The following is a 576,716-nucleotide window of genomic DNA, read 5'->3' as shown; positions in this document are numbered from 1 at the left end:
ATCACGTACTTGACATTTTAAAGCTTTTCATATTTGCTATTAAAAAACCAATGAAATTCACAGAAAAAACCATAGGTTATAGTGGATATATAGTTAGGAATTTGCATTTACAAAACCTTGAAAATTCAATGAAAAAACCATAGGTTATAGGCCATATATAGTTAGGAATTAGCATTTACAAAACCTTATTTTACTCGCATAAAACCATTGAAATTCTATATATAGTTAGCTAACTATAAGCGCTAACTATATATCGCGCACCCGCAATCCACTGCTGATGATGTCACATATTACATCATTCATGACATGGTCAGTGACATCACTGATGACATCACTGATGACATCTCAAATGACATCACTGATGACAACTCAAATGATATCAATGATGACATCTCAAATGACATCACTGATGACAACTCAAATGACATCACTGATGACATCTCATTTGTCATCACTGATCACATCACTCATGTGATAATACAATGAACCTCTTCAGACTCTAATATAACCTTACATACACTCAGTATAAACAGACACTCACAGACTGTCACTCATCCATGGACTTACTCACACACCTAGTCAGTCATGCAAAGAATCAATCACACCTCCATTTCCTCAACTATACAGTTATACACATCTTACTTATTCAAACATATAATAACACATATTTACTCTCTTATATAATCCCTGATACAAGCTCACAGTGATCGATACAGCCACTCACACATTCACTGGCTCTTATGTTCAGTTATTTATATATCTCAACTCTCACATGTATTGTGTTTTACATACGTACTTACTTGCACATGTAGCAATGAGAAATCCATTCACTCACCAACACACCCATGCACAGTCAACCGCTCATATAGCTGTTTCCACATGCACTCTTGAACTCATACTCCTAGTGAATCAACTGCTTACACATCTATGCACAGAGTCACGCACCTCCCAGCCACCCACACACACACTCAGCCTCCCATTCAAATATTTGGGCAACCAATCAATAACCCATATGGCTACTCTTATAGCTACTGATCAACACATGCAGCAGCTTACACAACAACAAACATACTGATGCACGAATTAAGACAGTTTAGTCACTAACCCATGTACTCAGTGAGACACATTTAATCACTCACTCATACAGTCAGTCATGCACCTACTAAATTCTTCATCCAGACACTTATACATCCACTCATTCTTCAATATGTGAAACATATTTTAACTTTACAGAAACATACAGTCACTGGATGTTGTAATCAGTGATGTCATCAGTGATGTCACTGACCATGTCATGAATGATGTAATATGTGACATCATCAGCAGTGGATTGCGGGTGCGCGATATATAGTTAGCGCTTATAGTTAGCTAACTATATATGGAATTTCAATGGTTTTATGCGAGTAAAATAAGGTTTTGTAAATGCTAATTCCTAACTATATATGGCCTATAACCTATGGTTTTTTCATTGAATATATATATATATATATATATATATATATATATATATATATATATATATATATATATATATATATATATATATATATATATATATATATATATATATATATATATATATATATATATATAAATAAAAAAAAATCTCCACAGCGGCAGTCTAACCAGCAAAAAAGGCGCACTCGTCAGTCAATTGCGGCCAAAGTTTATTTTGAAAGTCTCCCCCCCCTCCTCATGCTGACAGACGCGTTTTGGCATAGAACCCCTTTCTCAATGTCAGTTTCATAAAGTTAAAAATAAACTTAAATACATGTTATTGGTGCATGTGATCTCAACATTTACCACAAAATGGTAGAAATAGAAAAGGTGACTATACACAGAAATCCGTGGCAGCCATCTTTAAAGTGCAAAAGGAAAAGTGAAGTGACAGAAAGAAGTTAATTAAACAATATGTTCAGCAAGAATATGCCATTTCTGGGTAATACAATTTATCATTGTTGTAAATGATTTGAAAATTATTTATGTGATATAAAAACAATTTATTGAAGTAATTCAATCAACCAAACTCAACATAATATCGTACCCAGTTTGCACTTTACACAATTGTGCCCTGAATGGGCAATGAGCCTACGTATTTTCAAAGTGTGGCTAAAATCTATACAGATTTCCTAGTCCCAAAACTTGTATCATGTTAGGGTCTATTTTCTCTCTCTTATGGTAGGTTGGAGTGCCCTCCATACAATTCTATTCGCAGTAAGATAAATATAATCTACTCTACCAGAGAGCCACCCTCTAGACAGGAAAATTCATATGAAGGGGATTGCCGCTAGACAGTGGTGAAGAGAAAGTGGCAGATTTTCATAGTTGTTAACCCAAGTGTACCCACATCTCTTCATCCCCATTATGTCCTCCCGGTGTCATGCTCTGGAGCTTAATAATATATTTGGATTCTAGTATCCGCAGTTGTCTCACTCTGTCCCCTCCCCTCTCGTTCTTGGGGACTTGGTCCAGCCTGAAAAAACTCAAGAGATCCCTATTGCTTTTGTGGCACTCCTTGAAATGGCGAGCAATAGGATAGTTCACATCCTTGTTATTAATCGCTCGCATGTGCTTGAGGATGCGTTTTTTTACAGGGTGAATCGTGCTAACGATATACCGCTTGTTGCACGGGCAGATCAAGCAGTACACGGTATACTCTGAATTACAGTTCAGTAGTAAGTTGATCTTCCAAACACTTTTAGGATCATTGACATCAGTTCTATATGCGGAAACCTTTTTACTAAACTTGCAGGCTTTGCAGCGCATACAAGGATAGAACCCAAGGACAGGATCCTTCCTAGTCGGTGTCATCTGAAAGTGGCTATGCACCAGGTGGTCACCCACAGATTTCCCACACCTGTAGGTGATCATAGGTCTAGCTGGTAGACTGCCCCGTAGGACTTGATCTGTCTGTAAGATCCTCCAACTTTTCCGAAAAATTTGCTTGATCTAAGTGGATTTGCAGTTAAACTGCGTGATCATTCTTACTGGTTCTCTCTTCTTGTTACTTAGTTCTTTCTATGTGTTAGCTCTGGCACTTTTATTCACTAATAGATCTTTCCTCTGGATCTTTTTTACTTTGCTTTCCACTGTTTTGAGACTGTTAACAGAGTAGCCCCTAGCTACAAAGAGGTTTAGTGCTTCTTTTTCTTAGCCTGATGGTATTCTCTATCCAGGGTATAATTGCGCTTGATGTGCAGTAATTCTCCATAAGGTATATTGGAGATAAATCTTTTAGGGTGATGGCTCTCTGTGTGTAGGGTCGCATTACCTGAAGTTGGTTTGCGATAAAGTTTTGTAAGCAATCTGCCATTGTCAACATATACTGTTAAGTCTAGATAGCAGACTGCCTCCCTACTGATGTTAGCTGTGAAAAACAAATTGGGGTTGTTGTCATTTAGGCGGTCGATGTACTCCTCAGCCAAGGAGCGGTCATCTCACCAGATGACAAAAAAGTCATCGATGTACCTTGTCCAAAGTACTATACTGTCCACCCATGGCTCATTGTTCCCTGCCCAGGCCACGTGCTTCTCCCACCAGCCAACAAAAAGATTTGGGTAGCTGGGAGTGAAGCACGTGCCCATCGCAGTCCGCCTTTGTTGCCTGTACAGTTGCCCTGCAAAGATAAAAATGTTATGTTCTAAGCAGAATGTAGTCTTATTGACTAACATTGCACTGTGTTCTCTATACTTAAGTGGTCTCTTTCCTAAGAACCATTTGATGGCATCTAGTCCCTGTGTATGATGGATGGGCGTATAGAGACTCATAATGTCTAGTATTATTAGCAACATGTCCGGCTCCATACTGATGCCCTCTATGAGTAGTAAAAAATCTTGTGAGTCCTGGACATATGACGCTAAATCTCTTACCATAGGAGACAGAACAGGTCTATGTAAATAGAACAATTTTCCAGGAGACTCTATATTGAAGCCACAATTGGTCTCCCCGGGGGATTGGCTAGGTCTTTATGCACTTTTGGCAAGTGATAAAAAGTCGGTAGTGTAGGATTTTCACAGTGCAGGAAGAGAAATTCTTCATGATCGATCATGCCAGCAGTTTCCAATTGTTTGAGAAGTGAGTGGAAAGTCTGGATGCAGTTTTGATATTCTGTTCTGGAAATGGTGATATAACAGTCATGATCCTGTAGTTGTCTCAGTGCTTCCTTCAGATAATGTTCTTTTTCTAGGATGACAATGTTCCCGCCTTTATCTGAAGGCTTAAAAATCAAACTTTCATCATTTTTGAGATCTTGCAGTAGGTCCAGTCTTTTTTAGTGAATTTGTATTGGTTTCTCCTTGGGATCTTATCTGTCATCAATTTTTTTAGATCCACAATAAGCGCGTCGCTGAAAACATCTATTGCGTCATGCTGAGTTTTTGGTATTGTCCTAGATTTTAGCTTTAGATGGCTTTTGCCCCCACACTGGGTGATACTCAGTTCTCTTAGATGTAGCTCCACAAGTCCCTGAGTGGTCATTCCTCTAGTTTCTTCCTCCTCTTCATCTTGGAGCCTTAATAGTGCTCCTAGTGTGTTCAAGTCATTGCTTGCAATCGTATTCGGATCCTACATCCTTGCTCCCTATTGTTGGCATTCCTGTTAGGATGAAGCAAATTAAATTTTTGTAGTTTTAATTTCTGAATGTACTTAAACAAGTCCATTCTGATCTGGGTGTAATCAGGTGCCATAGTTGGGCAAAAAGTAAGTCCATATTGAAGCCGTCATCAGCACACGAGCACCGTAGTGCATGACGGCTGGGGTTCGTCATCAGCATGGAAGGGGTTAAGGATCTTTTGGAGAGATTGATGATGGTCATGGTATTTTCTTCAGTTACCATTTGCCTCTCCATCCCCGGCTGCGTGTGACTGGTTGAGATATTTCTTCGCCCCCTTCGCTTTTGTCCTCTCCTTGTTTTGCGTTTTTTCCTTTGTATTGTTGTGGGGTGGTGTTCTCGGTGCCGCCCTTTGTTTGGTTTCCCTCATAAATTTGTATTCCTGAAAATAACTCGGTTCATTGGATCCTGATGCTCCATCTGTACCCACAGATTGTTCGTTTTCTGAGTTTTCCACCTCTGATTCCGAGGTGTCTCTAGAGGCTGTTGTCGTGTTTCCTTGTGATACTATACGCACACAAATACATACATATACATATACATGAGGAGATTACCCAATTAAACAAAGGGCAGGAAGAAAATATGTTGACACAGTTATGAAAAGAAGAAGATAAAATCAAAGAACGCAAGGCGTTCAAATTTCACGGAGACAGGGTAGACTAAGAGACGGGCCTTATATTTACATTCTCAAGAATCACAAATAAATGTCAGCTCCACGACAGCCAAAAATGGTAATTAACCTCACTAGTAGTGTTCTCAGCAAAGCAGAAGAACAAATCTTAGCATTAGGCCTTTCATATTGTCCATAGTCTAATTTTAACGACGCGAACACTAGGATGAACATTTACCATTTCATAAGAAAATTCAAGTGAGAAAAACATCCTGCTCTACTAAAAGATAAAGAAAAAGAAATGGAGGAAGTAAAAACTCCCATTGAAAACTCACAGGAGATAACAGGCAGTGGGGATGCAACTCTGCTGAAAATTGTAATGAAACTCCAGATGGAAGCAACCAATACACGCGCCGTGGAGAACGTTGACAGTAAGGTTCACTGCACCCCAAATAACACATGAAGCAAATGTGTTAACACAAGAACTTAATCTAACAAGGGAAGCAACACCTTTTAAAATAAAATCTACATTACATCCAATAATGCCCAGGGATAGTATAGATATCTTTAATGAACAAGTAATCAATAAAATCAAGAAACCTAATTTCAGGATGCAACATACTAAGCGTAAATTGAACAGAAAAGACGGGCAATATTAACAGTTGATTACCAAATCGCAAAAAAACAACAACATTATTGTCAGTAACACCGACAAACGGGGCAATATTGTCTTGTGGGGTAGAAAGAATTACATGGAGGAGGCTTTGCTTTAGCTAAACAACAGAGCATGTTATAAGATCAGTAACACATGGACACTAAAATCAATATATGACACATTTTATGGAAAACGTCTAGCTTGGAAGAGCGCAGGAATCCTGACTATGGAAGAATACAAATTCATACGTAAAGAAAACCCTGTAATCCCCAACTTCCCAAAAATACATAAAGATGCAAGAAATCCACCAGGCCACCCCATAATTTGGGCATGGAACAGTATACATGAGGACGCAAGCCAATACATTGACTATTTTTTACAGTAACTGGTTCCATCTCTATCCACAAATATTAAAGTCACAAGTGAATTCTTAGCAAAGCTTCAAAACTTTGAAGGGAAGGAGAACTATCCATTGATGTCCTTGGATGTAGTTTCCCTTTATACCAGTATTAATCAGAGAGATGGTAAAAGGGCACTAGAATAATATTTGGGCAGTGGAAAATCAAGATTGACACCACACTGTACAATGTTAAGCAACATGACCAACTTTTGTCTAAATAACAGTATCTTTTTATTCGACAAAACATTGTACCAACCAATGTGCAGAGTTGCAATGGGGGCCAGCTTCTCCCCCAGCTGTGCATGTTTGAACATGGGTGGTGGAAGGAGCTGGACCTTAGTGTAACACACAAGCATTATATGGACAAAAATGTCAAACTGTTCCTGAGATTTATCAATGATTTATTTATTGTGTGGGATGGGTCAACAACGAAAGCAAATAATTTTGTAAGGGATATTAATAACAACAGTATTATTCTAAGCTTCATGTCAACTATTAGTAGCAAAGCAGATCATTTTCTTGATGTAGAAATCTTTGTGCATGAAAACAAACTGGAAACTAGATTATTAAGAAAAGAAAAAGCAGGAAATTTGGTCCTACACTCAAACAGTTTCCACCCACGACAACTGGTTAACAGTATCACCTATGGGGAAATGCTGCGAATTAAACAAATATGTAGCAGCCCCATTGATCTACAAAAGGCACAGCTAGAGAGTAAAAAAAGATTCTTAGCACTGGGATACAAGAGTAGGACCATAGATGTAGCTATCATGAAAACCCAGGGCTTATACAGAAATGTACTTTTAAAACCAAAACAAACAGATACAGAGAAACAAAAAGAAACAATGCAACTGAGGCTAATCCTAGCTTATAACTTACAAAAGAAATTCATCAAGAACATTGTAGAGCGGAACTGGCCCATAGTGTTGAGTGACCCGGTTATAGCTTAACAAAGACCCTGGGGACAACATACAGGAGAGCCCCATCTATAAGCAGAAGTTTGGTCAAAAACAACCCGGAGGTTCGAGAACAACAAAATTGGCTAACACAAAGGACGGGCTTTGTGAAATGTAAAAGTTGCAAAGCCTGTCAGGACAGTACTAACAAAATAAATATAAAACACAGTTCAGTGATAGAGAAATCGAAATTCCTTGCTCTCTACACTGTAAAACTGATTACGCCATTTATATTTTGGAAAGCTCTTGTAATCTCAAATATGTAGGGAACACCAATCTCCCTGCTAACAAGAGAATTCTACAACACATCCGGGCCATTACAAATCACAACCCAACCTATCTGGTGGCCAGACACTTTCAAGAAGTGCATAATAGTGACCTCCACCACCTCCCATACTACCTCATAGATTCCATACCAAAAAACAGAAGGGGAGGTGACAGAGAGGGTGCCTTACGGAGGTTAGAAACAATGTACATTTTAAATCTCGACAGTAAGACCCCAGGTGGATTGAATACCACTGAAAATGTATATACATGCTTTTAACTGATTTCTTGCAATTCTGATTGTAATGCTTATTATGTCCAATATGTATGAAATGGCTTTACCTCTGGTTTTAATGTTGGACTCAATTTAACTATATCAATCTATTAAAAAAGAAAAAATGGAGGAACAAAACAAAGAAACAAAAAACATAAAAATATTATACAATCAAACAATGAGAGGCTGCCACCTGACCTAAACCATAAACATTATGTTTTTTTTAACTACAAATTCTTTTTTGCACATTTAAGTGGTGTATTTTTACAATACTTTTAGGTCACCAAATGGTCCAAATCCAGGATCAAGTTTGCACAAGCACTTTATCTTATCAGGTGATAGCCTTGGACAGGATACAATCTACAATGACAAATTAAAGTAACTAAAATAGTTAAAAAGCTGCATTTTCCAAGGATTTCAAACCCAATTTTACATGAAAATACTATTTTTTATATCAATTTTTTAGCAAATTAATTATTTTATGATTTAATAAAATAGGTTTATAAACATTGGTTTACAATTGTAATCATTCAGTCGTATTTCCATGTCTATACATTTTTTGCTGCTATGGTATGTAATATTTATTAGTATATACTTATTTTTATGAATTCGATTTGTAAATATGAATGGTTAAAATGACAAATGGTCAGAATTAAGCTGATACTGATTACCAAATCAGCGCATAAAATATTTTACAGAAAAATTGATAAATGCAAAACAATTTGGTTATACATGTTTGCCATTGCAAGTATCTTTTCAGAGTCTGTAAGGTGGGAACAGGAATTTTCACTAACATGCACTGTCACTTTAAAAGGGGTAAAATGCCGGATCAAAAGGACCGTAATGTGTCATGGCCGACAGAAAATAAACAAAAGAATAAGCACTGAACCGTGGTCCGGACCTGCTTACTGTACTGAACAGGATGAACATCTGCTAGCAGCGTACTTGAATATATATATATATTTGCATTATCCCACAAATCACTCAGGCTAGATCAAGTTATTTTCTTTTTAAGATTAAGGAAAGGTTGTGTTTATTTTACATTATCATTATCAGGCTGCAGATAGCAGGGACTGATAATGAGCAATGCTCTTTCAGTTTTATGACCCAGTCTGGGGTTGGGCCACAGAGGGGAACAACTGAAGCACTGAGGTATTTAAATCTAAAAATAAAAGTGTTTCACCACTTCAAAACAAACAGTCACAAAACATTTTATTTTGATTTTCTTTTTTGTATGTGTCCTTACAGGTTAATGCCCATCTGAAGAAGACCGCCTGGAAGGTCATCGTGAAGAAGGTGCATACCCTAGGGGTCTATAAACAGTGTAGTACTGACTGCCAAAAGTGATGCGAATTGTGTGTGCCACACCCTGACCACCCTAATGGCCCGCATACATGCGGTGGCATATCCCCAGCTTCATGGGCAGTTTGAGAGTCCAACAGCAGCATCAAGTGGGAAGTTCTGGTTTGAGTTTGTCATATTAAATTAAAAATAATTGTTACAGCAACAAAGTATGGCATCCACATAAAGTTAATGCCCATCTGAAGAAGACCGCCTGGAAGGTCATCATGAAGAAGGTGCATACCCTGGGGGTCTACAAACAGTGCAGTACTTACTGCCAAAAGTGATGCGAATTGTGTACGCCACACCCTGACCACCCTAATTGCCCTCATACATGCGGTGGCATATCCCCAGCTTCATGGGCAGTTTGAGAGTCCAACAGCAGCATCAAGAGGGAAGTTCTGGTTTGAGTTTGTCATATTAAATTAAAAATAATTGTTACAGCAACAAAGTATGGCATCCACATAAAGTTAATGCCCATCTGAAGAAGACCGCCTGGAAGGTCATCATGAAGAGGGTGCGTACCCTGGGGGTCTACAAACAGTGCAGTACTTACTGCCAAAAGTGATGCGAATTGTGTACGCCACACCCTGACCACCCTAATTGCCCTCATACATGCGGTGGCATATTCCCAGCTTCATGGGCAGTTTGAGAGTCCAACAGCAGCATCAAGAGGGAAGTTCTGGTTTGAGTTTGTCATATTAAATTAAAAATAATTGTTACAGCAACAAAGTATGGCATCCACATAAAGTTTGTGACATGTCTAAAACACAAAAAGAGTCATTGAAGGTGTAAGTTTAGCAGAAGGTGTATGATGATGTGTTTTGTATCTTGATGTGTGCAAAATGATACCATTACATTTGTGATCACCACCAAAGGACTGCGTTGAACAGGCATATGCCAGCCTAAAAAACAAATAAACATGAGTTGGTATGATGTTATAATGGACAGTTGTAGCAAACATGCAATTATGTATGTTTGGGTCAGGTGTGATGCTCTGTCACAAATGTGAAGGATGTTACATTAGAACTACTACTACAGGTGACATAGCATAAAAAGCACATATGATACAGTGGACATTTCAAACATTGGTGAGTTGGTATTATAAACAGACAATAGTGAACATGTAAGCCCAATTCACTAGAAACATAAGAATAAACAGCAACTTTTTAAAATTAAAAACATATCACAAATATGTGTTTATGAATAAAGACTATTCAAATCTTTTTTTTGATTGATTTTGTCATAACCACAGGATAACATAAGTTCCAACATTGAAATAGTATACATTTTCACATTTTATATTGACACAGTATCTTTCCCAATACCATAGGTAACAGAGTTATAGTAGAAATAGAAACAAATTAGGACTGTATTGCGAGAGATATCCTGACAGGTATGGATCTGGACCTAAAAGTCCCAGCGGGCCGCAGCATGGTAGGGACGGCTATGTGGGGGTATATGGGGTGGTATTCAGTGCATCACATTACTTTGCTTGAAGGGTTTGTCGATAATCACTATGGGGTTGCCAGAAATCAATGGGGCACGATGACGGAGGCTGAAGAGTGGCATAAACTGTACTGAGACTGTCACAATAAGACATACGTTTTAGCCGAGCAGCTGGAGATGGGGGCATCGCTCCTCCCCAGGGTACTGCAATCTCAGGTGTCTCTAACAGGAACGACATGGATGCAAGAGTGCACACCGATATAGGGAGCTTGGCAGTGTAGCCAAGGAGTGCCATTACTGGGACTGGTTGCATGTCAGCTCCAAGCATTGTACTGATATCTGAATAGATAGTAGTCCAGTGTGTGGATATGGTAGGGCAGGTCCATGTGAGGTGTACAAAATCTGCAGCAGGGACGCGGAATTTCGGATAGTGGTCTGGTCTGGTTATGTTGTATTGGCGATACTCAGCGTAGCGAGGTATACCGGATGTAAAAACTTGAAATGGAGTAGTTTTTATCTATGATTAAGAGATTTTCTCTGGATCTGTGTGCAGTAGTAATCCCAAATTGCATCTTAGATTGGCATGCTGAGGTCCTGCGTCCATGCCTGGCGTACCTTTATGATGATATGTGGCTTTTATGCAAGACATGCATGGTATAATCTGGATGTCAGATGGGCACCATCCGAGCTGGACATCACCAGTGTGAGTGGTGCGAATTCCTCCTGGGCAAGAGGATAGCTAGGCAGTTGGGAGCGCGGGGTTGGGTAGAGACATTAAAATATGAAGTGGTGCATGTAGGGCATGTCCTGAAATTGGGGATCTTCCGCAATCTACAACACATGGCGATTTGGGAATAGGTCACCAATAGTGTAAACGTTGTAGTGTCTTAATATGTGCTGTGTAAGGGGTTCGCTGGTCAATGGGAGCCAAGGGTTATTTTTCAAAAGGAGCATTGGGGAGTAAAGAATGCCACCTCCAAGTCTACAGAGCAGTATGTTCCTTGCCCAGCATGTTGTGGATACTGTATTGATATCAATGGCATCCAGTGGTACACCCTTAGGTAGTAGGGCCGAATGTGGGATGTCCTGCAATTGGTTTAGCTCTGGTTTTAGATAGGGAAAGCGCGCATCAGGATGGTACCATCTATGTGTAAATTGGCATTGGGCTGCCAAATAGTATAGTTGTGGTTAGGCACTCCCAGCCTCCTCGATCATGTGGTAATGTCAAGGTATCCCATCTTATCCGGGGTTTGTGACCCGCCCTGATCTGGCCCATCAGATGGCTATATAATGCTCAAAAGAAAGAATTTGGGAGCGGGATATTGAGGAAAAGATATAGTAACTGGGGAGCACAACCATCTTAATAATTGCCACTCGGCCTACCATTGAAAGTGGCAACCTAATTCACCTCTCAATTTACATTTCCTGATTCGCTATCACCAGGACATCAATTAATGTACTATTTTGCGCTTGTCTTCGTGTATTTCAATGCCCAGGTATCGGGGTGAATGTTTTGCCATTGTGCAACATTCCGTGCATCATCTTGTGTGTTTTGCTGTTCACGCTATGTGGGAAGGGTATGCCCAGATGTGGGTCCTGTGCTCACTACCACACTAGAGTCAAGCTAACCTGGCTGAAGATGGCTGATAGCCAGAAAACGGTCCTAGGATGCTTGATTCCGGTCCAGGGAAGAAATGGCTTGGCAGTTCGGGCTGGATTGTTCCCATGAGGCACAGGGTCAAGACTGATTTGCATATGGCCATGTCAGAACTGGGGTGGCTTGGTGAGCAAACAAACAATGGATTAAACCCAGATCTGTGACTGGGGTGAATGTTTTGCCATTGTGCAACATTCCGTCCATCATCTTGTGTGTTTTGCTGTTCATCCTATGTGGGAAGGGTATGCCCAGACGTGGGTCCCGTGCTCACTACGCCACTGGAGTCAAGCTATCCTGGCTGAAGACGGCTGATAGCCTGAAACTGGCCCTAGGATGCTTGATTCCGGTCCAGGGAAGACATGGCTTGGCAGTTCGGTCTGGACTGTTCCCCTGAGGCACAGGGTTAAGACTGATTTGCATATGGCCATGTCTGAACTGGGGTGGCTTCATGAGCAAAAAAACGATGGATTAAACCCAGATCTGTGACTGGGGGTGAATGTTTTGCCATTGCGCAACATTCCGTCCATCATCTTGTGTGTTTTGCAGGTATCGAGTATGGCCGTCTGTCCATTAGAGGGGGTATCTCGGCGGAACTGGATGTGTGGAGTCAGTAATCGGAAATAGCTCAGTCTTGGGCCAATTGTTCTGCAACCCTGAGAAGTTTAAAACATACGTTATCTCTTCCACTAAGGAGGAGATTATCTGTAGAATGCCTAAGGAAGAGGAGTGTGTTGTCTGCATATAGGGAGAGAAGTAGTGGTCCCTGCTTGAGCTGGAGACCTAATTAAAGATGTTTGGCCCACATGTGGCGGACCAGAGGATCCATAGCTATGATAAAAAGTAATGGAGACAGGAGCAGCCCTGCCTTATTCCCCTGGTAATTGGAAGCAAATCGGATAGTGATCTGTTGATCCTTTTATGGGCCGTTGGTTCCGAAAATAGCAACTTGATTAGGGATATAAAAGGGGGGAGCCTGAGTTTCCACAGAACTGCCATCAGGAAAGGCCATTTGGGAGAATCAAATGTGTTCTCGGTATACAGCAAGCCTAATGCACTGGGCACGTCCGGGGAGCACTGCAAATATTGTCCGGAGATTGAACGAAGTGGACCTATGCAGGACAAAACCGTACTGCACTGGTGAACTTATTTGGTCCATTAAGAGAGCCAGTCTGGTCACTAAGGCTTTAGCTAATATTTTATTCTCTAGGTTAGGGAGTAAAAGGGATCTGTATTAGGCGCATAAAGTGGGTCTTTCCCCGGTTTTAATAATAGCGTGAGTAATGCTACTCGCAGTGTAGGTGGTAACTGATTGGTAGTTAAGGCTTCAATATACAATGCTAACAGTTGGGCTAGCTGCTCCTTAAAGGCTTTATAGAAGGCGTGAGTGAGGCCATCAAGCCCAGGGGCTTTAGAGCCATCAAGTGTGTCAATGGCTTCCCTAATTTCATCTATTGTAAGGGGTTCTTGGAGAAACTGCTGATGGCAGTCATCCAGCCATACCATTGCTATCTCCTCCAAGTAGGCAGAAAGTTCTAGAGGGGCCTCCAGTATGCGAGCGGTGTATACGTTTTTATAGTATTCAAGAAAGGCGGTTTTCACCTCTTTTGTTCCCCGGTGCCTCAGTGCTGTCAATAGTTTAGATATCTGTGATATAGTCTGCCGCTCGATGTGTGCCCAACATCCTGGCCAACATACGGCCTGGCCGCTCACCCTCCCTGTATCTATGTGCTATGGTGTATTTCCCTAAATAAGCAGTTTCTCGATCGAATAGTGTGTGGAATTATGATATTATGCTGCTGCATCAGTGACCTACAGTTTAGACTTTATATGTTTAATTTGCCGATGAATATTGCCCAAGAAACTGGATTGCTTACATATACTAATCCCACGGATGTAGGCCTTGAAAGCATCCCACAAGAGGGCTGCAAGAGGAGTACTGTTTTTAATAGCCAACCCAAGAATGTTAGAGAACATCCTGGCAATGTGAGCAACAAGTCTGTCCTTAATGAAGCCAGATTGATCTGTTTTGACATGAAGGGGTACAACAGTTTTGACGCAAGATGGTAGAATTTTGGCAAATATTTTGCAATCATGTTTAATCAATGAAATGGGATGGTCGTTTATAAAAAAGGTAGGGTCTTTATCTGGTTCAAGTATAGTGTCAATCAAAGCTTCCAAAAAAGAGCCACTAGTCTTGATGGAATAAAGATCGGAGTTAAAACGCTCTAATAATTTAAATGCAAAAAATGTTGAAAAAGAAAATGTATTCAATTGAAAATCCATCTCGGCCAGGTGCCTTAGCGGTTTTCAGGGAGTTATTAGCGTCTCAAATTTCTTGGAGAGCAATATCAGCTTCTAGTTCTTGAAATGTGTTAGAAATTGAGGGATATATAGGATGCTCTTATGGGGTTGTATCCTCAGTATATAGTGATTTCTAATATAATTGAAATACAATAAAGATATTAGAATCAGAAATGGCAGTGGCAGTAGCAGATTCATTGCAAATGGGGCCTAAATTGTTACCATATGACTTTATATTTAAGAGGTTAGCTAGTATTTCACCAGCCTTATTTTGACTTCCATAGAATTTAAATTTGACTTTAAGCAAGATCTTGCAGGCATAAATGGTAATTTGTGGAGGTTGGATTTGGCTGCAATTCATTCTCGTAAAATCGAAGAAGATTTGGAAATAAATAAATAAATAAATAAATAAAATAAGTATATTCCAGTGTTTTCATTTGTTGAAGTAAAGTGAGATAATCCTTCTAACAGAACAACCCATTGCGAAAGCTCAAAATAATGCTTTAAAAGCATCCCAGGTGTTGGTAATGGAGGTATCAGTAAGTTGGTTAATTTGAAAAAAATCCTAAATGAAAGCAGTAGCTTCAGTTTTAAAATATTATCAGTTAATTGGGAATTAATAAATCTCCATCAGCAGTTTTGGAGTCAGTAAGAGATACATTAAGAGGCATGATCAAAAATAAAAATAGAACCAATTTCTTAAGATTGTAAAGAAGGTAGTAAGGATTTTGTACCTAAAATATAATCAATTTTGGGCACTGTTATGATCTACATTGAACAAAAAGTAAATTCACACTTATGAGGATAATACGTTTTCCAAATATCAAATAATGTTCGAGAGGCAACGGCTGATTGGAATGTTTTATGAGATATATCAGGGTTAAATGTGCATTTAGACTTCCTATCCTTAAAGGGGTCAAACCATTGGTTAAAGTCGCCTGATATAATGATGTAGGAGTTACGAATATTAGCATGTTTTACTTTAATAATATGGAAATCAGAATCAGGTTTGACTGGGCCATGGATATTAAATAAGAAAATATGTTTTTTATGAATAATAGCAGTAACTAATACACAGCAACCATTAGCATCACATTCAGTTGATACATTTTTGTACATTTAATGCTTTATGACAGAGAGTAGCAACACCACCTGTGCGATAAATAGCCAGAGAAAAATAATCTTGTCCAAACCAATGCAGTTTCAATATAAGTAATTCAGCAATATTACAGTGAGTATCCTGAAAAAAGGTAATTTTGGAGTTAAGCTTAGACAAATGAGAAAGTACCTTTTGTCTTTTAACCAGATGCCCAAGTCCATGGACGTTCCACGAGACAACAATAAGTATATTGAAGACACAGGAAGGAGGTAACAGGGACATGGGTGACAAGCTACAAAAACTGGAGGAGAACCAATATCACACCTTATATTAAATACAACTTTAAGCATGAATGAAGCAATATAAAGATATTATATGACATATGAGCACTAACATAATAAAGCCAAAGAGAAGAAGATTACAGAAAGGAGAAAGGGAATATAGAAAAGTAGACGAAGAGGCAGATCAAGGATAAAGATCCAGGGGGCATATTACCTACAACTAGCGATAATTATCGCTATGTTGGCTTAGCGGCAATATTTTTATTGCCGAGCTGCGGCGATTTTTATCGCTTAGGAACCTTGCTATTATCAAGGTTTATCTCCTAAGCGATAAAAATCGGCCGAAATATATGAATATCACTGAAAAGTCAGCGATACTCATGCATTACCGAGCTAATGCTCTTAGCCATGTTATCCACCTACCATTGGATAAGATGGCTAAGAACTGCTCAGGGGCAGGTGTTAGCTTTTGGAAATATTTGCGCTTAGGACGAATATCTCCGAAAGTTGTTAATAGGAGATAGCGATGTTATTGACTGTTTCCAGTCGCTAACATCTTGGCACGTCCACTTTGCATGTCATTAGTGATAAATTTCACTGATATGCAAAGCGGGGCCCAAGATGGTCGCTATCTCCTACTAGCTGTCGCTAACTGGTGTTAGCGACAGCTAGGTAATAGGGAGATAATTTTATCTTCGCTTTCTTGGCTTTTAAAGCCAAAAAAGCGGAGATAAACCCCCTTGATAATATGCCCCCAGATCTGAAAAGAAGGGTATTGAAAAATGGCATGTGATGCTTCGATACCATAAAAAGAACAACATCAGAGAAAAGGAAAACAAAAGTTAAGTAGGAAAAGCCATGTGTTAAAACAAATTATAAATGAAAGAAAACAAACACAATACAAAATGATTAAGATTTCTGAACATTAGTGTCTGTGGAATGAGATGAACTAGTTTGAAAAAACGTTTTTAATTTAAAAAGATGAGGTTCATGGGCCACACCCCAAGGTACATGCTATTCCTGCAAGTAGTTGTAATTGTAAAGGCCAAAGAAAGATAGACTGTCCGGAAAGCAACAATATCAAGGAAAACGAGAGTCACTGCAGATATCACTCTGTAAGTTTTCTCTCTGTTCCACTTCAGCTGACTCATAGGCCACACCCGTTATCAGAACATTCTTTGAATATGGAACCCTTTCCATTGACCAGAAAGTCTCTTAAAACAATACGTGTTTGAGATGTCTGAATATATATTCAGTAACAACATCAAGTAAAAGGCTAAAAAGAGTATGGTGACACCCTGATTGAAATGTTGTCATGCACGTTATTTGCATAAATCACAGCTGCAGCTCCCAGGAACAGAAGATATATATAAAATAGTGGACTAAAGCTGTATTAATAAAATAAGTAGGAAAGGGCAGGCATGGATGCCCCAAAGTATATTGGCACAAGAGTTAATTCATATTTCCGTTCTGAGGAGAAGAATAGTAATAAGTTGGTGGCCCCCTTCACAAACTAATGGCCGCCTACTCTCTTATTGTGAATCACCACTGCGACACTGGGTCACAAAAGCCAGCTGATGTTGAGAAAGTCAAAAGACCTCCATGTTCAAGGAGACAAGCAGAGCACCAGAGGAATGGTTTTAAGGAGATTACGCTGCTGCAATGAGTCTTGAAGGGAAAGACAAGCTCTGCAAAACACTCAAGCTCAGGGGATTACTGCCATCTTGTATGGCACATAAGCCACAGCCCCTTTCATAAAGGTTTTAATAAAAATTTCACAAAAACACATTTTAAATCATTTGGTAATATTCCTGACTGTGGTGAAGCATTATTATTGTTTGTAGGGAATAAAAATGTCCTCTCAACTACTGCCTTCAATATCTTCAATCAGTTAACAAATCCAGCTCTCGATAAAGGGTTGTAACTGTCTTAGCTTGTTGTTTTCATGGTTCTTACCCCATGTCATTCAGCCACTTGACAAGTACTCCAGGCTTACTCTTCAATTCCAGGTGCAAGCCTTTTGTCCACATGAACTACTCTTCGAATTCAGTAGGAAGTCAGGAGTACCAGTAGTATCAAACAAATCAAATAAGTCAAACTTTCTTATGGCAAAATCTTTGTGAATTTAGTCCATCATGTTTGTATTTTCTGGCATTAGATTAAATACTACTGGAATCCTTAGATTTGTAATTTTACCTAAATTGGTACATATTCATATGTCATAGGACATACCTTAAATTTGGATATATCTGAAACGTCCTATCTTTCCTCATGAGGTTCTGGTTATAGAGCACTTGATTCACAAAAATGGGGCTGTCAGTTACATTTGTAGTCCTTCTGGCTTACTCTGGTATTCCAGGAGTAAGCCAGAGTAAGCCAAAGGTACTCCTGGGTTAGTTCTGAGATTTATGCTGGAAGAGTAAGTCACAAGTGCTCATAGCGAAATCATTGTTATAAGGCTCATGTCTTTTCAATGCGAGTCCTGTCAGCAGTGGCAAGTTGTATCACATTGCCAGCTTCTATTGTGAGTTCAACTGATATACTTAGCTTGATGTACCTGTTTGTTCATTATATATACCTGAAAGTGCATCTTCTTGGATGATAGAGTCTTTATCTGTGAAAAGAATTCAATTTGAAAAAAACCACCAAACAAATGTTTTACATATTTCCAGGAAAGCTGTTCATGCCAGCTTTGATTGTGAATATTACAATCATTGAATGGTTGCTGTTGTACTTTGGTAGCCAGCCATTATTGGAGTGCTTTCTAATGATTAATATTGAAGAGGTGAGTTGATGCACTACATACTGGAAAAATTGCTCTCCCTTATATCCTGGTCTCCTTTTAGTGCCTTAATGTCTTATTAGAGCCATACTATATTTTTGAGTTGCAAAGGTACCAGTTCTGGTGGGGTCATCTATGTATCTCCACATATAGCCTTACAGGTCCTGAGAATGGTTACATGAATTGATACGAATTGAGACAAAAATGTTGATGACAAGCCCCTCTCACTAGTGCAATTCTCTTCATCAATGTTAAATTTTATCTTTAAACATTTTCAGTTGCTTTGCTTGAGAGTGGGTTACTCATACATTGACAGATGGAATCACTGAATGATTTATTTATATTATGAAAACGCATTGTCAATGTACAGATGGATATTGTTTGTATTGGACCCCATTGTTTTCAGTTTATGAATACCTATTTGTTCTGTTTTTATCATCTTACATGCCTCTCTGATTTTTTTTACTAAAGATTCATGGTCCAATTTTGGGCTAAACATTGCTATCTGAATGATACAATTTTTTTTATGCCAGTGAGTGGGTGTTCTAATCATGTAATATATTTCAAATTTCTGTTCTTTTGAATGACTCCCTTGTCAGCAGTTTACCTTTCTATAGTTAGGTAATCAAGCTAACAAGGGAATGTTGGGTTTCTCTTTTGTTTGCTTTACATACCAGGCAGCTGTTTTTGTGAATATTATTTTCTTTATAGTGAGCCATTAATATAAACAAAATCAATGCGATTTTCTGTTCAACAAGGTGTTCCAAAGGGACTAAATTATACTTGAACTCTTATTCAATTATTATAATAAATTACTGTAATGGTGTTTTGCTAGCATAGGGTTGTTTTTAACACAAGAAAGAGGAAAGTAATACAACTTTAAAGATGCCATTCAAAGTGATTTTCAGGAGCAGACAGCGAGAATTAGTAAAATGAAGTGTCTATTACGCGGCTGATGGCCCAATTTTTCATTAACTCTTATATTTACCGGGTGGGTGGCAAAACTGTATATACTATCTGTTGTTTAGCTGGCCAAAGTCTAAATAGCAAAGAAAACAGAGGGCCTGATTCACAGAACTAATTTAAGACAAAATCCTAAACTTACTACTTTTGGTATTCACAGAAGGCATTTAGTAGTAGTAAAGTTAGGATTTTGTCTTAAGTTTGACTTAAGTTTGACTTAAATTTGACTTAAGACAGACTTGAGACAAACTTAAGACAAACTTAGAACAGACTTAAGAGAGACGTAAGACAGACTTAAGACAACATCCTAACTTTACTACTACTAAATGCCTTCTGTGAATACCAAAAGTAGTAAGTTAAGGATTTTGTCTTAAGTTTGACTTAAGACAGACTTAAGACAGATTTATGACAGTCTTAAGACAAACTTAAGACAGACTTAAGACAGACTTAAGACAAACTTAAGACAAATTTAGGACAGACGTAAGACAGACTTAAGACAAAATCCTAACTTTATTACTACTAAATGCCTTCTTTGAATACCAAAAGTAGTAAGTTTAGGATTTTGTATTAAGTTAGTTCTGTGAATCAGGCCCAATTACATTGACTGGTGGTCGGATAAATAGTTTGAAGAAGGTTTTTATTTTACCTGGCCCAGAAGAAAAATCGGACAACACGCAATGATAGGGTGGTGGTCTTTTTTAAATGGGGATGCGACGTGTGAGGCATTTGTAATAATGTGCACATACAAATGGACAGTAGTTGGTACAAGGCTAAGTGTATGAATTAAGCTAAGATGTCTACAAATGAAAATACTATAAAACCAATTTTGAATAAAACATGTTATGTTATTTTAAATTCATATAAAAAATGTAGGAATCAGACTTCTATTCCAGGAGTTTCAGAATATGGCATAAGAGTAGTTTGTGCTCAGTTTAGGACTGTTTGGCTACATGCAATCATAATGAGTATGGGTTTAAAGCATGTTACAAAATGTTTTATTGACTCATGATAATACACTGTTTTGTAATGTTCATGATGCTCCTTTTAACGATTTTATTTATGCCTAGGCTGTGTTCAGGATTCCTATGGAAAGCCTGAGCTAGCTTTAGGCTTCTTTAAAAAGAGGGTTGTGCTTTCTTATTATTTCAAAACCTGGCAACACAAAAGGAGTTGACAAGCAGCAGCAAACAGGGAATGTAGAGAGATAGGCGGTATCGGGCCCCATAGAGAGGCACATGTACAGTAATCAATAGGTACTTGGGGGCACAGTGCTTTAGGACACTTGCAGGAAAAAAACTTAATGAGACACAGTAATGAGGCTTCTGTGGAATAGGAAAGTGAAAGCAGAAGACAGCTAAGTAATGCATCAAGATAATTCACAGGAGGAGTTCACTCTACTGCCTTTAAAGAAACACACTTGTTTATAGTATTCACTCAGCAGATTGGGTTTAAAGCCACTTCAGCCACGCCAACATTTTAGCCAGCTGAACTGTGTATCTAGAAAACTTTCATTTTTATTTTTTAACATAGTAAGCATTGGTCTAAGTGGGTAAGGTCCTGTCTCTTCTGAGCCCTCATTTCTGTCCTTGACAGTGCTGTCACAGCAAAATAAATCTTTAAGCAACAAATTAAATAAATCTGGGTGACATGATTGGAGAGTGTACCTGGCAAAACATTGTGGAGGTAGTTCAGGGAAGGAAAGAGTATGACCAGGGGAAGGAGGATGATGACAACTAGTGAAGGAGAATATGGACCAGAAGGTGGACCATGAGGAGGGCTAGGATGACCAGAGGCATGAGGACCAGACAAGAAAGACAAAGCCCAGGGAGACCTATTCTATGAGAACCAGTGATGTCAATGCCAGAGGTATCCAGGAAGAAATAGTTGACAAGGAACAGGACAAGGAAAAACAGGATATGGGGTACCATGACTGGGGTGAAAAGGATCAAGAGGATTAGGAGGTTGTGGAACAGGGGCATCTGGGCCCAATGGACAAGGGCCAGAAACAACCAAATTACCAGGAGGAGAAGGCCCTGGAACATAATGACAAAGAGGACCTGAGAGCACTAACCCATAACAGAGTATGACCAGGGCCAGGAGTAGCAGACCCAGGTAGACAGACTAAAGAGGACCATAATCAGGAGTCCAATAGAAATACGGAACAGGGACAAGAGTGCCAGGATAACAGAGATCAGATCAATGAGGAACAAGAGACCAGAAGCGAAGGAAGCAGTACGTGTAAGATCACAGCCAAACAAGGACATGGACTAGCAGGATCTGGAGACCCAATAATAGGCAGACCAGAGGGATATAAAGGACCAGGAAGTCTAAGCCCAGTTGGAACAGAATCAGAAGGTCTATGAAGGTTATGCTCATGGCGATCGTAAGCCAGCATGATAAGGACTACATGAATCAGGGTGACTGTTACATAGGAACTAGGAGGACCTTTGTCCGTGGGATGAAGATTAGCTCCAAGAAGACCATTACTAGGAGGACCATCATACAGAGAGCCAGGGTCAAGCTGACAATTGGAGGACTAGTAGGACTAGGATGGGGCAGGAGGACCTGTAGGCTGGGAGGGTTCGGGAAACAAAGGTCAGTGGGACCTGCACCAGAAGACCCGATACATGAGGACCAAACAGAGAAGTGCTAGAACTAAACCCAGGACTGCAAGGACCAGGAGAACCAGGATAACAAGCAGTGGAAGGACTAGAAACAGGAAAATCAGGGGAATAGATAAACCCGATGAGAAGGACCAGGAAGATGGATAAATGAGAATTAAGGAGAGGAGGATGGAAATGTCCAGGACCTGAAGCCTGTGAAACATGAGGCCCATGATACAAATATCATGGTTCTTGAATACATGGGAAGGATGACCAGACAGACCAAGCAGTACAGAGTCAGTAAGTTCTAAAGGCTGGCTGCAGATCTTTGAGGGTAAGGAGCAGGAGGACTAGGACCAGGAGCATCATGTATAGATTGAGGAGGACTAAGAAGATAGGGACCTGCAGGGCAATGGCCTGTAGTTCCGACAAACCATGATAAACAGAGCAGGGACTTGTCAAGAGCAAAGGGACCATACCCAAAGGCACCCAGAAAACCAGAGTAAAGATGACTATGTGAAGTAAAAAGATCATGGACATGCCAGTGCTAAGAGGGTCATGAAGATTAGGACCTATGAACCAGGTCTTGGATTTCCATTTGTGGCAGAGCAAGGGACTAGATAGTGGTGACTAGGAGGACCAGGACCAAAATGACCAGGCTCAGGAGTACCGGGGCAAGGAAACCCAGGATCTAGAGGGCCAAGATCAATGGCTGCAGTACCAGTAGGACTAAAACAACACTGAACAGATCTAGGAGGAGAAAGACATCCCAAACCAGGAGGACAACGAAAATATTTCTGTAGCACAAGTGGTTAGATGGACAAGGAACTGCAATGTCAGGGATAGCACATTCAGGTAGAAAGAACCAGGACACGTTGGCCAGGACCAGGAGGACCAGAAATCAACAGAGCCAGCTGGACCAAGAATGGAGAAACCAATCAGGACCAGGATGGCCCAAAGGCAAGGTTTATGATAATAAGCACAATACAACAAGGGCCAAGGAGACCAAGGCTAGGATGGATGGGGGCCAGGTCCATGAGCACTAAGTCCAGATGAAACTAAACAATAAGGACCCAGAGGATATGGACCACAGGCACATAATCTCAAGATGGACAAGGACTTTGGAAAGCAAGAATAGCCTGACCATGGTCAGGAATGTCAGGGAGGTAAGATCAGAGACAAAGGAAACCAGAAGGAAATGTTCTAATGGGACTAGGAAATAAAGGACTAGCAGGGTCAGGAGGACCAGGGCAAAGAGGATCAGGACCTTGAGGACCAGGAGGAAGATAAAGAAGAAAAGGAGGATCAGAACCAGTGAGATCAGGACTGGGATGACCATACCCTGGTGGTCCATGAGACCGTGTTAGGATCAAGATGGCTGGCAAGATGAGGTACAGAATGGCCAGTCTTAAAATGACCAGAGCAAGTAAGACCAGGATCAATTGGCTTAGAAGCATAAGAGGAAAAACAGAAGCACCAGGACCAGAGAAAACTCTGACGATTAGGTGCATGCAGGTAATGGCCATAAGACCAGGGACCCAGAATAAGCAAGAAAGATGAGGGGCGAGTACGAAGAACCAAAAGACCAAAGCCAGGAGGACCAGAGCCAAAGCAAGGAGGATTAGAAGGATCGGAACTAAAAAGACCGGGAGCACACCTAGTAATGCCAGTTGAACTACTACCATAGGACCTGGGTGACCTAGAAGAAAGTCCAGGATCTGGTGTAGCAGGCACAGGACGAGGAAGAGCAAGAGGACCAGAACAGCCATAGCTAGGAAGACTAAGGGTACTGAACCTGGATGTACTGAAGGACAAGGACTAAAATGGTGAGGCTCAGAAGGATCCAGACAAAGAGAAGCAGGAAAAGAAGGCCCAAATCATTTTGTGCAGTGCCAGAAGAGCGAAAAGGATAAGGTACAATGAGAAGAGGACAAGGATGATCAAAACCAGGAAGACAAGAGCTAAAAGGGGAAAGCCTAAGAGGGCCAGGATATACCAGGCTAGGGAGACGAAGAGGACCAGCAGGACCCGGAACGGAATCAGATCAAGCAGATGAGGGTTAATAGGATCATGAAAGAAAAAGAAGAGCTAAGAGAAGGGGGCCGGATAGGATCAGGATGGCCAGGAGAACCAGACCCAAGAGGATTTGGCATACAGACACAAACAAGGAGGACTAGAAAGAAAAGTATCAAGTCTTGTTGGCACAAAACCGGGAAGAGAACACAGACAGTGAGGACCAGAAATAGGAAAACCATTGCTACGCAAATCAAAGTGAGAGTGAGTGGAAATAATTGGGCTACTGGTTGAGGGAGTCCATACCTACTCATAATCACAATCTCTGTCATGGTGAGATACAAGCAAACCTTAAATTAACCTGTGATTAACCCTCTGGTAGCTTGGCAAAAAAGCAGCCAGACTTGTAATGTGTAAAGTATTCATTCAGTACTTCAAACAGTAACAAAGTGAAAACCCAAAACAACAAAAATCCCACACCAATTTAGAACAATAGAGTACATTTTAATAAATGAAATATGACTGAAATGATAAAAATTGAATTGGATGAACATGTAATATGCACTTTTAAAGATTTGAATAAAAGCAGTGCAAAAAAGCAGAGAGCACCAACAGTGGAAATCTCGTCACTCTAGACCTAGAAAAAGTAACGAAATCTGGCCTACTGTGATGGAGGTGATTCGTCGGTTCCAAAGAGCTGCGATGCAAAGTCCTATGTCATTGTCGTGGATACCATCAATAAGGGCTTGCAATGCGAAGTCCAGCAAAGAGGATGTGCTGCACAGCCGAGGCAAGGCGTCAGTTCTGAGGACCTGCAAGACTGCGATGCCAAGTCCTGCATTGTCCTACATCGTCATCAAGACGAGGCGTGATGCGAGGGCCTGTGACAGGATTGCATTGTATAGCAACGGTTTTGAACTGCAAGGTGAAGTCCTTGCACCAGGAAAGTCCGCACAGCGGAGACAGATCCATAGATCGGCTTGCAGGGAACTTTCAGGCTCTTTTCAAAGGATCCAGGGAGTGGGTTCAAGATTGTTGGAGCATTCAATCGCTGAGGCTATAGTCAGGAGAGTAGCCAACTAGCCTTTGGAGTCACCCTAGGTTCCTCGGATCAACAAATGCGGGTCCAATCCTTTTTGTCCAGTCAAGAGGACAGCAGATCAGGACAGCAGGGCAGTAGTCATTCAGAGCAGCAGCCCAGCAGAGTGGATGTCCTTTCAGCAACACAACAGTCCTGTCGTAATTTGACAGGGATCGGGTTAGCGTTAAGCTTTGCTACACAAATTCCCCTTATCTTGACTATGGTTGTCGGAAGCCATTTTGAACGTGCCGGCGGCCATTTTATATGAATGCGTCGCCTCGTGGCTAGCATGCCCTTTTGTCATTTTTCTGTACCATTGTCCACTCGAGTTTGCCCAGCAACAGGCTATTTTTAGTATTGGTCAAGCCCGCACATGCGCAGTTAAACCCTTTGTACTGGTGGACAGTCATCACTTAGGAATGTCCCTCCAAACTGACCAGTGATGTTGTAACTCCTCCCATGAGTTGGCTGTGTTCCAAAAATGACCATATATATACCTAAACTCTGTAAATGTGTTCCGCCTACACTTTTTATTACTGTAAAACTGTATAAAAGAGGTCTCGCACCGATGTTCGGTGTGATACTTCTTGCATTGCCGAAGGGTGCTGTAGGAATGTACCACCACCCCATGGGGTCTTAATAAACTTGTCTTTTGCATTTTCCAGTTTCCGTGCCAACATCTTTTTACGGTGTAGCAGGTTTTGCGGAATATGTAGGCCTGGAGAACCCAATACCACAAATTGGCGACCATGAAGGGACTCATCGGCGACTCGGATGCCCGAAGGAGAGGACGTGACGAAGGATTGGAAACTCGCCATGGACGCGTACGCTGCCACTGAGTGACCCGAGTCTTGGCACCCACAGTGTTTTCTTCCTTTCCTTCTGATCTGACCTTCCAGGTGGCGCCGGTCCTCGACTGAGATCCTGCTCGTTCGAGTTGTCGTACAGTGCCGGTTTGGCTGATTCGATTAAAGACCTTGGCAGTTGGAACCTGGATATCTGAGAATTTGGTAAGCTTGTGATTGGTAAGATAGTCTACGTACGCTTACTGTGGCTCTTTGAATATGTTTTGAGTTAGCTAATATTTGATTCTATGATTTGAATTATATGTGCAGTGCACTTCACATAGGCGGGCATGTAGAGATATTTCTCTAAACTTGTTTTTGTTTGAACGGCACATTTGTGTGGAGTATATTAAGTGCCATTTTTGTGATATCGCGTTTCTGTGATATTTTGACATGCCAGTTTTAAGCACACTCCGAGGAATGTGCTGTCTTGGAAATGGTACCAATTATCGATTAAATGAATCTCAGCCGAATCCCCCAGAGGGGACTCCCAATCGGGAAATGTATATAAAATTTGGCCTTCCCCCTATTCTATATAGTAAATTGTGGCATAAATACACGAAGCCTGATCTTGAATTGCAATGGCCACTACATGGGTCGTTTGATTTACGAAAGGTTCAGTATGTGGAGCAATGTTTGTTTCAGCGTAGGTCTAGACAAGATATGTTTGATTGTGTACGAATGTGGGAGAAAGCAGTGCGTGAACGAATGAAGCGCGAAATAGCCTTGGCGGACAAAGAACAGCGAAAGGCTGCTCGGGATAAGGCTTTACAGCTGGAGGAAAAAGAGTTGCAGGAAAAGAAAGAGAGGGAGGCACGGGAACGTAATTTGCAAATGAATGGCCAATTCCCTATTCGGCGTCCTCTTTATCCTGTCCTTACTAATGAAGTTGATGAATTTTCATTATTAGATCGGTGCCCGCCTCCGTATGTTCTGCCTACGGCCCCAGATGAGGAATCGGACGGAGATGGTCAAGGGAGTAGTCATGTCAGGCTAAGTGCTAGTGAGGCTGCGGAATTGCGCAGTTTTGCTCGTAAACTAAATTTGAACAAAATAACTATGTCAGAGATTAATGATGAAATGAGTAAGTGGTCCGAACGAGAACGGTTGTATTTCTTGAGTCAGTTTGGAGATGAAGTTGTTGAACGGTTTAGGAAACATTCAACTGATCTAGAGCCTAAGGATATATCAGTTAATCGTGAGAATATGCGTAAAGGTTTATTTATTATTGCAGATGCGGATGACTTTTTCCGACGGTTGGTCCAGCTACGGGATGAGGCGTCAAGATTACGGGACGCAAGAAAAGCATCAGACGTGCCTGCGCCGGGATCGACGGAGATATCCAAAGAGTGTTCTATCTTTGGAACAGATAAGAGTCCTACCGTTCATGTTATGCCTATGCGTGAAGCTGCACCTTTGTATGTCCCTCATAAAGGGCAAGGTACAAGTGACGATAAATGTCGGGGGATGCCAAGGGTTATTTCGTGTATAATTGGGTTTATACACCTTGGAATAGAGCAGATGTTATGGCACTGAAAAATGCTTTACCTGATCCCCGTAAAAATCCAGGAGCTTTCTATGAAGGAGTGGAAGGGGCTATTTCTTTGTGTGTTATGACGTTAGTTGACATTGATCTTTTCTTTGGGTTAATATTGCCCCCTGATATGTGGAGAGCGATTCGTAAGTTCGACGATCAAGCGACCTTGGGAGCGGATTGGAAAGCTTTAGCCCAAGCTGATTTAGACAGGGAGCCTGCATGTAAGCAGTGTCAATTAATATTAGATCTTCCAACGGCTATCTTAAACAAATTAAAAACGCTTGTCCCCCCTAAAAAGATTGATTGGACTATGCTAGCTTCTTGCAAATAGAAGGCGGATGAGTCGGTGTCTGACTTCTTCTCCCGTTTCGAAGAAGGATTTCATGATTACAGTGGGCAATTATTAACAGATGATACGGGTAGGCATTTGTTTGTCGACAAGTATGTGGCTAATCTCCTACCGGAGATTGCAAAGCGTCTGAAGACTAGTGGGAGTTCTTGGACCACGGCGACCACTGCTTCCTTATTGACTATGGCTCAGTATTATAAGCGTCAGGAATTGGAGGCCAAGGAAAGTACTGATAAGAAAGCAAAGGAATTAAAGACGAAAGTGATGTTGGCTCAGGTTCGTGCTACACAACCGAGAGGGAACGACAGAGGTAGGCGTGGAGCGTATGGTGCGTCTTCTGGTCGTACCGACATTGCTGAGGATCAATGTGCATATTGTAAAGAGTTTGGACATTGGGCTTCAGATTGTCCGGTGCTTCGTGAACATCGTAATCAGCGTGGTCGAGGAGGTGGAAGGACACAGAATAGTTATTCAGGAGCGAGGGGCGCAGCAAGTGATCGTGGCAGGTTTGAAGCGAGGGGTCGTGGTCAGGATGATCGTAATACTTTTGATCGACGGAATCAGTATCAGATATCGGAGGGTGAGAATGTGGAGTCTCAGGACTATGTTCATGCATAGGAGTGCATAGGATGGGGTGTGGAATCAGTTGAAGTACCAGTAGATCAAAGAGGTCCATATGTATCAGCGGGCGTTTTGGGTTCTATTGATCAGTTCCTGGTTGATACAGGAGCTGCTCGTAGTGCTCTGTCTAAAAACTTGGTTCCAAGGGCTCCCCTGTCTGGCAAAATGATTACATCTATAGGGTTCGAAGGAACACCCTCTCTTAGTCCATTGTCACAACCCCTTACGTTTTACATTGACAGATTTTTTGGTCTGTGCCCATTTTTATTGTCGCCTAATACTCCAGACAATATTATGGGAATAGATTTGCTTAAATACTTCCGAGCAACAATACGCTGCGCCCCTGAAGGAGTGCGGGTTATCTTGAATGACAATTACCCAGATGTAGAGAGACTGTGTACTATGCAAGAAATTGAAGCGTTAGCCTCCCTCCCACAAACGTTATGGGCCACTTCGGACACAGATGTGGGACAGATGCTTATTCCCCCAATTCGAATAACTGTTACGGAGGGTGTGTCTCTGCCACATGTAACACAATACAAAATATCTAGGGAAGGTGAAATTGCCTTAACTCACATTGTACACGATTTGATTATTGCAGGAGTAGTGGAGGAAGTTCCCTATAATGTCTGTAACAGCCCGATTCTTCAGATCTTAAAGAAAGATACCGATGACAAAGTCTATCGATTTATTATTGATTTGAGGGAAATTAACAAGATTGTAGTGCCCCAGTACCCGGTGGTGTCTGACATCACCACCTTACTTACTTTGATTCCGCCCACTGCTACCACGTTTACTGTGGTTGACCTAAAAAATGCCTTCTTTTCCATTCCTATCCATCCTGATAGCAGATATCTATTTGGCTTTACATTAAATAATAAATCGTATAGATTTTGTCGAGTTCCTCAAGGCTATACAGAAAGTCCTAGCATCTATAGCCAGGCCTTAAAAAGACAGCTCGATTCTTTTGATTTGCAGTCTGGAGTGGTCCTTATCCAGTATGCTGATGATATTTTACTTGCTGCAGATACGCATGCACAGTGCGAGGAGAGTACTCTTGCTTTGCTCTCCTTTCTTGCTCAGAATAACCATAAGGTATCTAGAAAGAAACTACAATATTGTAGACCAAAGGTGACCTACCTCGGTCATCTTTTGTCTAAGGAGGGGCGTGCATTAACATCTGATCGAATTCAAGCGATTTTAGATACACCAGTCCCCCGCACTCAGAGAGATGTGCGCGCTTTTATAGGCTTAACGTCTTTTTGTAGGCAGTGGACAATGGGGTTTTCACACATTATAAAACCTTTGTTAGCATTATTGTCCAAAACTACACCAATGCCCCTTGAATGGACAGATGAATGCCAGAATGCTTTTGAACAATTGAGACAAGCTCTTTGCTCTGCACCAGTGTTAGGTACACCAGACTACACAAAGATTTTCACGTTGTACGTACACGAGAAAGATGGGTGTGCATTGTCAGTTTTGGTGCAGACTCACGGGGATAAGCAGAGGCCCTGTGCGTATTTTTCGGCAATACTTGACCCTGTAGCACGAGGATTACCTGGGTGCTTTCGAGCAGTTGCAGCAACAGCAGTGGCTATACGGCAGAGTGAGGGAATAGTTTTGTCACACAAATTGCTGGTGTTAGTTCCCCATGTGGTAGATGCTCTGTTAAACCAAACAAAGACCCAGTATCTCATGAGTGCACGTTTAACAGGATATGAGCTCACACTGTTGGCGCCACACATCACACTAAAGAGATGTGCTACCCTGAACCCTGCTACTTTATTGCCGTATCCAGTTGCTGAGGGCCAGGAGGAAGAACGCCATGATTGTGTTTTCCTGACTGAAGAACAAACAAAGGGTTGTGTTGACTTACAGGATACGCCACTTCCAGATGGGGAACTGTGGGTTGATGGATCGTGTTTGAGGCTGCCAGATGGTACAACTTCTGCAGCATATGCGATCACGACACTTAAGACAGTGGTAGAAGCAGCACGAATACCACAGAAATCGGCCCAAGCAGCGGAACTGATAGCTTTAACAAGAGCATGTGAATTAAGTGCTGGCTTGTGTGTGAACATCTACACTGATAGCCGGTACGCCTTTGGAGTAGCGCATGATTTTGGCCTACTCTGGAGAGAGCGAGGGTTTTTGACTTCACATGGAGTGCACATCATGCACGGAGAACTAGTGCGTGATCTCTTTAATGCGTTACTTTGTCCAAAGAAAGTGGCGATAATAAAATGCAGTGCACATAAGAAAGTGAATGACAAAGGGGGACAAGGAAACGCTTTTGCAGATAGCATAGCGAGGGAAACTGCCATGTTACGAAATGCCTTGCCAATGTATGTAGTCAAAACACAGGCTGAGCGATGGCACGATGCTAGAGAGGAGATACTAGATATCCAGAAATCAGCGTCTGAAGCAGAACTCGCAACTTGGGCAGCAGAGGGAGTGCTGGATGATGAGGGTTGTTGGAGAAGCAAAGATATGGAAAGATGGAAATTGCCTGCAGCTTACTTGCAAGCGATGGTCCAAATGACACATGGATTGGCACATGTTGGAGCTCTTGCAATTACTCGATTGCTAACGCGAGTTTGGGAGCATCCTGAGATTGCCAATACGGCCAAAAGAGTAGTGCAGACCTGTCTGATATGTTTGCAGCACAATCCTGCAAAAGGGACCCATACTCCGAAAGGAGGGTTTGTTCCACCTACTGCACCATTCGAGGTACTACAAATGGATTACATTCAGCTTGAGCATTGCAATAACCTTAAGTATGTCTTAGTGGTGGTGTGTGCTTTCAGTAAATGGATTGAGGCCTTCCCCACAAAGGAAAATACAGCGCTGACAACAGCTAAGATTTTGCTCAAGGAGTACTTCCCCCGCTACGGTGTTTGTAAATTTTTGTGGAGCGATAACGGTCCTCATTTTGTTGGGAAAATTGTGGAATATGTAATGAAGGGATTGGGAATTCAGCAAAAGTTCCATGCTGTATTTCATCCGCAGTCAGCAGGTCTTGTGGAAAGGTATAATGCTACTCTGAAATTAAAGCTAGCAAAGATCGTGGCATCCACGTCTTTGAAATGGCCGGATGCTCTGCCACTGGCATTGCTATCCATCAGACCAGTGCCCCATTCCCGAACTGGCCTCACACCTTATGAAGTGGTCTTTGGAAGGCCTATGAATATATGGGGAGTTCCTAAGCCTCGATTGTTACATGATGTGCCTTGTATAATGATGAACGATTATTTGGCACGATTAACAAATGATTTACTTTCCATTCATCAACCGGTTCGAGAAGCGCTCCCTGACAATTCCATTGGAGAGGCTCATAATCTTCGTCCTGGCGACCATGTGATGGTCCGATCCTTTGAGAGAACAAGCAGCTTGGAGCCGAGGTGGCATGGCCCGGAGCAGGTGCTACTCGCAACGCGGTGCGAGTTACCAACAGGAAGCGTTGGGTGCATTCCACTCACTGCCGTCGAGTCTCTCCGGACCTGGTGAGCCCAACTGTGCTTTCTGATTATCGAGACATCTTGGACGAGGAGAAGAGCCCAGCTGTTGCATCTACTGAATCGGAGGGAGCCTTCCCTGACCACACCATCTCTGGAAGAGAGAGATACAATCATATACCACGAAAAGCAGTTGTTTTGTGCGAGACTGGTTGAGTTACCGCTCCAGGTTTGTGAAACGGAAGCCGGGAATATCAAGGGAGGGGTATCTGTTCTGCCAAGTATAGCGACACCCGTCTTGAATCTTGGAGAAGAAACCAACGGCTACCTTGGAGCTCAGCACTCATATTTTTATTTTTTAGTTGTTTTTTGAGACACTTTGAACTTTTGAACTATGGCATCTTCTACAATGCGAAATAAGAGAATTCTCGGTGCAGTACTATTTGTTATGACAATTGTGGTGATAGCTGTGATAGCTTGGGTAGTAGAACTCCTGGTGCCGGCAAGAGAACATTTATTGCCAATTCCGTCTGAACATTTTCATTTTACTTTGCCTTACCATGAAGAATGACACAGACAGACTTATTTGAATAACAGCTTCATCTAGATTCTGCATCATACACATAACATGACAAACACTTCGAACTGCTGGGTATGTGGGATGTTGCCTGGACATCAAAAGAAAGGAGGCACACCACTTATTCCACTCCCGTTTTCCCATAATGGTTCTTGTAATGCTTGGTATACACTTTTGTTTACTTTGCGATGGCCAACGAAAGGTGGACTACTTTTCCGACTCAACAAAGTCTGTTTTAATGATCGAGACGGCTATCCACAAGCTGAAGGAACTAAGTTCAAATGGGAAGAGAACAGACCTGATAATGTATCCTCGCCACGAATTTATAGCAACCAAAGAAGTGTAAATATGTCTAATTTGCACGTGATTACTGTTATCGATACGAAAGCCGATCTATGTGTTCGTAATAAAGGTACAATCCCAGTAGGAAGAAGTGAATGTAATACCACTCTCACCTTTGACACTCCAAATGGTATTACATTTGTGGCCTCACGAAACATGAACTTTATTTGTGGAAATACAGGTTATCATCGTCTCCCTATAGGATGGTTAGGAACATGTTATATATCCTTTGTATTACCCCCTGTGTTCATTGCCCCGCCTATGTATCATAATGATTATGTGTTGTATCATGACTTTATATTGAATAGAGTGAAAAGAACATTAGTTCTCGATGATATCGACCAAACTGACACTTCTCTGCAACAGTATGTTGATTTTAATTTAGGTCTCTTTTCATTTGTTGGGGCTGCTTTCAATAGTCGAAAAATAAGACGACTGACACGTGGTGTAGAAGCTGTTGCTAATGAGACAGTCTTCGCCTTAGGAAACTTAACAGAGGAACTTCAGATTACCAGAATTGTAACGCTCCAAAATCGTATGGTTTTAGATGTCATATTAGCTGATCGTGGAGGTGCATGTCGCATTATCGGAAGTAGTTGTTGTGTATACGTGCCAGATAATTCACCTTCTGTGTATGATGCAATATCTAAGTTACATAAGATAGCTGCTGAAATACATCCTGATAATGGTACTTGGACACTTTCGGGGTGGTTTTGGACATTACTTAGTACGTGGGGTTGGAAGTTGCTGACAATCCTATGTGTAATAATTGGGATATTATTCTTCCTATGTCTCTGTATTCAATGTGGCCCTATGTTGTGTTCTATGTGCCTTTCTGCCTGTATCCCGTCCAAACGAGCTATTGTAAAAAATGAACAAATGATTCATAGAGAAGTAGCGAAAATAATGTCCATTGATATTGAGGATGAATACCCTGACTATGTCCATTATGAGGTAGCTTCAGCTAAACGCTAAAAGGGTCGTCTGTCGTAATTTGACGGTGATCGGGTTAGCGTTAAGCTTTGCTACACGAATTCCCCTTATCTTGACTATGGTTGTCGGAAGCCATTTTGAACGTGCCGGTGGCCATTTTATATGAATGCGTCGCCTCGTGGCTAGCATGCCCTTTTGTCCTTTTTCTGTACCATTGACCACTCGGGTTTGCCCAGCAACAAGCTATTTTTAGTATTGGTCAAGCCCGCACATGCGCAGTTAAACCCTTTGTACTGGTGGACAGTCCTCACTTAGGAATGTCCCTCCAAACTGACCAGTGATGTTGTAACTCCTCCCATGAGTTGGCTGTGTTCCAAAATGACTATATATGTACCTAAATGCTGTAAATTTGTTCCGCCTACACTTTTTATTACTGTAAAACTGTATAAAAGAGGTCTCGCACCGATGTTCGGTGTGATACTTCTTGCATTGCCGAAGGGTGCTGTAGGAATGTACCACCACCCCATGGGGTCTTAATAAACTTGTCTTTTGCATTTTCCAGTTTCCGTGCCAACATCTTTTTACGGTGTAGCGGGTTTTGCGGAATATGCAGGCCTGGAGAACCCAATACCATAGTCCTGCTTCCTGGCAGAGTCCACATGTCCAGAGGTCTACTGAAGATATGGTGGCTGAGGTCCAATATTTATACCAGGGGCCTCCTTTGAAGTTGGAGAAGTTTCTAGAGGCTTCCATTGAAGTACACATGGTCTGTACCTCCTTTGTGCTGGCTCAAGACTAACAACTGGAGGTATGAATCCCTTTGTGTGGAGACAGGATACAGCCTATTCAACTGTAAATAGGGCTCTGCTCAGCACTGCCCTCCCATCTTACCAGTGATGGCCCATCCATACACACCTATGGTCTCAATTGTGTGTGGCTGTCTAGAAGAAAGACACAAGGACCAACTGTCAGCTACACCCAGTCATATGACCCAGAGACAGGCTGCAGGCAGTAAATGGTAAAGGCAGGAAAATGCCAACTTTCTAAAAGTAGAATTTTCAAAATTGTAACTAAAACTCCAACTTTACCATAAGAGAGGACTTTTCCTTACAATTGCACTGACACCAAATTAGAATTACTTACCTGTCCCGCTCTGGAGTTTAGAGATTAATAAATGTACTATGGTAACTCTAATGTTATCCTATTGAAGAGGCAGGCCCTGCAGTTGTGAACAATGTATTTAAGAGCTTTACAGTACCAGGACATGTAAAACTTAAAAGTACAAGTCCTATTTTTTAAATATACCGCACCCTGTCCTACGGGCAGTTCAGGGCCTACCCACGTCTAAATGTATTAAAAAGAAGGTTTGGGCCTGGCAAAATGTTTATTTTGCCAGGTCGAAATGACAGTTTAAAACTGCAAACATAGGTGGAAAGGAAATAAGTTTGGATGAATCCCACCCAAATGCTGACATGTCTAAAAGTGAGGGAGTCTTGGAGAACTGGACATTAAGAGTCATGAGGAGATGACTAGTCAACGAGAGCTAGCACAACAAGAGATAAGAGGAACAGAGCAAGGAGGACCAGTAGGACCTTAACTAGGGGAAAAAAGAAACACAAGTCACAGAGACTCAAGAATATCAGGACTGGCAAAACTGGACAAGCAGGACCAACAAGAAGAGGTAAAGGAGGACCAGGACAAGGAAGACAACAATGACAGGAGCCATGGGACCAAACTGGGTGGCTAAGACCAGGATGAAGTGGACACGTGGGATCAGAATGAAGTGGACAAGTTAGTCCAGGAGGATTAGGTGGAGTAGGAGGATCAGAATAAGCAGGATGAGCAACAGGCCTTGGAGGACAAGAGAGGTCAGAACTAAGTGGCCCAAAACAGCTAAGAAAATTAGGACTTGGAGCAGGGCTCAGAGGAAGATCAACGCCTAAAAGCACAGATGGACCGGTAAGAGAAAGAAGAAAACACCAGCAGGAGGGCACCTATGTGAGTGTAGGCCATCCCTTTTGTAAATGGTTCTTTTTCATGCTTCCTATGCTGCTAACCCCTAGAAACCTTGCCTCTCCAGTCCAAATATAGAACTGGCAAGTATTTGCAGAACAATCGAGACATGAAAAGTGAATATAAATCAAGGACTGTTACACTCTGACTGATAGAAGACACTCTTTGCCACTGGTACAGTCATGTTGTATAGGTCCTACAAATCTATATAAGATCTCCTCATTTAGAAAACATAAATTAAGGGATTGGTGTTAAGACTGATTCCAGCCACCGCAAATGGATATGTTAGTCTGTAGATCAGCTAGCTCACAGTGCCAATGTGAGCCTCTCTTACCAAGGAGAGAATAGTTTCTAGCAACTATCGAACATGACAACTTCGACCCCTCAGGGATTATGGAAATAGTACAGTACTTTTTGCTCAGTCTCTTTTGAACACTTTGGAGGGATACACAGAATAAACAATAGGTATGTTTTCAATAAACATTTATTAAACCAGTGTCATTCTAGTGAAAAATGTGTGTGCTCCAACAGCCATAAGATAGAAACAGATATATAGAGTTATGAGCACCAACAGAGTAAATAGACTGTAGAATTCTACCATAGTGCTAAAACAAGAAATATATGCAGGCATATAAATACATAACAGCAATAATGCGTAGTCCTACGAAGCTAACCCTAACTAGATGTACCTAGCATGTATGTAGGTGTATAGCTAAGAATCCCTTCACTGTAAAGGGGGCTACATCTAGCCCCGAACAAACGCACTGCTAAATGTGCACAATTGCAGGAATTTTAACCAATTTTTCACCATGTTCGTCCGTTTTTCTCCTTAATTTTCCAAATTTATAATCATTATTCATCTGTTTTAATTAGAGTCCACACGCTAAAGTTGTATATGCTGTTTCCGAGTTTTTACTGTTCAACTATGTCTATCCAGACTTTAAGAATGAACAGGACTAGAGCATAAATTAATTTCAGGCAGTGTTTATTTTAAAAGTACCCAATGCATTTCGGGCTCAACGCCCTTCGTCGGGGGTCTCTGTAAACAAATAAAAATAATCACAGTCACCAATACAGTTGTCCACTCGATTATAGCATCACCAACTACAAGGGCCATTTTAATTCAAAACTATTATAATTTCTCAGAGAATCATCGATACATTTAAAAGGCTTTTCGCAACTGTTCTGTGCATTGCAAGTGTCCCTGAGTATACGGCGCATTCATTAATTTATTCCTGCCTATTTAAATACTTAACACATTGAAATTATCCAAACTGTTGTAACCTCCCCATTATACAATTCATTACGTTCGATTTTACAGCAGTGAAAGCCTCCCCATCGCCCAGTACCTTACATACAAGTTTCTCACAAGTGCCTTTCTAGTGCGTCCTGATACTTTCTTGCTAATGTGCCCCTTCAAGATCTTTCCATATTCAAAATCCTCTGCATTCACCTTTTTCTTAGATCGTGACCCGTATACATAACGCCGCAGCTTTGTCTCACGTATTTTACTTCTATCCCATAATTATTAAGCGATTTCATCTTTCTCTGTACCCACCCCTCTACCATTGATGCTTTAACACCAAACCAAGCCATTACACTGTGTTCTTCTTGTAACATACCTGCCTTCTGTTGTGAAAAAACCACACGTTCTGCCTCCGTTAAAACTTCCACATCTCCCTTCCTGAAACCCTTTCTTATAAACCCCTCGTTACAACTTCTTAATTAGGCTCCCCGTTCAAATTTCCCGCCCTTCAGGTGTCCCTCGTTACATTCTATACACGGAACACTACAATTCCCATGATGCAATTCAAATAGCTTTGACTGTTTAGTTCAATGCAACTTTCGGTAATGTGACCGAATTTAAAGCGATGGTATGCCAAATGGTGCTTAACACGTAAAGTGTGAATATTAAATGTCATTTTTGTTTGCAGAAAGTTTTTCGAGCGTCATTGTCACTGTCCTCATTGAACCTCGACGATGTTACTAGCGCGCAGACTCGTTTTTGTAACCTTCATTTCTTCTGAATTCTTTATCTTCTTCTTTGGGTGCTATCCTGATGTAGGGCATTTTGGATTAACTGCACTGTAAATGGGGGGTCAGGATGCACACCTCGTAATCCCATTTATCAAAGTGTATGTTCATTTCATCAGATGTTTGCGTGCTGATTGGATGTAGTGCCATGCCCTACCGGCACTGGAGTTAACTACTTCACTGTAAAGGGGGCTACATCTAGCCCCGAACAAACGCACTGCTGAATGTGCACAATTGCAGGAATTTTAACCAATTTTTCACCATGTTCGTCCGTTTTTCTCCTTAGTTTTCCAAATTTATAATCATTATTCATCTGTTTTAATTAGAGTCCACACGCTAAAGTTGTATATGCTGTTTCCGAGTTTTTACTGTTCAACTATGGATAGACATAGTTGAACAGTAAAAACTCGGAAACAGCATATACAACTTTAGCATGTGGACTCTAATTAAAACAGATGAATAATGATTATAAATTTGGAAAATTAAGGAGAAAAACGGACGAACATGGTGAAAAATTGGTTAAAATTCCTGCAATTGTGCACATTCAGCAGTGCGTTTGTTCGGGGCTAGATGTAGCCCCCTTTACAGTGAAGTAGTTAACTCCAGTGCCGGTAGGGCATGGCACTACATCCAATCAGCACGCAAACATCTGATGAAATGAACATACACTTTGATAAATTGGATTACGAGGTGTGCATCCTGACCCCCCATTTACAGTGTAGCTAAGAATCCCCCCATGATAGACCGGACCCCATTACCTGATGTGGGAGAGCCAAGGACCCTGTCATGGGCTCGAGATGGACACCCAGCGAGGGGTTGATCTAAGGGCATAGGGACTGAAACTTGGCAGAGGAATTTAAAGGTGAATGAGTAAAAAGGACAGTGGTATGTGAAGAATAGCAGAAAGAGTGTGAGAACCTCAGATGACTGCAGTCAGTTCAAAATGTTAATGGCTAACAAAGGGGTCAAAAGGCTGTGACAATCAGCAAAGGAGATCTCAGGATCATAAGAAGTCTTTGTTGTGCTGAAAAGGGGGTAACCGAGGCTCCAGATAAATCTTCTCAGATGGCCCAAAAAAGGATTTGGTGAAATCCCCAGATCTTTTTACTCAATGTGTGTGTATGAGTTAATGTAGCAAGTTTAAAATAGTAAGACTCCTTCTGTGAAGAAAGTCTCAGTGCATTGACCAATGGGACGCATTGTGCATGACATGATCGAAAGTAGATGCAGCTTTACCACACATTGGGCATGTACTGACTGCATCACTGTGGATGGAGGGTGGAGACTGGGAGAATGGAGAATGGAGAAACAGATACCCAGAGAAATTCTGTGAGGGCCTTTTTAGCATAGGTTGATGAATATTTCGTCTTCAGTCACAACATAGGGTAGATGATAGAGCTAAGGGGAAGATCATAGGTTTCTTTTGTTAAAGGTCTCACAATTTCTTAGTAGGCATACCCTTTTGTGTGTTCCTGATGACTGCTGAGGAAGGCTGATGATAGCCAGGTGTTAAGATCTCATGCTTTATTGTGTCCTTATTTTGGCTACTTCTGCTTGGGGCCAGCACTATTGCGAAAGCTATGTGAGCCAGCACCTAGCACAAAGGGTGTGTCTGAGCTACAGCCAGAAAATTATTTTTGAAAGACAATCACTCCAAATCAGTTCTGAAACACAATAGTAGGTCCACATCCCCTCAAAATGAGTATTAAAATCGGACTGTGAAAAGATCAATCCATATATTACAAGAATGGAGATAGAAAAAGTATCTGCTTATTCATTTTTTCAATGCTATCTTTTTCACAATATTTGTAATGAAGTCAATGAGTAAAAATCTATGTGAGTTTATTTTCTTTTGTGTCTTTGATGCCAATATGTCTTTCTCTGATGTGCAGGGAAAATTCATTCATTCATATTCCAATGACATTCATTTCCATGAATTATAGTCTAATTCCTTTCTGTGTGACTCCTCAATGGAATACTTCCACTGATGGCCAACAGAGTGGGTCTTTACTGTCTACCCCATTTCAAGTAAAACCTGGCTATAAGGGACAGGGAAAAGAAATTGACCTGTCACCCTTGTTTTTTGTTTTTCCAAAAACAAACTCACACTTTGAAAATGTAGCTGGACATAATGTCTGACAGGACTGTCCTTCAAACTTTTAGTGCATGCACAGGAAGTGCCATGACAGCAGTTTCTGTTAATGCAGAGAATTGTCCACATGGCCAGTAGACAATTCTAAATGTTGTGGGTCCAGTCCCTCAGATTGATGGAGGTATTGTCATCCACCATCCTGACATGGTCTATCTTTGAGATTCTAAATAAGACACATAGTTTTTCTTCCTACTGTCATGAGATTGAAATGAAGCCGCCCAATTATAGCTAATAATTATTTATCCAGGAAGCAGATGTTGGCAAAACTTGCAACTCTTTTGTGTCTCATATCGTGCTGCAGGGTTTCGGATGTGAGAGCCCTTGATATTACAGGCAGAGTCTTTACTCCTGAGGGAGTCACTTTTCATATTTCCAGACGAGCCAAGACTAATTCAAGGTTAGTGTCCTATCCTGCTTTTCCTGATCCCCCAAAATTGTGGGTGGTTAGGGCGCATAACGCCTACGAGGTGGCTACAATTGACATACGTCCACAGGGCGTCAATCAAATATTTATAGCCCTTACTAATCCACACAGGCTGTTTCTTCCCCCACAAGTGTAAGATGGGTTTGATGGTCTTCGCAGGAGGCAGGTATGGATACTTCACGCTTTGGAGCTCATTTTGCATGGGGTCAATGGCATCTAAAGCTTTTTCACTAGGGGTGCGGCTGGAGGACATCCTTAATGCCGCAGACTGGTCTTTTGACTCCACTTCTAAGAGATTTTATTTTAAACCTGTGGTGTCCCTGGCCTCCTTGGTGGTGGATAAGCTTTAAACTAGCCTAATCCGAAGCCTCCGGTCCTGCCATAGAACACAAAATTTCCTAGCTATGGTAAAGGAAAGTTTTGATTCTTTGAAGGACGGGGAGACCAGGATTAGCCCACCCTGGTTAACGCCCGCCCAGAACTTCTCCATATCTGCGGTGAGTAGTGAGTTTCATTTTGATGACCTCATGTTCTTTGATTGACATGCTGTCTTTTCTGGAATTTGAATGACATTGTCTTTCTTTGACATTGTATATGGGAGTACCTTTTTTTCCCAATTTTACAACTATCCTTCTTTTACTTCGTATCAGACGCTGGCAAACAAGATTAACCAGAAAAAGGCCTGATATGGTCGCAGGGAAGAAAGAGGAGTATAGAGCGTCCCTTGCAGGAAGTTGTTGGTGTTCTTAGCACAGGATTGGCTGAGGACTGTTGGACATTTTTTCTTTCACATTGTCCCCTGGCATCATGTAAAATGTCGTTTTTCTTGTTATGACATATCTTTGGTAAAGCTGCTGGAGCATAATAAATGGGAGAAAGAAAAGCCTAATCCTCGCCTCCGCGACCATAATAGAGTCGAAACTTTCCTTTACGATAGCTAGGAAATTTTGTTTTGTGCATTACTCCCAGACAGTGAAACAAAGGGAGACTAGAGTTGACAGGTTGACCATGCGGCCAGGATATGTGGGACGGAGCTGTTCCATGCCCCACTTATATTTTTAAAAAAGCTGCCTCAGCACACTCACAAAATACTTCACACTAGTCTTTTTGTTACCCCAGATCCCTTGGAGCCTGGTCAGGGAGAAAGGAAATTCCAAGACCATCTGTGGAAGAAAACTCCAAAAGTTTTTTCTACTTCAAAGCTGGCATCAGGTATAAAAATCGAACCCCGAGATCTCCTCTTCAGTTCATTGCTGGATCTGCAGATGACACTCAGAAGGCATGCCCTAAACTTCAGAGGGTTGTCTTGCTGCTTGAGGCCAGCTTTGTACTCACAGCACTGCCCTGTTCACTTTCTTAGGGACCCTATGCAATTGTTTCTCTTTTGATAAAAAACACCCCTAATATTAGGTGGCTCTATGTCACTGAGGTATAACATTTCCAGTTCTGATTTTTGCTTTCACAAATCATTGTTTTCATGTGTTTAGTTTTGCCTGTGTTCAATTGAACTGTTGCTGCAGAAAAAGAGGTGCTCTGATTAAGCATGGGCGAATTTTGCGAATCTGGCGTTCGCGAATTTTGTGAATTTGCGAACTCGCAATCCGCAAAATCCGCGAATTCTCGCGAATTTGCGGATTTTTTTTGTGTTCGCAAGGATTTCTGCCAGTTCGCAAGGATTTCTGCCAGTTCGCGAGGGTTTTTTACCAGTTGGCAATTGCGAACTTACATGTCGGCTCGCAACGGTCACGATTATGTTGTTTCTACGTCTGGTTCATCATCACAGGTTCCCAGAACCCTCTGTTTCACCCCTGCCACCCTCTGTTTCACCCATGTCATCCTCTGGTGCATCAATGCCACCCTCTGGTTCATCATCACTGTAGAATATGGGGGGAGGAAAGCAAGCACACCTGCCTGCTTCAACTGACATGAATTAATTTGGGGTTGATTTATTAATGTGTCACTGTTTTAAAATTCCAGTCTGGCACCTGCTTCCTTATCTGTAATTTGCTTTCTGTTGCAGTGCAATTTTTTTTTCCAGGACCTTTGTGGCCTACTTGTAGCTATTCTATGAGCCTGCTGTGAGGGTCAGAGCAGGGTCATATAATTGTTGCAACTAGCAACTGAACTCTGGAGGGGCCCTTGTCAGGAAGCACTACAGGGAATGGTTACTAATGATGAGTTTGAACTTTTGAACCTGCTGAATGCTTTTTTTGTGTTCGCAAGCATTTTTGCCAGTTCGCAAGGATTTCTGCCAGTTCACGAGGGTTTTGTACCAGTTCGCAATTGCGAACTTACATGTCGGCTCGCAACGGTCACGATTATCAATCAATCAATAAATCAAGGCATTTATAGAGCGCGCTACTTACCCAGAGGGTCTCAAGGCGCTTGGGGGAGGGGGTAGGGTGCCGCTACTGCTCGAACAGCCAGGTCTTGAGCTTCTTCCTGAAGGAGAGGTGGTCTTGGGTCAGGCGTTGGTCGGTAGGGAGGGTGTTCCAGATCTTGGCGGCCAGGTAGGAGAAGGACCTTCCTCCTGCTCCTGTTGTCGCTCTTCGGATGCGGGGGACGGCGGCGAGGGTGTGGTTGGTCGATCGGAGGTGGTGTTTGGGAGCGTAGAAGTTGAGGCGGTTGTTGAGGTAGCTCGGGCCTTGGTCGTGTAGGGCTTTGTGTGCGTGGGTGAGGAGATGGAAGGTGATTCTCTTGGTGACGGGGAGCCAGTGCAGGTCTCTCAGGTGTCCGGAGATGTGGCTGCGTCGGGGAATGTCGAGGATTAGCCTGGCTGAGGCGTTCTGGATCCGCTGGAGTCTTTTCTGGAGCTTGGCGGTGGTTCCGGCGTAAAGGGCGTTGCCGTAGTCTAGTCGGCTGGTGACGAGGGCCTGGGTGACCGTCTTCCTGGTCTCGGTGGGGATCCACCGGAAGATCTTCCGTAGCATGCGCAGGATGTTGAAACAGGACGCGGAGATGGCGTTGACTTGTCTGGTCATGGAGAGGGAGGAGTCCAGGATGGGAGGAGTCCAGGATTATGTTGTTTCTACGTCTGGTTCATCATCACAGGTTCCCAGAACACTCTGTTTCACCCCTGCCACCCTCTGTTTCACCCATGCCATCCTCTGGTGCATCAATGCCACCCTCTGGTTCATCATCACTGTAGATTATGGGGGGGAAAAGCAAGCACACCTGCCTGCTTCAACTGACATGAATTAATTTGGGGTTGATTTATTAATGTGTCACTGTTTTAAAATTCCAGTCTGGCACCTGCTTCCTTATCTGTAATTTGCTTTCTGTTGCAGTGCAATTTTTTTTTCAAGACATTTGTGGCCTACTTGTAGCTATTCTATGAGCCTGCTGTGAGGGTCAGAGCAGGGTCATATAATGGTTGCAACTAGCAACTGAACTCTGGAGGGGCCCTTGTCAGGAAGCACTACAGGGAATGGTTACTAATGATGAGTTTGAACTTTTGAACCTGCTGAATGCTTTTTTTGTGTTCGCAAGCATTTCTGCCAGTTCGCATGGATTTCTGCCAGTTCGCAAGGGTTTTGTACCAGTTCACAATTGCGAACTTACACCTCACGCAGCAAAATTGTATCACCAAGAAAAAAAATCCGCTGCGTGCGAATTTGCGGATTTTGCGGAAAATTCGCGGATCTCGCAGATTGCGAATTTACCGAAAATCCGCAAAATCCGCGAGCGTAACGGATTTTCCGCCCATGATTAGCTCTGATAACATGAAATGTTCAAGTAATCCAATATATGGCCCTGGTAGACTCTCATGGATTTGTAAGTAAGAGCTAGTACATCATTTTAGAAAAGTAAACAGCTTTCAATAGTCATTCAAAGGTTCTAATCATCTTCATCATTAGTCACCTCTGCAGGTAAACATAAACGAGTAGAATCATTTGTGGAACAAGAGACAACTCCATAACGGGCCTCCCAAGTCACTTTGTTTTAGCCCATTTTGTAATGAAGAGGTATTTTGTGCCATGTCTGTCAAGATAACTTGGAAACATCCAAACATGCCTTGCCTGTAGACCTATAAGTTAGCGCCTGCATGAAAGCCAGTTTTAAAACTAAGGGCCTCATGTCGCAAAATCACCGGATTTGTGACGACAAAAATGCTCATCGTTATGCACAAAACCCTTTTTACGAGTTGTAAAATTTATTCAACTAGTAAAAGGACTTTTGCAGTCGCTTCCAAATTGCAAATAGGCTGGTTTGTAAATGAGGTTTCTTACCTCCCATTTCCATTTCTGAAAGGAATGTAATGATTGTTTATGACTGCAATTGCAATTGATGTCCCCTTAGGTTGCCTTTCACTTTGAAATTATGTTCACAGTCAAAGAGGGAAAATCATTTCTGACACCATAAACATTTTTTGTTTTTTTAAATCAACACTGGTTCTTTTAAGGAAAATGGTTTGCTTTGAAAAAAATAGTTTCCATTTTAGAATGTAGTCATAGAGATTATAGTGTGCTGACCATTGCAAGCGACCATCTCTGTGATTACAGCCAGTCTTTGAGGGTTGCAAATTGGCATCTGCTTAATAAATATTCATTAGGCAGGTTGTTCTGCAACCCCCTGCAATTCAGTATTTTGTGAACTGACTGAATAGTACATGTCAGTCTGCAAAATACTATTACATTCTCACAATGTATATGGGGCATTTTTAAACACAAAATAACTTTGAAACATTCCAACATTTCTGGCCTGTAGACTTATAAGCCAGTTTTAGCACTAAGGGCCTCATGTCGCAAAATCCACAGGATTTGTGACAACAACAGTTCTAGTTATATGTACAAGACCCTGTTTATGAGTTGCAAAAGTAATCCAACTTGTAAAAGGACTTTTGCAGTTGCATCCAAATTGCAAATAGGAGGGTTCATAAAAGTGTTTTCTTACCTCTATTTTCCATTTCGGAAAGGAATTTAATGCTAGTTTAGGACTGCAATTGCTGTCCACTAAGGTTGCCTTTCTCTTTGAAATTATGTTTGCAACCTAAGAGGGGAAATGATTTCTGAAACCATGAACTTTTTTTTTTAAATTGACACTGGTTCCTTTAGGAACATGGGCTGATTTGAAAAACATACTTTCCATTTTAGAATGAAGTCATAGAGATGTCCATGTGCTGTCCCTTGCAAGCCATCATCTCTGAGATTACAGCCAGTCATTGAGGGTTGCAAATTGCCACCTGCTTAATAAATATTAATTAAGCAGGTTGTTCTGCAACCCCTGTAGTATTTTGTGAAGCAACTGAACAGTACATATGTCAGTTTGCAATATACTATTCAATTCACATAATGTATGTGGGGCATTTGTTAATACAAAATAACTTGGAAACATTCAAACATTTCTGGCCTGTATACCTATGAGTTAGTGCATGCATCTAAGCCAATTTTAGCACTAAGGTCCTCATGTCACAAAATCACTAGATTTGTGATGACAAAATGGTAACCATTATATACAAAACCCTTTTTATGAGTTCTAAAATTAATTCAACTAGTAAAAGGACTTTTACAGTTGCATCCAAATTGCAAATAGGAGGGTTCATAAAAGATGTTTCTTGCCTCCCCTTGCCATTTCGAAAAGGACTTTAATGATAGTTTATGACTACAATTGATGTCCCCTTAGATTGCCATTCACTTTGAAATTATGTTTGCAGCCTAAGAAGGGAAATTATTTCTTAAACCATGAACTTTTTTAATCCACACTGGTTCCTTTAAGGAACATGGGCTGCTTTGAAAAAAGTATCAATTTTAGAATGTAGTCATAGAGATGATTGTGTGCTGTACTTTGCAAGCCACAGTCTCTGTGAATACTGCCAGACATAAGAGGGTTGGAAATTGGCAGTTGCCTAATAAATAATATTTAGGCTGGTTATTCTGCAATCCCATGCAATTCAGTTTTTTGTGAACTGACTGAACAGTAGGTATGCCAGTTTGCAAAATACTATTCCATTTGCACAATGTATGCAGGGCATTTGTAAACACTTTTTGGGAATGAAGTAATACAGCAGGATCCTAACTTGCATTAGGAGATGGTTGCCAATTGCTTTCATTCTATGTTTGCAGTTCAACCTGGTGTAAAAGTACCTGATGAAAACATGCCCTGTTTAGACAGCAGATGGATAAATAGTGAAGTTCCACAACTATCTGCATGGCTACTGGCCAAGTTGTGCACACTGTTTAGTATTTAGTCAGCCACCAGGTAAATAATGAAGTTCCTTTTCAAGTTATTTCCAATACATCTGACATTAAAGTACATCATATCTGCTATTTAGCCAGTTGCCCTGTAAATATTGAAATGTAATTGCTACTTGCCGGGCTACTAGTCAAATAATTACATAATGTCTGCTATTTAATCTGAAACTACATAAATAATTAAGTGTATTTGCTATTTACATGTCTGCTGGCCTAATTGTACATGTCTGTTGTTTTGCCAGGAGCTGGGTAATGAGTGACTATTTTTGTTTGCCTGATTGCTAACCAAATAGTACATTTAGCCAGTGGCCAGATAAACAGTAACATTTCCTTGATATGTTCTTGGCTGCCAGCCAAAACAGTGCAGAATCTGTACTATTTTGCCAGCAGCCAGGTAAATAGTGCTGTTTTTCTGCTATTTGCATAGCCCTCAACTGAACAGTGTAGAATCTCAACTATTTAGTCGGGTGGATAGTGATTTTTTTCTGCAATTTGAACAGCCGTCCACCAAACCATGCAGAATCTTTACCATTTAGCTAGCAGCTGTGGAGATTGTGAACCTTTTATGATATTTTGACAATAGAAGTCAAGAATTCTGGATTCATTCATTTGCATCCCCTATACAGAATCTGAAGATGGGTAACCAATGGGATCAGCTTTGAGCCCTATGCTATTCATTGCCTATCTGACTCCGCTTGCTGATCTGGCCAATCATGTGGTGCCAAAGTAATGTCAGCTTCTCTTAACTTGTGAGAAGGGCTAACATTTTGAGGGTGATAGCATTAGAACATGCCTCTCAAAGGTGTTTAACTGGCTGGCTATACACCAATTTAAATCTAATCCAAACAAATCAGACATCATTTTCTTCGGTACCTCACCTTCTGAGGTCTGGAAATCATGGTGGCCCTCGGAGTTTGGTGAGAAATTTGAGAATCAAAATTGATAATGCACTGTCCATGAAACCCCAAACTCAAGCTCTGGTGGACACTTTCTTTGGTCTGCTATGTGCCCTGAGAAAATGTATACCCCTCCTCTCAATTGATACAAGGAAAACAGCGACTCAGGCACAAATTACTTCTAGACTTCATTAAGGAAATGTATTATATTTGGGCCTGCCACAACATCTCTTGAGCCAATTAAACGTAGTTCAGAATGCAGTGGCTAGATTAATTCTGAATCTCGCTCCTAGAACCTGTATGTTCCCACACCTAGATGATCTTCATTTGCTACTTATGAAAATGAGGATCCAATTCAAGGCACTGATCTTGGCACATAAAGCCCTACATGGAAATGGCCCAATCCACCATAGAGGGAGGCTGCCTCACTATGCCCCTCCGAGGACATTACGGTCGTCTTCTAGTCACATTCCCAGGGTCCGCCAAGCTAGAACTGATGGTAGATCTTTTGCTTATCTAGGTGCCCAACCTGGAATCAAATTCCGCTGGCAGTTTGGGCCACTTCGGAACTGTCTATTTTCATAAAGCAACTAAAATCCTGGCTATTCAGCAAATGAATTAATTTCATCCAGTTAGGTGCGCAGACTACCTGTCAGCACTGGGACAATCTCTTGACTTGCAGAGTGCTTTATAAGAGCTGTATTCATTCATTCATTTGCCTGCCCACTGGACAAACAGTGCAAAATCTTTAGCCAGTAGAGGCAAATAGTTACTTTTTATCTCTGAGTTGCAAAGCCAGGAGCCAAACGATGCAGAGCCAGAGGTCAGCTACATATCAAAGGGCCTCATTTTGCTGTCGGTGACGGTCCCACCGACAATCAGGGCATCAGTCCGTCTACTGCATTGCAACGCAAATGGTCGGACCACAGTTGTCTGGGAGACAGACGGCTGCCTCAGGGAGCCCAACGGGGCAGGGGGCAGGTATTATTCCCTACAGTGGAGGTGATGCCTGCGCAGGCACCGTCGTAGGAATCAGGTTGACCATTTCCCACAGACTTTTCATGGCAGTCTTACTGCCATAAAAAGGCTGTCAGAAAGGTTCTTTTGGGCCCCCAAGTGAAGCCCGCGTCTCGTGTGGGCACTTGATAAGTAGCCAGGCAATGCTCCCCAAACATCATGAACTGCTTGCCAGGCACCACATGGTGCCTTCCACACAGTGCATGGATGTTTGAAAACATGTCATTTTCTACTGTGGCTTGTGCTGCATCCCTTTTCCAGGCAGCAGCACAAGCCACAGTAGAAAAATGCAGTTTCCGACCATCTACAAGGCGGCCTTATTAAAATGTGTTGGGTGAGCCCGTTGATTACTTGTCAGGCAGTCTCAATCCCGCTGCGATGGCAGTCAGATGTTTGTCCGGCCGGCATCGTAATGATGCCCAAAGCTTTTTCTGCTATTTGCTCAGCTCTCAGCCAAACAATGCGGAATATCTTCCATTTAATCAGTGGCCTGGTAAATAATGAGCTAAACAGTTCAGAAATGCTGGTATTTAGCGAGCAGCTGGGTAAATAGTGAAGTTTCTCTGCTATTTTCAAGGCAGCCAGCCAACTAGTAAATCATGTCTACTATTTAGCCAGCAGCTGGGAAAATAGCAGAGAAATTCACTATTTTCCTTGCGGCAGAGTATATAGCCTCTACCATGAGCTCCAGCAGAGAGTTGGGGATAGGTTTTTCTCCTGGGAGGAAATTGTAAACTTGCGGAGCCGTGAGACCTGGGTGTGTTGCAATTTTGACATCCCAAAATGTTTTCTCAACAGAATGCCCAAAATTCAATAAATCAGAGATGGTATTAAACCTACCTTTCATAAGGCAATGTGTCCCCAAGGTAAGTCATCCCAGCATATCACAAATATCAGAAAACAGTCAAGTTAAGTAAAAAAGGGCCCACCCAATATCTGAGTTCTAGTTCTGTGGAATAGTTAAAGGGTTTTATTACACAATTGATGGCAATATAATCAATACCATGATGACTTTCAGGAAATAGGGCACTGCAGAGGAGTGCAAAATCAAAACTATTCTAGGTTTAAAGTGGGTAGCAAAATCAGGAGAGAAATGGGCAGCATCCCTAGTAGCATAGGAAAGATCCCCTGCTTGCCCCCAAAATCTAAGGTTTCATACATTATTTTCACATATAAAATTAGCAAAACTACAGATTCATCATGGTATGATCAAACATGTTACTTTCACAACAAATCATAGCACAGTCTCACTGAACATCATATTGGGTAAACCACTAAAAACTAGCCCACTGCATGAATAATTATTCTGCCACTCAATTCTAATGCCATCCAGAGATGGTGGAATAAACTGAACACAAGAACAACAGCAAGCTATTATTAATGAATAGATACAGTGACCCTGGCAAAAAGACCTTGAAGCAATAGCTGCAGTTTTGTAACTGAGCCAGGGAAGATTCATCGATAACAGTATAAACAATGACAATGGAAATACACAAATATGATTCTGCTTAATGATGATCAAAATACAAATGCACTAAAATCCTTCACAGTGCCATCAAGTGTTCAGGTCTCACTTGCAGGCCTTGTTAGTTTTTTCCTGAGACCCCAGCTTTCTGTTAACTATCTTCTTGTGTGTATGGACAGCTCCTCAAAGATATCACTCAGGATGAAAAAACACAGCCCCCAACGGAATTGCTACTTTTACAAGATATTGCCAATGGTGTTCATCCTAATTTAATTGTAGAGGAAACATTTTAACAGAAGATGGGTGAAGTCTTCCAAGTCACCACAAGCACAATTTGGGAAAGCAAATGTCTTTCTTCTGCTCAACTAGGAGTTTTATGGGATGAGTACCACTCCCGACAAATAAGAATAGTCTCTTTTGTCTGTGATGAAAGGTTCAACCTTTTGAAAGACATCAAACAGTCTAGGTAGCTCTGCTCATTTTCCCAGCTAGACCACAATGGAGATCTTTGACTGATCAACACATTTTCTTTCAATGCTTTGTTAATCAGATTAGTTTTTTGAGATATTATTCTCTTCAAATCATAGTTTATAGGCGTAGTTTGCCATCTGTTGTGAATTGAGCTGTATCAGACATCAGCCTTGTTGACTGTGATGAGGAATCCTACTCGAAGAAACAGAAGCTTTTTCCAAAATCTTTTTTCCTGGCACCCTCTTTTTGGATTCTCTCTTGCTGAGGCCTGGAATTTGGATCCAGATGCCATTTCAATTCCCACCTTTGCCATGATGACCTTGTCTATATTTATGGAGAAATAATATCTGTACACCTTGACCATTCTTAAGATTGCTTTATAGCAAGATTTTCCCCTGCAGGCAAGTACCACACAAATAAGTACCTAGCAGGCCCCTTTTTGGGACCTTACCCATTGGTACTGTACCATGCAGGTAAGTATTTCTTTTATAAGACACACAGAGGAGTAGTGGATTGTGAATCCAAGGTGGCATGTGCTCTATTGAAAAATACTGCCCTCACTCATAAATTGTGACATACTTCATCATTGGGCCTGCTACCAAATACCTTTGCGCAGACCAATGCCTAGGGTTGAGCAGGCCTGATGATGAAGCGTGTCACAATTTGTGAGTGAGGGTAGAGGTAAAGGGTAAAAGGAGATTAGTGAATTAAACAAGGGGGTGAGAGGGTTACCCTCAAAAAAGGGGGGAAAAGGGAGGATTTTGGGTCACCCTCCCAAAAGCAAACATAAAAAGTTATAATTTATGTACATTTATGTATACATATGGAAAAATATCAGAATTTAAAACAAAATTGCGGGGGAAAGGCATGTGTTGTAAAGCCGTGTGTGGTATTACAAAGAGTTGTAGCGGCCAACTGGTTATAATGCCTGTGGAGTGAAGCATGTGGTATTATGCTATGGGTTGTAAAGTCTGATATTCATCTGAAGAGAACATCCTCACCAATAATAGTGGGGCCAGCTCCAGGCCCATGTCTTGCAATTTTTCGTGAGGGTCTTGGTCTTGTCACTAGGTAAAAAGGAGGCAATGAAGTTGAGAAGTGCTATATTGGGGGAATTTTCTTGGGGAGTTATACTTGAACACAATGTGGATAAGTTTGAAGTTCTCATTTATTTTAGAGATATTGTCTGTGAAGCCTTATTAAACTAACTCTAGGATGTTGCCTTGCTTGATCCATTCCTCTAAGGCAATGTGTATCAACCTGTAATAAAATTTGCAATCAATGTCAATTAGGTTGATAGTTCTATAGGATTTTGTGTCTCTTTGATAACCTATTTGTATATTGCGATGATCACACTCTTTTTCCAAGATGAGGGACAAGAGGTAGACATAGAGAAGGCTATAAACCCTGTTGTTAGGTCTTTGTCCACCACTCGGGCAGCACTTGAAGATTTCTGCTGGAACCATATTTACGGTCTGGTATTTGCCTCTTTGCTAGATTGTTTATTATAGTTGAAATCTTTTCTTGGGAAAATATTTATTTAAAGATGGCTCTTTTTGTGTTGACTTGTAACTATGTTTTGGTGTCTCAAGTGGATTTCCTGTGCTGCTCCTGAGCCCTTAAATTGATGGCTGATTTATTAAGTCAAACACTTATTTAAAGTTCTTTAGGGATATATCCTTCCAACATGTTCATAAGTGCTCTTAGTCCATCTCATATTGTCTACCAAATAGACTGGAGATCTTTACTTTGTGCTGCTTTTTCAAGGTCTAACCATTTGTTCTCTACGTCTGAACCCTTTTCCCTTTTCATAAGGGATTCATGGTGGATCTGGGATTTCCTTATTTGGTCAGGGTTAGACTTAAAATGTAGTAGTATTTTCTGATTTTCTTTGCAGGATTTGCAGTCTTTGTCGAGGCAGATTGTCTTTTCAGTAGATCTTACGACTGATTTTTCAATTTTCTTAGATCAGATCCCTTGTTAGCCCTTATACCCCCAGCATATCCTTTCGCTCGGCCTCCAGAATTCTGCTCATCGCTCCTAGATTTAACAAGGTGAGATGGGGAGGAAGAGCATTTTCCATCTTGGCTCCCAAATTATGGAACTCGCTTCCATCTGAACTTTCCAGCCAACCCTCATTAGGGGTTTTCCATAAACTTTTGAAGACCTGGCTCTTCTCCCTGGCTTATTAAGCTCTATGGTATCCCCCTTATGTTGTTCTATGTCTGTCTGTTGCCTGCGACATGATGCCTTTTTGGGTTAAGTTTTGACCATTATAAATCACAAATTAATTCATTCATTCATGTCCTTCATATGATTGGTAATATGGATGTTATGAGGTTTAAGAAATTAGTCTGCCGACTTGAGGCACCATCCAAGTTTCCCACTATACTCTCTGAAAGGTGTCCAATATTTCCATCTAGTACCCATTTATTGGTCTTTTAAGGGTCTAATTCCATCTTACCCTTAATTTGCCACTCAAGGCCCAGGAAATCTATATGTCTTGTTTAATTCTTATCTCATTTGACATTTCTCCTTTGATGTTCAGAAGAAGAGCATTATATTCACTTTCAATTTCTGATTAATCCTCAGATTTTTAAAGTGGTGACAATCTTCCAGTCTAAGAAGGATATAGTCCATTTCTGTCTGGACCCTGCTCACATTGTAGGTTGGATTTGCAAATAAATTGTTTACAAACGATTTGTGGGCAGCAGAGCAAGAATGCTGGAGGTGAATCTAGGTAGTTTCAATGGAATGCCCAATAATGCTGTAGATTAATCAATTTCCTTTGTTGAGACCCCTATTCTCACATTTTGCAATTGAAATCTCTGAATACAGCCACAAGTGGTTTGACACCTGCAGGTTCAATGAATGCAATTTTGATGGAATCTAGCAGGCTGAGAAAACCGGGTAGTTTTTTTGATGTACATTGACACTGATTCCCCTCAGCAGAAATGTATGTAGTAAGGTTATCTGACATATCAGAATATTCTTGTGTGTGTCCTCACAGACCCTGATTTAGCTGCATTTCTCTACTCAACCCGCTGCTTGGGGTGCTAATCTTTGGAGTTAGTGCCTTTGGAGTGAATAATGTATCTGGGAATTACCAGTGGGGATGCCTTTCACGGGCCCCTATTATATAAAGGGTGCGCGTTCCCTGTTTGTGCCCGGTGCAATGCGAAGCGCAAACAGGGAAAGAGTGCCCTATTATATAGAATGCGCTGCCCTCATGGCAGCCACGGACTGCTTTGAAACCGCTCCATGTTTCACATTGCAGGTGGCAACCTGCCTGCACATTGAAGTGGCATTATAGATCCCCTTACACATGTGTGCAGTGAGTGACTGCACCCGCCTGCAAGAAGATGTCTGGGGGGTCGATGGAAACCCTTCACCCCCTCCAGAAGGGCTGCCATTAAGGGGTGCAGTGCACCTCCTAACAGCTTCCTTGCCTCTGCACCCACATCTATAATACAGCACAGGCACAGAGGCAAAGGGATTCCTTCATTAGCATGGGGCCGCGCCCTGATACAAATGAGGGAATGCCCTCTGAAGTTAGCGCTGGCATTTTATCTGCACCAGTTCTATCAGCATTACAGAAGGGAATGCACACCCGTCTGTGGCCCGTTCTGTAATAACCAAATGTCTTCTGGACCATGCCTGTTGGAGGACCATGGTTAATGCTTCTTTCAAGTAGTTCATTAGATTAATGTTTCCTAATTTTTGGTATTTTAGTCAATATTCCATAATTAAATTGTAGTTTTTCTTCCCCAGTCGTGATGAGCATTGGTTCTGTCTTTTGGTTTCTTTTCTAGTAATTCTGTCTATGAGTTTGCTTAACTTGTATGCACAGTTGCAGTAATTTGTTTTAAGAGAATTCTTTTGCTTCTGTGTAATAAACAGGTGTTACCATTGTGGACTCCTCACTTTTTTATTTGCAGCCTATAGGCTTCTCTTTGTTTTTTATCTATTTTAACTGGTTTTCTGGTTGTTAAGAGAAAAATTAGGGTGGGCCATCAATAGTGGAAACCCTTAATCTCTCATTAGAGGCAGGCAAAGTTCCAAAAGCCTGGTAACACGCAACAATTAAACAACTATTAATACAAATTTTACCTAGACTCAGCCCAACCTGGGAATTATGGACCTATATCACTTTAACCATTTATTGGTAAACTACCAGAGAAACATATAAATGGAGCCCTATCAGAATTTTTGGAAATTAACCTCCATTTTCACCCCACGCAGATGGCCTTTCGGGCACCGCACAGAATGGAATGTGCACTGTTAACAGTGTCAGAAGAAGGGGCTCCTTGCTTGTCTGTGGAGTGGAGCGTGCACTGGGAGCGCTACAGGGGGGTCTGTAGCAACATTCTTCCTCCCCCGCCGTCGCATCGTTTTGCGGCCGCTGTGAGGGGACTGGACTACTGGACTACATCCCCATGCGTCCTTTGCCAGCACCGGACGCCGCCTAACGCTAGCCACCTCCGCCCTCCGGGGGCTAAAGACGAGCACTGCCTCCGGTGGAGTGGGGCTCCTTGCTTGTCTGTGGAGTGGAGCGTGCACTGGGAGGGCTACAGGGGGGTCTGCAGCAACATTCTTCCTCCCCCGCCATCGCATCGTTTTGCGGCCGCTGTGAGGGGACTGGACTACTGGACTACATCCCCCAGCGTCCTTTGCCAGCACCGGATGCCGCCTAACGCTAGCCACTTCCGCCCTGAGGGGGCTAAAGACGAGCACTGCCTCCCGCGTTGCGGGGCGCATGCGGAGACCGCGCGGAGCCCGGGCAGAGGGCGGGCCGTCTGTGGCCGTCCGAGGCAGGGCTGGGCCACCCCCCTTGGCTGTTTTTCTGAGTAAGTGCCCTGACTTCCATAAACTATTTACTGTGGACATCGAGGAGTTAATTGCGTGTTGTGTGGTTCATAACATTCCTGAACGCCACCTTTCGCTGCAACCTGTGCCCTATATTCCTAAATTGCTTCCAACAATGTCAATACAAACCTCTCTAATGGATAACTATTTAGTTAAAGTTGTTAGTAGGATTAACAGTGACAGAAGAAAATCCCTAGGTCAAGGCAATTTACCTGACCCACCACCTGATTTATCATTGGATCCCAGTAACGAGGATAACTTTTTTTCCACTGTGACAGTCGAGTCTAAGGACACCAGTTTTAACATCGGAACTACCCCTGTAGAGGTGTTAGATGACTCTATCCCTGTGGAAGAAGACCAACCTGAAAGCCCTGATGGTACTCCGCAACCATGCACAAGGACTACATGTTCTATGAGAGCATGTAGGAAATTAACTACCAAGCGGGGAGGCCATATGACCAGGAGGAAAAAGGAATCCACACCTAAGAAAAATGTTTGTGACAAAGGGACTTTAACTAAAGACAATTGTGTTACTATTAATACTGACCAATTCGAATTGTTAGTGGGTTGCATAGATGGTAAATTGAAGTTGATTGTTGAACCATTACTTGCCAAAATTGATGCCTTATCAGCTGAAGCATCTAGATTGGGGTCCCAGTTAGATGTGCATGCAGCCAAGATAGTTAACACTGGACCAGCTAGTAAGGATGCCCCTAGTATTCAATCTGCTCCTAAGCCAGTTAAGGGGAGGTCTTGCCCCACGAACAATGTTACATCTGGTTCCAAAATGGGTAGTCTGACCTTGCAGGTCCCATCTGCCTTGCCAAGTATGAGCACGTTACCAGCAAGTTATTCAGGCAGGGTAATGCAGGCACCACCTGTGATGGCTGTGGATGCTGGGTCTGTAGTGGGACCTATTTGTAAAAACACACTACCAGCTCCTAAGACAGGCGGGGCAGTGCAGTCACCAGCAATGCCGGTTGCGGCTGCTGGGTCTGTAGGGGCATCTGTTGGTAACAATCGCTCGGCAGACCTCCCACCCGAGTATGTACACTACGTCTTGGTTTTAACTAACGTTCCGTCCTTAGCACTCAGTCAGGCCATACCTCCCCAAGAGCCGCGGGACTCTTTAAAGAACAAAACGGTCTCCTGGCTACATAGACATTGTGGGTTCCCAGTTAATTTATCGGACCAAATTCTATCTACCAGAAGGGTTAACTGGATTGGCAACACCAGAAAGAACTGCGGGGGAGACTGTGTGATCGTCAATTTTAAACACCCCCAGCATGTTACGACGGTCCTACTAAGAGCTGCTGCTATAACACAGTATGAGACCGATGTAACTGCACGTCCTTTGGGCTATTTCTACAACCATCTTAATAAGATTCCATCTGCCACTAGCAGAGATAGGGCTTTCACCCCTAACATTGTACCCAATGGTGAGAGATTTTTTCAACCTACCCCTAACTTTGTACCTAATGGCGATAGATTTTTCCTGCACACACCGAACTTTACACCTATTGGTGATAGATTTTTCCCACCTAACCATAATTTTCTACCAATGGTGACAGATTTTTTCCACCAACCGATGGGATGGTTTATGAAGTCCCGGTCCAGAACAGGTATCAACTCCTGAGTTCTCTGGACCAGAATGATTGACGTCATAAAGGACCTGGGCTTCGGAGGGACGTCACCAGGGGTGCTAATCTGAATAATCCTAGTGAGGAAAAGGTGGTTACTGAGAGCCAACATACTAATGATATTATGGGTAATACGAGTAGCGGGACAACAGTGTCCTGTGTGACTGAGATTTTCGAGGACCCAGTGAAGGATGTAGGTAGTTATATAGGGAGGTCTGTGACTGAACCAAGTAGTAAAGGCAAGAATCCCAACAATGCACATGGCATTTGCAACATTTACCATACCATGGGGATTTCTATTGTTAGCTGGAATATTGCCGGTTGGGCCTCTAAGGTACACAAAATGGAGTGGGAGGGCATTGTTAGGTCCTACGACATCCTATGCCTACAGAAGACATGGTGTGTTGCCAAACCTAGTTTCGAAGGGTATACATGCTATAGTCTAGACGCTACTGAATCAAGGCATGGCAGGGCAAAGGGAGGTCTACTTTTTCTTATTTCAATAGATCTAAAGTTGACAATTATCAAACATTTGAAAGTCGAACCCCACTCACAAATTCTCTGGGTACGCGCACAGAATGGCACTGATGTGCTTTTAATACATTTTTATAATAATATCTTTAACAATTTACGGCACAAAGTGATAGAGGAGCTGGACTGTGCCCTCATGAAGCTGATATCTGAGGCAAAATGCACTTTTACTTATATTTGGTTAGGGGGTTCTAATTTAACAGTCTGCAGTCTGTCCTCCTCCAGGGCAGTTGGGATTCAAACCAATAGCGGGGAGAGCATGTTGCATTTCCCACATCATGCCTATGGGGAGGCTATCAATAACGTCATGGCTTCTTATGATATAGAGCTTGTGAGTACTGACCTAGGGGGTAGTGAGAGTTCCATTCCTACCTTTACTGGGCGGAATAGCGGATCCACTATCGACCATATTATGGATTCATCTAGTTTGGTTCCTCACTGCCTGACCAAGGTAAGGGGTGCTTCCGCCTTGAGTGACCATAATTACATCACAATGCAAATAACTACATGGAAGTGCAGAGTAGAATTGCCAACAAGAATTTTGGGTGACATTGAGCCACACAGGGCTAATGGGATAAGGCTTAGGTGGAAAGGGGAAAAAGCAGCTATAGTGGAACCCATAATTGTAAATAAATGCTTGGCCACCGTTAACTCCCCTTTCCTCCAAGATGATAAAAATCCACAGCTCTCCTCTAACTTTGGTAGCGAGGACTGGGTGAAAAACTTTTCTGCAATTTTCCAGGAAAATACCCAGATGTCCGAAGAGCAAAGGCTTTGGCCCGTGGTGCCTTCAGATATCGCCCTGAAGGAAGTGAAAGTAGTATTAAAACTAGTAAGGGTGGTAAGGCCCAGGGGCCAGATGGAGTCCCAATTGATGTGTTCAGGGCTCAACCGCAGCTCTGGGGACCAATACTTACTTTGGCACTCAATGCTGCGGTTACCACCTTGATCCCACCCTCTTGGGGTGACTCCATTATTGTCCCCATTTATAAAAAGGGGGATAAGGCATCAGCCTGCAACTACCGGCCGATTAGCCTGCTTGACTCATCGGTTAAAATCATGAGTATAGTATTTCTGTATAGATTAGAAGAGTGGGCGGATGAGAACGGGATTCTTGCCAATTCCCAATACGGATTCAGGAAGGGACGAGGGACCTTAGATCAGTGCCTGAATCTAGAATTATTGATTGGCAAGTACACTAGAGCCAAGCCCGGTTATATCTATCTTTGCTTTGTCGACCTAAGCAGGGCTTTTGATTTAGTAAACCATTCACTCCTGTGGTCAGTTTTGCTAGATATGGGTGCCCCCAAAGAAATTATTTTTTTCCTTGCAAGATTGTATAGTAAGATGCAAACATGTGTCCGCTATGGGGTTAGTGGGGAGTGCACCCCAAATTTTAATGTCAAACAGGGAATAAGACAGGGGTGTGTTCTTGCCCCCCTGTTGTTTACTCTTTTTATTAATGGGGTTGAATCTGCCCTGAAAACTGTCAAAGCTGATGCCCCACAGGTTGCTGGGAATAGTGTTCCAGTTCTGCTTTATGCAGATGACGCGGTGCTCCTGTCCCGAACACCTGTTGGCCTGCAGCGCTTGATGGACAGGTTTACTGATTTCATTGGGAGTAGGAGACTGCTGATTAACAAAAATAAAACCCACACTATGACCTGCGGGACAAAGACGGAGAAAAACTGCGCCTTTTTTTATAGAAGGGGTAAAAGTACAGCATGTCAATAGTTTTTGCTTCCTGGGGGTAACCTTCTCCAGCAATGGCAGTTGGGGGCAAGAATTAACCAATGTCAGGACCAAAATGATCAAAAGCTCCTATGGCATTTTTAAATTTGCCTCTAAGCTGGGAGATAGGCGAATCAAAGATATGATGGAGATCTACAAGGCACGTAGTGTATCCACCGCCCTTTATGGGGCGGGGCTTTGGGGTAACTGCAATGTTGAGTGCCTGCAGAGGGAAGAAAATAACTTCCTAAGGAAATTACTGTGCCTCCCTAAATCTGCCCCAATAGAGTTGATTCATAAAGAGGTAGGGGTCGCTTATTTGGGCGACCTTGCCTTACTTAGGCCTCTACTACTTTATCGAGCTATTTGGCTCAAGGAAGAGACTGAGTTTAATCAACTTGTAATTAGGGACTGCCTTGGTTTAGACAACTGTTTGATGATACCATGGCTTAAATATGTTGTTGATTGCTACCTGAGTATCTATGATATCAACCTGCTGTTAGATCATCGCCCTCCTAGAGTTCTTGCCAAACAGGACATGAAAAATTCTTTTAAATCATATAGAGCTCAAAAACGCTCAGCTGTGACCAATTCTCTCGTTACTGTTAATCTTTACAATAAATATATTGTTATCGAGGGATTCCAGAATTACCTGAGGGTGGTAACTAGGCCTGCACACAGATTTGTATTGACCAGATTAAGAGCTGGAATTGCTCATGCTTTGGTGGCCTTCCCACATCAAAAAAAGCACCCGGTTGTCCCTTGTCCCTGCGATGGGCATTCTAAACAAAGCACCTTGCACTCTATGCTCATTTGTACGTTGTTCCAGAATGTAAGGATCACACATCTAAAACCAATATTTCTTAAGTATGGCATTCTTACTGTGGAGGATGCAATGTGTTTATTATATAACATGGACTGCCCCTATATATGTTTTTATGCTGCGAGTTTTATCTGTAAGTCTATGGCTTTTAGGAAAAGTATGATTTTTTAAACATTACGGTTAATTTACCTGTATTTTCTCTTGTTGCATTTTGCTATGTCCCTTTATGGTCATCAATTGGTATGAACCGAATAAAGCTTCATGAAATGAAAAATGAAATGAACTTAAAAATTACACTGGATCAAGGTAGTTTAGCGGCTATAAAACTTTTAGATCTAAGTGTGGGTTTTGATATAGTGGATCATTCCATTGTACATAATAGACTTTTGGAAATTGGTATTCAGCACAAAGCCTTGGAGTGGCTTGTATACTTCCTAAACGACAGATCCTTCCAAGTCATGGAAGCCAACTTCTCTTCGGACACAATGCCATTGACCTGCAGGGTGCCACAGGGCTCATCAATCAGCCCTACATTTTCTAACATTTATATGCAGTCATTGGCTGAAAGAGTTTAGTAGTTTTGCATTTCCATGATATCATATGCAAATGGCACACAGTTGGTGGTCTCACTCGATTCTAGAACTAATGGCAAATCAGATCATCTAACGCCATGTTTGGAAAAGGGTTGTGAATGGATGACAAGCAGCTGTTTGAAGCTGGATGGAGACAAAACTGGGCTGATGGTCCTTGGAAATAAAACAGTCCCTACACCTCTTATTAGCTGGCTAAACTTTCTAGGTATCTCACCAGCTCCAAGATCCTCTATCTAAAATCTTGGATTTTGGATACACTAGGAGTTAAAAATGGAGACCCAAGCAAATAAACTTGCAGGTGCTTGCTTTAGGCTACTCAGAAAGCTCAGTAAGATTTTGGAGCGTATCCCTTTGAAGCCAAGAAAGACAGTAATACATGCACTGGTCACCTCACGCCTTGACAATGGAAACTCCCTTTATCTGGGAGCACCAACGTTTGTTATAAGAAAAACTCCCGGTTGTGCAGAATTCTGCAGTTAGACTTTTGTGTAAGGTTCCAAGTCAGGAACCAGTGGGAAAGCATCTAAGAACACTATACTGGTTACTGATTGAGGCCAGAGTAAAATTCAAGGCTCTATGCCTAACACACAAGCCATAAATAGGAAGGGGCCCTGTAAAATCAGACACCTGGTTGGTTTATATGTCCCTAACAGATGTCTTAGATCCGGCATTGAAGGTCTGATAGAAATGAAAAGGGGGTGGGGTCGCACACTACTCACACACCGGCGGAAGTTGCCCCTAAGGACTCTGGTCATTGTAGTAAAGTGTTCGCGATGCATCATCTTTCGATCTTGCTATCTTCGCTGTCTTTGCCATCCCTGGACACGTGTTTCGGGTTTTCAACCCTCGTCAGCAGGGATAGGCAGTGTTCTGGGGTCACCGATGGCTGCCAATATCTGCCAGGTATAGTACCACTCTGGCGCGTAGGTGCGGGATTCCAGGCTCGTCAGCCCGCTGCTCAAGGGAGCTTTAAGTTACAAAAAGGGGGTGGGGTCGCACACTACTCACACACCGGCGGAAGTTGCTCCTAAGGACTCTGGTCATTGTAGTAGAGTGTTCGCGATGCATCATCTTTCGATCTTGCTATCTTTGCTGTCTTCGCCATCCCTGGACACGTGTTTCGGGTTTTCAACCCTCGTCAGCAGGGATAGGCAGTGTTCTGGGGTCGCCGATGGCTGCCAATATCTGCCAGGTATAGTACCACTCCGGCACGTAGGTGCGGGATCCCAGGCTCGTCAGCCCGCTTCTCAAGGGAGCTTTAAGTTACAAAAAGGGGGTGGGGTCACACACTACTCACACACCGGCGGAGGTTGCCCCTAAGGACTCTGGTCATTGTAGTAGAGTGTTCGCGATGCATCATCTTTCGATCTTGCTATCTTCGCTGTCTTCGCCATCCCTGGACACGTGTTTCGGGTTTTCAACCCTCGTCAGCAGGGATAGGCAGTGTTCTGGGGTCGCCAATGGCTGCCAATATCTGCCAGGTATAGTACCACTCCGGCGCGTAGGTGCGGGATCCCAGGCTCGTCAGCCCGCTGCTCAAGTGAGCTTTAAGTTACAAAAAGGGGGTGGGGTCGCACACTACTCACACACCGGCGGAAGTTGCCCCTAAGGACTCTGGTCATTGTAGTAGAGTGTTCGCGATGCATCATCTTTCGATCTTGCTATCTTTGCTGTCTTCGCCATCCCTGGACACGTGTTTCGGGTTTTCAACCCTCGTCAGCAGGGATAGGCAGTGTTCTGGGGTCGCCGATGGCTGCCAATATCTGCCAGGTATAGTACCACTCCGGCGCGTAGGTGCGGGATCCCAGGCTCGTCAGCCCGCTGCTCAAGGGAGCTTTAAGTTACAAAAATGGGGTGGGGTCGCACACTACTCACACACCGGCGGAAGTTGCCCCTAAGGACTCTGGTCATTGTAGTAGAGTGTTCGCGATGCATCATCTTTTGATCTTGCTATCTTCGCTGTCTTCGCCATCCCTGGACACGTGTTTCGGGTTTTCAACCCTCGTCAGCAGGGATAGGCAGTGTTCTGGGGTCGCCGATGGCTGCCAATATCTGCCAGGTATAGTACCACTCCGGCGCGTAGGTGCGGGATCCCAGGCTCGTCAGCCCGCTGCTCAAGGGAGCTTTAAGTTACAAAAAGGGGGTGGGGTCGCACACTACTCACACACCGGCGGAAGTTGCCCCTAAGGACTCTGGTCATTGTAGTAGAGTGTTCGCGATGCATCATCTTTCGATCTTGCTATCTTCGCTGTCTTCGCCATCCCTGGACACGTGTTTCGGGTTTTCAACCCTCGTCAGCAGAGATAGGCAGTGTCCTGGGGTCGCCGATGGCTGCCAATATCTGCCAGGTATAGTACCACTCCGGCGCGTAGGTGCGGGGTCCCAGGCTCGTCAGCCCGCTGCTCAAGGGAGCTTTAAGTTACAAAAAGGGGGTGGGGTCGCACACTACTCACACACCGGCGGAAGTTGCCCCTAAGGACTCTGGTCATTGTAGTAGAGTGTTTGCGATGCATCATCTTTCGATCTTGCTATCTTCGCTGTCTTCACCATCCCTGGACACGTGTTTCGGGTTTTCAACCCTCGTCAGCAGGGATAGGCAGTGTTCTGGGGTCGCCGATGGCTGCCAATATCTGCCAGGTATAGTACCACTCCGGCGCGTAGGTGCGGGATCCCAGGCTCATCAGCCCGCTGCTCAAGGGAGCTTTAAGTTACAAAAAGGGGGTGGGGTCGCACACTACTCACACACCGGCTGAAGTTGCCCCTAAGGACTCTGGTCATTGTAGTAGAGCAAGATCGAAAGATGATGCATCGCGAACACTCTACTACAATGACCAGAGTCCTCAGGGGCAACTTCCGCCGGTGTGTGAGTAGTGTGCGACCCCACCCCTCTTTGTAACTTAAAGCTCCCTTGAGCAGCGGGCTGACGAGCCTGGGATCCCGCACCTACGCGCCGTAGTGGTACTATACCCGGCAGATATTGGCAGCCATCGGCGACCCCAGAACATTGCCTATCCCTGCTGACGAGGGTTGATAACCCGAAACACGTGTCCAGGGATGGCGAAGACAGCGAAGATAGCAAGATCGAAAGATGATGCATCGCGAACACTCTACTACAATGACCAGAGTCCTCAGGGGCAACTTCCGCCGGTGTGTGAGTAGTGTGCGACCCCACCCCTCTCTGCTAGAAATGACTAGAACCAAAAGAGTCAGATGGGTCAGTAGATATTTCTAACATTTGGCACTAAAGTTCGGGAATTCACTACCACGTGAACTTAGATTCCTGGAAACAGAATCAGTCTTCAGGAAAAAGCTTAAGACTTGAATTTTTTCCAGAAGTACTACTAAACTCTCCTCTGGCCTCCTGTATTGTATCTGATTCATAGCACTGGGAAGCCCTTGTGCAGCTATGCGCTTTACAAAACCATATAACATAACATATAACAATTATGGAAATCAGAGGTAGTAGCAAGATTTATTTCACTTCTCAGTGAAGTGCTTGACTTGTTCGGTGTCCTATTGAACAGCTTCTTTCCAGTTTTTGAAAATGAAGACAGTTTCTGGTAGTTAGATCGCTGACTTCCAATAGGTTCCTTATTTGATATGAGTTCTTCAGTAGACAATATGAGGTTTAGCCGTACCTCCCAGCTGCATCCGGCGTGAGATTAACCTTTTATTGTTATTCTAAAAGGTTTAGCTTTATGCCTGTTTTGTATTAGGTTTAAATATTCTGTGCCAACTAGAAATGAAGTGTAGTTAGTTGCTTTAACCAAACGGTTTAGTAATGGACTGCGTCTCTTCGTTTCAGAGCGCAGTCGAAGATTCAACAGTGTGGTATTCTCACGTACAGACGTTTAAAGGTTTAGGTGAGTGTTGATTCAGGGGGCAGCAATAGGTAGATTTAATCGAGCATTTTTTGTGCGAATTCAATCGGTCTCAATACTTATACAGATTTCATCATTTTTTTCATAGAGTTTTACTGGCTTTAACAGCAGTCACAATACAATAGCTGTTTTTTGCTCTGCATCTTGGTGAGTCCAGAGATAACAGCTCATTTCAGTCATTCTTTTTTCTAAGTGGCAATGGTTTTATCATACGTGAGTTGCTCTACAGTTAGCAAAGAGACAGACTCTTTTCTCAATTGAGGAGGGGAAGATAGCCACGATAACTATTTCATTTCATCATGATCACTTGCATAGTAACAGTGGAGTACAAATTGAATCAGCATTTATAACACCACTGAAGCAGGAGCACCTTAGCGCATTTAAATATTGAATTTGACTATACGTTTTGGTGTATACAACAGCAAACATACTGTCCAGATTTTTGTCGCCTAATCAGAGGTACTCATCTTTCTCCAGGTTGTACCAGTATTTGACAGCGTATCCGCAGACACTGTCTGGGACATCCTTTGTCTATACAAGATTCAACCTCTTCTATAGTAAGGATGTTAACATTACCACTTGCATCAGGGATTTCTATTGTCTTATCTATCACAAAAGTTTCAATTAAGAGCTTGGTCTTACACAAATCTTACTAGCAGGCACATTTCATTCTTGTTGGAGGTTTCTATCACAGGCGGTTCTATATTTTTTTACATAGGCCACTCCCTGGGGCTATACTTGACCTATTTATAAGTCCATTTAGGACCTTTACTTTGTATTCCTAGTTGGCAATTTTCAATGGTTTTCAGAACTGCTTTTTGAGTAAACTCTATACTTGTACATGTGCTCATGTTCAGCATTATGTAAATGATTAACACAGCAATTTTAGCATACAGCCTGTTAATATATTGTTTTCACATTTAATTTATTCTACAGGGCCCCTGAAGAAGGGAGTCTTCCGGAAATGCATTGGGCCATTTTGAGTAGTTGCAACAGTGTCAATTAGTTTTTCAAAAAATGTCTTATTCTTTGTTTTTGTATGAACTAACAGTGCATTCATCATCACTTGTTGATCATATCTAAAGTATATGAATATATAAAATGAATTGACAATTTTATATTAAATGTGTACACTGGTTAATTTTTTCCAGCACTAGATTGAATTTCAGATGCTTTGATTCAAGCACAGATACTAATTGTTTTCAATTGATATACTTTAAATCAGTAGTGCGTTTGGTATACTAATGGGGATCCCACCAGATGTTGTTTTTTCCAACTAGAAATGAGTCATAGGAGGCCTTGGAGTGGCAGAACATCAGTTTACGGAGTGTAGATTATCCATTTTCAGTGCCCCGTCTTCTACTTTGTCTATTCCATCAATATGCTTTGCCTTTTAGACAGATTATTCTATAATTTCCTCTGGGTCTAGGGATCTTGTGTATTATAATGTTTCTATTGTTGCTTACCCGGTTTACTTGGATAGGGGCTAACTTGTTGCATTTAGTAATTTGCAAAAGCCTAAGATACTTCAGATCAATTAGACTATTTTCTGTTTGCCATGCAGAATCACCAATTGCTTCTTTTAGTTCATAACTTGTTTTGGGGGTTAAGGCCATCTAACAGGTATAATCCGAGAGCTGGAGGTCAATCTTGGGTCTTGCTCCCTTTTGCAATGGTTCCCTCCGAATGCCAAGACTTGGGTCTTGTCCCCCAGTTAGTAGTTAGCAAAAGCCTAAGATTATTTAGCTCAATTAGACTACTTTCTGTTTGCCACACAAAATCACCAATTGCTTCTTTTAGAAAATAAATTGTTTTTGGGTGTTAATGCCATCGCACAGTTATCATTCGGGAGCTAGAGGCCAATCTTTGGGTCTTGCTCCCTTTTTCGATGCTTCCCTCTGAATTCCAAGACTTGAGTCTTGTCCCCCCATTGAAGCTAGGTTTATCTTCTTCCAAGAAAACATCTTTTGGACACATTGAGTTTTTTCTTGGTTAAGTATAGGATTATATTTATCCAGTTGTATAGTTTTGGTGATCAGGTGGAAGGATACCTCTACAACACTTATTTTTTTATTTCCTGGGTTGTTTTATCCAGATTTTAAAAATTCTGTGCATGGACACGTTTTGAGACACTCTTCCTGCAGGTGGGATGATAGAAGTGTAGTTCTTTCCTCAATGGTTAGGCACAAGTCAGTAATGAAAGGCTCTTGGGGTTTTATTTTTGAACTAGCTATTACAGTTTCTATTTTTTATGTGGCTGATTTAAATATGGTTTCATAAAGTTTCTCTCTTTCTCATCAGTGGATGTTTTTCAAGGTGCAGAATGTTTATGAGGGAAATGACAGTTGGGGGCAATTGTATGATGCTAGATTTCTCTGACAGACCTTTTCTCCACCTTGTCATATGGTGATAGTAGTTTAGTCTTGCCAGACTCCTGACAGGGTTTAGTCTTTCCTTTCTCACTGTATTCTCTTTCAAAAGTCTTAGCACCACACTGCTTTAGGTTAATGGGGTTCAAGTGAAATAATCCTTTGACACCGCTGTACAACTCTCTTTGGTTTTCCTAATTGATCCTTTCAGGGTCTGTATTATTTGGACTAGGGAAGGTCCATGAATATAAGCACTTCAGCCGTGCAATCCTGGTGAAGATTGTAAGGGGCTCTGTATCCTGAATTTGGTGGCCTCACAATCTTGAATTAGGCAGCATGTTTCTTGAGATCTGATTCCCCCAAAGTCTGGCTTCATTGTCATCTGTGTAGAGTACATTACCTTGTAATTTGCAACTTCCATTTCTGCTAAACATGAATTTACCTAATGGTGTTTCATTTAAGAGTTCCAAAGTTTTAAAGGGAGGAAATGTATTCAAGGTTGTGCATGAAATGTCAGGGACTAGTGTCCCTGAAGCACTCATAAAATGTTCTTGTTCTACTGGCTCAACGTCATTACAGGATGGATTTACTAAGATAGTGTTAGACATTTCACCCTTAGTTGTTTTCCTGCTTATCTCCTATTTTTCCTGTATCTTGTTATTGGCCTTAGGGCTCAAAGCACTTTACCACTGCTGACTAGTGCTTAAATGGCAGGTGCTTCTCCTCTAAACATGGGAACATTTAGTGTAAACATTACTGCCATATTTAGCCGATCCTTAAATCCATTGTAAAGTGGGGTACCTTATATCCAGGGCCTGGAATCCAAATGCTACTAGTGGGCGTGCAGCACTGATTGAGGCACCCACACAAAGTAGCCTTTCAAACCTGTCTCAAGCCTGCCATTGCAAGGCATGGGTTTTCAATTTACAACCACTTCAATTTGGCATTTAAAGCCACTTGCCAAACCTTAAACTCTCCTATTATTACATATAAGTCACCCCTGAGGTAGTGCCCTAGATAGTCCTCATGGCAGGGTGCTGTGTTAGTAAAAGGTAAGACATGCACCTGTCTGTTTTATATTTCCTGGCAGTGACAAACAGCTGAATTAATTTTCACTACTTTGAAGCCTGCTTCTCTCATAGTCTAGCATTGTGATTTTCTCAATACACTTTTAATCATGAATTAAATATTAGAAAAGAGTAGCTGCATCATATTTCATATGTTCAGAATAGTAATGAGAAATCCTCTTTAGTGGTAAAGAAGGATTTAGCATTATTGTTTTAGGAATGCCACTTTCAGAAAGTTAACATTTCTCCGCCCTCTGTGAGCCTGCAGCCTGTCTCCAAGACACATATGGGGTGGGCGACAGCTGCACTTTGAGCATTAACTCTAGAAAGTCACAAACACAAGAAAGGTGGGTGTGACAGAGAACTCAAATCCATTCTGATAGTTCTTCCTGGGCAGGAAGAGAGAGGGGCATTGACACTTACACCTGAATAGACAGTGTCCTGTTTCCCACACATTGGGCTGATTACCCCCCACAGATAGGCTGGCACACAGGGCTGGGATGCAATGGGACCTGTGCACTTCAAGGGCCTGCTTTGATGTCACCCCCACTACAAAGGACAATTCGGTATAAGTACTAGGGCTCCGACCCTATCAAGACAGTACACTACTTGACCTGTGAAGAACTCTCCCAGGAGAGAAAACTACTGTGCCACAAGGATTGCCATTTTGCCTGACTGCTGCTCTAAAGGAACAGCTTTCTGCTTTGCTGAACTGCCCTGCTGCCTGAGGATCTCTGCCTTGCTGAGGATAAGGACTGGCCCCTCTCATTTGACCCCATAGATGCTCCAAGGTCTTTCTGTCTTTCCTCCTGTTCAAAGTCTCAAGCTCATCAAAGACTTCTTTCAACTCTGCAACAGCACCTGGACTCTGCCATCTATGGGTCCTGAATTGTCAAGTAGTGCTAACCCAGACCTGTAACCTTGAAAGGTGATTTCTTCTGTCCAGAACCATTGAAACCAACGCCTTGCCCTTTGACCCTGACACAGAAGCCAATCAATGACATCACTTCAACAGACTCTGCTGCTCAACGCCGATGGACAGTGCGGCTCGACATCGATGAAGCACCTGCATAGTAAAGAAGTTTGATGCTGATGCCTTCTTCCACTTCGTGGATGGGTGCCGACTGTTCACCTCCATTTAAGGGATAGATGACGATGCAGCGTCTCCTCAACTTCTCACATTAGGTTTTCTCTTGCTCCATTCAAGATATTTTGTCAGCTGGACCTGCCTGAGTCCTGTAGCTGGCCTTAACTTTAGATTTACTCTTGTCTAGCGCAACCTCAAGTAACCCCTTAGTGCTATAGACTTCTAAGCACTATTTGTTGTTTATTTTTTTAAATCAAAACTTTGGTTTTACTTATTGGATTTGTGTCATTTTGACCTGTGTGCAGTATTTTTCTGGTGCTTTCGTTGTGTTGCTCTGTGTGTGTGTGTTTTGCACAAATAATTTTCTCATTGCCTCTTAAGATAAGCCTGACTTCTCAGAGGGTGAGCAAGGGTTATCTTTTAATGTGTATCTAGCCTACCCTGAATAGGAGTGTGGTCCCTACTTGGATAGGGTGCATACCTCTGCCAACTAGAGACCCCGATCCTCATTTACAATGAGGCTGTGCACCAGAGCATCACTTTTTGCGATGCTCCGATGATCCAGGGGTCTGCTCCATATTTACCAGGTAGCACTAATCCACTTTGCATGGCTTAATGTGGCCTTGTAATAATTGCTCCATTTAATGCCGTTTTTCTGCAACCATATCCTCCTATTGCCGCTTTGCACTTTTTTAGAGTTTTGTTGCTTAGATCTTCGAGAGTTCATTTGTTCAGATCCCCTTATTGGGTTTTTGTCATTTTGTTGTTATTTTGCTTCTAACATTTTTCTCTCTTTTTATATATTTGAGTGGGATTTCATCATGTTGTTTTTTTTACTCCTTTCAAATGTTTTGGTACTTTGAAATGCTTTACACATTTGCTCCAATTCAAGCCTGTTTGCTCAGTTCCACAGTAAACTGGGGATGAGCTCAGGTTAAAATCACTAAAATCTTAGACTAGACTTCACAACATTGGTACTTTATTTTTTTGGTGGACATCTAGCTAACTCAATTACATTTAACTTTCTCACACCGTGCGTAAACTGGGACCACTGATAAGGACAGGTCAGGAACACTACTGCTGACTGTAAGAAATTAGGTTACTGGTTGAGGAAAGTAAAACCCTACAATCCTTGTCAGGTTGAAGTCACAAGCAATCCCCAAATTAACTTGTGCTCAACCCTCTGGTAGCTTGGCCAATAGCAGTCCGTCTTAACTTAGAGGCAGCAAGTGAACTATTTACACAGCACTACAAAGAGTAGTAAAGAGAAAACACAACACAAAAAATACAATCAATCAATCAATCAATGACACTTATAGAGCGCGCTACATACCCGTAGGGTCTCATACCACTCCAATTTAGAAATATAGAGTGGATATTAATAAACAAAAGAAGACCAAATTGACAAGAATTCAATCAACAGAACTGGAGATATGCAGTTTTAAAGATTTAATTCAAATAGTTCCAAAAAGTACAAAATGACAAATGTGGTTATCTGCTCGTTCTGGACCAGAACAAAGGCACAAGTTCAGGCCGACTGCAATGGATCAAGGGCCAGTTACAGCGACTCAGTTAGGCCAACTGGACAAAAGTACCTTAAATACTAGTTGCGAAGAGATGCAAACTTCCATGTCAAGGATGCATCACAGAGCAGAGGTGATTCAAGGTCCATGTGATGAGATGTGTTGTGCAGCAGTGATTCTTGGGACCTGTGAAGTATGGGGCGATGGCCTTGAGTGGAGATGCATTGAGCAGTGGTGGTTCCAATGGACTGCGTTGGGTGAGGTGATCTCCTTTTCGGGAGATGCCCTGGCTCACATGAGCTGCAATGGTCAATGCAAAGTCCTTGGGTCTGGAAAGTCTGTGCAGTAGAGGCAATGCGTTGCTTCCGAGTGGGATACATCAAGCAGCAAAGGTTATACGCCACATAACAGAAGAGATATCTTGGTTCTGCTAGATCCAGAGATGTGCTGGCAGAGCACCTACAGGCCTAGTTCTAAGGGTCAAGGACTGGGGTTACGCCATTTTGGAAGGCAGGACTTATGGATGGTAGGGTCCAGGTGCTGGGCTCAAGGTTGCTTGAAGCCTGTTATGTCCCTGAGGCTTCGAATCAGGAGGACTGCCAACAAGCTCTTAGAGCCACCCTGAGGTCCTGGGATTAGAGATGCAGGTTCAGTCCTTCTCAACCAGGCAAGACGGCAGCAGGGCACTAGGGCAGCTGGTCTGCACATCAGAGCAGCAGTCCTTCAAAGCAGCAGCCAGCAGAGTGGCAGCCGTTTCAGCAGCCCAATAGTCTTCTTCCTGGCAGAGTCCAGAGGTCCAGAAATGTACTTAAGAGGTGGTGTCTGAGGTCCAACATTTATACCTGGTGCCCACTTTGAAGTGGATAAAGTTTACAGAGGTTTCCACCCCCTGAGGTGTTAAGCATCCTCTTCTTTCCTGTCCTGACCCCAGGGATTACAAAAGAACAGTGAGTGTAAAACACTTTTTGGGAGTGTGCAGGCAGAGTGTGATGTGAAAGTGTGGTAGGTGACAGCTCATCTCCTCTTGTTGACTCTGAGTGGCCCATCATGCCAACATCTGTCTTGCCTTTCTTGTACTGTCTGGGAGCAATACACAAAGACCAACTGCCAGCTATTCCTAGTCATGTGACCCAGGTTCAAGCTGCAAGCAACAAATGGGTAGGACAAGAAAATGTCAACTTTACCTTCAAAGAAGAATGGTATTGCAATTATTTAGACACCAAACTAGACCTCACTTCCTACTTCCATTTGGAAGTTACAGCTTAGTAAATGTAATAATTTAACTCCAATGCTCTTCTAAGGGATAGGTAGGCCTTGTAGTAGTGAAAAATATATTTAGCAGTTTTTTATTACCAGGAGGAGTAAAACTTAAAAGTACCTGTTCAACCTTTTAAATACACTGCACCCTGCCCTTTGAGCTGTTCAGAGCCTACCCTTGGGTGACATATATTTAAAAAGGAAGGTTTGGGCCTGGAAAATGGTTTAGTTAGGGATTTACTAATAAATTAAATAGGCCAAATTGGTGTAAGCCATTTCGACCCTGCTTTCAAAAGATAGCACCAGCACTTTAGCACTGGTTAGCAGTGGGAAACTTCATAAGAGTCCAAAATGCTATGTGCATCTAACCCTCAGTTCTATTACATGAAATTCTTGGTGTTTGTATCCCCTCCCTATGTCCCGATTTACATGATAGAAAAGGTCTGAGTATGTCGTGCTTTTGAATTGAAGCTTAAGATACTTTTGAGGTTCAATTATAGGAAGGGTACATAATAAATTATTGAGAATGATAGTGGCAATACCCAAGTACTTACTACTTGTAGCCCAAATGTTGGAGTATGGAATGCCTTTCTTTAGTGAGGGATTGCATCAACTCCTTCCTAGAACATGGTATAAGCAGTAATAGGTTGTAATGATAATGTAAATACATACAATATACCAAATGAAATGGTGAAGTATGCTGTGGTGGTGCAGTATTCAAGGTTGATTCCTCCATGATGGATATCGGAGACAGGGCTGTGGAGTGAAGTACTAAAGGAGTGTGGAAAAAGAACACCACTAAAGATTAGGGGCTCATTTAGGGTGAGGATGAGAGCCTCACTGCCATAAATATGCAGTGTTACCACCCTGCCGTGGTTGTGACTGCACCACCACATTTAGAATTGGAGGAACCGGAGGGATTCTGATGCCTAACCTCAATTGACTATGACTACAGACACCTCGACACAGCAGTTCACTCATTATTGCACTGCTGGGTCACTGTGATGGTCCGCCACCCTAAAATGCAATGTAACCTGGTGGACAGACTGGGAACACAAAAAAAATCCTTCTTGCATAGGGTGGGAAAGCAAGCAATGACCTTCTTGCATAGGATGGAATCTTCCTGTGTGCCTGGACCATTGTTTTTTTTTTGTTTTGTTTAACCAATTTATTGCTTTAGAAATTGTCTCAGTAAAATAAAGTGAATCCAGTCCAAGCAAAACAAACATGGTGACTGTTCAATATTCATCTGTGCTTCAGTGCATCCATCATGCTGGTATTGAAAGCATAGAGGCAAGCAGCCAAGCAGGTGGAGATATCTGTCTTTAATTATTGCTTGGGGTCCTCCACCAGCAGAGCAGAGGCCAGGGCCACCGTGGACCGTGTGGGCTGATATGCTGCCTGACCCATAACCCAAATGAGGCACTTAATGACAACGATGAAAAAAAACATATTTTCATTTGAGATGTGGTCTACCTTAAGGCTGAAAACACTACCTTTGGAGGTGAAGTGGCCTATCTGGTAGAAAAAATCAAGTTGAGCAAAACTTGTTTTTTCACTTTGCAGCACATCACTTATGGTGAGAACAACTAAGTCATGTTGGCAACATTTTTAAAAATGAATAATGCTTATTTAGGTAAACAAGCAATATCTTAACGTTTGTAAGTGCATAGCAAATTAGCCTTATCAGCATGTTTATGAACTTGTTAAAATTGGATCTTATGGCTTTATATTGTGTGATTTAATTTGTGTATTTTAAGGGAGCAAAACAATGTATTAATTTTGCATGAAAAAAACTAGAAAAAGAAAGTGAATTCCGTCAGTCAAGTTGGTACGTAAAAGTTCTCCATTTTCTTTTGTCTCACTCTCACTCAAATAGTCAATGACGCATCTATATTTGGCTTTGCGTGTATAGTGTGCGACCACCAGTGTATCCCCACTGTGAGAACTGTTTCAATCTATTTAGTTCCACGTTGTCTTGATTGTCTGACTGAGCCATTGCTTAAATATAGCGACTTTAACATGTTTTACTACAGAAATGAATTTGAGATTCATAATTTCTCCCCTAAATATCTTTAGAGTATATCTAAAGAGGGTTGGAGTGTTGTGCGTATGTGTGCACATGTGTCTTGCTCCTTGCGTGTACTTGTTTACTTTTTGTCTGTTGATGATAGAAAACTGAGATGCAGTCACACCCCAGATGCATGTAGTAGGTGCATAAAAGGGCCCACTGCGTCACCGTGCCATGCAACTGTCATTTTTTTAATTCCAGAGAATGACATAACCGGAAAAATCCAAAGTGCATCGAACACCTCAAAGTCATTTCTACAGGTAATGTTTATATAGGCCATGTGAATTGAGTCAGGCTTCCGTGGTATTAGCCACCATTTATCTCCAGGGTAATTTATTTTTAGGGTCTGAAAGAAGATAAAGACTTTAAGTAACTCTACGTCATTTTGTTACAAGTGTTTGGTTTTTCACTGTGAGACATTTTCGCCAAGAATCGTCAATGCAACTATTACGCTGTCCTTTTGGAAACTTGCCTATGGGCTTCGATCAGCAACACTGAGAATAACGTTTATTTTCTATAAATAATTAAATGCACTTGGTCATCAGAATAAAATTCTCAGTACACAAGGCATTTTCCAGGTTTCTCGCCAGGAACACAAATTATCCCGTTACTAAAGCAATAAGCAGAAAGAACAGTTAGCGAAAATAAACCGAAGCCTTTCAGACTGCAGTTGCTTAGTCGGCTGTTTCCTTGGTTTTCTCTCCTAACACTTATAATTACAAACTACACCGTTGAAATGAATGCAGGGTAGAACGCTATTTGTTTGAATTCCTAGAGCAGAGATTTCAGCTACAAGAAACAGTTTAGTCTGCAAGAAATTATTTTTTGTTGCATTCAAGTTTTTTAGCAAGTGCATGCACATGGTTGGCTTCTGGGGAAATGAACTCGGTAGCACTGTTAGCGGACATGAAGAGTAGTTGCAGGTCATTTTGTCCCAAAGAATGATTGAATGGATTTTGTGCCATCGCAGTACAAAATGAGCGACAAGGCTTTCGGGATGGCGAGGTACATTGCATTTCTAATTTGTATTCGCAGACATGATGAATAGATCAATAATGTTTAACTCGAATTATTAGGCAGAAAGAACTATTTGTTTATCCTCTTTCACGTAGCTTGATATCATCAAATCTTTAGATATGGATTCAGCGATGCTGTAGTTCAGCCAACACGAACTGTGGGGCATATTATCAAGGGGGTCTATCAAGGGGGTTTATCTCCGCTTTTTTGGTTTTAAAACCAAGAAAGCTGAGATAAAATTATCTCCCTATTACCTAGCTGTCGCTAACACCAGTTAGCAACAGCTTGTAGGAGATAGCGACCATCTTGGGCCCCACTTTGCATGTCAGTGATATTTATCACTAATGGGCGTGGCAAGATGTTAGCGACTGGAAACAGTTGCTAACATCGCTATCTCCTATTACCATCGTTTGGCGAATAACGTAAGCGGGAATATCTCCAAAAGCTAACACCTGCCCTGAGCAGTTCTTAGCAATGTTATCCAATGGGAGGTTGATAACATGGCTAAGAGCATTAGCTCGGTAATGCATGAATATCGCTGACTTTTCAGTGATATTCATGCATTGTGGCCGATTTTTATCGCATTTGCGATAAACCTTGGTAATACCAAGGTTTCCCTGCGATAAAAATCGCCGCAACTCGGCGATAATTTTTTCACGCTGACCAAGCAATAGCGATAATTATCGCTATTGCTTGGTAATATGCCCCTGTGTTACCCCACTGTCTGCATTTAGAGTGGAGTTTTGCCAAGGCCAGGCAAAAGTGGACTATGTGAGTAGTTCTGATGGAAGTGTCCAATTAGTTAAAATAAAATGTATTAGTTGAAAAAAAATCCAGCTGGCTATTATCAGTGCGCTCTAGTCTCTAGGTCAGCATTCATAGGGGATATGCACAACAAAATGTCAGAGCGTAGAGCTGAGCCAAATTTGGCAGCGCTCCAACATTTTCAAACTGCAGAGATGCACTGTTTTCACAAGAATATGGCGCACCCCTGTGTTTTCCCTAGCGCTGGTTAAAAAAAAGCTGCCTAGTGCCAGCAAAGGCGCCTCGCCGAAGTGTTACAAGGATGCCTGTGCTTCAGAAATGATTGTTTATATGCAGGAAGGGACACCTTCGTGCACATAAACAATGAATATTAGTGATTTGCATCTTTTATGTGCGGAAAGTGCAAAAAACGAGGTGAAATTAATATTTTCTCCTTGTTGCGCCATTCTAACACCTGGTATTCCATGGACTAGTTTCTGGTACTGCCTCGGCCTTGGAAATCTGGGGCAGGGTAAAAAAGGCAATGAGTGTTGCGGTGGAACACCCACAGCAACACCCATTGCACACCCCTTTTCGGCAGAGGAAAGGGGAATATTTACAGCGTGGTGTTAAAACACACCAAGTGGCTTAATGCCACCTTGTGAATATGAAAAATGGCGCTGCACCACTGGAGCATCAAAAAGAAGTGATTCTCCAGTGGCACTTAGGGCTTGTAAATATTCTCTATAGTCCATTGTAGTCTGTTGACAGAGTTCTGCTCAAGTGGCCTAGTCAAATGTAAGGCCTTCTGCAAGCTTGACCTGATGAATACATTAGATTCTGGCACATCATGCCCATACTTATTTAGACCCATAGGAGGCAACCTATGATACTTTTTATTGAGCAGTACTTTAGGTAAAAACTGCAGGATTCAGCAGACATGTATTTTTGTCTCTGAATGAAAAAAGACCATATTGTGTAAATACCTGAACGTGTATGCATGTCTCAACCCCTACTATACATTCTGTGCAATAACGTCTTGAAAAATAAGCAACAGTAGCCACCGGTGTATGGGTGAACCCACCAACCAGTGCCAGATAGGGTTATTTTACGTAACACTAACATCAATTTGGCTATGCCTTCAACAAACCCTACAAGGGAGAGAACATTGAAAGTGAAAAATAGATGTCGAGTGCCCAAAGGCACTTTTGACTTAAGTACTGCTATTTGTCTCAACAATCTCTTAATATTTCAGTAAAATGGGGATTTAAAAGGGGCTTAGGAATTTCATACTGTAATCAAGTCTCATGTTTTTACTGATATTTCCTTTGCAGTCAAAACTAGGGATTTTCTAGAGGATATTTTCAAAAAGTGAAATATGAAATTAGAATCATTGTGTGAGATAGTAACAAATTAATTTAAGATGTAAAGTATGTCAGATTAATATTTAAAAAGCAGGTTTTTTTTAGCACTGACTGCCAATGCAGGTCATGTGAGTGAAAGCATACTGAAAATCTATTGAAGTGAATGAACGTGTATTGAATGGAAGCTCTTCAGCAATTGATAGACTGAACAAAGTAGCTAGTGTTCTTCTCTATTTTTGGCCCAAGTAATCTATTTGGCCAACCCCAATTACTAAATGTGGTAACAAATTGATGAGGCAGCTCAACAGGATACATGGGTGTTCACTAATGCAGTATAAACAAGACAGTGCTAAATTTCTTTATTCAAAAAGTCTTATCTGATTACCAACGTTAGTGCTTCATAAACAATGAAATGAATCATATGTTAGTGATGGAGCTGGGATTCGCATGTAAAGCGCCCTTCTCACATACAAAACCCTTGCCTAAATCGTATAATCATATTAACACTATTGTTCGTCCTTTATTAAGTGGTTTCCCAAACACGCGGGTGTCCCCAGGATGCTTGCTTGTTTGTCTTTTCTCGTACTAAACGAAGCTTGCACTAAAAATGGCTGCTTTGCCGAAATTCAGTCTGCGCATGCGTCGGTCATACCCATGTGATGTGACGCACTCGCATTCTAGAGGGATTCTGTGCTCATGCGCACTGTTGCAAACATGGCCGCTTGTCTCTCACCACGCTCTCTGCTTGCTACTGCTGCTTTAGCCTATCTATCTTTTCGCACTAAACCATAATGCTATAGTCATTATAAAGTAAGGGTTGGTTAGAATATTATCATGGTATACAGTGTGATCATTTTATATGTGATTTTAATTTGTTCTCGCTTACTTTTCATGTACCGCGTCTTTGTGGGCTGGGGCATACATGAGCGACGCCATGCTGAGGCTCCTCTGAACCCTGTCAGGTGACCAGGGAAAGTTCTAACTGCGCAGAAGCTAAATCTAGCCAGCTGGCTCCTGAAGCACAATGCGCCTGGGAACATCGCTGGGAATACGGAGTCTTACCTTGGAAAAAGCAATACTGTTGCTACCTATTGTGAACTGTCCTATACTGCTGTATTCCATGCATGGGAACGTGAACCCGGGGGGCGGGTGTGCAAAATTGAATATTAAGTATGAGAAAACTGAATTCTAGGAGGTGGTAATGACCGCACCACCTCTCCTGACCAATCACAATGTGGGAAACTGTCACTTGCAACATTAGTGGGTGGTCTGAGGGACCCCAAAACAGTATAACTGCCCTAGTTTAGCTTAGGAAAATTGTCCGACTTGTCCGAGTAGCAGACCTGTCACTGACCCTACGAACTCTATAGGTGCTCAATCTGAAGTGCTGCGGAGCACTCTGTCCATACTTTCCACAAACTCCTAAGGGGTGGAAATAATCCTAAGTGCTGGCGAAGCACTTTGCTGGGAAATTCGAAAATCCAATCGGGGTTACTGGCGGATTACTTGCGGAGAAGGGTAACGCTGGCGTTGCTTCTGAAGCTGTGGGTGTTGGTCGTACCTTGGTGAGCCCAGTCCTGATCCCAAATCCTGAGGGGTATCCTGTCCTTACTGTCCGTGAGCTGTACCTGCTCGCATTCTGGCATTCCTTCCTGAGGGTCCTTGTCTCCGTCCTTCCAACTGACCCGTGGCCACGGTTAGTCTTCTCTCAGACCTAGGTAAATATTAACCTGTGGGTTTGCGTCTCTCTCTCTTGACTTCTCTCTCTCCTTCCTTAATAAAGCACTCTTGCCGTGATATTGCTCTATCACCTTGAGAACGAGTTATATGCAATTGTTCTAGAATTGTTCCACTTCTCTCCCCTCCCTTAGGAAATTACCTACTGTTATATTATATTAGTATGTTCCAATTTTTCCCCTACCTTTAGTCTGATTGCGGTGAACTTAGTAAGAATAGTTTAAACACTTAGGTTAAGTACGTGTTCTAGGTCCCATCCATATCCTATGTTTTAGTATAAAATTGCAGTGACTAGTTTGGTTCTAAAAACTCCTACCTTTTAGTCTTCCCATGTACTCAAATGGTCTTAGCATTTATCTATAGCTATTTTATAGTGTTGATTTTGATGTTAGACGCATTATTCTGCCTATCACTTATTGCTTTGTCATATTCTCTCTAAAGAACTTATATAAAGTTTTAAACATCCTCAGGTGTCTGTGGTCATTTTACGGAATTGTGGAAAGTATTTACTGATTATAAAGAGTATCTGATGTTAGGCCTGTCTACTATTTTCCCTGTTAGCTCCAGATCTGTCATATGAATTGTGCCTGTGGTAAGTCAGGTGCATGGTAAGCAGAGGTGAAACCAAACCTTAATTACTCATAGCAGCGTGCAGGAGGAGAAATCCTCACCCAGTTCACCCAAACTAATTAGTGTGGTAGTAAAGGTTTGCACGCCAAGGGCCCAGTGCGTGTAAAGAATTGGTAACTCAGGTGACCCGGGAGAACTGCGCGCTCTATCAGTAATTTTCTGGTAACCAGAGGATGGTTTGGACTAGTTAGATTAGGTAGACAGGATAGTTCATAAACAAACCGTGAATAAAATGTACTGCTGATTTTCTACTGTATTTTGTCAAATTTTTGAAATGTTTTAAAGACTTATATGTAAAATATATGATTTTTGCATTGCCGCTATAAATGTGATATTAACGCAAAATTGTTTGTGAATGTTCAGTGTAGTCCGAATCCCCGGGGAAGTATTTTAGCTAACGGTGAGCAGAATCCGGTTAGCTGTTGAAAGTCACTAGGTTTGAGGCATTAGTGCAGGGTTAAGAATAACTGGAAGCACTAATTAGGACCTTTTTGTTTCTAGAGTGAATGATAGCTACGAGTCCTTTATAAAACTTTCATTGCGATATCACCTAGTAAGGGTCGCATACGGAAGGAGTAGTAGGGTCTCCGAGGCTTGTCTGGTAAGTAAGATAGTTCGCTGGTGAAATCCTGGCTCAGTACATATCCCCGACTAAGGTGGATGAGTCAGAAGAATAACGGGTTCTATGTTACTAGTGTGAAGGGACAGGCAAAGAAGTCTATCCAGAGTGAATGAAAAGTAGACAGAAGTGGTTTACTAGTAGCGAAAGAAAAGTCTTTTCTCTCTTTAGAACACTCAGACATAGTGGCAAACGTTGTGTGTTGTTGACTAAAACGTGCACTCGCACTTTAGAGAGAGTAAAAAGTTTCCGTTACCTTGTGAAGGAGGGAGTCAGTCGGAGAGCTGCTCTGACGTCACTCCGTGCCGCGCTGGTATTGGTCAAAACAGCGGGTGGGTAGTGGAGCTGAATTTGTAAAGGAGGGGTGAGTGCTGAAGCGTGAGACTCTGTCTTGCGGAAAGGCCGCGCACCCATTGGTTAACAGTATTTGTATTTTCTGACCTGATTGGGCGGTGCGAAAAATAAGTCGCGCTAGCATTGGAAGCACAAAGGTAAACAAAATTAATCCAGCCGAGTTAGAAGCGAGTCTGGAGAGTTGTATGTGGTATCCTGATTTCATACCAAATCCAAAGTACTTAGGATTTCATACGGATCAGCTTAGACGAGGTAGACCGCACATGATGTATGGAGTAAAGAGGAAACTGTCATTCTCGGATAAAATAAAGAATTTTTTCAAAACTGACAAGCCCATTAGAACGAGGGAGGGTGTACTCATTCCCCCGCCAAATACCCCTGCTTCTTTCATGTTGTTTGATAAAGGGTATCACACTTGTGTCTGGTTAGAAAATTGGGCAAAGTATACTGCCGAGGACGGAGTCCTAGCATTCCCTGTTGAAGGTACGTTTAATGGTCGGATCCTGTTTAACTTAAGGACCCGCATGAATGAATTACACCCTAGACCTAGGTTGACCCAGTACGAAGCTCTGGAGGAATGGGAGATTGAGGCTGCAGAGCGAGATAAACCCCGGATGGATAAGGGAGTGAGTAAATGGTATCCGAGGCTTCAAACGCAGACCAAAGAGCAGAAAATGAAACAGTGGAGGCAATCTATGTTGACTGAAGGATTGTTTCCCATGATGGGGGTAACAGAAGAAAAGAGAGGAAAATGTAAAGAAAAAAACCCATCACCTAGTACCTATGGGGGACTTAGAAGATGAGCACCTGGAAGATTTGTTAATGAAAAACCCACCTCCCTATGTTGCAGAGTCAGAGCCTGTGCATTCTCGAAATCCCTTTTCAAATTATCCCCGATGTAGGAGGGACAGTGATACGGATGGAACAGGTACAGACAGTAAAACCAGTGAAAGGGACGGGTTTTGCAGACCTAAATCCACGGTCCCGAATTATCAGCCATTCGGAGAAGATCCACCTCGATTGGTCACTCCGACGGCTCCGAATATCTATTTGTCCTTAGTACCTCAGGTATTGCATGACAATTCTGCCGGAAAGGTATTAGGGGAAAAAGAGAGAGAGGCCCTGACTAAACAGCGAGAGGATTTAGTTCGAACCATTGCCCAGATGCATCCCCATCCTGATTCCCTGACTATTCCAGTAACTATTGGTCCAGCTATTCCACTGTATAGAAATGACATGACTAGTCCCCATCCTCCTGTTATCACCCCAATACTGCCTACTCCTAGCATCCCGACCCCGAGGAAGGAAGTATTCATAGATGAGGATCAAGAGAGTGAGTGTGAATCTGTGGTTCTGATGGACCTGCCCATTAGAGAATCTAGGGTTAGTATAGCAGGGGCAAGAAGTCAGCCTAGAACAAAAGAGGTGTTGATTGAAAGTGCAACTGGGGCTAGGAGTGCCACCTTAGTTTCCCCAGAAGAATTGGACAAATGGACAAAAGAGCTGGAGAAAGAGACCACTCCCCAACCCAGAGCATTGGAAATATATAAATTGAGAATAGAAATAGAAGAAATGATGGCTGGGAACGTAGGGGTTGAGCGCCTAAGCTCGTATAATGAAGAGGAGTTACTGTTTATCAGTAAAAGTCTTACCCGAAGTGCTAGGTTGCTCCATGAAAAGATAATGGATACAGCCACCGAAATGGGAATTGATGTTAGTCGCTCCAAAATTCTTCAGAAACCCTACAGAGTGGATTTTTCAGACAAAGATTTAGAAAGCCTGAATGTGATGGGAAAACAGATCCAAGTAAAAGAATTGTTGAAACTCCTGCAGAAGTGGGGCGAGGTGGGGAAATGGAGAACCCGGTGGGCAAAGAAAAAGGAAAGCAGCAGGGCTGGGTCACTGACTTCAGAATTCGTATTAAAGGAAGTAACACCAACAGAAAAATTGTGCCCCATGAGAGAGGTCCCGGGAGGAAAATATGTCCATGTCCCTTGGTCCAGACAGGACATTGTGTCATTTACAAACGACTTCCCGAAATTACGTGAGAAGCCAGTTGATTGGTACAGGCAGGTAGAACGCTTCATAAAAGTTCAGAAGTGTCTGCTGAAAGACCTGGATGGGTTTTTCGACATTGTTGTCCCTGTAGACCTATGGACTGAATGTAAAATAGAAATTGATTGGCCTAATGATGAATATCCCAGAGATGAGAAAACGGGAGCCCCTTCACCTGATGTAATGAGGAAATATGACCAGGTCATACAGTACCTTAAGAAAAAAGTGCCAGCAAAGGAGACAGATTGGACCCGAATAGATAGAACCACCCAGGAACGTGATGAAACGGTGCATTCATTTTATGAAAGGTTACTGCAGGTATTTAAAACTTACAGTGGGATCGATAATGTAGACATGAAGGACATGACCCATTTCAGTTATAGGTTTGTGCTAGGATTAAGGCCTGAAATCTCACAATGGATTCGAGACAACAAAATCAGTTGGCAGGGAAAGCCCATAGATGATGTCCTGAAATATGCAAAATACTGCGAAGATGAAATCGAAAATAAAAAGAAGGCCAAGTTTCCTCAACAACTGGGAGGCACGGAGGCAGAAGTGCACCCCGATACGTCAAGAGACTGAGGCTCAGACTAAAGACAGTCGAAGAAAAACTAAAAGACAGAAAAAGGGCTGAAAGCGAAAGAAAGGCAGCCCAAGGCAAATCGCTAAGAAAGAGCGACAGAATAAAGAAACAGAACCGACTGTATCGGAGCCCTGAGTGGACGTACTTTGTGTTGGAGGAAATTGACGAGCCACACCACAGTGGCAACAGTGACGACGAGTCCATTGCTGATCGGAGTTCGGACGAAGACCCTCCTTGAAAGAGCCCCGAAGTGAGCCTTTGGTGCAAAGAAACGAAGAGGGGTAGCAAAAGCCACCTGTAAGCTAAATATGTCTGATCCGAATGTCTCTGGAAGATCCCGGTGTGGGTGTCTTAAAACCTGTTGTAAAATATGCTTGTGTAGTGTAGCCATGTTAATAATAATGTGGATAGGACTAACAGTTTTTCTACCTTTTATGATAAGTAAAAATCCTAACTTGTCCCCTACTGAACCCGAAGCAGTAGACGTAGGGGTTGTACAGACTGCAGAAACACCACGAAGCCTAGAAAGACGCGACAAACGAGTAGGACTGACACACACACGACCTAATTTAGAAGCACCAGATGAGGATGGACTCCATTTTCACAAAATGAGAAACAGGACGCATCTAAATGTTTTTGCTAACTTGTTAGTGCATTACGTAGAAGCTATGGAAATAGAGGACTGTTATGTCTGCATGAAGCTGCCAACTTCAGTGGCTGAAGGTGTGACATACCACCATCTACCTTTGACCTATGGAATCTCCTGTAGTATATTAGCTAGCTTGTTTTATAGAAGCACTTTACAGTACTATTATTCAAATGATGATGTAGTATTTTCTGAACTTCCTATTAGAGGACACCTGAATCGTGTACATACTACAAGTGACGTGACCCGCTATATGGGAGAATATTTCCTGACTATAGGTAACATAGATTTAGATAAAGCAAGAGAAGATAATCTGACCTGTTCACTGCAAGAGCAGGAAAAGATGTTTATAAAGATGGCAGACAGAAGGAGAGAAAAGTTTCAGAAGAAGGCAAATGACGAGAAGGATAGAGTCCCTAGGTGGGCTGAGCACATGGATAACACCTCGGAAGGCGAAGCTAGTCCTGCCTTGTTGCTGGATTTTGAACGAAAGGGGAAACTTTGTATCCATAGGGAAAAGACAGAGTACTATAACAATGTATTCATCGGTTCCAGCGAGTGCGAACATAATTACAAGGTAATTGGAGGTTGGGGTTTCAAAAATGGGTCAGAACCTGTGTTTCCCTGAATATATTATATATGTGGGAACAAGGCTTATTTCAAATTGCCGGATCACTGGTATGGAAGCTGCTACTTTGGCATTGTTTTCCCGAAAATATACCATGTGAATAATGCAGCTGGAAGCGATGAAGAAACTAATGGCTTAGTGCGTAGTAGACGTGAAAGTGTAGGTGAAATTATAGGTGATATTTTTAGTGCACTGATACCTGGAATGGGGGTAGTTCTGAACACTCATAGAATCTGCAAATTGTCTACAGTAGTGGACCGGCTATCAACGGACACTGCTGCTGGATTCCTGCTGGTCAATACTGAAATGGTTGCGATCAGATCAATGGTTTTACAAAACCGTCTTGCCCTTGACACCCTATTAGCAAAAGAGGGCGGAGTCTGTAGAATGCTGAAAGCGCAACATTGTTGCACTTACATTCCTGATAAAAGTATCGAATTAAAACAATATGTGAAGAACATAACTAATTTGGAAAGAGAACTCAAACCATTGGAGGTTGACAGTGCCTGGACGAGACTGACTGGAGGTCTCTCCTCTATAGGTAATTGGTTTACTAACCTAGGTAGAAATCTTCTGTGGAAAATACTGATGCCAATAGTTGTAATAGGTGTAATTGTATTGATCATTTTTATCTGCTGCAAATGCCAAAGGTGCAAAAAGAAATATACAGTAAATCAGAGGGGGTTGAAAAGAAACATTGATGAATTAGAACTAGAAGAGCTAAAGAGTGCAATTTACAAAAAGGCGAAAAATCACCACTCACATAGGGAAGCTGAAAGAAAACTAAACAATAAGTTTATTGAAATTGAAATGAACGATGTGGATGAATGAGAAAAGTTGGCATCTGTTTCCTTCTATGTGGTGATGATAGTAAATATCATCAAAGAGGGGATTGATGGAGCTGGGATTCGCATGTAAAGCGCCCTGCTCACATACAAAACCCTTGCCTAAATCGTATAATCATATCAACACTATTGTTCGTCCTTTATTAAGTGGTTTCCCAAACACGCGGGTGTCCCCAGGATGCTTGCTTGTTTGTCTTTTCTCGTACTAAACGAAGCTTGCACTAAAAATGGCTGCTTTGCCGAAATTCAGTCTGCGCATGCGTCGGTCATACCCATGTGATGTGACGCACTCGCATTCTGGAGGGATTCTGTGCTCATGCGCACTGTTGCAAACATGGCCGCTTGTCTCTCACCACGCTCTCTGCTTGCTACTGCTGCTTTAGCCTATCTATCTTTTCGCACTAAACCATAATGCTATAGTCATTATAAAGTAAGGGTTGGTTAGAATATTATCATGGTATACAGTGTGATCATTTTATATGTGATTTTAATTTGTTCTCGCTTACTTTTCATGTACCGCGTCTTTGTGGGCTGGGGCATACATGAGCGACGCCATGCTGAGGCTCCTCTGAACCCTGTCAGGTGACCAGGGAAAGTTCTAACTGCGCAAAAGCTAAATCTAGCCAGCTGGCTCCTGAAGCACAATGCGCCTGGGAACATCGCTGGGAATACGGAGTCTTACCTTGGAAAAAGCAATACTGTTGCTACCTATTGTGAACTGTCCTATACTGCTGTATTCCATGCATGGGAACGTGAACCCGGGGGGCGGGTGTGCAAAATTGAATATTAAGTATGAGAAAACTGAATTCTAGGAGGTGGTAATGACCGCACCACCTCTCCTGACCAATCACAATGTGGGAAACTGTCACTTGCAACATTAGTGGGTGGTCTGAGGGACCCCAAAACAGTATAACTGCCCTAGTTTAGCTTAGGAAAATTGTCCGACTTGTCCGAGTAGCAGACCTGTCACTGACCCTACGAACTCTATAGGTGCTCAATCTGAAGTGCTGCGGAGCACTCTGTCCATACTTTCCACAAACTCCTAAGGGGTGGAAATAATCCTAAGTGCTGGCGAAGCACTTTGCTGGGAAATTCGAAAATCCAATCGGGGTTACTGGCGGATTACTTGCGGAGAAGGGTAACGCTGGCGTTGCTTCTGAAGCTGTGGGTGTTGGTCGTACCTTGGTGAGCCCAGTCCTGATCCCAAATCCTGAGGGGTATCCTGTCCTTACTGTCCGTGAGCTGTACCTGCTCGCATTCTGGCATTCCTTCCTGAGGGTCCTTGTCTCCGTCCTTCCAACTGACCCGTGGCCACGGTTAGTCTTCTCTCAGACCTAGGTAAATATTAACCTGTGGGTTTGCGTCTCTCTCTCTTGACTTCTCTCTCTCCTTCCTTAATAAAGCACTCTTGCCGTGATATTGCTCTATCACCTTGAGAACGAGTTATATGCAATTGTTCTAGAATTGTTCCACTTCTCTCCCCTCCCTTAGGAAATTACCTACTGTTATATTATATTAGTATGTTCCAATTTTTCCCCTACCTTTAGTCTGATTGCGGTGAACTTAGTAAGAATAGTTTAAACACTTAGGTTAAGTACGTGTTCTAGGTCCCATCCATATCCTATGTTTTAGTATAAAATTGCAGTGACTAGTTTGGTTCTAAAAACTCCTACCTTTTAGTCTTCCCATGTACTCAAATGGTCTTAGCATTTATCTATAGCTATTTTATAGCGTTGATTTTGATGTTAGACGCATTATTCTGCCTATCACTTATTGCTTTGTCATATTCTCTCTAAAGAACTTATATAAAGTTTTAAACATCCTCAGGTGTCTGTGGTCATTTTACGGAATTGTGGAAAGTATTTACTGATTATAAAGAGTATCTGATGTTAGGCCTGTCTACTATTTTCCCTGTTAGCTCCAGATCTGTCATATGAATTGTGCCTGTGGTAAGTCAGGTGCATGGTAAGCAGAGGTGAAACCAAACCTTAATTACTCATAGCAGCGTGCAGGAGGAGAAATCCTCACCCAGTTCACCCAAACTAATTAGTGTGGTAGTAAAGGTTTGCACGCCAAGGGCCCAGTGCGTGTAAAGAATTGGTAACTCAGGTGACCCGGGAGAACTGCGCGCTCTATCATTAGCACTCCTTGGCTTTGTAAAGTTTACAGCAGTGGCGGCTGACTTGGAATGGGGGTGGTGTGTGGGGCATGGATTAGAACATTTTTTTTAAAAAAAACGTACGTTCTATGTCTCTCTCGCCTCTGCATGTCTCTCCTACATCATCTTCATCAGAGTCTACTGCTAGAACGTAGCATCGGAAGCACCCAGGCTTCCAGACACTCCCAGCCAATCGTGATGCTGCAGGAGAAGCATCATTATTGGTGTGAGTATCCTGTTTGTACACTCAGGCAGTGCCCATGGAAGCTGGGCATGTTCTTCATGGGGCTATGCAACACTGTCCAATGGAGAACATGCGAAGTGCACATGACGATTTGGCCGGTCAAACCGTTATGTGCACTTATAGGAGTGCAAACCACTCCTACCCTGTTCTGGCGTCACAGAGCCAGCCCAGCCCGACTCCTGCATAGAAAAAGAAATGATAATAACGTCATGTTGTTATCATTTCCTTTTTCTTTTTTGCACTGCTGAAATAGCAGTGGGGCTACAATCATCTCCCTTAGCGGAGTAGCCATCACTGGTTTACAGTAGCAAAATATATTATTGTATTTTCATAGATGATGTTTGGAGTTAATTAAAATCACAGTTTTCTTGAAATTCATTCTTTTTAGTTCATATTCTCACGACCTGCCTGGTCCTGCTCCAGTATCACCAAGAAATACTCAATTGGTCCTTACCAAGCTATTTACCTGGGCTTTTCTAGTCTAGTTAGTATTGCCCGAACTGTAGCTGTCTTTTCATTTGAGACTGAGTCTGCAGCTCTTGTGGCACCTGTTTCTTCCTCAATGTATGCAATTATTCTCTTTTCCAGTGTCAGGACAAAGTTGCAGGGTTTCCCTGGCATCGAACTCTTTGTGTCAGGTCTTGGGGTTCCTGTTTGAATTCTTGTAAAAGTTCAACAAGGTCTTGAGATCTCGCTCAACCAGGTGGCCATCTTGGGCGTGGTTCTATATAATCCGCACTGAGGACATGGCTGAGTGCTTGGCTTCCCTCTAGCTTAGGAGGGTGAAGGATCCTGGTCCTTTCATGGTTCAGCTTTGGTTCCATAACTGATTTGTCTGAATCTGGACTCATTGGCTGAACTTACCTGATCCACTAGTTCCTCCTGGGATTTTATCATTCTTCCTGCTACCAGCAAAATGAAATCAACAGCGAAAAAACAAACTTGTTGCACTAACCACAACAGATGCTCACTGCAAATAACAGTCTTAAGTGCAAATATGCTGCAGATATTTTTGGATGATTTCAACTCTGTGATGGTTAATTTGGGCCTGAAGACAAATTTCTCCAAATCTTATATTATGAAATGTCATCCGAGATTTTCTAAACTCCAGCAATTTACTATCTCTGATATAGAACTGGTCAAAGTCCCAAATTTTACATACCTGGGAATTCCGCTGGACGCAACTTTTAAGTGGCGATTTTTGTTGAAAATTAGATCAATTTTAAAGATCTAATAACTCTGTCTTCCATTTTGCCAGGAGGCTTGGGCATAAACTAGTGAAGAAATTGTCCATATATACTAAAGCAAACATTTATCAGTTGCAACTTTTGGCACTGACCTTTAGGGGTATACAGAGAGTATTGAAAAAGTAGATGCCAATATGAGTAGTGGTGCATTTATGTATACAAACAAAACATCTTTATTGATGAATTTGTGCATTGTGAACCCACTCCAACCCTGACTCAGAAATACTCAGTTAGGCAGGATCTGAGACCCAAGCCTGAGGTCACGGATTAACAGGTCATTGGTGGAGTGGAACATACCCAGCAGACAAATGTGCGGACAGGAATCCCAGATCAATCCCACAGATAGGTGCAGCGAAACCACAATGTTCCATGGAGATTAGCCCCAATGGAGCTCAAGGGGTACGCGCATTCCCAAAATACCATAAAGTCAGACGCCATATAAAGTTAGGAACACATACCAATCTGGACACAGCACACAAAGTACACACATTCATCACATGCTCCTCATGCCAGATATCTGGACACGTTTCCCACTGACCGCATTGTATCTACACAAGGTCGAGGCTCACCTTCTTTCCTCATTGAATGCATTGATTTATGACTCCAAAGATAGAGGTTAACATTCCTTACCAAAAAAGATTCACATGAACTATTTTATTGCATTCAATGAACTTTATAAAAACCCAAGTTAGACCGATTGTATATTGAGACAGTCCAGACACCCTATGCCTATAGCTGATGTTGTGGTCATGCTGTTTAATTAAATGAACTCTTCCTGTTTTGCCAAACGCCTCTTATCTCTTGTTTTTATTTCAAGGTATTTTATGTTCAAGCAACACGGATCATACAAAATATTGAGAAACGCTTTATACTTAGACTTCGGGCAATCCCCATATCCTCATCTACAGTTTGCTGTAATGGTGAGGTGAGGATGGGCTTTGTTGAAGACTATCTCAAATTACAACCCCTTCCAATGTGGTTAAGAGCCTGGAGGAGGCCATACGTTTGCTGCACCAAAGTGATTTAACTCGACTGTCTTGCCTTAGATAATGTTGCAAGAATTCCATTTGATGACAAATATTTAGAACTCCTTGCTTGAGTTATGGGCCCCTAGAAATACATTTAAACCACAAAGAGTTCTATATACCTAGGTCCTGGTTTGGTGAAAGGCTTGTTTTTTAAAAAGTGTTTTAATAAGCATAGGGCAGAATTGTTGGTAAGGGGCCCAGGTCACTCCTGTTGGAGCACAATCACAAATTCTGACCCGGATGTTTACATTAAAATTATTTAAAAGAATGACATATGTTTTTTCTTACAAGGCTACATTTTAGGCCTGTCCACTTTTTAGCGGCAATCCCCACTCAAGGATCGTGGTTTTTGTTGCTCCCAATATATTTACATGAAGGTAGATCAAGTCAGAGCATGCTGCACTTTATCCTTTTTTGCAGACTCTACACAGCCTACAGGAAATGTTTTCTTATACCCTTCTTATGCAGTTTTTCTACTAGGTCCCTTAAGGAGACTTTCTCTTGTATACAACAATTAGGTACTCTTGAGCTGGGCTAGGCTGTATTAAATTTAATTAAATGTTGTCTGAGTACCAGGAAAACATACTGATAGTAAGCATATGCATGTTTGTCATAATTTTTGTCAGTTTTTATTTAACTTTACAACTATTGTGTATATATATTTATAATGTTTTTATTATATATTGAATCATTTTTACATAGCATGTGCAGATTTAGGGTTGTTAATAGAGTCACAAAAAGTATGACTTGACTAGAATTAAATATGAATAACATGCAATAGGCCATGTGTGAGCTCTGAAAGACACAAAATGGTAAGCCTGGATATATAGTATAATCTCAGTGCTTGCTTAGTTTTCAACTAACATACATTGGAGAATCAAAGTGGTAAATATAAACGTCTATGGTTTATTTTATTTTTACTTGGTATGCTTTATAATAGATGTGCTTCATAAAGTTGTTACTGAGAAAGACATGCTTGTAACCATATCTAATTTCAAGGATATCTGATTCATGTCTTCTATACTCTTCCCAACCCCCCTTCCCTCTACTGTTCGACCTCTGCAGAGAGTCTTTTCAACTGGCAGAAAGTTAGTTCAGATGGCTGGGCAATAGCCTGATATGCGCCACCTCATCACTGCAGAAGCGCAAAGAATTCAGTTTAGTGGCAATAAACCATGCATCTGCAAATTTCTCTTTCACAATAGTCATAATTAAAACCTTTTGGCAAGCCCCAGAGTTTCATCCCCGGGGCCTTTTTTATGAGGATCATACGCCACCATTTCATCACTTTTTGTGACGCAGCAGCGTAAAAAATGTGCCTCACAGTGCCATATTTACAAAGTGACGCATCTAGGCAGACGGTCTCCTTGTAAACCCCAGTGTTACATTTTACCTGCAACAGGTATAATGTATGTAGGGTGTGTGTTCTAGTGCATAAAGGCTCGTAGAAGTGATATTTCACTTCAACACTTTACATCCCCACTGTGTCAAACCCTTACGCCTGCTTGAAACAGGCGTAAGGGGTTTCGCAGCCCTTTTCACATGGGGCTTGCCCCATTTGAAATGACACATTGCTGGAGTTGTGTGTGTTTCTGGACACACTCCAGCAATATGCCATTTTTGCGCCAACAGTTACATCAGGATTCCTGACTTATCTGTCAATCCTTGCAACATGGAGTGCCATACAGTAAATTCAGTGCATTGATAGATTTGCAAGGAGGGCGAGCTAAAAAGTGTTGCATTGCTGTTTTACGGCAGTGATGCAATGCTTTTCATAAATGAGTCACGGAAATTCTGCTGGGCTGCAAACCAAATACAAATATAAAAATATAAATATAACAGGCATTGACAAAGTCAAAAGCTCCTGCCTTTGGACCAATTGCTTTTGCCAATGGTTTTTAGTGATACTGAACAGCAACCCCAATGCAACCTGCATGCACAGCTACAAATTTATGCTAGCACATTTTTTTCTTTATTTAGCGATTTGAGGCAGATCAATTAATACCAAATGAAAAAGTACTACAAACGTTTTTTTTCGTTTTGAGGTGTCGATGGGGAAGCAACACAGAGGTTGTGGGTGGTGGGAAGCAACACGGTAGGAGCAGGTGGAGAAGGACATAATATGGGAAGAAGCAACATGAAGGGTGGGGCTGGAAGCAACACAGAGTTCACAGGTGGGGAAGTAAGACCAAGAGCAGAGTGAAGCAACATGGGAGAAAGAGAAAGAAAAAACATAGGAGAAAGGGGAGAGAAGCATGCAGGCTGGAGCTAGGAACGTGGAGCTTTTTGGGAGTACACTGGTGAGAAACCAACCTGGGTTAGCACAACACAGGGGGATTGGGGTGAAGCATAAGAGAGACAGAGAAAAACTTGTATGTATGACAGACGAGGAGAGAACTGTATACTAGGAAGTTATCGGAAATCACAATGCACTCTCATGGAGTGCTTAACCAAAAAGAAAAACACTGTGTTCCAAAATGGAGCACTGGAAGAATATAAGTAGTGCATCCATGCTCCAGGGGAGGGACAAACAAAATAAGAGGAAAAACAAGCTACACCAGCTGATGAATTAAAATGAAGCAGATGAGTGACAAGCTTGTGTTGTCTGGCAGGTGAGACCTAAAACTCATTATATCATATAAATATAATACTTGAAATATATGTATATGACATCAATATGAAAGACAGATTTAGAAATGAAGAAAAGAAAAGGTAAGTAGAAATCATTAATTCCATGAAGACCATTTTTTTGGTGTCATTAGCAGAAAAAATATTTGTGAGTAGAGGATGAAAATAAAGAAATTACATACCAATTCATTTCTCCACAAGCACAACATTTCTTCAGCCCCTCTTCTATTGTATTAAGCCTTTAAATAAATATCCTAGACATGTAGCATTTTTTTCAAGTTTGTTCATTAATCATTTTAAATCACAGCTTTATTATGCAGCATTTTGGATTAAGTCTTCTCAAAGTGTCACAAAGTTGAAACAGGTTCTGAAACATGTAATCGTGATGGAGGCCATAATGTCTTAAACTATTGCTTTATCATGGAGTACTTTGTGTTGAGTGCAGTGGCAACCCATAATGTGAGGTAGTAGTGGAGTAGACACACAAACACACACTCATATATGCAACTACTCACACCCATCCACACTCACACCCACTCACACGTATACATTTACAGGTGCACACACACACACTCACACCTACCATTCACAAGCACATACACATACACACACCATTTCACTCAACTCACATATTCACATATATTCATACATGCAGGCATGCACCCAAACATTAAAAAAAACAACTTTGTGTTTGACAGCAGGTGAAGCAGGTGAGGAGGGGAAGCAGAACGTGTGACGGAAAGGTCAAGCAGGTGGGGAGGAGAAGCAGAAGGCACTGAAAAAGCTGGATGCTTCAGAGAGAGAAGGGAAAACTGGATAATCCTGTTGCCTTCTCTTATTGGCTGTCCTTGTCATGGGTCAGCCAATGAGAGGAGGTCCTTTCGTACCGTACAGTACAGAGCAGAATCAAGCTTAAAAATTGTGTTTGACACCCAACTTGTATTGATCCTAGCACAGGAACAAATGAGTCAGCTATGCAGTTCTCCTCCTGTCTTAATGATCAAGCCTCATGGATGTTGAATAACTGCCTAAAGCGTAATGGTAGTAACAAGAGGTTATGGTCATTGGGAGATCCCCCTCCATCTGGTGCTCAGCCTGGTGATCCCAAAGGTTGGGGCCCGTTCCACACATAAAACAGAAGTTAAAAATCTTGGAGTATGGCTCGACCCAAAACTATCCTTCGAGTCCCACACTAGGAAGGTTGCAGGGAGATGCTTTGACACCCTCAAAATGGTGAGGAAAACCTTGGACATTCTTCCTGTATCGGCAAGAAAAAATCTAGTCCATGCTCTGGTGACCTTGCAGCAGGACTATGGGAATGTCTTATATTCGGGAGCTTCAAAAGGAAGCATGCAATGTTTACTATGCATTCAGAATGTGGCGGCACGCGTAATTCTCAATCCATCTAGGTGGGCCTCAGCAACGAAAGCCCTTGAATCCCTTCACTGGCTGCGAGTTAGTAAAAGAATTATCTTTAAAACATTATGCTTTTGTCACGGAAGTCTACAGGGCGAAAGGTCCCAGCTACCTGTATGATCTCCTCACCACTATAACCCAACTCTGCAGCCGAGGGTGACAGGAGTTCATCTGCTCGAAGTACCGAAAATCTAAAGGGCAAGGATGGGTGCTTGCTCATTTGGCTATCTGGCAGCTAAAAACTGGAACACTTTTCCACCTCTGCTGCGTGCAAAAAAATCTGAGAACGCCTTTCACAGAGGCCTGAAAACCTGGCTTTTCCAGCTATAAGCCTTGTCTCTCTATCTGACTCTTGCTGTAACTGCTTCCATAGCACGGGGACACACCAGTAGGTATAGCCAGGTGCTTTATAAATTACTTTTTATTTTATAAATGACATCATTATGCGCATTCGGTATGCGAAGGGTGTGCGGATCTCGGCACTGCATAACGTCACGTACGTAGTTCCGTGGGTCATGTCAACAGTGCAAATTCACTGCATATTTTTATGTTTTAAAAGTGTATGTATATATGTTTAATATGTATATTATAGCAAGAGATTATTTAGTCTAATTATAAAGATGATATACTTGTAATTGTAATAAAGATATATTATTGTTAAATATATTTTTCGGGAATCGCATTGGGTGTGCGCTGGTTGCCCGCCAGGTACGCAATCCCATGTGACTTTAAAACAAACAATTTCATTAGTTAAGAACCTTTTCATTCTAGAACTTGAAAAACACCACCCATTTTTTTCATTCCTTCAAGACCATCTTGGCAGACACACCTGTTGTTTTCTGCTCCTATTGTTTGCCTTTTTTTGGTGTTTTTTTTTCATTGATCAAAAATTGGCAGCTGGTAATGCACCTCAGCATCTTCCACCTGAAGAGGAAGAAGACCTGGAGGAACCCATCAAGAAAAGGTATGAAAGTACTGTGTGGGAATTTTTCTCCATATCACCTGGGGAGAAAAAGGTCAATGCCCAAATGGTAACCTGTACCATTTGACAGAATGTACTCTCACAAGGTTCTGAAAAGAAGTATTTGTGTGGGACGACTTCGATGTTAAAACATCTGCAAACCATACACCCTCGACATCTTACGGGAGAACTGCTTTGTCAGGAACAAGAAAAGCAGGCAAGTGAGGCCAACGCTTCTGCACCGAGCACGTAATCTGTTTCTTCCTCATCTGGCACATCAAACATCATCCCTGAGTTGGCTAGAGTAGAGCAGCATTGTGTAAAATGTATAAAGATCCTATGTTTCGGTGAGCAATTACTGGATGCCATCCTGGTTGCTATTAGGAAACACAAGAATTATTTCTTTTTTTCCCCTATGCAATGAGTTCATAATTGCATGATTTTTTGAACATGTTCACTGTTGGTTCTGTTTATTTATGTATTTATTTATGTTTTAAAACACTCAAAAAATTCAAAAAAGAGTTACAAAAACACTAAAAAAGAAAAAAGAAAAAATGGTTCTTTTCAGAACTGCCTATTTGGTTTAAAAATAGATACATTTGTAAGTGTTGTATAAATTGTGGTAAGTGGAATATATGGAAAAGTTTATGGGTAGTGTATATGTGATTGCCTGAGTGCATGGGTAGTGCATGGGTGATTGCATAACTGCATGGGTAGTGCCTGGGTGATTGGAAGAGTGCATGGGTACTGCCTGAGTGATTGAAAAAGTGCATTGGTAGTGTCTGAGTGAGTCTATGAGTAAAGGGATAATGTCTGGGTGATTGCATAAGTGCATGGGTAGCGTCTGGGTGATTAAAGTAGTGCATGGGAACTGCCTGAGTGATTAAAGGAGTGCATCAATACTGCCTGGGTGATTTTGTAAGTGCATATGGGTAATGCCTGGGTGATTGCACGAGTGCAGAGGTAATGTCTGAGTGATTGGAGGAGTGCATGGGTACTGGCTGAGTGATTGAAGGAGTGCATGGGTAATGCCTGGGTGATTTATTGAGTGCAGGAGTTCTGCCTAGGTGAATGCACCTCTGTTGTTTCTATTTGTCCCCTCTCTTGTTTCTTTCTGCATCTCTCTTGCCTCTTTCTGTTCCCTTATTCCCGCTTCCTGTTCGTCTCTTGCATCTTTCAGCATCCCTGTTCCCCTTTTCTGCACCTCTCATGCCTGTTTCTGTATCTCTCTTGCTTCTTACTGCAGTTCTCTTGCCTCCTTCTGCACCTCTGTTGTTACTTCCTGTACTTCTCCTGCCTATTTCTGCACCCCTCTTGTCTGTTTGTGTACCTCTCCCGTTCTTTCTGCATTGCTTCTGGACCTCATTTGCAAATTTCTGTACTCCTTTTGCCGATTGCTCACCGCTCTTGCCTCCTGCCGCACCTGTGTTATTTGTTTTGCACTGCTCTCGCTTCTTTCTGCACCTCTTTTGCCTGTTTCTGCAACTCTCTTGCCTCTATCTGTACTTCCCTTGCCTCATTCTGCACCTCTGTTGCTTCTCTTCTTTGTGCATCTTTCTTTCTCTTTATGCACTACTATTGCCTCTTTCTGTGCTTCTCTTGCTTATTTCTATGCCTAAAAACCCATCCTGTTGTCAAGTATCAGTAGTGTTAGAATCCAGTCACTGCTTATGGATTCGTAGAATGATTCAGGTATTTACTCTAGCAGAGCTGTTGTGAAATGTGTAGATTGGATGCAGTCACCTAACCCCTTCCAGACTAGTGATTCTGTTCTGCTAAAGTCAAGAAATAGTCTTGCTTGTCTAGAATCACACTGTGAGTCTGTGTCCACTTGTGCAACCATAGTGACAGAAGCATGTGGTTACGCCATCTCTTTCCTGTCGCTTAACTGCTTAAAAACCTATTCTGTGGTCAAATTTTAGCAGTATTAGAAGGCAGCCACTGCTAATGCATTCGCAGAAAGATTCAGGCATTGACACTAGCAGTGCTGTAGTAAAATTGTAGAATGTATGCAGTCACCTAACCCCTTTCAGACTAGTGAGTCTCTTCTGCTGAAGTACAAGGAATAGTCTTTCTTGTCTAGAATCACACTGTGAGACTGTGTCCACTTGTGCAGAAATTCTGACGAATCATGTGGTTGCTTCATCTCTTTGCTGACACATACCTTCTTAAAAACCTATCCTGTTGTCAAGTTTCAGTAGTATTAGAACCCAGTCACTGCTTATGGATTCGCAGAATGATTCATGCATTCACACTAGCAGTGCTGTAGGGAAATGTGTAGAATGTATGCAGTCACCTAACCCCTTCCAGACTAGTGAGTCTCTCCTGCTAAAGTCCAGGGAATAGGCTTGCTTGTCTAGAATCACACTGTGAGTCTGTGTCCACTTGTGCAACCATTGTGACAGAAGCATGTGGTTATTTCTGTCTTTGCTGACACATAACTGCTGACAAACCTATCCTATTGTCAAGTTTCAGTAGTATTAGAACCCAGTCACTGCTTATACATTCACAGAATGAGTGAGGCATTCACACCAGCAGTATTGAAGCAAAATGTGTGGAATGTATGCAGTCACCTAACTCCTTTTAGACTAGTGAGTCTCTTCTGCTAATTTCCGGGGAATAGTCTTGCTTGTCTAGAATCACACTGTGAGTCTGTGTCCACTTGCGCAAGCATTGTGACAGAAGCATGTGGTTACTTAATCTCTTTCCTTACACATAACTGTTTAAAAATCTATCCTTTTGTCAAGTTTTAGTCGTATTAAAACCCAGTCACAGCTTATGCATTCGCAGAAAGATTCAGGCATTCACAGTAGCAGTGTTGTAGTAAAATGTGTAGAATGTATGCAGTCACCTAGACTAGTGAATTGTTGTAATTGCACATCTCCAATCAGCCATCCAGAACCATATACTAATCCATTCACTGCGTCAAAACCTAAACACTTATAAATTCACCCAGGCACCCTCCTTACAGTACTCTAATCATTGAGTCAGTACCCAAGTAGTCATACAGTGACCCAGGCCTTACACATGCACTGCTACAAACCCATGTCCAGTATGCATTCAGTCCTCTAACCACCTACACACTTGTCTTTCACATCTTCAATTACTCAGATAGTTCCCATACACTCTAGCAAACACCCTGTCACTCCCCATGCTTTACTCCAGTCGACGATCCAGCACTGTGTACTAATCCATACACTGCGCCAAAACCCAACCATGTATAAATTCATCCAGGCATTCTCTCTGCAGTACTCTAATGATTCAGTCAGGCCCCAAGTACTCATGCAATGACCCAGGCCTTAACACGTGGACTGCTACAAAGCCCCCTCCAATACATATGCAGTACTCTAATCATTCAGTCAGTACCCAAGTACTCATGCAGTGACCTAGGTCTTAAAACATGGACTGCTACAAACCCCTCTACAATACGCATGCAGTCCTCTAACCACCTAAACACTTGTCTTTAACACCTTCAATTACTCAGGTAGTAACCATACACTCCAGCAAACACCCTGTCACTCCACTTGCACTATTTTATTTATTTGTTTGCGAGTTTATATAGCTCTGGAATCGACTCCAACTGCAGTATCTCTTCGCTTTTGGGCCGGTTTACCTACACAGGGGAGTGAGAGAAGCTGGAGTTAGATCTCGTTTTTAAACAATAAAGTTTTAAGAAGTTTTCTGAATTTAAGATATACAGTACACAGTCTGAGAGTCAAAGGGAGTCGGTTCCACAATGTGGGTCCTACTACAGATAGCGCTTTGCCTCCGTGCCTGGCTTTTTTGGCACGAGGTACTACCAGTAGATGGCTTGTGCTAGATCTAAGCGATCTGGAAGGGATGTATGGAGAGAATTTCTGTTTCAGGTAGGTAGGGCCTTGTCTATTTATGCTCTTATGAATAATACCGCATATTTTAAATTTTGCCCTTTGTCGTATAGAAAGCCAGTAAAGCTGATTTAAAAGAGGTTTAGATGCTGTTCTTGGAGGGGCATTCAGGACTAGGCGAGCCACCGTGTTTTGGACTACCTGGTGTCTAGCCAACACTCCCTCGTTAGCAGAGAGAAGCAAGCCATTGCAGTAATCAATACGGCTCAAAACAAGGGCTTGCACTAGAGTCTTCCTGAAAGCGTCTGGCAATAAAGGGAAACTTTTTCGCTACATGCTAATGATATGAAAGCATGAGCTTGCAGCGAAGTTGCTGTGTTGTTTAAGTGACAGATCCTGATCGAGACGGATCCCCAGGTTTTTCACGACCTTTTTGGGTTCTGGGACCATACCAAGATCTGAAGGCCACCAATCCGGGGGCCACAGAAGTTTGGCCTCTCCGAATAGCATAACTTCAGTCTTGCTGACGTTGCACTGTAGATAGTTGGTAGACATCCACTGTGCAACAGCCTTCATGCCTGCAGAGAAGGAGTTCCTTAATTCAGCAGTGAGAGTTTTAAAGGGGAAGAGGAGCTGCGTGTCATCCGCATATGACACAGGGATGAAACCAAATTTGCGCATCACTTTTGCCAGGGGTGCCACATATATGTTAAAGAGTGTTTGGCTCAGACAAGAGCCCTGTGGCACCCCTTTAGAAATCTCTACCTCCGCTGATCAATATGCACCCATGGTGACAGTCTGGGTGTGATTGGTTAAGAAACTCCTTATCCAGTCAAGGGCTTTGTTCTTAACTCCGACGTTCGACAACCGGTCAATAAGGATGTTATGTGACACGGTGTCGACCGCTGCCGACAGATCTAGTAACACTAGGATCACAGAGTAGCCTTTGTCCTGAAACATGTGTAAATCATCAGTAACAGACAGGAGGGTGGACTCTGTGCTGTGTTTCGGCCTAAAACCAGATTGAGAATAGTCTAGGCCGCCGGTAGTTTCAACATAGTTGGATAAGTGTTGATTTACATATTTCTCTGTAAGCTTACCCAAAAATGGAAGCATGGAGATGGGCCTGAGATTTGCTAATTCGGTCCACGGAGTGGCAGTGTTTTTCCTAATAGGCCTAACTAGTGCCTGTTTTCATTGTCTCGGGACAGAGCCTGTACTAAGTGACAGATTGACACGTTTTTCAATCGTAGGACATAGGGCTTCCAGTAAAATGGGCATGAGTCTGGCTGGAATAATGTTGTCAGGGCTGCCACTTTTGATTTGCATGGTGAGTGCTGACAACTCCTTTGAGGTGATAGGGGGAAAGATATCTAAAGTGTGAGAGTTTTGATTATATTCTGTTTCCTGAAAGGCAAGACCTGCATCGCTGGTCATGGTGCTATTAGAGTTAAGTATTTTCTCGTAGATAGACTCTATTTTATTTGAGAAGAATTGGAATATCTCATCACAAAGCTTTTGTGATGAAGTGTCAGGACTTTCACTTGCTGTCGGTTTAACAAAAGATTGTAGTACTTGGTACAGAACACTGGGGGAGTTGTCTGCGGCTGTGATAAGGTATGTTATGTGGGTTTTCCGCGCAGTACGGATAGCTTTGTGATAAATGGTTAGTGAGTCCCAATAAAGGCTTCTGTCGGTTGCTAGGTGGGATATTCTCCATTTTCCTCTAACTACCTAGCTGTTTGTTTTAATGTCCTAAGGTTGTCAGAAAACCATATTTCTTGTTTATTAGCTGGCCAAGGTCCAAAAATTTTTTAGAGGGGCTATAATGTCTATGACAGTCTTTGAGGCTCTTTCAAATTTATTAAGGGCATTTTCTATATTTTCCGACGTGGTAAAAGAGGGTTCGATGAATTTATCTAAAAATATAGTTTCATTGACTTTATGCCATTGCCATCGTTCGCTAGGAAGAGAAATCGGCCCATGAGGAGTAGGTTTGGGGTAGGGGGTGTGAAACTCAATGATAAAGTGGTCAGTCCAGCTGACTTGAATGGGAGGAGAGCAGATGACTGTAGGGAAATTAGCTAATATTAGATCTAGGGTGTGCCCAGCCTGGTGTGTTGGGCCCACGTTTCGTTGTGTTAGCCCTAGTAGAGAGAGGTCGTTTAGAATAGATTGTGCTTCTTTACAGTCTTTCTGTTCTCTGTGTATGTTAAAATCTCCAACTAGTAGAAAATCTCTGTCATTATAAACATAGGGTGCAAGATTCTCAAGTAGAATATTTGAGAAGTTTGTGCTGGGTCCTGGTGGGCGGTACACTAGAGCACCCATTATGGTTTGTTCAGGGGAGAGGGCAATTTTAAAAATAAGTAGTTCAATGTCAGGAGTGCTTAGTTCTGCTACTATGGTACAGATAATTTCCTGTTTGTGAATAATCGCAATCCCTCCTCCTATTTACGTGGGGTGGTCTAGCCGAATTATTTTATAGCCAATAGGAATTGCTAATGCGATAGCGGGGGTCGAGTGGGGTTTGAGCCAGGTTTTGGTGATGAAGCACAGATCTGGCTCGTTGGAGGAAAGAAGGTCCCAAACTTCAGATGTGCGTTTGGGTAATGACCTTATATTGCAAAGGATATTTCTCCTTCCAGTAAGAATGGGGGTATTGGTACTATTTTCCCTGACTTTAGGGAAGGGAGTAGAGGCTATAACGTTTCTCTCAGCACAGGCTACCTCGCATCGAGCGGTAAACTGGGCTCTGCAATAAATACATGCAAAAGGGCCCTCCAATGAGTTATTTTTATCTTTACCACAGGCTTTTATTGGACTTACATGTAAATTCCGAAGTGCCTATGCTGAGTAAGTTATCCTGGAGGAGAGAGGATTGTGCACATTGTGCATGGTTAACCCCATGGCCCCTGGTCCTGTCCTGTCACTGACGGGCGCAGACGGGCTGGTCTTTGGCTCGTCTTAGGCACTGGCTTAGGCGCCCCCCTGCGCGCAACCGCTGCGCGCTAGAGCCGACGAGTGGCTAAATAGCCCTGTGTGCTAAAAGGCTAGAGCGCTAACCGCTCGACTCAAACTCTCAGGAAGTGCCTGGGCATGTCTCTCTGGCTCTTACCTGTCCCGCCCTCTGCTCAACGGTATTCTACTCTAACAACCTATTCAGCACCATGTACTAATCCATTCACTGTGCGAAAACCCAAGCACATAAATTCACCCAGGCACTCTCCTTCCAGTTCTCTAATCATTCAGTCAGTACCCAAGTAGTCATGCAGTGACCCAGGTCTTAACACATGGGTTGGTACAAACCCCTCTGCAATATGCATGCAGTCCTCTAACCACCTACACACTTGTCTTTCACACCTTCAATTACTCAGGTAGTAACCATACACTCCAGCAAACACCCTGTCACTCCCCTTGCACTACTCTAACGACCTATTCAGCACCATGTACTAATCCATTCACTGTGCCAAAACCCAAACACATGAATTCACCCAGGCACTCTCCTTCCAGTTCTCTAATCATTTAGTCAGTACCCAAGTAGTCATGCAGTGACCCAGGCCTTAACACATGCACTACTATAAATCCCTGTAGTCTACGCATGCAGTCCTCTAACCACCTTCACACTTTTCTTTCACACCTTTAATTCCCCAAGCAGTATCCATACACTCCAGCAAACACCCTGTCACTCCCCTTGCACTCCTACAGTGACCCATTCAGCACCATGCACTAATCTATTCACTGTGCCAAAACCCAACCACCTATAAATTCACTCAGGCACTCTCCTTGCAGTACTCTAGTCATTCAGTCAGTACCCAAGTACTCATTCAATGACCCAGACCTTAACACATGCACTGCTACAAACCCCAGTTCACTACGCATGCAGTGCTCTAACCACCTACACACTTGTCTTTCATACCTTAAATTCCCCAGTCAGTATGCATACACTCCAGCAAACACCCTGTCACTCCCCTTACACCCCTCTAGTGACCCATTCAGCACTATGTACTAATCCATTCACTGTGCCAAAACCCAACCACTTATAAAATTACTAGGGCACTCTACTTGCAGTACTCTAATCATTCAGTCGGTACCCAAGTACTCATGCAGTGACCCCGGCCTTAACACATGGAATACTGCAAACCCCTCTCCAATATGCATGCAGTCTTCTAACCACCTACACACTTGTCTTTCACACTTTCAATTACTCAGGTAGTACCTATACACTCAAGCAATCACCTTATCTGTCAGCTTCCAGCGAATATGAACACCTCAGAACCGGAATGTAGCTCAATATGGTCCACCTCCCAACACCTCCAACTCTATGATTTATATATATACACATAGAGTAGTGAAGTGGTTAGGTGAGGGATAGGGAATAGGGAAAGGAACAGCAGGGAATAGGAAGCTGTGAAAGAAGAAACAATACATTAATAAATTGCTATGTCAAACTTTCTACTCTCAATATTGCTCGCTAATGTCCAGAAAGGCATATACCTTTGTATGCAAATAACACATTCAACAGTGACTTGCTTCCTGCTGGGATAGAAACCATCCAGATGTATCCTTAGTGTTGTTAATTCTACAATAAAGCAAAACAGTTTACTTCAGTATTCTGTTTCATGCATGTGTGCCCCCATATACTTCAATTCCCCCGATCATTCCTTACATATCACAACATCTAAGGGATAACCTGGAAACAGCAGAATCCTTGGAAAAGTTCTGTGATAACCAATAAACAAAGTCTCGAGCCACAGAGCGCAAATAATCCAAATGAGAATTTCAGAATTTTCACGTTCACCTGAACGCTAATCCAATTTTTAGGAAAGGAAGACTTTAGAACAAAAGTAAACCATGCTTCTTCAAAGCGAAAAGTCTTACCCAAGAAAAGGTTACGTCACCTTAAACCATTGAGGCTTTATAAAATGAGACTTGCATCCATCTCACTACCAAGTAATGATAATAGTTTTGCAGACAATTGCCCTCAGCAAAGTCAAAGAAGTACACACGCTTACCTCGATTCCACCAAGGAGGTAATCTGAGCAAGCAAAAGGAAAATAGAAAGACTCCTGTCTTCCAAAGAGTGTGTGTGCGTAGAGCCCTACACATATGCTAATGGCCGAAGTAATTACCTGAAGGGTGAGGAAAGACAGATGAAAACTCTGCCTCCCACGAATGACCCTCGCTTCAGAAGCAACAGAGCCCGGTGCCGGAAGAATTATGCATGCTGATTACGTGCACTTCCTGTCAGAAATACCCAATGCTTCCGGCCGGGAATAATAGGAAATGTAGTTCCATTCGAACTCGGTAGGCACCTATGAGCATTGCGCCTGACACTGTCGCTCCCCATGCACTCCTCCAATCAGCCATCCGGCATCATGTACTAATTTATTCACTGCGTCAAAACCCAAACACTTATAAATTCATCCAGACACTCTCCTTGCAGTACTACTACTCAGTCAGTACCCAAGTACTCATGCAATGACCCAAGCATTGCTACAAATTCCTGTCCACTACGCATGCGGTCCTCAAATCCCTTTCACACTTGTCTTTCACACCTTCAATTCACCAGGCAGTAACGTTACACTTCTGAAAACATCCTGTCACTCCCCTTGTACTCCTCCAGTGACCCATTCAGCACCATGTACTAATCCATTCACTGCACCAAAACCCAAACACTTATAAATTTACCTAGGCACTCTCCTTGCAGTACTCTAATCATTCTTTCAGTACCCAACTACTCATGCAGTGACACAGGCCTTAACACATGCACTGCTACAAACTCCTGCCCACTACGCATGTAGTCCTCTAACCACTTAAACACTTATGTTTCACAACTAAATTACCCAGGGAGTACCTATACACTTCAGCAAAAACCCTGTCGCTCCCCATGCACTCCTCCACTCAGCCATCCAGCACCATGTACTAATCCAAACACTGCACCAAAACCCAAACACTTATACATTCACCCAGGCACTGTTCTTGCAGATCCCTAATCATTCAGTCAGTACCTAAGTACTTATACAATGTCACAGGCCTTAGCACATGCACTGGTACAAACCCCTGTCCATTACGCATGCAGTTCTCTAACCTCCTACACACATGTATTTCACACCTTCAATTACAATTTCAATTAGTGATTATAAAAGAAAGTACTTAAATGGTTTTTATATACAATGCGTTTGTTTAGTAATAGAAAAGTATAATTTATAGATTTATTAAAATATATTTATATAAATGTATTTTTTACAGCTATTGTTTATCATCATTAAAATAAACTCATCATGCCTAAAAAATCCGCAAATGAAAAAGGACAGAAAAAGGACTATTATTTGAAGAAAATTCAACAACAAGTATTGAATGACCAACAACATGTGGGGAAAAATAATAAGTCTTCTGGTAAGAGAACAACATAATTTATCAAAAAACGTTCAAAGCCTGCAAACAATGTGCACATTGATGAAAGTTCAAAGAATTCTTCAACAACAAAAAAGTATAATAAGAAAAGAAACGTACATAAAAGGAAATTACATTCAAAAGACACAATGTATGGTAAAAGGAGGAAAAGTCAGTAAAAATAAATTAGAAAGAAAATGTTTTACAATAGATATATTAGCTTATAAAGTGCTTGGTTACGCAGAAGCGTGTCCCCGCGCTACAACTGAAGAACTCTGTGCGAGGTTGGAGACCAGTGATCAGTTATCTGGAGAACAGGTATGTTTTTAGGTTCTTGCGGAAGCTGGATTCGGAGGGATCAAGACGGAGATGGAGAGGGAGGGAATTCCAGCTTTTTGCTGCGAGATGGCGGAAGGAGCGTCCACCCATACGGGCCCTTTTGACCCTAGGAACCTGAAGTAGGCCCCCTTATGAGGAGCGCAGATTGCGTGCAGGTGTATACCTTGTCACTAAGTTCTGGAGTGGGATAGGTGATTTCTTAGCCAGGATGCGGTGACATGTACAGAGGGCTTTGAATTCCACTCTGCTTTTTACTGGCAACCAGTGGAGGGTTTTGAGAGCGGCTTTGGTGTCTGATCGTTTAGGGATTTTTAGGATGAGACGGGCTGCCGCGTTCTGTATTACCTGAAGACGATTCATAGCTTTGCAGGTGGTACTCAGGTAAAGTAGGTTGCCGTAGTCTAGGCGTGATGTCACAAGGGCGTGTACCAGTGTTCTCCGTGCTGACATAGGAAGGAGGTCAAGGACCTTCCTTATGGTTTTTAGGACGCTAAAACAGACACCTGCAACTCGGTCTATTTGGGGTCTAAAAGATAGGTCAGCGTCGAGCCATACGCCAAGGTTTTTGACTCCCTGGCGGGGTATGGGAACCTCACCCAGGCATGGGAGCCACCACGCCGATGACCAAACAGATGGGTTCCTCCCCACAACGAGCACCTCGGTCTTGTTGCCGTTTAATTTAAGGCAGTTGGTGGACATCCAGGTTGCAAGTTCTTGCATGCAATCCCTGAAACTGTCCATCGCAAGACCGGGTGCACGCGATAGGGAGATAGCCAGCTGCGTGTCATCGGCGTATGACACGATGCTCAATCCGTGACTCACGGTAATTGAAGCCACTGGAGAGACATAGAGATTAAACAAGGTTGGGCTCAGGGACGAACCCTGGGGAACGCCCTGTCCCGAACCTATGTCTCTCGAGTAGTGGTCGCCCTGGCGAACCTGGAAGCTTCTCCCTGTCAGGAAGGATTGTAACCATTGGAGTGCAGTTTCGGATATTCCTCCGTTGTTCAGACACTGTAGCAAGTTGTCGTGCGCCACAGTGTCGAATGCTGCACTCAGGTCCAATAGGATGAGGGCCATGGTGTGTCCCTCATCCACCCCCTGATGTAGGGTCTCAACTGCTGTTAGCAGTGCGGACTCTGTAGAGTGGCGGGGGCGGAATCCGAATTGGGTGTTGTGCAATAGGGCAGCCTTTTCCACGAAGTCCATTAGTTGTATATTGACCGTTTTTTCAGCCACCTTGGCCAGGTAGGGCAGGAGTGAAATTGGGCGGAGGTTGTCAAGTTTCTCAAAACTGATGGTAGGTTTCTTCCTGAGGGGCAGAACAACTGCCGTTTTCAAATCCCTAGGTACTGTCTTGGTGCTAAAAGATACATCGAGTAGATGTCTGATGTATGGTTCTAGTACCCTTAGACTATCCGTCAGGCGTTTGGGTGTGGTTGGGTCTCGAGGAGAGCCCGACTTCACCGACCTACAGATTTTTAGAAGATCTTCCGTGGGAGGGGTAACGAAGTTGGTAAGTCTTGGTTTATCTCCCCACTCCCTTGGGCTTTCAACAAAGTCTGCCCCGGTTTTGGGCTGCGTAGGGAATGCTGAGTAGATTTTTGTTATTTTTTCTGAAAAAAAGTCTGCGATTTTGTCACACAATTCTGGCGAGCAGTCATCAGGGACAATATCTGAGTTTCCGCTTGAAAGAGTTTTATAGAGTGAAAACAGCTCTTTCGTCGAGTTACCAGCCTCACTGATCCTAGTCGTAAAGTATGCTGTTTTCGTCTTTCTGATTAGTCCATGGCAGGTTCGTCTCTCGGTTAGATAATTAGTTCTGGTTTCTTCAGAGAAAGTCTTGCGCCATTCTCTTTCGGTTCTTTTCAGTGCGGTTTTCTGAACTCTTAGTTCAGCGTTTAACCACGGGGCAGTTTTGTTTACGCGTCCCCCAGATTTGGTTTTTAGCAAAGGGGCTGTGCAGTCTAGTGCCTGATTAATGCATATGCAGAGGTTAGCATTGGCCGTGTCAGCATCCTCCCATCCTGGGCTTTACAATAGAGTTGTTTCTAATTTGTTGAAAGATGTGAAGAAATACAAAAAAGAACACTATTTTATTAAAAGAAGAAGGAAATAGAAATTATTGTAGAGAAGGCTTTTGAAATAAAAAGGAAATTATTCATTTTAGTTTTAAACAGAATTCGATCACTAGATAAACAAATCCATTTTATGAAGGCCAAAAGTAAGAAGAAAAGAGTAAATAACAGAACTAATTTTTGTGATATTTTTTGGGGTGAATGGAAACATAGTTCAAGTTCAGAGCCTTTCTTTAATGAAGAGAGTTATTTTCAGATCAATAATTCATTGCATGCAGTAGATACCAGTTGTCGAACTTATGAGGTTAGAAATGATTGTCCAATTCAGAAAGAAGATGTTTCCCAGAAATGTAGAAGAAGGTTTAGCTGATTAAGTTCTAGGGAGACGTCCTAAAGGCCCAGTGTATACTTGGGATTGCAGTATTATTTGTAGTATGGGACAGGAATCTATTGACATTTTACTCAGTTTCTTACGACAATTTAGTTAAAAAAAAGTGTTAAACAAAAGATTAAGATTTTGCAAGGACTAGATCCTTGCAGAGTGAGAAAAAATACTGGTTTGCAAGGTCATTCTCTGGCTTGTATTTCTAGAAAAGTATGTCAAACTGTTTTTCATAATTTCAGGATGTTGACAGTACATCATTCTCAAATGCAGAAGTTAGTCAGAAGATTATATTACGCAAAAAGTCCAGCACTAATGTTAAATGAGTTGAACAGTGCTCTTTTGCGTGGGTCAGTATCAGATGTGAAGAAGGTTTGTGATGAAATTGAGTTTTGTTACTTTGGTTCTGAACAAGAGAGTGCAGAAACTGACACATTACTAGAGGAAAATGTTGAGGAGAATGTGCAATATACTACTACAAAAAATTGTAAAGAACAAATTACAAAGTTTAAGGTGATTTCAGGTGAAAGGCCAAATTATTCTTGTATTTGTTGCCAGCGAACTCACTTAAAAAATCAGACTAGGAGTGTTGATCTGTATATAAAAAGTGAAAAAAGAAAATAATGATAAGTGGAAGGAATTTGCAACTTATTTGTTGGGTTCTGATCAGCGTATTTGTAAATATTGGTATAACAAATTAGACAAGAATAAAATGGCCGCTAGAGCTGTCCATAATAATCTGGAGTTGGCAACCATTTCTCCAGAACTGATAGATTTAAATATGTATGAGTCTATTCTGATTCAGTGTGTGCACCCATTTCAAGCTAGTGTTCGTATGGAGCTTAAAACTGGTAAATTGCCTCCTACAGATTTACAGAGAGGATTAAAAGGTAGAGTTGTTTATTTATCTCTAGAGTTAAAGAAAAATATTGAAACTACTAGTGTAGAGAATGTAGAAAGTAAGCCACTAGTTATTCTAGTTAATGGTGTCCTACTAAGAGTAAGAAAATCTGGCAACAATTAGCGGATGTTAGGAAAGTGCAAAAGGCAACATTATATCTTCTAAAAACAATGAGTACTACAAATGTATGTGGAAGAAGAGGAAATACTTTTCGGAGATGAAACTGAAACGTCAAGTGGTCAAATTGAAAAAGTGGACATGTCCAAAAAGGAAGAAATCTATGAACATTTTAGTGTACATCCACTTCATTCAAAAGAAGTCATGGAGAATACTATTGAATTATTCGAAATGAAAAAAGCAATGGGGTGACCGATGAGTGTATGGCAAAAAAAAGTTTGGAAGCTCATTGTTTTCCGCAGCTATTCCCAACTGGAAAAGGTGGACAATTACTGCAGATCCCTGCATCTGAATTTCGGACAACTAGACTGTATGCAGAAAATCCAAGATTTCGACAATGTATCCCATATATATTTCATCTTTTGTTTGATAGTGACTTGTCTGGACTCTCATGTGCAGTCAACCACATAATAAAAACAGGAGTACATCTTCAAAATCTTTCTGCAAAGGAATTTTTGGATAAAGTACATCAGAGAGACGATCATTTAGAATTTCAGCTGATTAATTTGATGGCATGTCAACGTGGTAAAGGCAAATTTGAATATAAAAAATATTGAATACAAGACACCTGTTTCCAGTCGCTAACATCTTGGCACCCACTTTGCATGTCAGCAATAATTATCGCTAATGACATGCAAAGTGGGCCCCAAGATGATAGCTATCTTCTACTAGCTGTCGCTAACTGGTGTTAGCGCCAGCTAGGTAATAGGGCGATAAAATTATCGCCGCTTTAGCGGGAAAAATTCCCGCTAAAGCGGCGATAAGGCCCTTGGTAATATGCCCCTTTGTTCCTTGTTGCATTGTATTTATGAACAATTCAGAACTGATAAAAGTGCTTCTGATATCCGCAATCTTTTGTATATAAGTTCTGGTTCTACACAATTTACTCAGAATGTCCAACAAGATGTTCAGGAATTTCTAATGTATATGCTTGCAGTATTAGAAAATGAAGGAATAGAAATTGAAAATCTTTTTGGCCTTTGTTATAAATGGGAACATCAACGTGAAAATTATATGTTTACATGTAGCACTAACATAGATACTGAAAGATTTATATATTTGACATTACCAGATTGTAAAACAGTGTCTTTCAACAAATTAGTTAAAGAAGCAAATCAAAACATGGAGTGTAGTCAATGCAAATCAGAATGTGTTCAACATTATTTACACAAAGATATGGACAATATATAATTTTAATTATACAACGCTGTACAGCTGATGGAAGAAAATTGGAAACTTTAATTAAACATTTTGTAGCAAGTCAAGTATCAATATCAGGAAGAACATTTGTACCAGTAGCAATTATTTTCCATGATGGTCCTTCAACAAAATCTGGACATTACATTGTTTATTTAAAATACAATAAAAGATGGACATATTGTAATGATGCTTAATTTGTTTTTAAACGTTTGCCTAATGAATTACCAAATTCCTACGTAATATTTTTAAAACCAAAGTTTTAAAAACATAATTTGGCCTCTGAGCAATATATTAAAATGTATTAATTATGATTACTATTCGACAATTTCAGTATAAAGGATTTCAGGAATACCATTTGGCCTAGAGGAAAGGTATACATTTGAATTAAGGACTTTTTCTTGCACATTCTCACTGCACATATTTGTAAAGAACATCTTTTACAGTGTATTAAAATTTAAAAAAAAAATGTTCATTGAATTATTACTTTATTTCTTTCATATTCAAGTAAGAAAATTCTCTTAAAAGAAAGAATGTTATATATGTGTTATTTGAATTATATGGTACTAGTAGCCCGCCCCAGCATTGCCTGGGCCAGAAAGGGGCTGGGGCAGCATTTGAAGCTTGCGTGCACTCCTGCCCTGGCCCCGCCCGCCACAACATTGTCTGTGTCCCGGAGCCTGCGCCTTACCTCAGCCGGCATTGTTCTGGGCCAACCTCCCGCCCCGGCCCGACCTCCTCCCGCCCGTGTCCCGGAGAGCCTGATCCTTACCTCAGCCGCCGGTCCCGATCCAGGTGCCCCGCCCGCACAGTCCGCCACTTCGCAAAGCAGCCAGCAGGGCTGCAGCACTCCTCCCAGCAGGTCGCGATCTTCGCCCCCATTTCAGGAAGTGTTCAGGAAGTGTTGGGAGCGCAAATGATGTCATCACGCTACTTGCAAGGGACTACTTTATTTTTATTTCTACATTTTTTAAACTAGGTATATTTTTTATTTTTATTAGCCTATGTCCTTCTGCTTGCCCTGAGGTTTTCAAAGATGTCTTGGGTGTTTTGATTGGTGGTGTACTTTTCGAGTTTACCTGGCTCAAAGGACACAGTTCTCTCTTTATAATAGTAGTATAGATTATTGAGGATGTATTTTTTATAGAATGATCAGAAATAGTTGAGTATATTAAAATATTTTTGACACAGATTTGGGCTTTTTCCAAAAATTGTATTGATTGTTTTTTTTTACCCGCTGTTATGTGATGAGTAACATTAAAATCACTGTTTGTAGTGAAATTTAATATATTCTGAGAAATCAAAAAAGGCAAACAAAATAATTTGTATAATGTTGTTGTCTTGTAAAGAATATATTATATATTATAACTGTATTTTTTCTTCTCTTTTACAGATCCTAATTTTAAAATTTGACATTTTCAGAAATGTAAATTATAAAAAACAACTGAAAAAAATCTTTAGCATTTTTTCATATCTACTACTGTCAAGGTAAGATTAAGTATTAAAACGCACAATGGGCTACATTTGCACACTGGTGAAGAAGGGGGGGCACTGAGTTGACGTGTGCAAACTAGCTCTGTGGGCTTTTTAAGTTAGGGGATAAAGTCCCCTTGAGCCCTGAGGGTCGCTGGGGGCCAACTAACCCACCAGGTATGTGTAGTAAGTGCATTGCAGAGAGGGGTAAAATGGGTCATGGCCTCGGGCCACCTCTCTGCAAAGCAGTTCTTTCAAATTTAATAAAGAGACATGGTGGGCTAGTAAGACGCAGGGACTTTCAGGATTAAACTTAAAACATGCCACTGGGTGTGTTTGCACATGTCACATCAGGCCCGGTCACCTCCCTTCACCACTGTGTAAACAGGCCCTATAACCTTTTTATGTTGGGAAATTAAGCCGCCTTGAATCCTGAGGGTTCTTACAGTCCAACTAGCTCACTATGTATATCCAGTAAGCACCACAGAACTGCGTTACAGAGAGATGTAAAAAGGGGCACTACCTAGACTACCTGTCTGCAGCGCAGTGCTGCTCACTGAAAGCATATATTCTCTTTAGAACAATAACATTATTTTATTAACTAGTCAAACATCAAAGAAATGGCCTGAACAGAAAAACTAGTAGAGGTACAATATTTTTTGCAGTATGTATGCAAACTTTTAATCATCTACATAGAATTGATACACTCTTTTAAATACTCAGGGCCAGATGTAGGTAATTCCTATTTACCGACTCTTAAAATACCGAAATTTACCGATTCAGTATTTAAGAGTCGGTAAATAGGAAGGGGGGAGATGGAGGTAATTCGAGTTTAAGAATTACCGAATCGGTAGGATTCGGTATTTACCGATTTGGTAAATACCGAATCGGTATTGCCCATTGATTCCTATGGGCCATGAAGCCCATAGTAATCAATGGGCAATACCGATTCGGTATTTACCGAATCGGTAAATACCGAATCCTGCAAGGGTGCAGGTGGTGTCACTTTGACACCCTCTAGCACCCCAATTCCAGACTTGTGTGCCATGTGGCACACAGCCATGCCCTAAGAGCATGTCTGTGTGTCACATTGCACAGGTGTGCATGCACAGATGTGCATGCACACCTGAATTCGGTATTTTACTACCCAATAGGATTGGGTGGTAAAATACTGATTCTTAAGGGCCTATGGAACTCTTAGGAGTGCCACCTACATGTGGAATTACAGAATCGGTAAATATACCAATTCGGTATTTTACCAATTCTGTAAATTTACAGATTCTGTAAATTTACAGAATCGGTAAAATATAGCCCCCCTACATCTGAAAACCCTAATACCGGTAGGTAACGTCCGAATTCGGCCGTTACTGACCAGTATTAGGGCTCCTACATCTGGCCCTCAGTTAGTAACTAAGCAGTCTAGGAAACCTTCTGTCTGTCCCAACCACTTTATCCATTCATCAATCCTGCACTATATATGTATCCCATCACTTTGCTAAAACCTAAGTACTTATACATTTTTCTTGCACTCTCTTTGCAGTACTGAAATTACTCTAGTTATTAGTCATATACTTCTGGATCGGCCTAGTCACTAACCCTAGTACAAATCAATTTCTTTATATTCTATGTATGCAGACCTGCATGAAGGTACAAAGTATTATTACACTCTTCAAAATACCCGGAATCTCTCTGTCATAGGATCCCTTGTGATCTGAAAAAAAAAGATTTGATTGGTTCATAAAATTTCCCTTTGTAACTATTGAAGGACCGCAACTATAGAATATTTTCTTTCAGCACTACCTCTCGAGATCACTCTCTCACAGATCCGGCAGGTGACTTTTGTGGCATTGACCTTTTTCTGCCCTTCCGGAAAAGTAATGAACTGCCACACTACCGACACAGGCATTTGAGGACGTGGAGCTTCTGGTAAAAATTCTTCCTCCGAAGAATGTTGTGACTCCTCCTGTGGCTGGTGTCCTGAAGCCATGTTCTCTTGGCTTTCAAAAACACCAACAAAAAAGTGCAAATAGGGTTCCTCAAAGCACAGAGATGTCTCTCCAAAGAAGCTCAAAGAAAAATGATTGAAATGGGTGGGGTCCTTCAATAATTACAATGGGAAATGTTATGAACCAATCAAAGCTTTTTTCATGTCAAATGGGGTCCGCGCACCGTGCGCACAATCAACACGCACCCTACGCGACTTCGCGAAATTGCATTTAAAAGTCATATGTTTATTACAAGTAAAAATATATTATTTGTATGAATAGCTTAGATAATGTCTTGCCCTAATATGTATATTAAAGACATATAAATCATTTTACACATAAAAAAATTATCGGGAGTCACGCACCCACCGGGCCTAAAACATGTATGACTTCACGCAGAACTCGTCACCACGCAAGCGTTGTGTACAGTAATTCGCATGGTCGCGAATGCGCGTGATCTGGAGTCGTGTACCAGTCGCATAGTAATTGTATACATCTCAGAAAATACGCACCCGTATCACACCCTATGCGGATCCTTCACAACATTCCTAAAATGGCACCTAGGTTCCGTGCAGCAATCGTGAAAGGTACGCTTTGGGTGCGCGACTCCCAAAAAAATTGGAAAAAAAAACAATAAAGAAAATATTATAAATTTACTAGCTTACCCGTTGCGTGTTGCTGCGATCGCAGAAGAAAGGAAATGTAAGGAAACTCGTTATGATAACATTAAATTTAAATTGTGTCATTGTTATTGAAACTTATTCATTCTATTTTTGAAAACATTTCTAAGTGTGGCTTGAGCAGTGCTTCCTCGAGAGGCTTCCAATCTTGATTCTGGTTGCTCTCCTGTTTCATTCGAGCGGGCTTGAACAGTGAGTAATTGACCATTTTCCAATCTTGATTCTCGTTGTTCTCCTGTTTCATTCCAATCTTGATTCTCTTTTCTCTCCTGTTTCATTCCAGTGGGCTTGAGCAGTGCGTAATCGATCTGTTTCCAATCTTGATTCTCGTTGCTTGTTTGTTTGAGAAGAACGGGCTTGAGCAGTGCGTACTCGATCGGCTTCCAATCTTGATTCTCGTTTCTCGTTTGTTTGAGAATTACAGGCTTGAGCAGTTTGTATTTGAACAGCTTCTAATCTTGCTTCCTGTTGCTCGTCTGTTTCTGAAGCTCGTAATGCCTTTTTCTTTCGTTCTGATGTAGATTGACCAATCGATTTCCGTCTGTGGGGCATAACTGTCAACGATGCTTGCAAATTTGCTGTCTATTTCAGTATTCGAAAGATTATAAGGGGTCTGGGGGGCCGCATGAATGGTGTAGTAATGCATAAAGGACAAACAGACAAACAGACATACTTTTGTTTATATATATATAGACTAGCTTACCCGTCGAGCATTGCTGAGATCTCAGAAGAAAGGAAATTTACATTGTGTACTTTTTATTGAAACTTATTCATTTTATTATGGAAAACATTTTAACGTGTTGTTTTAATTCTGTTTATTTATTCGAGTGCTTGTGGATACACGGTATGTTTTGTTTTTCCATCTGGTACGTACACGAATAAATCAGAAGGTTTTTCGACGCGTGAGCTGGCCACATACAGTTGTCCATGTGAGAAGCACGGATTCTCCAAATGTAGTCCACACACTTGCAGTGATTGTCCTTGTGCTTTGTTGATGGTCATTGCAAAAGCGAGTCGCACCGTAAACTGTAAACGTTCAGTATTGGAAAGATAATGAGGGCCCTGGGGTGCCGTGGGCCGATATTTAACACATTTATTTATTTATTTATTTATTTTTTGCCAGAAACCTTCGCGGGAGTGTACTCAACAACTTCTTAAAGTTTCATGGCGATCGGATGAATGGTGTAGTAATGCATAAAGGACAAAAAGACATACTTTTGCTTTATATATATATATATATATATAGATTAAAATAAAAATTTAATACAAAAAAAACAATATTTCAGTTTCAATATTGAAAAAAAAATGTTTTCCATTTATATTAAAAATATATAAGGTATTTAAAAAAATAAAATATGTAAAAATAAACAATTAAAAAACTGTAGAAAATCAATATCTAAAAAATACATATAACTATTACTACACTTAAAAATTATCAATTAAAAATCCTTCAAAATTCACAGAAAAAACATAGGTTTCAGACATGTTATAGTTAGGAATTAGCATTTAAAAACCTTAGAAATTCACTCAAAAAACCAAAGGTTTCAGGGCTCACTTATGCAGGATGACTACATAAGTGAGTAGGATGTGTGATGATGTGTAAAGTTGATATAGGTGTTTAAGTGCATTTGATAGCATCTATGAGTGAATCTATAGGTAAGTGATTAGATGTGTGTGTAGATCTAGGAATCCCTTAGTATGTTTTTAGAAACTTGTACTGGTGTGTCAGTGGTTTCAAGTATGGTGCTCTGTATTTTACAGTGAGTGATGAAAGGATATACTAGTGTATCATGAGGTGTATCAGATTGTCACTTGGATGATGCCATCAGTGATGTCATCAGTGATGTCATTTGAGATGTCATCAGTAAAGTCATCAGTGATGTTACTGACCATGTCATGAATGATGTAATTTATGACATCATCAGCAGTGGATTGTGGGTGCGCAAGTTATCGTTAGCACAACTTACTTTAACATAGGAATTTCAATAGTTTTGTATGAGTGAAATGTCCAACTAACTATTTCCAAGGTGTTTTCAATGCAAATTCCTAACTATACCTTGTCTGCAACCTATGGTTCTTTCACCGAATATATATATATTTTTTTTTGCGAAGTCCTGCATTGCGTGAGTCATAACCCTGAAGGGCTGCCATCAAAACAAAAAATGGAGCATCCGTGAAAACATCAAATGAAGGCAAGAAATGCTTGAGGTAAAATCTTTGCTCTCTTTTGTTTTGTTAGCAATCAAAATGTTGCAGAGTTCGATCTCTGAATAATTTATCTTTTTTCCTAACGCATTTCAGCTCCCTCACAGGCCTTATTCAAAGGTAAGATGATCACATTAATTAAGTAATCATGTGTAGTTATGCAGTTTACCAATGTACACAGTATTTTTGTGAAACTGCAACACCCAGCATGCTGTTTAAGTTGCCCCATATATTTCATACTGGCATCAAGCCAATATAAAGATAAAATACCATCATCCTGTTGCAGTACAATCTTTCATACGCATGCCAGAAAATAAAGTTCAATGTGCATAAAAACAGAATTGATGAAGATATTTCATATCTCCCTCCTGTTATAAACCCAAAGTTAATTGCAAGCAAAGAGTTCCCATGGATCAGAAAGGAGGCTTCTGGTTTAAAATTAACAAGATCCATGGAGCTGGTAGTCCCAGGGGCATTATTAAGCCTCAGCAGTGAGGGGCAGTGTGTCCCCCTCCTTTATTAGGAAGATGCCCCAGGGACCTGGCACACCTAGGGGGCAAATATTAACTAAGAGTGGTATCCCATGCTTCATAAAGTAATTTCAGTGTTCGATATTGAGTGCAAGTGGTGGCAGCAAATGCAAAATAACATTGAAATGAAAATATGCATGTAACCGCACTTGGTGAACTTTAAATATAACTGCAATGTCCCCCATAATACTAAGATGAAGGGAAAACGAACTGCAAGTTTCAATAAATAGACTGAATGTGCGATAGTGGTTACACAGCATTGTGGGAACTGAAGTATTTGAAGACTACATTGGAGACCGGTAGTCTTCAAAATGCTAGCGTAATCATGCGGGAAATGCAAAATCCCTTGAAAGTTACCTGTGAACAAGGCTGCTGTGACAGCTGAAACGCGTCAGGTTTGGATTTAGGACTTCTACAAAAGATTATCTGTTTGCTGGCACTCGGCGTAGATGGTGAATAAATAAGTGTTTTTCGGACAGTCCAGTGTGTGGTGCATTCCTTTCAAGAACGTGGAGGAAGTTGTGCTGGATGTTTTGGGGATGCTCCGTACCCCTGCACCACCTGCCCTGTGAGGTTGAGGCTCCTTAAACCGGGAAACTTTGGCTGGAATTTGACTTAACAGGAGCCAGACCCGCCCGCATTATGTCAAAAGAAATGAAGGTACGATTAATTTTGACTGAAAAAATTGCATTTGCGAGGCAAGGGAGTGAGAAAAGAAAAATGTATTTTCGTTCACGAAGGACTGAAAAACTAACATATGTTCGATATTGAGTGCAATTGGTGGCAGCAAATGCAAAATAACATTGAAGTGAAAATATGCATGTAACCGCACTTGGTGAACTTTAAATATAACTGCAATGTCCCCCATAATACTAAGATGAAGGGAAAACGAACTGCAAGTTTCAATAAATAGACTGAATGTGCGATAGTGGTTACACAGCATTGTGGGAACTGAAGTATTTGAAGACTACATTGGAGACCGGTAGTCTTCAAAATGCTAGCGTAATCACGCAGGAAATGCAAAATCCCGTGAAAGTTACCTGTGAACAAGGCTGCTGTGACAGCTGAAATGCGTCAGGTTTGGATTTAGGACTTCTACAAAAGATTATCTGTTTGCTGGCACTCGGCGTAGATGGTGAATAAATAAGTGTTTTTCGGACAGTCCAGTGTGTGGTGCATTCCTTTAAAAAATGTTGAGGAAGTTGCGCTGGATGTTTTGGGGATGCTCCGTACCCCTGCACCACCTGCCCTGTGAGGTTGAGGCTCCTTAAACGGGGAAACTTTGGCTGGAATTTGACTTAACAGGAGCCAAACCCGCCCGCATTATGTCAAAAGAAATGAAGGTACGATTAATTTCGACTGAAAAAACTGCATTTGCGAGGCAAGGGAGTGAGAAAAGAAAAATGTATTTTCGTTCACGAAGGACTGAAAGACTAACATATGTTCGATATTGAGTGCAATTGGTGGCAGCAAATGCAAAATAACATTGAAATGAAAATATGCATGTAACCGCACTTGGTGAACTTTAAATATAACTGCAATGTCCCCCATAATACTAAGATGAAGGGAAAACGAACTGCAAGCTTCAATAAATAGACTGAATGTGCGATAGTGGTTACACAGCATTGTGGGTACTGAAGTATTTGAAGACTACATGAGAGACCGGTAGTCTTCAAAATGCTAGCGTAATCACCCAGGAAATGCAAAATCCCGTGAAAGTTACCTGTGAACAAGGCTGCTGTGACAGCTGAAACGCGTCAGGTTTGGATTTAAGACTTCTACAAAAGATTATCTGCTTGCTGGCACTCGGCGTAGATGGTGAATAAATAAGTGTTTTTCGGACAGTCCAGTGTGTGGTGCATTCCTTTCAAGAACGTGGAGGAAGTTGTGCTGGATGTTTTGGGGATGCTCCGTACCCCTGCACCACCTGTCCTGTGAGGTTGAGGCTCCTTAAACGGGGAAACTTTGGCTGAAATTTGACTTAACAGGAGCCAGACCCGCCCGCATTATGTCAAAAGAGATGAAGGTACGATTAATTTCGACTAAAAAAACTGCATTTGCGAGGCAAGGGAGTGAGAAAAGAAAAATGTATTTTCGTTCACGAAGGACTGAAAGACTAACATATGTTCGATATTGAGTGCAATTGGTGGCAGCAAATGCAAAATAACATTGAAATGAAAATATGCATGTAACCGCACTTGGTGAACTTTAAATATAACTGCAATGTCCCCCATAATACTAAGATGAAGGGAAAACGAACTGCAAGTTTCAATAAATAGACTGAATGTGCGATAGTGGTTACACAGCATTGTGGGAACTGAAGTATTTGAAGACTACATTGGAGACCGGTAGTCTTCAAAATGCTAGCGTAATCACGCAGGAAATGCAAAATCCTGTGAAAGTTACCTGTGAACAAGGCTGCTGTGACAGCTGAAACGCGTCAGGTTTGGATTTAAGACTTCTACAAAAGATTATCTGCTTGCTGGCACTCAGCGTAGATGGTGAATAAATAAGTGTTTTTCGTATAGTCCTGTGTGTGGTGCATTCCTTTCAAGAACGTGGAGGAAGTTGTGCTGGATGTTTTGGGGATGCTCCGTACCCCTGCACCACCTGCCCTGTGAGGTTGAGGCTCCTTAAACGGGGAAACTTTGGCTGGAATATATATATATATATATATATATATATATATATTACCTACTGGCTATCGCCAGTAGGTATATATAGTTAGGATTGTTTCCCTATGGGATTTTTGAAAATTCTATGTCTAATAACTTTGGCGTTTGTGGACGGAATCGGCTGAAATTTTCAGGAAAATGGCACATTTTGTTTCTAAGCAGCCCCTGAAAATTTGGTGGGGTTTCGTCAAGGGGCGGCCGAGAAAAAAGGGGGGTCCCAAAACACGTTTTTCCCATTCATTTTTCCATAGGGCGGTTGGACTCACTTTTAGCTCGAACGGCTGAATGGATTTGCACGAAACTTGGCAAAATTGTAGGGACTGTTAGCCCGATGTGCCTTTGCTAGGTCTCAATATATGTGCTCCAGTAGTTTTTGAGAAATTAACGTTCAAAACAAGATATATATCTGTAACAGCGCTCCGGGCAGCGATCCGGTCCGCTTACTTTTCGCGAAACGGAACTTTGCGCGCAGAAACCTGATTGGCTCTCCGGTGTCTGTCAACATTCTAAACAGTCCGGAGCGGCCGCCATCTTATCCCTCGGTAGGATCGAGAGAGAAGAAGAGGTGAAAAACGAAGGGGGAATTTATTGAAAGGGGGCAAGGTATACCCCTCTTGACCCCCTAGGAATGTTGTTGGGGTTATTAAAGGGTCCCGTGGGGAAAATAAAAAAAAATGATTTTTCACGGTAGAAGCGCTTCACGGGCCGCGAACTGGGCCGCAAACTGGTAGCGAAACGGGAATTCGCCATTTTGTGCTTCGTTTTAATTGTTTAGAGACAAAAATTATCGCCGCACATCGGCCACAATGCATGAATATCGCTGAAAAGTCAGCGTTATTCATGCATTATCCAGCAAATGCTCTTAGCCATGTTATCCACCTTCCATTGGATAACATGGCTAAAAACTGCTCTGTGCGTGAGCTTTTTTTTTTTTTTTTTTGCTGCGTGACGTTTGTTAATGTTCGATTCGATGGAAATCAGGAAGTGTTGACCACCACTTTGTCACTGCGAGTAAATATTTTGTTATGAATGAATCCTTATTGATAAACATTGTCTGCGCCATCTTGCGTTTTTGTCCAATGCCACAATTTTGTCGTGCACGGCAGCCATTTTAGATGCCTTGACCAGGGCCACTCTCTGCACGCCGCCGATCCTCAGCATGGCTCCCCACCCTCGCAAGCATCTCCCCCACGCACTGGTCACCCCCGCTCTTTCTCTCATGCATGGGCCATATACTTCCCCCCATCTGCGCTGCTCTTCTCTGAGAATCACACCCTGTGCCCGCCCGACACCTCCCTTTCACCCTATTCACTACCGCACCCTCTGACACTCCTCTTCCTCTGTGTCCGATTGTCCAGGCCGGACCTAGGCTATCACCTAGCCCTGCGGATGTAGTTTATGGCCCCAGCTGTAGAGTATCCAGACATGCCAACCCTCCCGATTCAGGCGTGAGACTACTGATTTCAGTGCTAGTCTCCCGCCTCCCGATTCCTGCAAGCAAAAACCCGGGGGCATATTACCAACAACTAGCGATAATTTTTGTCTCTAACTTGTTTAGAGACAAAAATTATCGCCGCACATAGGCGAATTTTATCGCACATAAACCTTGCTATTAGCAAGGTTTATCGGAAATGCGATAAAAAACGGCCGCAATGCATGAATATCGTTGAAAAGTCAGCGATATTCATGCATTATCCAGCAAATGCTCTTAGCCATGTTATCCACTTCCCATTGGATAACATGGCTAAAACTGCTTAGGGCAGGTGTTAGCTTTTGGAGATATTCGCGCTTAGCGCAAATATCTCCAAAAGTTGGTAATAGGAGATAGCGATGGTTAGGGACTGTTTCCAGTCGCTAAAATCTTGGCACGCCCACTTTGCATGTCATTAGTGATAAATATCACTGATATGCAAAGCGGGGCCCAAGAGGGTCGCTATCTCCTTTTAGCTGTCACTAACTGGTGTTAGCGACAGCTTGGTAATAGGGAGATAATTTTATCTCTTTTTTTTTTGGCTTTTAAAGCCCAAAAAGCGGAAATAAACCCCCTTGATAATATGCCCCATGATTTCTCGGGGGTTTCAGCTGACAGGGCTTGGTATTGTGTTACGTGCTAATTCTTCCAGGAAACGTCAGAGGGTCGATGCAGGGGTTCTAGAAGGGGTGATAAACCATTTAAGCCTCATGAACAAGCGCATGGTCTTTTAAAGATTTGTGAAGTACTCGGGGCGGCGGTGTGTGTGTGCCCTCTTTCAGGAGCGGGCGGGGGGGGCACTGCCAGCAACTTGCCAGGCCAGGCAGTGTTCAACACGTGCATCACCCTTTCTCTGCCTGCTATTGCGCTCCATGCTTCGGAAAGGTAAGAAAAAGAACGTGCATTTGAGTTTGAAATGTCCGATCTTGAAGCAGTACACTTGCAAAGCCCACACATGACAATAACCCGATTCAAGGCCCCATTTACCCGATTTTTTAAACATATATAGCACTCCAACAAAGTTAGATTTTAAAACTTTATTAACATTTAACTATAATGAACGGAACAAAAACTGTAAAAACATTTAAACATTTTTCACCCAAAAAAGCAACAATGGTCAGAAGCTGTCTTTTGTGCGAATAGTCCCAAGGCAGCACAACGTGCAGAGTTCTGGACGGCACCCAGGTGATGTCGCCTGGGTGCCGCACTGGTTTTGGGATCCTACAATGCTGCTCCGAAAATTGGCGTGGGGCGTCCCGGGTGGGGCGGGGGGAGGCCTCGTCAGAAGCAGTCTGTTGTGCGAATAGTCCCAAGGCAGCAGAACGCGCTGAGATGTTGATGGCACCCAGGTGATGTCCAGTAAACTGCCGCACTGGTTTTGGTATCCTACAATGCTGCTCCGAAAATTTGCGTGCGGCGGCCCGGGGGGGGGGTGCGGGGGGGCGCGGGGGAGGCGGCGTGAACGGGCCTCCCCAGGTGGCGGCCATCCAGCTGAGTTGCGCCCGCTCTTGCGGCTACAGCATCTCGCTCACCATGTTGTTGAGTTGCTCCCACTCTTGCAGTGCAGCGATAGGCGGCTGCCACATGACTCTTAAAATGGCGGACGGCTCTTCGGTTTTGGGCCTGGTCCACTGAAATGGCCCTGGGACACCTTGGAACTCGGACGCTTGCCTGCTAGGGCTTGGGCTCCATTCTCGAAAAGCGTCCCCTCAGCCGTGAAGATTCTACAAAAGTCTTGGGGGCCCCCGACTCCCGCAGGCTTCCGGTGGGGAGCGGCTGCCATGATTGCTCGCGGAATGACCACGACGGAGCCACGAGATGGTGGTGCTCTCATGCTGACGCCAGCTTCAGTCTGAATGATCCAGAAACAAGGTGGGGCTTTCATCGTTTGGGAAAAAAAAATGTTCTAAACCAATGAAAAGTGTTATTTTTAGGTCATATGACCAAGCCTTCCATCTTTAGGAAACCAAAAGTAAAATGATCCAATGAAAAGTTTTATAAACAAGTCACATGACCTGTTATGCGGCATAGGGCTACAAAAAGCGTAGAAAATCCGTTGGCACGTGAGGCGGCGTCAGTAGCGGACCGATGTGCGAATAGGCCGAAGGCAGCACAACGCGCCGAGATCCGGATGGCACCGAGTTAGTGTCCAGCAAGTTGATGCACTGGTGTGGCTATCCTACAATGCTGCGCCGAAAGACGGCGTGTCCAGCTGAGTTGCGGTCACTCTTGCGGTACAGTGACTCGAACGCGCCGAGATCCGGATGGCACCGAGGTGGTGTCCAGCAAATTGCCGCACTGGTGTGGCCATCCTACAATGCTGCGCCGAAAGACGGCGTGTCCAGCTGAGTTGCGGTCACTCTTGCGGTACAGTGACTCGAACGCGCCGAGATCCGGATGGCACCGAGGTGGTGTCCAGCAAATTGCCGCACTGGTGTGGCCATCCTACAATGCTGCGCCGAAAGACGGCGTGTCCAGCTGAGTTGCGGTCACTCTTGCGGTACAGTGAGTCGAACGCGCCGAGATCCGGATGGCACCGAGGTTGTGTCCAGCAAGTTGCCGCACTGGTGTGGCCATCCTACAATGCTGCGCTGAAAGTCGGCGTGGGGTGCCCGGTTGGCTTATGAGGTGATGTCAGTAGTGGACCGATGTGTGAATAGGTCGGAACCAGCACAAGGCGCCAAGATCCGAATGGCAAGTCCTGGATGTTGAGTGCCTCAGTTGAGATTTCTGAGCAGTGCTTGTAAGACTGTCTGAAGCTTATTTGCACCTGCTGCAGCTTCACTATTGCCCTGGTGTGGCCAAAGGTCGCACATGACATAGGCGGCCGGCTCCCGAGGTCCGGCGGAACTTTTTTATTTTTCCTTTCTGCTTCTTTTCCTACAATCCGTTTCATCTGAAGACACGACCAGGTCCCTGAATGTGTGCAGGGGGACGCTATTGATTGAATGAAAATGGCGGCTTGACACAAAGCTGACTCAAGCGTTGCTGTTGATGCTATACAGACAAAAATTGGTTTTCAGTTTGTACATTCTTCAGGATTTTTTTTTCTATCCAAGTCTGATTGAGAGTTTGTAGAAAAATGGCTTCAGATTTTCCACATACTACTCTTCAACATTCTTCCTAAATGTAACAATGTGAAACTCACTAGGAGAACGGCTGTTTCTGTTTCCTTTCAAAATGCTGCCAACAATATTTTCTGAATGGAAGACACCATCTTGTAGCATAAAGGGCTGAAAGGGGTTCTGGTCTGGCCGATGGTTGGTGGAGACATTTTGACTATATCTTGGACCTGCCCGGCCTCGCACAAAATGGCGCCGGTATAAATGGGACTCGTAACTCCTTGCCCGCAAATGTATATCTAGAAAATGTTATTGTAAGTGGCCCTGTCGTATTTTAATTACAAAATGTACGTCCACCGATTCCGCAACTGTTAGACACCTTTGTTCTTGCAACCTAATGGCCCGCTCGTTACGTTCCTCTACAGTGTAAATGTCTCCTCATCATATACGATTTCAGTTTGCTCCGTGGCCGGCCCACGTGGTTATAGGCCCGTATTTGTATACTGACATTTTCACAATAAAGGTTTTTAAAACAAAACACGGTAGTAGTATTTACATTGGTAAAGTTTTTACTTTTAGTCACTGTTTTCGAATCAGTAAAAGGCAAGTGAAATAAAGCAGTCCAATTACATGATGGATAAAAGGTATAATATGTAGGAACGCAGTAAAGATAAATGGTCAAGGGCAGTTGTGTTTTTCATTTCTGCAACATAAAGTGATCGATAAGAATCTGATAATCAGGCGTATCGGCGACTAAGACAGCAGGCCGAAACTCTTTTACTCAACGGCTCCTTCATGGAAGGAAGAAACGCCCTTTTTCTCGAAAAAGGAATATATTTTACTTGCAGGACAGTTGTAAATTTTCCGGGAAAGTACATTAGCCTGGAATATTATAACATATATGTTTAAAAAAAAATAATGTTCGAAAACAATAAAAAGCGTAATTTTTAGGTCATATGACCAAGCTTTTCATCATTAAAATAACAAAAGCAAAATGAAACAATGAAAAGTTTTATTAACAAGTCACATGACCTGTTATGCTTACGTTACGCGCTGCGCGCCGCGCCTCGGATCACTTCCGGGTGCGCTAACGCGGCGTGTCATATAACGCATTACGCGACAACGTAGGTCAAGAATATAGTCAAAATGTCTCCACCAACCAGCGTTCGGAACACAACCCCTTTCAGCAGTCCAAAAAGTTCTGTTAAATGACAACAGAGGGGACAGGCAACAAGAACCATCAGTCAAAGAGGGGAGGGCAAGTTCTTCTCTTCCGGGTCATGTTGGGGCGCTACCGGAACTGATCGAATTGGTAGTCTACAGTGTTTCTGGATGTTTCAGACTAAAGCTGGCGTCAGCATGAGAGCACTACCATCTCGTAGCTCCGTCGTGGCCATTCCACGAGCAATCATGGCAGCCGCTCCCCACCAGAAGCCTGCGGGAGTCGGAGGCCCCCAAGACTTTTGTAGAATCTTCACAGCTGAGGGGACGCTTTCGAGAATGGGACCCAAGCCCTATCAGGGAAGCGTCCGAGTTCAAAGGTGTCCCAGGGCCATTTTAGTGGACCAGGCCCAAAACCGAAGAGCCGGCCGCCATTTTGAGAGTCCTGTGGCAGCCGCCTATCGCTGCACCGCAAGAGCGGGAGCAACTCAACTACATGATGAGCGAGACGCTGTAGTCGCAAGAGCGGGCGGTAAACAGCTGAATGGCGGAAGAGGCACAGTGTAGCAAAAGCGGGCGGAATGGCAACTGAAACGGTAAAGGGGCGCCCCGCTACAGCGTGTCTTCAGGTCAAACGGATTGTGGGACAAGGTCCAGAATTGAAGAGTCATCAAAAGGCAAAAAGTTCCGCCGGACCCCGGGAGCCGGCCGCCTATGTCGGGGGCGATCTCAGGCTACACCAGTGCTATAAGACATGGGGAGGGTGTCGGAGCCAAGCGTCTTCTCCGAGTCCATGGCCATCACACCGCCCCTCAGGGGCCTCCGTCAAGCTGTTTAGGAAGGTAACATATCACATTGTTTTCTAATGCAGTCAGGTCCACAAACGACACTCACTTACTTTGAGAATAGTGAAGCTGCAGTAGGTGGAAATAAGCTTCAGACAGTGTTACAAGCACTGCTCAGAACTCTTAACTATGGCACCCAACATCCAGAACTTATGCCATTTGAGAATGGCAGTGACATTGAAGCAACTCAGGGACCAAAACCATTAACGTACTTTCACGTATGAAAATCTTACTTGGGGAGGGGGCAGGAGCGAAGCGCCCCCTCCCAGTCCGCGCCACCACACCGTATGTTGAAAATCTGAAGCCATCGTTCTACAAAGTCAACCAACCTTGGATTGAAAAATCTAGAAAAATGTACAAACTGAAAACCAGTTTTGGTCAGCATAGCATCAGTAGCAACGCTTGCTATCAGAGTGCATGAGTTTCATGCTCGATCGATTGAGCTAGCCGGATCGGGCAATAAAAAGTATAAATTAGTTATGTAAATAGTTATTTAATGAAATGTTTTACCCTGTTTCTTTGCTGGTGTGTTGTCTATATTTTTAATATTTGCATAGGGTTTGTCGTTATTTTGGGCGGGGTGGGTGACGGAGTCGAGCTGTCTTGCAGCCCTCATGGTGTGGAGCTCAGTTCATCTCACTATTTTCGTATTTCTCATGAAGGGTTGTTCCTAATATTTCTATTTTAGCGAGGTCAAAAAGAGATCCAATTAGTGGCCTACTGATTTTGCTCGATTACTTTTATTTTTTTACACGATTTTTCACTATCTGCAAAGACTAAACAGAGTATTGCGACTTTGTGCTTGTTTGTAAATAGAGAATGATCCAAAGAGAACCAATTCTAAAACAGTAAATGCTTGGATAACAATCAATCAAATGGAGAGACAAGCAGGCACGACGGATTACAACGGGGGCAAAGGCCTGCGTTAACTACCGTTCACTATCTGCAAAGAGAGAGTACTACTAAGAGAAAAGAGGGGAGGGGGGGGCAGCGTTCAAAGCACATCAGCGTGCATAAATACGAAAATGTTTTTATCTATCACGTACTTGACATTTTAAAGCTTTTCATATTTGCTATTAAAAAACCAATGAAATTCACAGAAAAAACCATAGGTTATAGTGGATATATAGTTAGGAATTTGCATTTACAAAACCTTGAAAATTCAATGAAAAAACCATTGGTTTTAGGCCATATATAGTTAGGGATTTGCATTTACAAAACCTTATTTTACTCGCATAAAACCATTGAAATTCCATATATAGTTATAAGCGCTAACTATATATCGCGCACCCGCAATCCACTGCTGATGATGTCACATATTACATCATTCATGACATGGTTAGTGACATCACTGATGACATCACTGATGACATCTCAAATGACATCACTGATGACATCACTGAAAACATCTCATTTGACATGACTGATAACATCACTGATGATATCATTCATGTGCTAATACCATGAACCTCTTCAGACTCTAATATAACCTTAGATACAATCAGTGTAAACAGACAGTCACAGACTGTCACTCATCCATGGAGTTACTCACACACCTAGTCAGTTATGCCAAAAATCAATCACACCTCCATTTTCTCAACTATACAGTTATACACACCTTACTTATTCAAACATATACTAACAAATATTTACTTTACTCTCTTATACAATCTCTGATACATGTTCACAATGATCCATACAGCCACTCACACATTCACTGGCTCTTATGCACAGTTATTTATAGATGTCAACTCTCACATGTACTGTGTTTTACATATGTACTTAATTTGACATGTAGCACTGAGATATCCATTCACTCACTAATACACTCATGCACAGTCAACCGCCCATACAGCTGTTTCCACATACACTTTTGAATCCATACATATAGTGAATCAACTACTCACACATCTATGTACAGAGTCACACACCTCCCAGCCACCCATACACACACACTCAGTTTCCCATACAAATACTTGGACAACTAATGAATAACCCATACAGTTACTCATATAGCTACTGATCAACATATGCAGCAGTTTGTAGAACAACAGATATAATGATGCACAAATTAAAACAGTTTAGTCAGTAACCCATGCACTCAGTGAGACACATTTAATCACTCACTCATACAGTCAGTCATGCACCTACTAAATCCTTCATCCAGACACTTATACATCCACTCATTCTTCAATATGTAAGACATATTTTAACTTTACAGAAACATACAGTCACTGGATGTTGTCATCAGTGATGTCATCAGTGATGTCATTTGAGATGTCATCAGTGATGTCATCAGTGATGTCACTAACCATGTCATGAATGATGTAATATGTGACATCATCAGCAGTGGATTGCGGGTGCGCGATATATAGTTAGCGCTTATAACTATATATGGAATTTCAATGGTTTTATGCGAGTAAAATAAGGTTTTGTAAATGCAAATCCCTAACTATATATGGCCTAAAACCAATGGTTTTTTCATTGAATATATATATATATATATATATATATATATATATATATATATATATATATTCACTGAAAAAACCATAGGTTATAGACCATATATAGTTAGGAATTAGCATTTACAAAACCTTGAAAATTCACTGAAAAAACCATACGTTTTAACCCATATATACTTAGGGATTAGCATTTACAAAACCTTAATTTACTTGCACAAAACCATAGAAATTCACATATATAGTTAGATGCAATAACTATATATCGCGTACCCGCAACCCACTGCTGATGATGTCACATATTACATCATTCATCACATGGTCAGTGACATCACTGATGACATCACTGATGACATCTCAAATGACATCACTGATGGCATCACTGATTACAACATCCAGTGACTGTATCTTTCTGTAAAATTAAAATATGTCTTACATATTGAAAAATGAGTGGATGTATAAGTGTCTGGATGAAGGATTTAGTAGGTGCGTGACTGACTGAGTGAGTGAATAAATGTGTCTTACTGAATGCATGGATTAGTGACTAAACTGTCTGAAAGTGTGCATCAATATGTCTGTTGTTGTGCAAACTGCTGCATGGTTTGATCAGTAGCTATATGAGTGGCTATATGGGTTATTGATTGGTTGCCCAAGTATTTGTATGGAAGACTGAGTGTGTGTGTGGCTGGCTGGGAGGTGTGTGACTCTGTGCACATCAATGTGTACTTGTATCAGTAATTGTATAAGAGAGTAAGTATGTGTTAGTATATGTTTGAATAAATAAGGTGTTCTGTGTTTAACTGTATAGATGAGGAAATCGAAGTGTGATTGAATATTTACAGGACTGACTAGGTGTGTGAGTAACTCTATGGATGAGTGGCAGTGTTTGAGTGTCTGCATAGGTGTATGAGTGCATATGATAGTGTTGTAATAATGAGTGACTGTATGTATGAGTGATTGTACGGGTGAATGAGTGAAATCAGTGAGTGCGTATGTAGTAACTGGTATTGGTGTGTCAATGGTTCAAAAAATGAAACTCTGTATTTAATACTGGGTGTAACAGAGGTTATTTTAGAGTGTGAGGAGGTGCATTGTATTATCACGTCAATTATATCATCAGTGACGTGATTATTGATGTCAATTGAGATGTCATCAGTGATGTCATCAGTAATGTCATTTGAGATATCATCAGTGATGTCATCAGTGATGTCATTTGAGATCTCATCAGTGATGTCATTTGAGATGTCATCAGTGATGTCATCAGTGATGTCACTGACCATGTCATGAATGATGTAATATGTGACATCATCAGCAGTGGGTTGCGGGTGCGCGATATATAGTTATTGCATCTAACTATATATGCGAATTTCTATGGTTTTGTGCGAGTAAATTAAGGTTTTGTAAATGCTAATCCCTAACTATATATGGTCTAAAACCTATGGTTTTTTCAGTGAATTTTCAAGGTTTTGTAAATGCTAATTCCTAACTATATATGGTCTACAACCTATGGTTTTTTCAGTGAATTTCAATGTTTTTTTAATAGCAAATATCAAAAGCTGTCAAATGTGAAGTACGTGATAGGTAAAACATTTTCGTGTTTATGCACGCTGATGTGCTTTGAGCGCTGCCCCCCCCCCTCTTTTCTCTTAGTAGTACTCTCTCTTTGCAGATAGTGAAGGGTAGTTAACGCAGGCCTTTGCCCCCGTTGTAATCCGTCGTGCCTGCTTGTCTCTCCATTTGATTGATTGTTATACAAGCATTTACTGTTTTAGAATTGATTCTCTTTGGTTCATTCTCTATTTACAAACAAGCACAGAGTCGCAATACTCTGTTTAGTCTTTGCAGATAGTGAAAAATCGTGTAAAAAAACAAAAGTAATCGAGCAAAATCAGTAGGCCACTAATGGGATCTCTTTTTGACCTCGCTAAAATAGAAACATTAGGAACAACCCTTCATGAAAAATACGAAACTAGTGAGATGAACTGAGCTCCACACCATGATTGCTGCAAGACAGCTCGGCTCCGCCACCCACCCCGCCCAAAATAACGATAAACTCTATGCAAATATTATAAATATATACAACACACCAGCAAAGTAACAGGGTAAAACATTTTATTAAATAACTATTTACATAACTATTTTATACTTTTTGTTGCCTGATCCGGCTAGCTCAATCGATCAAGCATGAAACTCATGCACTCTGATAGCAAGCGTTGCTGCTGATGCTATGCAGACAAAAACTGGTTTTCAGTTTGTACATTCTTCAAGATTTTTCCATCCAAGGCTGGTTGAGAGTTTGTTGAACGATGGCTTCAGATTTTCAACATACGGTGTGGTGGCGTGGACTGGGAGGGGGCACTTGGCTCCTGCCCCCTCCCCAAGTCGTGTTGCCCTGGTGTGGCCTAAGATCGCCCCCGACATAGGCGGCCGGCTCCCGGGGTCCGGCGGAACTTTTTGCCTTTTGATGACTCTTCCATTCTGGACCTTATCCCACAATCCGTTTGACCTGAAGACACGCTGTAGTGGGGCGCCCCTTTACCATTTCAGTTGCCATTCCGCCCGCTTTTGCTACACTGTGCCTCTTCCGCCATTCAGCTGTTTACCGCCCGCTCTTGCGACTACAGCGTCTCGCTCTCCATGTAGTTGAGTTGCTCCCGCTCTTGCGATGCAGCGATAGGCGGCTGCCACAGGACTCTCAAAATGGCGGCCGGCTCTTCAGATTTGGGCGTGGTCCACTAAAATGGCCCTGGGACACCTTGGAACTCGGACGCTTGTCCGCTAGGGCTTAGGCCCCATTCTCGAAAGCGTCCCCTCAGCCTTGAAGATTCTACAAAAGTCTTGGGGGCCCCCGACTCACGCAGGCTTCTGGTGGGGAGCGGCTGCCATGATTGCTCGTGGAATGGCAACGACTGAGCTACGAGATGGTGGTGCTCTCATGCTTACACCAGCTTCAGTCTGAAACATCCAGAAACACTGTAGACTACCAATTCGATCAGTTCCGGTAGCGCCCCAACGTGACCCAGTAGAGAAGAACTTGCCCTCCCCTCTTTGACTGATGGTTCTTGTTGCCTGTCCCTTCTGTTGTCATTTAACAGAACTTTTTAGACTGCTGAAAGGGGTTGTGTTCCGACCGCTGGTTGGTGGAGACATTTTGACTATATTCTGGACCTACGTTGTCGCGTAATGCGTTATATGACACGCCGCGTTAATGCACCCGGAAGTGCTCCGGTGCGCGAAGCGCAGCTTCCCGGAAGCAATCCGGGGCGCGCAGCGCAGCGCGTAATGTAAGCATAACAGGTCATGTGCCTTGTTATTAAAACTTTTCATTGGTTCATTTTACTTTTGTTATTCTAATGATGAAAGTATTGGTCATATGACCTAAAAAGTACGCATTTTATTGCTTTCGAACATTATTTTTTCTTAAACATATATGTTATAATGTTCCAGGCTAATGTACTTTCCCGGAAAATTTACAACTGTCCTGCAAGTAAAATATATTCCTTTTTCTAGAAAAAGGGCGTTTCTTCGTCCCATGACGGAGCCGTTGAGCAAAAGAGGCTCGGCCTGCTGTCTTAGTCGCCGATACGCCTGAATATAAGATTCTTATCGATCACTTTATGTTGCAGTAGTAGAAAACACAATAGCCCTTGACCATTTATCTTTACTGCGTTCCTGCGTATTATACCTTTTATCCGTCATGTAATTGGACTGCTTTATTTCACTTGTCTTTTACTGATTCGAAAACAGTGACTAAAATTAAAAACTTTACCAATGTAAATACTACTACCATGTTTTGTTTTAAAAACCTTTATTGTGAAAATGTCAGTATACAAATACGGGCCTATAACCACGTGGGCCGGCCACGGAGCAAACTGGAATCGTATATGATGAGGAGACATTTACACTGTAGAGGAACGTAACGAGCGGGCCATTAGGTTGCAAGAACTAAGGTGTCTAACAGTTGCGGAATCGGTGGACGTACATTTTGTAATTAAAATACGACAGGGCCACTTACAATAAAATTATCTAGATATACATTTGCGGGCAAGTACCATGGGTGACGTTAATTCGAACTTTCAATAGTACAGTAATCAATAACACATCAGAACTTAATATCAATAGGGATGTCGAAATATTCAATCAATTCTCGTCCCCGCCCGCCATGTGCTTCAAAACTGCATACGTATCTCGTGATATCAAGGTTGTGCAACCAGTACACAACAAGGAGTTACGAGTCCCATTTATACCGGCGCCATTTTGGGCGAGGCCGGGCAGGTCCAGGATATAGTCAAAATGTCTCCACCAACCAGCGGTCAGACCAGAACCCCTTTCGGCAGTCAAAAAAGGTTCAGTTAAATGACAACAGAAGAGATAGGCAACAAGAACCATCAGTCAAAAGAGGGGAGGGCAAGATCTGAAGCCATTGTTCTACAAACTCTCAACCAGCCTTGGATGGAAAAATCCTGAAGAATGTACAAACTGAAAACCAGTTTTTGTCTGTATAGCATCAGCAGCAACACTTGAGTCAGCTTTGTGTGAAGCCGCCATTTTGATTCAATCAATAGCGCCCCCCTGCACACATTCAGGGACCTGGTCGTGTCTTCAGGTCAAATGGATAGTGGGACAAGATGCAGAAAGGAAAAGGAAAAAAGTTCCGCCGGACCCCGAGAGCCGGCCGCCTATGTCATGGACGATCTTTGGCCACACCAGGGCAATAGTGAAACTGCAGCAGGTGCAAATAAGCTTCAGACAGTGTTACAAGCGCTGCTCAGAACTCTCAACTATGACACCACCTCGGTGCCATCCGGATCTTGGCGCCTTGTGCTGGTTCCGGCCTATTCACACATCGGTCCGCTACTGACACCACCTCACAGGCCAACGGGGCACCCCATGCCGACTTCCGGCGCAGCATTGTAGGATGGCCACATCAGTGCGGCAACTTGCTGGACACCACCTAGGTGCCATCCAGATCTTGGCGCGTTGTGCTGCCTTCGGCCTACTGTAGCCGCAAGTGCGGACTCAACTCAGCTGGATAGCGAGTGAAACACCAAGTGGCGCCCCACTGCAGCCGAGGAGCCTCCATCTTGGGGGCGACGCACACCACCTCGGTGCCATCCAGATCTCGGCGCGTTGTGCTTCCTTCGGCCTACTGCAGCCGCAAGTGCAGACGCAACTCAGCTGGATAGCGAGTGAAACACCAAGGGGCGCCCCACTGCAGCCGAGGAGCCTCCATCTTGAGGGCGACGCACAGCATCACATTGCTTTCCAATGCAGTCAGATCCTCAAACAGCCCCCACTGACTGACGCGACCTCACAGGCCAACGGGTCACCCCACGCCGACTTTCGGCGCCGCATTGTAGGATAGCCACACCAGTGCGGCAACTTGCTGGACACCACCTCGGTGCCATCCAGATCTTGGCGCGTTGTGCTGCCTTCGGCCTATTCGCACATCGGTCAGCTACTGACGCCGCCTCACGTGCCAACGGATTTTCTACGCTTTTTATAGCCCTATGCCGCATAACAGGTCATGTGACTTGTTTATAATACTTTTCATTGGTTCATTTTACTTTTGGTTTCCTAATGATGGAAGGCTTGATCATATGACCTAAAAATAACACTTTTCATTGGATTAAAACATTTTTTTTCCCAAACGATGAAAGCCCCTCCTTGTTTCTGGATGTTTCAGACTGAAGCTGGCGTCAGCATGAGAGCACCACCATCTCGTGGCTCCGTCGTGGTCATTCCGCCGAGAAAAAAGGGGGGTCCTAAAACACGTTTTTCCCATTCATTTTTCCATAGGGCGTTTGGCCTCACTTTTAGCTCGAACGGCTAAATGGATTTGCACGAAACTTGGCAAAATTGTAGGGACTGTTAGCCCGATGTGCCTTTGCTGGGTGTCAATATATGTGCTCCAGTGGATTTTCAGAAATTAACGTTTTAAAAAACAGATATATCTGTGACAGTGTCCCGGGTAGCGCTCCGGTTCGCGAACTTTTCGCGTAACGGAACTTTGCGTAGCGAAGCTGATTGGCTCTCCGGTGTCTGTCAACATTCTAAACAGTCCGGAGCGGCCGCCATCTTGTCTCTCGGTAGGATCGAGAGACAAGAGGAGGAGAAAAACGAAGGGGGAATTTAATGAAAGGGGGCAAGGTAGACCCTTCTTGACCCCCTAGTAATGATGTTGGGGTTATTAAAGGGTCTCGTGGGGCAAATAAAAAAAATTGATTTTTTGCGGTAGAAGCGCTTTCCGGTTCGCGAACCGGGTAGTGAACCGGGACGCAAAACGGGAATTCGCCATTTTGTGTTTCGATTTAATTAAATTACAAGATGGAGGAAAAACAATGTGAGAAATGGGTATAAGGGGGTACGGGAGACATATCCTGACCCCCTATGTTTTCTGAGGGTGGCTGAGGATGCTCATATATGTTGATACTTGTCTTCCAGCGGCTGCGCGTGAGCGTTTTTTTTTTTTTTGCTGCGTGACGTCTGTTAACGTTCGATTCGAAGGAAATCAGGAAGTGTTGACCGCCATTTTGACACTGCGAGTAAATATATTGTTAAAAATAATTGTTATAAATTAATCCGTATTGATAAACGTTGTCTGCGCCATCTTGCTTTTTTTCCAATGGGACACTTTTGTCGTGCACGGCAGCCATTTTAGATGCCTTGACCAGACCCACTCTCTGCACGCCGCCGATCGTGACGTCTGTTAACGTTCGATTCGAAGGAAATCAGGAAGTTTTGACCGCCATTTTGACACTGCGAATAAATATATTGTTAAAAATAATTGTTATAAATTAATCCGTGTTGATAAACATTGTCTGCGCCATCTTGCCTTTTTTCCAATGCCACACTTTTGTCGTGCACGGCAGCCATTTTAGATGCCTTGACCAGACCCACTCTCTGCACGCCGCCAATCCTCAGCATGGCTCCCCACCCTCGCAAGTATCTCCCCCACGCACTGGTCACCCCCGCTCTCTGTCTTATGCATGGGCCATAAACCTCCCCCCATCAGCGCTGCTCTTCCCTGAGAATCACACCCTGTGCCTGCCCAACACCTCCCTTTCACCCTATTCACTACCGCACCCTCTGACACTCCTCTTCCTCTGTGTCTGTTTGTCCAGGCCGGTCCCAGGCTATCACCTAGCCCTGCGGATGTAGATTATGGCCTCAACTGTAAAGAATCACCCCTCTTCAAAGGCGTTACAGTAGATCAAGGCCCCCACCCGATGAGATCCGTCACACCACACGCGTTCCTACTATCTGATAACGATCCTGTATTGTGATTGGGGAGGGGATTCTCACTGTGAGGGTGTGTGGGATCGAGCCTGAAGCGGAAGATCAAAACCTTATTTTACTCGCACAAAACCATTGAAATTCGCATATATAGATAGTTCCACTAACTATATATCGCGCACCCGCAATCCACTTCTAATAATGTCACATATTACATCATTCATGACATGGTCAGTGACATCACTGATGACATCACTGATGACATCTCAAATGGCATCACTGATGACATCACTGATGACATCTCATTTGACATTACTGATTATATCACTGATGATATCATTCATGTGATAATACGTTGAACATCTTCAGACTCTCATATAACCTTACATACACTCAGTGTAAACAGACACTCACAGACTGTCACTCATCCATGGAGTTACTCACACACCTAGTCAGTCATGCAAAGAATCAATCACACCTCCATTTCCTCAACTATACAGTTATACACACCTTACTTATTCAAACATATACTAACACATATTTACTCTTTTATACAATCCTTGGTTGAAATTCACAATGATCCATACCGCCACTCACACATTCACTGGCTCTTATGCACAGTTATTTATATATGTCAACTCTCACATGTACTGTGTTTTACATATGTACTTACTTTGAATTGTAGCACTGAGATATCCATTCACTTACCAATACACTCATGCACACAGTCAACTGCCCATACAGCTGTTTCCACATGCACTTTTAAACTCATACATCTAGTGAATCAACTGCTCACACATCTATGCACAGAGTCATACCCCTCCCAACCACCCACACACATACTCAGTCTCCCATACAAATACTTGTACAAGCAATCAATAACTCATATACTTACTCATATAGCTACTGATTAACACATGCAGCAGTTTACAGAACAACAGACATAATGATGCACAAATTAAGACAGTTTAGTCACTAACCCATGCACTCAGTGAGACACATTTAATCACTCACTCATACAGTCAGTCATGCACCTACTAAATCCTTCATCCAGACACTTATACATCCACTCATTCTTCAATATGTAAGACATATTTTAACTTTACAGAAACATACAGTCACTGGATGTTGTCATCAGTGATGTCATCAGTGATGTCATTTTAGATGTCATCAGTGATGTCACTGACCATGTCATGAATGATGTAATATGTGACATCATTAGCAGTGGATTGCGGGTGCGCGATATATAGTTAGTGGAACTAACTATATATGCGAATTTCAATGGTTTTGTGCGAGTAAAATAAGGTTTTGTAAATGCTAATCCCTAACTATATATGGTGAATATATATATATATATAAATATATATATATATATATATATATATATATATATATATATATATATATATATATATATATATTACCTACTGGCGATAGCCAGTAGGTATATATAGTTAGGATTTTTTCCCTATGGGATTTCTGAAAATTCTATGTCTAATAACTTTGGCGTTTGTGGACGGAATTGGCTGAAATTTTCAGGAAAATGGCACATTTTGTTTCTGAGCAGCCCCTGAAAATTTGGGGGGGGTTCTTCAAGGGGGGACCGAGAAAAAAGGGGGGTCCCAAAACACGTTTTTCCCATTCATTTTTCCATAGGGCGGTTGGACTCACTTTTAGCCCGAACGGCTGAATGGATTTGCACGAAACTTGGCAAAATTGTAGGGACTGTTAGCCCGATGTGCCTTTGCTAGGTCTCAATATATGTGCTTCAGTGAATTTTGAGAAATTAACGTTTTAAACAAGATATATATCTGTAACAGCGCTCCGGGCAGCGCTCCGGTTCGCGTACTTTTCGCGTATCGGAACTTTGCGATGCGAAGCTGATTGGCTCTCTGGTGTCTGTCAACATTCTAAACAGTCCGGAGCGGCCGCCATCTTGTCTCTCGGTAGGATCGAGAGACAAGAGGAGGCCAAAACAAAGGGGGAAATAAAGGAAAGGGGGCAAGGTAGACCCCTTCTGACCCCCTAGGATTGATGAGGGGGATATTATAGAGCCACGCGGGGCAAAACATTTTTTTTTTAAAAATTCCGATTTTTTCGCCGTAGAGACACGTCCCGGTACGCGAACCGGGCAGCTAACCGGGCAGCTAACCGGGCAGCTAACCGGCAGCGTAACGGGAGTCTGAGGAGTAGCTGATTGGCTGTCAACATTGTAAACAGTCCGGAGCGGCCGCCATCTTGTCTCTCGGTAGGATCGAGAGACAAGAGGAGGCCAAAACAAAGGGGGAAATGAAGGAAAGGGGGCAAGGTAGACCCCTTCTGACCCCCTAGGATTGATGAGGGGGATATTATAAAGCCACGCGGGGCCCAAAAAAAAAATTTAAAAAAAATTCAGATTTTTTCGCCGTAGAGACGCGTCCCGGTACGCGAACCGGGCAGCTAACCGGGCAGCTAACCGGGCAGCTAACCGGCAGCGTAACGGGAGTCTGAGGAGTAGCTGATTGGCTGTTAACATTGTAAACAGTCTGGAGATCGAGAGACAAGAGGTGGAAAAAAAAAAGGTGTAAATGAAGGAAAGGGGTAAGGTGAACCCCTAGGATTGATGAGGGGGCTATTAAAGTTGCCCGCGGGGCAAAAGAAAAAAATATTGCGATTTTTCGCGGTAGAGGTGCTTTCCGGTACGTTAACCGGGCAGCTAACTGGCAGCGTAATGGGAGTCCGACATATTGTGTTTTTGGAACGTTTGTGATATGTGCACGTGTGGATTTTGTCTAATTAAGGTAAAAAAAATATATATATATCTTTAAGCGTGCTCTGGCGCGCTTACGTTACGGGTTTGGTTTGCGCTGCAGAGACGATACGTCACGGTTATGCGATGCATCACGAGGCGTCTCACGGGCTACGTGATACGTCACGTAATAAAGAATATATTTTACAGCTATAGATATTAGCTTTTAAAAAACCAATGAAATTCACTGAAAAAACCATAGGTTATAGACCATATATAGTTAGGAATTTGCATTTACAAAACCTTGAAAATTCACTGAAAAAACCATAGGTTATAGACCATATATAGTTAGGGATTAGCATTTACAAAACCTTATTTTACTCGCACAAAACCATTGAAATTCCATATATAGTTAGTTGCACTAACTATATATCGTGCACCCGCAATCCATTGCTAATGATGTCACATATTATTCATGACATGGTCAGTGACATCACTGATGACATCACTGATGACATCTCAAATGACATCACTGATGACATCACTGATGACTTCTCAAATGACTTCACTGATGACATCACTGATGACAACACCCAGTGACTGTATGTTTCTGTAAAGTTAAAATATGTCTTACATATTGAAGAATGAGTGGCTGTATAAGTGTCTGGATGAAGGATTTAGTAGGTGCATGACTGACTGTATGAGTGAGTGATTAAATGTGTCTCACTGAGTGCATGGGTTAGTGACTAAACTGTCTTAATTTGGTAATCATTATATATGTTGTTCTGTAAACTGCTGCATGTTTAAATCAGTAGCTATATGAGTAACTATATGGGTTATTGAATGGTTGCCCAAGTATTTGTATGGGAGACTGAGTATGTGTGTGGGTGGCTGGGAGGTGTATGACTCTGTGCATAGATGTGTGAGCAGTTGATTAACTAAATGTGTGGGTTCAAAAGTGCATGTGGAAACAGCTGTATGGGCGGTCGACTGACTGCATGAGTGTATTGGTGAGTGAATGGATATCTCAGTGCTACATGTCAAAGTAAGTACATATGTAAAACACAGTCCATGTGAGAGTTGACATATATAAATAACTGAACATAAGAGCTAGTGAATGTGAGAGTGGCTGTATCGATCATTGTGAACTTGTATCAGGGATTGTATAAGAGAGTAAATATGTGTTAGTATATGTTTGAATAAGTAAGGTGTGTATAACTGTATAGTTGAGGAAATGGAGGTGTGATTAATCTTTTGCATGACTGAGTAGGTGTGTGAGTAACTCCATGGATAAGTGACAGTCTGTGAGTGTCTGTTTATACTGATTGTATCTAAGGTTATATTAGAGTCTGAAGATGTTCATTGTATTATCACATAATGATATCATCAGTGATGTGATCAGTAATGTCAAATGAGATGTCAGTGATGTCATCAGTGATGTCATTTGAGATGTCATCAGTGATGTCATCAGTGATGTCACTGACCATGTCATGAATAATATGTGACATCATTAGCAATGGATTGCGGGTGCGCGATATATAGTTAGTGCAACTAACTATATATGGAATTTCAATGGTTTTGTGCGAGTAAAATAAGGTTTTGTAAATGCTAATCCCTAACTATATATGGTCTATAACCTATGGTTTTTTCAGTGAATTTTCAAGGTTTTGTAAATGCAAATTCCTAACTATATATGGTCTATAACCTATGGTTTTTTCAGTGAATATATATATATATATATATATATATATATATATATTCACAGAAAAAACCATAGGTTTTACACACGTTATAGTTAGGAAGTAGCATTTAAAAAACCTATGAAATTCACTGAAAAAACCATAGGTTTGACACCAGTTATAGTTAGCTGGAAATTTTACTGACATAAAACCAATGAAATTCCACGTTATAGTTAGTTGGACTCAGTATAACTTGCGCGTGCAATGCACTGCTGATGACGTCACATATTACATCACTCATGACATGGTCAGTGACATCACTGATGACACCATCCTTGTGACATAGTGACAGACCTCCTTTCACTGTAATGTAACCCTTGAAACACATATTCAAAAATAGAAACTGAAATTTAAAAAAAAATGCAGATACCCATATCAGTTACAACAAGTAATTCAGTAATTCCACCATCTATATACACAGCCACTCATACATATACTCACTCATCATATGAAATGATACACCTATACATCCTGTTACACACTGACAATCATCGAAAAGTTACTCACAGACATACTCACACGTGCAAATAAACTATTGAACATCCATTTATTTGAATATAGAGTTATACACACACTTCCACCTTACTTCTATTGAAAATTACACATATTTATTCTCTTAAACAATCACTTATAGAAACACATACTTATTTAAACAGGAACTCTTTCAATCTCTTACTCTCACATATACTCACTTATATACATCAATATTCACATATACTAGATTAAAACATATGTCGTTACTGATAAAGACACTAGTGAGACAGTCATTCACTCACTAACAAACACATATACACACTCATCCACCCATACAGTCCTGCACATATGCTGTCTTCAAAACACATACAAACAGAGAGTCAGTCACTCATGCATCTATGTGCTAAGTAATACCCCCACCAAACCATATAGACACTGATACTAAGAGAAACATCTAATAACCCATATACATACGCATGTAGCTACTTACCAACACATGTAGCCACTTATACACAAAGTGAAACACTAATATATATATTTAAATATTTAAACATTACTCACTAATATTTATTTTTCAGAAAGACACATATTCACTGGATGGTGTCATCAGTGATGTCATGAGTGATGTCACTGACCATGTCATGAGTGATGTAATATGTGACGTCATCAGCAGTGCATTGCACGCGCAAGTTATAGTGAGTCCAACTAACTATAACATGGAATTTCATTGGTTTTATGTCAGTAAAATTTCCAGCTAACTATAACTGGTGTCAAACCTATGGTTTTTTCAGTGAATTTCATAGGTTTTTTAAATGCTACTTCCTAACTATAACGTGTGTAAAACCTATGGTTTTTTCTGTGAATTTCATTGGTTTTTAAAATGCTAATTCAGAAAAATGTCGTGTATGCAACCTATACTTTTGGCAATAAAGTTCTGGCAATATTTTTTTCGAAAACAAGCCGTTTTCTTCACTGTTCAAGTTGCATAGAGACTCCTTGTAAAGCGATACAGAATTCCAAAGTCTGTACCTTGCCTTTTTTTAAACACATTAAAATTTGTCTGTAAATAAAAATAGCCTTACTAAACTTTCGTGCGCGACCCGTTGTGCGCACTCTCGGCAACAGTTGTCAATAAAATGGATATCGCATTTCCAGGCTTTCGTGCGCGACCGAGTGCGCGCACCTGCCTATATATTTCGTGAAAACTTTGCAATTTGAACTTTCCAAAAACAGCTCCAGGAGCATATTATAAAGGGCGTTTATCGGCTTTCGATCGTGCGCGACCGTGTGCGCACAACCACCTATATATATATATTTCGGGAAAAGTTCGCGATTGCAACTTATTAAATTTCTTCATACACCCACCATAGAACTTATACTACTCAGAAGATATATTAAATCCGGATATGTTTCGATTTACTCCTTTTCACGTTTTGAAATTGGACCGCTACTTCCAACCAGATACTATCACCGCGTACACGTCCTGAGACGCGCATGTGAAGTCATGTGACTTGAAAACAACACTTCCAATTGGTTCCTAGTAGTTTCTATGCTGCGTCAATACCTACGCCTGCTTCAAACACATGCACAGTTTTGAAACAGCATGGGCCTGAAAGTCACTGAGTGAAATATCATACATTACAGTCAGCCACTTTCAAGACGCATTCCTTCAGAGGAACACTTACCGTTTATTAGAGGTAGATCATCCGACTCCACCGGAAAACACCCCTAATAAAAAAACATATATATAAAATGCGGACTAGCCGCTGTATCGTACTAGCAAACTTTAACTTAAAACTCGTTAGAGAAAACAAAAGGAATCGAACAAAATCAATAGGCCACTGATAGGATCTCTTTTTGACCTTGCTAAAATAGAAACATTAGGAACAACCCCTCATGACAAATATGAAACTAGTGAAACTAGTGAGAGAAACCGAGCTCGACGCCATCTTGCCCCCTTTTAGGCCCCATCACGAACATAGATAGCCCTACATAGCAAAACGTGATCTTATCGCCTGCCCAACTTCAGATCTGACCCCCCCCTTTTGCTCTCATGTCCTGTCGGAATGTCCGGCTGTAGATTACAATCACATGTTCCATTTGGGAGGGGAAACGACATCAGAGCGACAAATATTAGAAATATATCACACGACAGCAAAATCTTGAACAAAAATATATTAAAACAACTATGGAGAACCATTACGCGAATAGTCCGGAGGCGACACCATGCACCAAGGCCTGTCCCCAGGATGAACCAAGGAATCCGTTCCTGGGACCGTGGCAAAGAGCAGCCGGTCGCCATCGGCCAGAGAAGGCATGGGCCCGACCCGAGATGTAGTTCTCTTCCCATTCTCTTCCTCTTTCGGCGCCTTGCAGGCCACGAGGGGGGGATGTCTTGCATATGCCTCCGACCCCCCCCCCCTCTCTTCATCGCCTGGTCCGGCCATAACAAATGTCAGCAAAACGCCGTGGGGTACACTGGGAGGGAGAGACGGCGCGGACGATAATCTTTCAGCGCCTTGCAGGCCACGAGGGGGGATGTCTTGCATATGCCTCCGACCCCCCCCTCTCTTCTTCGCCTGGTCCGGCCATAACAAATGTCAGCAAGACGCCGTGGGGTGCACTGGGAGGGACAGGCGGCGCGGACGAGCCTCTCCCGCCTCCCCACGTGCAGGCCCCTCACCTGCACCCCCAACGCTCCACGCACCCGTCAAAGGACTAGTCCACTCTTGCGGTGCAGCAACGCTCCATGCACCTGGCAAAGGACTCGTCCACTGTGCTGGTGCAACGATGCTTCGCCCGACAGGCTTGAGTCCATCAGCTCCTGCAACCCAGTGACTGCCGGTGGTTGCAGATCTTTCCTTTCAAAATGCTGCCAACAATATTTTCTGAATGGCGTAGCCACGAGACGTTGGCGCTCTCATGCTGACGCCAGCCTCAGTTTGAATGACCAACAATCTGGGGCGCGGCGCGGAGCGCGTAACGTAAGCATAACAGGTCATGTGACTTGTTAAGGCTTTTCATTGGTTTAGAAATATTTTTATGAGCATATTTGACTATTTTATTAAAGACACTACACATAACCTGTTTTTCAAGTTATGTTTAATTTTAAATGAAACGGTTTACATTTTCACTTTTTATTTCCAGTAAATTTGAAAAATAAATGTTTATAGTTCCATATGCTGAAGCACGTCAGCTTCCCACCCTATGTCATACAATTCTGACAAATCGGCATCCTCATCATGTTCTTCATCATCCTCAGGATTTAAATCATCTAAGGGTTCCACTTCCACTGACGTTTCAATGACATGTTCAACAATAAGATCGAGACCAACGGATTGCTCATTATCACTCATGGTTAATGTCCTTATCTTTAAAGAAAGAGAACAACAATGAGATGTTGCAGAGTAAGAGACAAATCTCAGACACTATAATAGTAAAATTGTTTAACAACAGTTACATTTTGCAGCTATTATTTAGCCATGTCCAACGATGCTGAGGAGGTGAGTCCTATGTCCAAGTTTTCAGTGAACAGGACTCATCTCTTTTTAACCTTCGATAAGCTTCACCAACTCTGTGTCCCCTGCTCATACTTAAATGTAAAGGAGCAGATTTATGTTAACTGGCACATCCCCAGAGATGCACCAGTTAATGTGCACCGCTGCTCTGCCACCCATGGTGTGCCGCATTTACAATGTGGAGCACCATTTACTCGCAGTGACAAAATGGCGGTCAACACTTCCTGATTTCCTTCGAATCGAACGTTAACAGACATCACGCAGCAAAAAAAAATTCCGCTCGCGCGCAGCCCCTCCTTCCCCAAAGTAGCAATGTTGGGCTACTTTTGGGCTGCTTTCTAGTAGGGTTTTTGAGCGTCAGAAAGTCTACAAAAGCCGTCGGCAAAGGCCTGGGGTGGAGAACCATTACGCGAATAGTCCGGAGGAGACACCACACGCCAAGGCCTGTCCCCAGGATGAACCAAGGGATCCGTTCCTGGGGCCGTGGCAAAGAGCGGCCGGCCGCCATCGGCCAGAGAAGGCATGGGCCCGACCCGAGATGTAGTTGTCTTCCCATTCTCTTCTTTTTTCGGTGCCTTGCAGGCCACAAGGGGGATGTGACATACCTAATAGTATAACTCATATATATCCGACCTCCCCCTCTCTTCATCGCCTGGTCCGGCCATAACAAATGACAGAAAGACGCCGTGGGGTCCACTGGGAGGGAGAGGCGGCGCGGACGAGCCTCCCCAGATGGAGGCCCCTCAGCTGCACCCCCAACGATCCATGCACCCGGCAAAGGGTTCGTACTCTGTGGCGATATAGGGACACTCCACGAGCCCAGCAAAGCGTTCGCATACTGTGGCGGTATAGGGACGCTCCACGAGCCCAGCAAAGGACTCGCCCACTGTTGCGGTATAGCGACGCTCCACTCACCCAGCAGGGTCTCGTCCACTGTGGCGGTGCAACGATGCTTCGCCCGACAGGCTTGAGTCCATCTGCTCCTGCAACCCAGTGACTGCCGGTGGTTGCAGATCTCCAAAAATGGCGGTCGACTTTGCAGGAATGGGCCTGGCGTGAAAAGTTGGCCTGGTCACCTGTTAACCAGAAAATGGGCCCCTGTCTTTCCTTTCAAAATGCTGCCAACAATATTATATCAAACTCTGCATCGGTACTTACTTATAAATGCAGAAACAACTCAATTAACACAAGGGCTCTTTTCAGAGCCACCTTATATCAAAGCACTCAAACTTCTGATTTATGTCCATTTTCACACTTTTGTAAATAGGTGTGCGCGCCCGAGTGCGCGCACCCCGCAACTTTTTCTGAGAAAAAAATATATATATTTTTGCTTTTAAGGACCTTTCTGCACACCCTGAGAAAACCTACGCAGCAAAACAATCTCTACCTTCTCCCCTTTCCATGTTCCAACGCTTTTGAAATGACAATATCTTTACTCGCAGTGACAAAATGGCGGTCAACACTTCCTGATTTCCTCGAACGTTAACAGACGTCACGCAGCAAAAAAAAATTCCGCTCATGCGCAGCCACTTCGGTGCGCGCACGCATGCGCGCCTATAGATATATAATTGACTTTAACTTTAATTTTCTCAACAACTACTAAACTGATTTACACCATTCCAAAAAAAGCGTAATCTGCGGGCAGGACTGTACAGTCTTGCCAAATTTCTTATAAATCCATTCACCCGTTCGACCTGTAGCCGAGTCTAAAGGTCCTATGGAAAATAACATGGAGAAAACACGTTTTGGGACCCCCCTTTTATCTCAGCCCCCACTTGACCAATCCCCCCCAAACTTTCAGGGAAGGAGCGCAGCGGACTGAGCCATCTTCTTTGAGAAATTCGCTAAGATTCTTCCACCAGGGCCAAAGTTATTCCAAATAGAATGTTGAGGATTTCCTATGGAAACTAGGTCCTAACTATAACTACCTACTGGCGACCGCCAGTAGGTAATATATAGATATATATATATATATATATATATTACCTACTGGCAATAGCCAGTAGGTATATATAGTTAGGATTAATTCCCTATGGGATTTCTGAAAATTCTATGCCTAATAACTTTGGCGTTTGAGGACGGAATCGGCTGAAATTTTCAGGAAAATGGCACATTTTGTTTCTGAGCAGCCCCTGAAAATTTGGTGGAGTTTCGTCAAGGGGGGGCTGAGAAAAAAGGGGGGTCCCAAAACGCGTTTTTTCCATTCATTTTTCCATAGGGCGGTTGGACTCACTTTTAGCTCGAACGGCTGAATGGATTTGCACGAAACTTGGCAAAATTGTAGGGACTGTTAGCCCGATGTGCCTTTGCTAGGTCTCAATATATGTGCTCCAGTAGTTTTTGAGAAATTAACGTTCAAACCAAGATATATATCTGTAACAGCGCTCCGGGCAGCGATCCGGTCCGCTTACTTTTCGCGAAACGGAACTTTGCGCGCAGAAAGCTGATTGGCTCTCCGGTGTCTGTCAACATTCTAAACAGTCCGGAGCGGCCGCCATCTTATCTCTCGGTAGGATCGAGAGAGAAGAGGTGAAAAACGAAGGGGGAATTTATTGAAAGGGTGCAAGGTATACCCCTCTTGACCCCCTAGGATTGTTGTTGGGGTTATTAAAGGGTCCCGTGGGGAAAATAAAAAAGAATGATTTTTCACGGTAGAAGCGTTTCCCGGGCCGCGAACTGGGCCGCAAACTGGTAGCGAAACGGGAATTCGCCATTTTGTGCTTCGTTTTAATTGTTTAGAGACAAAAATTATCGCCGCACATCGGCCACAATGCATGAATATCGTTGAAAAGTCAGCGATATTCATGCATTATCGAGCGAATGCTCTTAGCCATGTTATCCACCTTCCATTGGATAACAGAAAGCTGATTGGCTCTCCGGTGTCTGTCAACATTCTAAATAGTCCGGAGCGGCCGCCATCTTATCTCTCGGTAGGATCGAGAGAGAAGAAGAGGTGAAAAACGAAGGGGGAATTTATTGAAAGGGGGCAAGGTATACCCCTCTTGACCCCTTAGGAATGTTGTTGAGGTTATTAAAGGGTCCCGTGGGGAAAATAAAAAAAAAATTATTTTTCACGGTAGAAGCGCTTCTCGGGCCGCAAACTGGGCCGCAAACTGGTAGCGAAACGGGAATTCGCCATTTTGTGCTTCGTTTTAATTGTTTAGAGTCAAAATTATCGCCGCACATCGGCCACAATGCATGAATATCGCTGAAAAGTCAGCGATATTCATGCATTATCCAGCAAATGCTCTTAGCCATGTTATCCACCTTCCATTGGATAACATGGCTAAAAACCGCTCTGTGCGTGGTTTTTTTTTTTTTTTTTTTTTTTTTGCTGCGTGACGTTTGTTAACGTTCGATTCGATGGAAATCAGGAAGTGTTGAACACCATTTTGTCACTGCGAGTAAATATTTTGTTATAAATGAATCCTTATTGATAAACATTGTCTGCGCCATCTTGCGTTTTTGTCCAATGCCACAATTTTGTCGTGCACGGCAGCTATTTTAGATGCCTTGACCAGACCCACTCTCTGCACGCCGTCGATTCTCAGCATGGCTCCCCACCCTCGCACGCATCTCCCCCACGCAATGGTCACCCCCGCTCTCTCTCTCTCATGCATGGGCCATATACTTCCCCCATCTGCGCTGCTCTTCTCTGAGAATCACACCCTGTGCCCGTTCGACACCTCCCTTTCACCCTATTCACTACCGCACCCTCTGACACTTCTCTTCCTCTGTGTCCGATTGTCCAGGCCGGACCTAGGCTATCACCTAGCCCTGCGGATGTAGTGTATGGCTCCAGCTGTAGAGTATCCAGACATGCCAACCCTCCCGATTCAGGTGTGAGACTACTGATTTCAGTGCTAGTCTTTCGCTTCTCGATTCCTGCAAGGAAAAATGCGGGGGCATATTACCAACAACTAGCGGTAATTTTTTTCTCTAACTTGTTTTGAGACAATAATTATCGCCGCACTTCGGCGAATTTTATCGCACATAAACCTTGCTATTAGCAAGGTTTATCGCAAATGCGATAAAAAACGGCCGCAATGCATGAATATCGCTGAGAAGTCAGCGATATTCATGCATTAGACAGCAAATGCTCTTAGCCATGTTATCCACTTCCCATTGAACAAGCGCATGGTCTTTTAAAGATTTGTGAAGTACTCGGGGCGGGGGGGGCACTGGCACAATTTGCAGGCCAGGCAGTGTTCAACACGTGCATCACCCTTTCTCTGCCTGCTATTGCGCTCCATGTTTCGGAAAGGTAAGAAAATGAACGTGCATTTGAGTTTGAAATGTCCGATCTTGTAGCAGTACACTTGCAAAGCCCACACATGACAATAACCCGATTCAAGGCCCCATTCACCCGATTTTTTAAAAAAATATAGTACTCCAAGACAGTTACATTTTAAAACTTTATTAATATTTAAATATAACGAACGCAACAAAAACTGTAAATATATTTAACCATTTTTTTTAAATTAACCAGAACTATAACGATAACAACAACAACAACAATAATATAACTTTTATGTCTAAATTACGCAAACATTTAGCTAATCTGCTAAAGGGGGGAGTCGCCATTTCTTTACAATAATCAATAATGAAAAATCCACATCAATAGGGTTGCCCGTTTTGTCGATGCAGCATTATAGTGCAATATACACAGCACCTGGGGTGTCAAGAGTGAACAGGTCTTTCTTTGTTCCTTAAGATGTTATCTCCGAGAATGCTGATGCATTGGTGTCTGTACACTTCTTTGTCAATTCTGTCAAGATGATAACTGCTTTATAAACAGACGATATCTTTGTTTCGTCATTAGTGTTAAGTGTGTCTGAAACTACAGTGCCCTTCTGGTTTTTTTTCTTCAGGCTCTACAGAGTTTTGTGTGTTGTTCTTTTGAGCGACAATTATTCCAGAGGTTTCAGGTTCACTTGTTTTGTTCAGCAGTGAGTTAACAGCTTTAGAGAGTTCATGTTTATTTGCTATGTCCTGCTGTTCGTGAACTGCTTCAGAGACGTCAGCCTCATTTTTTATGTTTCAGTAGATCCTGGACCTGCCCGGCCGCGCCCAAAATGGCGCCGGTGTAAATGGGACTCGTAACTGCTTGTTCTGTACTGGTTGCCCAACCTTGATATCACGAGATACATATGCAGTTTTGAAGCACATGGCGGAGGCTTGTCTGCTGTAGTGGGGCGCCCCTTTATCGTTTCAGTCGCCATTCTGCCCGCTTTTGCTACACTGTGCCTCATCCGCCATTCAGCTGTTTACCGCCCGCTCTTACGGCTACAGCGTCTCGCTCACCATGTAGTTGAGTTGCTCCCACTCTTGCGGTGCAGCGGTAGGCGGCTTCCACAGGACTCTTAAAATGGCGGCCGGCTGTTCGGATTTGGGCCTGGTCCAGTAAAATGGCCCTGGGACACCTTGGAACTCGGTCGCTTGTCTGCCAGGGCTTGGGTTCCATTCTCGAAAGCGTCCCCTCAGCCTTGAAGATTGTACAAAAGTCTTGGGGGCCCTCGACTCCCGCAGGCTTCCGGTGGGGAGCGGCTGCCATGATTGCTTGCGGAATGGCCACGACGGAGCTACGAGATGGTGGTGCTCTCATGGTGACGCCAGCTTCAGTCTGAAACATCCAGAAACAAGGTGGGGCTTTTATCGTTTGGTGAAAAAAAATGTTTTAATCCAATGAAAAGTGTTATTTTTAGGTCACATGACCTAGTCTTACATAATTAGGAAAAGAAAAGTAAAATGAACCAATGAAAAGTTTTATTAACAAGTCACATGACCTGTTATGCTTACGTTACGTGCTGCGCGGCGCGCTCTGGATCGTTTCCGGGAAGCTGCGCCTTGCGCACCGGAGCACATCCGGGTGCGCTAACGCGTCGCGTCATATGACGCATTACGCGACAATGCAGGTGCAGAATATAGTCAAAATGTCTCCACCAACCAGCGGTCGGAATTCCACCGCTTTCAGCAGTCCAAAAAGTTCGGTCAAATCTTAAGAGCGGGAGCACCTCAACTACATGGTGAGCGAGACGTTGTAGTCGCAAGAGCGAGCGGTAAAGAGCTGAATGGCGGAAGAGGCACAGAGTACCAAAAGCGGGCGGAATGGCAACTAAAACGGTAAAGGGGCGCCCTGCGACAGCGTGTCTTCAGGTGAAACGGATTGTGGGACAAGGTCCAGAATGAAAGATTCTTCAAAAGGGAAAAAATTCCGCCGGACCCCGGGAGCCGGCCACCTATGCCGGGGGCGATCTCAGGCCTCACCAGGGCAACACGACTTGGGGAGGGGGCAGGAGCCAAGCGCCCCCTCTCAGTCCGCGCCATCTCACCGCCCCTCGGGAGCCTCCGTCAAGCGGTTTAGGGAGGCACCGTATCACATTGTTTTCCAATGCAGTCAGGTCCACAAATGGACCCCACTACTTTGAATAGTGAAGCTGCAGCAGGTGCAAATAAGGTTTAAACAGTGTTACAAGAACTGCTTAGAACTCTGAAGTATGGCACTCAATAACCAGGACTTATGCCATTTATGTAAGGCAGTGACATGGAAGCAACTCTGGGACAAAAAGCATGAACGAACATTCACGTATGAAAATCTTATTTGGAGAAGGGGTAGAATCCAAACGCCCCCTGCCAGTTCGCGCCACTACACTGTATGTGGAAAATCTGAAGACATCATTCTACAAACTCTCAACGCTTGTTATCAGTGCATGACTTTCATGCTCGATCGATTGAGCTAGCCGGATCGGGCAATAAAAAGTATAAAATAGTTATGTAAATAGTTATTTAATAAAATGTTTTATTCTGTTTCTTTGGTGGTGTGTTGTGTATATTTATAATATTTGCATAGGGTTTGCCGTTATTTTTGGCGGTGTGGGTGGCGGAGTCGAGCTGTTTTGCAGCCCTCATGGTGTGGAGCTCAATTCATTTCACTATTTTCGTATTTCTCATGAAGGGTTATTCCTAATGTTTGTATTTTACCGAGGTTAAAAAGAGATCGAATTAGTGGTCTACTGATTTTGCTCGATTACTTTTATTTTTTTACACGATTTTTCACTATCTGCAAAGACTAAACAGAGTATTGCGACTTTGTGCTTGTTTGTAAATAGAGAATGATCCAAAGAGAACCAATTGTAAAACAGTAAATGCTTGGATAATAATCAATCAAATGGAGAGACAAGCAGGTACGACGGATTACAACAGGGGTAAAGGTCTGCGTTAACTACCGTTCACTATCTGCAAAGAGAGAGTACTACTAAGAGAAAAGAGGGGAGTGGGGGGGGGGGCAGCGTTCAAAGCACATCAGCGTGCATAAACACGAAAACGTTTTTACCTATCACGTACTTGACATTTGACAGCTTTTGATGTTTGCTATTAAAAAACCATTGAAATTCACAGAAAAAACCATAGGTTATACTCGATATATAGTTAGGAATTTGCATTTACAAAACCTTGAATATTCAATGAAAAAACCATTGGTTTTAGGCCATATATAGTTAGGGATTTGCATTTAGAAAACCTTATTTTACTCGCATAAAACCATTGAAATTCCATATATAGTTATAAGCGCTAACTATATATCGCGCACCCGCAATCCACTGCTGATGATGTCACATATTACATCATTCATGACATGGTTAGTGACATCACTGATGACATCACTGATGACATCTCAAATGACATCACTGATGACATCACTGATAACATCTCATTTGACATGACTGATCACATCACTGATGATATCATTCATGTGATAATACCATGAACCTCTTCAGACTCTAATATAACCTTAGATACAATCAGTGTAAACAGACAGTCACTCATCCATGGAGTTACTCACACACCTAGTCAGTTATGCCAAAAATCAATCACACCTCCATTTTCTCAACTATACAGTTATACACACCTTACTTATTCAAACATATACTAACACATATTTACTTTACTCTCTTATACAATCTCTGATACATGTTCACAATGATCCATACAGCCACTCACACATTCACTAGCTCTTATGCACAGTTATTTATAGATGTCAACTCTCACATGTACTGTGTTTTACATATGTACTTAATTTGACATGTAGCACTGAGATATTCATTCACTCACTAATACACTCATGCACAGTCAACCGCCCATACAGCTGTTTCCACATGCAGTTTTGAATCTATACATATAGTGAATCAACTACTCACACATCTATGTACAGAGTCACACACCTTCCAGCCACCCATACACACACACTCAGTTTCCCATACAAATACTTGGGCAACCAATCAACCCATACAGTTACTCATATAGCTACTGATCAACATATGCAGCAGTTTGTAGAACAACAGATATAATGATGCACAAATTAAAACAGTTTAGTCACTAACCCATGCACTCAGTGAGACACATTTAATCACTCACTCAATCAGTCAGTCATGCACCTAGTAAATCCTTCATCCAGACACTTATATATCCACACATTCATCAATATGTAAAACATATTTTAACTTTACAGAAACATACAGTCACTGGATGTTGTAATCAGTGATGTCATCAGTGATGTCATTTGAGATGTCATCAGTGATGTCATCAGTGATGTCACTAACCATGTCATGAATGATGTAATATGTGACATCATCAGCAGTGGATTGCGGGTGCGCGATATATAGTTAGCGCTTATAACTATATATGGAATTTCAATGGTTTTATGCGAGTAAAATAAGGTTTTCTAAATGCAAATCCCTAACTATATATGGCCTAAAACCAATGGTTTTTTCATTGAATATTCAAGGTTTTGTAAATGCAAATTCCTAACTATATATCGAGTATAACCTATGGTTTTTTCTGTGAATATATATATATATATATATATATATATATATATATATATATATATATATATATATATATATATATATATATATATATATATATATATATATATATATATATATATATAAATATTCACTGAAAAAACCATAGGTTATAGATTATATATAGTTAGGGATTAGCATTTACAAAACCTTAATTTACTCGCACAAAACCATAGAAATTCGCATATATAGTTAGTTGCAATAACTATATATCGCGCACCCGCAATCCACTGCTGATGATGTCACTTGTTGGGAGGGACTGTTTCCACGAGATTTTGCTGCGCCTGCCAGGGACGCACTACGGAAGGCCCCGCGACACCAAAGGTCAAAGGACAAACACTGGCATCAGACTGCTTGCAGCTGCTAAACGTCGAGGTATCGACAGTTCCTTTGGACCGCCAGCAGCCACAGGGAAATCCGGGGAGACTAAGGTATTTTACCGTTTGGTGCAAAGTCCGCATTGACTGCCCCTGCCCCGCCTGTGTTCCTGTGGAGCTGGAAGTTGCGGAGTAAGGGGACCAAGGGAGCCGGCCGTGGATGTTCCTCAACTTGGATGTGCACACAACCTACCTGTAACCAGCGCGAACCCATTGTTTTGCCTCACTCCGCCACACCACCCACCCAGGCTGGACGTTACAGTGCCTGCTGGGAACTGTAGTTTCTTCATCCACAACAAACTGCTATGGGTGTGACAACTTCATTAGGGGGAGGAGCAGCGAGCGCTGGACAGTATTTTACACAGGTGGGGATTGATGGGTGTGTTCTGCGTTGGGCGCTGAGGAAGGCTGTCAAAGCCGAAATGCATTCGCCACCGCTGCCAGAAGAAGAATAAATACGAGCTGGCTTCTCAGAAAACCGCTTCAGCCTCTGAGTCCTTCTTGTTGGGAGGGACTGTTTCCACTCCATATATATATATATATATATATATATATATATATATATATATATATATATATATATATATATAAATATTCACTGAAAAAACCATAGGTTATAGATTATATATAGTTAGGGATTAGCATTTACAAAACCTTAATTTACTCGCACAAAACCATAGAAATTCGCATATATAGTTAGTTGCAATAACTATATATCGCGCACCCGCAATCCACTGCTGATGATGTCACATATTACATCATTCATGACATGGTCAGTGACATCACTGATGACATCACTGATGACATCATCCAGTGACTGTCTGTTTTTGTAAAGTTAAAATATGTCTTACATATTGAAGAATGAGTGGATGTATAAGTGTCTGGATGAAGGATTTAGTAGGTGCATGAGTGAGTGAGTGATTAAATGTGTCTCACTGAGTGCATGGGTTAGTGACTAAACTGTCTTAATTTGTGCATCATTATGTCTGTTGTTCTGTAAACTGCTGCATGTGTTGATCAGGAGCTATATGAGTAACTATATGGGTTATTGATTGATTGTCCAAGTATTTGTATGGGAGACTGAGTGTGTGTGTGGCTGGTTGGGAGATGTGTGACTCTGTGCAGATCAATGTGTTCTTGTATCATTGATTGTATAAGAGAGTAAGTATGTGTTAGTATATGTTTGAAAATGTAAGGTACTCTATGTTTAACTGTATTGATTAGAAAATGGAAGTGTGATTGATTCTTTACAGGACTGACTAGGTGTGTGAGTAACTCCATGGATGAGTGGCAGAGTGTGAGTGTCTGTATAGGTGTATGAGTACATATGATAGTGTTATAAAGATGAGTGATTGTATGTATGAATGAGTGTATGGGTGAATGAGTGAATGTGTGTGTAGACATAGAAATCAGTGAGTGCGTATGTAGTAACTAGTGTTGGTGTGACAATGGTTTAAAAAATTATATTCTGTATTTTACACTTGATGTAACAGAGGTTATATTAAAGTGTGAGGAGATGCATTGTATTGTCACATGAATGATATCATCAGTGATGTGACCATTGATATCAAATGAGATGTCATCAGTGATGTCATTTGTTATGTCATCAGTGATGTCATTTGAGATGTCATCAGTGATGTCATTTGAGATGTCATCAGTGTTGTCATTTGAGATGTCATCAGTGATGTCATCAGTGATGTCATTTGAGATGTCATCAGTGATGTCATCAGTGATGTCACTGACCATGTCATGAATGATGTAATATGTGACATCATCAGCAGTGGATTGCGGGTGCGCGATATATAGTTATTGCAACTAACTATATATGCGAATTTCTATGGTTTTGTGCGAGTAAATTAAGGTTTTGTAAATGCTAATCCCTAACTATATATAGTCTATAACCTATGGTTTTTTCAGTGAATTTCAATGGTTTTTTAATAGCAAATATGAAAAGCTGTAAAATGTCAAGTACGTGGTAGGTAAAAACATTTTCGGATTTATGCACGCTGATATGCTTTGAACGCTGCCCCCCCTCCTCTTTTCTTTTAAAAATTGGAAGAAACAAAAAGTATTCCCTTCCATAAATAACCCAAGACTTTTATTTTGTTATGGCAAGGGAACGAAATAGAGAATAAACTATAGTTGGTCACCATAGGGTTTAAAGAAGGAATGGTTCTTCACCAGATTAGATATTTTCCCAGACCCTCATTCTCCAATGTGATGAACTAGGCTAAAATTCTTCTGGTGCCTGCACCCTGTCACAGAATATCACCCTAAAACATGGAATCTCCAAAACACCAGATTGAGTTGAACCCCACAGTAAGCCTTATTTCTTCATGGCCTCAGAATTTCTTTTGCTTTGCTCATGGAAATTGTGGGATATTGGAGAGATAAAGTGTCACCATTAAGAAAGGGTAGTATTTAAATTTGCATATCAATTATGTTAAACCTTTTAGACATATGATATGCTAGCTTGAACTTATGCTTTACATTTGAAGCCGAATTCAACAGCTTAAGTAAGTAGGTTTTCGTAGTTGTAACTTTAAAGGGTGATCTAGCAAGTTGTAAAGATTTTCTAAAACAGTGGAACGTATTTAGTTTTTTAATGTACATGTTTATGAAACGATTACACAAATAAAACATTTGTGAGTTTCAAATTTCCGGAGAAGTATAATTCACCAATACCTTTCTCTGTAGATCTTTTTCCATTAACAATCCCAGTTCCATCACCCGCCCAGGATATCACTACTGTTAGTTGTCATTGTTGCTTCTGTTTTAATAAAAAATGTTTTAAGGTGTTTACTGTTTTTGTTGCGATGTATATATTTATAAGTTATTAAAGTGTTATAATTCTACTAATTTTTTATCGATTATTGCTCTTTGAGATATTCCCTGTCTACAAACAGAGAAGAATAGGAATATTCTGTCTCCCTTTGCAGATAGTGAAGGATAGGTAATGCGGACGTTTGTCCCCCGTTGTAATCCGTCATGCCTGTTTTTCTCCCCACTGATTGGTTGATTGGCTGGACATTTATTGTTCAAGGAATAGTTCTCTCGAGCTATTCTCTGTTTGCAAATAACGTGGAATAGAAAAATTCTGTCTAGTCTTTGCAAGTAGTGAAGGGTGGGTAAATCGGACCTTTGTCCCCCGTTGTAATCTGTCATGCCCATCTACTCCCCACTGATTGAGAAACTAGTTCCACCCAGACCATTTATTAGAGGTACATCATCTGGCTCAACTGGAGAGTAACCCATATAAAGAAGACATATGTAAAATACGAAGTAATCACTGTATCCTGTTAAACAGAAACTTTAGCATGAAACACACTTGAAAAGGAAGGGAAAGAAATCGAACAAAATCAGTAGGCCACTGATGAGTTTTTGACTTCGCTAGAAATAAGAAACATGGAAGTGGTGAAAGAAGCCAAGCTTGACGTTACGGCAGCCACGAGGTAGCTAGGCTCCGCCACCCCCCCACTGCTCCAAGCATGTCTGTCCCACCGCCCGCCACGCCCAATAACGGTAACATGAAATAGATACAAATCAGCAGATACCTACCCCCATTCCGGAAACTCCCGAAGTGCAACAGGTTCGCGGTTACGCCCATCCGGAAGACGAGGCCTTCGGCACGTGTAGGGCGGGTCCTGCTGGCAGCCGTCGGCCGGGGAGGTCATCGCCTAAGGTGGGCCAGGAGAGGAGCCGAGGCCGACGGGATCCTTCTTCTTTCTTCAATTATGGCTGCGACAACGGGGGGGATGTCTTGCACATGCCACCGACCCCCCCCCTCTTATCGCCTGGTCCGGACATCACGGATATCAACGCCAGATGTCGGCGTGGGGTGCGCTGGGAGGGAGAGGCGGCGCGAACGAGCCTCTCCCACCCCCACAGGTGGGGGCCCCTCAGCTGCACCCCCAAAGCTCCACTCACCCAACAAAAGGGTCGTCGCATAAGGTGGACCAGGAGAGGAGCCGAGGCCGACGGTATCTTCTTCTTTTTTCAATAATGGCTGCGACAACACTCGGGGGGATGTCTTGCACATGCCACCGACCCCCCCTCCCCTCGTATGTCCTGGTCTGGCCCCGGCTTGGTATGAGCTCCCCGTTCGGTCCTGAAGCGGCGCCCTGCAGGCCACGGGGGGATGTCTTGCCTCTGCCTCCGACCCCCCCCTCTTATCGCCTGGTCCGGACATCACGGATATCAACGCCAGGTGTCGGCGTGGGGTGCGCTGGGAGGGAGAGGTGGCGCGAACGAGCCTCTCCCACCCCCCCAGGTGGGGGCCCCTAAGCTGCCCCCCCTACGCTCCAATCACCCGACAAGGGTTCCTCCACTCTTGCGATGCAGCGGCGCTCCACTCACCCGACAAAAGGTCTCGTCCACTATTGAGAGGCAATGATGCTCCGCTCACCCAGCGAGGGTCTCGTCCACTGTTGCGGTGCAACGGCGCTTCTGAGTTCAAGTAGAAAATGAGTCCTGCGTCCAGAAACGTTCTCCTCAACTTTGAAGATTCTATAAGAGCCACGGGGGCCCCCGACCCCCCGCAGACACCCCCGATGAGGAATGACTGCCTTGATCACCCACGGAACGACCACGACGTAGCCGCAGGACGTCGGCGCGCTCATGCCGGCGCCGGCCTCAGTCTTGAAATGACCAAAATCCTGCAAGACTACCAACTTGATCAGTTCCGGTGGGACACCAGTATGACCCGGTAGAAGAGATTGTTGCCTCTCACCCCACTTTGACTGATGGTTCATGTCGGCAGTCCCCTCTGCTACCCTTCAACGAAAACTTTTGGACTGCCGAAAGAGATCCCGGTCCAACCACGTGTTGGTGGAGACATTTTGACTATACTTGGACCTTCCTGACCTCACCCAAAATGGCGCCGGTACAAATGAAACTCTCAACTCCTTGTTGTGCCCCGATTGCTCAGCCTTGATATCATGAGATATGTATGCAGTTTTTAGCACATGAATTGATATGGGATAAGACTGATTATATGTTCGGACAATGAATTGATCCAGGATGGGTATTGATTATACGTTCGAACAATGAATTGACATGGGACGGGTACTGATTACACGTTCGAACAATGAATTGGTATTAAGTTCTAATGCATCATTGATTACTGTATTTATTATTGAAGGTTTGAATTGTCGACACTTTTGGTACTTGCTCACAATGAATTATCGATATGATTTTGTTGCACTTGTCGCACTTTTTACTATGAAATCAATGACCACTGACTCTCTGTTATGTTTTCCACAAATAAATACCCCCCCCCCCCCATTTACAGTTCCAGCCTGCTCCGTGGCCGGCCCACGGGGTTGTAGGCCCGTATTTGGGCACCAACATTTTTATTAAAGGTTTTTGAAAAAGCAAACGTAGTTGTAACGCGTAGATTGGTAAGTTTCGAATAAATGGCCACTGTTTCCGATTTTTCTTTTTAATGAAAAAAAGCAGGTGAAATGAAGCAGCTCAATTAGTTAAGGGTTAAAAAGCATAGTACGCAGAAACATTCAAAATATGAATGGTCCAGGTTTGTTGTATGTGTTTTTCATTTTTGTACAGCATAAAGCAATCGATAAAGATCCTGGTATTTAGCCTCTACTTTATATGCTACCTGTATCAGGGAAGTTGTTTTAAATGCCCCTAAGCCACCCCGAAGGAATGTCACCTGGCCCCCCTAGTACGAACGAAAACGACCCCGTACCACTGTAGGTTATCTCTCTTCCTCAAAAATGACAAAAATTACTTTCTAGGACGTTTTGGACATTGATGATTTTCATATGATCTATTTATTAAAGTAATACTCATCTCTCTGCATGAAATTAATTTTCCACATGCTACACAAGTCAATCTCATCAGCCCAAAGTTCTTTTGCAGATTTGGGACCGTTTACCTTGCCTCTGACTCACTTATTGCTAAGTCATTGGTGGATGTTTTTGCCGGTCGGGGTTATCCACCAAATCTCAAGGTTGTGCTTTAGAATAATTAAGAGGGTGCCACCTCTCCAGGTGCCGATGCATGGTATGATTACCATAGCTATATTTTTTTTCGGTCCCTCTCGAGAGTTTTTTTTTTGCAGATGAGGCAGGTAACGAACCTGGCATTAACTTTCTTTTCATGAGAAGGAAAAGAAAAAATTTCCAGATAAAATTCACTTTCACATGGGACGTTCCATGTGAAAGTGAATTTTATCTGGAAATTTTTTCTTTTCCATCACTGTGTCATTTCTTTGTCTATCCTGGTTAAAGCAATGTCATGTAAATAGTTGTTTAAAAAGTTTTTTTTAACGTGTTTACTTTGTTGGAGCGTTGTATATATTTATAAGTTATTAAAGTGTTATAATCCTACTACTTTGTTGGAGTACTATATATTTTTAATGTGACACATAATTGTGAAGACTTTGATGTACAAAAAGGCATCCCTGGAATCTTCCGCTTCAGGCTCGGTCCCACACACCCTTACAGTGAGAATCCCCTACCCAATCACAATACAGGATCGTTATCAGATAGTAGGAACGCGTGTGGTGTGACGGATCTCATGAGGTGGGGGCCTTGATCTACTGTAACTCCTTTGAACAGGGGTGATTCTTTACAGTTGGGGCCATAAACTACATCCGCAGGGCTAGGTGATAGCCTGGGACCGGCCTGGACAATCAGACACAGAGGAAGAGGAGTGTCAGAGGGTGCGGTAGTGAATAGGGTGAAAGGGAGGTGTCGGGCGGGCACAGGGTGTGATACTCAGGGAAAAGCAGCGCAGATGGGGGAGGTTTATGGCCCATGCATGAGAGAGAGAGCAGGGGTGACCAGTGCGTGGGGGAGATGCTTGCGAGGGTGGGGAGCCATGCTGAGGATTGGCGACATGCAGAGAGTGGGTCTGGTCAAGGCATCTAAAATGGCTGCCGTGCACGACAAAAGTGTGGCATTGGAAAAAAAGCAAGATGGCGCAGAGAATGTTTATCAATACGGATTAATTTATAACAATTATTTTTAACAATATATTTACTCGCAGTGTCAAAATGGCGGTCAACACTTCCTGATTTCCTTCGAATCGAACGTTAACAGAAGTCAAGCGGCAAAAAAAAAAGAAAAAAACGCTCACGCGCAACCGCTGGAAGACAAGTATCAACATATATGATCCTCCTCAACCACCCTCAGAAAACATAGGGGGTCAGGATACGTCTCCCATACCCCCTTATACCCAATACTCACATTGCTTTTCCTCCATCTTGTAATTTAATTAAATTGAAACACAAAATGGTGAATTCATGATTCGCTACCAGTTTGCGACCCGGTTCGCAAACCGAGAAGCGCTTCTACCGCGAAAAATCAATTTTTTTTTATTTGCCCCTCGGGACCCTTCAATAACCCCAACATCATTCCTAGGGGGTCAAGAGGAGTCTACCTTGCCCCCTTTCATTAAATTCCCCCTTCGTTTTTCTCCTCCTCTTGTCTCTCGATCCTACCGAGAGACAAGATGGCAGCCGCACCGGACTGTTTAGAATGTTGACAGACACCGGAGAGCCAATCAGTTTCGCTTCACAAAGCTCCGTTACGCGAAAAGTACGCGATCTGGAGCGCTATCCGGGACGCTGTCACAGATATATCTGTTTTTTTAAACGTTAATTTCTCAAAATCCACTGAAGCACATATATTGAGACCCAGCAAAGGCACATCGGGCTAACAGTTTTACAATTTTGCCAAGTTTCGTGTAAATCCATTCAGCCGTTCGAGCTAAAAGTGAGGCCAAACGCCCTATGGAAAAATGAATGGGAAAAATGCGTTTTGGGACCCCCCTTTTTTCTCGGCCCCCCCTTGACAAAACCCCCCAAAATTTTCAGAGGCTGCTCAGAAACAAAATGTGCCATTTTCCTGAAAATTTTAGCCGATTCCGTCCACAAACGCCAACGTTATTAGACATAGAATTTTCAAAAGTTCCATAGAGAAAAAATCCTAACTATATATACCTACTGGCGACCGCCAGTAGGTAATATATATATATATATCCACAAAGATTTGCCTGTTAAGGAGGAGCCCACACGAGTAATTGAGGTTTATGCCTATTTATTAAGTTCGAAGGTTAGCAATGTCCTTGCAATAAAAAGCGCCTCACTTGAAAATCTTCCACCAGACGACGCGTTTCGTGCATCAAGCACGTCTTCCTGGGCTTAAATGGATGCTTGCAGCAAGAGTCAGAGTTTGTAATTAGGCACCACCTTTCTACCTGCCTATGTAGGCGTGGCCAATCCCATGGCATGCTGGTGATTGTAGTGCTTTTGTATTCCTCATAGTGAGCCACCTGACCCTTGTTGGCAGTAATGTTCAGTATTTCCCAAGTGGGACGCGGGGCACAATTCTTTCACAAGTCACACTTGTCATCACCTTCCAATGGCGTTACCAGTCCTTAAACCAAAGCGTCGGTTGGCGCTTCAGCAGGTCTGCACGCGTGCAGCTGGGTTCCCTCCAAGACTCAGGCTGGGCCGCCGAACATATCCACAAAGATTTGCCTGTTAAGGAGGAGCCGACACGAGTAAGTGAGGTTTATGCCTATTTATTAAGTTCGAAGGTTAGCAGTGTCCTTGCAATAAAAAGCGCCTCGCTTGAAAATCTTCCACCAGCCGACGCGTTTCGTGTATTAAGCACTTCTTCCTGGGCTTAAATGGGTGCTTGCAGAAAAGTCAGAGTTTGTAATTAGGCACCACCTTTCTACCTGCCTGTGTAGGCGTGGCCAATCCCATGGCATGCTGGTGATTGTAGTGCTTTCGTATTCCTCATAGTGAGCCAACTGACCCTTGTTGGCAGTAATGTTCAGTATTTCCCAAGTGGGACGCAGGGCACAATTCTTTCACAAGTCACGCTTATCATCACCTTCCAACGGCGTTACCCGTCCTTAAACCAAAGCGTCGGTTTGCGGTTCAGCAGGTCTGCACGCTTGCAGCTGGGCTCCCTCCGCGACTCAGGCTGGGCCGCCGAACATATCCACAAAGATTTGCCTGTTAAGGAGGAGCCCACACGAGTACGTGAGGTTTATGCCTATTTATTAAGTTCGAAGGTTAGCAGTGTCCTTGCAATAAAAAGCGCCTCGCTTGAAAATCTTCCACCAGCCGACGCGTTTCGTGCATCAAGCACTTCTTCCTGGGCTTAAATGGATGCTTGCAGCAAGAGTCAGAGTTTGTAATTAGGCACCACCTTTCTACCTGCCTGTGTAGGCGTGGCGTCGCTCCTCTCACTTGGGCTGAGTGGTCGCTCCCCAGTGCCCTCCTGTGTCACTCGGTATCGTTGGTGCATTGCTTTGCTGCTTATCTGCCTAATAATTGCTGCGTGCTGTGTGCCTGGTTGCCGCTCTGATCATTTTGCAAATTTGTATTTAAAATCGCCGCTTTTTCTGCATTTGCGTGTTTCCGCTGTGCTCCCTCTCCGCCTCCATTTTGCTTGTGTTGTTGTTGTGCTCATCTTTAGCCCGCCCCGCCTCCCAGCTGAGATGCCCTCCCACTGACCAGAACAGCGCTCCACCACCGGAAAGCGCCGTGACTCGCTCCTCTCCCTTGGGCTGAGTGGTCGCTCCCCAGTGTCCTCCTGTGTCACTCGGTATCGTTGGTGCATTGCTTTGCTGCTTATCTGCCTAATAATTGCTGCCTGCTGTGTGCCTGGTTGCCGCTCTGATCATTTTTCAAATTTGTATTTAAAATCGCCGCTTTTTCTGCATTTGGGCGTTTCCGCTGTGCTCCCCCCTCCGCCTCCATTTTGCTTGTGTTGTTGTTGTGCTCATCTTTAGCCCGCCCCGCCTCCCAGCTGAGACGCCCTCCAACTGACCAGAACAGCGCTCCACCACCGGAAAGCGCCGTGACTCGCTCCTCTCCCTTGGGCTGAGTGGTCGCTCCCCAGTGTCCTCCTGTGTCACTCGGTATCGTTGGTGCATTGCTTTGCTGCTTATCTGCCTAATAATTGCTGCCTGCTGTGTGCCTGGTTGCCGCTCTGATCATTTTGCAAATTTGTATTTAAAATCGCCGCTTTTTCTGCATTTGCGCGTTTCCGCTGTGCTCCCCCCTCCGCCTCCATTTTGCTTGTGTTGTTGTTGTGCTCATCTTTAGCCCGCCCCGCCTCCCAGCTGAGACGCCCTCGCCCCTCCCCCTCCACCATCCATATATGACAGGAGTTCCCGCGCGCAGCGTTCACGCGCAGCGACCGCGCCCAATCCGCGCCGAAGGTGCGCCAAAGGTAAGCCCGTCTACGCCCGTCCGCGCCAGGACCGCGCCCAGCACCAGACCCCCTGCCCCTCGCGCTGCCCAGCCCTCCCGCATTACCTACGATGCCTCCACCCTCCTAGCCCTTAACCCCGGTCGCGCCCCCAACTGCGTCCAAGCTGCTCCTGGACACACCCATGGACCTTTCTCTTGCTACTCCTGCAAATTCATCGGCACCGACAACATCTCCGCTACGACCACACCACAGATTCCTGACCCCAACCACCTACAATGCATCCTTCTCAACACCCGATCATTCCACAGACACGCCATTGACCTATGGAATCTACTAGACACCATCTCTCCAGACGTCGCCTTCCTAACAGAAACATGGATGAACGCTTCCTCCGCCCCAGACATCACCATTGCCATCCCTGAAGATTATAAGATCACACGCAAGGACCGTACCGGCCACACAGGAGGAGGAATCGCTATCGTCCATAAAAAATCAATCCACATCTCAACCAGCTCTGACGTCAACCTCGCCAACTCTGAACACCTTCACTTCCAGATCCACACAGACCCCAAGACCACACTCAGAGGCACCCTCCTCTATAGACCAACAGGACCCCGCGCAAACTTCAGTGAAGACATCACAGACTTCATCACTCCACACGCGCTCCCCTCTAAAGATTACATCCTTCTGGGAGACCTCAACTTTCACCTTGAAAAGAACAACGACCGCAACACCACCACCCTCTTGGACAACCTCGCCAACCTCGGACTTAAACAACTGGTCACTTCCCCCACCCACATCGCAGGTCACACACTCGACCCCATCTTCACCTCCAGCAATCATGTCTCTTTCAGCCACACTACGGATCTCCTCTGGACTGACCACAGCTGCGTTCACTTCACCTACAACAAGCCGAAACCCACCAACCACCTCCAACCAACTCTGCAAAGAAACTGGAACAAAATCACCATCGACCAGATCTCCTCATCGCTCCTTTTAAACACCCCAGCCCACTCTTCTAACCCAGACCAAGCCGCCGCCAACTTCACCCTATGGTTATCCAACACCGCCGACATCCTAGCACCACTGAAAAAACGTCCAAGCAAACCTGGCAGCAAGAAGGCCTCATGGTTCAACGATGATCTTAAGAAATCCAAGAAACTCTGCCGCTCCCTTGAGAAGGCCTGGAAAAAAGACCCAACAACCAGCACCAAGGACGCCTTCAAAAACGCCACCCGCATACACCACCAACTGATCCGAAATGCCAAGAAAACAGCATTCAAGGATCGACTAGACAACAACGCCCACAACAGCAAAGAACTTTTCAACATCGTCAAGGAATTCACCAACCCCTCGGCCAACTCCAACGACATCACCCCCTCTCAAGCCCTCTGCGACTCCCTGGCTCTTTTCTTCCACAACAAAATTGCAGATATCCACAACAGCTTCGACAACCAACCCGGAGACCAACCCACCCAACCATATGCTGAACATTCTCCCCCCTTGAACACCCTTAACGACTGGAACCCAATCTCCACTGAGGACACCATCCGCCTGATGAACTCCATCCACTCAGGATCCCCCACAGACCCATGCCCTCACCACATCTTCAACAAAGCAGACTCCATCATAGCACCGCACCTCCGAGACGTCATCAACTGCTCCTTCAACTCCGCCACCTTCCCGGAAAGCTGGAAACACGCTGAACTCACCGCCCTTCTGAAAAAACCCACAGCAGAACCCACCAAACTCAAAAATTACCGCCCCATATCGCTCCTTCCTTTCCCGGCCAAAGTCATCGAGAAAGCTGTCAACAACCAGCTCGCCGCTTTCCTCGAAGCCAACAAATCCCTCGACTCCTCACAATCTGGCTTCCGAGCAAAACACAGCACTGAGACCGCCCTCATCGCAGCAACAGACGACATTCGAACTCTACTGGACAATGGAGACACAGTCGCCCTCATCCTCCTCGACCTCTCCGCAGCCTTCGACACAGTCTGCCATAGCACCCTTTTACAATGCCTCAGAATCATCGGAATACAAGGAAAAGCACTTGAATGGATCACCTCGTTCCTCACCGGAAGAACCCAGAGAGTCCGCCTTCCACCATTCAAGTCAGAGGCCACTGAAGTCATCTGTGGCGTACCACAAGGATCCTCACTCAGTCCCACCCTCTTCAACGTATACATGAGCCCCCTTGCGGCCATCGCTCGCCAACACAATCTCAACATCATCTCCTACGCGGATGACACTCAACTGATCCTTTCTCTCACCAATGACCCCAGCACCGCCAAAACTAACCTACACGAAGGAATGAAAGAAGTTGCCGAATGGATGAAACACAGCCGTCTGAAACTGAACTCAGACAAAACAGAAGTCCTCATCTTAGGTACATCCCCCTCTGCATGGGATGACTCTTGGTGGCCGGAAGCCCTTGGAAAAGCACCCATCCCGACGGACCACGCACGGAACTTGGGCGTTATCCTGGATTCTTCACTCTCAATGAACAGACAAGTCAGCGCCGTATCCTCATCCTGCTTCAACATTCTTCGCATGCTCAAAAAAACATTTCGCTGGATCCCCACCGAAACCAGAAAAACAGTCACCCATGCTCTGGTCACGAGCCGACTGGACTACGGAAACACCCTCTACGCAGGTACTACCGCTAAACTCCAGAAGAAACTCCAACGAATCCAAAACGCCTCAGCCAGGATCATATTAGACATCCCGCGTAACGAACACATCTCTGGTCACCTAAAAGACCTCCACTGGCTACCCGTCAATAGGAGGATCACTTTCCGACTGCTAACCCACGCACACAAATCACTCTACGACATCGGACCAGAATGCCTCAACTCACGACTGTCCTTCTACACCCCCTCCCGCCAACTACGTTCTTCCAACCAAGCCCTCGCCACTGTACCTCGCATCAACAAGACCACCATGGGAGGCAGATCCTTCTCATACCTGGCAGCTAAAATATGGAACTCACTCCCCACTTACCTTCGCCTTAACCAGAACCACCTAGCATTCAGAAAGCAACTTAAAACATGGATATTTGACAAGTAATCCTCCTCCCCTCCCTAAGCGCCTTGAGACCCTATGGGTATGTAGTGCGCTATATAAATTCTTTGACTTGACATGGCATGCTGGTGATTGTAGTGCTTTCGTATTCCTCATAGTGAGCCAGCTGACCCTTGTTAGCAGTAATGTTCAGTATTTCCCAAGTGGGACGCAGGGCACAATTCTTTCACAAGTCACGCTTGTCATCACCTTCCAACGGCGTTACCCGTCCTTAAACCAAAGCGTCGGTTGGCGCTTCAGCAGGTCTGCACGCGTGCAGCTGGGCTCCCTCCGCGACTCAGGCTGGGCCGCCGAACATATCCACAAAGATTTGCCTGTTAAGGAGGAGCCCACACGAGTAAGTGAGGTTTATGCCTATTTATTAAGTTCGAAGGTTAGCAGTGTCCTTGCAATAAAAAGCGCCTCGCTTGAAAATCTTCCACCAGCCGACGGGTTTCGTGCATCAAGCACTTCTTCCTGGGCTTAAATGGATGCTTGCAGCAAGAGTCAGAGTTTGTAATTAGGCACCACCTTTCTACCTGCCTGTGTAGGCGTAGCCAATCCCATGGCATGCTGGTGATTGTAGTGCTTTCATATTCCTCATAGTGAGCCACCTGACCCTTGTTGGCAGTAATGTTCAGTATTTCCCAAGTGGGATGCAGGGCACAATTCTTTCACAAGTCACGCTTGTCATCACCTTCCAACGGCGTTACCCGTCCTTAAACCAAAGCGTCGGTTGGCGCTTCAGCAGGTCGGCATGCGTGCAGCTGGGCTCCCTCCGCGACTCAGGCTGGGCCGCCGAACATATCCACAAAGATTTGCCTGTTAAGGAGGAGCCCACACGAGTAAGTGAGGTTTATGCCTATTTATTAAGTTCGAAGGTTAGCAGTGTCCTTGCAATAAAAAGCGCCTCGCTTGAAAATCTTCCACCAGCCAACGCATTTCGTGCATCAAGCACTTCTTCCTGGGCTTAATTGGATGCTTGCAGCAAGAGTCAGAGTTTGTAATTAGGCACCACCTTTCTACCTGCCTGTGTAGGCGTGGCCAATCCCATGGCATGCTGGTGATTGTAGTGCTTTTGTATTCCTCATAGTGAGCCACCTGACCCTTGTTGGCAGTAATGTTCAGTATTTCCCAAGTGGGACGCAGGGCACAATTCTTTCACAAGTCACGCTTGTCATCACCTTCCAACGGCGTTACCCGTCCTTAAACCAAAGCGTCGGTTGGCGCTTCAGCAGGTCTGCACGCGTGCAGCTGGGCTCCCTACGAGACTCAGACTGGGCCGCCGAACATATCCACAAAGATTTGCCTGTTAAGGAGGAGCCCACACGAGTAAGTGAGGTTTATGCCTATTTATTAAGTTCGAAGGTTAGCAGTGTCCTTGCAATAAAAAGCGCCTCGCTTGAAAATCTTCCACCAGCCGACGCGTTTCGTGCAGCAAGCACTTCTTCCTGGACTTAAATGGATGCCTGCAGCAAGAGTCAGAGTTTGTAATTAGGCACCACCTTTCTACCTGCCTGTGTAGGCGTGGCCAATCCCATGGCATGCTGGTGACTGTAATGCTTTCGTATTACTCATAGTGAGCCACCTGACCCTTGTTGGCAGTAATGTTCAGTATTTCCCAAGTGGGACGCAGGGCACAATTCTTTCACAAGTCACGCTTGTCATCACCTTCCAACGGCATTACCCGTCCTTAAACCAAAGCGTCGGTTGGCGCTTCAGCAGGTCTGCACGCGTGCAGCTGGGCTCCCTACGCGACTCAGGCTGGGCCGCCAAACATATCCACAAAGATTTGCCTGTTAAGGAGGAGCCCACACGAGTAAGTGAGGTTTATGCCTATTTATTAAGTTCGAAGGTTAGCAGTGTCCTTGCAATAAAAAGCGCCTCGCTTGAAAATCTTCCACCATCCGACGCGTTTCGTGCATCAAGCACTTCTTCCTGGACTTAAATGGATGCCTGCAGCAAGAGTCAGAGTTTGTAATTAGGCACCACCTTTCTACCTGCCTGTGTAGGCGTGGCCAATCCCATGGCATGCTGGTGATTGTAGTGCTTTCGTATTACTCATAGTGAGCCACCTGACCCTTGTTGGTAGTAATGTTCAGTATTTCCCAAGTGGGACGCAGGGCACAATTCTTTCACAAGTCACGCTTGTCATCACCTTCCAACGGCATTACCCGTCCTTAAACCAAAGCGTCGGTTGGCGCTTCAGCAGGTCTGCACGCGTGCAGCTGGGCTCCCTACGCGACTCAGGCTGGGCCGCCAAACATATCCACAAAGATTTGCCTGTTAAGGAGGAGCCCACACGAGTAAGTGAGGTTTATGCCTATTTATTAAGTTCGAAGGTTAGCAGTGTCCTTGCAATAAAAAGCGCCTCGCTTGAAAATCTTCCACCATCCGACGCGTTTCGTGCATCAAGCACTTCTTCCTGGACTTAAATGGATGCCTGCAGCAAGAGTCAGAGTTTGTAATTAGGCACCACCTTTCTACCTGCCTGTGTAGGCGTGGCCAATCCCATGGCATGCTGGTGATTGTAGTGCTTTCTTATTCCTCATAGTGAGCCACTTGACCCTGGCACCTGGCAAAATTGTAGGGACTGTTAGCCCGATGTGCCTTTGCTAGGTCTCAATATATGTGCTTCAGTGGATTTTGAGAAATTAACGTTTAAATCAAGATATATATCTGTAACAGCGCTCCGGGCAGCGATCCGGTCCGCTTACTTTTCGCCTATCGGAACTTTGCGCGCAGAAAGCTGATTGGCTCTCCGGTGTCTGTCAACATTCTAAATAGTCCGGAGCGGCCGCCATCTTGTCTCTCGGTAGGATCGAGAGAGAAGAAGAGGTGAAAAACGAAGGGGGAATTTAATGAAAGGGGGCAAGGTATCCCCCTCTTGACCCCCTAGGAATGTTGTTGGGGTTATTAAAGGGTCCCGTGGGGAAAAGGAAAAAAAAATGATTTTTCACAGTAGAAGCGCTTCACGGGCCGCGAACTGGGCCGCAAACTGGTAGCGAAACGGGAATTCGCCATTTTGTGCTTCGTTAATTAAATTACTAGGTATAAGGGGGTGCGGGAGACGTATCCTAATCCCCTATGTTTCCTGAGGGTGGCTGAGGAGGCTGATATATGTTGATACATGTCTTCCAGCGGCTGTGCGTGAGCTTTTTTTTATTTTGCTGCGTGACAGTCCGGAGCGGCCGCCATCTTGTCTCTCGGTAGGATCGAGAGAGAAGAAGAGGTGAAAAACGAAGGGGGAATTTAATGAAAGGGGGCAAGGTATCCCCCTCTTGACCCCCTAGGAATGTTGTTGGGGTTATTAAAGGGTCCCGTGGGGAAAAGGAAAAAAAAATGATTTTTCACGGTAGAAGCGCTTCACGGGCCGCGAACTGGGCCGCAAACTGGTAGTGAAACGGGAATTCGCCATTTTGTGCTTCGTTAATTAAATTACTAGGTATAAGGGGGTGCGGGAGACGTATCCTAATCCCCTAGGTTTCCTGAGGGTGGCTGAGGAGGCTGATATATGTTGATACATCTCTTCCAGCGGCTGTGCGTGAGCTTTTTTTTATTTTGCTGCGTGACAGTCCGGAGCGGCCGCCATCTTGTCTCTCGGTAGGATCGAGAGAGAAGAAGAGGTGAAAAACGAAAGGGGAATTTAATGAAAGGGGGCAAGGTATCCCCCTTTTGACCCCCTAGGAATGTTGTTGGGGTTATTAAAGGGTCCCGTGGGGAAAAGGAAAAAAAAATGATTTTTCACGGTAGAAGCGCTTCACGGGCCGCGAACTGGGCCGCAAACTGGTAGCGAAACGGGAATTCGCCATTTTGTGCTTCGTTAATTAAATTACTAGGTATAAGGGGGTGCGGGAGACGTATCCTAATCCCCTATGTTTCCTGAGGGTGGCTGAGGAGGCTGATATATGTTGATACATCTCTTCCAGCGGCTGCGCCATCTTGCCTTTTTTCCAATGCCACAATTTTGTCGTGCACGGCAGCCATTTTAGATGCCAGGCTGGTCCCATGCTATCACCTAACCCTGCGGATGTAGTTTATGGCCCCAGCTGTAGAGAATTCAGACATGCCAACCCTCCCGATTCAGGCGTGTGACTACTGATTTCAGTGCTAGTCTCCCGCCTCCCGATTTCTGCAAGCAAAAACCCAGGGGCATATTACGAACAACTAGCGATAATTTTTGTCTCTAACTTGTTTAGAGACAAAAAATATCGCCGTACATCGGCGATTTTTATCGCAGATAAACCTTGCTATTATCGCAGAAAAGTCAGCGATATTCATGTATTATCGAGCAAATGCTCTTAGCCATGTTATCCACCTCCCATTGGATAACATGGCTAAGAACTGCTCAGGGCAGGTGTTAGATTTTGGAGATATCTCCAAAAGTTGGTAATAGAAGGTAGCGATGTTAGGGACTGTTTCCAGTCGCTAACATCTTGGCACGCCACTTTGCATGTCATTAGTGATAAGTATCACTGACATGCAAAGCGGGGCCCAAGATGGTCGCTATCTCCTTTTAGCTGTCACTAACTGGTGTTAGCGACAGCTTGGTAATAGAGAGATAATTTTATCTCCGCTTTCAAGGCTTTTAAAGCCAAAAAAGCGGAGATAAACCCCCTTGATAATATGCCCCACGATTCCTTTTTATCGCAGATAAACCTTGCTATTATCGCAGAAAAGTCAGCGATATTCATGTATTATCGAGCAAATGCTCTTAGCCATGTTATCCACCTCCCATTGGATAACATGGCTAAGAACTGCTCAGGGCAGGTGTTAGATTTTGGAGATATCTCCAAAAGTTGGTAATAGAAGGTAGCGATGTTAGGGACTGTTTCCAGTTGCTAACATCTTGGCACGCCACTTTGCATGTCATTAGTGATAAGTATCACTGACATGCAAAGCGGGGCCCAAGATGGTCGCTATCTCCTTTTAGCTGTCACTAACTGGTGTTAGCGACAGCTTGGTAATAGGGAGATAATTTTATCTCCGCTTTCATGGCTTTTAAAGCCAAAAAAGCGGAGATAAACCCCCTTGATAATATGCCCCACGATTCCTTGGGGGTTTCAGCTGACAGGGCTTGGTATTGTGTTACATGGTAATTTTTCCAGGAAACGTCAGAGGGTCGATGCAGGGGTTCTAGAAGAGGTGATAAACCATTTAAGCCTCATGAACAAGCGCATGGTCTTTTAAAGATTTGTGAAGTACTCGGAGCGACGGTGTGTGTGTTTCCTCTTTCAGGAGCGGGCGGGGGGGCACTGCCAGCAACTTGCCAGGTCAGGTAGTGTTTAACACGTGCATCACCCTTTCTCTGCTTGCTATTGCGCTCCATGCTTCGGAAAGGTAAGAAAAAGAACGTGCATTTGAGTTTGAAATGTCCGATCCTGCAGCAGCACACTTCCAAAGCCCACACATGACAATAACCCGATTCAAGGCCCCATTCACCCGTTTTTAAAAAAATAGATAACACTCCAACAAAGTAAGGTTATAAAACTTTATTAACTATTAACTTTAACGAACGGAACAAAAACTAAAAACATTTAAACATTTCTCAACACAAAAAGCAACAATGGTTAGAAGCTGTCTTTTGTGCGAATAGTCCCAAGGCAGCACAACGTGCAGAGCTCTGGACGGCACCCAGGTGATGTCGCCTGGGTGCCGCACTGGTTTAGGGATCCTACAATGCTGCTCCGGAAATTGGCGTGGGGCGTCCCGGGTGGGGCGGGGGGAGGCCTCGTCAGTAGCGGTCTGTTGTGCGAATAGTCCCAAGGCAGCACAACGTGCAGAGTTCTGGACGGCACCCAGGTGATGTCGCCTGGGTGCCGCACTGGTTTAGGGATCCTACAATGCAGCACAGAAAAACAGCGTGGGGCGTCCCGGGTGGTGCGGGGGGAGGCCTCGTCAGTAGCGGTCTGTGTCCAGTGTCACATGGCTGACACAACATGTACGACAGGCACCCAGGTGATGTCCAGTAAACTGCCGCACTGGTTTTGGTATCCTACAATGCTGCTCCGAAAATTGGCGTGCGGCGGCCCGGGGGGGGGGCGTGGGGGAGGCGGCGTGAACGGGCCTCCCCAGGTGGCGGCCATCTAGCTGAGTTGCGCCCGCTCTTGCGGTTACAGCGTCTCGCTCACCATGTTGTTGAGTTGCTCCCACTCTTGCAGTGCAGCGATAGGCGGCTGCCACATGGCTCTTAAAATGGCGGACGGCTCCTCGGTTTTGGGCCTGGTCCACTGAAATGGCCCTGGGACACTTTGGAACTCGGACGCTTGCCTGCTAGGGCTTGGGCTCCATTCTCGAAAAGCGTCCCCTCAGCCGTGAAGATTGTACAAAAGTCTTGGGGGCCCCCGACTCCCGCAGGCTTCCGGTGGGGAGCGGCTGCCATGATTGCTCGCGGAATGACCACGACGGAGCCACGAGATGGTGGTGCTCTCATGCTGACGCCAGCTTCAGTCTGAATGATCCAGAAACAAGGTGGGGCTTTCATCGTTTGGGAAAAAAAATGTTCTAAACCAATGAAAAGTGTTATTTTTAGGTCATATGACCAAGCCTTCCATCTTTAGGAAACCAAAAGTAAAATGAACCAATGAAAAGTTTTATAAACAAGTCACATGACCTGTTATGCGGCATAGGGCTACAAAAAGCGTAGAAAATCCGTTGGCACGTGAGGCGGCGTCAGTAGCGGACCGATGTGCGAATAGGCCGAAGGCAGCACAACGGGCCGAGATCCGGATGGTACCGAGGTGGTGTCCAGCAAATTGCCGCACTGGTGTGGCCATCCTACAATGCTGCGCCGAAAGACGGCGTGTCCAGCTGAGTTGCGGTCACTGTTGCGGTACAGTGACTCGAACGCGCCGAGATCCGGATGGCACCGAGGTGGTGTCCAGCAAATTGCCGCACTGGTGTGGCCATCCTACAATGCTGCGCCGAAAGACGGCGTGTCCAGCTGAGTTGCGGTCACTGTTGCGGTACAGTGACTCGAACGCGCCGAGATCCGGATGGCACCGAGGTGGTGTCCAGCAAATTGCCGCACTGGTGTGGCCATCCTACAATGCTGCGCCGAAAGACGGCGTGTCCAGCTGAATTGCGGTCACTGTTGCGGTACAGTGACTCGAACGCGCCGAGATCCGGAGGGCACCGAGGTGGTGTCCAGCAAATTGCCGCACTGGTGTGGCCATCCTACAATGCTGCACCGAAAGACGGCGTGTCCAGCTGAGTTGCGGTCACTGTTGCGGTACAGTGAGTCGAACGCGCCGAGATCTGGATGGCCCCGATGTTGTGTCCAGCAAGTTGCCGCACTGGTGTGGCCATCCTACAATGCTGCGCCGAAAGTCGGCGTGGGGTGCCCCGTTGGCTTATGAGGTGATGTCAGTAGTGGACCGATGTGTGAATAGGTTGGAACCAGCACAAGGCGCCAAGATCCGAATGGCAAGTCCTGGATGTTGAGTGCCTCAGTTGAGAGTTCTGAGCAGTGCTTGTAAGACTGTCTGAAGCTTATTTGCACCTGCTGCAGCTTCACTAGGTCCGGCGGAACTTTTTGCCTTTTCCTTTCTGCTTCTTTTCCTACAATCTGTTTCATCTGAAGACACGATCAGGTCCCTGAATGTGTGCAGGGGGACGCTATTGATTGAATGAAAATGGCGGCTTGACACAAAGCTGACTCAAGCGTTACTGTTGGTGCTATACAGACAAAAATTGGTTTTCAGTTTGTACATTCTTCAAGTTTTTTTTTTCCATCCAAGTCTGATTGAGAGTTTGTAGAAAAATGGCTTCAGATTTTCCACATACTACTCTTCAACATTCTTCCTAAATGTAACAATGTGAAACTCACTAGGAGAACGGCTGTTTCTGTTTCCTTTCAAAATGCTGCCAACAATATTTTCTGAATGGAAGACACCATCTTGTAGCATAAAGGGCCGAAAGGGGTTCTGGTCTGGCCGATGGTTGGTGGAGACATTTTGACTATATCTTGGACCTGCCCGGCCTCGCCCAAAATGGCGCCGGTATAAATGGGACTCGTAACTCCTTGCCCGCAAATGTATATCTAGAAAATGTTATTGTAAGTGGCCCTGTTCTATTTTAATTACAAAATGTATGTCCACCGATTCCGCAACTGTTAGACACCTTAGTTCTTGCAACCTAATGGCCCGCTCGTTACGTTCCTCTACAGTGTAAATGTCTCCTCATCATATACGATTTCAGTTTGCTCCGTGGCCGGCCCACGTGGTTATAGGCCCGTATTTGTATACTGACATTTTCACAATAAAGGTTTTTAAAACAAAACACGGTAGTAGTATTTACATTGGTAAAGTTTTTACTTTTAGTCACTGTTTTCGAATCAGTAAAAGGCAAGTGAAATAAAGCAGTCCAATTACATGACGGATAAAAGGTTTTATATGTAGGAACGCAGTAAAGATAAATGGTCAAGGGCAGTTGTGTTTTTCATGTCTGCAACATAAAGTGATCGATAAGAATCTGATAATCAGGCGTATCGGCGACTAAGACAGCAGGCCGAATCTCTTTTACTCAACGGCTCCGTCTTGGAAGGAAGAAACGCCCTTTTTCTCGAAAAAGGAATATATTTTACTTGCAAGACAGTTGTAAATTTTCCGGGAAAGTACATTAGCCTGGAATATTATAACATATGTTTGAAAAAAAAATATTGTTCGAAAATATTAAAAAGCGTAATTTTTAGGTCATATGACCAAGCTTTTCATCATTAAATTAACAAAAGTAAAATGAACCAATGAAAAGTTTTATTAACAAGTCACATGACCTGTTATGCTTACGTTACGCGCTGCGCGCCGCGCCTCGGATCGCTTCCGGGTGCGCTAACGCGGCGTGTCATAAAACGCATTACGCGACAACGTAGGTCAAGAATATAGTCTAAATGTCTCCACCAACCAGCGTTCAGAACACAACCCCTTTCAGCAGTCCAAAAAGTTCTGTTAAATGAGAACAGAGGGGACAGGCAACAAGAACCATCAGTCAAAGAGGGGAGGGCAAGTTCTTCTCTTCCGGGTCATGTTGGGGCGCTACCGGAACTGATCGAATTGGTAGTCTATAGTGTTTCTGGATGTTTCAGACTTAAGCAGGCGTCAGCATGAGACCACTACCATCTCGTAGCTCCGTCGTGGCCATTCCACGAGCAATCATGGCAGCCGCTCCCCACCAGAAGCCTGCGGGAGTCGGAGGCCCCCAAGACTTTTGTAGAATCTTCACGGCTGAGGGGACGCTTTTCGAGAATGGGACCCAAGCCCTATCAGGGAAGCGTCCGAGTTCCAAGGTGTCCCAGGGCCATTTTAGTGGACCAGGCCCAAAACAGAAGAGCCGGACGCCATTTTGAGAGTCCTGTGGCAGCCGCCTATCGCTGCACCGCAAGAGCGGGCGCAACTCAACTACATGGTGAGCGAGACGCTGTAGTCGCAAGAGCGGGCGGTAAACAGCTGAATGGCGGAAGAGGCACAGTGTAGCAAAAGCGGGCGGAATGGCAACTAAAACGATAAAGGGGCGCCCCACTACAGCTTGTCTTCAGGTCAAACGGATTGTGGGACAAGGTCCAGAATTGAAGAGTCATCAAAAGGCAAAAAGTTCCGCCGGACCCCGGGAGCCGGCCGCCTATGTCGGGGGCGATCTCAGGCTACACCAGTGCTATAAGACTTGGGGAGGGTGTCGGAGCCATGCGTCTTCTCCGAGTCCATGGCCATCACACCGCCCCTCAGGGGCCTCCGTCAAGCTGTTTAGGAAGGTAACATATCACATTGTTTTCTAATGCAGTCAAGTCTACAAACGACACTCACTTACTTTGAGAATAGTGAAGCTGCAGTAGGTGGAAATAAGCTTTAGACAGTGTTACAAGCACTGCTCAGAACTCTTAACTATGGCACCCAACATCCAGAACTTATGCTATTTGAGAATGGCAGTGACATCGAAGCATCTCAGGGACCAAAACCATTAACGTACTTTCACGTATGAAAATCTTACTTGGGGAGGGGGCAGGAGCGAAGCGCCCTCTCCCAGTCAGCGCCACCACACCGTATGTTGAAAATCTGAAGCCATCGTTCTACAAAGTCAACCAAACTTGGATTGAAAAATCTAGAAAAATGTACAAACTGAAAACCAGTTTTGGTCTGCATAGCATCAGTAGCAACGCTTGAGTCAGCTTTGTGTCAAGCCGCCATTTTGATTCAACAAAGCACAGGCATTGAAAAAGGCTGAAATTCAGAACTCTAAACTATGGCACCCAACATCCAGGAGCTTGCCATCCGGATCTTGGAGCCTTGTGCTGCTTTCGATCTATTCACACATCGGTCCACTACTGACATCATCTTATAAACCAACGTTATGTAAATAGTTTTTTAATAAAATGTTTTACCCTGTTTCTTTGCTGGTGTGTTGTCTATATTTTTAATATTTGCATAGGGTTTGTCGTTATTTTGTGCGGGATGGGTGATGGAGCCGAGCTGTCTTGCAGCCCTCATGGTGTGGAGCTCAGTTCATCTCACTATTTTCGTATTTCTCATGAAGGGTTGTTCCTAATATTTCTATTTTAGCGAGGTCAAAAAGAGATCCAATTAGTGGCCTACTGATTTTGCTCGATTACTTTTATTTTTTTACACGATTTTTCACTATCTGCAAAGACTAAACAGAGTATTGCGACTTTGTGCTTGTTTGTAAATAGAGAATGATTCAAAGAGAACCAATTCTAAAACAGTAAATGCTTGGACAACAATCAATCAAATGGAGAGACAAGGAGGCACAACGGATTACAACGGGGGTAAAGGCCTGCGTTAACTACCCTTCAGTATCTGCAAAGAGAGAGTACTACTAAGACAAAAGAGGGGAGGGGGGGGGTGCAGCGTTCAAAGCACATCAGCGTGCATAAATACGAAAATGTTTTTATTTATCACGTACTTGACATTTTAAAGCTTTTCATATTTGCTATTAAAAAACCAATGAAATTCACAGAAAAAACCATAGGTTATAGTGGATATATAGTTAGGAATTTGCATTTACAAAACCTTGAAAATTCAATGAAAAAACCATTGGTTTTAGGCCATATATAGTTAGGGATTTGCATTTACAAAACCTTATTTTACTCGCATAAAACCATTGAAATTCCATATATAGTTATAAGCGCTAACTATATATCGCGCACCCGCAATCCACTGCTGATGATGTCACATATTACATCATTCATGACATGGTTAGTGACATCACTGATGACATCACTGATGACATCTCAAATGACATCACTGATGACATCACTGAAAACATCTCATTTGACATGATGATAACATCACTGATGATATCATTCATGTGATAATACGATGAACCTCTTCAGACTCTAATATAACCTTAGATACAATCAGTGTAAACAGACACTCACAGACTGTCACTCATCCATGGAGTTACTCACACACCTAGTCAGTCATGCAAAGAATCAATCACACCTCCATTTCCTCAAATATACAGTTATACAAACTTTACTTATTCAAACATATACTAACACATATTTACTCTCTTATACAATCCCTGATACAAGTTCACAATGATCCATACAGCCACTCACACATTCATTGGCTCTTATGCACAGTTATTTATATATGTCAACTCTCACATGTACTGTGTTTTACATATGTACTTACTTTGACATGTAGCACTGAGATATCCATTCACTCACCAATACACTCATGCACACAGTCAACCGCCCATACAGCTGTTTCCACATGCACTTTTGAAACCATACATCTAGTGAATCAACTGCTCACACATCTATGCACAGAGTCACACACCTCCCAGCTACCCACACACACACTCAGTATCCCATACAAATACTTGGGCAACCAATCAATAACCCATATAGTTACTCATGTAGCTACTTATCAACACATGGAACAGTTTACAGAACAACAGACATAATGATGCACAAATTGAGACAGTTTAGTCATTAACCCATGCACTCAGTGAGACACATTTAATCACTCACTCATATAGTCAGTCATGCACCTACTAAATCCTTCATCCAGACACTTATATATCCACTCATTCTTCAATATGTAAGAGATATTTTAACTTTACAGAAACATACAGTCACTGGATGATGTCATTTGAGATGTCATCAGTGATGTCATCAGTGATGTCACTAACCATGTCATGAATGATGTAATATGTGACATCATCAGCAGTGGATTGCGGGTGCGCGATATATAGTTAGCGCTTATAACTATATATGGAATTTCAATGGTTTTATGCGAGTAAAATAAGGTTTTGTAAATGCAAATCCCTAACTATATATGGCCTAAAACCAATGGTTTTTTCATTGAATTTTCAAGGTTTTGTAAATGCAAATTCCTAACTATATATCCACTATAACCTATGGTTTTTTCTGTGAATATATATATATATATATATATATAAATATAACCTACTGGCGGTCGCCAGTAGGTAGTTATAGTTAGGACCTAGTTTCCATAGGAAATCCTCAACATTTTATTTGGAATAACTTTGGCCCTGGTGGATGAGTCTTTGCGAATTTCTCAAAGAAGATGGCTCGGTCCGTTGCGCTCCTTCCCTGAAAGTTTGGGGGGGATTGGTCAAGTGGGGCCTGGGATATAAGGGGGGTCCCAAAACGTGTTTTCTCCATGTTATTTTCCATAGGACCTTTAGACTCGACTACAGGTCGAACGGCTGAATGGATTTATAAGAAATTTGCCAAAACTGTAGAGTCCGGTTCGCAGATTACGCTTTTTTTTGGAATGGTGTAAATCCGTTCAGTAGTTGTTGAGAAAATTAAAGTTAAAGTCAATTATATATCTATAGGTGCGCACACGTGCGCGCACCCAAACGGCTGCGCGTGAGCGGAACTTTTTTTTGGCTGCGTGACGTCTGTTAACGTTCGATTCGAAGGAAATCAGGAAGTTTTGTCCGCCATTTTGTCACTGCGAGTAAATATATTGTTCATTTCAAAGCGTTGAAACATGGAAAGGGGAGAAGTTAGAGATTGTTTTGCTGCGTAGCTTTTCTCGGGGTGTGCAGTAATGCCCTTAAACGCGAAAAGATATAATTTTTTCCCGAAAAAAATATGGGGTGCGCGCACCCGGTCGCGCACACCTATTTACAAGAGTGTGAAAATGGAGATAAATCAGAAGTTTGAGTGCTTAGATATAAGGTGGCTCTGAAAAGAGCCCTTGTGTTAATTGAGTGTTTTCTGCATTTATAAGTAAGTACCGATGCAGAGCCTGATGTTGCAGAGGAAGATTCTGTTTCCCTCATTCGTGAAATGAACACCGTCTCTCCTATGTATAGGCATTTATATAGCGCACTACTTACCCGTAGGGTCCCAAGGCACTTCGACCGCTGCGAAACCCTTCCTGGTTTCCCTGAGAGATGGTCCCTTAATGGGTATCTCCAGGGTGAGACCAGGCATAACCGGCGGTCTGGTGGGGCCGTTAGTGAAGATGAGGCAAGCTAATGCCCAGAGTTGCCGAGTGTGATCGCTGATCAGAGTGGGCACCGAGGCGAGAGAATTATCGAGTCCGCTGACCCTGGTCCAGAAACCTGCCGCGCCGGGAATCGAACCCTGGTCCTGGGCCGTCCTCTGCTCTCGGGTCTGCCGCCTCTAACCAGTGAGCCACACTACTTCACTATAGACGTCTTGCATGTGGTATCGCAAGTTGTTGTGGTAAATAGAACCCATGCTATAATCTCTGAGGAACGCAGAAACAGATTTATTTACATGTCTCCTTGCTTTCTCAAATTGTGCACAATGTTGATTGGACCAATTCCATTTCTGTCTTTGGCATATATTGGGATATACCAAGGCAGATCGAGGAAAAAGTGTCATCAATTGTCGAAAGGTGTCTTTTAGAAGCATTTCCAGACCTACCCCAGTGATTGTGCCTAGATCGTTCCCACCACAGTGCACAATTATAAGGTCTGGTTCTGGGAGATGCATAAAAGTTTTCACCAATGGAATCAATTGGTGACATTTCAATCCTCTTTTGGAAATCCATGTTATGTGTACATTTGGTAAGCTGAGGTTGCAAATTCGTCTGCTTACTGCATATTTTTCACTCCAGTGAATATAACTGTGTCCTATTAGCCAGACCTTCATTTTCAAGGGATTTGTAGTCGTCCTCCGATCGGTTCTGGAAGTGGAATGGTAGTTAGAAGTTGAAATTCTAAATAAAGAAAAAGGAAAAGGCTGGGTGTGGTTTAAAAAATAAAAATGATTGGTTGATTGTAACAAGTGGAGATTGAACAGGTTAATGTTTATGTTAAACGAAAAGTACTATTGGGTGTGAAAAAACAAGATATGTAACAGAGCTGTGTATTGGTAGGTGTTTCTGGAGGGAAAATAGTGTTCTTAGTTTGTTGTAGAACGTTAAGACATGAACTTTTGACCTGTGCCTTCAGCAAGGTGCAGAATGAGCTGTAACCATGGAAACAGCCGGAGATGGCAGTTGGTGATGGGTTCACTCTTTGGTGCCTCTGCATCTGAGTCTGTTCTATGGTGGCAGGCGAACAACTGTTTGTTATTGCGAGATGAAAGGGTGATAAGGAGAGAAATACGACATAGCGTCTGGCCTGTAGAAGCGTGGGAGCAGTGATTAACTCTGAGTGAAGCGGAACTGTGTCGGTGCTTGGTAACAGAAAAAAAAAATGTTAACAGTGGTATAACTGTCTTTACGGTGCGCGACCTACTAAGAAAGAGTTCACGGGCCGTAATTGGCTTGCAGGTCTAGTATCAGTAAGTGAGGTCGAGAAAAGAAAACATTCTGGACTTTATTTATGAAGGCCTTGCGCCACCGGTGCGTTACTTTTTCCCATTTTAAAAAATGAGGCACTGGCGGCGGAAGGTCTTCATAAATAAGATCCTCAGTGACTACAGTTAAGGTTATGTGGAACCCATGACTAGTTTTTCAATATGAAATCATTTCAGTTGAGATTATGGATTAAAAGAGAAACCGTGAATATTTGAAATGTTTATTTAGAAATGTACTGTTTTAAAGGCAAATCATTATGTAATATGAGTACAGAAATTGCAAAAAACACAGTAATAGGTATTGTCAGTAGTACATGGAATACAAACGCTATAGTTGAAGAAAAATGAATATAGTTGGAAAAAAACATTGTACAGTCTTATAAGGAAGTATATTATATTTTAATAAATGGAAGAAGGTCTCTGGTCTTTCAGTTTAGGAACGATATATGAAAATGCAAGTGGTTATACATCATTACTTTATGAATCAGCTGTCAAACAACACGAAATCATAATGTCCACTGTTAGTAAAGCAAATAGGTCTGTTCTTCAAAAGAAAATATGGAAAAGAACGTGAAGAATATAGAAAACCAAAAGGAAATGAGGACGTCAATGGCTTGTTTGAGAGTTATTGAAGCACTGTTTAGGCAAAATAGGTAGCTTCTGCTTGTAACAGGAAATCAGTTTTATCATTTGAAATTATGTCAGCTATCCAATGGAAAAGAGTAAAGCAGTACTGATGATCTGTTATAATCGGAGCCTCTTTTACCATCAGAGGGCAGCTCGTGGGTTTTCGATGTAGCTCGCTGTTAGGAAAGAGTTAACCGTCCATTGTGTAGGCAAAGTATGCAGCAAGTGCCTCTAACATGAAATCATTGTTATCATCTGAAAACATGTCAGCCATCCAATTGAGAAGATGAAAGGAGCATTCATGATCTGTCATTATTGGGGCGTCTTTTACCATCATAGGGCAGCTCGGTGGGTTTTCGATGTAGCTCTCTGTTAGGAAATCTTGCGCCGCTGCGAATATATTCCAATGACCCAGAACTCCTTGTATCGCTGCAAAGGCCATAAACCCTCCTTTGTAACAAAGCTGTTCATGATCAAGTAACGGATTCATGAGGTGATTGTAATTCGGTTCAGGAGGTACCAAATTGCAGAGACATAAATCCAGGGCCCACGTGAAATCACAGCTCAGGCAATGAAATACAGGCTGCACACAGGTGAAATACGAATATCGAAATGATAATCGATATGAAGTATTCAAAGTTGAGAGTGGTAAGGTGCCGTAGTACAGAAGCATTCTCTGTCGAAATAGTTCCAAGTAGTCCGGTTCGTTTGCGAAGGCAGGAGGGATATCCATTTTGAATTTCCCAAGATGGTACAGGAAACGGCACAGCACTGCCGGTTGTATAGCAACTCCACAGAATTAGGGCGCCGGCTATGCAGTGGAGAGGAGCAGAATGACTTGATACATTTTCTAGGAGTCTAGTCACTTATATATTGCTTAGTGGTTATCAAAAAAGTAGCTTTTTTTTAACTGGAGGATGCGTTAAAAAATAAGGGAGTGATTTGAGGGAGTTGTAAAGCAAGGTTAATTTTTTTTACATCAATGCTCTTTTCTGTGAATGTTAGCTTAGTGAAAGATATGTGTGTGAGCAGATGCAACGTTCAGTTTTAAATGTGACAATGGCGGTCTTGTTCATGTCTTCCGATTCAAGGTCGGTATTCGCTGCCAAATAGAAAGATTAGGAAACGCATGCGTGGGGTACATAGTGTGCATTCTTAAAGGAAAGCAAATGAAGGGTTATTTTTACCGCGTTAGCATTGTCGTTTAAAAAGTTATAGTGATTTCTATTATATGTGAAGAAAGTGTCACTGATGAAGACTGAAAATAAATCCTTATAAATGATAGGGACTGGTGTATTTTAGAAAAGGTGTGTAACATTACATGAATCGTGGAAAAAAAAATAATGTAATTGAAAGTGTATGGTTTGAAAATGAAAAGTAGAGGTTTATAGTTTATGTTTTGAAAGCAGTTCTAGAGGGTCAGATGAAAGTGTATGGTTTGAAAATGAAAAGTAGAGGTTTATAGTTCACGTTTTCAAAGCAGTTGTAGAGGGTCAGATGCATGATAGATTTATAAAAAATAGAACATGTTTTTAAATAGTATTTTGGAAAAAATATGTGCCTTTATGTACTATTTACATTATCTGCCTGTTGCGTATTCTTGAGTTTTAGTTTATGTCTTATAAGTTTTCTAGGGGCGGTTTGAGGTTCATGGTGGGTTTGGGCAGGGAGGGTAGGTTGGGGGTTTGTAATAGGGGGTTCGGGTGGGGTGTAGTGCGGAGTTTAGTGAAAAGTGAGGGGGGCGGGGAGTTACGGTGTTTGGTAATGGAGCAGAGTCAGAGGACGCCACATTTGTGTTATGGGGTGCCACGGAAATATGTATTTATTCTCAGAGGTTTATTATATTAAGGATATATATCAACATGGTGGCTCTTGTCGTTTTGTGGTTCTGTGCATGTTTATAATGCTGGCCCTGTAGTTTTTGTTTATGGACCTTATTACGACTCACAGGGGAGCTACGTTGCACAGTTGGAGATCAGAGATTTAGGAAATAAAACTTTATAATTGTAAGGGCTCTAAGCGATAGAAATCGCCCGTTCTCGGTGTAAAAAATATCACCGCTATTGGTGGTATTTTCTACGGTGTTAGTACTCGAAGGAGAATAGTAACATATATGTGAAATAAAATTATGTAATAGGCTCAGCATTTCACATTATCGCGTGAAAACAAAAGTTGCTTTTACATAGCAATAAGTCTCTTATAATTATTGACGGAGTGTATATAGTGCTATTTAGTACTCTGCTATGTGATTGATGACGAATATTTCATAAGAGGAGGCTTTAAAAGTTTTTCGATAAACTGGTTTTCTAGGGAAGTGGGTGGAGTGTTCCGTGTAAATTGCAGAATAGAAACTACCAAGAACCAATTACAAGTGTTGTTTTGAAGTCACATGACTTCACATGCAAGTCTCAGGTCCTGTACGCGATAGGTGGGTGCGCGCACCCGGTCGCGCACTAAAAGAAAGCGGCGAAAAAACATCTCATAATATGTTCTTGATATGGTCATTTTTCAGTATGTTATACTATCCAAATAAAGTGAAGAAATTTAACTTTTCCTGGAGCATTTATGACTCTCAATTTTGTGTTTAATTAGAGTAAAGCTTTGCTCTCCGTATACAAGAAGTTCTCCACAGTTGTTGCATTTTATGTGCACGTTCGCCAGACATGGTTTCAAGTCCATTTCAGCACTCGATGGAGATACAGGTCGTCCACCGGAAGATGTGCTGATTACTTCTGATGGTAATAGCGTAGCCTCCGTTTTTCTTGTGAAAGGTGGTCGCTCATCTCCTTCAGATTCGGAAGATGAATGAGGAACGATAGCCATTGCAGGGAAGTCTTCGGGAAGATGTTCGACGTTGTTTTCTCTTGAGAGTAGAAAAGAAAGTGATGGAAGTGGGTGGAGTGCTGCGTGTAAATTCCAGAATAGAAACTACCAAGAACAAATTAGAAGTGTTGTTTTGAAGTCACATGACTTCACATGCAAGTGTCAGTTCCTGTACGCGATAGAAGGGTGCGCGCACCCGGTCTCGCAGTAAAATAAAGCGGCGAAAAAACATCTTATAATATGCTCTTGGAGCATGTTTTGGTGGAAAGAGTTAGTTCTGAAAAGAACTTTTTTTTTTTGGAAACAAGTGTTTTGATGCTTTTGATTTCTTAAAGTTGCTACGACATTTTTCAGTATGTCATACTATCCAAATAAAGTGAAGAAATTTAACTTTTTTTCGGAGCATTTATGACTCTCAATTGTGTGTTTAATTAGAGTAAAGCTTTGCTCTCCGTATACAAGAAGTTCTCCACAGTTCGTGCATTTCATGTGCACGTTCGCAAGATATGGTCTCAAGTCCATTTCAGCACTCGATTGAGATACAGGTCGTCCTCCGGAAGATGTGCTGATTACTTCTGATGGTAATAGCGTCGCCTCCGTTTTTCTTGTCAAAGGTGGTCGCTCATTTCCTTCAGATTCGGAAGATAAATGCGGAACGGTAGCCATTGTAGCGAAGTCTTCGGGAAGATGTTCGACGTTGTTCTCTCTTGAGAGTAGAAAAGAAAGTGATGGAAGTGGGTGGAATGTTGCGTGTAAATTCCAGAATAGAAACTACCAAGAACCAATTAGAAGTGTTGTTTAGAAGTCACATGACTTCACATGCAAGTGTCAGGTCCTGTACGCGATAGGAGGGTGCGCGCACCCGGTCGCGCACTACAATGAAGCGGCGAAAAAACATGTCATAAGATGCTCTTGGAGCATGTTTTGGTAGAAATAGTTAGTTCTGAAAAGAACTTTTTTTTTTTTTGGAAACAAGTCGTATAATGATTTCGATTTCTTAAAGTTTGTACTACATTTTTCAGTATGTAATACTATGAAAGTGAAGTGAAGAAATTTATCTTTTCTTGGGGCATTTATGACTTTCAATTTTGAGTTGAATAAGAACGAGGCTCTGCTCTCCGTACAAAATAATTTCTCCACACTCGTTGCATTTCATGTGCACCTTGGCAAGATATGGTCTCAAGTCCATCTCAGCACTCGATGGAGATACAGGTCGTCCACCAGAAGATGTGCTGGCCACCTCTGATGGTAATAGCATGGCCAGGGCTCTTGTCGATGCTTTTGCATAATGCTCAGGATGCCTTTGTTTAACATGCCGCTGCATGGTGTGTATAGAAAAGGAATATTTTTTATTTGGATTTCCCCTTGAGAGCTCCGTATTGCATATCGTGCAGGTTACTTTTGGCGCATTCACTTTCTTTTGATCTTCAGGATAAGTAAAAAATTGCCAAATGAAAGATTCCTTTTTTCTTCTTAACGGTGGTCGCTCATTTCCTTCTGATTCGGAAGATGAATGCAGAACGGCAGCCATTTCAGCAAACTTTTCCGGAAGATGCTCGACGTTGTTGTCTCTTGAGAGTAGAAAAGATTGTGAGGAAAGGGGGTGGAATGCTTCGTGTAAATTCCAGAACAGAAACTACTAAGAACCAATTGGAAGTCTTGTTTTCAAGTCACATGACTTTACATGCGCTTCTCAGGACGTGTAGGCGGTGACACTATCTCGTTACGAACGTGATTACATACTTAGGAACTAGCATTCAAAAAAACTATGAAATTCACTGAAAAAACCATAGGTTTTACACACGTTATAGTTAGGAAGTAGCATTTGAAAAACCTATGAAATTCACTGAAAAAACCATAGGTTTGACACCAGTTATAGTTAGCTGGAAATTTTACTGACATAAAACCAATGAAATTCCACGTTATAGTTAGTTGGACTCACTATAACTTGCGCGTGTAATGCACTGCTGATGACATCACATATTACATTACTTATGACATGGTCAGTGACGTCACTAATGAGATCACTGATGATACCATCTTTGTGACAGAGAGACTAACCTACTTGCACTCTAAAGTAACCCTTAAAACACATTTTGAAAAAAAAAACTAACATATAAAAAAGTGGACATACCTATACCAGTTACAACAACCAATTCAGTAATTCCAACATTTATATACACATCCAATAATTCAATAACAGTTCTATATAGTCACTCGTATATATACTCACTGATTATATATAGTGATACAGCTATACATCCTGTTATATACCGACAGACATCCAAAAGTAAATCACACACATATTCACACTTGCAAATAAAGTAATAAACATCCATTTATTTACATAGACAGATATACACACAGTAGCACCTTACTTCTAAGTAAACTTACACTTACTTACTCTTTTAAACAATCACTTATAGAAACACATACTTATTTAAAGAGGAACTCTTTCAATCTCTCACTGTCACATATACTCACTTATATATATCAATACTTACATAAACTAGATTAAAACATATATCGTTACTGATAAACACACTAGTGAGGCAGGCATTCACTCACTAACACACACATATACACACTCAGCCATCCATACAGTCCTCCACATCGATTAAGACACTTATTTAAAAAATTTATTTTTACATCAACCTCTACATATACATATATAAAACATATTTATTTTTTAAAAAGACAGACATTCACTAGATGGTGTTATCAGTGATCTCATTAGTGATGTAATATGTGATGTCATCAGCAGTGCATTACACGCGCAAGTTATAGTGAGTCCAACTAACTATAACGTGGAATTTCATTGGTTTTATGTCGGTAAAATTTCCAGCTAACTATAACTGGTGTCAAACCTATGGTTTTTTCAGTGAATATATATATATATACATACATATGATACACAGATCCTGCACTTTCCCTCCACAAGTATGGGAGGGCAAACACAGCAAGACGGCACCAAACAGCAGGGACACAATCCAGGGCTAGTCATTTCTTTTCTCTTATTGATGTTTCTCCATTTCAATAGCAAAGTGCTTGTGCAGACAGGAAACAAAAGAACCTATGCATTTCGACCACAGGGCTTCGTCGGGGTCATAGAACATGAATATAAATGGCATCAGGAGAGATATATTTTCAGTAAGGTGAAGTACCTGTTTTTAAATATTTTTCCTCTCTAATGATTTTCTCTTAACTCTAATATCAATTTTCTCATCTATTTTAGTTTACCTATCCATTGAAGTATGTATTTCCTTAAACCAGATAGATATGACTAACTTGTCAGTAACATTCAAATGTATCTAAAATGTTTTGATCAATATAAAGTGTCAATGCCTTAAGAATAAATATTCAAATGATCTTAACCCCTTCGATGCTGATGACAAGCTCAGCTCGTCATCATCCACGGGTGACATGTGCGGATGACGAGCTGAGCTCGTCATGTATCGCGGTTAATTGAAAACAGCCGCACAGCGCAAAAATCACTGCAGCAGCGATGCAGTTAATGGTATAAGAAATAACAATAAAGTACAAATGCAAAGTGCTTTTCATCACTATATGTGCCAATTACAAAAGACAAATCAAACTCAACAACATTAGACTGTGTTCTAAGTTCAAGACCTTAAAGTGCAAGTGTTAAATGCTACTCATGGATATATGTGCAATCCATGCAACATAGGAGATAACACCCTCTAAGAATAAAAAGCACTGCAATATATCACACTTCTTAAAGTGCTAGTGCAAAATAAGATTTTTGATACTTGGATCTAGACCAGTTTGTCATCACAATAAAATATCTTAATGATAACAGCCAGCCATATTTGTTGCATAGCATGATTGTAAATATAACTGTCACAAAATCATCTCTGATCATAAATTACATACCTTCATTTCAATCAAAATAATTTAATTTCTAATGTCAAATTAATCCAAAGGAAACGTCTACATCAAAACATACTAAAAGGAGGAAAAAAAGGAATGGAAAATACATTAGAGAGGGATATATATGTTAGTCATGTACGCTGAAATCATTTATGACATTACTGATGACATTTCATGTTTTCCTGCCCGCATGAGTGTGGGCAAGGGTGCAGCTCTCAAGTCTGCTCCCAGTCGGCGGGAGCATTTTTAAAGCTCCTGTCCGCTGGGAGAAAACTTGGTGTTTGCTCCCATTTGGTGATAGTTTAAAAATTGCTCATGTGAGGTGGGAGCAAATACAAGTGTCTCTGTCTGCACCTGTGCCAGTAGGGGAACAACTGTTCCCAGGGGTGGGCACCCAAGGACACAGTATGTGGGTCAGCCCCAGATAATGGTTCTCTGGGGCCATTAATGTCTCTGGGTGGCGGCCACACAGCCGCCCCTTTTAAAACATTTGTTAGCCTCTGGGAATGTGGTCCCATTCCCATTTTTTTAAGTTTCAGTCCTGCTGCACTTCAAGGCTCTGGAATGGGGGGGCTGTGCCTCCCCCTCTCCTTAATTAAAGAACGCAGCCCTGGGCCACCATCTTCTTTTTTTTAAATTATCCTGCTAGAGTTCAGCGGGGTTGCACCAAAAATGTCTATTTTGTTTTCGCTTTTTGTCCCAGGTGGGGTCCCTCTGGGTCCTCTCATGAGGCTGAGGAGGCAGGGTCTTTTTTTTAAACTTCAAGACACAGGGCTAAGCCACGAGTCCTGCAACGGCTGCTAGCATCATTTTTCTGATGTTGCTGGCAGCCAATGAGAGCTCTCACTCCCACAAGAGTCTGGATCTTTCAGGAGAAAGTTGGAATAAGTCAAAAAAATCTCCCTTGGCCAATAAGGAAAGTTTTCATTTAACTCACACTCCTGAGAGTGTCTCTCGAGCATCTCACAGACCATCCGTACAGATATAAAATATTTTTGACCCTTAATTTCTAAACAAAAACTACTGAACAGATTTGCACTGAATCACAGAAGCACAATCTGTGAACCAAGATCTAACTTCCTGCCAAATTTGGTGTATTCCCATTAGTGGTTTTTGTTGTAACCCTTTTTAAAGAAGTCGATGGAAAATGCAAGGGATTTTTCAATGTAGGACCCCACCTTTTATAGGCACCCACTAAACAGACCACCCCAAAACATTCCATGTGCAAACTTGGCATAAGAGAATACTCGTTTGGAGATTTTCGTGGAGGATTGTCAAACTGGGCTAAAGCTATTAGCAACACATACCATGCATTATGGGAATGCTGACCTAGTTATAACTGCACAATGTAGTATTGGGTTAATTCCCAGAAACTCTCCTCATTAACTGATATTCAAGCTTGAAAAGAGGCTTAAAGCTTTATCAAAAAGCCTTATCATACAGAAATCTAACTGTACCACAGACTCCATATGGTATTCCAGCCTGGGTACCCAGGCAAACTTGCACTCAACAATTACACCAAGGAGGCAGTCATGAATCAGACCTAGAATACAATTCTTTTTGCCACTGGATGAACCCTACTCAAATTCAAAACTACCAAATCATATACCAACTCTAACATTACCATGGCCTGCCACAGACTACATTAGACACAAACAGACATTCTTGCACAACAAAATCAGATGTGCTGCCCAAGGTCAACAAATTCAATGGAACAAACCACATTGCTACCAACTCTTAAACCACTGCATCCTTGCTATACCACTCCCCAGAAACATATAAAGGAAGCCTTTAAGCTGCAGAACTCAAACTAGAAACACATATGTACTGCCTCTCTCATGAGACGCAATCACACTGAATTGTACAAAACCCTTAGCCATTTCCCAATGCTTGAATTCAGTTCTTTTCCAGAATTATTTCCTCACATAAAACTGTGGCTCACCAAAACACATTTCAGCCTGAGGGACACTAGAACACTCACAATCAACTACCTGAGATTAACGGTCATAATGTTTTGTGCAATTTCAGATTGAGAGACAACGTAATTACTATTGTCAAAGAGAATCTTCTCCAGGATGCAAAATCTCCTGTAGAATGAAAGTTGTTAAGGGAGGAGGCTGAGTAGTGCTAGTCCTTACTGGTTTGTTAAACTGCACAGAACTGCCAGACACACTATACTTCATTTTAAATGCTCATTCCAACATTGTACAATAATTTGTAGTGGTTCTTTCATCACAATACAAGCACCACTCTCCAAGATACAATCCTGCAATCTTAGATACAATTCATGAATTCACCTTTCACCAAAAGACAACAGTCAAGAAAAAACAGATTATTCATAAATCTCTTCAGTAAATGGCTCATCCATACAACTGATATTGTTGATGTCTCACCTTACCATTGATGCAATCAATTTTACCACATGAGAAAGTCTGAACAAAGATTAGACACTGAGACTCACCTTTAAAATAAAAGCCATTAACATGCCTATAGGCCTCACTGAGGCTCGCACGTACAAACAATTCTTGCAATGCTCACAGCTGGTAACATGATCATATTAAATTCCTTCTTCCAAAATGGAAAGTGGAATCACAGGAGCTCACTGAAGCCTGTCTTCATCACTCCCCTATGAAAGAAAGCTTTGGCTGATCAATTGATGATGCCAAGCGAAACACTGTGCAATAACAGTCCCTATTCCAGTAAAGTAATAGAGAGGCTATGTGATAGATCCGATGAAAATTTAGAGAAACCATGCATCTTACTAATGACCTACTGTGCGCCCACAGCTGAAGCGCATTCATTATAGTCACACAGACTTTGTGTTGCTTCACGTTTTACGTATTGCCTGTTGATCCCTTCCTCGCTTTTCTTTTCCGACCTCCATTTGTGTTGTTTTGCTTCCCCCGGGCACGCTTCCCCTCCCCGCTACCGCCTCTCATCTGCCCCTCCCACCCACACACAGAGAGCTCTCCTCCTCCTACGCACAGCTGTGACCGTCTGGACCTGTGCCTACGCGGTTGCTCCCCGGCCTGAGATCCCTGGATCGTGCTCCTCTGTGCAGCGCCCACAGCTGAAGCGCATTGCCGACCAGGTTGCTGCGTGTGGTATCGTAGCCCTATTTTAGTAACTTAGCCTCTGCAATACCGCAGCCTTATTTTTATATTTAATTTATAACATTCAATTGCGCCTGGACACGAACTTAGCTCCTAGTCTAGCAAAGCCACCCCCTCTGCCCTGCCAAGCTGCGCGTCATTTCAGGGGCTCTCACTTTCATTATAGTCTCTACAGACTTTGTGTTGCTTCACGTTTCACGTATTGCCTGTTGATCCCTTCCTCGCTTTCCTTTCCGACCTCCATTTGTGTTGTTGTGCTTCCCCCGGGCACGCCTCTCCTCCCCGCTACCGCCTCCCATCTGACCTCCACTTTCCATTTATGAAAGATGTTCCAACGCGCAGCGTCCACGCGCAGCGGCCGCGCCGAAGGTGCGCCAAAGGTAAGCCCGTCTACGCCCGTCCGTGCCTGGACCGCGCCCAGCGCCAGACCCCCTGTTCCTCGCCCCATCCACCCCTCCCGCATTACTTACGACTCCACCACCCTCCTACCACTAAGCCCCGGGCGACTCCCCACCTGCGCCCAAGCCGCACCTGGACACACCCATGGACCTTTCGCATGCAGCTCTTGCAAGTATGACAGCACCAAGGCCCACACCACACCCACTACCACCAAACAGAGATCCAACACCAACCACCTAAAATGCTTCCCGCTCAACACCCGTTCGGTCCACAGACACGCCATTGACCTTTGGAATTTACTAGACACCATCTCTCCAGACGTCGCCTTCCTGACAGAAACGTGGATGAACGCATTCTCAGCTCCGGACATCACCATAGCCATTCCGGACGGCTACAAGATAATCCGAAAAGACCGCACAAACGAAAAAGGAGGAGGCATCGCCATCGTCCATAAGAACACCATCCGTGTCTCAACCAGCTCTGATGACAACCTCACTAGTGCCGAACACCTTCACTTCCAGATCCACACCGACCCCAAGACCACACTCAGAGGCACCCTCCTATACAGGCCACCTGGACCCCGCACACAATTCACTGAAGACATCACTGACTTCATCACCCCTCACGCCCTCCCCTCCGAGGACTACATTCTACTGGGAGACCTCAATTCCCACCTAGAAAAGAACAACAACAACAACTCCATCACCCTTCTGGACAATCTCGCCAACCTCGGACTTAAACAACTTGTAAACACCCCCACTCACAACGCAGGACACACACTTGACCCTATCTTCACCTCTAGCAAACACATCTCCTTCAGTCACACTTCAGTTCTCCATTGGACAGACCACAGCTGCGTCCACTTTGTTTACAAAAAGACCACAACCCATAGTCATCCTCAACCTTCTCTGTGAAGAAACTGGAACAAAATCACCATCAACCAGATCTCCTCAGCACTTCTTCAAAACCCCCCTGCCCTCTCATCGAACGCCAACCAAGCAGCCATTAAACTCACTCAATGGCTAACCAACAGCGCCGACACCCTAGCACCTTTGAAAAAACATCAAATTAAACTAGGCAGCAAAAACGTCCCCTGGTTCAACGATGATCTTAAGAAATCCAAGAAACTCTGCCGCTCCCTTGAGAAAGCCTGGAAAAAAGACCCAAACACCAGCACCAGGAACGCCTTCAAAAACGCAACCCGCATACACCACCAACTGATCCGGACTGCCAAGAAAGCCGCATTTAAAGACCGACTAGACAACAACGCTCACAACAGCAAGGAACTATTCAACACAGTCAAAGAATTTACCAACCCCACTGCCAACTCCAACGACATCACTCCATCTCAAACCCTCTGCGACTCCCTAGCTTCGTTCTTCCACGACAAAATCGCAGACATCCACAACAGCTTCGACAACCAACCCGGACACCAACCCACCCAACCTTCTGCCATACCCTCACCCTCCCTGAACATCCTTAATGACTGGAACCCAATCTCCACCGAGGAAACCATTCGCCTGATGAACTCCATCCACTCAGGATCCCCCACAGACCCATGCCCTCACCACATCTTCAACAAAGCAGACTCCATCATAGCACCCTATCTCCGAGACGTCATCAACTGCTCCTTCAAATCCGCCACCTTCCCGGAAAGCTGGAAACACGCCGAACTCAGCGCCCTTCTGAAAAAACCCACAGCTGATCCCACCGAACTCAAAAACTACCGCCCCATTTCGCTCCTACCATTCCCGGCCAAAGTCATCGAGAAAGCAGTCAACAACCAGCTCTCCACCTTCCTCGAAACCAACAACTCTCTCGACTCTTCACAGTCCGGCTTCCGAGCCAAACACAGCACTGAAACCGCCCTCATCGCAGCAACAGACGACATTCGAACACTACTGGACAATGGAGACTCAGTCGCCCTCATCCTCCTTGACCTCTCCGCAGCCTTCGACACAGTCTGCCACAGCACCCTTCTACAACGCCTCAACAACATCGGAATCCAAGGAAAAGCACTGGATTGGATCACCTCATTCCTTGCCGGAAGAACCCAGAGAGTCCGCCTCCCACCATTCAAGTCAGAGGCCACTGAAGTCATCTGTGGCGTACCACAAGGATCTTCACTCAGCCCCACCCTCTTCAACGTATACATGAGCCCCCTCGCGGCCATCGCACGCCAACACAACCTCAACATCATCTCCTACGCTGATGACACTCAACTAATCCTCTCCCTCACCAAAGACCCAAACACCGCCAAAACCAACCTACATAAAGGAATGAAAGAAGTAGCCGAATGGATGAAGCTCAGCCGTCTCAAACTGAACTCAGACAAAACAGAAGTCCTCATCTTAGGTAATTCTCCCTCCACCTGGGACGACTCTTGGTGGCCAGCTGCCCTAGGAAAGCACCCATCCCAACTGACCACGCACGGAACCTGGGCGTCATCCTGGACTCCTCACTTTCGATGGCCAGACAAGTCAACGCAGTTTCTTCATCTTGCTTCAACATCCTCCGCATGCTCAAAAAAATGTTTTGCTGGATCCCCACCGAAACCAGAAAGACGGTCACTCACGCACTGATTACAAGCCGCCTGGACTACGGAAACACCCTATACGCCGGTACCACCGCAAAACTTCAGAAAAAACTCCAACGCATCCAAAACGCTTCAGCCAGACTCATACTAGACATACCGTGTAAAGATCACATCTCCGGTCACCTAAAAGACCTCCACTGGCACCCTATCAATAAGAGGATAACGTTCCGCCTCCTCACCCACGCACACAAAGCACTCTACGAACTTGGACCAGAATGCCTCAACACACATCTATACTTCTACTCCCCATCCCGCCAGCTACGTTCTTCCAACCAAGCCCTCGCTGATATCACTCGCATCAACAAATCCACCATGGGGAGAAGATCCTTCTCCTACCTAGCAGCCAAAACATGGAACTCCCTTCCCATTCACCTCCGCCTTACTCAAAACCACCTATCCTTCAGAAAACAGCTTAAAACTTGGATTTTCGACAAATAATCCCCCACCCTTCCCCAAGCACCTTGAGACCCTCTGGGTATGTAGTGCGCTATATAAATTCTCTGACTTGACTTGACATCCTTTCGTACCTGCTGAGCATATTTAAGGTCTATGGTAACTGAATACCAGGAAATTGAGTGGCACTGCCCCACTCATTGTGAAATATGGCATGGCAAAAAGGTCATTCCATCTGCTAAACATCTGTGAAATTACTGTTTTATCTCCTAAACTAGTACAAGGTGAGCTTTTGAATGTACACTAATGGTGCCTGTCCGAAAGTGGCTAATACTTCGGGAACGTGGTCCCTCACCAACATAATAACAAACCTTTAGTTAGATCTTAGCACAACTTTTAGGGAACATCTGCTACCTCCCCTGTAGTTATGGAACAAGAAGTAAAAAAAAAAGCAATGCAATTGCCAAAATTAAAAAAGAGAATATAAAAGAAAGAAAACGGACATGATTTTCTTTATGTTCTAGGGAAAAAGCACTAGCATAGTTCCAATCAGGAGTAACAGTTTGTGGTTGACCAGAACCAAGCTGTGATATCAGGCCAACTACAATGAAGCAGAAGTTGGATACACAAGTCAAGTCATCTATGTCAACGTCTTTACTGTCTGACTTAGTCTTTCTCTGGAGGTTAATGTAATCTAGCATGGCAAGGTCCAAAGCTAAAGACAGCAAAGGTCCCTCAAAGTCTGCTATGTCATCGTCAAACTCCTCCTGACCCTGTTGACAAAAACCAGTTTGACAACAAAATCTCTGGGACCAAACTGGATTTCTTATCTGTTTATGTTGCTTTATTGCTGGGATGATTTTCTGCCCCACCCTGCTCCAAGGTTTTACCTTTGGACTTAGTCACTATTTCTGAAAGTCAAAATTCTCCAGTAGGGCAAGACTAGAAGATATTTTCCCTGCAGCAAAAAGTTACAACTAGAATGAACTTGGTGTTCTTGCCACCTTACGTGTGACTTTAGTCCCTAGGCAAGCTAAGCATCTTGTCATAGTCCTCCAGAGATGGAAAGAAATGATCGCTTCACGATTTTTAACAGGTGTTGGAACAGTTCCTCTTAGTCATGCCTGCAGGCCTCAGCTCTTCCAGGATTTATAGCCATCAGGCCTCTCTCCAGCCAGGGCTCCTGCAAGATCAAGTCCCCTACATTGAGCATGGCCTTGGCTGATGTCAGGAGTCCTTCTATTTTGTTTGTCCCCATAGCAGTCAAACAGGAGGCCAGTCACTTGACCCATAGAAAGACATTCCTGTCAGAATTGGCTCCACAGAATCCGGTTGTAGTATATAATGGTACACCTCCAAATGTCACAAACACTCTAGTTGTATATACACAGAGTATTTGAGCCATTAGGCAAGGGAAAAAAGGAAGGGAAAGGGAAGGAACAGCTGGGCAGGAGAAAATCTGAAATGACAAAGCATACACTTAGAAACAAAGCATGTAACATTAGGCTACTCTCATATCATCTCACTAGATGATCTAATATACATTCTAAGATAAGGTAACATAACCTTTGTTAAACTCCTCCTCATTCACCACCTGTCTTGACTTTGTTTTACCTAGTGAAACATAAACAATGCTCAGAATTCACACATAAATACACATATGACCTACACAGGTGTAATCTGAAAACAACCCTCCTCCATACCATAACAAGAGCAATAGGATTGCGTTGTAAAACTGGATTCTGGTAGCAACAGTTCCACAAAAGGAAAGAAAAGCAAGGAATCCTTTTCGAGGAAGAAAATAGAATAATAATAGCACCCTGGCTTAACAGATACGGTGGTGTGTAGGGATCAAGAACCACAACACTCCGCTCTGATAATGATAAAGATAAGGAATCCTCTTATCTTAAACAGTAAATGTTGGAGTACATGTAGGAATGGAAAATCCCAAAACAAATGCAGCACTTCCTTAGTGCGGAACAAAAAGGTCCTGGAGAAGGGAACACAGTAGTGAGGAGACCTTTCCCACAACACTCCGCTTCCTTAATTAATTGTTTATGCAAGGTAAATGGCCCATATAGTAGCGCGTAGTTGCGGCCACTACTGCGCTCCGCTGATATCCAAAGTACTGGAAATGCCCAGAAGAGTAAACAACAATGTGCTCCCAGAAGTTAGTCATTCACTTCTAAATGGAGCAGAATGGCAACGCGTAGCCTGGACTACCGCGCTCCGCTCCTAAGTCAATACAGAAAGAAAATGCCACTCTCCAAACGGCAGCACGGCGGAAGGCAGCGCGCTCCGAAATAGAATCTCCACTGAGTGCCCCGGTCTTACCTCCAGACGGGGAACCGGATGGCAGTATCATCAAACTCCGAAGCAGGGATCAAAGGCGACGTGCAGGAAGCTTCCCCTTCACAGGAAACAAATGGAGTCTCAAAGAATTACACGCAGCAGGAAGTGTGTTGTTCAGTATAATGTACCTCCCCTCCTCCGAGGAGTCTGGGAGATGTAGTTTTATAGTCAATTTTTGTTTTCTTGCCATACTACAGCGCGAGGAATCACACACAGCATTGTAGGCGCAACTCATGGAAACCTGACAATTCCAGTATGCAGGTGTAAGGTAGAAGGCAGGAATTAGGAGTACTCTATCCTCCAGTAGGACTTTTTCTTCAGATGTAGTCTTTGCAGATCCATCAGTGATCAGAGGAGGGGTGGTAAGGTGCTGGTCTTCTCCTGAGCACTTACGGGTGATTGGAGAATTTTTACCTACCAATCCTGACTATTTTCTTATCCAATGCCCAGCTCTGTTTGCAGTACCTCCTCCTGACTTCAAAACCCTTGTTTCTGGGTTCAGAGGCCAGACTATTATCCTCTGAGAGGCAGTATGGTTTACTTCACCTAAATTATCATCATTAAAAAAGATTTTCAAAACAAATGGAAAAATCATGTTGATTTATTTTGCTAGCATTTATCCAGATGGAGATACAAAAAACTAGTTTTAATTATATATCTAGGCCTGTTCCTGGAAAATGTAGTCTACACTTACAAGGTGAATGCTGTTCTAGGTCTTCGATCACAGTGATAAACGTATTTAAAAAACATAGAGCTGACATATTTGCAAAATCCAAACATGCAGGGGTCATGGTTAACAGTATGTGTATTTGATGGACCAGTTATTGGTTGCTCATCTGAGACAATAAATGGTAATTGCAGCTACTCGAGCTTGGAAGATAACATTGAATCAAGCCGCTCATAATGAGCTGCATCGAAAAGTGACACCTGTGATATTGCTCTGTTATGGGTAGCATCCTTTATAAGGGACAGATGCAATGCTAGTCATTGTTTCTGGTGCTCATATAGAGGTTGAATTCAAATTTAATTTTGTAAGCGCAACATATGCCTGAAGGCGTCTTGATGCTACACATCTGCTGTTAAGTCCTTTACACCTACACTAGCCATAAATGATTGTGGGAAAGTAAAAAGCCAGGTTTTCAGTTGTTTCCTAAATATCTGCATGTTAGATTGGCCTCTCATCTGTTCCCGTAATAAGATTTCAGAGCTTGGAGGTGTGGTAAGCAAAACCTCTGCCGCCCCAGGAGGACTTTTGAATTCTTGGCACCACCACTTTTTTAGAGACTGCAGATCACAAATACCTGTTTGGTAAATTCCACAAAAGTCTTCCAAGATATTCGGGCCTGCCAAGTTAAGCGCTTTGTAAGCTATATACGTGCCTTAAATGCTACCTCTTCTTGACAGGGAGGGAATGTAGTTCCTCCAAGACTTTTGAGAGAAAGTTGAACGTCTTAATATCCCTGAGCAGGCAAGCTGCTGTGTTCTGTATCTTCTGCAGATTTTTTAACATTCTTTGCTTCATGCCCAAATAAAGGGCATTGCAGTAATCCAATTTTTTTTAAAACAGAACAATGAAAACTGTTTTCCTAAGAACATAATGTGTTTAATACAATAAAACTGAATGATATGATCTGGTTAGTCTGATCCATGAAACTGAGTTTGGAATCATTGTTTTCATACCAAGGTGAGCCGCCAGTGCCTCTTCCAGATGTAAATCCAAGATTACTTCAGTTGGACAGTTTATGCACTAGAACAAAGTTTTCACTTGTGTAGTATCCATTTTGGGAAATATAAGCATCCAGTGATCGCTGAGTTCAGATAACCAAGCATGTTCCATGTAGGGTGCTAGAGTTTCCCCGAAGCTTTGTTCAGCTGGATACATGTACTAGATGTTGTTGATTTACTTGTCAGAACAGGAGAAAGAAGATAATACCACCACCGATTTGTAGTGTTATGATTGGAAATCCTACAAAAAGGTTGGAGAACAGAGAATTAAAAAATAATGGAATCAGTCCACATATTGCTTTAAATTCAGTCACCAGACCAAGTCCAATGTTCTTAAAAAGATGTACAACACTAGTTGTCACAGATGAATTAAATAGTGTTTGTACGATATCAGCAACATGTGTTGGGTAGTGCGTGTGTAACAGCCCCTGAATTTCTGGAACAGTTCTTGCTGTCTGCAGATTATAAACCTCAACTGCTGAAGTCAAATTGACTTCTTTTGGTAATAGAACAGATAATAATTTGTTTAAATCCTCAAAATTCACAGATCTCAGACTTTTACTAGGCCAAATAATGTTCCTAATGGTATTTCAAGGCAGAGGATACAAGTTCCTTTCACAACACTGTAGTGTTTCTAACACTGCTCTCAGGAACGGCAGGCCGGATTCAAACCCACAGCAAGTCATATTAATTTAAAAAGTGTATGAGAACTGGTATTCAGACGTTCGTGATGTATGTGAATGGATGCAATGGGGAAAACAGATGAAACACTCTGGGAGTGATTGGTAGCATCCCTGCCTTGTAACTGCAAGTCAAAAAAGTTGTGTTAAACCAGTCCACTCCCAGGTAGCTAACCCCTGCTAAGTGGTAAGTTATTGACAACACTAGGGGTGGCCAGAGTGTTTCTTTCTGCCCATGTAATTAGGTAATTTTGTTCACTTTAACCAATTTTCTGCAAAAGAAGCAAAAAGTCAACTCAAATGAACACACACTCCTGCACAACGAATGGTGTCATTCGCACTGATTTTTAGAGCTGCTTGCACTCCCGGCACTAAATTGCAGTGCAACCTGCATATTTTCCGCACAGGCGGAACACTACAAAATCTCACTGTGTTTTTATGTAACTCCCTGGAATTCCATAGACTGAAACTCCACAAGTTCTGCACACCCCTAGACCACAACTCCCCTGCCTTCCTGGGTCCAGAGGTCAGACTATTGTCATCTGGGTGGCAGTATTGTTTGCTCCAGTCAGGAATGTATACAGGTCCTTAAAAGGGATATGAGTGACAGAACTGTTTCCAAGCCAGTTTTTGTTCAGACAGCAAATAAATGCACTTTTGTAAAGTTACTTTTCACAAAAATGACCACCATTGAATGAGACTTTGAAACAAAGGGGAAAATAATGTTGATTCATTTTTCTAGCATTGTCCCTGGTGGAGATACAAAATATCAACTTTATTTATATATGAGGCCTGTTCCTGGAAAATGTACCCTAAGCTTACAAGGTGAAGGTAGTTTTTAGGTCTTTTGTCATGGTGACATACCTATTTTAAATAAATAGAGCACCATGTTTTTATATACAAAGCATCTTGCTCTGCTGGCTTACAAGGCACACCTTGGGGAAGACATATTGACATTTAAAAAAAATGCCCTTACATTGCAAAGGCACTTCTCCTTTCCAGGTGTCACTACAGTGCATTCAAAATGCAGCCCAGCCACAGCTCCATGGTGCTTTAGGCAGCTGTATATTTTTGTCACATTTTTAGATGGTATATATATATATATATATATATATATATATATATATATATATATATATATATATATATATATATATATATATATATATATATATATATATATATATATATTATACACACAAGCAGGTTAGCCCCAAAAGAGTTCCACCACAAGGAAATGCGTGGTTTGCCAATTTAATTCAATGACTTGCAAGCAGGCAGCACAATGGACAAAGGCATCAGTTCAATGAAAGCGCCAGTACAGTCAAAGCGCCAAACATGTTTCGGGATTCCAATCCTCCCTTCTTCGGTGGCAACTGGCTCTGCATGTAAAAAGTGAGCAACATTTCTCGAGCACTTGAAATAATTAACATCACCTGCTAAGATAGGCGTGGCCCTTCGCAGAGCCTTCTGGTTGATGTAGTGCTGCGAAGTGTTTCCATGTGGGCGCGCTCATTCCTTCATGCTATAAACAAAAGTGTTCCCCTTGTGGGTTTGTGCCAAGTCCATGGGCTTGCCTGCCCCGCTTTTTAGGCATCAAACAGCAAACATGAGCCAAAACCCGTCCTGCACAGGCTTCAGCAAAATCCTTTCCAAGGTGAAAGCGCCCATGTATTTGGCGCTTGCACAGACCTGCGCTCGAGCAGTAGGCAGAACTCCACGGCTGGGCAACAGCCGTTATTTCAATTATACACACAAGCAGGTTAGCCCCAAAAGAGTTCCACCACAAGGAAATGCGTGGTTTGCCAATTTAATTCAATGACTTGCAAGCAGGCAGCACAATGGACAAAGGCATCAGTTCAATGAAAGCGCCAGTACAGTCAAAGCGCCAAACATGTTTCGGGATTCCAATCCTCCCTTCTTCGGTGGCAACTGGCTCTGCATGTAAAAAGTGAGCAACATTTCTCGAGCACTTGAAATAATTAACATCACCTGCTAAGATAGGCGTGGCCCTTCGCAGAGCCTTCTGGTTGATGTGGTGCTGCGAAGTGTTTCCATGTGGGCGCGCTCATTCCTTCATGCTATAAACAAAAGTGTTCCCCTTGTGGGTTTGTGCCAAGTCCATGGGCTTGCCTGCCCCGCTTTTTAGGCATCAAACAGCAAACATGAGCCAAAACCCGTCCTGCACAGGCTTCAGCAAAATCCTTTCCAAGGTGAAAGCGCCCATGTATTTGGCGCTTGCACAGACCTGCGCTCGAGCAGTAGGCAGAACTCCACGGCTGGGCAACAGCCGTTATTTCAATTATACACACAAGCAGGTTAGCCCCAAAAGAGTTCCACCACAAGGAAATGCGTGGTTTGCCAATTTAATTCAATGACTTGCAAGCAGGCAGCACAATGGACAAAGGCATCAGTTCAATGAAAGCGCCAGTACAGTCAAAGCGCCAAACATGTTTCGGGATTCCAATCCTCCCTTCTTCGGTGGCAACTGGCTCTGCATGTAAAAAGTGAGCAACATTTCTCGAGCACTTGAAATAATTAACATCACCTGCTAAGATAGGCGTGGCCCTTCGCAGAGCCTTCTGGTTGATGTGGTGCTGCGAAGTGTTTCCATGTGGGCGCGCTCATTCCTTCATGCTATAAACAAAAGTGTTCCCCTTGTGGGTTTGTGCCAAGTCCATGGGCTTGCCTGCCCCACTTTTTAGGCATCAAACAGCAAACATGAGCCAAAACCCGTCCTGCACAGGCTTCAGCAAAATCCTTTCCAAGGTGAAAGCGCCCATGTATTTGGCGCTTGCACAGACCTGCGCTCGAGCAGTAGGCAGAACTCCACGGCTGTTGCCCAGCCGTGGAGTTCTGCCTACTCGGTTTCCCTCATCTGAGAAGTGCACACCATCTCCTCTGTAGATATCTTGCAGTTATTGTTGTAGATGGCGCCCATTCCATGGTCTCTCATATAAGCTGAAACAGACTTATTTACATGCTTCCTCGCTTTCTCAATTTGTGGACAAAATTGATTGGACCACCTCCATTTCTGTCTTTGGCATATATTGGAATATACCAAGGCAGTTTGAGGGAAAAGTGCCATTAATTGCTCAAAGGTGTCCTTTAAGAGCATTTCCAGACCTAACCCAGTCAAAGTGCCCAAGTCATTTCCTCCACAGTGCACTATTATGAGGTCAGGGTTTGGCAAATGCAAAAAGGTTTTCACCAATGGTATCAATTGGTGACATCTCAATCCTCTTTGCCCAATCCATTTGATATCCACATTTTGAAAATTGAGGTTGTGTAAATTTCTGTTATCAGCATACCTGTGAGCCCAGTGGATATAGCTATGTCCAAGAATCCAGACAGAAAACATGGCGAGAGGAGGTTTTGCTGCAGTCAGATGAAGTGTGGGAATGAAATGGCAGTTGAAACAGTAGGAATTTGTAAAGAAAAAAAACTGTGGAGTTTCAGTGCTAATGGTTCATTAGCAGTGATTGGTGGATTTCCATTGCTGAAAACAGAAAGTTAGGGTGCATGGATGTGTTCTTAGAAAGATGTAATTTGAATCGTTAATAAAAAATGATTTTATGAAAGATTGCAGCGGATTAGCAGGTGTACTGAGAGTTCAGAGTTCATTTGAAACATTGTTGTGTGAACTTGTAAACATGAGAGGTCTGGCAGAAGGTAGTTGCTATGGAAAAAGGGCAGAAAGGGCAGAGGGGGGAAGGGTGTTGATTTGAAAAAAGTGAGGGAAGAGTTTTGATTGGCTGACATGAGAGATATGTGTGATGAATATCAGCATTTCTGTGCCTTTCTTGGTTGCAGCCTCTGGAGTGCATACCTTTTGCTCTGCTGAAGAAAAATTGGTGTGTTTCTGAGACTGTTTTGAAATTCAAAAAGCATTTGCTAAGGTGAGATATGGTTCCTTTATTTTAGAAAGAGACTGGTATGCTTTTTGGAGAAAATAGGAAAGCCAGCTGTGCATTTAAAATGATGTTTTGAGTCAAGTGTTTGCATTATGTTTTCCAAGAAGATTTTGCATTCTTTTACAAATTGTAATTGCAGATAATTTTAAGTATTAGTACTGACAAGGTGTGGTTGTACATAGGAGCTGTGCTGTGTTTTCAAATTATGATCAGAAAATCGTTTTTAAGGAAAAGGAATGCTTTTTAAATTTATAAGAATTTATTTACTTGCAATGTGACTCTTGCAATGCGTCGCTTTTGTGGAATAGATGCATGATGCATCTGTGCTGTTTATGCCCCATGGTTCTCCACAGTGTCAATGCCAAAAGCGATGCATAAGTGGTGCAAGGGCCTTCTAAATACGCCTCCATGTGTGCTTGGCAATTTCAAGTCACTTCCCCATGGTGCAAGGGCCTTGTAAATACGCCCCATGTGTGCTTGGCCATTTCAAATCACTTCCTCCTGGTGCAAGGGCCTTGTAAATACGCACCCATGTGTGCTTGGCCATTTTAAGTCACTTCCCCCTGGTGCAAGGGCCTCTGAGAATGTTTTGAAATTCAAAAAGCATTTGGTAAGGTGAGATATGGTTCCTTTATTTTAGAAAGAGGCAAGTATGCTTTTTGGAGAAAATAAGGAAGCCAGCTGTGCATTTAAAATGATGTTTTGTGTCAAGTGTTATGTTTTCCAAGAAGCTTTTGCATTCTTTTACAAATTGTAATAATGTGAAGTATTAGTACTGACAAGGTGTGCTTCTACATTAGAGCTGTGCTGTGTTTTCAAATTATGATCAGAAAATCGTTTTTAAGGAAAAGGAATGCTTTTTAAATTTATAAGAATTTATTTACTTGCGATGTGAGTCCTGCATTGCGTCGCTTTTGTTGAATAGATGCATGATGCATCTGTGCTGTTTTTGCCCCATGGTGCTCCACATTGTAAATGTTAAAAGTGATGCATAAGTGGTGTAAGGGCCTTGTAAATACTCCCCTATGTGTGTGCATGGCCATTTTAATTCACTTACCCCTGGTGCAAGGGCCTTCTAAATATGCCCTCATGTGTGCTTGGCATTTTTAAATCACTTATCCCTGGTGCAAGTTCCTTGTAAATACGCCGTCATGTGTGCTGCACATTTCAAATCACTTCCCCCTGGTGCAAGGGCCTGGTAAATACGCCCCCATGTGTGCTTGGCCATTTCAAGTCACTTCCCCCTGGTGCAAGGGCCTTGTCAATACGTCCCCATGTGTGCTTGGCCATTTTAAGTGACTTTCCCCTGGTGCAAGGGCCTTGTAAATACGCCCCCATGGGTGCTTGGCAATTTTATGTGACTTCCCCCTGGTGCTGTGTTTTCAAATTATGATCAGAAAATCGTTTTTAAGGAAAAGGAATGCTTTTTAAATATATAAGAATTTATTTATTTGCCATGTGACTCCTGCATTGCGTCGCTTTTGTTGAATAGATGCATGATGCATCTGTGCTGTTTATGCCCCATGGTGCTTCACAGTGTCAATGTCAAAAGCGATGCATAAGTGGTGCAAGGGCATTGTAAATACGCCTCCATGTGTGCTTGGCCATTTCAAGTCACTTCCCTCTGGTGCAAGGGCCTTGTAAATACGTCCTCATGTATGCTTGGCAATTTTAAGTCTCTTCCCCCTGGTGCAAGGGCCTTGTAAATATGTCCCCATGTGTGCTTGGCCATTTTAAGTCACTTCCCCCTGGTGTAAGGGCCTTGTAAATATGCCCCCATGTGTGCTTGGCAATTTTATATGACTTCCCCCTGGTGCAAGGGCGTTGTAAATACGCCCCCATGTGTGCTTGGCTATTTGAAGTCACTTCCCCCTGGTGCAAGGGCCTTGTAAATACGCCCTCATGTGTGCTTGGTAATTTTAAATCACTTCCCCCTGATGCAAGGGTCTAGTAAATATGCCTTCATGTGTGCTTGGCAATTTTAAGTCAATAATAATAACATCAACAATGTCTGTTCTGGAACAATCTCTAAATAGAAATAGAGTCTCGAAATTAGTTGAGATTAACATATAACAGAGCACAGGTCATATGTAGAAGCATTCCATTCCATTGCTATTTTCTACCATCAAGTATGTTGCAAAATCCTTCCATTCAATTGTTTGCTTACTGTTATTGATTTACTGTTTGGTAATAGTATTTAATAACATTTTTTTAATACATTTTCCACAGATTCAACTCAAGATATTCTTAAAAATTCAAACATGCCCTCAAGGCAAAGAAAAAAAAAAGAGGCAAAGCGACTTACACCGCACCTTGGGAAAAATGGAGATAATGGACCTTTGCAGCAGTCCTCTAGAATTAAAAGTTGTGAAGTCACCAAAAAAATTCCGGGTAAGACAACAAAATCTTTTTTAAGAAACATTTGCCGACGAAAAAGTATCACTAGAGAACATGTTTTAGTTCAGAAGAAGAGAGACAATTTAAACGGGAAGGAAAGGTCCCTCAAAAATGTAACTGCTAGAGCAGGAGATAACTCTGTGCATGTTAGTAGAAGGAAAAATCTGTTTAGAGACATTCGTAGACGAATGTTCCGCAACAGGATAATTGGCAATTTGTTAAAAAAATTTAAGAAAGGTCAACAGAAAGTGGCTTTTTATAAGAGAAAGAAAGATGTAGAGAAAATTATTGATCAGGCTTTCGAAATTAAGCGAAAGTAATTTATTTTGGTAATCAATAGAATTAGGAAACTAAACAAGGTAATTTATGATTTCAAATCAAATAGTAGATGGAAGAGAGTAGTTAATCGTACTAATTTTTGTGAAGTTTTCTCAGGAGAATGGATGCAGAGTTCAAGCTGTGAGGCATTTTTCAATGAGGAGAGTTACTTCCAGGACAATGATTTGGTGCATGCAGTTGACACCAGTGGTCGAGCATATGAGGTAAAAGATGGTTGTCCGGTTGAAAAAGAAAAACTTGTGTCTGCAGATGCAGAAGAGGTCTTAGGTGATGAGGTTTTAGGGAGACGTCCTAAGGGACCAGTGTACACCTGGAAGTGTAGTTCTATTTGCAGTGTGCGACAGGATTCCATCAATTTGTTTTGTGATTTTGTACGGACATTTAATAAGAAAAGTTTAAAACAAAAAATAAAGTTGTTGCAAGAATTAGATCCTTGCAGAGTGAGACAAGTGACAGGTTAGCGTGGTCATTCACTGGCTTGTCTTTCCAGGAGAGTATGCCAGAGTGTTTTTCATCATTTCAGAATGCTAGCAGTACATCATAATAAATTGAGGAAATTAGTTAGAATGTTGTATTATGCTAAGAGTCCGGCAATTGTGCTTAAACAATTAAGCACTGCTCTTTTGCATGGTTCTGAAGTAGATGTGAAGAATATTTGTGAAGAAATTGAGTTCTGTTACTTTGCTGGTGAAGAGAACAATGTTGAAATTGACCCAGTAGAAGAAGGTAATGTGGAACAGAGTGTACTGATTTCTAATATAGATAAGTTTCACAAGGAAATTTTCAACTTTCAGGTGAAATCAAGTGAGTGGCCTAATTTCACTTGTGTGTGTTGGCGATGGACTTATTATAAGAATCAGACTAAGTTAGTGGATTTATATGCAAAAAGTGAAATGGAAAACAATAGTGAATGGAAGGATTTTGCCACATACTTGATGGTAGAAAATCGTTTTGATTTGGGATCGGACCAACGTATGTGTACTTATTGTTTAAAGAATTTAAACCAAAACCGGATGCCTGCTAGAGCGGTACATAATAATCTGGAATTGGTTGACATTCCTTCTGAATTGAAGGATTTAAATACTTATGAATCTATTTTGATTCAAAGTGTCCATCCCTTTCAGGCTATTGTATGAATGGAGCCAAAGACAGGGAAATTGCCTCCATCAGATTTACAGAGAGGATTAAAGGGAAGAGTTGTTTATTTGCCTTTAGATTTGAAGAAAAACATTAATACAGTTGGAGTTGAGAAAGTGGAAGAGGAACCTCTAGTTATCCTAGTTAATGGGGTTCCGACAAAGAGTAAGAAAATCTGGCAAGATTTAGTAGATGTTAGGAAAGTCAAAAAGGCAACATTGTATTTGATAAAAAATAATGAGTACTACAAGAATTTATGTGCTGCAGAAGAGGAAGTAAGTGAAGAAGAGGACAGCGAATTGTGTGCTGGGCAAATTGAGAAAGTAGAAGCCTCTAAAAATGAAGAAATATATGAACATTATAGTGTTCATCCTTTGCATTCCAAGGAAGTCATGGGGAATGCTATTGAGTTGTTTCAAATGAAACAATCCAAAGGGAGTCCCATTAGTGTTTGGGAGGAAAGTTTGGAAGCTCGGTGTTTTCCACAGTTATTTCCCACAGGTCGAGGAGGACGATATGATGAGCGACCTGATCAAATTCCTGCTTCTGAATACCAGACTTTACGATTGTATGCAGAAGATCCTAGGTTTCGTCAATGCATTTCCTATTTATTTCATCTACTGTTTGAAAGTGATCTGTCTGGACTGTCTTATGCAGTGAACCACATCTTGAAAAGTGGTGTACAACTGCGAAATATCTCGGCAAGGGACTTTATGGATAAAGTCAATGTGCAAGACAGTATTTTGGATTCTCACCTGATTAATCTCATGGCATGTCAGCGTGGTACTAATGAGTATTGGTATCGTCGTCATGGTGACTTAAAATGTATGCTGAGGAACTTAGGAACTCCTACTTGGTTCCTCACTCTCAGCTCTGCTGAGTATGGCTGGGAAGACTTACTTGAATTTCTACGAGCGGCAAATGGAAACATTGAAAATATTGAATTCAAGACACCCGGAGAACTGTGCTCTTTGGATCCAGTGAATGTATGCAGGTACTTCAATCATAGATTTGAAGCTATGATGTCTTTCATCACAAACAAGAAAAATCCACCTCTTGGAGAGGTGTTGGATTTCTTCTGGAGAAAGGAGTATCAAGCAAGAGGTGCTCCTCATATACATATGCTGCTATGGATCAAAGATGCACCCAAATTTGGAACAGATCCGGATGACTTAGTGATGAGTTTCATAGAACAGTATTCTACATGTGCTGTTCCAAAGACAAAGGAAGATAAAAGTCTAAGAGAACAAGTTTTACGGTTTCAAAGCCATCGTTGTGGAAAGTATTGTCGTCGTAAATTCAGAAACAAGGACAAGTACTACACCAAATGTCGTTTTGCATTTCCACGATTGGTAATATCTAAAGGAAGAGTGAACAATTTAATGTCTTCGCTGCGACATAATGTGACGAGGAAATCACCCAAAAGCACATACAATTTGAAAAGAAACGAAGAGTCCAAGTACATTAACGACTACAACCCAGTGATTTTGTCCATGTGGAATGCTAACATGGATATACAGTTTGTGGCTGACAACTGTATGGCTGTGGCTCGGTATGTGACGTCTTACATCACAAAAAAAGAAAAGACAGAACTGAAGGATATGTGGGAGGATATTTCCCATGAAAAGAGCCTCAGCAAGAAGTTGTACAGTTTCAGTCTGAAGATGTTGTCGCATCGAGAAATCGGAGCTTACGAATGTTCTGACCGGTTATCTTCAGCAAGTCTCTATGCCAAATCTAGGAGTATCATTTGGGTGAGTCTTGGTCTTGCTGCAACGCGTAATCGAGTTCTGAAACCTGTACAGGAAACTGAGTATTTGGCGGAGAAGGAGCCAAGCAGTACAGATATTTTGAAGACCAACATGTTGGATACATATTATCCAAATAGGAGCAGTCACCTGGAGAATGTTTGTCTGTATGAGGTTCTACAAAATTACATTTTCAAGAGGAACATCAAAGAAGATATTGATAAAGGAGTGTATGCTGTAATTGGAAGTAAGGGATGTCTGGTCAAGCAAAGAAAATGTCAATTGGTAAATCATCGAAAATTGAATTGTGAATCTCCAGAAAGAGAAGAGTTTTTCTATTTAGCTCTTTTGCAACTTTTCAAGCCTTGGCGTGCAGAAGAGGAACTGCTTGGAGATTTCCTCTGTTACGAAGACTCTTTCAATGCAGCCAAGGAGTCCATAGAATGTCCTGTTTTTCCAAAATATCTAGAAATGTTGAATGCAGAAATCGGGCAGGAAGCAACAATTGCAGCTGAGATTGCTAGAGACAGTTCTCAGGACAGTCAGAGTTCTGTTTCATTGAGTCAGGATCCACTAGGAGAACCAGTTATCGAAAATGAAGCTGCCACTGCCATGATTGAAGTGGAAAGAGCCATGGCACATGCTCAGGAGGATGCGGTTAACTTAGAAGATTTGGAAAGACAACTCAACGTTGAGCAGAGGAAAATATATGACGAAGTTACCAAACAAATTTAGCATGGATTAAGTCATGAGAAGAAAGAGTGCTCATGTACGTCGTTGAAGCCTGTCAGACTGTACGTGAGTGGAGAAGCAGGAACTGGAAAATGTTTCCTCATGAAAACAATTTCATGTTATCTGCAGAAAAGGACTGAGTCATCGCTGTCTTGGGTTGTGACCGCTCCAACTGGACTGGCAGCACATAATATTAAAGGTATTACTTTGCATCGGCTACTGATGCTGCCAGTGGAGCATGATAACAAATTACAATACCACAAGTTATCTGGAGATGCTTGTTGTGAAGTATCTAGAGTCCTGAAGAAGATGAAACTTCTTATCATTGACGAAGTAAGCATGGTTTCCAATGTCATGCTTGCCTTTGTGCATTTGAGAATGCAGGAAGTTCTTAAAACAGAGTATGGTGTGTTATTTGGTGGCAAACACATCAATGTTTTCGGTGATCTTCTGCAGCTGACACCAGTGAAAGGACAACCAGTGTTTAAACTGCTTACGCATGAAGATACCAGGAAGTGCCTAGGGAGCATTGGCAACGTTAACATATGGTTAAACTTCAATTATGCTGAGCTGCGTGAAAATATGCGTCAGGCGAAGGATGAAGATTACAAGAATATTCTACAAGATGTTAGAATTGGGAAAGTGACCGAGAGTGGGAAATAAGCTTTACATGCACGATTACTATCAAATTTGTATCCAGAAGAAGACGTTCTGCCAGAGGATATTTTTCAGAAAATTACTGAGAAGAAATCTGGAATATGTTTGATGCCAACTCTTGCAGAATGTTCCATCTTCAACAACAAAATGTTGAATTTAGAAAACCAAGAGATTGTGAAACTGGAAGCTATTGACAGAATAGAGCATATGGGAGCAACAATTATTTTGTCTGAGAATTTGAAATCTAAATTGGATTCATTAGAGAAGACTATATCTTAAACTGCTGGTTTTGAAAAAACTCTGAATGTGTGCTTAAATGGCCGTATCATTTTGAGAAGGAATTTACATGTTGAAAGAGGTCTGGTAAATGGATCAATGGGTAATGTTGTTGATTTTGAGAAATACAGAAATAGAGATGGAATAGAATTTAAAAAAATTAAATTTGATGGCATTGAAGTACAGCTAATTGGTCGTTGCACAGCTAGGTTTTTGCTTGTAAAAGACTTATATGTTCGCCGTAAGCAGTTTCCTGTTTGCTTGGCATATGCGGTGACAATCCATAAATCGCAAGGTTTAAGTGTAGACACTGCTTTAGTGAATATTGGCAGTTCTGTGTTCAAAGAGGGTATGGCTTATGTAGCATTGTCACGAGTCAGAACTTTATCGGGATTGTACCTGATTGACTGTGATGTCACAAACATTTGTGCGGATCTAGATTGTGTTAAGGAATACAATAGGTTAAGAAGAGAGTATGCGCCACATTTGCCTCAATATTCTTTGTTTGAGAAACGTGTGGTAGGCCGGAAACGAAGAAATATCATTAATAGTAGGGAGGTTGTAGCAAAAAGACCAAAAGTCGATGAACCGAAAATTGTAAGCAGAAAGAAAATGAATTCTGTTGAAGATGTTGTTGGTTTTCAATTTGAAAATAGTTCTGGTGTCAACTGCTATGCTAATGTAGTGGTTAATGTTGTCTTTTCACTAGACACTTTAAAAGAACAGATTGTGATCAATTCAGAACAAAGTTTATGCTATTTGTTGAATTCTGTGTTAGAGAAATGTAGCGCTGATAGAACAAGAGCAGAAAGTGTGTCTGAAATTCGTAATCTGTTAGACAAATGTTCAGGTCAAACGCAATTCTCTCAAAATATTCAGCAGGATTGTCAGGAGTTTTTAATGTATATGCTTGATGTATTGCAAGATGAAGGTGTAGATGTAGATTATCTGTTTGGCCTTTCTTATCAATGGCAGAATGATTGCGAGAATTGTAGGCTATCAAGTACTACTAGTGTAGACTCAGAAAGATGTATATATTTAACTTTGCCTGACAGTAAATCAGTATCCTTCAATAAGCTAGTAAAAGCAGCCGATCAAAACATGGAGTGTAGCCAATGTAAGTCTGCAATGCTGTCCACGTTAATTATACGAAGTTATGGCCAGTATGTCATTTTAATGGTTCAACGATGTAGGTCTGATGGAACTAAATTGACAACTTTAATTAAAAATTTTGTGGCTTCGCAGTTGTCAATATCAGAAAGGACTTTTTAGTAACTACAGCAATTATATATCATGACGGTCCTTCAACAACTTCAGGACATTACACAGCTTATTTAAAATCTGGAAACGGCTGGTCATTCTGCAATGATTCTGTTTTAACTTTCAAAAAAAGATTGCCTTTTCACCTTCAAAATTCTTACCTGCTGTTCTTATAACCAAAATTTTAGGGAAGGGATCTCGGGATTTGTTCAGAAGAATTTCAAGAGGTTCTAATAGCTCCTACTCTATATGGCCTTGTAGATAAGTGTAGTACAGAGCGAAAACTCATTGTGTTTATAAGCTAATTCAAGCAGCAGATCAAAGGAAGGAGTAGAGGTAATGTAAGTCTGTAATGCTGTCTACATTATTTATAGAAACTTATCGGTGAAATGTCATTTTACAATTCCAACTATATAAACCCGATGTAAATAAGTTGTCAAGTCTAATTAAAAATGCTTTGGCTGCACAGTCGTCGATTTCAGGAAGAACATTTGTAACTGCAGCTATTATATGACATGATGGTCCTTTAACAACTTCACGATATTACACAGCTTATTCGAAATTTAAAAAAGGCTGGTCTTTCGGCAATGATTAGAATTTGACTATGAAGCAATGTTGCCTTTTGACTTGTTTTCAGAAGTGAGAATTTAGGGTAGGTAACTGGATTATAATGATTCTAGGTGTTGTTGTAATTTAGTGTGCTGTTTTAAATTGCTTAGTATGTCTCATTTTTCTTAAAACGATAGAGCTTATCTTTCAGAAAGTGGCGGGCAGAAAATAATAACAGCACAACAGAGTATAAGCTGTTCATAGGACATACTTTGACGTCATGGAAAGTAAGTTACTTTTGAGGAGTTCTGATTTCTGATTGATAATATTATATGGGTTTTTTAAACACAATCATTTTGATTGTGTTTTTTTTCCCCGCTGTTATATGATGAATACCTTCAACTCACTGTTTTCAGTGAAATTTGATATATCTGAGAACAGCAAAAATAAACCATTTAATATGTATAATTAATTCTGTACTTTCAATTGTGATTTTTAATATGTACTCATCTTGTCTCATGCTCACTCATCTTTTACTACTTTCTATCAATTTTAAAATTTTTGTTCTCTCATTCACAGATTGAAAGTATAAAAATAACACGTGACTAAGTTAACGATAATTATAAGGTAAGTGTTTAGTACTCATTCTGTTACATCTCTTTTACATTTAACTTTTATTAGTTCCACTGCTTCATTTCTTTAATATTCTTTTAGTCACTCAGTGGTCTGAGAACTGCAGGAGCCATAATAAGTTCCATCGCCATCGCGAAGACCAGTCGCGTCTCAGCAAGGCGTCTCTCTTCCTCGTTCATCTAGAAGTCGCTTCCTGCTAGATGAACGAGGAAGAGAGACGCCTTGCTGAGACGCGACCGGTCTTCGCGATGGCGATGGAACTTATTATGGCTCCTGCAGTTCTTTATTAAATAACAGACCACTGAGTGACTAAAAGAATATTGAAGTACAAGAATACAAAAGAATAATTCTCACTTCCATGATCACAGGCTTTTAAGGACCAATGACAAAGGAATTTTATGGTTTTTATTGAATTATACGCAAATACGCCACTCACCATACTATACTTTTCTGCCTTGAAAAAGCCCGTGGAGGGCGAAACGCGCGTCGGCTGTGACGATGTGGCAAGAATAATCAATAAATAAGAACGTTAACAACCAATGGACTCTGTGCTATCTAAATAACTGTGTGGACTGGAAAAGAATTGAAGTACTGAACTGATTGTATTGGATAATAGTTACGAGTAGGGATGTGCACTGGTTAAATTGTTTCTATCTATGGTTCACGAAATTCTGCTACACTTGCTGTGGGCAGAGGATCGTGACAAAAAGTGCTTAAGGGTGAATAAGCATCCTATCGGTTGGGCACTCCCAAATTGAGTATCTCTGCATGACTGGACAATTGAATACCAGGGGACAAATACAAAACTGATGTGCAGATCACAGTAGCAAATTCACCCTGGTTTTTTGTATGTGTATATATGGACATCATCGGCAGTGGATTGCGGGTGCGCGATATATAGTTAGTGCAACTAACTATATATGGAATTTCAATCGTTTTGTGTGAGTAAAATAAGGTTTTGTAAATGCTAATTCCTAACTATATATGGTTTATAACCCATGGTTTTTTCAGTGAATTTTCAAGGTTTTGTAAATGCTAATTCCTAACTATATATGGTCTATAACCTATGGTTTTTTCAGTGAATTTCAATGGTTTTTTAATAGCAAATATCAAAAGCTTTAAAATGTCAAGTACGTGGTAGGTAAAAACATTTTCGTGTTTATGCACGCTGATGTGCTTTGAACGCTGCCCCCCCTCTTTTCTTTTAGGAGTATTCTCTCTTTGCAGATAGTGAAGGGTAGGTAACGCAGGCCTTTGCCCCCGTTGTAATCCGTCGTGCCTGCTTCCCTCTCCATTTGATCGATTGTTATCCAAGCACTTACTGTTTTGGATTTGGTTCTCTTTGGTTTTAATTCTCTATTACAAACAAGCACAGAGTCGCAATACTCTGTTTAGTCTTTGCAGATAGTGAAAAATAGTTAGAAAATACAAAAGGAATCAAGCAAAATCAGTAGGCGACTAATGGGATCTCTTTTTGACCTCGCTAAAATAGAAACATTAGGAACAACCCCTCATGAGAAATATGAAACTAGTGAGAGGAACTGAGCTCGACACCATGATGGCTGCAAGACAGCGCGGCTCCGCCGCCCACCCCGCCCAAAATAACGACAAACCCTATGCAAATATTATAAATATATACAACACACCAGCAAAGTAACAGGGTAAAACGTTTTATTAAATAACCATTTACATGGCAGCCTGCTGCAACATCGATCCAAATGCATGCCGCTGTTCCCGGGATTTCTCCCCGACTACTCTGCGGCCTACAAGATGGAGAGGCCAGGGCATTGACTAGGCGGGGCCTCCGGCTGCAACCACAGCGCCAACGATCGCTGCTGACGGAGGGGAGCCTTGCCGGTGAGAGCCACTGATCTGAAGAGCAGCTGCCTGCGGTGCCTCCCTGAGCCGCTTGATGGAGGCCCCCGAGGGGCGGTGTGGTGGCGCGGACTCGGAGGGGGCGCTTGGCTCCTGCCCCCTCCCCAAGTCTTGTTGCCCTGGTATGGCCTGAGATCACCCCCGACATAGGCGGCCGGCTCCCGGGGTCAGACGGAACTTGTTGCCTTTTGGTGACTCTTCCATTCTGGACCTTGTCCCACAATCCGTTTGACCTGAAGACACGTCCTGCGGTGCGCTGGTCCAACCATCACATATACCTGCACCAGGAGACGGCGTGGGGTGCACTGGAAGGGAGAGGCGGCGCGAACGAGCCTCCCCAACCTCCCCAGGTAGAGGTTTCTCAGCTACACCCCAGCGCTTCACTCAGCCAGCTGAGTTGCGCCCGCTCCTGCGGCACAGTGCCTCCCTCGGCCAGCTGAATTGCGCCTGCTCTTGCTATTACAGCGTCTCACCCGCCATCCGGCTGAATTGCACCCACTCTTGCGGTACAGCGACAGGCGGCTGCCACGGAGCTCAGGAAATGGCGGTCGGCTCCACAGACTTGGGCCTGGCCTGCAAGGATGGCTCTGGGCAACCCTGGAACTCGGACGCTTGACTGCTAGAGCATGGGCCCCATTCCCAAAAGCGTCCCCTCAGCCTTGAAGATTCTACAAGAGTCACCGGGGCCCCAACTCCCGCAGACTTCCGGTGGGGAGCGACTGCCATGATTGCTCTCGGAATGGCCACGACGTAGCCACGGGGTGCTCTCATGCTGACGCCAGCTTCAGTCTGAAACATCCAGAAACACTGTAGACTACCAATTCGATCAGTTCCGGTGGAGCCCCAACGTGACCCGGTAGAGAAGAACTTGCCCTCCCCTCTTTGACTGATGGTTCTTGTTGCCTGTCCCTTCTGTTGTCATTTAACGGAACTTTTTGGACTGCTGAAAGGGGTTCTGTTCCGACCCTGGTTGGTGGAGACATTTTGACTATATTCTGGACCTGCCCGGCCTCGCCCAAAATGGCGTCCGTATAAATGAGACTCGCAACTCCTTGATGTGTACTGGTTGCTCAGCCTTGATATCACGAGATATGTATGCAGTTTTGGAGCACATGGCGGGCGGGGACGGGTACTGATTGAACATTTGGACATCCCTATTGATATTAAGTTCTGATGTATTATTCATTACTGTACTATTGAAAGTTCGAATTAACGTTACTCATGGTACTTGCCCACAAATGTATATCTAGATAATTTCATTGTAACTGTTAGACACCTTAATTCCTGCAACCTAATGGCCCGCCTGTTACGTTTTTCTACAGTGTAAAGGTCCCCTCATCATATACGATTCCAGTTTGCTCCGTGGCCGGCCCACGTGGTTGTAGGCCCGTATTTGTATACTGACATTTTTGCAAAAAAGAGTTTTCGAAGGAAGTATGGAATCAGCGTCATAACAATCGTCTAGGTTGGTAAGGTTTTAGAATAATGGCTGTTATTCCCAAACAATAGATGACAGATAATTCAGACCCTTTGCCTGAATTTAGGATTGATTGAAATTTGTATCCGTCACACCTGCCCTTTTTCCAGAATTGTTAGAAAATGGTCGACCGTAGCTTAAGGTATCTGCCGAATGTAAGGTGTGGTATTTTGTCCCATAAAATAAGACTAATTGAGAAACAAATACACGAAGAGGGAACTCGAATTTAGAGACAAACAAAATGAAACATTTTTTGGCATCATAAGAAGGGGAGGATATGTTACACAGAAAAATAATGCGAAAGGGATAGCCAAGATCTGTTGTATCACACGTTCCTGCAGCTAGTCTGATACATGGTAAGTAGAAGCTTTTTCGTGTTTGCGCGCGCTGACATCCTCTGAATGCTGTATCCCCCCCCCCTTTCTCTTCTCCTCAGTAGGTTACATCGAAGTTCCGACTGAAGAATGGAGTGGACATGGACCGCACCGTGCTCCATGTAAGGAAAGACATAGACAAGCGCTGTGAGATATTGCATGGAGTGCAGACCATCACTGGGAACGTGAAAAATTGTATGGTGTGACTGTGCGTACATGCCCTGATTGTATGGTATGAATGTGTATGTATTCCATATGCCCGGCCGATAAACGTTCTATTTGCGCAACTGGCGCGTTAGAAAACAACATCGCGACGCGTCGCGTAACCGCGACGTATCACGTTGTCGCGTAATGCGTCATATGACGTGCCGCGTTAGCGCACCCGGAAGTGCTCCGGTGCGCGAGGCGCGAAGCGCAGCTTCCCGGAAGCAATCCGGGGCGCGGCGCGGAGCGCGTAACGTACAAATAACAGGTCATGTGACTTGTTAATAAAACTTTTCATTGGTTCATTTCACTTTTGGGTTCCTAATGATGTAAGGCTAGGTCATGTGACCTAAAAATAACACTTTTCATTGGTTTAGAACTATTTTTTGTCCCAAATGATGAAAACCCCTCCTTGTTTCCTCACTCTGACTTTCATCTTTGTGAGAGGAAGACCTTTTTTCATCACTTAGCAATAGCAAGTGTTGTAGCTTCAGCTGGTGCATCCCCACCACCACCACCACCTCCTAGGAAGAGAGTACCACCTCCTCAGGTGGTGGTTGAGCAAGAGGTGCCCCCCCCCACACCTTCTTGTTGCCTGATTCGGCCAGCTCAATCGATCGAGCATGAGACTCTGTTGTGATCTGAAGAACCGCTGCCAGCGGTGCCTCCCTGAGCCGCTTGACGGAGGCCCACGAGGGGCGGTGTGGTGGCACGGACTGGGAAGGGGCGCTTGGCTCCTGCCCCCTCCCCAAGTCTCGCTCGGCCAGCTGAGGTGCGCCCACTCTTGCGGCCTACGACATGGAGAGGCCGGGGCGTTGACTAGGCGGGGCCTCCGGCCGCAACCACAGCACCAACAATTGCTGCTGACGGAGGGGAGCCTTGCCGGTGAGAGCCACTGATCTGAAGAACGGCTGCCTGCTGTGCCTCCCTGAACCGCTTGATGGAGGCCCCCGAGGGGCGGTGTGGTGGCGCGGACTGGGAGGGGGCGCTTAGCTCCTGCCCCCTCCCCAAGTCTCGCTCGGCCAGCTGAGTTGCGCCCACTCTTGCGGCCTACGACATGGAGAGGCCGGGGCGTTGACTAGGCGGGGCCTCCGGCTGCAACCACAGCGCCAACAATCGCTGCTGACGGAGGGGAGCCTTGCCAGTGAGCGCCACTGATCTGAAGAACCGCGCCTGCGGTGCCTCCCTGAACCGCTTGACGGAGGCCCCCGAGGGGCAGTGTGGTGGCGCGGACTTGGAGGGGGCGCTTGGCTCCTGCCCCCTCCCCAAGTCTTGTTGCCCTGGTGTGGCCTAAGATCGCCCCCGACATAGGCGGCCGGCTCCCGGGGTCCGGCCGAACTTTTTGCCTTTTGGTGACTCTTCCATTCTGCACCTTGTCCCACAGTCCGTTTGACCTGAAGACACGTCCTGCGGTGCCCTCGCAATGCGGCCTGGTCCCTGAATGTGTGCAGGGGGACGGTATTCCTCCCTCGGCCAGCAGAGTTGCGCCCACTCTTGCGGCCTATGACATGGAGAGGCCAGGGCGTTGACTAGGCGGGGCCTCCGGCCGCAACCACAGCGCCAACGATCGCTGCTAACGGAGGGGAGCCTTGCCGGTGAGAGCCACTGATCTGAAGAACCGCTGCCTGCGGTGCCTCCCTGAATCGCTTGACGGAGGCCCCCGAGGGGCGGTGTGGTAGCGCAGACTGGGAGGGGGCGCTTGGCTCCTGCCCCCTCCCCAAGTCTTGTTGCCCTGGTGTGGCCTGAGATCGCACCCCGACATAGGCGGCCGGCTCCCCGGGTCCAGCTGAACTTTTTGCCTTTTGGTGACTCTTCTATTCTGGACCTTGTCCCACAATCCGTTTGACCTGAAGACACGTCCTGTGGCCTGGTCCCTGAATGTGTGCAGGGGGACGGTATTGATTGGATCAAGATGGCGACTTCACACAAAGCTGACTCAAGTGTTGCTGCTGATGCTATGGAGACAAAAACTGGTTTTCAGTTTGTACATTCTTCAGGATTTTTCCATCCAAGGCTGGTTGAGAGTTTGTAGAACGATGGCTTCAGATTTTCAACATACTACTCTTCAACATTCTTCATAAATGTAACAATGTGAGACTCACTAGGAGAACGGCCGTTTATCTTTCCTTTCAAAATGCTGCCAACAATATTTTCTGAATGGAAGACACCATCTTGTAGAATAAAGGGCTGCGTCAAGGGTGGTATTGCCCAGAATATCTTGTTTTCTAGTGCTCGTAATGACGAAGCCAGAACTACCGAAAGGGATTCTGGTCCTGCCGCTACTTATTGGAGACATTGAACTATACTCTGGACCTGCCTGGCCTCGACCAAAATGGCGCCAGTATGGGAGCGACTTGCAACTCCTTATGACGTTCTAGTTACTTAGCCTTGATGTTATGGGGGATGTATGCGGTCTTTGTGCACATGGCGGACGGGGAAGGGTACTGACTGGGAATACGGACAACCCTATTGATGTTGATTTTTCATTATTGATTATTGTATTAATAAAGCTTCGAAATAATGTTACCCATGATACTCGCCCATGGTGTGCGTATGGACGATTTCATTGTAACTGATCCTGTTATACTTTCAATTATAAAATCAACCTTCACTGATCCTGCAACCGTTTGTCACGTTTAGTTTTTTCAATTAAATGGCTCGCTTGTTACATACTCCTATAACCCTGGCTTTTGACCCTTTCCTACGCGCGGTCTGTACTACTGCCCTCGGGCGATCTATGTAATGAACAGACTACCATTGCTGAAACACAAGGGAATGCATCTCAGAGAGATAAGTCAAGTACGTGGTAGATAAAAACATTTTCGTGTTTATGCACGCTGATGTGCTTTGAACGCTGCCCCCCCTCCCCCCTCCTCATCATTTAGATTACCACCGCCCATTGCACAAAAGCGTACTGGGCGCTCCCCGCGGGTCCCTTTTAAAGCCTCCACATCAAACCTAGGGGGTCAGGGAGGATCTACTATGCCCCCTTATGGTCATTTCCCCCTTTGTTTTGGCCTCCTCTTGTCTCTCGATCCTACCGAGAGACAAGATGGCGGCGGCTCCTGACTGTTTAGAATGTTGACAGACACCGGAGAGCCAATCAGCTTCGCTTCGCAAAGTTCCGTTACGCGTCAAGTACGCGAACCGGAGCGCTACCCGGAGCGCTGTCACAGATATATATATTTTTTTGAACGTTAATTTATCAAAATCCACTGGAGCATATATATTGAGACCTAGCAAAGGCACAACAGGGCTAACAGTCCCTACAATTTTGCCAAGTTTCGTGCAAATCCATTCAGCCGTTCGAGCTAAAAGTGAGGCCAACCGCCCTATGGAAATTAACATTGGAAAAACGTGTTTTGGGACCCCCCTTTTTTCTCGGCCCCCTCTTGATGAAATCCCCCCAAATTTTCAGGGGCTGCCCAGAAACAAAATGTTCAATTTTCCTGAATATTTCAGCCAATTCCGTCCACAAACGCTAAAGTTATTAGACATAGAATTTTCAAAAATCCCATGGAGAAAAAATCCTAACTATATATACCTACTGGCGACCGCCAGTAGGTAATATATCTATATATATTACCTACTGGCGGTCGCCAGTAGGTATATATAGTTAGGATTTTTTTCCTTTGGGATTTCTGAAAATTCTATGTCGAATAACTTTGGCGTTTGTGGACGGAATTGGCTGAAATTTTCAGAAAAATTGCACCTTTTGTTTCTGAGCAGCGCCTGAACATTTGGGGGGGTTTCATCAAGGGGGGGCCGAGAAAAAAGGGGGGTCCCAAAACGCATTTTTCCCATTCATTTTTCCATAGGACGGTTGGAGTCACTTTTAGCTCGAACGGCTGAATGGATTTACACGAAACTTGGCAAAATTGTAGATATGGTTTGCCCGGCATGCCTTTGCTATGTCTCAATATATGTGCTCCAGTGGATTTTGAGAAACAGATATATCTGTAACAGCGCTCCGGTTAGCGCTCCGGTTCGCGTACCTGACGAGTAACGGAACTTCGCGAAGCGAAGCTGATTGGCTCTCCGGTGTCTGTCAACATTCTAAACAGTCCGGTTCGGCCACCATCTTGTCTCTCGGTAGAATCGAGAGACAAGAGGTGGAGAAAACAAAGTGGAAAATGAGCATAAGGGGCAGAGTCCTCCCTGACCCCTAGGTTTGATGAGGGGGCTTTAAAAGGGCCCCGCTGGGCAAAGAAAAAAAATTGTATTATCGGTTTTTTTGCGGGGGGAGCACCCGGTATGCGCACTGGAAAGCGGTCCGAGGAGCGTAATATACGGAAAAAAGAATGAAAGAATGTTCAAATATTGTATGTTTATTGATTGTTCTTTTTGTTGTATATTTTTTTATTTTTTTTTATTTAAGTAACAACATGCCGGTACCAATGCAGAATCTAAAAATAAAAATACACCGTTTTCTTTGTAGATATCTTGCATGTTGTTTCAGAAGTTATTGTGGTATATGGAATTCATAGCATAGTCTGTGAGGAAAGCAGAAAGAACATGGAGGCAGGAGATGATAAAGAGATGTTAAATACACATTGGAGATAATATAGTGGGAGAAAGGAAGTAACTATGAGCAAACTTACTATGTAATACCAAAAAAGTTGCACAGTATATTTTAAGTCTCAGTTTATATTTGATCTTTTTGGGTACTATTTCATAATTTTCATATTAAAAAGAATACAGTCTCAAACAATTTTAATTTTTTTAATTTAAATTTATTGTTCTGATTTTTCATAATCTAAGAGAATTTGTAGCATTAAACCATCAGGAATGTCCTCTTTTTCAATCCAAGAATCACATTCACATTCTTCAGCACATTTTAATAATTCTTGGTCTACTGATTCATCCATAAAGTCTAGTTCTTCTTTTTCTTGGTTTGGATATCTTTCAGTCTTAATTTCAAATGAAATTGTATTTCCTTTTGGCTGTGCTTCCATTTTCTTGCTGTGAATTGCATAAAAAAACATATATCAGTGGAGATAGGGCGCTGTTGGGTTTAAGTTCAGACAGGTGCTTGTGAGTTTTTAACAGTGAAGTAATCTTTGGGCAGTGCATGGTTTCAGGCAGGAAGTAAAACTATTAAAAAGTGCCTGTGATGAAGCCTAAGTAAATTCATAATTTAAATAATTAAGTCTTTCTCAATGACTAACTCTTATAGAGGGACAGTATGTTACTATCTGAAAACGTTTTCCTTATTTAATTTTAAGTGCATAACATAGTTCTCCTTTAAAAATTTTAAAATTATATCTTACCTTTGAAAAAGAAGTTAAAGTTCACAGTCAAAATGCTCTTGAAATGTACTAGTAGTAGTAGTAGTAGTCAAAATGGCTGTGTTTCTCTATCTTCCTTTATATATATTCAGGTACATAACCAATCAAATGTCATGATATAATAGTAGAAAATGAAAGTAACATTTTAATTGGTTGTCAATTCTAACACTTCATATGTGTTTCTGTCATGTAATTTACCTCAGGATATTTAGTCAGTCCTACAGCATAATTTTCTCAATGGAATTCCATCAAATTTGGGTAAATGGTAGGGACTGCTATGTAGTAGGGCCTATTCTATATTTGATGAAAGTGTCTCCAGTGTTTTTTTTTGTAGATTACTTCCCACCTTTTTTTAGCGAACGCGGTACGCGAACCGGCAGCGTTACGGGAGTCCTTCATTTTGTGTATCGGTAGAATTGAGTCACAAGATGGAGGGGAAACAATGTTCGGAATTGGTAGAAGGGGGCACGGTAGACACTTTGTGACCCTATAGGTTTTCTGAGGGGGGCTTAGGATGCGGATATATGCAAAAATAAAAAATAAAAAATGTTGCGGGGGAAAGCCCGGTACGCGCACCGGTAAGCGAACCGGGGAGCGTACTTTGGTAAAAATAGTGAAAAAAGTTAGAAAAAGATAAACGTTTACAATGATCAGAGGTAGGGTAGGTTTGAAAAGAGCTATTGGGTTCTTTGGCGGATTTAGGTACCTACAAGTAGGTTCCAATGCACAGTTTTAAATTCAGGAGGAATATTCTATTACCCTCATCTGAGAAGTGCACACCATCTCCTCTGTAGATGTCTTGCATGTTGTAACGCAAGTTATTGTTGTATATTGAACCCATTCTAAAGTCTCTCATGTAAGCAGAAAGAGATTTATTCACATGTTTCCGTGCTTTCTCAAATTGTGGACAAAATTAATTGGACCAGTTCCATTTCTGTCTTTGGCATATATTGGAATATACCAAGGCAGTTTGGGGAAAAAGTGTCATCAATTGATGAAAGGTGTCCTTTAAAAGCATTTCCAGACCAACCCCAGTCATAGTGCCCAAATCATTCCCACCACAGTGCACTATTAAGAGGTCAGGGTTTGGCAGATGCATAAAATAATTATAATAAAAACATATAAAATATATTTTTCAGTTAAAAGAAGAATACATTTTACAGCTTTTGATATTTGCTATTAAAAATCCATTGAAATTCACTGAAAAAACCATAGGTTATAGACCATATATAGTTAGGAATTAGCATTTACGAAACCTTGAAAATTCACTGAAAAAACCATAGGTTATAGACCATATATAGTTAGGGACTAGCATTAACAAAACCTTATTTTACTCACACAAAACCATTGAAATTCGCATATATAGTTAGTTGCACTAACTAACTATATATCGCGCACCCGCAATCCACTGCTGATGATGTCACATATTACATCATTCATGACATGGTCAGTGACATTACTGATGACATCACTGATGGCATCTCAAATGACATCACTGATGACATCACTGATGACATCTCAAATGACATCACTGATGACATCACTGATGACATTTCATTTGACAATGCTGATCACATCACTGATCATATAATTTATGTGATAATACAATGAACCTCTTCAGACTCTAATATAACCTTATATACAATCAGTGTAAACAGACACTCACAGACTGTCACTCATCCATTGAGTTCCTCACACACCTAGTCAGTCATGCCAAGAATTAATCACACCTCCGTTTCCTCAACTATACAGTTATACACACCTTACTTATTCAAAAATATGCTAACACATATTTACTCTCTTATACAATCCCTGATACAAGTTTTCAATGATCCATGCAGCCACTCACACATTCACTGGCTCTTCTGCACAGTTATTTATGTATGTCTACTCTCACATGTACTGTGTTTTACATATGTACTTACTTTGACATGTAGCACTGAGATATCCATTCACTCAGCAATACACTCATGCACACAGTCAACTGCCCATGCAGCTGTTTCCACATGCACTTTTGAATCCATACATATAGTGAATCAACTGCTCACACATCTATGCACAGAGTCATACACCTTCCATCAACTCACACACATACTCAGTCTCCCATACAAATACTTGGGCAAACAATCAATAACCCATATAGTTACTCTTATAGCTACTGATCAACACATGCAGCAGTTTACAGAACAACATATATAATGATGCACAAAATAAGACAGTTTAGTCACTAACCCATGCACTCAGTGACACATATTTAATCATTCTCTCATACAGTCAGTCATGCACCTACTAAATCCTTCATCGAAACACTTATACATCCACTCATTCTTCTATATGTAAGACATATTTTAACTTTACAGAAACATACAGTCACTGGGTGTTGTCATCAGTGATGTCATCAGTGATGTCATTTGAGATGTCATCAGTGATGTCATCAGTGATGTCACTGACCATGTCATGAATGATGTAATATGTGACATCATCAGCAGTGGATTGCGGGTGCGCGATATATAGTTAGGGCAACTAACTATATATGAAATTTCAATGGTTTTGTGTGAGTAAAATATGGTTTTGTAAATGCTAATTCCTAACTATAAATGGTCTATAACCTATGGTTTTTTCAGTGAATATATATATATATATAAAATATCCCACATATGACTTTCATCTTCTATGACATTAATGCATTTTTGGTCTATTTGCTCTAGCCTTACAGGAATATTAGATTGACCAAGTGGGTGAAACCAATTTTACCTGTACCATTTGTGGGCCACAGCACACCCACAGTGGCAATAAATAGGAATCTAAATACCTACCAAATAAAGGATCTTGAAAAGGTGAAAAATCTTTGCTGACCATGCAGAAAAGCATCCATATCCACATTTGTTACATAGGTTTGAGAGGGACCAGCTAACCCAGAGCTTACCTAAACCACATAATACATTTAATGTATGATAACTTCATACAAAAAAATATTAACATTTTCTGTGCTGTATATAAAATACATTCGGCAATGCCAATGATTCCTGTAGAAATTAACCCTGACTACTCATCAGCCAGTATACTGTGGTGGGTGGAGCTGACAAGAGCCTTAGAGATTACATGTTTAGACTAAAAGAAAGCCATTCGCTTGTTTCAAATGGTACAAAATTAAGCTGATAGAATATGCTTTTTTAGAAGAGCGGGTAAGGTGCACATTTTTGGCTAAAAGCAACTGAACCCAAAGAGCAGAGAATAAAATGGTTTGCCATTGTATTTACAGCTAACTAAGTTAGTGGGACATCCGCTAAATAATGTACCAATGTGTTTCATTTTTATCATCAGTGGTATATTACTTATAGTTTAAATACCAGTCTTGTATATAAGAAAAGGAGCTTAAAAAGAGTCTGCAGGGGAGTAGGCAGGTACCTATTTTCCCTCCCCTACCCAAATGTGCCTCTTCCCTTTGTGTTGTTTCCATTCTGGGGCATCGTATGACAAAAAATCTAGTATTTTATTTAAGCATTTATAAAGATGGGAAGAACATGTCCCAATATTGAGTGCCCTGTTGTAATGCAAGCAAGAACATTGAAGAGTATTTGTTTTTAACTGGGTTTGAGGTTTTGAGTTAATTTATAAACAAGCTCTATCATATGAAAACAATTTTGCCTGAGCCAAATGTTTGTAATTCAAAAATTAAATGTTGCAATACATTTACAATGGCTCCAGTGATATTTGCTTCTGATCTAACTTAACACACTAGAGTGCTTATAACAAACAAAAGCACAATTCATAAATATTGCTTTATAAGTAGGTGAAATTTACTCTTGTTGTATCTCTGCCTTAGTCCCTAATTTTAGGAGTAAACCAGAAGTACTCCAGGATTAATCTTGGCATAGTCATGAAATTACAAGTAAAACATGAGTGCTTCAATAGTAAATCACTGCAAAATCTTTGTGAATCAGGTCGAAAATTATAGGGCCACATTCATTTTATCCAGACGGAATTATTGCTTCATATATAACATTAAATATATTAGTAACCTACCATGCTGCTCAAAATATTACATGTCATTTGAGGATACATAGTTTCATTGATGGGCCAATACCTAGCTTTGAAATTAAATTTAGAGTCAAATTTATATATACATTCAATAAACTGTTTACATAAGTGGTTTCTGTGCACACCAATATCAACTTTTATTCCAATTCACGTTTTGTGCAATTCATACATTTCATTGGAAATCCTTCTGCATGGCACTGTACTACTGGTAGTCTGCTCCTAGAATTTGTTGTTAAGTGTAGAGGCAGACGTTGCAGGCTCTGAGGGCCATATTCAGAAGGAGCTATCCCTGAATTAACGGCACTTTAGCACAGCCAAATTTGTGATAAATGTACCCCCCATTCACAAGCTGGTGCTAACAGCCCACAGCACCAGCTGACCCTCGATAGTAGCCATAAAAAACATCGCCAAAGAGGACCACAGAAACTATAGCTAATGAGATGCAGAGTAGGCGTTCCTATGCCAAAAGCCGCGACAACACCACACCACAACATTCACAACGACCTAACAGAACCGCAATAAGAACACAATACAGGTGATAATGCGCGTTAGCAGCAGGAAACTAACACCTGCTCTGACCTGGTGTAAAATCGGCCCACAGTCTGCACCAAAAAAGGAGCACAGCCCAGAGCCACACATGAAGGACAACAGATGCCCCAGAGCAACTGCAAATGCAGCACGGACACCCAAAGGATGCCACAAAACCCAATAACACCACACCCAGGCCTGCAACACCCCCCGGGCCAACCCCTAAACCCGGACCAAGAAACTGCACATCAACAGCATGAATCCCAAAACAAATATTTTGTCTGATGTCACACAAGCAGGAAAATCAACATACACGAGTGGCCAGAAAATAGAGAATCAGTCATACAGCAATGCAATCACCAACACAAAACACCATACAAACAAAAGCCAAAACAACCATTTGGATGAGTCCTAGTGGGTCCTCACTGGACAATCCATAGGACACAGCCTGGAAGACTAAATCGAAGAGAAGAAGGTGTGCCATGCGCCCAACAAAGGAAAGAGAGGGAGAGAGCGAGGGAGAGAGACGGATGAGTTTGCACAAGCAGGGCAAGCCCTTGCAGGACACCAGGCTCCACATGCCAAAATGTGTGTGTGTGTATCGCCATCCGTACTCCATGAGCCCAAGGCCATGTCTCAATCTCAGCGCCAAAGCCACATCACATTCCGAAAACGCAAGTAGTAGTCAGACAAACATCAGGGATGAAAGCTCCATTGTTCCAATGCAGAATGCGGGAGGACACCTGCACCTCTGACCATGGTCCAGAATGTACCTAGAACACCCTGAGAGATGCCATGGCAGATGTGGATGACTTTCACACCACGCATTGCGCAAATCAACTATCCGACTTATCCAAACCCCACACACAGAAGCCCCTGCCTGAGGGACCCCCGCATGGGACGCCCTTGACACTCACAGAAAGAGCAACCCATTCAGCCCAACTTTACACACACATTCGAATTATTGCCAAGAGCTGTGGCATATCCTCCACACAACTGCAGCAGTTCAGAAGAGTGCCGGTTCCACAAGACGCACCAAGGCAATGGCAGGCCATACTGGGCACATGCATAACCCCCATCACGCGGGACACTACTGTGCAAGTATGCTGCATTTACTGAGCCCAGTGCCACTGGCTGTGCAGTGGATCAGTTACTGGCTTAGCATTGCCTATGTCACCTGCATACAGCCCTGGTTCCACTGCCAAACATGCACATTCGAGTGTACCCTGGAAGTCTGCCTATCCAATACAACCATAGATGAATTGGACTATGACTTGTCTGCGCCCCCTGTTAGATCACGAACAAGAGTGTAACTGAGACAGCTGTGCATGGGATGCCTTCACATACTGTGTATATATATTGGCAGTTGTGCATGGGAGATTGCACAATTCCTTGTGTGCAGTGACCACATCGAGGCGCTCCCCTATTGGGCTGTGTTGCATATTGCTAAAACGGAGTGGGCTGAGCACACCTGCCCAGACCAGATAATGGATTGGCTCACCCTGGTGTTCCTTGAATACGACAACGACGTACTATTGGAACACATTGCACATGAAGCTGCACAGGCATTCATGGACGAGTAACTACATTCCTGCAGCCACATCTGATTATTACCCACAGAACAGGACCCAACAACTTATTACATCATGGGGATTGCTCACATATCCCACCACAACAGTGGACACATCTGCCATCGTCCAGACTCTGGATGCATGTGCATGGAACAACGTGTGTGTACACACCTGTTCAAGGTGATGCAGGTCCATGGTCGGAGCAACACAGCGTTATTTTGCAAAGTTACCGATTTGGACACAATTATGGGGAGAGCACACACATGGCAATTCAGCACGGCATGTGAACCTGTCAGACCCTTTCACCTGATCACTGTCAGCAGAGCAGACAATCGGCGCACTCCTGTGGCAGAACACTATGCAGATACCATGGGCAGTGAGACGTGCCCCCTCACACGGGGCAATGAGCAGACGCCTAACAACACATGACTCATCCAGCAAAGCAGGGTGGGGTGGCGCATTGCTATCCAGGATGATTGTTGTCCATTTTCACAACAACATTTTCTGAACCTAGACATGTACCCAAGCTGCGTGTAAGTGTCTTAAGCATGTCCCTCCCTGTAGTGGCCGTTGCCTCGTCTGTACTGACACGCACATGCCGATAAAGTCTATCCCACCCCACTGGTGTCTAACTGTGAGGTGTGTTGATTAGATTGTCCACTCGTGTGCCACAATGAGCATCATCCTTACAGAGGGAGTAACTGACTGACACATGTGCAATGGGGATGTGTCCCTCTTGAAAGCTCAACCTCTGTGAGCCAGACCTTGTTTTGGGATAGGGGCTGGTCGACATGTGCACTTATGTGACTTCAGCAATGTGAGTATGGTGTTCAACCTCTGACCATGTGGAGCAACGTCATATATAATAACAGAATGTGTCCACACAGATGTGTGTAAGTAGGTATGCATCGTGAAGTTCTGTTGTCACATGTGATGTAGGACACCACTCCTGGCCTGCTGCCGATTTGGTCACTCCTACACACAGCCCTATTCAACACATGGAAGTGGACCTACATTGGGGGGTCGTGAGATAGTTGTTGATGTGAAATGGGGGCACAGCTAGTACTCACCTTCACAGTCATCCAATGTGCCATGTGTCTCAGGGATACACATGCGCATAGATGTCATTTACCATGGTGTACCTTCATGGACAATCATTGTCCCTACATCCAGCCATACTACCATATGTGAGTGAACACAGCAATGACACATCTGTGTGATTTAGAATGTTTTACTTACATTCAGGTGATTGACGGAACTGGATCTGTACATGGCCATTCAAGCCCACATCACAAGGAAGACCAGTGATGGGCCAACCAGAGACCTTTGGGGAATGTGAAGTGATTAGGAAGTGGGAGAGTGCAGTCCACAGCAGGATTGCTTTGTAATTGGCCAGCAGTGATGAAATGGGAGTCCGTGTTGGGGTCCGGGTGATTTTCGCAGAGTGTTCCGGGGGTCAGTAGGAGGTATTTCCCAGGGCATGATGCATAGGTCGTAACCAGGCAGGGACAGGGCAAATGGCGGTGATGGATGCTCCTGCCTCCTTCCTCACACAGTAATTCCCATCCCCTTCTTACTCCCCTGATACAGGTTCTGTGTGGCGGGGTGATGGCTGCATCACTGTGTGCCATTGACACAAAAGACTGCAAAGGTGATGGGGCAGCATCACTGTGTGCCACGGACACATCAGGGGTCGGAGCTGTATGTGTGGATGTTCCCACTGCAGTCATCTGGGAGTGGGTAGGTGGCAGAATGGCAAGATGAAGTACTCCAGGGCTTGATGTTCCCAGATACTACTCGCTGGTGTCCAGCTGTGACAGACATACTTTCAGCTTGCATCTGCTCCATGGTCTCCATTGACCTCCGCATCCATGCCAACTCTGTGCTGTAATCGCTGATGCCTGTCTGACCAGACAGTTCTTGTATTGGAATCATGGCCCCAACAAGGTTGGCCAAGGTCTGTGGTGGAGCATGGTGCATACAGGGGGTGTACGATAGGTACTGTACGTGGTCCTTGATGGGACTCAGACACCCACGTATGGCATTGAGTTTGGTTGCCACGAGTTCAAAACTGTTCAGCTGTTCAGCCAACTCCACCTGGCAACCCCACACATGTATTGGTCAGGGGTGCTGGAAGACAGCCGTGGTGGTGTGTGTTTCCTGCTGTGCAGTCTGTGCAGGCGGTGGGCTCACCTCTGGTCAGCTGGCCTGCCCTGCTCCTGGGGATGGGGTGCAGAGGCCGTCCATTATCCATTGGAGGGTGTCTTGACTTATGTGCAGGTTGCCTCTTCATCAGCAATGATGTGAAGTGTGGTGTGCCCTGCAGGAGGTGTTGTTTGTCCCTCTGCAATGTGAAAGGGGAGATGCAGGTTAAAAGAGTTACACATGTATATTGAGGATTTGCAGATGTTTACATTCAGACTGCATGGCAATGTACATTGTCACTGTTTTGGTGGAGCTGACTATTTGCTGGCTGTCAGTGTGTTTTTCGACTACATGATGGATGTGTTGTAGTACCCGTGGATTATCATCACACAGTGTCAGGCAATGCCAGATGTGAGTTGACAGTTACTACGCACGTGCAGGACCTGTTGTGAGCTGTGTCCGATGGTGTTCGTGGTGCACTTTGTACCTCGTTGCCGTCATTGCTGAAGTTCTGTGATTGCTGTGTGTGTGTGCTGCATTGTGGGGGAGTTGCCCCTGCAGCTCTGATTTCGTGTAGCCTTCTCCCTTTGAGGGGGAGTGCCTTTGAATTGTCTGCTTTTTGGGGCCTAATGGGGTTTTGGCTTGGGATAGATGTGCTCTCGGACAGAATTGTGGCCTGGTACATTGTTCGTCTGCTGCATGTATTGTACGGCATGGGGTGTGTGTGCACATGAACATGTCAGAGTGTGACCTGCTCCTTTACGGATATGATCCGCACTGGGCTACCTCCATGTCAATTCACGGGCCATCTCATGTTTTTGGGGAGCTGCCATGCTATCGGGCATGCAGTGTTACTTGCATAGTCAGTGTGGGTCACAGAGCAGCTGCTTTGCTGGATTCAGCACATGTGCATGGGTCGGTTGTGATATTGGTGATATGGAGGGGGGCCCCTTTGTGCACATTGTGGATGGGGGCCTACTTGGCTGCAGTGTGCGCTGCAGTGTGTCATGGCTATCAGTGACATTATTGTGCATGTGTGCCATTGTGCCCATCTACCCCGGACCCTGGTTGTTACACCCTGTTGCTGTGGGGTCCGATCGTATTGTGCTGTGTCTAGGCCCTCAATTCCTGCATCAGTCTCCACACTGCTAATTGTGGCCACTATTTCCTCCAGCTCATCAATCTCCTCCAGTGTCACAGGACTCGCACCTCCAGTCTCCTTTGCTGCCTTCGTGTTGGTGAAGAGTTTCGCCTTGGTTTGGCTGTGCACTTCATGCCAGCGCCTCTTGACCTCCTCCAGTGACCTCCTCGACACTCCGACTGCATTGACGTTGGTGACGATGGCCTGTCATATTTCAATTTGGGTTGCTAGTGCTGCAGTGTAGGGGCCGAACAGTTGGTTGTTGATGGTGTTCTATCACCTCCGGGACGATGATCCGGTCTTCCCGCAGACTGAGCCCGTCTTTCTCTTCCTCTTGTCCTTGCCCTTCCCCGAACACAGGGTTCCTGGCAATACCTCCTTGGGGCTTGTGGAGTTCGGCTTGTCCTCTGCAATCGGTCCGGGTGCATCCATGTTGCAGCGCAGATTGAATTGTATTTTTTCTCTTTTTTATAGTGCATTTTCCCACCAGACGTGCTGGATTTACAGGCCTGCAGCTGTTTTTCTCTGATTTTTGTACCACGATTGGCCTCATCGCATTTTTTTTGCATTCACATTTCACATTTTTGCGGCGTGGTGTTGACTTTCACGCGGACATGTGATGCGTTATCTGGTGACTATTACATGCTTCCACCTTGTTGTGAATTCCATGTTCACACTGGGTCATTTTCTCACGATGGGCTGCGATGTTGAAAGTTGCGTTACCCTACTCTTGCGGTAGTTATCATATGCTCTTGTGAATACACTCCTAAGTCTCTCACAAAATCAAGATCAGTGGTAAGGAGACTCTGAATGTGAGATGAGGCCTTTGAAATGTGAATTTATGCTAAGTGCCCTAAGTGAGACACGGAAATGCTTGCTGGGAGTGGCTCAGTATATTTGGCAAAACCCGTTTTGAATACCACACAACATAAAGAGAGCTGTGGCCATATTGCAATCAGGTTGAAAAATCAAAGAATAATTACTATCAATCACAAAATCACGTTAGCCATCTTGGAGACAGGTGGACTTCACAGAAAAAGCACCATAATGAGGTTTGTTAGGCATACAAAATAAAAGTGAAAAATACAAAGGAAACGTACTGTAAATAAACTAAACAAAATATTAACAATGTCATGTTGTGTATGTAAAAACACAAATTGAAAAAAATTGAAAGAAGTAAAAGAAACAGGTAGTGAGGCTGCAACAATATTTATTAACCTACAACCTATACATTTAGAAGAAGAAGAAAGAGAAAGTATTGATGGTGTGGTATTTCACAGACCTTTGCCCTTTGACTTGCTTGATCGACAAATAGTAGCTCGAACATGAATGAAGAAGAGAAGAAAGTTTGAGAATTTTCGTAAATCAATCTGCAGAAAAAGTACTTGTGAGCGAGCAAAAACCCTATCGCTGAATTTGGTTGGAGACCAAGTTGAGGATTTAATAGTAACTATTCCAGAAAAAGAAAAAAACACATATAAAGGGCTAATAAAATGTTCCAATGAAAGATTGGCTAAATTCTCGAATACAGATTTTGAAAGGTATACGTTTAAAATGTCCTATCAAAGTGAAAAAGTGTTCATAGATGACTATTTCACAAGACTAAAAACATTAGTAACTTTCTGACAATTTAAGAAATGTAATAATGTACAAATAATTCTATTAGATTAATTGAAGGATGTAACTCAGCAGAGTTTAGAAAAAGTTAATTAGAAATAATGAAGGTCCTTCAAACTATATTTCAGATAGCTAGTCCACAATCAAGAGCAGTAACACATGCAATTAATATGGGAAAAGATCAAATTAAAGCTATTGAACACGTTTGTTAAATGTGCAAATATATAGATAAAAAAGCGAAATATGAGAGTCCAAGACAAGAAACTAATACGTTATAGATGTGGTCTGCAATTTCCATGTGTAAAAGCATGACAAGTATTAGGACAACTGTGCCATAAATGTAGCAAGGTGACCATTGTGTTAGTGTGTGAAAGACAAAATCGGATTTCCTTGAGCAAGATATTTTTAAACTTGAAAACGAACAAGCAAAGGAAATAGGTGAAATATCAATCAAAAGGAAAATTAAGAGTGTGAGTATGTCCAAAAAGTAATAAAAATGTTACATATTTCAGGATGACTAAAAGGTTCAAAGATAGATAATGAATAAGATAATGAATAAGAGAAAGAGATTGCATAAGCGAAAGAGAAACAGTAGACATTTCAGTGGGACATCAAAACGTTCCATTGATCTGGGATGATAGAGGAGCAAAATGAATCATTATGTGCTTTACCGAGAATGAAAAATTACTGGAAAAGCCAGCTTTGATTCCATCAAATGTAAGTGTGTTTGGGGGCGTGGCTTAGGCGAGCAGAGGAATGCCTTGGAAATTAATCCATAACACAAAGCACTGGACCCTGATCCAAGACAAAGAAAACGTGTTCACAAGGTGCCAGCAGCTAGACGAGTGCCCTGCAGGGCTGAAAAAGCGCAAGGAGGAGCTGGCAGAAGCACCGAGACAGTGTGAGGCCTGCCTGAGTGTCTGCAACCAAAAGCCGGGACCTCGATTTTGGCACTACCCTGAGCGCGGTGTGACATACACCGGGGGCCCGAAAATCCAGACACCGGGAAAAAGCAGTAAGCAACGCTGACCAACTGTGACGTGATCTCTGGCGTTGGGTGACCAGATCTGTGCCCAGCGGGGAAGTGATTGTAGCTCCCGGGAACTAGCAGGTAGAAGAGGGCACGACCGCAGTGCGATGACAAAGACGCGGCGTGAAACTCACTGGTAGAGCGAGCAGCGACGAGGGCTCACCACCACATCGAGCGGACGTCCGGGGTGAGTGTAAAGATGGTGGAGGGGTCGGGCAGGAGTGGGGCCTGCTGGCATTTTCGCCACTCGAAGCCGGGACCTCAATTTTGGCACCGCCTCAAGCTCAGTTCGATGTGCGCCAGGGGCCCGTGAGTCTGGCCACTGGGTAGTTAGTGTGGTACGGCCAAAACCCAAGGCAGCATGATTCCTGGTGGCAGACGGCCAGATCCAGGCCAAGCAGGGGGGTGCCCGGACCCCTCCCCAGGCACTATTGAGCTGAGGAAGACTTGGCTGACACGCGATGGCAGAGGGGCTGAAAAAAGAAAGTGCCCTGTTGAACAGACGTGTGGAGAATGGCGTCCACCATACAGTATAATGAAACTTAAATCAAGAGACTTTAGACCCCTCAGGCTGAGGATAGTGATCTGGGCTCAGATGGACGGGCCGGTCGCCTTCGGCGAGGCAGTAACTGCGGAGCAGCCATTTTTGCAGACCTGTACCTGTTGAGGGTCCGGAGATGGTCATCAGCGACATAGAAGCGCACGCTGCCCGCCCTGAGCCTGGAAGAAAAGCGGACAGAGACAAAGGAGGTGAATGAGGATGGCAATGAGAGACGCGGGCCGCAGGAGCACGCTGGCGCAGTGAAGGCTGTTGTGCTGTGAATGACTGCCTGATAAGGAGGACATTGCTTGACTGACTAGAGGGCGTCCAAGGACTGCATCAGGGATGGAAGGTGGCGCCGCGTTGGGCCCCAGAGGTGAGGAGACGCCATACCACTAGGCACAATCACATAAAGAGGGCTCAAGTGAAGAAGGCCTTATTTTTGGGAATGTCCCCCACTGAGTGGCGCTTATATAGCCCTTGGTGGTGGGCTGTCAGGCGCACTCGAGAGAAGGTGCGCGACGCGGACCGCACCTCGAGGGGGAATAAACCAATGCCGAGCTCTGGTGTGTGGACGCCCTGCCCGGAAATGGTCGCACTCTGCGGTAAACACCAGTCTGCAAGGCCTTTACAGCAGATGGGAACACTGGGACAGTGGGTTTCATGACGCCAGCGCTCGGGAAACCAAAGAACAGTGATCAATAGCGCTAGATAGAGAGAAGACCCTGCTGCTCACATCGTAAGCCGCCCAAAGGCTTTTTTGTCCGCTAGAGGACACTGCATTGGTATCGATCTATTGCAGCTCCTATACACAAAAGTGCGTGGAACCCAGGATGGGGAAGCCGGACACCAGGCAACCGAGACTGAACTACCACAAGAAGGCTGCCAAGAGCGCTGATGCGGATTCAGGCCACCAAGAACAATCGGAGGATCCTGCAGCATTGCTGCTGCCAGCCGACGATATATGGGAAATGTTCAAGGACTTAAAAACCAGCCTCCAGGGTATTGACACCAGGATGGACTCCCTGGCTGAGAGGGTGGACAGAATCACGCAGAGAATGGACAAGCAGGAGGGCTGAGTTAGCGTATTGGAAACTAGAGTCACGGAAACAGAGGAGCACCACACAGAGCTGGACAAGAAAATACAGAAAATGGATGGCATCCTCTATGCAATACAGCAGAAGAATGAGGATTTGGAAGCTCGGTTGCGACGCAATAACGTTCGTATTACAGGAATTGCAGTGACCTCAGACATTCCAAACATGGAGAAGTACATAGAGACAATGATGATCTACCTTTCTGGACAAGACTTATCAGCCATGTTTCTCATTGAAAGAGCTCATCGTACGCTGGGACCCCGTCCAAAGCCAGGGGCACCGGCTCGGCCCGTCCTGGCACGTGTGGTGAATTACAGGGACTAGGACACGATACTGCAGCTCACGAGGGAAAGAGGGGAAATAAAATACAAGGGAAACAATATAGCGTTTACCCGGATTTTACCCAACAGGTCCAGGCTGCTCGAAGAGAATTTCTACCGGCTAAGAACATCTTTCAACAACTGGGAACTAAATATTCCCTGATATACCCCGCTAAACTGAGGATCCAAGGACCTGTGGAGCCCACTTTTTTCACGGACGCAAAGGCAGCGCTCGCATACGCGAAGCAGATGGCAAAAGACCATAAACAACGAACTGTCTCGAGCGCCTCACAGGCCGTTATTAATCTCAGCATCAATGACTGAATGTGAGATGCCCTACTGCCGGCTATACAGATAAGTACTGTGTTTGGGATACTGGGTCACTGGGTCACTGGAAAATGTTTCGCCTGGGAGGGCATTTCAGTGTCGAATCTAGTCAGAATTGCAAGAGTCTTATCCTGTTTTGTTAAAACACCTGTAAGCTGGATACGGATTGTGGAATGTTAAATTCTAGTTCAATTATAGGATCAGGGAGGGGGCGTTATATACCCGGCCACCCTGTGACAAGTACAGGGGAGTGTTGTCGGTGAACCCATGTACCCCACTGGTATGAATCCCTTGTGTTCACGGCTGTGGACCATATGTTTACGGTTAGGGGGACTGGGGTGGGTGATTCACAACCTGTTTGGGGGGTGGGTGTCGGTGGGGGGGAGGGTGGGGACGTGTTTAATATTTGTTGGTCTTGCCTTAATATATGCCATTGCTTGTTGGGAAACCCAAATTGGCACACACATGCTCTTTCCTAAAAAGTGGGCCACCACTAGCAATGATACTAGTAAATATTTTACTCGTACTACTCATACACTTAATGCTCCTATTCCTTTAAGTCATACTTCTAAGTAACACTTTCAGAACATTTAATACAATTGTTCTGCTATGTTATTCTATACAGATTTGGCATTGTAGTACATATTTCATCAGGGCACCCTTTGGTTACCAATTGGGGCCTGTTAGATGGTTAAGACTAAAAGTACTCTAGTATATAGAGTGGTGCAATCCACTTTACTTCCCTAGGTGTCTGACTTTTGGGAGGACAGAGATGTAAAGGTTCAAGGAGGACAATATATCCGGATACTGAAGACCCTGCCTTGCCACTCACCTAGCGAAAGGATGGTTGGGGCAGACTATCAATTTGTAGGGTGTCCCTTTAAATCCCACTAGAAGCTGTAGTGGTGGTGCATATATATTCTTGGTCTGACCAAGAATTGGCATGACCATAGCAGAGCATAGATTCCTGCCCATTTGACTAGTATTCAGAGTGTAGTGTTGTTAGGGGGAATTGTGTTGCATTATGTTACATCAAGTTAGAGTATGAGTGCAAGGCAGAGCATTGTGGTGCATTGTAATGCACTTGTGGTGGATGAAGGGCTCAGAGTACAATGCACTTCTCATTTGCCTGTAGGATTCTAAGGAAGAATAATGGTATGGTCTGTTACATTGGGTAAATAAATGTGTGCAGGGAAGGTGTGTGTGGTAAAGTGTACCTGTGAAGGGCTTCAGGGCAAAGACCCCTCCCCATTGGCTATTTGATTTAAGGGTATGTGGCTGAAGAATGATGCTATAGGATATTGGATGAGTGAGCACTGAGCACATAACAAAGCAGTTTTATACATTATAGTATGTCTGAGGAGAAGGTAGGATACAGAGCCAGGTCTTTCCCATACTGCTACATGATTTCATGAGTTCAATATGCTGGTAGAGTACAATGTTATGTTAAATTATGTTTGGAGCACAATTGAGAGCAAGGTAGAGTGAGCAAAGAAGTGCGGTGTCTTTGGCATCTAGGGGAATATGATGCTATGTAAATTACAATGGTTGTGTCAGTGCAGGGCAGTGTCTTTGGTCTTTGGGGGAAAAAGGACATCAAGGCATATAACTATCATTATTACTACTGCTGATACTGGCACTGGTATAAATATGGTAATTACTATCACAATTGCTGCTAGTACCATCCTCATGGTGATTATTTATACTATTTGTATCACAGATACACGGCTCCGTCATTTTATTCCTTTTATAGTGGTGCTATTTGTAATGCTATGCGTAACCAAACTGCAGAGAGTTTAACTGTTGCTTGGCTATATATAGTTAATCTGCAGTTGCTAATACAACATGTTGTACTACTCTTCTTAGTAATGCGTCTATGTATACATTATTTGTATTGTACAAATTAAATCAAAAAGGCAGTGGAGCTTCATCGTGATTCAAAGGCAAGCATTTAATCAAACAGGTATTGGATTCATATTGCATTGTGAGTAGTCTTTTCTAAATATTTGTTTATTTATTTATAGGTTTTATATAGCACTAGCACTAGGTATCGGAGTGCTTTACATATAATGTGGGATTGATTGATTGAAGTATATACATAGATGCAGAAAAGGAAAATCATTAGGCAGTCAAGGTACTTCCAATATGCAGACATCAGAATAGCATAAGCTAATTTAGTAAATGACATAGTAGACAGGTGAAACAATCAATCACCCACCATAACAGGTCTAGTCACTTTAGGTGTGAGCATTGGGAACATAGCTTATTTTGTGTGCTTGTTGAAGCATTTGTTGAGCAGTAAGTATTTGAGGCCCCGTTTGAAGCAGGTAAAGGAGGGGTTGCAGCGGAGATCTCTAGGGAGTAAGCTCCAGATCCTAGGGGCTTACCAGAGAATGAGCGTGTCTGGGAGGATTTCTTTTTAAGTTTGGGAGATATGAGAAGAAGTGAGTTGGAGCTTCTTGGAGTCCTGTCTCTTCCTGCTTTGAAAAGATGGCTATCTAGACAGTTGATGTTATGTGTTTAAAGGGCTTTGTGGGTGATGCTAGCAGTCTTGTAGATACATTTTCCTTCAATAAGAAGCTAATTGAGGTACTTTATGGATGGTGGAATGTGATAAAACCTTTTAAAACCTGTTAGGAACCAGGCAGCTGTGCTGAGAACTGATTTTTCATTGTTCCTGTGAAGATGCCATTGCCATAATCCAGTTTTGAGAGGACTATAGATTGCACTACTGTCTAAAATTCTTCAGGGGGAATGGACGGTTTGATTTTTATGAGATGTTTCAGTATGTAAAGCTCTCCTTTGGCTGAGTTGTTGATGTGGGCCTTCATTTACATGTTTTTGTCCAGGGTGGTGCCCAAGGAATATTTTACGGAGTTGAATAGTGTGAGAAAACAATTTAGGGCATCAAAAATCTTAAGACAATCTTGGAAATAGTAGAGAGTTGTTTTTAGGGACTAAAATAGTAGTTTAGTTTTGTTCGGGTTCAAATTTGAGTGGTTAGTGTTCAGCCAAGTTTGTATCTTGATAAGTGTGGCATTCAGATGTAGGATGTCACTGGGTGTAGTAGAGGTGGGTGTCATCGGCATGTAGGTGAAATTTGACACCTGCTTGGTTCATGATAACAGTAAGTGGTTCAATGAAGATATTAAAAAGGGATGGGGAGAAAATTGAGCCTTGGGGTACACCATGTGGAACTAGTGTAGGTTTTGAGAGACAGTTGTTGATTTGTATTTGTTGCCAGTGATGTTGCAGGTAATCTGTGGCTTGTCTTAGGACTGTGCCATTGATACCAGTGCGGTTCTTGAGAGTCTTGAGTAATGCTGGGTCATGTACTGTATTAAAAGCTACAGACAAGTCAAGTAGGATTAGGAGTAAGCCTGGGTGTAGTACTTCGCTACTCCCACGTAGTGGACGTAGTGTTGCCTACTTCGCCATTTGTGAAGTAGGCGTAGCAGGCAACACTATGCCCACTCCGTGGGCGTAGCGAAGTTGCCCGCCACCCGCCTCCCTCCCGCCCTCCCCAAATACCTAAATAATGTTTTTAAAAGGAATAAACAGCACTTACTTTGTCGGCTGCGGCTCCTGGGCTACCTCTGGTAACCGCGCCGCCATCTTGGATAGTAATGCGCATGCCCGGCCGCCCGCGCATGCGCATTTCTCACGAGAAATGCACATGCGTGGGCGGCCGCGCATGCGCATTAATATCCAAGATGGCGGCGCGGTTACCAGAGGGAGCCCCGTCGACGCAGCCGACAAGGTAAGTGCTGTTTATTCCTTTTAAAACATTATTTAAGTATTTAGGGAGGGCGGGTAGTATTTAGTGAGGGCGGGAGGGAGGCAGGTGGCGCGTAGTGGGGCTACGTGAAGTGCGTGGGTGGACGTAGTTTCTGTCACACTTCGCGTAGCTTCGCGCAACCCCACTACTACGCCCAGGCTTACATGCCTCCTAATTTAGGAGGCATGCATCACCTTCATCAAAGGGTCTGTGAATGTCATATGAGATATTGAGCATAGCAATTTCTGTGTGGCAGCCTTCCCTGATTCCTGATTGGAAGGTGTCATGGAGGTTGAATTCATTTTTATGTTGATTGATTTGCAGTCGGATATACTTTTCCATTGTTTTAGCTAGGAACAGGGAGGTTGGTGATAGATCCAAGGTTACTGAGGTCATTGGGGCCCACCCCTGGTTTTTTGAGTATGGGTGTGAGTTAGCCTAGTTGGAGGGAGTCAGGTATATAGCCTGATGAGAGAGATATGTTGATGATTTCTTTCCAGAAAGGGGCAATGATATGGTAGAGATTTTGTACTATTGGGGATGGGAGGAGATCAGTAGTGTGGGATGTAGGCTTCAAGTTAGCAATTACATTGAAGACTTCACTTTCTGTAGAAGGTTTGAAGTCAGAACATTTAGCATTGTTTTTCAGTTGAATGGGATCACAGTTAACATTAGTTTTTCTTGGGGCCATTAGGCCGTTAGTTAAGTCTGCTTCGGAGATATTGTGGTGGGTGGAATGTAAGTCGGTGGGGAAGGTTGTTAGGGATGTCAGATATTGTGACTTGGATGAGGGATTGCTAATTTTTGCGACTTTATCAGTGAAGAAGTTAGCAATGTCTTCATAGCAGACTTCAACTCTTTCCTAAATTAGGATGGTCCTTACAGCTACAGAGATCTTGTTCCAGATCCTGGGTACATAGATGGAAGTGCTTGCAGTCTTGTTTTTAATATTTTACACTTCCTATTCTTTAGTCGGAAGGTGTCTTGGCTGCTGGTTTGCCAATAACCACTAGATATGGTGAGCTTGTCTGCAAGATAAACCGGGTTCTGGTCATGATGGCTGTTAGAAATGGGTATTCTGGCTGGCTGGGATATGCACCTAAGCAAAGCAGAATCCACCAATCTAGTCAGGATAAGGGGATTACACATTTAAAATAACCCCATCTCAACCCCTTGTTAGCTTGGCTCAAGCAGTCAGGCTAATCTCAGAGGCAATGTGTAAAGCATTTGCACATAGCAAACAGCAATACTGTGAAAACACTGCATAAGGACACTACACCAGGTTTAGAAAAATATTCAATATTTATCTGTGTAAAACAAGACCAAAATTATAAAAATCCAACATTCAGTAATCCACAATACCAGTAGAACAATAATAGACCTTATATACACTTCTTTGAAGTCGATAACTCCGCCCTGGTCTATCACGATGTCGTCAACAAACAAATCAAGCAATTCTGTCCCCTGCTGTATCACGGGGCAGGTACCATGTCAGGGAGACCCGTAAATCAGTACTTTTGAATATGCAGAGCATCAGACCTTGCAGTGGGCTCCGGCGGAGCGGCGTTGCAGGCATTGGTTCCAGGAGTCATTGCAGGAGTTATCAGGCCCTTGAAGTCACCTGGGTTGCATGTCAAGCTCCTTGACTTTGAATGCAGGAGGGTCAGCGGATGTCAGGGCTGTGGTGTGAAGGGGAGCGGTGTGATGTCCGGTGCCCTCAGGTCGAGGTACAAGCAGCGGCTCGGTGACGGACGTTGTTAGAAATGGGGGTCTCTGGTTGGCAATGGTTTGCCTCTTTGTCCAAATAGGGACCCTTGCTTCTAGTCAGGGACAGGGGGATACCCTCCTATAATAACCCCTGCTCACCCCCTTGGTAGCTTGGCAAGAGCAGACAGGCTTATCTCAGAGGCATTGTGTAAAGCATTTGTGAACACATACAGTGAAAACACTAAAAATTGACACCACACCAGTTTAGAAAAATAAGTAAACTGAATCTAAACAAAAACAAGACCAAACAACAAAAATCCACAATACAGTTATCAAAATATGACTTTCAAAAGATACAAACACTTTCAACACAAAGTACCTTGAATGCGTCACAGTCAGAAACAAAAGCAGCCACAGGAGAGGAGATGCGTTGATTCCTTACACCCAGGGAAGGTGATGCATTGGTTCCTGACTTCAGGGGAGGTGATGAGTCGGTTCCTTACTGAAGGGGAGGTGATATTTCGTTCTTTTACTACGCGGGGAGGTGATGCATTGGTTTCTTACTGCGACCCTGGTGTTCTAGTAGACTTGGAGCCTAAATGTAATGTGTTGCGCTGCTTTGTGAGGCTTTGTGTCGGCTGGTGTCAATGCTGGGGGCTGAGCGGCGAGGCTTCGCATCACCCGGCGGGACTCAGTGCGGCTTTGCCTCGCCCTGCGCTGGTTTCAAGAGGCTTTGCATGGTTTTGCAATGTTTCATGCTGGTTCTTGTAGAGAGCAGCTGCAAACCCCACTTCTGAGGCTTTTTGACTGCAGGAGGCACCTCAGGCAAGGGTAGGACTCACAGATGTCAGAGTCCAGCAGCACCGGCAGAGTTGCAGGAAATCTTTTGTATCCCTGAGACTTCTTAACAGGAGGCAAGCTCTATTTGAAGCCCTTGGAGATCTTTTTCCCCAAGCAAGTGACAAAGCAAACAGCAAAGTCCTTTTCTCCTTTCCTTGGCAGCAAACTGCCACTGTGGGTCAACACCCGACAGCAAACATCACGGGGGCAATATTCCTCCTCATCTTATCCAGCTCTTCTACTTGGCAAAGGTTCCTCTTGATTTCCCAGAAGGGACCTAAGAGTCTCGGGTCTGAACCCCTCCTTTTACACAAAAAATAATGTGTTCTCTGAAGGCAGATTGTCAGTATTCAGCCAAAACCAGTTCTGTGGGGCACTTTGCAAGTGCACAACAACCTTCTTTGTCAGTGTGAGCCCTAGCTCCAGACACACCACAGGGGGGCAAAGCCGTCATTGTGGAAGGCAGGCACAGCCCTATTCATTTGAAGGTGCTACTCCTCCCACCACTCCAAATGCAGACCAGCCTATTCAACCCAGCCCTGAGTCATCATACTTCTGGAGCCGCTGCACTTCTACAGCCCCTGTCATCCAAAAGCCAGACATGCAATACACAAACCTAGCAGAGACACACTGGATGGTTAGGCAAGAAAATACTTACTTTCTAAAAGTGGTGTTTTGAAAGATAGAATGTAAATATCACTCTCACTAAAAGTTGCATCTTAACCTTCTGAGTTCAGGCATACAAAACCTTTTTTCTAACTTGTTCCTAGGGTCAGTTATGTTTATAAGATGTTATAAACAAACTCCCCATTCTATCCTATGGGAACAGATAGTCTTGCAATAGTAAAAAACGAAATTGGCTGTATTTTACTATCAGGACATGCCACACACATCAGGTTGTAGTGTAGTTCCTAGTTTCCCACTAGGCCCTGCGCATTGGAATAACATAAACAGTAGTATCGACGTAGAAGTGCGGATCTTCCAGGCCTCTACTGACTATGCTAAACTTAATTGGGTTTGTTACCAACTAGCTCAGAGGTCACTGGAAACTTTCTTGACTGAATAGGAAGTGAACAGCTTCCCTGGCATAGACAAGAAGGGATTCAGTTTTCCAACAACCGTGCAACATGACAACTTTGCTCCTCAGATCTAGAGTCAATCTCTAGGGTCGTGTGAAACAATAGACAGTTATTTTACTCAGTCAGGTTAGTGCAGATTACTTTCACAATATGTAGAGAATAGAGAGACGGGCGTTTGTCAATAAAGGGTTAACATTTATTGAACAGTCTTTCTTCTCGTACAAGAGAAATGTATTGCCACAATTGCAAGACTTGTTATTATAAAAAGTACGTACAGTAAGATAAGTATTGCAAGATAATACTGTAAAAGCATTGATATGGTTTCTTAGCCATACAATGGTTTAAAAGTAATAAAACATATATACAGTCATATATACATTAGGCTGAAATACTCAACTGGTGCTTCTAACTACGCCTACCCCAGTGTACCTGACCTAAGCCTAATACGTGGGAGGGGAGTAAGTAAGTAGCTTTAAGTTAAGTTGGTTTTGCCAAGGTTTGCTTCAAGAATTCTCACTAAGGGTTTAGTCAACACCATACCTCTGAATAGAATGATGGAGGTCTGGTATCTCCTTCAGGGGGAACTCGGTATCCCAGTCACCCGCGAGGGTAGACCAGAAACGCTGGAGCTGGATTTCTCTGCAGGAGAAAGACAGCGTCTCTCTTCAGCGTGTCGAGGAGGAGGAGGGGGGGCAGCGTCCGCGGGCAGCTGGCATCTGCTGGGCTCTTCGCAGAGGGACGGCTGTTCAGCTCCTAGTTTCACCACACCATCGTTCGCGCTTTGGCAGCGATAATGGTATCAGCAGCTTCAGGCGACGGGCAGCAGGCTGCAGCAACAGGGGGCCACAGCTAACAACGTCAGCAGCAACACAGCATTTGCTTAAGGCAACATTGGTAATATTTATACCTGAAAGGTGCCATGTTTGACGTAAGTTTGCTGGACATAAGACGTCAATTAAAGATGTCACTAGGAAGTGATCGCTATCAGTTGCTCATTAGAGTTTCATTACTAATCAAAACACAGCAAGCGAGGATTTCCAGGTTTGCTGAGTTTTTATCTTGTTGAAGAACTCGGAGTGTTAATCTAGGAATCTCAGATAGTGACTTCTGCTCTGTCATTGCACTAATTGGTTGCAAAGGAAGTGGCAGAGAAAACTATTCTGGAATGTGGCTCTGTTCGTGTGAGGCCAGGGATGACTTTCTGAATATCGCACTTGAACGGTTATGCCAATATAGGGAATAAATGGATTTATAGCCGAATAGGGGCAGAAGGTCAAAGTATCGATCAGGATCCTAGATAAGCACGCAACAAGGTCATGTCTTACCTTTCGCATACAATGCACCCTGCCCACAGGGGTACCGTGGGCCTACCTTAGGGGTGACTAATATGTAGAAAGGGAAGGTTTAAGTCGACTTGGCAGTCCCAGACTGCACACAGGCTCTGCAATGTTATGCCTGAGTCACATTTTACAAGCAGCATCTGTGGGTGGCACAATCAGTGCTGGAAGCCCACCAGCAGCATTTGATTACCAGGCCCTGGGCACACATAGTGCAATGTACTAGGCTCTGACAAGTAAATGTAATATGCCAATCATGGAATCAATAATCCATAACATCAATCTACAAAGGCAGCATATGCACTTTAGCACAGATCAACAGTGGTAAGATGCCCAGAGTCATAAAGCCACCGGCAACAGGTCAGAAAAAAAATACAGGAGGGAGGCAAAATGTTCTGGGATGACCCTGCAAAAAGTACCAAGTCCAACAGTTGTCCAGCATCATTGGTGAGACCAGGGCTGTGTTGTGACGTGGGGCGGTGCTTGCTGCTGACAAGTCACGGAGCAGGCGGCGGCCTCAGTGTTGCTGAAGCACTGTCGTTGGTAGACCCAAGAGTCGACATTAGTGAGACAAGGGCTGCAGTACAAAGTGGGATGCTGCTCCGTGTTCTCCACGAGTGGTGTCCACAGGTCACAGTGCAGGCAGTGGCATCAGTGATGGTGTTATGGTGTTGTTGGGGATACCAGGGCAGCAGTGTGAAGCGAGGTGGAGTGTGCTGCCAATAGGTCATGGTGCAAGCAGTGGCTCAGTGGCATAGTCGTCAGTGAGACCAGGGTTGCGGAGCAAAAGTGCGCCAGTGCCTTTCACGGTGCCTTCAGGTCACAAGGCTGGCAGCAGACTCAATGAAGGCGTTGATTTACATTTTCCCCCTGTGTTAGCTGACACATCCAGTTCCAGAAGCCAGTACCCAGGAGATGTTGACGGCTTTGATTTCTCTGAGACCTCAAACAGGAGGCAAGCTCCAAAATCAAGCCCTTGGAGATTGTTAGATGGCAGAAAGAACAGTTCAGTTATTTCCCTGTCCAAGACAGAAGCAGCTACTGTGGGCCAACCCAGCAAAGGACACAGCAAAGTTGCAGTCTCTCCTCACAGTTCTTCCAGCTCTTCTTCCTGGAAGGTTCCTTAATCCAGCAGTAATCTGAAGTTCTTGGGTCAAGGCCCCAATATTTTTACCACATTTCCCTTTGACGTTGGCACACATAATCCAGTTCTGCCAGGCTCAGGCTAGGCTCACTCCATGGGGTGGAGACAGCTTTGTGGAAGACAGATATAGTCCATTCAGGTGCAAGCAACACATCTAAATGCAGCCAGGGCTATTCAACCTAGCTATGATTCGCCCAGGAAAGGCAGGACACACATCAACCCTGCCTGGGTCTGTCTAGTGTGAATGTACAAACCAGCCCCTGTCAGTCTTAAACCCAGACAGTGAATACACAACAGGCAGAGGTACATGGAAGGTTAGACAAGAAAATATCCACTTTCTAAAAAGTGTTATTTTCAAACACACAATATCAAAATCATCTTTACTAAAAGATGTGTTTTTAAATACTGAGTTCAGGATACCTAAACTTCATTTCTATATCTTGTCACAATTGAAAGTTATGCTTGTAACATGTTACAAAGCAACTCCCATGTTAGCCGATGGACAGATAGCCTTGCAATAGTGAAAACTAAATACACAGTCTTTCACTATTAGGACTTGTAAAACACACCAGTGCATGTCCTACCTTTCACATACACTGCACTGTTCCCATGGGGGCACCTTCAGCCTACCTGAGGGGTTCCTTGCATGTAAGAAAAGATAAAGTTTGGGCTAGGCAAGAGGGTGCACTTGCCAGGTCGACATTGCAGTAAACACTGCACACAGACATTGCAGTGGCAGATCTGAGACACCTTTGAAAGGCTTCTTGTGTGGGTAGCACAATCAGTGCTGCACACCCACTAGCAGCATTTGATTTAAAGGCCTTGGGCACACACATTGCACTATACTAGGGACTGAGTGGTAAAGCAAATAAGCCAAACATGGAAACACCAATCCATAAACACAATTTATAGTAGGAGCACTTACACTTTAACACTGAACAGCAGTGGTAAAGTGCCCAGAGTCCTAAAACCAACGAAAACAAGGTCAAAAACAGGAGGCCAAAAATCGAAAAGTCTGGAGGTGAACCCGCTGAAAAAGCCAAATCTAACAATGGCTTTGTAAAAAAGAATCCGCTGATTATGAATATGGTGCAGGCGGTATGGGGAGCTAATGGAAGTTCCATCAGGGTGTGAAGGATGTTAATATAGTTCTTCTAGGACTGAATGAGACGTGCTACAGCCCGTAGGGTGCCTTTTTTCAAGTGTGGGGTTGCAGGGTGCAGTGGCGTCACTAGGGTTGGTGTCACCCAGTGCGGGTAACTCATGGTGTCACCCCCTCACAACTTACCCCATGGACCTCCTCTGTGACAGAGCCAAGGGCGCCTCATCCAGCACGCCTTACCGGTGGTCATCCTGGCTCCTGCAGACCTCTCGTTCGTCCACGTCCTTGGTCAGGGTGTCCCTTCTGGATCCGCCGGCCTCTGGTTGCGCTGGTTGTTCTCCCACCGCTTTCTCCTCTGTAGCATCCACTACCGCGTCCTCCTCGTGTTGTTGTCCTCCTCTGCACTCCTGCTTTCACCTCCTTGCATCCGAGTTCCCCTCCGCAGTTCCAGGCCAACGGCATATAAAGTCCTCCCCCTGCAACGGAATTATCACACCGGCAACAGAGGAAGAGACTAGGAGGCAGGACTACTTGGCGCCCCCAGGGCTCCCGCCACAAGCCCCCAAGGTCTTTTCCTTACAGTACTCCCCTACCAGGCTGGGCCGATCGGGCCAAGAGTCCACCGCAAGGAGCGACCCAGAAGGTAATACTGACATAGCGCCCAAGTTGTCAGATTGCTATGTGTGATATTTTTATGATTCCAGTAAAATTATGAGTGACATTTCAACGACTAAGAGTGACACTTTCTCGCGAGCAAAATCAAGCAATGAAGACAATGGAAACATTTAAATATCAGAAATGACACTCATCTGAGCAACCGGAAACTCTAAGAAGATCTTAAAACTGTTCCAAAGTAGCATATATGGAAGTGAACTAACTGGAGACAGACTGCATGACTGCAGTTCTTAGTCACAAATGGCAGACACGCACTGCAGCTACTCAGAAGATGATCACTGATCTGATCATTCATGACTGTGCGGCCTAAAAAGCAGATTTTAAAGCTAAGTGCAGTAAGTGCAACTAGGTGGTTATACTGTCACTCAGTCTCACAGCAGGCTGGATCACTTTAATGTCTTTGAAAAGCTGCTCCACTCACCAAGGATGGACACCAAGCTATGCTGCCCAGCATCTGCTCACACAATACACATGGAGGGCAAGAGAAGGGTTCAGCGCTTGCATCCCCCCATGCCGGGTGGTGGTGAAAGTCTCTTAGAGAGGAGACTGCTGAGGCTAGTGTTGCCATCTAGCTTGTTTTCTACCAGCATCACCAGTATTTTGAGGTCTTGGTTAGTACAAAAACAAGAAAAATCACTAAAAGACAGTATTTTTTATCCATTATCCAAACATACTTCAAAAAGCACATATAAATAGAAAAAGCAATTCTATATGTGTTCTAAGCTACGTAAAAAATTCATGTAAATAATTAGGAAACAAAGGCAAAAAAGGAATATTACAAATATATATGGTTTTGTTTAAAAACCGATTTAGTATCATATGTCAGACAGCAACTGGCCAGTATTTCTTTCATGGCAAGGAGGCAATCCTAGCTGATGCAAGGCCACTAAAAATACACTAGTCATTTTGGGTATACTCAAGCCTGCCCTGTGCCATGGCGGAGGAGTGGCTAGTTGACCTGTCTCCCTGTGCCACAGGCTGACAAATGAGATGGAGGGGCAGTGGTGAAATTAAAGACAAGCAACTTTAGTTCAGTTTTCCATATGTAATTGTTAATTAACTGCGTGGGGTTTTGGGAGAATTCTGTTCTGAACAATTAAATAATACGTCGCGGTTATGTCTTCAAGGAGAAAAATGTGTGAGTGTGACAAGAATGAACAACATACTAAATGGCTAGCAGGGCAGGCTTAGTACTTACGGTCTCAGAGTCCAGGCTGGCGAGGTAAAGATGTGGCCAGGCCGACCGGCAGGCGCAGCCCGCGTTGCCTCCGCGTGCGTGAGCGCCGCTGCTGTCCTCCACTCAGAACGAGCTTGGTGTGGGGGCGGCAGAGAGCCACACTGTCTCACAGCACTCTGCAGCCAAGAGGGCGTTTCTCAGACTCAATGCTGAGTGATGCAGCCAGGCCTTCCAACGCTGGTATTAATGAGCTGCGCAGGGCACTAGTAAGTTATTCACACAAAGTGACTGCTCACCAGCGCCTTGCACAACTCCACACGAGTCTCCGTGGCTTCCTGTTTCTGGCCTTACTTCCTTCCATACCAGTGGACGTGAGGACTCAGTGGGATTAGCATCGCCCCAAAGCAGAGACGCCTAGAGAGAGAGGGGGCGGGGGTAGTTGCTTGAAGAAGGGTGTCTATAAGGGGGGCTTGGGGGAGGGAAGCCGACCCCTGGGAGGTTTGGGAGATCTGGGTGGGGCCCTCCTTCTAGCAGATTCCATTTGGGCTTCTTTTGGGCTATTTTTGGTTGGATTAGGAGCCCAGCCTATAAATGGGCGGGGCTCCCTTTCTTGGGCACCATTTTGGGCTTAGGTGACCTGGTGGCCGGTTGATTCATTAGCTAGTTTTTTGTGTCAGAGTTTTTTGGTAGTTTTTAGTCTCTACTTTTGTAGTGATCTCTATTGGTTATTATGGCTGGAGAGGATTATCGTGTACTTGAAGCTATCCGCCTTCTCAGCGAGGCGGGCCATTTGGACCTGGTGATAGGCGACCGGGTGCAGGCCGAGCCTCCGCGTCCCCAGCGGGAGGCATCTCGGAGGGTGTCGGCTGCGGTGGCAGCGTGCTCTTCCCCCAAACGTCGGAGACAGGTCGGGGTAAGTGAATGGGGCCGTTCTAGAACGGGGAGGTCGGGTGCGAGGTCACGCCGTGGGAGTGACTCAGGGTCGTCTGACCCTGCGAGTAATTTGGGCCATTCTGTGGGCGGTGTGGTTTTGGAGGGTGAATTTCACACTGTGCCGGTGGAGGTATCAACGGTCGATATTCGCGACAGGGCGGCCTCTGCTCCTGTTTTGCGAGGCCGTCGTGCTTCTAGGCAGCGTGGTTGCACGCGTCGCTCTGCTTCGGCCTCCGCGGTGGCGGTTACTGACGTCACAGGTGGAGGAGGGGCGGAGGCCATTTTGAATTTTGAATCCTTGGCGCCGCGACCGTTTCAGGGCGGTCAGGTGCAGGTTGTGTCCGAAGTTGTCGCTCCCCAGAGCGTTATCCGACAGACCGTTTCTACGGCTCATGTGGTGGTTGAATCGGATATGGTGGGTGCTCCTTCTATTTCACAGCCTTTATCGTTGTTGTCTGGTCCTGTTATTACTGAGGGTTCTGGTTTGGTTGTGAGTGGTGCGACGGATAGGGACCAAACTAGCCCTTTGTTGTTTTCCCCTGCGGTTTCTACTAGGGGGGAAGCGGTTTCACTTTGTAGTGGTTCTTTGGGCGAGGGGGAATGGGCGCAGATGGGGATTTTGGAGGGAGCTGGGCGTGGGGATGGGTCGTTTCATGTTGGGGATTCTTCTGGCGTGGGTCTTCCTGCAGCGAGGTTCCGTTTGTTAGGGGTTTTGGAGGGTTTACCTTCTTGGGGGGAAGGGCGTGGAGGTGCCTCTTTTCAGCGGGGTTGTGGTGAGGGTGGTTCTTTTCATAGGTTGTCGGGTGAGTTTCAGTTTCCTGGATTGCAGGTTGATAGGAGGGTTGGAGCGAGGGGTTCCTTGGAGGAATCGAGGGTTCAGGATTCGACAGCTCAGGGCCCTGCATCAGAGTTTATACAGTCATTGTTAGATCTTAGTTCTGATGAAGAAGTTTGCGAGCCGTCTCCTCCTAGGTTAAGTGCTGCTTTGAAAAGGAAAGGCGCAGGTGGTTCTGTGGTTTTTACAGAAGCTGTGCAAGGTTTTGGTGGTAGAGTAGGTGATTTGACTTCAGTTCCTGGTGTTGTGTTTAGTAAGGGACCCGGCACACCAGTCCGGCCTTTTTCGTTGCAGGTTGGAGTTCGCCCGGGAGCAGCAGACTTGGCAGGGCGGCAGGCAGCCCAATCACGCCGAGGAGAAGTGCGGGTGGAGCCTGGCGCGGCACGTCCCATACCAATGAGGGATCCCGTCGTGGCCATCCCACGCAGGTTCAGCACGACCTCGATGGCCCCAATGAGGGATTTCAGCATAGGCGGTGTAAGCAGGTCAAGCGCGACCTTACCAGCCTCAACGAAGGAGCCCAGCGCCTTTCATGAGAGCGGGTCATGCACAACCTCTCTTGTGCCCCGTGGTTTTCGTAATTCTGCTTTAATTTTTCCAGGAGACCAGAAGGTTGTAAGTGGTAATAGCGGAGAAGCGTACCGGCGAGTGCAGTCGGCCTCCCCGCCCAGGTCAAGTGTGAGGGGTCATAAGGCCCATGGTCGTTCTAAAACGGTTGAAACAGTTCAGAATACAGTGGTTGTACCTACTCCTTCCCAGTTGGAAGAATCATTAATTTTGGATTATGACAAGGACAGCCCTGATGAGGGCGAGGTGCGGGAAGTGGTGTCTGGGCGGGGCATTCTAATGTCTCTCACAGTGTGTTGCAGGCACCGGTGGTGCGGAGTCGTGCAGAATCGTCAAGGCCACGAGTGCTCGGCCCCTTGGTGAGGGCTCCTCTGGGGACGGACGACGGTTCTCGTACGGAGTGGAGGACGGAATCCAATCAGCCTCCTTTATTACGCCCAGTTGAGACTGTGGTACATTCTGTGCGACCAAAAATGGTCTCTATTGGTATTGGTGTGGACTTGTGCCCAGATGCATCAACCTTTTTAGGAAGTGCAAACGGTGCGATTCGCATAAATCGGCCTTTTGCACTTCCTAAATTGGTTACTGGGATGCATCAAGCATTTTTTGGAAATCGCTTTTTTTGCGAGTTCCAAAAAATGCGATTGCTGTTAAGGAATCGCACATTTGCGATTCCTTAACAGCAATGCATCATCCCCAAAACATTTGCGATTTCCAAAATTGCAAATGCAAATTACCACGAAGTTGAACTTCGTGGTAATTTGCAAAAATGTTTAAAAACGCATGAAAATGCATTTTTTAAACGTGTACGTTACAGGCACACATGTCCTTAGGACATGTGTGTATGTAACTCACATGTAAAAGTGCATTTCATGAGTGCAGGGGGGGGTCCTTTGGACCCCCCTCTCCACCCTTGAAAGGCTTTGATGCATTCCGAATTGAAATTGCGAATTCGCAATTCCCATTCATTCTATGGGCATTTCAGCCCATAGGAATGAATGGGAATATCGGATTCGCTATTTGGAACTCGCAATTTTATTGGAATTCGGTAAAAATTGCGATTTTTACCGAATTCCAATAAAATTGCGAATTTAATGATGCATTGCCATTTGCGAATCCTTAATTGCGATTCCTTATTTTTTGCAATTAAGGAATCGCAAATGACAACGTTGATGCATCTAGGGGTTGGTCTCTAGTGAAAGTGATGGTAAACTATACAAAGGTCGTGTGGTTAAAGACCAAAGTGTGGGCACAAACGGTGATGATATAAGTACAAGCTCTAAAGTGGATAGTGGCACTTCCACTGTTGGTTTGGGCACTTCTAAAAATGTGTTACACAGTAAAGAGCTAAAAGTTAAAAATTTGCCGTACATGGGGGTTACTAAGCCCTTGGGGGCTCATTTAATGCTCAGCACAAAAGAACGTATTTGGAACGGTGAGTATGTGGAACTGCTGAAATTGTTACATAGGGAGGTTCGGGCCAAGGAAGGCTCTAAGGAGGAAGAGTATGAACTGGCTAAGCGCCCTAAAGTTCCGTTAAATATTGAGAATTGGACGGTGGCCTTTTTAATATATGCCAGCGTCTATTGTGAGAAGTTTCCTGAGCGCTGCGTATCATTATTTAAGTATATGGATGTCATTCGAAAGGCTCAGATTACAAGAAATGATTTTGCATGGGCTCAGTATGATGAGGAGTTTAGGGCGCGCATGGCTTGGGACCCGGAGGCGAAATGGGGGGAGTTGGACACTGACCTTTGGCAGCATACCATGGGTTCTTCTGCTAGTGGTAGAACTATTTTCACAGCTAGTGGTCTTCATTTAGTTTATCGCCCCTTTGAGGCTCGTCCCACCCGGGGAGGGGTGGGAGCCAGTTCTACCACGCAGTCAACTACAGGCACATGCTGGGATTTTAACAAGGGGGTGTGTAACAGAGAATTCTGTAAGTTCTGGCACGAATGTTCCCAATGTGGCAGGAAAAATCATCGTTTGTCCAGATGTTGGGGTCCCAGGCCTTCCGGAGGTCCACAAGGTTCACAGCAGGGTACAGGAGCTTATGTCGCGCCACAGCAACCCCCAGCTCCCAGGGGAGGGAAGTCATCAGCCGGTGCTGGGCCCAAAGGCTCGTACACCGGTTAATGTCATTAATTTAGCTGCCGCCTTGCGGGACTATGTGCCTGCGAGGCTGCGGTCGTTTCTGTTATCTGGTTTCCAATTTGGTTTTCGGTTAGGTTATGAGGGACCTCATTTGAGACGTTGGTCAAAAAATTTGAAGTCGGCCAGCGAACATCCTGCTATAGTGCAAGCAAAGTTGGACAAGGAAGTAAGTGAGGGTAGGATGGCAGGTCCTTTTGATGATTGGCCTCTGGTGAATTTGATTGTGTCCCCTATTGGAGTGGTTCCCAAGAAGGAGCCTGGGCAGTTTCGGCTCATCCAGCATTTGTCCTGGCCGGAGGGTGAGTCTGTGAATGATTTTATTGACAATGACGCTGCCTCTGTGTCTTACTCTTCTGTTGATGTGGCTATGCAACTGGTTGTAACGGCAGGCCCTGCTGCTTTAATGGCAAAATACGATATTAAATCTGCATTTCGACTGCTTCCAGTCCATCCTGAAGACTGGAGTCTTCTGGGCATCCATTTCCTTGGTTAATGGTACGTGGAAAAAGCACTGCCAATGGGTTGCTCTATGTTATGTGCATTGTTTGAAACCTTTAGTACGTTTCTGCAATGGTTTTTTACTCAACGAAGTGGACATGAGTTGGTCACACACTACTTGGATGATTTCTTCTTTGTGGGTGCAGCAAATTCATTGGACTGCCATAATGCTCTCAGAACGTTTCAGTCCTTGATGAGTCATTTGGGTGTGCCATTGGCTCCCGAAAAGACCATGGGTCCTTGCACGACCATGTCTTTTTTGGGAATTGAACTTGACTCGCATTTGATGCAAGCTCGTCTTCCCATTGAAAAGAAACAGAAAATGCTGTATTTTTAGGTGCAATGTTGGGAAAGGAAAAAGTGTTGGTAAAGCAAATTCAAGTTCTGCTGGGGCACCTTAACTTTGCTTGCAGGGTGGTCAGGGCGGGCAGGACTTTCTGTAGGAGGTTGGGTAGAGCTCTGTCTGGTCCTTCCCTACCACATCATCGAGTGAGGCTGTCGGCGGGGGTCAAGGAGGACCTGCGTATGTGGATTTTCTTTTTACATTCCTTCAACGGTGTGCCCCTATGTCGTGAGGTGGACTGGTGTTGGGATGTGCAAATATTTTCTGATGCAGCAGGCAGTGAGGGTTTTGGACTTTACTGGCAGGGAAAATGGTGTGCTCAGCAGTGGCCGGAACACTGGAAGAACGGAGGCAGGAGTATTGCCTTTTTGGAGTTGTTCCCTGTTGTGGTGGCCGTTACGTTGTGGGGTCAGGATTTGGCCCACAAAAAGGTGCTTTTTCGAATTGACAATATGGCTGTGGTTCAAGTGATTAATAAACAGTCGGCCAGGGACCCTCAAATCCTAAAACTCCTTAGAGTGTTTGTGTTGGGATGTCTGAAATATGATATTTGCTTTCGGGCCTTGCATGTTCCTGGCGTGGACAATGACATTGCGGATGCTTTGTCTCGTTCACAGTGGGAGAGATTCCGTGGGCTTGCTTTGGAGGCAGACGAGGAGCCGACTCCCATGCCGGACCATCTGTGGACGGTAGGCAACACAGGGTTATTCAATTGGTTCTAGGCTCCCTGGCTCCTTCCACTAAATTGGCGTATGAGTTGGCCTGGAACGAGTTTTTGGCATCGGGTGCCTGTAGGAGGGAGCTGGCTTGGCAAAGGTCTGAAGATGTTGTTCAGTTTATTTTGCGTCTCATGGACAGGGATTTATCCAGAGTTACCATTGCTGGCAAGCTGGCGGGTGTTTCATTTATGGGTAAGCTGTTGTGGGGATATGCCCCGTCGGCCGGGGAGTTGGGTAGGAGAATCTTAGAAGGGTGGTCTCGGGAGCGGGGCTGTGTTCGAACCCTTCGGTCCCCTTTATCGTGGCAAAAATTATTCCATGTTATTTCTGTACTGCCTGTTGTATGTACTGATCGAATAGAAGCTTGCTTGTTTGTCTCTTTGATGGTATGGATGTTTTTGGTGCGTTCCGGGTGTCTGAGCTGCTGGGAAATAAAGCTGCTCGAGGTCTTCTGTGGGGGGACGTTCAGTTGTCGGTTAGGGGAGTCCATGTTTGGCTCTCTCATTCGAAAACAGATCAGAGAAGTTCTGGCAAAGGGGTTTGGTTGGAGGCGGTTTCCCCTCCGGAGACGTGCCCTTTACGCTGGGCTCATTGCTGGAAAGAACTGTCGGGTGGGGTTTTGGTTCACCCGGTTTTTCGTCATATGAATGGTTCCTTGGTGTCTAACTATCAATTGTGCATGGTACTGCATAAAGCGCTGCGTCATATTGGCTTGGACGATACGCTGTATGGTACACACTCCTTCAGGATTGGGGCAGCCACAGAGGCTTTTAATAGGGGTTGGTCGAGGGAAGATATCATGGGCCTGGGGCGCTGGACTTCAAACTGCTTTCAGCGCTATGTCAGGAGCGATTCTAGTGGAGCACATGCGTCCTCTTCTGTTTTGCCTGTCTGATACTGTTTTCTTTTTCAGGTTCCGTGGCTGGGCCTAGCACTGCTTTTCTAACGGTGTGGATCGTGGGCCATTCGTTCGTTAAACGGGCGCAAGTTCAAGCTCGACAAAGTTATTTTGGAACATTGTTAGGTTTTAATGACCGCTTATTTAACATTGTGTGGAAAGGTAAAGGGGGCATGTTGTGGAAAGAATTAATTCCTGCTCTCAATTCCTGGATGGTAGGTGGGGTTTGTCCTGATGTGCTGGTTCTCCACCTGGGTGAAAACGATTTGGGTTCTGTGAAGGGTGTCGTTTTTCTCCGGGAAATGAAGAAAGATCTGTCTTTGATACATAAGCAGTGGTCTGGGTGTCATGTTTTGCGGACAGAGTTGGTCCCCAGGAGGGTTTGGAGGAACGCTATGAAGCCGAAGGCGGTCGATAAATCCCGTAGAAAGCTTAACTTGGAAGTTTCTAGGTTCTGTAGAGACCTGGGTTTTGGGCGTATCGTCCACAGCGATATTAAGTATGATGCGGTTGAATTTTTTAGAGGTGATGGTGTTCATTTGTCCCGGATGGGGATGGATTTGTACCTTCTAGAGCTGCGCGAGGTCTTGTCTCACTGTTTGTCGGTTCAGCACTTTATAGGTGAATAGTGCGTTGGTTAGTTGTTTGGCTGTTTTTCCTTTCCCCCCCTCCTCTCCCTGGCTTCCCCCCCGTTTGTGCTTGTGGGTGGGGGGCAGAAAGGTGGGGTTCTATCCCTACTCGGTCTTTCTCCCCACGGCTTTCTGGGTGGCGGTTTATGCTGTAATTGTCAGTTTTGGGCCAGGTTTGGACCCGTTAGTTGTGAAGGGGGATTTTGTCGGGGGAAGTTTTATACAGATTGAGGTTGTGTTCAGAGGATATGGGTCGGGGGATATGGATCAGTTGGTTTATAATTGGGATTTGGTAATTAGGACTTTGGTAATGTGATGTTATAATGTTATTGGGGTTTTGTATGGTTTATTATGTGTTTGGGTATGTACGGGTGGGGGCAGGTGTGATGGAGGGTGAGGGGTGGCGGCGGGGTTTGGGGATTTGAAATATAACGAACAAAATTGGTTATGGTTTTAGATTGTTAGGCTGTTGCCGAGGTTGTGGTATTTGTAAATGTGCACCTGTTCCAATAAAGCGGCCTTTTTCACACTCTATTGGTTGTCATGGTCTGCTCACTCTCCCCCACCCCTCTCTCCCAAGGGGGGCTTGGGGGAGGGCAGCCGACCCCTAGGAGGTCTCCTCCCCCAGGCGGTTTGGGAGATCTGGGTGGGGCCCTCCTTCTAGCAGATTCCATTTGGGCTTCTTTTGGGCTATTTTTGGTTGGATTAGGAGCCCAGCCTATAAATGGGCGGGGTTCCCTTTCTCGGGCACCATTTTAGGCTTAGGTGACCTGGTGGCCGGTTGATTCATTAGCTAGTTTTTTGTCCCCCCCTCCCTCCCTTAATTTCTGGGCTCTTCTTTTTTGCTTTTCTTCCTGTTTTATTTATTTAATTGGCGGCTGATTGTAACAGGTGGGCATAGGGTTTTAGCATTGTTTCTTTGTCGCTTGGGACAGGTGCGTGGCGGTTTATGCTGTAATTGTCAGTTTGGGGCCAGGTTTGGACCCGTTAGTTGTGAAGGGGGATTTTGTCGGGGGGAAGTTTTATACAGATTGAGGTTGTGTTCAGAGGATATGGGTCGGGGGATATGGATCAGTTGGTTTATAATTGGGATCTGGTAATTAGGACTTTGGTAATGTGATGTTATAATGTTATTGGGGTTTTGTATGGTTTAATATGTGTTTGGGTATGTACGGGTGGGGGCGGGTGTGATGGAGGGTGAGGGGTGGGGGCGGGGTTTGGGGATTTGAAATATAACAAACAAAATTGGTTATGGTTTTAGATTGTTAGGCTGTTGCCGAGGTTGTGGTATTTGTAAATGTGCACCTGTTCCAATAAAGCGGCCTTTTTCACACTCTATTGGTTGTCATGGTCTGCTCACTCTCCCCCACCCCTCTCTCCCAATGCGACGCTTTGCTGCACGAGATCCCTGAACCCGACATGGAAACACTTTGTAAATTATACCTACTGTAGCTTATAGCGTACATGACACCTTCAACCTATACCGGCTCTTTATCCAGCAACGCACTGCATGCCGGGAATTGTAGGCCCACATCTATAAAGGGCACTCATTACAGGTGAATGAAAGATAATAAAACGTGCTGTTAATAATTTTAACGTGAAAAGTGATTGAAGTTTTCATTCCTTTCATGAAACTTCTCGACAGCTCTGAGGTCTCGCCGAAATTAATATTTTAGAGGCAGAAATCGGAAACGGGACAAAAATGAGAGAGCACTAGAACCCTTGTTAGTTAAGATCGGCAGATGAGACTTGTGTCCAAAATATTTTAAACACTGGGCCGGACAGCTTCGTTTTCAGCTAAAACGGAACAGAAACGTTAGAATAGCGTGAAAATACGTTTCTACGTTTTATTCTGGAGCGTGCAGGCTATTATTCTCACTGCAGTAGCAGATTGTTCGGGAAAAAGCGTTTGTTGTGAATTTTTTAAATAATTTAGGTGTTCCGTGTTCGTGAGCATCTCCACGGGAGACAGATTAAACAAAACTAGACCAGAAGTTTGTGTTTTCTTTTTCTGGGTGGGAGGAGGTCACATTTCCCCGCGGCGCCAGCCAGTATTTAATAACCACTGCTGAGGGGAGGCCCCGCCCGGGGGTCTCGGTATTTGGGTACAGGACTACCTCGGCAGGGTCATTGTCAGGCCGTGCTGTGGATGCCACGGGCGCGAAGCTGCAAAGTTTGGCCAGCAGCCAACGCAGCTAACCAGATTGGTGTCACCCCTTGCGCTGGTGTCACCCGGTGCGGTCCGCAACCCCCCTATTGACGCCACTGGCAGGGTGGGCTGGAAGGCCATGTGTAGGGAGTTGTATCCATCAAGGTTCAAGAGTATGAGGGCTTGAACAGTAGTTCTGAAGTATCTTGTTGAAGGAAATGGTTTCACTTTCCTTGAAATAGAAAGCTTGTACTAGGCTGTCTTTGTTTATTTGCCAACATGTTCCTTCAAGGTGAGGCTGGTGTCCAATGTGAATCCAAGTGACTTGTCAATAAGTGAAAGTTGGGGTTCGAAGCTGTCAAGATTTGAGCCAATGAGCTAGGTTTGTACCGTTGACTATATGATTATAGACACTAATATAAATGTAAAATTATTAGTATTATTGGAGTAAACACTTGTTACAAATTTTGGTACTTTCAATATTACCTCTTCTGATAATAATCCAACCACTACTAACAGCAAAAGTCAAAGTATCTATGTAAAAATCACCGAAAGTGGAGATCATATTTTTGTAAACATCCTATGTCCTAAGTGCATCAAAGGATGGGATATTTCTGCTAAAGATGAATAATTATAAAGATTAACTGATCTTGATTTAGACAGCAGGGTATCTGTAGCCCGTGACATAAGCTTTCATGGACCCTGTCATTTGAAAAATCATATGTCTATAATGATTCATACTGTTCTGCAAATGTCTTGTTAATTTTGCTCAGATCAGTAGTTAGCTTGTGATAATTTGCATTTAATGACATTATATTTTTATTATTTCATTAGAAGTCAAATGCCATTCAAAACATGTTCATTAGCTTCAAAATCAGCAAGAGCTTGTATCCTGTGTTGGATTGGATTTTATTTTTAGACTAGTGATTCGTGTAGCAGATCGCTTAAGATGTATTTAACTCGAATTAAATTATAATACATTTTGCATGCATCTGCAGCCAACACATGGTTATGGCAGCTGTTATACCGCACAATTCATCACAAATTACAATTTACGCTCGATTCCATTCCATTTTAAATCTCTGTTGTTTCATCATTATATGACATTTTGTGTATTTTTCTATCACATATCCACCCACCTTGGAATTTTTACATTTCTTTTATATAGCATTTCTCTACATAATTAGAAGTACTACCTTGTTGAATTAGAATTCTGCGAGGAAGGAATAATTCAAATTTGGAATGCAGCACAACACGTGATTTAAAGTAAGGTTGTGGGGTCCACAAATATCCACCACTTGCCTACAAGCATTCGCCCAGAATAATCCAGACCCATACACAATGAGACAACACCACTGGATAGCATAAAAGGCCACTTTTTATTCCATAGATCAGGCAATTTTTATATCCATAAACCAATAAACAGTTGTAATTTTCACTTGTCTTCAAACCAATGAATTTGCATATTATGCCAAAACCATAACCTTTCTTTTGCACTTGTTTGTTTATAACGGTATTGTTCCAAACCAATATAACTTATTTTCCGTTGAAATCACCCCCATGTTTCGAAATCTTTTCACTTTTCCTCTTTCTTTCTTTTTCCCCCATCTTGTACCTCCCACCACCCTCTCTCCTGAAGGACGGTCAAGTCCGCTCTAAATCTTGACCTCCCCCTATTCCGCCAAATTCAGCTAATAGGATACACAACCATTGCCTGACCTAATGTGGCATCTTTCTTGTTTGACATATCTAATGTTCATAAGTAACTTTGTTAACAGTATACAATTTATTATTTAACATTTTGTCAACAGGGGTGGGTGGGCGGGCCTCGCCGAAAAACGCTCCTGCCTCAACTACGGAGCCTAAAATGGCGCTCCTGACTAACTCCTACGCACTGCCTCGCGCGCGCTGCCCTGCCTAACGCGTCATCGCTCTGGGTCTGTACCACCGGGCGAAAATCCGCGGGGGGAGACTGCTTCGCTCTGCTCCCCCCGAGGATTACATCGCCCAGAATAATCCAGACCCATACACAATGAGACAACACCACTGGATAGCATAAAAGGCCACTTTTTATTCCATAGATCAGGCAATTTTTATATCCATAAACCAATAAACAGTTGTAATTTTCACTTGTCTTCAAACCAATGAATTTGCATATTATGCCAAAACCATAACCTTTCTTTTGCACTTGTTTGTTTATAACGGTATTGTTCCAAACCAATATAACTTATTTTCCGTTGAAATCACCCCCATGTTTCGAAATCTTTTCACTTTTCCTCTTTCTTTCTTTTTCCCCCATCTTGTACCTCCCACCACCCTCTCTCCTGAAGGACGGTCAAGTCCGCTCTAAATCTTGACCTCCCCCTATTCCGCCACACAGGAAAAACCTTGGATTTTTCCTGACCCCACCAACAAACCCAAACCATTCTTATCATAGTGTGTTGTTACCCATGTCAGTTTGCTTTGCCCTTGCTCTTTTTTTTTTTTTTTTTTTTTATTCCTCCCTTCTAGCAGACACCCACAGATCAACTTTCAAACATTTTGATAGCATGTCTCTGATCTCCAGTATGTAATACGCCATCCCCAACTGTGTTAAGTGGACACCATCTTCCCTAAACAGATGGCCGTCTTTTCCAGTGATGCTGTCATGTGCAATTGTCTGGATCCCTAAACCCACACAGAAGATCTTCATAGCCCTGTTTACCTTTTTTCTGGCCTTTTCCATGGCGGCCTGACTCCTTGCATTTTTCCATTGCTGCCTAAACACAAATTCAGTCCATACTAGACTGGTCCCTAGCCAGTTGTTAGAAACCACAGCTAAATCTAATTGCATGGCTTTGATTATGCTTAGCCCCGATAAAGCCACTAGGTCATTTTCCCCTAGATGGAGAATGAGCATATCAGGACCGCCTCTGTCATACCTTATCTTAGCCAATAGAGGAAACAAGTTCTCCCAGCGCATACCCCCTTTACCGCACCAGTAAAGTTCATGTCCAGCGCTGGGGATACCAAGGTTCCTTCCATAGATTTGATGATCCGCAAAGATCGCTGCCCATTTCACAAATGAGTGTCCCACGATCCAGATTTGTTTTTTGGCCGGATTCAAACCCCGAATGTCTCCTAGATGAAAGAAAACAGACCCAATAAGAAAAACTCAACATACAACTTTATGCTTAACAACTTCTAGTTTGTACTACTGTCCATGCTTCTTCTACAGCATATGTGCTTTTTTATTTTTATTTTTTTTATTTTTTTACATAGCGTGCACAGCAGTTAGAACTCCACCTTCCTATCCTTTTGATCGCATTCCAACCCAAACCCAAACAGGCTGCTTCAGACGCTGCTCCTATACGAAAGGAATGTGTTGCATAATTCATTGGGTTGAAACCTAACAATAAAAGTGTTCTTCTCATGACTACCAGCAGCTGGTGACTCGAAAGCTTACCGCCTGCCTTGTGCACAAAGATTGGTCCACCCAGAACACCTGTAAAAAACTGAAAATCCCTCCACTCTTGTACTGGGCAACAACCTTGTATGTGAGTCACATTTAGGTGTATCCACACCCCTTGCCCCAATTGATCTGTTTTTGATTTGCCTAACCATATTTTCAAAGTGTCACCTTCCAAGCACACATCCCTGCCACATAAGCCGCAATCATTCTTTAAACCTAAAAGTTCAGAAACTCGAAAAGCTCCAAAAAAGAGCCATATCATTACCAATCTAAAAAGCTTAATTTCATGAGCGTTGTAACAAGCTTTGTGTAAGTACCCCAACATACGTTGGAGCAATTCAAATGTTATTGGCGCTCTTGTGTGTGAGCTTGACGCCTTCACCCTCTGCAATCCCTTCAAAACTCTCTTCACCAATATATGGGTATTTGGATCCCGGCCCCAATACAATTGTCCGTAGAAGGAAATCCCCGCTAGCTTACCCGCTATGGTGTTATGTGACAAACCCCTGTCAATTAAATGTAAAACAAAATCAAGTATGAGGGGGATATACATCTCTTCTCTTTGTACAAAGTTATAAGTGTCAACATAACTTAGAAATTCATGCCATGCCAGCATATAACTTCGTTGAGTGGATGACGCTATTGAGTTCTCCACCAGCCGTAGTATCCTCATTCCCCTAGAGCCCAGATGCTGATAGGTACCGATGATTTCTTGACTGCTGCTCCCGGGGCCAGCTCGCGAAATCTGTCCCACTGGGAACGAGAGAGCGCATCAGCAATTGAGTTATTGATACCTGCAATGTGTGCTGCGCGAAAAACAATGTTCAGACGCAGACTTAACAGCATGAAAGCCCTCAAAAGGCCTAGCACTCTCCTGTCCTTGGCTTTCTGCCTGTTTATTAAGTGAACAACTGACAAGTTGTCTACATGAAAAAGGATTGTTCTGTTGCTAAGCTCTTGGCCCCATACCTGCAAAGCCACTAAAAGGGGAAAAAGCTCCAAAAACGCTATACTGCGACCTTGGGAAATCCATTCTTCTGGCCACCGCTCAGCGCACCAGCGCCCATCCCAAAAAATGCCAAATCCATGTAAACCTGACGCATCTGAGTACATTTGCACCTGCCACTTCATACTTTCTTCGATGAAAAACAATGGCACTCCATTGAAATCCGCTAAAAATAACAACCAAATCCTTAAGTCCTCCTTTATGTTTCTGGTGAGCCTGATTCTATGGTGTGGCAGAGTTGCTCCTGACATGGCCATACCCAACAACCTGCAGAAAGTCCTTCCTGCCCTCACTACTCTGCACGCAAAGTTCAGGTATCCTAATAGTCTTTGTACTTGCCTGAGTTGTAATTTTTCTACTTGAAGGGCCTCTTGAATACATGACCTAATTTCCTCTAACTTCTTCTTAGGAAGTCGTGCCACCATTTCCACTGTATTGATCTCTATTCCAAGAAAAGTAATCTGTGTGTTGGGCCCCTCTGTTTTGTCTCGTGCCAAAGGCACCCCAAATGCTTCTGCCATATTCTGAAAAACTTGTAACGCCCTCTCACAATGTCCGGACTTCGCCAGTCCCATAAAGAAAAAGTCATCAAGGTAATGGCACACTTTGCCTACCCTACACTCTTGCTGAAACACCCACTGTAGAAATGAACTAAACAATTCAAAAAGGGCACAGGAAACTGCACATCCCATAGGTAAAACCTTGTCAAAATAAAAATAACCATTCAGCTGCATGCCCAAAAGCTCAAAATCTAAGGGGTGTATCGGTATTAATCGAAAAGCAGATTGAATGTCGCATTTTGCAAGCTCGGCCTGCTCTCCTAAACTTCGTACCATTTTTAGAGCCTCGTCCACTGTAGTGTACGAGACTGCTGAATCCTCATCAGCAATAAAGTCATTAATAGAACTACCCTCCGGCCACGAAAGGTGTTGAATCATGCGGAATTCGCCCGCCGCTTTTTTGGGGATTACCCCTAGCGGCGACACCATGAAATGAACAAACGGCATCTCCTCAAAAGGCCCAGCTACTCTGCCTAAGCCTACCTCCTCACCCAGCTTCCTGCCCACCACCTCCGGGAAATCTCTAGCAGACCTCAAATTCTCCGCCCAACGCCTGTATCTGGGGCCCTGGTAACCAATTCGAAATCCCTCCTTAAACCCCCAATAAAGTTTGGCAGCCGCCTCGCTGTTCGGGTACCTATCCAGCCAAGGGATGAGCAATTCCCATTTAATTGGGGTAAAAGCCTTTTGGTATAGGAGGGAGTGGAGCTCCCCTGCCCCTGGCTGCCTGGAATTGTGGTTGTGGGGTATGCTCGGTTGTGTCTGCTGCAGGCGTAAGGCATTGCAATAGCATATGTCTGCCTCCGCACTGGGAACATTCGTGTTTGAATCTACAATATGGCCGGTTACAATACCCCCTGTTGTAGTTCCAGCAGGAGCCCAATCCGCTTGTATGCCCCCTTGTGGCAGTCCCCGCCCCTCCCTGGGCGGCGCGCCCTGGAAAGGGCCGGTACGCCACCGGCAAACCACTAGCTGTGTGGGTGGTTTCCGTAAGCTGAGAGGATGACATCCATTGCAACCATAATTCTGTGTCTATATCACCCCAAGGTTTTGAAGGGTTCATGCTCATCCTGGCCCTGAACTCCTCGTCATAATTTAACCAGGAAAAACCACCAAAATGCATGTGGGCCTTGCGTACCACATCCATGTACTTAAAGAGTGAAACTGCCCTTTCCGGATATTTTTCACAATAAATGCTGGAGAAAATTAAAAATGCAGACGACCAATTGTCTATATTTCTCGGCACCCTGGGACGTCTTGCCAATTCTAATTCTTCCTCCTTGGACCCTTCTCTAGATTGGACATCTCTGTGTAGCAAACGGAAAACATCTACGTAGTCATGTTGCCATATCTTTAGTTTTGTCTTGTGAGACAGGTGGGTACCTAGCGGCATTGACACACCCATGTATGGCAGCCTACCTGGCATAGGTGAACTATCTTCCGTGTGTTCTAGGCTAATGTAGTGGGCTGACTTACCAACCTGTCCACTTGCCTGTGCAGGCGCCGCTTTACTGTGTATTTGCGGTACCTTGTCCGGAGCCTTTTCACCCCTAACCTGTGAAGAGACATCCCATGCCCCCCACCAACGTGGCTTACCCTTGGGAAGCTGTTCCTCGCGTCGTCTCAGTTCTTCTTTAGAGATCCGCTCGAGATTCTCCTTCTGTACTCCAGAGTCCCCATCTTCATCTTGAACCTGTAACGATTGAACAGAGCTTGTTGTCCCTGCCCTCCTCCCAGAGCCCACTGCTACAGTTGATTGTCCCTTTTGAAAACTTCTCAGTTGTTTACTAACATTTCGCTCCTCTAATTGCTGTGGAAATGTCGCTATACTCTCCCTTGTGCCTTGTGGAGCGAAGATTTGGCTGCTTCCTCCCGGACGCTCACCATCTCCTACACCCCCATCATAAGTGTCCCAATCAAAAACAGGCTCTCGCTCCAAAAACCTGTCCGCCTGTTGTGGATCCGCCATAAATTCCACATTAAAACCACCTTGGTCAGTGGCCGCTCTGTCCTTCGCAAATTCCTTACCTTTCGCTCTCCTGCTACCCGTCGTATTCGTGGTCTGACCTTGCTCCGCTCCAGAGCCACCTGACACCTTATCTGCCCCGTCTACTAGAAGTACCTTGCTGCTGGGCTTCCTTACTTCCCTATGTTTCCGCTGTGCTTCAGCAGTGGAGGCATGTTCTACCCACACCCACTGTCCTGATAAACTGCGGCCCAACTCTGTCTCATCTGGCGCAAAAACTAATGGTGCCTGGCGCGCCTCTGGAAAAATATATTCTCTGTTGAACCTGGTGTGCTCCAGCCCATTATCGTACATGTATTGTATAAAATCGTCTTGACCTTGCTCTGCCAAAACCGCATCTCTGATCTGAGAAACCTCCCCATCTTCCTGTGGCAGCAAGCCTACCTGCCCTGTTGTGAAAAACTCAGAAAGGTCCTCATTGGGGGGGTCTGAAAGTCCAAAAACATCTTCTGCATCCTCAAAGTCCTGTTCCCTGGGCCTGGCCGGGGCGAGTGGTACATTCATAATTGTGCAGGCGCCCCCCGCAGCCTCCTCATCACTGCCACTCGAATAATCCACTAGCGGCTGGGGCTGGGAGGGCTGAGTAACTAAGGCAGGGTGGGGGAGTGTACAAATGGGGCCAACTGTTTCTTTGCGGCCCTCAAAGCATTGTGGCCCTGTAAATACTGGCACTGGCCTGGGGCGGGGCGGCCTGACTGTAGCTGCTCTGGCCTGTCTGCCCCTGCCCACCCCCACTCGCTGGGTGCCTGTGTCAAGCCCACCCACCTCAAAAACCTCCCTCCCAAATGGGGGAGTAGCCAACTCACCCGGCAGCCTGACCACACAGCCCGTCCCTCGTAGCAATGCAGGGGATAAGGAGCGGGAAGACTGACCCCTCCACAGACCTGCTTGCCGGACGTTCCCCGCTGCCTGCCGAGCCCCTCTGGCTGACCGCGCTCTCCTCGGACCTTTCCTCGAGGCTGACGTCTGCCTGCACGCATCAATGGCTCTCTTGACTCCGTTCGCCGCCTGTCTCCTCGGGGGTCTGTGAGGTGGAGGGGGGTCAGCTGCGTCGCCGGTGCCTGCTGCCAAAAGGTCACTCCTGCCAGCTGCCGCTATGACGCGGAGCGCCTCCTGCAGTGCCTCTTGAGTAATCATGTCCGCCTTGAATTAGACCAATAAATGCCTGCAATTCACGAGGAGAGGCCCGCCTCGCCGAAAAACGCTCCTGCCTCAACTACGGAGCCTAAAATGGCGCTCCTGACTAACTCCTACGCACTGCCTCGCGCGCGCTGCCCTGCCTAACGCGTCATCGCTCTGGGTCTGTACCACCGGGCGAAAATCCGCGGGGGGAGACTGCTTCGCTCTGCTCCCCCCGAGGATTACATTGTGGATTTTGAAACCAATAAAACCGTTTTCAATGTCCTTTCATGTTTGTATTTATGCGCTGGTCAAAGAGAAGCAACACACCACAAGAAACTTATTCTCACTTTCTTTTCCATTTTTGCTTGATATTGAATTAGCACGGTAATCAACTTAAAGGGCAGTTTGTTTCTAATTGATTTTACTTGTTTTATATGAAACTTTTTCTGTTAAAGATACCAATAATTATCACTCAGATAATGTAGTTTATTTATCTGAAATCTCTTTTCACTAAAATGTAACTTTTTTATAGCTCGTTGTTAGTTACAGTTGCTGCCAATTAAGCTATAACATCAGAACATCCACATCAATGAACAGCAATTGTTTCTCAGCACTAGTACCACTAGTTTCCGATTCACAATATTTCTGGTTGAGGTTTTGCATGTCTTTGGTCTGCAGAAATCGTGCTGAAATCCATGTGCCACCAGTAACATGCCAAAAGTCAACAGCAGGGTGAGATAGAAACAACTTGTGCATTTGATCCCCTGCAAGGAGTGGAACTGATATATTTATTGGGATAGCTGCAAAACAGTTTACTAATTGTTTTACCCATAATATTTACATGGGCACAAGCGGCAATGGTTCTGACCAGATGTCTAAAGAAGCCAGACTGAATGCTACTCTGAGCTTGGTCATAGTACAAAGGACTGTTAACCCTGAATAATATGGCCATTCCTAGAAGTATGTGGGTGCCACTCAGTCACTAAGGGCTTCTACAACTTCTAATCTTTCCTGGAATGCAATGTGCTCTCACACTAGAGCTGAAATAAAAGCTGCGCTGTAATCCTCTAGAGCAATAAGCATCCATGGTGTAGGCGAGAAGCTTCAGCAGATGAGGCACATTCGGGAGACAACCAGCTCCACGCCAGTGTGCAGAGGAGAAGGTGAAGTTGGTTAGCCCTGAGCGTAAAATTCCGCTCCGCTCATGGAGTTTGCAGTTTTTCCCACTCTGTGTAGCGCACAGAGTTCCGAGGACTGGAGTTTTTCCCTCCCTCGCCCTCGCCATCATTAGGTTGGCAAGCGCAAGCAAGGAAAATCCTACTCCAAGTCACCTCCCAGTAAGATTTCTCAATGTGGGCAGTTGCAGATGGCCGCAACTGTTTGCATTGAGAAACCTTCTGTTCGCGTTGAGGAAGCTGCCATTAGAGTAGAACATCTATCTGAGTGGCAGAAAGAATCTGTGCCCTATTGCGTTGTGCATGGTGCCATTCGTGCTGATTTTCCAGTGCGGGACAAACACTCGGCGGTAAAAATCAGCCCGAACAGCATGACCTAATGTACTCCATGGCATGCGGAACTCCATGTACTGTGCTGCAGTTTTCTGGGTTTCCCAAACTCCACCCAGGACTAAAGTTGGTACAGACTGTGTCATGAAGCTGAACTACTCATACCAATGGGTGCACTCTGTGTTCAAGAGATAGTACTACTCATTCAATATTTCTGTTATGTCGTTCAATAGCAATGCAGTAATATTCAGGAAGCACTTTATGAAGCACAAGATGCAGTAACTAGTGTAATTCAGTAAATTACCACTTCCAGCCAATGCAACACATCATAGAGAAAGTTATGAGGTGTCAGGACAGAGAAAATCTATCCGCTTGTGAGCCGTTTTCGTTTGAATCCTATGGTTGGGCAGAAGGCACTGTGCAGGAAATAACCTCTTAGCTGGATTCAACAGGTGGCTAAGCGATTCTAGTTATTAAATTAGTAGATATTATTCCAGCCGTTTCCTGCATAATTCTAAGATGCCGCCCGCATGAGAGGGTAACGTTAGCCTTCTAGTTCTTTAGCTGTTTTCAATAGAGTTACAGTTTCGCGTATGTGCACCTGATGTGCGGCACACTTCAACCGTTGTCCTTGAGGAAGAAGAATTGTCAACTCTGAGAAGCGCTCCTGACAGAAATAAAGATTCAGCAAGGATTCAATTTGCTTGCTTCCTAGTTCGTATCCAATCAATCAATCAATCAATCAATCAATCAATCAATCAATCGAGGCATTTATAGAGCGCACTACTTACCCGGAGGGTCTCAAGGCGCTTGGGGGTGGGGGTGGGGTGCCGCTACTGCTCGAACAGCCAGGTCTTGAGTTTCTTCCTGAAGGAGAGGTGGTCTTGGGTCAGTCGAAGGTCGGTCGGGAGGGTGTTCCAGGTCTTGGCGGCCAGGTAGGAGAAGGACCTTCCTCCTGTTGTCGCTCTTCGGATGCGGGGGACGGCGGCGAGGGCGTGGTTGGTCGATCGGAGGTGGCGTTTGGGAGCGTAGAAGTTGAGGCGGTTGTTGAGGTAGCTCGGGCCTTGGTCGTGTAGGGCTTTGTGTGCGTGGGTGAGGAGACGGAAGGTGATTCTCTTGTTGACGGGGAGCCAGTGCAGGTCTCTCAGATGTCCGGAGATGTGGCTGCTCCGGGGGATGTCGAGGATGAGTCTGGCTGAGGCGTTCTGGATCCGCTGGAGTCTCTTCTGGAGCTTGGCGGTGGTTCCGGCGTAGAGGGCGTTGCCGTAGTCCAGTCGGCTGGTGACGAGGGCCTGGGTGACCGTGTTCCTGGTCTCGGTGGGGATCCACCGGAAGATCTTCCGTAGCATGCGCAGGATGTTAAAACAGGACGCGGAGACGGCGTTGACTTGTCTGGTCATGGAGAGGGAGGAGTCCAGGATGAAGCCCAGGTTGCGTGCGTGGTCTTTCGGTTTGGGTGCGGTGCCCAGGGCGGGGGGCCACCAGGAGTCATCCCAGGCGGAGGGCGAGGAGCCCAGGATGAGGACTTCCGTCTTGTCTGAGTTCAGTTTCAGGCGGCTGGTCGTCATCCACTCGGCTACGTCTTTCATCCCTTCGTGGAGGTTGGTTCTGGCGGCGGCGGGGTCGTTGGTCAGGGAGAGGATCAGCTGGGTGTCGTCGGCGTAGGAGATGATGTTGAGGTTGTGTTGGCGTGCGATGGCCGCAAGGGGGCTCATGTAGACGGTGAAGAGGGTGGGGCTGAGCGAGGAGCCCTGAGGAACGCCGCAGATGACTTCCGTGGCTGCAGATCTGAACGGTGGTAGGCGGACTCTCTGTATCCTTCCAGCGAGGAAGGAGATGATCCACTCCAGTGCCTTCTCCTGGATTCCGATGTTGCTGAGGCGCTGCACTAGGGTGCGGTGGCAGACAGTGTCGAACGCCGCGGAGAGGTCTAGGAGGATGAGGGCCGCTGTTTCACCGTTGTCCAGCAGGGCTCGGATGTCATCGGTGGCAGCGATGAGGGCGGTCTCGGTTCTGTGGTTGGCTCTGAAGCCAGACTGTGAGGGGTCGAGGGATCCATTCATCTCGAGGAAGGCGGCCAGCTGCTTGTTGACGGTCTTCTCGATGACTTTGGCTGGGAACAGGAGGAGCGAGATGGGGCGGTAATTCTTGAGTTCGGTGGGGTCCGCTGTTGGTTTCTTTAGTACAGCGCTGAGTTCGGCGTGCTTCCAGCTCTCAGGGAAGGTGGCGGTGTCGAAGGAGGAGTTGATGATGTCTCGCAGGTGGGGTGCGATGACAGCGTCGGCCTTGTTGAAGACGTGGTGGGGGCACGGGTCGGTCGGGGATCCGGGGTGGATAGAGTTCATCGTGCAGATGGTGTCTTCTGTGTTGATCTGGGTCCAGGCGCTGAGGGTGGTGGTGGGGGGCATTGGTGCGGTCGTTAGGAGCGTTGTTTGTGGGCTGAAGCTGTTGTGTATGTCTGCGATCTTGTTGTGGAAGTAGGAGGCGAGGGAGTTGCAGAGGTCTTGCGATGGGGTGATGTAGTTGTTTCCGGCGTTGGGGTTGGAGAGCTCTTTCACGATGTTGAAAAGTTCCTTGCAGTTGTGTGCGTTGTTGTCCAGCCGGTCCTTGAATGCTGTTTTCTTGGTGGCGCGGATCAGTTGATGGTGCTTCTGGGTGGCGAGCTTGAGGGTGGTCATGTTGTCCGGTGTTGGCTCCCTTCTCCAGGCTTTCTCGAGGGCTCGGCAGTTCTTCTTGGAGCTCTTGAGTTCGTCGGTGAACCATGGGGCCTTCTTGCTTCCGGGTCTGCTAGGCGGGGTCCTCAGTGGGGCGAGGTCGTCTGCGCAGTTGCTGATCCACTTTGTGAGGTTGTCGGCAGCCTGGCTGGGGTTCGCTGAGCTGGCGGGAGGGTGCTGGCTCAGGGAAGCGGCGAGCTGGTCTGCTGTGATCTTGTTCCAGTTTCTTCGAGCAACCTGTTGCTGGTGGTGGTGGATCGTGGATCTTCTGAAAGTGAAGTGGGCGCAGCTGTGTTCCGTCCAGTGGAGTCCGGTGGCCTGGCTGAAGACGATGTCCTTGCTGGATGAGAAGACAGCGTCGAGTGTGTGTCCGGCGAGGTGGGTGGGGGTGGTCACCAGCTGCTTGAGTCCGAGGGTGGCGAGGTTGTCAAGCAGGGTGGTGGTGTTGCGATCGTTGTTGTTCTCCAGGTGGAAGTTGATGTCCCCCAGGAGGATGTAGTCAGCGGATGGGAGGGCGTGCGGGCTGATGAAGTCGGCGATGTCTTTGTTGAATTGTGTCGTGGTCCCGGGGGTCGGTAGATGAGGGTGCCTCTGAGGGTGGTTCTGGGGTCCGTGTGGATCTGGAAGTGCAGGTGTTCGGAGGTTGTCAGGGTGTCGTTGGTGTTGGTCGTGATGCGGATGGTGTCCCTGTAGATGATGGCGATGCCTCCTCTCGTCTGGTTGCCTCAGTCTCTTCGGGTGATCTTGTAGCCCTCTGGTATGGCGATGGCGATGTTGGGCGCTGAGGAGTCGTTCATCCAGGTTTCCGTGAGGAAGGCGACGTCAGGATCTGTGGTGTCGAGGAGGTTCCAGAGTTCGATGATGTGTCTGTGGATGGAGCGGGTGTTGAGTAGGATGCACTTGAGGTGGTTGCTGCTGGTGATCGGCTTGGCGGGTGCTGGTGCGGGGCAGGTCCGGATGCAGGAGAACTTGCAGGAATGGCAGCAGAAGGGTCCGTGGGTTCGTCTCGGGGTGGCTCGGTAGCATCCCGGGATTCGGCCGGTGTTGAGTGCGTTGAGGGTGGCGGCGTCGTACGTCCGGCGGGTGGGCTGGGGTCCTCGGGGGCCAGGGGTCCTGGCACTGGGCGCGGTCCAGGCGCAGACGGGCTTACCTTTGGTGCACCTTCGGCGCTCAATCGGTGCTCCCGCTGCGCGCGTCCGCTGCGCGGTCGCTCAGGGGGCGTCATAAGAAGGGGGACGGGAGGGCGGGTCTGCTGGGCTGGGCGAGCGGCTGGGCCAATGGGCCGGTGGTGGGCGGGGCCACAGGGGGCCAGCAGCGGGAAAAAGTGGCATTTAGTTGCTTACCAGAAGGTCTGTAATTAAGCTACTATTCTCAGTGGGGCTTCGCAGGTGAATTCAGGTATTTGTTTCTCTGGATACTGAGAATCTCTGCATTTCCTGTCACTCTCGGCACCCGTTTTCTGCCTCTGTCGCCGCAGTACTGAACTCTCTTCTTACTGGTTATACCCTTGTGACACAGTTTATTGCAAAAGGCTAAACAACCAAATTTTAGAGCGCAATTGTTACCGTATCTTCAAAATGCTCCATTTTTTTTTAAGAGACTTTCAGCAGAGGTGAGGCTTAGGCAAAATGTCCATCTGAGGCAGTGTCATCTGCATTTGTACAGAGACTGATTTCAATTACTACTAATAGCATGCAGCATGTTTACTCACTCACTGCTGCGTACTAACTCCAAATCCTCAACTAACAGAGAGTGGCTTAACTATATCATCAAGTAGCTATAAATATATATATATATGTCTAATAACTTTGGCGTTTGTGGACGGAATCGGCTGAAATTTTCAGGAAAATGGCACATTTTGTTTCTGAGCAGCCCCTGGAAATTTGGGGGGGTTTCGTCAAGGGGGGGCTGAGAAAAAAGGGGGGTCCCAAAACGCATTTTTCCCATTCATTTTTCCATAGGGCGTTTGGCCTCACTTTTAGCTCGAACGGCTGAATGGATTTACACGAAACTTGGCAAAATTGTAGGGACTGTTAGTCCGATGTGCCTTTGCTGGGTCTCAATATATGTGCTCCAGTGGATTTTGAGAAATTAACGTTTAAAAAAACAGATATATCTGTGACAGCGTCCCGGATAGCGCTCCAGATCGCGTACTTTTCGCGTAACGGAGCTTTGCGAAGCTGATTGGCTCGCCGGTGTCTGTCAACATTCTAAACAGTCCAGTGCGGCCGCCATCTTGTCTCTCGGTAGGATCGAGAGACAAGAGGAGGAGAAAAACGAAGGGGGAATTTAATGAAAGGGGGCAAGGTAGACTCCTCTTGACCCCCTAGGAATGATGTTGGGGTTATTAAAGGGTCCCGTGGGGCAAATAAAAAAAAAATTATTTTTCGTGGTAGAAGCGCTTCTCGGTTCGCGAACCGGGTCGCAAAATGGTAGCGAAACGTGAATTTGCCATTTTGTGTTTCGATTTAATTAAATTACTAGATGGAGGAAAAGCAATGTGAGTATTGGGTATAAAGGGGTATGGGAGACGTATCCTGACCCCCTATGTTTTCTGAGGGTGGTTGAGGAGGCTCATATATGTTGATACTTGTCTTCCAGCGGTTGGGCGTGAGCTTTTTTTTTTTTTTTTTGCCGCTTGACTTCTGTTAACGTTCGTTTCGAAGGAAATCAGGAAGTGTTGACCACCATTTTGACACTGCAAGTAAATATATTGTTAAAAATAATTGTTATAAATTAATCCGTATTGATAAACATTGTCTGCGCCATCTTGCTTTTTTTCCAATGCCACACTTTTGTCGTGCACGGCAGCCATTTTAGATGCCTTGACCAGACCCACTCTCTGCACGCCGCCGATCCTCAGCATGGCTCCCCACCCTCGCAAGCATCTCCCCCACGCACTGGTCACCCCTGCTCTCTCTCTCATGCATGGGCCATAAACCTCCCCCCATCTGCGCTGCTCTTCCCTGAGTATCACACCCTGTGCCCGCCCGACACCTCCCTTTCACCCTATTCACTACCGCACCCTCTGACACTCCTCTTTCTCTGTGTCTGATTGTCCAGGCCGGTCCCAGGCTATCACCTAGCCCTGCGGATGTAGTTTATGGCCCCAACTGTAAAGAATCACCCCTGTTCAAAGGAGTTACAGTAGATCAAGGCCCCCACCTCATGAGATCCGTCACACCACACGCGTTCCTACTATCTGATAACGATCCTGTATTGTGATTGGGGAGGGGATTCTCACTGTAAGGGTGTGTGGGACCGAGCCTGAAGCGGAAGATTCCAGGGATGCCTTTTTGTACATCAAAGTCTTCACAATTATGTGTCACATTAAAAATATATAGCACTCCAACAAAGAAGTAGGATTATAACACTTTAATAACTTATAAATATATACAACGCTCCAACAAAGTAAACACGTTAAAAAAAAACTTTTTAAACAACTATTTACATGACATTGCTTTAACCAGGATAGACAAAGAAATGACACAGTGATGTAAAAGTTTCTGAAAGAAATGCCAAGAACGTCCCATGTGAAAGTGAATTTTATCTGGCAATTTTTTTCTTTTCCTTCTCATGAAAAGAAAGTTAATGCCAGGTTCGTTACCTGCCTCATCTGCAAAAAAAAAACTCTCGAGAGGGACCGAAAAACAATATAGCTATGGTAATCATACCATGCATCGGCACATGGAGAGGTGGCACCCTCTTAATTATTCTAAAGCACAACTTCGAGATTTGGTGGATAACCCCAGACCGGCAAAAACATCCACCAATGACTTAGCAATAAGTGAGTTAGAGGCAAGGGAAACGGTCTCAAATCTGCAAAAGAACTTTGGGCAGATGAGATTGACTTGTGTAGCATGTGGAAAATTAATTTCATGCGGAGAGATGAGTATTACTTTAATAAATAGATCATATGAAAATCATCAATGTCCAAAACGTCCTAGAAAGTAATTTTAGTCATTTTTGAGGAAGAGAGATAACCTACAGTGGTACGGGGTCGTTTTCGTTCATACTAGGGGGGCCAGGTGACATTCCTTCGGGGTGGCTTAGGGGCATTTAAAACAACTTCCCTGATACAGGTAGCATATAAAGTAGAGGCTAAATACCAGGATCTTTATCGATTGCTTTATGCTGTACAAAAATGAAAAACACACAACAAACCTGGACCATTCATATTTTCAATGTTTCTGCATACTATACTTTTTAACCCTTAACTAATTGAGCTGCTTCATTTCACCTGCTTTTTAAAAAAAAAAAAAAAAACGGAAACAGTGGCCATTTATTCGAAACTTACCAATCTACGCGTTACAACTACGTTTGCTTTTTCAAAAACCTTTAATAAAAATGTTGGTGCCCAAATACGGGCCTACAACCCCGTGGGCCGGCCACGGAGCAGGCTGGAACTGTAAATGGGGGGGTGTATTTATTTGTGGAAAACATAACAGAGAGTCAGTGGTCGTTGATTTCATAGTAAAAAGTGCGACAAGTGCAACAAAATCATATCGATAATTCATTGTGAGCAAGTACCAAAAGTGTCGACAATTCGAACCTTCAATAATAAATACAGTAATCAATGATGCATTAGAACTTAATATCAATTCATTGTTTGAACGTGTAATCAGTACCCGTCCCATGTCAATTCATTGTTCGAACGTATAATCAATACCCATCCTGGATCAATTCATTGTCCGAACATATAATCAGTCTTATCCCATATCAATTCATGTGCTAAAAACTGCATACATATCTCATGATATCAAGGCTGAGCAATCGGGGCACAACAAGGAGTTGAGAGTTTCATTTGTACCGGCGCCATTTTGGGTGAGGTCAGGAAGGTCCAAGTATAGTCAAAATGTCTCCACCAACTCGTGGTTGGACCGGGACCTCTTTCGGCAGTCCAAAAGTTTTCGTTGAAGGGTAGCAGAGGGGACTGCCGACATGAACCATCAGTCAAAGTGGGGTGGGAGGCAACAATCTCTCCTACCGGGTCATACTGGTGTCCCACCGGAACTGATCAAGTTGGTAGTCTTGCAGGATTTTGGTCATTTCAAGACTGAGGCCGGCGCCGGCATGAGCGCGCCGACGTCCCGCGGGTATGTCGTGGTCGTTCTGTGGGTGATCATGGCAGTCATTCCCCATCGGGGGTGTCTGCGGGGGTCGGGGGCCCCCGTGGCTCTTATAGAATCTTCAAAGTTGAGGAGAACGTTTCTGGACGCAGGACTCAGTTTCTAGTTGAACTCAGAAGCGCCGTTGCACCGCAACAGTGGACGAGACCCCCGCTGGGTGAGCGGAGCATCATTGCCTCGCAATAGTGGACGAGACCTTTTGTCGGGTGAGTGCAGCGCCGCTGCATCGCAAGAGTGGAGGAACCCTTTTGTTGGGTGAGTGGAGCGTTGGGGGTGCAGCTGAGGGGCCCCCACCTGGGGGGGTGGGAGAGGCTCGTTCGCGCCGCCTCTCCCTCCCAGCGCACCCCACGCCGACACCTGGCATTGATATCCGTGATGTCCGGACCAGGCGATAAGAGGGGGGGGGTCGGAGGCAGAGGCAAGACATCCCCCCCCGTGGCCTGCAGGGCGCCACTTCAGGACCGAACGGGGAGCTAATATCAAGCCGGGGCCAGACCAGGAGATACGAGGGGAGGGGGGGGGGGGGTCGGTGGCATGTGCAAGACATCCCCCCCAGTGTTGTCGCAGCCATTATTGAAAAAAGAAGAAGATACCGTCGGCCTCGGCTCCTCTCCTGGTCCACCTTATGCGACGACCCTTTTGTTGGGTGAGTGGAGCGTTGGGGGTGCAGCTGAGGGGCCCCCACCTGTGGGGGTGGGAGAGGCTCGTTCGCGCCGCCTCTCCCTCCAAGTGCACCCCACGCCGACATTTGGCGTTGATATCCGTGATGTCCGGACCAGGCGATAAGAGGGGGGGGGTCGGTGGCATGTGCAAGACATCCCCCCCCCGTTGTCGCAGCCATTATTTTAGAAAGAAGAAGAATCCCGTCGGCCTCGGCTCCTCTCCTGGCCCACCTTAGGCGATGACCTCCCCGGCCGACGGCTGCCAGCAGGACCCGCCCTACACGTGCCGAAGGCCTCGTCTTCCGGATGGGCGTAGCCGCGAACGTGTTGCACTTCGGGAGTTTCCGGAATGGGGGTAGGTATCTGCTGATTTGTATCTATTTCATGTTACCGTTATTGGGCGTGGCGGGCGGTGGGACAGACATGCTTGGAGCAGTGGGGGGGTGGCGGAGCCTAGCTACCTTGTGGCTGCCGTAACGTCAAGCTAGGCTTCTTTCAATACTTTCATGTTTCTTATTTCTAACGAAGTCAAAAACTCATCAGTGGCCTACTGATTTTGTTCGATTTCTTTCCCTTCCTTTTCAAGTGTGTTTCATGCTAAAGTTTCTGTTTAACAGGATACAGTGATTACTTCGTATTTTACATATATCTTCTTTATTAGGGGTACTCTCCGGTTGAGCCAGATGATGTACCTCTAATAAATGGTCCGGGTGGAACTAGTTTCTCAATCAGTGGGGAGTAGATGGGCATGACATATTACAACGGGGGACAAAGGTCCGCATTACCCACCCTTCACTACTTGCAAAGACTAAACAGAATATTTCTATTCCACGTTATTTGCAAACAGAGAATACCTCGAGAGAACTATTCCTTGAACAATAAATGTCCAGCCAATCAATCAATTAGTGGAGAGAAAAACAGGCATGACGGATTACAATGGGGGACAAAAGTCCGCATTAACTATCCTTCACTATCTGCAAAGGGAGACAGAATATTCCTATTCTTCTCTGTTTGTAGACAGGGAATATCTCAAAGATCAATAATCGATAAAAAATTAGTAGGATTATAACACTTTAAAAAAGGTATTGGTGAATTATACTTTTCCGGAAATTTAAAACTCACAAATGTTTTATTTGTGTAATCGTTTCAGGTCAAACAGATTGTGGGACAATGTTAAGAATGGAAGAGTCACTTAAAGGCAAAAAGTACACTCACGTATGAAAATCTTACTATTAATGCTTGACTGAGGCCAAGGAGATCAGAGTGCATGAGTCTCATGCTCAATCGATTGAGCTAGCCGGATCGGGCAACAAAAAGTATAAAATAGTTATGTAAATAGTTATTTAATAAAATGTTTTACCCTGTTACTTTGCTGGTGTGTTGTATATATTTATAAGTTATTAAAGTGTTATAATCCTACTACTTTGTTGGAGTGCTATATATTTTTAATGTGACACATAATTGCATAGGGTTTGTCGTTATTTTGGGTGGGGTGGGTGGCGGAGCCGAGCTGTCTTGCAGCCATCATGGTGTGGAGCTAAGTTCATCTCACTAGTTTTGTATTTCTCATGAGGGGTTGTTGTTAATGTTTCTATTTTAGCGAGGTCAAAAAGAGATCCCATTAGTGGCCTACTGATTTTGCTCGATTCCTTTTGTTTTTTAAAACGATTTTTCACTATCTGCAAAGACTAAACAGAGTATTGCGATTCTGTGCTTGTTTGTAAATAGAGAATGAACCAAAGAGAACCAATTCTAAAACAGTAAATCTGTATGAAATGACAATCATTATTGTTATGTGAACGAAGTGTTGTTTCTTACTCGCTTTGTTTGGAAAGCAATAATATGCATGCCACCATTAATTGTGAATGTCCATGAATTATTGAATAATGTATTAGCTCTAATACTATTGATACTAAGATTAGACATGCACCATTGCTGCCAATATTGTATTTACTATTACGTTAGAATGTGAAAGAGTCATGTTGACTCACCCAAGATGGCCGCCATTAAATCCTCATCGCGTAAACAATAAGATGCGTGTTACTATGCCAAGAGGTAGCGTATGGTCCGATAAGGAGTTTAGTCAATAACAACAGTAATAGTGAAGCTGTGTCTCTAAACTTAATATAAACTGTCAACAACTATCTTAGTTTTATTTAAAAGTAAAACTTAAATATGATGATGCAACCGCACATAAGTACAATAATACTTCCGGGGCATGCCCTTTACAAACATCGTTGCTGCATGCATTGTTTACGCAAGCAGAACGAAGGATTGCCACCGGTTCCTGCTACTTAGCCGCTTGACTTGAAGTAAGTTAGAAGGACTGTTTGGATGAATGCTAGCACATTGTCTCACTTGTTATTTAAGCATTTTGTCATTGTGAGCAGCGTTGAAAGCCAATGTTACTAGGGTTCATTATGAACCGCCATCCCGGTGATTATTAAATAAGGCACTGTTTGTAAATCTCTCTCAGTGTTTTGTGAGCCGCTTTTTCAGAGTCTCCCATGGTTTTGTGAGCCGTGTTTTTCACGACCCCTTTCTACACAAGGCTTATACCGCATGTTAATTGTTAATCTTGGAGTATTAAATCAAGCGGCTAGTCAAACGCTGAATAGGCTCGTGGCTATGGAGTGAAAATAAGTTTACAACTTCCAAGTTGATATGCAGTCCATGCGACTGGTTAATAAATACACACCCGCAAGAGGGCTTTTTACAACAATAGCCCACTGTACCCTGTGTCAGTTGATGATACTAGTTATTCTCTCTCTTGAGATCGACTAAAAATGTATTGTTAAGAAGCTTGGACTCTTTAAGAGTGCATCTAGGTATAACATCCAGTCATAGATATGACATTTTGTAGTAAAAAAAACTCAGAATTTTGTTACAGATTTGTTTCTGAACATTGTGAGGAGCGTTAATTGAAGAACCCTCAATAACGGTCCCCTCTGGAGACCATCAGGTATTTAAGAGATGTTTACTCTAAATCTTTTGACAAATTAGACCTAACTGAGCAAATGAGATCAATGGTACTCATTGTGCTTTCAGAAATTTGATTTCCTGCTCCGCTGATGGTTCAAGGAGCAACGTGCTCCTTGCCTTGGAATTTGACCGAAGTGTAGTTTCTAAGAATTATTCAGCACAAGTAAGAATTTTAAATAACTTTCAATCTTGGGAAGGTTAATAAAACATATTTCTCTTGTAACTAATCTCTATTGACAAATGTCATTGACTTTAACCACTGAATATGTCAGATTGACCAAATGTGAGGTTAGTTAACAACACAGGTTATCGTTGCTATCTTTTGTAATTGTGTGATATATATAGAGAATTTTATCTTGATTTACAGATATTTTCTTAGGGGTCTTTTGTTACACTATCTCATAGTCCTGAAGATGGTCTGAAGGATTCACACGAGAAGACCGAAACGTCGACTGTATCTTCATAATCCTTGTTTTCAAGAGATATTTTAAGTGTATTGGTAGATCGACCTTTGCAACACAGCACTTAATATATATATTTTTTGGATTGGTTGTTTTTTGACATTTGAAATATAGGTGGCTACAATGAACTGCTTTGTTTAAATGTCTATATGAGATTGATCTTTCATTATACATGTACCCTCCTTTTAAATGATTCATAATAAGAAAATATATCTTTTTTGATTATACAATACTCCCGTGTCCTTTTGTCATTCCTGTTTATTGAATATCTTCAGAAGCATGATTGGTTAACAGCTTCAAAATGAAATGGGGATTTAAGATCAATTATAATTGAAATTTTTGTTGATATACAGTTAGAAATAATTAGTGAAGTGAAATCCCTTGTCGGCACACATCACCTGTTAACATGTAATCTATAGCAGCTAAGATCAGGGTGATGTGCCACCAGCAAAGCACAGTGCCAACATACTCCACCAAAACAACAGTGATGCACTACAGGGGAACACCTAGTGATGTTACTCATGGAAGCACTAAGAGATCCTTCTCAGGGAAGCATTGGGTGAGGCGATTTTTGGAAGCACTGGATGATGCTCCTCGAGTGACTATTTCTCACTGGTCCTTGTGCTACCCCTTGGTACTCTGCTTGAGGAGTGCACTGGGTGTTGTGCAGTTTTCTGCCGCTAAACCGGCGATCATTTTTTAAGCGGTTCTTGACAATATGCCTGTAAGTCTTGTGAATGAGCATAGCACTGTGTGATGTAAAATTCTGTTTGATAGGACTGTGTGAATTCTGGTGACATGGTGATACACAAAAGGGACACATATTGATTTCAATTGGGAGAAATAGTCGGATCTCTGTCTGGTCTTTCGTTGCCCCATGCCACCTTATCTGTTGCTAGTGTATTTCTTAGCATTGTGGAATTTGAGGTATTTTCCTATTATAAGCTCAGATGTATAAGAATCCGGTTTTCAAAAAAGGTATTTGAAACGAATAAGGTACTGATACTTGAAATTTTGGATGACATTGGAATAACTGCCTTGTAAACTCTTTGTAAATCATTTAAGTAGATTATTTAGAGGAACTGTTTATGGGTAGATTCCATATTTAAAACAGTCTGATTATTACAACAGCACAGAAATCATGTAAAGCAAGCATGCAAATGCACAATTCACATTCAGGCACACGTGCACACCTGTACAGCTGTGGGGGCTCCAGCCCAAGTGTGACACCTTCAGCCAGTTCTTGGCTTCGGGTCAGCCGTATTTGTCACTCTGGTATTTTGGCACAAGTACATTTAAAAATCACAAAATAATATGCCACTCACTCAAAAACCAGAACTGACTCACAGTGTCACCTGAGTCATGGATTACTTGCCAGCTATGTATTTTGAACATTGAGACCTAAATGACAAAAAAATATAAATATGTACATTTTCCCTCTCTCATCTTGTCAATTTGATATATTATCTTCTGCTTTAATCTGTATACCTTTCTGGGGTCTTGCATTTTACAAAATAAGGTTCTTTTGTAACATAACTATTTATTTATTTTCCTTTACTCTACGCCTTGTGAACATTCTCATGATCAGCGAGTCCACATCAAGGCAGGGATGAAGTGTCTAATTTAATTGGTCATTGTATTGGATTGGTTGAAAGATGAGGGACTTGTTAAACCTTGTGGAGGCAGTGAACTACCTTTTCAGAATGATTTCGGTGAAGTCAAGATTTATTTTTAACAAGTTACCAATGAAAACATCAAAAGTCATTGGAATGATATTGTGAAGCTGCAGAATTGCATCCCACTAGCGTGAAACTGAAAGACTCAATCAATCACAAATCCTCCAAAATGTATTGGAATATGTATGTTTCAGGAAGCTTTCATAAAGACAACCATAAAAGACATTGGGGCTTTTTCTCAAGGAACTATTACCGCATTATCGACACGTTATCACAGCCAAAGTTGCGATAAAACTAATGCCCCATTCATAAGCTGGTGTTACAGGCCCATATTACCAGTTTACCTGCGATAGCAGCCACAAAACAAATCACCACAGATGACCCCCGCAACTATCGCTAATGAGATGCAGAGTGGGCATTACCGTGCAAAAAGCCGCAACAACACCACTCCGCAACATTCTCAACGACCAGCCATATCAGCGATAAGACCACAAAACAGGCGATAAGGCGTGTTAGCTGCATGAAATTAACACCTGCTCTGACCTGGTGTAAACCAAGAAAGAAGAAAAATAATGTGGCGGAATGGATACAACAGCGATTTGTAAATATGATGGAGTCCTGAATTAATCTATTATTGAGAAATTATTCTCTTGCAGACCAATTGTCTTTATTTATAAACACACTCACACTAGGTTGTAAGTCTGATGTATATCGTTATACATCCAATTCATATATATATGTATATCTTTATCAAACAAACAACAAACGTTTACATATAATACATGAGAATATACATACAGTCAATGCACTTATGTATCGGAAAACAGAATCCTTGGTGCCCTAATATTAGTAATGCTGCGAAAGACACTTTTATACACCAAAAACTACAACTCACAATTCACATTAATAAAGATCACCCTCATGTCAACACCTCTTAGGGTATTTGTACATTACACCCTATTATACTATTTACTGGTGTTGCAAATTTTTCTTTCATATCGATTAAAGTGGTGAAGGGCTTCTTTCTATATCAGGTCAACGCGTTTCAGCCCATTTCGTTTGGGCACCATCAGGACTGGGGGCGAAAGGAAACCTAGCCAGTAGGACTGCTTCTGAGCTGAAGCGAAAACCGCAAAACTCAGCTAAGCGGTTCACAATGGTAGTTAACTCCACGTATATAGTTGACGGAAAATGATTAGGTAATTGCAATTTTCGCTCGAGTCATCCATGGAGTAACTGGAAACTCTTCTGCCGGGTAAAAACTCCTGCGCAGTTTCTTAGCTGAACATTCCACTAACAAAATCTCTGACCAGGTGTAAAATCAGACGACAACCTGCACCAGAAAAGGGAGCCCAGCCCAGAGCCACACCTGAAGGGCAACAGATGCCATGGAGCCACTGGTCATGCAGGCCGGACACCCAGGAGGGCCACAACACCCACCGCCACCACCCCCAGGACCACCCCTCAGATGCCACCACCCCCCAGACCAACACTGAGGCAGGGCAGACAAAGACAGCGACCCTCAGAAATGCACCAACCTCACAGAACCAACACCAGAGAATGGCGTTGCTTACTAAAGGCTCAAAGGGACAAACATCCTCTCCATCCTGACCACCATTGCCTACAGGCTGACTGTACCAACATAGCGGACAACCAACATACCACCTCAGACAAAGCTGATGGCTGTGCTGCATGTGTGGGCCACTGGTACCCTCCAACCAACAACCGCCAGAGTCGGAGGAGTATCCTAGCCAGCCCAATACAAGTTCCACACAACTGTCTTGGATGCCATCATCAGCTTGGTACCCCAGCTCCTTCACTTCCTCCACACTGTACAGGAACAGCTGGAGACCAAGCAAGGCCTCTATGCCAAAGCTGGCTTCCCTCACGTGTGAGGGGGCAATTGACTGCACATATGTCCTACTTGTGCCCCCTGGCAACACTGCACACAATAACTGCAACAGAAAGCACACGTATTTCATTAATGTGCACGCAATTGTGGACTACCCAGGAATCTCCACCAACGCTGACGCCAACCACTCAGGCAGTGTTCATGATTCCTACATCTTCTGACAGTCCATCATCAACCAGCGCTACCAGGATGGCACCTACGGAAAAGCACCGCTTGTTGGCAAGTAACAAGTAAATACACCACACACCTCAACTCCACAATCATGCAACGCACACATCTGGGAATGCACACGTTACAAACTCACATACAACATGCCAAACAACATGCCCACACACCAGACAAACGCACACCTTACTGTGGGAACCTAGGCCAGCCATGTAGATAAGCCATAAACAGCATGGCATCTCAGCCACACAATAGCAGAATGTGGGGAGAGGTGGGAACAAGGCATGTGCGAAGGAGGCAAGTGACCCATGAATGAGAATGTACACAATACCAAGTGTGGCGTGGATGTGCTGGCCAGACTGCAGTTTGTAAACCACACACATATCCATGCCATGTCGACACACACTGCTGGTTTTTGAAGTGTAGTGGGCAGTGAATGCAACCATGTCACCACATTCAGTGGGGAAGCTTGCGGAAATGTATCTTGTTATGTCCACCTGTAAGCGTGAGTGGAGTGGGCTGGCCCAGGGTATGCCAAGCCAGCATAGGGGTGTGAATAAAAGGAACATAACTCTTGGCGTGGTCCTCTTCCGGAATGCCCAACGTCTCTGCCAGGGCAGCACCTCTCACCCCGGCACGTGGCTGACACCATCGCCGTGAGCGGTGTTGCCTGCGATCCTGTGCGCCTGCTGCACCCCGAGCCACTAGTTGCCGAACCAGTCCTGACCGCCCCTGCGCACACAGGCCTCAATGCTCACCTCCTGACACCAGCGTGTATCGAAGAGGGACCACCACGTGCCGGTGCAAGCTCCAAGCCCGAGACCCACGACCCTGACAACCTGCTACAACCATCACAGCCTCCGCGAGCAAGGTCCGCAGTACTCCTTTCTAGTTGATGTACTCTACCTGCTGACACAGTGGACTAGTATGTCACACATTTGGATCTGAGTCTTGATTACACTATGGCAGAGAACATTACTTATGGCAGATTTTATGTCACTATACTCCCTTCGATGTGGTGCCTCCAAGTCTGTGCATAGCATTACAATCACACATGTCTGTGGGCCCATGCGGACAACTGCATTCGGGCCACACTAAGCTCGAGTAGGTCACACATGTGGAACTGAGTCTTGATTCCTCAATGGTAGAGTACTTATCATTGCACGCCAGGAGAGGTGTAAGAGGAAGACGTGTTTCAGTCATGAGAAGAAAAGGATCATCGTTACGGAGTTGATCGAACACTACGGACAATTGCCCTGGTGTCACTAATTCTGTGCATGGCGAGCCAACGACACGTGGCTGTGGGCCACTGCTGACCGCTGCCTCCGACCTACACTGTGGTCGAGTAGGACACACATTTCAAACTGAGTCCTGATTATGCAATGGCTGAGTGCATTACATTGTACTGGCATCATCGCAGACTGCATCCCCTCTCTGCCCGGGTGCCACTAAGCCTGTTCCCAGACATTCATGGACACTCTCTGGTTGAACTTTGGTGGCATCTGTGTCTATGAACTGGGGGTTGTCTTCATCCTCATGTAGCTGATACTGATGTGCTGGTAATGATGAAGCTGTAGCATTCCTCTCCTCAATTTGCCGCTTCCCGATGGCGTCTGTCCTCTGCATCATGCCTGGGAGGACACCTTCCACTGTCCCCCATATCGTTCCACCACATTCACCTCGGACATCGGTGAGGACCCGCTCAGTCCGTGTGGCCCTACCTCAGTGCACAGCAAGTCATCGTCCTTTGGCGGGGTGTCTGTGCCGGCCGCAGTGCATGGTGGGTCACTAACTCTGTTCAGTTCAAGTCAGGGACTCAGTCTTCTGTATAGCCTCTGAGACGATGGCCTTGGGGTCATAGATGCCATGTGTAGGTGGCCCTGTGCTGTCCGCTGCCTCTGGCCTCAACTGCGGTCCACTAGGGCTCACACATCAAATCGAGTCCTGACCGGCCCGGATGTCACATCACCACAGGAGACAAACGCCTCCACCACCGGGACCACCTCTTACCACCAACTGCCAGAGTCAAAACAGTTGTACTGGCAGACTAACAGAGTTGCTCACACCTGTCATGAATGCTATCATCTTTCTGATACCTTGCTCAGCACTCCAGGTGCCACTAACCCAGTGCACCATGAGTCATCGTCCATTTCGGTTTTCGTTATGCGCTGTGGAGAAGTCACGCAGAAGTGTCACCTCAGGCAGTGTGGGAGACCTGGGATGATGATGAGGAAGATGATGTAGGTGTGACACCCCCCACTACATCTGCATCAGGAATATCCCAAAAGGGACCAAATCCTGGACATTTTCTTTACATGAGCGCACTCAGCTCTAGTGCCCCAACCTCAGTGCACTGCACCTCATGGACAGTTCTGTTTGCACATTGGGTGACCTGTGTACTTGCTCCGGCTACCATCATGATGCTCCGCTGTTGTCTCTGTAATGCTGTTTTTTTCTGTTTCCGTTTTAATGGTGTTCACTGTCTGCACCAACAACTCTGTGAGGGCTGGCTTACACTCACCCCACACACATCCAGCACAGGCGTCACTGTACATGTGACCCTGCCAATAAAGGGGCCATGCGCACATGCCGGTAGCCTGTCCCACCAACTATATGAGTGTGTCCGTGAGGTAATAATGTATGCATTAGTGCAGCGGCCCCTACCACATTACATTGTGCTGTGTACAGTGGATGCAACCGTTCCCCCGCTGGCAGCATGTACGACCTTGGACATGTAGCTTTCCCGTCAGCCATTTAATATGTAGGAGCAGCGAACTGGGTCGTTGTACGGAGGTTCAGCGTGGGTGTGTGAATGGTAATTCCGGGGCTCTGGGCAAGGTTCAGTACAGGAAATGTGCAAATGCATGTGTCTATGTCTCAGTGTGGGTCTCCTTTGTGGGGTGTAGGTGGTCACTGATGGGACTTAGATACCTCGTATGTGATGTAGTTCGACTTCCATAAGCTCTGACTCCACCGCGCCTGTTCGGTCACCTCCTTTTGGCATTCTGACTCCTGGCTTCTGAATGCGATGTGTGCCTCGGTGGAGTGTTGGGAGCCAGCCGTGGTGGCGGTTGCTTCCTGCTGTGTGGTCTGTGCAGGGGCTGGGGTCTCATCTATGTGGCTTGGCTGCTCTGCTACTGGGAGTGGGTTGCCTAAGATGTCCATGAGCTGTTTTAGGGTGTCGGTGTCAAAAATGTGGTGGTCGTCTCCAGCATCAATGATGGGTAGTTTGGTCTGCTCTGCTGAAGGGGTTGTTTGTCCCTCTGCAATGTGAAGGGGAGATGAATGTTGACATTGTGTTGACGTTAGGGGTGGGCGGAATTTGCGTAATCGCGTTACGCAAACCTCCGCCAAACGGTAAAAAATCTCCACGAACACGCAGAAATTCTGCGAAGACGCGAAATTGCTTGTTTGCGATGCTTTTCTCTTGTTTGCAATTGCTGTTTGCATGCTCTGAGGGAAATATCGCGCGAACACACATTTTGAGAACGCGAACAAGCAAGAAATTTCGCGAGGTTGCGTAACGCAGAATTTTGGGCAACTTCACATTCTCCGTGGAACGCAAAAGTACCCAAATTCTGCAAATTCCACAAATTTAACGGAATTTACCACCCAGGCCTAGTTGACATGTATGTTGACGCATTGTGCTTGTTGACGTGCAGACTGGACATTGTGACTATTTGGTAGGGGTGGGCGGCCAGCTACGCTCCGTGCACGGAGTGTGCGTAGTGCCGCCTACTCTGCATTTTGCGGAGCTGGCGGAGCCAGGCGGCACTACGCACGCTCCGCAGACGGAGCGTAGCTGGCCGCCACCCGCCTCCCTCCCGCCCTCCCTAAATACTTTAAATTAAAGGAATGCAATATTTTAAAAAGCACTTACCTTGCCGCCGCTGCCCGCCGCGTCCCCAGGGCTCGTTATCTTCCGTCTTCCGTCTTCCGTCTTCTTCAGTAGTGCGCATGCCCGGGCGGCCGCGCAAGCGCATTTTCACGAGAAAATGCGCATGTGCGGCCACCCGCGCATGCGCATTACTGAAGAAGACGGAAGATAGCGAGCCCCGGGGACGCGGCGGGCAGCGGCGGCAAGGTAAGTGCTTTTTATATATTTTTTCATTCCTTTATTTTAAAGTATTTAGGGAGGGCGGGAGGGAGGCGGGTGGCGGGGCTGGCGGCCAGTGGTTTTGCGGAGTGGGGCTACGCGGAGTGCGGAGGTGGGCGTAGTTTCTCGCCCACTTCGCGTAGCTCCGCGAAGCCCCACTCCGCCAACTCCGCCCAGGGCTACTATTTGGGCGATGCTGGCAATTTGATGAGGGACAGTGGACAATTTAACCACGTTACAGATGTGAGGTTGTACACGTACATATGAATCTCACAGTTTCCTGCTATGTTAGATGTGATTGGCCTGTTTCTGCGCATGAACGGACCCAGTTGTGTCCCCTGTTCTGCAGTGTCGAGGTTGCACTTTGTACCACATGGTGGGATGTGCTGTGATTGCTAAGTTTGTGAGCTGCAGTGTGCCACGGGGGTCAGGGACATGATCCTGGGTCATTGTGGGTGTGCAGTGTGCTACACATCGCTGTGCATGTGTGTCATTGTACCCATCTCCCCCCATCCCCTGTCCCTTGTTGTTACTCACCCTGTTGATGTTGTGTTAGGTCCTTTCGAGCAGTGTTCCTACTCCCACTTCCTTGCACCGTCTCCACACTGAAGACTGTGACCTTCATTTCCTCCAGCTCCTCCTGTGGCGCAGGACTCCCACCTCCTGTCGCCGTTGCTGCCTTCCTGTTAGCAGCGGGGTTGTGCTTGGTGTGACTTTTCACATCATGCAGGTGCCTCTTGACCTCCTTGACACTTCGATTGCCTTCACATTAGTCTCATTGTGGGTCAGTTGATGGTAGTGTGCTGTCACCTCTGTGACGCTGATCTAATTTTGCTGCGGAGTGCACCTCGTCTTCCTCTTCCACTTCTCCTTGGCTTTCCCCGAGCCCGAGGTTCCTTGCTGGAGGTCTGTGGGGCTTGTGGGGTTCACGTTGGCCTCTGCACTAGGTCTGGGTGCATTCATGGTGGTACGCAGTTTGAATTGTTTTTGGTGTATTCTTTTTGTTGCTTTTGTACTGCATTTTCCCACCTGATGTGTGGGATTTGCAGGTTGGTCACCGGTTTTCGCAGCTTTTTGTATCGCAATTGGCCTCATCGCAAACATTTTTGAGTTGGTGTTTCGAATTTTTGCGGCGTTGCGTTGTCTTTATCGCGGATATTTGATGCCTTGTCGTGGGCCTATCACATAGTACCTCCGTGTTGTGAATACTAGGTTAACAGAGCATTGTTTTCCTGTGATAGACTGCGATATGAAGAGTTGCGTTAAGCTCATTTTGCGGTAATTATCACACATTCTTGAGAATATCCCCCGTTGCATTAAAACTACATACTGTAATACACATTTACTACCTCTTACTCAATAGTAACTGTGGTAAATTTGCAGGTGCTACCCCACAATGTTATTTTCAAAAGTATTACTTTTCCGTCACTGGTGCTCTCTCTGTCCACCATCCCACAGTACACAATGTCTACAGTCTTGTTCCAAATGTTTAAGTGTTGTGAATGTATCTAAGACCCTAATTAAGACATTCCTGATTTATGGCCTTATGTGGTTATAACAAATCATATCCTTATAAAGGCATAAGAATCATATCCATATTGAGTCATAGCCAATGCAGTCCAAATACGGCAAGGCTACTCCCATAGACTCCTACTCTTAAACAAACCAAGCCTCCAGCAGCCCGGGAATTCCCCCTGCTTCTGTTTTGATTTGTACTAGAACTCCTGAGAGTCCTGAAAGAACTGCCAGTTCTTAGTGAAGTCTTATGTCCAACCTTATACCAACATCTGCCTTAAGCAGCACACAGTGGTTTGGAGCAGATCGGCTATCTACTTGCCCGACGCCCATCTGATGCGAATGCCGAAGGAAGCCGACCCTCCCTGCTGACCCACTGAGAGAGACGCTGTCTTTTCTCCTTCCGAGAAATCCAGCACCAGTGTTTTTCGGTCACCCTTGCGGGTTTCTGGGAGATCGAGTCCTGAGAGAGAGATACAAAACCTCCTTCCTTCTATACCCAAGATACGGAGCTGATTAGACCCATAGAGAATTCTTGATTCAGATTCTTGGCAAAAACTGTAACTCATCTACTCCTTTCCACGTACTAGGCTTAGGTTAGGTACACTGGGGTAGGCGTATCTTAGAAACACCAGTTGAGTACGTTTAGTCATTATTTTATCATTGTATGTATTTTATACATTTTAAATATCTTATGGCTTAGAAACCATATAAATGCTTTTACAGTATTATTTCATAATACTCCTTTTACTGTACGCACTTTACTTTATAACAAGTATTGCAATTGTGGCAATTCATTTCTCTTGCATGAGAAAGAAGACTGCTCAATAAATAACCCTTTTATTGAAAACGCCCGCCTCTCTATTTCTCTGCATTTCTGGTGAAACCAAGCATGCACGATTGACTGAGTAAAATAGCTATCTATTGTTTCCGCGACTCTGGAGATATACTCCTTATTCTGGAGGGAGCAAAGTTGTCATGTTTATGCGGTTGTCAGAAGCAAATCCCTTCTTGTCTATTCAGGAAAGCTAAACACCTTCTTGTTTACTCAAGACAGTTTCTAGTGACCTCAGAGCTAGCTGGGACACACAATTAAGTCTAACATATTCAATAGAGACCTAGTCGACCTGTGTCCTACGTCTAAACTATCGCTTATGTTATTCCAATGCGCAGAGCCTATTGGGAATATAGGAACTACACTACATGGCGCCCAACGTTTGGTAAGGCGATAATTTAACGCTAGATACTAGAGTAACTCAGTCGTGCTTTTCACACAGACCCCTTTTTCCGTAAAAACTCTGATAGACGTCTGGAGTGGGTAAAAGGTTAATATCCGCCAAAACTTAGTAGGAAGGGATTTCTATGTATTAGTTTTCGGTTTAGTCAACGTTTACGGATAGTGTTCCAAAATATTGTGCACCTAATCTTTGTTTCCTTGAGAGTGAAGACGAAAGGAAGAGAGCTAGACTAGCAGCTCAACTTTTGACGGAAGACACAAGTCTCCAACAAGATCAACCGGATGCAATACTCATCCCGGTAAATGTAAGGAAAACCTTAACTATAAAACTTATAGAAAATAGAGTATCATCAAGAGGTGGTACAATCATGAGTATCGGCAGACAGAGGTATTCTATTCTGGATAACTTTTCCATCAGCAAATGCTGTAACACACGAGTTCCACTACTACAAAGCAGGGGAACCTCCAGCGGGAACCTCCAGCGGAATACACTCCTTTCGAGGAAGTTGAAATTCCACTAACTTACCAAGAGCATGGCACCCTAAAACATCAAAATCATATTACCAGGCTCGGTCCACTAGGTAGACCAGGAGCCACATGGCCAGTTCTAGCCAGCTATACACCACATCCTGACATCGAAGAAATGTCAGACAGAGAACTTTTAGTTCAACTAAAACAATTAATTAAAATACATAGACAATTGGTACAATATGTCATGCGGGCTTTAACAGTCCAACCTGCTGTAAAAATTCCACAGCACACCCCTCAGCAGGGTAGCACTAATAAAATTACATCACAGACCATACAATCAGTCATTGGTAAATTACCCGCAAAACGGTAACAAATTCCGTTCTGGTTAGCTCAAAAAATTACCCAAATAGAGGCAGTATTTCCTGATACTACCCCTCATGAAAAACACAGAATTCTGACCATCTGCCTACCAATGGGGATTGTACCACATGTGGAGGATTGTGACACTTGGGGAACAGTCTTTGCCTCAATCTACACAAAAACACATGGTGTTCCGTCTATGGCGGTTATACCAGATATACTAAGAGAGATTCAAAATGAATACATTCCAGAGCCTGCTTTAAATCTAGGTAAGAAATTACTGAAAGACTTTAAGCAAGTCTCGGCTATACTACTAGCCAACATAAAAGGAGAGGCAGCATCTGTGGCAATCCGCCAGAAATTAAAAGAAACAGATATAGCAGATCAACCTTTTGAACTTGCCAGAATAATTGAAAAATCCTACGAAGAATTAGGTAGAGACAGTTTAGGTGGTAAACCACTAAAACCACAACTAACAGAAAATCCTGAAAAGACTTTAATTAAAAATAATTTAATGTTATGTTATGTTATGTTATTGTTATTTGTTGTGCGCACAGCTACTCCAGCTAAGGAGCGTCCTGGCGCATTGACAAGGAGAGACATAACACAACAGGAACTAACAGAAGACTAGAAGGGGCAACTAAAACAGAAAGGTCTTTATGGCTTTCCGGAAAGCCGTGAGGTCCTCCAGCAGGCGAATTTCAACCGGAAGAGAGTTCCAAGTTGTTGCTGCTTTAACGCTGAAGGAACGTCCCCCCACACGGCAAAGCCTGTATCTGGGAACTACAGCAAAGGCCTGGCCTTGGGAATGGAGGGTGCGTGTAGGGACATAGAAAGAGAGGAAGCTGGACATAATTTCAGGGCCTATACCTCTCAAAATCTTAAAGGTCAGACAGAGGACCTTGAAGAGGATACGCTTCCTCACTGGAAGCCAGTGTAAGGAGCGAAGGACACTTGACACCGGGCAAAATCTGGGCAGGCCGACAATCGCTCTGGCCGCAGCATCAAAAGAAGAAGTGGGAGGGTAATAAGCAAACCACTCCCAGGGAAAAACAGTTCCAGACCAGAGGAAGGTCTCCCCACTGGAGATCTCCAGAAAAGGGGGGGGCAAGTCTCCACAACGGGAGCCCTCTGAAAAAAGATAAAACCTTAGAAATAGCGATAATTTGAGAAAACCTGACAGATATCAAGATATTGATACAAGTCCCTCTCGATCTTTTCAGACTTCCTCACAGAAATCGGAAAGAAGAGGACGGTCAGAACATAAAGAAGAGCGCGTCAAGTCCAAAGACAAAGAACCTGCTCATCAAAGTAAAAAATTACAATTTCCCAAAAAAGAAGGTAGCCAGTATTAAAGTAAAACATGCCGAGGATCCTGAGGACACAACTCAAGAACGGAGACTGGACCCAAACAATGCAAGACAGCGCAGCAGAAGTGACCATAGCTCGCAAGATCCTGATGAATCTTCTGGAGACAGTGGACACGAATGAATACATTCAAGTGGAAACTGCAGACACCAGAGTTAGCGTGCCCCATAAACTATATGAAATAACATTACGTATAGAGGGGGACAAAACTAGGAAAATAAGAGGTCTCTTCTTCTAAAGGTTATGATATCCTTCTAGCAGAAAAAGACTGGCCACCAGAGTTTGTCAGGGAGTGCCCACATGGCAAAGAAATGATTATGCCTGCCTTCTCAAATCACATTCCAAATCATAAAAAATACACATATGCAAGAAAATGGGCAGAGGCCCAAGCCCCTGCATTATATAAAAATCATGTAGGATGGGATGAGGATTCTCCTCATCATAAAATCCAGTTAAAAAAACCAACCTACTGCACAGAGGCAGTATCCTGTTAAGCAAGAAGCTAAAAAACAAGTCAGGGAGATCTTAGATCAACTTGAGTACCAGGGGGTGATTGAAAAATGCACCTCACAAATGAACAATCCTTTGTTTCCTGTCTCCAAGCCAGACAATTCATATTATCTAGTTTTGGACTACAGACACCTAAACTCTTGTTGCAAAACATTTGCATTACAAAACTCACACAGTGCAGCACTAATGAATAATATCGTGCACAAAAAATATAAAACAACATTAGATATTTCAAATGATTTTTTCTGTCAAAACATTGCACCAGAAAGCAGGTATTTGACCGCTTTCTCCAGCATGGGGGCCCAAAAGCAATTTTGTCGTCTCGCACTGGGATTCATGAATAGCCCAAGATTATTTTCAGCCAGGGTAACAGAGTTACTAAGAATATATGATGATGAAGCATTATCCTATGTCGATGACATCTATCTTACAGACAATCACCTGGAGACACACTTGAAAAGAGTGAACACCATCATACTTGGGTTCGCATCTGAAGGGTATAATTTTAACTTTAAAAAGTCACAAATTGCCCACCAGACTGTCCTATTTTTAGGATACAAATTATCAAGTGAAGGCAAAAGCCTAGCTGACAACTTCTTAGAAAAGTGTGCAGTACTCCAAGCTCCAAAAACGCTGAAAAACTTACAATCAATTCTAGGTTTCCTGAACTTCAGAAGAACTTATATTCTAAATTATGCAGAGAGGGTTAAACCACTCTACGAATTAATAAAACCTGATTTCAAACCAATTAATTGGACTCAGAAACACAAAGAAAATTTACGATCATTACAAACAGACATGTTAACTAAAACAAAACTGCAAACATGCGCAAACGAATGCAACCTTGTAATCCGAGTCATCCCCTGAAGATGCGGATTTACATACCTGACCTCTAATGAGGGAGAAACAGTACCAATAGCTTACAAATCACACTTGTACACAAGCTGAAATGAAATTGAGGTCTACTGAAAAAATTCTAACTGCGGTTCAAACGGCTGTAGCAAAAGAAAAAGCCCTAGCTCATGGGAAGAGGATATCTGTTTTAACAGTAGTATCAGCCCTTGAAGCAATAACAAGACCGAGCATTCCAAATGCTATGGCATTAGATCCAAAGTGGATTCAATGGGTTAATTCTCTTGATACAACTGAAGTGATGCACGCATTTGATCCCAGAATGAAAAAGCTAGATCATCTAGAATACGAACAAGAATGTCCTGTGTCAATCGAAATTCTGCCTCTGGAACAGTACACCTGTGTAATATAGGCAGATATATTTGCACAACACTATGTTGTGGATAAAAAAGTTTACAATTCAGCGTATGTGATTGTTAAAGGTCGCTGACGCTTTGGTAAATTCAGACCAATGGTCACTAAAACTGAATCAATTGGAGATTGTACAGCTCAAAGAGCTGAACTACGAACATTGAAGATGGCGCTTGAAAATGCAGATCGCGAATTCCCCACACTAATAGTGTGCGATTCGCATTACTGCGTCGAATCTTACAATAATTCCATGCAGACCTGGATTGGAAATGGTTACAAAGATAAAAGAGGTTGCACAATAAAACATAAAAAAATGTGGGAACAGGTAGTTCTTTTGCAGAAAGAACTACAAAAGACTCACATGATACATACGCAGAGTCTTCAACGTGATGGCGTTCATGTTGCAGGGAATTCATTGGCGAATAAAGCCACAGCGGCAGCTGGTCAACTGGCTTCCGTAGCTACAAAAAAGCGTTCTAAAAAACAAATAGATGGTGAAACGCTGCTTGCGGTAAAAGCCTCCATGGAAGGCAATTATGCGGCGTTACCTCTGAATTATCCACTCGTAAATACATACATAATTGATGCAAACTCCGTTCCTTATGCTCAAATCCCTGGAGGGGGGGATAGAGTAATTCCAAACACGAACCGGAGAGTCTTCTTGATTCAAGAAGCACACATGGGATTGGGTCTGAGGCACGAAGAGATCCTGAAATCTCTAATAGAATTGCAATCAAGATACTGGTGGCCGGGAATGAGCGAGCAAGTGTATATTGTTGCAATGGAGTGTCAGGACTGCAATAGAGATCGCAGTTATGAACCGGACCAGATATCTGACACTGGCACAGTAATACCATCCCAGACACCTCTATTAGACAGCATTAGACTATCTACACGCAGGCGTCCGACCGGACAAATGCGAGCCCATAAATATTAATACGAGATTCATTTGGATGTGGCCCCAGCGCTCGGCTGACACCAGAACTGTTATAAAAGATTTGCGAGTCTTTATTGGCACATACACAATTGGCATGCTACATTCTGACCAGGGTCCTGCATTTAGCTCTCAAGCTTACAAGGAGGCCATGGCCAGCATGGGCATTTCATGGCGGTACTCTAGTCCATTCAATCCTGAGGGAAATGTGGTAGTGGAGAAAAAAATATGTGACATAAAGCAATCTATAACAGCGAGGGTATTAGATTTGGTTATGGGTGGGTCAAACATCTAATAAGTGTCCAACGTAGTCTTAACAATCTGCCAAGAAATTCTCTGGGTGGAATCACTCTGTATGAACTTTTGTATGGTACAAGAATGATTATCGAAGACCTCTATTGTCAGACTTCAGTGGTGGAACAAAATCGTTTTGATATCAAAGATCGTTTGGCTGTTTTACAGGACTTGAATGAAACTAGAAGAAGTCTAAGTAACACAAAGCTAAAGCCAACGGCCACTGAAGAGAAACCACCTGTCCCAGCAAGACCTGTCTGGATTCCAAAGATTGGGGATCTGGTCAGAGAGAAGATCGCGATGAAGAAGGAATTTGGGCCTTCTTACAGAAAAGCAGTACCTGTCTCAGCAATCAGCGGAACAAGATCAGTAGTACTACCGCCCCTTGCTGGATAAAAGGAGAACCGAGTTGTATCAACCGACCTGGTAAAACCACAACCATGTGGCCAATAATAAGTAGTAGGCCCAGTGGACTCCCAAGAAGTAGCAGAAGACCAAACCTTGCTACAATCCAAGAGGTTCAAACTGAGAGACTAATCACATTCGATAAACCTGCAGTGAATAAAAAAGGACTATGCAATAAAGCCATGGAACTTGTGCCTCTTGAAACCCAAATTGCAACAGTTTGTCAAGAAACACCTGTCTACAATGATGTAGCCTCGGACTATACCAATATGAAAAAGGAAGAAGCAACTGCAAAGATTAATAACAACCCTGATGCCATCCAAACAATTGATAGAACTGCATCCGGCTACTTTATCAATTTCGATGACTTTTCGGATGATCCAAGTGAACATGAAGACAAGCCAGCAAAAAAAACTTTCAAAGACAAGATTACAGAACTCTTTCATCAACTTGGAGAAACATATTTGATTTCACAGTGGATTGAACTGTGTATTGTGTTAGGTGTACTTTTCCTCCTGCTCTGGCTCATCTTAGTTTTAAGCTTGGGAAGAATGATTGATGAAAAATACAGTACAATGGACACAGCAAGTCAGAACATCAACTTGGTTCTAAAACCTCACAGATCTAACATTAAAAAAAGAGAACTATCATCAGTGAACTAAGCATGGGCTGAAAATTCGTTCCGCTCGGTGAATTTGCGGATTTTCTGCGATTTTGCAATCCGCGAATCTCGCGAAATCGCGGTATAAGCCGCGAATCAGCGGGGACGAATTTTCAGCCAAGCACTTACAGGGTTACAGCAGCAGGTGCAAAAGTTGAAGCTAATTTTTTGTAACCTTTTACAAAAGGGTTACAAAGAAATTAACTTCAACTTGGGCACCTGCTGCTGTAAACCTGTAAGTGCTTCCTGGCGCCTCGTTGCCTACTTGCAACTATTCTCTGACCCTGCTCTGACCCTTGAAGCAGGGTCGAGGAATAGTTACAAGTAGGCAATGAGGCACCTGTCATGAAAATTAAACCTCAACAGAAAGCACTGGCAGATATAAAAATAAGCATTTGCAATGCAATAGGTCTCGCATTAGGCTGTGTGCCGATTGCTCCGGAAGGCTGACGGAGCAGCGGGCGCCATTTTGGGAGGGGCAGTTGGCAACATCGAGGCTAGCGCACTAGTCATTGCGCTCTCAGCCCTTGAAAAGCAACGCCCCATGCGATCGTGCAGCGGATGCAGTAACCCAGTGGCAGGGGGTTCGAGGCTGCTGCAGGTCGTGTGTGTGGTGTTTGGCTCGTGGAAATTTTAAACTTTACTTTATTTTTAAAACTGCTCATTCTTGATCTTACCTTGCTGCTGTTGCCCTCCTAGTTCTTCCCGCTCCCCTAGCCCCGGTCCGGCATGGATGTGTGCCGATGGCTCCGGAGGGCTGACGGGCAGCGGGTGCCATTTTGGGAGGGGCAGTTGGCAACATCGAGGCTAGCGCACTAGTCATCGCGCTCTCAGCCCTTGATAAGCAACGCACCATGCCATCGCGCAGCGGACGCACGCATGGGACGCGCGCAGGGGACGCGCGCCAAAGGCAAGCCCATCTGCACCCGTCCGCGGCCGACCGAGGCTAGGGGCCCCCCACCCTGCCCGTTCTCATTTTTATTCCGTTGCAGATCTATGCGCCCTTCAGGATCACTGGCCCCTTCAAGTGTCCACTTATGCACGGATTAATGAACTCGGCTTGGCCCGGCCTTGTCGTTCCCCTGCCCTCTCCGCCTCTGTGCCCTCCCTTCCCCTTTCTCCCCTAGCCCTTCCCCTGCCCCTGTAGTGTAGTTCCTATTTTCCCTATAGGCCCTGCGCATTAGAATAACATAAACAGCAGTTTAGACATAGGACTGTGGTCTTCTAGGTCTCTACTGACTATGTTAGACTTAATTTAGGTTTGCGCCAGCTAGCTCAGAGGTCACTGGAAACTTTCTCGACTGAATGGGAAGTGATCAGCTTCCCTGGCTCAGACAAGAAGGGATTCAGCTTCCGACAACTGCATAAACATGAGAACTTTGCTCCCCAGAATAAGAGTCAATCTCTAGAGTCGTGTGAAAACAATAGACAATTATTTCACTCAGTCAGACGTGCGTTCTTAGTTTCAACAGAGTGCAGAGAAGAGAGAGACGGGCGTTTTCAATAAAGGGTATGATTTATTGAACAGTCTTTCTTCTTATGCAAGAGAAATGGATTGCCACAATTGCAATACTTAATATGAAGTAAATTACGTACAGTAAATGGAGTATTATGAAATAATACTGTAAAAGCATTGATATGGTTTCTTAGCCATAAGATAGTTAAAATGAATAAAATATATACAATATATACATTCATATATACATTGGCTAACGACCTCAACTGGTGCTTCTAACTACGCCTACCCCGGTGTACCTGACCTAAGCCTAATAGGTGGGAGGGAGTAAGTAAGTAGCAGTTTAAGTTAAGTTGGTTTTTCCAAGAGTTTTATCCAAGAATTCTCTCTAAGGGTTTAGTCAGCACCGTACCTTTGGAATAGAATGTAGGAGGTCTGGTATCTCCCTCTCAGGACCCGATATCCCAGTCACCCGCAAGGGTAGGCTGGAAACGCCGGAGCTGGATTTTCTCGGCAGGAGAAAAGACAGCGTCTTTCTCAGCGCGTCAAAGAGGAGGGGCAGCGTCCGTGGGCTTCTCGCGTCAGCTGGGCTCTCTGCAAGGGGACAGCTGTTCTGCTCCAGTATTCACCACCGTGTGTTTGCTTAAGGCAACGCTGGTACATTTATACCTGAAAGGTGCCGAGTTGACGTAAGTTTTGGACATAAGACGTCAATAAAGATGTCACTAAGAACTGGTCGTTCTTACAGTGCTCGCAGGAGTTGTATTACAAATCAAAACAAAGCAAGTGGGGCTTTCCCAGGTTGCTGGGGGGTTTGGTGTGTCGAAAGAACTCGGTGTGCTCTCTAGGAATCTAAGGAAGTAGCTTCTGCTGTGTCATGAACTGCAGAGGCGAGTTACTGAAATATGGCTCTGATTATTATGCCATTACAGGGATATTTATTGATTATAGCCGTATAGGGGCACAAGGTCACAATATTGATCGGGTTCCTAGATAAAACACATAACCCCTTCCGGTTCCTCACTCGTCCCCCTCCTCACCCCACTTATCAGCCTTTTTACTCAACAATAGGTCGGCAGTCAAACACCAGTTAGAATTGATTGACTTTCTGGACTCTGTCAAGCCGGACCTTTTATTTTTGACCGAGACATGGTTCCGCACTGACTCCCTCCCCAGTGTGTTAGCAGCCCTTCCCCCCTTACTTCGTCCTTAGAGCTGACCAGCCGGAAGGCCGAATAGGTGGTGGGGTTGCTCTGATCGCCCGCGCGGGTCTGCACTTTCAAGTGCTTCCCTCCCCTCCTTTACCCGCGACAGACTGTCTGATCATACGTTCCACCTCCTTCCAGGTTCCCTTAACGTGTGTTCTTGCTTATCGTCCTCCTCAGTCCTGCCCACGCTTCCTCCCTGCCTTCTCGGACCTTTTGGGAACCCTTGCTATTAATAACACCTCGTTCCTGCTCCTTGGGGAGTTCAACTTCTGGCCCAACAATCCAGCAGAAGATGCTACTTCCTGTGATTTTACCGAGCTTCTTCTTAGTCTGAATTTTGTTTCCCAGGTCCACTCCCCCACTCACATAGGTGGTCACCCTAGATCAAATTTGGACCCTGAACACCTCAGTTTCTGCCCTCACTGTCCAGCCTTGTACATGGTCGGACCATTTTTTGATTTCCTTTTCCTTGGATCTTGGCACCAAAACCAATTTCCCTTTCTTTAAACATACCTGGGTGAGAAATTGGAGCAGAGTGGATATCCCTGCCCTCTGCTCCTCTCTATCTGCCGCTGACCCGGAAATGGCTAGCTCTGAACCATCTAGGCAGCTGGACGTCCTTAACAGCTGGCTTCGAAGGGCCTGCGACCAAGCAGCCCCCATGAAGCGCGTCATGATCAAACGTGCCCATGAGGCAAATAAATGGTTCTTCCCTGCCCTCGCCAAGACATCCTACTTCTCTGGGAGAATCCTTGTTGCAGAGAATCAGTCTAAAAAAATATTTGCCATAGTCCGAGAGTTGGCCTCTTTAGATAGGGCCTCTCCCAAAATTCCCCCCTCCCAACCCCTGTGCAACTCTCTCAATGACTTTGTCATTGAGAAAGTGGCACTTATCAAGACCAAGATTCCACCCTATTCCCTTATTTTCTGTGACCCCCAGCCCCCCCTCCACGTCCAGTTTAACCCTCCTACCTCTCTTAACAAGAGAAACTTTTCTCTCCTTGCTGACCCGCGTCAAATCTGGATCCCCTGCGGACATTGCCCCTGCACATGTCCTTCGCAAGATTTTCACTAATTGCTACTTACCCCCTCACCCTCTTGAACGCTTCTCTCGGACAGGGCGTTGTACCTGTTGCCCACAAAGAGGCTATCTTTATCCCCATCTTAAAAAAACCTGGGGCTGACCCTGTCCCTCCCTCTAACTATCGCCCCATCTCCCTTCTCCCTTTCCTGGCTAAAGTCCATGAGACCCATGTCACCCAGGTCCTTGGTGCCTTCGTGGAGGAGAGCAGGGGTCTTGCTTCCCATCAAGCTGGCTTTCGACCCCGGCATTCCACCGAGAAGGTCATCATTTCCGTGATGGATGAGCTCGGAGAGGGGCTAGACACCAACACCCCCCAGGCCCTCGATCTTTTAGATCTTTCCGCCGCCTTTGACACGGTTGACCATTCCATCCTTCTCACCTGTGTCAAGGCGGCTGGCATCGGGGGCCCAGCCCTAACCTGGATTAGCTCCTTCCTAGGAGATCGTTCCCAGGCTGTTCACCTTGCCGAATTCTCTGCCCTCCCTCGCCCGGTCCAGTGGGGTGTCCCTCAGGGTTCTTCTCTTTCTTCTTTATTATTTAATCTCTATATATTTCCACTCATCTTTGCACTTCAGCAAATGGAGGTCACTGTGTATAACTATGCCGATGACCTCCAACTCATCTTTCATCTCTCACATTCCCCTCTCAGTATTCACAACTTTCAATCTGTCATGCTGTTCATCAGTGATTGGATGAACTGTAATCACCTCAAATTAAATCCCAACAAGACTGAACTGGTCATCACTGGCATTACCCCCAGTCCTTGGTCCCCCAATTTTTGGCCTCCATCCCTGGGCACTCCCCCCACGCCTTCTTCCTCAGTTAAAACACTTGGGATTTCCCTCAACAAACACCTCACTCCTCATTCCCAGATTAGTTCGATTGTCTCTTCTTGTTTCTTTGCCCTCCGCACCATCAGGAAAATCTCTCGGTTCTTTTCTTTCCCTGCTCGGAAATTAATCCTTATGGCAATGGTCCTCTCCCGGCTGGATTAAGGGAATATAGTGTACAATGGTTCTCCCGCATACGCCTTCCACCGTCTCCAGTTAGTCCAAAATCAGGCTGCCCGCCTGATTTACGGGCTGCCCAGATTCCATCACTCTACTCCGCTACTTAAATCTCTTCACTGGCTGCCTATCAAGGAACGGGCTCTCTTTAAACAAGGCTGCACTACCTTTCAGGCTATAGCAGGGACGGCCCCAGAGTTCATCTCACCGGTCATCAATGTCTATCGCCCTAATAGAGACCTTCGTTCCTCTACCAAATTCCTTCTTTCTGTTCCCTGGTTCAAAAAAAGCAGATCAGGGGGTCTGAAATGTGCTGATCTAGCCCCTACCTTTTGGAACACACTCCCCCTGTATATTAGATCCATCTCCTGCTACCTTGAATTCCATGGGGCCCTTAAGACTTTTCTTTTTTCACATGCCTTCCCTTCCCAGTAATTCCTTGCTCCAGCCCTCGGTCGGCATTCTCCAGCGCCATGAAACCGCTTGGTAGACGTGGGCTATATAAATGCCTGTAAATTCAAATTCAATTCAAAGTTTGAGCTATTGGTCTTGTAAATGACAATTTTTTTTATTCATGTGTTGGTTTTGAAAATAGCTAAATTAATAGCTTTGTCATTTACAATGCCAATAGTTATAACTTTTGCAAATGTGACACCTATAGCATTTGTAATGCAACATGTTTTGTATTTACGTGACTTAGCTGTATTGATATTCCAAATTACAATGGCTTTTAATTTTTTTAAATAATTAATACTTAAATAAAAGTGATTTTAAATTATAATAGCAATAGCTTAAACTTTTGAAAATAACTTTTGTGAAGATTATGTTCAGTGTATTTTATTGTGACGAAAATCCAAGAACAGAAGTGAAATATTTATATCTTTTTGTGACATTTGTAACCAAGTTTGAAACGTTGGGAGAACATATTTGAACCAGTTGTTGTTGAATGGTTGTGCAGATTGAAGCTGGGGTGGCGCTGAGTGGTGCTGTGGTGGTGCTGAGTGGTGCTGTGGTGATGCTGAGTGGTGCTGATGTGGTGCTGAGTGATACTGGGATGGTGCTGAGTGATGCTGGGGTGGTGCTGAGTGGTGCTGTGGTGGTGCTGAGTGATGCTGTGGTGGTGCTGAGTGATGCTGTGGTGGTGCTGAGTGATAATGTGGTGGTGCTGAGTGATGATGTGGTGGTGCTGAGTGATGCTGTGGTAGCGCTGAGTGGTGCTGTGGTGGTGCTGATTGGTGCTGTGGTGGTGCTGAGTGATGCTTTGGTGGTGCTGAGTGATGCTGTGGTGGTGCTGAGTGGTGCTGTGGTATTGCTAAGTGAAAATGTGGTGGCGCTGAGTGATGCTGTGGTGGCGCTGAGTGATGCTGTGGTGGCGCTGAGTGGTGCTGTGGTGGTGCTGAGTGGTGCTGTGGTGGTGCTGAGTGATGCTGTGGTGGTGCTGAGTGGTGCTGTGGTGGTGCTTAGGGGTGCTATGGTGGTGCTGAGTGATAATGTGGTGGTGCTGAGTGGTGCTGTGGTGGTGCTGAGTGATAATGTGGTGGTGCTGAGTGATAGGTGGTGTGAGGTGATGCTGGGGTAGCGCTGAGTGATGCTGTGGTGTGTGGTGGTGATGAGTGATAACGTGGCAGTGCTGAGTGATGCTGTGGTGGTGCTGAGTGATGCTGTGGTGGCAATGAGTGGTGCTGTGGTGGTGCTTAGGGGTGCTATGGTGGTGCTGAGTGATGCTGTGGTGGTGCTGAGAGATGCTGTGGTGGTGCTGAGTGGTGCTGTGGTGGTGCTGAGTGATAATGTGGTGGTGCTGAGTGGTGCTGTGGTGGTGCTGAGTGATAATGTGGTGGTGCTGAGTGATAGGTGGTGTGAGGTGATGCTGGGGTAGCGCTGAGTGATGATGTGGTGATGCAGATGGCAGAAAGGCACAAAAAGCAGTCTAACAAAGGGCATAAGGGCAGAAAAACAAGTCTAACAGAGGGCAGAGGACACAAAAAAACGAGTCTAACAGGGCAGAAAGGCACAAAAACGAGTCTAACAGAGGGCAGGAGGGCACAAAAAACGAGTATAACAGGAGGCAGAATGAATCCCGCCCTGCATGTTTGTCTACGAAGATGCCACCTTTTTGTGCAATACCTCTACTCAACTGGAGTACTTTCTACTGTCTAATCAGTAAGTGCTCCCTCGTTGGCTAAATGTATAGGGGCAGATTTACAATAACTGATGCATCCCCAGGGATGTGCCAGTTATTGTGCACCCCAGCTCCGCCACCCATGGTGCGCCGTATTTACAAAGCGGCGCACCATGTGGCAAAAACGGCACAGATGCGTCACACATCTGTGACGTAAAAGCAGCGCATTGCTTGAGCTGCGTCGCACTTGCGATGCAGCTCCAGCAATGCTCTGGGGGGCCCTATCTCCCAAAGGCTGCATCAAGCCTTGCACCTGCTTCAAGCAGGCACAGGGTTTTGACGCAGCAAAAGTGACTGAGTGAAATCTTTTAGATTTCACTCAGCCACTTTTAGGAGGCGTTCCTGTGCAGGAACGCCCTCCCCTGTGCTGGAACGCCTCCTGATGGCGCAGGGCTTTACAACGTGACGCATCTCTCAGAATCGTCACGTTGTTAATACCCTGCACTGTGGCACATCTTTTGTGCTGCCGCTGCGTCACAAAAGGTCTCTATCCAGGGTGGCAGTGGTGAACCAGAGGGTGGCAGTGATGAACCAGAGGGTGACAGTGATGAACCAGAGGGTGGCAGGGGTGAACCAGAGGGTGACAGTGCTGAACCAGAGGGTTGCAGTGCTGAACCAGAGGGTGGCAGGGGTGAAGCAGAGGGTGGCAGGGTTGAACCAGAGGGTGGCAGTGATGAACCAGATGGTGGCAGGGGTGAACCGGAGGGTGGCAGTGGTGAACCAGAGGGTGGCATGGGTGAACCAAAGGGTGGCAGTGGTGAACCAGAGAGTGGCAGTGGTGACCAGAGGGTGGCAGTGATGAACCAGAGGGTGACAGTGGTTACCCAGAGGGTGGCAGTCATGAGCCAGAGGTGCTGTGATGAACCAGAGGGTGGCAGTCGTGAACCAGAGGGCGGCAGTGGTGAACCAGAGGGTGACAGTGCTGAACCAGAGGGTGGCAGGGGTGAACCAGAGGGTGCTGTGATGAACCAGAGGGTGGCATTGGTAAACCAGAGGGTGGAAGGGGTAAACCAGAGGGTGGCAGTGGTGAACCAGAGGGTGGCAGTACTGAACCAGAGGGTTACAGTGGTTAACCAGAGGGTGGCAGTGGTGAACCAGAGGTGCTGTGATGAACCAGAGGATGGCAGTCGTGAACCAGAGGGCAGCAGTGGTGAACCAGAGGGTGACAGTGCTGAACCAGAGGGTGGCAGGGGTGAACCAGAGAGTGACAGTGCTGAAACAGAGGGTGGCAGTGGTGAACCAGAGGGTGGCAGGGGTGAACCAGAGGGTGGCAGGGGTGAACCAGAGGGTGGCAGTGGTGAACCAGAGGGTGGCAGTGATGAACCAGAGGTTTGCAGTGGTGAACCAGAGGGTGCTGTGCCCATACACGACCGCATGGGTAACTTCGCTATGCAAGCGGCCCGCAAACACGCAAAAAGCCCCACGAACACGCAAAAAACCCAGCGAACACGCAAAAAACCCCACGAACACGCAAAAAACAAAAATCTGCAAATTCGCACGAATTCGCGGATTTTGCGGATTGCGAATTCGATTTCGCCCGAATTCGTGGGAACGCGAATTCGTAAAATTCGCCCATACTTACAGTGAACATCACAGCCATTCCTATACCTGGTGGTGTAGCATGGGACAATACTGATTACGAAATCTATGGCCCGGTTAAACTCTTGAAATATCCACACCAAATCAAAATATCCTTAAGTGACTTTGTATCACATAGTACTTGCTCTGATGATTGGGACTTTAAAAATAAGATTTAAACAAACCGTCTATACCAAAACCCATACCTGATAGTTATAGCTCTACAGAAGTGGAGATAGACGTATCCCAAATTTTAAAACAAAACAGAATAAATCCTGATTGGAAAAAATGGTTGATCTGGCCCACAGACACTAATAACTGTCAAGATAGGTTCCTGAACAAAATACAGGGGTTCAAACGGAACAGGCCAGACCCAAGATATTCCCCGAGACAACATCCAGGGATAATAACAACCTATAGTGTAGGAAAACTATGCTTCGGATGGCTACAGCAATCCACACTGCCTGAAATTAAGCAACTCTTAACTTTACTTAAAGAAGGTGCTGACTTGCGAGATTTCTTACTGGGACCTCGCAAACAGCGTCAAAAACGTTTCATATACGCCGGTATATACGTAGCTTATAATGAAGCTTGGAAAATAACACAAATTGAAACTGCAGAAAAAATATGAGAAATTGATCGTAATAATTTGGAAAAATCACTTTCTGTAGTCCTCCAGAATTTATTCACTGGACAGCATTGTATCATCTGCTATTGATATAATAGAACAGGATATGCTAATGTTACAACATGGCCAGTCCCAATTACGTTCTATTGTACAGTTAGGCTGGACGTTACAAAATTTGCGTTCAGGCAAGGTGCCATGGCGTCTAATCAACACAACGTCATTATTTTTTATGTTTAACCTTACTGATAAACAAATCTCTTTGGCACAAAGAGGGGCAGACTGTACGGTGCTAAGCATTGAAAAACTAGAAAAATTACCATTGACAATGTCAGAACGACCGGTCATTGAATGGATAATACATGGCACCATTATAATCCTGATAACAACTTTTCAGTTTCAATACTGCCAAAAGTGTATACCAGCAGGCCTGTGTGAAAGGTTGGGTAAAGGATACATCAAGTCAACCTGGAGTTTGCCTTATTTACATAGATGTATTTCTTTGTGGTAACAACTGTAAAAAATCACTAAGCGGTACACTTCTGTGTTAAGGAATTAACTTGCATGAAGCCTGCAAAAGTTCATCAAATAACCTTTCATGTCACCTGCACGGCACCCCTGCTACACAGATAGAGCCTTTTTTCAGACAGCTTTCCAATGGCAGCTACGTTCTAATAAGTGACCACAGCTGTTGTGGCATGGTGCCAGGAAAAGCCAATTTTGTGAGCGTTACTTCCATGGTCACTTGTTGTATGCAAGTATTGTATCCAAACAGCAAACTAGACATGGAGGCGGCAATATGGCCTTCTTTGAATATCTCTTCTATTTGAATTGATACTTTAAGCAGAATGAAGTCTATTCTTTTACAAACAACTGTGCCTTTAACCTCGTCTAGAGAAATGTATGATCTGCAAGTTGCAAGGACAGCAGCAGAGATACATGCATTATTATCGACAAATTGCCCCGTACATTTTGTAGAAATGTTAAGCCAAATCTTAAACATGTCTGATACCAGCGGCATCGCACATGTATTTAAGACAATTTTTTCGGGACTGTTAGCACCCTTTGAAGCAGTTCTTGGCATCTTCCAGAATTTCGTGCATTCTGTGTTCGGCAGCCTGCCTCTCATCTTGGGACTCGTAGCAGGAATCTTATTTTTGTTCCTTCTGTTCCGATATGGCAAGTCAAGTCACAGACAAAACTCAGGCTACAATGGAAGACATGATCCTAGCAATGCAATACCGAGAACGGATCACTAAAGTCCTCGGCTTGGCTCGGCTAAGAGATCTGAATACTTCCTTGGTTTCTTTCATTCAGACCAATCTGGCAAGATTGCATCTTACCTGTTCTACGATGCCTACTATGTGGAGAAGAATGTGTGTTCGACGTCTGTCTCACACTTCCATCAGCAGTACCTATGGATGTCGATACTTTGCTTGGCTCGATAACGGCTCATGCAACGTGTTGTCCCTAGCGGCTACCAATTCTGATGACGGCATTCTTTGAGACCTCACCATTACGATTAGGTGGCGGTGAGGTACGAGATGAAAGGAGCACACCGGTACAACCTTCCATGACCATTGCTGATCTGAACACCGATGATGGCAATGCTTCACACATATGCACTATTTCTACTTTTTCGGACCTGGCCCAACTTTCACCTACTGTGGTAGACAAATTTTTTACCAGCCTTTCTGAATTAATGCTCTCTCCTAACAACGAGAATAACTTTTGAAATAGCGAGCACACAGTGTTCCCTGAACTCTGAATTCGGCCTTCAGTTTTGATAAACAGAACTTCTAAAAAACATTGAAACTATTTTTCTTCCCAATGAAATTATTTTTTCCAGTTCCCAAACTATTTACCTTTTTTTTTTGGGCACATGATACTCTGCTTAAAGTTGAACTATTCTTAGAGAACAAGATTTCTAAATTTAAAATCTCTAGAGACAATATTTTGACTTAGCCTCTAGCACATGTACAGTGATGAAATGGTCTCGACCTTTTCTTCTGTATTAAGAGCCATTTCATAAATGTAAATTTCATGATTCATTCAGTCAACAATCAAAATGTACAAAATATGAATTATCTGAATGACACCACTGCTTACTAAAAGCGTACAGTATTATACTAATTTTTTCGTGTATATACCATTTCAAATGCTAACTATGTATTTTGGGGTGGGCTGAAAAACACATGCATCGTTATATGTTTAGTATTGCTTAGTATTTAGTAATGATGGACATTATATGTGGATTGGGTGTTGTGAATGTATATAAAGGACCCTAATTAAGACATTCCCGATTTATGCCCTTATGTGGTTATAACAAATCATATCCTTATAAAGGCATAAGAATCATATCCATATTAAGTCATAGAGAATGCAGTCCAAATAAGGCAAGGCTACTCCCATAGACTCCTAGAAAGCAAACGCGTTCTTAAACAAACCAAGCCTCGGGCAGCCCGGGAATTCCCCCTGCTTCTGTTTTGATTTGTCCTAGAACTCCTGAGAGTCCTGAAAGAACTGCCAGTTCTTAGTGACGTCTTATGTCCAACCTTACGTCAAACTCAGCACCTTCCAGGTATAAATATACCAATATCTGCCTTAAGCAACACAGGCGAATGCCGAAGGAAGCCGACCCTCCCTGCTGACGCACTGAGAGAGACGCTGTCTTTTCTCCTGCCGAGAAATCCAGCTCCAGTGTTTTCTGGTCACCCTTGCGGGTTTCTGGGAGATCGAGTCCTGAGAGAGAGATACAAGACCTCCTTCATTCTATACCCAAGGTACGTAGCTGATTAGACCCATAGAGAATTCTTGATTCAGATTATTAGCAAAAACTGTAACTCATCTACTCCTTCCCACGTACTAGGCTTAGGTTAGGTACACTGGGGTAGGCGTATCTTAGAAACACCAGTTGAGTACGTTTAGTCATTATTTTATCATTGTATGCATTTTATCCATTTTAAATATCTTGTGCTTAGAAACCATATAAATGCTTTTACAGTATTATTTCATAATACTCCTTTTACTGTACGCACTTTACTTTATAACAAGTATTGCAATTGTGGCAATTCATTTCTCTTGCATGAGAAAGAAGACTGCTCAATAAATAACCCTTTTATTGAAAATGCCCGTCTCTCTATTTCTCTGCATTTCTGTTGAAACGAAGCATGCACAATTGATTGAGTAAAATAGCTATATATTGTTTCCGCGACTCTGGAGATATACTCCTTATTCTGGAGGGAGCAAAGTTGTCATGTTTATGAGGTTGTCAGAAGCTAATCCCTTCTTGTCGATTCAGGAAAGCTAAACATCTTCTTGTTTACTCGAGAAAGTTTCTAGTGACCTCTGAGCTAGCTGGCACACACAATTAAGTCTAACATATTCAATAGAGACCTAGTCAACCTCAGTCCTATGTCTAAACTATTGTTTATGTTATTCCAATGCGCAGAGCCTATTGGGAATATAGGAACTACTCTACATAAGATCCAATTCTTGTAATGATGTGTGCCAAGGATTTGGTTACATCTGGTACATTCCTATTCCTGCCTTCGTGGGCGAAGGTATATTTACCAATCTTTTGTCATGGAGAAAACACACAGATTTCCTAGGACCCTAATTCGGTCAGTATCAGTAAGAGCTCATATATGGATGACCAATCATTTCTACCCAAAACTCAGCAGATTGTTAGAGAGTTCCTCTCTGTCCACCTACACCGATGCCAGTTAACTCACCCATAGGATGTGCACATTCATACACTTCAGGTCCTTTTCACATAGAATAGTTCAAAATATATATGTTGCAAAATGGTAGTAACCTCATGATTATATTTGCAGTAGTGAACATGAACAAGTTATATGAAATGTAAAAAAAATCAACATTCTGGTTTGTATATGTCTTATACTTATCTAAGCCTCTAAAGGCTAGTAGCAAGAAATCTGCCATAATTTGAAGTACAATGCAAAATTGACATGTCTGCAAGATGGCTGGGTACAGCCTGGTGCTGCGTTGGGCTATGTTCAGAGAGGATGTCAGAAGTCCTTGAACATGAAGGGGCAGATTTAAAAGCTACTTGCAACACTTTTGCGCTGCTGTTGTGTCACTTTTGAGACACAGCAGTGGCGTAAACAATGCGGCCAATTTACAACGATACGCATCTAGGAAGATGCATCACGTTGTAAAGCCCTGCGCCACATTATACCTACGTCAAGTATAATGTATGCAGGGTGGGTGTCACCAAGCAGGAAAGCTTCGTAGAACTGACGCAGTGAAATCTACAAGATTTAACAGTGCTACTGCTAGGATGTCATTGCGTCTTGTCAAACCCTGCGCCATGGTGCGCAGATTTGTAAATACTGCTCATCTTTGATAGCGCGAGGGTATCGCAGGCGGGCACAGGGAAACTGACGCATCTCTACAGATGCATCAGTTTCTTGTAAATCTACCCCCAAGTTCCCTGGATGATTCAGCCTCCCTGCCTTTAAATGTAGCTGTGTGCCCGTTTTGTATTAGCAATCACAGAATGAAAACGTGTGTGAGAATGTGTTCATCCTAATGATGTGTGAGGGAGACATTAGTATGAGAATGCATGGTAGAAATTTACTCTCTTATAGGTCTTACTGACCTTTTGCACTTGTTTCCTATACCCTATGAGAAAAACCGGATATTGTGTAAATCATACTGTTGGACTTGGCCCTTTTTGCAGGGTCATCCCTGAACTTTTTGCCTGCCTTCTGTATTTTGTCTGACCTGTTTTTGTTGGTTTTATGACTCTGGGCACTTTACCACTGCTGATCAGTGCAAAAATGCATGCGCTCTCCCAATTTTAAATTGATTTATGAATTAGTGATTCCATGATTGGCTGATTTGGTTTACTGATCGGACCCTAGTACAGTGCACTAAGTGTGTCCAGGGCTTGTAAACCAAAGTTTGCTAGTGGGCTTGCAGCACTGGTTGTGCCACCCACAGAAGCAGCCTGTAAATGGGTGTCTCAGGACTGCCATTGCAGAGCCTGTGTGCAGTCTGGTACTGCCATGCTGACTGGGCAACTGCACCCACTTGACAGTCCCTAAACCTTCCCTTTTCTTCATATCAGACACCCCTATTGTAGGCCCAAGGGCAGGGTGCATTGTAAGTATAAGGTAGGACAAGCCTTGATGTGTGTTGCATGTCCTAATAGTGAATTACAGCCATTTTTGTTGTTCACTATTGCAAGGCTAACTACCCTCCATAGGCCAGAATGGGCAGTTAGATTATTACATTTTATAATCCTAACTGACTCAGAGAACATGGTAGAAATTTGAGTTTAGTATGCCTGGACTCAGAATGATAAAATGCATCTTTTAGGGAAGTTGGTTTTAACATTCTGTGTTTGAAAATACCACTTTTAGAAAATAGGTATTTTCTTGTCTAGCTATCCAAAGCCTGCCTCTGCTATGTTGTGTATTCCTTGTCTGGAGTTTAAATGACAGGGCTGGGAGATTCCAAGAGACAGAATGAGTCAGCCCAGTGGTGAATAGAGAGATCTGCATCTAGATGGGTGGGAGGACTAGCACCTGGGTACTGAATAGGGCTGTGCCTGCCTTCCACAATGCTGGCTCCACCTCTTGTGGTGCGGCTGATGTCTCTGCCCTGCACTATGAAAGAAGAGAAGGAATCATGTCAACAAAGTGCTCCAGGGCTGTGCTTTCCCTCCACAATGCTGGCTACACCTCCTGTGGGGCGTCTGATGTTTCTGACCTGCACTGTGTAAGGAAAGAAGGAGTCTTGTAAACAGAGTGCTCCAGAACTGTTTGGACTGGGCAAAGGCCCCTCTGCCCTCAGAGGACAAAGGATTTTTGGGTATAAATATTGGGACCATGATCCCAAGAAATTAGACCACTTTTGGACTACAAGAAGAAACCTCTGCTGAGGAGAGGAACCTGAAGAAACTGAGAAGAGACTATTCCGAAGCTGAAGTGCTGCTTAGGGGATTGGCCTGCAGTGGTTGCCTGACTGCCAAAGAGAGGAGAAAGAACTTTGTGTGCTTTATTTTCAACTTGTAAGGATCTCCAAGGGCTTCGAACAGAGCGTGCCTCCTGAGGGACAACAGACCTCAAACCCCAGCTCCCCAGAGTTCTTTGGAAGTGCCTGCTGCTGTTTTGGGCCTTCTGAAGGACTGCGTGTCGCAAGGAGCTGGAAGCGCGACTCAACGAGGAAGAAGCGTGTTGCTGTCTCTGCTGCTGCCGTCGCATCTCTGAACAAGGGTGCCGCCGCTGTAGCTGTCATATTGCACCGCATCAAGAGAAGCGTCTCGCAATGAAGAGGAAGCGTGTCACTGCTGCTGCCGTTGCATCTCTAAACAAGGGTGTCCCCGCTGTAGCTGTCGTATTGCACCGCATCGAGAGAAGTATCTCGCAACGAGGAAGAAGCGTGTCGCCGACCGAGCTGCTTCTGTTGCATCTTGGATGTTGCCGCTGTAGTTGTTGCATCGTGCGGAAGCTTCTCACAAATGTCGGAGAAGAGTGTTGCAGCCGAAGCTGTTGCCGTCGTATCGCTGAACAAGGGTGTCGCCGCTACAGTAGATGCATCGAACTGAGACTTCTCGCATCATCTGAAAAGCGTGCACATCTGGAAGATCTTCACGTATTTATTTCTTTGCACCAGAACTTTGCCGCATTTCCATCGCTGCAACATTGCTTGTTGTGGAAGCACAAAGCATCATAAGGTACATTGATGCAAAGTGTTGCATCTTAAGAACTGAACTGAACAAAGCTAAACATACCATTTGTAAGCATAGTATTGTAGGTTTTTGTCGTTTGTGGTCTTGTGTTAAGTCTATATAAAGAAAACGTATTTTTAATATACAACTGTGTGGTGTCCATCTGTCATGTTGTCAATGGGTTACTGTATGTGGTCACAAATGCTTTACACACTCCCTCTGAGATAAGCCTGTCTGCTCGTGCCAAGCTACCAAGGGGGTGAGCAGGGGTTATTTTAGGAGTGTACCCCCTTACCCTGACTAGACGCAAAGGGTCCCTATTTGTCACAAGTACCTACCTCTGCCAATTAGAGACCCCCAAATCTAACAGATACCATACTTACTCAATGTATACATGAAACATAGACACACTTTTCTAAAAGCATAACCCAATCATGGTACCTAAACATAGTATTATAACATCATATTGCACATTACCCAAAAGAGCTAAGGGCATGTGATGGTCACTGTTCCTTCAGGCCCAGCAGAAACAGAATTAGCAGTATATAAATACCAGTGTGAATAATTTGCTTTTTGCTTTTATGCATAGTCTGCTTTCCAGTAAAGAGATTTATTAGCTTTAATGCACATTATGTCGATCTAAAAAAAATAAAATGATTACTGTTGATAAAACACAAAATACTTGATTTGTGTCAGTATGTGCACCTTTTGTCTGGAAACTGAATAGGAGGTATGGGGGTTTGACCTTGGGTTGCACCGATATTGTCAGGTAGGGGTTAAACCAGCACTCCCTTTTTACCTCAGAAGCATTAGATTATAGCATACTGGACACTGGGATAAGCAAAACCATAAAAGCAGGAATGCCGAGTGATTTTATGTAGGCAGCCAGGGCAATATAAACAACAGATAATAACTTATTGTTAAACGTTTGCAGGCTCCGATTCTTTGTATATACTTCCTGTCATCTTCACACAAAATGCTTGGCTTGAGCGGTAATTTCAGTTAAATGACCATTCTCACGCAGTAACTTGTCAAACAGCAAGAGTTCTTTGCAATCATGTCCAAATATGTTACCTTTCACTGTCAATATCCACTTGTGTATCAGGAGAGAGGCCAGATGGGGCCTGTGCCCCAGCTCTACTCCCTCCTGTCCCTCCCACTCTTTAGGGCTCCACCACCACAGCTGTCAGATGTGCCAGAAGGCAGAACAGACACTTCCCCGTCCCAAGCACAAAAAGTGTCCATATTCTGCTCACTGCTAAGTAGTGTTGCTTGCTTCACATGTTTAAATATGTATATGTATGTGTGCAGGGGCCTAAACATGCATATAAATGAATAAATATATACATACATACATACATACATTCAATATTTTAAGCATACATATATGTATATGGCATTCGGAAGTACCCTAGCGCTTCTGTCTTTGGCCCAATGTGTGCCCCCTAAACACCCTATAATTCACTTCTAGAGACGCCAATGTCGATAACCACTGTTGGGAGACATACATAACACTTAAACCAGAGGTTACTTGCTAACGTTTCACTTAGGCTGTTGTGTAGTTCAAAGGGACACAGTGCGTTGCATCAATTTATTTCCCAGTAAAAAGGCCTCTGAGTAGACCCCAAAATTGTGCAGTAGCATAGGATTGCTGCGGAAACCTTGGGAAATCTAGGCCCAAGTTTATTGCACGAAGTATTGGAGATACTATAAGCATGTGTTGGTTAAGAAACCCTGTTCTTAACCTTAATAAAATGTATAGATTTTCAATATATCCTCCTGAAAATTATATGGTAGAAACACAACCTCCCAAGAATTCATAAATAGCTTCCAACCTCCCAAAAAATATAGAGCATGAAACATTCCTTTGAATAAAGGTAGTGAATCAATTAGGGCAGACCAAAAGCAGTCCTGGCAAAAATGCTCAAGTCAGACCCGCTCCCTTAATCTTCTCACAGTATCTCTCTCTTTCCATTTATCCAGTCTCTTTCCTTCTCCCCTTTCTTTCCCCTCTCTGATTGCATTCTCTCTACTTTTCCCTTCCCTCCCTCTCTCTCTCTTGAAGCCCCCTTGCCTGCTGCAATTGACCTCAGCAGCTGGGGAAAATGGCAGATGCACCACAAGGGGCTCTGGACTTTCAATACCCGCCTCAAAGGGCCCCCACCATTCGGGGAAATGTTGGATGAATAAAAGGCCTGTCCAGCCTTGAACACTGGTTCCGTAAATGTTCCAAAAGATGGCGTGGCTGGTTGTAAACTGTAGGTAGCAAGGACCCCCTGATAAGGATAGATATCCTGGGACAGGGTAAACAATATGTGAAAAAACAATCCCAGGCATAAACTAAGGAAAGTACACAATAGATTAAACAAACAAACTAGTTCAGTTAGAAAAATTATTTATAGTTTAATTTGATAAAAAGGGGATAAAAATTAAACACATTGATCACAATTGATAAAAAGACTGATACATATGTATTCACAAATTAGATAAAAAGAAGGTTAAATGGTCTCCAGTCAACGCGTTTCGACATATACAATATGTCTTCATCAGGACATTAACCATCAACAAGCTCTGTAAGACATAATTATAGCATAAAATTACTATAGATGTAAAATTACTATCACATGATTACTACTGAACTAGATTAACGTTTGTTAGCACATTCTATTGGTACACAGTACATTCTTCATTCCAAATATATGATATACCGCTCTAATAAGACAACAAAATTGGGAAGGTACCTATATCTACAAATGGATTTTGGTAAAAATACAAAAATTGATTTGGCATACAGTAAATTCTGTTTGATCGATTTAGCTATACAAGACATGATGTAATATTTGTTCAGAAGCTTCCTAAGAAGACACCTTGTGTGCAGGATAACGTACATTTAATTCCATTCTCTTGGTTTCATTTGAGACTAATAACACTCAAGACAGGAAATATTTGCATTAAAACGTGCTGTGATCATTTCCTTCTGAACCTGGTGCTCAGCTCTAGGAGGCTTGGCTGCTATGCCTTTCTGAAACCCAACTCTCACAGTGATCAGTATAGTAGTCAGAGATGTGTGTGGATTTTTGGGGCTTTGGGCCATATGTAGGTTAATATGGCCGCAGGCAGTAATGCAAGCCACACTTAAGTCTAGCTGACTGGGTGACTTAACCCATGACAGCTTTGTAGGGTGCTTACGAATAGGACTGCCATGTTGAGCCCTTCATGTGGTGGTGTAGTGCCAATATATTAAACTACGTCATTTAAATACAACAACTGGCTTTGTCTCCTTACTTACTCAAAAGTAGTTGCGTGTGATCTCAGCCCGTCTTTGTCTCCCATCTGTTGCTGGCGCCACTCCTGCTGCGTTGGGTTCTGGCTGTGCAAATTCATCATCATCATCCTCACAGTCAGTTAATTCAACTTCTGTACATTTCTTAGTGGCAAGGATATGCTGCATAGCACAAGTTGCGATGATCTTGCAGCAGATGATGGGTGTGTACTGACGTTCGCCCCCGCTTTTGTGGAGGCAGCGAACCTGCTTTTCAATAGTCCAAACGTGCGCTCCACAACATTGCATATTGATTTGTGTGCCACATTGTATCGTCTCTCACTTGGTGTTGATGGGTTTAAGTAAGGAGGGAGGATGAATGACCGCACAGCATAAGCGTTATCACCTAGGTAGGGAAAACAGTGCCATTAATTACAGTCACCCACACATTCATCTGCAGTATACATCAGGGTGTGTCAGAGTGATTTACCTAGCAGGTAATCTTCTCCAAATTCTCCCGCAGCCAGGCATGTGTAGATCCCACTGTTCTGGAAAATGTATGAGTCGAGGGGGGTCCCTGGAAATTTGGCCACAATGTCGGATATTAAGTTGTCTGCATCGCAGATTACCTGCACATTAATGGAGTGGGTTGATTTTCTGTTTTGGTAGATGTACTCAGTGGCTGCAGGTGGGCAGATTGGAATGTGTGTCCCATCAATGCACCCTATAACATACGGGAACTGTGCCTTTTGGTAAAAGTCTGTCTTGGTGTTCTACACTTCGTCTGTGTGGTTGGGAAGCATATGGAGTGATGCATTCTCTGCATCATGGCATCCAGGAACTTGTTAAAGAAACGGGACAGGCAACTCTGTGACACACCACCTACCGCAGCTATGACCCTTTGTTAACTGCCAGATACAAGTAGGTGTAGGCTACAGAGCACCTGCACATGTGATGGTATAGCATGCGCCCTTGGTGTTGAATGCTCCAGGAGTGGGTGCCGGGCCCTTATCAGGTCCAGGATGGTTTTGGGGTGTAGCCTGTACCTTTCATGGATCTCTGCGTCAGTCAGTTGAAAGAGTGTCTGTAAACACGCTTTCCACTCTGTCATAACAGGGTCTGTTTTATGCCTGTCTGGAAAATACCCATTATGTGTTATTTTGTGGTGGCATTGGCGGCGTAACGCAAAATGGTGTGGGGCCCCATAATATCATATGCCTCACATATATTATTAGGCTGGTGATTGACTGGGTGCTCCCTAAAGGGCTGGGGAAGGGCTCAAAAGGTTGCCCCTGATCCAGCGCTCCTACTAAAATTCTGCATAAATGATGTCACTATCTACCACCAAACTTACCAATCAATACCAGGCCCATAAAATAACAGAGCAGCTGAATCATGAGGCGAATGGATCTGATATGTTGTTTAAACTATCTACAATAAACAAGACCAGCTTGTCATTTTAAAAGTTTATTCAAACATATTCAAGAAAACTTAGGTTTTGGAACTTTATTAAGCAAGCATTTTTAAAAGTCATACGAAAGTTTTATTCAGCATTTATAAAGAGAGCTTAATTCAAGAAAATATTATTCATTAGCAGAAATAAGTGAAAAAGAGCATTTCCAAACCCTAACTAACTCTCTGTCTCTACCCTCATCGCCTGAAAACAAAGTCTTTTAAAGTCACCTTTCCTTACGTGTATTCATCGAATAGCAGAACACGTCTCTCTGGAATCAAGAAGCGTAAGCCAAAAAATCTGCTCCTAGAGCCTATTCTTATACCCTAAAACTATGGCTAAACTAACTAATTTCACATACCATCAGCTGAATTCTGGCTCCCAATTGGCTGAACCACCTCACGCCACAGTAAACTGTGACATCTTCCACCTCAGGTCCGGGCTTTTACACAAAGCCATTGTTCATGCACAGAGTTCTGGCAGCACTTCCTTAGGCTGCTACATTTTGTAGCAAAGATTGTTCATGTAGTGCACAAAAATGCCGCGACTCACATTCCTGACCTTGAGCCTGTCCGTTCTGAGCTTCTGGTGGCACATTAGCAAACCTTTCCACAGAATCGCCCTTTGCAGTTCTTTTCAAAAACTTTTCACAATAAAAGTTCATAGGCTTCTCATCTTTTTCAAAATAAGTTTTTCTCATGTGACTTTTCATCAGCAGGCCTCTTTTCAGAAAGCGTCAATTTTCTGCGCCACTTTTGCTTGCGTCACTGCGCCACTTTTAGCTTGCGTCACTTTTTCAGAATGCATTATTTTTCTGCTGCCAACTCAATGCTTCTTTCAGAAAGCTATTATTTAAACAAACACAAAACAATAATTAATTCAGGTAATGAAAGTCATTCTGTTTCTCATCCACCATTGCTAATGTTAACCCATTAGTATAAGACACCTAGCAGAAAGCACAAAGAAAAGCAGCACTTTGAAATCTACCATTCTTCATAATGTTCAGCAGGATTCTTCATATATCTGAAAAAGATAAACAGACACAACATAGACAAGAGCACATATGAAATGAGCACATGCCATTAATTAATCAGCCGCATTAATGTTGACAAAGACAATATGACAGACAAAACAACATTAGTTATGAATTATTAAACAAACTTGCAAATGCAACATAAAGCACATTAGTCCCATGTAATGATATGGAATTTTACTATAGATTGATTTAGTACAACAAAGCGTGCAATAATTCATTAATGTATTAGTTCATGTTATGAGAGTTTTAACTTCACGAGCCAGAATAAAATTATTTCTGAAGCTCGCTCCATCACCCCCCACCCCTGCATCGCAGGGGCTGCTGGAACTTGCAAAATCCCCCTGCATCTCACAGGCTCAGTCTGTTTCACAGTTCTCTGGAACCTTATGTTAGCAATTGAGTTGCCTTTGCTTTGCACATGCATTGCTCGTGTGTACACTGCACTATAGGGGTGAAGTACACACTGAGTACACCACCTATCGCTGAAGACATCAGACCTTTATGTGCACACCCACTGGATCCTTTGCTAGTGTGCTCAGTGCACACCCCTTAAAATGCTTACGGCATGTCCAGGTGTTTTAACTCAGCTGTGGAAACACCTGTCCACTTTGTCTTAGAGAGTGTATGTAGGAATACTGCAGGTGGTGCAGTGACAGCAGGGTCAAGGGTTCTGAGGGGCTCACTACACCTCAGTTATAGCTTTTTTCCCTACCAAACAAGAGGGTGTGGGCCTATTTCCCTTGCTTGAATTAGGAACACATAGCACCCTTGCTACAACACTGTGTCCTTCCTATTATTACGCTACTGCATGTTTTCATTGGATTTTAGGTTTGTACCAAACAGAGATTTTTCGAGACATTTGGGTTTATAATAATTGAAACACTATGTGGAGTGTCATGGGCTGCTTAGTGTTAATACATTGAAGTGTTATTGTTTTTCATTGTCAGTGTAGTCTCCTGGTTGGTAAATTGTATATTTTCTTCTATATATACATTTTTAAGATATTTGAAGCCAGTCTGTTGGTTAGAAAATTATGGCCATTTAGTCATTCACGCGAAGTAGCTTACTTGACAAAAATATACGAAGAACAAACATACATGGCTGAAGGTCAAATTTTCAAGCGTCCTGTATGTTTAAATCTGCTACAAAGCAGCTCAATACAATTAGATGAAAATTATATGACTTTTAAAGCTAAAGAACAACATCTGCTGTGATGCTGCATACATAGTATGGAATGTAGTAATAGGTGCACAGTCCATTATCGCATGTACTATGCGCAGACAATGCTATTTATTCTACTCTCCTGCTTTGTGTGTGATGAATCAACAGGATGAGCTAGTCAGTCACTCCTCAGATAGGCAATTGCATACCACCAGTCTAGGATGTTGATGAAGACCATGGTTCAAGTGATGGTCCTGTATGTGATGCGCCTGTACCATACCACCCATGGAGTCCAACTTACAAAATGTCAGATCTTGTTTGCAAAAAGTTCTTCTTTAGTTCACACCACATATACTCGATCCAATGAATTTTGACCACCAGCGCTCTTTTCTAAGCATTCCTGTAATGTATGTGCCATGCTAGCATCCGCCTGGGATATTCTAACTATGAGCTAGAATAGATAAAGACCTGTTAAAGTCTGTGGTATTTGCAACAAACCCACATGACAAACTGGGAGGCAGGTGGTAAAATAGTTTTGTAAATACTTTATGACAAAGTTGCTACATTTTTTTTGGCAAGAATGCCACACAGTGGCAAAGCAGAAAAATCGTTAACTCTCTCCTGTCATCATAATTTCTATTTTACCAAAATGTTAAAGCATTGACCCCATGCAAAGGCATAGAATTCTCCGCAATGTACGCTCAATCTCTGAATCTAGTATACTCTTGTTAAAGAAAGCTCTGGAAACTTCTATACAGGGCTTTAAGTGGGATGAAGAAACTAGGGGGAGGTCTCTCAAAGGGGCGTGTCCAATCTAATAAAACGCGTGGCTTAAAAGACATATGCTAAAAATCTGTACTTAGCATAGTGTGCCACATAACTGGTATTTTGCTGCTTCTGTTATTGCTTCCACATATATCATACAACAATTAACACTACACCTACAACAAGCCAGGACTATTGGCTTTGTCAATGGCTGTTAGTTGCATATTACTAAGGACAATTGAAAGATGTACTGCTTCTCAGTGCTTGTTTAAATAGCATCATGGTGTTTAAGGCCGCGTAATACCTAACTCTAGATTTTCATAATCACTCTGAACCAGTTTTGGCATCCATTGGCATTCTAAAATATAGAATTAATACTCATTGTTTTCTTTGTCTGCATAGCTAACAAGCATTGGCATATCCAATAGGTCTCACTTTTGGAACCTTATAAGTATTTAGTTATGAAACACAATATCCTTGGTGCAACAACATCAACTGTTGCATGGCTAAACACTTATGAGGTTCCAAAGGTGAGACCTATTGGCTATGCCAATGCTTGTTTATTTATTTATTTACTAGAGCGCCGTAATGCCTTCTACACAGAACACCCCGCCCACCTCCCAAACATCAACCAGAGCAATGCAGTGGCTGGTTTCACTTTCTTTGTGGTCTATTTCCAAGCTCCTTCCTCCTCTTCCCAATCAGCAGAGCCAGGGGGACAGAAAAGGCAAGTAATGCTGCCGCCTTAGAGCACGGGACACTGGTCTTTGCCTGCTCCTCGCAGCTGACCCAGCTGTGGGCTTGCTTTGGACTCCGAAGAGAACTGCAGGTAGGAGCTCTTATGAAGAGCTCTGTAGATCAGCTGCTTTCCCTGGCCTGTATTTTCAACCCACTCCTCCACCTACGCCCCCCCTTCTCTCTGCTCTCCATCCCCTACCTTCTCCCATCTAGTCACTCACGGGGCGCGCACGTTTAGAAAGAAGCCTTCAGAAATGCCTGCCATTGCAGTGTGAAAGCCCTGCAGCACAAGTCTCGCCACTGCAGTCTTCGAGCTAACTGTACTCAGTGCATTCTACAAGTATTCAGGCTGGCAATATCTCCAGACAAATGGCATGCTGCCAAGTGATCAATATGGAATGGCAGCTCACGGGCGACAGGAGGACCAGTCCTGGTTTTCACTGACCTCTTCTGCTGACATTTGCTGCAGTTGCTCTCGCCCCTCTTCTGCCTCATCTCTCTCTCTTCAGCCGCTCTCTTCTGCCTCGTCTCTCTCTTCTGCCTCGCTCTCGCTTCTGCCATCGTAAAGATGCACTACTTGGCTGGCACAAATACATTAGCGAGAGAAGAGCCATTGAGAATATTCTTACTTTAAAATGGCCTGATAAGTAACTACAGAAATGTGCAAATCAAAAAAGGAATAACACGTAAGGACACTTGAAAAAGTATATTTCCTTATTTTGTACCCCAATTTGTGTCTGGTTTGGCCAGAAAGTGCTAACTTTGCATTGGTTTACCTGTACTGGAACAGATTCAAGCATTTGCAATGCAGTCGGTCTCACCTTTGGGACCTTATATGTATTTAGCTATGCAGCACATTAGCCCGGGTGCTGAAATATCTACTGTCCTTTAAAATAGAGGGAAAGTAAGCATCAAACTGGGCCTTCGGTTGTCATATCACTGAAAATACAAGATTTGAAAAAAATATTATTGTCTACAGGCGCTCGCGTAAGACAATTTCTATGGACTGGAATCTATGGAATGCTAAAGTGATTCTGGTATTTTACTGACCCTTGCTGGTTGTTTTCTATCAAGAAAGTTAAATAGAGGCATTAGCCAGAAAAATGAAAAAAATAGGAAGTCTATCAGCAGAATGTAATTCTGGTATTTTATTGACCTCTACTCTTTGTTTTCTATCAAGACAGTCAAACAGACGCAGTTAAACAGAACAAAAAGTTGCTAAGCGGAAGCAGACAATTCCTAGGGCTGATCTCCAGAGCTCACAAAGTACATACACATAAGTATATATTAAAGTTTATACAAGAGGTCTCGAATGCTCGACCTAAAAATGCATAAATAAATAAATAAATAGGGCTATTTTAATGCCAGTATTTTGCCACATTGACGTAAATAATTAATTTACTCTCTTAATTTCTATGCAGGTAAGTACTTAATCAATAATAACTCAATCAGAAGGAAAGAAAACAGAGTCCGTGGTGTTAGAGTTTCTAAGGGTTTTATTCCTCATAAAGGAATCAGGATATCATGTTCTGACCACCACAGGGGTGTCAGAAGGGATAGATGAGCGCGCTCTCGTTTATTGACATTACATAGCTTATATACTTGATTTACATCATAGGTTTCAGTGTGAGAGGCGTAACAGCTGAGAGAAGACAAGATAACAGTATACACGTGGTACCAATACATCATCAAGAGGCGTAAACTAGGCGTAAACTAGAGGTGTGTGCTAGAAACGTCACTGATAGGTGACGCAAGTGGGTGGCACCAAGGGGTGGTGCTAACAGAATGTTGCAATGTCAGCAGAAATCGGAAGCTTGGATGCGCGCGCAGCTGCATGACGTGTGACTGACGGGGTGCAGGGGTCTTGACATTTACACTGACGGAAAGAGACAGAAGTCTGGCATGTCAGATCAACTTGTACTTCTATCATATCTGATATCTGATGTTTAGGAACTATACTATCTGGGCGGAAAGGTCTCTAGGGTAGAAGCTATTCTATGCTAACTGTGGATGCGTGTATAAGCGCCTGAGTGTCTACATGTGAAGCGTGGGGGCACGGGGCCTTCCATGGCAGCATGGCAACGGAGGCTATGAATTACTTGCATTAAGACAGATCGGCCTCTTGGCTCTGCAGCTGGAGAGGATGTTTACAGGATCTAGTAGGCAGGAATGTATTCTCGGGGAGCGGAACAGATAACTCGAAGGTTATAGTCAGTCTTGGCAGAAAGCAGGCTTGAGCTGAGCGCGAGGGGCCGCGCTGAATAAAGGGCATAGTTCATGAGTACAGAGGTAGCCTGGGCAGAGCCAGGAGCCACAAAAGAGGTTCAGATGGCAGGAATTCAGGGCCTACTCTGGCTAGAGCAGGAAAAAGCGAAAAGTGTACTACAAAAAGACGTTGGCATAGCATACTTAGGAACGGACTATATAATCCATTCATGGTGCGTCTGAAAGAGGACAAGTTGACGGTGGACGCAAATGTATTTGCGTCTTCATAACTGGTACAGGAGGGAAGTTACATGCACTTTAAGCTGGTACATGGAGTCGGTGGGGTACGCGCTAGGGAACACAACATGGCCAAAATTTAATTTTCCTCATTCCCTCCTTGTTCCCTACGGACCCTTCATGAAATATCGATCCTCATGAATCGATCAGTCTGTTCTTGTAACATCATTTGTTCTTCTTTCTTTCGGTTACGTTTTGAGTGAAAACTGGAATGTTCAATGCAAGAAGTGGCACATAGTCCACAAATCGCTGGCCCACACTGTAGGCACAGGCAGCAACTGAATACTAGGACTAGGCCAATGCCTAGGAAGGATAGGATTTTCCATCCCCAAGCTGTTAACGTTGTCCAGAACCAACCGGACCAAGTCCAGGTGCCTGGATTCTGATGTATCTGATTTGCAATTTTATGAAGACGGGTGATAGCTTGATATACAGATGGTGCATTCTGTGGAATGAAAACACAGCAGCTTGACCCGATGACCTTACAAGCTCCACCTCTATCTGCCAAGATGACGTCAATTACAAGACGATTCTGAAGGACAACAACCCGCATAGCGGACTGCTCCTCTGTTAAGTTTCCTAAGGCGGAGGTAGTTTCATTTACTACAGCTTCAAGTGTTCTAGTTAATCTGCGTATTAATTTACTATTCTGGACAGGGCCTAAGAAGAAAAAGAATCCTTTATTAAAGTCAGTGTACTGTTCCCATGCCGTTTCTGTGTAGTCGACAAGGGGGGCATCTCTTCTGGGTCTATTCTTTACTAGATTGCTATTTCTATGGTAATCAGAAGGAGCTAGAAAAACGGGTGGCAGAAGGAATGCAATGTAACAGGTACCATCCCAATCTGGAGGTAGACGAATGTATGCGGTATGACCACACACAAAGTAAGAATGACTGATAGCTTTGAAAGATGACTTTCCATCATCACTGAATTCGACCACAGTAGTGCATTTACTATGACCTAAGTGTACTGAACCTTTCTTCTTGATACATAATTCACCAGTGACTGGCAGTACTGACATAATAGGTAGAACTGGTGCAGCTTCGGATTCGACGGTAAGAATCATAAGGCTAATTGTGTAATTACCTAATCCATATACTTCATTTTCTAGATCAGTTCCTATTCTAATGGGGAGTCCCTCCTTATCCGGGTAACAGACGTCTAGTAGGACCAAGTTCAAGTTTCCCCAAACCCAACCCCCATCGAAAACAGCAGTGTCGGGATCTAGAGAATTAATTATCTTAAACCATGCTCCGCAGGAGCCATTGTGAGTGAACGGGTACGGAAAGAGAGGCAGGGCTCCCTTGTAGTTCTGGTAGGGAGGGAGTCGGCCACATATCCAGCAGTTTGTAGCATTGTTAGTTTGATGAGAATGATGTAACATACTAATGAATGTATTGTTGCGCAGCGCAAGTCTGTAGGAAAGCTCATGAGGAGGTAACTCACTAAAAGTGTGTTCAGCAGAGACATTGTAAGCAGATTGTTCACGCTTGAAGATAGGATAGTATATCGATAACAAGATACTAGCAATGATTATTAATATACTGATAATAAACATGATTATTAGTGTCACTATACAGTGACTACGAAGTGATTTGCAATATGTTCTTTTCTTTTCCTCTCTCTCTCTAACTCGATCTAGGGGATACATGTCAGAAACTATTTAACCGATTCACCTAGGGGAGGACTTAAACAATTAAACTGTCTGACTTGCTAGATCGTAACTTCATACGATATTGTTCTTGAGGAGTTTTTTCTCGTTTGCATTCGGAAAAGTCTTTGATATCAGAGTCTTTGGTGGGGGTGGGTGTGTCTTGTTCCGGTTTCAGTCCTGGGAATGTTTTGATATGGCTTAGGTGGACCCACCCCTTTCTTCCTTCCAACTTGACTGCGGTCTTTGTTGTTAGAAGAACGGTCTTCGGAGATTTCCAGCGAGGCTCCAACGGACTTTTCCTGTCGAAGTTTCGGACTAAAACAACGTCACCGGGGCGGACATCATGCTCCTTCACATCGGTGTTGTCAGGGAAGGCAGCGGCAACCTGTGAACGACATGATTGGAGTGCAGACATCAAGGAGGCAAGGTAATCTGTCAACATATTAGAATCAACATCGGTTATCTTTTTCGGAATGGGCGTCCCCCACATATTCGGTGGTCTTCCAAAGACCACTTCGTACGGAGATAGCCCTGATCTCGAATGGGCGACCATTCTCATATAGAATAGTGCCACCGGCAGGGCGACTATCCAGTCGACCCCTTTGTCCTGACATATTTTGGCAAGGCGAATCTTTAATGTCTGATTATGCCTTTCTACAAGGCCTGCTGCTTCTGGATGTCGGACACAATGGAACTTCCACTGGTATCCCAATAACAAGGAAACTTCTTTCATTAGGGCAGACGAGAATGGCTGACCGTTATCTGAGTACACAACACGAGGCAAGCCGTACCGTGGGAAAAATTCACGAACCAACTGTTTGGCAGTGGTCGGAGCAGTGTAATCTGAGACTGGGTAAGCTTCGGTCCAGCGGGACAGAGCACAGACAACTACGAGAACATATTTAAATCCTCGACAGCGGTCCATCTGGATATAATCCATCTGGAGGACTTCAAAAGGGTGATCGGGAGGATGAAATCCACCTTGCTCTACAGGGACGCTTTTACCTGGATTGAACTGACAACAGATCATGCAAGTACGCACTTTCTGTTTTGCGGCTGCTCGTAAGTGTTTATTGTTCCAGAGATTTTGCAAACTGTCTAGCATGGCTTTCTCTCCCAGGTGGGCAGGACTATGTGCTGTATTTATCATGACTTGAACCATAGAGTCAGGGAGAAACCATGTAGATTTTCCCTTCGTCATCCAACCCTGATCTGTCTGGATCCCTCCTAGTTCGATCCATTTCTTTATTTCGTCTGGAGTAGCATGTGTCTGTATGTCAATAACATCTAGTGTGGGATCTCTGACTGTCATGCAGTTTGTCGGATCTGTTGTCTTGATCGTGTCAGCTGTCTGAGTGTGAGTCAGTGCTGTATGTTTTGCTGTCTGATCTGCCAGGTCGTTACCCTGGGAGACAGAATCTGTGGCTTTAGTATGGGCTTTACACTTCATGACTGATATGGCTGAAGGCAGATGTATTGCTTCTAACAGTGCTTGAATGAGAGGACCGTGCTGAATCTTGGTACCATGAGAGGTCAGGAAACCTCGTTCCTGCCAGAGCATGCCGAAGTCGTGTACGACTCCAAACGCATAACGGGAATCTGTGTATATGTTAACATTTCTGTTCTTTGCTAGAATACAGGCTCGGGTCAGAGCGATGAGCTCTGCCGCTTGAGCAGACAGTGTATCAATACGATGTGTTTCTTTAACTTCAGTTTCAGTGGTCACGGCATATGCGGCCACTAACTCTCCTGTACTTGTTCTCATGCATGAACCATCCACATAAAGTGTCAGGTCTGGATTTGTCAGTGGAACATCTGTTAAATCTCGTCTGGGCTTTGTTACTGCATTAATAATCTCTATACAATCATGTGGGGCTGGATCTGTCATAACTGTAGGTAACAATGTTGCTGGGTTCAAGATACTGCAGCGTCTGATTTCTATGTGTGGCTGGAATAATGTCAATTCATAACCTGTCAATCGTGCTATAGTCAAGTGTTGAGTCTGGGTTCTGTTTAACAGAACCTCTACAGAATGTGGAACTTGTACTGTTAACTGATGACCTAAAACAATTGAATCGCTTTGTCTGATTGCTAACGCTGTTGCTGCTACTGACTTTAAGCATGCAGGGAGTGCCTGTGCTACTGAATCCAATGTACTTGAAAAATAAGCGCAAGGCTTATGTGAACCTGCTTGATCTTGAGTGAGGACAGACAATGCTGTACCATCACGTTCTGTAACAAAAAGTGTAAACGGTTTACTGTAGCATGGTGTCGCTAAAACCGGTGCTTGGCATAAAGCTTTCTTTAATTCCTCAAAGGCTTGTGTGTGTTCCTGAGTCCAAGGAAGGACAGTCGAAGTCGCTGCCTCCTGTGTCGTTAACTGGATGAGTGGTTTAGCTAGAAATGCATATTGAGGAATCCATTGTCTGCAGTACGAGGTGAGGCCTATGAAGGCCCGCACTTCTTTTTGTGACTGGGGTCGGGGCATGTTTACTATTAACTGAATGCGATCGGGAGTGAGCTGTCTCCCCACTTTGGACAGCAAGTGACCCAAGTACACAACTTGCTGAACACAGAATTGTAGCTTCGAAGGAGACACCTTGTGTCCCTTGTCGGCCAGAAAATGCAAAACCATCAGAGATGCTTGTTCACATTCGGGCTCACTTCGTGCGGTGATCAGCAGATCATCGACGTACTGTAGTAAAGCTGTATTAACTGGCATTTGGATACAATCTAGTTGTCTTTTCAGTGCTTGACTATAGATGCTGGGGCTTTCTGTAAATCCTTGAGGTGCGCGGGAAAATTTGAAACTTCGTCCATTTAAACTGAATCCGAAGAGATATTGGCTCTCCGGGTCAATGGGTACACTGAAGAAGGCGTTCTTGAGATCTATTACAGTAAAGAACGTTGCTTCTGAATCAATAGCAGTTAACAGGGTGGAGATATCGGGGACCACAGGATACTGTGGTACAATGCATTTGTTCAGTTCTCGAAGATCAATCACCAACCGGTATACTGGCGGTGCATTGCGGTCTGTACGTTTAAGAATTGGAATGATAGGCGAATTACAGATATTGGAGTCGGTCTCTACGACCACTCCTTGGGCGATGAGCTCTTCAATGATTTTCAGTAAGGCCACTACAGCATCGGGTGGTAACTTGTATTGTCTGATTCTGGGTAGAACAACACCTGTCTTGAGTGTAACACGGTATGGTGTGATATGCATACAACCTACATCAGCTGGGCCTTTTGCCCATAAGTGATCTGGTACATTTTTCAATCTGACATCAAAGTCACGTAGAACATAATGACCTTTGAAATCTCGTAGAAAGAGTCTGACTCCCTCCGGGGAACAGCAAATTATAGCTCCTAAAGCCTTTAGTGTTTTAATTCCTAACAGATTTTCGGGACATGATTTCGTAAGTAACAAGTCTGTAACTCGAGATAATGGACCCACAGCTAGTGGTACTGGTTCTGATACTTCATTTACAATGGGCTGTCCTGAAAAACCAAGGGAAACATTCTGTGAGCCTGAGAGGGGTGCCCCTGGAACTTCATTATGACTTATAGTAGTGCGACTTGCCCCTGTGTCAATTAAAAACTTTCTGTCTTTTCCTAATACGTGACTATGTACATATGGACCTTCTTGATCTACAGGAATTTCAATAAGAGGCAAATCACTTTCCCTCCCTAGGCTGTTTCATGTGTAACGCTGATAGTCCGGATATGCCGACTGGGCATACTGGTACATTTGTTGTGAGACTTCTCTAGTTGCAGCAGCGGGCTGTGTCTGAGCATGCTGTGGCTGCGGTACTGCTACTGTCTGTACTGTATGGGACTGATCATGCATAGGCTGTGTATTCTGCACTGTCTGTTCGTTCTGTGAGGTCTGTTGATGACCCTGTTCATGTCTAGGCGGACGCGGTCTTTCTTTAGTTTTACCTGTCTCGATGTTATGTTTCAGGACTGGACATTCATGTACGTAGTGACCTGGCTGCTTGCAATAATTACATGTCCCTTTAACGGGAGCAGCAGAATGATTTGTCTGAGCCCCACCTTTTCTATGACCCTCGGCTGGAATTGTCTGAGCTACTAACATTTTCATTTTCGTGTCTTTCATACGTTTCTGTTCCTGCTCTTGTTCTTCCCTAATTCTATTCTGGTGATATTGTAACATTTGTAACATCTGTGATGGCGTATTTGCCTGCCAAGTACTTTCAACCTTGTACACTCTATTTTTAACCAGTGGTAGGGCGTTCTCTACTAATTTCGTTACAAAAAGGTGTGGATATGACTCGCTACTTGTTTTTAGACCACTATTGATAATGAAACATTTCTCGAATCTTGAATAAAAGTCACTAGTATCTTCATCTTGTTTCTGTTTGCAGGACGAGATTGCGTCCCAATCTTCCTTTCTAGTTGTCAATAATCTTGGCAGAACCTGTACTATTAAACCTGGTAATGCTTTAGTCAGATCCCCAAGGCCTAACCCTGGGACTCGTTTCTTTTCTTCGTCTTCTATCTCCGCCCATGCTATCTTTGACTCTCCCACTTCCCAATCCTTCTCCTTTAATTTCTCGTAAATGCCCGTGGGCAACAGTACTTTCAACATTTTCATAATATCATCATACGTGTAATCTCCCATCAATAACATGTCTTTAAGCTCTCTGTGAAAACCTGCAGGGTCTTTATCATGGCACGGAACTAATTTCTTCATTTCTAATAGTTCTAACTTAGTCAGTGGTGTGTGAACATACACACGTTTCAGGTGTTGGTCCGCACCCATAACTGGGTGTACTTCTCGTAAGGGATTCTGGCTTTCAATGCCGCCACCGCATTGCATGTGGTACATTTTTCTTTCTGGAGGCGGGGCGGGAACATATTCAGAGCTCAGGAAAGTGTTATACTTACGTCGTTGTTCTAGAATTATTTGTATTAATTTGGTACTAAAACCTCTCCATCTATCCATGATTAGTGCTTCTAATGTTTCGTGTAAGGGACCTGGATCAGAATGATGGTTTCTGAACTTGATGAGGAGGTGCTGAATCATGTATACACCTGCTATTTTCTGCTCTTCCGGGGAAAGGTTCAAGAATGTCTGTACTAACGTGTCATCATTATATATATCTGGGTTTTCTGCCCACAACACGGCGGACCGGGCTAGTTCCTGTTCATCCATAGAATTGAGTATATGATACCCTACTCGATCTCGAAGCCTTTTATCAGTTTCCTGGAACTGATGTTCAGAAGAATTCGGATTTGTTAAAGCGGAGAAAAGAACTCTCTTGCTCTCCGGACGGACACCTTTCCTAAGGTAGTTTCCCCTACCTACATACGCTATGATATCTGTAGACTTTTCTGATGTTTCATCTTCATCTTCCTCCCCGGAGGAGGTTTTATCTGTTTCTTCCTGATGTGCAGTTAATACTGCCTTTCTAATTTTCTGGGACATAGTGGCTATACATGATAGCTTGTCATGTTTCGCGTCTGCTATATTTTGGCCCCACTTGTTTAATGCGTCTAACTCACTTTGATCTGTCCCGGGCCTGTCTCGTTCTCTTATCACACAATTTATGAAGAATCGTAAAATCTGTTTTTGAACGTCAACTTTCTGTTTATACATGGCAGCTTTGACACTGTCGGGGTCTTTCCCCGTCTGTATGAATTTGTATAGTCTGTCGAGAGCTTCCTGCATTCCTACATAGCATAGCAAGCTATCGGTGGCAGATCTTAAGCGTAGTGATGCTAATACCATCAGATCGTCTGTTCCGGGTACTGGATCATATCTGCAGAATGACATCCTATCTTTGAATGCGTCAAGCCGGGCTGAATAGGGAGACTGGAAAGGATTCTGTGTGTCCTTTAAATGTAATCTGTGTGTCGGTGGCGGGGTCTGTAGACCCGCTGTCGCACCTCCTGAGGCGGATGCTTGGGCATTATCTCTCCGCGGAGTCTGTATCTGGACTTGAATCTGTCTTTTAGTAAGATCAGGTAGTACTGGTTTCGGTAGGTCTGTCTTAAGTACGGGGGGTGGCGGAGCTGGCGGAGCGGGAGAGGTCTGTTGCGGTACCGGCGGAACTGGATCTGGGGGCGTAGTGCCACCCCCATCCCTGTCAGTAGGCAGGGCACGAACCGGCAGATTGGTGTAAGCTGGTGCTACATCCTCTAGATATGAATTCAGGAATATGTCTTTAGTAGTTTTATGCATTACCTTAGTTGGAACTAATGGTGTCGGTAAGTTTTTCGGTATTTCTGATTCAGTTTCGGATGGGCCATCTGCTGCGAGGTACATACCGTTTACAAGATTATTTCGGGCACGGTCTATTTGTTCTGTTTTTACTCGGATCCCTTCAGTAACTAATTCGTTTTCTCGCTCCTTATCTGATTCTTTAAGTCTGTCTTCTCTACGGAGTGCTTTGTCAGCACGCTTACGTGATTCCTTACGCCAAAATTCTATGGCGTCCTTCTGAGATTGCCTAGCTTTCTTTTTCCATAATGCTTCTTCTACCCTCATGATGCACTCGGCATCCCACGTTCCGGTAACGGGCCATCTGTGTCTCTCGTCTAGGTGTTTGGTGTAATCGGCCCATAAATCTAGATATAATATGGCATCTATGCCGTGTTTTTGGTACATAAAATTACCTGGAGTGTCCCTAGGGGGGATAGGAATTTCTTCCTCTAGTAACCCTTTCCTAGTTCCTATCTGTTTTAACTTGCTGAGGAACGGCATCTTGTTTACTTATTACTTGAACGCTAGATCTTTATTCCTTGATACGAGTGGCTAGTTGATGCAAGAAATACAATAATACACAGTAAAACAGTCACATTCATACCACAACATTAATCACATGAAAACATTGAAGACATAGCTAACTACCCCCTACACTGAATGTACCGCTCAACGGTACGGATACACTGGTATAACAGTGCAGAAATTCGGAATACTTTATATACTGCTAAACAGTACAGATACACTGCCTAAAAACAGTGCAGACCGGACTTGCGTACCCAAACCCGTCTAGATACGACCCGGCAATGGTACTCACCGGGAAGCACGGAAACAGAAGGCCTCGGAAAACTCGACTGGACTCGACTCGGAACTTCGGAAAACTTCGGAAAACTTCGGAAAACTTCGGAAAACTTCGGAAAACTTCGGAAAACTTCGGAAAACTGGTGGGCCTCTTCACACCTCGGACCTTGCTTCTTTCGGCTGGGCTCTGGTCGGGATCCTCCGCACTCCTCACCGCCTCGTCTGGGCACTGATCGCAGTCTTCGTCACCTCCGTGTGTCAGAGGGGGATGCAGGAAATCCTGCCAGTACACGTGTTGTCCGTCTAACTGATGGCAGGGGACACGGATTGCAACGCACCTTCCGGCGCGTGAGGTGGGGGAGGGGTCCCTATTCGGGCGCCAAAATGACGTAAATAATTAATTTACTCTCTTAATTTCTATGCAGGTAAGTACTTAATCAATAATAACTCAATCAGAAGGAAAGAAAACAGAGTCCGTGGTGTTAGAGTTTCTAAGGGTTTTATTCCTCATAAAGGAATCAGGATATCATGTTCTGACCACCACAGGGGTGTCAGAAGGGATAGATGAGCGCGCTCTCGTTTATTGACATTACATAGCTTATATACTTGATTTACATCATAGGTTTCAGTGTGAGAGGCGTAACAGCTGAGAGAAGACAAGATAACAGTATACACGTGGTACCAATACATCATCAAGAGGCGTAAACTAGGCGTAAACTAGAGGTGTGTGCTAGAAACGTCACTGATAGGTGACGCAAGTGGGTGGCACCAAGGGGTGGTGCTAACAGAATGTTGCAATGTCAGCAGAAATCGGAAGCTTGGATGCGCGCGCAGCTGCATGACGTGTGACTGACGGGGTGCAGGGGTCTTGACATTTACACTGACGGAAAGAGACAGAAGTCTGGCATGTCAGATCAACTTGTACTTCTATCATATCTGATATCTGATGTTTAGGAACTATACTATCTGGGCGGAAAGGTCTCTAGGGTAGAAGCTATTCTATGCTAACTGTGGATGCGTGTATAAGCGCCTGAGTGTCTACATGTGAAGCGTGGGGGCACGGGGCCTTCCATGGCAGCATGGCAACGGAGGCTATGAATTACTTGCATTAAGACAGATCGGCCTCTTGGCTCTGCAGCTGGAGAGGATGTTTACAGGATCTAGTAGGCAGGAATGTATTCTCGGGGAGCGGAACAGATAACTCGAAGGTTATAGTCAGTCTTGGCAGAAAGCAGGCTTGAGCTGAGCGCGAGGGGCCGCGCTGAATATAGGGCATAGTTCATGAGTACAGAGGTAGCCTGGGCAGAGCCAGGAGCCACAAAAGAGGTTCAGATGGCAGGAATTCAGGGCCTACTCTGGCTAGAGCAGGAAAAAGCGAAAAGTGTACTACAAAAAGACGTTGGCATAGCATACTTAGGAACGGACTATATAATCCATTCATGGTGCGTCTGAAAGAGGACCAGTTGACGGTGGACGCAAATGTATTTGCGTCTTCATAACTGGTACAGGAGGGAAGTTACATGCACTTTAAGCTGGTACATGGAGTCGGTGGGGTACGCGCTAGGGAACACAACATGGCCAAAATTTAATTTTCCTCAACATATTAAGAACAATCTTGCCAAAAGGCTTTACCTTCTAAAATCTTTCCAAATGAATCTTAAAAGGATTGCATCGGAAGCAGTTAGGTTACCATGCCATACAACTGAAAAACAGAAAATATTGACAAAGCCAGTACATCCCGCATATGCGAGACCTGTTGGCTTTGCCAACCTTTGCTACCATTTTCCAAGTGTGCAGTCTTGGCTTTCACTGCAAGAAGGGGCGGATCTGTTAAATGCTCTCTGCCCTCTCTGCCTGTCTGTGTCTGGAGGGAGAGGATGTATCATCCTTTAATCTTATTGGCTGGTGGCACTACCTTCTACTTCCTGAATATAACAAATAAAGGACATAAATGGCTCCATGTGCAGATTGATAGCCTCCGTTTTCAATTGTCGAGTAGTTAAAAAAACCAATAGGAGTGTTGTGGACCTGCGCATGCCCAGAATAGCTGGGTTTATTGTAACGTGCAGAGACTCAAAGAAAGAAAGGGTACTTTTTTAACAAAATCTCCTCCAGACATGCTTTCCCTTTTTCGACGGATCTCCAGCAGACTTTATGCTCCAAATATCAGAGTACGCCATGAAAAAACATCATCCACACCATAGCGTTACTGAACCCACACCGGTGCCTCTGCAGCTGCTGTTTTTTCATGGTGTGCTCTGATATTTGGAGCATAAACTCTGCTGGAGATCCAGCGACAGGGTGAGGGTTGTACGGGTTAGTGAGAAATGTGCTGGTGGACCAAGGGCCCCGTGAGGCGACAGGAGCGCCTGGATTGGGTTATTTAAGAGATCTGCGCAGAGCTCGGTTTTTCTGCATGGAGCGCAGTATTGTTTCTCGCAAAGTAGACATTGGATTGGAGAGTATACCTGAACTGTAATGGAGTACCAGTGAATGGAATGTAGTAAACGGATTGGCTGCTAGTGTGCTGGGTAACCAGCTGGGCAAAAGTCCTAACAAGCGCGAGAGCCGAGGAAGGGGGGGAGAGAGGAAGGGGTCTGCGCCGCATGCTGAAAGCTAAAAGCAGCAGGGTGAGGGAAGAGAGGAGGGGCCTTTCCCTTGCGGCAGCGAGCAGGAGCCATTGCTCTCTCCTGTAAGGGAATCGCCAAATGCGCACGCATTGCCATTCAAAGCAATGCAACGCATGCATGTTTTTGACTGCAAAGCTGTGCCAATTTCTAAAGGTCTTTTTCCTATGCAGCGTATGCACGCGGTGTAGGCGAGACCTAAAAACTCATAAGGTTCAAAAGGCGAGACCGATTGCATTGCAAATGCTTGTTTAATATAACTATGCCAGGAAAATGTAAACACTCGACTCATCTCAATGGTAAGAACTGTTATAAAATAAGATAGTGGTGTACATTTCTGCACGATCATGCTCCGACTGGGGCAGAAAATAGGCACAAGTACCAAAATAACAAGCATTGGTGTGATTGCAAAAACTTTAACTTGATAGTGAGGCGCTTATCATGGGTATTACCTTTATCCAGATCTCTAGTACTCAATTTGACATGAACACACACGATTTAGGGATGTGTCCTTTACACTTACAGAAGGATTTCTAAAGGAACAAAATCAACTCCGAGACACCTTACTAATGACTGTTAGAAAAGATTTGTTGATATTTTGGCAACCCACACAGATAAAGCAGCTAATCGTTACCAGTGAAGAGTGCTTAGATATGCATTGTTCCCAAAGATGTTGCCTTGATTAGATTGCATAGCTGTTTGCATAGCAGATGTACATCATCTGTCTAATTGCATTTGCACATATTTGCATGGAGATCATTTGAATTTATTAATCATGATCTAGTTAATTAAAACCTTTTCATGATGAGAGAAAATATGAGTAACAAATATAAAAGCAGATTTTTTTTAAAAAACATACGCTAACTAAGATACTTTTTTAAAACTTTGTTTAAAAAAGCATTTGTAATGCAATAGGTCTCGCATTTATGAGAGTTTGAGCTATTGGCATTGTAAATGATAATAGCTTAAATTGTCGCAAATTCGAGACCTATTGCAGTGGAAATATTTGTTTTATTCCAAGCCCCCATGCAGCGCTTAGACGTTAATAGAGGCCAGGCCCCTTCCTTTAGACGAACCGGGTCTAAAGAATGGGGCGTGGATCCTATTAAAGTATAAGCGTAATATGGGGAGCTTTTTACTAAAAAAGCATTTGTTTGAAAAACAATGCTTTTTAGGTGAAAGAGCCCCAAACAGAGCTTTCATTTTAACGGTAGAGATCGCCCTTTCTTTAGACGTGGCTCGTCTAAAGAAAGTGGCGTGTCCTTTATTAACATGCAAGCACGGCATAGGGTGCTTGGAAACACCAAAAATTAGAAAGTGAATAAAGAGCAAAATAAAATAAAAACATTTAAAATGGCGACACTTGGCACCACAAATAAACCAAAAGTGCTGCAACAACTGTGGCGTGCTGCGCCATAAAAAAAATTCAAGCGTTAGGAGCGAGCGAGTCCACAGCAGGCAGGTGAAAACAATGTAAACACAATAGTGTTCGGAGGCTGTAAATAAAGCCTACTGAGTGAGAACACATATTAGAGGGCCAGTACTTATGGTAGGTTACAAGATGAGACAAGGCTATCCTAAGGAGGAACTACTAAGGCTATTGACCAATGAAGAGCCAAAGTACCTGTTAGCCTTACACCACTGACTACTCATTGTCCAAACGTGCCTGTTTAACACTTGCTACGCTGTTGTGTTATGATGTGCTGTGCTTTTGGTTCTCTCTGCGACTTTCAATCTACTCAGGTACAAGGAGCTTTGACTCAGCGCAAGAATGTAATTTGCCTATGCAACTTTATCAATAAAGGTTTTTGGAAAACTAAAAAAAAACTGTACAAAGTACAATGACACAAGCCAATGAAAAATATGGAAGGAGAGTCGGCGGAGCTTCAAGTCCATACCTGAATACAGCAAGCATCGCAGAGCAGCACATGTGCTGCCCAAGCTTGAAATCAAGAAAGTGCATTGGAAAATTAAATGTAAAACGATGTACCAACTGGAGCAACGAGCCTAGTTGAAAAATTTGTCACATTAATAATAACTAAACATGGACTGCATTCTTCAAAATGACGATTTAAGTGGGATCCTGGTGTTCTTGGGCAATACATACCCCTCTGTGAAGACCCCAGCTCCAAAATATTAGATAATTCATAAGAGGCAGGTAAGTCTGCTTCATATAATAATTAAAGAATTAATGATTCTAGCTCCAAGATGGACCGTTTTCTGTGATTTTGTCCAGGTTGTGCCTATAAAATCTCATTGCAGTTGCCTATTTAGCAGGATTGTTTCCGAGGTCAGTGAAGTATCGCATCAGAGCATAGAAAACAGTGGGTAATGCCAAGGACAAATGACGGTGCCCGCCACAATTTAAAGACCTAGCTCCCGGTTTGAGACAATCTGGCTCCACAAAGTAAACAGGATGCACAGCACTTCCTGCAACACAACACTGTTCATTGAAGTGCGAGTCCTGCTGAAGTGAAGATTTTCCCACCTTGAAAAAAGCACTTTAATCACGCATTCCTCACTGCTTGTAAGATACGAGAGGCGGTGACTCATAAAAGACATTTCTGCTACTATTTTATGCAAACTAAACAGGAGGGTAAATATGTCCAAAGGGACTGAATGAATCACCTTTATGGTAATGTTTTCCCTGTTTTCTGATTCTCTAAATAGTTGTCTAAGTTCTCAAAGAAGGTTATTACCTCATGTAGTGTTACTTTGCACGCATAGTTGAAGGTTTATGCTGATGAAATCAGCTATTCCCAAGCATAAAAAAGAATATTGCTTCGTTTCACATTAAAATTACACACTCCGTAAGCTCTTAACATTGTCAGCATACAACACTTTAAAAAAGTTTAAAACTTTTTTTTTTGGGCGAAGTGAAAGAGGACATACTTCACAGAGCAGTGACGTCACTCTAAGTTCACAGGACCTGGAGCCTGAGGAGAAATCTAACCCCTGTGTCTATTTGTTTTTTTCCCGGTGTATTCAGCACCACAGACTACTGCGACCCTTGATCTGCTGGGCGCGGACATGCTGGCAGGGCTGGGGGAGATGCCGACACTGCTCTGGAGGTGCGATCCTCAGCAGTGAATCAGCGAGCGGGCATGGAGGGGCCCATGATGGCTGGGTTCTGAAGGGATCGCTGGCAGCACCTTCATAGGCAGCACCTTCATATGTATTCAGTACCACATACCACTGCGGCCTTGATCTGCTGGGCGCGGACATGCTGGCGGGGCTGGGGGAGATGCCGGCGCTGCTCAGGAGGTGTGATGCTCAGCAGTCAGTCAGCCAGGTGCATGGAGGGGCCCATGATGGCTGGGGGACATGCCGGCGCTGCTCCGGAGGTGTGATGCTTAGCAGAGAGTCAGCGAGGGGGCATGGAGCGGCCCATGATGGCTGGGTTCTGAAGGGATCCCTGGCAGCACCTTCATAGGCAGCACCTTCATAAGTAATAAGCAACACAGACCACTGTGGCCCTTGATCTGCTGGGTGCGGACATGCTGGCAGGGCTGGGGAGATGCCTGCGCTGCTCCGGAGGTGTGATCTCAGCAGTGAGTCAGCGAGCGGGCATGGAGGAGCCCATGATGGCTGGGAGAGATGCTGGCGCTATTCTGGAGGTGTGATCCTCAGCAGTGAGTCTGCGAGTGGGCCTGGAGGGGCCCATGATGGCTGGGAGAGAAGCTGGTGCTGCTCTGGAGGTGTGATGCTCAGCAGTCAGTCAGCGAGGTGCATGCAGGGGCCTGTGATGGCTGGGGGAGATGCCGGCGCTGCTCCGGAGGTGTGATCCTCAGCAGTGAGTCAGCGAGCGGGCATGGAGGGGCCCACGAAGGCTGGGTTCTGAAAGCAGTACATGCGGCACCTTCATATGTATTCAGCACCCCAGACTACTGCTGCCCTTCATCTGCTGGACACGAACATGCTGGCAGGGCAGGGGAGATGCCGGCGCTCCTCCGGAGGTGTGATCCTAAGCAGTGAGTCAGCGAGCGGGCATGGAGGGGCCTATGATGGCTGGGGGACATGCCGGCGCTGCTCCGAAGGTGTGATGCTCAGCAGTAAGTCAGAAGGTGCATGGAGGGGCCCAAGATGGCTGGGTTCTGAAGGGATCGCTGGCAGCACCTTCATAGGCAGCACCTTCATATGTATTCAGCACCACAGACCACTGCTGCCCTTGATCTGCTGGGCGCGGACATGCTGGCAGGGCTGGGCGAGATGCCAGGGCTGCTCCGGAGGTGTAATCCTCAGCAGTGAGTCAGCGAGGGGGTATGAAGGGGCCCTGATGGAAGTGTTGTAATTTGGCAGCGATTAGGTTAGCATTAGCAGAAGCCATCCTGTATTTAGAGTCTATCTTGTCCGTTTTGTGGAATCCATTTTGTATTTCTGTCAGCCATTTTGTTTGCCATGTGCTATCATGTGCTCGCCATGTGCTCTGTCCTACCTTGCTGTTGTCTGCCCTTGAAATCTGCCTAGAGACAGGTTATATTAAGCCTCTTCTGTTTCGCACATGCTCTGTTGAGCTTGCAGCTGTCCTTGCAGCTGTCCCTAGTCTGTGACTGTCAGGATGTGTTCACTAGAATTAGCAACTGTTAGCTCCTCCCACTTGTTGACTGTGCATTTTCTGTATGACCTTATATGTACCTAAAACCTTCTTCTTGTACTTGTACCACCTTCTTTTGAGCCCCTGTGTGGGTATAAAAGGACCAAGCTCCTTCCATTCAGTGTGCTACTTCATAAATTACCGAAGGGTGCTGTGTGAATGTAGTTCCACCTCATGAGGTTTAATAAATCTTCTATTTTCTATTCCAGTTTCTGTGCCAACTTCTATTCTATTCTATGGTCTGAGGACTCTGTGTAGAGAACGGTGAACCCCTAGCACTGGTAGGCCTTGCTGAGGCCCACTACTACAGAAGGGTTCTGAAGGGAGCACTATTCTGGGATTCTGGGTAAATTAGTTAATGTCTCCGCGGGTTCCAAAAGGCAATGTGTTCTTCTGCAATGCAACTAGTTCTCCTGTAAAACTTGCCATTACATTTAGGGGGAGTTTGCAAAAAATAATAAAATAAAAGAAAACAAAAAAACAACAAGCCAGCATACCTCTTTGGGCAAGATCTTGCTGCACCAGCAGGTACAGCACACGCACAGCTATTAGGGTTACATACACCTTAGTACTGCCCGTGAGGTGGAATGTTCCTACTACACATATAGCGTTGGCAGCGGACCGAATCCAGACACACACCAAGTTACCATACTGACCTCAAATACTCATACAGCCCTGGGATGGCAGAAACAGTACAGTGCACTTTTAGCACTTAAAAATCAAAAAAGGCAGCTTTGCTTTGCTTGCTAACAAAACGACAAGCTACTAAATGGTACCTATTTAGATTGAAGCTGTAGTTTATGGCTGTACGGTAAAATGTCCTATTAGAGATAAATGGGCAGTATCCAGACACACAGACTATGTATAAAATTAGTTAAACCCGTACACAGCCCCTGAGTAGCAGGACCAGCACACTGCACTCCCGCAGCACCCCAAAATCAACAAGTCCCCAGGCCAGAAGAGATGGGAGTTAGAGCTGGAACGCTCATTCATGCCACAGGAATGGATTGACCATCTTCTAAGAGCACACATTTTATCTTGCAGCACAGTGCGGCAGGAGTTATTGCTCAAGTTTATGCATTATTTGTACAATACTCCTGCACAGGTAGCAAAATGGAAAGCTGGAAGTACAGGCCCATGCGGCCACATGAGCACCCTCACATGTTCCTTGGTGATGCTGGTTTTGGACGGCTATACTTAAGGACATTAATGAGATCCTTGACACAGACCTCCCCAACTTGCCCAGTTATATATTTTTGGGGCTACCAAATGCACTGGCCTGCCCCCTATACTCTAGCAAAGGGAGGGCTATCACAAAGACACTATGAGCGGCTAAGCAGGCAATTACCTCTAAACGGAGCACCAATCCCCCACCTGATCACGCTGATGGGCTGCGATATTATGGGAAACCACTGCAAAGGAAACTAGGATGGAAAGAAGGTATTGGAATGGAATGGCTACAATAAGATCAATGCAGCCGACAGGATGGCTTAGTGGGTGTAATGACCGGATTCTCAGACCAAGAATCACCCACCTACCTAGATACAACCAACCTGGCCAAAACGTAACACCATCTCTTCCCGGACCCTATTTACAATCATTCCTGAATACTTACCCGGGAATGGGGCACTCGCAATATACAAGCTTATATAATCAAAAATACTGGTAGATCTAATGGGGTTACTAAGAATAGTCACTAATAACTACGGAATTCCATGTCCCATCCTATGATCTTACCTTATAGCCCGCGACAATCTGGCTCGGACAATTCTACCCTCCTTCTCATGGTGGAGAGCAGCTGACTGTACCACACCAATCACAATTGGTGTTCTCATTAACTCCCTATCTTGAGTGATCTCATTACTCACCAATCCCATTTGGTGCTCTCACTAACGCCCTATCGTGAGCAATCTCATTACACACCAATCCCAATTGGTGCTCACACTAACGCCCTATCTTGAGCGATCTCACTGTCCTATTAATACCTTCCTCTCTCTCTCTCTATTGGGAAAGTTTCTTTATAACTAATACTTACTGGGGGTCTATCTTATATGAATTGTTATCCCTCATGTGATGGATAGAAAATCTGATCCTCTCACACAAGAACTGACAAATTGTTACACTTACAAATTATTCCTTGACATAGAACTCATATCAATCTCCCGCATCAGTTACCTGTAGGAAGGGAATCACCCATCCTTCCATACGATAACACATGGTTATAAAGAAAGGTTAGTTCTGTCATAAGAAAACAATGAATAAGTATTCGTTGTTACAAACTGGGGTACCTTTATTACACAATAAAATACAAAGAAAACATTATATTATAAAGTCATAATACTACCTAACAATCTAAGCATAGCCTGAAAAGTAAAGGAAAGAATTAGCATAAACACACTATAATAGCAGGACAGACTTCACCGTAAAATTACGGAGTCCGATTCTAGCTGTCATCTGGGTCCCTCTCTCGTCTGTGCCTTGGCTCATCTCAGATTCTACTCTGCACCCAGGGATACACGTCTGCACCGCTATGCTCCTTCAAAGCACTAAAACCTGTCTCTCTCTCGTCTTCATCATCTCTGTGGCTCAGCTCTGCTCTCTCTCTCTCTCCCACGAACTTTATTCACCACCTGACTTCAATCTAATGATATAGTTTCAGCCGCTCTGGAAACCATCTGTTCAACTAACTTCTTCACTCTGATTATTCTAACTCCATCGTTTAACTATCTCCAACTGCTCTAATAGACTGACTCACGATGTAACTTCAGTCTCTCCAAAAGATCATCAGCCCTCGATTACTCCAGACTCCAACTGTCATCTGCAATTGGCAATTGTCGACTGCCTTCTCCTCTCTGTCATCTGTCTGCCTCTCTTCTCTACACCTCGATAATATAAAGAGCTCCTCGTTCATGGAAATTTCCAGACAGTAGCCTGCCGCCCACCAGATTCCTGTACTAGGCTCCGGGCTCCTGACGCTCCCAAAGTGGCCAGCTGCTGTTTCGTCTAAAACCCGAGCCCTGCTTACATTCCTCCGATAAGGGCCAGCTCCGACCGGTTCCTCTCCAGTGAACAACAGCTCATAACTAAAACATCTCTTTTGACCTACAAGCGCCTCGAGCAGCTGAGGCAGGAAAGAAAATTGAGTCTCTCTCGCTTGGGCCCTGTAGGCCCGAAAATGATGAAAGAGACGCATAGCTCCATCTAAATACATAAACAAACCCTACCAATAGGTAATATATTATCAGGAATAAAGGATCTACCCTCTAATATAGGCCTTTCGGCTCTAAAATGATGAAAGGACATATACTTATGCCAAAGCCAATAGGTTAATCCTAAGAATAGGCTGAAAATAGGGATCTATCCACTATACTAGGATGGTAGTAGACTAAAGTCACCATCACTCGAAATTATGACAAAATATCCGGTCAGTACACTGGGCTAACCACCTACATGCTGTCGAGACACAAGTTTGACTCCTTTTTGACATTAGTAAATGTTGGCTAGGGTGTATGTTCTGCAAACAAATTATAAACAGGCTGGAGTGCGTTTGTTAGTGTAACATCTGCATAATTGCTTGGAAACCGCGGGAGTCCTGAGGGCTCTTCGGGGATTCACATGTACAGCAAATGGCTGCCAGTGGGGTAGCAGTCTGGCAGGGCGCAAGATAACCACAAAAGTACAATGTGGTCTCAGCCCCGTGCCAAGCAATAACAGTCAGGTGCTAAATGCGTGCCGCTGCCGAGGCCTGTGCAGCATGTCGCATGCTAATGGGCCTTGGAGAAATCCTGGGCTTTGTTGACATCTGGCCTGCAAGCAGCAATTCGGATGCTTCATGCGCGCTTCACGATAGCAATAATGGATTTAGGCGCTTCGAGTTTACAGGTAAGTATTTGAATTTTACATCCAGTGATTGCCCAGGATTAAACATTGTGCCGAAGAAGAAGCGTGGATTAAAAAGCATGTCTCCTACTGTCAACGTAGGAAAGCAACTTGATAGAAAGTGGGCTAAAAATGAATTATGTTGCCACAGTGAAGACGTGGGTTAAACGCTGCAGATATAGATGAAACGGGAAAAGGCCTAGATTGAACAGTAGCACACCAGGTTATTTAAACTCAGATTCTTTCGTATTGCGTGGGACTGCAGGTGATTAGGCCCACATGCTGCCGTGTTATTTAGTGGGAGGAATGTTTCTGCTAAAGCTGAGCATATTTGCTTCAGCACGGCAGAAATTATTATATTTTTTAAAACCTCCCAGGAATGGTGCGCGCAACAGCAAGCCATATGTTTTAAATTATCGCGGTCGTGTCTGGGCAGGATAATTGAAGACATATGTGCATGTAACAGACATATGTGCATGTAACAGACAACAATAGGCCATGGGCGGAGCAATGCGCCCGCCTTTGGCCTATTGCGTGGTCTGTTAAAAAACACGTGCGCAAAGCCCAATAGCGGAACCCAAAAGAAAAAGCACACGCACAAGCATGTGCAATTCCAGGGTCTGTTTCTAAGCCCCCTACAAAACGGCTCGCCTGCGCGAGCATTACTGCGCAGTGCATCACGAGGGGCGAGCCCTAAAAATGACCCCTATTAAAGAATGATATAATTAATAAGTGGCCCGGATTAGCAAATCGGGTCAGTTTTGAACTTGTAAAGACATTCCATATAAGGGTTGTAGAATGCATAAAGAGACTGTGAGCTGTTGTGGCTGCTGTTACTGAAGACAGTGCTCTTGGTATTATAGGGGAACTCACAAGCAAAACCGCGGCCGACCGGTCCATAAAACAAGCTCCCAAGCAGTCAAATTAGGCGCAGACACTGACCTGTAAAACCAGTCATTTTGACACAGCTACACTGCCCTGTTTGTCCATTCCAACACTGCACGGTGATCCTTTCCAGCCGGTATTGAAAGAAATTTTTTTATTACAGTTTGCCATTATTTCACAGCGGTTTTATTAGCTGAAAAAAACGTGAAATCCATCACGCAGTTTTTTTTTAATTAGCCCGTTGGAGGCCACGAGCGGCGTATAAGCCTCGAACCACACGCCTATAATCAAATATTTTAGGTACAGTTGGAAACATTGCGTGCAAACACTGCATTTATCTCCGTCAACAAAACGGTCGACTCCACAAGTTTGACACTTAATGAAAGGAAATAAGCTGGTGCTGGTGCGGGTGATTACTTATTCTTCAGCTCAGACAGTCTGGGTTAAGTTCAGAAAATGACAACTGAAAACAGCTTCATCGGCTGATTTGATGCCAAAAGAGGCTGCCAGCAGAGATAGTCTCAGTAGATACAACTGCTGCTTATGAAAAATGAATCTAATGTCTGTAATAGTTAACGCTTAGCACGCAGTTATGAGACCTACACTTCAGCAGTGGTGATGTCAATTATAGTTTTAAGGTGGAATGTTCACGTCTCTATATATTATTGTGTGAAACGTACGAGTGCAAGCAAAGCACTAAAACCATCTATGGCCCTTTGAAACGGGCACTGACTGGTTCAGTGGGCACTACATTTTCAGGCAGGAGCCAACATGGCAAGTCATACACAATAATCAGACCTGGGTTTTACGTAGGTCATTCCGCAAATCGGATTTCATGTCACGTTATTGACAAAATAGAGATTTTTTGGCTGCATTGAAGAGGTGCATGCCTCCACAGGTTTGTTTAGTTTATGATAAAAAACGTTCCGGATTTCCCCGGACAGTCCCATTTGTTTAACCAAAGTTAAAGCCATGCCCCTGTTTTGAGGAAAGTTTAGGTTGACATGACCACTAGAAGTAAGATGTTGCACGCTTTCATCATCTGTATCAACAAAGAGAGAGGTAGGGAGATTTCAAAGACACTCTCTTAGTCCCCGGTTAAATGTCAAACAACAAAAAAAGAGAGAGGTCTGAACTGGTCAAGCCCACGGCTACCAGAAACGTGGAGCAAAAAGATAAGCGAGATATTATTGATCACAGTCACTCTAGTTGAGTGGGATCACAGTCACTCTATTTGAGTAGGAAAGCCCTCACACACCGACCTAGTCAGTGTCATGCTTCATCATCGGGCCCCACCGAAGAGACCGAGTGTCTCTTCGGTGTGCTGCGACGCCAGAAAGACTGCGGAGCTGGTTGTGTGGGGAGGATGTGTTGTGAAGATTCTCAAATTAAAAGTGACTAACAGGGTATCAAAAAAACTTTAATAAGTGATCCCTAAGACACGTGTAAGTGGTATATGTGTCTGAATTTAATAGCCAAGGTTATTAGGATCTAGTTTAAATTCAGCTAAATACCACAAATTTATTAAAATCAGTCAACATGTTTCTGCCTTCAATGTGGTATATATTCACCATGGCATTCTTCAGGACTATAACCCCGGCGGTATGGACACTCTAATAGTCCACCCTGACCTGGGGGCGTGAAAGTGAAAAGGAAAAGTGAAAAAAGTGCTTAAAAATGGGAGAGCGATTTGCTCAATCCAAAAAACCCCAAAATTAGGGGTGTATCAGCACCTGTAGGAAAAGATATACAAACAAACACATAAAGACATACATACAATTAGTATATGCCAGCGTAGACTTATCGTAGTGCTCCTAAGATGGTGGCAAACCTTTGTGTGCACACAATAATAGATAACTTATGCACCATCCAAGTAGCCCTTTGGGAATAATCGTATTTGCTAGGAGGTGAAGTGCTAGAGGTGGTTTAAAAACTACTATTGTAGTGAAGGAGATAAAAACGCGATGTGAACTCTCCATGAGAAGGGATCAATTTGACCAAATGGTCAGTGACCCCCACAAGATGGTGAAATATGGAGAACATCTCACTTTAAAAATGGGCGCTACTTGCACCATGGGTCTCGGGAGGGGGGTTGGAGCGCGATTGGCACATCCTAAGAAAAAGTACAGAGTCGAAATGTCAGCATAACCCATACAACACACAGGCACTTAGCTTTGTTAGTCGTAGTAATCGTTCCGCTGTGGATGTAGACTCACGCCCTCAGCGCTCACAGCCCGCTTTTAAACCTGTTGCGACCCTCTAGACCGGACCCCGACGATGGGAAGCGGGGCCGGTGAATGCGTATAAGAGCGCTTTGTTTACGCGCTCGATTCCGGGTTTGGGCGTGCCTCGCTGTTCTCGCGATGGGCGTGTCTCAGTGAAAGCGAGGCTAGGGGCGCACACGCCCACTAAGGCGGATGCGCGTTACTGATCGGACCGAGGCTTGAATTAAGGAGCCTATCCCTACGCTAAGCCTCAGGGGGGTGTGTACACGCTGATAGTTGTTATGACGACCAAGGGAAAACATTGTCTCTCGGAAAAGGGAGCGAGGGATTAGCTATTTCGGTCGGCAAGATTTACTTTGCAATCAGGAACTTGGAACTGCTATAAACCAGTGGGTTTATAAATAGGGAAGGACAGTGTGAGAGAGCACATATTGGCAAAAAACGGATTGTGATTTTGTACACATAGATTGAACTGTGGACTGGGATGTTAAAGCACACAGAGTTTTTTTGAAAAATAAATCGACTATTGCATGTTTTTAAACAGATCAGTTCTGTGTAGTATTTGACAGCCAGCTGGAGTTAAAGAGTTCATGTTAGGACAGTGTTCCAGGGGATATCGTCGTTGAGCCCATTGACATTTGTCCCCAGACGGTATACCCAACGCTGTTCCTTTTCGAACAGTCTATTTTGTATATTCCTTGCACCATCAATTGCTTCAATGACAGTCCACGTCATGTCATTAGTGGTATGATTCTTTTCTAGGAAATGGCGGCTCAGCTTAGTGGTTACTTTCTTGCACCTTATGTTACTTCGGTGTTCGCAGATCCTTTGTTTCACTTTTCTAGTGGTCATGCCAACGTACCGAAGGTTACAGGAACATGTGATCAGATAGACCACATTGCATGAGTTGCAATTAGTATGAACACGTTGCGTCCACACTTTCCCTTCTTCCAATGTCAAGGTTTTTGTAGGTTGTGTTAAATGGCAAACACTACAATCCGAGCAGGGATAATGCCCGGTGATTTTAGGGAGTCCCCACGATGTTGTTACTGATGGTGTGATATTCAGTGGATTCTCTTTTGGGCGTGTGTGGACCAGCGTATCTTTTAGACTGCGTCCCTTTTTAAAGGAAAAAAGGGTTTTTTCCCAATCCTTTTTAAAGGTTCTTACAATACTCCAGTGTTTATTTATACTCTTTTTCATGGTGTTGGAGAGGCTGCTGTATGTCGTGACACAGGTAAGTGGAATCTGATCTGAATTATTAGTTCTTTCTTCAAGGAGAGCTTCCCTTGGCTGATTTTTAGCTCTTTTAAATCCCTTGTTTAGTGTGGAGTTAGGATAGCCTCTATTTCTCAATTTTTCGGTCAGATCAGCTGATTGACTTTTAAAGTCTGTGGTTGTGCTGCAATTCCTCCGCAGCCTGAGAAATTGCCCGTAAGGTAGATTTTCTTTTAACAGGCGCGGGTGAAAGCTGTTAAATTGCAGTAGATTGTTTTTTGCAGTAGGTTTATTGTAGGTTTTTGTAGCCAGTGTCGTTCCGCTGATTGAAATAACCACATCTAAGAATACGATTTCTTTTCTGCTTGTGGTGTTGGTAAATCTTAGGTTAGGGTCTAAGGTGTTGATCCATGAGAGGAAATCTTTCAAGTCATTATCACTACCATTCCAAATGAGTAGGATGTCGTCAATGTAGCGTTTCCACAAAAGCATTGACGAAGAAAAGTTAGCAGTTGGTGGTAGGATATGTTTAGCCTCAAAATCTGCCACATACAGCCCCGCCACGCTCGGCGCGAAGGTGCTGCCCATGGATGTCCCAGAGCATTGTAGGTACAGTTTGTTTTTAAATGAGAAAAAGTTTTCTTTTAGTGCTATAGTGGCACAATCGATGATGAATTTTTTTGGGGTCTGGAATTCCCAATCGGTTGAGTCTAGGGCCTTTTTAAGGACCTCGATTGTGTCATCCTGCGGAATGCTAGTATAGAGGCTTTCCACGTCTAGTGTTACAAGGGTAATAGAGTTTTCAGGAAAGTTTATTTCTGTCAGAAGTCGTAACAGGCTCTTGGTGTCCTTCAGGTAAGTCGGTGTAGACTGGACTAATGGTTTTAAAAAATAATCACAAAATTGTGATAGCGGTTCCAGAAGTGACCCTATGCCAGAGACGATTGGGCGTCCAGGTGGAGGGAGTTTGTTTTTATGCATTTTCGGCAGAGTGTAGAAGTAGGGTATTATACTACTTGTATTATTCAAAAATGCAGCTTCATTCTTGGAAATCTGGTCTTGGTCCTCTGCTTGTTTTACCATAGAGCTAATTCTTTTAGCAAGATCTGGGGTTGGATCCAATGCCAGTGGCGTGTAATTTCTAACGTCACTGAGTAGATTTTTGCAGGTGGTCTCATACGCAGTTGTGTCTTGGATGACGATCCCTCCGCCCTTGTCCGCGGGTTTTATGGTTATGGAGGTGTCGTTTTTTAATTGTTGCAATGCCTCAAATTCAGCAGTACTGAAATTCCCGAATGTTTTCGGGTTCTGGCAATGTTCTAGGTCCTTAAATACCGCTTGCTCAAAAGCAGTTATGGCTGCCGGTATTGTGTGTGAGGGTGGGATGAAGGTGGAGTTAGGTCTTAAACCTGTGTCACCTTTCCTGATTGATTCTAGTGGGTCTATTTTTCCATCAAAAAAAGCTTTCAGTTTCAATTTGCGAAAGAACCCTGCTAATTCGCAGTGCATTTTGAATTTATCGGGTTTGGCTGTGGGGACAAAACCCAGCCCCTTCTCCAAAACTTTGATCTCCACAGGAGTAAGTACTCTAGTGGATAGGTTTGTCACTAGACTTAGACTCCGCTCGGGCCCGGCTGCTGGTTGCTCCGGGTGTGGTTCGCTACTGAGTCTTCTTCCTGCCAGGTTACTCTGGTGTTCCCTCTCCTCTTGCCTCGGCCTCTCCGGCCGCTCTCTAAAAAAGGCTGTCTATACTGTTGTTGGTAGTTGGCCGGGGGCATGAAGCCTGGGTTCCAGCCCATAAAAGGAAAAGGTGGCTGTTGGAAAGCATATGGGTGGGCACCCATCCCCATTTGTGGGGGGTACCAATGTTGGTGATTGCCTTGATTTCCATGTCCACTTCTGTTCGTTCTATTACCACGATTGCCCCTTCTTTTAGTTTGTTTGAAGGAGTTGTTACTAGAACCGCTGCTATTCGATGAGTCATCATCTGAGTAGTCTGGGTTGTTGGCATTACGTGCTGGTGGAGTGAATGAGGCCGCAGAGTAGGGATACACTTTCTCAAACTCAAATTTCTTTTGGTCTTTTTGAAGTTTTGTCACCTTTGATTGCATTAGGTTGTCTTTGTATTCACTCATCTCCTTGTTAAGTTCGTCTAGTCGTTTTTTATAGCCGGTGATAGTGGCTTTAAAGTGAGTCTCGGTTTCCCTGATTTCTATCATGATGGATTCCGAGAGTCTTAAGGCTGTTTTGATTATCAGGACCATCCAATCGCGTGTGCAGTGCCATGCGATTGCGGCCCAGTCCTTCCTGAAGGCAGCATCATTCAGAAAGATGCGTGGGGCATTAGTCACCAAAAGTCCTTTCGGTGCTGTGTTGGTTGTTAAATAGCCCTTCATGATTGTACCATGAAGGACGGTACGAATGTGCTCTTTCTTTTTTTCTGACAGGCTGTCCCATTCAGCAGTGTTGGCTATCGCCTGTGATATGTGAGGGTCTGCAAAGACTGCAGCATCTGACATCAACTCCTCGATTTCTGCCTCAGAGTATGTCAGACCCAGGTTCGCCATAGTGAGATGTAGGTTAAAAGAACAAGCAACAAAGGAAGCTCTTGTTGTCTTGCTCACAGTAAAAGAAAGCTCTCACAGCTGTGCGCTGCTATAATATGTATCAACAAAGAGAGAGGTAGGGAGATTTCAAAGACACTCTCTTAGTCCCCGGTTAAATGTCAAACAACAAAAAAAGAGAGAGGTCTGAACTGGTCAAGCCCACGGCTACCAGAAACGTGGAGCAAAAAGATAAGCGAGATATTATTGATCACAGTCACTCTAGTTGAGTGGGATCACAGTCACTCTATTTGAGTAGGAAAGCCCTCACACACCGACCTAGTCAGTGTCATGCTTCATCATCGGGCCCCACCGAAGAGACCGAGTGTCTCTTCGGTGTGCTGCGACGCCAGAAAGACTGCGGAGCTGGTTGTGTGGGGAGGATGTGTTGTGAAGATTCTCAAATTAAAAGTGACTAACAGGGTATCAAAAAAACTTTAATAAGTGATCCCTAAGACACGTGTAAGTGGTATATGTGTCTGAATTTAATAGCCAAGGTTATTAGGATCTAGTTTAAATTCAGCTAAATACCACAAATTTATTAAAATCAGTCAACATGTTTCTGCCTTCAATGTGGTATATATTCACCATGGCATTCTTCAGGACTATAACCCCGGCGGTATGGACACTCTAATAGTCCACCCTGACCTGGGGGCGTGAAAGTGAAAAGGAAAAGTGAAAAAAGTGCTTAAAAATGGGAGAGCGATTTGCTCAATCCAAAAAACCCCAAAATTAGGGGTGTATCAGCACCTGTAGGAAAAGATATACAAACAAACACATAAAGACATACATACAATTAGTATATGCCAGCGTAGACTTATCGTAGTGCTCCTAAGATGGTGGCAAACCTTTGTGTGCACAAAATAATAGATAACTTATGCACCATCCAAGTAGCCCTTTGGGAATAATCGTATTTGCTAGGAGGTGAAGTGCTAGAGGTGGTTTAAAAACTACTATTGTAGTGAAGGAGATAAAAACGCGATGTGAACTCTCCATGAGAAGGGATCAATTTGACCAAATGGTCAGTGACCCCCACAAGATGGTGAAATATGGAGAACATCTCACTTTAAAAATGGGCGCTCCTTGCACCATGGGTCTCGGGAGGGGGGTTGGAGCGCGATTGGCACATCCTAAGAAAAAGTACAGAGTCGAAATGTCAGCATAACCCATACAACACACAGGCACTTAGCTTTGTTAGTCGTAGTAATCGTTCCGCTGTGGATGTAGACTCACGCCCTCAGCGCTCACAGCCCGCTTTTAAACCTGTTGCGACCCTCTAGACCGGACCCCGACGATGGGAAGCGGGGCCGGTGAATGCGTATAAGAGCGCTTTGTTTACGCGCTCGATTCCGGGTTTGGGCGTGCCTCGCTGTTCTCGCGATGGGCGTGTCTCAGTGAAAGCGAGGCTTGGGGCGCACACGCCCACTAAGGCGGATGCGCGTTACTGATCGGACCGAGGCTTGAATTAAGGAGCCTATCCCTACGCTAAGCCTCAGGGGGGTGTGTACACGCTGATAGTTGTTATGACGACCAAGGGAAAACATTGTCTCTCGGAAAAGGGAGCGAGGGATTAGCTATTTCGGTCAGCAAGATTTACTTTGCAATCAGGAACTTGGAACTGCTATAAACCAGTGGGTTTATAAATAGGGAAGGACAGTGTGAGAGAGCACATATTGGCAAAAAACGGATTGTGATTTTGTACACATAGATTGAACTGTGGACTGGGATGTTAAAGCACACAGAGTTTTTTTGAAAAATAAATCGACTATTGCATGTTTTTAAACAGATCAGTTCTGTGTAGTATTTGACAGCCAGCTGGAGTTAAAGAGTTCATGTTAGGACAGTGTTCCAGGGGATATCGTCGTTGAGCCCATTGACATTTGTCCCCAGACGGTATACCCAACGCTGTTCCTTTTCGAACAGTCTATTTTGTATATTCCTTGCACCATCAATTGCTTCAATGACAGTCCACGTCATGTCATTAGTGGTATGATTCTTTTCTAGGAAATGGCGGCTCAGCTTAGTGGTTACTTTCTTGCACCTTATGTTACTTCGGTGTTCGCAGATCCTTTGTTTCACTTTTCTAGTGGTCATGCCAACGTACCGAAGGTTACAGGAACATGTGATCAGATAGACCACATTGCATGAGTTGCAATTAGTATGAACACGTTGCGTCCACACTTTCCCTTCTTCCAATGTCAAGGTTTTTGTAGGTTGTGTTAAATGGCAAACACTACAATCCGAGCAGGGATAATGCCCGGTGATTTTAGGGAGTCCCCACGATGTTGTTACTGATGGTGTGATATTCAGTGGATTCTCTTTTGGGCGTGTGTGGACCAGCGTATCTTTTAGACTGCGTCCCTTTTTAAAGGAAAAAAGGGTTTTTTCCCAATCCTTTTTAAAGGTTCTTACAATACTCCAGTGTTTATTTATACTCTTTTTCATGGTGTTGGAGAGGCTGCTGTATGTCGTGACACAGGTAAGTGGAATCTGATCTGAATTATTAGTTCTTTCTTCAAGGAGAGCTTCCCTTGGCTGATTTTTAGCTCTTTTAAATCCCTTGTTTAGTGTGGAGTTAGGATAGCCTCTATTTCTCAATTTTTCGGTCAGATCAGCTGATTGACTTTTAAAGTCTGTGGTTGTGCTGCAATTCCTCCGCAGCCTGAGAAATTGCCCGTAAGGTAGATTTTCTTTTAACGGGCGCGGGTGAAAGCTGTTAAATTGCAGTAGATTGTTTTTTGCAGTAGGTTTATTGTAGGTTTTTGTAGCCAGTGTCGTTCCACTGATTGAAATAACCACATCTAAGAATACGATTTCTTTTCTGCTTGTGGTGTTGGTAAATCTTAGGTTAGGGTCTAAGGTGTTGATCCATGAGAGGAAATCTTTCAAGTCATTATCACTACCATTCCAAATGAGTAGGATGTCGTCAATGTAGCGTTTCCACAAAAGCATTGACGAAGAAAAGTTAGCAGTTGGTGGTAGGATATGTTTAGCCTCAAAATCTGCCACATACAGCCCCGCCACGCTCGGCGCGAAGGTGCTGCCCATGGATGTCCCAGAGCATTGTAGGTACAGTTTGTTTTTAAATGAGAAAAAGTTTTCTTTTAGTGCTATAGTGGCACAATCGATGATGAATTTTTTTGGGGTCTGGAATTCCCAATCGGTTGAGTCTAGGGCCTTTTTAAGGACCTCGATTGTGTCATCCTGCGGAATGCTAGTATAGAGGCTTTCCACGTCTAGTGTTACAAGGGTAATAGAGTTTTCAGGAAAGTTTATTTCTGTCAGAAGTCGTAACAGGCTCTTGGTGTCCTTCAGGTAAGTCGGTGTAGACTGGACTAATGGTTTTAAAAAATAATCACAAAATTGTGATAGCGGTTCCAGAAGTGACCCTATGCCAGAGACGATTGGGCGTCCAGGTGGAGGGAGTTTGTTTTTATGCATTTTCGGCAGAGTGTAGAAGTAGGGTATTATACTACTTGTATTATTCAAAAATGCAGCTTCATTCTTGGAAATCTGGTCTTGGTCCTCTGCTTGTTTTACCATAGAGCTAATTCTTTTAGCAAGATCTGGGGTTGGATCCAATGCCAGTGGCGTGTAATTTCTAACGTCACTGAGTAGATTTTTGCAGGTGGTCTCATACGCAGTTGTGTCTTGGATGACGATCCCTCCGCCCTTGTCCGCGGGTTTTATGGTTATGGAGGTGTCGTTTTTTAATTGTTGCAATGCCTCAAATTCAGCAGTACTGAAATTCCCGAATGTTTTCGGGTTCTGGCAATGTTCTAGGTCCTTAAATACCGCTTGCTCAAAAGCAGTTATGGCTGCCGGTATTGTGTGTGAGGGTGGGATGAAGGTGGAGTTAGGTCTTAAACCTGTGTCACCTTTCCTGATTGATTCTAGTGGGTCTATTTTTCCATCAAAAAAAGCTTTCAGTTTCAATTTGCGAAAGAACCCTGCTAATTCGCAGTGCATTTTGAATTTATCGGGTTTGGCTGTGGGGACAAAACCCAGCCCCTTCTCCAAAACTTTGATCTCCACAGGAGTAAGTACTCTAGTGGATAGGTTTGTCACTAGACTTAGACTCCGCTCGGGCCCGGCTGCTGGTTGCTCCGGGTGTGGTTCGCTACTGAGTCTTCTTCCTGCCAGGTTACTCTGGTGTTCCCTCTCCTCTTGCCTCGGCCTCTCCGGCCGCTCTCTAAAAAAGGCTGTCTATACTGTTGTTGGTAGTTGGCCGGGGGCATGAAGCCTGGGTTCCAGCCCATAAAAGGAAAAGGTGGCTGTTGGAAAGCATATGGGTGGGCACCCATCCCCATTTGTGGGGGGTACCAATGTTGGTGATTGCCTTGATTTCCATGTCCACTTTTGTTCGTTCTATTACCACGATTGCCCCTTCTTTTAGTTTGTTTGAAGGAGTTGTTACTAGAACCGCTGCTATTCGATGAGTCATCATCTGAGTAGTCTGGGTTGTTGGCATTACGTGCTGGTGGAGTGAATGAGGCCGCAGAGTAGGGATACACTTTCTCAAACTCAAATTTCTTTTGGTCTTTTTGAAGTTTTGTCACCTTTGATTGCATTAGGTTGTCTTTGTATTCACTCATCTCCTTGTTAAGTTCGTCTAGTCGTTTTTTATAGCCGGTGATAGTGGCTTTAAAGTGAGTCTCGGTTTCCCTGATTTCTATCATGATGGATTCCGAGAGTCTTAAGGCTGTTTTGATTATCAGGACCATCCAATCGCGTGTGCAGTGCCATGCGATTGCGGCCCAGTCCTTCCTGAAGGCAGCATCATTCAGAAAGATGCGTGGGGCATTAGTCACCAAAAGTCCTTTCGGTGCTGTGTTGGTTGTTAAATAGCCCTTCATGATTGTACCATGAAGGACGGTACGAATGTGCTCTTTCTTTTTTTCTGACAGGCTGTCCCATTCAGCAGTGTTGGCTATCGCCTGTGATATGTGAGGGTCTGCAAAGACTGCAGCATCTGACATCAACTCCTCGATTTCTGCCTCAGAGTATGTCAGACCCAGGTTCGCCATAGTGAGATGTAGGTTAAAAGAACAAGCAACAAAGGAAGCTCTTGTTGTCTTGCTCACAGTAAAAGAAAGCTCTCACAGCTGTGCGCTGCTATAATATGTATCAATAAAGAGAGAGGTAGGGAGATTTCAAAGACACTCTCTTAGTCCCCGGTTAAATGTCAAACAACAAAAAAAGAGAGAGGTCTGAACTGGTCAAGCCCACGGCTACCAGAAACGTGGAGCAAAAAGATAAGCGAGATATTATTGATCACAGTCACTCTAGTTGAGTGGGATCACAGTCACTCTATTTGAGTAGGAAAGCCCTCACACACCGACCTAGTCAGTGTCATGCTTCATCATCGGGCCCCACCGAAGAGACCGAGTGTCTCTTCGGTGTGCTGCGACGCCAGAAAGACTGCGGAGCTGGTTGTGTGGGGAGGATGTGTTGTGAAGATTCTCAAATTAAAAGTGACTAACAGGGTATCAAAAAAACTTTAATAAGTGATCCCTAAGACACGTGTAAGTGGTATATGTGTCTGAATTTAATAGCCAAGGTTATTAGGATCTAGTTTAAATTCAGCTAAATACCACAAATTTATTAAAATCAGTCAACATGTTTCTGCCTTCAATGTGGTATATATTCACCATGGCATTCTTCAGGACTATAACCCCGGCGGTATGGACACTCTAATAGTCCACCCTGACCTGGGGGCGTGAAAGTGAAAAGGAAAAGTGAAAAAAGTGCTTAAAAATGGGAGAGCGATTTGCTCAATCCAAAAAACCCCAAAATTAGGGGTGTATCAGCACCTGTAGGAAAAGATATACAAACAAACACATAAAGACATACATACAATTAGTATATGCCAGCGTAGACTTATCGTAGTGCTCCTAAGATGGTGGCAAACCTTTGTGTGCACACAATAATAGATAACTTATGCACCATCCAAGTAGCCCTTTGGGAATAATCGTATTTGCTAGGAGGTGAAGTGCTAGAGGTGGTTTAAAAGCTACTATTGTAGTGAAGGAGATAAAAACGCGATGTGAACTCTCCATGAGAAGGGATCAATTTGACCAAATGGTCAGTGACCCCCACAAGATGGTGAAATATGGAGAACATCTCACTTTAAAAATGGGCGCTACTTGCACCATGGGTCTCGGGAGGGGGGTTGGAGCGCGATTGGCACATCCTAAGAAAAAGTACAGAGTTGAAATGTCAGCATAACCCATACAACACACAGGCACTTAGCTTTGTTAGTCGTAGTAATCGTTCCGCTGTGGATGTAGACTCACGCCCTCAGCGCTCACAGCCCGCTTTTAAACCTGTTGCGACCCTCTAGACCGGACCCCGACGATGGGAAGCGGGGCCGGTGAATGCGTATAAGAGCGCTTTGTTTACGCGCTCGATTCCGGGTTTGGGCGTGCCTCGCTGTTCTCGCGATGGGCGTGTCTCAGTGAAAGCGAGGCTTGGGGCGCACACGCCCACTAAGGCGGATGCGCGTTACTGATCGGACCGAGGCTTGAATTAAGGAGCCTATCCCTACGCTAAGCCTCAGGGGGGTGTGTACACGCTGATAGTTGTTATGACGACCAAGGGAAAACATTGTCTCTCGGAAAAGGGAGCGAGGGATTAGCTATTTCGGTCGGCAAGATTTACTTTGCAATCAGGAACTTGGAACTGCTATAAACCAGTGGGTTTATAAATAGGGAAGGACAGTGTGAGAGAGCACATATTGGCAAAAAACGGATTGTGATTTTGTACACATAGATTGAACTGTGGACTGGGATGTTAAAGCACACAGAGTTTTTTTGAAAAATAAATCGACTATTGCATGTTTTTAAACAGATCAGTTCTGTGTAGTATTTGACAGCCAGCTGGAGTTAAAGAGTTCATGTTAGGACAGTGTTCCAGGGGATATCGTCGTTGAGCCCATTGACATTTGTCCCCAGACGGTATACCCAACGCTGTTCCTTTTCGAACAGTCTATTTTGTATATTCCTTGCACCATCAATTGCTTCAATGACAGTCCACGTCATGTCATTAGTGGTATGATTCTTTTCTAGGAAATGGCGGCTCAGCTTAGTGGTTACTTTCTTGCACCTTATGTTACTTCGGTGTTCGCAGATCCTTTGTTTCACTTTTCTAGTGGTCATGCCAACGTACCGAAGGTTACAGGAACATGTGATCAGATAGACCACATTGCATGAGTTGCAATTAGTATGAACACGTTGCGTCCACACTTTCCCTTCTTCCAATGTCAAGGTTTTTGTAGGTTGTGTTAAATGGCAAACACTACAATCCGAGCAGGGATAATGCCCGGTGATTTTAGGGAGTCCCCACGATGTTGTTACTGATGGTGTGATATTCAGTGGATTCTCTTTTGGGCGTGTGTGGACCAGCGTATCTTTTAGACTGCGTCCCTTTTTAAAGGAAAAAAGGGTTTTTTCCCAATCCTTTTTAAAGGTTCTTACAATACTCCAGTGTTTATTTATACTCTTTTTCATGGTGTTGGAGAGGCTGCTGTATGTCGTGACACAGGTAAGTGGAATCTGATCTGAATTATTAGTTCTTTCTTCAAGGAGAGCTTCCCTTGGCTGATTTTTAGCTCTTTTAAATCCCTTGTTTAGTGTGGAGTTAGGATAGCCTCTATTTCTCAATTTTTCGGTCAGATCAGCTGATTGACTTTTAAAGTCTGTGGTTGTGCTGCAATTCCTCCGCAGCCTGAGAAATTGCCCGTAAGGTAGATTTTCTTTTAACGGGCGCGGGTGAAAGCTGTTAAATTGCAGTAGATTGTTTTTTGCAGTAGGTTTATTGTAGGTTTTTGTAGCCAGTGTCGTTCCGCTGATTGAAATAACCACATCTAAGAATACGATTTCTTTTCTGCTTGTGGTGTTGGTAAATCTTAGGTTAGGGTCTAAGGTGTTGATCCATGAGAGGAAATCTTTCAAGTCATTATCACTACCATTCCAAATGAGTAGGATGTCGTCAATGTAGCGTTTCCACAAAAGCATTGACGAAGAAAAGTTAGCAGTTGGTGGTAGGATATGTTTAGCCTCAAAATCTGCCACATACAGCCCCGCCACGCTCGGCGCGAAGGTGCTGCCCATGGATGTCCCAGAGCATTGTAGGTACAGTTTGTTTTTAAATGAGAAAAAGTTTTCTTTTAGTGCTATAGTGGCACAATCGATGATGAATTTTTTTGGGGTCTGGAATTCCCAATCGGTTGAGTCTAGGGCCTTTTTAAGGACCTCGATTGTGTCATCCTGCGGAATGCTAGTATAGAGGCTTTCCACGTCTAGTGTTACAAGGGTAATAGAGTTTTCAGGAAAGTTTATTTCTGTCAGAAGTCGTAACAGGCTCTTGGTGTCCTTCAGGTAAGTCGGTGTAGACTGGACTAATGGTTTTAAAAAATAATCACAAAATTGTGATAGCGGTTCCAGAAGTGACCCTATGCCAGAGACGATTGGGCGTCCAGGTGGAGGGAGTTTGTTTTTATGCATTTTCGGCAGAGTGTAGAAGTAGGGTATTATACTACTTGTATTATTCAAAAATGCAGCTTCATTCTTGGAAATCTGGTCTTGGTCCTCTGCTTGTTTTACCATAGAGCTAATTCTTTTAGCAAGATCTGGGGTTGGATCCAATGCCAGTGGCGTGTAATTTCTAACGTCACTGAGTAGATTTTTGCAGGTGGTCTCATACGCAGTTGTGTCTTGGATGACGATCCCTCCGCCCTTGTCCGCGGGTTTTATGGTTATGGAGGTGTCGTTTTTTAATTGTTGCAATGCCTCAAATTCAGCAGTACTGAAATTCCCGAATGTTTTCGGGTTCTGGCAATGTTCTAGGTCCTTAAATACCGCTTGCTCAAAAGCAGTTATGGCTGCCGGTATTGTGTGTGAGGGTGGGATGAAGGTGGAGTTAGGTCTTAAACCTGTGTCACCTTTCCTGATTGATTCTAGTGGGTCTATTTTTCCATCAAAAAAAGCTTTCAGTTTCAATTTGCGAAAGAACCCTGCTAATTCGCAGTGCATTTTGAATTTATCGGGTTTGGCTGTGGGGACAAAACCCAGCCCCTTCTCCAAAACTTTGATCTCCACAGGAGTAAGTACTCTAGTGGATAGGTTTGTCACTAGACTTAGACTCCGCTCGGGCCCGGCTGCTGGTTGCTCCGGGTGTGGTTCGCTACTGAGTCTTCTTCCTGCCAGGTTACTCTGGTGTTCCCTCTCCTCTTGCCTCGGCCTCTCCGGCCGCTCTCTAAAAAAGGCTGTCTATACTGTTGTTGGTAGTTGGCCGGGGGCATGAAGCCTGGGTTCCAGCCCATAAAAGGAAAAGGTGGCTGTTGGAAAGCATATGGGTGGGCACCCATCCCCATTTGTGGGGGGTACCAATGTTGGTGATTGCCTTGATTTCCATGTCCACTTTTGTTCGTTCTATTACCACGATTGCCCCTTCTTTTAGTTTGTTTGAAGGAGTTGTTACTAGAACCGCTGCTATTCGATGAGTCATCATCTGAGTAGTCTGGGTTGTTGGCATTACGTGCTGGTGGAGTGAATGAGGCCGCAGAGTAGGGATACACTTTCTCAAACTCAAATTTCTTTTGGTCTTTTTGAAGTTTTGTCACCTTTGATTGCATTAGGTTGTCTTTGTATTCACTCATCTCCTTGTTAAGTTCGTCTAGTCGTTTTTTATAGCCGGTGATAGTGGCTTTAAAGTGAGTCTCGGTTTCCCTGATTTCTATCATGATGGATTCCGAGAGTCTTAAGGCTGTTTTGATTATCAGGACCATCCAATCGCGTGTGCAGTGCCATGCGATTGCGGCCCAGTCCTTCCTGAAGGCAGCATCATTCAGAAAGATGCGTGGGGCATTAGTCACCAAAAGTCCTTTCGGTGCTGTGTTGGTTGTTAAATAGCCCTTCATGATTGTACCATGAAGGACGGTACGAATGTGCTCTTTCTTTTTTTCTGACAGGCTGTCCCATTCAGCAGTGTTGGCTATCGCCTGTGATATGTGAGGGTCTGCAAAGACTGCAGCATCTGACATCAACTCCTCGATTTCTGCCTCAGAGTATGTCAGACCCAGGTTCGCCATAGTGAGATGTAGGTTAAAAGAACAAGCAACAAAGGAAGCTCTTGTTGTCTTGCTCACAGTAAAAGAAAGCTCTCACAGCTGTGCGCTGCTATAATATGTATCAATAAAGAGAGAGGTAGGGAGATTTCAAAGACACTCTCTTAGTCCCCGGTTAAATGTCAAACAACAAAAAAAGAGAGAGGTCTGAACTGGTCAAGCCCACGGCTACCAGAAACGTGGAGCAAAAAGATAAGCGAGATATTATTGATCACAGTCACTCTAGTTGAGTGGGATCACAGTCACTCTATTTGAGTAGGAAAGCCCTCACACACCGACCTAGTCAGTGTCATGCTTCATCATCGGGCCCCACCGAAGAGACCGAGTGTCTCTTCGGTGTGCTGCGACGCCAGAAAGACTGCGGAGCTGGTTGTGTGGGGAGGATGTGTTGTGAAGATTCTCAAATTAAAAGTGACTAACAGGGTATCAAAAAAACTTTAATAAGTGATCCCTAAGACACGTGTAAGTGGTATATGTGTCTGAATTTAATAGCCAAGGTTATTAGGATCTAGTTTAAATTCAGCTAAATACCACAAATTTATTAAAATCAGTCAACATGTTTCTGCCTTCAATGTGGTATATATTCACCATGGCATTCTTCAGGACTATAACCCCGGCGGTATGGACACTCTAATAGTCCACCCTGACCTGGGGGCGTGAAAGTGAAAAGGAAAAGTGAAAAAAGTGCTTAAAAATGGGAGAGCGATTTGCTCAATCCAAAAAACCCCAAAATTAGGGGTGTATCAGCACCTGTAGGAAAAGATATACAAACAAACACATAAAGACATACATACAATTAGTATATGCCAGCGTAGACTTATCGTAGTGCTCCTAAGATGGTGGCAAACCTTTGTGTGCACACAATAATAGATAACTTATGCACCATCCAAGTAGCCCTTTGGGAATAATCGTATTTGCTAGGAGGTGAAGTGCTAGAGGTGGTTTAAAAGCTACTATTGTAGTGAAGGAGATAAAAACGCGATGTGAACTCTCCATGAGAAGGGATCAATTTGACCAAATGGTCAGTGACCCCCACAAGATGGTGAAATATGGAGAACATCTCACTTTAAAAATGGGCGCTACTTGCACCATGGGTCTCGGGAGGGGGGTTGGAGCGCGATTGGCACATCCTAAGAAAAAGTACAGAGTTGAAATGTCAGCATAACCCATACAACACACAGGCACTTAGCTTTGTTAGTCGTAGTAATCGTTCCGCTGTGGATGTAGACTCACGCCCTCAGCGCTCACAGCCCGCTTTTAAACCTGTTGCGACCCTCTAGACCGGACCCCGACGATGGGAAGCGGGGCCGGTGAATGCGTATAAGAGCGCTTTGTTTACGCGCTCGATTCCGGGTTTGGGCGTGCCTCGCTGTTCTCGCGATGGGCGTGTCTCAGTGAAAGCGAGGCTTGGGGCGCACACGCCCACTAAGGCGGATGCGCGTTACTGATCGGACCGAGGCTTGAATTAAGGAGCCTATCCCTACGCTAAGCCTCAGGGGGGTGTGTACACGCTGATAGTTGTTATGACGACCAAGGGAAAACATTGTCTCTCGGAAAAGGGAGCGAGGGATTAGCTATTTCGGTCGGCAAGATTTACTTTGCAATCAGGAACTTGGAACTGCTATAAACCAGTGGGTTTATAAATAGGGAAGGACAGTGTGAGAAAGCACATATTGGCAAAAAACGGATTGTGATTTTGTACACATAGATTGAACTGTGGACTGGGATGTTAAAGCACACAGAGTTTTTTTGAAAAATAAATCGACTATTGCATGTTTTTAAACAGATCAGTTCTGTGTAGTATTTGACAGCCAGCTGGAGTTAAAGAGTTCATGTTAGGACAGTGTTCCAGGGGATATCGTCGTTGAGCCCATTGACATTTGTCCCCAGACGGTATACCCAACGCTGTTCCTTTTCGAACAGTCTATTTTGTATATTCCTTGCACCATCAATTGCTTCAATGACAGTCCACGTCATGTCATTAGTGGTATGATTCTTTTCTAGGAAATGGCGGCTCAGCTTAGTGGTTACTTTCTTGCACCTTATGTTACTTCGGTGTTCGCAGATCCTTTGTTTCACTTTTCTAGTGGTCATGCCAACGTACCGAAGGTTACAGGAACATGTGATCAGATAGACCACATTGCATGAGTTGCAATTAGTATGAACACGTTGCGTCCACACTTTCCCTTCTTCCAATGTCAAGGTTTTTGTAGGTTGTGTTAAATGGCAAACACTACAATCCGAGCAGGGATAATGCCCGGTGATTTTAGGGAGTCCCCACGATGTTGTTACTGATGGTGTGATATTCAGTGGATTCTCTTTTGGGCGTGTGTGGACCAGCGTATCTTTTAGACTGCGTCCCTTTTTAAAGGAAAAAAGGGGTTTTTCCCAATCCTTTTTAAAGGTTCTTACAATACTCCAGTGTTTATTTATACTCTTTTTCATGGTGTTGGAGAGGCTGCTGTATGTCGTGACACAGGTAAGTGGAATCTGATCTGAATTATTAGTTCTTTCTTCAAGGAGAGCTTCCCTTGGCTGATTTTTAGCTCTTTTAAATCCCTTGTTTAGTGTGGAGTTAGGATAGCCTCTATTTCTCAATTTTTCGGTCAGATCAGCTGATTGACTTTTAAAGTCTGTGGTTGTGCTGCAATTCCTCCGCAGCCTGAGAAATTGCCCGTAAGGTAGATTTTCTTTTAACGGGCGCGGGTGAAAGCTGTTAAATTGCAGTAGATTGTTTTTTGCAGTAGGTTTATTGTAGGTTTTTGTAGCCAGTGTCGTTCCGCTGATTGAAATAACCACATCTAAGAATACGATTTCTTTTCTGCTTGTGGTGTTGGTAAATCTTAGGTTAGGGTCTAAGGTGTTGATCCATGAGAGGAAATCTTTCAAGTCATTATCACTACCATTCCAAATGAGTAGGATGTCGTCAATGTAGCGTTTCCACAAAAGCATTGACGAAGAAAAGTTAGCAGTTGGTGGTAGGATATGTTTAGCCTCAAAATCTGCCACATACAGCCCCGCCACGCTCGGCGCGAAGGTGCTGCCCATGGATGTCCCAGAGCATTGTAGGTACAGTTTGTTTTTAAATGAGAAAAAGTTTTCTTTTAGTGCTATAGTGGCACAATCGATGATGAATTTTTTTGGGGTCTGGAATTCCCAATCGGTTGAGTCTAGGGCCTTTTTAAGGACCTCGATTGTGTCATCCTGCGGAATGCTAGTATAGAGGCTTTCCACGTCTAGTGTTACAAGGGTAATAGAGTTTTCAGGAAAGTTTATTTCTGTCAGAAGTCGTAACAGGCTCTTGGTGTCCTTCAGGTAAGTCGGTGTAGACTGGACTAATGGTTTTAAAAAATAATCACAAAATTGTGATAGCGGTTCCAGAAGTGACCCTATGCCAGAGACGATTGGGCGTCCAGGTGGAGGGAGTTTGTTTTTATGCATTTTCGGCAGAGTGTAGAAGTAGGGTATTATACTACTTGTATTATTCAAAAATGCAGCTTCATTCTTGGAAATCTGGTCTTGGTCCTCTGCTTGTTTTACCATAGAGCTAATTCTTTTAGCAAGATCTGGGGTTGGATCCAATGCCAGTGGCGTGTAATTTCTAACGTCACTGAGTAGATTTTTGCAGGTGGTCTCATACGCAGTTGTGTCTTGGATGACGATCCCTCCGCCCTTGTCCGCGGGTTTTATGGTTATGGAGGTGTCGTTTTTTAATTGTTGCAATGCCTCAAATTCAGCAGTACTGAAATTCCCGAATGTTTTCGGGTTCTGGCAATGTTCTAGGTCCTTAAATACCGCTTGCTCAAAAGCAGTTATGGCTGCCGGTATTGTGTGTGAGGGTGGGATGAAGGTGGAGTTAGGTCTTAAACCTGTGTCACCTTTCCTGATTGATTCTAGTGGGTCTATTTTTCCATCAAAAAAAGCTTTCAGTTTCAATTTGCGAAAGAACCCTGCTAATTCGCAGTGCATTTTGAATTTATCGGGTTTGGCTGTGGGGACAAAACCCAGCCCCTTCTCCAAAACTTTGATCTCCACAGGAGTAAGTACTCTAGTGGATAGGTTTGTCACTAGACTTAGACTCCGCTCGGGCCCGGCTGCTGGTTGCTCCGGGTGTGGTTCGCTACTGAGTCTTCTTCCTGCCAGGTTACTCTGGTGTTCCCTCTCCTCTTGCCTCGGCCTCTCCGGCCGCTCTCTAAAAAAGGCTGTCTATACTGTTGTTGGTAGTTGGCCGGGGGCATGAAGCCTGGGTTCCAGCCCATAAAAGGAAAAGGTGGCTGTTGGAAAGCATATGGGTGGGCACCCATCCCCATTTGTGGGGGGTACCAATGTTGGTGATTGCCTTGATTTCCATGTCCACTTTTGTTCGTTCTATTACCACGATTGCCCCTTCTTTTAGTTTGTTTGAAGGAGTTGTTACTAGAACCGCTGCTATTCGATGAGTCATCATCTGAGTAGTCTGGGTTGTTGGCATTACGTGCTGGTGGAGTGAATGAGGCCGCAGAGTAGGGATACACTTTCTCAAACTCAAATTTCTTTTGGTCTTTTTGAAGTTTTGTCACCTTTGATTGCATTAGGTTGTCTTTGTATTCACTCATCTCCTTGTTAAGTTCGTCTAGTCGTTTTTTATAGCCGGTGATAGTGGCTTTAAAGTGAGTCTCGGTTTCCCTGATTTCTATCATGATGGATTCCGAGAGTCTTAAGGCTGTTTTGATTATCAGGACCATCCAATCGCGTGTGCAGTGCCATGCAATTGCGGCCCAGTCCTTCCTGAAGGCAGCATCATTCAGAAAGATGCGTGGGGCATTAGTCACCAAAAGTCCTTTCGGTGCTGTGTTGGTTGTTAAATAGCCCTTCATGATTGTACCATGAAGGACGGTACGAATGTGCTCTTTCTTTTTTTCTGACAGGCTGTCCCATTCAGCAGTGTTGGCTATCGCCTGTGATATGTGAGGGTCTGCAAAGACTGCAGCATCTGACATCAACTCCTCGATTTCTGCCTCAGAGTATGTCAGACCCAGGTTCGCCATAGTGAGATGTAGGTTAAAAGAACAAGCAACAAAGGAAGCTCTTGTTGTCTTGCTCACAGTAAAAGAAAGCTCTCACAGCTGTGCGCTGCTATAATATGTATCAATAAAGAGAGAGGTAGGGAGATTTCAAAGACACTCTCTTAGTCCCCGGTTAAATGTCAAACAACAAAAAAAGAGAGAGGTCTGAACTGGTCAAGCCCACGGCTACCAGAAACGTGGAGCAAAAAGATAAGCGAGATATTATTGATCACAGTCACTCTAGTTGAGTGGGATCACAGTCACTCTATTTGAGTAGGAAAGCCCTCACACACCGACCTAGTCAGTGTCATGCTTCATCATCGGGCCCCACCGAAGAGACCGAGTGTCTCTTCGGTGTGCTGCGACGCCAGAAAGACTGCGGAGCTGGTTGTGTGGGGAGGATGTGTTGTGAAGATTCTCAAATTAAAAGTGACTAACAGGGTATCAAAAAAACTTTAATAAGTGATCCCTAAGACACGTGTAAGTGGTATATGTGTCTGAATTTAATAGCCAAGGTTATTAGGATCTAGTTTAAATTCAGCTAAATACCACAAATTTATTAAAATCAGTCAACATGTTTCTGCCTTCAATGTGGTATATATTCACCATGGCATTCTTCAGGACTATAACCCCGGCGGTATGGACACTCTAATAGTCCACCCTGACCTGGGGGCATGAAAGTGAAAAGGAAAAGTGAAAAAAGTGCTTAAAAATGGGAGAGCGATTTGCTCAATCCAAAAAACCCCAAAATTAGGGGTGTATCAGCACCTGTAGGAAAAGATATACAAACAAACACATAAAGACATACATACAATTAGTATATGCCAGCGTAGACTTATCGTAGTGCTCCTAAGATGGTGGCAAACCTTTGTGTGCACACAATAATAGATAACTTATGCACCATCCAAGTAGCCCTTTGGGAATAATCGTATTTGCTAGGAGGTGAAGTGCTAGAGGTGGTTTAAAAGCTACTATTGTAGTGAAGGAGATAAAAACGCGATGTGAACTCTCCATGAGAAGGGATCAATTTGACCAAATGGTCAGTGACCCCCACAAGATGGTGAAATATGGAGAACATCTCACTTTAAAAATGGGCGCTACTTGCACCATGGGTCTCGGGAGGGGGGTTGGAGCGCGATTGGCACATCCTAAGAAAAAGTACAGAGTTGAAATGTCAGCATAACCCATACAACACACAGGCACTTAGCTTTGTTAGTCGTAGTAATCGTTCCGCTGTGGATGTAGACTCACGCCCTCAGCGCTCACAGCCCGCTTTTAAACCTGTTGCGACCCTCTAGACCGGACCCCGACGATGGGAAGCGGGGCCGGTGAATGCGTATAAGAGCGCTTTGTTTACGCGCTCGATTCCGGGTTTGGGCGTGCCTCGCTGTTCTCGCGATGGGCGTGTCTCAGTGAAAGCGAGGCTTGGGGCGCACACGCCCACTAAGGCGGATGCGCGTTACTGATCGGACCGAGGCTTGAATTAAGGAGCCTATCCCTACGCTAAGCCTCAGGGGGGTGTGTACACGCTGATAGTTGTTATGACGACCAAGGGAAAACATTGTCTCTCGGAAAAGGGAGCGAGGGATTAGCTATTTCGGTCGGCAAGATTTACTTTGCAATCAGGAACTTGGAACTGCTATAAACCAGTGGGTTTATAAATAGGGAAGGACAGTGTGAGAGAGCACATATTGGCAAAAAACGGATTGTGATTTTGTACACATAGATTGAACTGTGGACTGGGATGTTAAAGCACACAGAGTTTTTTTGAAAAATAAATCGACTATTGCATGTTTTTAAACAGATCAGTTCTGTGTAGTATTTGACAGCCAGCTGGAGTTAAAGAGTTCATGTTAGAACAGTGTTCCAGGGGATATCGTCGTTGAGCCCATTGACATTTGTCCCCAGACGGTATACCCAACGCTGTTCCTTTTCGAACAGTCTATTTTGTATATTCCTTGCACCATCAATTGCTTCAATGACAGTCCACGTCATGTCATTAGTGGTATGATTCTTTTCTAGGAAATGGCGGCTCAGCTTAGTGGTTACTTTCTTGCACCTTATGTTACTTCGGTGTTCGCAGATCCTTTGTTTCACTTTTCTAGTGGTCATGCCAACGTACCGAAGGTTACAGGAACATGTGATCAGATAGACCACATTGCATGAGTTGCAATTAGTATGAACACGTTGCGTCCACACTTTCCCTTCTTCCAATGTCAAGGTTTTTGTAGGTTGTGTTAAATGGCAAACACTACAATCCGAGCAGGGATAATGCCCGGTGATTTTAGGGAGTCCCCACGATGTTGTTACTGATGGTGTGATATTCAGTGGATTCTCTTTTGGGCGTGTGTGGACCAGCGTATCTTTTAGACTGCGTCCCTTTTTAAAGGAAAAAAGGGTTTTTTCCCAATCCTTTTTAAAGGTTCTTACAATACTCCAGTGTTTATTTATACTCTTTTTCATGGTGTTGGAGAGGCTGCTGTATGTCGTGACACAGGTAAGTGGAATCTGATCTGAATTATTAGTTCTTTCTTCAAGGAGAGCTTCCCTTGGCTGATTTTTAGCTCTTTTAAATCCCTTGTTTAGTGTGGAGTTAGGATAGCCTCTATTTCTCAATTTTTCGGTCAGATCAGCTGATTGACTTTTAAAGTCTGTGGTTGTGCTGCAATTCCTCCGCAGCCTGAGAAATTGCCCGTAAGGTAGATTTTCTTTTAACGGGCGCGGGTGAAAGCTGTTAAATTGCAGTAGATTGTTTTTTGCAGTAGGTTTATTGTAGGTTTTTGTAGCCAGTGTCGTTCCGCTGATTGAAATAACCACATCTAAGAATACGATTTCTTTTCTGCTTGTGGTGTTGGTAAATCTTAGGTTAGGGTCTAAGGTGTTGATCCATGAGAGGAAATCTTTCAAGTCATTATCACTACCATTCCAAATGAGTAGGATGTCGTCAATGTAGCGTTTCCACAAAAGCATTGACGAAGAAAAGTTAGCAGTTGGTGGTAGGATATGTTTAGCCTCAAAATCTGCCACATACAGCCCCGCCACGCTCGGCGCGAAGGTGCTGCCCATGGATGTCCCAGAGCATTGTAGGTACAGTTTGTTTTTAAATGAGAAAAAGTTTTCTTTTAGTGCTATAGTGGCACAATCGATGATGAATTTTTTTGGGGTCTGGAATTCCCAATCGGTTGAGTCTAGGGCCTTTTTAAGGACCTCGATTGTGTCATCCTGCGGAATGCTAGTATAGAGGCTTTCCACGTCTAGTGTTACAAGGGTAATAGAGTTTTCAGGAAAGTTTATTTCTGTCAGAAGTCGTAACAGGCTCTTGGTGTCCTTCAGGTAAGTCGGTGTAGACTGGACTAATGGTTTTAAAAAATAATCACAAAATTGTGATAGCGGTTCCAGAAGTGACCCTATGCCAGAGACGATTGGGCGTCCAGGTGGAGGGAGTTTGTTTTTATGCATTTTCGGCAGAGTGTAGAAGTAGGGTATTATACTACTTGTATTATTCAAAAATGCAGCTTCATTCTTGGAAATCTGGTCTTGGTCCTCTGCTTGTTTTACCATAGAGCTAATTCTTTTAGCAAGATCTGGGGTTGGATCCAATGCCAGTGGCGTGTAATTTCTAACGTCACTGAGTAGATTTTTGCAGGTGGTCTCATACGCAGTTGTGTCTTGGATGACGATCCCTCCGCCCTTGTCCGCGGGTTTTATGGTTATGGAGGTGTCGTTTTTTAATTGTTGCAATGCCTCAAATTCAGCAGTACTGAAATTCCCGAATGTTTTCGGGTTCTGGCAATGTTCTAGGTCCTTAAATACCGCTTGCTCAAAAGCAGTTATGGCTGCCGGTATTGTGTGTGAGGGTGGGATGAAGGTGGAGTTAGGTCTTAAACCTGTGTCACCTTTCCTGATTGATTCTAGTGGGTCTATTTTTCCATCAAAAAAAGCTTTCAGTTTCAATTTGCGAAAGAACCCTGCTAATTCGCAGTGCATTTTGAATTTATCGGGTTTGGCTGTGGGGACAAAACCCAGCCCCTTCTCCAAAACTTTGATCTCCACAGGAGTAAGTACTCTAGTGGATAGGTTTGTCACTAGACTTAGACTCCGCTCGGGCCCGGCTGCTGGTTGCTCCGGGTGTGGTTCGCTACTGAGTCTTCTTCCTGCCAGGTTACTCTGGTGTTCCCTCTCCTCTTGCCTCGGCCTCTCCGGCCGCTCTCTAAAAAAGGCTGTCTATACTGTTGTTGGTAGTTGGCCGGGGGCATGAAGCCTGGGTTCCAGCCCATAAAAGGAAAAGGTGGCTGTTGGAAAGCATATGGGTGGGCACCCATCCCCATTTGTGGGGGGTACCAATGTTGGTGATTGCCTTGATTTCCATGTCCACTTTTGTTCGTTCTATTACCACGATTGCCCCTTCTTTTAGTTTGTTTGAAGGAGTTGTTACTAGAACCGCTGCTATTCGATGAGTCATCATCTGAGTAGTCTGGGTTGTTGGCATTACGTGCTGGTGGAGTGAATGAGGCCGCAGAGTAGGGATACACTTTCTCAAACTCAAATTTCTTTTGGTCTTTTTGAAGTTTTGTCACCTTTGATTGCATTAGGTTGTCTTTGTATTCACTCATCTCCTTGTTAAGTTCGTCTAGTCGTTTTTTATAGCCGGTGATAGTGGCTTTAAAGTGAGTCTCGGTTTCCCTGATTTCTATCATGATGGATTCCGAGAGTCTTAAGGCTGTTTTGATTATCAGGACCATCCAATCGCGTGTGCAGTGCCATGCGATTGCGGCCCAGTCCTTCCTGAAGGCAGCATCATTCAGAAAGATGCGTGGGGCATTAGTCACCAAAAGTCCTTTCGGTGCTGTGTTGGTTGTTAAATAGCCCTTCATGATTGTACCATGAAGGACGGTACGAATGTGCTCTTTCTTTTTTTCTGACAGGCTGTCCCATTCAGCAGTGTTGGCTATCGCCTGTGATATGTGAGGGTCTGCAAAGACTGCAGCATCTGACATCAACTCCTCGATTTCTGCCTCAGAGTATGTCAGACCCAGGTTCGCCATAGTGAGATGTAGGTTAAAAGAACAAGCAACAAAGGAAGCTCTTGTTGTCTTGCTCACAGTAAAAGAAAGCTCTCACAGCTGTGCGCTGCTATAATATGTATCAATAAAGAGAGAGGTAGGGAGATTTCAAAGACACTCTCTTAGTCCCCGGTTAAATGTCAAACAACAAAAAAAGAGAGAGGTCTGAACTGGTCAAGCCCACGGCTACCAGAAACGTGGAGCAAAAAGATAAGCGAGATATTATTGATCACAGTCACTCTAGTTGAGTGGGATCACAGTCACTCTATTTGAGTAGGAAAGCCCTCACACACCGACCTAGTCAGTGTCATGCTTCATCATCGGGCCCCACCGAAGAGACCGAGTGTCTCTTCGGTGTGCTGCGACGCCAGAAAGACTGCGGAGCTGGTTGTGTGGGGAGGATGTGTTGTGAAGATTCTCAAATTAAAAGTGACTAACAGGGTATCAAAAAAACTTTAATAAGTGATCCCTAAGACACGTGTAAGTGGTATATGTGTCTGAATTTAATAGCCAAGGTTATTAGGATCTAGTTTAAATTCAGCTAAATACCACAAATTTATTAAAATCAGTCAACATGTTTCTGCCTTCAATGTGGTATATATTCACCATGGCATTCTTCAGGACTATAACCCCGGCGGTATGGACACTCTAATAGTCCACCCTGACCTGGGGGCGTGAAAGTGAAAAGGAAAAGTGAAAAAAGTGCTTAAAAATGGGAGAGCGATTTGCTCAATCCAAAAAACCCCAAAATTAGGGGTGTATCAGCACCTGTAGGAAAAGATATACAAACAAACACATAAAGACATACATACAATTAGTATATGCCAGCGTAGACTTATCGTAGTGCTCCTAAGATGGTGGCAAACCTTTGTGTGCACACAATAATAGATAACTTATGCACCATCCAAGTAGCCCTTTGGGAATAATCGTATTTGCTAGGAGGTGAAGTGCTAGAGGTGGTTTAAAAGCTACTATTGTAGTGAAGGAGATAAAAACGCGATGTGAACTCTCCATGAGAAGGGATCAATTTGACCAAATGGTCAGTGACCCCCACAAGATGGTGAAATATGGAGAACATCTCACTTTAAAAATGGGCGCTACTTGCACCATGGGTCTCGGGAGGGGGGTTGGAGCGCGATTGGCACATCCTAAGAAAAAGTACAGAGTTGAAATGTCAGCATAACCCATACAACACACAGGCACTTAGCTTTGTTAGTCGTAGTAATCGTTCCGCTGTGGATGTAGACTCACGCCCTCAGCGCTCACAGCCCGCTTTTAAACCTGTTGCGACCCTCTAGACCGGACCCCGACGATGGGAAGCGGGGCCGGTGAATGCGTATAAGAGCGCTTTGTTTACGCGCTCGATTCCGGGTTTGGGCGTGCCTCGCTGTTCTCGCGATGGGCGTGTCTCAGTGAAAGCGAGGCTTGGGGCGCACACGCCCACTAAGGCGGATGCGCGTTACTGATCGGACCGAGGCTTGAATTAAGGAGCCTATCCCTACGCTAAGCCTCAGGGGGGTGTGTACACGCTGATAGTTGTTATGACGACCAAGGGAAAACATTGTCTCTCGGAAAAGGGAGCGAGGGATTAGCTATTTCGGTCGGCAAGATTTACTTTGCAATCAGGAACTTGGAACTGCTATAAACCAGTGGGTTTATAAATAGGGAAGGACAGTGTGAGAGAGCACATATTGGCAAAAAACGGATTGTGATTTTGTACACATAGATTGAACTGTGGACTGGGATGTTAAAGCACACAGAGTTTTTTTGAAAAATAAATCGACTATTGCATGTTTTTAAACAGATCAGTTCTGTGTAGTATTTGACAGCCAGCTGGAGTTAAAGAGTTCATGTTAGGACAGTGTTCCAGGGGATATCGTCGTTGAGCCCATTGACATTTGTCCCCAGACGGTATACCCAACGCTGTTCCTTTTCGAACAGTCTATTTTGTATATTCCTTGCACCATCAATTGCTTCAATGACAGTCCACGTCATGTCATTAGTGGTATGATTCTTTTCTAGGAAATGGCGGCTCAGCTTAGTGGTTACTTTCTTGCACCTTATGTTACTTCGGTGTTCGCAGATCCTTTGTTTCACTTTTCTAGTGGTCATGCCAACGTACCGAAGGTTACAGGAACATGTGATCAGATAGACCACATTGCATGAGTTGCAATTAGTATGAACACGTTGCGTCCACACTTTCCCTTCTTCCAATGTCAAGGTTTTTGTAGGTTGTGTTAAATGGCAAACACTACAATCCGAGCAGGGATAATGCCCGGTGATTTTAGGGAGTCCCCACGATGTTGTTACTGATGGTGTGATATTCAGTGGATTCTCTTTTGGGCGTGTGTGGACCAGCGTATCTTTTAGACTGCGTCCCTTTTTAAAGGAAAAAAGGGGTTTTTCCCAATCCTTTTTAAAGGTTCTTACAATACTCCAGTGTTTATTTATACTCTTTTTCATGGTGTTGGAGAGGCTGCTGTATGTCGTGACACAGGTAAGTGGAATCTGATCTGAATTATTAGTTCTTTCTTCAAGGAGAGCTTCCCTTGGCTGATTTTTAGCTCTTTTAAATCCCTTGTTTAGTGTGGAGTTAGGATAGCCTCTATTTCTCAATTTTTCGGTCAGATCAGCTGATTGACTTTTAAAGTCTGTGGTTGTGCTGCAATTCCTCCGCAGCCTGAGAAATTGCCCGTAAGGTAGATTTTCTTTTAACGGGCGCGGGTGAAAGCTGTTAAATTGCAGTAGATTGTTTTTTGCAGTAGGTTTATTGTAGGTTTTTGTAGCCAGTGTCGTTCCGCTGATTGAAATAACCACATCTAAGAATACGATTTCTTTTCTGCTTGTGGTGTTGGTAAATCTTAGGTTAGGGTCTAAGGTGTTGATCCATGAGAGGAAATCTTTCAAGTCATTATCACTACCATTCCAAATGAGTAGGATGTCGTCAATGTAGCGTTTCCACAAAAGCATTGACGAAGAAAAGTTAGCAGTTGGTGGTAGGATATGTTTAGCCTCAAAATCTGCCACATACAGCCCCGCCACGCTCGGCGCGAAGGTGCTGCCCATGGATGTCCCAGAGCATTGTAGGTACAGTTTGTTTTTAAATGAGAAAAAGTTTTCTTTTAGTGCTATAGTGGCACAATCGATGATGAATTTTTTTGGGGTCTGGAATTCCCAATCGGTTGAGTCTAGGGCCTTTTTAAGGACCTCGATTGTGTCATCCTGCGGAATGCTAGTATAGAGGCTTTCCACGTCTAGTGTTACAAGGGTAATAGAGTTTTCAGGAAAGTTTATTTCTGTCAGAAGTCGTAACAGGCTCTTGGTGTCCTTCAGGTAAGTCGGTGTAGACTGGACTAATGGTTTTAAAAAATAATCACAAAATTGTGATAGCGGTTCCAGAAGTGACCCTATGCCAGAGACGATTGGGCGTCCAGGTGGAGGGAGTTTGTTTTTATGCATTTTCGGCAGAGTGTAGAAGTAGGGTATTATACTACTTGTATTATTCAAAAATGCAGCTTCATTCTTGGAAATCTGGTCTTGGTCCTCTGCTTGTTTTACCATAGAGCTAATTCTTTTAGCAAGATCTGGGGTTGGATCCAATGCCAGTGGCGTGTAATTTCTAACGTCACTGAGTAGATTTTTGCAGGTGGTCTCATACGCAGTTGTGTCTTGGATGACGATCCCTCCGCCCTTGTCCGCGGGTTTTATGGTTATGGAGGTGTCGTTTTTTAATTGTTGCAATGCCTCAAATTCAGCAGTACTGAAATTCCCGAATGTTTTCGGGTTCTGGCAATGTTCTAGGTCCTTAAATACTGCTTGCTCAAAAGCAGTTATGGCTGCCGGTATTGTGTGTGAGGGTGGGATGAAGGTGGAGTTAGGTCTTAAACCTGTGTCACCTTTCCTGATTGATTCTAGTGGGTCTATTTTTCCATCAAAAAAAGCTTTCAGTTTCAATTTGCGAAAGAACCCTGCTAATTCGCAGTGCATTTTGAATTTATCGGGTTTGGCTGTGGGGACAAAACCCAGCCCCTTCTCCAAAACTTTGATCTCCACAGGAGTAAGTACTCTAGTGGATAGGTTTGTCACTAGACTTAGACTCCGCTCGGGCCCGGCTGCTGGTTGCTCCGGGTGTGGTTCGCTACTGAGTCTTCTTCCTGCCAGGTTACTCTGGTGTTCCCTCTCCTCTTGCCTCGGCCTCTCCGGCCGCTCTCTAAAAAAGGCTGTCTATACTGTTGTTGGTAGTTGGCCGGGGGCATGAAGCCTGGGTTCCAGCCCATAAAAGGAAAAGGTGGCTGTTGGAAAGCATATGGGTGGGCACCCATCCCCATTTGTGGGGGGTACCAATGTTGGTGATTGCCTTGATTTCCATGTCCACTTCTGTTCATTCTATTACCACGATTGCCCCTTCTTTTAGTTTGTTTGAAGGAGTTGTTACTAGAACCGCTGCTATTCGATGAGTCATCATCTGAGTAGTCTGGGTTGTTGGCATTACGTGCTGGTGGAGTGAATGAGGCCGCAGAGTAGGGATACACTTTCTCAAACTCAAATTTCTTTTGGTCTTTTTGAAGTTTTGTCACCTTTGATTGCATTAGGTTGTCTTTGTATTCACTCATCTCCTTGTTAAGTTCGTCTAGTCGTTTTTTATAGCCGGTGATAGTGGCTTTAAAGTGAGTCTCGGTTTCCCTGATTTCTATCATGATGGATTCCGAGAGTCTTAAGGCTGTTTTGATTATCAGGACCATCCAATCGCGTGTGCAGTGCCATGCGATTGCGGCCCAGTCCTTCCTGAAGGCAGCATCATTCAGAAAGATGCGTGGGGCATTAGTCACCAAAAGTCCTTTCGGTGCTGTGTTGGTTGTTAAATAGCCCTTCATGGCTAAAAAAACAATCTACTGCAAAAAACAATCTACTGCAATTTAACAGCTTTCACCCGCGCCCGTTAAAAGAAAATCTACCTTACGGGCAATTTCTCAGGCTGCGGAGGAATTGCAGCACAACCACAGACTTTAAAAGTCAATCAGCTGATCTGACCGAAAAATTGAGAAATAGAGGCTATCCTAACTCCACACTAAACAAGGGATTTAAAAGAGCTAAAAATCAGCCAAGGGAAGCTCTCCTTGAAGAAAGAACTAATAATTCAGATCAGATTCCACTTACCTGTGTCACGACATACAGCAGCCTCTCCAACACCATGAAAAAGAGTATAAATAAACACTGGAGTATTGTAAGAACCTTTAAAAAGGATTGGGAAAAACCCCTTTTTTCCTTTAAAAAGGGACGCAGTCTAAAAGATACGCTGGTCCACACACGCCCAAAAGAGAATCCACTGAATATCACACCATCAGTAACAACATCGTGGGGACTCCCTAAAATCACCGGGCATTATCCCTGCTCGGATTGTAGTGTTTGCCATTTAACACAACCTACAAAAACCTTGACATTGGAAGAAGGGAAAGTGTGGACGCAACGTGTTCATACTAATTGCAACTCATGCAATGTGGTCTATCTGATCACATGTTCCTGTAACCTTCGGTACGTTGGCATGACCACTAGAAAAGTGAAACAAAGGATCTGCGAACACCGAAGTAACATAAGGTGCAAGAAAGTAACCACTAAGCTGAGCCGCCATTTCCTAGAAAAGAATCATACCACTAATGACATGACGTGGACTGTCATTGAAGCAATTGATGGTGCAAGGAATATACAAAATAGACTGTTCGAAAAGGAACAGCGTTGGGTATACCGTCTGGGGACAAATGTCAATGGGCTCAACGACGATATCCCCTGGAACACTGTCCTAACATGAACTCTTTAACTCCAGCTGGCTGTCAAATACTACACAGAACTGATCTGTTTAAAAACATGCAATAGTCGATTTATTTTTCAAAAAAACTCTGTGTGCTTTAACATCCCAGTCCACAGTTCAATCTATGTGTACAAAATCACAATCCGTTTTTTGCCAATATGTGCTCTCTCACACTGTCCTTCCCTATTTATAAACCCACTGGTTTATAGCAGTTCCAAGTTCCTGATTGCAAAGTAAATCTTGCCGACCGAAATAGCTAATCCCTCGCTCCCTTTTCCGAGAGACAATGTTTTCCCTTGGTCGTCATAACAACTATCAGCGTGTACACACCCCCCTGAGGCTTAGCGTAGGGATAGGCTCCTTAATTCAAGCCTCGGTCCGATCAGTAACGCGCATCCGCCTTAGTGGGCGTGTGCGCCCCAAGCCTCGCTTTCACTGAGACACGCCCATCGCGAGAACAGCGAGGCACGCCCAAACCCGGAATCGAGCGCGTAAACAAAGCGCTCTTATACGCATTCACCGGCCCCGCTTCCCATCGTCGGGGTCCGGTCTAGAGGGTCGCAACAGGTTTAAAAGCGGGCTGTGAGCGCTGAGGGCGTGAGTCTACATCCACAGCGGAACGATTACTACGACTAACAAAGCTAAGTGCCTGTGTGTTGTATGGGTTATGCTGACATTTCGACTCTGTACTTTTTCTTAGGATGTGCCAATCGCGCTCCAACCCCCTTCCCGAGACCCATGGTGCAAGTAGCGCCCATTTTTAAAGTGAGATGTTCTCCATATTTCACCATCTTGTGGGGGTCACTGACCATTTGGTCAAATTGATCCCTTCTCATGGAGAGTTCACATCGCGTTTTTATCTCCTTCACTACAATAGTAGTTTTTAAACCACCTCTAGCACTTCACCTCCTAGCAAATACGATTATTCCCAAAGGGCTACTTGGATGGTGCATAAGTTATCTATTATTGTGTGCACACAAAGGTTTGCCACCATCTTAGGAGCACTACGATAAGTCTACGCTGGCATATACTAATTGTATGTATGTCTTTATGTGTTTGTTTGTATATCTTTTCCTACAGGTGCTGATACACCCCTAATTTTGGGGTTTTTTGGATTGAGCAAATCGCTCTCCCATTTTTAAGCACTTTTTTCACTTTTCCTTTTCACTTTCACGCCCCCAGGTCAGGGTGGACTATTAGAGTGTCCATACCGCCGGGGTTATAGTCCTGAAGAATGCCATGGTGAATATATACCACATTGAAGGCAGAAACATGTTGACTGATTTTAATAAATTTGTGGTATTTAGCTGAATTTAAACTAGATCCTAATAACCTTGGCTATTAAATTCAGACACATATACCACTTACACGTGTCTTAGGGATCACTTATTAAAGTTTTTTTGATACCCTGTTAGTCACTTTTAATTTGAGAATCTTCACAACACATCCTCCCCACACAACCAGCTCCGCAGTCTTTCTGGCGTCGCAGCACACCGAAGAGACACTCGGTCTCTTCGGTGGGGCCCGATGATGAAGCATGACACTGACTAGGTCGGTGTGTGAGGGCTTTCCTACTCAAATAGAGTGACTGTGATCCCACTCAACTAGAGTGACTGTGATCAATAATATCTCGCTTATCTTTTTGCTCCACGTTTCTGGTAGCCGTGGGCTTGACCAGTTCAGACCTCTCTCTTTTTTTGTTGTTTGACATTTAACCGGGGACTAAGAGAGTGTCTTTGAAATCTCCCTACCTCTCTCTTTGTTGATACATATTATAGCAGCGCACAGCTGTGAGAGCTTTCTTTTACTGTGAGCAAGACAACAAGAGCTTCCTTTGTTGCTTGTTCTTTTAACCTACATCTCACTATGGCGAACCTGGGTCTGACATACTCTGAGGCAGAAATCGAGGAGTTGATGTCAGATGCTGCAGTCTTTGCAGACCCTCACATATCACAGGCGATAGCCAACACTGCTGAATGGGACAGCCTGTCAGAAAAAAAGAAAGAGCACATTCGTACCGTCCTTCATGGTACAATCATGAAGGGCTATTTAACAACCAACACAGCACCGAAAGGACTTTTGGTGACTAATGCCCCACGCATCTTTCTGAATGATGCTGCCTTCAGGAAGGACTGGGCCGCAATCGCATGGCACTGCACACGCGATTGGATGGTCCTGATAATCAAAACAGCCTTAAGACTCTCGGAATCCATCATGATAGAAATCAGGGAAACCGAGACTCACTTTAAAGCCACTATCACCGGCTATAAAAAACGACTAGACGAACTTAACAAGGAGATGAGTGAATACAAAGACAACCTAATGCAATCAAAGGTGACAAAACTTCAAAAAGACCAAAAGAAATTTGAGTTTGAGAAAGTGTATCCCTACTCTGCGGCCTCATTCACTCCACCAGCACGTAATGCCAACAACCCAGACTACTCAGATGATGACTCATCGAATAGCAGCGGTTCTAGTAACAACTCCTTCAAACAAACTAAAAGAAGGGGCAATCGTGGTAATAGAACGAACAGAAGTGGACATGGAAATCAAGGCAATCACCAACATTGGTACCCCCCACAAATGGGGATGGGTGCCCACCCATATGCTTTCCAACAGCCACCTTTTCCTTTTATGGGCTGGAACCCAGGCTTCATGCCCCCGGCCAACTACCAACAACAGTATAGACAGCCTTTTTTAGAGAGCGGCCGGAGAGGCCGAGGCAAGAGGAGAGGGAACACCAGAGTAACCTGGCAGGAAGAAGACTCAGTAGCGAACCACACCCGGAGCAACCAGCAGCCGGGCCCGAGCGGAGTCTAAGTCTAGTGACAAACCTATCCACTAGAGTACTTACTCCTGTGGAGATCAAAGTTTTGGAGAAGGGGCTGGGTTTTGTCCCCACAGCCAAACCCGATAAATTCAAAATGCACTGCGAATTAGCAGGGTTCTTTCGCAAATTGAAACTGAAAGCTTTTTTTGATGGAAAAATAGACCCACTAGAATCAATCAGGAAAGGTGACACAGGTTTAAGACCTAACTCCACCTTCATCCCACCCTCACACACAATACCGGCAGCCATAACTGCTTTTGAGCAAGCGGTATTTAAGGACCTAGAACATTGCCAGAACCCGAAAACATTCGGGAATTTCAGTACTGCTGAATTTGAGGCATTGCAACAATTAAAAAACGACACCTCCATAACCATAAAACCCGCGGACAAGGGCGGAGGGATCGTCATCCAAGACACAACTGCGTATGAGACCACCTGCAAAAATCTACTCAGTGACGTTAGAAATTACACGCCACTGGCATTGGATCCAACCCCAGATCTTGCTAAAAGAATTAGCTCTATGGTAAAACAAGCAGAGGACCAAGACCAGATTTCCAAGAATGAAGCTGCATTTTTGAATAATACAAGTAGTATAATACCCTACTTCTACACTCTGCCGAAAATGCATAAAAACAAACTCCCTCCACCTGGACGCCCAATCGTCTCTGGCATAGGGTCACTTCTGGAACCGCTATCACAATTTTGTGATTATTTTTTAAAACCATTAGTCCAGTCTACACCGACTTACCTGAAGGACACCAAGAGCCTGTTACGACTTCTGACAGAAATAAACTTTCCTGAAAACTCTATTACCCTTGTAACACTAGACGTGGAAAGCCTCTATACTAGCATTCCGCAGGATGACACAATCGAGGTCCTTAAAAAGGCCCTAGACTCAACCGATTGGGAATTCCAGACCCCAAAAAAATTCATCATCGATTGTGCCACTATAGCACTAAAAGAAAACTTTTTCTCATTTAAAAACAAACTGTACCTACAATGCTCTGGGACATCCATGGGCAGCACCTTCGCGCCGAGCGTGGCGGGGCTGTATGTGGCAGATTTTGAGGCTAAACATATCCTACCACCAACTGCTAACTTTTCTTCGTCAATGCTTTTGTGGAAACGCTACATTGACGACATCCTACTCATTTGGAATGGTAGTGATAATGACTTGAAAGATTTCCTCTCATAGATCAACACCTTAGACCCTAACCTAAGATTTACCAACACCACAAGCAGAAAAGAAATCGTATTCTTAGATGTGGTTATTTCAATCAGCGGAACGACACTGGCTACAAAAACCTACAATAAACCTACTGCAAAAAACAATCTACTGCAATTTAACAGCTTTCACCCGCGCCCGTTAAAAGAAAATCTACCTTACGGGCAATTTCTCAGGCTGCGGAGGAATTGCAGCACAACCACAGACTTTAAAAGTCAATCAGCTGATCTGACCGAAAAATTGAGAAATAGAGGCTATCCTAACTCCACACTAAACAAGGGATTTAAAAGAGCTAAAAATCAGCCAAGGGAAGCTCTCCTTGAAGAAAGAACTAATAATTCAGATCAGATTCCACTTACCTGTGTCACGACATACAGCAGCCTCTCCAACACCATGAAAAAGAGTATAAATAAACACTGGAGTATTGTAAGAACCTTTAAAAAGGATTGGGAAAAACCCCTTTTTTCCTTTAAAAAGGGACGCAGTCTAAAAGATACGCTGGTCCACACACGCCCAAAAGAGAATCCACTGAATATCACACCATCAGTAACAACATCGTGGGGACTCCCTAAAATCACCGGGCATTATCCCTGCTCGGATTGTAGTGTTTGCCATTTAACACAACCTACAAAAACCTTGACATTGGAAGAAGGGAAAGTGTGGACGCAACGTGTTCATACTAATTGCAACTCATGCAATGTGGTCTATCTGATCACATGTTCCTGTAACCTTCGGTACGTTGGCATGACCACTAGAAAAGTGAAACAAAGGATCTGCGAACACCGAAGTAACATAAGGTGCAAGAAAGTAACCACTAAGCTGAGCCGCCATTTCCTAGAAAAGAATCATACCACTAATGACATGACGTGGACTGTCATTGAAGCAATTGATGGTGCAAGGAATATACAAAATAGACTGTTCGAAAAGGAACAGCGTTGGGTATACCGTCTGGGGACAAATGTCAATGGGCTCAACGACGATATCCCCTGGAACACTGTCCTAACATGAACTCTTTAACTCCAGCTGGCTGTCAAATACTACACAGAACTGATCTGTTTAAAAACATGCAATAGTCGATTTATTTTTCAAAAAAACTCTGTGTGCTTTAACATCCCAGTCCACAGTTCAATCTATGTGTACAAAATCACAATCCGTTTTTTGCCAATATGTGCTCTCTCACACTGTCCTTCCCTATTTATAAACCCACTGGTTTATAGCAGTTCCAAGTTCCTGATTGCAAAGTAAATCTTGCCGACCGAAATAGCTAATCCCTCGCTCCCTTTTCCGAGAGACAATGTTTTCCCTTGGTCGTCATAACAACTATCAGCATGTACACACCCCCCTGAGGCTTAGCGTAGGGATAGGCTCCTTAATTCAAGCCTCGGTCCGATCAGTAACGCGCATCCGCCTTAGTGGGCGTGTGCGCCCCAAGCCTCGCTTTCACTGAGACACGCCCATCGCGAGAACAGCGAGGCACGCCCAAACCCGGAATCGAGCGCGTAAACAAAGCGCTCTTATACGCATTCACCGGCCCCGCTTCCCATCGTCGGGGTCCGGTCTAGAGGGTCGCAACAGGTTTAAAAGCGGGCTGTGAGCGCTGAGGGCGTGAGTCTACATCCACAGCGGAACGATTACTACGACTAACAAAGCTAAGTGCCTGTGTGTTGTATGGGTTATGCTGACATTTCGACTCTGTACTTTTTCTTAGGATGTGCCAATCGCGCTCCAACCCCCCTCCCGAGACCCATGGTGCAAGTAGCGCCCATTTTTAAAGTGAGATGTTCTCCATATTTCACCATCTTGTGGGGGTCACTGACCATTTGGTCAAATTGATCCCTTCTCATGGAGAGTTCACATCGCGTTTTTATCTCCTTCACTACAATAGTAGTTTTTAAACCACCTCTAGCACTTCACCTCCTAGCAAATACGATTATTCCCAAAGGGCTACTTGGATGGTGCATAAGTTATCTATTATTGTGTGCACACAAAGGTTTGCCACCATCTTAGGAGCACTACGATAAGTCTACGCTGGCATATACTAATTGTATGTATGTCTTTATGTGTTTGTTTGTATATCTTTTCCTACAGGTGCTGATACACCCCTAATTTTGGGGTTTTTTGGATTGAGCAAATCGCTCCCCCATTTTTAAGCACTTTTTTCACTTTTCCTTTTCACTTTCACGCCCCCAGGTCAGGGTGGACTATTAGAGTGTCCATACCGCCGGGGTTATAGTCCTGAAGAATGCCATGGTGAATATATACCACATTGAAGGCAGAAACATGTTGACTGATTTTAATAAATTTGTGGTATTTAGCTGAATTTAAACTAGATCCTAATAACCTTGGCTATTAAATTCAGACACATATACCACTTACACGTGTCTTAGGGATCACTTATTAAAGTTTTTTTGATACCCTGTTAGTCACTTTTAATTTGAGAATCTTCACAACACATCCTCCCCACACAACCAGCTCCGCAGTCTTTCTGGCGTCGCAGCACACCGAAGAGACACTCGGTCTCTTCGGTGGGGCCCGATGATGAAGCATGACACTGACTAGGTCGGTGTGTGAGGGCTTTCCTACTCAAATAGAGTGACTGTGATCCCACTCAACTAGAGTGACTGTGATCAATAATATCTCGCTTATCTTTTTGCTCCACGTTTCTGGTAGCCGTGGGCTTGACCAGTTCAGACCTCTCTCTTTTTTTGTTGTTTGACGCTTTCATCATCTCCACCGGAATCTCTCGCACTTGGTGTGAGACAAATGAGGGCATCTCCCCGCATGCATCGGCGCTGCCCTTTCTCACCTTCTGTTTGAGAGAGGTGGCAGCATCCAAGACTGACATGCAAACCGTAGGTCCTAGCCTGTCAAACTATTGTGACCTCCTTATGGAGATGTCTTTTGCTGCATGGAAAGCATGTGCAAAATGAACAAATGATGGACGGAATGATGAACAATGCAAATATTCACCCCAGTAATAAAGATCTGGGTTTAATCCAGTGTTCTTTTGCTCACCAAGTCACCACAGTTTGTACCTAGCCAAATGCAAATCAGTCTGGACCCTGTGCCTCATGGGACCCTGTGCCTCATGGGAACAGTCCTGCCTGAACAGCCAAGTCAGGACCTACCTGACCTGGAAACAAGCATCCTGGGACTGGTTTTGGGGGCATCACCCAGGCTAGCCTGAATCCAGTGGCTCTTAGAACACGGGTCTCATAGCTGTCCCACCTGGGGAGACAAAAGCAAAGGAACAAATGATGGATGGAAGGTTGAACAATGTGAACATTCACCCCATCAAAAATATATGAGTTTAACCCATTGTTTTTTAGCTCACCACAACACCCCAGTTTGAACTCAGCCATATGCAAATCTGTCTTGACCCATGTGCCTCATGGGAACAGTCCAGCCCGAACTGCGAAGCCAGGTCCTACCTGGACTGGAAACAAGCATCCTGTGGTGTGATGTGATGTGAAAAGCACTTGTATAGTGCGGCTTACACCATACGGTTTCTTGGCGCTTTGGCGTGAGGGGGAAAAAGCAATAGCGACAGAAAGAAAATGAAAAGATCCAGAGGGATTAGTCATAGGCCAAATGAAAAAGAAAAGTTTTCAGCAGAGACCTGAAGCGAGTGTAAGAGGGAGCAAGTCGCAGCTCAATGGGTAGAGAGTTCCATAATGAGGGCGCCAAGAACGAGAACCGGAGACCGCCAAGTCTCTTACGCTTAAATCTCGGGACTTTGAGAAGAGCCAGATGAGAGGAACGCAGGTTCCGTGAAGGGACATGCGGGTGCAGTAAGGCAGAAATAAAAAACGGGCCAGTACCCAATAGGGTTTTGAAGATCGTACAGCCTAGCTTAAATTTACAGCGCTCGGATAACGGCAGCCAGTGGAGTGATTTTAGCAAAGGACAGACATGGTGGTGCCTGGGCTGGCGATATATTAGGCGGGCAGCCTGATTTTGGACCAGCTGAAGTTTTTTGAGCTGGTAGGCTGGGATCCCGAAGTACAAAGAGTTGGCGTAGTCCACCCTAGAGATGACTAACGCCAACAGGGCCAGGGGAAGGGCTTCCGTAGTTAGGAAGTGGGCAATCTTCTTAATTTTCCTCAGCTGATAAAAGCTAGAAGACACCGTAGCACTGGTCTGAGACCTTCATTGTTTAATCCTGACTAATATTGACTCCTAAACTGTTGGCCGATTTAGCTGGCACCGGAGCAGCGCCCAGACTAGAAGGCCAATAGGTGGAGTTCCAGGGATTGGAGAGGCCCCCGACAAGAACCAGTTTGGTCTTGTCGGGGTTGAGCTTTAGTTGGTTAGCCCCCATCCAATTGCTAATATGGCAGAGGATGGTTTGAAAGTCAAGGACTGACTGGTGCGAGGAATCAATATTAAACACCAGCTGGATGTCATCCGCATAATTAAATGCAGTGACATTCATGCCACGCAGAGACCGAATCAAAGGAGTCAGATATAAATTAAAAAGAAGAGGGGATAAGGAAGAGCCCTGCGGGACTCCATAGGTCAGCCCAACTCTGTCGGCCGAAAAGTGGGAGAGTCGCACTGCCTGATGCCGATTGGTCAGGAATGAGCGAACCCACCCAAGGGCCGTGCCCCGGATGCCAGCCTCCCTGACACGGCCGATCAAAATATCATGGTCGACCGTGTCAAAAGCGGCCGACAAATCCAGGAGCACTAGGGCCTGGCAGATGTTCGAGTCAGCGCCCCTGCATAGTTCTTCCATGACAGAAAGATTGACTGCTTCTGTCGAGTGGGCAGGCCTGAACCCAGCCTGTTGAGAATCCAAAAAATTAGATTGTTCAACAAACGAGCTCAGGGTATTGGCCACGTGAGACTCAAGGACTTTACTAAGAAAGGGGAGAAGAGATATAGGGTGGAAGTTGCTCATGACCGCAGGATCGGCCGTGGGCTTCTTCAGGATGAGAACCACTTCCGCAGTTTTAAATGAACTTGGGACTAAACCGGAGGAAAGGGAGAGGTTCAAGAGTGTCAGGGGAGGGGTGGGACAAACGGTGAAGATCTCGCGAAGAACCGATGGAGGACAACAATCTGTCGGGGAGCCCGAGGCAACCTTACTCAGAAGGGCAGGGAAATCCTCTTCCAGAATAGAGGGAATCTGAGTTAACAGCGGAATATTTTGTGAGGGCAGAGAAGTATTGGCAGCAACACCAGATTCAGTAGAGGCCACAGAAGAGATGCTATCCTTAATTTTCTTAATCTTTTCCACGAAAAACAAGTTGAGGGAGTCACATAGTGCCTGAGAAGGGAGGGGTTTAATAGTGACCCTGTCCGGGTGTGAAAGTTCCTCCACGATGAAAAAGATATCTTTAGCTTTTTGGGCAGAGTCTAAGGTCTTGTTGGAAAAGTACGAGGTCTTAGCCGCCAGGATGGCAGATTTATAACCTTTCATAAGGGCTAAGAACTCTGCTTTAGCGTCAGGAGCATAGCGCCTGCGCCAACGGCGCTCAGTCTGTCTGAGTTCTAGTTTCAAGGTTTTAAGGTCTTCCGAGAACCATTTTTGAGCGTCATGAAGGCGCTTGGCCTTAATAGTTTTATAAGGAGTAACCTTGTCACTGGCCGCTTCAAGCCAGCCCGTCAGATCTGACGCGTAGGCAGGGGGTATTGAGAAGAGTGACAAAATCGCCAAGATTGGCCTTATTCCAGTTCCGGGCCGAAAATGTTGACCCTCGTGAGTGACTATGACAGGTAAGCGACTTAAGGGAAAAGGAAATAACAGAATGGTCGGACCACAAGCAGGGGAAGACATGGGGGGTGGATATTTCTACATTCGAAGTCCATACCTGGTCCAAAATGTGACCTTTAACATGAGTGGCAGTTTGTATGTGTTGACAGCAGTTCATGCTATGTAGGAGATCGGAAAAAGCAAGTGAGCTGGAGGTCTCTTGCTCATCCGAAGGCCAGTAATTAAAATCACCAAGAACCAAGATTCTGGAATTGTTAATAACCACCTGGGAGAGCAGGTCTCCAAACAACGTCACAAAGTTAGGCATGTGTTGGGGGGGCGATAAACCAGGACACAAACAAGAGGCGACGCAGGCGATTCCAGCCTAAGTGCTAGGAGATCAACCGAGGGAATGTTAGGCGTCACAATCGAAGAGAATCTAATCGGATGTCTGATAATTGCTGCGACCCCGCCACCTGATTTACCGGGAGCTCTATTAGCATGGAGGATATAATAACCAGGTGGGGTGGCAGCCAGAACGTCCAGAGTGGATTCTTCGGTGAGCCAGGACTCCGTTAAAAATAAAACATCAGGGCGGTCAGAGTCTAAAAGGTGGAACATTTCTAACTGGTTTTTCACCAGGGAACGGGTATTAAGGTAGCTCACTGAAAGGGCCAAATTGTCAGGTGCTGTAGCACCGAGAGGGACCTGACTAGCGGTGGGGGATAAGGGCCGTTGGTGAACAAGGGATGGCAGAACAGCAACCTCAGGAAACCTGTCATGGGCACACAATAAACCTAAAAGCTCTAACTTGGACCTAATAAGGGGATCAAGAGGGCGAGGCGCATGTAGCTGGATCAGGTCCCAGGAGGGAATAACATTAGAATGGGCAGAGTGACATGCCCCATGCCCCGACCGGCCGCAAACGGGCTTAACTCAGGCACAACTCCGGCACGCCTTCGTCTCGCCCGCTGCGCGTCCGAGGAGGCATGTGCAAGAAGTAGTCTTGCCCCGCCTCCGGTTAGACCGCTAACTCTGGTCCTACCGGTCAGGGGACTGACCTAAGATGGCGCTCCAACCCGCCACACTAGCGGCAATACAGCCGTGATGGATCGGGTGGGGAGAGAACACACGTAGCAGCAGATCAGTGCAAGGAACAATGTGGGAGTTTTAAAACACAGAATGCAATTTTAAAAGTCAGGAAAATGCTGCGGTAGCAGGGTAGGTCAGTATACAAAAATAAGGGTTAATAAAATGCGGCTAAGTCCGAGACAAGAAGGCAAAAGAGAGCGCGGTAATCTTAGATCATCACAAGCACACGCCTCGCAGTCTGCCCCTCACCGCACAGCAGTATTCACAGGAGCTGCCACCACCTGTTACAACCGCCTGGGACCGGTTTCGGGGCATCAACCCTCATAAGTGAGGCTAGCTTGAATCCAGTGGCGTAGTGAGCACGGGACACACGTCTAGGCATACTCTTCCCAATTTGGGCGACAAAAGGAGAAGAAACAAATGAAGGACGGAATGATGAACAGTGCGAACATTCTCCAGAGTCACAAAGATCTGTGTTTAATCCATTGTTCTTTTGCTCACCCCTCCACCCCAGTTTGGACCCAGCCATGTGCAAATCATTTTTGACCCTGTACCTCATGGAAACAGCCCAGGCCGGTCTGCCAAGCCAGGTCCTACCTGGACTGGAAACAAGCATCCTGGGACCAGTTTCGGGGCATCACCCCTCATCAGTCAGGCTAGCTTGATTTAAGTGGCACAGTGAGCACGGGACTCTTAGTTTGGGCATACCCTTCCCACTTGGGTGACAAATGCAAAAAGAACAATTGATTGATAGCGTGCTGAACAATGTCATGCATTCACCCCGGTTTAAAAGTGAAATCTATGTAGCAACGTCTTTGAAACTGCAGTTTCTATAGTCTTATATTGGTGATGATGAGTGTAGCCAGGGCACAAGTCCTAAAAAGCAGAAATGGGTGAACTGACTAATTTAGGCAATATGTAAGTGACATTATAGCGTGGAACATCACAGTGCGTTGCATCACGGCATGTGGCATCGTATGTGGCATCACAGGAAGTGGCATCACATCCCATGACCTCACTGGAAATGACATCAGACCTTAAGACCTCACATATGTTTAGCAGATATATCAGGAGTAGATTTGAGCTCATTAGAACATTTAACAAATTAGATTTTGCGTTGGGGTTTTGCTAAAATATTGACGCAAAAGCAACACAAAATCTGGGACTCAACTTATGCATTCTTTTTTTTAAAACCCTGCCACAAAAAAATTGGCAACAAGGAGAAATGTGCCAGTAAATCTGTTCTGCTTAATTGGCTGTAAAATCTCTATTTCAAAATATCTCATGGTTGGTTAAGGCACCTGCAGCAGAGATCTTTGTGTGCCAGATAATTGTTATGGAATAATAATAACGGTAAGCTAACTCTGGAGGATAATGTATTTGCTGGAGAGAGCTGTGTTGTCTAGTCCCAGTTTTCAATAAAAGTAGCATAGATGGTTTACCAATGTGCTACCCAATTCCGATACAGATCCGCTACTAGATTAGATCATGATCCAACATCCATGATCATGGAAGCATTTGATCAGATTCTAGTCAAAGCAGAACCAATGTCTTGGATCAATGTCCCTTTACATAGGTTTCTTACAGTTCAGAATTCCAGAAGACCCAAACTGTATGTGCTTCCTAAAGTGCACAAAAGCATCACTGACCCCCCATTTCGCCCGATCGTCTCTGGTTGCGATTCAATTTACGCACCTGCGGGACGACTGGTAGATAATTTTCTCCAAAAATGTGTACAGACATGGCGCAGCTATGTGAAAGACACAACACATTTTTTTAATCTTCTCAAAGAAATCCAAGACATTTTACAAGAGCAGTGGCTGATGTGTACAATAGATGTTACTTCTTTGTACACCTCCATACCATTGAAGGAGGGAGTAGAGGCCTGTGAATGGGCACTGTTGCAATTACCAGAAACCACAGTGAACAAAGTTTTCATTTTGGATTTACTCATCTTCTGTTTGCAAAACAGCTATCTGGTATGGCAAGATGATTTTTATCTACAAGTCAGTGGAAGCTCCATGGGTTTTTCAGGGGCTCCCTCGTACGCCAACACATTCATGGCCCAGTTCGAGAATGACCACATTTTCAAGCAAATTGAATGGCAGACTAATCTAGCATTTTATGTTAGATTTATTGATGATATTTTTTTTAATTCGGACCAATTCACGAGAATCACTGGAAAAACAAATCGAACTGCTTAACACCAAGCATGAAAGGATCAAATTCACTCACTCTATCAGTCAACATAGTATTTCATATTTGGAGGTATTAATTTGCAAAAATAATAATTTTCTGGAGACATCAGTATTCACAAAGCCCACAGACAGGAATAATCTTCTACTGCATTCCAGTTTTCATCCTCTGTCTCTAAACAAAAACTTACCCTTTTCTCAAATGTTGAGAATTAAACATATCATTTCCGATGAAAGCACAGTGCAAGAAGTGCTTCAAGAACAGAGGGCAAAAGTTATGAGTCGAGGATACCCGCAGAACATTTTAGATGTTGCAGTTGCTAAAACACAATACCGAGACGGTGACAGTTTACTCAGGCCACAAGCCAAACCAGCAACCAACCGGTTGGTATTTGTGTCTAAATTTTCAACACAATCACATTCGATCAAGAAAATAATTAAGTCCAGGTGGGACTTACTTTGAAGTGAACCTGACTTCAATGGGTTATTCGACGAAGAGCCTCTTTTCGCATATACCCGCCGCAAAAACATCAAAGACATACTTTCAAGTAGGATACCAATTACACCACAATTCAAGGGAATGCGCAAATGTCATCATGGGAAATGTGATTCATCATCCACATTCAGGCAAACCAATCACACTTTAACACACCAGTGATTGCAATACAAGTAAAGTTATATATGCAGTCAAATGCCCGTTTGGATTGCTTTATGTAGGTAAAACCTCACGCAAAATAAAGATAAGAATCACAGAGCATAAGAGTACCATTTGCACAAAGTCTGTTAAATCTTATTTTGCTTCACATTGGCTTGAAAATCATCATACTATTGCCCAATTACAGTTCACGATCCTTGAATCATTGTCATTCATCGAAGGTCAAAATCCTTAAAGGACACTAGCTCAGGGGGAGGCATGGGAGATCAAGTTTTTACAAACTTTAGCACCGGGGGATCTCAACGATAGAATTGAATTGATATGTTTTTTGTAATGATACATCTTGTACTAAGCAACATGTGAGCCCCTGGCGTGTTTCTGCAGTTTTGTACATGAATCAGCTGTTTGTCTATTCATTCGCTACACATTCGGTTAAAAGGTTTCATACATCACATGTATGGAGGATATGCTTTTTCTCTCTTTCTTTTTTTCCTTCCTTTCTTTTCTTCCTTTTCTCTCACGATCCTCATTTCTCAGGCAGCTTTCGTATGTTTTATATAGTAGGAGCAGCATATCAGATTTGGTTACAGTAGACTCCACACTTTATCAACAGGTTTTTAGCCTACAGGCGTTTTTACCCACATTCACATCTTTTAGTCACTTTACTTCCCATCAGCATGTTACTAGTACAGTGCACCTCGTTACGGCCGTTATATTCTTAACTATTTTCATGGTCCACCGCCCAATATAGCACTCTCATTTACATCTTCGTAGTCGGTGACACGCTCTCACCACTACAAGATGGCCGCCTCAGCTAGTCTTCTTTTTAGTTCTAGTCCATTTTCCGACTTAATATTCAGTCCCATAACAGGCGAACACTTTCGCCCGTTCCAGCACCTCAAGAGGAACCCGTTCATCCAGCGGGTAAGAATTATTTCTCCCTGGCAGATTCTCTTAACAGGTTCTTTTATCAGCATATCCATTTAATAGTTTGGCAACTATTAACGTAATTATATGTCTTCACCCCATAGATTTCATACAGAGGCACGTTGATTGCCCACAACCACACGCCACAACGCGATTCCGCAGTGAGCGATATGCAGGATACGTTCCCCTACCTCCAGGTAGGCAGTTTAGACTTTTCACATACTCTAGTCTTTGCACGCATATGGCATTAGTATTTCGAACAGTGTTTAGCGACATTCATTGAATCTCGCAGTTTTTTCGTTTTTTCATTTTAAACTCAGATGACACTTTATCAAGTCCATTGTTACTGGTGACAAACAAGCAGTGTTTCAGTAAGTACATTGCATTAGCATCGCTTTTAACACGATTTTGGTCTTTTAGCCAGCAACCAAGTTTACAAATGGATTCGGTTTTTGTTCACAGACGTACACTGTTCTCTTTTGGTCATACAACAGTTGACTCCTTTTTCTCACAGTTAACGGTCATTGTGAGTATCTCTTGGACTATTGGTGTAGAACGCTTTCTTGTGGTCTTATCAGTCAGTCCCATTACATACGTACCTAGTAGTGTTCGACAGTCAATGCATGCAGATTCACGCAAGGGGAATAATCAGGCAGATGTTTTCTCACTTTTCACATCACTCACAAGATATCGTTTTTGCTCACTCATTTTTAGAGCGCTTTTCTCCCCCACACATTTATCTTTTACTGTCTCAGTAATGCATGTCATCCATTGACTCACAGCTAATACATTAGGAGTCATCGATCTCTCCATGTATATATTTTGTTTGTGATGCCTTGGACATTGTCACACGCAGTTTTAGAATGCAGCAAGTAGCAAACTTTTTTATCATTGGCTTTGTTATATGTTATGTGTTTTTTCTATCATTCTCTTTACAGTGCCCCTGAAGAAGGGACAGTATTCTGAAATGCATTGGGCATGATGTGGGAGACCGTTTTTGTAAATGTGAATTCTGTAAAAAAATGTATTTCGTGTATATATTTCTTAACAATGTTGCAAATGTGATTATTCAACATTTTGTATCTTTGTACTCAATTGATCTTTATTTGAACTCGATATCCATGATTTCTTTCCAATTGATTGTTTTGTGAAGCAATCAGTGTAGTGACTGGAAATCTTTTGGATAATATAAAAGTGTATCCAACTACGCACATTTATTTTGTGTGCTTATGTTTGAAAGTGATATACTTTACACTAGCAGTGCATCTGGTATACCAGTGATTTCCCACTAGCTGTTGATCCACAATAAAATGACAACACACCAGGTTGCTGTTTAAATCAAGACTCTTAATCTAGGCTCTTTAGTTCAGGTGAGTAACTCTTCTTGTATCAGGCAAATGGGGTCAACATCTTTCAAATACTAACTTAATGCAAGTAACTTGCTGTTATTTAGGGGCATTCTAGGCAACCACATTTCTTATCAGCAGGATCATTAAATGTAACATTTCATAGATTTGGTTTCAGCATCAAAACATCTCTTGTGCATGGGGATCATTGAAATAACCCAACATATGCATGAATGGCACAACAGAAACATATGCAGCATTTCCTAAACAGGGGCATGCTGAAAAGAACAGCCCCCTGGCAAGGGGTTAATGCAAGCACAGTACATCTATCATCAGAGCAGTCTTGCGCCCAGTTCCGAAGGCCTTTACACACTCTCTCTTTTACTTTGGGCCTCCAGGGCAGACAGGGCCATTGCAGGGTTAACAGGGCTCAGCTGCAGTCTCCTGAGGGGAGGGGCGGTCACGGGGCTGCCTCTCTGGTGTTCTGAGGCTCCTCAGCAGCCCACTATCCCTGCACAGTCTCCGGCCTACCCCAGTGGGGTTTACCTGGGGCTGTAGGCTTCTAACATTATTCGGGAGCCCGGGCAGGCTAAGCGGCATCCCAGCAGCTCCTCTTTTTCCCCTCTGGGCTCCTCACATGTCCAGTCGGGCTGGGTGAGACAGGGGGGGCTCCCGCTCCTCTTGGAGCCCCCATGCCGAGACCTGGACCTGGCTTGGGCTTCACACCTCCATCCGCCTCCCAGGGCCAATCAGGGTACGGCGTGATGGAGGCACGCCTGCAACCACCAATACTAGCACGGCTCGCCGGGGCTCTGCCGCCTCAGCGAATGGCTGCGCAGTGCTAACTGGGGCGCGGCTGATGACGCAGCCGGTGCCCCCGCCAAGTTACGCAGGGCGCTCTGGCTTATCCGGCCGAGTGCGGGCCTCACCAACACCGCGGCGGCACTCTCCAGGCCTCGGGGGCCGCAGCGGTGACTTCTAAAGCAGATAATCCTTCTTGGCAGTAGGTGCTGAGGTGTGGAGGTGACTTCCAGGCCTCAAGGCGCAATTCACACAGCGCCCGACACCAGCACACACGCGGGAAGAGCAGGCAACACTTCGGGACCAACGGGGCCCAGGCTGCAGCGGTGGTTGGCAGACAAGCACTTGCAGGTCACAGCGCTAGCACAAAGGTACCAGGCGGCGGCGCTGATGGGCAAATAGCGCATTAAGGTCACAACGCTCAAGTAGCACAGCGCAGGGGGCACAGTTCTGGAAGAAGCAATCTTTAAAAGTCCTGGGCAAAGAAACGCTTCAGGGTGACATAGCGCTACAGGGGCACAGTGCTGCAGGGGCACAGCGCAGGCAGCACAGTTCTCTCAATACGCCTCCAGGTGGTACAGCGCTGATTACCTGGTTGATCTCCCAGCAGTGCTCACAGCAGTCAGTCCAGTAATTCAGTTCAGTGCTTGTCTCGGGGGGAAGATTATATAGCAGGTTTCAGTGCAGGTTCTTGGGGGGGGAAGAAATGGGTTGAGTTGGCAGGCTTCAGAGGCAGGATGGTTCCCTGCGGTGTTGTGAACGTATCTAGGACCCTAATTAAATATTCCCGATTTATGCCCTTATGTGGTTATAACAAATCATATCCTTAAAAAGGCATAAGAATCATATCCATATTTAGTCATAACCAATGCAGTCCAAATACGGCAAGGCTACTTCCTTTGATTCCTAGAAAGTACAACAAGTTCTTTAAACAAACCAAACCTCCAGCAACCCGGAAATTCCCCCTGCTTTTGTTTTGATTTGTCCTAGAACTCCTGCGAGTCCTTAAAGAACTGCAGGTTCTTAGTGACAGTTCTTATTGACGTCTTATGTCCAACCTTACGTCACACACGGTACCTTCCAGGTATAAATATACCAGCATTTGCCTTAAGCAATACACGATGGTTTGGAGCAGAGCGGCTATCTACTTACCCAAAACCCAGCTTATGCGAGTGCCGAAGGAAGCTGTCCCTCCCATTTGATGCACTGAGATAGACGCTGTCTTTTCTCCTGCCGAGAAAATCCAGCTCCAGTGTTTCCAGTCACCGTTGCGGGTTACCGGGAGATCGAGTCCTGAGAACGAGATACAAGACCTCCTTCATTCTAAAACCAAGGTATGGAGCTGATTACACCCTTAGAGAATTCTTGATTCAGATTCTTGGCAAAACTAACTTAACTTAAACTGCAACTCCCTTACTCCTTCCCACGTACTCGGCTTAGGTTAGGTACACTGGAGTAGGTGTATTTGAGAAGCACCAGTTGAGTACGTTTAGTCAACTTTTAGCATTGTATGTAACTGTATATATTTTATCCGTTTTAAGTATCATATGGCTCAGAAACCATATCAATGCTTTTACAGTATTATTTCAAAATACTCCTTTTACTGTATGCACTTTACTTTATGATAAATATTGCAATTGTGGCAATTCATTTCTCTTGCATGAGAAAGAAGACTGCTCAATAAATAACACCTTTTATTGAAAACGCCTGTCTCTCTATTTCTCTGCACTTTGGTGAAACTAAGTATGCACGATTGACTGAGTGAAATAGCTATCTATTATTGTCACACGACTCTGGAGATATACTCCTAATTCTGGAGGGAGCAAAGTTGTCATGTTTATGCGGTTGTCAGAAACGAATCCCTTCTTGTCCAATCAGGGAAGTTAACTCCTCCCTGTTCATTTAAGAAAGTTTCTAGTGACCTCTGAGCTAGCTGGCATACCTAATTAAGTCTAACATATTCAGTAGAAACCTAGTCGACCCAAGTCCTACGTCTAAACTGCCGTTTATGTTATTCCAATGTGCAGAGCCTATTGGGAATATAGGAACTACAGTACATGGCACCCAACGTTTGGTAAGGCGATAATCTAACGCAAGATACTAGAGTAACTCAGTCGTGCTTTTTCACATAGAACCCTTTTTCCCATAAAAACTTTATCCGCCATAACTTAGTAGGAAGAGATTCCTATGTATTCGTTTTTGGTTTAGTCAACGTTGAAGGATACAGTATTCCAAAATATTGTGCACCTAATCCTTGTTTTCTCAAAACTTTCTCTGCAAAAACTTTCATTAAACAATGTCAAATCACGGCGACAACAACGAAACCGGTGGAGCCGCAGTAAATGCGAATCAAACGGGTGCAGACGTTACAGGGTTTAATGAAGACGACCAGGATGCAATAATCATCCCGGTCAATATAAGAAAAACCATAACTATAAAACTTATAGAAAATGGAGTATCATCAAGAGGTGGTACGGTCGTATTTGTGGTAGAGGCACATGAATTTCGGCAAACAGAGGTATTCTATTCCTGGATAAATTTTCCAGCAGCACATGCTGTTACACATGAGTTCCACTACAACAAAATAGCAGAATCTCCAGAGGAATACTCTCCTTTCGAGGAAGTTGAAATTCCACTAACATACCAAGGGAACCTGCTCTGGTTTAATGGCGCCCTAAAACATCAAAATCACATTACCAGGCTCGGTCCACTAGGTAGACCTGGAGCCACATGGCAAGTTCTAGCCAGCTACACACCACACCCGACATTGAAAAAATGTAAAGCGAAGAACTCTTAGTTAAAATTAAAGAATTAACAAAAGCATATCGAGATTTAGTTCAATTAACAGTTGACGGTACAACCTACCGACTAAATGCACTAATTGAAAATCCGGAAAAGACTTTCATTAAAAATAATCTCAATTCTCAAAAGAAGAAGTGGGAGGGTAATAAACAAACCTCTCCCAGAGAAAAACTGTTTCAGTCCAGAGGAAGGTCTCCCCAACGAAGAAATAGATCTCCAGAAGGGGGTGGCAAGTCTCCACAACGGGAGCCCTCTGAAAAAAGATACAACCTTAGAAATCGGGAAATTTGAAATACCTGACAGATAATGATACACGTCCCTCTCAATCTTTTGACACTTCCTCACAGAAATCAGAAAGAAGAGGACGATCAGAACATAAAGAAGAGCACGTCAAGTCCAAAGACAAGGAACCTGCTCATCAAAGTAAAAAATTTACAATTTCCCAGAAAGAAGGTAGCCAGTATTAAAATAAAACATGCTGATAATCCTGAGGACATAACTGAAAAACGGAGAGTGGGCCCAGACAATGTTAGACAGCGCAGCAGAAGTGACCATAGCTCGCAACATCCTGATGAATCTTCTGGAGGCAGTGGACACAAATGAATACATTCAAGTGGAAACTGCGGACACCCGAGTTAGCGTGCCTCATAAACTATATGACATAACATTACGTATAGAGGGAGATAAAACTACGAAAATAAGAGGTCTCTTTTGGGAGAATCTATCTAAAGGTTATGATATCCTTCTAGCAGAAAAAGACTGGCCACCGAAGTTTGTCAGGGAGTGCCCACATGGCAAAGAAATGATTATGCCTGCCTTCTCAGATCACATTCCAATTCATAAAAAATACACACTTGCTAGAAAATGGGCAGTGACCCAAGCCCCTGCATTATATAAAAATCATGTAGGGTGGGATGAGGATTCTCCTCACCATAAAATCCAGTTAAAAAATCAACCTACTGCACAGAGGCAGTATCCAGTTAAGCAAGATGCTAAAAAACAAGTAAGAGAAATTTCAGATCAACTTGAATATCAGGGGGTGATTGAAACATGCACCTCACAAATGAACAATCCTTTGTTTTCTGTCTCCAAGCCAGATGATTCATATCATCTAGTTTTGGACTACAGACACCTAAACTCCTGCTGTAAAACGTTTGCAGTACAAAACTCACACAGTGCAGCACTAATGAATAACATCGAGCGCAAGAAATATAAAACGAAATTAGATATTTCAAATGGTTCTTCTGTCAAAACATAGCACCTGAAAGCAGATAATTGACCGCTTTCTCCAGCATGGGGACCCAAAAACAATGTTGTCGTCTCCCATAGGAATTTAAGAACAGCCCAGGATTATTTTCAGCCAGGGTAACAGAGTTACTACAAATATATGATGATGAGGCATTATCTTATGTCGATGACATCTATCCTACAGATGATGACCTGGAGACTCACTTGAAGAGAGTGAACACCATAATACTTGGGTTCGCATCTGAAGGGTACAAATTCAACGTAAAAAAATCATGAATTGCCCATCTAACTGTCCTATTTTTATGATATGAATTATCAAGTGAAGGCAAAAGCCTGGCAGACAACTTCTTAGAGAAGTGTGCAGTGCTCCAAGCTCCAAAAACGCTGAAAAACTTACAAACAATTCTAGAATTTCGGAGGAACATACATTCTAAATTATGCAGAGAGAGTTAAGCCTCTCTACGAACTAATAAAACCTGATTTTAAACCAAATAATTGGACTCAAAAACACACATAAATTTTAAGATCATTACAGACAGACATGTTAACTAAAACAAAACTGCAAACACGCACAAACGAACGCAACCTTGTAATCCGAGTCATCCCAGGAAGATGCGGATTCACAGACCTGACCTCTAATGAGGGAGAAACGGTACCAATAGCTTACAAATCATACTTGTACACACAAGCTGAAATGAAATTCGGTTCTACTGAGAAAATTTTAACTGGGGTTCAAACTGCTGTAGCAAAAGAAATAGCACTAGCCCAAGGGAAAAGGATATCTGTTTTAACAGCAGTATCAACCCTTGAGGCAGTAACAAGACCAGGCATTCCAAATGCTATAGCTCTAGATCCAAAATGGATACAATGGGAAAATTCTCTTGCAACAGAAGACGTGAAACACGCTTTTGATTCGAAAATGAAAAAACTAGAAAATCTGGAATACGAACATGAATGCCCTCTGTCAATCCAAATTCTGCCTCTCGAACAGTACACCAGTGTAATCTACACGGACAGATTTGCACAACACTACGTTGTGGAAAAACAAATTTACAATGCAGCGTGCGTAATTGCTAAAGGTCGCTGGCGCTTAGGTAAATTCAGACCGATGGTCAATAAAACTGAATCACTCAGAAAATGTACAGCTCAGCGAGCTGAAATAAGATCTCTAAAGATGGCACTTGAAAATGCCGATCGCGAATTCCGGACACTAATAGTGTGCGATTCACATTACTGCGCCGTCTTACAATAATTCCATGCAGACCTGGATAAAGAACGGTTACAAAGATGAAACAGGTGCCACAATAAAGCATAAAAAGCTATGGGAACAGGTAGTTCTTTTACAGAAATAACTACAAAAGACAATCTTGATACATACGCAGAGTCTTCAACATGGTGGCGTTCACGTTGCAGGGAATTCATTGGCTGACAGAGCCGCAGCGGCAGCTGATCACTCGGCTTCTGTAGCTACAAAAAAGCGTACGAAAAAACAAATAGATGGAGAAAAGATGCTTGCAGTAAAAGCCTCAATGGAAGGCAATTATGCTGCATTACCACTAAACTATCCACTTGGCGATGCACACATAATTGATGCGAACTCCGCTGGAGTGGGGGATAGAGTAAATATCAGTTGGTATTTCCGTTCTCAGAGGTGTCGCAGGAGTCCTTCTCAAACTTTCGGGGCTATCTCCGAGATGTAGCCTGTTGGATGAACGCAAACAAATTAAAACTAAACGCCAATAAAACGGAGGTGATCTTTTTTGGTAAAGGCCCCCCTCCTCCCTCAGAGCTATGGTGGCCAGCAGAGATGGGCCAAGCGCCTTCACCTAGCCTCTCGGCAAAAAACCTGGGAGTGAGGTGGGATGATAGCCTGTCCTTTACCTCGCACATTCAATAGGTAGTCGGTTGTTGTCTGAGTAAGCTGAGGAACCTCCGCAGGATCCTGAGACTTCTCCCTGTGAGCTGTCGGAAAACAGTAATCCATGCCACAGTAACATCTAGGCTGGACTACGCCAACGGACTCTATCTGGGCTTACCTAAATACCTGACTCAAAAACTCCAGTTGGTCCAAAATGCGGCTGCGAGACTGTTATTGCAGATCCCTTTTAAGCATTCAGTCGCTCCGTATCTGCGATCACTACACTGGCTGCCAGTTGCCAACAGAATCAAATTCAAAGCACTTACATTGGCCTTTGGATCTCTGTTTGGTACCTGTCCTAAGTACTTGAAAACCCGGCTCCCGAGATATGTACAGGCCCGTACGCTTCGTTCCAATAGCCGTGTTCAACTTGTTGTCCCACGAGCAAAAAAGGCTCGATTGGGGGGCCGAACTTTTTCAGCAAATGTCACAATGTTATGGAACTCCTTGCCCCAGCAATTCAGCAAGCCCCCTCTGAACCTTGCTTCAAATGGTTGCTAAAGACCTGGCTCTTTACCCAACCACGCTAAGCTCCCTTGTTTCAACCTCCAGGTCAACAGTGTTCTTCCTAGCGCCGGGACACCTCCTCGAGAGGTAGCTGTTCGCGCTTTACAAAATGCTGTATTATTATTATTATTATTATTATTATTATTATTAAATCCAAACATTAACCGGACAGTCTTCTTGATTGAAGAAGCACACATGGGATTGGGTCTGTGGCACCAAGAGATCCTGAAATCTCTAGTAGAAAACAATCTAAATACTGGTGGCCGGGGATGAGCGTGCAAATGTATAACTTTGCAATGAATTGTCAGGACTGCAACAGAGATCGCAGTTGTGAACCGGACCAGACACCTGCCCAGACACCTCTATTAGACAGCATCAGGCTATCTATGCGCAGACATCCAGACGGAAAAATGCGATCCCATAATTATTAAGACGATATTCATTTAGATGTGGCCCCAGCGCTCGGCTGACGCCAGAACTGTTATAAAAGATTTGCAAGTCTTAATCGGCACATACGCAATTAGCGTGCTACATTCTGACCAGGGTCCTGCATTTAGCTCTCGGGCTAACAAGGAGGCCATGGCCAGCATGGGCATTCCATCCCGGGGGAAATGCGGTAGTGGAGAGAAAAAACTGTGACATAAAGCAATCTATAACAGCGAGAGTATTAGGTTCGGGTGACGGGTGGGTCAAACATCTAACAAGTGTCCAACGTAGTTTTAATAGCATGCCAAGAAATTCTCTAGGAGGTATCAGTCCGTACGAACTTTTATTTGGTACTGGAATGATCATCCAGGATTTGGATTGTCAGACTTCAGTGGTGAAACAAAAAACTTTTGATATCAAAGATCATTTGGCTGTTTTACAGGACTTAAATGAAATAAGGAAAAGTCTGAGTAACGAAAAGCTGAAGCCAACGACCACTGAAGAAAAACCACCTGTCCCAGCAAGACCTGTCTGGATTCCAAAGATTGGTGATCTGGTCAGAGAAAAGATCGCGGTAAAGAAGGAATTTGGGCCTTCTTATGGAAAAGCAGTACCGGTCTTAGCTGTCAGCGGAACAAGATCAGTAGTACTACCGCCCCTTGCTCGAAAAAAGGAGAACCGAGATGTATCAATCGACCCGGTGAAACCACAACCATGAGGCCAATAATAAGTAGTAGGCCAAGTGGACTCCTAAGAAATAGCAGAAGACCAAATCTTGCTACAATCCAAGAGGTTCAAACTGAGAGACTAATCACATTTGATAAACCTTCAGTGAATAAAAAGGACTACGCAACAAAGCCATGGAACTTGTGCCTTTTGAAACCCAAATTGCAACAGTTCGTCAAGAAACACCTGCCTATAACGATGTAGCCTCGGACTATACAAATGTAACAAAAGAAAATCCAAAGATCAATGAAAATCCGGAAGCAATTCCACCAATTGACAGAACTGCATCTGGCTACTTTATCAACTTTGATGACTTTTCCGATGATCCAAGTGAACATAGAGACAAGCCAGCAACAAAAACTTTCAAAAAGAAAATCACAGAGCTCTTTCATAAACTCAGAGAAACATATCTAACTTCACCATGGATTACATTATGGATTGTGTACGGTGTACTTTTCCTCCTTCTATGGCTCATCTTGGTTTTAAGTTTGGGAAGACTTATTAATGGAAAATATAGTACAATGGACACAGCAAGTCAGAACATCAACTTGGTCCTGAAACCACACAGATCCTCTCACATCGAAAAAAGAGAACTATCATCAGTGAACATCACAGCCATCCCTACACCTAGTGATATAGCATGGGACAAAACTGACTATGAAATCTATGGCCCGGTTGAACTCTTGAAATATCCACACCAATTTAAGATCTCCTTAAGTGACTTTGTATCACCTAGTACTTTCTCTGATGATTGGGACTTTGAAAATATTAATAATATGATGTCAGATTTAGAAATGTCAGCAAAATTTACAGAACATGATTATTTACAGGGTTCATGGAATTATGAGGAAATGTATTGTTTCAATCACTTTGGGCATCATTATCTATATAAATCTGCTAATCCTAGAAATGTTTTCAGTTATAATCAGTGGGAACATTGTCCAACCCTGCCAAAAGGCAGTTCAAAAACATTTTATGAGAAATGTCCATACTTCTCAGGGTTTAATTACACTAATCCAGAAACGTTCTATTACAAAATGTTAAATAAGACATAAGTGAAAAACATGTTGACAAATTCTAAACTGATTTATTCTGAAAAATGTTATGAAAAAATGTCTACATTTGGTTTTGAATTTTGAAAAATAACATTGAGACAAAAACTATCTGGGGTACAAAAGAGTGGCAGGTACAAGGTCTAGAATCATTGTTTAGAGCCTGCATGATCCCAGAACAAATAATGTTCCTGAATGAAACCATTCAACAAACAACATGTCTTGGTTTAGCCAAGATAAAAGATTTAAAAAACCCGTCTATACCAAAGCCTATGCCTGATTGAAACACCACTACAGATGAGGGGTTAGACGTGTCCTATAATTTAAAACAAAACAGAACAATTCCTGATTGGAAAAAATGGTTGATCTGGCCCACAGACACAAATAACTGTCAAGATAGATTCCTGAACAAAATACAGGGGTTCAAACAGAACAGGCCAGACCCAACATATTCCCAGAGACAACATCCAGGGATAGTTACAATATATAGTGTAGGAAAACTATGCCTCGATTGGCTATAGAGATCCACACTTCCCGAAATTAAGCAACACTTACAGAGATCCACACTTCCCGAAATTAACCAACACTTGACTTTATTTAAAGAAGGTGCTGACTTGCTAGATTTCATAATGGGACTTCGCAAGCAGCGTAAAAAATGTTTCATATACGCAGCTTACAATGAAGCCTGGAAAGTAACACAAATTGAAACTGCAGAACAAATACGAGAAATTGATCGTATTAATTTGGAAAAATCACTGTCTGTAGTGGACAATGGGTTAACGACTCTGTCCTGCAGAATTTATTCACTGGACAGCATTGTATCATCTGCTATTGATATAATAGAACAGGATATGCTAATGTTACAACATGGTCAATCCCAATTGCGTTCTATTGTACAGCTAGGCTGGACATTACAAAACCTCCGTTCAGGCTATGTGCCATGGCGTCTAATCAACGCAACATCATTATTTTCTATCTTTAACCTTACTGATAGACAAATCTCATTGACACAAAAAGGAGCAGACTATACGGTGCTGAGCATTGAAAAACTAGAAAGATTACAATTGACAATGCCAGAAAGACCTGTTATTGAATGGATAATACATGGCACCATTACAATCCCGATAACAACTTTTCTGTTTCAATACTACCAAAAGTATGTACCAGTGGGCCTGTATAAAAGGTTGGGTAAGAGATACATCAAATCAACCTGGAATTTACCTTATACACATAGATGTTATAGTGAAAGGAAAAAAGAGGTATTTCTTAGTGGTAACAATTGTAAAAAATCACTAAGCGGTACACTTCTGTGTCAAGGTATTAACTTGCATGGAGCCCGCGAAGGTTCATCAAACAACCTTTCATGTCATCTGCACGGCACCCCTGCTACACAGATAGAGTCCTTTTTGCAGACAACTTTGCAACTGTAGCTACTTTTTATTAGCTGTTGTGGCATGATGCCAGGAAAAGCCTATCTCGTGAGCGTTACTTCCAGGGTCATTTGTTGTATGCAAGTATTGTATCCAAACAGCAATACAGACATGGAGGCAGCAATATGGCCTTCTGTGAATATCTCTTATATTCAAATTGATACTTTAAGCAGAATGAAGTCTATTCTTTTACAAACAACTGTGTCTTTAACCTCGTCCAAAGAGACATATGAACTGCAAGTTGCAAGTACAGCGGCAGAGATACATACCCTATTATCGACAAATTGCCCCGTGCATTTCGTAGAAATGTTAAGCCAAATCATAAACATTTCAGATACCAGTGGCATAGCACATGTATTTAAGACAATTTTTTTCGGGACTGTTAGCACCCTTTGAAACAGTTCTGGGCATCTTCCCGAATTCTCTTTTTAGTGGCCTGCCTCTTATTTTGGGACTCGTAGCAGGAATTTTATTTTTGTTCCTTCTGCTCCGATATGGCAAGCCAAGTCACAGACAAAACTCGGACTACGATGGAAGAAACAACCCTAGCAATACGATACCGAGACCGCATCACTAAGGTCCTCGGATTGGCCTGGCTAAGAGATCTGAATACTACCTGGTTTCTGTCATTCAGACCAATCTGGCAAAACTGCATCTTACCTGTGCTTCGATGTCTGCTATGTGGAGAAGAATGCATGTTGGACGTGAGTCTTACACTACCATCAGCAGTACAAATGGATATCGATGCTTTGCTTTGTCCCGTAACGACTCGTGCAACGTTTTGTCCCCAGGGCTACCTATTCTGATGACGGCATTCGTTGAGACTTCACCGTTACGATTAGGTGGTGGTGAAGTACGAGATGAAAGCGGCACCACACAGGTACAACCTTCCGTGACCATTGCTGATATAGACACCGATGATGGCAATGCATCGCATATATGCACTATTTCAACTTTTTCGGAGTTGCCCAAACTTTCTCCTACTGTGGTAGACGCATTTTTTGCTGGCCTATCTGAGGTAATATTCTCTCCTAACAACAAGAATAATATTTGAAATAGCGAGCACACAGCGTTCCCTGAACTTTGAATTCGGCCTTCGGTTTTTATAAACAACACTGCTGAAAACATTTGGAACTATTTTTCCCCATGAAAGCGAAATTGTTTTTTCCCAATTTCCAAAATATTTACTTTTTTGGGCACATGATACTCTGCTTAAAGTAGAACTATTCTTAGAGAACAGAACTTCTATTTTTAGAGACTCTAGAGACATTATTTTGAACCAGCCTCTAGCACATGTACAATCTTGTATAACGATGTGATGAAATGGTCTCGACCTTCTTTTCTGTATTAAGAGCCATTTCATGAATGTAAATTTCGTGATTCATTCAGTCAACATTCTAAATAAACACAATTTTATCTGAATGATACCACTGCTTGAAAGCGTACCGTATAATACTCATTTTCGTGTATCTATACCATTTCAAATGCATTTCATGTATTTTGGGGTGGGCCGGAAAACACATGCATACTTATATCTTTATATATTGCTTAGTATTTAGTAATGATGGACATTATACATGGAGTGGGTGTTGTGAACGTATCTAGGACCCTAATTAAATATTTCCGATTGATGCCCTCATGTGGTTATAACAAATCATATTCTTATAAAGGCATAAGAATCATATCCATATTTAGTCATAGCCAATGCAGTCCAAATACGGCAAGGCTACTTCTTTAGACTCCTAGAAAGTACAACGAGTTCTTTAAACAAACCAAACCTCCAGCAACCCGGGAAGTCCCCCTGCTTTTGTTTTGATTTGTCCTAGAACTCCTGCGAGTCCTGAAAGAAATGCCAGTTCTTAGTGACAGTTCTTATTGAACTCTTATGTCCAACCCTACGTCAAACACGGCACCTTCCAGGTATAGATATACCAGCATTTGCCTTAAGCAACACACTGTGGTTTGGAGCGGAGCGGCTATCTACTGACCCAAAGCCCAGCTGATGAGAGTGCCGAAGGAAGCCGTCCCTCCCATTTGACGCACTGAGAAAGACGCTGTCTTTTCTCCTGCCGAGAAAATCCAGCTCTAGTGTTTATAGTCATTCTTGCGGGTGACTGGGAGATTGAGTCCTGAGAACGAGATACAAGACTTCCTTAATTCTAAAACCAACGTACGGAGCTGATTAGACCCTTAGAGAATTCTTGATTCAGATTCTTGGCAAACTAACTTAACTTAAACTGCAACTCCCTTACTCCTTCCCACGTATTAGGCTTAGGTTAGGTACACTGGGGTAGGCGTATTTTAGAAGCACCAGTTGAGTACGTTTAGTCAACTTTTATCATTGTATGTAACTGTATATATTTTATCCGTTTTAAGTATCATATGGCTCAGAAACCATATCAATGCTTTTACAGTATTATTTCATAATACTCCTTTACTGTACATACTTTACTTTATGATAAGTATTGCAATTGTGGCAATTCATTTCTCTTGCAAGAGAAAAAAGACTGCTCAATAAATAACACCTTTTATTGAAAACGCCCGTCTCTCTATTTCTCTGCACTCTGGTGAAACTAAGTATGCACGATTGACTGAGTGAAATAGCTATCTATTGTTTTCACAGGACTCTGGAGATATACTCCTTATTCTGGAGGGAGCAAAGTTGTCATGTTTATGCGGTTGTCAGAAACTAATCCCTTCTTGTCTAATCAGGGAAGTTAACTCCTCCCTGTTCATTCGAGAACGTTTCTAGTGACCTCTGAGCTAGCTGGCATACCCAATTAAGTCTAACATATTCAGTAGAGACCTAGTCGACCTCAGTCCTACGTCTAAACTGCCGTTTATGTTATTCCAAAGCGCAGAGCCTATTGGGATTATAGGAACTACACTACAGTGGCACATTGGAGTTGGTCCCCTGGGTTCCCCTCACTGGGCAAGATCAGCAGGCTGGAAGAGTTCCTCATCTAACTTGGGTACAGCAGGGCCTAAGCTAAGTCAGTCCCAATAGTGTAGGTTACTCCCCTAGGCCCAACCGCCTATACTCTGGCAGAGGTTCCCCCAGGTGTAGTGGTGCCCCTCACAGACTAGTTCAGTTTCCCTCTTTTCTTCTTATACCCCTAGGTCAGGTGACCCTCCTGTAAAGGTGGCAAAGCATAACCTTTCCTGGGGCTGGAAGGTTCCAAGAGCTTCCACAGATTAGGTTATGGAACAAAAAGGCATGATGGCAGAGATACTGTATCAGGATGTCCCAGCCTGCTCCTAACAACTAGTGCATGTATTCAATGGCCACTCCTCAGTAGCAGGGGCCTGTGGCAGCCATGTTATTGGGAGAAAGCACCTGCACCTCAGCACTGTTTGGCAGTGGTAAGGCACCCAGAGACCTAGGTACATCAAAAGATGGCGGCAAAAATAACACAAAAGGGCAACAAAAAAAACGGGGTAAGACTAACCTAGGCCTGACTGGTCTAACAGCCCCTCTCTCAAATACATTTAATTTGTTTTAAAGTGCTGGTACAAGCTGGCTTTACAAATCCACTCAGCTATCCACATAAAATACAGTTCTGTTCTTTGAATCAGCCATATTAAGCCTCTGCACTACTTTATGAAGAGCCAAAACTGGCACTTAACAAACCTCTGATCTTTCTCTCTTACAGGAACATTACCACAAGAGTTATCATGACATTTTTATTGCTGGGTACTCTGTAGCAGGTGCTTTTAAATTGTACGGTATTGCAAAACAGAGTGCCCCACCCCCAAATCAGAGCCGTCTCTCCAGGTCAGCGCCAACTGCAGCCGCACAGGTCGTGCCCAGTAAAGCCGGCCTTGCTTGTGAAAATATGGGGTAGATGGCATCTATATACGTTTAACCTCAACTTCTTCCCTTAGTGTAGCCCTTAACAATTGCAGTAATTGCGTAGTCCTATTTCTATGCTTACAGCCTGTCCCGGATTTTGGTTTTAAAAATATTAGCATGTAGCTTAGTTGCAGTTTGGGGCTGTGTGCCCATTTATTGCAGTCATAGCTCTGGCAGGAGCATATGTGCTAATTTACAGTAGCAACAACAATGTTGATGAAAGGCTCACTCTGTTAATATGATAATTCAGTTTTGTTTGATATATGTGCTGTGTTAGAATTATGCCTGCTAAACGTATATGTATACACTAATGATAGTTGCCTAGCTCCGTGCTGGCGACTAGGACTCTAACACTCACCACAACTGAGACAGTATACACATTCAACAAGAGTTTAATGAAGAATTTTCACAAAAGTGATAAACCTCGTATTTATAAAGATTCTCTAATCATAAAATCTTATTAGTTGCATGATGACAAACAAAATAAATCTGTTTAGAATAATACACAAGTGTTTCAAAACAATAATTTTGCTACCCGATGTATTTCGGGACACTATGTCCCTTCGTTAGGGGTTTTCTGTAGGAAAGAAAAAGGAAACATGTTCAAAAGATGCAGAAGAGGGGTAGGTCAAGTTTGTTAGTAAGAACACGAAAATTCGTAAATACTCTAATAAATCGTGCTACCTTCACCAAGGTTTGAGAAGCGAATATTTGGTGAATATCTATCCTTTGTGGGGTTTAATAATATATTAAAATCACAACCTATTATAATCTGAATGGTTATTGTTATTAATTGCGCATATAAGGATTGGAGAAGTCATCCGTGTTAGGGTCATAATACCCTAAAACAGCTTGGGAGATATCTTCTAACATGATTTTGGCTATGGTCCATCTACCCTTTGAGTCTACACTAATATCCATTAAAACTATATTTGAGTGATTTTTAATAATAGTTGTAACACCTTTAATATTGCACGACTGATTTGTGCAGACACTATTCCCAATCCACTTCTTATGTTTTATCATTTCATGCCACTCTTCCTTAACAAGGTGGGTTTCTTGCAATATAATTATGTCACTCCTTACTAGCTTAAGATATTCAAAGATTTTTTGTCCCCTTTTCCTTGTTCTCAGCCCATTAACATTCCATGACATGATTTTTAAATCGCCTAACATAATGAAGTACAATTCTCCATTTTACCCTGATCTGGCTTGCTAACTACCTGTAAACTGGACAATATTATTTTTTCTTTTTTTCCAAATGCTCCCTACTAAAAATAACCGTATTTAAAGTGTGTACAAAGAAAAACAACAATCCCTTGTCCCAATCCCCACCCTGGAGAAACCTCCCTACATACATAGGGCAAGCTTGTTACCCTGTTTGAGGTTCTGCTGTCTTGAGGTATTACACGTAATAAATTTGGCTCTTACAGCTTTCTAGTATGGGTTCTTTTTAGCATTCATTTGTTCTAAGAGTGATTCTACATCTTTCCGCTCCCGAATATTATAAGTCTGGTTGTCCCACATTATGCGCAGAAGAGCCAGGAATTTCATTTGGACTGTTGCACCTTCAATTCTCAAGTCTGCATATACTTTCCTAAAGCCCATTGCCTAGCAGCGGTAGCCTTGGAAATATCAGAACAAATTTTATAGCTATACCCATCTTTTGAGAGGGTACCTGCTTTCAAAGCTATACTCAGAAAGTTTTCTTTTAGGGTATACGTTTTAAAGTTAACAAGTACTCTTCTTGGGTTTTTTCTCGCTTTATTTTGCCTGAAAGGATCCCGATGTACCCTCTGTATATCCTCGTTCAGGCTTTTTTCATCTAGCTCCAGGGCGGCCTGTTTTAATAGCTGTATTATATAGCTCCTGATGTTCTGTCCCTCAGAGCCTTCAGGAATATTCAACAGCCTTAAATTGTTTCTCCTTGAGGTTTTTTCCATGGCCTCAATTTTGTCTCTCAACTTTTTTTCTGTTGATCCTATTTTTTCAATTTCACATTGACATAGTTTAACCTCTTCTCTGGTTTGCACCAAGGTGTTTTCAGTAGATACCACTCTATCAGCTAAGGCATTGAACTTAGTCTCTGAGGCTTCACATGTCGCGTGGATTTTTTCTGGATTTTTTTCAGATTTAGCGAAGCTGAGTTTCATTTCCCACAAGAGTGACTCCATCATGTCGCTTGACTCAGGTTGTGCAAGTATCTCTGAGCCTTGCCCTGTGTTACCATTTTCCTGATGTTGAGATCTCTCATTCCCCTGTATCTCCTCTATATCTTTGTCAACTTCGTCCCCAGGATCATTAGACATAAGGACACTGTACCTGTTAGGGGGTTCTATTTGGCGTACGGTCGAGGGGGGTGTAACTTTATACTCAGGGGGAGGGTTCACAATGGGCTCCTTTGGTTTCAATAATATGGCCTTCTGTGAATATCTCTTATATTCAAATTGATACTTTAAGCAGAATGAAGTCTATTCTTTTACAAACAACTGTGTCTTTAACCTCGTCCAAAGAGACATATGAACTGCAAGTTGCAAGTACAGCGGCAGAGATACATACCCTATTATCGACAAATTGCCCCATGCATTTCGTAGAAATGTTAAGCCAAATCATAAACATGTCAGATACCAGTGGCATAGCACATGTATTTAAGACAATTTTTTCGGGACTGTTAGCACCCTTTGAAACAGTTCTGGGCATCTTCCCGAATTTTGTGCATTCTCTTTTCAGTGGCCTGCCTCTTATTTTGGGACTCGTAGCAGGAATTTTATTTTTGTTCCTTCTGCTCCGATATGGCAAGCCAAGTCACAGACAAAACTCAGACTACGATGGAAGAAACAACCCTAGCAATACGATACCAAGAACGTATCACTAAGGTCCTCGGATTGGCCTGGCTAAGAGATCTGAATACTACCTGGTTTCTTTCATTCAGACCAATCTGGCAAAATTGCATCTTACCTGTGCTTCGATGTCTGCTATGTGGAGAAGAATGCATGTTGGACGTGTGTCTTACATACCATCAGCAGTACCAATGGATATCAATGCTTTGCTTTGTCCGGTAACGACTCATGCAACGTTTTGTCCCCAGGGCTACCTATTCTGATGATGGCATTCGTTGAGACTTCACCATTACGATTAGGTGGTGGTGAAGTACGAGATGAAAGCGGCACCACACAGGTACAACCTTCCGTGACCATTGCTGATCTAGACACCGATGATGGCAATGCATCGCATATATGCACTATTTCAACTTTTTCGGAGTTGCCCCAACTTTCTCCTACTGTGGTAGACGCATTTTTTGCTGGCCTATCTGAGGTAATATTCTCTCCTAACAACAAGAATAATACTTGAAATAGCGAGCACACAGCGTTCCCTGAACTTTTTATTCGGCCTTCGGTTTTTATAAACAACACTGCTGAAAACATTTGGAACTATTTTTCCCCATGAAAGCGACATTGTTTTTTCCGAATTTCCAAAATATTTACTTTTTTGGGCACATGATACTCTGCTTAAAGTAGAACTATTATTAGAGAACAGAACTTCTATTTTTAGAGACTCTAGAAACATTATTTTGAACTAGCCTCTAGCACATGTACAATCTTGTATAACTATGTGATGAAATGGTCTCGACCTTCTTTTCTGTATTAAGAGCCATTTCATGAATGTTAATTTCGTGATTCATTCAGTCAACATACTAAATAAACACAATTTTATCTGAATGATACCACTGCTTGAAAGCGTACAGTATAATACTCATTTTCGTGTATCTATACCATTTCAAATGCATTTGATGTATTTTGGGGTGGGCTGGAAAACACATGCATACGTATATCTTTATATATTGCTTAGTATTTAGTAATGATGGACATTATACATGGAGTGGGTGTTGTGAACGTATCTAGGACCCTAATTAAATATTTCCGATTTATGCCCTCATGTGGTTATAACAAATCATATCCTTATAAAGGCATAAGAATCATATCCATATTTAGTCATAGCCAATGCAGTCCAAATACGGCAAGGCTACTTCCTTAGACTCCTAGAAAGTACAACGAGTTCTTTAAACAAACCAAACCTCCAGCAACCCCGGAATTCCCCCTGCTTTTGTTTTGATTTGTCCTAGAACTCCTGCGAGTCCTGAAAGAAATGCCAGTTCTTAGTGACAGTTCTTATTGAACTCTTATGTCCAACCTTACGCCAAACACGGCACCTTCCAGGTGTAGATATACCAGCATTTGCCTTAAGCAACACACGGTGGTTTGGAGCAGAGCGGCTATCTACTTACCCAAAGCCCAGCTGATGAGAGTGCCGAAGGAAGCCGTCCCTCCCATTTGACGCACTGAGAAAGACGCTGTCTTTTCTCCTGCCGAGAAAATCCAACTCTAGTGTTTCTAGTCACCCTTGCGGGTGACTGGGAAATTGAGTCCTGAGAACGAGATACAAGACCTCCTTAATTCTAAAACCAAGGTACGGAGCTGATTAGACCCTTAGAGAATTCTTGATTCAGATTCTTGGCAAACTAACTTAACTTAAACTGCAACTCCCTTACACCTTCCCACGTACTAGGCTTAGGTTAGGTACACTGGGGTAGGCGTATTTTAGAAGCACCAGTTGAGTACGTTTAGTCAACTTTTATAATTGTAAGTAACTGTATATATTTTATCCGTTTTAAGTATCATATGGCTCAGAAACCATATCAATGCTTTTACAGTATTATTTCATAATACTCCTTTTACTGTACATACTTTACTTTATGATAAGTATTGCAATTGTGGCAATTCATTTCTCTTGCATGAGAAAGAAGACTGCTCAATAAATAACACCTTTTATTGAAAACGCCCGTCTCTCTATTTCTCTGCACTCTGGTGAAACTAAGTATGCACGATTGACTGAGTGAAATAGCTATCTATTGTTTTCTCACGGCTCTGGAGATACACTCCTTATTCTGGAGGGAGCAAAGTTGTCATGTTTATGCGGTTGTCAGAAACGAATCCCTTCTTGTCTAATCAGGGAAGTAAACTCCTCCCTGTTCATTCGAGAACGTTTCTAGTGACCGCTGAGCTAGCTGGCATACCTAATTAATTCTAACATATTCAGTAGAGACCTAGTCGACCTCAGTCCTACGTCTAAACTGCCGTTTATGTTATTCCAAAGCGCAGAGCCTATTGGGATTATAGGAACTACACTACAGTGGCACATTGGAGTTGGTCCCCTGGGTTCCCCCTCACTGGGCAAGATCAGCAGGCTGGCAGAGTTCCTCATCTAACTTGGGTACAGCAGGGCCTAAGCTCAGTCAGTCCCAATAGTGTAGGTTACTCCCCTAGGCCCAACCGCCTATACTCTGGCAGAGGTTCCCCCAGGTGTAGTGGTGCCCCTCACCGACTAGTTCAGTTTCCCTCTTTTCTTCTTATACCCCTAGGTCAGGTGACCCTCCTGTAAAGGTGGCAAAGCATAACCCTTCCTGGGGCTGGAAGGTTCCTGGAGCTTCCACATAATAGGTTATGGAACAAAAAGGCAGGATGGCAGAGATACTGTATCAGGATGTCCCAGCCTGCTCCTAACAACTAGTGCATGTATTCAATGGCCACTCCTCAGCAGCAGGGGCCTGTGGCAGCCATGTTATTGTGAGAAAGCACCTGCACCTCAGCACTGTTTGGCAGTGGTAGGGCACCCAGAGACCTAGGTCCATCAAAAGATGGCGGTAAAAATAACACAAAAGGGCAAAAAAAAAACGGGGTAAGACTAACCTAGGGCTGACAGGTCTAACAGCCCCCCTCTCAAATACATTTAATTTGTTTTAAAGTGCTGGTACAAGCTGGCTTTACAAATCCACTCAGCTATCCACATAAAATACAGATCCGTTCTTTGAATCAGCCATATTAAGCCTCTGCACTACTTTATGAAGAGCCAAAACTGGCACTTAACAAACCTCTGATCTTTCTCTCTTACAGGAACATTACCACAAGATTTATTATCACATTTTTATTGCTGGGTACTCTGTAGCAGGTGCTTTTAAATTGTACGGTATTGCAAAACAGAGTGCCACACCCCCAAATCAGAGCCGTCTCTCCAGGTCAGCGCCAACTGCAGCCGCACAGGTCGTGCCCAGTAAAGCCGGCCTTGCTTGTGAAAATATGGGGTAGATGGCATCTATATACGTTTAACCTCGACTTCTTCCCTAAGTGTAGCCCTTAACAATTGCAGTAATTGCGTAGTCCTATTTCTATGCTTACAGCCTGTCCCGGATTTTGGTTTTAAAAATATTAGCATGTAGCTTAGTTGCAGTTTGGGGCTGTGTGCCCATTTATTGCAGTCATAGCTCTGGTAGGAGCATATGTGCTAATTTAAAGTAGCAACAACAATGTTGATGAAAGGCTCAATCAGTTAATATGATAATTCAGTTTTGTTTGATATATGTGCTGTGTTAGAATTATGCCTGCTAAACGTATATGTATACACTAATGATAGTTGCCTATCTCGGTGCTGGCGACTAGGACTCTAACACTCACCACAACTAAGACAGTATACACATTCAACAAGAGTTTAATGAAGAATTTTCACAAAAGTGATAAACCTCGTATTTATAAAGATTCTCTAATCATAAAATCTTATTAGTTGCATGATAACAAACAAAATAAATCTGTTTCGAATAATACACAAGTGTTTCAAAACAATAATTTTGCAACCCGATTTATTTCGGGACACTAGGTCCTTTCGTTAGGGGTTTTCTGTAGGAAAGAAAAAGGAAACATGTTCAAAAGATGCAGAAGAGGGGTAGTTCAAGTTTGTTAGTAAGAACACGAAAATTAGTAAATACTCTAATAAATCGTGCTACCTTCACCAAGGTTTGTGCACACGACCAAAAACGCTTACTAAGTTCCTGTAAACAGATACTGCCACAAGCTGTCGAAATTATCAAAAAAACTGAGGGGATATTTAGAACAGTAGAGTCTTGATTGATTGTGTGGATTCAAAAGTGAAACGCAATTTAACCGGTCTCACGTACCTGCTGAATAATTGCCTATGAAATCCTGCAGAGTGGTATTCAGTATGTTTCAATGAAACGCGAAATACACGTAGGGTAGGAAGCTTGAATATCGATCTAAAAATGAAAGCAACTGTAATCACTACATTTCTCAATAGAGCTAGCCTAGTACTGAGTTTAACAAGAAAAAAAAGTAATCATAAACATTCAATTTTTTATTAAAAAACATAATCAATGGCATCCCCATCTCTATGTGTGTGTATCTGTCTGTGAAAAATAGGATGTTAAAGTCATGTATTGTTTTTATACGCTGAAGTGGGATCCCATAATCGGTCTGAAAGTTGCATGTCATATTGTGTCAGATTGTCAGATTGTTAGAGGAACCATGACATTTCCAATTTATCATTAAGACCCGATGGCATTGTGGTCTGCAATTTTTTAATTCAAAAGACTTCTCTCTGTAAGAGAATCTTAGAATTGTCAGCGCCTGGAATTTTAGGAACTTGATCGATGATCTGTAATTTTAATCGTGCATTCTGTGACGTTGTTCGTCTCAATGAATTGCCAAACTGGAAGTTGAGTTTCTAGTACTGATTCGGCTTTTATGTTCTGTTAGCCGGATTTTCATCTTTCTCTTGGTTTTACCCACTTACAAAAGCCCACATGGGCGTTTTATGGTATAAATAAGATGCTCTGAGTTGCAGCTGGTACTACTCCGTAATTTTATTTTTGCACCTGTACGACGGTGTGGCAGAGTGTTACCTAAAATCGCATTGTTACAATATTTGCAATTCCAGCATTTATTTGTGCCATTTTTTGTGGATACTAACTCAGGTTTTGTTGTTCGCTTTTTCTTAGAAAGTAGTTCTTTGAGATTCTGTGCTCTAGTGTACGCAAACAGTGGTTTCTCACAGAATAACTTTTGAAAATCAGTTTCTGCCTCCACTAGGTCCCAACGTTTAGTTATGATCTTTTTGATCTCTCTTGATGCAGTGGAATATATATATATATATATATATATATATATTTTTTTTATTTTGTCCCCATTTGTGCGATCTTTATAGTTTTTAGCAAGCCAGGTCTCCTCTTAGGAAAGGGAACCGCCCAAGGTAAAAGAGGCGAGACCATGTCTAAGAAATAACAACAAATTCTTTGGAATCCACCTTCTGTTGGCCACCCTGATGGATCCTCCGGAATTAAGTGATCGCGTATTAGTGAAATCATTGGACATCCCTTCCTACCCTATGCCATATTTTTGTCCCAAAGGTCCCAATATTTTGTACGTTTACACATCCCTCTAATTGTTTCTAACTTCCTGAACTTATTGACTTGGAAAAACCAGTCACTATCTTAGGAGGAGATGGAAGAATCTAATTTCTGCATATCTTGCGTCTAGCCAATAGCATAAAGGTGAATAAAAGGCATTTATGATTGTTACCTTCTAGGATACCAAAAATAACATTAAAAGAGATACCTTCATGCTAGTGTTTAGAACCTTATTAGTTATCTTACCAATCCCCTTCCAATAGGTATCAAGGTGTGCACACAAGTGAAACATGTGGATGTCATTTGCATTTATTTCACCGCATTTGGGGCATTTTCTCATCACCTGATTATTTATTTTGATAGCCTCTCTGGCGTCCAGTAAGATCTGTGCAAAGTAAAGAGATGGTTTTTCCTGAGGGGTGCAGAAACAGTAATTAACCATAAAAAAGTGCAAAATACTTGCCATAGTTGTTGCAAGTCTTGAGCCGGGAAGTACTTCTTCCAAATATTATCTGGTGTGTTAAAGTCTGCTTCATCCCTTTGGGTCAGGTACCAATACCATTTGGACACTTCTTTTGGAGCTGGGTCTTTTAGTATTTCTTCCTCTACTTCTTCTGTATTGTCTGGCACTTCCTCTTGTTCCTTGCACCAGCTTGCCAGCTGCTAGTATTTGAACCTTGAAATGGTAGCATTGGTCCTCTCCAGTAATGTAACCCAGCTTATTAAGGTTACCATGTTCTATGAACTCCCCCATCTCAATATCCCAGCTTTTTTTAAGGGGTCTGCAAGCGAGTCTTTCAAGCATTCTGGAGTGCCCGGGGAGATCCATATTGGTGCATGCTTGCTGTAGTACGGGAGTATCCACGCTTTCCTTATTTTATACCATACTTAGTATGCTGACTTTAAAACCTTTAATTTGATTCTTTTAAAGTAATTGGGGTGGCCAAACTTATGGAGACAAAAATCATTGGTGGTTACGGCTTTACAATAGGCAGTATAAACAGTTTGCGATTTAAAAAGTATCCTAATGTTTTTAAAGTTAAAGGCTTTATAGTATGCCATTAGGTCTGGACTAGCTATCCCCCCTTGGTTTTTCGTTTGACATAGCTTTTTCCATGCTATCCTACCACCTTTGGAGGCCAAAATGAAGGTGTTTATTTTGCTCTGAATCTTTCTTAGTTTCTGTGGTTTAAATTCCAAAGGGAAAGCATTAAAAAGAAACATAAACTTTTGCAAAATGGCCATTTTAATGATGTTTGCTCTCCCTATAAACGTGAGAGATAAACAGTTCCATGCCTTTAGTAACTTCCTCATATCCTTAACATTTATCATCAGATTCCCTGCCTAGTGCCTCTTTTAATCTGGAAACTTTTTGACAATCTGCCGTTAATAAGTATTCATGCCACAGGACGTGAAAAGATGTTTATAATAGCTCTTAAAAAGTTATTCCCTAGGCCATAATAAAGAATAACTTCTTGTAAAAAAGACCAATTCACATGGTCAAATGCTTTGGCAGCGTCAAAGGTAAGGACAGCCAAAGGTAATTTTTCTTGCAAAGCAATGTCAATTGCTCCGATTAGTTGGTGAATAAGGTCGTGCAACTGTCTCCCCCTTATAAAGCCCTTCTGGTTATCATGAATAAGATTATTTAGTAAAGGAGCCAAGTCTTCTTGCCAAGATTTGCGTAAATATTTTATAATCATTGTTAAGGAGTGCTATCGGCCTATATGATTCGCAATTGAGGAGGTCTTTACCTGGCTTTAAAATTAAGCTGATAGTTGCCTCATTCCATGTTAATGGGGGTAAGGCATTCTCCAAGTAAATAGTATTAAACAGATCAGCCAGTACAGGAGCCAAATAATCTTTTAATCTATACTACTATTATAAAGAGAGAACAGAAACCTTTTGGCAAGGTAAACTCGGGAACCACAACGCCAATCCACACACCCAATACATTGTTGGAATCCTCAGGGTGTGACGATGGACATAGGCGACATAAAATAAAAATAAAACGTAAATTAAAAAATTTAAATTTAAAAACAAAGTAGTCCCCTAAAACTAGCGCCAGCCGCGATGTAGCGCTGACCTCGACCTAGACGTGCGTGATGACGACAGGTGGGGAGGAGCGGTGACGAGCGGCGGTGAAGTCCGGAGCGCGGGGAGGAGCGGTGGCTCAGGTAAGGCAAAGGTGAGGCGGGAGGCGGGAGGCGGGAGGCGGGAGGCAGGAGGCAGTCTGGGCAATGTTGGGGCAGGCGGGGGCCCGGGCGGGAGTGCACAGAAGCCTAAAAGCGGGAGGCGGGAGGCGGTCTGGGCAATGTCGGGGCGGGCGGGGGCCCGGGCAGGAGTGCACAGAAGCCTAAAAGCGGGAGGTGGGAGGCGGTCTGGGCAATGTCGGGGGGGCTGGGGCCCGGCCGGGAGTGCACAGAAGTCTATAAGCGGGAGGCGGTCTGGGCATTGTCGGGGCAGACAGGGGCCCGGGCGTGAGTGCACAGAAGCCTAAAATGCTGCCCCCAGCCCACTTCTGCCCCAGGCAACACCAGGACGGGCTGCTAGTATTAAATAAAGTTCATTTGGGAAGGCGTATAGCCCAGCGGCTTTTTCTTTTTTCAGTATACTTATCACCTCCATTACCTTCTCTATTGTAATAACTGCATTTAGCGAGTCACATAAATCTTTATCTAGTTTGGGGAGTTGTGATGCCCTAATATAGGTGCTTATAGCAGAAGATGAGGGGACTAGGTCCTCATCATACAGTTTCTGGAAAAAAACGTACAAACGCATCTTCTATATCTGCCACGTCCTCTACTCTTCTTCCGTTGATGCCTTTATTTATTGCCATGATTTTATTCCTGTTAGAGTCAGTCTTAAGCTTTCAAGCTAGAAGTTTTCAACTATTTTCTCCATACTCATAATTTGAAAAAGAACCAGCTTGCCACTTTTTTCTTACTCTCTCCTCCAAGAAAAGTGCTAGATCATTCTTCTTTTCTAGGAGCTCTCCCTTACTCTTCTTTTTTTCTACCTCCAAAATTTCTGTTTCAACTTCTCCTGTTTCTTTGATATTTCAGACTCTAACTGGGAACTGTTCTGTGTCCTTCCCTTATTGCTACTTATTGCTAAGATAATTAAGACCCCTCCAAGTACTGCTTTATACGCATCCCAAGTTATATTAGATGCAATTTCCCCCTTTTTGTCGTGCCTCTAGTTGAACTAACGAGTGATCTGACAGTGAGCAGAGAGATGTACAACTTTTTTAACCAAGTTCAACAACTAAGAAGAAATCAATTCTAGAGGCATGACCATATGTATTGTTCCTATAAATAAATATGTTGTTTAAATCTCCTTTAGTTTCTCAAATATCCACCAGCCCCAGATCTTCTCTTAATATGTTTACCGACTCTCTCATTTTAGGGAGGTTTAATGCCCTATTTGGTGAATATCTATCCTTTGTGGGGTTTAATAATATATTAAAATCACAACCTATTATAATCGGAATGGTTATTGTTATTAATTGCGCATATAAGGATTGGAGAAGTCATCCGTGTTAGGGTCATAATACCCTAAAACCGCTTGGGAGATACCTTCTAACATGATTTTGGCTATGGCCCATCTACCCTTTGAGTCTACACTAATATCCATTAAAACTATATTTGAGTGATTTTTAATAATAGTTGTAACACCTTTAATATTGCACGACTGATTTGTGCAGACACTATTTCCAATCCACTTCTTATGTTTTATAATTTCATGCCACTCTTCCTTAACAAGGTGGGTTTCTTCCAATATAATTATGTCACTCCTTACTAGCTTAAGATATTCAAAGATTTTTTTTGTCCCCTTTTCCTTGTTCTCAGCCCATTAACATTCCAGGACATGATTTTTAAATCGCCTAACATAATGAAGTACAATTCTCCATTTTAACCTGATCTGGCTTGCTAACTACCTGTAAACTGGACAATATTATTTTTTCTTTTTTTCCAAATGCTCCCTACTAAAAATAAACTTATTTAAAGTGTGTACAAAGAAAAACAACAATCCCTTGTCCCAATCCCCACCCTGGAGAAACCTCCCTACATACATAGGGCAAGCTTGTTACCCTGTTTGAGGTTCTGCTGTTGTGAGGTAGTACACGTAATAAATTTGGCTCTTACAAATTTCTAGTATGGGTTCTTTTTAGCATTCACTTGTTCTAAGAGTGATTCTACATCTTTCCGCTCCCGAATATTATAAGTCTGGTTGTCCCACATTATGCGCAGAAGAGCCAGGAATTTCATTTGGACTGTTGCACCTTCAATTCTCAAGTCTGCATATACTTTCCTAAAGCCCATTGCCTGGCAGTGGTAGCCTTGGAAATATCAGAACAAATTTTATAGCTATACCCATCTTTTGAGAGGGTACCTGCTTTCAAGGCCATACTCAGAAAGTTTTCTTTTAGGGTATACGTTTTAAAGTTAACAAGTACTCTTCTTGGGTTTTTTCTCGCTTTATTTTGCCTGAAAGGATCCCGATGTACCCTCTGTATATCCTCGTTCAGGCTTTTTTCATCTCGCTCCAGGGCGGCCTCTTTTAATAGCTGTATTATATAGCTCCTGATATTCTGTCCCTCAGAGCCTTCAGGAATATTCTACAGCCTTAAATTGTTTCTCCTTGAGGTTTTTTCCATGGCCTCAATTTTGTCTCTCAACTCTTTTTCTGTTGATCCTATTTTTTCAATTTCACATTGACATAGTTTAACCTCTTCTCTGGTTTGCACCAAATGTTTTCAGTAGATACCACTCTATCAGCTAAGGCATTGAACTTAGTCTCTAAGGCTTCACATGTCGCATGGATTTTTTCTGGATTTCTTTCGGACTTAGCGAAGCTGAGTTTCATTTCCCAAAAGAGTGACTCCATCATGTCGCCTGACTCAGGTTGTGCAAGTATCTCTGAGCCTTGCTCTGTGTTACTATTTGCCTGATGTTGAGATCCCTCATTCCCCTGTATCTCCTCTTTATCTTTGTCAACTTCATCCCCAGGATCATTAGACATAAGGACACTGTACCTGTTTGGGGGTTCTATTTGGCGTACGGTCGAGGGGGGTGTAACTTTATACTCAGGGGGAGGGTTCACAATGGGCTCCTTTGGTTTCAATAACCCGTTTGGAAGCGACGTCTTATCTTGAACTCTGAAAAAGGAGCGAAGAGATGGGGTAACTTTTAAATTTGTTCCCTTCTTTTGTTGTTCTTTTTTGGCTGTCATTGCAGCTCTAATTGAAACTACAGCTGCTGTGGTCCCCTTCTTTTTCTGCTCTCTGTGTTTTTCTTCAGAGACTATCCTAATATCTCCTTCTGTTGTGCACTCAACTTGACTCCCAGCATGAGCTTGCGCCCTCTCCTTTTCAGGCCTGATGAAAATAGGCCGAGTAATATCTTTCTCTCTAGGTAGCTACTCTAGATATGCCCATTTATTCCTCAACATTTAACAGAGGGAGTTGGTACCATTTATTTCATTGCCCTCAGTGGAGTCTTCGTCCAGCGTGTTTGTAGCTAGTTTATTTTTATTTTTTCCTGTGTAATTTCTTCGCTGTACCAAAGTCGGCGTTTGAGGAAACTCTGTAAATGAGCTTGATGTATCTCCAGTGGATGCTGCTGAATTTATGCTAGAATTTTGGGTGGCAGACCATCTGTGTTTACCTTTGCTATTTTTTTTACCTCTTTTCCTGATTGAACTGATGCAGACTGCGTTTTTATTGTCCCTTGCAGTTTTTATCTCCCCTCCAGTAGTGTCTCTAAAACCTCCCCCGAGGGCCTGCCAGTGCTATAGACAAAGCAGAAAGACTCCTAAATTGACCAAACAGCATCAAATGATTTGTTTGATAGCCCCCAGGAACTTACTTTGCTAATAGAAAGGCACTGATGGCGAAATTCATTCAGAGCAGCAGCCCAGAAACTCCCCACATTATCCAGCACCGTTCCGTGAGAGAGTGAGCTGGTCCTGAGCTGGAGACCTGATTCCACATCCAGTGCTGCCGCTCCTCCTGCCCTGCAGCCCCACAGCTCTCCCTCGCAGCTCTGCCCTTCACCCTGCTATTGTCTCGCACAGACGCCGCAGAGGGAGGAAGCTGTCACGGGAGCCCAGCAGTGTCGTCCAGCCCCTTGCCTCGATCAGCCTCGATCTATCCACAGCAGAACCTGCCTGGAGCCGGTCACCATGGATCAGTCCCTCGGAGATCCCTAGCCACACGTGGAAAAACAACCCTCTCAAACCGGAGAGAAGATTTCAGGTAGGCATTTCGTTGTAACAGCCGTTAGCTGTTCGTTAACGTGTCTGTAACCTCACAACAGTGGAGCTTGCAGCCGAAGCTCCTATCCAGCCGCCATGTTCTCTCCCGAATGATGCAGTGGAATATTTTGATACAAAAACGACTCGAGTAGTTGTTTAATTGAACACTTTTTCCAACAATTGTTCTCTTGGTGTAAGTTTAGCTTTTTCCAATTTTAGATCTAGAAGTGTTTCAGGGTATCCTCTGTTTATGTAGTTCAATTTCTGTTTTTGTAATTTTTCCTCGCATGCCTTTAGATCATATGAGATGCGCCTAGTTCTCAAGAACTGAGAAACTGGTAAGTTGTTTCCATGAGCCGCAAACAGCCTGCTTTGCAAGGTATACGCCGGGGGCTGATGACTGCTCGGATTGCTGCCTGATCCTTGGCGTGTGAGGTGACGATCTCTGGTTCGATTTATCCGCTTGGTGAAGGTGTAGGCAGCCCTTTCGTGGGTCCGACCTTGAGTGGGTGTGTCTAAGCATGGGTGAATTTTGCGAATTCGCAATTTGCGAATTTGCGAATTCACGATCCGCAAAATCCGCGAATTTGCAGATTCGCAGATTTTGCCAATTGTGTGGGTAAAGGCCGGGCGGGAAAACGGTGCACATCGCTAGTGTGAGGGGCAGGGCCAAACGGGCGAGGCTTATATGCGAGTTCACATGCCTCTTGTGTTCATAAAAGGACAGGCACGGATCAGAGAAGCTTGTGGTCACAGGAACTGCACAGGGATTGAGCTCGTGAAAGTCAATAATGCAAAGGCCTCCATCAAGCATCAAAGCTAATTTTCGACGATAGATATGGGGAGAACGCACACCTACCCAGCCTCGACAAAACACACATTTTGAGGGGGGCTGAGCAACTTTGGTCTCACACCAAAGAGCGCCGGGGTCCCTTGAGTGAGCTGTCCATCAAGTGGGTAAAGGGCGCGAAGACGGTGCACACCATTAGTGTGTGGGGAGGGGCCAAACGGACGGGGCTTATATGCGAATTCACATGCCTCTTGTGTGCATAAAAGAACAGGCACAGATCAGAGAAGCTCGTGGTCACAGGAACTGCACATGGATTGAGCTCGTGAAAGTCAATAATGCAAAGGCCTCCATCAAGCATCAAAGCTAATTTTCGACGATAGATATGGGGAGAATGCACACGTACCCAGCCTCGACAAAACACCCATTTTGGGGGGGGGGGCTGATCAACTTTGGCATCACACCAAAGAGCGCCGGGGTCCCTCGAGTGAGCTGTCCATCAAGTGGGTAAAGGGCGCAAAGACGGTGCACACCACTAGTGTGTGGGGAGGGGCCAAACAAACTGGGCTTATATGCGAGTTCACATGCATCTTGTGTGCATAAAACGACAGGCACGGATCAGAGAAGCTCGTGGTCACAGGAACTGCACAGGGATTGAGCTCGTGAAAGTCAATAATGTAAAGGCCTCCATCAAACATCAAAGCTAATTTTCGACGATAGATATGGGGAGAACGCACACCTGCCCAGCCTCGACAAAATTCACATTTTGGGGGGGGCTGATTAACTTTGCCATCACATCGAAGAGCGCATGGGTCCCTTGAGTGAGCTGCCTGCCAGTGCCCATCATCCTGTAACAGGAAGCACTAATAGATAAAATAAAGCAGGTGCTCGAGCACCTGCTTTATTTTATCTATTAGTGCCACCTGATGAAGCTAATTTAGTAACTATTTTAGGAAGGCGCTGGCAGCTTGCCGGCGCCATCCTAAAATAGTTACAAGCTCAACAGGCTTGAACTTTTGCCCCCCAAACCTGCCGCTCGCGGATTTCGCGGATTTCCGGTAAATTCGCGGGAGTTCGCGGATTGCGGATTTACCAAAAATCCGCGAAATCTGCGAGCGGAACGGATTTTGTGCTTACCCTTAGGTGTGTCTCCTGGCGGCATCGGCGCTGGGTCCCGGCACCGGTGATCTGCAGGGCCTGTGCAGGGTCTGCTGTGGTGCGGGGGTGCGGGCAGCTGCCCGCAGTGAATTATTCCCGCCTGCACCCCTTCCCTGACGAGGCTGCTTGAGGCCCCAACTCTGCCCGCCTATGTGGCTGCGGCGCAGACATTTTGTGTGCCGCAGCAGTTGACTGCAGAGCACTGGAGCGGGCAGTGGCGGACCGCGATATAGCTGCAAGGTTGGAGAGTTCGAAAACACACATACGTGGTGAGTGGTGCGGCCGGGGGCTTCTGTCACTGTAAATTGCGGCGCACACAACCGGGAGTGCCGCGACTCTGCTTTGCTTGTGGAACTTGCAGGCAGAGCCCCTTGCTCTGCTGATCCTGATGCTGCGTGGGCTGCTGGGACAATTGGAAGAATAGCTCACCTTGACTTTGGCCTCCCTGGTGTGCAGAAAGAGAACGTGCCAAGAGACTTTACCCCTCCTGCACACTAATTTGAATGGTCAGCCTAGCGCATTCAGCTGTGCGCCGACCAGTCCTTGTGCAGCCCTGGCTTTCCCTGGTTTTGCCAAACATCGCCATCACTTGCCACACTCTCCTCCCAGTGCTGTTCAGTACAACATACTCGAGAAAGTGGTCAACCCGTATTGGGCCTGCCAGGTGCACATAAAGATAACGCATCCAGCTACTTTACCCCTGCTGCGCACTACTTTGAATACCAATATAGCGCCTTCAGCTGTGCGCTGTCCAGTTGCCCGTGCCCCCCTGGCTGTCCCTGAATTTTATAACATCACTGCCAGTGGTCGCGCTCTCCTCCCAGTACTACTCATTACCGGGTGCCGCTCAAGGAGGTGAAGTTGTTTTCTGGGGCAGAGAGATTGTCTGCGGGACTGCGAGGACCAGCAGCCCTACATCCGTGATGCTGGTGCCTCTTCCCGCCCCTCCCACACCGGACTTGAAAAGCAGCGCCTCGCAGGCCCCGCTTCGCAGGCACCGCTCAAGGAGGTGGAGTTGTTTTCTGGGGCAGAGAGATTGTCTGCGGGACTGCGAGGACCAGCAGCCCTACATCCGTGACTCTGGTGCCTCTTCCCGCCCCTCCCACGCCGGACTTAAAAAGCAGTGCCTCGAGGGCCCCCACTTCGCAGGGCCGCTCGAGGAGGTGGAGTTGTTTTCTGGGGCAGAGAGATTGTCTGCGGGACTGCAAGGATGAGCAGCCCTACATCCGTGACGCTGGTGCCTCTTCCATCACCTACAATACATCCTATATCTTGTAGCACGCCCTCCGAGTCACGGAACGCACGCGGATGTGCGCCGGGTGAAGCCCGGGCCAAGGGCGGGCTCGTTTAAGCCAGTTGTATCCCGATGGAGACCGGACCGGGCCACCCCTCTTTCGTCCGCCACTGAACAAGCCTACGTCCTGGATATACTGTAAGTACTTTTGTGGGGTAGACAGTACCAGCATTATGGCTGCACACGAGAGTAGGAGTAAGCCCCAAGTGGCCAGCTAATAGGAACATTGGACAATTTTATAATATGAGCTAACTCTGTGATTGACCAGGGCATTGCACTAATGGAACGCCGGGTTTCCCAGGACTTAGCCATGGCCAAAAGATTATCTAAGGGCCACTTTGCTAACGCTCGCACCCCTGAGTTGTTAGGGGAACGAACACGAACACTGTCTCAGCGATTGTACATAACCCACCCAATCTTCAGGACTTGTCGTCACTTTCCCTGTTGTGCTTTCCCAACCACCGGATCTTACTAAGATTACCTCTATCTCTACTCTCCCGGCTAAGTCCCCTGAAAAACCTAAAACCCGTCAGTTGCGGGAAAGACGTGAGGGTGCCAAACCTAAGAGGAAGCAGGCCACTGCCAATACTGTTGGTGGAAGGAAGGCCAAACTCGCAAAAGGCTCTGGCAACAATATTACAACAACTGGACATAAGGGGGCCGAGGAACCAAGGCCTACTTATATAGTTGATTCACCAGTGTTGGCTGTAATAAACTCTGGAGAAAATTCACTGGATGTGGATACAGCTATCGTTGGACCAGTGGTGGTAGCAGAGGATCCCCTATATTTGAAATGGAGTGCCCTATTGAGATCCTCACTCCGACCGCTTGAAGAGAAACTCACCTGCATTGAGCAACAGCTTGCCAAGTTTGAGCCAGGTACATTGGGAACTTTAGACAATATTATATCAAATGCGTCAGTTCAGGGCAACTCTCATTTGAACACTGCACCAGGGGGGACTGTAATGCTTAATTCTCACACTGATGTGGCACAATCACTGGTAGATAATTCTATTGTACCAGCTGTGAGAGCTACAGCAGTTTTGAATACACTGCCTAATAATGTTGGAGGGGAAGACTCAGAAATTGTAAAGCAGGGTAAGCGCACTCCTACTGTTGTGGGCTGCAAGGAGGAGTTTCGAATTGTCTTGCACTCAGAAACAAGCCTGTATTTGGTTGTTTTGACAGGGGTTCCTTAAATTACTTCCCCTAAGTTGGAATCATACATCACCCTGAGAACGGGCAAGGATGGCCTGGCCAATGTAAAGTTGGCCCACGCACTGGAGTCGCCCCAAGAATCATCTAGTGAAGGTGTTCAACTGGGGAGTGACATCACCTGCTCCAAACCTAGTAATTTGAGGTGTATGCTAATGTTGTCATGGAATGTGGCAGGCTTATCACACAATTTAAACTGTCCAGAGTGGGGTACCTTTGTGGATATTAATGACACCTGTCTCTTCCAGGAGACTTGGGCCAGGAAGGAACAACATAAAGTGGGATTTGCTGCTTTCCATGTTCTTGCTCGATGGGGAGGCAAGGGACGCCCATCAGGGGGTCTCACCATCTGGGTTGGCTTACACCTGGGTTGTACGGGTGAGTGTATCTCCACCTATTATGATGATATTCAGCGTGTGCTCTTGAAGTGGCCTAACTCTTATAAACTCGCTATTGTGAATGTTTATTCACGCCCGGTAAGTCCGGCTAACGAGTCTACTAATATTGAGGAGTTATCGTACTTCTTGAATACCCATAGTAGTGACCTTTGCTTTGTGGTGGCTGGTGACTTAAATTGTAATTTTGAGCTCCTGCGGGGTTTGAACGAGGGAGCCCTCACGAGTGAGGATCAACATTCGGCAATTCCGTCATGCCTGTCGCCTTGTTCTAAGTCTTGGTTTCCTCTGGCGATCCAGATCAAGGCCTTAACCATTAATAATTCGATCAGGGCCTGTAATGGTCCGACTCCTTCTGACATTCCGTCAAAGTGTACCTTTAACAAGAAGGGCCAAGAATCACACCTCTACTACATTATGGTGGAGACATGGCTGTGGTCCAAGGTTATCAATTTTGAGGTAATCACTAGGGCAGACAGCGATCATAATGCATTATACCTGAAGATAGTTTTGCCTGGTCCTAAGGATACTGAAACTGAAGACGTGGCAGATCTAGGAGATGGGAAGATCTTAACTAATAACAGACCAGGGTCAAGTGGGGTAAAATTGTGGCATCCCCAGATGGACTACCTAAATTATATAATACAATCTTTCCTGTGCTCATGAAGCTTGATGCTCTATCTACCCTATTCCTGGCCCCAGGCTTTAATGATAAATTGCAGTCCATGCACCAGGAACTGGTAGTCTGCTTAGCGGAAGTTTTTAATTGCCAGGTCCCTAGCGGGAGGAAAAGGGTGCTATTATCTTCATGGTACAATGCCGCCTGCAGGAAGGCCAAAACTGAGTTGCTTAAGGCTCTCAAGGATGGGAGTGATAAACATAAAATCCGTTCTCTGAGACTGCAGTATAAGGAGATAATGAACCACACGACGAAAGAGTGGGATATGGAAAGGTGGACAAACTTAACCTCCGCCTTAGACTCCAGGGATGCATGCAGATTTTGGGCAATAGTTAGTACAGGGTCTGGAGAATCAAAATCTGCCATAGAACCCAACATGGAGGCCGGGGTTTGGGAAGATCATTTTAAAGCCCTATACTCAGCTGAAATGGGTCCGGAAACGATCTCGGCACCCGTAAATTTAACTATCCAGCCAGTTGAGTTGGAATTCACTCTAGAGGAGGTTTGCCAAGCCATTGTGTCCTTGCCTCGGGAAAAACTCCTGGCCTCGACAAGCTCCCGGGTGATCTTTTTATGCACCAACCCAGGATCTGGGGACCCTTTCTGCATATTCTTTTTAATGCAGTTCTTAGAGGCATGGAGGTACCCAGTACTTGGCTGGGAGCAGAGATAGTCCCAATATTTAAGAAGGGTTCTCCTCTGCTCCCAGCCAACTACTGGCCCATTAGCCTCATTTACGTCCCCCCAAACATTTTCTCAAGGCTAATTTTGGATCGCCTGCTGGATTGTATGGAGGAACACGATGTCCTCAGCCGTATCAAGCTGGGTTCAGGGGGAACACATCCACCATGGATCAGATCTTTCGCCTTATTTTACTTTATTGGAACACGATAAAAATGGAGGGTGGCAGCCTCTGCATGGTGTTTGTGGACCTCCGGTCCACTTTCAACCTAGTGCCTAGGGGAAATCTTTGGGCGGTGCTTCTGGAGTTGGGTGTTCCGCATGAATTACTGAGGGTTCTGATGAGGCTACATGTAGGAAACTTTGCACAGGTCAGATGTGGAAGGAATGAAGCGCTGTCTTCCAGATTCCCAGTTGGCAGGGGGGGTGAGGCAGGGGTGCGTTTTGGCACCGACCCTGTTTTGCCTCTACGTAAATGGTGTTATATCGCATCTGGATGCGGTCCCCAATAATGATGCGCCCAGGTTGGCTGGCAGGAGGGTGCCGGCGATCATGTTCGCCGACAACACCCTACTGCTTTCCAAGTTTCCCATGGGGATCCAACGTCTACTGGAAGGTTTTGTGGATTTTTGTCAATGCCGTGGATTGGAGATTAATGCGGACAAAATAAAAATTATGATTTTCAATCCACCGGCATCTACCCTCCCTACACCTATTTTGGGATCTGTAAGACTGGAGAGGGTACAGACCTTTCAGTATTTAGGGGTTACGATAAATGGGTAAATCGCAACTGAAACTGTCCCAATTGATGGCGGGAATACTCAAGCTGTCCAATGCATCGTCTTTTAAACTGGTGAGGCCTGCGCTGGAGATTTACAAAACCCAGGTAATGGCAGCGGCTCTCTATGGTGGGGAGTTACGGGGGCACTCCTGTTGGCCTGAAATCCCCAACACAGAAAATAAATGTATCCAGCAGCAATTGGCACTCCCTCAAAGTACTGCGCTTCTTCCGCTAAGGCTAAACCTGGGATTGAGTTTTATTCAGGACGAGCTAGCCCTAAAACCCCTTAGGTTCTGGTGCAGGCTCTGGATAACACCAGACCTGTCAAACTATAGAATCGAACTCAAGGAAATATTAAACTGCAATAGTGCAGCAAAAATTCCCTTGCTTGTCTTCGTCAAACAGGAATTCGGTAAATTGGGTCTCTCGGCCCTGTGGTATGATCCTGAAAGGGCTTGCCATGAGGTTTCAAGCAAGTCTCTCACGAGAACTTTTAGAGATAACAAACTCAATACTATATTGAATGACTCTCATGCTGGTACCCTGACTAATTTGTTCTTAACATTTAAAATATCTTACTGCTTTGAGGACTTCATGGACAGTATCTATCCCATTGGATCAAGGAAACTTTATATACAATGGAGATATGGTACACTACCCTTAAGGGCTTTTATAAGTAAATGGTCCGCCTCTACGAATAAATCTTATCCTGGATGTGGCTGTAGCTTAGAGGATGAACTCCACATACTTTTTTTCTGCTGAGCTTACAGAAAATCCAGGAAGCATTGGCCAGTACCGTTATGTAAAAACATGGGTTTCGTCCAATGTTTACACGCTTTCAGAAATTTAAAGACAGATACGTCTGAACACATTGCATTTGCTCTCTCAAACTATCTGTCAGCTATGTGGTCCAAGCGACGATTTTTAATTGCTAATGAATGCCTCGGGTGATTCTATCTATTTTTAAGATTGTTTGAATTGCATTATTTTGCATGTGCTGTGTAAATATATGTTTTATCTGTATGCTTTTATGGCAAAAAAATGCTGAAATAAAGATTTCATGATGATGATGATGATGTTTAAAAGAGAAGGAGGGTGGAAATTGCTGTACAGGAGAGCATTGTTATTATCAGTGGGTTTCTTTTACACATGTGTGTTGATTTTGCCTGCTTCTAGTTGTATCCAAACATCCAAGAAGGACAATGATTTTTTGTTTATATTTTATGTGAATTGAATCCTGGGATTCACTAGGGTCGGAGTGCGTATATTATCTAACAAAGAAGACTCGATTGTTTCCAAATTAGGAAGATGTCATCGATTGCAGACCATGATGCCATCGGGTCTTAATGATAAATTGGAAATGTAATTTTTCCTCTAACAATCTGACATACAACTTTCAGACCCATTATGGGATCCCATTTCAGCGTATAAAAACACTACATGACTTTCACATCCTATTTTTCACACACAGATACACACACATAGAGGTGGGGATTTCATTGATTATGTTTTTAATAAAACATTGCATGTTTATGATTACTTTTTTCTCGTTAAACTCAGTACTAGGCTGGATCTATTGAGAGATGTAGTGATTACAGTTGTTTTGATTTTTAGATCGATATTCAAGCTTCCTACCCTACGTGTATTTCGCATTTCATTGAAACATACTGAACACCACTCTACAGAATTTCATAGGCTATTGTTCAGCAGGAACGTGAGACTGGTTGAATTGCTTTTTACTTTTGAATCCACATAATCAATCAAGACTTTGCTGTTCTGAATATCCCCATCTGTTTTTTTGATAATTTCGACAGCTTGTGGCAGTATATGGTTACAGGAACGTAGTAAGTGTTTTTGGTCGTGTGCACAGTAACTTCCCACAACTTGGTGAAGATAGCACGATTTATTGGAGTAATCACGAATGTTCGTGTTCTTACTGACAAACTTGACCTACACCGCTTATGAACATGTTTCCTTTCTCTTTCCTACAGAAAATCCCTGACAAAGGGACCTATTGTCCTGAAATGCATTGGGTTGCAAAATTATTGTTTTGAAACACTTGTGTATTATCTGAAACTGATTACTTTTGTTTGTTATCATGCAACTAATCAGATGTTATGATTAAAGAATCTTTATAAATTCGAGGTTTATCACTTTTGTGAAAATTCTTCATTAAACTTTTGTTAAAATGTGTATACTGTCTTAGTGTTGGTGCGCGTTAGAGTCCTAGTTGCCAGCACGGGGCTAGACCACTATCATTACTAATTTACAGTAGAGCACAGAAGCAAATTCACTGATTCCATGCATTTCTTGATGTGTAAAATATATGTGCCAGGTCCAAAGTTTTTTCTCAGGAGCCCATTCTAGATTGCTAACTACCAGGGCAACCTAGGGCCTAATTTTGAGATTTATTTGCAGGCTACTCCATCTCAAACGGGGTGGCTATTCCATCTGCCTTATTCCAAGTGGCACAGATTGTAATAAGGTGGACAGGATATCCGCTGTGTTTGGGACAGAGTAATCTGTCTCCAAACTTTAAATGAAGAAATTAGTCTTAATTCTGCCAGATGCTTCTTATTTCCCTTACTCTATATTTCCTGTCTATTCATCTCATTCACTTACAGATTCTTTGTGATACGTGCTCTTTAGGCTTTGTATCAACATCATTGTACAGTAGAAACTGAACTGAAAACTATTGGTCATTTGGCGCATTACTAGCCATATTGAAGAACCTGTTGGCATGTGACCTAAAATTGCGAGGCATATTATCAAGCCTGTGTGCTAAAATTATCGCCGCTTTATCGGCCGAAAACGGCCGATAAAGCGGCGATAATGGGCTTGATAATATGCTCTATGGAATTCCAATCGAAGCACATGTTAGATGTGAAGACATCTAACATGGGCTTCGATTGGAATTCCACAGAGCATATTATCAAGCCCATTATCGCTGCTTTATCGGCCGTTTTCGGCCGATAAAGCGGCGATAATTTTAGCGCACAGGCTTGATAATATGCCCCTGCATTCTTCCATTATTGTCCCGTGGATTTTCTGTGTACAATGCCTGCAGTGCCTCTCATTGCCCATGGAGATGCAGAGGCAGGAGTAAGGGAATCACACTGCCAGTGTCTCCATTGTACTTGTCCTCCCAGTTCCCCAGAGCACCAAGGGAACAAGTCAAAAGTACGCAGGGTTAGAAGGTGCCTACATACTCTTTTCACAGGGTCGTTGTTGTCCAACCTGCTAAGAAGTTGGGCTCTCAGAAATATGCTGAACTCAAAGCAGGTGTAATTTGCAGACACTGGGAAACATTAGGCAGCACCTGAACATTGTCTGTTGTCATTTCCAGCAGAAACATGCGGGCGACAAGGTAACTTTCCTTTTTTTAGATTCATGCTGGGACCAAGACAAAGGAAGAAGATAAAATGCCAGCAGGCCTCCTTTTGATCAAGTATCCTGGTTGGGAGATATCTGGAGCCTCATATCAATATGCATTGCAATGGAGGGGAAACAAAGGCACACATCTTGTTATTACTTCACGAGTACCTACAAGAGCCATGTTTTTGGCTTTGTTCAGTCCCTGCATATAAGAGTTATGCATTCACTGTAGCACTGTAGGAATGTCAGATGTGTTGGTCTGTCTCAGTATTTACACAAATAACAATTTAAATACCACTATTTTGTTGTATTTCTTTTTAGAACAACTCTACCCAATCCAGGGTGGTGGAGCACTTTACATCTCACTTGCACTATACATTGACAATAAATCAAATGTGTTGCAATCAATGTACTGTATGTGTCACTTAGGCTACTGAGTGTTATAAGGTGTAGGAGTCGTATGTCCTTCATAGCTCCCTGGGTTATGTTAGAAGGATTACCATTTATGAACTGCAAGCAATGAAAGGATCTTTGTATTAAAAGCAGTACCCCACTTACCCATCTACATCAAATACAAATCTGTCATCTGTGTATCACATGATGTGCTTTGTGGGAGACACATTAACTTTCAATGCTACTTTGATTCAAAACTGGGACTTGACAAAACACAAATCTCTCCAGCAAGTACATTAACCACTAGAGTTATCTTGTCATTATTATAATTCCCTGAGATTTACTGGGCACACAAAGAATTATGCAGCAGGTGCCCAGAAGACATGTTATAATGCAGACATTGCATTCAATTAAGCAGAAAATATTTACTGCCACGTTTCTCTGTGTTGGCAACTACTTTGTGGCAGAGTTTAAAAAACTAAATGCATAAGTTAAGGCCCAGATATTGAGTCAGGTTTGTGTCACATTTTCAGCCAAACTTTGACAAGAAATCTGATTTGTTAAATATTGCAATGCCCTCAAATGTGCTCATGATAGATATCTGTGTGAGGTCTTAAGATCTGATGGCACTTCCTGTAATGTCAATTCCAGTGAGATCGTGGGATGTAATGCCAATTACTGTGATGCCATGTGTGATGTCATGCTACGTGATGACATGCAGTGTCATGTCAGGCGATATGATGTCACGCACCATGATGTCATGGGCTATATGGCCTAACCTGGCTAGTCCCGCCACTTCTTTTTTAGGACTTGTGCCCTGAGATGACCTGATGGCTACTGACACCCCAACCCCTCACCCATTTTGTGACCAGTCAGGCCTTTCACTTTGATCCCCTCTCACAAACCCACTCTTCTGCTTGATTATTCTACTCCCCTGCACCCCTGTTGGGCATTCAGGCTGTGCCATAAACTTTCTTCCACTCACCTCTCCAGTACTTCTGTATCATTCCCCTCTGCCCCACCCACAATCCCTTTGGGTCCCCATTGAACCCTGTCCCATAAGTTATTACACATATTAGACCTGTTAGCCTTAGGGTGGCCGTCCCATAAACATTTTACCTCTCATCCACCATTTTGCTCAAGTAATTTTTGTTGGCCTTAAGACTCTGTTCACTTCATCTCTGCTAACCAGTGCTAAAGTACTTGTGCTCACTTCCCTAAAACATGGTTGAATTGGCTTATACTCAATTGGCATACTGAATTTACTTATAAGTCTCTTGTAGATTTGCATACAATATACCCAGGGCATGTGAATTAAATGCCACCAGTGGGTCTGCAGAACTTACCGTGCCACCCACTTAAGTAGCACATTAAAACGTGGCCCGCAACTACAGTAGGAATGGTTTTAAACTGACATGTTGACTTTGCATTAACCACCCCTTGCCAAGTCTTAAACCCCCCTTTATTATCAAAGCCACCCACACGGAAGGCCCCATGGCCCATATGCTATGGTACTGTGCAATTAAAAGGTTGGACATGTACTCTTAAGTTTTACATGTCCTGGTAGTGAAAAACTCCTAAATTAGTTTCCCCTGCAGTGAGGCCCACCCCTTCTATAGGATAATACTGGGGATTTCTTGTTACAATTAAGAAGCTGTAATCTACATTTTGGAATGGTAATGAAAAGCCCTCTTTAGTGGAAAAGATGGGGTTTTACTTACAATTTTGAAAATGACACTTTAAGAAAGTTGCCATTTTTCTGCCCTAATCCCTTTTGTGCCTGTAGCCTGTCTTGAGTCACATGACTGGTCATAACTGACAGACTTTGTGAATTCCTCCCAGGGAGACACATAATTGAGGGATTAGGTGTGCCTTGATGGACAATCTGCTGGCGGGGAGGGATTGGAGCTAAGTGCAGTCCCACTTACAACTGAATAGGGAGTGCTCTGGCTTCACACAAAGAGCATAACACCTAACTATTGTCACTGTAGCCAGCTTAAAGTTAGGGCAGGGGAATCAGGAAACTCCACACACTTCAAAACCACAATCTAGAAACGTCTCCCTCCTTCCAGAAGTAGTGCACCAGGGTATAAAAAGGTGACCTCAGATACCGGCTCTTCAGTACACTTCTGAACCTGTGGATACACTGGGAGGAAGAAGGACTGATGTGTTGCTAAAATGACTGATGGCCTGCTGCTGCCTTGCCGCATTGTTGCCTTTCGGCCCAGCTGCCTGGGGCAGAAGGATTGGACTTGCAACATGAATCCAGGACCATCAGAGTGAGTCCAAAGGGCTAGTTTGCTGGCTCCCTTCATCTTGAGTGAATGAATGAATGTTGGATTTATAGAGCACGTGGTTACCCTGTAGCGTCCCAGCGCTGTACCACTGGGGAACCCGTCCTGGCTTTTCCTGTGAGATGGTCCCTTTACAGGGCATCCCCAAGGTGCAGCCAGGCATCCCCCGTGGTGATGGGGCCGGTGTGGAGATTAAGCAAGCTATTGCCCAGAGTTGCAGCGTCGGACCCCATGGTTAGAGTGGCACCGAGGTGAGATTTATCGGGCCCGCTGACATTGGTCCTGTACCCAGCTGCGTCGGGAATTGAACCCTAGTCCCGGGCCGACCTCGGCCTCGGGGTCTGCCGCCTCTAACTGTTGAGCCACACTTCTCCTTGGACCCACTGCTGAACTCAGCCAGAGTGAGTCTCGACCCTCCAAGTAGTGCCCCACCACTCTTGGACCCTCGGATGTGGTGTTGAGGATGACCAGATAGCTAAAACTCAAAAATGAGGACTTAAATACTTTTTTACTAAAAACTTCTCTGAGAACCAGGAGGAGATTGGGACCAACTTCCTCACCTATCTCCCTGAGGTGCCTTGCCAGTGGGATTGACTTTGTGGCTTCTACCGCTACACTCTTTCTCACAGAAGCAAATCCATTGCGAAGGTCCTTCGCCAAAGAGGTATCAGGCCTGATAGAACTGTCTTTGGCTACAACCCTCTTTCGACTTCCATTTTAGAGACTGAGGGGCAAACATATGAGCCTCTTGCGGAACCAGAGTGTCACTTTTTGTGACTCTCTGGCAGTGTAAATCACAAAATCATATCCATGAGGCCACGTAAAGCAATTGTGCATGGCTTTTAATGGCCTCAAAGATATGGAGTAAGACAAGACAGCACATTACGTTGTGTTGCTTTGCTCTGTGCTCAGGAGGAGCTCCATTGGCATTGCAGTAGGTTTTCCTACGCAACACCCATGGATTTTGACACTTCCCCAATTTGTATGAGAGCTTGTAAACCCTTTGGAAGCACCAAAACCTCATAGGGTTGTTTCTGTGCAGGAAGATGCCCCTTCCTGCACAAAAACAATTCTGCTGACCACACAGGGGCAAGGGTATTGGTGTAAGGTTACCTGCACTGGCGCTAGTCTGCAGGAATGGTGCCAGTGCAGGTTGCACCATGTTGCATAAAAATTGTGCATTCCTGCCCTTTCATTTTGGCGAATGGTAGCACAGAAAGCTGACTTGCTGTTCAGCCCTATGCCGAATCCCCATAAATGAGGGCCTAGGTCAGAACATAGAAATCTTTACCACAGCTTCGAACCAAGGCTATTCAATGATGGTGGTTCCTCCTCGGTCACCTCCTGCCGCCTTGCCCTGCTGACTTTTACCTTCCTCAGAACATTTTCCTAAGAAATCTGAAAGTAAGCGCTGACCGAGCTCATTCCACTTCTTTTATCAGAACCATGTTCCATCATGAACAGCCATAGTTTTCGACTTTGATCTGGTTTTGTGCAACTAGAAATCTGTGGTTGACTCTTTGATTTTTTAGGGGCTAGTTTTTACAAAAACTTTAAAAATACACAATTAGTGGTCTGTTGATTGGATTTTGTCATTTTTGTGTTAAATAATGAATTAAATGTACTCTGTTTTCCTAAATAAGCTAGGGATTTCTCTTGCTAGTGTTTTTACTTCATTACTGTCTGTGCACTGTATAAATACTTTACACATTGTCTCTACATTACAATTTGCCTGACTGCTTTTTGTACCAAACTGCACAGGGTTAAGCACAGTTTAATTTAGTGTCTTTTTGTGGGTCATTCTGCAAGCGATTGTTGCTAGTGTTTGCCCAGGGCTCACATCTCAGTCAACCAACAAGCCTCTTTCATACACTAGCTGCTACACTTTTTGATTCCCCCTTGCTTCCCTTCTCTGCTGGATACCCTTTGGATTAATCTCAGCTACTGGTAATCACTGGATGCCTTATCCCAATACTTTGATATTTTACACACCATGCCACCATAGTTTGGACCCGGCTATATGCAAATCAGTGTTGACCCTGTTCCAATAGAAACAGTCCAGCCCAAACTGCCAAGCCAGGTCCAGATCCTCCCTGAAGTGGGACAGAAGCAACCCAGGACTGGTTTCGCCTTAGTTATGAGCTCATCCATAATGAGTCCAAAGTGAGGTGGCACAGTGGGTAGAAAGTGATGGCTTGAGATGGAGCCCGAATAATTGCCAGTGGCTGAGATAATTCAAGCATTCCATCTATTACCTTGTTGCTTTTGTAGTTGATGACCTAAGTGCACTTGGTAGGCCCAGACCTCGGACCCCTGCTCATTGTTTCCCTGGACCCAAGCTATACCTGGCTGAAGAGTCCAAAAACTAGTGAAACAGGTCCTGGGTTGCTTGTGTTTCGGTTCAGGGAGGTCCTGACCTGGCCTGGAAGTTTGGGCTGAACTGTTTCCATAAAAAACAGGAGCAAGACTGATTTGCAAATGAGTGGATTCAAGCTGAGGTGTAATGGTGGGTGAAAAACAATGGACTGGGATAGGGCAAGAGTGATTGTCAGTGGCTGAGATTAATTCAAATATTCCATCCATAAACTTTTTTTGTTGTTGCATTTAATGCCCAAAGTACACTGGGTATTCCCAGACGTGAGTCCCAGGCTCACTGCGCCCCTGGCACCAGGGTATACCCGGCTGAAGAGCCCTTAACAATGGCGAAACCGGTCCCGGGTTTCTTGTGTTCCGGTTCAAGGAGGACCTGACTTGGCCAGAAAGTTTGGGCTGGACTGCTTCTATGCAAAACAGGATCAAGACTGAGTTGCATATGACTAGGTTCAAGCTAAGGTGGCATGATGGGTGAAAAATAATGGATTGGGGTGTGGTCCAAGCAATTATCAATCACTGAGATTCATTCAGGCATTCTCTCCATTACCCTGTTTATTATGCATGTGGGGCCAGATGTACAACCCTATTTTGCATGTGCAAAATCTAATAGGGCCATGTACAATCCCTATTTAGCAAATCACTTTTTTTTGTGACTCGCTAAATAGGAATTGCGTCTTGCTATTAGTAAGGGAGGTCTCAAGGGCGTCCCTTCCTAATAGCGAGTCAGAGGCCTATGTAAGAATGTTTTGTGACCACAATTGCGGCTGCAAAACACTTGCAATTTACCGTCCTCTTCAAAAGGGTGGTAAAGCACTCCCAAATGGGAATGGGTCTCAGGGGACCCCTTCCTCTTTGTGTTTGCAGAGTAAAATCTTTTTTAGGGGCAGGAAATGGTCCCAGGGACTGCTACCTACCCTTAAAAATGAAACGAAAACGTTTGATTTTTCTTTTTTTAAATGCAGCCCGTTTTCCTTTACTTTATTTAAAAGCAGTCCTAGACATCGAGGTCTGCTGGGCCCAGCAGGCCACCATACCTGGGATGGCCAGCCATTCCAGGTATGGGGTCACAAATTGTGAGTGCCTCATTAATATGCATGAGGCATGCAATTTGTGACCCCATTGGGAATTGCTAACAGTGTCTCAGACACTGTTCTACATGTCATTTAGTGACTCATAAATTGCGACTCGCAATTGAGTGGAATTTGCGAGTTCATGAATGACATGGTAGTACATCTCACCCAGAGGTGAGTCCAGGGTGCACTGTGCCAATAGAACAAAGCTGTACACAGCTGTAGAGCCTATAACAAGGGCAAAACCCGACCTGGGTTGCATATGTGACCTGACCTGGCAGTTTGGGCTTGATTGTTCCCATGAGAAACAGGGTGAAGACTGATTTGCATATGAATGGGTCAAAACTGAGATGGCATTGTAGGAGAAAAACAATGGATTGTGATGTGGCCTGAGTGAATGCCAATGAATGAGATTAATTAAACCATTCCATCCATCACCCTGTTGTTCTTGCATTTGAGGCCCTGGCACAATGGCAGTATTTCCCTGTAACATGTCCTCTTTGGCACTTTGGTGGTCATTTCTGGAAAGTATACTGGTCCTGGCACAATGGTGATAAGCTTTAGCCGCATGCTAGTCTTGGCACAACGTTAATTATTCCTGCAACACAATGGCTATGGCACAATGCTGGTAATCCATTGCAACATGCTCAGAGTGTCTCAAAGGTGGCAATCATTGACAGTACACTGGCCCTGCTAAAATGTTGGTAATTCCTGGTAAAATGCTTGACCTGGCATAACAGTAGTAATCCCAAGGCCACATGCAGACTCTAGTGCAATGAGTGTAATACTATTAGATGTCAACCTACGCTGACATGAGCTTAATAATACAGCCTCAGGTATCCTGTTGGTGGTTTTAACCATCCCTTCACCAACCACTCAATAAACATATAGGTTTCTGTTTAGGTAGATGATAGGGATTTTTATGTCTAACAGATCCCCCACTCCCCGGATTTTCTCTGAATAATCCCTCATTTTGTAATGAGGGCTTGCCCATGTCTAGAGGATTCTCTGTCGAGTGTGGGATGGCCGATGATGAGACATGAGATAGAGGGGATGTGTGAGGCCGTCCCGTTTTTTTTCAGCAAAATGCCTTTTGGGTCCCAATCCTAGCGCCTGGGATATTCGTATCATCCTGAATAGAGTAGTGACTCAGCAATAAGGATGATTGGCTGTTGCATTTAAGAGCTTATAAGCAAGGGCACATTTGCTTTTTTCTGTGTGCAGAATGTAAGGGAGAGCACAGATGTGCACCTTAATATCTCTCCTTTCCTCAGCCCCCTCTGTGTTACGGCCAGTGTGTTTCTTTAATGATGCATGCCTCCTAGAGGGGATACATTTTTGGGAGAAAAAGAGGTTGTTGAAATGGAACCCATTACTCCTTGTGTCGCCATAAGGCGAGGGTGATATTATAGTGGCATTGGGAGCTGCCTCAAGGTAAAAATAAGAAAGCAGTTTGCAATGTGCTTTTTGCCAAGTCAGTGTAAGTAGAAGTTGATTCATATGGTTAAGAAGAAGAGCAGAAGTACATAAATTATGTGGGAGAGGAGCTACAAAAGGGACTGCATTTCTGCTAGCAGCTGTCTTGATTATGACATTTCAAATCCCCTGAGTGTACTCACAATGTTGTGGATATCCTCTGTCCTTTCTAATGTAGCATAAATTACAATACTATATCTGGTCAACACCTCCAACTGTAGCTCCACGTTTCTATGTTGAGCTGTCTGCAGCTCCATTGTTGTATAGAAGGTAAACTGTTGAGTAGTTCTTGCACTATGGATAAGTAGTGGTACCGGACAAAGGCTTACAGTAAACCAATTGGCAATAAAAAATTACTAAGTGTCTGATTTACGGTTTGGCGGATTGAGTTTCCTTCATTGAGGTGGCAGAGAACAGTTCCTCAGCCATCCTGAGGGATCACCGCCTCCCAATTTTAGAGTTGTCCACTAACACAGTGGCTAACTCTCTATATTAACAGGAACTGCTGTAATGGCACTTTCTGTCAAAGTAGGAGACGTTTGATGAACAGTATTGTCAGCCATGGTGGTCGACTGTCAAACCTTTCAAAACTCCCAGTGGGAGCTTGTTTTTGAAAACCCAAGGTTCTCCAAACCATAGGAGTGTTCTCCCAAGCTGTTGAGGTAATTATATTTCTTGTCCATTACTGCTGGGTTTTTCATGGAAATGATTGTCAAACCTTTCAAAACTCCCAGAGGGAGCTTGTTTTTGAAAGCCCAAGGTTCTCCAAACCATAGGAGTTTTCTCCCAAGCTGTTGAGGTAATTATATTTCTTGTCCCTTACTGCTAGGTTTTTCGTGGAGATTATTGACAGTAAAAAAGACTTCATACAGCCCACCCTAAATAGGGCAGATGATGTAAAGTACTTCCTCTAATGACCCCTACTCCATTTTGGGTCATTAGAGGAAGTATTCTGTTGACAGAGGCAAGGGAGGCTATTTCAACAGAATACTTGAGGCCCATCTGTTGGGAAGTGGATTGTTAGTAGGGGGAAATGTATATCTGCCACTGGCAATAATGCAACTAACACAGAATAGGGCTCAGAATAGTTCTTAGAACATTATTCCTATGCTCAACCCTTGGTAGCTTGGCTGCGAGCAGGCAGGCTTAACTTCAAAGTCAGGTATGTAAAGCATTTAAAAAACACCAATTCAGTAAATAATTAAGACACAATGCCCAATAAACATGTAACACAAATTTATAAAAATTGGAAATATTCATATCTTTAAAAAGACACCAAAACGCCAATATTCCAATGTAGGGTACCGGAGATATGAATTTTCAAAGATTTAGCAATTTCCAGCACATAATAGCCTATAGCGCCTTATCGGGACATCTGGTTGTGATAGACCTGGTCAAAGTCAAAGTTTCAGGCAGACCGCAATGGAGCCCTGGGTGGATGTCACTTGTGGGAGGTATTGGTCCAAGATTTTCCCTTCGGGCTTAGAAACTTTTTGGGAGCTTATCTCCCAGGGTATTTCGTAGCTCTGAGCCAGTCAGGATTCGGTGATGGTTTGCCAAATTACCTTGCGACGAGCTCCAAGTCAAACTTATGAAAGTTCGACCTCTGGAGCATTCCAGCGGAACAATCCAAGGATCCAGGCTGACACGCGGTTAAAGTCAGGTGGCTTGCCTTTCGCGGTTGCTCCCGGTCACCATTTCTTTGTTCGGAATTAGAAGCTTTTATGGAGCTTTTTCTTGTGGGGTCCCTGGTTGCTCTTCACCAGGCCGGATTCGGTGAGGTTTTGCTGGCCTTGGATTTTGTCTTCTCTCGGTCAAACTCTGATAGTAGGACCTATGGAGTTTTTCAGATAGACAAACCTGGACGTCAGGCCAACTCGCGATTGAAGGCAGGCGACTTGGCTGGCCAGGTTGAGTCAGTCTCCTTATTGACCTTTTTTCCAAAGTTGCTCCAAAGTTCTCCAAACATCTGGAATTTATTCCTGAAGTTCCTCAAAGAGTCACAAAGTGTCTCAACCCCACTATAAGGGTCTAGAAGCTCCAAGATGGTCCTTGAAATCTGAGGACTTCAGTTCCCACAATCCACTTGGACAAAACCCTTGCAAATCCACTGGTAGTTCTCCAGGTTGAGGATTCTTGGTGGTGATGTTCCAGGTGAGTTCTGTCAACCTGTAGCTTGCAGGGAGTCCACTCTTTAGTCCTTTTACAGCAAGGTAATCCACAGGCTGTAGTTTCAGATGGTGCAGAAGGTGAGTCTTCAGAGTGCAGGCCGTAGGAAATGTACATCAAACTTCCAGCATTGCCCGTCTTGCTTTCTTAAGTTTCTTAAGTTTCAAGTAGCAGATCTGAAGGGCTCTGCCCTTTTCAGATACTTATTCCAATTTCTCTGGGTCAAGCAGGAGGTAACGTCTGTCCAATGGGCTGCAGGGTACAACCCAAAGGTCTAATCACTTCATGCAGAGTGTGACACTATTTTGTCCCAGAGTGCACCAATTTTTCAAAATTAATAATCGCTGAATTTCCTGCAGGGAGAGAAGAGCTGGCTAATCACACCCCTAAAACGGCTAATCTCCATAATCTATCCCCCTTTTATCTGCTCATTCCTTCCTTAATCCTAGCATCTGGCTGGGGTCAAAAGAGTGGAGTTGTAACTAACACTGGCGTATTCCCCTTTCCTTGAAGTCCATTGTTTACGACTCTTACTCCTGCTGTTGCATTCCTGTGTAACAGAACACTGCTTTCCCAGGATAGCTGGTCAACCCCAGGGACTCTTTATCACCTCTTCAAAGCAGCCTGGTAATCAACTTAACTCTGACCAATCAGGACAGACCACTGGAAGGATGAATCTGGTCTTACCAACATGAAAGTCTTATAGCTTCTTGTATGCACATTTTAGGAGAAATTCAACAATATCATATTGTTGAGTTTATTAATACCAGTCTGGGAAGTTTTGGAATGGAACGTCTAGCCTTCTCCTATCAAAAGTTATTAGTTAATAACTTCCTGCCATACTAAGAGCTGCTGAAAGACTCTGGCGGCACAACCCGTCACCAATCCTCTAAGTCCAACTAAAAGAAATATGTAGGATGTACAAAAACCACATCAAGAATGAAAAAACTTCTTTCTTTCGCAATCCTTTAGTCAACGCAAAAAAAAGGCCAAAGGAACTCTTCATGTTTATTCGGCAACAAACCTCCAAACCTCCTGCAGCTTCAGTTCTGGCTTCCAAAGACCTGTGTGAGAAGTTTGCCATCTTCTTCAATGACAAAATCACCAAGATTGAGCACTCCTTAGACGTCAACTGCAGTCCCCCTTACAGGAGTGCGTTCCCAGGGACTGATCCTATCTCACCCAAGATCCCCCCAAAACACTGGAAAGCCTTTAACCCCATCTCCAAAGCAGAGATAGCCAAAATGATCTCCACCTCCAAACCTTCATCCCATGTCTCTGATCCTATACATTCCCAGCTGACCAAAAAGCTCTATCTCTCCCTAGACCCGCTCTGGGCCTAGATCATCAACAACTCCCTTACAACCGGAGTCATACCGGACTGCCTCAAAGTCGGCCAAATCACGCCATTACTGAAAAAACGGGCCTAGACACGAATGATCTGAATAACTTCAGACCTGTCTCCAATCTTCCTCTCCAAGTAAATTCCTGGAATGGCGTGTTCTCCTCGAACTGACTCAACACATAGACTGTATTAACCTCTTACACGCACACCAATCAGGGATCAGAAAAGGCTGCAGCACAGACGCTGCTATCCTCAATGTCCTCGACAATTTACATAAATCATTCGTATGTAGACCAATGCTCCCTACTCATACTCCTGGACTTATCAGCGGCCTTGAACACGGTGGACCACAACCTACTGATCATGGTACTTCAAGAAAGGTTAGGTTCAGAAGAGATGGTTTTAAAGTGGCTCTCCTCTTTTCTACAGAACCACACCCAAAGAATAAAGATCAGAAACTTCTTATCGGACCTACATCCCATCAGCAGGGGCATCCCCCAAGGATCAGTTCTGTCCCCTCAACTGTTCAACATCTACATGGAACCCCTCACTGCCATACTCAAAATGACAAACATCCCCTTCCACCTCTACGCTGACAACACCCAAATCTACCTTGAAACCTCCTCCATTGATGACATTCACAGACTCAACAACACTATAACAATAAAGTCTGAAACTGGCTATCACAAAACCACCTGAAACTCAACAAAGACAGAATAGAAATCCTCCTCATCTCCAACAAAAGAAGAACCCCCAAATCATAGAATGGGTAAAAATTGATGCTCTAAACAGCAATCTCACCCAAGCGGATTCCAGAAAATCGCTGGGAATCAACCTTGACCCTAAAATCGACATGACTAAACACATCAGAAACACCGCAAAGAGCACCTTCCTCAACCTAAAGCTACTCAACAAAATAAAACCCTTCATCCCGCCTAACCACCTCAAACAAGCTACTCAATCCCTGGTGCTGTCCAGACTTGACTACGGAAATGCTGCCCTCACAGGTACAGCAAAATCCCACCAATACCCCCTCAGATCAAGTCTCAATGCAGCAGCTAGAATGGTCACCAGGATTAAGAAGACTGATCATATCTCGCCCGCACTCAGAGAACTAAAATGGCTCCCAATTGAAATGCATACCCAATTTCAGAACAGCTTGCCTCACGCACGCAGCCCTGCACACAGGAAAACCTGCTAACCTGGCCGCCAAATTCGGTCAGACTAGGAGCCTCAGAAGTTCCAACACTCTACTCCTCATTCCACCGAAAACCCGCAAACAAAAAAACGCTTCCTGTTCCTTCTCTGGAAATGCGCCCAAATTTTGGAACTCAATCCCAGTCCAGACCCTGATTACCCCTCCTTTACACAATTAATTCAAAAGGCAGCTCAAAGACCACTTCCTCACCCGTTCTTTTAAATGGATAGCCGCTGCTGAATCGCTTAAGTTTGCACTTTGCAGGACACAGTCACTTCATCACTTAGACTTCTTTCTCACCCCCTTCCTGACCCCACCTTTTTTCCGCTCTCCCCCCTAAAGGAGGCTCGGCTCAAGTAATTTTGCTGTATATTGTGATTCTTATGTTTTCCTTTCCTGCGTTGTCGTTCAGTGCGCTGAGACTTCCAATTGCTCCTTGAATCATTATGCCTAGCCCTGCCAACCTGTGTGTTTTTTACCCATACTGTGAAGCGCTCTCATACCTTTGAGTCTGGCCAGTGGCCAGTGCTATATAAAACTCATCAATACATAAATAAATAACATATGTGGCAGGGGATTGGCAATAGGAAAAATTACTTGAGACATTTTTCCGGCACCAGGGCTTATAAAAACATTGTTTATACATACTCTACATATTTCTACAGGACCCCTATTCCAGGAACGCCTAGGGGAGACTTTAGGGGTTCTGAATATGTAAAGGTATTGCAAACTCTCCCTCCACAGTGCTCCTTCCACCTAAGTCAATTTTAGGCAGCACTTTATCACAATGTGGGTAGTGAAATGTGCAATTTCACTTAACCATGTGCATATAAAACTCATTTTATAAGAGTCCTCCCTCTAAATACTTGATCCTGCACCCCTGTGACACCTAGAGGAAACCATGGGGGTAGCTAATATGCCCAAACATTGTAGGTCAACCATTTTTAAGTGCCCAAAACACCAAAGTTGAGTTTGGGCACAATTTACTACTTAACAGCAGTCCTGCAACACAGAGCGACTTTTAAACTGACCTCATGCATTAGCAGTGCACACATTCAACTACAGAAAGGACTGCTGGCCTCTAAACTACCATGCCCTATTATATACTAGAGGCTGATATGTAGTTTCAATCCTCCTGCCCTATTATGTACTAGAGCCTCATAGGGTAGGTCCTGCCAATCACAGGTGTACCCCAACTCATAGTGTACCATAGTGTATGTATTTGTTTTCACTGTATTCTAAATGTGTCTCTTTCAGCATAGCATTGGCCCTGGGCCAGGTAAGGCAGAGCCTAGGGTCAGTCAGAGTCAGGTACCACCAGTACCAGTCAGTAAAACGTTGGGGGTTGCCAGGGCACAAGATGACTTTCCAAAACCATCTGACTCTAAATGATGCACATGGACTGAGGGTTTGGCAGGCAAGGTATTTCACATCATTTGTGACAGACTGTCCTGCCTGCTAAATTCTAAATTAGGCCCTAAGTGTGTAATTGCAACCATGAAATTTAAATGAATCACGTATGCCAAAGTGAGAGCGCAAATATGTATTTTCAGTTAATCAAACAACATATTAATGCCACTTAAATGGCAAGAGCTGTACTTTTAAAATAACATATTATTGGTTTTATACTGAAGACAACTGGACCAAGGTTTTACTAAAAGATGCAGTCTGCTCATTTTTTGTTGTGGATTGACAGGTAATCTTAGGGATCCCAGCTTCTGCTCTTCCCACTCATTCCTGGCAACTCCTCGAAAATGCTTGCCAGGCTACAGGCTAGTCATTTCTTTTCCATATTGACTACCTGTAAACTCCTATGATGCACTTGCTGGGCTGCTCATTTGGTGTGCAGAGTGAGCATCAACCACCCATATGATAACGATTGTCAAGAGATTTTACAGTGATAATGCATTAATGTTTGACAATATAATGCGTCCCGACTGCCACTGCAATCAATTACTGTTTCACCACCACCATTTCGACTAACCCCATTATGATTATCATTACCACCATGGCTACCACCACCACCATTACCACCACAACCATTACCATCCCCACCACTGCCATTACTGCAGCCATTACTAACAACATGCTTACCAACATCATCACCACTGTTTCCATTACAATTAACATACTAACATCACCATCTCAACGTTTACCACAATCACCTATATTACCATTACTACTACCATCATTACCACCACTGTTACCAATACCACCACCATTTTATAAGGGATAAAGTACCCCTTGTAGAACATTATTAGGATGTTGCAAGTCACTCAGCAGTTCCATGACCATACAGAGGATCAAGACCAAAGGCTAAGGTCCTTTATAAGGTTATGGAACGTCGAGATGACTTGGAATATCCTTATCATGTATGACAAAGGGTACTAATTCATGGTCACAACATCACCTTTCCCACAAACCACTTAAAACCTTGGTGCATAGCTCTTTTTATATGAAAGAGCGAGCATGCTTGCAAACATGGAGGATAAAAATAAAACCTCTAGTGCAAATTTAAACACATTAAAAACTTGTTAGATATTTGTTCAAAAAAAATACCAGGAACAGTTCAATACATGTAAGTTATTATTTTTAACATCAATAGCTCTGAATGTGCAGAAACATGCAGAAATATGTTTTCCTTTTTCTATCTAAGGAGTGAAAAATGAATATATTATCTTTGCTTGCCATTGTAAGCTATTAAATAGAGCAGAAGAAAACAAAGCAATGTTCCTATTTTGTTGCTTTCAACAGCCGCATCAAATATACTCCCTGACCTGAACTTCCTTTCACCTTGGCTGCTGGTTCTGGCAGTAGGCTTGTGAGATCAGAACTCGACTCTAGTAACTTATAACAGTGGAGTTCTAACATATTTTCAGATAATTGGTGACTGGGTGCATTACTAGGCACCAATTAAAAAGAAATTAGCGACATGCATTTGTACAGGAATTACAGAATCCCATGTATTATTTCACATTTAGCACAGCTATACCCATTGATAATTACCAAACCGCCGCTGCCGTAGTTACAACCACTAAAATTACCATCATCACCACGATTACCACCACCGTACCATTAACACCTCCACAATCCCCACCTCTAACTATTACCTCTACTACCACCGCCATTACCAGCATCATTACCACTCTTACCAGCACCGTGATGACCTCTGCTTCCATTAGTACTACACAACTGCCACTATCCCACTGCTCTTGTGTTTTGTCATGGGTGTGCAATGTGGAAAAGGTTGATGATGGCATGTGGGTGTGTGAGAGGCATTGAGTGCATGTGCTCTCAACAATACATCAAGCACTGGTAATGCAATTAAGTCTGGCTTTATTGGTTTAAACCCATGTAAACAGCACTTCTGCACGCCAGTGCAGGTGTTAATATTTTTGTTTCTAAATCATCAATCACTAGTCAAGAAGGTACCCCGACTAACTAGGACAGAGAATCAAAGTCCATATTCATTCCAGGATGCTCTCACACATGGTCCAAAATGGACAGAGTCGCGTGCTGCATGGCTATACATGTAGGGGCATATTACCTAGAAGTGCATTAGAAAACGCACAACGCACATTCCCATATCGCCAGCTATCGCTGCATTTTTTTTCCGTGATAGCGCGCAATTATCAATGCGCATCACGTAGGCAAAATGAAATCCGGCGATAGTCGGCGATATGGCACATTAGCGCATGAAAACAAACATTGTTTTCATGCGCTAATGTGTGCATTGATAATATGGGGGGGTGGAATAAGCGTTATGATCCACACCCCCATGTTATCAATGCCCTAACACCTGGTCAGAGCAGGCGTTGGGAGACCTGCGATAAACGAGTTTATCGCAGGTCTGCTCTACCAACGCCTGCCTTGGTAATAGGGTGTTCCCACCTCCAAACCACATTTTACATGTGGTTGGACGTGGGAACGCCCACTTTGCATGTCATTAGCGATGTTTGTCGCCGACATGCAAAGTGGGCTTGAGCCAGGCGTTAAAATGCCCTTGTGGATAGGGCTCTAGAAGTATCGCTGCTTTCTCGTCACAATTCGCCGAAAAAGCGGCGATACTTCCACTTGCTAATATGCCCCGTAATACTTTCTAAATGCAATAGGAAACCACACTCAAGCCAGCCGTTTTGTCTTTGTTCCTACAAGGTGCACACTGCAAAAGCAGCCGATCGTGCTATCTGCATTTTGCCGGAAGGCCTACTTGGAGTGCTCGAAAGCTTGCATTTGTTGGAAACGTGCATGTTTCATTTTGATTGTTTCGGAGACTTCAGTGAAAATGGACGCCTCGTAATCCACCACTGTGAATCTCTTCCTCTGATTGCTCGAAGGATCATTATGCACGCCTGATTACACTCGGAACAAGCAACATTCGTGTCTGTTCATCAAAGCCACTCAGCCGCACTCTGAATTACCATAAGTCACACACTGAAAATACCTAGGACGCTCAGCAGCTCTCAGATTTGTTGCTAGCACTTCAAACGGCAAGCGTGGTTTGAAACAATTTGAACTGCTAGGTAATCTGGATAAAAAAAGGTAATATAACACATAGTAGCCTGCGAATTATTCCTGGGAGAAATAACGAGCGCCGAGGGAAAACTTCACTGGTAGTTCCTTGTTTATGAAAGGCCAGCCTCTCAAATGCGCCGCAAATCCTGTAAAGAATTGTGGCCTAGTCATGTTATCTATGAAACTCTCCTGTTGCGTTAAGGCTATGAAAATGAGTGCTCACCGTCTTATGTGTTTTGCCATATTTAATTCAAGTAAACATACACACAGTTTCAAGAATATAAATAAGAGAATCCAAAAAAGCAGCCAAAAAATTTAAAATCAGTGGCGTAGCTTACAGCCCCCGCTTAGCAGCTTAAACGGGGTGTCGCTGGGCCCCATGGGCTGGTGAACTCCTCCCTCTAAAATATTTAGGGCCTTATTTATGAGAAGTGTTGCATCGCTTTGACAAAGCAGCAAATCAACACTTCCCAGTGTGTCCTCCATGCAATACCAGCAATGCGTCATATTTACTCAATGACCAATCATGTCGCAAGGCATGACGGATACGTCAGTATTTCTGACATATCTGTGGGCGCAAAACTGACGCATTGCTGGAGTTGTGTCGGAAGCGTGACGCAACTCTAGCAATTCTCTTTTCATGTGGAGCAAGTCCCATGTGAAAAGTCCTGCATCAGTCTTATGCCTGCCATGAGGCAGGTGTAAGGTTTTCACGCAATGGCGTCCTAGAAGTGGTGCACTGAAATCTTTTAGACTTCAATGCGCCACTTCTACGAGGATTTGATGCGGGGGAACTCCTACCCTGCATACATAATACCTGACACAGGTATAATGTAGCACAGGGGTATACAAACTGACGTATCTGTCTATCTTACTTTGTAAATAGGACGCAATGTGGAGCATGTTTACTCTGCTGGTGCGTCACAAAAAGTGATGCACCTGGGGTGCAAAAGAGTTACAAGGGCTCATTAATAACCCCCTTAATATTTCTGGGCCAATTGTGTCTGCTCGTTTGCCGGACAATTATCAAAAATAATACCCTGATATTATGTCAGAGGGCTGTGTCCTTGGGCTAACAGGCATAGTGAAGAAAGCAAAAACAGAAATTTGGAAAATAGGGAATCACAGAGATAGAAAAAATCGAAAGTGTAAGTGACAGAGATTAAAAAAAATGTAAAAGTAAAGAAGAGGAGTAGATGCAGCTGGCAAATAAAGGAAGGAAGGCTGCATGAAAGTAAGAAAACATGAAAGGGAAGACCAAAGAAAAGGTGAAAGGTAGGATGAATGGGTGAAAGGAAACAAGGGTGAATGAATAGATGATAGGGTGAAAGGATGTACAAACTGCAAGGTGTAACGACCGGATTCTCGGACCAGATAGAATCAGCTCACCAGAGCATCACCAACCCAGCCGGAACGTAATCACCTCCCTCCTTAGGACCTATCTACAACAGGCATCTATGTCTCCTACCCAAGGATGGGGAATTAGCAATATACATGCCTAAGTTTTCTACAATACCACACTCTTACCATATAGTCTCACGGCAACTCAGGCCCAGACTATCCTACCCTAAGGCAGTTCTGATTATATACCATTACACACTGGCCGCAACCAGTGCTCGCTCAAGCCACAATCTTTTGGGTATAAATACCAGTATCCCCCCTGGTACTCTCTTTTATCTCCGTACAAGCCACAATCTTGTGGGTATAAACATCAGTATCCCCCCTGATGCTCTCATTAACGCCGCCTCACAACGACGATCACTTTCCTATTAATACCGTTAGCTCCTCATGTTGGGGAATCTCTCGCTATTTACTAGAGGTACAATACTACAATATTATAGATCACACAATGATGGCAAAATTATATGATGTACGACTTATTCTCCATTTTAAGGGCTCCTCTCTCCCTCATTATTCAGTTACCGCTTACCTGATCGGAAGTTGCGTCTGTTCGCGAAACAGTACCTGACTAGAAGAACAGGTTACCTTTATTATACAAGAACAAGAGACACATGCCGGTTCACTAAGAACTGGGGTACTTTATTTATCATAACAACAGTAACAATATAACACTATACTATAACATATAGCCTGCAAAGGAAAATGAAAGGTTAGAATGTGCACGCTAATAAGAAAGGGCCGACGTCACCTTATTAATGTAAAGTCTGGACTCAGCAGTCATCTGGGTTCCCTTCTCGTTTGTGCCTTGGCTCGTCTTAGGGTCACACCTCTGCAGTCACGGATACACGTCTGCACCGCTATGCTCTGTCTCCTCCGCTTCCCGCCAAGTCACTGGAACCTTCCTCTCATCAGCTGCTTTCTCTCTGGCTGTTCTGCACTACTCCTCTCTCCTCTCAATCACAGACCATTTTCACTTCTCGACTTCGATCTTATAACTCAGTTTCTGCCAATCTGGAATTCGTTCCCTCAACTAACTGCTTCACTTTGGATGCTCTGATCTTAATGTCAGAGTTCGCCAGCTGCTCCAACTAAAATAACTTCAATCTTTCTAAGAGAGTATCAGCTTCTCGGTTTTTCTCGGACTTCAAAATGGCGACTGTCTGCCCTGAAATAATTAATGGCATTGATGCTAACGACTAGCTGCCGCCTACAGACTGACTCACTCACTATCTCATGCTTTCGCTAATATAGAAGCTTGTCCCTTCATGGAAAGTTACGGCCAGTAACCTGCCGCCCACCAAATTCTTGTACCTCCCCATACCAAGGACACGTTCTCAGCCGGCCGGCCTGATGTTATGTCCTAGGAATGGAGAAAAATACAGTCTTTCGATAAGGGCCAGCCTGAGCCGGTTCTCTCCAAGCGAACAACACTTTGTAACTAAAACATTACACTTGACCTAGAAGCATCTCAAGCAGCCGGGGCAGAAAGAAAGATAGAGTCTCTCCCGTTTGAGGCCTACAAGGCCCGAAATAAGCATAACTCCATGGAAAGTATATTAACACTCTTACAAAAGGACGGATTGTCACTAATACTAATGAATCTATCCCCTAACATAAGTTTATAAGCCCTGATCTAAGGAAAAGGGTACAGAATTATATTAACACGCCTTGTGAATAGGCTCTATTTACAGTTCTACTCCCTCCATTAGAATGATAGTAGACTGAAGTCACCTCCAATCACCTTCCTTCAAGGAAGGGCCGAAAAAGTCGGTCAGAACACTTCACCCTTGACTTTAGGGGGAGCTCTCTTTAGAGCATTTGTTGGCGGACACTATCCATACCTGCATTGCACCACTGCCCAGCAAGAACCGGCACGAGGAGACCGCAGACCGCGAGCACCAGGCACGCCACCGCCGCCTCGGGACTACAGGTCCCGGCAGCCTTTGCGGCGGAGGCGCGTTCCCTGACGCCGATCCAAGGCGTCAGGAGGGGCGTAGAAATACAACCAGCCCTCAGCTACGCGGGACGCGTGCGGGACGCCCGGGGCTAAGCCCGGGCAAAGGGCGGGCCCTCTGTGGCCCTCAGAGGCACGAGGAGGCCAGGCTAGGCCTCTCCCTATCAACTGTCGGCTGGAACATCAAGGTACTGTTCTTATATGTTAATCACTTTAGTTGCTTATCTGCTGTTAGGCCTGTACCCGAACTCTCTGTGGCTATCTGTGAGGACGAGCCCTCTGCTAGTTGTTTGCTTGTTCTGCTTAATTTACTGTTACGACAATGGTGAAAAAACGGCCACCCGCACCGGATGAGACAGTGAACACCTTAGACTCATATTTGGTGCAAGTGGTTAGTGACATCAATAACAAGCGTAGGCAATCCCTTGGCCTAAGTCAGTCACCCATTATGTCTCCTGAAAGTCCGTCCACGAGCACATTAAGCGCTGGGGCATCTGATCCACCGCAAGCTAACCCTGCAATACATCTTACAGATCTGACCATTCATTCTAATGGATCTGAGGACATTAATGATGCTGATGATAATTCTCAATCTGTTAGAGCAGATTCAGCAGATCTTTCAACTAACACCAATAACGACCTAAATCACCAGACATCTATTACGGAAGTAGCCTCTCAATCACCGCGGCCCGCCACACGGGCGGTCAGAGCCTGCCGTAAATCCACAGCCAAACGGGGGGGGAAACACTTAGGCAGAAAAAAGTCCATCACCCCACCTCCCAAGCGGCGAGGGAAACAGGCTGATTTTGACACCGAGATCGAGCCCAGAAGTAATTATGATGATGATCTCTTTCACAGAATCCAGGAAATGATGGACATTAAAATCAAGACCATAATCAAACCCCTGATCGGGAAACTGGATAAATTAACATCAGAGGTCAAAAAGCTGGGCACAGCTCATAGTAAGCTGGTTGAAGAGGTGGAAAACTTGTCCTCTCTTGTTACAAATCTAATACCCACTAATGGGGAGCACATTTCTAGTGTAAGTAATCCTCAATCTACTCATCAGGGTTCTTCGCTCCCACCTCCCTCACTACCAATTGTATTGCCTGTTACCAGTCAAGTTGTGGACGCTGCAGACCATGGCAGTAGTACAACTTCTGCCCCCGTGGGGATTCAGCAGGAGGATTTTTCTGCTCAATTTATTCTGGAGGCCTCACCGGTAGTTCTGGTGTTGGCAAATGTCCCTGTCTTAGCAGAAGGCAAAACAGAGTCTAACCAGGATTTAAAAGACAAAGCGCTGTATTGGCTCACCAACAACATGCACATGACAGCTCAAGGGCACGACAAGTTAGCAGGGGATATTGTCATGTCTAGGAGGGTATCCTGGATAGGAAGCAAGCCCAAAAAGTTCACAGGGGATTGCGTTATTCTAAACTTCGCTAACGCGGAGGTCCTTCCGGATATTCTGAATAATGTCTTTCCGCCCCAACGACGCAGAGGCTCTATAGTACCTCTCACTCTCAAGTTTTTTTATGACAAGTCCAAATTTTGTACCTTATCCAATCCCAATGGTTACAACAGACACATCACTAGGAATAACTGGAGAGACGCTACCAGACCTCGACATCCTAATGATTGGCTCCAACCTACAGTTTATCAGGACCTTGGAAGATCGTATCGCCCAATAGACCTGAATACCAGGTCTGCCCTGGTTCGAGAGCCAAGAGGCAGTGTCTGGGACGGGGGCTTGCCGGGCGAGGGTCGTAATGCCTGGGGTCTTAGGCAGGCTCAGTGGCAGAGAAATGATCAGTTACCGCACTACCCTAACACTCCTCTACTTACATGGAACCCAGCACAATTTGGCCAGGGCCAGGTAGCCACTCCGTTTGAGTGGGGCGTCAGCACAGGCAATAGGTTTGCCCCTCTATCGGATCTAAACATATGTGATTGACTTGAAACAGGATCCAGGCATGCCAGGGGGGCACTGAATGAGCCACCATTAGCAAGTGGTGCTTTGGCTTCACAACATCCGGTCGAAATAGCTCCAGCAGTTCCAAATAACCTAAAACCACCACCGTTCGCCCCATGTAAGATCATAAGCTGGAACGTTGCAGGGACAAATGCAAAACGCCAGGACAAAGCCTGGCTGAGCTTTGTCTCAGAATATCATATCATCGCCTTACAAGAAACGTGGGACACATCCAACAGTTTTTGGCTGGATGGGTTCTCTAGTTTCGTTAAACCTGCAAGACCCAGTAGAGCGGGTAGAGCCAAAGGTGGCTTGGTGCTTCTATTTTCTTTAGCCCTAAAAGGTACTTACAGACAGATTAGCACTGAATCTGATAACATCCTGATAGTTGAGAGGGTGATTAACAAGGAATGCAGGACACTGTTTGTCAATTTCTATAATTCTGGGAACAGTGACTACAGTGGCCGCAACATTGCTAACTTGGAAAATATTTTAAACACAGTCTCACAAGATATCGATTTTTCTTTTGAGTTAGTTTTATTAGGCGATTTTAACATTCATCCATGTGGTTCTGCCTGTAAGGGTAAAGATGTTGACGAGGCCGACGACGCAGCCACTCGGGGACCCCATTTTGAACATTCTGCTGAGGGGCAGGAGCTTGAGGAGCTTTTGGCCTACTTTGATTTACACGAACCGGACTGTGGGCAGAGAAACCCAACTTTTATTGGAGCTTATCAGGGAACAGTGATTGACTACATTTTTGTGTCATCAGGCATCTTTCAGCGGATCATGGCCTACAGCACAGTCCCTACAATTCACAGTGACCACAATCCAGTCCTGCTTGAAGTGGCATGGGGAGCTCATTTGGGGCCATCACCAGCAAAGCATAAACCTGCCCATTCTCTGAGGACCACAGATCAAGCCAGACGTATTAAATGGGCCAAAGTCATCCCGGAAAATTTCTACGAAAAATGCTATCCAAAAATCAATGCACAGGTGGAACAGTGCAGAGATCCAGGCACCCAAAGGAATAAAGTCATTGCAGCTTATGAGGCAATTTGCGACCAGGTCTCGAAGGATTTACTTGCTAAACCCATCCAGAGTGCCGATGGTCATAAGCGTTGGTTTGACCAGGCATGCTCCAATGCTCACAGAGAATTATTGAGGGCCCTTAAATCTGTGCCCAGGGTCAAAGAGGACATTGTAAGTTTAAGGAAAGTCTACAAAGCTGCCATAAAGAACCGCAAAGATAATATCAAACAGGAAACATGGGATAATCTCCTTTCGGCAGCAGTATTGAAGGACAGCAGGAGATTTTGGGAAATCATTAAACAGCCTTTATTCCTTGATGACAGCAACGATCCCATGGATTGCGTGATTACTGACGAGTCTTGGTTGGCCTTCTTTGAAAAAGTATATGGGGGAGATGATGAAGGAACAAAGAAATGCTCATCGATGAACATTGATGACCACCACATCACCTTTAACCCCCAGGAAGTGGAAAAAGCCCTGCTGGCAACCACTAAAAACAAGGCACCTGGGCCAGACGGAGTACCCGCAGATTTTTTCTTGTTTTCACCCAAACTCTGGGCCGAGGTCCTGACAAACGTATTTAACGCAGTTAACGGAAATTCAGCCCCCGCTTCATGGGCTCAATCTATCATCGTCCCTATTTTTAAAAACAAAGGTCGGCGGGACGACCCAGCATTTTATAGGCCAATATCCCTCCTGGATTCAACTGTAAAGATCTTGGGCAGAGTACTTCTATCAAGATTGAGGGAGAACATTGAGGCCTGCGGGGGGCTTTCCGAACTGCAATACGGCTTCAGGGAGAGGAAAGGGACCATCGAACAATGCTGCAACCTGCACCTACTCATCTCCAAGTACACGGTCGCTAAGGAGGGTTCCGTATTTCTCGCCTTCATGGACCTTTCGTCGGCGTTTGATCTTGTGAACAGATCAAAACTGTGGGCGATCCTATTAGAGTTGGGTATTGACAAAGCTCTGGTCTCATTCATGGCTGCGCTGCATCGGGAACTCTTTGCAGCAGTTCGTGTATCAAACAATGGCAGATGTACCCCCATGTTTAAATCTTTAAAGGGGGTGCGGCAAGGGTGTATTTTGGCCCCTACGCTTTTCACTTTGTATATTAACGGCCTAGGGGAACACCTGCGCGGTCAGGACGCGGACGTTCCGCGTGCAGGAGATGTGCAAATACCGGCACTCCTGTATGCGGACGACGCGGTGCTGATCGCTCGTACTGGTGTCGGACTGCAACACCTACTGGACGCCTTCGGCTCCTTTATGGCCAATTTGGACCTGAAGGTGAATGTGTCAAAATCTCACACGATGGTCATGGGGCGTGAGTGCACTAAAAAACGTCATAAATCATTTTTCTGTAGTGGGGTTCCTGTTTCGAAGGTCACCACGTTCCCCTATTTGGGAGTTTTGTTCGATCATAGGGGTACATGGGGGCCCCAGGTAACAGCAAAAAGATTGGCAGTTTCTAGGTCTTCACTAGCGATCCTCGGCTTTGCGGGTAAGTTGGGGGCAAGGCCAATGGAAGCCCTTTTAAAGATCTATAGGTGCAAATCCGTGGCCATAGCACTTTACGGATCTCCGCTATGGGGCTATGTAAATCTTGAGCCTATCCAGAGAGCGGAAAATAAATTTATTAGATCTCTCCTCTCCTTACCCCAGTCAGCCCCAACTTACTCAATACACCAGGAGGTGGGTTTACCCTACCTGTCGGATCTATTAAGCCTAGCGCCGCTGATCCTATGGCTGAAGATATGGTTGAATGACGATCTCCCATTGAACCACACTATCTTGAAAGATGTACTCTCTCTAGATAAAGCTAAGAGCATTCCATGGCTGTCCTATTTAAACAAATCATTTACTGATCTAGGCCGACCAGAACTTTTTCTAAGTCCAGAAAAAATCAAGGCATTAGACATCGCCCACATAAAAAAGGCATTTATGGAAAAGAAGGCAGCTCGCCGAGAGGATGTTGAATTACTGAAGCCCTCAGTTAGGGCACACAACCTCCTGGTTAGCGCTCCCTTACTTGCCCCTTATCTTAGCTTTGTTACACATCCCTATCACAGGTTTCTACTTACAAAGTTCAGGTTTAACCTGATACATTTTTACCTAGGTTCTTTCATACAATGGCAGAAGCCTGAGCTAGCCCCACCTTGCACCTGTGATGACTTTTCGGTACAGGACACAATGCATTGCGTTATGTTCTGTAGCCAATATCATGAGCCGAGGAAAAAATATTTGCTCCCCATCCTGAGAGAAGCAGGTTTTACTCAAGTTCGCCCGGCGCTGCTTTATCTACAGCTTGCGTCAAATCCACGTACAACATTTTGTATTGCAAATTTTTTAGTGGCCGCAGCAAGGGTGAAAGCTGCAGGTCAAATTTCGCCTTCCTAAATCATTGTACATAGTACCCTTTTTTTTTTTTTTAATGTGTATGAAGTATGTCGTTTTTAACATTCAACAACATTTATGTATTTTATGCTACGTTTTATTGTTTATGTTTCTTTGTATGACTTGGAAAAAGTCGAATAAAGATATCTTGACTGACTGACTGACTGACTGACTGACTTTAGGCTACTAATCATTCGCTAAATGGAACTAACATCTGTAGAAGAATAATATGAAACAAAACTAACTGATCTATTTCTCGTACCAAATCTACAGTACTGGAGTAAGGAAGGAATGCACTGAATAAAGCAGCAAACAGCTACTAAAATGCTAACAGTAATCATAATACCCCTAATATCTGTCGTAGAGAATGTAAGTTAGGTAACCAATGGAAGAGCCAGTCAAACCAGCCCTGGTCAATGTGTTTTCTAACCTCTTCAGTCAAGTCATGAAGTTTGTCAATATGAGCCTGAATGGATCTAGTATGATCTGACAGATTAAAACAGCAAAGGCCCTCAAAGTCAGAACAGTCATGTCCATGTTTGAGCAAAAGATAGTCAATGGCAGCCCGGTTCTGCAAGGTAGCTCTGCGTTCACCCTGGGCGTCTAATAACATGTCAGATAGGATTGTAGAAGTATTATTGATGGATTTGACCATCCAGCAGGCCATTTTCCCAATAGATTTGGCGTTGTAAACCGCTAAAGCTGGAACACCTATAATTGGGAAAGCTAAACTAAGGTATTCAGATTTGAAATATAAATGTAGTGAAGAATCACAGTCTTCATGTAACATCACAGCATCACGAACAACACGGGAATATGTATTAGGATGTGAGGAAAACATCAATAAGCTTAGTCTAGTGATGGCACTCGGTCCTCCAGAAATGTTTGCGGGAATGTAGGGCCAGGAAGTATAACCACAAGAGAAAAACCTTCCAGAAGGTAACAACATGGTACGATAATGACTAGGGGTAACTACAAAATTTTTACAGGTCATATTATTGAGAAGTACATGATTTCGGGGGTCTTCGGGAACACAAAGTTCGTTCATGAGCTGAAAAGGAAGTTGCTGCTTTCAATTTTAAACGCACACATTCAGTAATTGCATTGGGATCACAGGTAAGGAAAAAGCACAAATCTCCTTGAGTAATATTATATGTAGTTATTTGGGAATGGATAGGTGGTATTGGATCTAAAAGTACCGTACATAATGGACAGTACTCATGGGTGGCGAAATCTCCAAGGATTATATTGGGCCGTGCACTTGATATATTAAAAATATGGGCTAGAGTCTCCAACGAAGCAGGGACAGCAACCAAGCAGGTTGCTAGAATGTCAGTCACCGAACGCATCGGTGTCAAGCAAAAATGTGAAGAGTTGGTAACTCGTTTAGCTAAAGTAGTCCAAAAGTTAGATGATGAATCCCATGCAGCGAAGGAACGCGGTACTCGGGTTATCGAATCAACCAAAGTCTGTGGGTTCCCTCCTTTCCCGACGTAGCAGACCAAAAGGAGTCCAACGCCGACACATCCTGCAGCAACAGTCCAGAGAATGATCTGAAAGAAAATCAAATACAGGCATTATTCATTCTCGTAAGTAACATTTGTCAGCCGGGACAGCTTCCCAGCTATCTTTCCCTGGTCTCATGACAAGAATCGTGTTATCATGACCGGTTGCAATAATTTCAGCTTGTTCAGGGGGATTTTTAGGCGATTGCACCCACACTCTCGCTCCAGGATTATCCGTGGAGCCAAAACCTTTTTGTCCTCGTACAATTAGCAACGTTGGGGCAGTGCCTTTTTGAATCTCACCACTGAAAACAGGCATTATTAACAACTGAGCAATTCGGTCAGTTTTGTGAATTGGTAAATCAACCTCATGGCTATTTAGCAGGAGTACCTTAATCTCTCCCTGATAATCGCTGTCAATAACTCCTCCGAGTACTTGAATGCCTTTTAAGGCCAGGCCCGATCTAGGGGCAATCAGTCCAAAATTTCCAGTTGGTATACAGACACCAACACCAGTTTCAATGATAACTCGATCTCTGCTTTAAATGGTAGTGTCATTCATGGCATGCAAGTCCAAGCCTGTGGAACTTTGGGTTGCTCTGCATGGAGCTAGTGCTCCGGGAGAAATTTCCCAGTACATTACAGTATTGCCAACGGTGTTGGGCTTTGCATCAATAGCTGGAGGAAATAAACGCATTAATGGGGATTCAGCATTCAAAAAGGGACAATTATTTAAAATTAACAGTGCCTGAAACAAATAATCTCTCCAATTCTTATATTTGTTGTCAGTTAATTTTCGCAATTGATCTTTTAACAAACCATTCATTCTCTCAATAAGGCCTGATGCCTGTGGATAATATGGTATATGAAACACCCATTCGATGTTATTTTCCACACAAAATTCCTGCACCAATCTTCCTCGAAAATGGGATGCATTATCAGATTGAATTTGAAATGGAACACCATAATAGAGCATAATCAATTCCAATGTTTTAATGGTATTCACTTGGGTAGCTCGTTTACAGGGAAAGGCCACTAGAAGGCCGCTGTATGCGTCAACAATGGTGCAAACATATTGGCAGTTTTTACTCATAGGAAGTGGACCAATATAATCAATCTGCCAAATTTGAGTGGGCAATTTTCCTCGATGTAAATGACCTTTAACACTTTGAGGTACTTTTCGTTGTCTGGAATGTTGACAGATAGGACAATGTAATATTGTATCTTTAATCAAATTTAAAGGAATATAAATTCCTCGATTGGCGGCCCAGCTGCTAGTGGCTCTCTCTCAAAAATGTCCTGCTTTCTGGTGGGCCCATTTCGCCAATCCCGCCAAATCAAAATCTTGCATGTCCACCACTGCCTCAGCAATTTTAGATTTCTCATCTGCAATGTTATGAAAGAATTTGTCAAGGGAGTCTATCGGGGTATGAGCATCCACATGAAAGATTGTAACAGTACTTTGTGGGAGCATTTCCCAGATTTCTTGCCATAATTCTTTTCCCCACAGTTCTTTAGAGTGCAATTCCCAATTATGAGAATGCCAAGTTGGTAACCAAACCGCCAGTCCATTAGCAGTGGACCAGGATTCAGTGAAAATATGAAATGTACCAGGTAACTCTTGTTTCAAAACTTGATAAACAGCATATAATTCTGCACATTGACTGCTCTTTCCTTCACCAGTCGTACTCAGCAATTTTTGTATGATGGGATTATAGGACACTGCTTTCCAATGCCGTTTTTCTCCTATGTACCTCGCTGAACCATCCGTAAACCACGCATGGTTTCTGTCCTCCGGGGACAAATCATCAAATGGCTTACCCCACTTAACAGGGGATTCCTGTACTACAGGTACGGAGCAATCACTCCCAGTCTCAGTCGATGGCGCCTGCACCACTTGCTCATGTAAAGATGCTACACCTTTTGGTCCCACACGTGCCCTGTCTTGTATGTACCATTTCCACTTAATCACACTCACTTCTAGAGCATGTCCAATTCGATGAGTTTTCGGCTAACTCAAAACTCACTGCATAATAGGAATTTCAGGTCTCAAAATCACATCATGTCCCAAAGTCAATTGCTCGGTATCCACCAGAGCCCAATACCATGCAAGCAACTGTTTCTCAAAAGAAGTATAACGCTCACCAGCATCGGGTAACTTTTTAGTCCAGAAACCTAATGGTACTTTACTCTTGCCTTGTTTTTGCCCCAAACTCCAATTTGCATAAAGACCTTGCACGGACACATTCAAATCCATATCACCATCGCACACCGGCCACAAATCCAAAGCATACTGAATCGCTTCTTTTGCCAAATTAAACGCATCTTGCTGTGGTTTACCCCATTCAAACACATTCTTTTTGCGAGTGACTCGGTATAAAGGGGCTAATATCTGACTCAAATGTGGAATATGCTGGCGCCAAAAGCCAAATAAGCCAATGAAGCTTTGGGCTTCTTTCCTATTACTTGGGACTGCAAAATCAAGAATTTTCTGTTTCACTTGTGGAATCACCTCTCTGTGACCTTCATACCAATTGATGCCTAAAAATTTTACATTCTGAGATGGACCTTGCAACTTGTCGGGATTGATTTCCCAACCTTTTTCGCGTAAGCAATCAATGATTTGATCTAACTGGGTCTGGACTTGGTCTTGTGTCTCACCTTGAATTAAAATGTCATCAATATAGTGACATATCTGAATTTGCGGGTGTACAGGTACTTCGGACAAATGTTCTGCCACCAGCCGATGACAGATCGTAGGACTATGTACATAGCCTTGAGGAAGACTTCTAAACGTCATTTGACGTCCATTCCATGTAAAACTGAATTGTTCCTGACACTCTGGGGCAATCGGAATTGAAAAGAAAGCATTGGCAATATCAAAGGTACCAGGTACCTGAATGTTTTTGAATTCTCTCAATTAAAGTAATGTTATCTGGTACTGCAACAGTCAAAGGGGGTGTGTGTTTATTCAATATGCGGTAATCAACAGTCATGCGCCAAGAATTATCACTCTTACGCACGGGCCAAACGGGATTATTCCAAGCAGAAGAAACCGGAGTTATGACTCCTGCATCCACCAAATCCTGAATCGTAGCACTAATTTCTTCATGGCCACCTGGCATACAATACTGCTTTTGGCAGACAACCTGTGTAGCCTGAGGAATTTTTATGGGGGGCATTCTTAAAAGACCAACTCGTACAGGTCTGGACGATATATAATTCTTACTTCCAAATTGATAACAGCCGTCATCTAAATGCAATGTCATTCCTTTAAAAATATCAATTCCAATGATGTATTCCAAAAGTGGCACAACTAAAACAGAATATTCTTTTCGGGAAATTCTACCTATTTTCATTTCAAGTGTAGTTTGCACTGCAGGGGTTTCCTTTCCACCTAAACCAGTAATTGTGAAAAATTGACCTTTGAATTTCTTTGATTTTCCATGAATAAGAGTGGCCTCCGCTCCCGTATCTACCAATGCTCGGGCCCTTTGGATATTACGATGTTTCCAGAAAATTTCAATATCTACATAGGGTCTATTATCTTTGTGAGCCCACCTGCGTACTGGCGCTTGACCTATTTCCTAGTCGTTTTTACTGCGTTCTGCCAACCAGGACAAATCAGGGTAAATGCTCTCATACTTCTTGGGTGTTAAAACATCATGTTCATATCCATCTCCATGATGAAATGGATTTTTGTCATCTGCCTGGTACTGCGAATTTCGATTTGAAAGTCTGTGTCGATCCTCCCTTCTCCTCAACTCAGGGGACTGATCCCTTTCCTCTCTATATCTGCTGTTAACACGGTCATCTCTCCCCCTTTCTCCTTCCCCCTCTCGCCCCCTCTCCATAGCACGGCGAGGAGACACATCATGCTCATGTCGTCGTTCATCACGACGATCAGAATCATCACAACGTCTTTCATCACCACTGTCATCAGAATATCCACGATCACAATCATTCTTCCACACACGTCGGGCACCCTCCTTTCAATCCAAACCACGCTTGCGAAACATGTCCCACAAGCGATTATTAGGCTCACCATCAATGTCTTCCTTTTTCACACCATCAGCCAACAGCGCAAGAAACATATCACGTCTAGAGAATTTATGATCTCCAGCAGTACGACCCTCAGGTCTGGACTGCCTCTCAGGTTTAAACCAGTCACCCAATTCACCAAGCTGACGGACAGATTCAAGCACCATAGACAAAGGATTGCCAGTTTGATTAATTAACAAGGTCATCATAACCTGCTTATAAGCAACAGGAGAAGAACGGATAATGCGATTACGCACGGAAGATGTTAACAAACCATCCAACAATCTGTCAGCGGTACTCAGAAAAATCGCAGTTTTCATCACATCCTCTTTCAGCCGTTGCGCCGCATCGCGCAAGGTGTACCACGGCTTGTCATTCACAGGCCAATCAGACTCAGTAGGGTATTTGTGATTACAGCCGTCAGTTGCTAACTGGATTAGACTAGTCTGACCGGCACCATTAAAATTCCGAAAATGATCCTGCACAGTAGAATTGGAACTCAAAGAACAGAATTGCAAGGCATCTCCTGCATCTAACATGATACCTGCAGCGCCCAACTCATAAAGGCACACCATCCACGTAAGCAAGGCCTCACCAGGCCGTTGTCGAAATCATTGCAAAATGTCACTAACTTCCTGTTGCGTAAAATCTTCCAAACTATCCAAAGGAATACCATTTGGATTACCAGGAGCTTGTTGTAATTTTCGTCGAAAAACCGGATGCGCAGAAACCTCCGGACGAGCATCCGAAGAAGCCCGATCCATAGATTTAGAGGAACAATTAGAATGAGAAACGTCATTAGAACGGGAAGAGCGACCATGGTCGCAAGAATCATCACGTTTGTCACAAGAAGTGGATTTACAGTCACGTCCGGAGCGAGAAGACTCGCGCCTGTCAGACTCCTCAGCCGAGGAGCCAGAATCATTCGAGTCCCAGATATTGCCGTCCCATTCATCAGGATTCCAGTCCAGTCCGGCTTTCGCCACGACCAGACGCACCTTACGTTTAGAAAGACAACCACGACGATTCTTATATTAGTATTTCGCAATGCGAACAGCAGCCCTTTCGGCTGTCTGATAAGTTTCAAGTTTGTCGGCAAGCAACTTATTTTGACATCGCAAAAGAGTATGAGCATTCTGCATTTCAACAAACTTTTCTTCCATATCCACATATTGCTTCTGCAATTTCAAAAGTTTCTCATGTACAATCCTGTACGCAGTTAAAACAATCCAACCTCTGCGTCCTAAAATAGGAAGTTCATCACCCTTCACTACTGGCGCTTTCTGCAAACAAGAAATCACATTAGCCGGTTCCGCCAGCTCCAAACAAGAACTCCAATTTTCACTCAAACCAGTAGAATCGGCCCACTCACGGGCCAAGGTCTCGTAAGGCGTTGATTCCCAGCCGGGAATTTCAACAGGCAATTTGAAAGCAGATTTCGAACTCCGCAAAAACATTTTGACAAATCAAAAAGATATATACATCTATTAACAAATAATATACAAAATAAACCACGTACGAGCCGAGCGCAAGCCAACAAGATAAAAACAATACAGCGCACACAGGCTTCGTAAACAGTTCGTGACGCCAGATGTAACGACCGGATTCTCGGACCAGATAGAATCAGCTCACCAGAGCACCACCAACCCAGCCGGAACGTAATCACCTCCCTCCTTAGGACCTATTTACAACAGGTATCTATGTCTCCTACCCAAGGATGAGGAATTAGCAATATACATGCCTAAGTTTTCTACAATACCACACTCTTACCATATAGTCTCACGGCAACTCAGGCCCAGATTATCCTACCCTAAGGCAGTTCTGATTATATACCATTACACACTGGCCGCAACCAGTGCTCGCTCAAGCCACAATCTTGTGGGTATAAATACTAGTATCCCCCCTGGTACTCTCTTTTATCTCCGTACAAGCCACAATCTTGTGGGTATAAACATCAATATCCCCCCTGATGCTCTCATTAACGCCGCCTCACAACGACGATCACTTTCCTATTAATACCGTTAGCACCTCATGTTGGGGAATCTCTCGCTATTTACTAGAGGTACAATACTACAATATTATAGATCACACAATGATGGCCAAATTATATGATGTACGACTTATTCTCCATTTTAAGGGCTCCTCTCTCCCTCATTATTCAGTTACTGCTTACCTGATCGGGGGTTGCGTCCGTTCGCGAAACAGTACCTGACTAGAAGAACAGGTTACCTTTATTATACATAACAAGAGACACATGCCGGTTCACTAAGAACTGGGGTACTTTATTTATCATAACAACAGTAACAATATAACACTATACTATAACATATAGCCTGCAAAGGAAAATGAAAGGTTAGAATGTGCACGCTAATAAGAAAGGGTCGACGTCACCTTATTAATGTAAAGTCTGGACTCAGCAGTCATCTGGGTTCCCTTCTCGTTTGTGCCTTGGCTCGTCTTAGGGTCACACCTCTGCAGTCACGGATACACGTCTGCACCGCTATGCTCTGTCTCCTCCGCTTCCCTCAAAGTCATTGGAACCTTCCTCTCATCAGCTGCTTTGTCTCTGGCTGTTCTGCACTACTCCTCTCTCCTCTCAATCACAGACCATCTTCACTTCTCGACTTCAATCTTATAACTCAGTTTCTGCCACTCTGGTATTCGTTCCCTCAACTAACTGCTTCACTTTGTATGCTCTGATCTTAATGTCAGAGTTCGCCAGCTGCTCCAACTAAAATAACTTCAATCTTTCTAAGAGAGTATCAGCTTTTTGGTTTTTCTCGGACTTCAAAATGGCGACTGTCTGCCCTGAAATAATTAATGGCATTGATGCTAACGACTAGCTTCCGCCTACAGACTGACTCACTCACTATCTCATGCTTTCGCTAATATAGAAGCTTGTCCCTTCATGGAAAGTTACGGCCAATAACCTGCCGCCCACCAAATTCTTGTACCTCCCCGTACCAAGGACACGTTCTCAGCCAGCCGGCCTGATGTTATGTCTTCGGAATGGAGAAAAATACAGTCTTTCGATAAGGGCCAGCCTGAGCCGGTTCTCTCCAAGCGAACAACACTTCGTAACTAAGACATTACACTTGACCTAGAAGCATCTCAAGCTGCCGGGGCAGAAAGAAAGATGGAGTCTCTCCCGTTTGAGGCCTACAAGGCCCGAAATAGGCATAACTCCATGGAAAGTATATTAACACTCTTACAAAAGGACGGATTGTCACTAATACTAATGAATCTATCCCCTTACATAAGTTTATAAGCCCTGATCTAAGGAAAAGGGTACAAAGTTATATTAACACGCCTTGTGAATAGGCTCTATTTACGGTTCTACTCCCTCCATTAGAATGATAGTAGACTGAAGTCACCTCCAATCACCTTCCTTCAAGGAAGGGCCGAAAAAGTCGGTCAGAACACAAGGGTAAAATGATAATATGAAGGGTGAAATGACGAATATAGGAAAGGTGAAATCAAGGACTGAAGAGTGAAAGGATCGGTAATTGAGAGTTTGAGTGACTGGAAGAGCGAACAGGTATGTGAAATGATGAGACGGGAATAGAAAAAGGATTGATGGGCGGAAAGATGGCCAGATACAGGGACATATTGATAGGTTTAAGATGAATGTATATAGGAAACATTAAAAGGATAGAGGGATTGACGAAAAATCTCTTCTAATGCCTCTGCGAGGGTCTTAGAACTTATCCGAACTTATCAAAATGTAATTTACTAGTGTGGATCCGTGCAACAGGAAAAGCCTGGCAGGCCAAGAACAGAAAAAAGAATGCCCCAAACCCTTGCAGAAAACTCCCACAGAGTTAGAGCCAATAGGTTTTCTTTTCAAAAGCAAATTCCCAATTAGGGAACCAGGTTTTTAAAAACAAAAACGTTTGCTGAGACGCGCCCATGAAACGTCGCTGCACGGCAAGCTTACAGTTTGTTGCTTAGAGCAAGGTTCATATGCAGCTGGTTTAAGACCCTACACCCCTGGGGTACGATTAGATTTTAAATTACATAATAAAGAATGATTATTTTCCTCAATGATGGATATTTGAAACAAAATTTAAATTTTTCAATTTAGAGACTTCTCCACTTTAGCCTCATGATTGCTTCAGCATTTAGACTATCGAATAATCGTTCTATTCTGTTACAATAAATGATATTTTACACATTGTGATACATGCAGTGTTGGCAAATCGGGGCAAGCTTCGTTCTTTGAAACAGACGGGTATATTTACAAGAATTGTCACTAACCAGGTTTTGCATTAGTTAGCAGCAATTTTCTTAATGCTGTCTATTGCCAAAAACTATCGCCCTGTAATTGACTTATATACAATACATCACTACATGGCGATAGTATCAGCTAGCCGCAGCGAAACCTGCCGCTAATACAACCGTCAAGGAGATAAAAATATTGATGATAGCGAGAGAAAAGTGACGAAAGGCCACTTAGCTGCAAAAAACTCACGTTAGTCAACGCAATGTCACTTTTCTGCCTCTAGAGGCAATAATAGTCTATAAGTCCACCCCAATGATAAAAATGAAGAAAAAAAACATTGGAATGCAGAATGGAGCATCCATGGCCAAGTGCAGCACAGGTAAAGAACCCCCCAATCCTTCCAATAACCAGGATAACCAGCCAGAATCCCAGGGAAAGAGGCATGCAGATTCATGGCTCCTTGTATGTAAAAAGGTGCATCGCTGGGGAAAACCAGTGATGCATCACTTTTCATGGCACCCTTCTTGTGACACCATCGCTGCCAAAGCCTGTAATCGCAGACAGTCCCCGGGGCCCAGAGGACTCATTGGGCCTGTGTCTGAGTCCTGGAGTGGGAGTCAGATGTGCTGTGGAGTTGCTGTGGCCTGACGGTGGAGGTGGGCCGTGTCAGGCCTAAGCCTTTGGACCGAGGAACTAGTCATTGAGGTGTTGGCGATTACTCTCACCTGGTGGAGAAGTCTGGCAGGTTGCATGGAGACATGTTGCTGACCTGTGTGAGAAGTCTGCCTGGCACCCCTTGGAGCTGTGATCGGTAGAGGCGCTCCTGCGCACCAACGTAGGGAGCTCTGAAACACATAACACATGCAACCACTACATTGGTGCGCATGGAGGAGATTGCAAATGGTGGGCCATGCCTCTCTGCGTCACAGGCCAGAGGATGTGGCACTGCCTGGACGATGTGGTGGGTGAAGTCCCTGGGCTGCTCCAAACTTGTGTGGCAGGAGTGCTGCAACTTCACTCGTAAGGGGGGCCTGTTGCATCACCTGCATTAGGAATTTTCCCAGCAGACCTGGTGGCTACTGCTGTACCCAGGATAGTGAAATCTTACCTGGCCGAGGCTCCTGCTGGCTGAGTCACAAGTTCGGAGAGAGCACAGTGGATTGAGGACCAGTGTTGATGTCCTGGTAAGGAGAAGATGGGAGGGGGAGCGGAGGAGGCCTGGGGGTTGTGTCGGTCCCAGGACTAGCACCTGAGGGTGGCTCACACTGTGCCCTGAGCAATCCCTGTGCTGTAGAGGACCCACATTGCTGAGGACACCAAACAAGACTGGTGGGGGACTCCACTAACTGGCTCGAGTCGCTGAGATCCACCATTAGTGGAAGCAGGTGTCAGAGGCACGGGGTCAGTTCGGGCCCAGACCCCTTGGTATGCAGCTTGAGCTGCTGTTACTCAATGGGGAACACAGAATCTGGTCGCCATTGTTAGATCAGATGAGGCAACCGGGTGGTGCTGAGTTTCTTCACCCCCTGTCAGTTTGATTTTGGGTGTATGGGGACTATCCCTTAGAGGACTTGCTCCTCCCACAGAACAGCACCATCAGGTACCTGTTGCTACTGTCCCTATCTGCTGCTGCTGGTTCCTGTGACCCAGAGGTCAGGTGTTTGAGGCTCTCCTCTACCCACAGGATCCTGCCTGTGCCTCATCCCTAGTGGTCAAGTTGTAGAGTGTCAAGAACTGCTCTGCTGCTTGACTGCTCTCCTGTCCCTCTTTTATGTTGTTTCTGTCCCTCTTTTTGCTCTTCTCCATCGCTTTTCTACCTTTGGGTTTGCTTTCTTTTATTTGCTTTGTTTGACTTTCTATTTTCCATGCTTTTTTCAGTTCCTATTTCCCTGTCCTCTCCCTTGTTGTCACTGCAATTCCACGCGGCCCTGCACCCTCCAGTGTCCTTTACTACATTTCACGCCTCCTAGCTGTCCAGCCCCAGCAGCACTACATATTAGTGGTCACTGTGTGGCCATGCACAGCAGGTGTGCCACAGGTGCCCCAAAATTGCGCCAAAGGCAAGCTTGTCTGTATTCATCCACGCATGGATCTCGCCCGGCGCCAGGGACCCTGCATCTGGGACACTCCACCGCTACGACGCCAGCACCCTCCTCACCCTCAAAACTGGACACCATGTCACCTGCCATCTAGCATCAGCAAAGAATACCCTTGCACCCTTCGCCTGCTGAAACCACAATTGCAGTTTCTGCCACATCAACACACCAGTGCCTCTCGTTGTCCAGCCGACCAACAGCACACCTGACCGGCTCAACTGCATCCCCCTCAACGTGTGGTTCCACAATTACACCACTGAAATCTGGGACCTTCTTCTGCCATCTCTCCAGATATCAACATCTTCATGGAAACCTTAACCAATCTCTGTTCTAGACTGGACCTCGCCATCAGCATCCCTGATGTTTACAAAACCACCCACAAGGACCACCCCATCCGCCCAGGAGGAGGCATTGCCATCGTCTACAATATTACACTCCAACTGACCACGCACTCTTATGACCAAACAGCGACCATGGAACACCTCCATTCACAGATCCGGTCTAACCCCAACTCCACCTTCTGAGGCACCCTTGTCTACAGGTCCACCTTTCCATGACCCCACCATTCACCCATGCCATCGCAGACTTAATTGCACTTCAGGCTTTCCCACTTTCCCATCCACTGACTACATCCTACTCAGAGACCTCAACTTCCACCTGGACAACCCCAGGGACTAGAACACCACCTCCCTCCTGGAGAACCTCGCCAAAATCGGACTCAAGCAGCTAATCACGGCACCAACCCACATAGCCGGACACACGCTCAAGCCTGTCTTCTCCACCTGAGGGAATTCAACTACAGCCACACCACCAAACTCTCCTGGACAGGCCATATTTGCATACATTTCGCCTTCACCACGCCCACCGTACACCACCGCCATCATCTCCCACCCCGTCGTTGTCACAAACTCAGCACCTTCTTCCACCACAATATTAGGAAGATCTATGACAGCTTCGGTGCACAGTCAAAATATCGACTCAATGATGTCGATATGCAGTAATATCGACACCTAAATATCGCAGGTATGAAATTTCGATTATATTATTATCGATGTATTAAATATCGTTTTTTGAATAGTGTATGAAATATCGATGTAGGTAATGTCGATGTACAAAATATCGAAAAGTAAAAATATCGTAGTTTTAAGTATTGTACATTGTAATTGTGTATATTTTATGTATGTTTATTTTCTAAGAAATATTTATTAAATTTTAAATTTTAGAAATATTTTAGGAGCGGGATGTAGGGTTTATAGGGGATAAGGGTGGGGAGTGTTTTAAAAAGTATATATATATTTATTAGAGTTATTGAAATAGGAAATTAAAATTTATAATGTAGAAATAAATGTAAAAATTTTAAGAGCGGGATGTTGGGTTTATAGTAACCGTGGGCGGCCAGCTACGCTCCGTCTGCGGAGTGTGCGTAGCTCCGCCTACTCCGCATTTTGCGGAGCTGGCGGAGCCAGGCGGCACTACGCACGCTCCGCAGACGGAGCGTAGCTGGCCGCCACCCGCCTCCCTCCCGCCCTCCCTAAATACTTTAAAATAAAAGAACGCAATAATTTTAAAAGCACTTACCTTGCCGCCGCTGGCCGCCGCGTTCCCCGGGGCTCGTTCTCTTCCGCCTTCCGTATTTTGCAGTAATGCGCATGCGCGGACGGCCGCGCATGCGCATTTTCACGAGAAAATGCGCATGCGCGGCCGCCCGCGCATGCGCATTACTGCAAAATACGGAAGACGGAAGAGAACGAGCCCCGGGGAACGCGGCGGCCAGCGGCGGCAAGGTTAGTGCTTTTAAAATTATTGCGTTCTTTTATTTTAAAGTATTTAGGGAGGGCGGGAGGGAGGCGGGTTGCGGGGCTGCCGGCCAGTGGTTTTGCGGAGTGGGGCTACGCGGAGTGCGGAGGTGGGCGTAGTTTCTCGCCCACTTCGCGTAGCTCCGCGAAGCCCCACTCCGCGAACTCCGCCCAGGCCTAGTTTATAGGGGATAAGGGTGGGGAGTGTTTTAAAAATATTTAATAAAAAAAATTGAATTATGAAATGTAAAATTAGAATGTAGAATTTTTTTAATAAATTTTAGGTGCGGGATGTTGGGTTTATAGGGGATAAGGGTGGGGAGTGTTTTCAAAATATATAATTATCAAAAAAAATTGAATTTCGAAATTAAAATGTTGAATTTAGAAATCATTTTTAAAAAAAAATTGACAGGGATGTTGGGTTTATAGGGGATAAGGGTGAGGAGTATTTTAAAAATATATAATAAAAAAATTGAATTACGAAATTTAAATTTAGAATGTAGAAAAAAAGTATATAAATTTTAGGAGCGGGATGTTGGGTTTATAGGGGATAAGGGTAGGGAGTGTTTTAAAAATATATCATTATAAAAAAAATGTAAATTTCGAAATTCAAATTTTGAATTTAGAAATAATTTTAAAAAAATGTTGATTGGGATGTTAGGTTTATAGGGGATAAGGGTGGGGAGTGTTTTAAAAATATTATAAAAAAATAGATTTACAAATTTTAATTTCGAAATTAGAAATAAATTTTAAAAATGTTGTAGCGGGATGTTGGGTTTATAGGGGACAAGGGTGGGGAGTGTTTTAAAAAGTATATATATATTTATTAGATTTATTAAAATAGGAAATTAAAATCTATAATGTAGAAATAAATTTAAAAATTTTAAGAGCGGGATGTTGGGTTTATGGGGATAAGGGTGGGGAGTGTTTTAAAAATATATAATAAAAAAAATAGAATTATGAAATGTAAAAATAGAATGTAGAATTTTTTTTATAAATTTTAGGTGCGGGATGTTGGGTTTATAGGGGATAAGGGTGGGGAGTGTTTTAAAAATATATAATTATTTTAAAAAAATGAATTTCGAAATTAAAATTTTGAATTTAGAAATTATTTAAAAAAAAATTGACAGGGATGCTGGGTTTATAGGGGATAAGGGTGAGGAGTATTTAAAAAATATATAATAAAAAAAATTGAATTATGAAATTTAAATTTAGAATGTAGAAAAAAGTATATAAATTTTAGGAGCGGGATGTTGGGTTTATAGGGAATAAGGGTGGGGAGTGTTTAAAAAAAATATAATTATGAAAAAAAATTGAATTTCGAAATTCGAATTTTGAATTTAGAAATAATTTTAAAAAAATGTTGACTGGGATGTTGGGTTTATAGGGGATAAGGGTGGGGAGTGTTTTAAAAACATTATAAAAAAATAGATTTACAAAATTTTAATTTCGAAATTAGAAATAAATTTTAAAAATTTTGTAGCGGGATGTTGGGTTTATAGGGGATAAGGGTGGGGAGTGTTTTAAAAATATATAATTTAATTAAAAATAATTTGAATTACGAAATTAAAGATTAGAATTTAGAAATAAATGTAAATATTTTTTTACTGGGATGTTGGGTTTATAGGGGATAAAGATGGGGATTGTTTTAAAATTTAAAAATGTATTTGGCATTTTTTTTGAAATAGGAAATATACATTCAAAATGTATAAATTATTTACAAATTTTAGGATTGGGATTTTGGGTTTATAGGGGATAAGGGTGGTGAGTGTTTTAAATATATATATTTTTTTATCATTTTAATTAAAATATGATTTTTATTAGTAGAAAGTAGAAACTATTAGTAATTTTTAGGAGTGGAATTTTAGTTTATAGGGGATGAAGGCGGAGATTTGTTAAAATTTGGGACTTGATAGATTTAAAAATGTATATTATATTAAAAATTTTAGAATTATTTAAAAGTGGGGTGTTTAGTTTATAGTGGGTGTTTGTATTTTTAGAAAAGAATAATGTAAATTAATTTTAATATTTGAATTTGAAAGAAAATTTTAACATTATAATAATTTTTATTATTTTTAATTTAATAGTGATTAGTATGTTAATATTTATTGGATTTGGAATAGTAAACTAATTAGGTTCAGTGTCCACCACATACCTCAATTAAATGTAGACTGGAGTGGGAATAGTAAATTAATTAGTTTTATTATCCAGCACCTACCCAAATTAAATGTAGACTGGAGTGGGAATAGTACATTAATTAGGTTTATTATCCAGCACCTACCCCAATTAAATGTAGACTGGAGTGGGAATAGTAAATTAATTAGGTTCAGTGTCCAGCACCTACCCTAATTACATGTAGACTGGAGTGCGAATAGTAAATTAAAAAGGTTTATTATCCAACGCCTATCCCAATTAAATGTAGACTGGAGTGGGAATAGTAAATTAATTAGGTTCAGTGTCCAGCACCTACCCCAATTAAATGTAGACTGGAGTGGGAATAGTAAATTAATTAGGTTTATTATCCAGCACCTACTTCAATTAAATATAGATTGGAGTCGGAATAGTAAATTAATTTGGTTTATTATTCAGCACCTACCCCAATTAAATGTAGACTGGAGTGGGAATAGTATATTAATTAGGTTCAGTGTCCAGCATCTACCCAAAGTAAATGTAGACTGGAGTGGGAATAGTAAATTAATTAGGTTCAGGTGTTCAGCACCTACCCCAATTACATGTACACTGGAGTGGGACTAGTAAATTAATTAGGTTTATTATCCAGCACCTACCCCAATTAAATGTAGACTGGAGTGGGAATAGTAAATTAATTAGGTTCAGTGTCCAGCACCTACCCCATTTAAATGTAGACTGGAGTGGGAATAGTAAATTAATTAGGTTATTATCCAGCACCTACCTCAATTAAATGTGTACTGGAGTGGTAATAGTAAATTAAATAGGTTTATTATCCAGCACCTACCCCAATTAAATTTAGACTGAAGTGGGAATAGTAAATTAATTAGGTTCAGTGTCCAGCATCTACCCCAATTAAATGTACACTGGAGTGGGAATGGTAAATAATTAGGTTTATTATCCAGCACCTACCACAATTAAATGTAGACTGGAGTGGGAATAGTACAATATTAGATTTATTATCCAGCACCTACCCCATTTAAATGTAGACTGGAGTGGCAATAGAAAATTAATTAGGTTCAGTGTCCACCACCTACCCCAATTAAATGTAGACTGGAGTGGGAATAGTAAATTAATTAGGTTTATTATCCAGCATCTACCTCAGTTAAATGTAGACTGGAGTGGGAATAGTAAATTAATCCAGCACCTACCCCAATTAAATGTAGACTGGAGTGGGAATAGTAAATTAATTAGGTTCAGTGTCCAGTACCTACCCCAATTAAATTTAGACTGGATTGGTAATAGTAAATTAATTAGGTTTATTATCCAGCACCTACCCCAATTAAATTTAGACTGGAGTGGGAATAGTAAATTAATTAGGTTCAGTGTCCAGCATCTACCCCAATTAAATGTACACTGGAGTGGGAATGGTAAATAATTAGGTTTATTATCCAGCACCTACCCCAATTAAATGTAGACTGGAGTGGGAATAGTACATTAATTAGATTTATTATCCAGCACCTACCCCAATTAAATGTAGACTGGAGTGGGAATAGTAAATTAATTAGTTTTATTATCCAGCATCTACCCCAATTAAATGTAGACTGGAGTGGGAATAGTAAATTAATTAGGTTCAGTGTGAAGCACCTACCACAATTACATGTAGACCGGAGTGGGAATAGTAAATTAATTAGGTTTATTATCCAGCATCTACCCCAATTAAATGTAGACTGAAGTGGGAATAGTAAATTAATTTGGTTTATTATCCATCACCTACCCCAATTAACTGTAGACTGGAGAGGGAATAGTAAATTAATTAGTTTTATTATCCAGCACCTACCCCAATTAAATGTAGACTGGAGTGGAAATAGTAAATTAATTAGGTTCAGTGTCCAGCACCTACCCCAATTAAATGTAGACTGGTGTGGGAATAGTAAATTAATTAGGTTTATTATCCAGCATCTACCTCAATTAAATGTAGACTGGGGTGGGAATAGTAAATTAAATAGGTTTGATATCCAGCACCTACCCCAATTAAATTTAGACTGGAGTGGGAATAGTAAATAATTAGGTTCAGTGTCCAGCATCTACCCCAATTAAATGTAGACTGGAGTGGGAATAGTAAATTAATTAGGTTTAGTGTCCAGCACCTACCCCAATTACATGTAGACTGGAGTGGGAATAGTATATTAATTAGGTTTATTATTCAGCACCTACCTCAATTAAATGTAGACTGGAGTGGTAATAGTAAATTAATGAGGTTTATTATCCAGCACCTACCCCAATTAAATGTAGACTGGAGTGGGAATAGTAAATTAATTAGGTTCAGTGTCCAGCACCTACCCCAATTAAATGTAGACTGGAGTGGGAATAGTAAATGTATTAGATTTATTATCCAGCACCTACTCCAATTAAATGTAGACTGGAGTGGGAATAGTAAATTAATTAGGTTCAGTGTCCAGCACCTACCCCAATTAAATGTAGACTGGAGTTGGAATAGTAAATTAAGTTGCTTCAGTGTCCATAACCTCAACAAATTAAATGTAGAGTGGAGTTGGAATAGTAAATGAATTAGGTTTAGTGTCCACCACCTACCCCAAATAAATGTAGATTGGAGTGGGAATAGTAAATTAATTAGGTTTGATATCCAGCACCTACCACAATTAAATGTAGCCTGAATTACATATATGCCATGACCGCGGAAATACCGGCATGCGAATTAGTAACAACCGCCACAAAAATCCGACCACGGCGGTAGCTGCCAAAATAAAACCGACCGACGCGTGCGGTGATGGCAAAACTCCGACCGCGGCAGCCGGAAATGCAGCGGATAATACAAAACCGTCCACAGGTCCATCGGAGGTACCGCACGAGCAATTAGGACAATGCCGAGGGTGTCGCGGTCGGGACCGCTGATACCGACCGCCACGGACGCACCCAGGAGTGATTCGGAGAAATGGCGGCCAGGCAGCAGCGAAGCCGGCGCTCCGGACGAACATTATAAACATGGCGGACGATGTGAAAAGACCACAGTGATGCCCAAAACTGCATAAACAAAGTAGGCCTGCACCCAAAACATACAACACATACACAGAAACACAAAATATTATAATAATACACTGAACCACTCCCACAACACTAATGACCACCTAAATCCATTTGGACACACCCACCCAGCTGAGTATTGAGCCACCCCCTGCACTGACCACAATCCATTGCTACACTCCAGAAGACAAGGCATACACCACATCTGACAGGAGAGGCAAAACAGCACACCCATCCATCCACCAACCACCACCACAACAGCCACCATCACACCATCACTAACAAACACCACCACACAACACCCCACACACATCATCACCACACCCCTGCACCCACACAGCACTGCACACACACACACCTCAACCCCCCCACACCATGACTGCACAAAAAATGCCAAAATTCACTGAGAGTGAGTTGACAGTCATGGTCGACGAGATTGTTAGAGTAGAGTCGCAAATATTTGGTAGCCTGGTCCAACAGACACCATTAGCCACCAGGACACAAATGTGGCAAAGGATAGTTCAAAGGGTGAATGCAGTAGGGGCCACCCCAAGATCAAAGAAGGAGATCCAGAAGCGGTGGAATGATCTCAAGAGGGTGGTCAAGGAGAAGAGGAGCAAGAACTGAACGCTGGCAAACGTGCCTGGCAGTGGCCCTCCCATCCCACTAAAGACATTCACACCATGGGAGGAGAAGGTGCTTGCCATCCTGCTACCGGAGAGTCTCACAGGAGTAGCCGGGGGAGCGGAGGCTGGTAAGTACAGACAAATGTCCCACACCACAATGACAAGTACCTCCTTGCAATACCCAAACACCATTGTAATGTCCATCCCCACCCAACATGTAGGCAGCCACCCTGCATAGGAGGCCTGCATGGCCGAGTGAGGTATGTACAACAACTCACACCATACCCCCTGTATGAAAGCTGAGCATCATGGAGGACTCCCCCACCCAGCAGCATGTGTCAGCCATAGCACAGTTTGACAAACAGACTTACAGGTTGGTAGCCATCTTCACTCAAAGGGTGTTGGAGGGAGGGAGGGAGGGAGGGAGGGAGGCCTGCACTACTACTCCCACCATTCCCCCTGGCCCACACCCCAGCATCATGAAGGACTCCCCCACCCAGCAGCATGTGTCAGCCATTGCACTGTTTAACAAACAGACTTACAGGTTGGTAGCCATCTTCACTCAAAGGGTGTTGAAGGGAGGGAGGCATGCACTACTACTCCCACCATTCCCCCTGGCCCACACCCCAGAATCATGGAGGACTCCCCCACCCAGCAGCATGTGTCAGCCATTGCACTGTTTAACTAACAGACTTACATGTTGCCAGCCATCTTCACTGGGAGGCTGAGGGAGGGAGGGAGGCCTGCACTACTACTCCCACCATTTCCCCTGGCCCACACCCCAGCATCATGGAGGACTCCCCCACCCAGCAGCATGTGTCAGCCATTGCACTGTTTAACAAACAGACTTACAGGTTGGTAGCCATATTCACTCAAAGGGTGTTGGAGGGAGGGAGGCCTGCACTACTACTCCCACCATTCCCCCTGGCCCAAACCCCAGCTTCATGGAGGATTCCCCCACTCAGCAGCATGTGTCAGCCATTGCACTGTTTAACAAACAGACTTACAGGTTGCCAGCCATCTTCACTGGGAGGCTGAGGGAGGGAGGGAGGGAGGGAGGCCTGCACTACTACTCCCACCATTCCCCCTGGCCCACACCCCAGCATCATGGAGGACTCCCCCACCCAGCAGCATGTGTCAGCCATTGCACTGTTTAACAAACAGACTTACAGGTTGCCAGCCATCTTCACTGGGAGGCTGAGGGAGGGAGGGAGGGCTGCACCACTACTCCCACCATTTCCCCTGGCCCACACCCCAGCATCATGGAGGACTCCCCCACCCAGCAGCATGTGTCAGCCATTGCACTGTTTAACAAACAGACTTACAGGTTGGTAGCCATCTTCACTCAAAGGGTGTTGGGGGAGGGAGGCCTGCACTACTACTCCCACCATTCCCCCTGGCCCACACCCCAGCATCATGGAGGACTCCCCCACCCAGCAGCATGTGTCAGCCATTGCACTGTTTAACAAACATACTTACAGGTTGCCAGGCATCTTCACTGGGAGGCTGAGGGAGGGAGGGAGGCCTGCACTACTACTCCCACCATTTCCCCTGGCCCACACCCCAGCATCATGGAGGACTCCCCCACCCAGCAGCATATGTCAGCCATTGCACTGTTTAACAAACAGACTTACAGGTTGGTAGCCATCTTCACTCAAAGAGTGTTGGAGGGAGGGAGGCCTGCACTACTACTCCCACCATTCCCCCTGGCCCACACCCCAGCATCATGGAGGACTCCCCCACCCAGCAGCATGTGTTAGCCATTGCACTGTTTAACAAACAGAGTTACAGGTTGCCAGCCATCTTCACTGGGAGGGTGAGGGATGGAGGGAGGCCTGCACTACTACTCCCACCATTCCCCCTGGCCCACACCCCCGCATCATGGAGCACTCCCCCACCCAGCAGCATGTGTCAGCCATTGCACTGTTTAACTAACAGACTTATAGGTTGCCAGCCATCTTCACTGGGAGGCTGAAGGAGGGAGGGAGGCCTGCACTACTACTCCCACCATTTCCCCTGGCCCACACCCCAGCATCATGGAGGACTCCCCCACCCAGCAGCATGTGTCAGCCATTGCACTGTTTAACAAACAGACTTACAGGTTGGTAGCCATCTTCACTGGGAGGCTGAGGGAGGGAGGGAGGCCTGCACTACTACTCCCACCATTTCCCCTGGCCCACACCCCAGCATCATGGAGGACTCCCCCACGCAGCAGCATGTGTCAGCCATTGCACTGTTTAACAAACAGACTTACAGGTTGGTAGCCATATTCACTCAAAGGGTGTTAGAGGGAGGGAGGCCTGCACTACTACTCCCACCATTCCCCCTGGCCCAAACCCCAGCTTCATGGAGGATTCCCCCACTCAGCAGCATGTGTCAGCCATTGCACTGTTTAACAAACAGACTTACAGGTTGCCAGCCATCTTCACTGGGAGGGTGAGGGAGGGAGGGAGGGAGGGAGGCCTGCACTACTACTCCCACCATTCCCCCTGGCCCAAACCCCAGCTTCATGGAGGATTCCCCCACTCAGCAGCATGTGTCAGCCATTGCACTGTTTAACAAACAGACTTACAGGTTGCCAGCCATCTTCACTGGGAGGGTGAGGGAGGGAGGGAGGGAGGGAGGCCTGCACTACTACTCCCACCATTACCCCTGGCCAACACCCCAGCATCATGGAGGACTCCCCCACCCAGTAGCATGTGTCAACCATTGCACTGTTTAACAAACAGACTTACAGGTTGCCAGCCATCTTCACTGGGAGGCTGAGGGAGGGAGGGAGGGAGGCCTGCACTACTACTCCCACCATTCCCCCTGGCCCACACCCCAGCATCATGGAGGACTCCCCCACCCAGCAGCATGTGTCAGCCATTGCACTGTTTAACAAACAGACTTACAGGTTGCCAGCCATCTTCACTGGGAGGCTGAGGGAGGGAGGGAGGCCTGCACCACTACTCCCACCATTTCCCCTGGCCCACACCCCAGCATCATGGAGGACTCCCCCACCCAGCAGCATGTGTCAGCCATTGCACTGTTTAACAAACAGACTTACAGGTTGGTAGCCATCTTCACTCAAAGGGTGTTGGAGGGAGGGAGGCCTGCACTACTACTCCCACCATTCCCCCTGGCCCAAACCCCAGCTTCATGGAGGATTCCCCCACTCAGCAGCATGTGTCAGCCATTGCACTGTTTAACAAACAGACTTACAGGTTGCCAGCCATCTTCACTGGGAGGCTGAGGGAGGGAGGGAGGCCTGCACCACTACTCCCACCATTTCCCCTGGCCCACACCCCAGCATCATGGAGGACTCCCCCACGCAGCAGCATGTGTCAGCCATTGCACTGTTTAACAAACAGACTTACAGGTTGGTAGCCATATTCACTCAAAGGGTGTTAGAGGGAGGGAGGCCTGCACTACTACTCCCACCATTCCCCCTGGCCCAAACCCCAGCTTCATGGAGGATTCCCCCACTCAGCAGCATGTGTCAGCCATTGCACTGTTTAACAAACAGACTTACAGGTTGCCAGCCATCTTCACTGGGAGGGTGAGGGAGGGAGGGAGGGAGGGAGGCCTGCACTACTACTCCCACCATTCCCCCTGGCCCAAACCCCAGCTTCATGGAGGATTCCCCCACTCAGCAGCATGTGTCAGCCATTGCACTGTTTAACAAACAGACTTACAGGTTGCCAGCCATCTTCACTGGGAGGGTGAGGGAGGGAGGGAGGGAGGGAGGCCTGCACTACTATTCCCACCATTACCCCTGGCCAACACCCCAGCATCATGGAGGACTCCCCCACCCAGTAGCATGTGTCAACCATTGCACTGTTTAACAAACAGACTTACAGGTTGCCAGCCATCTTCACTGGGAGGCTGAGGGAGGGAGGGAGGGAGGCCTGCACTACTACTCCCACCATTCCCCCTGGCCCACACCCCAGCATCATGGAGGACTCCCCCACCCAGCAGCATGTGTCAGCCATTGCACTGTTTAACAAACAGACTTACAGGTTGCCAGCCATCTTCACTGGGAGGCTGAGGGAGGGAGGGAGGCCTGCACCACTACTCCCACCATTTCCCCTGGCCCACACCCCAGCATCATGGAGGACTCCCCCACCCAGCAGCATGTGTCAGCCATTGCACTGTTTAACAAACAGACTTACAGGTTGGTAGCCATCTTCACTCAAAGGGTGTTGGAGGGAGGGAGGCCTGCACTACTACTCCCACCATTCCCCCTGGCCCAAACCCCAGCTTCATGGAGGATTCCCCCACTCAGCAGCATGTGTCAGCCATTGCACTGTTTAACAAACAGACTTACAGGTTGCCAGCCATCTTCACTGGGAGGGTGAGGGAGGGAGGGAGGGAGGGAGGCCTGCACTACTACTCCCACCATTACCCCTGGCCAACACCCCAGCATCATGGAGGACTCCCCCACCCAGTAGCATGTGTCAACCATTGCACTGTTTAACAAACAGACTTACAGGTTGCCAGCCATCTTCACTGGGAGGCTGAGGGAGGGAGGGAGGGAGGCCTGCACTACTACTCCCACCATTCCCCCTGGCCCACACCCCAGCATCATGGAGGGCTCCCCCACCCAGCAGCATGTGTCAGCCATTGCACTGTTTAACAAACAGACTTACAGGTTGCCAGCCATCTTCACTGGGAGGCTGAGGGAGGGAGGGAGGCCTGCACCACTACTCCCACCATTTCCCCTGGCCCACACCCCAGCATCATGGAGGACTCCCCCACCCAGCAGCATGTGTCAGCCATTGCACTGTTTAACAAACAGACTTACAGGTTGGTAGCCATCTTCACTCAAAGGGTGTTGGGTAAGCATGGGCGGAAAATCCGTTCCGCTCGCGGATTTTGCGGATTTTCGGGAAATTCGCAATCCGCGAGATTCGCGAATCTCCCGCAAAGTCCGCAAATCCGCGAGCAGCGGATTTTGCTCGCACTGCTCGCACTGTTCGCGTGAGTTCGCGCCCCGCGAATAAGTGCAAAATTGCAGAAATACGATCTTAGCAAAACTGAAAGTAACTACTTACCAGGTTCAAAAGTTCAGGCTCATCATTAGTAGCCATTTCCTGTAGTGCTTCCTGAGGGGCCCCTCCAGAGTTCAGTTGCCAGTTGAAACTATTATGTGACCCTGCTCTGAACCTCAGAATAGTTACACATATGCCACAAAGGTCCTGAATTACAGCTAAGGGAGACAAGCAGGAGCCAGGCTGGAAGTTAAAATCCATTAATCAGCCCCTAATTCATTATTGTCAGTTGGGGCAGGGCAGGTGTTGTAACTAATTTTGCAACAATGAAAGCACTTAGCAAGTGCAAAAGATCACTAATCAGGGCGCACTAAGGAAGCAGGTGCCAGCTAAAAAAATATTCTGTGACACATTAATCAGCCCCAAATTAATTCAGGTCACTTGAGGCAGGGAAGGTGTGCTTTGCTTTGCGGAAAATAATGTACACTGGACAACCAGAGGGTGTGGTGATGAAACAGAGGGTGGCATGGGTGGGCCAGAGGGTGGCATGAGTAGTCAGAGAGTGGCAGTGGTGACAGAGAGTGGCAGTGATGAAGAAGAGTGTCCCAAACAGGCTGGACACGTAGAAACAACAAGTTCGCAAAACTTGCGACCCGACAGGTAAGTTCGCAAATTGCGAAATTGTAAAAACCCTCGCGAACTGGCAGAAACACAGGCGAACACACAAAAAAAAAATCCGCAAATTCGCGGGAATTCGCGGATTTGGCGGATTGCGAATCCGCAAATCCGCAAAATTCGCGAACGCGAGATCCGCAAAATTCGCCCATGCTTAGTGTTGGGGGAGGGAGGCCTGCACTACTACTCCCACCATTCCCCCTGGCCCACACCCCAGCATCATGGAGGACTCCCCCACCCAGCAGCATGTGTCAGCCATTGCACTGTTTAACAAACATACTTACAGGTTGCCAGGCATCTTCACTGGGAGGCTGAGGGAGGGAGGGAGGCCTGCACTACTACTCCCACCATTTCCCCTGGCCCACACCCCAGCATCATGGAGGACTCCCCCACCCAGCAGCATATGTCAGCCATTGCACTGTTTAACAAAAAGACTTACAGGTTGGTAGCCATCTTCACTCAAAGAGTGTTGGAGGGAGGGAGGCCTGCACTACTACTCCCACCATTCCCCCTGGCCCACACCCCAGCATCATGGAGGACTCCCCCACCCAGCAGCATGTGTTAGCCATTGCACTGTTTAACAAACAGACTTACAGGTTGCCAGCCATCTTCACTGGGAGGGTGAGGGATGGAGGGAGGCCTGCACTACTACTCCCACCATTCGCCCTGGCCCACACCCCCGCATCATGGAGGACTCCCCCACCCAGCAGCATGTGTCAGCCATTGCACTGTTTAACTAACAGACTTATAGGTTGCCAGCCATCTTCACTGGGAGGCTGAAGGAGGGAGGGAGGCCTGCACTACTACTCCCACCATTTCCCCTGGCCCACACCCCAGCATCATGGAGGACTCCCCCACCCAGCAGCATGTGTCAGCCATTGCACTGTTTAACAAACAGACTTACAGGTTGGTAGCCATCTTCACTGGGAGGCTGAGGGAGGGAGGGAGGCCTGCACTACTACTCCCACCATTTCCCCTGGCCCACACCCCAGCATCATGGAGGACTCCCCCACCCAGCAGCATGTGTCAGTCATTGCACTGTTTAACAAACAGACTTACAGGTTGGTAGCCAGCTTCACTCAAAGGGTGTTGGATGGAGGGAGGCCTGCACTAATACTCCCACCATTCTCCCTGGCCCACACCCCAGCATCATGGAGGACTCCCCCACCCAGCAGCATGTGTCAGCCATTGCACTGTTTAACAAACAGACTTACAGGTTGGTAGCCATCTTCACTCAAAGGGTGTTGGAGGGAGGGAGGCCTGCACCACTACTCTCAGCATTCCCCCTGGCCCACACCCCAGCATCATGGAGGACTCCCCCACCCAGCAGCATGTGTCAGCCATTGCACTGTTTAACAAACAGACTTACAGGTTGCCAGCCATCTTCACTGGGAGGGTGAGGGAGGGAGGGAGGGAGGCCTGCACTACTACTCCCAACATTCCCCCTGGCCCAAACCCCAGCTTCATGGAGGACTCCCCCACCCAGCAGCATGTGTCAGCCATTGCACTCTTTAACAAACAGACTTACAGGATGGTAGCCATCTTCACTCAAAGGGTGTTGGAGGGAGGGAGGCCTGTACTACTACTCCCACCATTCCCCCTGGCCGACACCCCAGCATCATGGAGGACTCCCCCACCCAGCAGCATGTGTCAGCCATTGCACTGTTTAACAAACAGACTTACAGGTTGCCAGCCATCTTCACTGGGAGGGTGAGGGAGGGAGGGAGGCCTGCACTACTACTCCCACCATTTCCCCTGGCCCACACCCCACCATCATGGAGGACCCCCCACCCAGCAGCATGTGTCAGCCATTGCACTGTTTAACAAACAGACTTACAGGTTGGTAGCCATCTTCACTGGGAGGCTGAGGGAGGGAGGGAGGCCTGCACTACTACTCCCACTATTTCCCCTGGCCCACACCCCAGCATCATGGAGGACTCCCCCACCCAGCAGCATGTGTCAGCCATTGCACTGTTTAACAAACAGACTTACAGGTTGGTAGCCATCTTCACTCAAAGGGTGTTGGAGGGAGGGAGGCCTGCACTACTACTCCCACCATTATCCCTGGCCCACACCCCAGCATCATGGAGGACTCCTTCACCCAGCAGCATGTGTCAGCCATTGCACTGTTTAACAAACAGACTTACAGGTTGGTAGCCATCTTCACTCAAAGGGTGTTGGAGGGAGGGAGGCCTGCACTACTACTCCAACCATTCCCCCTGGCCCACACCCCAGCATCATGGAGCACTCCCCCACCCAGCAGCATGTGTCAGCCATTGCACTGTTTAACAAACAGACATACAGGTTGCCAGCCATCTTCACTGGGAGGGTGAAGGAAGGGAGGGAGGGAGGGAGGCCTGCACTACTACTCCCACCATTCCCCCTGGCCCACACCCCAGCATCATGGAGGACTCCCCCACCCAGCAGCATGTGTCAGCCATTGCACTGTTTAACAAACAGACTTACAGGTTGGTAGCCATCTTCACTGGGAGGGTGAGGGAGGGAGGGAGGGAGGGAGGGAGGCCTGCACTACAACTCCCACCATTCCCCCTGGCCCAAACCCCAGCATCATGGAGGACTCCCCCACCCAGCAGCATGTGTCAGCCATTGCACTCTTTAACAAACAGACTTACAGGATGGTAGCCATCTTCACTCAAAGGGTGTTGGAGGGAGGGAGTTCTGCACTACTACTCCCACCATTCCCCCTGGCCGACACCCCAGCATCATGGAGGACTCCCCCACCCGCAGCATGTGTCAGCCATTGCACTGTTTAACAAACAGACTTACAGGTTGCCAGCCATCTTCACTGGGAGGGTGAGGGAGGGAGGGAGGCCTGCACTACTACTCCCACCATTTCCCCTGGCCCACACCCCAGCATCATGGAGGACTCCCCCACCCAGCAGCATGTGTCAGCCATTGCACTGTTTAACAAACAGACTTACAGGTTGGTAGCCATCTTCACTGGGAGGCTGAGGGAGGGAGGGAGGCCTGCACTACTACTCCCACTATTTCCCCTGGCCCACACCCCAGCATCATGGAGGACTCCCCCACCCAGCAGCATGTGTCAGCCATTGCACTGTTTAACAAACAGACTTACAGGTTGGTAGCCATCTTCACTGGGAGGCTGAGGGAGGGAGGGAGGCCTGCACTACTACTCCCACTATTTCCCCTGGCCCACACCCCAGCATCATGGAGGTCTCCCCCACCCAGCAGCATGTGTCAGCCATTGCCTCCTGCACAGCGACTTAACAGGTACGTATCTACAGTAAATCCGCACGAAGTGTGTGTGTGTGACCTGCATCCAGTTAACCTACAACAATCCAAAATAAAGCATTGACAATCAATATGTATGACTCCATGATATCCCCCAGCACTATTAAATGTTACACGATGTTGCCATCATAACTACAACTGATGACTGCACATGTAAGTAGTGTAAAGACAGATGATGATACGCAGATGACACAAACACTGACCACTCCCCATCTACTCCACAGGTGACGAACATCTCACTGCTGAGGACAACACCAACGACCAGCAGAGCCAGTTTCCCCCCTCGGCCCATGGACTCTTTGAAGCCGACTCCCAGGACAGTATGGATGATGAGCTCCGGGCCGGCCCATCAGGTGTTCCACAGACCCAGAGGTCCCATGACCCCATCCTCCCCACCTCCACCTCTGCTGCCACTACGACGCAGCAGACCCCTGCAGCCACAGCCTCTACCACCGCTACCACCACAGCCACCACCGCCAGAGCTACCAACACCACCAGGTCCACCAGTACCACCTGCAGCAACCTCCCTGTCCTCAGGGACGACCAACCCACACCAACAGCTGTGGAGGGCAGGGAGAGAGTGCGTGGTCCCCAAGTGGCGAGGGAAGAGGTCCGTGGCGGCAGAACAAGTGGGAGGGCCAGGGTCAACACCAGACCTCGGGAGGAGTGGACACCATCCCTGGACCACTTCAACAGAGTTGTGGAGGCCTACCAAGAGGTCCAGGGACAAAGTGGCCGGTCGGATGAATTCATGAGGGAGCTCGTCCTGCTGATGAGGTCCATCGATAACCGTCTGGGACAGATGGTGGACCTCATGGGCCAGCAAGTGGCGTCGCAGAGGGACAGGCCTGTGTCCCAACCTCCACCTCCGTCCTCTCTTGTTGTGCCGCAGGATGACAGTGATCCATCCTCCCCTGCGCCAACAGAGAGGGACGAGTCCACTGACGTCGCTGGCCAATCAGCAGGCCCCCCCCCCCAAAAGATCTAGGGGGCGTCCTAAGAAGAGCCTGGGAGTCTCTGGAGGCAATGCACCTACCACAAGCCAGTCACGGAGCCAGCTGTGAAGACCACCCTCTTCCCAACTGCATTCACACTTTGGACTATCCTTGCCCACATTGCCCTGGCAATGGCACCTCACTGTTGGACTGGGTCACCACATCCATGTGGTCTCTACTCTTACAACTCATTGAACTGGACTGTCAACTCACTGCTCATTCCACACCTTCCTGTAAATATCACTGCACCAATCACATGTTCACTCCAAAAATTAAATACTTGATGCACAATATTTTGTGTTGTGATTTTTATAGTGCAGTATGTAGATATTTCCAGATGTCCATGATTTGTATCAATGATGTACAGTATGCAGGCCAGGGACCCTCTGTAGCACCTAGGGAGACACAACAGAACAACAGTCACTGGTGTCAATGTGGCAACACACAGATCACAGCACACAAAATAACCTAAACTACACAGCCAAATTACACAATGTCTAGCAAATGTGCACAAATACAGTCCGATACACATCTCGGCACAGAACTTTCATTTCACTAACTGCACACATGGGTGACAGTACATGTGGCCATTGGTTACTGCCACGCATAGCCATTCAGAACAAGAACAACATCAGACAATGTTCACATAGTACCTAGTCACCCACCTTCAAGTGAAGTAGCGGTCGATGAGCTGTTGGCGCTGATCAACTCCTTCCTCCTCTCCACTGTCCTCATCACTGGATTCTGGTCCCTGAGCAGGTTGTTGCCTTGGGTCATCACCATCATCCAGGAGCAGGGGGACCCTCCTGTGGATGGCCAGTTTGTGCAGCATACTGCATGCCACAAAGATCTGGCACACCTTCCCAGGCGAATATGCCAGTGCGCCTCCGGTCTTCTCAAGGCACCGGAACCTTGACTTAAGCAGTCCGAAAGTCCGCTCAATCACCCGTCGGGTCCTGCCATGGGCATCATTGTAGCGGATGTCTGCTGGTGTCCGGGGATTCAGTAGTGGGCTCAACAGCCATGGGCGACTGGGATATGCTGAGTCACCTGTGAACGGAAAACACACATTGCAATGTTGTACAGCCAGAGTGCAGCAAATGACACACAGCACGCCATTGCAGTAGTGTAACTCACCCACAATCCATGCACGTTCGGGATGCAGATTCTCCATCATCCGTGGAACCATGCTGTTCCTCATGATGTACGAATCATGGGCTGAACCGGGAAACTTAGCACACACGTGAAATTGTCATGTCTGCAAGGCACACCACCTGCACATTCATGGAGTGGTAGTGTTTCCGATTACGATAAATGTGCTCCGTCGCATGCGGTGGCAACAGAGCTACATGTTTGCAATCGATGGCACCGACCACATGTGGGATGCCCCCAAGGGCATAGAAGTCACCCTTCACAGCAGCCAATTCACGTCCCCTGGGGAAATGTATGTATTGATTGCGAAATAGCATCATAGCCGCAAGAACATCTCTCAGCACCATGCTGAACATTGCCTGCGACATCCCCCCAGCGTTGGCCACGGTCTCCTGGAAGGAACCAGTTGCAAAAAAGTGGAGTGCCGCCATCACCTTGTAGGTGGGTGTGAATGCCGTAGGATAATGACGGCGAGGCTGCAGGTGGGGCTCCAATAGATCACACACGATCTTCAGTGTATCTCTGTCCAGCCTGAATTTTCGGATGATTGCCTCATCTTCCATGTCCTGCAGCACTGTCAGGTGACGGAGTAGATTCGGCCTCCTCCTAGTCAAGGAGTGAAAATACATTGTCAGTGATAAGCAACATGTGATGAGCATGGCACAGAGCATAAATGATGTAATGTGAAACAAAGGAGTACCAGAGAGATGCATGGCACTTCAGGTGACTTGGCTGGCCAATAGCTACACAGAGAGGGCACGCCTCTCCAGTGACAATACACAAGTGCCACAAACACATCTGGGACAGTGGAAGTTGAAACAATGGGAGAACAAATCACATGTGCATACAAGGTGCAGCAAGAGCCACCAATTTTTGTTGAATCGCCATGTCTATCATACCCATCTGGTGTACCTGCCACACCTCAAAGCATCATGTGACGTCGGTACACATTCATCAACACAATGATAACAGTAGCAGGGACACATCCGGTTGTGTGCATGAGCAGTTGTGAAAGCAGAAGCCTCGTCCAATACAATCCTGGGCGTCCGCAGAAATTTTTCTAGGGGGGGCAACATTTTACTTCATCACCATCCTCAGACATGATTAAGCACAACTATTAAATAAATAAAGTTGCACCACAAACACACAATGCACCTCCTCTCAAGTTTTGCATACCCAACTGAAACCCTGACCCACAACACATAGCATTGCATTACTCTATGGGGCAGATTTATGAGGCCCTTGCGCCACGTTTACGCCGCTGTTGCGTCACGCAAGGCGGCGTAAACGTGGCGCATCCCTACGAACGATTTACAACGTGACGCATCTAGGCAGATGCGTCACGTTGTAAAGCCCTGCGCCGCTTGTGGGCGTTCCGGCGCAGGGTGGGCGTTCCGGGGCAGATGCGCCTCGCAAAAGTGGCTGAGTGAAATATATGAGATTTCACTCAGTCACTTTTAAGCCAATGCTGCGTCAAAAGCCTGCGCCTGCTTGAAGCAGGCGTAGGTCTTGACGCAGCATTGTTAAAATGGGGCACCCCCGAGCCTTGCTGGAGCTGCGTCGCGCTTGCGACGCAACTCCAGCAAAGCGCCACATTTCCGGCACAGATGCGTCACGCATCTGTGCCGTTTTTGCACCATGGTGCGCCGCATTATAAATGCGGCGCACAGTGGCTGGCGGAGCTGTGGCGCACTGTGGCGCATGTTAACTGGCGCATCCCTGGGGATGCGCCAGTTAACATAAATCTGCCCCTATGTACCTATATTACACAGAGCCCGAGATGTACTTTTTCAAAATTCGGTATCTTCCCCAATTATATAAACAATTTATCATACCAACACTGAGCAGCGCCGATTGTGACAGTAAGGTGACTCGTTTTTTAGTTTTGTTGTGAGCCCTGCCGGATGCTCGGCCTGGTCAGGCCTGGTCAGAACCGGTCGCTCCACTCGCAGCTCACCCCTCCCTGCCTTGCTGCCTGGTATCGCTGTTATCCTGCCTTGCTGCCTGGTATCGCTGTTACCCTGCCTTGCTGCCTGGTATTGTTATTATCTCCTGCTTTGCTTTGGTTGTGGATTGTGCCAGCTATTTGCGCCATTGGTCTGGTGTGTGCCGAAGAACTGCATTGTGTGCCATTGTTTTGCTCTGGTGACCGCAAGCTCCTCTGTGCCTGATATCGCCCAGCATTATTTTGCCAGCTTGTTGTGCCCTTAGCCCGTCCCTGCCACTGCTCCCCCACAGCCCCACCCCCATTCCCTCCAGCTTCTACAGAACCTCCTCCCTTGACACCCCGCTCCCGCCTCCCAGCTGCTGCTCCCTCGCTCCGCCCCCCTCCAATTATGACTGAGTGACCTACGCGCAGCGGGCATGCCCTATGCGCGCCGAAGGTGCGCCAAAGGTAAGCCCGTCTACGCACGTCCGCGCCCAGACCGCGCCCAGCGCCAGAGCCCCTGGCCCCCGCTAAATCCACTCCACCCGCCTAACATACGACGCTGCATCCCTCTTTGCACTCAACACCGGCCGTCTCCCCGACTGCCACCAAGCCGCCCCAGGACGCACCCATGGACCCTTCACCTTCCAATCCTGCAACTTCAGCTGCATCAGGACCCACACTACATCCATAAATGCCAAACAGATCTCCGACAATAACCACCTGAAGTGCTTCCTGCACAACACCCGCTCGGTCCACAGACACGCCATTGAACTATGGAACCCACTAGACACCACAACGCTGGACGTTGCCTTTCTAACAGAAACCTGGATGAACGCCTCATCAGCGCCCAACATCGCCATAGCCATCCCGGACGGTGACAAGATCATCCGAAATGACCGCATCAACCAATCTGGAGGAGGCATCGCCATCGTCCACAAGAACACCATCCACGTCACAACCAGCTCCGACGACACCCTCACAGCCGCCAAACACCTTCACTTCCAGATACACACCGACCCCAAGACCACACTTAGAGGCACCCTCATCTACAGACCACCAGGACCCCGCACACAATCCAGCGAAGACATCACTGACTTTATCAGCCCACACACCCTCCCCTCTGAGAACTACATTCTCCTAGGAGACCTCAACCTCCACCTGGAAAAGAAAACGACACCAACACCACTACCCTTCTGGACAACCTCGCCAATCTCGGACTCAAACAACTGGTAAACACCCCCACCCACTACGCCGGACACACGCTTGACCCAATCTTCTCCTCCAGCAAGCACGTCTCCTTCAATCATGCCACAGGACTCCACTGGACGGACCACAGCTGCGTCCTCTTCAACTTCAAAAAGACCCCGACTCACCACCACCCACAACAAGTCACCCGCAGATACTGGAACAAAATTACCACCGACCAGCTCACCACATCGCTAAACCAAAAGCCTCCCGCCAAATCATTGGACCCAAAACAAGCAGCCATCAATTTAGCACAATGGATCACCCACTGCGCTGATGAACTAGCACCCTTGAAAAACCATCACAACAAACAAGGTAGCAAAAAAGCCACCTGGTTCAATGACGACCTCAAGAACTATAAAAAGAACTGCCGCACCCTCGAGAAAGCCTGGCTAAAAAACCCAATCACAGACAACATGACCGCCCTCAAGGACGCCACCCGCAAACGCCACCAGCTGATTCGATCCACCAAGAAATCAGCATTCAAGGATCGACTGGACAACAACGCCCACAACAGCAAGGAACTCTTCAACATCGTCAAAGAGCTTACCAACCCCAGCGCCGGCACCAACGACATCACTCCCTCTCAAGACCTCTGCGACTCTCTAGCCTCGTTCTTCCACAGCAAAATCGCTGACATACATAATAGCATCGGCGACCAGTCCACCCCCCTTACCACCGAACTGAAGCCCCCTACCACCACCCTTTGCACCTGGAACCCGATCAGCACCGAAGACACCATCCACTTCATGAACTCCATTCACTCTGGATCACCAACCGACCCATGCCCCCACCAGATCTTCTACGAGGCCGACTCCATCATCGCACCCCATCTCACGGATATCATGAACTGCTCCCTCAACTCCGCTACCTTCCCGGAAAGCTGGAAACATGCCGAACTCAGTGCCCTCCTGAAGAAACCTACAGCAGACCCCACCGAACTTAAGAACTACCGCCCCATCTGGCTCCTCCCTTTTCCTGCAATAGTCATAGAAAAGACCGTCAACAGTCAGCTCGCCGCCGTCCTCGAGTCTAACGGCTCCCTCGACCCCTCACACTCCGGATTCCGAGCCAAACACAGCACCGAGACCGCCCTCATCGCAGCCACAGACAGCATCCGAACACTACTCGACAACGGGGAAACAGCTGCCCTCATCCTCCTGGACCTCTCCACAGCGTTTGACACGGTCTGTCATACCACCCTTGTACAACGCCTCAGCAACGTTGGGATACAAGGAAAAGCATTGGATTTAATTATCTCGTTCCTCGCCGGAAGAACCCAGAGAGTCCGCCTCCCCCCTTTCAGATCAGAGGCCACCCACGCCATCTGCGGCATAACACAAGGATCATTGCTCAGCCCCACCCTCTTCAACGTCTACATGAGCTCCCTCGCATCCATCGCACGCCACCACAACCTCAACATCATCTCCTACGCTGACGACACACAGCTGATCCTCTCCCTCACCAAAGACCCAAACACCGCCAAAACCAACCTACACGAAAGGATGAAAGACGTAGCCGAGTGGATGAAGAACAGTCACGTAAAACTGAATTCAGACAAGACGGAAGTCCTCATCCTAGGATCATCCCCCTCTGCATGGGACGACTCATGGTGTCCACCGGCCCTGGGCAGCGCACCCTTACCAACGGACCATGCTTGCAACCTGGGATTCATTCTAGACTCCTCCCTCTCGATGACCAGACAAGTCAACGCCATCTCATCATCATGCTGTAACATCTTAGGTATGCTCAATAAAAACTTCTGATGGATCCCCACTGAAACAAGAAAGACGGTCACCCAAGCACTTGTCACAAGCCGACTGGACAATGGGAACACCCTCTACGCCGGAACCACAGCCAGATTACAGAAAAAACTACAACACATTCTGAACGCCTCCGCCCGACTCATCCTAGACATACCCCGCCACAATCACATCTCCGGTCACCTGAGAGACCTTCACTGGCTCCCCGTCAACAATAGAATAACGTTCCGCCTCCTCACCCACGCACACAAAGCCCTCTGCGACCTAGGACCCAAATACCTCAACACGCGCTTGACCTTTTACACCCCCACCCGCCAACTAGGATCATCTAATCAATCCCTCGCCGCGATTCCACGCATCTGAAGAGCCACCATGGGAGGAAGATCATTCTCCTACTTAGCGGCAAAAACCTGGAATTCTCTCCTCACCCACCTCCACCTCACACAGAACCACCTCTCCTTCAGGAAACAACTCTAAACTTAGCTATTTGATAAGTAGCGAACCCCCCCCTCAAACGGCTTGAGACCCTCTGATTGAGTAGTGCGCCATGCATATTTTGACTTGACTTGACTTTCATTAATGCAGGGGCAGGGCTCACTTCAAGCCTAAGGCCACTTCAAGCATCTGCAATTATCATGCAGATGCAGCGATTAGGATAAGAGAGTTGCTGATCACGCCCACAAAACCAGCCCTGGCCAGTCTGCCAGCGCTGCAAGGAATCTGGAGGGTCATATTTCACTTTCAGCCAATGGCAGCATGGCCCAGGAGAGGGAGGCCCACCTCGGGCCTTGTAGCTGCACCTCGACTGAACACCCCAAGGGAGGGCGCTGCCCACAGGACGGACTTGTGATCCAGGGGGGGGGGGGGCAAGTGCCCCTCCTTGCCCCCCCTGCGGACGCCCATGGATACAATGCAGTGACAACATCCAGGTGAAGGTCTGAAATGAGCCGCAACACATTACCCGTCACTACAACATTTACACCAGCTGGAGTCTGTCAATCATCAACATCCATGAAATTCCACACTAATATGGATAAACAACAGGCCAAAGTGTCTGAAACTGAACGTGAGTCCACCTGTGGATGACCTGGCTGTGTGGCATCGTGTGTACAATGATGTACCCTTCACCATGTTGATGCTAGGTGCTGATACAGTGACCCTGATTGTAATACACAGCAATGTGTACGACCATGGCGGTACCTACCGCCGGTGCCCGGCGGTGTGACCCCAGCACCACCCCCTTCAGGTGTGTGTCAGCCATTGGCATATGGACGTGTGCATATGGCGCCGGTATGCTCCGCCGCATGAATCGCGGAACCTACCGCCGGGGTCCGGCAGTGTGACCCCAGCACCACCCCCTTCAGGTGTGTGTCAGCCATTGGCATATGGACGTGTGCATATTGCGCCGGTATGCTCCGTCGCATGAATCGCGGAACATACCGCCGGTGGCCGGCGATGTGACCCCAGCAACACCCCCTTCAGGTGTGTGTCAGCCATTGGCATATGAACGTGTGCATATGGCGCCAGTATGCTCCGCCGCATGAATCGCGGAAACTACCGCCGGTGCCGTGGAGCATTTCATCCAGCCAATGGCATCGATGAAGGAGTTGGCATGATGCAGATTTGAAAGTCGCGGGAGGGGTGCTCCGCTACCGCGGAGGCGGTCATTGGATACTTCTAAATGATGCACCATCGGGGAAGCGCACTTTGGGCCCCGGCGGTGCATCACCGCCGTGGAGCAGTGCATCCAGCCAATGGCATCAAAGAAGGCGTTGGCATGATGCAGATTTGAAAGTCGCGGGAGGGGTGCTCCGCTACCGCGGAGGCGGTCATTGGATACTTCTAAATGATGCACCATCGCGGAAGCGCACTCCGGGCCCCGGCGGTGCATCACCGCCGTGGAGCATTGCATCCAGCCAATGGCATCGATGAAGGCGTTGGCATGATGCAGATTTGAAAGTCGCGGGAGGGGTGCTCCGCTACCGCGGAGGCGGTCATTGGATACTTTTGAATAAGGCAGACCCGGACAACCAATTGAAGCAGCTTTCGGCCTTCCTAACGACCACAGGGGGCTATAAATCTGTGGGAGTGAGGCTCACATTCCCACTGCTCCAAGAGCCTGCTGCCTGCGACTATCTCCTGCTGCCTGAGACCCTGTCCTGCTGCCTGAGACCCTGTCCTGCTGCCTGGGACCCTGTCCTGCTGCCTGAGACCCTGTCCTGCTGCCTGGGACCCTGTCCTGCTGCCTGAGACCCTGTCCTGCTGCCTGAGACCCTGTCCTGCTGCCTGGGAGACCCTGTCCTGCTGCCTGGGACCCTGTCCTGCTGCCTGTGACCCTGTCCTGCTGCCTGAGACCCTGTCCTGCTGCCTGGGACCCTGTCCTGCTGCCTGAGACCCTGTCCTGCTGCCTGGGACCCTGTCCTGCTGCCTGGGACCCTGTCCTGCTGCCTGAGACCCTGTCCTGCTGCCTGAGACCCTGTCCTGCTGCTTGGGACCCTGTCCTGCTGCCTGCGACTATCTCCTGCTGCCTGAAACCCTGTCCTGCTGCCTGGGACCCTGTCCTGCTGCCTGGAACCCCTCACAACTCACTTCCACCACAGGTCTGCCATATCCACAGTGATGTCAAGAACAGAGAAGGTCCGTGCCACTCCATTCACGAGTGAGGAGCTGGATGTCCTTGTGGACGGGGTGCTGGCACAGTACCCACGGCTGTTTGGTGGTCCCAATGTTGTGGTAAGTCACCAAGAAGGGAGCTGCAGGGCAGGGTGGTGTCAGACGTGTAGTCATGATGCTGCAGTACATGCTTGGGGATGTGGTGTGATGGCTTACACTGACAGACAGGCTGTTTCCTGCTCGCGGTAGTGTGTGTGTTGCACTGAGAGTCTCACCTGGGCCTGTACTCGTATGTGTGAGTGGGGGGTGTTACATTGCCGCCCAAACAGAACCAACGGTTGTTAGCCTTTTAGATGGCAGGACAGTGAACGCTTTTGAGGGAATTTAAGGGTGCCCCTGTAGTCAGAGTCAGTGTGAGCCACAGAGTGGGTTCAGTGGCAGCATACCCAAAGGTTGAACATCAGCAAACTTGCATGGTACAGTTGCTTCACACTCATTAGTGGATATACCCCATCGGTGGCCTGTGCAATTTCTGCTTTACACACTGCTGTAGATGCATTTGTGTTGAGGCATTATGCCTTTGTGTGCATATCATGGAGACTAGGGGCCACAATGTGTGCATGCATACACCAATATTGATGCCATGCAGAGGGTACGCACTGTTCTGGAGGGAGGGAGGTCACTGTGAGTCCAGAGTCTGTGTCTGGCTGCTGTAATGATAGATGCTGGCATCTTACATTGTGTAATTTTTGTATTACCCTTCTTTACTCTCATGCCTGCAGCTCAAGGTGCACCAACGTAAGGCTGTGTGGAGGGCCATTGCAGCAAAGGTGCGAGCCCTGGGGGTATCAAACAGACGACACACACACTGTCACAAGAGGTGGGACGACATCAGCCGACTGGCAAAGCAAGTGGCAGAGATGACCTTGGGTATGCTACCATGCACAGGACTTTTGGAACGTTGCACCATGACTCCGCTGATGGCACGCATACTGGCAGTGACCAATCCAGACCTGGATGCACGTCTGAAGGGGCATCAGCAGCAAGACAGAGAAGGTGAGTATCTGGGGAGGGAGAATTTGTCTGGGAGTGGATGCATATGTACAGGGCCTGTGCCAGCGGTGACACATGTGATGTGCGTTTGTTGGCATGCTGTGTCATCTGATGTGAGTGGCGACTATGATGTGTGCCTGTATGAGGCACAGCGCCACCATGGCCTTACTGTTCTGCCCATGCATGCAGTTCTCTGTCCTTGACAGATTTTATGTGTCCACATGTTCTCTCTGGTCTGTGATGGTTTGGGGAGTCCATATTGTGCCGAACTGCAGTGTCCATTTGATGAGTCTCACACCATGTCTGTGTACTTTGCATGCATCCATGATGTTTGAGTCCCACTCATCCGACGATTATGTGTAGCCTGATTGCCACATGGTGTTGGTATGGCCTAGTTGGCATTGTGGCATGTGTAGTCAATACGTGTGTGTGTGGTCCCCTCTGATTCCCTGTAGGGGTGTAAGTGGTGATGTGTGTTGTGGCTGCATCATGTCCATGGGGATGGTCAATGTGGGCTGGGGGAAGACCATCCATGGGCAGGGTGTGGTGCTGTGTGGCATCGACATGCCGCACTCAAGGAAGTTTGTCTGCATGACAGGCACTGTTGTGGTCTATATCTTGTGAAGATGCACAGTGTTTGCAGGGTGTGTTGGTTCTCTTGTAGCTGTAGGCCTCTACTACGCATAATTGATCTGCTATGGTGTGCACAGATGATGACACTTACACACACCTGTTTGTCTCACTAATGCAGATTTGCAAGACAACACAGCAGTACATGATCCTGAGACAAGTGTTTGCGAGACCAGCACAACAGCGGCAGCGGAGGCAAGTGAGACTGAGCCAAGTGACACTGAGAACACCAGCGCTTCTGAGGGTGACAGGAGTGGGCATGAGGAATCTGTCGCTGAGACCCAAAGTACCACTTCATCCGATGCCGGCGGGGATGCATCCCTGTCTGCAAGCACAGGGGATGTGGAGTGTGCCACGACATCTGACACCCAGCGGCCAGTGCCCAGCCTCCCATCTACTTCCTCTGGTGCTGTCCGTATCCGTGTAACTAAGAGGGGACATGTGACATTCACACATGGCACCGCTGCCCCTGCACCTGTTCCCCCTGCTGCCCTCAGTGCAGAGTGCATAGAGCTCCTGCGCCAAATTTGCCTGGGCCAGTCCAGCTAATTAACGTATTTTGCGTGAGAAGATGCCTTATTTCACAAAATCCGATTCCCATGCTGTCAAATGGTTTGAAGAGATCCTAAGACCCATTTTAGTACATTCCGAAAGTTTCAAATAGATGGATCCATCTGGGCCATGTTTTTCAAATAGAAGTCGTAATCTTGATGAATACCCCACCAGTGTCTTATATCGTGTTCTCTTTGGAAGTTTTGCCGTTTTTAAGAAAATAGAACTTTGAGAACCTGATTCCTCAAGCATTCTATTAAAAAAAAAATTGTCTCTTGTCTGTCTAGCCTTTAATAATCCTGCCATTATATCAAAAAAAGCTGCCTCGTAGTATGTATAAAATGGGGAAGAGCAAGTCCACCTTGGTTAACTGGAAGTTGAATTACCGCAAGTTTGACTCTATTGGCCTTTTTATTCCAAATAAATCTTCTTATCATGGAATCTAGTTCATTAAAAAAGGCCAAATTAGCTTTAATTGGGATATTACTAAACAAAAATAAAAGCAGAGGTAATATGTTCATCTTTATCAATGCCACTCTGCCAATCAATGATAGGGGCAGTATATCCCAATGTTTTAAAAGGCTCTTGATTTTATTCATAGTTCTTATGTAATTCAATTGAAAAAGTTCTTGATAGTCTCTGGTCACGTAAATCCCTAGATATCTTATTGGATCCCTTTTTTCAGCTTGAGACTGTAAATCTGGCGGAAGGAAGTCTAAATTAGTATTCAAAATAAGAACCTCAGTTTTCTTTTTGTTGATTTTGTAACCCCTTACCGTCTCATATTTCTGTAGCTCTTTCATAAGATGTTCTATATTTTCTTTATCAGGAGCCATATAAAGAATAATGTCGTCTGCGAATAATTTTAACTTTGACATTCCGGCAATTGGAGCAGATATTGCGTTATTATTTCTTATTTTTATTACCAGGGGTTCGATAAAAAAGGTAAAAAGCAGGGGAGATAAAGGGCAACCTTGCCTTGTGCCTCGTTTTATTCTAATCTTCCCTGCTTGCTTGGCATTTATTATCACCTGGGCAGATGCCCCCTCATAAATGTTTTGCAGCATATTAATAATAGGGGCGGGGAATCCAAAATAGCCCAAGGAAAAAAATAACGTTGACCAGTTAACTAAATCAAATGCTTTTTTCCGCATCGATCATAAGAATGCATGCAGAAATAGAATTAAGATTAAAATAATCTAGTGCCTGCAATAAATATTCTGTATTGGCAGCCATATAGCGTCCAGCTATGAAACCCGTTTGATCTTGATGTATCACCTCCTGGGCGGCCAACGCGAATCTTTGAGCCCAAATTTTCATAAAAACATTATAGTCAGAGTTTAAAAGACTAATTGGTCCATAGGAATTTACGTCCTCCGGGTTCTCGCCTTTCTTAACAAAACTAATAATTGTGGACTCTTTAAACTCTGAGGGGACCCTACCACCTCGTCTGATATATTTAAATAAATGTTTCAAGGGATCCTCCAGTTCAGAAAAACCTTATAAAATTCGATTGGGAATCCATCAATCCCTGAAGCCTTTGCTCCCGCTGTGGATTTTATACTATTTTGAATTTCCAAATAACTTATATCGCCGCCTATTTGATTAAATCTAGATTTAGAAATTTTGGGGATATTTAAGTTGTCGAAATATTCCCTGATTTAATTATCTTCAACTTGGATATCAGTAGAGTATATTCTCTCATAATGATCAAGGAATATTTTCGCGATTCCCTCACTTCTAGTATCTATCCTGCCTGATGGATCTTGAATTTTTAAGATGATGGAAGATTCTTGTTTTTTCCTAATCGAATTTGCCAACAGCTTGCCCATGAGTTGACTATCTTCATATAGCTTTTGTTGGAAGGCTTTTGAGCTATTTATCTCTTCCAAGATGAAGAAGTCCCTAAGTAATGCTTTAGCTTGTTCCCAGTTGTTTGGTTTTTGATTAAATTTCAAGGCATACTCATTTTCTGCGGCATCCTGGAGGGCAGATATTTTTCTTTTTTGTTCGTTTGCTTTGTTAGAAGAAAAGGCTATAATTTGCCCCCGAGCTGCTGCTTTGAATGCCCCCCATACTGCGAAGGGCTCTGCTGAGTCCTTATTTACTAGAAAAAATTCCCTTATCCATTCTTTAAAACCCTCAACCCATATCGTATTCTGTAGAAGGGTGCAATCCAGCTGCCACCTAGGTCGCACCCCTGCCGTGCCCTCCAATATTAATTCAACCTCAATCCTCCCGTGATCTGAAAATGGATTGCAACCTATCAATGCGTTGGAAATTTGGAGCGATCTTGAGGATAGAAAGAAATCTATTCTAGAGGCTGTGTGAAACCTATTGGAATAGCACGTGTAAGATTCTAGGTTGGGATTTAGGGAGCGCCATGAGTCCCGCAATTGATATTCTGACATAAAAGCCTCCAAACACCCCTTTTTTTTTTGTTTTAGTTGTTTCTTATTCTTATTAGAAGTGTCCTTTTTTAAATCCTGAATATAATTAAAATCACCTCCTACTATAATTTGCCCAGCAGTACTCCTTAGAATTTCACTAATTTCAGTCAGGGCCGAGGTGTCATCAAAAATTGGGCCATAATAGTTAACAAAATTGTATACCTTTCCCAACAATTTCACTGCCACCCAAAGCCATCTCCCTTTAGAGTCTCTTTGCATTTGTAGAATCTCCCAGGGTAAATTTCTTGAGAAATAAATAGCTACACCCCTCTGGGCAACACCAGCTAAGGAAAAGAAGCCATGGGAGAAATATCTAGGAAGAAACAACTTTGGGGAGTTTGATTTCAAGTGCGTCTCCTGGAGGAAGACTACGTGAGGTTTAGTAGCGATTGCCCATTTCAAAAGTGCTCCATATTTCTGTTTATTTAACAGTCCATTCGCGTTAATGGACAGGATATTACATAAGTCAATTGTCATTGATAAGGCTATGAGATTGTAAACTCCTTCTGTACCAACCAAAGTTAAGGATAGAAAACCTACTTCTCTTGTATTTTTCTATTACAAAGTTTGTATAACTATATCATTTCTTATACATTTTGCATATTATTTTTATCAAACAATTATGAAATATATGTAAATATAAAAGTAAAGTAAATGGATTGCATTATATCTAGTACATTTTATACTAAACATTTTTTCTATATTAACATTTCAGCATTTCTGTATGAAATAAATGTGTGATTTGTATTAATATTAATACGTTTTTATTAATATTAATAAATTTAAAAAAAATAGGACATTTATTATTTGACATAAATTAAATGTATATGTTAATTTGCACATTTCTTAAAAAATCATTTTTTTATTATAATATTAAATATTATAATGTGATAATATTTAATTTTATAATTTTACAATATATGAAAAAAATTAAACATCTTGTAATACATTATATACAATTATAGAACATTGGAACAATATTTGTCTAATTTTTCTAATAATAATTTTTTGTTAAATACATTTTTAGTCATTTATTATTGCATTAATATTATTATTTGGGTGTTTATTTTGTAACCGCTCTTGGTCTTTTTGGGTCATTTGGGAAGATTCAAGCTCGCGGTTGGAAGCTGCTTCGCGTTTGAGAAGGTAAGAGATATTTTCGTTATTTTTAAGTGTGTTTTGAAGGTAATAGTTTCATATTTAGGGTGCGTGGAGTTCTGTTTTAGAAGTAGTGATGGTTGTAGTCATTTATTTAGGTTTTAAATTTTAGTCGCATTTTTGGGATTTAAGGCGTACTTACTCTTATTGTGTTTGTATCTACTTAGTTAGTTTTTGTGTCTATGATGCATGTTATTGTGTTTTAAAATGTCATACACTTTGGAATCAGCACCCATCAACAAAGTTGTTCTTGTGAAATACAAGTAATGTCCTTTACAATAATAGGAAACATCCGTGTCAAATGAACAGGACCGAGCTGGATAAATGTATATTTTGAATCCTTTATTTTTTTGTAGACAAATTTTCCAAATCACAATGAATTTTTCTTTTTTCTTTTCTAGCCAACGCGTTTCGTCTCTTTTGATGAGACTTCTTCAGGGCTTTAAAATGTGTAATTTAACCTTTTATGTGGGTGGGAATGTTTGTCTTTCTATTAAAGGTTTTTGAAGAAAGCGTTTTCGTTTTTTGAAGTTTTGCGTTTTTTTTTAAAAGGAAGTGTGTTTTAGTGGTTTCAACTAATGTTTTTTTACCACTTTCTTTATTCCTTGGTTTTTCAAAGTAGTCTAAAAGTTGTAGCAGATCTGGTAGAGTTTCTCCTTGTTTATTTTCTGGAAGGTGTGAGAGTTTTCAGTTCAGTTCTTTATATAATGAGTATTTAATTAGTTGCTCATTCTGATTGGTTAATTATATTTAAATGTGTTTCTATTGCTTAGTTTGATTTTTTTTCGCTTAGTTAATTATTTAAATTGTATGTAAATTTTGTAGCGTCAAATTTTGCTGTGTTTTTCTCATTTTATAAGAGATCTTTGTAAGGTATGTTGTTTTTGAAAAGGTATTATTTTGTTTACAATTGTTTTATAAATTAAGAGGGCCCGATTCACAGAATGAACTTACTACTTTTGGCATTCACAGAATGCACTTACTACTTTTGGTATTCACAGAATGAACTTACTCATTTCGGTATTCACAGAAGTTAGGACTACTAACTTTAGGACTCCTAAATGCCTTCTGTGAATACCGAAAGTCTTAAAATTAGGATTTTTCTCTATTTAGTAGTAGTAAAGTTAGGAATCCTGACTTTAGGATGCTTAAATGCCTTCTGTGAATACCGAAAGTCTTAAAATTAGGATTTTTCTCTATTTAGTAGTAGTAAAGTTAGGACTACTAACTTTACTACTACTAAATTGAGAAAAATCATAATTTTAAGACTTTCGGTATTCACAGACGGCATTTAGACATCCTAAAGTTAGTAGTCCTAACTTTACTACTACTAAATTGAGAAAAATCGTAATTTTAAGACTTTCGGTATTCACAGAAGGCATTTAGGCGTCCTAAAGTTAGTAGTCCTAACTTTACTACTACTAAATAGAGAAAAATCCTAATTTTAAGACTTTCGGTATTCACAGAAGGCATTTAGGCATCCTAAAGTTAGGAGTCCTAACTTTACTACTACTAAATAGAGAAAAATCCTAATTTTAAGACTTTCGGTATTCACAGAAGGCATTTAGGAGTCCTAAAGTTAGTAGTCCTAACTTCTGTGAATACCGAAATGAGTAAGTTCATTCTGTGAATACCAAAAGTAGTAAGTGCATTCTGTGAATGCCAAAAGTAGTAAGTTCATTCTGTGAATCGGGCCCAGTGTGTTTATAAAAAACGTTTTACTTTATTTAGTATGCTTATTTATTTTTATTGAGAATTTCTCATTTTAGTTGAGTTTGTTATGTATATAACAGTTTTTTATGAGTGTGTATTTTATTATTTCTAATTATAGAGTGTAAATAAAGTATTTATTTGTATTTTTTAGCTGTCGATATTTATGTATAGTCGATAATATTGATGTTTATATTTTTGTTTACGATATTTTAGATATGTGCTGTATTTATTTAAGACTGTCGATATAATTGATTTTGACATGTGTGCTAACGATATTTTTGTGTTTGATATTTGTGTTTAACGATATTGTTGACTTGATATTTATGTTGTTTGTTAGTTAAATATATGAGGTCGATTCATTTGTTATCGATATTTAGTACTCGATAATTTTGTAGGTCGATTTTATTGTTTTTGGTATTTTGTCATAGATTCGCCAGCTACAACTCGCCACATTCGGCCACCACGCCTGCCACCATTGTACACAACCAAGTCACACCCCAACAGACCATGCTCTTCTGGACACTGCTCACAACAGAGGACACGTTCAAGAACATGAAGAGCATCCACTCAGCTGACGGATCCCTGCTCGTACCATATCTTCCACAGAGCTGGAGCCTACATCGCCCCCCAGCTTTGCCACACCATCAACTGCTCTATCGAAATCGTCACCTCCCACGATGGCTGGAAACACGCTAAGATCAATCCTCTGCTAAAGAAGTCATCCTCAGACCTGACAGAACTTCAGACAAATCTCACTCCTCCCCTTCCTAGCCAAGGCCATAGAGAAGGCCTTCAACGCCCAACTTTCTGTGTTTATCAAAGTGAAACATGTCCTGGACACCTCCCAATCCGTTTTCCAAAGCAACTACAGCATAGAGACTGTACTCCTAGCCGCCATATATGACATCTGCTCCCTCCTCGACCAGCGAAAAGGGGAAACAAGGGGACCCTACTCACAGCGGAACCAGGGCAATATGTTTATCCAAAGAACTGGTTCCTGTGGCATATTTATTTTACACAATATTTAATATAACAGCTTAAATAAGCACTATTTACTTATAACAGAAAAGGGTTTGGCAAGAAAAGAAGCACACATATATACCAATTTTTTAGAAATTACTTCTTGTATTTCAACTTAAGACACTCAGTCTAATACTTATAACAGCGACATATAGACAAAAAAAGTGCAATGTGTCCCCAGTGATTTGTGAACAAAAAACAGAACATTAAACAATAAGTGGTCTGTACAGTTTTGTTGTTATGGATATTTACAATGGGGAAAATGACCAAGCACAATAATAAAGCAATTCTTATCAGTGACTATCTACAATCATAGAACACTGTGCTTGAAAAGGTTCATTCCCTATGGCGTCGACGGCGTATTGACCTGCTTGGTAAAGGTCTCGTCAGGACTAAACAGTGAGGGACATCTAGGGGAAAGTGAAAAATTGTGTAAGTATGTGTAGTCCCAGTAATTAATAATTATATGTGGACTTAGATGGACGAATAATACCTTGTGGTGTCTTTAATTAATGCAACCCATGCGTGATAGAATAATGGAATTGACTTACAGTATACCCAGCCGGGCACTGTTTGGAAGCAAGATACAATAGTCAGTTGTTATTAACGCACATACTTTAAAGTGGGCTAAAGTGTCTTGAGAGCCACAATTAGGCATTTATATAGCAGAAAACGCCACTCACCACTGTCGGTAGAATACGTGGTAATCCTGAGTATAAAGCTGACAATCTATATGTAGCAGCGGAAGACAGGAAATTGCCTGGTAACAAATGGACTTATTGTTAAAGGAGGGCTAAATTATTGCAGGGATCTATGCAAGGAGCAGTCTTGGAGCCTACCTGTTCGCAGAACTCGGAACGCACGATAGCGTTTCCCCGGTCGTCTGTACAATAACAGAGTATTTCCGGGTGTTGTGCGTCATCGCGTTTATAACGCGATGCGTGCGGTGCGCACGCACTCTCTATGCAGTGGGCGGGTGTTTACATTTACTAAACAACAGGTATTTGTCATGGTAACGGTCATTACGATGTGAACCAGTACGGATGTCTACATTATGTGAACACAGGGCATTTATAAAGGTGACAGTAGTATGATTTAAACCAATTCAAAACCTTCATGGTTGTTCGAGTGTCCACCCTTTACAAACCCGGAGTGTCAGTCCCATTAACAATTACTCTTTAAGCAGTGGGCGGGTGTTTACATTTACTAAACAACGGGTGTTTGTCATGGTAACGGTCATTACGATGTGAACCAGTACGGATGTCTACATTATGTGAACACGGGGCATTTATCAAGGTGACAGTCAACACTAGTCTGATTTAAACCAATGCAAACCCTTCATGGTTGTACGAGTGTCCACCTTTTGCAAACCCGGAGTGTCAGTCACAATAACAATTAGTGCTACTATTCAACTTGATGCACAACAGTTCAACCCTTATATGCTATGTCCCACATATTACAGATGTTTCAGACCAGAATTACACAGGTACCATTTACATTTAAACTGAAAGTATAAATGTACACCAGCCATATTTTGCCTTGTTTTCTATTACTCGCACCTATATATTATTATGCAGATAAATAAGGAAACATTTCAAGAACATTTCAGAACAATCACATCTCTTATATATGTTCAGTTATACAAATCAAAATTTATAACTTGCATAATCAGGTTGTCAGAGTAGAAACAAAGCCCCTCCATTCATCTGCGGAATTTAGCCCCTCGTTAATTGAATTGACTCTGTCAATCCAATGGCATTCACGTCTTTGTAATATTTGTGAAATATCCCCTCCTCTTTCAGGTACTGTCGCAATGTCTATGACTTGCCATTTCAATTGGTCTGCAGAGTGATTTTTCTCTTGGAAATGACATACCAGTGGGGCTGTCAAAACTGCCTTTCTTATGCGGCTACGATGTTGCCCTATTCTGGCCTTTACTGGTTGATGTGTCTGCCCAATGTAGGGCAGACCACAGGGGCACCAGATGCAATACACGACATTGCGTGTGTTGCAATTTGAGAAGAACTTTAATGTGTGTTCATAAATGCCAAATTTGAAAATATTTGTTTTTTCTGTCAATGGGCAGATCACACAATTGCCACAGGGATGATGGCCCAAAATAGGTGGTAAACGCCAAGATGCTTCTAGTGTGCCACCTTTCTTAGTGATCTTTTCAGTGGAGGATCTAACTAAGTGATCTTTCAAATTTTTCCCTCTTTTGTATGCAAACAAAGGTACCTCAATTAGAGGATCGATGCTTTGTATGATGTCCCAATTTTTTATAATGTTCTTTCGGATCTTGTTAGTATGAGTTTCGAACATGGTGACACACACTATTTTCTCCAATTTCGCTTTTGGCCTCATGGCAGGCATAAGGATGGTGCAGTGCCATAGGGATAGGCTGGCCCCATGCATTGCTGGAGTTGTGTGATGCTTGTGACACAACTGCAGCAATTTGTGGCTTTAGCTCTGACAGTTACGTTAGGATTACAGTCGCATCTATCATTTATTGCGACATGTAGCACCGTACAATAAATACGGCGGATTCATGGTGTCACAAGGAGGGCGCAGTGAGAAGTTCTGCAAAGCTGTTTTGTTGCAGTGATGCAATACTTTTCATGAATGAGGCCCAGGAATGCGCCCTATCTTACTGATAGGGCTTATTCCTGACCTTTCATTTTGGTACAGGGCGGAGCAGCAATATTCCTTGCAGCACTGTCCAGCAATCTAAAAATCTTATATGTGGACCCAAGTATTTGCACCAATTGTAAAACCAGGTATTTTTGGGTCTTAAAAAACCGTCTCTAACTGGACTTAGCAGCAATTTTTTTGCTTTTGCAACATACAAGGACTTTCTTGTAAATATTACATAGTGTGTTTAGTGGCAGTTTTTTCATGGGAATGTCTACCTTGTATCTCATGTTCATTAAGTTTCACTACCAGAAGCGGGGATCTTGAAAATTCACATTTACCCTGGAAAAGTGCAGCTAACTGCCGCAACTTGTTAAATAATGCAATAAAAAAAGCTGCCATATAAATAAAAAGTTGACGCTACGATGGCGTTAAGTTCTTGTAAATATGCCCCAACTTGTTTTATTCTGTTTTTGAATTTGGAAACGTTTGCCTATATAATTACTTTATTATAAAAATTGTATTTCAAGCCAATATTTCACATTTGTGATTTATATGACAAGGCAAATGGTGAATAACAATGTCCAGTGGTTTATGTGAACACATGAATACGGTGTTGGAAGAGGGGTGAACTTTAAACAGGGTTTGAAGTAAGATGGCAACCATTCGTGACGAACATCAGTGCTATGACTGAAAAGCATGTGGTGCTAATAAATGTCTGAATTGGGTGGACTGATTTGTGCAACTCTCCCTCTGTCGAGACATAATTTAGAATATATATATTTTCTGAAAGAATAACCAAAGGTTAAAGTTATACCATAGTTAGGTTTGGTAATAAAATCTTACTTTACATTAAAAAACCTTAGGACTTCAATGAAAAACGTTAGTTCTCGATTATTAGTTCGATTATAAATACCACCAGACGTGTGCATAGGGGACATACCATTACCACACTCATTATGAGGTTTGAAATACCAAATGTGTTAGGTACCGCATCTGCTAAATACCTCTAGTGACCAATAGTTCTTCTGGAGGGCAGTACCAGGCACGCTTTAGTGATCTTTTCACTATTTTAGCGGGGTAACCTCTCTTTAGTAATTTGTTTTTTAATACTTCTGCTTCTTTTAGATAGTCGTCACGTCGAGCACAATTTCGACGAATCCTTAAGAATTTTCCAAAGGGCAACCCATCTCTCAATGCCCTGGGATGTTGACTCTTATATGATAGTAAGGTATTCTTTTCAGTTGATTTTCTATGAAGAGACGTATACAATTTATTGTCCTCATGCTGGATATTCAAATCAAGGAATGGGATAGTATCTTTCTGTAGTGTGGATGTAAAAGTCAGATGTGTTTGAACAGTGTTTAAGTATACAACAAAACTCTCAAAATCCTCCTCGCTGCCCCTCCAAATAAAAAAGATATCGTCTATATACCTATACCAGCAATTAATGCTGGTATGGTAAGGGTTCTGATCACATAGAACAAAATCATTCTCTACCTTGTTCATGTAGATATTAGCTAAATTTGGAGCAAAAACTGCTCCCAAGCTCGTGCCCCCACATTGCTCATAATATTGACCATTAGAAACAAAATAATTCCTCTGGAGTGCTACTTCCAGCAAGGAAATTATAAAAGAAGTGGGTACATTAAATGGTCATTGTCTAGTACCAAGCAGATCTTTTATACAAACGATACTGTCATTCTGAGGAATGTTGGTGTAAAGTGATGATATATCTAAAGTCGCTAACCAATCAGTATCTTTATTGAAAGCCAGATCTTCTATTAGATTTATCATATGCATCGTGTCACGAACATAGCTTGCTTGTAGGGGAACGTAATCTCTGATGAAAAAATCAATGTATTTACCAATAGGCTCTAAAATCGAGCCACATCCTGATATAATAGGTCTCCCTGGAGGGTGGGTTATTTTTTGTATATATGTCGCTGTTATAAGTATTAGACTGAGTGTCTTAAGTTGAAATACAAGATGTAATTTCTAAAAAAATTGGTATATATGTGTGCTTCTTTTCTTGCCAAACCCTTTTCTGTTATAAGTCAATAGTGCTTATTTAAGCTGTTATATTAAATAGTGTGTAAAATAAATATGCCACAGGAACCACTACCCTCCTCGACCAGAGCGAGACCGCAGTCCTCATCCTATTAGAACTCTTGGCCTCCTTCGACACCATCTCCAAACGCTCCCTTATAACAAGAGTCCTCAACACCGGCATCCATGACAAGGCTTGGACTGGATCCACTCATTCCTCACCTGCCAGACCCAGCAAGTCAGACTACCGATGTTCCACTCAGAAATCACGGAGATCAACTGTGGAGTACCCCAGGGTTCCCCCTTGAGCCCCACCCTCACCAGTGTCTACTTATCTCCCCTTGCAGCCATTATCAGAAGTCAGCACACAGAGAAAGAAGAAATATCTTGGATTGATGCTGGTAGGTGTCTCTTCCTGCACAACATCAATTAACTCTGCAACACAGTCACCCTTGCACCATGGGGCAAGATTGCTTGTGTTGGCGTACGGCAGCCATTGTGGGTCAAGATAGGGGAAAAATATAGGGGGGCTTATTCATGAGCCCATTCCGACAGAATAACAACACTGGTGCATCATTTTCTTGACGTACTTGCAGGGTGAATTTTGAACCACGTTGCGCCGCATTTACAAAGTGATGCCTCTAGGCACATGAGTGACTGTGTAAAACCCTGTGCCCCATTAAACCTGCGTCAGGCATGATGTATGCAGGGTCGGCGTTCAGATGCAACTATGCCTCGTAGGTGTAGCGCAGTGAAAACTATCATATTTCACTGCAACAATTCTATGATGCCACTGCATCAAAATTGTACGCCTGCCTCATGGCAGGCATAAGGATGGTGCAGTGCCATAGGGATAGGCTGGCCCCATGCATTGCTGGAGTTGTGTGATGCTTGTGACACAACTGCAGCAATTTGTGGCTTTAGCTCTGACAGTTACGTTAGGATTACAGTCGCATCTATCATTTATTGCGACATGTAGCACCGTACAATAAATACGGCGGATCCATGGTGTCACAAGGAGGGCGCAGTGAGAAGTTCTGCAAAGCTGTTTTGTTGCAGTGATGCAATACTTTTCATGAATGAGGCCCAGGAATGCGCCCTATCTTACTGATAGGGCTTATTCCTGACCTTTCATTTTGGTACAGGGCGGAGCAGCAATATTCCTTGCAGCACTGTCCAGCAATCTAAAAATCTTATATGTGGACCCAAGTATTTGCACCAATTGTAAAACCAGGTATTTTTGGGTCTTAAAAAACCGTCTCTAACTGGACTTAGCAGCAATTTGTTTGCTTTTGCAACATACAAGGACTTTCTTGTAAATATTACATAGTGTGTTTAGTGGCAGTTTTTTCATGGGAATGTCTACCTTGTATCTCATGTTCATTAAGTTTCGCTACCAGAAGCGGGGATCTTGAAAATTCACATTTACCCTGGAAAAGTGCAGCTAACTGCCGCAACTTGTTAAATAATGCAATAAAAAAAGCTGCCATATAAATAAAAAGTTGACGCTACGATGGCGTTAAGTTCTTGTAAATATGCCCCAACTTGTTTTATTCTGTTTTTGAATTTGGAAACGTTTGCCTATATAATTACTTTATTATAAAAATTGTATTTCAAGCCAATATTTCACATTTGTGATTTATATGACAAGGCAAATGGTGAATAACAATATCCAGTGGTTTATGTGAACACATGAATACGGTGTTGGAAGAGGGGTGAACTTTAAACAGGGTGTGAAGTAAGATGGCAACCATTCGTGACGAACATCAGTGCTATGACTGAAAAGCATGTGGTGCTAATAAATGTCTGAATTGGGTGGACTGATTTGTGCAACTCTCCCTCTGTCGAGACATCATTTAGAATATATATATTTTCTGAAAGAATAACCAAAGGTTAAAGTTATACCATAGTTAGGTTTGGTAATAAAATCTTACTTTACATTAAAAAACCTTAGGACTTCAATGAAAAACGTTAGTTCTCGATTATTAGTTCGATTATAAATACCACCAGACGTGTGCATAGGGGACATACCATTACCACACTCATTATGAGGTTTGAAATACCAAATGTGTTAGGTACCGCATCTGCTAAATACCTCTAGTGACCATTAGTTCTTCTCGAGGGCAGTACCAGGCACGCTTTAGTGATCTTTTCACTATTTTAGCGGGGTAACCTCTCTTTAGTAATTTGTTTTTTAATACTTCTGCTTCTTTTAGATAGTCGTCACGTCGAGCACAATTTCGACGAATCCTTAAGAATTTTCCAAAGGGCAACCCATCTCTCAATGCCCTGGGATGTTGACTCTTATATGATAGTAAGGTATTCTTTTCAGTTGATTTTCTATGAAGAGACGTATACAATTTATTGTCCTCATGCTGGATATTCAAATCAAGGAATGGGATAGTATCTTTCTGTAGTGTGGATGTAAAAGTCAGATGTGTTTGAACAGTGTTTAAGTATACAACAAAACTCTCAAAATCCTCCTCGCTGCCCCTCCAAATAAAAAAGATATCGTCTATATACCTATACCAGCAATTAATGCTGGTATGGTAAGGGTTCTGATCACATAGAACAAAATCATTCTCTACCTTGTTCATGTAGATATTAGCTAAATTTGGAGCAAAAACTGCTCCCAAGCTCGTGCCCCCACATTGCTCATAATATTGACCATTAGAAACAAAATAATTCCTCTGGAGTGCTACTTCCAGCAAGGAAATTATAAAAGAAGTGGGTACATTAAATGGTCATTGTCTAGTACCAAGCAGATCTTTTATACAAACGATACTGTCATTCTGAGGAATGTTGGTGTAAAGTGATGATATATCTAAAGTCGCTAACCAATCAGTATCTTTATTGAAAGCCAGATCTTCTATTAGATTTATCATATGCATCGTGTCACAAACATAGCTTGCTTGTAGGGGAACGTAATCTCTGATGAAAAAATCAATGTATTTACCAATAGGCTCTAAAATCGAGCCACATCCTGATATAATAGGTCTCCCTGGAGGGTGGGTTATTTTTTGTATATATGTCGCTGTTATAAGTATTAGACTGAGTGTCTTAAGTTGAAATACAAGATGTAATTTCTAAAAAAATTGGTATATATGTGTGCTTCTTTTCTTGCCAAACCCTTTTCTGTTATAAGTCAATAGTGCTTATTTAAGCTGTTATATTAAATAGTGTGTAAAATAAATATGCCACAGGAACCACTACCCTCCTCGACCAGAGCGAGACCGCAGTCCTCATCCTATTAGAACTCTTGGCCTCCTTCGACACCATCTCCAAACGCTCCCTTATAACAAGAGTCCTCAACACCGGCATCCATGACAAGGCTTGGACTGGATCCACTCATTCCTCACCTGCCAGACCCAGCAAGTCAGACTACCGATGTTCCACTCAGAAATCACGGAGATCAACTGTGGAGTACCCCAGGGTTCCCCCTTGAGCCCCACCCTCACCAGTGTCTACTTATCTCCCCTTGCAGCCATTATCAGAAGTCAGCACACAGAGAAAGAGGAAATATCTTGGATTGATGCTGGTAGGTGTCTCTTCCTGTACAACATCAATTAACTCTGCAACACAGTCACCCTTGCACCATGGGGCAAGATTGCTTGTGTTGGCGTACGGCAGCCATTGTGGGTCAAGATAGGGGAAAAATATAGGGGGGCTTATTCATGAGCCCATTCCGACAGAATAACACCACTGGTGCATCATTTTCTTGACGTACTTGCAGGGTGAATTTTGAACCACGTTGCGCCGCATTTACAAAGTGATGCCTCTAGGCACATGAGTGACTGTGTAAAACCCTGTGCCCCATTAAACCTGCGTCAGGCATGATGTATGCAGGGTCGGCGTTCAGATGCAACTAAGCCTCGTAGGTGTAGCGCAGTGAAAACTATCATATTTCACTGCAACAATTCTATGATGCCACTGCATCAAAATTGTACGCCTGCCTCATGGCAGGCATAAGGATGGTGCAGTGCCATAGGGATAGGCTGGCCCCATGCATTGCTGGAGTTGTGTGATGCTTGTGACACAACTGCAGCAATTTGTGGCTTTAGCTCTGACAGTTACGTTAGGATTACAGTCGCATCTATCATTTATTGCGATATGTAGCACCGTACAATAAATACGGCGGATCCATGGTGTCACAAGGAGGGCGCAGTGAGAAGTTCTGCAAAGCTGTTTTGTTGCAGTGATGCAATACTTTTCATGAATGAGGCCCAGGAATGCGCCCTATCTTACTGATAGGGCTTATTCCTGACCTTTCATTTTGGTACAGGGCGGAGCAGCAATATTCCTTGCAGCACTGTCCAGCAATCTAAAAATCTTATATGTGGACCCAAGTATTTGCACCAATTGTAAAACCAGGTATTTTTGAGTCTTAAAAAACCGTCTCTAACTGGACTTAGCAGCAATTTTTTTGCTTTTGCAACATACAAGGACTTTCTTGTAAATATTACATAGTGTGTTTAGTGGCAGTTTTTTCATGGGAATGTCTACCTTGTATCTCATGTTCATTAAGTTTCGCTACCAGAAGCGGGGATCTTGAAAATTCACATTTACCCTGGAAAAGTGCAGCTAACTGCCGCAACTTGTTAAATAATGCAATAAAAAAAGCTGCCATATAAATAAAAAGTTGACGCTACGATGGCGTTAAGTTCTTGTAAATATGCCCCAACTTGTTTTATTCTGTTTTTGAATTTGGAAACGTTTGCCTATATAATTACTTTATTATAAAAATTGTATTTCAAGCCAATATTTCACATTTGTGATTTATATGACAAGGCAAATGGTGAATAACAATGTCCAGTGGTTTATGTGAACACATGAATACGGTGTTGGAAGAGGGGTGAACTTTAAACAGGGTGTGAAGTAAGATGGCAACCATTCGTGACGAACATCAGTGCTATGACTGAAAAGCATGTGGTGCTAATAAATGTCTGAATTGGGTGGACTGATTTGTGCAACTCTCCCTCTGTCGAGACATAATTTAGAATATATATATTTTCTGAAAGAATAACCAAAGGTTAAAGTTATACCATAGTTAGGTTTGGTAATAAAATCTTACTTTACATTAAAAAACCTTAGGACTTCAATGAAAAACGTTAGTTCTCGATTATTAGTTCGATTATAAATACCACCAGACGTGTGCATAGGGGACATACCATTACCACACTCATTATGAGGTTTGAAATACCAAATGTGTTAGGTACCGCATCTGCTAAATACCTCTCCCAAAGAGTAGCACACCACAAAACATCAGGAAGTGCCCATTTGAAGGCACTGGAAAGATTTGGAATATGGACATAATTCCCTAGTGACCAGAAACAGCCAGTGCAACACTCAAAATGACCTCAGGACTCCCCAAAAGTACACCAACAACTTCTTCCTCAGCTGGAGTGTGAAGACAATAATTTTGTGTGGACAAAGCCCCTTGAAACAAGACACACATAATCCACTGCCAACCTCTGATATCAATGAGTCATCACAGTTCTATCCATCATGGACCCAGGCAGGGAAAAGAAGTACAAGTTTTAGGTTTTTTTAATGAGAGGTTTCTGTCAAAGATGGGACAGTGTAATATACCATCTCATTATGAAAATACAACCTTAAACAAAGAAAAAAAAACTTATTGTAAGGAGAAAAGGTCTAAAATCAAATACTCAATCCATATATCCACATGATGTTGAAAACGTTAAAAAAGAATCTATACCTTGACATTGTATGAACTTGAGCAACTTGTCAAGCACAGACACTAAAGCATGGCAACTGGTATTAATTCTCCACCTCAGCTCTTCCTCAATCTACCTCAATCTTGGGGATGAACTAATTATGACGATCCTCGTCTTGTCTGGAGTGGAGGACATATAAGAAGTCCTTGTGAGCAGAGGAATCTAAATTAACTCTCATGAGAGTCATAATGGAAGTACATGTGATTGTTATATATTTGACCTGGCTGAGAATCATTGTTTTGAAGAGTATCCAATGTAATTTGATACACATATTCACATTGATCCTGTGTCATAGGGGCTAACACCTCCCTAATTGTACTGCTGACATGAATATGGATTGGGCTACAACAACCAGAATGCATTATAATCTTGATGATGAAGGGCTGATTTATTTGCCGAGTACCATAAATTCCAACCTGATCCGGGTCAAGTTATTGGTAGTGAATTGGTATTATAACATCTTTGACCAAAATAGCTGCCATGTTATTGAAGCCCTACAGGCAGAAATTAATACAGTTTCAGGGAAGTGGCAGCCATTATGCCTCCTCTGGATGGGGGACTTCAACTGTACCACCTGTATGTATAACACCAAACGAGTATCTGGGCTGCTGGACATAGAGAACTAGCCTCAGTCACATTTTATTCATACACCACAGGGCGAGGCCTAAAATTCCATTATTACTGATAATGTCCGGGGCCTTATCAATAATTTGGCCACTAGCCTTGTAACAATGGAGTTTTATTGATTTTATGTTCATCTCGAGGAAGTGCTTGCTACTTGTTGGTGACTTCGAGGTGGAATGCCAGTGATCATAATACCCTCACTGTTTCCCTTAGTATAATAGCCCAGAAAGAGAAAGGTGATGCTCGCCTCATCCAATATAACAGCAACAAAGGGTAAGGTGAAACTGGAGTAAAATAAAGCCTACTAAATTTGAGGGGCAGCAAATGTGGACTCTATGATGAGATGCCTTCAACACGACGTCCCCCGGTTGAGTTTGTTCACAATTTTTAACTGGGTTCTGTAGATGGAGCCAAAAGACTAATAGACTTGTACAGACAAGGGAATCACGAGAGAGGCAGTGGTTTAACCCTGAGTGCTCAAGAGCCCAAAAGAATCTTTAAATTGCTCTTCATGCTAGTCCTTGTGATAGAACCCAAATTAAAAGTGTAAGACAGGTATATAACAGTGTTATTAATCAAAGAAAAGGAGAACTGAGGAGATTTGCTTGGAAAGATTTGGAGAGAACCAGTGCCCTCAAAGACTCTAAAACTTTTTGAGACATCAGTAATCACCCCTTTTTTACGGACAAGGTTGGGAATATGGACTCTCTGATCTTAGGGGATGCTTGGGAAACCCATTTCTTGGCCATATTTAACCCAAACTATGTTCAGTTAGAAGAGAAAAGTGAGGATCCACCCTCAGACCTAACCGTGGCCACCCAATTAAGTGCATCCCTCCCAGTGGCTGAAGTTGTGGAGGATTTAGCAAAGTGAATTAGTATGAAAGCCTAAGGCCCGATGGGCTCCCATTAGATCTGTTTAAAAGTAACCCCAAACTCTGGGCACCCCTGCTGACCAATGTTTTTAAAGCAGAGGTGATTGGCCCCATTCCAGTATCATTGAAGGAGTCCATTGTGGTTCATGTGTTTAAAAAGAGTAACAGGAGTGATCCTGCCTGCTGCAGGCCAATCTCCCTTATCAATGCTATGGCTAAGGTTTTGGGGAGGGTCGTCCTTGCACAACTTCTAAACCTGGGCGACCAACACAGGGATCATGTCAAAGACGCAAAATGGCTTCAGGAGGAGGTTGGGCACCACAGAGCAGTGCCTCATCCTGTCCCTGATTATGGGCAAGTACATAAATGCTGGGGGGTTCTATCCGCCTGGCCTTCATGTACTTATCCAGTACTTTTGATACTATTAATCGGGAGAAGTTCTGGGCACCAATGGGAATGATGGGTGTTGAGGAAGCTTTTATTTCTCTTTTGCATAGGCTTCAAGCCTCTACCACTATTGCCATAAGATACGACCCCAGGGGGAAAAGACTAGGCCTATTGTATTTACAGAAGGAGTTAAGCAGTGGTGCATTTTATCTTCTTTCCTTTTTTCAATTTACACTAATGGCCTCGAGGGATATTTAATAGACAAGTAAATCGACGTTCCCCAAATTGGTGGCAAGGCAGTCCTGCTACCATTGTAGGTGGATGATATTGTGCTAATGGCTCTGAAAGCAAACAGCTTTATCAAATCGTATATTATGGTGTGTGACCCCAAATCGACTGAAACCAGAAAGTTTGCTGTATGAGGTAAGACTATTGACAAGCAGACCAATTTTACATACTTGAGAAGCATTTTTAATAACACTATGAATTGAGGTCCTCTTGTCACTGCTAGGGTGCAACATACTATCCGGGTTGTGGAGGGGTTATTCCGCTTTGCCTGTAAGCAAGGTCATAAGCCGGTGATAGAGCTGGCTACCCTATACAAAGCCAAATGCCTATCCGTCGCATTCTATGGGGCAGGTGTTTGGGGTTACCACAAAAGCCGCAACCTACAGGTCGTGGAAAACAAATTTATTAAAAGGCTATTGATGACCCCAAATAGTGCCCCCTCACTCTTCTACCATTGTGAGCTAGGGCTGGAATTTTTAGAAGAACGAACAGATATTGCCCCTCTGTTTTTATGAGCAAAAATGTGGCTGTCTGAGGAACTAATGTTTACAAGGGACATCATTAAGAATTGTTTTAACCTAGATAGTGCTTTGTCGGTCCTCTGGCTTGATTCGTGAGAGATAGCCTCCATGAGTTAGGTTTGGGGCACTATAACGAAAATCCTGCTAGTATCAACACAAATGTGAAAGGCAATATAAAAGTGGCATATTATTCTAGGGCAAGCAACAGCCACTCGCACAGTGAGGTGTCAGGTCTCTCATGTCTGTTCCCTGCACAACAGCAATGTTATCTAACTTATACCACCAATGCCCAGACCTGATTCCTTTTAATCAGATTTCGTTTACACATTTTGCACTTTTTTGTGGCATTCCCAAAACAATTAGGTTGGGCCGACAAACTCACACCCTGCCCGTGTGATAATTTGGCAGCTCAGAGCACCCTGCACTTTATTTGCTCTGCCCCCTTTATAAGGAGCCAAGGGGAAAATTCCTAGCCCCACATTTGAGGTAAACCCGACCTTTGTACTTATATTGAAAGTTTTACTGTCTTGCACTCTTTGGCTACCCTTGATATTTGCACTGCTGTGACTAACTCTATTAAAGTTGCAATGGCCGTAGAAAACGTTATGAATCAAAATATAAAATCGTAAACGTTGCAACTATTTAAATATTTTTTTATATATCAACTTTAGGATTGATGACGTAGTCTGTGAGTATTTGGCACTACAACTTATATCCCTCCTTTAACTGCTTGAATGCTTTGAAATGCTTGTTTTTATTGATTCTATGTATGCTGTTGCACAAATATGCTATGAAAATGTTCAAGTGTAATGTATTTTTGGCAAACTTGTATGGTCTTTGAAGTCGAATAAAGTTATTTTGAACAGAACAGTACCATAAGGGTGATGTGTTACCCCAGTATGACTAATGTTGCTTCTCATCAGCATCGTAACATTGTGGTTTCGTACAGAGCCCCAAACACACCAGCTCAGTATACATGATTCCACATTACACAGCATTTACACATAACTAGTGTGTTTCATTTTACAGTTTGAGCACAATTGTTTATGTTTATCTGAGGTCACTATGTGTATATGAGTGCTGCCAATAAGCCATAGGATATCAAGAAATCCTGCTGTAGCCCAGATGCTTGCTTTGGTGGCATTAGCTGTGTACGTGTCCAAGGGGAACTGTATATGCTGCTCACTCACTCTCTGCCAAGCATCCATCACTTCTCAAATGTTTTTGCAAAAGATTGACTGAGGAAAGCCATGCACCAACCCTATTATCTGCTGTGTGGTGACTGTTGCAAAAAATGTCAATGCTTCCAGCATTTTCACAATGAGGGGATAGCAGTGGATTCCTATGTTGGGTTCAAGGGTATCAGTGAGGGTGAAAATATGTTTAGTAATGCTCCCATATTGAGCCTATATAATCTATTGATCTGAAGCTGACACATGTTTATGGGTTCTGGTCTTACTCCATCAATCCAGGAAATGATCCTTTGTTGTTGTGCCATCGAGAACATTGATTGGTGGCCTGCTTTCCATCCTCATGCTGCATGGTTTGTTTTAGCAGAACAAAGATCTGGCATAGCATGACATAGTGACATAACAGCGTTGCAACCATTTCGGTGGACTGTTGAATGGAAGTGTGAGCTGCTGCAATCAACCTATGAGAGTTTCACGTGTCCCTAGTTGTTAATGTAGGCCCGGCCCTGTATGTAGATGTGTGTGATTATATACTATTTTCAGCTCAAACAGTGCATGTACTGTGTTTTTTGCATTATTGTTCTGGCCTTAATCTTTTTGTATTGTTTTACAACTTTTCTTTAATTCCCTACACTTTCATGCCTTTTGCCACCTTTTTTGTAGTATTTTATGGCAGTATTTTCCACTCTTTTTAATGTCCTCTCCTACTTACAATTGTGTTATTTACCACATATGTTATTTTTCTCATGTTGTAAATACCACATGCATTAAATATCACACCTGGACTACAGACTCTGTATTTAGCATGTGCAAAAAAACACATGCTGCTTTTAACTCGTTCTTAAACAATTCATTGAAGCCATGCACTATTTACCCTTGCATGGGGTAATTACCACAGCTCATAATCCGAGCCCCTTTTAATATGACATTAGAGTTAGGTTAAAATATTACTTTAAATGTAACATTTAAAAATAAAACAAATACTGAAATTCATAAGTTATAGTTAACTGAAGAAGTTATCATTTGAGGCCCATGTTATCATTAATGTTGTCATTTCAGTTGTTATCAGTTATGTCATCAATGAAGTCACAAAACATATTATGAATGTTGTAATATGTGAGGTCATAAGCAGGGATTTATCGAATTGGAGGTATTCCTCTTTTTGATGTGTGACCATCCCTGAATAGCTATTCTTTACCTATTACCCAAAGACCATAAAAATGCTACAAATCTCCTTTGTGACCAACTGTATCTGCTATATCGAGTTTGCTTGAGAAAACTTCCAGATACATTGATTTTTTCTTAAGACCCTATGTCTCACGTTTACCCGCTTATATTCAGGATACAAAGGATATTCTTTTCCGGGTCAAGGATATAACATGGGAGTGGGAATACCGGCTGTTGAAGCTAGATATAGGCAGCTTAAATACCAGTATCATACATGCATATGGTGCTAATGTTTATAGACACTACTTAAGCTTAAGATCATTATCATATTTACTACATACTGACATGTTACTGGGCATGTTGGAGTTTTTCTTGTCTGACAATGTGTTTCTATTTGATTCCACCATGTAGAGACAACTCAAGGGAACAGCGATGGGGACTTACTTCGCCCCAAATTGTGCAAATCTGTTCATGGGCTGGTGGGAGGAGCAGGTTCTCAGCATTATATCAGGGTTTGAAAACGTGCTCTGGATTAGAATTATTGATGATGTGCTTTCCATCTGGAAAAGGACAGTGGGGCCCATGTTTTAATTGACTGATATAACAATATTGTCTGGAATTGACATTTCAAAATGTACATCAGTAACCACCAGATAGAATTCTTTGATATGAGCATTGCCATGAATGAGGATTCACTTGTCTTCAAACTATGTAGGAAGGAGACTGCTGGTAATGGTGACCTACATGAACAAAGCAGTGATCCCAAAAATGTTATACACAGTGGGCCTGGTTCACAGAGAGACTTCACACTCGTAGAGGAGGCTCTGCAATCATGATAGGACCTCCACACTGCAGTTTCACATTGCAGGGATCCCCCACAACCGCAGAGTTTGAGCCATGAATGTGGAGGTTCTTTGTGAATCGGGCCCAGTATCCCCTATGGAGAGCTGTTAAGAGCAACGCAATTTTAGTTTAGCAAGAGCTTGAAGTTCAGAGGTTCAAGGAACGAGCTTACACAAATGCTACCTTGAAAGTTGCAAGTACAATGATGAGCACTATGAAAAGGAAAGATTATATATACAATACAAACCAGAATAAAAAACACAATGACAATGTGAACAGATTCATCACTACCTATAGTTATCAATCAGGTAGAGTTAGGAACTTGTTATGTTGTCTTCGGTCTATTTAGAGATATCATTTGGTGACTGAAGAAATTATCTCTAATTTTCCACATATAGCACAAAGGAACTTAAGATACCTGGGGGACAGAATCATTACAAAATATGACACATCATTAGCTAATACAGATGGAAGGGTTATGCATGGCATGTTGTGATTGAAAGGTCAGCAAATTATGTACTAATGTGCTTTGAGCATTGTGTCCCTATGATTGTAAAATAATCAGTGACTACATCACATGTGATACAGATGATACAGTATATGCCTTGATGTGCCCATGCATGAAAAAGTATGTTGGCTATACCATTCACATTCTGCGGAAAAGAGTGCTGGGCCACATGTGGGCCATACAAAATGTGGATCCATATTATCCAGTTGTTAAAAACTTCAGGGACAGCGATAGGAGCAGTAGCAACTTGCTAAAACATTTTGGGATTGATAATTTTCTCAAATCTGAAAGGGTAGGTAAATGTGAGCTCAGCCATGAAAGTCTGGAGAACCCATATATATTAATGCTGGACACCAAGACTCCTCAGGGGTTGAATACGGAAGAGGAACCCAACATTTACCTGATTCCAGGCAAATCATAATGTTACCAGAAGAAATAGCAAGACAACTGTGGTGGTTAATTAGGAATTCTTTATCTCTTTGATAATCTGCTAGTAATTAATTTGCATTTACAATGGGTTACACAGGTTTACTTGTTTAACAGAGGTGAGAACATGAGCCCATCCACTTAGAAATGAACTACTTTCTCTTTTTTGTGGCTGTGTCAATGATTATATAGATTTTTCTGGATACCACTTGCATGGTATAAAAGTAGAATTACCACGAGGTTGCACCTGTAGTAGAGTACCCACACACTATAAACAGGTATGTGTAGCTGTAGAATGTACACTATGCCAACCTGGGATGGATTATAAAATGACATTCATCACACACAAGGATTTTTTAGGGATATGCAGAGTCAATATGATGAACAATTGGAGACATGCATGCAGTGAATGCATTTTGCATAATATAGTTTTGCATTACTTTAATTTATATTGTGCTCACTTGGGTTGGAATTCAATGGGTATTTGCAATCCCACTCATGCTTGCCCCTGAATCTCAACCTGCACTATTCTGGGGGTGACTCCATGCTTTTTAACAAGGGTCCCATTCGTGGTCAGAAACCTCAGCCTGTCTCCCTTCTCTAAGGCTAGCAGGGCATCCCTCCATTCGCCAGGAATATGACTCCACAAAACAGCTCCACAATCCTCCTTAGGGATCCTGTGCACCTCTAGAGCTACCTCACATCCTTGAAACTATATACTTATGTCATTCCCCTTCTTGAACTCAGGCACCAAGGTTGCTACCACAATTTTTGCAAGACTCTGCCAAGTGTTCATCCTTCAAGACCAGCTGCATGAGAGATAGATTTAAAGAGTCAGTAATATATTTTTCTCTGTCAAGGCTCCCTCATTCTCAGTTTTTCTCTCCTCTACAGCCAGCTGGGCCAGCCACATCCTCAAATCAATCACAGCCTGTCTGTCCTTTAACTCCTCAGGAGACACGTTTGGGAGGAAACACTGCTTTCTGCATATGTTCAGCAGGGGACTCCCTCTCTGTGTAATTCCGTCTCTCCACTGGAGCTTTGCCCAGTCATTTTTCTGCTTCTCTTGATCCTTCTCAGAGCTACTGCCCTCTTGTGACCCTGATGCTGATGTCTGGTATAATCAGGGTGCTGTATAATCTAGAGTATTGAAGTATTCATCCTCACACTTTTCCTGTGGTGCAGATTGCATTCTGCTGACCTCGTTCCAGGCCTTAAGGGCAAACTGATACTCAAACTTGGGATCACTCTCAGGAATGTATAGTCCTCTCTCTCTGCACAACTTCCTCAGCTCAGCCATGCTGTAGCTCCCAATGATGTTGATTTCCAACTCCATATGTGATAGGCCCCTGGTAGATACACTGCACCCTGCCCGTGGCAGGGGGGGTCCTCCCCTCAGGGTTCTCCTCCTCTGTTGTTGCTTGCAGCCTCTTTGCTGCCTTATACAGGCATATCCATCAACATTCGGTAATACACGTCGGTAATAGCGAAAAATAACGAATCGCAATTAAGGACATGCAAACCGCAATGCATCAAACAAATCGGTAAAATTTACCGAATCGGTAAAAATCGCTATTAAATAGCGAAAGTTCACCCGCTTGAGTAGCAAATACCGAGTTAGCTAATACCGAATCGGTATTAGTGAATCCGGTATTAGCGATTTCGGTAATAGCGAAAACGGGCAAATTACGCGACGCTTTGGATGCGGGCCGATGACATCACAACCAGGAAGTAGGACAGCCACGCTGCATTCTGTGTTTGGAGTTGCACTGAGGAGGAGGCAGAGCACAGGAGCTGAGGACCAAGAGTGAACCTGTAGCAAGCAGGACAAGGCAAACAGGAGAAGATGGAGAAGGAGGCCCCCCAGCAGGGAAAGGACACACACCGAAAGCGCAAAAGGAAGTTTTCTGATAAGGAGCTGGAAATCCTCATCGAGTGTGTGACCAGCAATAATGACAGACTGTTTGGCAAATTGTCCCTGAAGGTGCCAGCGGCAGAAAAGCGCAAGATGTGGCTGCGCATCAAGGACAAGGTAAATGCCTGCGGAGTCAACCACCGCAGCATCGACGACCTAAAAAAACGGTGGTATGACCTAAGGAAGAGGGCCAAGGAGAAGATTGCGCAGAGGGTCAAGGATGCTGATGGCACAGGAGGGGGCACATCCAACGTGACGCCAAACACTGTCCTGGAGGATCTAGTGGAGTCCACCATAGAACGGGAAGCTGTTGTGGGGGTCACACGTCTGGACACCTCTGGTGCTGCGGAAGGAGGACAAGGTAAGAAGCATGGCAGCGTAACAATGCAGCGTGTAGTTAGTCCCTGCCCAATCCCCCATGCCAGACCAAGTGCCCATGACGTGTTGCCCTAAACACATACCCTCACCAAAGTGTTGCACCATGGGAGTTGTAGTCCATACATGAATGGGTGCATGCCAGAGCACAGAGATGAATACAGCTGCTAAGGGCCAATTGTCAGACTGAAAATGTTATTTATTGTGAGATGCCACTGCTATTTCCACATAATATACCATGATTATAACTATGCACTGTTTCACACACAGATGCATCCCCCTACGATTCAGACGACAGTGCCCGCCTCATCATCTCTGAGACGCCAGTGTTGTCAGAAGCCGAGTGCTCACATAGAGCTGAAGACATGTCCTCCCCTTCACCACCACGGCGGTCGACACCTCCACCATCCCTGCAGTCCAAGGCACCACCACCACCACCAGCACCAACCTCGCAGTCCAAGACACCACCAACCTCGCAGTCCAAGGCACCACCCCCACCACCAGCACCAACCTCGCAGTCCAAGACACCACCACCACCAACCTCGCAGTCCAAGACACCACCACCACCAACCTCGCAGTCCAAGACACCACCACCACCAACACAACCACCACCAGTGCGGGCCACTCCGCAGAGCCGCAGAGCTGATGTTCCCTCCCTGCCCCTGATGGAATCTGATCACAGTTCAGCACCCCCAAATGTTCCATGCCAGGCTGTCGTCACTCCAACCAGCCAAACATCATCACAACAGCGCATCAGGCAGAGGGCTGTGACCCCGGCTCGTGGTGCTGCAAGACCAGTCGATCTGTCCGGCGGGTACGGAGTTGTAGAGACCCGGATGCTGCATGTCCAGCGCCTGCAGGGGACACACATGGGTGCCATGAAACTCTCCATGACCAAGCTATGCAACAAACTTAGCAAGATGACAGACGCTATGCGTGAGCACACCACTGCCGTAGCTGCCGGCAACAATGACATAAAGCTGTGCCTGCAAGAACTCACACGTGCCGTAGTGGCAGGCCAACAGAGTGAGCGGCGTCGCCACAGCCAGATCATGCTGGCAGTGACTTCAACCAACAAGGCCATCGATAAGCTCTGCAACAGCATGGCTGTGCTGTCCCGCAGGTCCGTGTCCCTGCAAGTGGACCTAGGTCATTACTGTGGGGATGTGGCAAAGGCCCTTGAGAGGGTGACCACCGCAGTGGAGCAAATGCAGCCTGGGTCAGCCAGTGTCAGCATACTGGGGGCGGAAGAGGGTAGTGAGGCAGCCTCCAGTGTCAGCAGCGTCTCCCTATCGGACATCAGCGGGAGGAGGCGCAGTGGCCGCAATGCAACTGCCACAGACTCCCATCGAGTAGAAGCCAAGGAGTCACAGGACAAGAGACTGGGGGTACGCGGCAAATGCAAGTGAACATGTGACTAAGTTACACTGTTCTTGGTGACGTAACCATGGCCAGACTTAAGTGCCGCACGCATCACCCGTTCTGAGGACGTGCAGCAGCATGTTTTTGTTTTGTTTCTCTGCACCACTCAGGTGTCCATGCCCATTAAACCCTTGCAAATCGAGCCCTGTTGTCAAGTCTCTCTCTTACCTGTCTCAGAAATGATTCCGTGTGATGTATGTCCGCCTCCGTTGCCCTTCAGCTGTGTTGGGCACATGCACCTCTCGGTGTTGGGGGGTTGGTTGCTGTGCACGCAGTTCATCCTCTCCGTCCACCTCTATGGGTATCCCCCTGCGTGTGGTGATGTTGTGCAGGATGGCACACACAGCAATGATCTGGCAGCCGGTCACTGGGTCGTACTGCAAGGCACCTCCAGTCTTGTGCAGAATACGGAAGCGGCTCTTGAGGATGCCGAATGTACGCTCAACCACATTCCTTGTGCTGATGTGTGCTCTGTTGTAGCGCTGCTCTTGTGGTGTCGCTGGGCTCAGCTAGGGAGTGAGTAGATATTCACGCAATGCGTATGCGCTGTCACCTGCAGGATGGGGAGAGAATGGACATCAGCATGATTGAACATATACATGTGGGGATGGAGTGGGTGGAGAGTACGATGATGCATCAATATGTACCCAGTAGGTGTCCCTCTGCAAATTCACCATTGATCAGGCGCCTGTGGAGGCCACAGTGATGGAATATATAAGCGTCGTGTGTGCTCCCGGGGAATTGGGCTACAAGGTCCGTAATGATGTACTTGGCATTGCACACCACCTGCACATTTATAGAGTGATATGACTTCCGGTTGCGGAAAATGTATTCGGTGGCTGATGGAGGACAGATGGGGACATGCGTGCAGTCAACACACCCTATGACATGGGGGAATTGTGCCACCTGGTAGAATTCCCGTTTGGTGCGGGTCAGCTGCTGGGGGGTTGTGGGGAAGGTGATGTGGCGATTAATTAATGTCAGCATGGCCTCTAGGAACCGGTGGAAGAAGCGCGATAAAGCGCTTTGCGACATGCCTCCAGTCTCAGCTATTACCCCCTGGAAGCTTCCAGACGCAAGCAGGTGCAGGCAGCATAGGACCTGCACATGGGGTGGTATGGCGTGGGTCCTACGGGTCTCGTGCTCGTAATGGTACTAGGTCTGCTATTAGGCGCATTATCATGGCACGGTTCAGTCTATACATGTCGTAGACCTGTTCCTCGGTCTGCCCCAGCAAAGTGATGCGCACCCTGAAGATCCTGTCCTGGATCATCCTCCTGCGCTGGCCCTGGGCGTTGATCCTCCTCCTCCTAGCAAGCATGTACAGGGCAGCCATTTTGGAAGACATGTGGGGTTTCCCAGGGCTTTTTTGAAGGGTTACTGATTGAGAGCACCTGCAGTAGGGGGTTGTAATTTTTTTTTCTGTCCTTCCGTTTACTTTACCTCCTGATTGTGATTCCCCTTAATTTGCTCATGCTAAATAGCGATTTTTGGGTTTTTCGGTATTAGCGAATTTTCATGCATACCATTGCGATTCGTTATTACCGATTCGGTATTTCCGATGGCCGTTTTGGGGGTCGGTAATTCCGATTGTCTGTTTTGCGATTCGGTATTTTACCGCGGGGGTTATTAGTGATTCTTTATTTTTTAGCGATTCATTGATTGATGCATAGCATTTTCTGGTTTTGCGTTCGGTATCGGCCTGTTTTACCGATTCGCAGTTTTACCGGGAGGTATTTCCGTTGATGCATCTGCCAGTCAGTCTTTTAAAGGCTATCTGTTGGTCTACTTTGGAAGTTTTCCCGCCCACATGTAGCCATCTTTCCTTGTAGAACTCATTCAGCTCACTCACAGTGTGGTATGCTTGACAGTTGAGATTGCTGCTCTGATATGAGTTTACTTCAAAGAAATGAAAAGACACAAATTGTTTGGAAAAAAGAGGAACACGTTGGTTTATTAAAATACAGAGGCCAGGAGAGTTTTGACAGAATGTGTATGAGGAAAGTCTCTCAGTGTAAAAGGTTTTGGCTGATATTATATACATCTCATCAGGTAAAGTAAAACAATTTCTGCATTCTTGAAAAAGCATCTCAGTTGTTAATTATCAATGTACAGCAACTGATAGGGACACGGATGTCTCTTGAACTTGAGTAAAACTAGTGTTGTTCAATGTGTATGTTTCCAGATGTCCAGCATGAGGAATGTGTTATCATTACATGTTGTGTGCATGTTGTGTCCTGATTTGCTGAGTGCCTATTTCTATATGTGGTATCTAGCTTTGTGATATTTTTGGGGAATGTGAGCCTTAGGCCAAAAGTGTTTTATTGGGCTAATTGCCTCTGACCTGTTTGTGGTGCCACTATTTATTGGCGGAATTGATCATGGTTTTCCTTGGGCACGCATTTGTCTCTCTGCTCAGGGAACTGTTATTTGATAGGAATGGGTGCGGGTCGCAGGACTTGTTTGACCATGTATCCCGGACTTGAAGTTGATGGGGAGATCACCTTGGGTAAATCCGAAAGTAATGATGCGAGTTCACTGGAACTCTTAAAAATATTATGGCTGTCACTGGGTTAATTTCTATCGACATTGTCAACATTATGTGCACGGCTGTCTTGTGTGCAGCTGTCATAGCGTCCATTAATATTTTCTTTGCTTATATTGACACAGTAATGTATTCTTAATACCTTGGCTGCTAGGCGTTTTCCCCCCCTGTGCTGGAAATTACCATTTTGATGGTGTCATGACGAGCTCAGCTCGTCATCAGCACAGCTCAACTGTGCATCATGACGAGCTAAGCTCGTCATGAGCATCGAAAGGGTTAAATCATGGCATACGTCAATATCGCTTTTACTGGTAACAACATTATCAGTCAGTCATAGATTATAGCGCACATCAAAATCACTTTTACTGGTAACAACATTATCATTTGGGCATAGATTATGGCATACAATGACATTGCATTTACTGGCATTGACACTTTCATACGGGCGCAGGTTGTGGCACATATCATGGTACTCTTTGACATTTTATTTACCCATTCCAACACTCCCACCTCTAGTTGATTCGAAAGTGTGTCTGTCTGTATTGTCTGTTACTTTTTCACTAGCTATGTGCATACTTCCAAATTTGAGGACTGAATTTCTGCAGCAGGAATCCTCCACTTGTAAGAAACAATCAGTGACATGAATAGTTTGGACATCCATAGGGGATCCATGAAAAGATACTATGCAACCAGTCATGCTCCAGGGCACCTTCCTTCTGCTTCATGTCAGTTTGCAGACGATGCAGTTCATGGATCACACAAGTTAATATGCCTTTGTCCATGTTATTTTTCAGGAATAAAAGTACAACAGGAAGCACCAATGTTGGCACACACACCACACTCCACCACCGTGGTTATCAAGTACAACACTTATTGATGTTGCATTACCATAAGCCAGATGGCTTCAGTTCTTCCTTGATAGCCTTTAGGCCAGTGCTCTGTATTGTTCATCATCTTCATAATTTCCAAATTGATTATTTGTAACCAGAAGACATTTACTTTTGTTTGTATGTTGAAGAAGATTATTGACCCTCCGACATGTACTTGAGTCTCTGTGAACAGTCTAAATTCTTCTGGAATGTCTTGCACTGAGCCCAGCCAATTTTGCACGATTCGCGCATCGCGAAAAAGCCAAAAATCTGCAAATTTCGCGAGCGTAACAAATTTTCAGGCCATGCTTAGTTTAGAGTTTACGGAGCTGAGACTTGTTGATTCCAGCGTAGAGGGCGTGCCCGTAGTCCAGTCTGCTGGTTATGTGTGCGTGGGTGACGGTTTTCCTTGATTCGGGGAATCCATTTGAAGGTCTTGTGAAGGATGCAGAGGGTGTTGAAGCAGGTGGAGGGGACGTCGTTGACCTGTCGGGTCAGGGAGAGGGAGGCGTCGAGTACGATGCAGAGGTTCCGCACGTGGTCAGTGAGGGAGGGCAGGCTGTTGAGGGCTTTTGGCCACAGGTGACATCCCGGGCTATGTGGGGGGTCCAAGGACGAAGACTTCTGTCTTCTCCGAGTTGAGCTTCAGGCACCTGCAACTCATTTAGGATGAGGCGTCCTTCACTCCTTCCTCAAAGCTGAGTCTGACGGTAACAGGGTCCTTGGTAAGGGAGAGGATGAGCTGGCTGTTGTCAGTCTGGGAGACTATGTTGAGTCCATGTTGTCTGACGATGCTGGTGAGGGGGCAATGTAGATGTTGAAGAGAATAGGGCTGAGTGACAATCCTTGAGGCACTCCGCAGTTGATCTCTGTGGGGTTGGAGAGGAAGGGTTGCAGTCTGATTCTTTAGGCCCTGCCGGTGAGGAAGGAGCAGAGCCATTTGAGGGTGGTTCCCCGTTGTAGTGTAGTTCCTATATTCCCAATAGGCTTGGCGCATTGGAATAGTATATCCTATAGATTAGACGTAGGACTGAGGACGAGTAGGTCTCTATCGAATATACTAAACTTAATAGTGAGTGCCAGCCAACGCAGAGGTCACTAGAAACTTTCTCAAAATCACAAGAAAGGATTAGTTTCTGACAACTGCATAAACATGACAACTTTCTTCCCCAAGAATAAGAAATATATCTCTCAAAGTCGTAAAAACAAAAGATAAGTATTTCACCTAGTCAATCGTGCATGCTTTGTTTCAACAGAGTTGTAGAGAAATAGAGAGACAGGTTTTTAAAAAAAAAAGGTTTATTGAACTTTTTTCTCATACAAGAAAAGTGAACTGCTACAATCGTTATGCAGACTGCAAAGTATAATGTGTACAGCGAGAATAGTATTATAAAATAATACTGTAAAAGCATTGTATGGTTTCTAAGCCATATAAAATTACATACATAAATATACAGGCTAAAGTACTCAACTGGTGCTTCTAAAATACACCTACCCCAATGTACACAACCTAAGTGTAGTACGCTGGAAGAAGTAAGTATTGTGTAGCATAGGTTTAGTTTTTCTTTGCCAAGAATCTACCAAAAGTTTCTCTAGGTTCAGTCAGCTCCATACCTTAGTTAGAATGAAGGAGATCTGGTATCTCAGTCTCGGGACTCGATTTCCCAACACCCAGCAAGGGGAGCTTGGAAACACTGGAGCTGGATTCTCGGCAGGAGAATGGCATTCTCTTGATCAGTGCGTCAGCTACAGAACTGGCTTCCTTCTGCACTTGCTGTAGTGCGCTGCGTTGGGCAAGTAGGTCTTCGAACTGCTCCGAACCACCGTAGTTTGCCATAGCAAGTGACGGCATATTTATACCTTGAAGGTGTTTAGGGATGCCATAGCTTGACGTAAAGCCGGGCATATGAATGTCAGGAAAGAACCCCTAGGGAATAGTTGTCCTTTGCAAAGTACATGAGTTCTTGGACAAATCAATATTCAAGCAAGGGGAAGTTCCTAACTGCTTAAGCCGATTTTCCAAGAAATCGTTGTGACGTTTGGTAGGGATGGAAGTAGCCATGCCTGTATTGGGGGCAAGTAGGGTGATCTTGATACTGTGGTTGACGCTGAATCTGAATTGGAAGGGGACGAGGATGGAGTACTCTTCAATGAATTTCGTTAGCTGGGCGTTGGCGGTCTTCTCTGTGACGTTAGCCGTGAAGAGAAGAAGGGAGATGGGTCGGTAGTTCTTGGGGTCCGACGGGTCTGCCAAAGGCTACTTGAGCAGGGGCTTGACTTCGGCATGTTTCCAGTCGGCGGGTAAGGTGCCGGTTTTGAAGGTGGTGTTGATGGTGTGTCGTAGTTCTTGTGCCATAGCGGCAGCGCTTCTGTGGAAGATGTTCAGAGGGCAGGGGTCTGTGGGTGCTCCTGAGTAGATGCCTTTCATGGTCTTTGGTGATGGCTGGGGTCCAGGCAGAGATGGTGGGTTGGTTGGCATTGTTGGAGGGGGGTGGTTTCGTAGTCCGAAGTATGTTCGTTGAAGTTATCCTAGAGGGACTTGATTTTCAGTAGGAGCTGAGCTTGTTGCAGGGGGCCTGGGAAGGGGTGATGTGTGTGGTCTCGCTAGGGGGTTTGGTGAATTCTTTGATGATGGTGAAGAGTTCCTTTGAGTTGCCGGCATTGGCAGAGATCTTGTTCTGGATGAAAGTGTGCTTGGTTGATCTAATGAGATGGGTGTATTCAGTCAGGGTGTTCTTGTATGTGGTGCTGTCTTCTGGTGTTTTGCTGTTTTGCCAATTTTTCTCTAGATGTCTGCAGGTGCGCCTGGATTCTTGGAGATTGGCGGTAAACCAGGTGGCCTTCCTTGGGCAAGCACTGTCGGGGTTGCGGAAGGGTGCAAGTTTGTTTGCGCAGTTGGAGATCCATGTGTGTAGTTCTTTGGCTGCGAGGTTGGCATCGGTCGCAGTGGAGGGGGCATTGCATTTGAGGATGGAGTTGCGGTGCTCTTCAGTGACCTTACTCCAGTTCCTTTGCGGTGGGTGTGGTGCAGTTATGGGGGGGGCGATGGATTCGTTTACATTGAAGTGTGCGCAGTGGTGGTCCGTCCTGAGGGGTTGCGTGGTGTGCCTGAAGTGGATGTTATTTTCTCCTGCGAAGATGGGGTGGAGGCTGTGTCCTGCCTTGTGGGTGGGGGTGGTGATGAGCTGTTTCAGTCTGAGGTTTGCAAGGTTATCCAGGACGGTGGAGGAATTGGGTTCATTGAGGTTGTCGTGGTAGAAGTTGAGGTCTGCAATAAGTATGTAGTCCACGGAGATGATGGCGTTGGGTGCGAAGAGGTCAGCGATGTGGTGGCAAATGCAGTTTGGGGTCTGGGGGGCCTGTAGCAAAGCGTGCCACATAGTGGGGATCAAGGGCTGGTCTATATCTGGAAATGGAGGTCTCTGTTGTGGATGGCGAGTCATTCAGAGCAGAGGTGGTGAGTCGGAGGGTAATGGTGTGCGATGGCAAGCCCTCTTCCTGGGCAGTTGGCGTGGTCCCTTCTCTGGATCTTGTATCTGTCTGGGATGGCGGTTGTGATGTTGGGGTGGAGGAGGCATGGACCCAGGTTTCTGTGAAGAAGGCGACATCGGATGAGAGGGTATCGAGGAGGTTCCTGATCTCTATATCTGTGCAGGGAGCGCACGTTGAGGAGGATGCACTTCAATGCTTCAGTGGCATTGTTGTCCTATGTGGGGATGGTGCCCATGGGGGTGCAGAGAGTGGTGAAAGTCTGGCAGCAGTGTTGGAAGGAGAACTGGCCTTGGGTTATGTTTGGTGTGGACAGCTGGCAGTTGTTATTTCTCCCGGGGTTGAGTGTGAGGAGGGCAGCTGAGTCATAGCGGTGGGTGGTCGGAGATCTAGGGTCCCTGGTGCTGGTCAGGGTCAGGTCGTGGATGGGCGCAGACATGCCTGGCTTTGGTGCAGCCACCATTAAATAAGGAAGGGGGAGAGAAGGTCCCTGACCAGAGGTCAGAGGTCTTGCTTGCTCACCCTCGCGGTGGCCCCCTTTAATAGGGAAGAGTAGGGAAGTTCAGCTATAAAGCAGGAACGGCAGGGGGGCAGGGGTGTGGGGAAGTAGTGGCAGGAAATGGGCAGCGAGAAAACTGGCACAGAAATGAGTCACAGCTGATTGGCACAGAAATTAAGAATACATACAATGAAGACAGGAAGAAGACACATATTCAAAATGGGCATAACAAGGCAGACAGTCAACAGTGGAAGCAGCACAAGCAGGCTAGACCACCTACCAGATCCCTATCAGCGTCACAACAGCAGAGCTGCTGGGGGAGAGCGCATGTCCCTGACCAGAGGTCAGAGTACTTGCTTGCTCACCCTCACAGCGGCCACCATTAAATAGGGAAGGGGAGGGGAAGCTCAGCTGGGAGGCGGGAGCAGGAACGGCAGGGTGGAGGGGCTGCGGGAGCAGTGGCGGGAAAAGGGCAGTGAGAAAACGGGCACAGAAACAGGCACAAAACAAGTCACAGATGACAGGCACAGAAATTAACACTAAATGCAATGAAGACAGAAAGAAGACACAAAAGGTAAAAATGGGCACAACATGGCAGACAGGCAACAGTTGAAGCAGCAGAAGCAGGCTATAACACCTACCAGATCACTATCCGCGCCAGTGGCACAACACCGGAGCTGCTGGGGGAGAGAGCAGGTCCCTGAACAGAGGTCAACGGTCTTGCTAGTAGTTTCTATGCCTATGGAGGTCATGTGCAAGAGCAGGTGTTGTGTAGGAGTGCGCTGTGTAGTATGTGAGGAATACTAGTGTTTGGTTCGGTGTAGGTGTATGTGAGGTGAGAGAGGTCTCTTGGCATGCACTTCAAGAATGTAGAAGCAAGAATTTTTGAGTTTAGGCATACATCTAGATTCTGTGGGGGTTGAGACTTCCACTGTTTAATAGTCCTTGTAGAGAAATATAAATATACATAACTTAAAAAGGATTTATTGGCTGTAGAGTCATCTTCGGTGAGGTGTCCATTGTCTGGGCACCAGAGGTGTCTTGTCTTGGTGCCGTGTAAAAACAATGTATTTCAAGGGATCTTTGAAAAAAGTAATTGTATGCTATAATAATTGAGCTATTGTCTTTGTGAAAGAAATCCTTTGAAAGCTTTGGTCGAAGGAAGGGTGGGCCCCAGCAGTGTTTGTGCACTTTCAGCTCAAACCTAGACCTGTAGGATAAGATCTACGCTTAAGGCATGTGATCTGGCCCCCTTACCTGCCTCGCAACATCGCCATTCCCTGGGGAAGGACTCAGAAGCGTCCATTGTACCAGGAACCCCGCCCCCCTGTCCTCTATCGTTCCAGAGACCAATACCCATTCGAGGAAAACCGGAAGTGATCCCAGCTTACCCTGGAAGTTCAACCCTCTGGGAATTGAAATCAGGAAGCCGTGAATCAGAAGAACTGCAGGAGGAGAGTCGGAGTTGCAGGAGTTCCAGGCAGACGGAGGAAGAGATCAAGAAGCGGAGACTGAAGGTGGAGAAGAAGAGTGGAGCGAGGAGTGGTGGTGTCCCACGGAGGTGGCTGGGGAGAGGCCGTAGCTTAGGAGAGCTACGGCGGAGTCGGTGAGTACACGCACCCAGGGGAAGCACTGTAGTAGGGCACCAGAAGGGGGAGGGGAGCACGAGAATTGTAAATAGACCGGTCACCCGTAGAGAACCTCACAGGCCACTGTATTTATTGTATAGCACTTCCTCAGCATCACTACCTTTCCTGTTTCTGTCCTGCACACGCCATATCAGAAGACCCGAGCACGGTTAGCATGCCGGAGAAGCATCTATCTCTTTCTCTTCACTGAATTCCTTTCCCGTTCTATCGTCCACCTTACCCGCTCCCTGACCATCACAATCTGTTTTCTTACATCAATCACCATCCCGGTTTTTGGTCTACAGTACTTAGTTCAGACCATCCGACAGGACTAACGATTCCTTTCTTTCTCTCCCACACGCCCTCCACGGACTACCCGGAGTCGATACACAAGAAAGGAGACGCAGTCAAGCCGAACCCCGACAAAACGAATCTCGGAGGAAGAAGAGCTGAAACCCGGACTGTTTTGTTACCCTTCTCGAACTGTCTGTCCTACCTCAATAAATATTGATAACATTTCTCACCTGATGCGGCCTCAAACACCTGTTTTTCTGGCCCGCGCTCCCCCCACGTTCACAAGTGGTGTCAGAAGTGGGATCTGCCCGAAGCATGGAGGCTGCGCTCAAACAGATGGCAGACACCCAGGAACAACTGGGACGTGTAATGGAACGGTTCCTTAAAACGGCGGAGGAGGACCGGGGACAACTACAAGAAGTTATCAAGGGCCAAGGGGATTCGCATGATCAGGCTCTTGGTAAACTCTCGGATGCCATGGGACAACACAGACCTGTTCCCTCCCTCCCCTCAGTGGTATTGCAAAAACATGTATCCGGAGAGGACCCGGACTATATTTTTACCAACTTCTTCCAAAGAGCAGCACCCCTCACAGACCTCCTGCGAAAGTCAGTGAAAACAGAAGAAATCCTGAAATCCCCCACAACCCAGTTTTGGCAAGCCTTTGAAGGACTCAAATCCTCTCGTACCTCTAAACCCGTTCTGGCCAGCCCCCACTATTACCGACCATTTGTGCTTCAGACTGACGCCTCCGACCAGGGCTTAGGAGCTATTCTCTCCCAGCTTGACACCAACGGTGATGAAAGGCCTATTTTATACCTTAGTCTGCAACTGTTTCCATGGGAAAAGAACTATGCAGTGATAGAGAAGGAGGCCCTAGCCATCAAATGGGCTATAGAAAGCCTTCACTACTATCTAGAGGGTCGTGAGTTTACCCTCTTCACGGACCACGCCCCTCTGGAATGGATGGCTTGCAACAACGGACACAATGATAGGGTCCTTCGTTGGTTCTTGGCCTTACAGCCTTATAGGTTTCGGACTATCCACAGAAAAGGAACCGAACAAGGGAACGTGGATTTTCTGTCCCGCTATCCCTCCTCACACTCCCGTACAAGAAAGACAGCTAGGGAAAAGGGATGTGATCTGGCCCCCTTACCTGCCTCGCAACATCTGCATTCCCCGGGGACGGACTCGGAAGCGTCCGTAGTAACAGGAACCCCGCCCCCATGTCCTCTGTCATTCCAGAGACCAATACCCATCCGAGGAAAACCGGAAGTGATCCCAGCCTACCCCAGAAGTCCAACCCTCTGGGAATTGAAATCAGGAAGCTGCGAACCAGATGACGTAAGAACTGCAGGATGAGAGTCGGAGTTGCAGGAGTTCCAGGCAGACGGAGGAAGAGATCGAGAAGTGGAGACTGAAGGTGGAGAAGAAGAGTAGAGCGAGGAGTGGTGGTGTCCCACAGAGGTGGCTGGGGAGCGGCCGTAGCTCAGGAGAGCTACGGCAGAGTCGGTGAGTACACGCACCCAGGGGAAGCACTGTAGTAGGGCTCCAGAAGGGGGAGGGGAGCGCGAGAATTGTAAATAGACCGGTCACCCGAAGAGAACCTCACTGGCCACTGTATTTATTGTATAGCACTTCCTCAGCCTCACGACCTTTCCTGTTTCCCGTCCTGCACACGCCATATAAGAAGACCTGAGCACGGTTAGCACGCCGGAGAAGCATCTATCTCTTTCTCTTCGCTGAATTCCCTTCCCGTTCTATCGTCCACCTTACTCGCTCCCTGTCCATCACAATCTGTTTTCTTATATCAATCACCATCCAGGTTTTTGGTCTACGGTACTCAGTTCGGACCGTCCGACAGGACTAACGACTCCTTTCTTTCTCTCCCACACGCCCTCCACGGACTACCCAGAGTCAATACACAAGAAAGGAGATGCGGTCAAGCCGAACACCGACAGAATGAATCTCGGAGGAAGAAGAGCTGAAACACAGAATGTTTTGTTACCCTTCTGGAACTGTCTGTCCTACCTCAATAAATATTGATAACATTTCTCACCTGATACGGCTCCACGCCTGTTTTTCCGGCCTGCGCTCCCCACACCTTCACAAGGCAGTTGTCTGGAAAATAGCTGCATTTACACTTTTACAATGCGCTTAATGGTCTAGCCTTGAGCAAAATCTTTTCCTTATGGGGTAATGAAAGGGAAGTGCTAAGGTTTTTAGGAGGATGGTGAGTTTTAAAGTATTTTAAGAGGTGCTAACATTTTTGGGGAGAGGTAAGTGTTGAACTGTTTTAAAGTTCTTTATATTTTGGTTTCACTGTGCTTCTAGCTACGGTGGGTACCAATACTCTTTTCTTGTGGACTGTTCCTTTTAAAGGTGTGACTCTTTTATTGGGGCAGGTGTGTCCTTTTGACCTTCATGTGCTGTGTGCAATTGGGAAGGGAAGGGGGTTTTTGGATTTTAGTTTAATGGTTCAGTTGACTTGTGTACATCCTTTGTGCCTTGACACGTGGCATGAAGTGAGGTATGTCTCTAAATTAAGCTGAGTTACTGGGCTACACCCTTCTTCTCAAAGGTCGAGAGTCTTTTGGCTGTTTTTTTTCTGCTGTTTTGTGCTGGTCCTGGTGGGCGGTTACCTGTGCTTTTGGGCATTGCTAATTTTAGCACGGGATAAAGGAGGTGGTCGGAAGGTCTTGTCTGGACCCCTCTTAGAACCTGCAGGGAAATGGCTAGAACTGTGTTTTTGTTTTCAGTGTTTTATCAGCAAGAGTCAGGGTTTTCCTTATGTGCTCGGCTTGGTGGCACAAATAAATTCAATGGATTTACCTATGGACTGGGGTCATGTGATTGGGTTTTTCAGGAGTGTTGAAGATATTACTGCACTCTGCATGTTGAGGAACTCGGCTCCCGACACTGATGCTACAGTATTTGTCTCATTTTGCAACTAAAGTATAGCCTCCATTTGGCGGAGGCCTGAAAAGAGTTGATTAATGAAGTCCTTTCAATTGGGGATGGGCTATAGTGACTTGGGCAAAGGGACCTGGGAGCATGTTTCTATGTACCAGCTGGGAGCTCACTCTGCTTGATAGACTGTCCTGCCCCAGGGGGCACGGCCAGTCAGCCCCCCCCAGGGAGATCAACAGCAGTGGGGGGGTCCAAGGCCCTTGAGGGCATCAGGAGAGCAGTCTCTAGCGAGGATTTCCGGTTGACATACCACAGCTGCCATAGGTTTTATTGTGTGGAAGTAAAGACTTGAGTCTTCCTAATTGCTGTATCACTATCCCTTTTGGCTGCACTGAGTTTTCGGAAGTGGGTATGAAGTTGATGCCATACTGAGGTCTTGGGTTCACTACATACTTGGCTGGTTCAAGGATTTGTCTGGCGGGTAGGCAGTCTGTAGAAACTGCCTTGGTGTTAATCTATTCTGCTTGTGGTACAATTTTAGATGACAATATTTGGCAGCAGGGTTCCTTCAATAGCAGTAATTGCAATATCTATAATTTGGAGGTTGCCCGTCTTTCATGTGCAGGTATTCTCTTGGATTCATCTGGGATCCTGCATCTGTGTCCCCGTCCAGTTAGGCACGCTGTGCATGCCTGTGGTTTTTGCAACACCTTTGGGGAAATTTTGCCTGATTTCTGGTCACTCCTATGGACCTCCTGCATACAGAATCAGGTCGGTGGCCTATCCATTGCAGATTCAGGGATTCTCTCCAGGTGGCAGATGGGTGCACCTCCATGCGTTGTCACTATGCCAGTTGGGCATGCCATGATTCCCACTATGGTTACTTGCCAGGGCATCATGCTTGATGAACGAGAGGGGGCTCTAGTATGGGCAATGCACCCCTCAACATGGTGCCACCTTGCCTGTACCACTTCCTCCCTTAGGGAGGTGACAAAGGCAGGACCTGTCACCCTCAGGAAGGCGCATGGTCTGGTTTCTACTGAAGCAGTGGGTAGGCGCTTGCCATGCTCTTTGGCTTCTGGCTCCCATGGCACCCTACCTGCTACTTTATTGGTTGTTCTTACTAAGAAATTGTGTGCACAGCCGGACCACTGCTACCCTAGTTTACATAACTCCAAGAGGTTTCCCATATGATCCAGTACTAACCCTTTGGCGTGGGATCGATGGTCCGCGATGACCCTGGCTCGCGTTCCTGGATGAGGGAGGAAGTTGCTGGTTTGTCTTCTAGAGGGGAGGCTCCAGGGGAGGAACAGCTACAGTTCCATCCTCAGCAAACTGGTTGGTCATTCTTAGTTTGGACAACAGGTCCCACCCTAATATATCAGTCGGGGAGTATAGAGAGTACAGCAACTGTCTCCTGAGGTTGTGTCTCCTAGTTCTAGAGGTTCTGTGAGAGGGACCTTTGCTGTGGAATGCAAGATTCCTTGCACTGTGGAAGTGATATTGTACAGAGGGGCTGCTCCTTCCCACAAGCTGGACCTTGCACCCCTGTATCCACTAGAAAGTGGTGTGTTGTGCCATTTACTAACATCGTCACCAAGGGGCCTTCTTCAGGGTGGTCCTGTACTATCAGTTACGTGAATGCCTCTTTAAGCACCTACGGGTCCCCAGCGTGCCCTACCTTTCTTCCTTCTGTGTTGGCACTCCCCACCCAATGCCTTTTCCCTTACTGTCGGATTTAGAGGAGCTTGAGCTTTCTTCCTTGGAATTTCTAGTTCTGGTGTTCTGCACTTTGCGTTTTGTGACCATCCTGGGGTTGGCACATAGTTCTAGCAGTGCCAATTTCTTATATCTCTCTTGGTTTTAATGTCTGCCCTGGATGCAAACTTTAGTGTGTTCTATGATTTTGATATCAAATGTCCCCCCTCAGGCCAGGGGAAGGTGTGTGCTTTGGTGAAGTCATGACACGTGTGGAAGGTTTTCTCTAACTTCCAAGCATGGGTGAAGAACCTTGGTAGTATATGGTTTAATGGAGTCTCCATGATGGATTGGGGAACTTGTTTTAAGGTTTTAGCAAATTGGATTGTCTCGAGATTCTTTAAGTAATTACAAATTCTACTCTAATGGGGAACAGTGAGCACAGGTTGGTACTGAAAACAATCTACTGGTCGCAAGCTCTATGAAAACAAATCAATGCATTGAAAAGTACATTTAACACTAAGCATTAGAAAAATGCACATTAAATAGTAACAACCTATAACAGAATTAGGAGTGGGTGAAGAATTCCACTCTGTTGCTCAAACTCCAGGCGCTAAAACTCAGTGCGTGCAGCATGACTTACCACACTCTGACACTCGCAGAACTCCACGAATGGCAGCAGAGTTTTTTCAGCACTTTGCAGAGTTCCTTGGAGCAAAACTTTGTGTACTTCACCTAGGCCTAAACAGAATGCAATTGTTAGTTCAGAGCAGTATGAGTTGATTAGTAGAGTAATCTATCAAAAAATGCTGGTCCGGAAAAAAATGGTTATTATTTCATAAAGCTGACTTACTTAACAGGACATAAAGTTTAGACCTGAAGCCTATTGCAAAATTTAACAGTACTACAATATCAATAAATGAATTAAAACGAAATATCTAAAAGAGAATACGAAAGAAAGGATGACAGCAAAAAACGATTAGTTTTGTCTAAAACCTATCCTCTTCCTAGTGCCTACAGCCTGAGGAGGGAGAGGATGCTCTGCTTAACACGCAGAACTAAGTGAGCCTGATTGTCTGTCACTATCGGCTTGGAAGACGAACATTTGTAATGCTTTATGTGAAGAAAAAGAAGTAACCTGACAATTATGAATTCTCTGTGGCCAGATACAAGCTATACCTTATTCACCAAGGTCCATAAAAGTCCCTAGTGTCTGAATTACACCATATATCATACCCAGGTGTAGTGTGTACTGACTGTCCAATGCCCAGCATTCCAAGTGGAAAAGAACATACCCATCTTTCACTTCTTTTAGATACTGCCAGTTGTGAACCCAGCAGTCCCTAAGAAAAAAAATGTGACTAAACAATAAGATAAAGGTTGTAGACCTATATGACACTCAGGGCTCATGCGTACCTCTGTAAGACATCCAATGGTCCAAACGGTTCTCTACTAACACTCAGGGATGAAGCGTACCTCTGGTTCATGCCCAAAGGTCCAAGCGAACCCCTACTGACACAGAGGAATGAGGCATACATCTGTGCAATGGACAAAGCGATCCCTTATGTTCTGTTATGTTATAAATGTATACAGAGCACAAATACCAATCGTGTCTTGGAGCTAGCAAACCGACAAGCAAGCAGAAGCATTAATCAGAGAACAGCCAAGTCTTGATGGCTTTCCTGAACAAAGTCAGGGATGGAAGATTTCTGATGTTCAACGGGAGGGAGTTCCAGAGCCCTGTGGCTCCCACCACACATCTTCTACCACCCCAGTGTGATTTGAAAAATCTCTGAAATAGTATCACTTTTGTCTCTTGTGATCTCAGGCATCTACTTGGTGATTACCAGTGCAGAGAACATTTCAGGAACTGAGGGGCGGTCCTGTGTAGTGCCTTGTACATAATTCACAGGGCTTTAAACTTGTCCGACTTTTAATTGGCAGCCAGTGCAGACCCTGAAGATGAATTCCCACCGACTGAAGTTTTGGAATCCCCAAGAAAAGTCTTGCAGCCGCGTTTTGGATCATCTGGAGTCTACGTAATTGCTTCTTGGGCACTCCGAGATATAACCCATTACAATAATCCAGTCTGGAAAAGACAAGGGATGTGACTACCATTTTCCTGCTTTTGTTGGGATCAGAGGTAGGATTTTTTTGATTGCTTTAAGAATAAAGAAACTTGATGACGAAACTGACTTAACTTGGGCTTCAACGTCCAGTCTCTGGTCTATCATCACACCCACATTTTTTACTTTGGGGACCGGGAGAGGTGCTGTTCCCAGGTCATCTGGCCACCAAATCTGGGACCCTTACTGTCACCCAGAGACAAGGCCTACCCTGTATCCCCCAGAGTGGTCCCAAACAGTAGTCACCTTTGCCCTCTCTAGTTGACTGATTAGGAAAAAGCAAAAAGTATCTATGCTTGCCCTAGTTTGCCTTACGCCACCTAATGGAACTAAGGATCAGATATAGTCTCTTACCCTATGATGGCTATCTCTGGACGGACCTCCACCCCCCTGATTCAGCAGAACTTCTAATCACTTATGGTGTCTGCTCACTGGTCTTGTTTGCACAGATATATCCGTTCGGGCAAGGCTCTTTGTCCTTCCACCACAGTTGGGCTTGATGAACAAATCTCTCCTATCTGGCTCACCAAAATGTTGCTTCTATATGAAGTTTCCTTAAAGAAATTAAAAGACAAGAACCGATTGACAAAACAGAAACAAGTTGGTTTAATGAAATGCAAGGGCCAGGAGAGTCTTGGCAGAATGAGTCTGAGGAAAGTCTTTTGATGTAGAAAGTTTTGGCTAGTATTATAAATATTTTGTAAGGAACAATAAAACAATTTCTGCATTCTTGAAAAAGCATCTCAGTCATAAATTAACAAGTTTGACATTTTATAAGGACGCAAATGGCTTTTGACCTCGGGGAGAGCTATTGTGGGCCAATGTGTATGTTCCCAAATGTCGAGCATGAGGAGCAAATGATTACTATGTGTGGTGTGCATGTTGTGTCCTAATTGGCTGCGTGTTACTATGTACATGTGGTATCTAGCTTTGTGGTATTTTTGGGGAAGGAGAGCCTTTGGCCAAATGTGTTTTACTTGGGACAACTACCTCGAACCTGTTTGTGGTGAAACTATCTATCTGTGGGTTCTATCAGGTCTTTTCCTGGGAGCATTTTTTTTTGGGTTCAGAGAGGCCCCATCTATGAGTTGTTATTGGATAGGCTTGGGTCTCGGGACCTGTCTGATGGCGTATCTCTGACTTGGGGGTTAAGGGGAGGTCACCTTATGTAAATACAATAGCAATGATGTGAGTTCACGAGAACACCTAACATTATTAAGGCAGTCAAAGTGATCATTTCTATTGATATTCTCAAAATTGTCGGTACAGTTGTCATAGCATACATTGATATTGCCTTCACTGATATTAACATAATTATGTATTCCTCAATCATGGTGTACACTGATATTGCTTTTACTGGTAACAACGCTGTAATTCAGGCAAACTTTATGGCATACATTGACATTGCTACTGCTGACATCGTCGCTGTTGTGTAGGCAAGGATTATGACATACATTAGCAATGCATTTATGGGCATTGACATTGTCATACTGGCACAGGTTGTGGCATAGGTTGTCATCGCATTTATTGGTATTGCTGTTGCCAGGCCTGCACATATCATGATATTCATTGACATCATATATACCCATTCCAACAAGATACATGGACATCCTGACAAGGTATCACAATTGCAATGACAGAAAGAGTACCACATTTATGAAGGTGAAGCAGGAGTCAAATTTAGAAAAATAACGATTTCGAGTAAAAAGAATATTTGAAACTCATAATAGTCTAAAGTATAGAGTGATTGTGAACACTGAATTACTATATGGTATTGCACAAACACAAGTCCTATCCTCACCGCTGATCACCAATGTTAGAAGCTGGGTTTCTTGTAGTCAGAGTATGCACCCTGTACAAACAGGAAACAACACTCTAATCATGGTAGGCTAGATACATACTAAAAGATAACATGTGATGACCCTCTGTTAGCATGGCCCAGAGCAGTCAGATTTATCTAAAGAGGCAATGTAGAAAGTATTTGTGCAATGCACAGATACAGTAACACAATTAAAAAAACACAAAAATACTCCACACAGGATAAGAATAATAGATTATATTTCTATGAGTAAAACAAAACTGATCCACAAAAATCCAAACAGTAGAACCGGAGTTATGAATTTATAAAGATTAAATCAAAATGCAGTGCTTAGAAAACAATAGCGCTTAGGGATTACTTGAGGTCACACTGGAATTGGATAAATCCAAGGTTCAGGCCAACCACGTTGGAGGACAGTCCAGCATCAGGACTTACACAGGTCACGCTGAAAAATGTACCATGGCTGGAGTATGTTTAGACATCAAAAGTTCAATGCGTAGGTTCCAATTAGCGCAGACTATGAAGGCTTTGTTGATGAACACCTTTTCGATGCAGGCACTGGGTGGACATCAAACTATGCTGTCTGCCATTCGTCGAGTCATGCAGTCCGACAAAGCAATATTTTTGATCAACTTGTGCGTCGGTGTCGAAGGGCAATGCGTTGGTTTCAATCAGCGCAAAGTCATTGCTACATTGATTTTCAGGTTTCTCCACAGCATAATCTCAATTTCAATGGCCCAGAACTGGATTTGCAGGGTGTGGCCGGGCAGGACTCCCAGGTGTCCAGGTGCTGTTGTTAAGTTGTACGAAGTCTTTGTTGGCCCTGAGACTTCAGAACAGGAGGCAAGCCAGCAATCCTTGAAGTCACGCTGGGTTCAAGTGAGATGGGTCTAGTCCTTGTCCATAGCAGGGCAGATATTAGCAAGTAGCAGGCAGCAGGGCAGCACAGCAAAGCAGAAAAGAAATTCTTCCAGAATAGCAATAAAGCAGAGTGTCAGGTCCTCATGCCAGCTTCCCCTGTGGAGGTCCAGCTCTCCAGCTTGTCCGCAGTGTGTTACCCTCTGCTACCTTCAGTTTTGTGCCTCCTTTGCCCATTTTCTGCTAGTTTTTATGTTATGCTCTGCTCACTCCTGCCCTCTATTTTGTCTTTTTATGATTGTTCTGCTGGTTATTTTGCCACTTTCTGCTCATTTCTGAACTTTATTTTGCCTCTTTCTGATCATTTCCGAACTTTTTTGGGCCTCTTACTGCTCATTTTGTACCTTTATTCAGCCTTTCCTGCTTGTTTCTGACATTTATTTTACTTGCTTCTGCTAATTCCTGAACTTTATTTAGCCTCTTTCCGCTCGTTGGTGACCTTTATTCTGACATCACATCCACAGCTCCGAGGTAACGCTAGGGGTGACAGTTCTTCACTATAAAATGCTGATAGATTCTTTGATTGATTGCTTATTGCACAGCAGTCTTTATTCCTGAACGAGCTCATCACAGGTCCAGTAGTAAGTTCAGAGCCCCAATACTTATACCCAGTTGTGCCTTTGAAGAGAAGGAAGGCAAAAGGCTTGGCATGACCCTTCAGAGAGGGCCATATTTCAACATGGCTACTCTCCTGCCTAAAGCAAGGCTAGACTAATCAATACATTGATGGACTTTCCTGCTTATGGTGATAGAGGATGGACAGTGGCCCACTACTGCAGGGGTAATTGCCAGTTCTATGTCTCTCTGATCCCAGTTGGACTCCTCTGTGTATACTCTCCAAGACCACTGAACTGACCCATGAGGAATCCTTCCCCTCACTTGTGGACTCCATTTGTGCAGTACCTAACTTTAATTTGCTCACACCTGCTATCTCAGTAGGCAGACAGCACCACCATCACCAAAACAAAGTAACATGGCCCCGTCCAACCCTTGGGTCTGCCTTCTGTTCCCAACCCAAGGAAATCTCTTTCCACAAGGACTTCAACCAAAAGAAGCCACTGACAGCTGTCATTGTCAAGAGCCAGGCTCCAGGCCTCAGAGTGGCAAGCAGTATCCCCAGGGGTAATATCCTAAACCTGGTCCATCAACACAGGTTCTATCCTTAGAACGAACAGGTGACTGGCAAGCCTAAAATTTCAAAGGCGAACAACAGCCCACCCCAAGAGAAGCACATTCTGCATGTGTTGTGCTAGAATCTAGCAGAAGGTCTCTAGCCCTATGTTCCCTTGACAGTGCTTGGAGCACTGAGGCCAAAAGTGGCCTCACCAGGGCTGATCTTGGAGTGATCTGATCTCAGAGTTGGCAACCCCATACCTACTGGACCTCCCACTGTGGACTGTTCCGACCTCCTGCCCGTACCTGTGGGCCTTTGCACCCTACACTGTGGAGTGGTGCCCTGGTAAAACAGAACTGGTAGGACTCACTGCAAATCTCCCTCTCACCCTGTTGAGGGGAACCTGAGCCATTCCCCTGGGGATCACTACCCAATACCTTCTCAGACACTCTGGTACTTACGCAGAGTTCTGCTTCCTTTGCAAGTTCCCTGGGGTCAGAAAACCTTCAATCAACCAGGTGTTGGAGTAGCCTTGAAAATCCATGACTGAACATATGCTCTCTGGCAATCAAATTGTGCAGTCCCTCAAAGTATTTACCATGCTACCCTTCACTCAACCATCCAGTGCCATGCAAAAGTACTCCACAAAATCTTCCCAGGTCTAGTGAGACAGTTTTCAACTACCCCTGAATCTCAACCTGCACTCTTCCAGGGTGAATCTAAACTTTTTTAACAAAGGTCTCCTTCATGGTGGGATTCATTAGCCTGTCCCCCTTCTCTAGGGCCAGGAAGGCGCCCCTTACTGGACTATCACCAGGATATGACTCCACATGGCAGCTATCCAATCCTCCTCAGGAAACCTGTACAACTCTAGAGCTACCTCATATCCTTGAAACCACCTATCTATGTCACCCCCTCCTTGAAGTCAGGCACCAAGTCCCTGGGTATGTGGTCTCTTGATCCACATTGGACACAGTAGTTCTGCTGCCACCATCTCTGCAAACTGTTTAGCCTTCAAGTCCAGCTCCTTGCAATTCAGTTCATGAGTCAGCAAGATCTTTTTTGATGTAAAGGCTCTCTCAGCCTCGGCTTTTCTGGCCAGCTACAGGTTCAGGTACCTTTCACCATGTCGGTCCTTTAACACCTCATGAGACAGGGTCTAAGAGGAGACATTGTTTCCTGCATAGGATCTAGCAGGGGACTCTCTGTTGGACCCTCTCTCTCCTCTTGAGCCTTTTCCCAGTCCTTTATCTGTTCCTCTCTGTCCTTCTCATGGCCACTGTCCTCTTGTGGCGCTGATGCCGATGTCAGGTAGAACCAGGGTGCTGCATTTGTAGTACGGTTTGTACTTTCTCAGTAAAACGGTCCATTTGTTGGAGAACTTAAATATCAAATCCTGTGCAAGACTGAGTCCACGCACAGCATCAGGATATGCTGGCCTTAGTCCTGGCTAGCTCACAGTGCACCATATGTAACCCCAGGGGAGCAAATGGACCCGAACTTCAGGGGGGATAACACCTCCAGCCAGGGCTGGCCCTAGCACTGGTCCCACACGGTGCAACAATCGTTTTTGGTGCCCCAACCCCCATTTCCTCCTTCTCCATGAATTCCCTCACTACCACTCACCAACAATGTACCTCATCTCTCTATAGCACCCTTCTGACAAACATTTATTTTTTTATAGCTCCACTCATAGTTCACTCACACTCAGTTCTGTGATCTGCATGGTACACATTCTTTGTGGCAGGCACAATAACCCTCACTGCTGTGTGGGTCACAGGAGTGCCCATGTGAGGGCACGTTGAATGATGTGACAGTGTGTCTAGGGTAAGAGGAGCGACTGTAGGGTGAGTGAGGTGACCACATGAATTGGGGTACAGATGTAAGTGCAGAGTGGGACGAATGAATGTATGGTTAGTGATGGGCTTGTTGGAATGAGATTGCAGATTGAGCAGTGAGGGGGACAGGTGAATGAAGTGTCACATGAGTGCAGGGTGAGTAGTGTGCTCGGGTGACTGCAGGGTGAGGTACAGGGTGAACAGCACAAGTGTATTGTGGGTGCAGAGTGATCACTGTGCAGGTGAATGGTTTGAGTGCATGGCGATCAGTGTGAGTGCATTGTGATTGCTGTTAGTGCAGGGAGAGTGTGTAAGTGAAGGGGGAGAATGAGGAGTGAGTTGTCTGAATGCAGGGTGCATACCCAGACATTTGAAGTAACTCAGCATGTTATTGACAGTGGTGTAGGGTTTCAGATACAAGTTAAACTATTGCTATAATGGAATTAGGAATCAAGGGTGGAGGAAATTAAAAATGTGCTGATCCTGCAACAAACTTCCAGTCTTATGATTTGAAGGGCCAGCTCATAATTTTGATGTCCTAGACGATACAAACGTAAACAGTCACCTAAAGCTGTATTAGCACTCATCTGTGAATACTTTAAACTGCAAATGTAAATAGAAGGCATGTTTATTGTGTTCTAGGGCAGCCTGAATGACCCGTGACTGATAATTAAAGGAAAAAAAGACAGAAAAGTCATCTTACAAATGAACACATACTTTTTTATTTATAACCCTATTTAGTGTCAAGAAGAGGGCTTTGCAGGCTCTTTAAACAAAACATTGCTGACATTTTTCTTTTGGTGACCCTATTTTCAGGCCCGGACTGGCCGTTGAGGGCACCGGGCAATCCCTGGTGGGCCGCATGGTTGGGGGCCGGTTTTGGGCCCCTGGGGCCGTTTTTGTTACAGGGCCGTTATGCTGCAAAAACGGCCCTGTAACAAAAACGGCCGAAAACCGGCCCTGTCACTGAGCGCGGTCGCACCTCTCCCCCCTTACCTTTCCTCCCGGAGGGGGAGGGGGCCGGCCGAGCACTTTGCCAGGGCCGGTTCTGGTTCCCAGTCCGGCCCTGCCTACTTTATATTCCTTGTCATGAAATTCAATCTCACACTAAAGCAGTAAATGTAAAATACAAATGTACGGAATAGGCAGAGTGGGGGCCAGAGGGTACTGTAACAAGAAAACAAAATCTAAGCCTCTGTAACCAGTTTACAAAAGTATGTAAAAATGCAAATGGTCTTTAAAGATCTGTGAATAACTCAGGCGTGCCGGAGATAAGACTGCATAGACTGCTGAGTCGAGCACACAGCAGCTCAAGCTGCAACAGCTTGGTCTTAGACACATGACAGGGGGGGGGCTGCAGCCCTTTCAGCCCTATGGGAGTTGCACGCCTGTATACCCCTAATCTAGCAAGGTAACAGCGCTCCATATCCTAGTGTGCCTAGGGTGGGTGAATCTTTCAGATCCAATTTATCAGTTACCTGTGGGCATGTTCCATTTGGGAGCCCGTATTGGTGTAAATTTGGGCACCATCATTCTCAGGAGGTAAACAGGATACAGCTGGGCTGGAAATGCAGCATTGGCAACCTCAACAGTGTCAGTGAAATGCTCCTCTAAGGTGCAATGTCATTTATATAATGAACTTCACCCATGTTGCCATGCCAGAGTTCCTGTCAGGCCATCATTAACTCTATCCTGACAAAGCTGTCCACCAGCAAACAATAACAAACATCAACATTTTGCACAGTAAACTTTAGCTTTCATACCGAATGTTCAAGGTTTAATTATATGCCTACGAAGGAGCATAAATGTAAGCGCAAGTCATCTCAGAGAATATTATCCATACAGACATGCAAACAGATGTATGCCAAATGTCAAGGTTAAAGAAATAAGTGAACTTTAAATTGTGAACATGTAATTTGTGGTGCACTGGCCAAAACCAAATGTGACCTCATAACACATTCTCTAGTGTAGAGATGTTTTCCTCCTCACGCTCTTCCTGTGGTGCAGGCCTTAAGGTCAAACTGATACTCAAACTCTCTCTCTCTCTGCACAATTTAAACAGCTCAGTCAAACTGTTGCTCTCAATGGCATTTATATCCAACTCTATTTGTGAGAGGCTCCTGGTAGATACACTGCACCCCGCCTTATGACAGGGGGTCCTCCGCTCAGCTCAGAAGTTTCCACCTCTGTAGTTGCTTGCAGCATCCTGACTCCTCATAGGCTTGGAGGGCTATCAGTAGGTCTACTTTGAAAGCTTTCCTTCCCACATTCAGCCATTGCATCTGGCAGAATCTGTCACCTCACTCCCAGTGTAGTATGCTAGGTAATTGAGATTCATGGACATCCTGACAAGGGATCACAAGTGCAACAACAAAAAGAATCCAAAACTGATGAAGGCAAAGCAGGAGTCAAATTTAGAAAAACATTCAATTATGAGAAAAAATATAATTTAACACTGGCAATGGTCTGAATTATAGTGTAATGGTGAACACACTGAATTAATGTATGGTATTGCACAAACACAAGTCTTATCCTCACCGCTGATTACCAATGTTAGAAATTGTGTTTCTCGTTGTCAGAGTATGCACCCTGTACAAGCAGGAACTACCACTCTAGTCAGGTTAAGCTAGATACACATTAAAAGATAACCTGTGCTTCCTCTCTGGTAGCCTTGCACGGATAAGTCTGGCTTATCTAATGAGGCATTGTATAAAGTATTTGTGCAACACACACACATACACAGAAACACTTTGAAACTACCACAAAAATACTCCACACAGGGTTAGAAAAATAGATTATATTTTCATGGGTAAAGCAAGATCAAAAAGGCAAAAATCTAATCAGTAGAACCGGAGTGATGAATTTTTAAAGATTAACTTAAAATGTACTGCTTAAGGGTTGCTTGAGGTCACGCTGGATGGAGGTAAATACAAAGTTCAGGCCGATCGCGATGGAGGGCAGGCCAGCTACAGGGCTCAAGCAGGTCCCGCTGAAAAAGTACTGTGGATGGAGAAAGTGTTGACATCTAAGCTTCAATGAGTTGGTTTGATCAGCTCAGACGATGAAGGCTTTGTCGACAAACCCCTTTATGTAGCAGGCACTGCATCATCATCTAGCCGTGCTGTCCATCATCGAGGTAACATTATAAATTAATGGGGGAACCCGATCACTGTCCTTGACCTGGGTATCATGTAGTATAAATAACAAATGGTCTAGATTACTTTTCCACACATAAAGTCAGAGACGTTCAGAATTTGAGTACAATTTGTTGCTTGAAAAATATCAGCATAAGGTAATTAATACATGTTAAAGTAACATTATCGAATATGCACTACGAAAAAGGAAAAGACACCCACTATTTTACTGTAGGAAACTTCATATTTTTATTCTTTAATGAAAAAGGTAAAAAGATTATCGAATAAATACTGATCAAAAAGTTGCTCAGACAGAGGAATGCAAAAAGTTAGTACTCTTGAGTGCACTAGATGGGAAAACAAAGGACTTCAGAGTGAAGGTAATTAAAAATAAATATTTGCAACAATTTTATAATCCATATTGGAAACAAGTAGAACATGCACCAGTGTGTTACCGCCTGTCCATAAAACATCTTTTTGTCAACATTTTTATACAATTTTCAAGAGTTGCTTACATTCCTCATCCTTTTGTTGAACGGGGTAATGGTTGAGTATGGTACAGGCCCAGAGTTGGGGGGATACGTCGACATTTTGACCTGACTTATTGCTTTAAGGGTCAATTTAAACCTCCACTAGCGGGTCTTCTTCAGGATAAAGGAAGTGTAGGGAGCAACCTTTTTGCCCAGTGTTGTTCTGTGGAGTCTAGTCATACCCTTTCGTCGCCCAGACCTTTCACACTGCCAGTGACGAGAGCTTATGATGCGGAGATTAGGTATGTGGGTGGACATCTGTTACCTGGCGGATTGTGTGCTGTGAAGCTCCTTAACTCGGAGACCAAGGGGGACAAGCATTGGACTTTGAAATCCAGCTGGTTCTTGCCAGAACAACCATCACTACTCCAGTCACGGTGCGTTTTACTTGACAATGGTTTGTTCATCCTGGAAATCGGTCAATTCCTGTAAAACAGCCAAATATTCATTCATGTCAAACTGTCTTTCTGCCGTAACTGTACTGGCATTATCAAGGTCTGGGGCCCACATCTTAACCCCAGAGAGGATCTCACAAGGAGGTCAATCATACAGGGACTTTCTTGGCATGTTGTTCAAGTCCCTCTGGACCACCAATTGGTGAGGGACCCAACTGCGACCAGAGCTTAATACCCTTGCTACTAAAGACTGCTTTAAATCCCAATGTTTACTCTCCATGACTGCATATCCCTGTGGATGGTATGGATATGAGAATCTCAGGGTTACACCCAAACTTTCCATGGCCTCTTTGTAAGCCATAGAGCTAAATGTCAGACCCTGGTCCGAATTTAATGTGTGAACTGTGTATATCAGGATGAAGACTAGCAGCTCCTTTATAACAGTTTGGGCGTCAGCCATTTGCTGTAGCCATACCCACAGGGATCACGAGCAATAATTCACTGCCACCAAGATGTACTTGTAAGCCCCATCAGATAATAGCGGGACACAGTGGACTAAAAACACACAAGCCAGAGGCTTGTTTGAAATCAAAAGAGGTGTCTGGGGTGGATGCGCCATAGTGGGACCCTTTTTCTGCTGACAGATGTCACATCTTAGGACAAAATCCTTGGTCTGTTTGTGAAGACCTGGCCACCAATGGTGTTGCTGCAATAATTCAATTGTAGCTGCCACCCCTGCATGTGCCGAAGGCATACCCTCATGTACAGCCAGAATTATTCCCAGTCTGCAATCACTGTTTGGTATTACTCTGTCCCCCACTCCTGGAATCTGAGCATACAGTGCGTTTTGTGCATCTAGCTTGTAGGAGTACTTGAGTGGATAGCCTTTTGGCAGCTGTATATCATTGCATGCAGCACTGACGGCCACCATGATGTCTCTGTATATTCTTGCACTTAAACTTGTTATTGCAGCAACCGCGGCATTGTGAACTGTCGACTTTATGGGTTCATCAGCCAGTAAATTCCCTGCAACGTGAATGCCAAAATGTTAATGACTTGGTGTAGGAATAATATAAGCCCATGGCAAGCATTCTTTCAGTTTCGTCACCTGCTCCCAAAGCAACTTGTGCTTCACTGTGCAGCATTTTATGTCACTGAAACTATTCTGGCTCCAATAATGAAGATACTCATTATATGACTCCAAACAATAATACAAATCACAAACTACAATGTGGGGAATTCAGCATCAGTTTTCTGTAGTGCAAGTACTAGAGCCTTCAGTTCTGCCAGCTGTGCCATGCAATCACAGAGTGACTGTGTGTAGGTGTTTTTAGGATTGAAAGTTCCATTGTACACATAGCCTTTCATGACTGTACATGCGGCTGAATACTGCTGTTTAGTCCCTACAGCAGGCTGAGCAGAACCATTAGTGTAATTGACGTAATAACAGCTTTTAGAGGCATTATTTGATGTGTCAGAGGATATTCTTGCTCGTACTAGAGAAATGTTTGTGTCTGTAATGCAGCATCAAATCTGTAGTCGACATCTGTTGCAGTAAGTGAGTTTGCCCATTATATCTATTTTGGATAAAGATCTTTTGCATTGGGAACACTTGCATTGGTAACAGCCTCTAAAGGTAGTACTGGGGGTACAGCATTAATTTGTTTCCCTTGAGCACTGGCTCGCTCTCTCACTACAGCAGTCTGAACTACCGTCAACGTTTTTCAGTTGGCTCAAAACACCTTTCAGCATTTGTATGGAGATGCAATTTATATGCAATCTGTACTGTGCCACCTTCTTTTAACGGGACATATGTATACCCTGATGTGCCCACGATTACAACAATCACCAAGTTTGTTGGGTTTACATGTGTTTGAAAATATTTGAAAGCTATCATATCAGCTTGTACGTAACGTAACATTTCCGTGTTTTCCTGTGTCCAATGTGATCTCAAAAAGGCTGGACGAATAAGGTTGTAGAATGGTTTTACCCATTCTGCATAATCAGGAATGTATGTTCTGCTAAAGTTTACACATCCTAATATGGATTTTATTCTTTTCAGAGTTGTTGGAGGTTGGAGCAATGCAGATTTTTCTAAATATGCATCACCAGACTCTTGCCCTCACTTTACAGTTGTATCCCATGAACAGGATACTAAGGTGGGCAATTTTTGATTTTTTGAGACTGAATCTTTAGCCCATGTGAGCGAACCCCAAGATTATATGGTCCACTCTGGTCAAGTGCTCCATCAGGTCATTGTCTGTTAAGTATATGTCATCGACATATGACAATGCCAGATCATCATAATTCTCAAGTAATTCTGTGACTCTGGCTGAAAACAGTCTGGAGTTATTCTTATACACCTGTGATAAACTGCAGAAGTGTTTCTGGGAGCCTAGCACCGTGAAGGTGGTCAAATATCTGCTTCCAGGCACTATATTTTGGCAGAAGAATCCATTTGAGATATGAAGTGTGTTTTGTATTTTTTCATCACAATATTATTTTTTAGTGCAGTACTGCATTTTGTACTGCGAATGGGTGAATAGCTGTTTTCAAATGTCTGTAATCTAATACTAAATATGGTCTGTAATCTAATACTAGATGGTTTGATATTGTTTCATTTGTGGAAATAGAGGATTATTCATTGAAGAGGTGCAACTTTCAATCACACCTTGATATTCAAGTTGTCTTTAGGATTTCCCAAAATTGTTGTTTTGCGTCATGTATTGTCTTTGAAGTTGTGGGGTTGTCCTCAATGGAATATCATGATTAGGTGAACTGTCTTCCGACCCCACATGGTTGTGGTATAAAGCATGAGCTAGCGCCAAAGCCCACTCCCTGGAGTATGACTGTTTAATTGATTCTGGACTTAGGTCGTAGAAGACTGGTAAAATTATCGTTTCTCTTTTTGGGCAATTACTCACGAAGTCTGGTGGGCAAACTTTTTCGGCCACCAAAATGTCTTAACCTTGAGTAAGTTCCTCCCAAAAGAGGACATTAATAAATCTGAATTTGTCCCCTTCCAACTGTAGCTGGACTTCATATAAATGACATGAACCGCTTACCCTGGTCTCTGGTGTTTCCACCATGATATACTCAGTCAGCACCACTGCCACCAGACAATCTACCAGGCAGTGGCGAACTATTGTGACTTCGGCCATGTTGTCCAGCATTGTCAATGCCCAGTCCCCGTTCAGAAGCAAAGTCCGCAAAATCCAGGGCATGCCTGACTTTTAGTCTGCCTACTTTCTTATTTTTAAATTGATGTTTGGACATTTTAGGCTTGTCTTCCTGTTTAATTATGTATTCATACGAGCGTTGTGAGTCCTTCCTTGGCTTCACATGCTCTTCTGGTCTCTGCTCTGACCCTCCCCTCTCTCTAAATGTCTTTCAGATGTATCCTGAAAGGAACCAGAGGGACGTGTATTAGTCTCCTGATACCTGTCAGTTGTTTGAACATTTCCACAATTATTTATTTGTAACATTTTTGGTATATTCCTGCATAGGATACCCACCCACTGATTCTATTTTGTCTTTATTTTTCTTTTTGTCCCACTTCTTCTTTGTAGACGGGTCGGGTGTTTGCTTACAGTTAACCTTTTCCGAATGACTCTTAACCTGGGGTTTACCTGGTTTGGCTCCCAAATGATCTCTACCCAGCGTAGCATCCTGTTCTTTAATACTTTTAGGTAATTTGCGCTCATGTTGCACAGGAGGCAAATCCCTTAGATATTGGTGATTGGCTAATGCTGCTGCTTCCTTTTCAATGTTACTCAACATTATGGCAGACACAACTGGATATTTGTCCATCAGTTTCATCCCTACATCCAGGGCAGGTGCTGTCCCGTGATCATTTTAGATCTGTTTTAACCCCTTGAGTGCCGAGGATGCCCCCCCGCCATCACACATCACGGTGGCTGTGTGCAGAGGATGGTCGGGGGTCATACGAACCCCGCTCACTCTTCATTTCGCCCGCACAGCGTGAAAATTCACACAGCGCACAAGGGGTTAATACCTGAGGTAGAAACGCCAAGGAAGGGGATCCCTGTATTCTGGCATATACTGCAGCAAAGACTACCACAAATGGAAATATTTTCCACTGGGGAGCCATCCTCATTGCCAAGCAAATTGTTAGGAACCTTTACTATTCCTGCGGGTCCATTTTGGGAAATGCTGCTTCAAATTAGATTGTTTTTCATATAATTCACTCCCCAGCTCACGTCACATTTCAAAATGGTTTCCCTATTGTTACTAAGAGCAAACGACTAATTTATCATCACACAATATAAATTGTAAACGCTTTCGTGTTTTCCTTTTCAAGTTTTATTCTTGTAGTCTTACACATCAGTTCTCAACAGCCACAGCCAACATGTGTTTCGTTGTGTAAGGGGTGTAGTCTTGTGACTTCATCAAGGCTAGATCCTTCAAATCAATAATCTTTGATATGTGGTGATACTTCCGGACCACAATGGGTTTCTGGTCTGAGCAGCATGTCAAACGTGTAACTAAATTCAATATAAAGTTTCTTTTGAAAGGCAGTATCCCAGTTTCTCCGTTTACATATTCCAAATTCTCACGCCGCTCATGTCGTCCACCGTGTTCTTGTCGCCGTACACGACACAAGAGTCAAACTTAAGACACAATCCTAACTTTACTACTATTAATTGCCTTCTGTGAATACCAAAAGTAGTAGGACAGACTTAAGACAGCCTTAAGACAGATTCAAGACAGACTTAAGACAGGCTTAAGTCAGACTTAAGACAAACTTAGGACAGACTTAAGACAAACTTAGGACAGACTTAAGACTAACTTAAGACAGACTTAAGACAGACTTAGGACAAAATCCTAACTTTACTACTACTAAATACCTTCTGTGAATACCAAAAGTAATAAGTTTAGGATTTTGTCTTAAGTTAGTACTGTGAATCGGGCCCTGCATCTATGCGGATGACATAAACATATGATGGTGCCATACTGATTCCATGCACTCCTGCAGGATATGTCGGCCCTTGAACCAGCTATATCATAGTGCCACCATTAGCCCTCTCTAAGGTTAGGGAGGGAGCAAACAGATCTGGCAATTACTGAACATGACAACCCTCAACCCTGTTTCCTCAGGAATCGTGGTGATAGACCTAGAACTTTTCACTCAGTCACTCATGCTCTCTATCACTCAGATAAATATACAAAGAAGACACGAAGGGACATTTTCCAATATTTATTAAAGCATAATGATTCTTATATAGAAGATACGTGCTTCAATGAGTAATAGACTGAAGCAGACAAAAGTTATAACGTGTGTCAAAACAGTGAATAAAACAAAGAGTTACAGCATCTTGTTGAGATAGCTTATATATGCTTACATATACAGAAGTTATAAGATTCTAGAGAACTCCTAGATGCATCCCCTAACCTATATGTCTAGGGTATGAATGTATGGTCTGCCAACAAACTCTTCTCTGGATGATCTAACCTCTTTACCTGGTGGGTAAGAATGTAGAACCCCGTCTTGGTCATGAACTGGACACCACTCATGGAGGTGTCGGTCAGCTGCTAAGCAAAAGCTTCAGCATGCAGGGACACCACAAAGTCAGCATAAGTGTCTCCTCTGATTGTATTTGGAAACAAAAGGATATATATATAGAAAAGGGCATCCTTGCCTCAGGCCGTGATTGTGATCATGCTGCATATTGTCTGTATTCCCCAGATTACTGCATCTCCATGTTGACATAATTAGAAACATAGTTGTATCATGCACATGAAGGCCTTGCACATAATGCCTAGGTAGTATGATAGGGTTCTCATGAGGTTCTTCTGTGTCAGCAAGGTTGGTGTTTCTTAGGAACTTAACACAAGTGTTGTAAATGCAAATGTGTGTCAAACGTCAATGTGACAAAGGGAATGCAACTTTAGGAAAGAACTGTGTATATGTATATTGGCACTGTATCACTGGTCTAAACTGGGCACCTGACAATGGTGCGCAAAGGCTGCCTATCTAGGGGGTTTTGTGGCTTGCTCATTGCGTAGCCCTCACAGTTTTCATGCAGTCCCTCTATCTTGCCTGCGTACATCTGTGCCCATATCAGCAGCCTCTCAGAATACTACTGGCTACTGGCTTTGGAGATAGCACCACTCCACAAGGTCTACAAGGTGAGAAGGGGGAGAGACCCAGAAGCTTGAGTGGGTCAAGTTAAAACCTATATTCACTTCTAACTAATCTAGGCCAATCCAACCAACCAAGCTGATGCAACTCCTACCAGAATAAACAAGTAAAACCACATAATCACCAGCACATGTATGATGTGTATGATGTTAGAAAAACTGTAATCTACTGCTAGTCTCACTCCATGGGGTGGTGAGGGCAGTACCCAACCAACTGCTCAGTGGCAAAAGTCGTACTTAGTGGTTACCTTAAGTGCCCCCCCCCCAAATAAGAGAATGACAGCTGTGGGGGATGAAAACATGCTCGCTAAACTGAACAGTCACCATATACGCAACCGTAGCTCCGTAGCCATGAGAAAATCCAAAAACTCTGCAGCAGGGTCTGTACTAACTTCAACAGATATAGCTGGAGCCAAACTGTCATGCATACAGTGCATGATGTAATTATCGTGAAGAAGAATGAAGAGGCTTCATCCTCTATTTCCAAGCCTGAACAACCCAATATCAGACAACAATTGATCCATGAATGCCTAAGGAAAACTTATAATACCTTAAATAACCTAGCATGCTCTAAGTCCAGTCCGACGTCACGACGGCTAGAAGCAGTTGCATTAGCATCCAAAGAGAACCCCCATGTAATCACAGCGGTTGCTGATATGTCTTTACTCCCCCTTTCATGACCACCCCTGCAGTAGAGTACACCCCCTCCCAGAGTTAACTGCTAATGAAGAAAATGAAGCAAATATGGAAACTGACTCAATCTATTGCCACAAATAATCAATCTCTGTAGGGGTGTCAGACCAGGAATCTGAATATGATCACCACGAAGAAACAGCTAATTAATTCAATAACTTAATACCACTAGACCAACTGTAGGAGCTCAAAATTTCATGTAATTTGGATTACCTCAATCACCTTGCAACAAATACCTAGATAAATTACAAAATTCAGCCCTTGCACAGATCAAACAATGGTGATCAAACAATCTTAGCCCCTTGGAAGAGGAGGCTCCATCCCTGACGTATCCAGTTCTGGCTGCAATGGGAGCGATTACTAACACTCTGACACAAATGTCAGATATTCTAACTAATCAATCCTTGTAATTATCAGAGAAAGTGACACTACTAAAACAGATTAATGGAGAGCTGGAATTGATGAAAGAGTCTAATGTGATATCCTCAATTAATCAAAGCGTGAGTGAACTGGTATTTGCATCAAACAATTTACAGCTCTTGGATTACATTGTTGATTTGTTACAACTCCTTCCATTGAAGGTGATGAGCCTTACAGCAAACCATATTACGAGACAGATGACACAGCCTGCACCTACCACAAATGCAGAAACAGTCGCCCTTATTGAACCTGTCCACTCGATCCTCAAGAACACCACAAATATGGACCAAGTATTATAACTAATAAATTAACTACACAAATCATAAAAGCTCCCTAGCTTGAACAATCTCATTCATCCACAGAACCAATGATCAGGGAAGAAACCCCGGAAGCTGCTTTGCTCCATAGCTAAGAAAGGGTCACCGTAAGAAACTAAAAAGTCTTAAAAGGTATTCAGACTTAAAACAGGGAAATCCAGGTCCAAACTTTCATGTGACAGGGGAAAATGTTCCAATATTCAACAAGCTGAAGATGAAAATGATCTCCTGTAACATGAGTGAGACCAATATTGCTACATTTACTGTGTAATTGATAGCATTGTCCTCAACGAATATTGTACAGCTTAACACACTACAATTAGATGAATAAGCACCAAGTATGATTGTAGATATGGTCTTCAATCCCATGAGGGCACTATTTAAGTCCATCTACAGCAACAGTAAAAGCCACTATGGGAAGGTACCTGTCAACCACTATTACAACTACCTTAGCACCACCAAATACTCTTGCCACCTTAACAGTAATACCCAATCAACATATTGCAATATTGTGCAGTAAAGGTTGCACTCTGTAAGGACTGAAGCTATCTCATCTCCCAAGCAAACAAGTGTAATTCCGACCCCCAAGCAAGCCAATGATTCAGAGGTGCTTAAACACATAATTGATGGCATTGCAGTGATAGCCAAATCGTTAGTAGTCTTACCCCCGATGTACCAGCCTGTGCAAATTCAGCCCTTGCCATGATATTGTAAAACCAAGTGATATTCGTATTTGGAATATCAAATCCAGAGAAAGTGCCTCTCACCTGCAACAATTAAAAATAGACTTGTCTCATGGGCCCCAGGAATAAATTATGGTCATACACCAACTAGGCTATTAGAACCAACAGTCAAAACATGCAGTATCCCACCAAGGATATGTGTATGATAGATTTCACTTCCCTGTACATGTCTGAAGATCATCACAACATACTAAATCGACAAAACATATTATAATTATTAAATTCTTTTGACAAATTAAAAGATCTTGAGTTGAAATCCCTGTTAACTGGGTGCTTTCTCCAAAATCACAGAGCTAACACAGATGGTGAAACTACTAGGACCACTTGGTCCACGTCAACTATGGCGCAAAGAATATGGGCATGGAAAGGAATCCTAGCGGACTGGGGGATAATGGTTTCACAAGTTGAAAAACCAAAATACCCCTACATGCTCAGGAATAAGCAAAGGCATCTCATGTCTTTAATTTCCCCACCGCCTATTATTCTAGACTATAAATCCCCCCATTCAACTATACCATATGGAAACCTAAAAGTTACAACTAATGGGTCTTTAGCTAACGTGCAAGTGATTTAATGGACAGAGAATTGCGATTCTCCTGTTATCATGCCTAGAGAATCTAGATTTCATTAAAGACACGGAGGCTCACATTATGCAATGACTTTTAATTGCAGATCCAAGCCAGTCTCATCACAACATAAAGATTCCAATAAGAACACTGATATAAAGTAAGACATTACACATAGCAACCTTCAGCCTCTTTTAAATTTGGCGAAAGTAGATCCAGTTGATTCCAGAAGATTCGAAGTGAATGGAAGCAAAATTGAAGAAGAAGATAGTCAATCGACCTCCTGATGAGGACACGTCAAAAGTAGATTAAGTAGAAGGGTTATCTGAAAGAAAGAGTACAATGAAATTGTATCCTAAAAACAAAGGAATCCGACTCATATCCAGATGAACAATTGAACAATAAATAATAAACATTTTGAAATGGATGTATGACGTTACCACGCATACTTTTACCACGCATACCATTACAACGCGGTATTTACAACGCATACCGTTACAACGCATAGCGCTTAGAGGTGCTGGATAGTGGTAAGTATAATTTTATATTCCAACTCCAGTCCCCGTGGACACTAGGGAAGGTGTTGGATATAAAATTATACTTATTCCCTATCCTAGAGCGCCCCCCAGTGCAATGCGTTGTAATGGTATGCGTGGTAATGCCTGCGTTGTAGTGGTAGTGCGTGGTAAAAAATGCGTGCTAAACGTTGTATACCTTTTGAAATACATAACATCAAGATGATAAATAACGTCATGTTAAGTTATACCCAATACCATGGGAAGGGTTGGGTGGGATAATGTGAGCCTCTGTGTCTTTAATGAAATCTAGATTCTCTAGGCATGATAATAGGAGAATCGCAATTTCATTACAAGAACGGAGGCTAAATTATGCATGTTGGTAGCCCTGTAAAACTACATTAGACATGTGTTCAATTAGTTTACAATAATGTCTTGCGAAGGTACTTGCATTAGACCAGTCAGCAGCTTTAAGGATATCATCCAACTTACCTCCGGACCAAAGAGACTTACTTGCCATGGCACCTCTAAGAAAATGAGCTTGAAATTTGGAAATATCAATTCCAGCTAAAGACATAGCAGACTTAACCCCTCTTGCAATAGAAGTGGAGGAAATAGCCTTATGAGGCTTAACGAAGGAAATGAGAAGTTGATTCTCATTAAGCGGTCGAAGATTAGACATTGTCATACATACGCTTTCATACATTCGACTACACAAAGTTTCGGAGAAGGATCGGAACGAGGATAGAAGATTGAATCAGACATGGTCTTGGTTCTTCTATAGACTTCAAATTTAACTCCAAATAAATTATATGACCTATTAGAAATCTCCAGAGCTTTAACATCAGAAACTCTACGACAGGAGATAAGGCAAAGAAGAGTTGTGAGTTTAAAAGAAAGAAACTTTCTGCTTAAAAATGAATTATCTGGCCAGGAAGTGAAGAGATCTAGAATCAAATTCACATCCCAGAGAGTATCATATTTCGGCCTTGGGGGTCTCTTTAGACGAATGCTCTTCATTACCCTACAAACAATCACATTTTTAAAGATTGACTTGCCGTTAATGAGGACATGACCAGCAGAGATCGCCGATCTATAACAGTTGATTGATCTATATCTCAATCCCTTGTCGAAGAGCTCAGCGAGGAAATTCACTATATCAACGATAGGTGCTTGAGTGGCCTCCAAATCCCTCTCCATGCACCAACAAAGCCGGCATTTCCAGATATTGTTGTATCTGTAGTGAGTTCCCGGTGCCCATGACTCTCTGAGGAGAGTGGAAGCTGATGACGAAAGTCCTGAGACTTTGTTAGATCGCCTGACTCTTTCCAGGCAAGAAGGTTCAAACTCCCTGATAGGGTCATTAGGTGAGGATCTCTGTTTACGTCCGTAAGGAGATCTTTCAGGGAAGGAATGAGAAATGGAATTTCGAAGGTCAGTTCCAGAACAGTGGGGAACCACGCATGTGATGGCCAGAAGGGAGTTATTAGGACTAGAGAGGATCGGCCCTGCCTCACTTTCTGCAAGACACTCTGGATCATTGCGAATGGGGGAAAGGCATAAGCATTGATCCCTGACCAGGGTTGGAGAAATGCGTTCACTGCCTGTGCGTCGGGATCTGGCATCCAGCTGAAGTAACGCTCTAGTTGAGAGGTGAGACGGGTCGCAAACAAGTCTATTTCGAATGGACCCCAATAAGAATTTAGTGAGTCGAAGACAGCAACGTTCAGTTTCCAATCGCTGTAGTCCGAAAGGAATCTGGAATTCCAATCCGCAGAAACGTTCGACTTCCCTGGGTAGTATTCCGCTCTGAGGGCAATTTTGTGTTTTAAACAGAACATCCAGAGTTTCCTTGCTAGGTTCGAAAGGTCGGCAGACTTCGTACCTCCTAACCAATTGATGTAGGCCACTGCTGAAACATTGTCCATTTTCAGAACAACCGATCTTCCTTGAATTGAGTGTTTGAAACTCATAAGGGCGTATAGGCCAGCAGTAAGTTCTAGGAAATTGATGTGGTGAGATGATTCCTCCTGAGACCAAACACCACCTGTATTCTGGTCTAGGAAACAAGCACCCCAACCATGAAGGGAAGCGTCTGATTCCAGCACAAAGTCCGGTTCTGACCCGAAAATTGCTTTCCCATTCCAAGCTTTCAGGTTTTCTAACCACAAGTTCAGTTCTGTTTTGGCCTCCAAATCTAGGGTGATTCGATCTTCGTACCAAAGACCGGACCTCAACGTCCTTCCTTTTATCCTTTGTAAGGCCCGGTAATTCAGAGGGCCTGGGAAGATCGCCTGAATGGAAGAAGATAAGCGGCCTAGAAGTCCTGCCAGTTCCCTTAAAGGGATGTCTTCCTGTCTTAAAACATGACAAATCTTTTTCTTGATCTTCGAGATTTTTGAAGGAGGTAAAAGGAGAAGGCACTTGGAAGTGTTTAGAGTGAAACCCCAAAACTCCAGAGATTTGGAGGGGGTTAGAATCGACTTCTCTTTGTTGACAATGAAGCCTAGTCTTTCCAACAGATTCATAACCGTTTCCAGGTCTATACGAATCTGAGTCAGGTCTTGTGACATTATCAAAATGTCGTTGAGGTAAATATTAAGCCGAACGCCTCGTTCTCTTAAGAAGGATGATACTGCTCTCATTACCTTGGTAAAACACCAAGGGGCGGACGAAAGGCCAAAGGGGAGAGCCTTGAACTGATAAAGATGATTTTTCCAGAGAAATTGTAGGTAAGGTTGATGTATTTCCGCCACCGGGATAGTGAAGTAGGCGTCCTTCAAATCTAGTTTTACTACAAGTCTTTTTTTTGAACAAGGTCTCTTAGGAGATGTATTCCTTCCATTTTGAAGTGCCTGTAAACGAGAAATTTGTTCAGGCCCTTTAAATTTATAACCGGTCTCCAACCTTTTCCTTTTTTCTCCACAAGGAACAAAGAGCTTACGAAGGTTAGAGAATCTAAAGGAACTTCTATTATCGCTCCTTTCTCGAGCATAGAGGATATCTCTTCCTCTACTATTTTTTCTTTCTCTACTGAGATGGGAATATCCCTCGGGAATGAGGTTTGAAACGGAGTTTGAACAAAATCTATCATAAAGCCTATTACTGTGGACAGTACCCATGGATCTTCAGTTATTTCCTCCCATTTTTTCGAAAAGAGTTTCAGTCTGCCTCCCACTTTTGGAGGGGTAGAAGGAGAAAGTAAATGAAGGGAACTTACTTGGAGGGTTTGACGAGAAAGATGATCGAGATCTTCCACCTCTTGCTCGATTTCCTCTTCCACGGTTGGAGGTGTTGTAGTAATTACTCTGGTATGAGCCTCTTCCGAAGGGGCGTGATCTCTGGTAGGGCCTTTGGTTATACCGGCCGGAAGAAAGGCCCCTTTTTCCAGCCCTTCCAAAAACATTATTGGTGAATACTCTCTTTATATTCTTTTGGGCCTTATCAAGAGCAGTAAAAGTGGAGACGTACTTTCCCAAAGATGTTATAAGCTCTTCACCAAAGAGCAGGCCTTTTGGATTTGATGAAGGCTCCTTCTCAGCCATATCTGTGAGTTTAGGGTCTAGTTTGAAAAGGATGAGCCTCAGCCTTTCAGCGTTAATGCTAGTATTAGCATTACCTAGGAGAATGAGGGCTCTTTGACTCCAACCTCTTATTAGATATGTATCAGGCTGGGTACCCTTAAGGTAACATTCCTCAGCAGAGTCAAGAATTCTGCTCAATGGACCAAGCACGTCCATTGGCACCCTTTAAAGGCTTTTTCAAGACCTTTCCTAGGGTCGCGCCCAAGCCTAAAAAGTCTAATCTGGGGTCCATATTAGGGGCATAAACAGCTTTCTCATCGATTGAGGGTCTAGAACACTCAGCCCTTAGAATATTCCTTGTCCCTCTTTCAAGGGAAAACAAATCCATTTTTTAATAAATTTAGAGACATGCTCCTGGGGAGACCATTGTGAGGAACTGGGATGTTTTAGATTTAGGGGGGAGAACATCTCCTCTCCCAGGGGGTTTAGAATACTATCCTTGGAAGTAGAAGGGGTTTCATCCTTCTCATCAAAGATTCCTACATCCCTATCATCTAAATCCAGGATGTATTAGTCTGGGTCTATATCCTCGTCCTCATCTGAACCCTCATGTTAGTCTTGAGCACTTTGAAGCAGTGAGCCGCTAGGGGCATCCAAGGTGTTTGGTCCGTAAGAGGCACCCGAATGATCTGTGTCATAAAAGACATCTCTATTATTTGAGGTGCGAAGACCATGCAAAGATTTTGTGGTGCTAAGACCACCAATAATATCAGAGGTGCTCGGACCTCCCGTGCTCATAAGGGTTTCGGTAGCAGTGTGGTTACTTTGCTTGGTACGTTTGGCTCCAACTTTCTCATGAATAAAAACATCAGACACATCTTCTTGAGAAGGAAAAGGTCTTTTATAAGGAGCAAACTGAGCAAAGGTCTCCCTAAAACAGGATTTCATTTCTTTCTGGATCATAATACGACAATCCTCCTTATTAAAATTAGGAAGTGTAGCGTTGTTTATATCTGAAACTGAGTCAGACGCATTTTCCATATTGACCTTATCTTTTTTTTTTTTAGGTAATAAAAATGCTAATCGACCCTATGTATATTCTCTCACTTTAAAATTATGTTAATATAAGTGATAGCTTTTTCCTTCAAGGGCAGATTATAAGGGACTGAATATATTTAAATGATTGTAATGGGTAAGCATATAGACAAAAATATGTGAAATGACTAGGGTCACTTTAAACTTAATTAAATATCTGAACTCTCAACTCTGCGGGTGTTTGTCAGAAAAAAATAAATTGAAAGCTGAAATCACGTCGTGAAAGTCTCCAACAGCTAATTTCTGAATCTACGATCGTGTAAGCCTCCAAACAGCTGAATTCCAACTGTCGGTGGGTGAGGAAAGTCCCTAGGCGAGACACTCACGAAGCGTGAGACTCGCCAGGGAACTTTTCTCTAAAGCGTGCGTAAATGATGCCGGTAAAGTCCTTGAGGGGAGAAGTCCTCGATTTTCGTGGAGTGGTAAGCGCATGAAGGAGGGAGCGCTTCAAGAGTTTGCTTCGTTTATTGGCAGCGCTTCAATAGTATTATATAATCGTATAAGCGCGCGGCGTTTCTGATGCAAATGCGATACAAGGGGTCGTGTTGAACGTGTTGATAAGCAAGGTGCGTTTCGAGAAGGGATCAAAAGCCAAAGCGTTTAGGTGTGAAAAGCTAAGTGTGTTAAAGGATACGCCAGGGAAAAAAGACGATTGTGGCGCTATAACAAACCAGAAGTCTTAACAATGTAGAAGTCTTACGATCGTGTGTGACTTAAATTAAACAATTTTATATTAAGCACAAGTTGAGAGGAGGGGAAGGAAGCAGAAGGGGAGGATGATCTCCGTAAATTGTAGATCAAAGGGAGGGGGGGTGGGAGACGGGGATAGCCAACCTTCACACAAAGGCCCCCAATACAGTTCTATTGAAATAAACAAAATATTAATGAAAGTATAGGAGAGATAAATATGAGCTACTTATCTGCTTGGAGCCGCATTTAAAAGAGGCTGATGGTTGCTATGTGTAATGTCTTACTTTATCTCAGTGTTCTTATTGGAACCTTTATATTGTGATGCGCCTGGCTTGGATCTGCAATTAAAAGTCATTGCATAATGTAGCCGCCGTTCTTGTAATGAAATTCTTGATTCTTGACAGTCGCAAATTTCAATCCCTAACCACTATACCTGACGATTCTAGAAGTTTGGGCTGTTCCTTTAATTAATTTTCTATTTCCTGAAACATTGCATTCTTTGACAGGCAATTAAATTTAACAGGGGGAAATTTGTTAGCCTTCCCTAACGACCATTGTGTTGTGTACATATAAAAAACAAAGAATATTTCAAATGTATCAATTTCAGACTATAAAACCATGAAATCCGGGAAAGAAAGAGTCGGAGAGACACAGTGGGGGATTGCTAACAATGAGTAGCAAGAAACCTAGCAGGAAATTATCAAATTTAAATTGTCCTCTGATCATATATTTATATTATTCTTATTTTTGAAACTGGATATATTAGCAGTCTTATTAAAACACCATAAGATCAAAAATGTCTTGAACATAAACATTTATTTTTCTCCACATCTTCTAAAACATATACATAAATATGATGCTACCATAGTTGAACCTGTAGAGTCAGCTACTTATCATCATTACTGGGGATTTCAACCAATATCTTCTGTCACCAGTGACCTACATCCACAGCCCAGAGGGTCAGGACATAATTACTAACATCTCCCTTCCTAAAATAACCTGGCCAGGGAAACCTAAAGCTCAAAATACTTTGAATAGAGACAGTTATAATCTTTAGTTTGATTCAGGCTACAGAGCACTTTACGGTAAACGATCAGATGATCATCCTGCTAAAACAACATTGACTACACCTTCATTCACAATTTAGACTTCCATATTTGCAAGAGCTTTGCAATAATTGAGAGGTCTGACAATGATCATGAACCACAGAAGATAGTCTTCAATATTAAACTAGATGGACTAGAGTCAAGGAAAACTGCAAACAATAATTGCATGACATTTGTAAATTCAAAGAAGCTCAAATGGAATACCGTGCTCAAGAATATAGCCTTACATTTAACAATGTGCTCCTTCCACTAAGTTCATAATCTAAACGTGAACAGTCCTATTCCATTTTCAACAAATACTTGACTCGAATCTGGTAGAATACACTAGAGAGCATCCTGACTATATTGATCATGGAGAATTACTTTTCACATGTCCATTATGCAGGACATAGGCAATGCAAAAAGTATCCACCGTAGGACACTACAACGTATTTTAAAACAAACCTTTCGAAGAAACATGATACAACAATTAGAAACTCGAAGAATGTGTGTAAGTGGATGTGAGAGTTTGCCTACCAGACCTTTCCGACTACGACATCCAGGCTCCTCTCGTCTATCTTCGCAGGGCTACGAACGGGGATACGACCCGGAAATCCCTCCCTCGACGACCGGAAACAGTTCCTCAGGACCAATAAGAGGGGAGTGGAATAACCGTTACGGAGGAGAAGGAGGTGGAACGAGGACAACGTGGATGGAAGACGCGGGACCCGGTTTCAAGCAGGAAGACGCGGGACCCGAATTCAAGCAGGAAAACGCGGGACCCGGTTTCAAGCAGGAAGACGCGGGACCCGAATTCAAGCAGGAAAACGCGGGACCCGAATTCAAGCAGGAAAACGCGGGACCCGGTGTAAAGCAGGAAGAAGACGCGGAACCCGACCGAAGAGAGAATTGGACAACCGGAGCCAACGAGGACGAAGAAGAAACGTGGTCCGAAGATTGGTGGTGTCCGGAGGGGGCTGGAGAGCGGCCGTGACTCAGGAGAGTTACGGCGGAGCCAGGTTAGTGATTGTAAACTGGGAACAGTCGGGAGAGGGTGGTAACGCATGGGTGGAGGTAGCGTTCAACAAAGTAGTAATTTATGCGTTCTTTGTGAAAATAACACTGCCTTAGGTTGAGTCTTATGTTATTGCCAGCCCATCCTGATAATCGAACCTTAGAACTAAAATAATCAGAGACTATCATTTTGAGGGTGATAAAACCTATCGTGTTTAATTTTTAGTTCATACTGTGTGCAGGACTGTGCACCAAAACGCTGAGATTGTAACGTTAGGATGGTATGATTTTTTCGGACCTAATACTACTTAATTCTAACGGCTCCTTTTCATTTCTTTCTTTCCTATGAGCCTCCGGGGAAAACATCACGATCACGGACACACCGAAGATCGAACTTCCACATCCTCGTCGGACTCGGACGACGCCGTACAATCTCAAAAGCCTATAACTCAACAACCTTCAACTTCTTTACCAATTCTTAATAAACCTTCTTTTAAACCCATTCTGCAGCCTCCTCGCCTGTTTATCAAGCCTGCCCTCCCACAGTGGATAATTGCGGATACTAAATATGACAAACAAGAAAATGGTTGGGCCAAACTAATGCATGTAATTTCAACACGCAATGAAAGAGCATTCTGAACCCAGGTTGTATAGAGTTCCGGGATTTATCAACAATCCAATGATCTATACATATTAAAAAATAAATGGGAATTCCATATAATGAACCTGTACTAATCAGCTGGCAGTGTATCATTAATCCCCTATCAGATTTTGTATCATATCTAACTATTACCAAGGAGGAGATAGCATAATTATTCAAAAGGCCTTTAAAAATCACCTATTTCAAACAAGGCTGCACCCTGGCCCCTCTATTATTCTCTTTATATATTGTCAACTTGTCAAAGTCTCTTAAATCAGAAAATGGAGTTTCACCATATTTGGGAAACAAGGGAGTCTAACACTTGGCCTATGCTGACAATCTGGTGATACTGGCACGAACTTCAAAAGAGCTACCATATTCGTTAAACTGTTTAAATGATTTTAACATGGAAAATGGATTAATCCCCAATTTATCAAAAACGAAAATCATGATTTTCTGAAAGAAAACCAAGATGTTACTGTGGTGCTTAGGAGATGCCTTGATCTAAACAGTTGACCGATACAAGTACCTTGGAATTAAAATTGACAATAGACTATCCTGGACCAACCACCTCTCGACAAGAAAGCTTCACTTAACCATGATCACTAAAATTATATTAAGATTTTCCAAATTGTTTGGAGGCAGAGCAAATAAATCATCAATAAAAGACTTTAATATGAAACTTAGCCATTTTTTACTTTATGCATTGACTGCGTTAAATAGCAGCATAATACCCAATCTCCAAGGAACTAATATGAATAGTGTATGGAATCTTCTGCATTTTAACACTACCACTCCTCATTGTGTCATCAAGATAGATCGGAATATAACAACTATAACATCTCTCTCATTGCAAGGCTACTTTCAATTATTCATGTGATTGTGCAGGGACAGACCCTTTAACCTTAAAATCCCTAATCTACCTGGAATTTGAGAAAACATCATACAAGGACATGGAACTGGATGAAGTATCATATAATAGTTCCAAGAAACGCATAATCTACATGACTCAGAGACACTGGCTAAGCTAAATCTGGTGACCTGAAAATGTTTCCTATAAAGAACGCTACAGAGGTAGAATGACTTGGCCATGCTACGGCAATATGAGCACATGGATTTAGTTTCTGATACCCTTGCTTCTCTGGACCAAGAAAATCTCAAATAAAATTTGTCTGGTCACATCAAATTGAATTAGCTAAGATTCAGACTGTTCTATATCCACATTTATGAATTTTGGACGAAAATTGAATCAAGATCTTAAAAGGAAAGTCTGCTTGTCGATTTTGTGGACTTACAACTTAAACTCCTATGGATATTTTATGTATTTGTCCTAAACTTTTTATTTAAGAAAATTCTACTTGTGGTCATTTTTTAATAAAACAAACAGAAGATCCACTCTTCAGGCTCTTAGATATTGTTTTAAAATCAAAGACAATGGTGCTATTACAAGACTAACAATATTTTTAGACACAGCTCATAAAGTATTAGCTTACTGTGTTTAGTCACCTATATCTACAGCTTTTCCTTTTAACATGTACATGTTCACTATTTTTAATCTTTTATCTCTGTTCAATATTCATGGTGATAAACATTTGTATTGTAATTTGCAGATTAATACAATAGACATATTATTATTGTATAATATAGAAAAAAGAAAACTTTAAGATTGCCTTACTGAGAGCTCCCTCCAAACCATGTGTAGGTTTGGCAATATATTCACAGCATCTGCCCTTCACGTCTCCCTGATAGTCCCCATTCTATCTATAAGGACCCTAACCTAACAGAACCCATGAAAAGTTCCTGGAAAAGAGCATAATCAAAAGAGCATCAATCGAATTCTAAATTAAGTCAAACTCCCCATAAAGAGTAGTTCTTGAAACTCAGCCAAGTCTTACCTCTCCATAAACATTAGTACACAGTTGCAGTAGCACCTGCACAAAAACAAGTCTCTGTCAGGAAAATAGGAAAACAGATACAGTAGTTGCTGCAACCTTAGGGTAGAGAAATTGTCACCTGCAAAGTTTCAGGCAACAGCAATTACAGTCAGCAGTAGTTCACAGCAAAAACTACAAATGGACAGGAGTGGAGCAAGAGAAAGAAACACACACTAAAATAAAAGACATTAGAACATTGGAATGTTGGGAGCTCCATTGAGAACAATGGAGAGCTATGGGCTTCTAATGGCTAGTAGAAGCTTAGAGCTCCAGCATTCCTATGATTTACTTTGTTCACAGCCGCTGCTGTGAACAAAGGCCTCTCTGAGACTGATGAGATTTAAATCTCCTCTGGCTCCGGGAGGTATTTGGTGTTACTAATTAAAACATTCTGCTCTCTAGGGGCAGACTGTTCTAATTGCCTAAGAGCCCTCCATGGCGGGCTCTACTAGCCAATAAAGGCCTGCTCCCTTGTTAAATTTCCTTGCCTTTGGCCAGGGCCTTTAACGCTAGAGCACATCTGTAATGGCCGGTATAGGCCTCTACATCACGCAATACCGCTATACAAGAACATGCTATTACAAAGTTGCATTCAATGAAAAACCATCTTTCGCCTTGTGTTTTCCCACTGCAAACATATGAGGTACACGATCCATTATCAGAAATGCATCCTACCACGCTAATATTTGCACAATTGGTACAAGCTAACCTTGGTTCCCAGGGAAGACAATTGCAGTGTTCAGTCTAGAATTTATTGAATGCTTCAATGAGGAACAATGAACAACTATATAGACAGAAATTTTCAAATCTCCTATTAGGTAATGACATTCATATTTCTATAGTCATACGTTTATTGTTAAAAACCACAATTGTATATTCAATATTATATGAACATATGACTAAGAACGAAGTTTAGTTTTTTGAGAATACATAGCTGAAGAAAGTAATACATTTTATAAACTGGGCACATTCTGAAGTTATGACAGAATCTAAGCAGATCACATTAAGGTCAACATATTGAATAAGCTTGTACATTGTTCAGCTTTTACTAACTGCAACTTATTTATAGGAAGGAGAGGCCTAGCAGTAGAAATGACAGCCTGGTACTTTTTGCACAATTTGCCTGTGTGTGATTTTTAAAAATAATTTTTTGTTTTGAAGCATAAGGAAAATTAGCAATGTTATCAATTAGTTCATATGCAGATTTTCTACTTTTACAGCCAGTTACTCTTTATCCCTGGCTTCAGAAATATGTTAGATGTGGCACAGTGGAAGTCAGAAATATTCATCCTGTTCATGTAGTTGTCCACTATAGCGTGCGGCTGCAACCACCCCTCATTTGCAATTGAAGACAGTAGGGCACTTAAGAGTGTGACAGCCACAATCTCAGATACCCTCACAGTGCTTGCCCCTCAATGTGCGCAGCACGTCAAGTTGCATTCTTTGGGATGTACTCATTAATTACAGTGTACCTTCTCGAGCAGCTCCATCATTTATTTATTTATTTATTATTTATATGGCGCACGAATCATCCCCCAGGGGATCTCTCGGCGCCAAGGAAAGCAGGCGACCTCATACAACAATTCCTATCTTAAAATAGTCAGGTTTCTAAAAGATAGTCTGGGTGGGGCAAGCCCGCAGATATTCTGGAAACGCATTCCAATATCTTAACTTTTTTAATTCTACATGTTTGAAGGAGCTTTTGGTCACTGGATCTTAGCTGTCAGACTGGGGTATAGCATTCTAGTTTCTTAGTTAGATATCTAGGTCCTTGTCCGTGAAGTGCTTTGAAAACTAGGCATAATAGTTTGAAAACTGCTCTTTTCCGTATAGGAAGCCAATGTAACTCTCTCAATAGTGGCAAAGATGGAGTACGTGTTGCTTGTTTAATGCTAGGCGTGCCACCGTATTTTGAATGACTTGTAGTCTTGAGAGCAGGTCCTCCCTCATCCCGACCGGTAGACCATTTCCATAATCTAGTCTACTGATTAGAAATGCCTGTATCAGGACCCTTCTGGTGGAGAGAAGAATCCAAGGGAAAATATTTTTTAGCGTACACATCAGTCCATTACACTTGCCTGCTAGGGTCTTAACATGCTCCTCCATAGATAGATTATTGTCCATTAAAATGGCCAGATTTTTGCCCATTTATTTGGGGTGGGAGCTTCTCCAGGTTCCCCAGGCGACCACCCTTCTGTCCACAAGTCCACAGCTGTCCCAAACAATAAGATCTCAGTTTTGTTGGAATTAAGCTGCAGGAAGTTCTGTCTCATCCATGTGGCTATTTTTAGCATGCAAACCTTAAATCTATCTCTGGTTTCCGCGGGGTCCTTATCTATGAGGACTATCACCTGAATATCATCCGCATACGAGATGGTTTGGAACCCACAATATTTAATGACGGTGGCCAGAGATGACACATAGATATTGAACAGGGTGGGGGTTAGTATGGAGCCCTGGGGTACACCTTTGTCCACAGTAGTAGTCTGGGATACGAAGGTGTCCAGTTGAACACACTGAGATCTATCCAATAGTAAACTCTGCAGCCATTCTAATGACATCCCTGTGACACCAATCTCTCGCAGTTTATCTAACAGGATTCTGTGAGAGATGGTGTCAAAGGCTGCTGACAGCTATAAAAGACTAGCATTGTAGGAGTCCATTCGTCTAACTGTAACCTGATAGTATCTGTTACCTCTGTTAAGGCAGACTCAGTGATGTGTCCAGCACGAAAGCCTGACTGTGAGGGGTCCAAAAGATTATAATGTTCCAGATAGTTGGAGAGTTGTCTATTAACCAGGGTCTCCATTATTTTTGAGTACCCATGAAGAAGAGAAATGGGTCTGTAGTTTTGTAAGTCAGCTCAATCTGCTGATGTTTTTTGGGCAGGGGTTTGACAAATGCCTTCTTCGATTTCAATGGGAAGGAGGAGGTTACTAAAGACAGATTGCAGATTTCCCTAATTGGAGCTACCAGCTCCATCGCTAGGTCGGATATGATGTGGGGGGGAGCCACATCAGATTAAGAACCTGATTTGATATGTTTCAATAGTGGTAGGACTTGCTCCAAAGTAATAGTTGCAAAGGTCTCCAGTCTCGGTAGGAGGGGATTATCATGGCCAGGTACGGCTACCCAACTTTTGTTCTTCACTTTCTACTCATTGTTGGTGGATATATCTGCAACAAGATGGATAGAATCTTATGCATGAAGTTACACCTTGCAGCACAGTTACATTCAGCACCAAATACAAGGTTGCCCTCTTTCACAATCAGATTGCCATTACAACAGTGGCGAGGCTAGACCTGCGGCTGCACGTGGCAGTCCCTGCGTTTGCTGCCCACGGTGGCCTGATCGAACAGTGGCGGTGCTGCCGATTTTTGCGGCCGCAACGGCTGCAGGTAAGAGCAGGGAGAGGTAGGGGAAGCTGCCATCCCCAAAACTCGTGCCACCTGGGATGGTCCACCCCCACCGCTCCCCCTAGCTGCGCCACTGCATTACAGGCAGTGCACAGTTTACATGTTCCACACTTATGGGGTTTATAGACACTACTTGTTCCATTTCGTATTTTGTCTGACTTATTCCTTTGCATTGATTAGCAGAGTGAAGCACCAACATCAACTCACCAACTCCTAGATGAAAGAAAACGTATTTAATGAATAATAGAAAGAGGCCCTGCAGCTAACCGCTCCTTGAGTTCTTTTTCATTCATCTGGTGTGCTGAAGACAGTCTTTACTATGGGCATCACAGCACCATTATGAAAGTAGAAATCATGAATTAGCATCCAACACCTGGGGTTATTAGCCCAGGGCACATGTCATGATCCGGTTTCCTGTAATGCACTAGTGCAGAAGGTACCTGTGCATTGCTTTTTGGTGTCTTTTGAACATACAATAACTCGAAATATCTCCTAGTTAGGCCCCAAATAGTAGTTGGACAGTAATCAGGTGGATTTATCGCACAGTAAATACATTTGCAAATTCATGGTTACCATGTGTAAAATCTGCACAGTTGCAAGTTAAGCCCCATGGAGTGAGGAATACCATGTGAGGGCATGATTTTAAACTGTTTAACCACCTGGAATTCTCAATTTCATGGGATTTATTATTATTAATCATTAGCAACATTAATTTGTCTATGAAAGACGTTTATGATGAAGGGAACGAGTGTCAAGAATGTGTAGAGGATTGAAAATGGTGAAATGCCATGTGCCGGTTCCTAGCAAGGAAAAGACCCTAAACTATTTTTGAAAACTGATCAGTTTTTACTGCTAAAATGAAGAATAAAACAATACAAGGACTGTATCAACCACAAATGCTCTGGCACCTTACTGAATGCAGAAACCTATGATTAACGTTGTGCTGCTTGGACCACCTGCAAATTGTGTTGATATATTTGATGCTCGCAAGTTCCTGGGCAAATGGTCTATACTTGGGTTTGAATTCATGCTAGGAACATTTCTACTTGGGGTTTGTAAACCTGCTTGGAACATTTCTACTTGGGGTTTACAATCATGCTTG

General features: G+C 44.0%; 1 protein-coding gene across 1 annotated transcript; it reads right to left on the bottom strand.

The window, feature by feature from the left end:
• Positions 1-262,689: 262,689 nt before the first annotated feature.
• LOC147697956 (uncharacterized) lies at positions 262,690-267,532 on the bottom strand. Its single transcript, XM_086933377.1, has 2 exons — positions 266,809-267,532; positions 262,690-263,315 (listed from the first exon to the last, which is right to left on the bottom strand). Exons 1-2 carry the CDS (start codon positions 267,530-267,532, stop codon positions 262,690-262,692), a joined length of 1,350 nt encoding a protein of 449 aa, XP_086789503.1.
• Between the last annotated feature and the right edge of the window lie 309,184 nt (positions 267,533-576,716).

Source organism: Lissotriton vulgaris, chromosome 8 (genome assembly GCF_964263255.1).
Source record: "Lissotriton vulgaris chromosome 8, aLisVul1.2, whole genome shotgun sequence".
NCBI lineage: Eukaryota > Metazoa > Chordata > Amphibia > Caudata > Salamandridae > Lissotriton > Lissotriton vulgaris.
The sequence above is the reverse complement of the archived record's forward strand: the minus strand, read 5'-3'. Positions and strand labels throughout refer to the sequence as shown.

Excerpts from the sequence above, each read along its gene's own strand:
- LOC147697956 (XM_086933377.1), bottom strand. The coding sequence starts at position 267,532 with ATGTACGATAATGGGCTGGAGCACACCAGGTTCAACAGAGAATATATT. Across the intron at positions 263,316-266,808 it reads CGAGGAACAGCTTCCCAAGG|GAGACATTCGGGGTTTGAAT; the intron begins GTAAGCCACGTT and ends TCTTTCATCTAG.